This window comes from Girardinichthys multiradiatus, chromosome Y, assembly GCF_021462225.1.
Source record: "Girardinichthys multiradiatus isolate DD_20200921_A chromosome Y, DD_fGirMul_XY1, whole genome shotgun sequence".
NCBI lineage: Eukaryota > Metazoa > Chordata > Actinopteri > Cyprinodontiformes > Goodeidae > Girardinichthys > Girardinichthys multiradiatus.
In genome coordinates, this window is record NC_061818.1 from 1,012,528 (window position 1) to 1,475,289 (window position 462,762).

At 41.5% G+C, this 462,762-nt stretch overlaps 2 protein-coding genes, 1 long non-coding RNA gene and 1 pseudogene across 3 annotated transcripts; 2 read left to right on the plus strand and 2 right to left on the minus strand.

Annotated features, from left to right (window-relative positions):
- Window positions 1–26,570: 26,570 nt before the first annotated feature.
- On the plus strand, window positions 26,571–56,798 carry LOC124864847 (annotated as a pseudogene).
- Window positions 34,232–37,990, minus strand: LOC124864091. The gene is made up of 2 exons (XM_047358720.1): window positions 37,739–37,990; window positions 34,232–37,629 (listed from the first exon to the last, which is right to left on the minus strand). The coding sequence occupies exon 2, from the start codon at window positions 36,408–36,410 to the stop codon at window positions 34,842–34,844; it is 1,569 nt and encodes a 522-aa protein (XP_047214676.1). The 5' UTR covers window positions 36,411–37,629; window positions 37,739–37,990; the 3' UTR covers window positions 34,232–34,841.
- A 50,145-nt stretch (window positions 56,799–106,943) lies between the features above and the next one.
- On the minus strand, window positions 106,944–109,393 carry LOC124864690. The gene is made up of 2 exons (XR_007037342.1): window positions 107,696–109,393; window positions 106,944–107,610 (listed from the first exon to the last, which is right to left on the minus strand). It is a non-coding gene; the product is annotated as an uncharacterized LOC124864690 (long non-coding RNA).
- A 535-nt stretch (window positions 109,394–109,928) lies between these two features.
- Window positions 109,929–408,552, plus strand: LOC124864783 (carbonic anhydrase-related protein 10-like). The gene is made up of 9 exons (XM_047359688.1): window positions 109,929–110,349; window positions 140,377–140,451; window positions 248,332–248,474; window positions 347,567–347,752; window positions 357,645–357,740; window positions 358,217–358,289; window positions 384,548–384,702; window positions 390,327–390,501; window positions 407,813–408,552. Exons 1-9 carry the CDS (start codon window positions 110,289–110,291, stop codon window positions 407,833–407,835), a joined length of 987 nt encoding a protein of 328 aa, XP_047215644.1. The 5' UTR covers window positions 109,929–110,288; the 3' UTR covers window positions 407,836–408,552.
- Window positions 408,553–462,762: the final 54,210 nt, after the last annotated feature.

Genomic DNA, 462,762 nt, shown 5'->3' on the forward strand with positions numbered 1-462,762 from the left:
AAGCGACTTCTACAGAAGTGGTTGATGACAGAGGAAACACTTCTGGCCACCTGGTAGTCCTGCCTGCCATAGTCAGGAGGAAGATAAAACCTCTGGACGGGGGAAGCGGACCCACCAAGTCCACATGGTCGAACTTGCACTGCAGAATAGGAAACTGCTCCAGTGGAACCTTAGTGTGTTGCTGCACCTTAGCACGCTGGCAAGCTATACAGGAAGACGCCCAGGTCCGAACATCTCTAAGCAGTGCTAGCATGTTCTCCATCAGCCCAGAGGGCTTGCAATTTCCCAAGCCGTTTGTCAGCGTTTGGCAGGTTCCACAGCAGTCCCATCAGACGGCGGCTGGAAACAGAATCCAATGCTGCAATGATGTGGAAATACTTGGTGTCATCAGTTGTTATCTGACAGAAAGGGAACTGAGAGGGTGAACTAAAGCCTGTTTGAAACATGTTGGGGCGCAGCCTGCAGCAAGATAAGTATAAATACATTTTTCGATAAAAGGCCCAACAGTATCAAAAATATTTCAGCAAGCTTGGAGGAAGGCAACTAATGGACATTAAGATGATTTTATGTAATGAACTACCCTTTATAATTCCCTCAGAGAAACAGGCTCAAACTGCTCCAAGAAAGCTGAGCACACAGGTGGTAAACTAGGGTCAGAGGCAGTAGGGGACAAGATATTAGACTTTATTGAGGAGATGGAAGGGCAAAAGGGGAACTGGAACTCTGGTGGAGGTTGGTCGGGGACTGAGGATGACAAGTAAGTGGTAATTGTTTTGAGTGATAAAAAATTGATAAACTTTGTAGAAAGAAGCGAATGACCTTACTTCTGCCTTGATAAAGTCACCCACAGAGTCTAACAGATGGTGGTCTTTGGTAGCTTGTTAGTGTTGAGTCGCCCTTTGTCCTTCAGGGAAATTGTACAATTGAGTGGTAGGTGTTGGAGTTTGGACAGGCAGGTCAGCAAGAGGTGAGTGTCAGAGTGAAGGACGCAACTGTTTCCAGTAGGTTTTTTATAGGGGCAGCGGAGAGACTAACAGTGGGACTCGCAGGACGGCTATACCCTTGGATCCACAGAGCTAGGAACTGATTACCAGGGTGAAGAAACTGGAACTTGAACTGAGTCTGGATCCCAGTGACAAAAGAGAAGGCTCAGGCAAGAGCACAACAAGAGCAAAATCACTAGTGAATTCTGTCCTGATTACCGCACAAGCAGAGCTAACAATCAGGCATCTCACAATTGGTTTTCTGCTCTTTTTAAGGGCCTCCTGATTAGTCCTTATGAGCAGCAGCTGTGAAACTCTACCTGCCAGTCACACCCTGCAGAGAGTAGGTGAGAGACAAAATACACGAACACTGACTAACCTGTACACAGTTCTGTAGATATTACAATTTGAGGACACTAGGTTTGAGATGAACCGTGTCACACATTCAATCTAGTCTTGTCCATCTTCTCTCAGCGCATCTGCGTTCAGTTCTGAAAGTGCGCAAGTGTTCAAGGCTCGGACAGTGGCTTAGCTCACACAATCATAAGTGGTGGGATTGAGTCCAAGATTTCAGTACACGTAGAATTAAAAAGAACAAAAAGGTCCTTTGCGCTTTCATTGGTTGCATTTATTATCCCACAATCAAGGTTTGAGGCCAACAATTGAGGGGCTATTAAAGCATCAAGCCTTCGTCTTTTACATTCTGTTGTCTATAGCTTATTCGCAGTACAATGCAACGTTATGGTGAATAGCACAGGAAAATGATCAGAGACAGAGGGGCCAGAAAACCACTGCGTCAAGTTAAAGTGCCGAACCTGTAAATATTTGAAAACAATGGGAAGCTGGCAAATCACATTTATTTGACAACTGGGCAACATAAGCAAACCTGTTTTCAATTAAGAGATCTTTAAAATATTTTAAGCCCTTACTTAGCCACACACTGAATGTAGCATCCTGGAGCAAAGGAGGAAAAGTTTATTAAATGCAACCAGACAACAGGGATTTATCTGTTGAAGGACAAAGTGTTTCCTTAATTTGTGATAAAATTTTAAAAGAGCTGTGAACTATAGGGTTAGTGGTTGCAAGATTAAGAGGTAGGGGCAACGATGCACCAATCAAAGCTGATGAGGACAGACCACTAGGGCTTTTTCATATCTGCCCAAATGGTGCCAATATTGCCGAGCTGCAGTACACCCAAAACTAGAAGCAACACAGATTACATGCCCAACAATAGTACCCACATTCTGGAAGAGCCAGAGCATGAGCTTGCTTTAATTTTCTGCAAGTGATCTTTCCTCAGATGTGGCTTTTTACCATTCCAAATGTATGCTGAAATAATGGAGCGCAATTTTTTTAAAAGCACTTGATATAAAAACCATAAGACACTGAAATAGGTACCTAAATAAGCCTTGCCCTTTTGATCATATGCACTACTTCAGTTTAAGGAAGGGGAAGTAACAATTTATCAGTTATTGTATCTGTTTTTGTTCTTAACTATATATTTCCAAATGTATTTATGTCAACTGTATGTTTGTCTATGTGTAGCACCTTACCACCAAAGCAAATTCCTCAAACACTACTTGGCAATAAGTTTTTTTCTGATTCTAGGGTTTATTTTTATAAAGGTCATCAAAAATCTTGGTTATGGCAATACCCAAATAAACAAAACTTTATGTAGCTATCTTAAAATGAGCCCTAATGGTAGTAAGAGCTGAGGTATTCAAACTCTAAGACAGGAGCTTGCTGTTATGCATGTTTAGTTTGTACCCAGAAAACTGAGTGAGAAGTGTTAAAATGTGAGGGATGGTCGATGCAGTGAGGATTTTATCTTGGAGGTGGGGACTCTTACCTTTTGGGATGCAGCCTTTCTGACGGCATGGTCCTGCAAATCCTCAAACTCTGCTTCAGCTTTTTCCATCCTCATTACACCTTTGAGAACTCAAATTTTGCAGCATTCTCTCATTGAAGAGCAATCTGAAACCTGATCTGTATTTGAAAATATTTTTTAGTTACCAGCAGTGATTTCCGCTGGTACAAGGCTAGCTGACAAAGAACATTTGACATCTGAGCGCCTCTAGTCAGATATTTAATGAAGTTGTCCAATTGAGCAAGGTTAAAACTAGTACACTTATTCCATTCATCTAGAAACAAGCAGATGAGACCAGCAAAATCGACCTTCGGTCTGTTTGTGTCTGCTGAGTCCACAGTGTAGGATACTGACTTCATCATCCTTGCTGAGCTGACAAAACAACAAACAGTTGTAAAACAATTGTGAAAAGCAAAAACACACACAAGCCAACAAATATATGTATAGCTGTATATGTATATTTAACTATACATATATTGCAAACATATACAAGGGTTGGAAAATGAAACTGAAACACCTGGTTTTAGACCACGATAATTTATTAGTATGGTGTAGGGCCTCCTTTTGCGGCCAATACAGCGTCAATTCATCTTGGGAATGACATATACAAGTCCTGCACAGTGGTCAGTGGGATTTTAAGCCATTCTTCTTGCAGGATAGTGGCCAGGTCACTACGTGATACTGGTGGAGGAAAACGTTTCCTGACTCGCTTCTCCAAAACACCCCAAAGTGGCTCAATAATATTTAAATCTGGTGACTGTGCAGGCCATGGGAGATGTTCAACTTCACTTTCATGTTCATCAAACCAATCTTTCACCAGTCTTGCTGTGTGTATTGGTGCATTGTCATCCTGATACACGGCACCGCCTTCAGGATACAATATTTGAACCATTGGATGCACATGGTCCTCAAGAATGGTTCGATGGTCCTTGGCAGTGACCCGCCCATCTAGCATAAGTATTGGGCCGAGGGAATTCCATGATATGGCAGCCCAAACCATCACTGATCCACCCCCATGCTTCACTCTGGGCATGCAACAGTCTGGGTGGTACGCTTCTTTGGGGCTTCTCCACACCGTAACTCTCCCGGATGTGGGGAAAACAGTAAAAGTGGACTCATCAGAGAACAATACATGTTTCACATTGTCCACAGCCCAAGATTTGCGCTCCTTGCACCATTGAAACTGACGTTTGGCATTGGCATGAGTGACCAAAGGTTTGGCTATAGCAGCCCGGCCGTGTATATTGAGCCTGTGGAGCTCCCGACGGACAGTTCTGGTGGAAACAGGAGAGTTGAGGTGCACATTTAATTCTGCCGTGATTTGGGCAGCCGTGGTTTTATGTTTTTTGGATACAATCCAGGTTAGCACCCGAACATCCCTTTCAGACAGCTTCCTCTTGCGTCCACAGTTAATCCTGTTGGATGTGGTTTGTCCTTCATGGTGGTATGCTGACATTACCCTGGATACTGTGGCTCTTGATACATCACAAAGACTTGCTGTCTTGGTCACAGATGTGCCAGCAAGATGTGCACCAACAATTTGTCCTTTTTTTAATTCTGGTATGTCACCCATAATGTTGTGTGCATTTCAATAATTTGAGCAAAACTGTGCTCTTACCCTGCTAATTGAACCTTCACACTCTGCTCTTACTGGTGCAATGTGCAATCAATGAAGACTGGCTACCAGGCTGGTCCAATTTAGCCATGAAACCTCCCTCACTAAAATGACAGGTGTTTCAGTTTCATTGTCAAACCCCTGTATATGTGTGTGTAAAAGCAGATGCACAGGTTGACAGCTCAACCTGTGGCTTATGAAAACACTGAGCTCCTCACCCTATCTCTAAGAGAGTGCCTGGCCACCCTGCAGAGGAAGCTCATTTCACCCACTTGTATCCGGGATCTCATTTGGTCACGACACAAAGTTCATGCTCATAGGTGAGGGTAGGAACTTAGACCGACTAGTACATCGAGAGCTTCGCTTTCGGCTCAGCTCTCTCTTCACCACAACGGACCGGCACAGCGTCCTCATTACTGCGGCAGCCGCACTTATCTGTCTGTCAATCTCCCACTCCATTCTCCCCTCACTCATGATTGACACCCTGAGATACTTGAACTCCTCAACTTGATGCAGGAGCTGTCCTCAAACCTGAAGAGGGCAAGACACCCTTTTCCGGTTGAGAACCCTGACCTCAGACTTGGAGGAACTGATCCTCATCACAGCTGCCTCAAACTCGGCTGTGAACCACCCCAGTGCATGCTTTAGGTCTTTTCTAGAGGGGACCAGCAGGACCACGTCATCTGCAAAAAGAAGAGACGAAATCCACTGGTCCTTAAACCACACCTCCTCTGGCCATAGGCTGTGCCTAGAAATCCTGTCCATAAAAGTTATGAACAGGACTGGTGACAAAGGGCAGCCCTGCCAGAGTCCAAAATGCACCAGGGACAGGTCCCAATTAGTGCCAGCAATGCGGACTAAATTCCTACTAATCTTGTACAGAGACCGGATGGCCCCTAATAAAGGGTCCCCGACTGTATACTCCTGGAGCGCCACAGGGCACCACGAAGGACACGGTCGAATGCCTTCTCCACTTCCAAAAAAACACATGTGGACCGATTGGGGAAACTCCCATGAACCCTCGACCACCCTGTAGAGGGTGTAGAACTGCTCCAGTGTTCCACGGCCGGGAAAATAACTTCTCCTCCTGAAGCCGACGTTCAACTATCGACCGGACTTTCCTCTCCAATACCCTGGCATAGAGCTTACCAGGGAGGCTGAGGAGTGTGATCCCCTGTATTTGGAACACACCCTTTGACCCCCTTCTTCTTAAACGCTTCTCCACATTTTGTGGTGGTCAGGGATAGTGCCTCTGGACTGGCAAACCAGGGTGGTGGTCCTCTTCTTCTGAAAAGGGGACCGCCACCCCAGTTTGCCAGTCCAGAGGCACTGTCCCTGACCGCCACGAAATGTTGAAGGGTAATTATTAAACTTAAACTTTGTGAACTATTAATAAAGTTTGAATATTTGTCAGGAATGGCTCTTGGTGTAGGACCCAAATGCAGACAGGCAGACAGGAGCAACATGGTAATTACAAAATATTTAATGAATAAAGGACAAGAACTTATAGACCAGGCATGAGGAGACTTGCATGGAGCATGGGCAAAAACAGGCATGAACATGAGCAGGTGATGCAACTGATGACATTATAATCTGGCAGGGAGGCAGAGCCTAGAGAGGGCATAAAAAGTGCAGTGCACAGTCGAGACAGGGAGACTGATAGATGTGGCACATGTGGACTGATTGAGCTAGATTGCACAGTGGCTGTGGCTTAGAGTGGGACACATGAGCTGTTCTGGGAAACAATAAAGGGGACTGTGGCTCAGAAGGAAGAGTAGCTGTCTTGCAATTCGAAAATTGTGGGTTCGACTTCAGCTTCCTCCTGCCACATGTCAAAGTGACCCTGGGCAAGGCCTTTATCTGTCCTTGCAAACCGTGCAGCCCACTTTTATGTACATCTATCATCTCCACAGCAGACTGTTGGTAAAGGTCCACTGACAGACACCTTTTGTATAGCAAATAAATAAATACTCTTTCAAGATTTCTGGTTTATGCTTCAGAACATCAACAGCTTGTTTTTCATTGTTAGATGCTCTTCCATGTTCATCAACATTTTCTCTTAAGATATCAGACACCATGCTATTGACTAAACTAATTACATTTGGGTTTATCTTGCAGCAAAATTGTTTAATCTCTTTCACAGCTCCATCACCCACTATTAGGGTTTGTGACTTGGTGTATGGCTCTTTCTGAAACCGTTTAGGAGGAAACCTTTTGAGAGCGCAATCTGGTCTCATACTTCTTTCGCTGGTGAAAGAAGAACTTTCCTTCGTGAAGTCAGAGTTTTGCAGAAATGGAACAAACCTGTTTTCTAGTGGAATTCCTGTGTTCACAGTTGGTTTGCTTGTATCATTTGTTGTGACTGCAGACAAGTGCTGTTTTCTCCTTGATGCTGGTGTTGAAGAGATGTTTCTCTGTATTACTGGTCAGGCTGTTTCATCCAGGTGCAGGGTTCTTCCTGTTAGCCATCTTCTAAGATCTGAAGAATGGGATTTTTGTTTTGGCTTTGCGCCTTGAGAGTTCAAGGGAGGATAGTTGGTTGTTTTATTCTCATTTACATCAGCTTTCTGTTTCTTAGTGGTGCTTGTAATCTGTCAGTCTTATAACTGTTTTGAATCATCGGTGGGATTGTTTCATTTCCATACCCAACATTTATCTCCACATCCACTTCAAGTCAATTTTAATTTCCATCACTTTTAGTTTCTGAAGAAGTTTGTCCCAGTCATCTGTGGAAAAGGGAGGCATCTTGTACTGGTTAGCTTGTGCTGCCATTTGCCAGTTGCAGCTGCTCTTAACGTTATCTGGTCCTTCTCTCAAAAGCGATTAAAATATAAAATCATTAAAAGAATGCTTTGAAAAATCCTTTTAAAGTAGTTTAGTGCGGCCTTTCTATAGTTATTGGCTGAAAGATAGGAAGTTAAGAGCAAAAGAATGCAAGCAAACAGAGAGCAGGGGGAGAAAAGTGAGCAAGCAGAGAGGCGGAAGCAATAAAAATGTTACATTAAAAGTACATGGAAGCAAGTAAACATAATAATTCAACACATTTCATCAAAACATTGTATTGATTGTTCATCAACAAATGCGTAATGTCATACAGAACCTTGCAGTAGTACTCATCACCTTTTACCATTTTGTCAGGTTACAACCACCATCTTCCATGTATTTTCTGTGATTTAATGTGATTAACCAACGCAAAGCAGTACATAAATGTGATGAGGAAGGAAAATGCAACATGGTATTTAAATGCTGTTTAAATAAAAATCTAAAACGTCTCTGCATTTGTATTCAGCCCCATTTACTTTGACGAAATGGAAAGAAAAACAAAAACAACCAAAAACCAATTGCCATCAGAAATCACCTAATAAGCAAATACAAGAGCACAGTGTTACAAACTGTAGGATTTTGAGTTTCTGTGTATTACTGTTTGTGTTTCTAGTTATTTTAGTGTCCATTTCATTTCATTTATTTAATAATTTTTTGGTGTTTTCTGGTTTACTCAGCACTTTCCCCAGTACCTTATCTGGCTGCTCTTCTACAGCAGTTTCTCCTCTGTTCATTAGCTCACATGTTGCATTCAGTAATCAATTTCCGTCCCTCAGGTGTCAGATCCTCTTCTGTTTTTGTTGCCAGCATGTTGCTGTGGCTCCTGTTAATATCAGCCTGTTTCTCTGAGTTTATTATTAAAAGCCCCTGTCCAGCTTTTCTCTGCATTTGGTTCCAGCTCTAGCACTGTGTGTATGTGTGTGGGTGGGGTCAGCTGGGTAGCAGTGCAGCTCAATAATGTCTGTCAGTCCTGGAGTGTGAACATGTTTGAAGCAGCAGTGAGCGAGCAAGGGAGGGAGAAGGAGGAGAGAGCAAAGGAGGCCAAAGCAAGAAAGGAGTGGAGGAGGGGTGTCTGGTAGACAGAGAAAAGCAAAAGGGGAGAGAGAAAGAGAGGGGAGGAGAGACAAGCCAAGTGTGCACGATATTCATTCAAACTGACAGAGCCTGTGTGTGTGTCCTAGTTTGTACTTCCTATTGCTCCTCAGTCTCTCACCAGACAGCCTCCAATTTAAAGAAGCAGGATGAAGACAGCGGAGAAGAGCAAAGTAAATTAAACAGTGTGTGAAACGTCAAAGCAGAATGAGGAGGACGAAGAGCAGATGGGACAGAGGAAAGCTGGATGGAAGTACATCAGAGTAGCGTCTCAGAGGGAGGGATAAAAAGTAGTCAGAGAGACAGAAGGAAAGCCGGGACTCAGACACTATAGCTCCGGCAGAGGATGATGTAGAAGGTAAGTCAGTTTGCACCTTTAATCTTTGCTCTGTTACTGGGTTTCTGCTTGTGCACTGGGCTTGGCGCTGCCTCCACAGCCTCCCCAGCATCCTCCCTCTTCATTGGAACTCTGTGGGTGAGGCTGCTCAGACGCAGACACCAACGTGATGTGACAATGTGTCAGTGGATGTTTGCCCACTCTGAAGGGCGCAGATGATGCAACGGTGAGGAGGAACGCCCTGAGAGACTGGAAAGCATGGCATGGAGAATAACAAGGGTGCTTGCTAACATGGCAACCACAGCGGTGAATTTTCATTCATAATTTCTCATGAGTCTTGCTGTGAATGTGTGTGTGTGTATATTTTTTTTTTACTGCGTGTGTGTGTGTGTGTGTGTGTACATGTGTGTAAAAAGGCGTGCCGACCTGCATGCTAAATTTGCTGTGTGAGCTGGACTGCCACAATGCAAGTGAATGACAATTAGATTAGAGTATTGATTCAGTCTGGGACTGGTATCAAGATGCAGACACACTTACACACCCAGCAGCATACCAAATTCAGGGGGAGGCCATAACTGACATTCCACACATCCATACATACATCAAATAACCGTCCCATTTTAAACTAATAATTAGAAACACAATAACTCTGGATGGAAATGTACAGGAACACTTTAGATCTGGTTTGGAGCAGTTTTCCTGAACTGAAAGTGCAACTATTTCTTTTCCTTCTCAAACCTCATGTTTTGAGAATCAGTGTTTGACAAAACCCAAAAATAAACACTTCTCTGCACACACATGGATGAACTCAACTGAGGTCACACTCTCACTCACATTTGCACACAACCCCAGCAGCAGCAGCAGCATGGATGCCTCCCTTGAACTCGTTCACCAGCGAGGTCACAGGTTCAAGTCCCAGGTGGGGGGAGGGGCAGTGAGTGGGAGAGTCCTGGAAGGAGCAAGAGGAATAGGAAAGGGGGGGCGACCACCACTTACTCAGTCTCGCACTCTTCCCTTCTCCATGCTCCTTTTTCCCCTCCCCCGTTTTCTTTATCTGTCCTGCTTTTTCTCACACTCAGGCGTGCTGTGCACGCATGTAGATGTACAAGATTTGCACCAGTGTTTTAGATGCATCCTACACATGCCGTTGCATGATTACGTGCACAGTATGTGTGGCATGTTGTGTGCTTCTGTCCCTAAGTCAGTAGGGTTAAATGTTTATTTTGGCTCCTGTTACCTGAGCTGACATGATTCTTTGTGCAGTATCTCTCCCTCAGTGAATTTGTTTATTCTTCCCAGATTTAACCCTCACAGGTGAGGAGTTTTAGTGGGTTGTCACAAGCATGGCAATGCATTGCTGCATGTTCTGTGTAAAGAACCCCCCCCCACTGCCCCAAATACACACACACACACTGCAAGATCAGGAGCTACAAATGTTTTTCATTCACCTGTGTTTAGCAGTTCAGGTCTATTATTTGTTCATCTCATTCTAATTATGCAAAGCAGCTCAAATTAGGCCGCAGAGGCTTTGGTGTACAATTAGTAAATTTCTTTTAAAAAGCCCAAAATTAATGCAACGCAGAGAATTAATAAAGAAACCTCCTGCGAGTTGATCAAAGTAAAAAAATTTGACATTTATAGTGCTTTTTATTATTTTGCGTTCCTTTCTTCAGTTTAGTTATGTCTTTTGCTCAGCTCAACCTCATTGGGAAAGAGACTGAACAAAAAAATACAAAAACTACCTTCAGCGTAAATTTAAGCAAACACACCTTTATATTTACTGCTCCGCATGAGCTCACAGCGACAGACAACCACACACAGCCGCTCTTTCATGGTAAACAAGAGCAGCCGACCTTTGACCTTTACCATTTAGCCAGTCTGGAAAATACCGAGCCTGGAATCGATCAACACTCCACTTGCCCAGACACTCAACATTGCCCTACCTCCCACTATCAGCCCACCCCACCTCCCTATTTGCCACACTCTCCCTGTACTCCTCATATCTCCTCTTATTTAATGCTGGCCTCCCAGCTCCTCCATTGCCGGTCGATCAACATCATAGCATTCACTTTGAGTTTGGAACACCGCTTTTAAGGTTTTACAGAACTGACCACAAATTTGCAACAGCTAGATAGATATTTGCATCTATCACTTCCAAATTGGAAGTATAGCTTGAAAAGTAAAAGAAAAAGGCTATCCAAACCAATCTGGCTCTATGTGAAAAAAATTATTGGCCCCACAGCTAATGGCTGGTTATGGTACCCTTAGTGGCAACAGCCTTCCAGTGTCACTCTTGTTATGGAGGAATTCTTCTTTAGACAATTGTTTTAATTTAGCCACATTGAAAGGTTTTTGAGCATGAGTGGCCTATTTAAAGCCATGTCACATCATCCAGATTTAAGCCTAGACTTTAACTAGGTCACTCCACAACAACAATTCAGTTTTTAACTATTAATGGATGGATTAGCTGCTGTGCTTTGAATAACTATTCTGCTGCAGAACCCAAGTGTACTTGAGCTTCAAGTCACTAACTGAAAGTCAGAGATCTACTTCAGGACTTCCTGCTTGAGAGCAGAATTCAAAGTTCTATCAATTAAAGCAAGTTGTCAGGAGGTCGTGAAAAAGTACAAAATCTCCATTACACGACAGCTACCGTGTGGACTCTCAGTATGTTGTTCTTTTTCTGAAATGTTGTGTTAGGTGAAATAAGACAAAAATATTTTCCCAAAACGTGGTTTCCCCCTTAACGTGGTTGAGAGGTTTGAGTGCTCAAATGATCCTAGAGGCTATATTGTCCGGGACTTCAATACCCCTGGTATGGTCTCACATGGCTAACAGGCTCTTGGTGACCGGTCAGACAGAGAACGTTTCAGACACCTTTATGAGGACTATTACAACAAGGCATGTGATGTTGCCCAGTACGGCAGAGGGTCCCACCTTGGAGTCAGGCCTGGGGTCGGGACTCGTTGGTGAGTGCCTGGTTTGTCTTCGTGGGAGTCGGCCTGGCCAAGCCCAAATAAATTACGCGTGGCCATCCCCCAGTGGGCCCGCTACCTGTAGGCGGAACCATGAGGGACCGGTGCATAGAGGATGCAAAGAGGTAGTGGATGAAGGTGGAGACCTCAATGACCCGATCTCCAAATGCTGGGTATAGAGATGTGGAATGTCACTTCACTGCCAGGGAAAGAGCCTGAGCTCTAAGTGAGGGATGTTGAGAGATATTGGCTAGAAATAGCTGGACTCACCTCCACGCACAGCGTGAGCTCAGGAACCCAGCTTTTAGACAGAGGCCTGGAGAATCATTCTGCTGGAGGACTTCAACACCCATGTGGGAAACGTCACTGATACCTGGAGGGGTGTGATTGAGAGACATAGACTTCCTGATGTGAACCTCATTATTGGACTTCTGTGCCAGTCATGCATTGTCCATAATAAGCACCATGTTCAAGCATAAGGGTGTTTATTGGTGTGCTTGGCACCAGGGCACCCTAGGCAGGAGGCCGATGATCGGCTGTAGTTGTGTCTTCGGACGTTTGGCCACATGTTTTGAACACTCGGGTGAAGAGCGGGGCTGAGCTGTCCACCGATCACCACTTGGTGGTGAGTTGGCTCCACTGGAATAGGAAGAAGCCGGACAGACTTGACAGGCCCAAGCGTATAGTATGTGTCTGCTGGGAATGTCTGGCGCAGTATTTAGCCAGGGATGTATTCAACTCCCACTCCGGGAGAGCTTTGAACAGTTTGGGGGAGGTTGGAGACATAGAATCTAAGTGGACTATGTCCCCTGGGGTAGTTCGGTGAGGCCATGGAGAAGGACTACCAGTGTTCCTTGAAGCGATTCTGGCAAACCATCCGGCACCTCATGAGAGAGAAGCAGTGCTTTCCCAATACTGTTTACAGTCAGGGTGTGGACCTGATGACCTTGACTGGGGACATTATTGGGTGGTGGAAGGAGTACTTCGAGGATCTACCCAATCCTGCCGTCATGCCTTCCCTGGTGGAAGCAGAAACTGGGGACTCTGAGTCGGACTCATTTATCAACCAGGCTGAAGTCACCAAGGTGGTCAAAAAGCTCCATGGTGACAAGGCATTGGGTGTGGATGAGATCCACCCTGACTATGTCAAGTCTCTGGATGTTGTGGGGCTGTCGTGGCTGGCACGCCTCTTTGCCATTTTGTGGCAGTTGGGGACAGTGCCTCTGGACTGGCAGACAGGTGTAGTGATCCCCCTTCTTGTGATGGGGACCGGAGTGTGTGTTCCAACTACAGGCGGATCACACTCCTCAACCTGCCTGGTAACTCCTATGCCAAGGTATTGGAGAGGAGAGTCCGGTTGATAGTTGAACCTCGGTTTAAGGAGGAGTAGTGTGGTTTTTGTCTTGGCTGTGGAACACTGGACCAGCTCTACACCCTCTACAGGGTTCTTGAGGGTTCATGGGAGTTTGCCCACATGTGTTTTGTGGAGCTGGAGAAGGCAATTGACCGTGTCCCTCATGGTGCCCTGTGGGCAGTTTCTGTACAAGCGGAGCAGGAGTTTGGTCCGCATTGCAGGCTCTAAGTCGGATATGTTCGCGATGCATGTTGGGCTCCGGTAGGACTGCCTTTCGTCACCGATCACGTTTTTCATTTTCATGGACAGGATTTCTCGGCACAGCCAATGGGCGGAGATGGTCTGGATTGGGGACCAGTGGATTTCTTCCCTTTATATTGCAGATTACCTCTTCTTGGTGGCCCCATGGATCGGTGCAGCTGCCACAGTACTATGGATGCTGTGGCGATCCATTGTGGTGAAGAGAGAGCTGAGTAAAAAAGCTAAGCTCTTGATTTACCGGTCGGTCTAATTTCCTACCCTTGCCTATGGGGATGAACTTTGGGTCATGACCGAAATAATAAGATTGAAGATACAAGAAGAGTCAGTTGAGGTGGCTCCGGCATCTGTATCGGATGCCTCCTGGACGCCTCCCTTGGGAGGTGTTCCAGCCACATCCCACCTAGGAGGAGGCCCAGTGGATGGTGCAGGACATACTGGAGGGTATATGTCTCTTTGCTAGGCTGGGAATGCCTTGGGCTCCCCCCGGCGGAGCTGGAGGAGGTGAGAAGTCTGGGCGTCTGCTGCCCCCACAACCCGGTCCCGGATAAAGCAGAAGACGATGAGTATTTTTACCAAATGTTTTGGGGATCTTCAAGATTTTTTTGGTTAATGTGAGACGGGCCTTTAAAATGGTTTTGGCCTTTGAACTCTCTCATAAATGCTACTTATGCCCAGTCTCTCTTTTTTTAGAGTTTAATCGTGAACTCTGACCTGTACGGTGTTAAGTGAGGACTACTGAACTTTAAATGTTGTTCTTGATTCTTCTGAGACCTCCTGAATGAGTTGTTGATGTGCTTTTGGAGTACTTTTGGTAGGTCAACTATTCTTGGTACGGTTCACCACAGCTACATGTTTTCTCCAGTTGTGGATACTTAGTTCTCATTGTGATTCACTGGAATCCCAAAGCGTTACAAATTGTGTTTTAACTCTTTATAGGCTGATAAATGTCTGTGACCTTTTTTTGTTTTTCATCTGTTCTTGAATGTCTTTAGATCGGAACAGTGTTTTTCTATTTTAAGGTCTTTACTTTAAGACCTCAAAAAAGACCTACTTTATGTTGTTAGACAGGTTCTGTTTAAGTGATTTCTTGATTCTACAACTAAGAAGGCAATCAAGCCAGAGTGTGGCTAGTGACATTGAACTCAGATCTCAAAATATGTACTTAATCAGAGTTAAAAAATTTATGTAGCAAGGAATGTAAATACTTTTTTACTTTGGCATAGGCATGATTGGATTGCTTTAGTTCAATGACTACAATCATCATGTGAAGGGAGCAAATAGTTTTTTACAACGATCAGTGTTGGGAACTTTACTTTAAAATAAATTAACTAGTTATAGTTACAAGTTACTTCTCCCAAAAAGCAACAGAGTTGGTAAATCAGTTGCACTATCAAAGTAATTAGTTACTAGGCAAAGTATTCAGTAACCTTATATAATCTAAAATGATGTTACTGACCAGAAAAATCAAGCCATTTCTGTTTGCACGGTGTAGGATTGTCGGAGCTCGCACTGGTGTTGTGGGAAGTTGAGGCGATGTGAGGTGGTTCATAAGGTTGGAGTTGCTGGGGCTAATTTCTTTGTTTCTAGACATAACTTGCAAATCACGTGCACATTTTTGCCTTTAACTTCAGCGAACGTGAAATATTGCCTATACTTCCAACTTTCAAATGCTGTCTTTAAATAGACTCCCCTCCATCGTCAGATTTCTCTCTTGCTGTTGGTTTACTCTGTCTATGTGGTGAAAACCCGCCTACCTGATGCCTTTTCAACCAATTGGCACGTATGCTGCTATATGTCCGTGGCCCACTCCCCCACCTCCTACGTTTTCCTTGAAGATCTTTAAAAAACACTCAGTGCAGCTGCAGGAGAAAAGCAGATCTTTCTGCAGCAGCAGACTGTGCAGCAGACTGTGCTCTTATTAAGTTTATTAAGTTGTAGTAACATTTTGCGTTACATTGTAAACATCATTACGGTGTAATGGAAATGAGAAAAGTAATTAGTTAGATTACTCCATTACCAAAAACAGTAACACAGTTACTAACGCGTTATTTTCTAATGCTTCCGACACTGACAACGATGGGAAAATAGAAATATTTGCTAATTGTTGTGTTCAGTAACTAAACTAACGTTTTTAGCAATAACACCCAATAATGTGTTGTGAATTCAAGCACTACAGAAGCAAGTACACACTTGTTAACTTGTTTCTGTATTTAACCAACTTAACCAAGTCAATGAGTACCTCAGATTTAATTTGAAACAAACTATAAAGGTGTGTAAATGTAGCATTCCAAGTATGAATTTCAACTTTGTGGGCCATTCCAGTTAATTTGTCTGACATGGTGATTGCAACTTTTGAATACAGAATATTTCACCTTAATACATGACAAAATGGTCCAAAAAAAATTTTTTTTGAATTTTTCCATACACTTCAATTCATTCCTTATAGATAGAGACATTACTCTAGGTCTTTAGTTTAAAGCACCACTATATCAGAACAACATTGGTGACTGGTTACTGCACAGCATTTACATTCACTACATTGTCAAAAGTATTCGGTGACCCTAAAGCCAGTTTAAGCATCCGGAGATTGGGTCAACACCTTTGGGATAAATTGGAGTGGAGGCTGCAAATCTGGTTTTCTCTTTTAATAATGAACACACTCTTAAACCTTGTGGAAGATGTTTACAGAATAATTAAAATTGCTATTGCTGGCAACAGTGGATCCATCAACAAACTAGACCTTTATAAATTAAGAACAGGATGTAAACGTAGATAGACAAATACTTTTGGCATTATAGTATAACTTTAGATAAAGCTACATATTTCCCAGTTATGTTAAATTTGCACCAGAACCATAGTTTTGATATCATTTCATATTATCTGGATATGTAACAGTTAATTTTCCTGTGGTTCTAACCAGAGTGAGAACATTTACTGTCATTTCTTATTTTTATTTTGTGCTACTTCATAGCTCTATTCATATTGGAAGATAATCTGGGAGTGTATAGTCAACTGATTAGAAGGTGATCTTCCTGCACAACATTTCCACTATGAGATGGACCTAAAGTGGGTGTTGGAAGTAAATGCATTTGATACTCTAACTAGGGCTGAGGACCCTATTAAAAGCGAGGCACACATGACTATGCTTTGACCTAAGCCAGGGGTCCACAACCTGTGGCTCCGGAGCCACATGTATTAGGACATTCCAAAATTGCTCCTAATAACTTTGGCTAAAAATGATAAATAACCAATTATTATATATATAAATATAACAACAAATGCATGTTTAAGCAAGTTTTCAGTTTTTTTTTTCCATAGAATAATTGCCTTTAATTTTCACAACAGTACCAGTAATATATTTTAAAACTATTTTTCTTGTCATTAGGTTGGAAACTGTTTTTTTTTTTTACATATGTTGTCACAAATACAAACATCCCATTGAAGAAAATGTACCTCTTCTTGCAAAAGGTTTGTTTTTCTTTATTTAAGACCTAAAAATAGAAATAAAATGGTAGTTCTTTAAAAATGACAATTAATAATTTCCAATAGAATACATTTACACAAAAATATAACATGTTTTTTTCAAAAGGGTATGTCAAATCTGCAGCTCTAAACTAGTTTGATCTAGTTGGACCAGGGGCAAAAATTTACTTTAGATTGTAAAGGTTGCACAACCCCTGATGTGAACTATTCCATTGTAGTTCAGGCTGAATGTTTATGGTCGTTGACCTGCAGGTAGGTGTTACTACACCACAGTATCAAGTCTTCTGAAGACTCTAAAAGGTTTTCTTCAGGATTGGATGAAGGTGAATCCAAATGCATGCCACGTAATTCTGAAAAAAAAGAAAACATAATTTTTTTTCTTTCACTTCACAATTATACATTACTTTGTGTTAATCTGTTATGTAAAATCCATCAAAGTTCATGATTCAAGGAGTAATTTACATTTTGAGCAGTTATTAGGTTTAGTGTGAATGTTCTTTGACATTATTATTTTATGCATATTTTCCTACGCCAAGTTAAATAAACTTAAATGCATATCGAATTTAAAAATATTAGGTGATGTGCATTGTGTAATTGAGTGCGAGGGAGGAGGGTACAGGATACAAACATCATTTTAAAATATTCCATATTTTTCTTCTCTGTATTTTTGACTTTATTACATGCTCTACTTTGTGAAATGTTTTTGCCTGAAAAATCAGCTCCGCTTCCTTCCCGCACTCAATAGCTGGGAGGAGAATGTTGGAGAAAGTTAGTTTGTACTGAAGCCGTCTTGGGGCAAAGCCAAAACACGGACCTGTTTCCAGAAACATGGGAGAAAAAAGAATGGGCAGAACCAGCTACCCAGAGATTTTTAGATAAAATCAAGTGGCCAGTGTTAGATTTAAATTCCTCTTCTAGAAAAGAAAGATAGTTCGATGAAAAAAACAACTGGCCCCTTAAAAAACAGCCTGCTAGGCTACTGGATAGGTTTTCTCCACAAAAACTCAGTACCTCAATCTGATGATCGAGAGAAGCCTTTATCACCACAGACTAAGAAAGTTGAAGCTGAAAGCTGTGCAGAAAAAGCGGGCAACTGGGCCTCAGACTCCGATAGCTGGAGAGAGCGCTGTGAGATGTGTAAGAAACATGTTCAGGAAGACAACAAAGTTACACTGTTTATACAACATTGTCATGTAAACTGGGCGTTTCTCTGCCTCGGGGCATGGTCTGTGATATGACAGAGAAAACTGTGAGCATTGTCTTTTTGTCATTAAAAATGTCAAAAGATTTTCTTACTGAAGCAATTACTGTCTCTGCTGGAAGCTGTTTGTTTTCTGGGCGAACAGGTTGTTCACAGCAGGCCCCCTACCCCTGTGAAAGGAGGTGGTGAAATGTTCTGAAGATTGATGTCTATGAAGAAATGCCTTAACTCAACATGCAATGTTCAATCTATCCAGTTTATTGACGATTTAAATTTATTGTGGGACCCCGAGTGTTTTTTAAGAGAGATGGATTCTCTCATAATAAATTTGGGGCAAAGCTATTTGCTTCAAATATAGTTTTTCTCTCCAGTGTGTTCCTCCAGCCAAAGGTAAGAGACTGAGGAAAAATTAAAACAAGTAAAAGATAAGCCATCACTGTTCTCGAGGGGGTGTAGGTCACCATTTGTTTTTATTATTTTGAGATGTCAAGAATGTTTTTAAATTCTGAATTGTTTCTTATTTTCAATTTAACATGTAAAACTAAACAAGTGAACTGGGAAAACATTTATTTTCCATTTATTTGCATAGTAATTCTGCCAACACCTTTTCTATATCTGCTTCTTCTGTACAGGGTCGCAGGGGAGCTGATGCCTATCTGTGGTCTATGGGTGAGGTTGTAGACACCCTTGATAGGACGCCAGTTCATCGCAGGGAAACACAGAGACACACAGTACAAACAACCATGCACACACACACTTTGAGAGATTGGGAGACCAATTAACCTACTAGTCATGCTTTTGGACAGTGGGAGGAAGCAGGAGTACCTGGAAAGAACCCACGCATTCATGGGGAGGACATGCAAACTCCATGCAGAAAGACCCCTGGCTGGGAGTCGAACCCAGGACGTTCTTGCTTCAAGGAAACAGTGCTACTAAGTGCGCCACCGTGCAGCCCACTTTTATTTATTTTATTATAAATATTCAATTCTGAGTTGTTGTTTTTCTTTTTTTACCAATTTTGATTCAGGAAATTATTCATCAAAAAGTCCTACCAAATAATAAGGCAGACTGTATTTATGCAAGGAACTGTAAATGGAGGTGGCCTGTGTTCTAGAAACAAAAGTCTGTCAGGGGTTTAACTAGTTTTGCTTTACATGAAGTTCTGAAATATAAAGTTTCATTGCAACTGCCAAGCTCTTTTGTCTTCCTCCGCAGGTTCCTCCTTTGTGGTTCCTGTCATGGCTGTCTTATCCTCCCTGTGCCAGATGACAGCTGCTAGTTTGCAGAAAGCGTAAGATTTTCTAGTTGTGGGGAACATTCAACGCTGTCGGTGAGTTTATAGCTCTAAAAAACCATCGACTGTTGAGTGTACCCTAATAGCTGAGTTTACATCAATTCGTGTGTTGGGTTGCACCCAGCAACTGCACCTGAAGAGCAGTCAGAGTTAACCTTTGCTTCCAAAGGTCTGACAGCTAAAATTAGCTATGGCATTCTGTTGTGATGTGACAGTTTCATGCATGATACTTATTTACATGCAAAGCTAACATATTTTTTTATATTTCTTTTCTAGCTGTGTTTTGGCAATGATGATTTAGTGTGTGTTTTCTGGAATAAGTTTCTTTAACTGAGTGATTTGAGACCATTTTATATATTTCAGGTAACTATATAATTTATTTGGAATTAAGTAGGATTTCAATATAATTCAGTATAATAGAAGGTCAATTTCATTACATTTAGTTTAGTTAATTTAGTACAATACAAATACATTTAGTATAATACAATTCAGTTTTTTTTTCATTAGTTTATCTCATGGGACTTTCCAAGGCAAACCAGTTAAATTATTATCCAAATTTAGACAATATATTTGCGTCCAACTCCCTTACATTTTTAGACCTAGACTTTCTTGGTTGTTCTGTTTAAATGTAGAACAAATTAACACACTGAACGTCAAGCCTGGTAAGCCCATATGATCGACCCTTACAACTGCAACAACATTTAGATATCAACAGACATCTTCAGGTTGTTGATACTAAGGACTTCAAAAGGCTTTGGTGCAATTATATTTTCTTGATTTTCATGTTCAAAAGAGAATACCAGGCAGGTTTAACCAAAATACCCAAAGAAGGCTGTTATTACTGAAGGTAGGTTTTTGTAGACTTTGCCTTAACAATACATTGGACTGTCTGCTACTGTAACAACCTTTCCCAGTGCAGGATTCCAGTTCACATTCATCGCTGTCGGTGGGTTTATGATGCCGTCAACTCGCTGGTGGATGAATGTCAGCTGTGTTCATGCATGACACATTTCCCTAATCTTTGCTCTCTGTATCAAAGAGTTTGCACATACAACATCAAATGTCTATTTTTAAAGTCACAAATTGAATAAAGACTTTGGACAACCAACTAAGTTGTCGTCTTTTTTAGGGTTTTTTTGTTCACCTGTCAAGCTGTTGGCTTTCTGTTGCTAAAGAAATTCCAATGTCACCAGTAGAGGTACAGAGAAGAAAAACAAAAACTTGGCACCAAACGTAGGCAGATATGTGTTTGCTTGATTATCTCTTTGTTGCCAATAAATCCTATACCATAAAAAAGCCTGTTTCTTTGTCCGTAAACATTGCTACATTTGTTAGGAAAATCCAGTTGTTGGTTGAGAAGCAGTTTAATATATGGGTTGTGCCCATGGATAACTTGCCAAATCTTCTGCCAATGCCAAAAAGCTGACATCATCTCTTGTGACACAACATCTCTCACAAGAAAACATGGCTTGTCTTTATTGAAAGCAATCTCAATGCAGAGAGATATCGAGATAAGATTCTACAACCAGTGGAAATTTCCTATCATTAATCCTTGGTACTGAACTTAACTCTTCAAGATGCCAGTGATCACCCCTACATAACTGGTTTTATCCTTCCTTCAGAATTATCTGGAATTTAAGTTGCAGTCCTGATTTCAACCTAGCTCAATACTTGTGGGATCAGCTTTGGTGAGTTGGTTATCTCAGAGTAACCAATATAATCACATTAGCTGACTTGCCATCAATGCTGGCTGAGGAATGGGCTGTCATCCCACAGCAGTGTGTGACCAAGCTAGTGACTGGTGTGTGGAGGAGGTGCTAAGCTGTCATGGATAATTTATTATATGGTTCTTCCACAAGCTAATGAAGCCCCTGTTTGCTAAATGACTTATTTGTCTAATTGCCTAAATGTGTTATGTCTAGCATCATTCATCCAATGCAATAAAATCAAACAATAGCAGAAAAAACTGTTCGGCTTTGGCAGAGAGGATTTAGTAGGTTTTAAATGGAAACAAGCTACATACTTAACTACTGCTCAATCAAGGAATGCATTTTCTTAAACAAATGTAGCTCAAGTCAAAGGTAAAAAAAACAGCCTTTCCAATTGTACGAGATTTATTTCCAAGAAACACTGTTACAACAAAGAAAAAATCAACCAGATACAAATGCCCTTACTTTCTGTATGAAGTTTGAATTATCTAAAGCAGCAAACTGAAAAAATTATAGTAATGTCAGAAAACTTGACCAGTATGGGACTATGGGCAGAACAAAGCAGAACGTAACTAATATGACGACACAATGGTAGAAGAAAATGAGGCCAACACCACATTTCAGGAACATTGTGAATTTTGGATGACATAAGACATGAGGCCATGCTTAGAACGTCCACAGCAATTTGTGGATTGAGTGTTTTAAAGGTGTACAACAGCATGCAAAAACAAGTCTGCACCAAAAACGAAAAGGTGGGTGTTGAGAAAGATATTTCCTGCCTTGTTGTCACAATGAATGTTTCTAATTAAAGGTATTTGAGACATTTGAGAGTTGACCTCAGGATGGTAGCAACCTTGTCTTCTGTTAGTGTTTTGTTTTGCAGCCTGATGATGCCTGAACACAAGTTCAGTAGGACTGAAATCTAATGACTCTTGCCCTGCTTCATGCATAGCAAACAACAGGAATGAAATACCTTCAACCCAGTCCCTGTCTGTGTCCAGACAGTATTTACATACCAGATTTTAATGTCTGGTGAAATCTTTTAAGTGCTCTCTGACTTTCAGGATGTACTTTTAGTAGAGTTTTAGTGCCTGGGCAAAGGTCCTAGACTTAAAGTTGGTTCCCTGATCAGTTTGAACCTTAGGAAGACCAAATAATAAGAACTTCACCAGAGCTTTGGCGATGACAGGAAATCTAATGGAAGCACAGTTTATTGCCTGAATACTATAATTTCCAGACTTAGATTTTGGAAAAGGCCCAACACATTCCACAGCCAACATTTTAAATGTTTCACTCATTCCTGTAATATGTAACAGGGAAGTGGGAGGGATGACTTGATTTGGTTTACCAGCAACCTGACGAACATAGCATGTATGACAATAATGTGCAACATCAGACTTGAGTTCTGACCAGGAAAAGTGTTTTAGAGGACTCTGATATAGATTTTAGCAATGCCTAAGTGTCCTGGCAGTGGATGAAAGCTAAAGCTAGTACCTACAAGCCTTTTGCTACAAAACAGCTAAAGCCAACTAAACGCACCAAACTCTCAAAGGTTACAGTAAGAAACACACCAGTTGGTGGCGGTAGTATCATATATTTTCGGAATTATTTTCCATCTCCCCTTAAAACAATGCAATTTAAAGTAATTTAAGTTTATCCCACGAGTGAATATGATTTTGGATTGAATAGTGTTGACTATATATTTTGTTATATTCATGTTGAGAGTGGAACTTTTTTTTCACATGAGATTGTTAGGGGTTTTGAGATTACTTTTCCAATAAAGATAAAAAATAAACCAGTCATTACTACAGAAGAGAAAATCAACACAAATAAAATAAAAACACAAAGGGTAAGGGCAGACAGTAACATGAGCAGTTACAATGGTTCCTATAGATTGTCAATTTGGGCTAGTAATGATAATACTACATTTGACTATTTGGTAGTAAGATGACTTCCACAGTTATCCCAACATCCTGACCCCTAGATTCCACATCCTCCGCTCCGGTACGTGTCTCTTCCGTTTCAGACCGCCTCCGTCATTCCGTGAAAAGCAACGCCTACTGCATCCACGGTACTCCATCGAGCTCCGCTGCAACTTCCATGGAGCCCGAAGAGAGGATGCACAAGAGGTACATTGGTTTACATGGCTGGAGCCAGATGGACCAGAGCGGATCAGAAAATTATAGAAGGCCACTTCAGAATAGTCCAGTGTTTTTCTCTTAGCCATTCTTGGGTGTTTTTAGCTGTGTGTTTTGGGTCATTAACCTGTTGGAGAACCATGACCTGCAACTGAGGCCAAGCTTTCTGACACTGGGCAGCACATTTCGCTCTAGAATCCCTTGATAGTCTTGAGATTTCATTATACCCTGCACAGATTCAAGACACCCTGTGCCAGATGCAGCAAAGCAGCCCCAGAACATAACAGAGCATTCTCCATGTTTCACAGTAGGGACAGTATTCTTTTCTTCATATGCTTCATTTTTCCGTCTGTGAACATAGAGCTGACGTGCCTTGCCAAAAAGTTTAATTTTTGTCTCATCTGTCTGTAGGACATTCTCCCAGAAGCTTTGTGGCTTGTCAACATGTAGTTTGGCAAATTCCAGTCTGGCATTTTTATGATTTGTTTTCAACAATGCTGTTCTCCTTGGTCGTCTCCCATTAAGTCCACTTTGCCTCAAACAACGTCGGATGGTACAATCTGACACTGATGTTCCTTGAGCTTGAAGTTTACCTTTAATCTCTTTAGAAGTTTTTCTGGGCTCTTTTGTTACTGTTCGTATTATCCGTCTCTTTGTTTTGTCATCAATTTTCCTCCTGCAGCCACGTCCAGGGAAGTTGGCTACAGTCCCATGGATCTTAAATGTCTGAATAATATGTGCAACTCTAGTCACAGGAACATGAAGCTGCTTGGAGATGGTCTTATAACCTTTACCTTCAACATGCTTTTCTATCATTTTCTTTCTAATCTCCTGAGACAACTCTTTCCTTCGCTTCCTCTAGTCCATGTTGAGTGTGGTACACACCATGTCACCAAACAGCACAGTGACTACCTGTAGCCCTATATATAGGCCCACTGACTGATTACAAGAATGTAGACACCTGTGATGCTAATTAATGGACACACCTCGATTTAACATGTCCCTTTGGTCACATTATTTTCAGGGGTACCATCATTTTTGTCCAGGCCTGTTTCATAAGTTTATTTTTTTTTATAATTCTGTTGAAGTATGTTTGAAAAGCAATGTCTGACTTTCATTTGTTCATTTTCATAGAGTTTTTGTTCATTATTACCTTTGTCAGATTCAAGTTATTTCTGTGACCATTGTGGGTTTTTCTTTCATTGATCGAGGGGTACCAACAGTTTTGTCCACGTGTGTAAGTCTGACAGTGGCTGTCAGCTTTTCCAGGTTTTAAAATTGATATTTCATGGTTTTACTATAGCTTTTTGTATTTTCATGTTTTTGCTTAAGGCTTTTACTGTTGTTTTGTAGCACTTTGAGATACTTATATAAATGCAGTTCATTATTATTATTATAATATTTTTTATTATTACCTCAAACTTCATGGCTTCGAATTTCATCTTTCTTTTACTGCCGCTCTGCTGTCCGACACTCTCCATTGTGACCGCCTGTAGCACATGCAAAGTTGTCATTTAAGTGGGACAGTTTGCACCAATTTGGCACCGGTTATCCATTGCGCATGCAATCTTTATAGATTACGCACATCACACCCACTTATTGCACGTGCAATTTTCTTTTTGCACAAACATTTTAGCGCTTCATATTTGGAATCTTTGAAGTCTGGACCAAAGCTTAGACAGGAAAATGAGAGCAGCATGGTGAGTCGAAGGATTTAATATTATCACAAAGACAAAAACTTAAAGCATGGCACGAAGCAACCAAGATGTGGAGCAAGGACAGAGAAACAGACAGAACAACGTGGAAATAGCGGGAAACTTAACAGGCATACTAACACAAGGATGCAGCCAAGAGCAATAACCAACAGTGAACTCAAATACTGAAGATTGTGTGGAGAACACATTGGATGCTGGTGTGTTCATCAGGGGATAATGTGGAGCAGTGGGGTAGAAGGTAAGCAGGAAGAATGAGGTAGGGACACTAATTAAAGATAAGAAAAGGAAGATCCTGGTGTTGAGGGTTTCTTTTTTGGTTCTTGGTTTTGGTGTGATGGCGTCCACATTTAGTTTGGAGAGCTTTTCGGCTGCTCCATCTGTTGAGCTTGTTAATTGCTACTGCAAGAGTGATTTGCTTGAAATTGGGGGCTACTTTAAGTGGCAGGTCCAGAAGCAGGTTCTCAGATGTAACTAAAAGGTTCTGGTGGTGGACAAGTTGGTGGAGGTTGGGTTGGTGAAGGTCCCTGAGGGTCCCGTTGTACCATTCAAAGCTGCCTCATTATAGGTTGACCTCCCTGAGCACCGATGTAGCAGCTGGAGTGGATGTTGAGGGAGATGGGCGGGGAAGACCCCGTTGACTTTTCTTCAATTATGACCCGCTCTCTAATACACCCTTTGTTATGATTTCGGGGTGTTTGGTTTTTGGTTGTGGGTTTTTTTCTCCCAGTTGAGTTTTGGAACATGCTTCTGTTTATTGTTTTAAAGGTGGTGCTGTTTGCTTAGGTTTGGTTTCTTCTGATTATTGTATTCTGTTCATATTGCTTTCTGCATTATGTTCTGTTATTGCTATGTTTCTTAGGTTTGATTATTTCCGTGTAATATTTAGTTCCTGCCATATTTTGTTGTCACTCTCTGTTTCTGTTAAAGCAATACGCTTCATTTGGCCCACCTGCACCATATCAATCAGCTTGTGCTTTTTCACCTGTGTCTTGCCCTACATATACACCTTCATTATGTTTATTCCTTGCAGAAATATTTCAGTTGTTCTGTTTATGCCAAGCCTGTTATGCCTCAGTTTTTCCATGCCTGCTTCTGCAAACTGCCTACCTGCCAGCCTGTCTGTATGTTTGCTTTTTGATTTTTAAATCCTTTTTTTTGACTCACTACGCCATGCTGCTTCCTGCCTGTCTGCAATTTGAGGTCCACCACCACACCTCGTTGTGACACCCTTGGACATAAGCAAGTGTATTCCTCCAGTGCCTGCGTTTAGAGAATCTGAGGTTGATTCATACTTTGCAGCATTTGAACTCATTGCAGGAGCCTTGTTATGGCCTAGTGATATTTGGCCTCTTCTGTTACAATATAAAATTGAGTGGTAAAGCTCAAGATGTGGTGGCAGCGCTCCCTTTAAAAAAAATCCTAAATTATGAGAATTGTAGAATATAAACTATCTATGTGTGTAACTGGAATGTGCAGATAGAGGACAGGGAGTAGCGGATAGGGAGTGAAGGAGACAGGAGAAGATGAGCTTGCTGGAAGAAATAACAGGAAGCACTTCTTATTTGGACATAAGGAACTGTTATGCTATACAACTGAGTGATATGATATATGTAAAGAAGGAAATGTGAACACACCCTGGAGACTTAATAAAACGAGCTGGAAGCAGAGAGAGAGCAGAGTTATTGCTCGCAGGTGTTGGCTGGAGCATCTCTCTCACTCTGCGCAGAGACGAACTTAAGCTGATCGTATTTTGTGTTTATTTCACTCTTTTGAAACCTGTGCCCAAATCAACGGACCTGGGGAAGCAGAGACGGCTTCGACAACTTGGGGGCGTCGTCCAGGATTTGGGAAAACAGGTGAAAATTGGGATCACTGACAAGGACCAACAGACACCGGACACAGGCTAGCCAAAACTACAGAAAAGGTAAGCAGAACCTGTTTTATCAAACTCTGCTTTTGGATTTTCAATAGGCTAAATTAATATTGTTTCCGATGTCTTAGTAAGTCTGAGTCTGCTAGAACTTAAGAAAAAGAGTGCCATAAATGTTGACTAGGATTTAAACTGGTGAATAGGATGTTGTTTTAAGAGAATTACAAGACTTAGCGGTGGTGTTGTGTGGAAAAATATAGTAGTTTCTCGAACGTGACGGTTCAGCATATGTCCTTGACGGGGGAGTATGATTAAGTTGGGTTGGAGGCCCGGGGGAGTGAGAAACCTCGAATTCTACATATAACTGAGAACAAGACCAGGCAAACACACTGTGTATGAATGCTGATGAGTAACGGAGATATTTCTCTGTGAAAATCAGATTACAGACGTTGATAAGTACTAAAGCACATTATAACATGTTATAATTATAACATTATAAACATTATAACATTATAAACGGTGAAAAATAACACCGTAAGAATAGGAAGTCCTGTGAGTTCGACACGTTTTTCTAAAGAGCCGTGAACAGAAGTTATTACAATTGTAAGACCGGCCATGAGCTGTGAGCTGGACACACACCCCAGCAAGAACAGACTAATTAGGAAAACACGAATGAATGAAAGCTGGTGAGTGGGGAAGAACACCAAGCAGCGAGCGACTCCCATTGCGGGTTAAAAAAAAAAACGGTGTGAAAGGCCCGGGGGACTGGATAAGTGTTCGGTCTGGTAACCTGACGGTGATAACAAGGACTGGCCACTGAAAACAGGCTCCTGGGGGGTGGATGTGTTCTGGTGTCTTGAGGGTCGATTAGAGAACCTTCAGTTGGACCAGGAACTCGGGACATAGCGTGCCATACGTCCTGGTCGGCCAGAACTGAATGAGTGAATGACTGAGATAACGCATTAAAAATATATTTTTTAGAAAAAAGGATAATAGTTGTCATAAGTGTTGGAAAAATTGTATATAGTTTTTTCTATTATCTTATATTCTGTTCCTTTTGTGTTATTTTAACTATTTTATCTTATAATCATTCAAGATGTGTGTGAGTAATTTTGTCTGCAGGCAAAGGTCATAAAATGGAGCTGAGCTTGCGAGAAAGGAAGCAGTCCAGTTGAGGAGGTCATAAAGAGGGGCTGATTGCACTGAACAAGAGGGCAGAGCTGACCCTGCAAGTTGGAGGAGACTGTGGGAAATGTGTTGTTAAAAGATAAAGGAGTTTATGACCTGTTTACGATGCAGCTGTTGTTTTCCCATCCTTTAGAGGTTAATGTTCATTGTAACTAGGGACCACCCTAAATAAAAAGGGGATTCGGAGGGATGTTGTTCAGAATGGTTGGGAGACTTGTAACTGAACATATCTCTGATCGTTCTCCTCGTACGAGTAAATAACTAATACTTTGTCTCTCTCTTCTTTTCTGTGTTGTTTAAGTATTGTAGGTTGATTAAACCTGACATTAATATGGAAGGTGAATTTTATAGAGAAATAGATAATACTGGAGAGGAACAGAATAGTCCATGGAAGAGCATAGAGAACCAGCTGCTAATAATGAAAGCTGCTATTAAAAAAAATCACATGAACATAAAGAGAAGTTGGTTAAACGGATGGATTCTAAAATAAATGAAGAATTGTCAAAAGATGGAAAAAGCAAGACAGATAGAGAGAATGTTGGCAAGTGGTTCTGGTTGAAGATGAAAAAGTCAAAACAGGAGAAAGAGTTGGCTGACAAACAGTGTAGAGACAGCAGGTGGTTGGGAAGAGGAAAGTGGAAGGAACTTACAGACAAAGCAGAAAAAGATGAAACATTTTGGTCACAGATGGGTTTGTTGTGGCAAAGTAGTGACCATGCTATGACTGAGAAAAGAGACAGGAAAAGCAGACAGATTAAGGATAGCAGTACAGTTGAAATGCCGCCATCATATGCACTTCTCGCACATCAGCCCATTCTATCACACACCACGGCCCCCACTTCTCCCCCCGCAGGCTTATACCCCACATTGCAAGTTACTGGGGGACACGTGAGTGTGTGTGATCTGCCGCCACTAAATGGACAGTCTCCTCCTGGCCCATCACCGCCTGACCCCTCCCCCTCGGCCCCCGGCTCTCTCTGCTCACATTCCACTGCTGGGTCTGTACTGTCCTTTGGAGGTTCATTCATTTCACAGGCTCCACTAACTGACCCATTTGCTGACTGGGTATTACGGGACAAATTGCAGCCAGCTTCTGGCCCAATGAAGTGTTCCACCCTGTGTATTTCCCATTCACCTAGCGATATGGAATTGGTCACACCTCTGAAACCAGATGTAACTGAGGGCTCAGTTAATATGTCAGTGTCAGGGAAATAGGTAAAAGAAGAACCACTGACTGCGGCAACTTATTATGACGCTGCTATGCAGGCACCACCTATTACAGTACAGAATCAGTTACCAATTGAAAATGAGGAAGTTATGTCATCTCCCTCAACCCCAATGCCACCAGTACCTGAGGCTACTCCTCCCCCTGCTGGACATGGCTATAACATGAGACCCCGAACCCAGCCCAAACCTTCTTATATGGGTCCACTGTTCCAACAACAATTTGGAGGAAATAGATACAAGCCATTCACACTGGGAGATCTCACCACTTTGTGTGACAAACTTCCCCCGATCACAGAAGGTGCCTCTATATGGTTACAGACACTGGACTCCCTGACAGCAGGCACCACTTTAGCTCTAGGTGATTACAGGGCCATTTCTGGACGATGCATGAAGCCACACAGCTGTAAGGACAAAGAGCTTGTTGCAGGTATAACAACAGCACCAGATGGGGACCCATTTACCTTCTATTCCACTCTCATAGGCATAGCTCTTAGACAAATGTATCCAGTAACCAGAGGACGTACCATTCCAAAATTTTAGTGGAACGCAAACACAAATCCTAGAGAATATTTAGATCAGTGCAAATCCATGTGGCAAACACAGACGGGAATTAATCCAGACAGAGCTGGTCCCCAAAGGGACTGGTTCCGGGATGCTGTCTCAAGAGGGTTACCATCGCAGGTTAAAACTAATATGGAAGATAATCCCGACCTACTTGGGACAGAGACTAGAGTATGGGAGCGCCATCTGATGCATCATTTATCTAAAGTCAAAGAGGCAAAACAAAATGAGGAGAGTGAATTAAAAACGTTACAAACTCAGCTCCTGAAAATGCAATTAGCAGAAGCTAAACAGAAGCTGGGAGAAAAGAAAAAGGAGGGTAAAACACCTAAAATTATGTATGAAGGTGTAGTGTCTCAGCCCCCTCAGGCTTCTCCATTTCCTGGAAATCGAGAAAAAGCAGGAAAGTGGCATCAGGCCCCGGTCTCATATCAGGGACATGCTGGCCGTTTTGGGGGACGGGGAGGGCCGAGAGCAAGGGGATTCCAGAGGAAACTGGGTAGTGCTGATGTGTGTTATTACTGCAATGAGCCTGGACATCGGGCCCGAGATTGCCCCCATAAGAATGGTCCACCCGGAGGGTATGGGTGTTATGGTCCCGCCATGGCTTCTCCGGCCCGTCCATACAGAGGCAGAGGTGGCCCAGCACGCGGTGCACACAGACCACAACTCCAACTAGAAACCTGCAAGCAGTTTTGAAGGCCCTCGCACCCCTCAGCGCAACTCGGGCTGTTGAGCGACCGCAGGAGCCTGGCATCGCCTCCTACACGCCACATACGATGACACCGCGTCACTTCAACACGTCGCCAGTAGGTGGCGCTTTGAGCAACATGTCATATGATCTTCGGTCATGCAGAGTTTCAGTCTGGCAAAAAGCATTCAAAATTTCGAGTAAATCTGACCTTCCAGATGGAAGCTACACTCACTTGTTTGTTTGTGGGTGGGGCTAAAACAACATCATCAATTGACTGTGTCAAAATGTCCATCATTAACTCAGGATCATGTATACTAAATTTCAAGTGGATCCAATGATGTATGAGGGAGATATAGCCCTTGAAGTGTCCTAAGGGGCGCTGTTGATTCAAATTGAAATGTAATCCAATAGAGCTGTTTGGGGTCTGACAAAGATCAAGCATATTCATTTTGGAGTGAATCGGACCATGCATGTGTAATTTAGAGGCAAACGTATGGCCGTCGCGTGACATCAGAATTCGCCACGCCATCATATTCACACCTTCCAGCTAAAGCAGTAAGTACTGGCGACTGTCTAAGACCATCATGTTATCTGTTACTTGGGACAGTTTCACATTGATTAGGTGAAGAACATCAAACACTGATTCTGTAAAGGAAAACGGGACACTTTCTGTTGTCAGGGGGCGGGGCTTCGATGATGTCAGCATCTGACAAGTGAATTTTGTTGAGGCCTAGAGGCAGATCAATCCCAGAAGGTTTCATTTGTCTGTGACTTTCCTTGTAGAAGCTATATCAATTTAGTGTTTTATGGTGAGAAGTCATATTTTGAAGCATGGCCACGCTCACACGCTTTCATGTATCAAAAAGCTTTTGATAACTTTTAATCCCCAATCCCTTAAGAGTATACTGAGTGATTTTGAAGTCTGTAAGTCAAAAGCTGTAGGAGGAGTTCGCTCAGATATGCGTGCTAGAAACGGTCAAAACTGGGTCAAAATGGCAACTTCAATCCAAAATGGCTGACTTCCTGTTGGGTTTGGACCAATGCTCCAATAGAGTTTTTTGTAGGTCCTGAGAAGTTACATATGTGTACCAAATTTCAGATTCCTCGGTCAAAGCATGGCTTGGGGCTGATTTCTTCTAATTTTGTAGGGGGTGCTGTGGACGAATTAGGCCACGCCCACCGAATATGTCATCAGATCTCTGTTGGGGACTGGAGAAGGATCAATCACATTGAATTTGTTGCAGATCAGATGATCTATGTGGAAATTAGAGGCAAACGTATGGCCATGGCGTGACGTCTGATTTCGCCGTGCCACCATGGCCACGCCCTTTTATGAAAAGTCACTGTGCCTCAAACGAAGTTAGACCCACTAGTTATCTGTCTTCTGAAACACTTTCAAGTTGATTGGGTCAAGAGGGTCAGAGAGGCACCTTTCCAAGTGAAAAAAGTGACTTCCGGTTCTGAGGGGGCGTGGCTTTGATGATGTCAGCATATGACCCCGTAGGATTGTCGGGAACCCGAAGGTCCACCTTCATGCCAACTTTGGTGTGATTTGGCATTTATTTGGGAAAGTTATTGCATTTTTTCACTTTGGGCACAAACGCCATTTTCGTGTCCCGGCCACACCCCCTAAACATGGCCAAAAACTCACGATTTTGATAACTTTTAATCCCCCATGCCTTATCAGTATATAGACCAAATATGAAGGCGATAGCTCAAAATGCCTAGGAGGAGTTTGTTAAAGTTCAAGGTGAGTAAAAGTGAAAAACGGGCAAAAATCGGCCTTGGACCCAAAATGGCTGACTTCCTGTGCATTTTAGGGCATACCCCCAAGAGACTTTTTTTCTTGGTTTGAGGAGTTCTAGCATTGTGCCAAATTTCAGATCTCTACGACTTACGGTTCGGCCCATCTCACGTTTGGGGGCGTGGCTAAGTGGTTTGGCCACGCCCACTGACGACGACATTAAATAACGAAAATTTCACGCGGGGGACAATTTTGGGTAAAATTTGGTGAGTTTTGGGGCATGGCAAAGTCCCCATATTGCCCCGCCAAAAGTCCCCGGAAAAAAGAATAAAGAATAAGAATTCGAGCGATTACAATAGGCCCTTGCAGTTTTCCTGCTCGGGCCTAATAACCCACTTCCTGTTGGGTTTGGACCAACGCTCCAAGTTGTAGGTCTTGACAAGTGAAATATGTGTACCAAATTTCATAATCCTCGGTCAAAGCATGGCTTGGGGCTGATTTTTTATAATTTTCTAGGGGGCGCTGTGGACAAATTAGGAATGCCCACCAAATATCTGATCAGATCTCTGTTGGGGACTGGACAATGATCAATCACATTGAATTTGGTGCAGATCAGATGATGTATGTGGAAATTAAAGCCGAACGTATGGCCATGGCGTGACGTCCAACTTCGCCGCGCCACCATGGCCACGCCCTTTTATGAAAAGCCACTGTGCTTCAAATGAAGTTTGACCCACTAGTTATCTGTCTTCTGACACAGTTTCAAGTTGAATGGGTCAAGATGGTCAGAGAGGCACGTTTGTAAGTGAGGGGGCGTGACTTTGATGATGTCATCATTTGACCCCATAGGATTGTTGGTGACCTGAGAGGGTTCAATAATACCAGGTTTGGTGTATTTCAGCCAATTTATGTGAAAGTTATTGCTGTTTGAAATTTGCGGTGAGAAGGCTAAATTTGAGGCCTGGTCTCGCCCCTGCAACATGCTCAAAATCTCACAATTTTGATAACTTTTAATCCCCAATGCCTTAACTACATACTGACCAAATATGAAGCCGGTAGCTCAAAATCCCTAGGAGGAGTTTGTTAAAGTTCGACATGTATGAAAAGTGAAAAATGTCCAAAAATGACCCTTTGACCCACAAAGGCCGACTTCCTGTTGGTTTTACGGCATACCCCCAAGATACTTTTTTTCATGATTTGGGGAGATCTAGCTATGTACCAAATTTAAACTCTCTAGGACTTACCATTTGGCCTATCTCACTTTAGGGGGCGCTGTAGAGCCGTTTGGCCACGCCCATTTTCAATTCCATTAAAAACCTTAAATTTCACTAGGGAGACAATTTTGGGTAGTTTGGTGAGTTTTTGAATATGTTAAAGCCGCAAAAAAGGCAATTCATTTGTCGCCTGAACAATAAATGAATAAACGGAGCAATTACAATAGGCCCTTGCAGGCCTACCTGCTTGGGCCTAATTAAAAATAAAAAATAGTTCACAAGTCTCAAATCGCGAGTTGTGTCTAAAATTTATTGAGTGCCTAAAGTCTGTTTGAGTCTGAAGTCACTGTATGTGCGAGTCCGAAGTTCGAGTCCCCATTTATGCTATAGATAAGCATAGCTGAGTTTCATCATATATCTCTACATATCTCCACATATATCTACACTATACTATAAATACAAGTATATATAAGTACATATATATATATATATATATATATTAATATCAAATAATATACTCTCATATTCATAATCATTGCAAAAAAAAAAAAAAAAAATACAAATAATGCTTGTATTAAGGGGCTGCATGGTGGTGCAGTTGGTAGCACTGTTGCCTTGCAGCAAGAAGGTCCTGGGTTCAATTCCCAGCCAGGGGTCTTTCTGCCTGGAGTTTGCATGGCTTCCTCCCACAGTCCAAAGAAATGCCTGTTAGGTTAATTGGTCTCTCTAAATTGCCCTTAGGTGTATGAGTGTGTGCATGGTTGTCTGTGTGTTTCCCTGCGACTCGCTGGTGACCTGTCCAGGGTGTACCCTGCCTCTTGCCCATAGACTGGTGGAGATAGGGACCAGCTTCCCCATGACCCACTATGGAATAAGCAGTAGAAAATGACTGACTGATTTAATGTGACAATGAAATTGTGAAATAATTGAATGCATATTACATTCTTAGCTCATTATTATGAAATGAATTTCATTTTCCATTAATATAAAATAATTTTCATATAAAAATTTTTACCTAATTATTGTTGAGGCTGTTATTATGCAATTCAAGCTTTTTTTTATTTTAAAATGTCGTTTTTGTTAAAGGTCAGCTTTTATAGGGGGAAGCCAGAGTACCTGGAGAGAACCCACACATGCACAGGGAGGACATGCAAATTCCAATGCAGCCACCAGATATTTTACAGATTCTGACTGACTTTCTTTGAAAATAAAGCTATCTCAGACTGAATTGTTTACTGTTACGTAAGTTTTTGTTAAATGTGGTGAATAGGATTATAATTCAAGGTAACTGGTTGGCCAATCAGTCTCATTGGGGGTTAAACGTGTTTTACTTATGTTATACTATTCATCTTTTTTTCTATCAAGCAACCTAATTGGTTCCCTGTTTTGTTTGATTTTAGAAATATGTTTACGTTTTATAATGTGTGCGAAAACCACAATTTATACTTCCCTATATATATATATATATATATATATATATACACACATATATAGACTCAGTTTTGTTGTGGTGGTGGCAATGGTGCAACCTTATTATTCTTTTTAAAACAAAAGTACCACGGTCTTTTCTTGTGACAGGTATTTCTGGCATGGTGGCCTGGGATACTAGGGTAATGGCTTGTGGGGTAACTAGCTTTACTGGGAGTTGCCATTTGAGGGTATTTTGCTCTCTCACACGCCGAAGATGAGCTGGTAGAGGGCATATGTGTGCTTTTAATAAACTCTTCAAAGGTTGACTCCATGCTAACAATCAATGTGTCTCTGATGGTTTCTAATTTAATGTAAATAGCATCAGAAATGTTTTTTTCAGAAAAATCAAAGATCCTTATAATGTCATTGGTAATTAATTGTTTTAAGTGAGCCAACCGCTCTACTGGTATAGATGTAATTTCTTTCTGAAGATCCATGCCTATTTGAATGTGCTTCTTTTCAGTATGCTGTGGTTTTTGAGATAAAGATATGGCAGAGATCTCAGGGGAGAGTGTTTTGGTCTTTTGTAATTGACATGCTTCATTTTCACTCTGATCAGATGAATCTAGATGCCGAGCTTGGAGTTTGGATTTTATCGGGTCAGATGTAGTGTAAGTGAATTTTGTACAGAGTAGAGAAGGCATGCAGCAAACCGTCTTACTCATAGACGTACCCACTGGTTGGATCTCCTCTGAATTAAATCCTTCAGTTTCTGACTGACTGATTGCCTGTGTATAGAAAGAACTCTGGTCCAATTTTGTTGTAATTGATACAGTGTCAGGAGCAATACTTTTGCTGCTACCTTTTGATAAGTCCTTCTTCTCGGTCTGTTGGTCTTTTTGACATTGTTTGTGTTTTCCTAAGTCATTAACACCTGATTTCACCCTTTGAATGAAGGTTTCAGAGCCTTTCAGAGCCTCTTGTGAATCTTTTGTATAGCTAGGTAACCTAAAGCTAGATGCCTTTCCAATAAGTTCGCCTCCAGGCTCACTGGAATCCAAATTAGAAGATTCTTTTTGCGATTTGGTTTCACTTGTTGACTGCATATTTTTAACGAAATCTGTGACAGTTGACTCCTCTTCAATATTTCCTGTTAAATGGGAAAAATCATCATAGGGCAGATAAGAAGGAGTCTCCTCTGAGTTACATTGTTTCTTTTCTGCCTCACTGGTTGAATCGACATGGATAACACCAGGGTCCTCTGAATTAAATTTTTCACCTTCTACCTCAGTGATCATCTCTACATGGACAGAGGAAAATGTTTCAGTCCCATCTGGCTTACATTCGTCCTCTCCAGCCTCGGCCTCAGCATTTAGTCTCTTTTTAATAGATTTGTGTTTTCCTAAGCCCTTAAGAGCTGATTTCAGTCTTTGAATGAAGGTTACAGAGCCTGTGAGTTTGGACTCTTGATCGTCACTGGTTTCATATGTATCCGTGATGCTATTGTCTGTGATAAATGTAGATCCTTCTTGTGAATGGTTTGTATAGCTAGGTAACCTAAAGCTAGATGCCTTTCCAATAAGTTCGCCTCCAGGCTCACTGGAATCCAAATGAGAAGATTCTTTTTGCGATTTGGTTTCACTTGTTGACTCCATATTTTTTACGAAATCTGTGACAGTTGACTCCTCTTCAATATTTCCTGTTAAATGGGAAAAACCATCATAGGGCAGATAAGAAGGAGTCTCCTCTGAGTTACATTGTTTCTTTTCTGCCTCACTGGTTGAATCGACATGGATAACACCAGGGTCCTCTGATTTGAATTCTTCACCTTCTACCTCGGTGATCGCCTCTATATGGACAGAGGAAAATGTTTCAGTCCCCTGAGGCTTACATTCGTCCTCTAGAGCGTCGGCTACAGCATTTAGTCTCTTTTTAATAGATTTGTGTTTTCCTAAGCCCTTAAAAGCTGATTTCAGTCTTTGAATGAAGGTTGTGGGGGCATTCGGTTTAGACTTCTGATCTTCACTGTGTCCATCTGTATCAGCGATGTTACAGTTTGTGGTAGATGTAGAGTCTCTTTGTGGCAGTTTCCCAAAAAGTTCACCCCCAGATGCACTGGCATTCAAAGAAGAATAATCCTCTTGGGATTTGGTTTTACTAGCCAGCTCTGTGTTTGCAATGACATCGGTGACAGTGGATTCCACCTCAATACTGTGCGGCAGATCTGTTGAACGTGCTTTAGTCTCCACCGACTTACAGTCCTCTTTCCCAGCCTCAGTGATTGGCTCTACAAGGCCAGAGCAGAGTATTTCACCGGGTTTACATTTATCTTTTACTCCCACAGGTACCAGCTCTACATGGACAGAGTTCAGATCTTTTGAAGCAGTTGATGATGTTGGCAGTGTTGTTGGGAACTTTGACTCCAAAGATGATGTAGATGAGTCTCTTACACTGCTTTTGTTAAAAGCATCATCATCTAAGTCTTTCTCCTCATCCTGTTGCCTCTTTTTAGGAGATTTGCACTTTCCTAAGCCCTTAAAAGCTGATTTCACCCTTTGCCAGATGGTTTTGGAGGCTTTTGGTTCAGGCTTCTGATCTTCACTGGGTCTGTCTTTATCAGTGGTATTACTGTCTCCGATAGATCTTTTTGGTGACTCATTTGTAATTAAATTGTTAACAGTGGATTCCTCTTCAAGAATATCAGTTAATGTGGATGCCAGTTTACTGTTAGATTGTTCATATTCTGCCCTTATCGAAGCCCGTCGACTTGCAAAAAAATCTTTCAAATAGGATGTCACTTCTGCATTATAGTGACCAGGTTGAGTTATTCTACAGATCCCATTTACTGTTGTAATCCCAATCCTTTCCACTTGTCTGCAATTGGAACACAAACACAATAGTTTATTAACATCATTCGTAACCTGATCAAATCTATCCAAGATTAGTTCCTCAGCCAAGTGTGGTAAAGAGGGAGAATTGGCACCTATTAAAGATGAATCTCCTTTCGTTGACTTCGTTGGAAGTGCTTCATGCTTTCTGAATTCAGGCATCTTCAGAATATCTTTGTGAATTGTAAATTATCTTTAAAATCTTAAAACAATATGTCCAGAAACACTAGTATACTGGACCATTCTGGCCTCAGAATTAAAAGTGTACACGTTTAAGGCTCTGTGATGTCATCTCTGTTCTTAGATCTAGGGTGATGTCATGTGCTTTGAAGTAGTGTGATGTCACTGCTCCAAAGCACATGTAATATCACACAGTTCTAAACACCCACCCCCACCAAACACCCCACTTCCCCGCCCCTTCATACACAAGCACACTGCTTCATACATTTTTCTAAATAAATAAAGGCAACAATGCATTTTGTTGCAAGTTTCAAGTTTCAGTTGTACAAAAGATTTGTAAGAACATGAACAATAGAGAGAATTTAAGTACACCCTTTCATCAAACTTTTTGACAGGTGGGTGGGACTTCCGGTGAGGGCGGGACTTCCGGTTGGCGCCATGTGGGCACCATGTGGGTGCCATGTGGGCAGGAGGTCACGTGGTCAAGCAGGTGGTGTGTCCAAGGGGGCGTAACCGTGGATGCTGATTGGTTGTCGTCATTAGGGGCGATACCTTAAATGAGTCAATTAACATTCAAAATTTGCAGTAAATCAGACCTTCCAGATGGAAGCTGCACTCACTTGTTTATTTGTGGGCGGGGCTAAAACAACGCCATGAATTGCCTGTGCCAACATGTTCAGCATTGATCCCTGATGATGTATACTACATTTCAAGTGGATCCGATGATGTATGAGGGAGATAGAGCACTTGAAATATCCTAGGGGGTGCTGTTAATCCATATTTCAATGTAATCCAATAGTGGTGTTTGGGGACTGACAAAGATCAACCATATTCATTTCGGAGTAAATCGACCTTCCTGATGGAAGCTATACTCATTTGTTTCTTAGTGGGCGGGGCTAAACTGATGTCATCAATTGACTGTGTCAAAATGTCCATCATTAACTCATGATCATGTATACTACATTTCAAGTGGATCGGATGATGTATAAGAGAGATATAGCCCTTGAAATGTCCTAGGGGGCGCTGTTGATCCAAATTTCAATGTAATCCAATAGAGGTGTTTGGAGGCTGACAAAGATCAACAATATTTATTTTGGAGTGAATTGGACCATACATGTGTAATTTAGAGGCAAACATATGGCCATGGCGTGACATCAGAATTCGCCACGCCGCCACAGCCACACCCTCCAGCCAAACCAGTCAGTATTGGTGACTGTCTTAGACCATCATGTTATCTGTTACTTGGAACAGTTTAACATTGATTACGTGAAGAACAAAAACACAAAAACAGAAAGTCAAACACAGACATTTGGCTACATGAAAGTTTAAATAACTTGTTTGTAAAAGAATTGTGAAAAATTGAAGACGGATCTATGAACTTTCTTATGGTTATCAGTATTTTCAATACAGGTAGAACCTTTGCTATCTTTATATGATTTTTCGGAAAAGATTCTGGAAACCTTATTAAGATATAAGTTTGGCAAAGATCATCAGAACATCAGACCTTTATTAGCGCTTTTAAGGTCCCTCAAAGATGCATTACAATAAAATCAGTCATTCCTATTCACACACATTCACACACTACTTAATTATTTCTCTGTCAGAGTCATTTTATTTGCAAAAATTTGAACATAATTTGACTTCTATTATTCTTAAAATGTACATCGTTTCCTCATAACCCCTTTTGTTTCCACTAGGTCTGTTTTGAACGCTTCAATTCTTTTTTATTCACCAAGAATCAATAAGGTGGTCTTAGTGGGGTCCACCTTAAAGGTGTTATCTGTTGGGTGTCATGTTATCATTGTCAGGTCAGTGAGGTTCATAAGTCAGTCAGAACCTTGGTCATTTGGTCTGTGCTCATAATGTTTCATAGATCCAGCCTATGATTAGTCAGCAGAACTTCCACCTATAGGAGAAAAATTGATTGTTAATGAATGAGCTGCATTTCCTAGGAACACTGTCTTCCTCCTGGATGAGCATCACCTGTTGAAAAACTTTCATCATTGTTTGTTTCACATATTCAATCAGATCTTTATATTATACCAGTAGGTGAAGTTGTTAGTATCTCATGTAGACTGACATATACTGTTGCATTTGGAGAAGATCTCAGATTAAATAAACTTAGTTAGAGCTTCAATCCAGGTTCATTTTGTGTCTGCAGACTTTAGCCAATTTTTCTTTTTTTTAAATTTATACATAAAGAGCAAGATTCAAAACATTTTCAAAAGGCAGATTGTCGCAGAATGTAGAGAAAACTGCTTATTGATTGACAAAATAACATTCAAGCACACAATCACCATATTAAAAGGCTCTACTTCTAGAGAATCACTAAACTTCTGGGGTCCGGCTTTGGCCCGCGGACCTTGAGTTTGACACATGCAGGGTAGAGTTACAATCTTTATCAGACGTTTCAGCAGAGACAGGCTTCTGCTGTTTGCAGAAGTTTTATCTTTGTTTTCAGGCAGCTGCATCTCTTTGTCAAGGTCGTTTCACAGAGCTGAAATTTAACTTCTCTCAAAGAGGAAAAATCAAGAATGCAAACAATCTGAGCCAAATATGGAATTATTTCCTTGTAAAATGAATCTTTTGCATTTTATCATGGTATCGTTCGTAGTATAACACCATTATAATTTGGGGCTACCATGGTATTCTAAACTGGGATGGGTGGCGGTCCACCCTCCTTATTTGTTTTCAGTTAAGCTGAAAGTTTTTGTTTCCTGTGCTTTTCTTAAGGCCTCAGTATTATGGCTATGTCAGTTAAAAGCTGCTCTTGTTGTTTTTTTAATTCATCTTTTGTTTTAATCTGTTTATCAACTGTGTGCACTCAGGGACTGAAAGGTTCCCTTTGAAATTATAATCTGGTATGGATTTTTATTGTCTCTTGAATCTTTTGAATGCATAATCTCCAATTTAAGATCCTCATGTAGTTTTAGGATTTCAGTGATAATTAAGTTACCTGAAAATCCGTATTTTTTATGCCATTGTGTACATATTTCTGTTAAATCAGAGATTTTTCTCTGTTCTTTCCCCATTGTTCTTTGTTATTTTTCTTCAAACTATGAATGTCCCAGATAAAAGTTCACTGGCATGAGACTTTAAGGAGAGGACATTAACACGGCCTTCTACTGCGACTAATTCGCAGCGGTGTTAATTTTCCGGAATGAAATCCGACCTGAATCCCCAAAGTCACCAGTACGTAGTTTTAATCTGGGTAAAATAAAACACAGGACCAGCAGAATCCTACTATGATTCTGTTAAAATGCTTAGTCCTCCATACACACACAACACAGACACACAGTTAGAAAAAATTACAAGGTAGCTGAAACTAAGTTAACTTGGTGTTTTTTATGAGCTCAATTTATTCCGTTCTTTTTACTTTTATAGTGCTTATTCTATTCCCTCGCAGGGGAATAACCCTTAGTCGTTTTATTTGGCCCCCTTCTTGGCGGGGCCTTACTTTAATTTATCGCTATTCCTTTCACGGTGGAATAAAACCGTCCGAATGCAGCGTCCTTACCGGCAACACACTACCAACGACTTTTAAGTACTTTTCTTATGAACTGTATTTTAAAACTGTGTCACCTCGGAGTTGACTTCTTGGTGACTCTCTGGATCCTGTGAGAGTCACCCGGCGTCGAGCAAGACGATAATCCACCGGCCTGATGTAAATCTATACACCGGGACTTTCAGCCATCCAGGCTAAGGGAGGCCGTGCGGCAGAGTTCACTCGACGTCAGGCTTCCCCCACGGATCCCAGAGTCACTGTTAAAACAAAGAGAAATAAGGTTATTGAATTAATTCGGCTACGAAGGACCAAGTAAATGTGAGGTATGATTCAAGTCAACTCAGAGGCAAGAACGATACAGTTCAGTTTTACTTGCAAGGGTAGCCCACTTTGCAGTGCAAACTACAAAGTTTTTACACCCTCTCTCTTTATTTATATGCACAGTTCAACAGACAGTTCAGTGTGTGTGTGTGTGAGAGGCTGAAAGGAGGCTGGTTCTCACGGGATGCGATTGTGTGAAATAGATAACGGTGATCCCACACACAGGAGGGCTGCATACCAGAGCATGATACAAAGCGGAATGCAGGTGCCTTGCAGCACAAGGTTTTTACATGAGTGATAACAAGTCCTTGCACCCATCCAACATGGCCCTCGGGGAGAGGCTGTGGTTTGGGGTGGGCTTGCTTGTCACCCCCCAGCGCAGCTTGCTTATCGCCCCCCAGCTCAGCCGTCTCGTGTTGGAGTTTATCCACAGCTCAGCCGTCTTGTGTTGGAGTTCAGCCCGGTGGAAGAGAGGATCGTAGAGAGGTCTCTGCACCACTGCTTGGCCCGCAAGCCGACACAATGATCAGAGTACCTGGCCTTCTGGGCATCCCAGTCAGAGGTGCTGAAGAGTGCCCCTCTCAGGGACTCTGTCAATCTCCTGGAGGACTTCAGCGCCCACGTGAGAAACGACAGTGACACCTGGAGGGGTGTGATTGGGAGGAATGGCCTCCTCGATCTGAAACTGAGTGGTGTTTCATTATTGAACTTCTATGCCAGTTACGGATTGTGTATAATGAAAAACATGTTCAAACATAAGTGTGTTCATCATTGCACTTGGCTCCAGGACAACCTAGACAGGAGATCGATGATTGACTTTGTACACGTGTCTTTGAACCTTCAGCCGCATGTTTTGGACACTCAGGTGAAGAGAGGGGCTGATCTGTCCACTGACCGCCACCTCGTGATGAACTAGATTGCCTGTAAGAGGAGGAAGCCGGACAGATTCGGCAGGCCCCAGCATATAGTGAGGGTTTGCTGGGAATGTCTTCTGGGACATTCCGGAACCAGATTCCGGGGGACGTTGCAGACATGGAATCCAAGTGGACCGTGTTCTACCCTTCTATTGTCGATGCTGCTGCCCTAAGCGGTGGCAGTGTTGACTTGGATGAGGTCCCAGACAAAACGGAACACGATGAGTAAGAGGACGAGGATTTATCTCCCCACTGAATAAATGTTCTAAAATTAAATGTTGGATTCAAATGTTTTCTATGTGGCAAAAATAAATAAAATATATGCCCAAGCTTAGTAATGCTAACGTATTCATTACAAAACAGATTTTGGTTTGGAAACAACATGATCTGATGTAATATCTATCAATGCTTTTCTCACCCTCAGAAATATGCACATATCCAAACACTGATACACAGATCGGCAGGCAGCTTGGGGTTAAGTGCCTTGTCCAAGGTCGGGGCCAGTTCTTGAGAGACCACATAGGTGGTTTACTAGGGCACCAACTACTGAAGAGGGTGTGGCAGCAACAAATAAAAAATGAAAAAAATCCTTGAAATACAATGAAATAAATAAAAGCAACAATGCGCAGCCCTGACTGGCGCCCTTTTCTCATGGTATGTATTGAAAATAAAAATTAAGAAAATATAAACAACCAGCCATGTTGTTCCTCATTTGGTAGACCTTCCACTGCTGTTAATCAAATGCTTTTTACAGATGCATCACAAATCAGCTTATCCAACATAAGTAGGTAAAGAAATCTTCAAATGAATCAGCGTTTACATTAATTAAAGTCTCATAGTGACTGCTAACATTTCTCAAATGTTTCTTAAGTTACAGTTGAGCTAAATGATGCAGATGGGTTCTCTTGTTACTAGCTGAAGTTAGTTTATGATCAGTATCTTCTGACAGATCTGTCAAACTGTTTGTATATGCCACCTGAAACAGCTGAGGTCTGATGTTAGAACAGCTTTATATAAGTTTACCTGCTGAATGGTTGTTAGTTGTATGTACTTGACTTGGAATCTGTTTGGTTCATTTAAACTGACTTTTTTTTTTGTAAATGGCCTTAAGATGATATGTGGTGTTAAATGGCACAATATAAATAAACCAAATTGAACTGAAAGGAACAGGCCAAGGAGAGGTCATGCCAAATCTGAAATAAATGAATAACGGAAAAATAAAAACTCAGGCCAGTTATTACCTATGGTTTACATCCTCTTAAACAAAAAAGCAGACGTTTTATTGTTTGAACTTAATTCATGTGGACTTGTGTTAGTCTCTGCTGAGTTGTTCTGTCAGTTGATTTCCTTTTATTTCTTCCTTTTACATAGAAATAGGTGCTACTGGAAAATATAGGAACGTATTATTACTGTTGTAAATAATTAAAAAGATAAAAATTTCCAGATGAAACTCTTATCTAAATATATATATTTCACAAAATAACCTTTGTCAGGTTCGCAGTGTTAACAGAATAGGATAACAAAACGTTTAATGAAATAGTAAAGAACATTATGTTTTGCCCTTTAAACTTTTTTAAACCTCCATAGAGACAGAAAATATTGTGAATTGTAACTTCCACACAGATTGACTTTAACCATCATAATTTATAGTTTTCTAGAAAGAATATCGTAGCATGACTAGCTTGTCTGCATGTGGTGTGTTAGTAGTAGAGGAGAAATATATGATTATTTTTACAGTGTAGGATGTTAATAAGTCTATAGCAAATTTGCAGTAATGAAAAATATAAGAACAAAAATAACGTCACCTGTATTTCTACCCCAGGAAACTTGAATACTCAAAGGATTCATTCTACTGGGAAAGGAGAAAAGATTCACATGAACTCAGCAAAGTTTACTGGAGGGTGGCAGAGAAAAGACAGAAAGAGCTAAACAATTTGGAATAAAACCAGAACAATTGAATATGCAATGCTTTAAAAATATATATTTACACATAGTTCAACAAGAAAAGGGGACATTTTAATATAAACTTAAAATTTACAAAACACCACCACCAGGTGTCACCACTGTCATCACACAGAATCTTGATCCCTGAAACACAGAATACAGCCTCAGTACCATACCACCATAGTAACGTCACCATAGAATGTTCACATTCAGACTACACCTCCCAGTAGTGCCATCAGTCCATTTAATTTGCACATTCAGGGTCCAAGCTTGTAGAGCGAGGGCTGGTAAATGTTGTGTATTTTTTTCCCACAGCAACACAGCAGCCAGTACAAACCTCAAGCCAGGTAGCAGGCTAGCAGGCACATCAGGTCTCCGCTAATCAGTCACTGACAGCATAGACAGAGAAGCATGTAGACACAGGTAGCTGCCAAACAGCTACTAGCCAGATATCACGGGCAAAGGAACAGAGGCATCGCTGCACGATGAGGCTCCGACTAGGAGACTAAAGCGGCTACTAGCTGGAGATCCAAGATGCAAGGAGCAGATCGAAGACCGATTAGCAGAAGGAGCGAAGCGTCATAACGTAGGCAGAGAGGAGGCAACATGTGTAGAAAAGCGCTTTTACAGGTCCTTCTCAAAATATTAGCATATTGTGATAAAGTTCATTATTTTCCATAATGTCATGATGAAAATTTAACATTCATATATTTTAGATTCATTGCACACTAACTGAAATATTTCAGGTCTTTTATTGTCTTAATACGGATGATTTTGGCATACAGCTCATGAAAACCCAAAATTCCTATCTCACAAAATTAGCATATCATTAAAAGGGTCTCTAAACGAGCTATGAACCTAATCATCTGAATCAACGAGTTAACTCTAAACACCTGCAAAAGATTCCTGAGGCCTTTAAAACTCCCAGCCTGGTTCATCACTCAAAACCCCAATCATGGGTAAGACTGCCGACCTGACTGCTGTCCAGAAGGCCACTATTGACACCCTCAAGCAAGAGGGTAAGACACAGAAAGACATTTCTGAACGAATAGGCTGTTCCCAGAGTGCTGTATCAAGGCACCTCAGTGGGAAGTCTGTGGGAAGGAAAAAGTGTGGCAGAAAACGCTGCACAACGAGAAGAGGTGACCGGACCCTGAGGAAGATTGTGGAGAAGGGCCGATTCCAGACCTTGGGGGACCTGCGGAAGCAGTGGACTGAGTCTGGAGTAGAAACATCCAGAGCCACCGTGCACAAGCGTGTGCAGGAAATGGGCTACAGGTGCCGCATTCCCCAGGTCAAGCCACTTTTGAACCAGAAACAGCAGCAGAAGCGCCTGACCTGGGGTACAGAGAAGCAGCACTGGACTGTTGCTCAGTGGTCCAAAGTACTTTTTTCGGATGAAAGCAAATTCTGCATGTCATTCGGAAATCAAGGTGCCAGAGTCTGGAGGAAGACTGGGGAGAAGGAAATGCCAAAATGCCAGAAGTCCAGTGTCAAGTACCCACAGTCAGTGATGGTCTGGGGTGCCGTGTCAGCTGCTGGTGTTGGTCCACTGTGTTTTATCAAGGGCAGGGTCAATGCAGCTAGCTATCAGGAGATTTTGGAGCACTTCATGCTTCCATCTGCTGAAAAGCTTTATGGAGATGAAGATTTCATTTTTCAGCACGACCTGGCACCTGGTCACAGTGCCAAAACCTCTGGTAAATGGTTTATTGACCATGGTATCACTGTGCTCAATTGGCCTGCCAACTCTCCTGACCTGAACCCCATAGAGAATCTGTGGGATATTGTGAAGAGAACGTTGAGAGACTCAAGACCCAACACTCTGGATGAGCTAAAGGCCGCTATCGAAGCATCTTGGGCCTCCATAAGACCTCAGCAGTGCCACAGGCTGATTGCCTCCATGCCACGCCGCATTGAAGCAGTCATTTCTGTAAAAGGATTCCCGACCAAGTATTGAGTGCATAACTGTACATGATTATTTGAAGGTTGACGTTTTTTGTATTAAAAACACTTTTCTTTTATTGGTCGGATGAAATATGCTAATTTTGTGAGATAGGAATTTTGGGTTTTCATGAGCTGTATGCCAAAATCATCCGTATTAAGACAATAAAAGACCTGAAATATTTCAGTTAGGGTGCAATGAATCTAAAATATATGAATGTTAAATTTTCATCATGACATTATGGAAAATAATGAACTTTATCACAATATGCTAATATTTTGAGAAGGACCTCTATATGAAAAACAGGATTGGCAATCTTAATGTGGCAGTGCACCATTTCACATAATTAAACCTTTAATTCACACAGCTGCTGCCCCCAAACTATCATCTCGCCTAGGGCACCAAAATGGCTACAGCCAGTTATGCCCAGGGTACATCAACATGTGACAGGAGGAAGCCCAAACTGGACCCACAACTTCAGATTGCAAGACCACTACTCTTATCTACTAAGCCACAGTCACCCCTGCTGTTCTCTGTGTAAAAAATGTCTTGTCCTTGCCTCTTTGTTGTATATGTTGATTGGTCAATCAGCTTGTGAAAATTCTGCCCTTTTCCCTAGAGTTAATAATCAGAATAAAACATAGTCCTGCAGTTCATGCTTTAACATATAAAATACAAATGTAAATGATATTTTAGGTGTAATAGCAGATTTAAAAGCCCAAGGCTTTTTTTGATTTCTGTATGCCTACCTATCTTCCTCTCTATTTTGTCAGGTCCATGGCCTCCCTGTACAGTGACCCTCAGTGGAGCACCAACATGGACAAAGCTGTGTCCAAGCTGTCTGGTCCTGTGGTCGAGCTGGAGCAGGTTCTGGCCTGGTTGGCTGAGAAGTCAAAAGAGGAGAACTTCTCTCTCACTGATATCTGGGGAGTACTAACATCTGCTGGCATCATGAAACAGGTTAGACATTCATGTAGCTTAAAGTTTCTTCTCTGAACAAATGATTCCTCAAAGAAAAATCTTGTACTTTAACAGATGGATCCACAGCATCTTTCAGAGGAGGCCAGCAGGAATGCCACTAACCCTTACCCCATCTACTGCGCCTTAGAGAAACACTACTTCTCAAATGGCCCGCTAGAAGGTAAACACTGTCATCTCCAGTAACTAAGGAATTTACAAGCATAAAGTGTAAAATGTTCTCCTTCGTCCCTTAGGAAAGTGGTTTGAGGTGAGCCCTCATGAGGCAGGATTCACAGAATTAAACCTCTTCGTTGAAACTTCTCTGTTGGGGAGCAAGTTTCAGAATGGGGTGCTGGTGGAGAAGAAACCAGAGATGGACATCGTCAGACTACAAGGTGAACTTTGGAAACTTCAGAATTACTGTACAACACATTGAATCTTAACCATCATCATAGTACTTCGCTGTAAAATATATAATTCTAGAGTTATGAAGTGATTGCCCTCGCAATTAAAACATGAATAAACTGGTAAACCACATATATAGGAAAGCTGATTTGACTGACCCCACTGTCAAACACAGAATCAAGAAATCACCTAAACTCCACATATAAACACAGAATCTGTCTGGCTATTAACACAATTTCACCAAACTCAATAATGGCCTGTTGCAAAAGAACACACATAATGTAACATCCGTGAATGTTTTTTATTGCTAAAGTCCATTAAAACAGGTGGAGTGCGTTTCACATTCACTTTTTAGCAAACTCATAGTGATGTGACATCTTTCAGGTAAGGGAACTATTACAAAAAACGTCACAGAAACTTACTTTAAAAAAATCCAAGTTATCACTTTAAACAGAACCTGTCTGACAACATGAAGAAGGTTAAAGAGAAACACGTACACAACAACACAACAAAGTCAGAAACATCTGTAAGACTGGAAAGGGTTACACACACATTTCTAATGGTATGGGATTCCAGAAAACCACAGTGAGAGCCAAAATCCACAAATGTGGAAAACATGGAACAGTAGTCACCCTTCCAGCTGTGGCTGGCCTCCCAGAATTACTCAAAGAGCACATCAACAACTCATCCCGGGGGGACACAGAAGAACCCAGAACAACATATGAAGCTTTACAGGCCTCTCTTGCCTCAGTTAAGGTCAGAGTTCATGATACAGTCAAGCAAAACAGTTAATCCGTATAAACATTAAAACAAAATAAGGAAACAAACAAGTGCAGCAGATACCTAATATAACATAGAACTATCAGATCTATTTAGGTCACACATTCTGCTACAGTGAAACGCCAAGGAGAAAAAATAGGTTTTCAGCATAGATTTAAAAGATTTAACACCCGCAGCAGTCAGGATATGAGAGGGTAAATTATTCCAATGGTTTGAAAGACCATTTATGACTTTAAAAGTAGTCAGTGGAACCTTATAATTAATTCTAAACTGGACAGGGAGCCTGTGGAGATATGTGTTCATGCTTTTTAGAAGTGGTCAGAAAATGAGCTGTTGTGTTCTGGACAAGTTGTAGGCAATGTATAGATGATCCAAATTAAAGGTGATGAAAGCATTAATCACCTTTTTAATCTCTTTGATTGGGACATATGGTTTTACTTTGGCAATTACATGTAACTGGAAATTAACTTGATTTAATAGCTGCAGAGATCTGTTTGTCTTGTTTAAAATAAAACCCTGTTCCCTAACAGACTGTACAGAGCCAAGAGGCCAAGACTGGGTCAGTTATGTTTCCCATAAGTGATGATTTTGGTTTTATTTCATTAAGATGAGGAAATTTCTTTTTGACAGGTTTGTCCATCATTTAGACAGTTAAAAGTGTTTTAAGTGACTTTTGGGGTTAATGGGCAGATAAACCAGGATGTCATTAACAAAACAATGGAAAGGGATTTTATGCTTCCTAAAAAATAGAACCCAAAGGCAGCAATAGCCTAAAAGGAAGTGGTCTTTTTGATCCCTGAGGCACTCCAATAGTCAGAGGAGCTGTAGCAAAGGAAAATGTTCCCATATAAATGTTTATATATCTTTCAGGTCCGTGTATGTGTGGATGCTCTCCAGGTACCCTGGCATCCCGTCACAGTCCAAAAAAATGACTGTTAGGACCCTCATAATTGCTCTTAGGTATAAATGTGAGTGTGCATGGTTGTTTTTGCTGTGTGTCTCTTTGTTGCCCTGTGACTGGTGGCCTCTCCAGGGTGCCACACACGGAAAATGTGTTCTTATTATTTAGTCACAAACACAATGATTCTAGCAATGTTTAGTTAAGGTTTAATGACACAAATGTGCTAAAAATTTAAACTAGGATTGTGTCTTTGTTTGGGGTGGGTACACATTTTTAAATAAATACATTTCCACATGCAAATTTCTAAAGCACAAACTGCCTGTTTAAATGAAATGAATTTGTATTCAGAGCTTTCTCTGTTATTTAAAAACATAAGCATTTATTGAGTTAAAGTTCACTTTATTAATTTCAACCAGTTTATAGTAACAACTCAGACCTAACATAACAGAGAAATATTATATTCAATTTAATCTGTTTGTACAAATTACAAGCCTGAAAAGTTTTTTCTTTTTTTTTTTGGCTTGCTAACTTAATTAGCCTGGAAAGTCACAGGTTAGGCCTCAGATGTAAACCCCAAAAAATGACATAGTTGCTTTAAATCAGATGGTTAGCACAGCAATCTGCTAACCTTACAATAGTGAAGTAACTTGGTAACATTCCCAGTATTCCTTTATTCATATTGAATGATTTCCTCTGATTTTGTGTTTGCACAGCAAGTCTCAGACACCAAAATCATGTCTTATAAAATCAACTTGATCAGAAAGTTCCCTTTAATGTAGCTCGAATAATATTGTGAAGCATGTTTGTACAGTTGGTTCATTTTTATGTTACGTAAAAAATATATTTTTTATTATTATCGTGGAGTAATCTACCCACGCTTTTCTCTTTTCTAAGTTCAGTTTCCCTTGCTGGCTGTTCTGGCACACCAAAACACCTTTTAAAAATAAATTATAAATCTCTAAATTATTAATTATTACTCTGTGATTAAATTATACCTTTGGTAAAATTACTTGTTTAAGATGGAAAATTAAAGCTTTAGGATTTGAACTCAACTTGGGACTTTCATGTCTTACTTTTGACCTGCAAAACAATGACGTGGTCACACCACTAGTGAGAGCTAGGATAGGTTGTCTGTGGTGCCTACAGAGAAGCATGCTGATATAGTCCAAGAACGCTTAAAATAGGCGAGAGGAGGCTCAAAGCATTCTCTGAAAATTTGGTGATTATCTGGGTACATGACAGAGCAAAGTGTTACAAAGCAACAAGAAGAACATCTGGCTCAAAGATCAGAACACTAACAGTTTAGATCTGTGTTTAGGAAACCCCTCAGACCTTATTCTCACTGGGAACTGGTGTTCAGTATTTGTTAGAAGACGAAACCCTGCAGGTCAAAGAGAATTACAGAAGTTAGAATAAAGAAGGACCAACACTTGAAATTTTTACTTTTTGAATAATTGGATGCATTTTCTAATTAAAGCCGTTGGAATTTATGAAACAGGGTTATCATCACATAGGACTGTGTAAAAAAATAAATTACTATAGTTTTCTGCCTACCACATATCTATAGAAATAAATAAAGCTGGCCTCTAGAGTAAGCATGGATTGTACAGTTCATTCATGAATAACTGTTTTTTCTTCTGTGCAGGGGTATTAGGCTGTGCACTGGCTCACGGTGAAGCTATCAGGGATGTGATCCCTCCCTGGCTTAATGGTAACCACAGATGGAAACACATTATAAATGAAAGTTGGTTTGCTGACCTAATTCATTTTCTTTGTCCATCTGTTTCAGTGCCCATAGATGATGTAGCCGAGATGTAACCCTAACCCTAACCCTAACCTGCACATGTACAATGTGCTCAAAAATCTTATAACTCTCACCTCAAGCACCATTAAGGATCCTACAGCTCTGTCTGAACTGGACAAGCTGCAGAAAATACTACATGGTTAGAATTTATACCAGTTTCTTTATTTCTTTATTTTTTAATCTACCTCTGCAGCCAATGATGATTAGAGAAGAACGTAATGAGTGTTTTGGCTTTTATCCTATCTGAACCTTTCCTTGATTTGTATTAGAATAACATTGCAGCAAATTCTTAGTTTTAATTATTACTGTGCCTATTCCATCCTACCCTTTTAAAGACAAGGTGAATCATAATGAGTCTGTTCTGCTGGAGTTGCTGAGTCCAGAGGAGAGAAAAAGTTTGTTTCAGCAGTGGAGTCTCGAGCTGGTTGGAGCAGTTGAGACTTATGGCCGAAGTTTGGATGATGGAGCTTTCAAAACATCAAGTCTGTAAAATATAGAGCTGTACCACAAGCAGGATTATTGGCATTCCTGAGAAGGAAACGTCTAATTTCACAGAAATTGTTTCCAATGTGTTTTCGCCAGTTTCTTTCCTGTCAAAGCAAGTCCTCCCTCTTATTTTGAAGTGGGAGTGGGGAACAACCAGCAACTTCCTCTATGAGTTCCAGGGTGAGTACGCAGACCCCTAAAGGTCAATTTAAATGTTTTCCACAGCTTGCATCGAGATATTAAAGGGTTAGTTTGGATATTTTTACCTTTAGTGGATAGAAGCCATATCGCCATGAGCTTGTTGTTTCAGGTTGGTTAAATCTAACACATTTTCCAAAGTATATAATCTATTTTAGTCAACTTTAGCATTTTAAATCAACTGAAAATGAAATTATTCATAGAAGTGTTATTAAACAATTTAGCTATAGACTGTTGCTATGTTGGATGTTTTGTACAACTGAAGTTGCCTTGGTTGAGCCTGCTGGTTGTATAAACTCACTTGATCAGCTGAGTTGGTGGATGAGCTGATGATGAATTTGCTGGGGTCATTTTTAAACAACTAGCGAGACCTGGGAGGTACAGGAACATACCATCTTTCATGCTGCCTCACAACAGACGCAAAATCCAAAATGTTACATTTTTGGCAGAGTTGGAGCAGACTGAGTCACAGCTGATCTGGGGAACTGATACAGCCCACATGCTCAAGCAGCATAACTTCACATAGAAAAAAGAGTTTATTCAGCTAAACGAAAAAGCACGAAACATACCAACAAACGTTTTAAATAAACTCCCTTTAAAACCCCTAACATACTATTGTATTCCACTGATGATGACATTTTCAGACTGAGTTGATTTAAATGACTAGTGTCAGCTAAAACAAGTGGTGAATGTCTGACAAGCTGTTAACTTCCACCAATCTTCAGCCACCATGATGATTTATTTACCTTTTAATGAGCTCATTATGATATGATATCTTTCTACAGTAGGTAATGGAACTATTACAGAGAAGAACTTCACAGAACTCAGTTGGTTATCCCTGATGATTCTCATCATCATGGTCTCTGGCTATACTGGTCCTTCTCAAAATATTAGCATATTGTGATAAAGTTCATTATTTTCCATAATGTCATGATGAAAATTTAACATTCATATATTTTAGATTCATTGAACACTAACTGAAATATTTCAGGTCTTTTATTGTCTTAATACGGATGATTTTGGCATACAGCTCATGAAAACCCAAAATTCCTATCTCACAAAATTAGCATATCATTAAAAGGGTCTCTAAACGAGCTATGAACCTAATCATCTGAATCAACGAGTTAACTCTAAACACCTGCAAAAGATTCCTGGGGCCTTTAAAACTCCCAGCCTGGTTCATCACTCAAAACCTCAATCATGGGTAAGACTGCCGACCTGACTGCTGTCCAGAAGGCCACTATTGACACCCTCAAGCAAGAGGGTAAGACACAGAAAGACATTTCTGAACGAATAGGCTGTTCCCAGAGTGCTGTATCAAGGCACCTCAGTGGGAAGTCTGTGGGAAGGAAAAAGTGTGGCAGAAAACGCTGCACAACGAGAAGAGGTGACCAGACCCTGAGGAAGATTGTGGATAAGGGCCGATTCCAGACCTTGGGGGACCTGCGGAAGCAGTTGACTGAGTGCGGAGTAGAAACATCCAGAGCCACCGTGCACAGGCGTGTGCAGGAAATGGGCTACAGGTGCCGCATTCCCCAGACCTGGGCTACAGAGAAGCAGCACTGGACTGTTGCTCAGTGGTCCAAAGTACTTTTTTCGGATGAAAGCAAATTCTGCATGTCATTCAGAAATCAAGGTGCCAGAGTCTGGAGGAAGACTGGGGAGAAGGAAATGCCAAAATGCCAGAAGTCCAGTGTCAAGTACCCACAGTCAGTGATGGTCCGGGGTGCCGTGTCAGCTGCTGGTGTTGGTCCACTGTGTTTTATCAAGGGCAGGGTCAATGCAGCTAGCTATCAGGAGATTTTGGAGCACTTCATGCTTCCATCTGCTGAAAAGCTTTATGGAGATGAAGATTTCATTTTTCAGCACGACCTGGCACCTGCTCACAGTGCCAAAACCACTGGTAAATGGTTTACTGACCATGGTATCACTGTGCTCAATTGGCCTGCCAACTCTCCTGACATGAACCCCATAGAGAATCTGTGGGATATTGTGAAGAGAACGTTGAGAGACTCAAGACCCAACACTCTGGATGAGCTAAAGGCCGCTATCGAAGCATACTGGGCCTCCATAAGACCTCAGCAGTGCCACAGGCTGATTGCCTCCATGCCACGCCGCATTGAAGCAGTCATTTCTGCAAAAGGATTCCCGACCAAGTATTGAGTGCATAACTGTACATGATTATTTGAAGGTTGACGTTTTTTGTATTAAAAACACTTTTCTTTTATTGGTCGGATGAAATATGCTAATTTTGTGAGATAGGAATTTTGGGTTTTTAATTTTCATCAGAACTCTTGCTGCATCATTTTGAATCAGCTGAAGGCTCTTAACCGCATTTTGTGGACATCCTGATAGTAGAGCATTACAATAGTCCAGCCTTGAAGTAACAAATGCATGGGCTAGTTTTTCAGCGTCACTCCTGGATAGGATATTTCTAATTTTGGCAATGTTCCGAAGGTGAAAGAAGGAAATCCTAGAAACCTGTTTAATATGGGATTTAAATGACATGTCCTAGTCAAAAATAACACCAAGGTTTTTTACTTTATTATCAGAGGTCAATTTAATGCCATCCAGGTTAAGTGATTGACTAAGCAGTTTCTTTTTTAAAGACTCCGGTCCAAAGGCAACAACTTCTGTTTTGTCTGAATTTAGAAGCAGAAAATTTAAAGTCATCCAGGTTTTTATGTCTTCAAGACATGCTTATCTAAGAATTATGATTTTTGATTAATTATTACTTATCAAGCATTATAATTTAAAATCATAATTTGAAAAAAAAAAATTATTTCTTAACCAAAAATCATTACTTATTAATCGAAATTAGAGATGACCTCTGGTGTGGTAATTATGGCTCAAGGCCCCTGATAATTAAATTCTCAGTAGTAATTGATAACTATTACTAGATGTCACTGTTTAATCAACCGCTTCACCGAAGGTGGGGGAACTTTAACCTTATTTTAACAGACAAATCACTCTTGCTCAAAATAAACACAAACGCTTTATCTTTATCTACGTGAATATTTATTAAATCAACAGCCGTGATACACCTCGCTATTCTGATTCAATAATCTTCACCTAATCAAGCATGCAAAAATTCTACACAATAGGGGTAAAATAACTAACTAAACAAAATAAAACAACATTAAGTGTCTATGAAAGTCAAACCAGCAGTTATGGCAAAAACAAGAGAAAATAAGGTACTGAGCGAAGCTTTGGGAGCAGCCTCCACCAGGCTGCAGTCATAAAACCCCCAAGGTTGTAGCTCAGTGAAACACAAAGGGTCATAAAACTCTTAGGCAGCAACCAGTGAAAAAACACGAAGAGTGAAGACAAAGGAATGGTGAGTTTTCCACCATGAAGTTCCAGCAGTTCAACTTTAAGTTCATCTGAGTCTACGCTCAGGTGTTCAAACACAGTGAGACACACACAGCTTCAAAGCATGGTGGCTTTCAGAGTCCAACAGCAATCAGTTTCAAGACATTGCATGCACATACAACTTAGAACACATTGGACTATAAGTGGCGATTCTAAATCGCCCTAAAATCCTACTCTATCCTGCCCAAAATATTTCTAATAGAAATAAAACAAAATGGGATTACTTGGTGCCTTCTTCTCTGTAGCAGGGGAGAGGGGGGGGGGGGGAGTAGTTACGCGTCCCTAAAAATGGTCGGTCTTCGTCCTTTGGCCTCCTTTGGCAAAGGGGAAAAATATGACGGACCGTCAGCAGTCGACTGGAACAAAACAAGGGGGAAAATTTTGTTTCCTTGAAAACCTCCGTGGGTTTTAGGTCACGTGTTAATGATTCATGTCTTCGCTCGGTAAAGTAAAACTTACAAGTCTTCCTATCCTAGCAAGCTTAATTCGTTGAGTTTCTGGCCAGTGGGGAGTATTAATGAAAACCCACGTGTGAGTTTCTTCTCCAGAAGGATGCGTGCCTCCATTGCGTGGTAACCGGTCTCGGTTTCCAACGTGAAAAGCAAGGCGGAGTGCCTCCGGTGTCCTTATATAGTCCACTGTGACATCAGAGCTGCGACGCCCCTTCCTATCAGCTGCAATTCCTGCTGGGAGTTGTGGTAGCAGACCATACTGGGGTATATAGTAGCAAACAAATGGTCCAACACTTGCATACATGCAAGACATGCATACCCCAAAAGACTTTCAGTTGTGCTTGCAGGGAAAGGTGGTTTCACAGAAGGCTATTGATTTAGAGGTGCTGAATGCAAAATTAAGCCAAATTTTTTATTAATTATTTCAAAACAATTTGAAAATTATGTATAATTTTCTTTCTCCTTCATAGGTATGCTCTACTATGTGTTGGTCTTTCACAAAAAAATCTTGATAAAGTACATTGAAGTTTGTTGTTGTAAAATGACAAAATGTGGTTGGTATGGCTTATTTTCAAATACATACTCAAACAGGTATTTAGCAACTAAGATGTATATGAAAAGTAGTGTCATGTGACCTTTAAAGAGTGACCTCTTTATGAATCTCTTCTAAAGCGATCTCTGACGTTCAAAGGGGATGTAATGAGTTGTAACTAATTGTCCCTCACTGTTTCTATAGATGCAGAGGAGTTAAAATCAAAGATGAAGGAGTTCTCCACCTTCCAAGGTCCCTTCAGCCAAGAGAAGATTGACTTTCTGTTGGACACAGCCAAAACCAACATGAAGCACAACAAGGAGATTCTGCTGAGAGAGATGAATAAAGCTGTTCTTCGTCGAATAAACAAGATGATGGGATGAGTCTGGAGTGTTTAAATTGATGTTAAGGCACATGCTTTACATTAGATTAGAACTGTAGAAGAAAAAAATAAATATGTGGCATCGCATGTGTTGTTTTGTTATTCAACAACCCTTTTCTTTTATTATTCGAACTCAATATCCTGGTGGAACTTTACAGCAGGAAAATATGAAAGTGAAAAAAGTCTCGATCTTCTATCATTTAGAAGTATTTTTATAATAAGAACATGACCATGTTGTAACAAATAAAATACCTGCCAGTAGTAAAGTATAATATTATTATTACAATCTTTATTACATTTAAAATAGTGTAAAATTACTACAGTATTGGCTCCCACACTAGTTTAAAAGGTGGGCATATTTTGAGGAAACTGTATGTTTAGAGATTATCACCAGTAAAACTTTCAAGTATACTCAATAATTTCTTAAACTACAGAGTTCAAAACACTGAGCACTTAAAAAACCTCAAAAAAGGAGGTCATGGTTGCCGACTGTTTGGAAGGGTTTTGCCAGTTCAAGAAAAGTGAAGCAGAACTGTACCTTTGTGGAGTTTTTTAAGGGGTTGTTGTGACAGTGAATCTGAAAATATTATTTAATCTTTAATATTAATATTTTATCAAATAGTATTTCGGTCTGTTAAGGGTTGTCCTGTGAATACCAGCCTAGTAAGGCGGTGGTAATAGGACAAAATCAAAAGGGTGAGCCATGCTCTGACATTATTGAACAGCACAACTCTGCACACACATGGCGTGAATTCACACAACTTCTTAAAATACAAGAATTTATTAACAAAAATAAGTCAACTCAAAGCCAAACATATTTCAATCAACAAACTCTTTGCTCTGCTAAAACAATCCAACTAAACTACCAAGCAGAATTAAAGAATAGGGAAGACTAATGGGCTATGTACAATATAAACAAGTTGATTAAAGATGGTTGAAAACCATGACCAAAAGAGTGATGCAACATTACCATGCAATGTTTATGTTTGAGAACCAAGGATTATCTTGAAGAATCTGGAAATGAAGTTAAGTTAGTCTTGGAACTAACTTAGGCAATAATCAACATACCTTTAGACAACCATTCACAATGCAAGATCAGATAAAATATTTAAAAAAAATAATGTTTTAAAGAATGATCTGCTGAATAAAACCAACCTTCTGGATGACTAATTTTCAAGTGTGTCTCATTAGCTGCCTTTATTTATTAAAATAATATTTAAAGAAATATTATTAAGGAAATGGTAAAATGTCATCAGTCAGACAGTCAGTCAAATCAAATAATGTTTAGGGAACTATTATTTACTGGATTGAAAACTAACAACCTTTCTGGGCAAATATTCTTTAACAGGCAAGCATGTGTTCTTAGCTGTTAGCAGTTAAAGCTAACAAAAGAAGCTGATAGCTTAGCACCAAAATAAAACACACACCTTTAAAATATCGTTAATAAAAGGGTTAACATGCATAAGCGCGGACGGCGCGTTATGATCAATCTTCTGTGTTTAAAAGTAAAGTTTGTCTTAACTTTAAAAACACACAAACACAGAACACAAAACTGAGCACGTGTGCTGCAGATAGCCTGCTAGCACTAAGATAGCAGAGTTTCACAAACAGAACAAAACGTCAGATTATTTCATCCTAAATCACTTCTCTCGGCCCAAAACCTAACCTCGTAGGAACCGTGCTGAGGAGGAGTCATGGGTGATGACGAAGTTTGAAGAAAGCTCTGTGAACAAAGGGTTAGCTTCAGCTAGCCTCAGCAGCTGTGGATGAAGTACGGATCGCTCTGTCCACTGACCACACTGCACGTTAACTGTAACCACGGTGAAGAGGTGTCGTTGTCCTTCCTTCAGACTGGAAAACCGCTCCACTCGGCGTCATAGAGACAACGTCTCTACTGGGAACTCTGGACAGAGTTTGCTTCTGTAGATCTCAGAGAGAAAGTCAAGCAATGTTTGTACCTTAATTTACCCCTTTTTATGAATGAATACCGGATACACGAACAGTAATTCATTCGTACTTAACTCAGTGCATATGATCGATGAAAAATGTAGGATTATCGTACTAGATACGTAAAATTATCGTATTTTGAGGGAAATGATCGTACACTCGTCATAACCAAAATAACAAGTCTGTTGATGTGTTGAATAGCGTCTAACAGGCACTCGCAGCTTTGTGGCGTCAGAACGTAATGGATTTATCAACATCTGCAGACCCACAGTGCCGGGCTCTGCTTCTTCTTCTTTTCTTTTTTTTTTTCCTCGTTTCCTCAATCATGGGTGGGCACAGTGGACTATTCAGCCAATCATGGCCGTTGTTCTGAGGCCAATGCATCACGTCACTCGTAGGTCACATTTAGAAAAGCACGATTGGCTGGAATTTCCAGCATCTGTTCCCAAATCCGGACACAGATGCCTTCAGGGTTCACAAAAAAACTCCGACAGACTTTGGCGATAGGCTGATGACAACTGATTACAACCACACATTCACAGAATGGTCAAATTATCGTACATTTGACTTTTTTTAGGAATATTGATCGTACATTGTACAGAGAGCAAAATTGTCGTACAAATACGATAATTATTGTACACCTGGCAACACTGGCGCTGTGTCCCTCCTGTCCCGGTCGTCACCAGCGTGGAAGAGAGTGACTTGTGGGAGAAGTGGGGTTTTATATGGACAGTGGCATCATGGGAAGTTCACTGTTACCCTTTTCCTTGGCTGAGAAGGTTCCCAACTGTGGGTCCTGAGACACTTTGCAGGATGTGTTCCAGAATGAATGTGTATTTGGATCACTTTTGTTGGCAATCTGATTCCTGTTCCACCAAAGTTTCTGCGCTCTCAGCACAAACACAGTACCTGTTGGATTGCATCAGGGCCACCCCGATCAACAAAATACTTTGTGGTGTTCATGGACAGGATCATCATGGGCATATATAGTCATGGAAAGAATGGTTTCTGGTTTAGGAACCTCAGGGTCACCCCTCAGCGTTTTGAAGCCGGGATAAGAGTCTACTATAAGTCTGAGGTCATTGTTCTCAAACCAGAAAAAGATGCTCTTATGTGGTCAAATGTGAGTCTTTTAAGCAGAGGAATGCAAGTATCTTGGTGTCTTGCTCATTCATGATGAAGATCTGTCTCTAGTATTTTAGACATTGCTGCAATCAGTCACAATGAACAAGCAGCTGTGCAAATGGCAAAGCAATTTCTTAATTTACTGGCTCATCTATGTTTTGACTCTCATGACATGTGGATATGTCCACATTGGCCTCTCCATTAGAGATGAGGTCTATAACCTCTATAATTTGACTGAAACTCAGTGTACAGCCAATGTTTCTGTCGAAAGTAGACAAAAATGTGATCAGGGTGCCTTCTTTGCCTCCCACTTTGGAGATTTTAAGAGCACATCCTACTGGGAGAAGACCCCAACTGCGACCAAGGACTAACAGGAGTCCCTTCTGGCATTCTTGAGATCCCCATGAAGGAGCTATAGTGCTGGTGAAAAAGATGTGCAGAAAGTTGAAAAGCTATAGAAATTCCATTCAGTTTTACTCCATTTGACCTTTTTCTAATTTGACATAATAATGCTTAAAGAATACAACATATCTGTCAATGCACAACAATGTCAAATACCTCTGTCTGCATTAAAATGAGCAATTAAACCACCATTGACCTTCATAACACTCTCAGTGTCACAATAGAGGGTTTTATTAATGCAAAAAAAAAAAAGAAATAGAGGAGAAAACAAAAGTCTTCAAAGGATTCCAAAGATATTGGTGCTCCACCTATTGAAATGGCAAGGCAAGGCAAGTTTATTTATATAGCACTTTTCAGTAGCAAGACAATTCAAAGTGCTCTACATGAAAAAAGGAAAAAGAGACATAATAGAAAATGTACATTACAGTGGCATAAAGGTAATTAAATAATTAACGAACACAAATGATTAAAAATAATTCAAATTCATAATTAAAATCATAAGATGAGAGAAGAGAATGATGGATAAGAAAATGAAAGGAAAATTGGACAGAAAACTTTAATAATGTTTAGATAACACATTCAAAGGCCACTCTAAACAAATACATTTTTAATCTTGATTTAAAGCAACTTAGGGATCCGGTGCTTTAACAGTTTTCTGGGAGTTTATTCCAGATTAGAGGAGCATAAGAACTAAAAGCTGCTTCTCCATGTTTGGTTCTGGTTCTGGGTATGCAGAGTAGATTTGAGCCAGAAGACCTGAGAGGTCTGGGTGGTTGATACACTGACAACAAGTCTGTAATGTATTTTGGTGATAAGCCATTCAGTGATTTATAGACTAACAGAAGTATTTTAAACTCTATTCTCTGAGCTACAGGGAGCCAGTGTACGGACTTTAGAACCGGGGTGATGTGCTCCACTTTTTTAGTTCTAGTGAGGACACGGACAGCAGCGTTCTGGATCAACTGCAGCTGTCTGATCGACTTTTTAGGCAGACCTGTGAAGACAGTTGCAGTAATCAATTCTACTAAAGATGAACACATGAATTAATTTTTCAAGGTCCTGCTGAGACATTAGTCCTTTAATCCTGGAGATGTTCTTTAGGTGATCGAAGGCTGACCTTGTTACTATCTTTATTTACCTCTGAAGGTTCAGGTCTGAGTCCATCACTACCCCAAGGTTTCAAGCCTGATTAGTGGTTTCTAGCTGTAAAACTGAAGCTGTGTGCTAACTTTTAAACGCTCTTCCTTTGGACCAAAAATTAGTACTTCAGTTTTGTTTTGATGCAGCTGAAGAACATTTTGCCACAACCATGCAGTGATTTCTTCCAAGCATTTACCAAGCGCCTGAATGGGTTCACAGTCACCTGGTGACATTGTAATGTATACCTGTGTGTCGTCTGCATAGTTATAATAACTTATGTTGTTGTTTATTATATTCTGAGTTAAGGGGAGCATGTAGGTATTAAATAGAAGGGGCCCTAAGATGGACCCTTGGGGATCACCACATGTGATTTTTGTGGTCTATGATGTCAAGAAACCTACTCACACAAAAAAGTACCTGTACTTCAAGTAGGATTCAAACCAATCAAGTGCTGTTCCAGAAAGGCTGACCCAGTTTTCCAGGTGCTCTAATAAAATGGAGTGATTAACTGTGTCGAATGCTGCGCTAAGGTCCAATAATACCAGCACTGTGGTTCTTCCACAGTCCCCAATTATACGGATGTCATTGAACACCTTGACAAGGGCAGTCTCTGTACTGTGGTGAGCATGGACATCTAACTGGAAGACAGCGAAGCGGTTGGTCGTTGTTAGGAAGCTGTTTAACTGTTGAAACACAGCTTTTTCAATAATCTTACTGATGAAGGGGAGGTTTGAGATAGCCCTGTAGTTCTGCAGTAGCAGCTTGTCCAAGTTGCTCTTTTTTCAATAGCGGTTTGATAATTGCTATTTTTAGGGCCTGGGGGAAAACACCTGACAAAAGGGATGTGTTTACTGTTTGAGTTATCAGACGTTATGACAGACAAAGCTGTGGGTAAAACATCGAGACAGCAGGAAGAAGAGTTTAGTTGTACAATTTCTTCTGAGTTTCCGTAGTGTATTTGGTGAAACTGGGAACTTTTATCTGTATAGTCTCTCTTTACAGATGTTATAGTGAACCTGGAGTCCACTCTTTCGCCACCTGCGTTCAACTTTTCAACACTCCCTTTTTTCACTTCTGACTGGTGGAGCACTTCACCATGGAGACGTTTTCTTCCCAGAAATGACTTTCACTTTAATTGCAGCAAATGAATCAATGATGTCCGAGATTTTAGAATGAAAGTTATCTACCAGCTCATCTACAGTGTTACAGGGCAAAGTTGAGGTAGAAGAGTAAATCTGGTTGAAGGTTTCAGCAGCAGCGTCTTTAAAGATGTTTTTTTTTCTTATCATGTCTCTTTGGCAAACAGTCATTGGAGATGATGCTTTCAAAAATGACAGAAAAGTGGTCCGATAGGGCGACATAAGTAACAGACCCATGGGAAATGTTTAGATCCTTAGTGATCATCAAGTCCAAAATATGACCCTGTTTGTGCATTTGCTGTTTAACATTTTTAGTCAAAGCAAAGTGTCACATAGTTCTATTGGACTTTTGTCTTCAAGATTGTCAATATGAGTGTTGCAGTCTCCCACAAAAAATAAACAGTCATAATCGACACATTTCACATCTAAAAGCTCATTAAAATCACTGAAAAAGTTTGTTTTGGACTTAGGAGGCCTGTAAATATTCAAGAACATGGTTCTATTGTTTCGGACCAACAACATCTCTTCTTCCTTTGGTTACTTTCAAAACATTGCTCATCCATTACTTCTTTAAATATCAGGAACAGTGGTCAGAAGACTCTATCACTATCAGAATCAAATAAAACATCTGAATTACTCTCTCATCCCCCCTTTTCTCGGAGTCTGAGGGTTGTTGTATTGTTTTGCTGCCTGCTGCTTACTGTGCTTGGTCCATAGATGGCGCTGGAGATCACGGGTGTGAGGTGACAGGTGTTCGGCTTCTTGTAATCACGGAAGGTGTACTTAAGCAGGACGCTGCTAGCACCTCATCGCTGGAGTGTTAGCCCTTAGTGGTACTAAACTCTTGCCAAGACTAAGTTTCTTGTTTCCATGACTTAGTCTAAACCTCATGTGTCCTCATTCACAGGCCAAGCTCTGATGCTGGAATTGTTCCTGCCCGTTGTCTGGTCTCAGAGTGATCCTCGTTCAAGGACCAAGATCCAAGCCTTCTGCAATATCTCTGGATTAAACCCAAGCTGGCGGCTACCTGGCTCACACCTTCATTTTCGATCCTCAGCGAACCCTGTCCACTCCCCAACGAACCCATCCACGGATCTCTCCACCCTGAGCTCCTCGCCATCACACCAAGTACTGAGCCAAACCAAAACCTCCTGGAACTCAAGTGGTTCAACTTACCGGCATCAAGCTCACTCCTCCAGTCAACCTCTGTCGGCACTCTCAGACTCCACATCCCTCTTCTCCCCCTGGCGATGCGCTTCAAACTCCTAGCAAGAGAGACAACTTATTTAATAGTCCATTTTGTCAACAGCATTACTCACCTGTTCTTCATCTCCTCACAGTTGGCGATTCCCTGGTTCCAGAAAAACCGTATCTTCAATAAACCAGCTTAAACCAAAACACTGTTCGATTGCCTAAGTGTTGTTCTGTATGTGGGTGAAATCTATTCCTAAAACGATGACAACTTTTCCTTTACCTGCAGCTTTTTCGGTTTTACTCCTTTAGATTCTTTGAGTTTACCTTTTGTGTTTGGTACACTGAAAACACTTTCATCATCCCTCATAATTTTTTCTTCAATATTGATTACTTCATCAACATCCATTTCCTTCACAACATCTTGTGTTGTCGTTTGGCTCACTACCTTGCACTCTTTAGCACAGGTAGAATAAACCTCACGGTGTTTCTGGTTATTTAACAAGTGATTCCCTTTGCTCCCCTGATTATCTGTTAAAACCCCTTCCCATGCATTATCTACTGAAACTTATTCCTCTAAATTATCTTCTGATGTTCCTTCCCTACATTTTTCTTAACCTGCAACAATCTCACTCTCTTTTAAACCTTTTGCTGGGTAATTACAGACTATATGCCATCCCTGACTGCATCCAAAACACTTCATTATTTTCGTTGTTGCAAATATACTGAAATCAAACATATCAACTTTAAATTTCATTACTTTGTTTAGCTCGTCATTTAAATTTTTTGTATCCATATATATACTTATTTTCAAAATAAAGCAGCGTGCATTAACCTTTCTGATTTGCAACCTGAGGGGAGCATTTCCATAGCTGATATGACCTGATCATGAGGTGACATCTCCATCATTGATGATGAATGGTGGTAAATTAGACAGGAGGACTCTTTTGGCTGGGTTCACTTGAGGGAAGACAGTGGTATGTGTATATTTCAAATTCACTTTGTCAGTAGAATCCAGAAACATAACAACCACTTTATTCATCCTGGAAGGTGCCTTTACGCTTTCACATCCAACAAGTTCCTCTACCATCAAACCACACTCTTCAACCAAAAAATCCATTCTGATATTGTAATACTAAGCCATTGGGAAAGGCACCTGAAGCCTTCAGATCCATAATTTGTTCTGGCCATCGCACCCAGCTAAATGCTAGGTGCTGCCAACACAAAAGAAAAACCAGTGAAAGAAAGTTGTCTTAATAGAGAGAAGATGTGAATCACCACTGTTAAAAATTAAATCTTATATTTCTTCTTTTCTCCACACGCGTGTGCAACTGTTTGGTTGCACACTTATTCATTGTCGGAGTTTGGGAGTTTTTCATGTATCGTTTTTGCCTACTGCTAACACTTACTCACCACTAGATGCCCCCAAGATCCTCCGGTGTGGAGGGTAGCAGGTGTTCCTCATTGCCATCAACCTGAAGGAGTATAAGAAGGTGGAGCTGTCAGCACTGCAGTGCCTGAGTGTTTGCCTTTGTGGTAACTTCTCTTGGCCAAGTTCTATTGTTTGTGTCCAAGCTAAAGATCACAGTAATTTACCTGTTCTTGTTCTTGTCCTAGGAAACCTACAGTCATAGTCTCAGGTACTGATGTCAAAATGAGGCTTTTTGAAGGATAGAATCATTTTGAACCATTGTGTCATAAAGTGGTTCACTACCCGAAGGTTCATTCAATTCCCTTGGGTGACATCTACTGGCATTAGTGATTGTTGCACCAAATGAAGCCCTGCGAATGTGATGCACCTCTTGTGTAAATAATAGCACTTATGTATGTATATATGCGTGTTGTACATATGTGTTTTTAGTAACCCATTAAAGATTCTGAGTAATTAACTCATGAAAAAATAATAATTTAAAAACAATGTGAACTGTAGGGGATTACAGATGAAAAATAGCCATTAGGCTAATTCTGGCTTCTTAAACTTGAATTGTCATTTGTTTTATGAAATTTCACGGTCCCATTTTAAATAAATGACTTAAAAAAAATAAATGAAGTGAAAATGTTTGATTTGTCATTCATATCCATCCAGGACTTATACAGGTCTAGCGTCAGGAAAAGAGCTGCCAAAATCTCTGCAAACCCCGCACACCCTGCACATAAACTGTTCAGAGTTTTACCTTCAGGCCGTCGCTACAGAGAACTGTTTAGTAAAACCAGCTGTCACAGACACAGTTTCTTCCCCCAAGCTGTTTCTCTGATGAACATTTAATAGAGTACCAAAGTCGCAATTCCACCTTGTATATGTGTACATTGTATATATGTATTTAAGGACATAGATATATGCAGAATATATCTTATAACGCAAAAACAACAACAACAACAACAAAAAAGAAACCCAGAAAGCAAAGTGTACCGGAGTCAAATTCCTTGTTTGTTGTATGTACAAACCTGGCAATAAAGCTGATTCTGATATTTTCTTTGGGAGTGTGCTTGGTGTACTGAGTGTTTTTGGACATTGTGCTTGGTGTAATAAAGTGGGTGCTTGTGTTACTTCGGGTGTTTTTATTCAAGAAAAGACATTTCTGCACAGTAGAAGGGCTCAAACGGTTTATTTTTTTGAGACAATTCCTCCAGCTTTGGAAAATACTCTTTCACAGGGAACAGAGGAGGCTGGTGTGACTAGGAATTGTTTGGCTGGGTGGTATAGGTTTGGATACAGAGAAAGGCTGGGACTCCTTCACTATGAAGTCCACAAGAGCTTCATCAAGCTCTTGCTTCATGGATCCTAAAAAAAAATAAAGAAAGAAAATAATAAAGACAACTAACTGCATTTTAAATTACAAACATTTAACTGTCATTCTTTCTAATACTGCATGTATATCTATGTTATGTTGACCTTGAATAGTGGCAGGAGGCTGAGTGTTCTCGTGTTTGGCTCTATAATGCTTCAGCATTAATGACATATTATTATTAAAGGTCAGCAGCTGCGGGCAAAGCAAACACTGCACCTGTAAAACCAAGATAACAACCCTCAAAGCAGTCAGCTGACTTGGTGTGAATGAAGCAGTGAATTGGTCGGGGCTCCACGAAAACTCGTAATTGTTGCTCGCACAAGAGTGACCTGGTTCACCATTATTACACTCTTAGCACTTGTGGGTCTCTCTGATATCATTTTCTTAAACCAATCAGGACTTGACAATTTCCCAACAGACTCCATCTCCACAGACGTTATTGTCCAATGAGGCCCCGCCAACGCCCGGCAGAGAGTACTTGTCCTGCCTTTCTCCATCTATTTTCTAATGCCTTCAGGTGGCTAATACCCAGGTTATCAGCCTTCTACCACATAGGCCATCATAATGCTACTTGAACATAGACTAATAATGAAAACATCATCATCATTAGCTTTATTTATAAAGCACTTTAACACCAGCCACAGCTGAAGCAAAATGCTGATAATCAAATAAAATAACAAAGGTAAGCAAACAACAATGTAAATAACTTAAAAGTGTCAAGAATGTAGGTTTGGAGGCAGGACCGGGATGCAGAACATGGCGAGGAGGCCGCATGGTGAGTAGATGAAGTTTTAATATTAAAGAACACTGACTTACAGGCAGGCACAGTACAGAGTTCAAGCTGGTAATCCAGAGTACTAGTTCAGGAGACAAACAGAAAACAAACCATAAGGAGGAAATCGGGAAGATAACAAAGGAAGTTAACGTGAGGAACCAGCGAGGAACAATAAAAACTAGAGAGCTTATTAACTAAGGGAAGTGTGTGGACCAATGAGAAAGGAAGGAAGGTAATCAGAGGAAACATGTGACAGGTGTGGACCAGGGAACAAGTTACTATGGAAACGGGAGCTAAGGAACGCAGAGACAGGAGGGGAAACTAAACACTAAACTAACTGGGAGAAACAGGGAAAAGAAATTTAAACATAAGCTTACATAAATAGTAACTCTGGAAACAACTAAATCTAAGGACATGTAAACAAGCACAAGACTCTTAGCAACTATTAACTAAACAAAAGAAAACTACTAATCAAAGGAACATGGAAAACCTTTGATGGCAAAGTAAACTAAAACACACAACAAAATGGCAGATCCTGACAAAAAGCTCAATGCAAACATAATAAAAACCAAACAATAAGACAAATGAAAAGCAATACCTATAAAAATCTGAGTAAAATTAAGTCCCAGTTGCATTGAAGGCCAATCAGCAGCAACACATTTAGCTCGTTTAAACGAGCTTTAAAAATGGACTGTGAAAGTGCCTGTCGAGGGTGCAAAGGTAAAGCATTCAATAACCTTGGGCACCAATAGAGAAGGCTCTTTCCCCACTAAGCCTTCGCTTGGAACAAGGAATGACCAGAAACAGCAGGTCAGCGGACTGAAGTGAACGAGTGGGAGAGTAGTGGTGGAGAAGCTTGGTTAAATAAGGCAGGGCAAGGCTGTGTACTTGTACTTGTCGTCTTCCGCTATATCCGTGACCAGGTTGCGGAGGCAGCAGACTCAGCAGAGACACCCAGACGTCCCTCTCCCCAGACTACTCCTCCAGCTCCTCCAGGGGGAGCCCAAGGCGTTCCCAGACCAGCCGAGAGACATAGTGCCTTCACCGTGTCGTGGGCCGTCCCCTTGGCCTCCTCGCGGTGGGACGTGCCTGGAACACCTCCCGAGGACGGCGTCCAGGTTGCATCCGGTATAGATGCCTGAGCCACCTCAACTGGCCCCCGACCCCCTCCGGCCCTTGGCTGCACCTAGAAATCCTGTCCATAAATGTTCTGAACAGGATCAGTGACAAAGGGCAGCCCTGCCGGAGTCCAACATGCACCGGAACAGGCCTGACTTAGTGCCAGCAATGTGGACCAAACTCCTGCTCCGCTTGTACAGAGATCGGATGGCCCCTAATAAAGGGCCCCCGATTCCATAGTCCTGGAGCACCCCCCACAGGGCACCATGAGGGACACAGTCGAATGCCTTCTCCAGGTCCACAAAACACATGTGGACCGGTTGGGCAAACTCCCATGAACCCTCGAGTACCCTGCAAAGGGTGTAGAGCTGGTCCAGTGTTCCACGGTCGGGAAGAAAACCACCTCTTCCTGAAGCCGAGGTTCAACAATTGGCCAGACTCTCCTCTCCAATACCCTGGTGTAGGCCTTACCAGGGAGGCTGAGGAATGTGATCCCCCTATAGTTGGAACACACCCTCCGGTCAATCTTCTTATGAAGGGGGACCACCACTCCAGTCTGCCAGTCCAGAGGCACTGTCCCCAACCGCCACGCAATGTTGAAGAACATCCAGAGACTTGAGGCACTCAGGGCGGATCTCGTTCATCCCGGGAGCGCTGCCACAGCGGAGCCTTTTAACCACCTTGGTGACTTCAGCCTGGGTGATGAAAGAGTCTAACCCCGAGTTCCCAGCCTCTGTTTCCACCAGGGAATGCTTGATGACAGGATTGAGGAGATCTTCAAAGTACTCCTTCCACCGCCCGATAATGTCCGCAGTCAAGGTCAGCAGCTTCCCACCCCCACTGTAAACGGTGTTGGTGAAGCACTGCTTTCCCCTCCTGAGGCGCTGGACGGTTTGCCAGAATTGCTTCGAGGCAAACCAGTAGTCCTTCTCCATGGCCTCACCGAACTCCTCCCAGGCCCGAGTTTTTGCCTCTGCCTCTGCCACAGCCCGGGCCGCGGCCCCACCGTACCCGTCAGCCGCCTCAGGAGTCCCACAAGCCAACCACAGCCGCTAGGACTCCTTCTTCAGCTTGACAGCGTCCCTTGGTGCCGGTGTCCACCACCGGGTTCAGGGATTGCGGCCACGACAGGCACCGCAGACCTTATGGCCGTAGCTACGGGCAGCAGTAAGCCAGACGGCAGACGTGCCACTGAACGGGTAAAGAATGGTTTTTGAACCTCAGAGGCATCAGCTGTGGGTCCTTCTCCAGACTCTGCAATTTATAAAATAACGAAAGGAAAAGGTGGGGATGATTGTGTTAAATGTGCTTTAATTTGGGAAGATAAGTTTGGTTTTCCACAGGGTGAAAGTTTGTGTGTAAACAAGTTAAATAGTTAAAATAAATAGTTTAAATAGTTTAAAGTAAAACAGTTGATGGATGGAGATTGGAAAAAAAACGAGAAAAAGATTAAAAAAAAGCACAGTGTGCATCAATTAAGGGGTTAACGAGTTAAAACTTTCCTGCAGGAAGTTTAGTTTGTCTTAAATACTGCAATCAGTCGGAAAAGAAGGTAAAAGTGAAAAGGGATATTAGAGAGTTGTTTTAGAAAGGAGCATAGTGCATGTTGTGGAAGGAAGTGACAGGTATGTGGACAACTAACTGACTGACTGACTGATAATATTTCTGTGTGCAAAATCTGAACCTATACTAAACTTTTTCTTCTGTCACACACACACACACACACACACACACACGCTTGTTTTGCTATATGTAGTGAGGACCATTTGTTGACTTCCATTGATTTTCAGTCATTTTCAACCCTTTCTATGCCCTAACCCTGACAATAACCCTAAACCTAACCATTACCAGTTCATTCCTAACCCTAACCTTAACCTAAACTCAATTCACATCTTAGTCCTAAACCTAACCGTTAGCAAAATAGGTCATGAGGACCAGCAAAATGTCCTCACTTTGGTACAAACGGTCCTCAATTTGATGGTGAAATCAGGAAAATGGTTCTCACTGTGATGCCAAGACAGGAACACACACACACACACACACACATCCATGTTTTACTATCTTTATGAGGACTTTTCGGTTACTTCCATTGACTTCCATTCATTTTCCTTGATTTTTAGTGCCTAACCCTGACCCTAACACTAACCCTAACCAGTTAATACCTAACCCTAACCCTAACAATAACTCAATTCATACCCTAGTCCTAAACCTAACCCCAGTCCCAAGAACGGAATTTAAAAAAGTGAGGACCAGGAAAATGTCCTCACTTTGTCAAAATGTCCTCACTTTGCGATAAAAATACGAAAAATGGTTCTCACTCAGCAACAAGTACAAGAACACACACACACACAGGATTTGAGTGCAACATCTAGGTTTTTGAGTCTAGATTTAGAAACCTGCCCTTCCCATGGCTACTCCACCAGAGACACTTCTTCATCATGGCCTGAAAGAGAGAGAGCCTGCCTGCCTGCTTGCTGCAAATCACAGTGTGAGTTTCCACCAGAACGAAACTCAGAAGAAGTCTGGCCCCAAACCCACTGAGATGGACAACATTCCATGCTGTTTGCCAGAGCCAGAAGAGCGATACACTGGATTTATATTGAAAGCACATCTTATGCGGGCAGAAGAGAAACAGGCCGGAGCAAAGTTCTTTCTCCCTCCTGGAGAAGTTAAAGTGAACAAGGAAGGAGTGAATGTCCCACCAACACACCTGGGAAGGGCCTGGGTTTTTGTTGAACTGATAGAGGACTGTGTGCCATGACAGTCTGATTCTGGAGCGATTAAGAAACTGAGGGGGGTAACGTACAAACACACACACATTTGCATAAATCTTTTCCTATTTTCTGCAATGAAGAACGCTTACTAATCGCTGCTCATGTGACGCTTGCTTAACGTTGACAGATCTAGTGGGTTAAAATATTATTTTAGGGTTAGAAAAGTATTTTTAAAAGGGTGATGACTTAGCTCATTTGATACTTTCCAGTTAATTCCTTTAGAGAAACAAGTTCTCTTTCATCGTGGAATATTCAGGGTCAATTATTTTAGTTATTAAAAGTTATTAAAAAGCAGAGGAAGTTACAACACCTCCAAAACTCAGCAGTAACTATGTGTTTCTATGTCATTCTCAGGACAGATCTCATGAAGGAGCATTTTTAAAACTCAGCGCATGCATAACACCTGATGGGTTTCTTTCAGGCATTGTTTTCTGTTGTCAGATTTTGTATCCCATAAATCTAATGGGTAGAGACCTCATTAAAACAGGCTTAGTTCTACTGCAGATGGTCTTCATACAGTCTCTGACACAGTACTTACAGTTTGGTGCAGTTTTGTCCGCAAGTGCTAACTTACGCTTATGGAAAGTACAAATTCATTGTTTTTCACAGCAGCTGCTGGGAAGAGGTTATATTAGTTTTTTTCTTCCCTCTTCTGATTCATGCAGCGTGTTGATTTACACTGTACCTTATATCAGGTTCTGAAAAAAAAACTATGAACAGGCTTGGTTCTGCAGTCTCTTTCCCTTTGGAGAAGGAAAGGAAACCTAATCAGTTCTGTGTTGCATAGGAATATTAAAACACTTCTTGTTTTCTATTATATCAACAGCTAAAACCTTTAAAACTTTTGAACTGGGTTAGGAGCAAATATGATGTGAGGTAAATTACGAGCTGTGAACTAGTGATTTTTAAATCAGATTATTGTCCAAGCCAGAAATAATACACTAATAGGTCTGGGGATATTAAGCCAATCCTTCAATCTCTGCAGAAAGCTAGCATCGTTGTTTAATGCAGCAGTACTCAACCTGTGGTTCCTGGACTCCTGAAGCCCATGAGCCATAGATTTTGGGTCCATAAAATTCTAATACTTAATTAAAGGTAGACCGATTAACTATTAAAAATAGATCTAAGCCACTGATGAGTTCCAGTCATTTGGTGGCTTTGAAATGCAATAATACTCAAAATATCTACTCTGGGGAACACAGATTGGGGCTGAAGAGTTTTGTTTTGGAGCCAAGGTTAGGATTCTTTATAACGGAATAAAGACAAGTAAAATTCTTTATTTTGGGGAAAGAAAATAAATAAAGGTCCTCTCAACACTAAAGAGGATGGTCGGTTCAAACGACAGTCTCCTTGTTTGATTTCTTAGGGTTTAAAGATTAAAAGAAGACCTAGGAGTACAAATGTACACAAGGTAATTTCAGATTACTAAGAAATAAAATTTGGAACATTTATCAGCATTTAGATAGATTAAAGAGGGGTTCTAGTAATAATTTTCTCTCCAACTCTCAAAATTTAAATAGCCCAAATTAAAGAAAATTATGTTTGTTCCCTTTTGAAACATTACGTTGGAACCAAGTCCAGTTTGGAGTCAAGCTTCTAAGCTTAATTTCTGGTTAAGTCTAACACTGCATAAAATTTCAATGCCGACTTAAAATACTTCTTTGCATTTAACCTGAGCAGAGAAATTCTTGAATACAGCTGCAATCAAATTGAGCCAAACAAAAAGAGAATTATAACAATAACCTTCAGGATTGTAGTTATTGTTATTACAGAGTTACAGTACAAAGAATTGGTAAAGGGTTTCAGCATCAGTAAATTTGGATTCATGTTAGAGAAAACTGTTGCTGTGCTTCTAAATAGTTTGAGATCTCTTTGGACTATGTGCACTCATCTTAAAAAGGATCCTGAAGATTGTCATAACAAAATTTATCAATTACAGCATTAAGAGATATGGCTGAGTAAACATATTCTGAAAAGAGATTGTTAAAAATTTCTTTGAATTCTTGAAGCTTCAAATTTGGCCATTTGTTTGTCTCTGATGTTTTGTCTTTGTTTTGTTGAAATGAATGTTTGTTTATATGTTGCATGAAACAATAATCCATGTTTAGAATAATGTTTCTAAATCCAAGATTTATTAAAACTTTGAGTTTTCAGGAGAGTTAAGAAGCAGCTTGTTTCTGAGGTAGGTTCATGTTAACAGTTTTGCAGTTTAAGGTTCACTAAGATGGGTTTGAATGAAGAAACTGTGGGTTCCGCCCATAGGCTGCCAATCAGAGGTTAGCGCTGCCTGACTCCGCCCACCTACCAGGTTGGTTCATGCCTTTGCTTTCATGGTAACGCTCAGCACCTCCCTTCCTGAGTTTTAACACTGTTTAAGAGACAATAGAATCGAAAGGCTTGTAGTGATTGTTGCCTTAAAAACATGTTTTTTGCATAATAATTAAGGATGTAGCATGACTTTTAGATTTATGTGTTTTACTATTAAAAGGTTAATGAAACAGTTTAAACTAGTTTGAAGAATTAGTTTTGCATGCAGAATCATTGGTGATTTATTAGATTGAAAGTTTTCCCTGCTGCCATTAAGCTAGCTGACAGTTCAAGATATGCCAAAAGTAAGGAATATATTTTTGATAAAGAATCAGAGTCATGACTTCATACTTGGTGGGAATTATTTTTTGATTCAATTTGTAGAGATCATGCATCAAAATTACATTAGATGTCCATTAATCTCATACTTATCTTCATACAAGACAAATAAGGATGATATGTGACTTATTTCTAAGTGAGACATTGATGAATTGCACAACAACACGAAGTTTGCGTTTTGTTGTTAATGGAACTAAGTTGCGGTTAAAAACAACTGGATTTTCTTTATGTTGATTTTGGTAATTTCATAGTGACACATAGTTATGTCAGAATTCATTTCTTTGGTTCTAGGTAATGTGATCCTGGTTACTAGAAATTTTTTTTTTTTTTACTTTTTGCTGGATTGTCGCATGGGTTGGACCCTGCGCCTGGAGAGGGAAATGTCAGAATAAAGAATAAGGTAATATGAGGTTACAAACAGTTTTAGCACTCATGGGAAAAAGGGTAGCTCATACCTCCAGTGAGGACTTCAATTCAATTCAATTCAAAGATACTTTATTGATCCCCGAGGGGAAATTAGAATTCCAGTACAACCCATCCAAACATACATCATGACACAAGACAAGGGAGACGGGTCACCGAGGCTTTGCTGCCCACTCACAGGCGCTGCCCTTGTTAGATGAGAAAAGAGGCCACATTAGGTAAGTAGAGGAAAAAAAAAATCATATTTCACACTTTATCCTTAGCAGGATACAGTTTGAGATTGCAAAAAAACCTCAGCACAAAGAATCAACAGTTGACAAAACAACATCATGCCGGGAACGGTGAAGGTGGTGTGAGGGGGTGCATATGTTTATCTTGAGCATGTGTGTGAGTGCGAGTGAGTGTGTGCAAGTAAGTCCATGAAGCACTGTCACAGAGGCCTTTGTACTTGATGGTTTGTTGGGATGTTCATCAACCGGCCAAGTTCTGAGCAGGTCCACAGATGTCCTCAGGGAAGGGAGGGGGCAGAGGGAGCAGAGCGTCATGTTTACATAACTTCCAGGAGAAGTTGAAGATAACCAGCCATCAAGGCCGTGCAGGGGAGCCAGATTCAGAAAAACAATAATTATTTGGGTTAGGCTGACTCTTAATTTTCCGTCAGCCTTGAGAGTCTTGCTGGTGGCTTCACAAAGGCGAATCCAAACAGCCAAATTCCTGGTCTTTCTGCCAGATCCAAGCGAACAACTTTCTCCAAGATTTATACCATTTCACCCCTGAGTCCAGGAACCGCAACCTGCCTGCGATCCTGTATAAGGATCACATCCAGTCTGCGATTCAGCTCACGTAACATCTCAGTCTGAGTGTTGATCGCTCTGAAGATCCCATCACACATGCCAGGCAGCCTTACAATGGCCAGAACAGCTGCTGACATTCTCCGAATAATGACAATGCGAAAGAGACGTTGTACTTTGTTTCTATAAATGGTGCATAGCTCCCTAAGATCACATTCTGAAAACCTGTCTGAAAGTATGGTGTTGATTCTTTTGTGAAATTTTACATCTCCACCGATTAGACCATTTTTGAAATTTTCTTTGGGTATTCTGAAACTATTGAAATAATGATCTGTAATCAGGCCTTCCTCAAACATGATATGTCAAATTTTTTTATATTCAGAATATTTAGCTGATGGTCACTGCTAGTATACTAGGTGGAATCAGAAAATGTATTCTCTTTGATTTTGCTGGATGTTTTGATGAAGTTCATGTAATTAAGCACCTAGGCTTGAGAATGGGACTTTGAAATTAAAAATTAGTCAAATGTTGTGAAGGCTCTGCTTATGTTTTCACTTACGATTGAGACTTTTGAAGTGCTGTTTGACAGGTCTCCTAATTTGGGCATGGGGATATTGTTTGAATAATTGAATATAGATTTATCTTAGATTTTTTCCTTTTCTTTAACTTGACTATTTGATCTTTCTAACCTTTCGTGCTGTATGTGTGAGTAAGGATGTGATGAGTTTGTCTGCAGGCAAAGATCAGAGGTGGAGCTGAGAAGGAAGCAGTCACAGATGAGGAGGTCATAAAGATGATGGCTGATTGTGTTGAACAGAAGACACACTGATCTTAAGATGGGGGAGACTGTGGAAGTAAGTTGTTACAAGATAATGGTGTATATGACCTGTTTACGATGCAGCTGTTTTTCCCATCCTTAGAGAGCGATATTCATTGTAAATAGGGAACCCCCAAAGATAATAAAAAGAGAGGTACAGACAGATGGTTTTCAGAGTGGTAGGAGATTTGCAACTGAAAGCACATCTCTGTCCGTTCTCCTCGCAGCGAGTGAAATAACTAATTCTTTGTCTTTCTCTTCTTTTTGTGATGTTATAAGTATTTTAGGTTGTTTAAACCTGACATTAATTTGGTCATTCGGAGCCAGATTCCAACTACGCCTGAGGATTCCAGCGGGTTGGTAGATTCCAGTAAAGACTGTGCGCACGGCAGTCTTCATCAGACTCACAGACCCTTTCCGGGACTGGATCTCGGCCCGCCCGCTGGGGTCTGACGGCTGACGGAACTCTGAGTGAGAGGAGAAGACAAAGTGGTGAGTTGAATTTGGATTTAAAGTGTGACGAATGACTGGGGGTCATTGCATAAAATAAAACCCTGTGAATCCTAGGCCCTAACAGGTAAAAGTAGGACGGCGGAGTCCTGGAAAAGTATTAAGAAGTAATACTGAAATTCCATGTTTCCAGGACGGCAGAGTCCACGTTTACGTATTTAAACAAAAATACTAAGAAAATTCCGTGTTTAAAAATGTGTGCATGTGAGAAATAAATTGAGGATTTAAACCACTAGGTTTTGCCTCATACCAAAGCAGTAGGATTGTAAGTGACTAACTTTTGTGGAAGCAAAGGCAAGAATTCTCCACTCGAAAGAGTTGAAGTGAGAATTACCACAAAAGGAGATTTTTCTGTCACCATACTGAGCAGAATAATCCAGCATTAGAATACCTAGGTATTTATATACTGGACCAAATAAAAAATGGGAAAAGGGGCGAGTAAAAATAAACTAAAAATGAATTACAATGTAAAGATTGGAAATTTATAGAAGCACAGGATCAAATTTAAATATTAAAATTTTAATATTTAGATAAATGGATAACCACATATCATTATGATGGTCGTTTAAACTCTAAAAAATTAGTTAATATACAGGATGCAATAATTAAAAGTATATTAAAAGTACACGTGATTTAAGAAAAATGGACAAAGAAGGTTATGAGGGTGTAGATTATTGGTTAAAAGTAATTAAAAAGAGAGAGATGTGATGCAGGAGATAAGAATGGATGCTTTTGTGGAAAGCAGAAAAGGTCAGAGTGCTAAGTAGTAATTTTTGATGGACTTGCAAAGTAGAACAGCAGGACAAAAGAAAGTGAGTAAAAAGAGTAGGTGGAAAGTTTTTGTTTTGTACCAAAGATCTGATGAGGTTTGACAGGATTGGATGGACTAAAATGATTCCCTTTGGTGAATAAATCCATCCCCACCATGGCTGTACCTCATGTATGTTTTATTTGTGTTTATTTTTTTATTATTGTTTTGAGACGCTGAAGGCTGTTGATACAGTTTGTCATGGAGGTTCATGGCATGACACGTTTTTTTTCCGTGTAACCTTAGAAAATATTTTACTCTTTTTATTATCAGTACAACAGAGGAAGAGGAGGATTCAGAGGCAGAGGACAAAATCGCAGGGGTCAGAGAGGAGGAGTAGGCAGAGGAAACTACAGACAATACACCTCAGGGTGTTGTGGGAAAGTAGGACATCTGATCAGAGACTCTCCTGAGAGGAAAAATAATAATTCAGCATGACTAGGACAGAAAACAAGAGAAATTGTTCCTAGTACCTCAGACACCGATGAAAACAAAAAACCAAAACCACAGGGGCAGGATGTCCTCCTGAATTTCTAGGACCTTCTCTCCCTAGATAGCATTAAACCTGAAGTTACCTTACTGTTGAATGGAAAATCAATTACTTTTCTTTGTGATACTGGAGCATGCAGGACCACCTGTAGAGAAACAATCCCAAATTCCAGACTTAATGATCAGCAAATAACAGTAAGGTCATCTAGTGGGAAATTGACGCAAGTCTGTGAGTCTGAACCAGTTTGGATAAGAGATCCCAATGGACAGTCATGTAAGCTATCTATTCTAATGTTCTGAACAAGCCACCCCTAGATGTAGGGACAGCTTTATTAACAGAAGGAAGAAATGTCATTACTCGACTACAAGATCAGATGACACCAGATGATCTACATATTACCATGTGGTATAAAAATACTCCTGGAGAAGATAAAACGTATGAAGAAGCATTAACTAAAGTAACCTCTACAAAAGTTATGGTAACTTATGTTTATACAGATGGGAAGAGTACGTCAGTTGCTGAAGTAGTGTTAGCGGAAGACACTAAGAAGCTCTGCAAAATGTGGACACCTCCACACATATCTTTATTCAAGGATAAAGAACTCAAGTGGCAGGATGGGAAGAATAGTGCAGAGGGGAAAAGATGTCACAGACTGGTTTGTAACAATAATGAATACAGAAATCAGTGCCTCCACAGGATTAACTAGAAAGTTATTATTCTGGACAGTGACAGTGCAGGAAGGGATACATTTGCATACAAAACAACAATGAGAAATATACCTTACTGAACAGAAGGAACAGTTCTTGAGTGAAGTCCCTGATAAGTTATGGTCAAAAGACCCTACTGACATAGGCTTAGTAAAAGGAGGGTTACTTGTCCAAATCAGGGCAAAAACAGAATACAGGCCCAGTGTAAAACAATACCCTTTGAAACATGATGCACGTGAAGGAATAAAACCAGTAATAAAGGATTTAATAACTGCAATGGACACAAAGTCAGTAAAAAGAAACTACAGTTGTGCAAAAATGAGGTTAAATACCTAGGCCACAATCTTAGCGCAGGGGGACGCACAATTGTAGAAGAAAGACTGCAATATTACAAGCTCTAAAACCAGTAACAAAAAAGCAAATGATGTCCTTCCTTGGACTAACTAATTATTGTAGAAACTGGGTGCCAAATTATGCAGAAATAGTAGCTCCATTAAACAAACTGATGTATGAGGAAGAGCTGAAAATGACGTCTGAATTAAAATGGAGTGTAGAAGCTGAAGAAACATTTACCAACATAAAACAAGTTCTAGTTTCCAGTACAGTACTGCTTTGGCATTACCAGATTATAGTAAACCGTTTGTTCAGATGGTAGATTGCAAGGGACATTTTATGACTTCAGTTCTGGTTCAACAACATGGAGATAAAATGAAATCAATAGCCTATTTCTTTTCAAAACTAGATAGTGTTGCATGTGCGCAACCATATTGTGTGAGAGCCTTAATTGCAGCCTCCATGGCAGTTGAAGTCAGTGCCACAATAGTGTTATTCCATCCTTTAACTTTAAGAGTTCCCCATGCAGTTTCAGCATTATTACTGCAGACGAATATGACCTTTCTATCACCTGCTAGACATTTGTCCTGCATGTCAACCTTACTTTGACAACCACACTTAACTATAGAAAGGTGCACCGCCTTCAACTCAGCAACACTGTTACCCACACCTGAAGATGGAATTCAACATGATTGTCAAGAATTAGCAGAAAAAGAAGCAAAAACTAGAAGTGATTTGCAGGATCAACCTCTGGTACAGGGTGAAATAGTTTATGTGAATGGTTCCTCTAGAAAAGATGAGAGAGGGAAGATATAAACAGGATATGCGTTGGTGACAAAAGATACAGTGTTAAAAGAAATGCAACAACAAGGCCCACCACAGGAGATAGAAATGTGGAAAAAACATGGAGTTGCATTAAAAGATGAAATCTATATTTGACCAGATAATAAACCTGTCCTAGCAAAGAACCTATAAATGGGCGGCAATATTGAGCCATCGTGTTTCACATGTCTCAACAGGGAGGAATGGTAGGACAGTGTGGAAATATATTATGTGTGTGCATCATTACTATGTTCAAAACCAGTGTGGGAAATAAAATGTGTAACAAGTGTTAGTATAAGACATTGTGTGGCCTGCAGAAGTATTTCTCTCAGGGGTATGGTGAAAGTGGAAAATTACTGAGAACTGCATGTGTGTGAAAATTAGAGATAGTACAACTGACTGAGTTACTCCCTGCTTATATCAGTAGATATGGGATGCAGCTGTGGGACAATACCTGTCTAAATATGGTAAGCCGGGAAAGTGTGTACGTGACTGTGTAGAAAATATTGTAAGCAAGGGCGCTGCCCATTTTCGTGTGTGTTTTAATAAAAGAAATGAGCCCAGAGAGAGAGAGCAGAAGAAATCTCGGTGTGTCCTGACCACATGAGCTCTCTCTTCTCCCTGGGTCCAGGTATTTGAATGACATACAGCTGTCTCCATGTGATTTATTCTAATGTGTTGTGAATTCCTCTAGGTTACGGTGAATAAAACGAACGTGCAGAAGACCCCGTTAAAGGGATACTTCAACAACAGATACATAAATAATATATAACATATGGATTTAACTCTTATTAAAACAAATTTTGTAAAACATGTTTAACATGTGCAAAACAATCCACAAGGGAATTTAAGACCACAAAGGGGAAAATTTCCAAAACCAAGATACCCCTTTCAAACAATTCATATGGATTTTATTGAGTTAAACCACAGTGAAGGGAAAAGTTCTGTTTAGTCATTATAGATGCATTTTCTAAATGGATAGAACTATTTCCAACTAAACATTACAAGCACCTCAGGGCTAACACCCTATGAAATGTTATTTGGAAGACCATATAGATTACCACTGTTCAAAAATCAGTGGGAGTTAGATGAAGAAGCCAACCTAGCTGATTATATGAGGAGTATGTTAGAAAAGCAACAGAAACAAAATCCAACTAATGAGGAATGTTCTATTTCCCAGCAGGAAGACCAACTAGTGGAACCAGGAGACTGGGTGTTAATAAGGAGTGTAGAAAAGAAACATTAGTATTTCACCTAAGTGGAAGGACCCATATTAGGTATTACTAACCACTCCCATGGCAGTAAAAATAACTGAGAGATCAACTTGGATTCACCTTACACATTGTAAAAAGGTCATTTTGGTTGAAAGCTCCGTCAGGGGAAGTGATTTACAGACTGATAATAGGGTGGACCCAGACATTTAGAGGCTGGAGAGACCCGAAAGTCAGTGAAGAAAATTAAGACACTGGAACCACTTAGAGTCACAATTTCAGCCAAAATTACTCTTAGATGGATGAGCAATGCAGTCCGTTGCTGGGTATTTATATATATTTTTTTCTCATATTGATTTTCTTATTTTTCTGGTACCTCTGGGAACCAGTCAAGATAAAACAGAATGTAACAACACCTGCTATGAGTCATATGAAACAAGTAGCGCTAAAACAAGGAAGGCAAGATAACCTAACTATGTGTACTAAACACACTTCTTATACTTATGGCATTCAAGTGTGCGTGAAATCTAAAACCACAGCTGTGGTGCTGATCCACTCATTAGCTTGACCAAACGAGGAAGGAAAGGACAGGATTATTTAACTAATGACTAAAAGAGATTGTGTTGTGTGTATGGGTCCCAGGCTTTTATTACAAGGAATTCCAGCTGTGGAAGTGATGAATCAAACTAATTTTAATGAAACGTGTCAGCACTGGGATTTTGTTTTTCCTGTAATTAGAGCAGATAAGGACAAATCAGTTTTCCATAAACAGGTCACCACTGGAAACTACACATGTATAAATATGACAGAGAGAGGCAATAAATTGGGAAATCTAACTGCAGTATGGTGTGCTGCAATTGTACAAGTAAATAAGTATTTTAAACCAGTCTCTAGAGGAGACATTTGGTGGTGGTGTGGTGATGACAGGTTGTTTGATTGATTACCTTCAAAAGTAACAGGACTCTGTGCTCTAGTCACTTTATTGTTACCAGTTTCAGTATATCCCATGTCAGTAGATGAAGTAACAGATGGACTATCTAGTGGAAACCCACATGACTGGTGTGATAGGAAGTGCAGAGCAGTAGCTTGGCAGACTGAGGGAGACTCTACGTACATAGATGCTATAGATGAAGATAAATTAACTGATCAAGTAGCCGCAAGATTTGAATCAAATATCTGTTAGTGGTGTACAATGAACAAAAACGTAGACAGGATCAACTATATTCACTACAATGTTCAAAAACTAGGAAATTGGACACAAAGCGGGTTTGAAATTGTCCATAACTAATTGGCTTCAACTTCCCTGATGGCATTCCAGAATAGAATTGCTTTGGACATGTTGTTAGCTGAAAAAGGAGGAGTTTGTGCCATTTTTGGAGAAAAATGCTGCACATTCATACCTAACAACACTGCTGCTGATGGCAGCCTAACTAAAGCCATAGAAGGTGTGAGATCTCTAAATGGCAAAATGAAGGAGCATTCTGGAGTAAACACCTCGATGTGGGACTCCTGGCTGGATGTGTTTGGGAAGTATAAAATTTTACTATCATCAGTAATAATTTCCTTTGCAGTGTTTGCTGCAATTTTTGACATTGTGTGGATGTGGGGGTATTCCCTGCCTTCGTTCTCTGCTTAACCGTCTCATCACCACAGCTCCCACATTTCTCCTGGAAGACAGAGTTACCCAACTCTATCCGTTACTTAAACATCAGGATGATGAAGATGATGAGGATGCGACTGACCACTTTTCTGACCTGTACTCAGATGCATCTCTATATGAATCTGTGATTTAAATGTCAGTAAGTGCCTCTGAGTATAATTGTCTTTGTACTCATGAAAATGATCTTACAGTTAAAAATCCAAAAGAAGTGACTGTTAAGTGATATGAGAATATGAGCAAATATAAGATAAACAGGGAGGAAATGTTGGAATAGTTGAATATAGATTTATCTTATATATTCTCCTATTTTTTAACTTGACTATTTGATCTTTGTAACCTTTCATGATGTATGTGTGAGTAAGGATGTGATGAGTTTGTCTGCAGGCAAAGATCAGAGGTGGAGCTGAGAAGGAAGCAGTCACAGATGAGGAGGTCATAAAGATGATGGCTGATTGTGCTGAACAGAAGACACACTGATCTTAAGATGGGGGAGACTGTGGAAGTGTGTTGTTACAAGATAATGGTGTATATGACCTGTTTACGATGCAGCTGTTTTTCCCATCCTTAGAGAGCAACGTTTTTTTGTAACTAGGGAGCCCCCAAAGATAATAAAAAGAGAGGTATGGACAGATGGTTTTCAGAGCGGTAGGAGATTTGTAACTGAAAGCACATCTCTGTCCGTTCTCCTCGCAGCGAGTAAAATAACTAATTCTTTGTCTTTCTCTTCTTTTTGTGATGTTATAAGTATTTTAGGTTGTTTAAACTTGACAGATATTGCTAAAATCTCTGCCTTCCACATCTTTGTGTGAAGAGAGGATGTTGTTTTACTGTCAAAACCTGTCCACTGTGCTTTTTCAAGTTTCACAGACTGTGAAGGCTACATTAATGGAAACAGCCACTTCCAAACTCCACTCCTTGGTGCCAGGAGAACACACTTGAAGTCCAGATGCTGGAATGGCCCATATCAGATCCTACACTGCTGTCAATGTAGCAGAACGTGCTACCTGGGTCTATGTGACACACTGCAAGGTGTTCATGGGAACACTACCAGAGCAGCATCCTGGTTCTGAACCCCCTGCCTAGAGGGGCTTCTAACGACCGCCCACCTGTACCAGATTGGTAACAGGGCAGCTTGAAGCGCAGAAGCCACTCAGGAGAGGCAGCAGGATTTTAAAATTTTGTTTATGATTTGTTTTCTTTGAAAATAAAAATAAAAAAAAACCCATTTGCTTTCAGTACCAGAAGAAAGGACATTCCACTTCAAGGTCACGATGCAGCTATATGGAAGACGGTCTGTTCTGATGCTGATGATTGGTATTCCAAGTTTTTTAATACTCTTGTGTTCATTTGGGGAAAGGTACAGCAAAGACAATTTGTGACTAATCTTAGTAATTATGCCACAATACTCATCAGCTGATTCAAAGAGAAATTCATCACTTCTTTGACTACCATGATCATGCTGATAATGTCTGGTGGCAACTGATGCATCAAACTGTGAGGAAGATAATAAATGATAGTTGCTATGTTTGCTGTTTGATTCCACATGCTATTAATGATCAACCATTTTGAGTACCTGTTCCTATTGATACTGCTTATACTCTAGCTACTTTCTTTCCAGATAAGAGAATTTAAGTACACCCTTTCATCAAACTTTTTGACAGGTGGGCGGGACTTCCGGTGAGGGCGGGATTTCCGGTTGGCGCCATGTGGGCGCCATGTGGTTGCCATGTGGGCAGGAGGTCACGTGGTCAAGCAGGTGGTGTGTCCAAGGGGGCGTAACCGTGGATGCTGATTGGTTGTCGTCATTAGGGGCGATACCTTAAATGAGTCAATTAAAACACAGGGGTGTGTTTGTTATAAATAGAACAATACAAATATGGTATTATCGGAAACTGTTTGGCATCAGCACCAATTAAAAATAGAGGGGGTGTGTTTGTAAGCATCGTTAAACCTTGAATAACCCAATGAAAACAATAGGGCGTGCTTTAGTGTTTACTTTAAATACAGAGATAAAACTCTGCACTTTACATGCAGCATTCGTTGGAAAAAAGAACACCCGTTCAACAATGGCTAGAGTTAAGAGAGTTTATCGTCAAGCTGAGGAGAAACGCAACGCGTGCCAAGATGATGATGATGAACAAGCAACTGCATCATATACTTCCTCAACGGAGATACCTATCGGAATTCCCGTCATGACATACTCTACCGATGATGAGGATCCAACATCAACTTCAACAACCATGGTTGAAAATCAGACCTCGGTTCGGCCAAGAGGTATGTCAGTTCTGTGCGAAACCCCAGTGACCGTCTACCAGCATTCATCCCGTGAATTGAATGCTCCTAAGAAATCAACATACTACATCTGCAGGGTACAAAGACCCCCGTTCGACACTCTGCAGGAAGAATGGTCTTTGGAACCATATGGCCTGGTTGGCAGCTGGGGTTATATTTTCATGTATGAAATAGGAGAGCTTTGCCTGTATCAATTGGATCAAGATGAGGTATTTAATGGATCACTGGCTCTGTGTACACTCACCCACAGCGACTGGGCTGTGTTAAAGCTTGCAATCCCGCACCTTAATGATAGCCCTGAAACAGTCTCAAGGCAGGAGAGGGAGGAAGAAGAAGAAGAAAATGAACTGTCTCCTCGACCTGTAAAACGGGCGAGAATGTTTCATATACCATCCGATGTTGAAATAGCTTAGAGAGAACCTCTCTTTAGCGCAGTGTGGGGGTCAAAAACCACAGCAAATGGCCGCTGGTCTTTTCGGGCAAGCAGACGCAGGAACAACCGGACGAGTCCCTCAGATCTGTTTGTGTTGGAGGCTTTCAATCAAGACTGCGGCGTATTCAAGACAATGCTGGCTCTGCCGTTTGAAGCTTGGGCAGAGAAGATGAGTGAAATTGGACATCGTCTTTCCGACCTTTTCCAAAAGTCACGAAGTTGGATCGATGTCATGTCAGTGAAAAAAACGCTGACGTTTCCTGTTTTACGTTTAGAACGAACCCTCTTCTGAGGACACGCCCCTTCCTATGATATATATACGGGGGGATAACTGCAAGCTCACAGACACTGAGAATCGTATCATGAGAATGAGTGGACCGACACCATACAGGGATCTCTACAACCACCGAGCAGAGATCCACTTCTCTCCTGAGCACGATGAAAGCTTCAACATTGGACCATATCATCCGCCTTCCCCTGACCTCTTCTCACCATCCACCTCAACATCCTCATTCTCAGAAAACCACTACAGTCCTGCATCACCTACAGGATACAACATGAAATATCTACCGCTTTCTCCAGACCTCTGCTCACCATCACCGCTATTCATGGCTGAGTCTGTAGACGCGAATGTCCTGCCTGAAGACATGAAGGTGGTCGTGGAGGAGGAGGTAGCCACCGGCTACTCACCCTCTACCGAAGCCCCTACACAAACCCTGGGACCGATGGAGGACCCTCAGCCTTCAGCAGAGGATGAGAGTAACCAGGAGGACGAAATTGACGGTTGGTTCTCAACCACCCTCATCAATACGGTGAAAACAGCGATACTTCATTTATTCAACATAACCTCTTTGAACTATCTCAGAGAAACCTGCTATGGATGTATAACGAACCACCCGAGCCAGCGTCAACACCATTGCCTGGAGGTACTGGGGGAGGATTATTACCAAGTCAACTTTCAACGCATCGTACGACGACTCGTAACCCCCAAACTCGTTCCTGCTATTCAGAATCTTCTGGTACTTCGAAGCATACAAGCGAATGACTTCAGAGTGAAGACGATTGCCAAGACGGTTTTATATGAACTGAAATCGGTACAAGGCATCCACAGTGCAATAGCGCACGTTTATGATCGCATGGTCAATGAGAAACATCTCAAACAACTTAACTCTGTTTCAGAGTGCTATGGACTGACAAACTGATCTCACATGTTTGATGACTTGTTGTATCATTTTTTTTTTTTTAGTATTCCAGTACTTTAGTTAATCTGCATTATATGATTTTTCTTCTTTTTTCTTTTTACTATTAAATACAATTAAAGTAGGAACATAGTAACCTTTCCCAAAAGTGTTGTTTAAAAGCTAGTAGTGTTTGAATTCATCTGCATTAATCTGCATTTTATCTGATTTTGTTTTCTGATTGTTTTTTGTTTATATTAAATACAAAAATTAAAAAAAATAAGGATAAATCTACCCTCCTGTGTGTTTTTTCTCATTATTTAACAAGTAATCGGCAGAGTGAGCATAAGGCAGAGATGGCAGGAAGACGGCTGATGAAGAAAGTATATTATAGCCCTTCAAATCCGGGAAGTTTTGGGGGTGTAGATAGGTTGAGGAGGGTTATGCAAGATGAAACGGGAAAGAAGGTAGCGGTTGAAAAAGTTAAAGATTTTTTATCAGGAGAAGATACCTATACTCTACATAAACCTGCAAGAATAAAGTTCCCGAGAAACAGAGTTTTTGTCACCAGACCATTGAGGCAGTTCCAGGCTGATCTCTGTGACATGCAAGCTCTGGCCATGGAAAATGATGGTTATAATTATTTATTAACAGTCATTGACATCTTTTCAAAAAGGGCGTATGTACGAGTTTTAAAGAGGAAAACAGCCGCTGAGGTGGTAAAGGCATTTGAATCAGTTTTTACAAAAAGTCAGATCCCCAAAAAACTTCAGACTGATGCCGGTAAAGAATTTTTTAACAAGAAATTTAAGGTTTTAATGGAGAAACACGGTATTGAACATTTTGCCACAGCGAGTGAAGCAAAAGCTTCAGTGGTCGAGAGATTTAACCGCACATTAAAAACAAGGATGTGGAGATATTTACAGCTAACAATACCCGGCGGTACGTCGATGTACTGCAAAACCTAGCTAGAAGCTACAACCATTCCTACCACTCCAGCATTAAAATGAGCCCTATGGAAGTGACCCCAGAAAATGCCTTTCAAGTGTTTCAGAATCTGTATGATGTCAAGTCCAACAGATATTGCAAGGACTCAGTGACAACGTTTAAACAAGGGGATCTTGTCAGAATATCCAAGGTCCGTGGAGTGTTTGACAAAAAATACGAACAGAGTTTTATGGATGAAGTGTTTACAGTGTATGACCGGATACCCCGTTCTCCTCCTGCATACAAACTCAAAGATTTGGATGGAGAACCTATCGAGGGTTCCTTTTACGCTGAGGAACTTCAAAAAGTAAAAATATTTAACGACAAGATGTATCAAGTGGAAAAAATATTAAAACGACGTACGGTCAAGGGAGTCAAACAGGTTTTGTAAGCTGGAAAAACTGGCCTGAGAAATTCAACAGTTGGATCAAGTTTGATGAACTTCGAAACGTATAAAAAAGGTTTGCACTAAACCTCACAGTTGACACAGCATCATGAACCGTCAGGTAGAGGATGATGGCTTTTACGTTACTCTTCCATCTAATGCTAGCATGGAAGTGTTTAAAAATAATACCAGTTCAAGTTTCCGTGTAAATTTAGCTCAACATATTGATTTAGAAGGCCAATGGATGGTTGCATTAGCCGAGATTTCATATCCTCATACATGGCATAATTTACCGGATTATGATGCCTACTTTGAATGGAGGAAGGTTGGTGATGTGGAGATCAATACGCAAAGGATCAGAAGTGGCTACTATAACAGCGTTATTCAACTCGAGACAGAGATGGAAATGTTTTTCAAAAAATTTAAATCGGGTTTACGCATTAAATTCAGCAAAGTTCAAAAGAGATTTGCATTTCAAGCAAACAGTCCGTATTAAATACGCTTCTTCAGCACTCTAGCTTATATGATGGGCGTGAAACCAGGGGAATGGATTCATGTTTCTGAACCAACACTGGCTCCTTTTCCGGCGGATATAAAGGCTGGTTTCTATCACCTATACTGTTACAGCGACGTGGTCAGCCCTCAAATAGTAGGCGACACTTTTGCACCTTTACTGCGGACCGTCAAAGTACAAGGCACATTCAGTGATATGATTACTCAGACGTTTAACCCCGCCCACTACCTTCCAGTCTCCAGAAGACATATTGAAAATATCAATATAGAAATTAAATCGGACCAAAACGTTCCTGTAAATTTCGTCTATGGAAAGACCGTCATAAGACTACACTTCAGACCGGTGATATCACAATGTAGCCTGAGATAAATTGTATTTGTATAAACTATTCCAGAGATATGTATATAACCTCTAAGATTGATTGGTTATCATTCATATTACGCTGGTCATTCAACACTGCATCAAGCAGGCAAGAGAGAACATGGCACATCTAAGTCTGAGACGTGATCCAAATCGCTTTGTAAATTACTATGTAAGTCAATCAGGCGGTAATCTGCCAGGGTTTTATGGGGCCCCGGTCATGTACGGACGCGGAATTGGATCATTATTTTCAAAATTATTCCGCTTCGTATCCCCTCTGGTTAAAAAAGGATTTGCAATTGCAAAACCCCATCTTAAAACGGCTGCATCAAATATCGCTTCGGATGTCATCGGTAGAGCCGTGAGTAAAATGAGTGGTTCTACACACACCGATGGTCAAGAAGGTTCAGGAATTATGGTTTTATCCAAAAGACCCAGAACAAGACCCCCTGGTGATCGTTTAAGGACGGTTAAAAAACAACGACAAACGCGAAAAAGGAGATCAGTCGCAGCTGACAAACGAAGAGGAAGGAAGTCATCCGCAAGTTTTGATATATTTAAATAATGGCTCTTTTACATAACAAATCATCAGAGTGCACGCTGGCAGAGTTGGACTTATTTTCTGCCCCGATGACGCAGCTATCGATCGAAGATAAAATTTACACCGAGATCCAGCCTTTATCAGCAATCACCGATGGAGGCCCAATCGAGTTTTTCATTCCGGGAGACGGAGAAAAGTATCTGGATCTCAACGATACGCTGTTGCATCTCAGAGTGGAAATTACTAACGAGAATGGAACAAACCTGCCAGATGATGCACCTGTAGGGCTCATCAACTACCCGTTAAACACCATCTTCAGTCAGTGTGACGTCACTCTCGGAGATCGAATTATTTCACAATCCAGCGCTACACATCCATATAGAGCCATGATTGAGACATTGTTAAACTTTTCTGAGGATTCTTTAAAAACCCAGTTTAGCTCTGGTCTTTTTTATACAGACACTGCAGGTGCTCTGAACTCTATTGTTACAACTAACGGCCCTAACCAAGGTCTTAACAGCAGAGCAGGCTTTACGGCAAATTCCAGGGAGGTACATCTCCTAGGCCCCCTGCATGCAGACATATTTTTCTGCGAGAGACTTCTTTTAAACTCTGTTGACCTTAAAATTAAACTTACAAGAGCCAACGATGCCTTTTGTCTCATGGCAGCAAGAGACTCCGCTTACAAACTCAGGATATTAGGAGCATCTCTTTTTATCAAAAAAGTTACTGTCTCTCCAGCTGTACGACTGGGGCACGCTTCAGCTTTAATGAAAGCAAATGCTCTGTATCCACTTTCACGTGTGAATGTAAAAACATATTCCATCCCTGAAAATTCAAGGGTATGTAACCAAGAGAATCTTTTCTTAGGCGTCTTTCCCAAGTATGTGGTGATTGCATTACTGGATCATGACGCTTTTACAGGAACACGCAATCTCAATCCGTTTGACTTTAATCATTTTGATATGGAATATTTAGCTTTGTGTAAGGATGGCAGACAAATTCCAGCTAAGGCCTTCCAGCCCAATTTTAACCAAGATCATTCAGTGAGAGAGTATTACAACTTGTTTACGGCTACAGGACGACATCTAAAAGATCTTCCACTGAGTATAACACGTCAGGAATTTAATCAAGGATACTCTCTATTCACATTTAATCTTAACCCGGGCGAGGACACAGATGCTCTATCTCCAGTTTCCAGTGAGAATTTAAGATTGGAAATGCGCTTCAGAAACCCGTTGCCTCATACCACCACGCTGATCATCTACGCTTGTTATGATTCTATTTTAGAGATTGATTCAAAGAGGCGTGTGCTGGTGGATTATTATTAATCTAATCAGGCATGCCGCTGCTTGCTGACAAATTCCCAGGGCCGGCCTACTTTATTGTGAACACACATCCTTCACACATGCCTGGAGAACACTGGCTAGCTCTGACATTGGATGAGAATGGTCAATCCAGCTTTTTTGACTCTTATGGATTCTCTCCGGATTTCGAGTTCTACCCGTCAAGCATCGTAACATTTTTAGAAGACAGATCCTCAAAAATATTGTATCATAATAATCAGCTTCAAAACACTCTGTCCACTGTGTGCGGTCACCATTGCATTTTTTATCTATGTCATAGAGCGTGCGGATTATCAATGCAGCAAGTGTTGTCGAAATACACCAGAGATGTGATTAAGAATGATTTAATGGTATCTAACTTTGTGAAAAAATATCAGAAATGTGTCATTAATCAAAGTTGTACATTTTATACTCACGGAACATGCTCTTTGGAGATGTTTCTGGATTGTTATGGAATTTAAATTGTCTTATTTTTTTTTTTCATTGTTTGTTTTTTTTTTTTTTTTCTTCTTATGATTTAATATTTGTGTAATGATATCATATGTTAGTGTGTGAAGTAGAGAACGAAGCTAGACTTGAAAAATATAATCAATAAATATTTTATTGAATAAAAGAAATAGACTACATGTTTCATTTTCTTATAACGGTTTATGGTGAAAATGTAATCCATCGGGGTGGTAGTGTCATCTTACGAAGAGACCTTTTTGATCTCCCATCAGCATTTTTTGGATCTTCCAGCTCAGATCTCGACCAGTAGGGAGAATGAGTTATCTGCCTTCTTCTTCTTTTTCTTCTCTGCTTAACGCTGGGGGGTGTACCCCCATTTTCAATCGATGTACCCTCTGTTTTGAAACGTCTATATTCTTCACGAGCATAAGGGTTAATGACTGAAGATGTAGGGATGTTTACCTCTGACAAGGTGTGTAGAAAGTCAGACCATCCTCGGGTTTGTGATGCTCCAGATTTTTTAAACGGAAGCATGAGATTTTTCAACAAATCAATCATGTGGGACCCTTTTATAACATTCCCTTTAAATACAAATTCACCTCGCGAAGTCCAACTCTCACTTCTTTCGGATAATTTCTTCAAAATGTACTCGGCATTTTTACGGTTGTGTTTAGGAAGGCTTTTCAGTACTTCCGTAAGAACCTGATCCTTAGGGGCCTCGTCCTGCCCTGGGCCTTGTTTTTCTTGGGACCGCTCATGTTCAGGAACCTCTGTGTCACGCTGCAGCGTTAAACTGACCCGCTGTTTTTCTTCTTTGACACCTTGCTTAAGTAAAGTCAGATACCTCTGGAGAAGAGCATCGTATCTCTTGATTTTTTCATAAGAAGTCAAACCCGGCTCGTTTAATATCGCTCTCATTTCAGCATCCAAATTCTCCTCCGCCGTCTGTCTGATGGACGTGTCTGACTGGGTCAGACGCTTGAATTGATGAGGTGAAATGAGAAACATCTTCTGCTATGTTCTGAGAGACATTATCTCCTGATGATTCCACCCACTAGATCACCGATCAAGGGAGCAAGAGCCGTTAAGATGGGGAGAATAAAACCACCTCGTTGCTTTTTGAGAGCCAGCTGTTTAGTTTTTATCCCGGTTCTTTTATCACCCAACAATCTGATGATATTTCTTTGTTTCTTCAATTGTCGGTGTTGAGAGGGTGATAGTTTAATGTTACCTTTTAGGATATTCAGTGCAATCTCGCACAGAGCCTGAATAAAGTCGGGAGAGCAGTGTGCGAGAATATCTTTACGTTTCTGTGGACAGGCCTGGTACAAAGCTCTGAATAATGGTAAATTCCTTTTTATACGCGCAGACATGATGACTTACTTTGTTCTGGGTACGTACACAGCAGGCCACTGCTGAGGAAGTATCCCCGTTCTCAGTCTGAAATGTTCTGGGCAGGTAGGCGTAAAATCGATGATTAAATATCCATGAGCTTCTCTCGTTGCGTCTTCAAAACTCTCCAAGAAGAGACCCTTTTGAGATGGAAACATTTGGCGGGCCAGTATATTCAGCTGGAGTTTATCTCTCGGGTTCTTAAACAACACCATATAATTACAGTTCAAACTAATAGTGCGACTGAACTTTCCCTGATGAAAAACATTCTGAGTCAACATCATAACACTCATATTACGATGATGACGAAACTGGGTAAAGACCTTCATCACGTTTTCATCATCTGAGGCTTGAGCAATAACATCGTCTAGAATAATCAGATGATTCTGATCAGGAGGAAACAGGTTTTCATCTTCAAAAGAATGAGGTAATCCTTCCACAAAGGTAATATTTTTATTCATCTTCTGCAATTCAGCATACATGGGTTGAAAAGATGTGTAAATCCATACAATATTTTCTGGAACAATATCCATGACATGATTACAGTTTTGTAAAATACTTTTTACAAAGAAAGTTTTCCCGCAGCCGCTGGGTCCAACTATCATACATGAGAAAGGTGCTCTAAATCTAGGATCAAAATCAATCTCCTGTAAATCCATGTGACTTTTTATTTTATTTCTTCTTCAACTCTAATAACCGAAAGGCAGAGTTGTCCCGTCAGAAAAAAGACGTCTCTTATCATACACCAGTCGAAACTTTTTAAGAAATGTCGCGTTTGTCAAACGGAATCTCTTTTTATCCCTCCTGATCGTGTGCTGAGGGATTTCAATGACACCCTCACTGGACCTCTGTAAGTAGCCCTCGACCAGCCTTTTGATGCTGTCAAAATTGACCCTCTCGCTGCATTCATGCGTCTGAGTGATGCCTTTAGCACGTCTCATTACATTTTTACGGTTTTTGGTCTGGTATGCATAACTCTTGGGTCCTGTCGATGCAAACTCCGAAATGCTGTCACCATCTAACTCGTCAGTAAGATCACCCAGATAATTCCCCAATTCCAGAGGAGTTTCACCACTTTTTGTCACATAAATCAAACTGTCCTGTAACTTCTCCATGCCGCTGAGAAGTTTTAAACGTGCATAAGCGGTGGTGAATGCTGCTATAAACACATTATTTGTCTTACTTGGTGGATATATGACACGTTTACTGAAATTCCACTGCACTACACACATTTCAGGGTTGAAAAAATGAAAATAGTTAACCCTGTATTTACTCGAGAACATGAAGCTGAAAAAGACTTCAGGGTTAGTGATGACTGTGGTCTGAGACAGATCACTTCTTTGCGCAAATTTCCCCCAAAAACTGTTTAAACACAATTTTGCAACCTGCCTTTTGGCAGGATTCATCTCGATTTTCTCAGGGTCTAATTGGATGCCCTGATGCTGTTTGTAGTCGCTTATATACTTTGACTTACTCTCCTGATCCACTGCTTCAGACGGATAGCCTGAAGCCTCCTGCTTACCCTTTAAAAAGCAATGAATGTAACCTTTAAAAATTGTATCACTTCTCTTTTCAAAATGCCACACCTCTGTGATTTTAGCAAGACGATAACTACACTCCAATGCTTTACAGAGTTCTACACTCGCCCAAACTCCCGTCAGAGCTCTGTCCTGATCATTATGCATGCAGGGACCTGACTGGTAATTTAATTCAGCGCATGTGCGGCAGAGAGTGAACACAAGTTTACCTTGGGATGTTCTGTAAGGTAAAACAGGGAACAACAGGTTACGTGGTGGGTAGACCACAGCTTTGATTATACCGAAGTAGCTGCTGGGGTCATCAAAATCTTTGTAAATGATGGTGGGGTGTCCGAGGGGAAAAACGCAGTTGGCGTTTACATAAGGGTACAGAGATGTGTAATCCACATAGTGTACAGTTTCATCCGGTTCCGCTGTGTACCTCAACTTCATAGGACAGGTGCGTCCACCATACAGCGCATCCCGGGGGGATAGCGGTTCGGGTGCATTAACTTTCTCAAGAAAGCTGATCACCCCTGGGTCTGATTTTTTCATTTCAATCCACTCATGCTCCCAGATGACCTCGAGACGAAGGCCGTACACAGTTTGTAACACCTTGCTTCTCTCAACAGTGGCTGCGTAAAACTGTTCAAATGCGACCCCTCTCAACGGACACTTGTCATGAGGCATGTAACACTTTTTACAGCCGTGGAAAAAACAGCCATAAAATTCAAACGCAACTTTGACACCGTTAATCTCTGCATACCCATCCACTGAATATGGGCCGATTTTCTTTTCACCCCTATTTAATGCATGCTCGATAAATATGGCTCTGCTGTCTGCAATCCAGCCGAGCCATTGAATGGACGCGCTGGAGAACGTTTTACTGCTACGTCTGTAGTCCAGAGGTGATGGAATGGCTAAGGTTTGAGGAGGAAGGAAATTGGTTACAAAAACCTTCATGCAGGCTGATGCTATTGTGATACTTTTAAACGGATCCACACTTGTCTCCTTAAAGAACTCGTCTCTGAATTTTAAGCATCCTTGAAAAAGAATTTCAATGTCATTTTTACAATAACGAATAGCTTCTTTCTTAAAGTCAAAGACCTCTTTGCTCGCTTCTCTGTACCAGCTGTTAAACACCTGTTGTTCTTGAAGACTCATGCGTTCTACAGCGTAGGAGGATGGAGGAGGAAAAGGCCCCACATACTGGAGACGTTGTTCAGAGGAAAATAGGTGGGGAAAAAAACCCTTGCTTTGATCGGTAAAGCCTAACGCTTTCAGCATGGCACTAAGCTTCATGCACATGAAGGACAGGCTATCGATGTATTTTAACCTGTAATCAGGGTCGGTTAAACAGAGAAGTTTACTTCCTAACATGACGAGATGAGGTTTAATGCCTAACTGCAGCATTGCTGTGAGAATCAGGTAACCATCGTACCCCCGCGCATTGTGCGCTATTAAGGTGAAGCCTCTGTACTTCGGCCTCCTGAAATGCAGAAGAAATTTTTGGGTGCAATTCAGTCCATAAGCATGCCATTTATCACCTTTCAACGTTTTAGCACAGACCAGAAAGGGGGTATGCATGCCGCTCTCATTGACGAGGCATTCGAAATCATAAAAAATCAGTTTATCATCAAGCTGATTAATTGCACTGCAAGGCAGAATGTAACACTTATGATCATCGCATGTAATGTCTAGGCTGGGGGGTACATTTTCACCGCAAATACTGCATTTTACATTACACACGTGTGGTTTATTCGGTTTACTGATTGGAATAACGTATATCCTTTTGCATACTTTACACAGTTTTACCAACTCACAGTCACTCATAGGCCTTTCAGCACTATTTCTGATGCGCGGTTCCCTGTGTCTGCTGAAACATGAGGAATTATGACAGATTCTTTGACAGCCTGCACAGTTTACAGGATTGCTAATCTCTTGCATACATTTATATATTCGACACACTGGACAATAACCTTCACAATGGTGTGTATTTGCATTATCATAGCTGGTATAACAGTAATTACAAATATATCTGCACCCCATAAAACCTTTGAGATTTTTTATCCCATAGTAATGACCTTGAAATAACAGCAAAAACAGAGGGTTTGAACGATCAGGGAAACTGGTCTCAAATTTACACAGAGCAGTAGAGCCCGTGGTTCTGTGAAACACTACAATTTTTCTCTTCAGAATGGTTTCAAATTTACCAATATCACTAAAAGTAACTGCTGTTTGCTCATCGAGGCCTGCCTGATGCTGCCATCTCCTCCCCAGTTCTACAGCACGGTGATCCGTGAGCTCAGGATCAGAGACGTGTGCGAGGCTGATTGCAAAACATAACTGATTACCGGTATTGTTTATAATATACAAATGACGCATTTTCTTATTAAACAGTTCACAGTCTAACGTTCCTGCAGCTTTACGCTTAGAACCTCCTGCTGGGTCATTAACACCTTGAAGAACAAATTCCATGTTATTATCTACAGGTATATTTGCATTCGATTGTACTAAATCGTTGAGGAAGTTTTCGAAAGCAGGCAGGATCATATTTCCATCATCTGTAACAGTAAATGTGATGTGACGATTGAGATTTTCACCCACTAATTCCAGCTGCACAACGTCGTTACGTCTGGTTAAAGATCTTGCTGCGTCGGCTAATTCAATGAGGATACGCATGATGTTTGTATAGAATGCGGCTAAATCTGGAACGTTACTTGGACAGGGCGGCGGTATGGTAAAAGGTCTCCTTATTTCATGGTTATTAAAATGTTCACGTTCAACCACGGCTGGAGGGTTTCGTCCTATTTGATCAGAACTAACCGCTACTCCCGTATTGAAATGACCCCCGTGCTGATCTGCGGCAGGTGACGTAGAAGGATTCTGATGACTGTCAGGTGGATAATTTTGCTCAATGCTGTGTGGAGACGACGCTCTATTTAAATCTTCAAGAGCCTGATTGATTACGTTTAAAACGTCACCGTGCTGATCTTCATTTATTACATTTTCACTGTTAGCAGGAGATGCATTTAAAACGATGTTATCTGCTACTTCTGCATTAACGGGAATTTCGTTAAGTTCATTAACTAAATTTCTTATTTCATCCAGGGCAAGTCTGATTCGGTTATCCATTTCTATGAACATAAGAAAAAAAAAATAAAATAAAACTAACCTACAGAAAAAAACAAAAAACAAAAACAAAACACATTGATCAGTTCAGTCTAAAATCACCTTGATGTCACCAAAATGCTTCTTTAACAGAATCTGACATGCTGCCAGAAGCGTTAACGATGAGGCCTTATTACGAAGATCCCGTGAGGCTGTAGAGACTGTCTTCCTGCGCTGTCCGTTTCTGTGGCCAATCTGTCCTACCATCAACGTTACCTCTGTAAGGAGAATGAACAAAAAATAAATAAATAGATAAATAAATATATATATATATATATATTGAAATAATCACATTAAAGCTGGAAAAAAAACAAAGGAATTCAAATTAATTCAGTATGTATGTATGAATTAAAACGTACCGTTCATTAATCCACTCACTAGCGTTGCTCTGCTTTGTAGCGCAGAGAGTCGCTGTCTTTTGGCCGGGGTTAAATATTCTGTAAAAACAGAAGACAATAAAAGTTATCTTACGCTGCGCAGCACAGCGTTCATAAATAAAACGAAAAATAGTTTTTAAAATACACAAGTTTTTTTTTTTTTTTATCTTACTCCAATTCTTTGTGGTAAAACCTCCAGATTTCGCTTCTTGTTGGACTGAAACGGTGCCTCTCTGCTGAAAGCTGTCTTGATCTTTGAAAAGCGACCTTCTGGTGGGCGGATTCAATGTGGCATCTTTGGATGTATCTGTAAACAGGTTTATATGACATTTTATTGAACTATGCTTAAAATACATATATATTGTTTTTATTTAATTTTTATTTATTTTTTCTACCCTGCTGCTGCTGCTGCTCGACAGCTGTGTCTTCCACAGAGCTCTCAGTCGAATCTGTAAACAGTTTTATCTGAGGTTTAAAATACATTCACTCTCAAAGAAAAATAGTTAGTTCTTAGGACTTACTTTCTGGTGGTGCCGGTAACTTATCCGGTGTGTCTTCAGGGGAAATGATGATAATTGACGGGGGGGTATTCAAAGAATCAGTTTTAATTTCTGTGTTAAAAGAAAGTTCAGTTGTTGTTGCGGGTTTCTCTTGTTTGGAAATAATTCGCCTTCTCAATTTTGACTGTCGATTCCAGCCACTGAACCCTCCAACTTGATCATTCGGGTTTACCTCTCTCATCAAATCTATAAATTGAAACATTGTCAAGGGTTAACTATAATATATATATATATATATATTATTGCATTTAACATTTACTTACCATAATCTGATTGTGTCAAGATGAAATCATCAAGGTCATCAGTGGTGGGTTCTATGACAAAGAAACAAATATATATATGTACCACAGGATAAAAACCTGTGGTACATATCCATTTATTAAAGATAGATTAATCATATCTAAAATGGGGATGGTAATCGGAGGAAACACTTCCTTAAATAATTTGGTTGGGATTGGGTCTAACATACAAGTTACACCCAATCAGATAAAAAAAAAAAAAGATTGTAAATACTTAGGGTCAGTAGTCCAAAATGAAGTGAAGAAACATGTCTAAGTAGGTTGGAACAAGAAAAATATCAGTTATGTTGTGAGGAAAGGTGTACAAGATCATGGTGAGACCATGAGGAAGAGCAAGATGTTGAAGTTCTCTTTGGGAGTGACAAGGATGGACAGGATCAGGAATGAGTACATCAGAAGGGCAGCTCATGTTAGATTTCTTAGAGATAAAGCCACAGACGATTGAATTGTTAGAACTGCAAGAACAGTAGAAGGGCTGCAACACATAGCATCCAAAAGCAGCAAAGGACAGGTGGACTCGGCTCCAGAAAGCCACAGCAGCCCCAGGCAGACAGACAGAAGGCAGCCATATGCCTTGGGCAGAGGTAGGTTGCCAGTGAAGGACAGGAACATGCTGGGTGTAGTGTTGAGTGTAGTGTTGTGTTGTGCTGGTTTTTTTCTCATCCTTACTGCAGTGTTGTGACAGGTAGGTGCACCTACATAGCTGAGGATCACTATTCCACATTGATAAATGTCATTGTCTTAATAATTTGAATAATTTGTCATGTGTCCTCGGCATCAATTACAGTTTGACAATGACGTCTCATGTTGTTGACAAGTTGACTTATTTGTCTGCTGAGGCATGGCTTCCCACTCTTCTTGAAGGGTGGCACTCATTGAGGTTCTGAGGTACAGAGTTATGAGCTTCTAGATGGCATCTTCTCTGATCCCATAGGTTTTCTATGAGATTTCGGTCGGGACAAAAGTGCAGGTCACTCCATTCCAGGTACCCCAGTTTCCAGTTGCCATTCCCTAATGATGCGACCTCCATCAGCTGGAGCATTGTCATTGATGAAGATGAAATTAGGCCTGTGTTTTTCATGCTGGGCACAATGACTTAATGAATTAATTATGTTATCCAGTTAGTATGGGCTTGTTACTGTACCATTCACAAACTGTAGGACAGTTCTGTATTGACTAGACATACCTGCCCACACTGTAACGCACCCACCATCAAAGGCTCCTCTGGTGATAACAGTGGCTGATGCATAGTGCTCTCCTTGACATCTCCAATATTCGCATTTCTGCTAAACATGAATCGACTTTCATCAGCAAAGAGCACTGATATGGAGGACCGATCCTGACAAAATTAAAAATAAAAGCAGAAATATATATATTTTGTTTTTCCTTTTCCTTAGACATGCATTTAATCAACAAATGTATATATTTCCTTTTTCCTTTTCCTTAGACATGCATTTCATCAACAAATGTATATATTTTCTTTTTCCTTTTCCTTAGACATGCCTTTGTTCTTTTTTTATTTCCTCGTCTCGTCTTTTTCCTTTACGGTATGCATTTCTCCTTCAGTAAGCAAATGAGGAGGGCTGCCTTCTTCTCTCCAGCTCCTCTACTATTGGTCAATTAACAGGAAGGAGGAGGATCCATGTGCTGGCCGAGGGTGTGTCCTAGTTCAGGGGCTGGATCCTTCCAAGTCCGTACTTGTGAGCCGATTACGTCAGAGCGCGGCGCGGAAGGTCTGTCAAATGTGGCCGACAACTGTGTCCTTCTTTTGCCCAATTTGAAGGATGGGTTGTGAGTATCCTTCGCGGTCCATCTTTTCCCATGATTTATTGCGGGTCGAAGCGGTTTGGTCAAGCAGGGGCAGCCATGGTGGACCACAGTGGCAAAAGCTGTGAGTAAACTGTGAAAAATTACACTTTCTGTGACACAAATGAACTTTTACAATGTGTTTAGGAATATAACTGTGTAGATGTGAAAAATCAGCTTGATTTATCAAGACATCGCTTAATTTCAAACGTGCTCTGACGTGTTCGGAGTTTTCCGCTCCCGCCGTAGTAACTGCTGGCTTGCCAGCAAGCTAGCCCCAGAGAGATCTGACCGGATTGTCGGCACTGAGCTCCCGCTGCCAGTCATCACAGTGAACGTTAAACACAAGTGATTTCTAACAGTTTGTGTCAGTATTATTTTAATGTATTGTGTCATTTGTTCATGTAAGTCGATTTGATATTACAGGTGATATTAAAGTTAACCTGAATAAATGGACAATTTAATGTAATCTTACTGTATCGCTGGAGAGTGTAATTGAGAATAAATAAGCTTTTAAATATTAATTTTTGATGAAGAACTGTGCTATATGAGTTTTTAAAAGTGTATTTATAATTCAGCTAGCATTATAAGTCGTGATTCCAGGTACAGCTGAAGAAAAATACACTTTCAAATGCGAGCAAATCTCAGTAAAGAAGTTAAAAGTTTGAAAAAGCTTGTTTTAGGCATTTGCATAGAAATATTTCAATATGTTCAGCAAATTAAGACAAATGTAAAATTAAAAAAGGCTTTTTTTTACACTGATATTAAGCAAGATGGGTTTTTTGTTTTGTTTTTGTTGTTTAGGGACAAAGGAGCAGACGGGTCAGTTTATTAAACTCAGGGGTGAGAATGACCACCTTTTTACTGGAGCTAAAAACTCAGCCACCGTGGCTTGGAGGTACAATAACAACATTCTTTGCAGTCGGTTTCTGTCCAGTTTCAAAAACTCCTATCTTTCTAACTTTCATAAATATCCATCCAGTGATTAACATACTTCTTTTGGTTTTCCCTCTTTCCTTTTGCTTGTTTAGGACAATTCTGGAGAAGATGGTCCAACAGGGGAAGGTCAGCCCCTTGCAGGCCAAAAAAAGGTGGGAAAGACCTGTTAGTTTGCCTCTAAAAAGTCCACCTCCACTCCACTTATTATTCTAAATTAGAAGCACCAGTTTCAGGTCATTAGTTGCTTAAAGACACCTGTCCAGCCCACACAATCAGTTAGACTCTAACTACTAACATGGCTAAGACCAAAGAGCTGTCCAAAGACACCAGAGACAAAATTGTAGACCTCCACAAGGCTGGAAAAGGCTACAGAGCAATTGCCAAGCAGCTTGGTGAAAAAAGATCAACTCTAAGAAGCTGAGCATGACTGTCAATCTCCCTCGGACTGGGCCTCCATGCAAGATCTCACCTCGTGGCGTATCAATGATCCTAAGAAAGGTGAGGAATCAGCCCAGAACTACAGGGGAGGAGCTGGTCACTGATCTGAAGAGAGCTGGCACCACTGTTTCCAAGGTTACTGTGGGTAATACACTAAAATGTCATAGTTTAAAGTCATGCATGGCCCGTCTTAAGTTTGCCCATGACCATTTGGATGATCCAGAGGAGTCCTGGGAGAAAGTTCTGTGGTCAGATGAGACCAAAATAGAACTTTTTGGTCTTAATTCCACTCGCCGTGTTTGGAGGACAAAGAATGATAATAACCATCCCAAAAACAACCATCCCTACTGTGAAGCATGGGGGTGGAAGTATCATGCTTTGGGGGTGTTTTTCTGCACATGGGACAGGATGACTACACTGCATTAAGGAGAGGATGACCAGGACTATGTATTGCGAGATTTTGGGGAACAATCCCCTTCCCTCAGCTAGAGCGTTGAAGATGGGCAATGGCTGGGCCTTCCAACATGCCAATGACCTGATGCACACAGGCAGGATACCCAAGGAGTTGGCTCCGTAAGAAGCATATCAAGGTTCTGGAGTGGCCTAAACAGTCTCCAGACCTAAACCCTTTAGACAATCTTTGGAGGGCGCTCAAACTCAGTTTCTCTCAGGGACGGCCCAGGAACCTGTCTGATCTGGAGAAGATCAGACAGGTTCAGACAGATCTCTCTCTCTCTCTCTCTCTGTGCTGACAACAAAATCACACAAAAATCATCAATGGAAATCAAATGTATTAACCAATGGAGGCCTGGATTTGGAGTCACACACAACATTAAAGTGGAAAAACACACTACAGGCTGATCCAACTTTGATGTAATGTCCTTAAAACAAGTCAAAATGAGGCTCAGTATTGTGTGTGGCCTCCACGTGCCTCTATGACCTCCCTACAACACCTGGGCATGCTCCTGATGAGACAGCGGATGGTCTCCTGAGGGATATCCTCCCAAACCTGGACTAAAGCATCCGCCAACCCCTGGACAGTCTGTGGTGCAACGTGACGTGGGTGGATGGAGCGAGACATGATGTCCCAGATGTGCTCAATCGGATTCAGGTCTGGGGAATGGACGGGCCAGTCCATAGTTTCAATGTCTTCATCTTGCAGGAACTGCTGACACACTCCAGCCACATGAGGTCTAGCATTGTCCTGCATTTGGAGGAACCCAGGGCAAACCGCACCAGCATATGGTCTCACAAGGGGCCTGAGGATCTCATCTCGGTACCTAATGGCAGTCAGGCTACCTCTGGCGAGCACATGGTGGGCCGTGGGGCCCTCCAAAGAAATGCCACCCCACACCATTACTGACCCACTGCCAAACCGATCATGCTGAAGGATGTTGCAGGCAGCAGATCGCTCTCCACAGTGTCTCCAGACTCTGTCATGTCTGTCACATGTGCTCAGTGTGAACCTGCTATCATCTGTGTAGAACACAGGGCGCCAGTGGCAAATTTGCCAATCCTGGTGTTCTCTGGCAAATGCCAAGCGTCTTGCACGGTGTTGGGCTGTGAGCACAACCCCCATTTGTGGACGTCGGGCCCTCATACCATCCTGATGGAATCGGTTTCTAACCGTTTGTGCAGACACATGCACATTTGTGGCCTGCTGGAGGTCATTTTGCAGGGCTCTGGCAGTGCTCCTCCTGTTCCTCCTTGCACAAAGGCGGAGGTAGCGGTCCTGCTGTTGGGTTATTGCCATCGTACGGCCTTCTCCACGTCTCCTGGTGTACTGGCCTGTCTCCTGGTAGCGCCTCCAGGCTCTGGACACTACGCTGACAACCACTGCAAACCTTCTTGCCACAGCTCGCATTGATGTGCCATCCTGGATGAGCTGCACTACCCGAGCCACTTGTGTGGGTTGTAGAGTCCGTCTCATGCTACCATGAGTGTGAAAGTACCACCAACATTCAAAAGTGACCAAAACATCAGCCAGAAAGCATAGGGGCTAGCTTGCTGGCCAGGCAAGCTGGCGGTTACTATCGGATCCTAAAACTCCGAACACATCGGAGCACGTTTGAAATTAAGCAATGTCTTGATAAATCAAGCAGATTTTTCACATCTACACAGTTATATTCCTGCACTAAAAACATTGTAAAAGTTCATTTGTGTCACAGAAAGTGTAATTTTCCAGTTTACTCACAGCTTTTGCCACTGTGGTCTGCCATGGCTGCCCTCGCTTGACCAAACCGCCTTGATCTGTAATGAATCATGGGAAAAGATGGACCTCGAAGGATACTCACAACGCATCTTTCAAATCGGGCAAAAGAAGGACACATTTGTCGGCCGCATTTGACAGACCTTCCGCGCCGCGCTGTGACGTAATCGGCCCATAAGTACGGACTTGGAAGGATCCAGCCCCTGAATTGGGACACACCCTCGGCCAGCACATGGATCCTCCTCCTTCCTGTTTATTGACCAATAGTAGAGGAGCTGGAGAGAAGAAGGCAGCCCTCCTCATTTGCATAATGAAGCAGAAATACATATGGTAAAGGAAAAAGAGACATGAGGAAATGTAAAAAGAACAAAGGCATGTGTAAGGAAAAGGAAAAAGAAAATATATACATTTCTTGATGAAAACGCATGTTTAAGGAAAAGGAAAAAGAAAATATATACATTTCTTGATGAAAACGCATGTTTAAGGAAAAGGAAAAGTAATATATATATATATTTCTTGATGAAAACGCCTGTCTAAGAAAATATATATATTTCTGCATTTATTTTTAATTTTGTCAGTATTTGTCCTCCATACACTGAGGCCCTCTGGTCCCTCGTCCAGTGTAAATGCTCCCTGGCCAGTGCAACAATAATGGCTGAGCCTAGTTGTGTGGTCAGATTCCCTTGCAGGTTTTCAAACACACAGATGTAAATGGTTTTCAATGGTTCGACATGATACTTAGCTGCCTCCCGTACTCGTACTTGTCGTCTTCCGCTTTATCCGGGACCGGGTCACGGGGGCAGCAGACTCAGCAGAGATGCCCAGACGTCCCTCTCCCCAGACACCTCCTCCAGCTCCTCCGGGGGGAGCCCAAGGCGTTCCAAGGCCAGCCGAGAGACATAGTCCCTCCAGCGTGTCCTGGGCCGTCCCCTGGGCCTCCTCCCGGTTGGACGTGCCTGGAACACCTCCCGAGGAAGGCGTCCAGGAGGCATCCGGTATAGATGCCCGTGCCACCTCAACTTGCTCCTCTCGATGTGGAGGAGCAGCGGCTCTACTCCGAGCCCCTCCCGGATGGCCGAGCTCCTCACCCTATCTCTAAGGGAGTGCCCGGCCACCCTACGGAGAAAGCTCATTTCAGCCGCTTGTATCTGGGATCTCGTTCTTTCGGTCATGACTTTGGTTCATGGCCATAGGTGAGGGTAGGAACATAGACCGACAGGTAAATCGAGAGCTTCGCTTTTCGGCTCAGCTCTCTCTTCACCACAACGGACCGGTACAGCGCCCCCATTACTGTGGTAGCCGCACCGATCCGTCTGTCGATCTCCCGCTCCATTCTTCCCTCACTCGTGAACAAGACCCCGAGATACTTAAACTCCTCCACTTGAGGCAGGAACTCCCCTCCAACCTGAAGAGGACAAGCCACCCTTTTCCGGTCAAGAACCATGGCATCGGACTTGGAGGAGCTGATTTTCGTCCCTGCCGCTTCACACTCAGCTGCGAACCGCCCCAGTGCATGCTGTAGGTCTTGGCTAGAAGGGGCCAGCAGGACCACGCCATCCGCAAAAAGAAGAGACGAAATCCTCTGTTCCCCAAACCAGACCCCCTCTGGCCCTTGGCTGCGCCTCGAAATCCTGTCCATAAAAGTTATGAACAGGACCGGTGACAAAGGGCAGCCCTGCAGAGTCCAACATGCACCGGGATCAGGTCCGACTTAGTGCCAGCAATCCTAACCAAACTCATGCTCTGCTTGTACAGAGACCGGATGGCCCCTAATAAAGGGCCCCCGATTCCATACTCCTGGAGCACCCCCCACAGGGCATCCCGAGGGACACAGTTGAATGCTTTCTCCAGGTCCACAAAACACATGTGGACCGGTTGGGCAAACTCCCATGAACCCTCGAGTACCCTGTAGAGGGTATAAAGCTGGTCCAGTGTTCCACAGCCGGGATGAAAACCACACTGCTCCTCCTGAAGCTGGGATTTGACTAGGTGCCTCCCACCTCCCTTAAATATGCCTGAGGTTGAGGGGTATTTATTATCCGGTTCCACAGGACACTATTCACAATAAAGTGGTCACCATTGTGGGATTTGGCGAAAGGACATCCACTTCTATGCCTTTCTGTGACTCTTCCAGTCTCTCTGTATCTCTGTTGCAACCTGCTGATAACACTTTGTGAAACTCTAAGCTCAGTCGTTACTTCTGTCTGAGAACATCCTGTTTGAACCCTCACAATTGGAGGGTTCTATTGATCAATTGTTAGATGTTGTCTTGGTCTTATGATGTCAAAATGTGAACAGCATTATGAGGAAGACTGTTTAAATAACTATTCTGACTGAACCAGGTAATTTATTGGTTGATTCATGGATCAAACATCTGTTGTGAATTTTGTCATGAAGCTCCTTGTTAGAAATTAGTAAGTTGTGCAACAAATACTGAAAGATTAAACAGCTGGACATGTGTATTGAAAGGTTTAGAGAAGGTCACATTAAGTTAACCTGTAAAGGTTATAGTGCATTTTAGGTTCATCTTGAAATTTAATCCGAAAGCAAATATCCCATAGTTTTTGAGAGTAGTGTATGTATACACTGAACAAAATTATAAATGCAAAACTTATGTTGTTTCACCCATTTTTGTTTTTTTAATTGTTTTTTTTTGGCTTGAGTTGCCTTTATTTTGTAAGTTAGTCAACAGGAAATAGAATGGAGAGAAAGAGAAGGGAAAACAGACAGCAAAGGTAAATGGGCCAGTACTCGAACCCTTGATGGCTGCATCGAAGACTGAAGCCTACACGGGTCACAGCCTTACCCCATGCCGCTGCCGTGCCCCTTACTCTCATTTTTAATGAGCTGAACCAAAGATTTTTTTATGTATCCAATGACCTATTTCTCATGGATATACACATTTACAGTACTGTGCAAAAGTTTTAGGCATGTGTGAAAAAATGCATACTTCATTTGGTAAACATTGAAAAAGTTTCTGTGGGAGAAGGTGCCGAATACCTGACAGGCCTGAGGTTGGAAGGATCCAATGGGATTTGGTGGTGTGCTCTTTGTGTTTGTGGTCTTTGAGCTGTGTAAATGCAGCCAGAGGGTGAACAGGCAGGTGAGTGTTTTCCAGAGGAGAGTGACAGTATGGGACGAAGAAGGAAAAGCAGGAGGTCAGCATGCAAGCCTAGGAAGAAAGATTCCAGGATTTGCAGAAGAGCAAACCTGAAGGTTCTGTAATACAGGGAATTATAGTGTTTTTTCCACCAAAGGAACTCTCGTTCTTGTATTGATTCTGTTTGTATGCCTTCAAACGTAGGTTTTTGTTGAGCACCAATGAGCATTTCCACCAGTTTTTCGAACCAAGTGTTGTCATGATTGTTGACTCTGACTCTGGCTCCGACTCCACCCCAAGCTCTAGAAAAGAGCTTGGGGATTCTGGACCAGAAGGTTACATTGTTGGACTAACCTAGGGTAAATAAGATTTTGCTCTGAACCACAATCTATTAAAGCCACAACCAGTTGGGCCTTTTGGTAAATGCACAAGAGGGACTCTAGTTGCAATCTGAGTACCGCCCACCAGTATTCCTTTATTTACTAGTGAGGTGTCGCGTTTGGACAAACAGGACAAGGGGAAATAAAATGACCAGGTACCCCACAATAAATGCATTTGCCGGTTGAAATATGGTGATGCCTCTGTTCTGCTGTAAGCCAGGTATGACCAATCTGCATAGATTCGGGCGGGTCCTTTCCTTGGGAAGGGAAAGGATAGAACTTGGGGAACAGGAGGCAAGAGATGAGTGGTGATATCCTGGAATTCTTGAGAGAGACGGTCAAAAGATTGAATTAAGGTTGCTTGCTGTTGAACCAGAGAGTGAAGTAGAGAGTCATGGTTGCCAAGTAAAATTTCTTGTTGTGAAAGAGAGGTCCGTAATTGAGCTTCATAGTTACCCTGGTCAGATTGTTCTGTCAAGATTATTTACTCTGACTCTGGTGGAAGCAACAAGTACAGACTTGATGGATTGCAGAGCAAGATTTTTAAAACTTTTAAAATTTCAATGTGGGTCCCATACAGGCCTCCGGGGGGAGGACTGAGGAGGAGAGAATGAAATTAATGACTGACAGCAAGAGAAAATTACTGTATGATGATGAATTGAGTGTTGTTGAGGTTCTTACTGTTAATGATGAGTGGAAATGAGCTGGAGGTAGTGATGTTATCATCTGAGACAGAGTACGTTGCTGTTGGAGGGTGGCTGCTGTGTGGTTTGATTCTTGCTGGTGTCCTTTGTTGGACAGAGAGCATGGGAGGGCAGACAGGCAGGTGAGCGAGAGATACCCTTGGAACATCCAACAGTGGACAACAGGAGAGCAGCCAGAGAAGCAGCAAGCCGGTACACTTAGCCACATCTCAAGTAATCACTTTTGCAGTCCTCAGGTGGAAGTATGAGGAGATCAGCGAAGGCATCTTGAGCCAGAACAAGAGGTGATGTCTAAGGCAGAAGAAGATCAAGAAGGTTACTCTTTAGACAATGTGCAAGAAAAGGTTGCTTGGATTACCAAGCTAAATGAACAAAAATGATCTGACATCAGCCTCAGGGAGTACTCAGGACGGTACTTCTCTTTATGCTCCTCCTGATTAGTGCTGATGACCCGCAGCTGTGGAACAACACCTGCTAGTTGCCCTGCAGGAGAGAGGAGAGAGAGACAACAAAATAAAACAGTAGCTCACAGCTCAGAGAATATGCCAAAAATCAGTCATTAACAGTTGGTGTTGCCCAGCGCAGGGGGAAGCTTGTAACAAGGCAGCGGAGCTTGCTGAGGTGTATGATATGTTATTAATGCAAAAAGAGAGCATCCATAAACTACAGTTAATATGGAAAAGGAGACTGCATCTCCATGCAAAAACAATGGTATGTACAATGTTTTCATTTGTATATGTTCAGTATCCTCGAGTGTAACGCAAACAAGTAGTAATACAATGTGTGTTTAGTGTGTTTTTGCAAACATAAATGATATTTATGAAGTACTTTCTTCGTCTTTGCTCCCGTATTTGTTGCTTCTATTGTCTGCATCTTCGATGCACCCATGGGTGATGTTACCGTTCACACAGTTGAAACAGTTTGTGCTCTGGAACCTCTTTTCGTTGGTGGAAACACGCATCACCGGTTTGAAATCATTTTTGGGAACCGGGGTATGAGAGCAAAATGTGATATTACCATTGAGGAGCAAAAAATTCTCAACTGCTAGGGAGTTGGTTTACCACAGACCCAGAGAGCAGCCGGCCTTTTGAGCAGTTTCTTTGATTAGCCTGATGAGCCACAGTTGTGTGTAATCATGCCTGCCACCTGCACCTGTTTAGAAGGTAATAATTTTGTTGGGATTGGGTCTAACACACAAGTTGAAGGTTTAGATAATAATTTTGATAACTCCACTGGATCGAAACAGTCCAAACACAGATCAGTTTCTATAGTTTTTATAAATAAACAATATTACACAAATTTTTTTTAATGTGTCGACAATTATAAAATATATGATTAAATATGAATTTGATAAACATGTTAAGGTATTATATTAAAAAAATAATATAAGTATTTCATGGCTCATCTTGAACTGTACAAAGTTTGTTATTGTGGATGTTCATTCGCACCCTTGGCATTTGACTGGTTATCCTGCACATCAAGTCCAGTTCAGACAAGTTATAAAGACAAAAGTATTGTTATTTCTGCCAAATGACAATGAAGAGCAGACAGACAAAAGTTAATAACATAATTGACTTTGAATCTGTCTGTATGATTTGACTGAAATGCCTATATATTCCTGTATGTAATTTAGATCTTTTTGTGCTGTAAAGTTTTTTGAGACATTTTTTGTGAATTGTTGCTGTATTGAATTAAAAGTGATTTGATTTAAATAGTGTAACAAGTATGTCAGCTTTCAAATATTTTTATTTTATCAATGACATCTTTCAATTTGTTTACTATGTAAATTAACTAATGACACATCTATTTAATGATTTATGTCTTTGTTGAATTGTGGCACTTTTTTTCTGATGCAGTAACTCGAGGTTAACAGCAGAGGACGTGCGACCTTCACGGTAGACTATTGTGAGGTATTTATTTAGATCAGAACAACCAAACAATCACCAAGGCCATCTGCATTCACCTCAGTGCATCCTTAGAGTAAATCGCTCCTTAGAAGAGGTTTCTGTATAGGGTAGTAGATTAAAATCTTAATGTTTTCTGGAGAATTTTGAGGGTATGAGTATACATTTTACTTTGAGATTTATACACTAGAACCGATTTGTTTTTGTTTGTACTTTTATCTCGTTATTTTAACTCAGAACCGGATTTTCTTTTGGTTAGTGTTCTGAATTCATCCTGACATCATCTGATGAACATTTGGATATTTTCTGTCAGGCTCTGCGCTCTCCGCGGGCTCTGTGTCCACAGCGGCTGCGCGCTCAAAACCAGCATCATCTCCAAGCAGAGGAGAAGATCCCACCGCTCAGGTCTTCTAACGGCTTCATATGCTGACAGACACCTTCATTACGCACGCTTCTAACATAAAAAAATAAGACACAGAAGAAAGAAATGTTACCTGGGCAACACGTCGGCGAGTGAAAGAGCCTGAGCTCGAGGATTCCAAACGTTTCAGCGCTGCAAGTGGGGGCAGAGACGGGGACCAGGCGAAAATGCTTAAAGTTTATCCGTGTAGTCCTCCTGCGCGATCACCTAGTTGCTGCAGGACCTGAACAGGAATTAAACGAATAATGCGTTTCATTTGGGATTTATGTTTGATTTTGCAAATATACATCATCTGCAATTCGTCAGGTAAGGATGCAAAGAAAACTGCCATCACGCAGTACGGATATAACCATCTAATAGAGATACGAAAGAGAAAAATAACAGAAGAAATAGATTATACTCTGAAATAGTATGTGTTTATGTGACAATTTAGAAAGCTGCAGATTTATGACGCTCACGTACAGTTCAGACAGATGAGATGCTTTTACTAGTACATCCTACTCAGATAAATCAGCTTCCATGTGTTACAGCTGGCTTTTATACTGTAGCTTGTTTATATTCAGTCTGTGAGTGTTGGTGAGACTTGGAGCACTGGTTCGACTGACTCCACGCACATTCACACATCATAAGCCGACACTTTGATCACGCTCTTACAGACATGCATATGCATAAAAACAGCTCATAACAGAGACAGCATAGCGTGCCACACGTAGTCCAAATATAATTCATGAATACAAGTGCTTCTGTTGTTTGTACTTCCAATACCTTTAGATAGGATTCCCATGGGATACGTCAGCTCCCCACATAATTACAAAAGTTACAAACTGGTTGGACTGTTTATTTTAACCACTTGAGCTTATAAAAAAAAAAAACAAAAGTAACAAAAATCACAGTATTGAATTATTTGTACATTTTAATAAGACGCCACAGGGTTGGTTTCCTACTTGGTATGTTTTTTTTTTACATAAACCTCAACCTGGATGCACCGATTGTATCCCCAGAAGAAACCTATTATGCGATAATAAGCATTTTTGATCATTTAACAAATGTTTTCTATAATCAGTTCTTATACTGCAAAAATAAAAATAAACAGAAACAGAAAATGGACAGATATCTAAAATGTTCATGAGTATGGACAGAGATAAGTGGATCAAAAACAAATGTTCTAATCATACTTTGAGCAAAATTGCAAAAACACTCACCCTTACCTTACAGGCAAAATGATGCTGTGGGTAGAGGATACTTTTGTAGCACATTGAGATGTATTCTTTCAGGTTTGCTTGCTTGTTTTTTCAGAAATATGCCAAAATGTTATACTGTCAAGTTTGGTGGTAAAAGAATAGTGTGAACCGATGAACCGATCAGGATCTCTCCTGACTTCTGATGCAGAATCAAGCTCCTTCTGCTTCCAGTGTTGATTCCAAATTCAGGTCAGAGAGGCCCAACAACTTGATGTGAAGCGTTCAAACATACTACAACCATACCTGCAGACCTAAATGATGTCAATGTTTTCTTCAGTGATTTGACCCACCTGCAGAATGACACTCAGGAGGCAGGAGAAAAGTTTAACAAGTTTATTTTGACAGGTAGTAGATATTGAACTGGAACTGGGACTGGAGGTACAACACTGCACGGGAAAGGAGGACAGGTAAGTACTCTGGAGACAAATGGGGATTACTGGGAACTGGATCAAGATCTTTGCTTACTGTTTGATGAAAGGTGGTTGGAGTGAAGGAATGATGCGGAGCCTGGGAGGACGGAATAGAAGCTGCTGCCGAAACGGTGAGTTATCCAGGAAGATGTTGAGTACTCTGCTGAGGCTTTGGGTGAGTTTTTGGCAGTTGAATTATTCAGATCAATTTTACTGATTTGAGGTTACCTGGTGAGGATTCGGTGAAGCAATTGGTGGAGCGTGAGCAGGGTTCGCTTGCCTGGAGGTGTCGGTATTGAGCTGTCAGCTGTAGCTTGATCCAAAATGGGTTTCGTTTGAGGCTTGAATACTTAGGTTGAGGCAGGATCCAAACTGAGGACTTAGAGCCAGAGCTGAAGGTTGCAGGGACTTGAGACCAGGACTTGAGGTTTCCTAGGATGGAGCACAAGAGAGGTAAGAGACTATGAACTTTAACTTTAGACTGAGATCTCATAGCTAGGCCATTAGGAGTTACCACAGAGGTTAACACTCAGGCACTGGAGTGCTGACAGCTCCACTTTCTTATACTGCTCCAGGTTGATCGAAATGACGAACACCTGCTACCCTCCACACCAGGGGATCTTGGTGGCATCTAGTGGTGAGTACGTGTTTGCAGCAGGCAAAAAACAATAAATGAAAACCCCCAGACTCCGACCTGTTCTTTAATTCTTGAAATGAACATCAAGTTGGAAGGGAGCGAATAATACAGAGCCACACTGACTTCATTGAACTTAGGCGATTGTTATGCCACGTCCATTTCTCTGTCTCATATTTGTTCATTTGTCTTTAAAACCAGTGCAATAACTGTCTAACTAGTCTCTAAATCAATTTTATTAGGTCCAAGTAACACCAACTATTTAAAGGGGTTCATAGTAGTGGCATAAGGCATTTCATGTTAAAACCTGATACTTGTAAACACTGTATAAAAAGACAGATAACAGTCTGACATGAAAGCAGTCTTCCTGCCTCTTGTCTTAAAATGTTGATTCAATATTTCCACATCTTTCTACAGATGCACCAGTCCCTCCTGCAGCACAACATCCACACAACATGATACTGTCACCCCTTTACTTTAAAGTAAAGGGGTGCCAGTTCTGCAACCTTTGGTCATTGTTGTCACACACTTTTATGCCAGTTTCATCAGACCACAGGAAATGTCTCTAGTTATTAAGGTCTTTGTCCCTGAGTGCATTTGCGAACTGAAATCTGTTTTTTTAATGTTGTTTTGGAGTAATGGGTTCCTCTTTGAGTGGTACAGGACTCATTTCACTATGGTTAATGAAACTCTTACCAGCTTCAGCAGCTTCTTCAAAATGTCTTTAGCTTTTGTTCTGGGGTTATTTCACACATTCAGACCAAAATCTGTTCATATCTGGGATACATAACCAGTCTCGTTCCTTAACAGTACGATGACAGGACATTCTCATGCTTTTTGCATATTATTGCTTAAACAATTGAATGTGGTACCTTCTGACATCTGGAAATTAGACCAAACGATGAGCCAGATTGTTTAAACATTTTTTTTTACAAACTGGTTCATTTTCAGCACCAATAAGAGCTGGACTAGAGGAAAGAATCACTACCTTTGGGAGCTTGTGGCAACTTATGGAGGCCAATAACCAACCACAATGTTGTGAACACCATGTCTTAAACTGCAGAAAGAAAGTTGGATTAATAATGAGCTCATGGTTTCTGATCTTCCGACTGTTTATTTTATTATCACAAGTTACAGAGTTTTGGTCGGTTCACTGCTTAGAGCTGCAGTAACGGCTTAATAAATATTGAATATTACTACATGGGGATGATAAATCATGCTGTATGCTGTGTTTACAATAATTCCTGTTTTGCAGCACTGTTGTTACTGGTCAGATCAGCGATTGAGTGAAATTATTACAGAGTTGACATTCTAAACTAGTGTGGTTAGCAATGCTAGCATTACTAAAACAATCTTCCTGTGTGTTCCCTAGAGAACGGAGAGCTTTTTATTTTTTCTCACTGCCTAAAAGAATTATAGGCATGTCATTGTAGAAATTATAGGTTCCTTTTTATTAACTTCTTAAATCTCACAAATACTCGAAATAGCTAATAACTAATTGGCCCTTCACTATTTGTAATCAGTCAGGGCCGATAATGTGATAACGGCTTATTGTAATAATAACTGTGGTCACTAAGTAGTGAGTATAGTTGGTGTTGCTTCGGTGTGTAAGTTTGTCAAAACATTGTTGGACGTAATTTTCTCTGGTCCTCTTCCTGAGTTGACCAGTGATGACAAATTTAGCCGCATGGTTTCAGGGCACCATCTTGATTGTTAATTACTTGATTTGTGATAATCAGATTGATTTATTTTGTCTCACAAAAACCAAGCTGCAACAAGAGGATTATGTTGCTATAAATGAAACAACTCCTAATTATTCAAATTTTCACATTCTTTAAAATACTGGGCGGTGAGTATGGGGGAAATTTACTGCCAAAAATCAAGAGCACATATTTTCCATTTAGGAGCAGGATTTCATTCTGCTTGTACTCAAACTTAGTAATGCTTAAACTCAAAACATCTGCTCTCTTTCAAATATATTCTCCTCTCCCTAATTTCTTTGCTTCCACACTCAGATTTAATTAACAGATATTTTCTGCTCCCACTTGCCTCCTTCTGCTTGCAAACTTGCTCTCTGTATGGATCATAAATGCACTCTCAACCCCTCCTTCCTGCTTGTGGATTGGTTTTGCTCTGTCTCAGATTGGTGCGCGATCATCGCCTAACAACAGTTCCAGCCAATAGTGTGCAACTGCGAGGTCAAGGAGTTAGTTGAAGTGCGCTTGTTTTTTCTTTTACTGAGTCGCGACATCTTCAGGTGCTTCCTACTGCATGTAGTATTATAATTGTCATGGAGTTCTAAATAATGTTCATAAGACTAACCATTTGTTGTTGTCAGTTGTGTAGTTGGTCATAATTTAAAGAGGATTTTGGCAGTACTGGGTTTATGCATTTTCTTAACATCTAACAAGCAGGGGGCAACATATTAGTTTCACACATTTGCTGTATAGGCTAGTGGATGGGAACAGACACCCTCTCCCGAAGGAGAAGGTTGGTGCACAGTCCATCCCCTGGGGTACCCTAGACCCTTGGTTCCAGGTTCGACGCAGACAATACTGTAGTACACCCATCCTCACCTATGAAGTCACCCGTAAGGGTGATAGTTTAATGTTAAAGTTGTTAAACATTTGAAATAAATGAAAAAAAAAAAAAAATTATAAGTTGTGAATGAAAAGATTGTAACTTAAAAGAATCTGAAAATGTATATTGTATTGGCTAGGATTGTCAGAATGTACAGAATTTGTTCATCTGGGCTCTGTGGGGACTGAGGAAGCTACAGATTCAGAAGCTACAGAACTTCTCACCCCTCTCATATGAAATGCACAGGTCTTTCCTACCATTATCGTCTTAGGAACAAGGTTGAAGTCCTGCAGGTGAGCGTCTGGAAGTGTCAAAATTGCTGGGAGGAAGCAAGGAAACAAAATACAAAAGCTCACTTTGGGTTTGTCTGGGACACCTTAGACTCACTGCAGACAAACATGTTAAAGCTGATGTGAGATCAGAATCTGATGCTAGGATACTTTTTTCTGATTATGAAGTGCACGAAAATACCAAATAGAAGGAGGCATGGAATTTAAAGTTTTTTCCCAATATGCAAATATCAAATTTTGAAGGTCTTGCTTATCATTTCATCATCAATCCTGATGGTCCACAGCTTGGTCCCTGTCAGATGAGAAGTAGTGAACCAGAACACAAGGCAGAATTAACGCAGACACATGCAGTTTCTTAATCAAGTACAGACTGTCGCACAAACTTTAGATATAAATGTTTTAGTTTTATCTCAGTAGTTGCTCATAACACTGAACACCTCACTGTTACTTAGCCCTGGTCCTCAAGGCACACTGCCCTGTATGTCCTAGATGTTTCCTTGCTTTAACACACCTGATTCAGATGATTGCAATTCAGCAAAATCCTGATAATCAGTCATCAATTGAAATCAGGTATGCTGAGGCAGGAAAACATCTAAAACATACTGGGTGGTGTGCCTTGGGCTGAATACGGCAGCACTAAATGTCAACAAAGTGCTTCTAATACGATCCAATGTACATGTGAAATCTGCATCAATAGTATACATACTCCACTTTAGCTGTGTGCTGTTTTGATGGCAATTTGAGTCCATAAGGGCTATTAGGTTTGGATTTTTCATAGCTACCAAAACTGTCAACAATAAAACAAATCCAAGACTATTAAAAAAGGTTTGATTTTATTAGGATCTCTGCTCTTATAGTTTTCTTGATCAGAGGACTATATGAGCGTTGAGGTTTTCAGGTAAAGGACATGGAGTAACTTGGTAGACAGGAACGCTGGTGGAAATATTCAACCTCTCTGCAAAACACAAGCACAGTAACCTATCTGAATGTTAGCAATGTAAACATAGAAAATGGAGACATATGATGTGAATGTCATTTGTAAATCGTCTTGTCTAAAGATAAAACATTTAATAAAATCCACAACAACTAACACGACAGACACTGAACCTATCTGAACCTTGGTGGGGAAGTAATTCAGCTCAATTTCAGGAGTGAAGGTTACTAGGATAAGGTTGGTTAAACTGTTTTACAGCATGTGGACATCATCATTAGGATTGTGAAAAACATAACAATAACCCTTTACATTGCTTTACAAATAAGCATTTTAAAGACAGCCTGCATTACCAGAAAGTGAACAGCTGTTGGATCCAACAAAGGTCCAGCACAGGAGCCCAAGCCTTGAGATGACACAACAAAACAAAAAAGAAATCAGCATTTTACTTTGAGGAATCACATTTGAGACACACATGACAAAGTTTGTCCTAAAATAAAACGAATAATGGGAATTCCTGCAATTTCCTAACAAATGTATATAATACGTGTTAAATTAATTTGACAAGTTGTCAATTTACGACAATAAGCCCTGGTCAATATGAGACTCATTAGCCAACCAGTTAACTTAAATTATATGGCTACTCAGCACATTTAACAAAAACTTAAGTAACAATACACAATTCAGTCAGAGTTAGCTTTATTTTAATAGAAGGTCTGCTAGGATCTGTAAAATATCTGGTTTGAAGGTTATCCTAATGTTTATTAATTACATTTTCTCTATAATTTTTGACTGAAATGGAAAACACGACACAGAGGAGGACAGCGAATTAGCTGCTGTTGTCCTCCAGATAAGCAGGTTCATTCTGTAAAGACTAGTGACATTCACTGCTGTCAAAAATGGCACTTTAATTATTCTATGAAACATTTGTTTTCAAACAAAATGTTCACATGCAGCTTCAATCTGCTGGTTTGTTTCTAGGAAAGAAAAAAAACAAGTACCTCAGAGACAGACAACAGTGTCTCTGAAATTAAGTTTGTTGTCTGGTTTGTGGTGTTAGAACCTGACCTGACAGGATCTGATTAGAAACCACCAACAGCTGCAATCAGGTGACCGAAACCTGAATACAGATTCTTTTTGTTAAAAAGACAGGTTAGTGTTCTGTGTGAACAGACTAATACACTGCAGCAATTCAATCACAAAGCTAAACTGATGTTAGCATCTCTAATATGGTTTAGCTTTAGCATCGCGGTTAGCAGACATGGATGCATCACAGAACAACATTTTACATGTTGTCCCAGCTAAACTTGGCCTTCTGACATGTTCAATGCAGCTCAATTAAAGTGCACTAATTAATAGATTAAACATAAATTCAGACGAACATTACACACAAGTCTACTTTATGTACTTTACCTGACGCTACCTTTAGCCAGAGAAAATTAAAATTTGTTGAGTTCAACCAAAAAATGGGAGCCTCAACCTAAAAAACAAGGTGGCCTTCAAAACAAAAAGTAAGATTTGTAACCAAAGATTTCTGACAAAACGTTACTTTTAAAAATAAATAATTTCATTGCATTTTTAAAAGTTTTGATCACATTTTTTTGTTTGATTGAATAATATTTTTTTGGTTGAAATTACTTTTTGTTTGAATAATAAAAAGACAAATTTCCCTCAATAGGCTCCTTCATGGCACTAAGATAACAATTCTAAGTGCAACTCTGCCAGATACAAGACATTAAAAAGAAGAAAAAAAAAAGATATTCGAGCTCTGGTGTTTGGTAACAGCAAGCCCTGCACACAAATACAGAATAAACACTTCTCTACAAACTTCTCTACAAAGAAATATAAAATTTAATAACAAAAAGAATCCATTCTCAAATTAAAATAATTCAACTTAAACTGCTAAGCAAAAATAAAAGAATAAAGAGAACTAATAAACAATAAAAAAGGAACAAATCTTAACCAATCAAATGATACAATGATATCAGAGTTTAGTGTAGATAATTAAGTTTAAGAACCAATATCTGTTTTAAGGAATTTGGAATGAGGTCAAATAGGTTTTAATCTAATTAAAACAACAATTTGTATGTGTTCAAACAACCAGTTCACATCGCAAATCAGAAGGGCAAATAAAACATTATTTCAATAAAACAATATTTGAAAGAATAATTCGCTGGAATAGAAATCGATAACTTTTTGGACTGGAATTGATTTTTAATTTTGTTAACTAGCCTTAACCGTGGATAGTGATGGACTATTAAGATGGCGACAAGGAACTTTTATTGCCTCTGACAAAATGGCAAACAACGACAAATGAACAGACAGACATGATGATGTCACGGCTCAGGTAACAAAGGGAAACATGGCTTATTTAGCAACTCCTTTAGTCACACACCATGCTGCGTTACGGCCAATCTGTGTTTAAACCACTCATTGAAGTAAAGTTTGTTGTAACTTTAAAACAAAACCCAAACAAATAAACCAGCCTAGTGTGTGGAGGACCAATTCTGCCATAATTAACAATAAATACATAAATAAATATATGACTCAATAAAATAATTACTGGGTCAAAAAGTAGCTAGAAATATAAATGAGTGTGCCATTAAATGAAACTTTTTATTTAAACCACAAATTTTTAAATCATTTTATTTTTCTTGAACTCTATATTTTTCCTTTGTTCATTAAAAATTGATTTTAATTTCTGTATTTATTCTTAAGTATGGCAGGATTGGTCTTCCATATAGAGACCTGTTAGCACTCTGGCTTAAAGGCCATTAGAATTTCCTTGTCGGGTAGTCTGATACCACTGAAATACTTAAACCCACAACCAATACGCAATAAAATAATATTTAGATTGGGAATTTTGTCAGCCTATACATCACATCTTACATAATATATTCTGAAGAACAGGAGAACAGAATGTCCACATTGGGGTGATGGGTTGCGTTGCATGTGATCAACAAAGAAGACTGCTCTTGCTAGCAGCTTGGGGTAGCATCTGATCCTGGACTGCCACGCAGGAAGATGTGTAACGTTGTTAGTTCCTACGCTGTCCCCTTTTAGGGCAGTGGAAAAAGGAAGGGGCTTTACTTGCCATGATTAAGGACACCATCTGTTCTGGGGAAATCTTAGATTTTTCTGCAGAAGCTTAGAAAGAAAGGTTTAACACAGCTTGACAGCTATAAACGCTGGATGCATATACAGCAGATCATAACTTGGATCCAAGTTTCAGGATATTCGCACACAATTCTCCTCAATGCGGTCAAGTAAAGTGGTGCATTCTGGGATTCAGAGTTTTACCAGTCTCTTTGTTTGTGTACAATTCAGTCCATTTAACACTTTTACAAATAAAAAAAAACATACACTATTGACTTGAAATTTAATGGACTATTTATTATTTTAATTTTACTAATTATTACAAACATATTTATTTCAAAAGTCTAAAATGGTGACCATGTCAACATGTTCTGCAGTCAGACTTACTCTCTTTTTTAAGGCAATGTTCCCAGCATTAATATACAGGAATAAAGATAAAAGAATTATTGATCTGCAGACATTAAAGTTAAATAGAACTCCCATTATGAAACTAAACCTTAATCTTAGTCAAACCAAATTGCTCAGTAACAAATGAAACACTGAAATAAATCAAACAAAAACTGTTAGATATCATCTGACTGAATTAAATCTTTATTTAACTTTCAATCATTGAGAAAAGACAGCGGGAGTTTGAAAACGATGAAGGTCTGTTGTCAGATGTTCTCTCCAGGTTTAGCATGCCTCGACCGCCTGGTCAGATGACAGCTGGCGAGGCGAGCTGGGTGTAAGGACAAGGCAGTGAGAACTGACCAGCACTTTTGCAATTAAGCCAATATTTTGTTAAACCAAGCAGGTATTTCAGCTTTACACAGCTACATTATGGTCTAAAAATATCACAAAAAAATGAATTTTTGTGTCACAAAGAGTGTCATTTATCAAACTTTACATCGTTTGCTGTTCTAATTCACCATTGCAGCTTTAACCCACAATATAGATTTTACGTCGTTTTTTTTCATATTGATTACATCAACCAATCGTTGCAGCCCTACATTCTAATACCTATAGTCTTACCAACTACCCTGTGATTTTTCTCTTCACAAATGCATTCACATGATGTTTGAGAGTCATTGAATGAATGCTGCCCTTTCTACTAAGTGAGCTATTATGGCTTGGGAGAGAAAGCCCATTGTCTGATAGTTGATAGGTCAGAAGTTTGATTCTTGGCTCAACATTTTCCCAGTTCTTAGGTCAGACAGTCCTTGGATAAGACACTGATTCTGCCATTCCATTCCACATTTATTAGTATGTGCATTTGATAGAATAAAAAGCACCAAACATTTAAGAAAAGACAAAGAACTGTGCTGCAAAGTGGTTATGAAGAGTACAAAAGCACTGCATCCCATCGCTGCCATACATATTGGCACCTCTGGTTAAAACGTTTAAAAAGCTTTCAAAAAACTCATTTCAGCAACATAGTGCACACTAAAAAAACAAAAAAAAAACAGTAAACTCCAACAATTAATATCAGCACATATAAGCAGTGAGGGAAAATCCCACATTAAAAAATGACTGTTTTAACAAAATCAAGAGTGTTGCACTTGTTGGCCCCTCAGCTATTGTGCAGCAACCTTTTGCTAGTAGGACAGAATTCTGTCATCTCTAATGTTTTTCATCATTGGAGCATACAGAGAGGGGGATCTTTGACAATTAGTTTTCGTATAATCTCTTGATCATCCTGTGTTGTCTCAGGTGCTCTCCTTTATTTCCACTCACCCTATAAAGTTTTCTATCGGATTTAGGTGTAGAAATAGCGATGGCCACTTAAGAAGGTTGGTTTTGTGTCCTTTGAACCATTATTTGTTGAACATTTATTTTGATGATAAGTCAAAAAGTCATAAGAAATTAACATATCAGCCTAATTTCAGCATAGCCGCGAACACTTTGAAAGTATTGACTCTTTGTTTTAATCCATACCCATCTAGAATATTTGTTCCAAAGGGCTCTATTTCACTCTCATCTGACTAAAGAATAAAGTTTAAGTAAGTCCCAGTAGAGCTTAACAAACTCCTCAGGTTAATTGTGGAAAAGAATAAACGTTTTTCCTGTCTGCTTAAAATGTTTTCTTCACCATCATTGGCTGGCTTACCTGCCAATCACAATTAACATCAAGGTTGGTAAGGTAAGTTTATTTATATAGCGCTTTTCAGTAACGAGACACTCAAAGCGCTGTAGATACAATTACAATACAATCACAAAGCAAATAAACACAGATACACAGAAAAACAAATCAAATGATTAAATCAAACAACAGAGGTAATTTAAAAAAGTAAAATAAAATAAAGGGAACAGAATGATGGACAAGAAAATGGAAGAAAAATTGGACTGAAAACACAACTAATCATGCCTAAATGGTACAGTCAAAGGCCACTCTAAACAAATAAGTTTTTAATCTTGATTTAAAGAAAATTAGGGTTTCAGCGCTTTTACAGTTTTCTGGCAGTTTATTCCAGATTAGTGGAGCATAAGAACTAAAAGCTGCTTCTCCATGTTTAGTTCTGGTTTTGGGTATGCAGAGTAGATTTGAGCCAGAAGACCTGAGAGGTCTGGGTGGTTGATACACTGACAACAAGTCTGTAATGTATTTTGGTGCTAAGCCATTCAACGATTTGTAGACCAACAGAAGTATTTTAAAGTCTATTCTCTGAGCTACAGGGAGCCAGTGTAGGGACTTTAGAACCGGGGTGATGTGCTCCACTTTCTTAGTTCTAGTGAGGACACGGGCAGCAGCATTCTGGATCAACTGCAGCTGTCTGATTGACTTTTTAGGCAGACCTGTGAAGACACCGTTGCAGTAATCAATTCTACTAAAGATGAATGCATGAATTAGTTTTTCAAGGTCCTGCTGAGACATTAGTCCTTTAATCCTGGAGATGTTCTTTAGGTGACAGAAAGCTGACCTTGTTACTACCTTTATGTGCCTCTGAAGGTTCAGGTCTGAGTCCATCACTACACCCAGGTTTCGAGCCTGACTGGTGGTTTCTAGCTGTATTAACTGAAGCTGTGTGCTAACTTTTAAACGCTCTTCATTTGGTCCAAAGATTATTACTTCAGTTTTGTTTTGATTCAGCTGAAGAAAATTTAGGCCCATCCATGCATTGATTTCTTCTAAGCATTTACCCAGCGCCTGAATGGGTTCATGGTCACCTGGTGACATCGTAACGTATAGCTGTGTGTCATCTGCATAGTTATGATAACTTACGTTGTTGTTTATTAAAATCTGAGTTAGGGGGAGCATGTAGATATTGAATAGGAGGGGCCCTAAGATGGACCCTTGGGGAACGCCACATGTGATTTTTGTGGTCTCTGATGTAAAGTTACCTACTGACACAAAAAAGTCCCTGTCCTTCAAGTAGGATTTAAACCAGTTGAGTGCTGTACCAGAAAGGCCGACCCAGTTTTCCAGGCGCTCTAATAAAATGGAATGATCAACAGTGTCGAATGCTTCACTAAGGTTCAATAATACCTGCACTGTGGTTCTTCCACAGTCTGCATTTATACGGATGTCATTGAACACCTTGACAAGAGCAGTCTCTGTACTGTGGTGAGCAGGAAGCCTGACTGGAAGACATCGAAGTGGTTGGTCGTTGTTAGGAAGTTGTTTAACTGCTGAAATACAGCTTTTCAATAATCTTACTAATGAAGGGGAGGTTTGATATAGGCCTGTAGTTCTGTAGTAGCAGCTTGTCCAAGTTGCTCTTTTTCAATAGAAGTTTGATAATTGCTGTTTTTAGGGCCTGGGGGAAAACACCTGACAAAAGGGACGTGTTTATTATTTGTGTTAAATCAGATGTTATTACAGGCAAAGCTTTCTTAAGGAAAGCTGTGGGTAAAAGATCGAGACAGCAGGAAGAAGAGTTTAGTTGTTGTACGATTTCTTCTAAGATTTTGCAGTTTATTTGGTGAAATTGGGAAATTTTGTCAAAATCAGTTCTAGTTGGAGACAACATTGGTACTGGAGTTGATGTGGATGTGTTGACTGCCTCTCTGATCTTTTGGGTTTTTTTCAGTAAAGAATTTAGCAAATTCATTGCAGGCCCTTGTAGAGTGGAGTTCAGATGCTACAGTTACAGGAGGGTTTGTTAACCTGTCGACCGTGGCAAATAATCCATGAGCATTGTTAATGTTTTTGCCGATGATCTCAGAAAAGAAGGATTCCCTTGCATTTTTCAGGTGTAGGTTATATCTGTATAGTGTCTCTTTATAGATAATATAGTGAACCTGCGTTCAGCTTTTCGACACTCCTTTTTTTCACTTCTGACTGGTGGAGCACTTCTCCATGGAGACATTTTCTTCCCAGAAATGACTTTCACTTTAATTGGAGCAATTGAATCAATGATGTCCGAGATTTTAGAATGAAAGTTTTCTACCAACTCATCTACAATGTTAGAGGGCAAAGTGGAGGTAGAAGAGTAAATCTGGTTAAAGGTTTCAGCAGCACCGTCCTTAAAGATGCGTTTTCTTATCATGTCTCTTTGGCAAACTGAGTCATTGCAGATCATGCTTTCAAAAATAACCGAAAAGTGGTCAGATAGAGCAACATCAGTTACAGACACCTTGGAAATGTTTAGACCCTTAGTGATGATCAAGTCCAAAATATGTCCCTGTTTGTGCGTTTGCTCTGTTGAGTTAAACCAACATTTCTAAGAGTGTCACATAGATCTATTGTACGTCTGTCTTCAGGATTGTCCATGTGAATGTTGAAGTCTCCCACAATAATTAAACAGTCATAATCAACACATATCACAGATAAAAGTTAATTAAAATCACTGAAAAAGTTTGTTTTGGACTTAGGGGGCCTGTAAATATTCAAGAACATGGTTCGGACAGGGCTCTTTACCTGGAGAGCCAAATATTCAAAAGAGTCAAATTTGCCCAGAAATACTTTTTTTACACTCTAATAAATCTTTAAACAAAGTGGCTCCTCCACCTTTTCTTTGCTGTCTGCTCTCACAAAGAAAATTGTAGTTCGGAGGCGTCACCTCTATCAGAATGGGAGCTTCATTAAATTCATGTAACCATGTTCCTGTTAAAAACATAACATCAAGATCGTGGTCAGTAATGAAGTCATTGATTAAAAATGATTTTCCTGACAGAGATCTAATGTTCAATAAAGTCAGTTTATATGACTTAGTTGTTGATATTAACTCTGTGTCTGGTTGTACTTGACAGTTTATGGCTTTTGTTGATTGTTTATTACTGTCTCTTATCCTTTTAGCTTTCTTCTTTCTGTCACATATAAGCACAGAGATTTTACAACTATCTCCTATTAGGGGTCCAAGTTTTTCCTGGACATGCTCATTTCTGATAGAGTTACCACTGGAGCCCAGACTGTTTCACAGAGAAGTGATTTGAAGGTCCTGATTAGGAGGAGATAGATTAGGAGGTGGTGGAGGTCTGCGGCATTTGGAAGATGTTGGTTTAGTAGCAGGGCCTCTGCCACAGGGGGTGTTGAATGGAGAAGATGTCAGAGCCATTTGGGTCCCGATTTTAAGAGCTCCTTTCATGTTATCAGAATCCAGTATAGCAAAAAGAGGGCTCAGTGGGGAGATGGGAGAGTACTGTGCGGTCTGGGTCGGGATCTGGGATGAGGGGGGTTTACCGGGGTTGTCGGTCTGGGTCTGGGTTTGGGGGGATGGGGGTATAATGGAGGGTTTCACTTCTCCTGTGGATTTCGACAGGGAGACCTTTTGTGATGACCTCTCTTTCTCAGCCAACTGGCTGATTGTTTCTGCTGGAGCTGTTGGAGGCAGCGTTATCATTGTTGTTGATACTCCATGTTCTCTGCTGAAGGTCGAAGCTGCTGGCGGATTATTTACTGAATAGAAGAGATTAGATGTGAGACGTCTGGCTCCTGGCTTGTTTCAACAGAAACCATCTTGCTTGAAGAGTTGTCTTTTTTCCCAAAAAATATTAAAGTTGTCGATGAAGTTCACAGGGGTGGTGGCACATGTTTTTTTTACCACTTATTAATCATCAGAAGTCTCGAAAAAACCTCATCTCCACAGAAAATCGGTGCGAAGGGGCCGCTGAGACACACCTTGATATTGAGACCTCCAACAATATTCAGAAGACGAGTGAAATCCTCCTTCAGTCTTTCTAATTTTTTCTTAGCCACGTCATCCATGGCTCCACATTGTATAATAAGGTTTTCTAGAGATGGCGCTTTTCTGTGATTGCAAGAATATTCTCTGAGATATCAGACACCGCGTTACTGGTACCAATCATAACTTCTGTGTTTTTCTTGTTGCAGAAGTTTTTAATCCCATCCACAGCTGTGTTGCCCACTATTAGGGTTCTTGGTCTGGTGGGGTACTTTTTCTCTGGCAATTTAGGAGAAGACTGTTTAGAATGAAGGTTGTTCTCAAACCTTTTATTGTTCTGGATCATTTTCCTGGTTTTCATTCTGTAGTGGAGCAAATCTGTTTTGGAGGGGAATTCCATTATTTCCAGCTGTCTCACTCCTATCAGTTGTTGTGACAGCAGCTCGCTGTCAAAGTCTCCTTTTCCCAGGGGAAACGGGGGCATTTCTCTGTAATTCTGGCCATTCTAATTTATTTAATTGCTAAGATCTTCCAGTGAGTTGTCCACCTTGATTTTTTGGGCATGCCCCTAAAACATGCCAGGGGGTCTGCCGGTAGGTTTATTCTCAGTGTTCTGATTGCCGGCTGAGTTGTTGAGCTGGCTGTCACTGTTTGGGATCACAGGCAGAGTTGAATCATCGTTGTACCTCATATTCACCTCCACATTCACTTCTAGTCAATGGATTTTCATCTCCAAAACAGCCAATTTCTGTAAAAGTTTGTCGAAGTCCTCTGTGGTGAAGGGAGGCATTTTGTGCTGATTAGCTGGCGTCAACTTGTCCTGCTTTCGAGTTCGAGTCCTTTAAAAAAAAAAAAAGTAAATAAATAATAATAATAATAATCCTTGGGAGTCACTGGTAAGAAGATGTTTTAGTCCAATGTTTCCGTAATTTTGGCTAAGAGATAAAAAGTTAAAAGTAAAAGAATGCAAGCAAGCAGGGAGCTTAGGAGAAAAGCGTCAGCCAAATAAAGCCTCAATGTCCTGGGACTTTCAAGAGCAGCAACACAGAATAGAGATGGAGGAGTGGAGGAGGATTAGGAGAGAGCAATATTAACGTTTTAGTTGCGTTAAGCTGCTTCAGCTACTTGCTAGAGCTCTGTGTGTGCGTGCAGATAACTGTAAGCAAGTAACATCTGTTAAGCCCAAAGAACCCGTAGGCGGTATCGAACCCCTCATGCAAGCTGCGCTGTGCTCTATTAGCTCCCAGTGTTGTGTTATTTCTAGATAATTGATCACTTATAATTGCACAGAGGAGAAAAATTACCAGTTTGGAAGTTTTGGACGTAATGTAATGGACCAGTGACATAAAAATCGAATATTCTTCGGACAGCTGCATTGATTAGGATGACGATGACGATAATGAAAGTGAGCTTCAGAAGGGAGTGAGGCTAGTTCCTGAGTAAGTTATGGTGTTTCTTCTTATTTGCAACGAATTTATGTTACATGTATGCAACAATGATTTAGTTAATTTACGGTGGTAATTATTGTTTTGTATGACATACACTCACCGGCCACTTTTTTAGGTACACCTTGCTAGTACCGGGTTGGACCCTCTTTTGCCTTCAGAACTGCCTTAATCTTTCGTGGCATAGATTCAACAAGGTACTGGAAACATTCCTCAGAGAGTTTGGTCAATATTGACATGATAGCATCACACAGATGCTGCAGATTTGTCGGCTGCATCCATGATGTGAATCTCTTGTTCCACCACATCCCAAAGCTGCTCTATTGGATTAAGATCTGGTAACTGTGGAGGTCATTTGAGTACAGTGAACTCATTGTCATGTTCAAGAAACCAGTCTGAGATGATTCGTGCTTTATGACATGGCTCGTTATCCTGCTGGAATTAATTATCAGAAGTTGCGTACACTGTGGTCTTAAAGGTATGGACACGGTCAGCAACAATACTCAGGTAGGCTGTGGTGTTGACACGATGCTCAATTGGTACTAAGGGGCCCAAAGTGTGAGACTGATTCAAGGATTGTTTTCAGTTTGATCAGAATCAGTTACTATCAACTGTATTGGCCATGTTTGTGTCGCAAACAAGGAATTTGACTTAGGCTTCCAAGACCACAACATCTAAAAACACATTAGAGGTATAAAAAAAGGACAGGGAGCAGTATATACAAGGGTGTGTAAAAGCTGAAAAAATTAGAATTTTTCTTTGTTTTTTCACAAATAAATCAGACATACTAAGAGTTCCAATAGAAATGTTTTCTTTTATGTCGTACCTTTACATAGGTACCAGATGTTTTCATTTAGACTTCATAACTGTGGAGCTATACTTGATTTATTTCAGTTATGTAATTACGGATGGAAATTGCTCCAAAACCCCTCAGTACTTAACAGGTTAAGATTCAAATTATTTGTTGGAGGACTTGCTAGATTCTTAGTTAAGTTTCATTTAGCTAAAATACTTTATGCTGCTGGTTTGCATAGAAACTCCTGAAGGAGGTTAATGATAGGGGTGTAATTGTTAATATCTTCTTTATTTAAGCGACTGAAATTATTTTTATTTATAGGATTGAGTTAATTACTCATTATTGGTTATTAAGGATTGCACTGTTTCTTGAAGTTGATGAAATAAGTTTAATGAATAAGTTTTTGCATATTATGTGCAAGATATAATTAGTGAAATTCCTTTATCTAACAGAACCATACACAAAGGAAGTGTAATATGGATTAAACTGAGCAAAATTTAATAAAACTACTGAAAGACAATACCTCATCTTTACCTGGATGCCTGCAGCTTTCTACTTAGAATAACGAGCCTTTAATTCATTTAAGTTTGTGATGATGGGATAGAAAAGGCTTGCATGCCACCTAAATGACCACCTGACAGGTACATACTGTCTATTGGCTGCTTTGGAAACTCGCTATACATTGCTATGTTGCCAGCAGTGGTTTGTCTGGCTCCTAGGGATGTGCAATATGGCAAAAATTATGGCAGAAAAACCATAATCATGATTTCATCATAATTTAAAAAAGCTCCTGTATTTTATTGTTATCCAGTCGATCCTTTGTTACCCCACCCACTGTTTCACGTTGTTCAGTTCTATTCGTGCCTGATTTTGTTTTATAAAGCTTTGAACTGTTTTTACTCACCATGCTGCTTCCTTGTTCCTGTCTGTGTTTTGGTCCAGCTCCAACCTCGCAAAACATGACATTAAAATATTGTTTAAAAGATAAAACTGGACACTTCTGCTCAGGTAAAATCCACCATTGTAACATAATGTTGTTGGGAAATTTTTAAGCCAAATTTGTGTGTTCAGTTCATCAAGGTGATTAGCAAAAATGTTTTTATCTACTGTATTTTAATTATAAATGTAACTAATAGTTATAGTATGTAGCTAGATAGCACCGAGCATTCAAACAGTGTTTTTTATGAGAGAAGGGGGATACTCTTGGATGATTTAATCAGCTTTAGAAATAATTTTATGCTTTATTTTGTCATATCTAATTTACCATTTACCACTAAGAAACTGGACCCATTCTGTCCTCCACTGCCTCTGCAGAGCCGTCTTTGGGCATCGGTGAGAGAGCCAGCGGATAGAACTGACAAGGCTCAGGGCCGCTGGACTTCACAAAGCCTGCCTCACCCTTTGGTGATGAAGGGGGTGAAAAATCCTGTACTTCAAAAGACAGATACATGGCAGAAGTACCAGCGTTGCTCTGGTCACTCTCAATGTTTCAACATGCCAAAATAAGCTAGCCTTAAGTTTCCCCTTTTCCTGACCACACACACCTTTGTTCATCCCCACATTTGCCTGTGATCCTCATGGTCTCTTGGAACTTCCCACTTTGGTGGAAATTCTAAAAATTTGTCTGAAGTAGGGGTTATGCTTTTACATTGGGTTTAGTTTCACTTCAAAGATGGGGCAAGTGTATAAACTATGATAGGATAAATGTCATAATGGATAGTTTTAAGACTCTGACAACACAATCACAAGGAAACCAGGACAGCGTTTAAACAGTTTATTTATTCACAAACGTAAGTTCATTCTGGAATCCGGACTGGGTCAGCGGACAGGATTGGCATCTCACTGAGGGAGAAGAAAAGAGACTTAAAGAGCGTTTGAGAAAAGGTGGATCAAAAATACTAAAGTCCGACAGGGTTAAACTTACAGCAAATAAGCCCTTAGCCAGGTCAGTGAGGAATAAGTCTACCACGATGGTTGAGGTTGACCGGAGGGTGCAACAGCGGAGAAAAGTGCGTCCTCGTTCTTCTGATTTTGTGCTTTACTCCATTCAGCGGGCCCCATGGGGAAACAATGATCCGTGGGAGGGTGGACCGGCAGATGGATGGTTCTCAGAAGCTTGATAGAAAATCATTTCCAGAAGCCTGGGTCCAACCACCGTGGATATGACATTACTCCCCCCCTTAACGGATACCTCCTGGCAGCCTCCTGGTGGATGGAGCAGAGGCTGCTTCTAAGTCTGCAATGAGATCTAGGTCCAAAATAAGACTACGGGGCACCCATGAGTGGTGCTCCAGACCATATCCCTCCCAGTCAACTAAATATTGAACGCCCTGTCCTCTGCGCTTAGAGTCCACCATTTTGTGGATAATGTATGCTGGATGACCATCAATTCCCTGGGCAGGCGGAGTTGATCCGGATGGAGGGCACAGTGGACTGGAAATCACTAGTTTAATCTGGGAAACGTGAATAGTAGGATGCACTCTATAGTGAGCGGGCAGTTCAAGTCGAACAGCTGTAGGAATGATCACTGACTCAATTCTGAATGGCCCAAGAAAACGTGGTGCAAGGTTCTTAGAAAAAGCTTTTAAAGGATAGTTCTGGGAGCACAACCACACCTCTTGGCCCGGGGAATAGGTAGGTGCGGATGTCCTCTTCCTGTCAGCATTGTGATTATTCTGAGCTGAGGTGTGCTGAAGAGTGGCTTTAGTTTGGTCCCACTGTCTTTTGCACTGACGGAAGCAGGTTCTGACTGAAGGAAGGGTTCGAACAGGGAATGTATCAGGGAAAAGAGTGGGTATGTGAGCGGATAACCGCAAGAAGCTTCAAAAGGCGACAACCCGGTAGCTGCAGATATATGGCTGTTGTGGGCGTATTCAACCCAGGCCAAATGCTTGCTCCAAGTAGTGGGGTTATGGTTACACAGACAGCGAAGGGTGTTTTCTAACTCCTGATTTAGTCTTTTGCATTGTCCGTTAGTTTAGGGGTGAAAACCTGAAGATAGCTGGAATTTAGCTCCCAAAGCACCGCAAAAATCTCGCCAAACCTGCGAGATGAACTGGGGCCCTCGGTCTGAAATAATCTCCATAGGGACCCCATGAAGGCGAAAAACATGATTAATAAGATGTTTGGCAGTTTCTGCAGCTGAAAGAAGTTTGGTTAAGGCTAGAAAATTACAGTCCTTTGAGAAACAACTGTTTTATTTTTAGATGGAGGGAGACCAGTGACAAAATCCAAAGCGAAATGAGACTAGGTATAGTCAGGGCTTGTAACAAACCAGCAGGTGGTTTGTAGGAGGATTTGTTTCAGGCATAGGTTGTGCAAGCAGAAACAAAGTTGACTACATCCCTGTTAAGGGTTGGCCACCAAAAATACCTGCAAATAAAAGATATGGTACGACTAGCCCCCGGGTGACCTGAAAACCTAGACGTATGACCCCACTGAATGACTTGAGACCTAACTGTGGTGGGGACGTAAAGGCATCTATAAGGTCCCCCACTTGGATCTGGTTCAACTTATTGAGCCTGCCTTATCTGATCCTCTAATCCCCATGTTAAAGCACCAACAACACAGGAAGGCCCTATGACTCATCATTAGTGGAAGAAAACAGTCTGGAGAGGGCATCCGGTTTTATGTTTTTGGAACCTGGGCGGTAAGTGATAGTGAAATTGAAGCGAGAGAAAAACAATGAACTGTCTGTATTCAAGGTTTTTGTGATCAGTTCAGACAACGATAGGTTGAAAAGTACCTTCAAGCCAGTATCTCCACTCCTCCAGGGCCATCTTGATGGTGAGAAGTTCTCGATCCCCCACATCATAGTTTTTTTTTCCTGCAGAAGAGAATCGTTTTGAAAAGAATGTGCATGGATGGAGCTTACCATCCGTGGTGGATCGTTGGGACAAAACAGCTCCAACTCCGGTGTCGGAAGGATCAACCTCCATCAGAAACTGCTCCTTGGAATCAGAATGCTTGAAGGCTGTGTCTGCTTCGGATGACCAGACAAAAGGTTGTTTTATAGATGTGAGAGGAGAAGCAAGGAGGCTGTAATCACGGATAAAACAGCGGTAGAAGTTAGCAAACCCCAGGAATCGTTGAAGCTGTTTACAATCCTCAGGAACGGGCCAGTCCACAACAGCAGAGATCTTGGTTGGATTTGGCTTCATCTCTCCACCCTCAAAAATGAAGCCTAGGAAAGTCACGGAGGAAACATGAAATTCGCACTTTTCAGCTTTGACAAATAATCAGTTTTCTAGCAGTCTTTGCAAAACAGCTCAAATATGATTAGAATGTTTATTAGCATCCTTTAAAAAATAAAAATAAAAAAAATCAGGATATCATCCAGACAGACAAAAACAAAAACATTGATAAAATCCCTGAGCACATCATTAACAAGAGCTTAAAAAACCGCTGGGGCAATAGTCAGTCCAAAAGGCATAACTAGGTATTCAAAATGACCTATAGGTGTCATGAAAGCTGTCTTCCACTCGTCTCCCTCTCGTATACGGATCAGATGGTAGGCGTTCCGTAAGTCCAGTTTTGAGAAGATCTTAGCTCCTTGAACAGATTCAAAAGCTGATGATAGCAATGGTAGAGAATACTTATTCTTAACAGTGATATCATTTAAAGCTCGGTAGTCAATACATGGTCTCAGGCTTCCATCTTTCTTTGACACAAAAAAAAAAATCTCGCCCCCACAGGAGATGATGAGGCACCTATAATGCCAGCCTTGAGAGAGTAATTTATATAATTCTCCATAACTTCTCATTCTGAGCCTGACAAAGGAAAAAGACGCCCTGACGGTAGGGGAGCTTCTGGAAGGAGTTCTATAGCGCAGTCATATGGTCAGTGGGGTGGAAGGGAGAGAGCAAGATCTTTACTGAACACCTTTTCTAGATCGTGGTATTCTAAAGGGGCATTAGTTAAATCAGGATTATTAGAATAGTTTTTGTTTTTTTTTAAAGATATTTTTTTGGCACTAGTGGCCTTTATTTTTCAATTTTTTGACAGTAGGTAGACAGGATAGAGAGAGGGGGAGACATTCGGTAAATGTCGCCGGGTCTGGGACTCGAACCCGGGACAACTGCCATTCGAGGACTGTAGCCTCTGTATATGGTCGCGCGCTTTCACCCCTACACCACCAGTGCCGCCCAGGATTATTAGAATAGTTTGCCAGATTGTTTGAGGTAGGTATTGCAGAGCGAAGACAGGTGGCGTGACAGTCAGTGCTCCATGCCTCGATGCGGGAATCCACCCAGTTTATGTGAGGATTATGCTGTTTAAGCCATGGGTATGCTAAAACTAAGGGCGACTCCTTAGTAGGAAACAACAGGAATGAAATGATCTAATGATCGTTACCTGATGTAATAACCTCTAAATCTTGTGTTCTCTGGGTTACAGAGCTTAGAGATTGCCCATCAAGAGCAGAAACATTAATAGGATTCTCTAGATCGACTACAGGAAGGTTAAATACTTTGACCAGATATGGACTTATGAGTTTCTGCTCGGAACCCGAGTCAATACAGGGCTACAAGAGGGATTTGTTCACTATTATAATGCATAGTGGTTTGGAGCAAAAAACGGGGGTAGTCTGATTGTTGGATAGCGCCCGCCAGCGTTCCCTTGATTACTGGCAGGCTAACTCTTTTGGGCGAACTGGACACTGGAGGCAAAAATGACTTGAAGAACCACAATATAGACACTGACCTGCCTTTCGTCATTTTCCTCGGGAGAAAGGTGAGTCCTCCCAATTTTCATGGGTTCAGATGGTAAGTTCTTCTCTGACCCAAAACGTTCGGGTCATGAGGTCGGTCGGGAGTCTGTAAGTTTTTGAACTTGGAGTTGATTAAAACGCCTGACCTTGCTTCTCTTGCGAATATGATTGTCTATACGAATGGCCAAACTGATAAGATCCTCTAGGGCAGGGGTATTCAACTAAAACTTGAAAAGGTCCAGTTAGAGAAAATTTGTTTAAGAAGGAGTCCGGAAGATTATAAAATGTAGCTATTCAATATAATATATATTTAAGTAGCCTTGTAGCTGTTTCATCATCTGCATATGATCAATACCTTACACTCAATTCACTTCAACTCATAGAATACTTTCAGTATTTATTGTTGTTATATTGTGACATATCATGGAACTGAACATATGTATAACTGCCCATATGTGCAATTTTCTTTCATTAGCTAAATAAATTTGAGCTACATTTGCAAATAGGACAATATTAATGACATGGTAACTTCATTTTAAGTGTTAAATTCAGAATATGAAAAAAAACTAAAACAAAGCTGGAATTTTCTCTTTTTGTGTTACGTCAACAATCTCAACAGATTAACAGATAAGAAATTTCAACAACTTTAGAAGCTTATTTTCTTCATCTTTTGTGTTGAGTTTCCCACTTCTTTCTCAGTGAGAAAACTGAGCTCGAGCTTCTCCTGCCAGAACTTTAAACCTTGGCTTGAATGGAGTCAAAGCCATTCTCATGCACATATGGAGGTGTTCATTAGTGAGTCTTGAACGGTATTTAGTTTTGATAATGTTCATTACAGAAAAAGCTGCTTCACAGTTGTGTGTGGAGCCAAATATGGTCAGGATGTATGTGGCTACTTTCTTTAGACCTGAGAAGGTTGTTTCAGGGACCATTTGAAGCCAGAAAGAGGGAGGGTCAGTTCTTTCAAACTGCTCTTTCAGGGCCACATCTGCTTGGAGATCAATCAACTGCATCTGGAGAGGCCCATGATCTACCCATTTAAGGAGCTGTGCCACTTCCTCCGAGAACCTCTTGACATCTGTGATGAGAAATAGGTTCTGAATGAACAAGTTGAGCTGTGGTCCAAAGCTGAAGCTGTCAAAACGGTTTCTGAAGTTTATAATCAGCTTATCAATAAAATCAACAAAGAAAGACACTTCTCGTTCCCCCTGAACCTGTTCTTGTAGTTCTGGGAAGTGGGCACACTTTCCCTGCAGGTCTTCCTTGAACACCTCAAGCTTCCTCTGAAAGGAGCGGACGGCTGACATCAGCTCAGAGACAGAATTGTCCTTGCCCTGTAGTCTAAAATTTTGTTCATTCAGATGGGAGGTAACATCAACCAAAAAGGCCACATTGTCCATGTATTTCTTATTTTCTAAAAAGTGAGAAAACTGTTTTGCCTTGTGACTTCTAAGCTCTGCCAAAAAAGATGCAACTTCCTTCGTAATGGACCAAAAGCGTGCTAATACCCTTCCTTTGCTGAGCCATCTCACATTATTGTGAAGCAAAAGATCATCAGCATCGGCATTAACTTCTTTGAGGAATTCTCTTAGCATGCGATGCTGGTGCTGGTAGGATGAGGATGCCCTGAGAAAATTTATCATTTTCATCTTTATATTCATCACCTCAGCATACTCATCTGACAGGGATGCGCAGAGGACAGACTGGTGAATGATGCAATGGTATGCTACTAGATCAAGATTGGCTTCTTTCAGTCTTGCAACAGCTCCTTTTTCTCTCCCTATCATAGCAGGAGCTCCATCTGTGGTTATGGAAACAATTTTTTTGGCTCTATTCCTCTTTCTGTTAACATCTCCTTAATGGTCAGGTAGATGTCCTCTCCTCTTGTACTGGTCTGAAGGGGAGTGACACCTAGCAAGTCTTCACAGAATATTTTCTGGTTTATGTTGAAAAACCTTGTTCTTGTTTTTGTTTCCCTTCAAGTAGAGTTTCAGCTACTGCACTCATGCATTCTTTGACAACCCCTGCCTCAGGAAATGCTTTTTTGTGTTGACCCAAAATCCAAGCAACTCTGAGGGAACATTCATGAGCTCGTTGTTGGGCAGTGAAAGTGTGGCTCAGGATCCTGGTGGACTGCTCATACTGGGCTCTCAGACAACTTACCTTTTGTGCTCTTACTTCAGATTTGACTGGGTATGTATGTTCAAAACATTTATGTTTTGTCTCATAATGACGTTTCACATTGGCACTTTTAATAAGTGCTACGGTTTCTGAACATATGAAACACACTGGTTTAGTGCTTCCAGCGGGAAGGATGAATAAAAAGGAGTCTGTCCATTCCGGATTAAAGATCCTATTTTCACTGTCCACTTTTCTTTTTTTAGAAAGCACCATCTGTTCCTTATCTTTCCGTTTCTCTGCCCCACCCGTCTCGTTCAGCTCTCTGTAGCACTGTCCTGACTTCCTTTCTCTGGCGCAGTTGTTACTCTCCCTTTCTTTGTCTCACTAGTCTCTTTCTCTACTTTCTATGACGTGGCCGTCTGTATCTCCTCAACTTTCGTGTGTCACTTTGCCTCCTTCTCGTCTGACTTCTCTGCACTTCCTGCAGTCACAATATTTACCGCCAGGAATGCACAGACTTGTTTGGCTGAGAGGTATCACGTGGTGTGGCTTAACTGTCATGCAATTGGTCTGTCTTTTTCTGTACACACTTAGACGCTACCGTGAAGTCTATAAAAGCGATGCAAGTTAAAATAAAAGCTCCCGTCAAGTTTTAAATATTACCCCTTTGATTTTCTGTAGGTATGGGTCCGGATGGGACAGCTTCTGGGTCCAGCCCCGGACCGCGGTCCGCCAGTTAATGACCTCTGGTCTAGGGTGTCAGTTTCGTCACGATGAGTTAATTCATCCTTTAACGCCTTATTCAGGGAATTTAGAAAAGCGCTTTTTAAAGCTGAAGGATTCCAGCCCGATTCAGCGGCTAGAGTACGAAACTCAATAGCCATGACCGCCACCGGTCTTAAACCCTGCTTTAAAGTCCATCGTTTTTTAGCTGCCTCATTGCTGGGCTGATTAGGAGAAAAGGTTAGTTTAAATAAACTAATAAACTCATCAAAAGCATAATAATGGATTGATGATTCATTTATGATTGCTTCTGCCCATCCTAATGTCTGGTCCCTGAGTAATCCTATTATATATGCAATCTTAAGTCACATCATCCGGAAAAGACTGAGGTGACCTGTGAAAACAAAAAAAATCAATGTGCACTGTAAACGGAATCCCTTACTTTTCTCCAAGTCACCAGAAAATGGTTTGGGAGGAGGAGAAATTACCTCTCGAATAGAACTACAATTCTGGGCAGGGGTGGAAACGACCTGAGCAGGAGGCAGAGAAGAAAGTTCACGATTAGTTGAAATCACAGGAATTTTGGTTATTAATTCTTACAGCCATCTGTTCATGGTGCAAATGGATTGTTGGATCTGCTTTTGCTGTTGAGCTAAGGCGCTAAGCACGGTTTTGTGTTGACCTGATAAAATGCCCTGATGAGAAATGGGACCTCGTAATTGTGCTTCAGAGTCAGAAAGGTCAGCTCATTCTGTCATAATGAATACTTTTAAGACTCTGATAACACAATCACGAGGAAACCAGGACAGCGTTTAAACAGTTTATTTATTCACAAACTTAACTTTGTTCTGGAATGCGGACCGTGTCAACGGACATGATTGGGATCTCACTGAGTGAGAAGAAAAGAGACTTAGAGAGCGTTTGAGAAAAGGTGGATTAAAAATACTAAAGTCCGACAGGGTTAAACTTACAGCAAATAAGCCCTTAGCCAGGTCAGTGAGGAATAAGTCTTGACCACGATGGTTGAGGTTGACAGGAGGGTGCAGCAGCGGAGAAAAGTACTTCCTTGTTCTTCTGACTTTGTGCTTTACTCCAGTCAGCGGGCCCCATGGGGAAACAATGATCCGTGGGAGGGTGGACCGGCAGATGGATGATTCTCAGAAGCTCGATGAAAGTTATTTCCAGAAACCTGGGTCCAAGAAGGAGGCAGAAAAGAGACATACGGCCAAGGTTCTTTGAGGCTTGAATTTCCACATTTATCTGAACATGGCAGGAGACATTCAGCCCACAGAAAATACGGTAGAAACATTTCCTAGAGGCACAGGAGAAAAAATAAAATGATCAGAGAAAAAGTAGAAAACAGGGCTGCTGCTTGCTGCTGCTGCTGCAGGTCACACCCTGAGTAAGGGTGGAAAAAACACTGCACAAACACACAGCCTGCACCCAGCCTGCACACAACCACCGTGGATCTGACAATAAAAGCATGAAGTTGTTGTGAGCAGTAGATGCCAAACTCCAGAAAATAGTTGCCACAGCATTGCCTGATAATGATGTACTATAATGAAAGTTTCTCGCAGGAGTGGAGCATTCAGTTTAATTAAATTCAAAGCTTATAAAAAGTGGTCAGACAGGACAGAATTATCAGAATCAGAATCAGCTTTATTGCCAAGTTCGTACATACAAACAAGGAATGTGACTCCGGTACACTTTGCTCTGTGGTTTTGTTTTTGTATTACAGAATATACATATTAACAATGTACAATATACACATATATAATAAAAAGGTGCATTTGCAACATCTGTATGCTGTTGTTCTGTACTCTGTTGAATGTTCAACAGAGAAACAGCCTGGGGGAAGAAACTGTCTCTGTGGCGGCTGGTTTTAGTAAACAGTGCTCTGTAACGGCTGCCTGAAGGTAAAGCTCTGAACAGTTTATGTGCAGGGTGTGTGGGGTCTGCAGAGATTTTAGCAGCTCTTTACCTGACCCTAGACCTGTATAAGTTCTAGATTTTCCTGAGGACATATTATTTGTTCACACTCAGTGCAATATGTCAGCACAAGGGCCAGAGAATGGATTCAAAACTGGGTAGGTCTGCAGATATTTTGAGCAAAGCTAATTGAGTCTAAGATAGGATTAAAGGCTACATTTTAGCAGAGGTGTATAGTAACTATGTACATTTACTTTACAGTACTTAATTTTTTTGAGGATCTGTACTTTACTGAGTACTTTTTTTAAATCAAGACTTTTACTTTAATTTCATTACATTAGAAACATAAAAATTTTACTTTTACTTCTTTACTTAAAATTCGGACACATTGTTACTCGCTACAAATTAAAATATGACTGGAATTTATCCTGAAAGAAGACATGGAAGAAGTTGCCAACCGACAAGCACATCTGCTTTGGCTGTGGATCACAGAGACAATCACCTATGGTCCTACCTCGTTTTTTTTTTCTCTAAGACAGAGTAGACACGTACTCTTACAGGAAGCACTTTTAGTTTTTTCAGGCAGACAGCACAGTTGTGGTTGCATGTCATTCTACACGGTGGCTTTTGTGTTATTCTGAGCTCTTATGAACATTACTGTTTGAATAAAATGTTTTCTTAGGGCTAAATTGGGTTGTCCACAAATTGTACCTCCATTGTTTTTACAAGTGAAGTAAAGGGAACACCAAAAAAATATTCATTTGTCTTGCTTCTTTTTATGTACAAAAATACTTTGTACTTTTACTTTCCCAATTATTTTGAAAAATCTTCTGACTCTTACTTTTCTTATCAGTGACTATCACTTTTACCAAAGTAATTTTCTGTTAAGGTATTTTACTTGTATTTTACTAAGTTGTTTTGGCAAACTAATACACCAAAGCAAGACTCATTTTAGTGACCACCGACTGACGTAACAGGGTGTCATTACCACCAGCGTAAATAACAATCTTACTGTATTTACACTTATCTTTAGCCAGCAGTTTCAGGTAGGATTTGATGTCACCCATTCTGGCCACTGGCAGATATCTGACCATGGTGGCAGATCTCTCTAATGCCACGTTTCTGACAATGGAGCTGCCATGTCCTATGTACCATCACCCAGGTGGACTGAGTTTCGGGCCGTGCGGACTGTGCTGAAGGACTGCTACTAAAACTACTCTTTGTGACTACATGCTGGATAAGGGGCCTTGGCTAATACTGCTTATTATCCTAATGATTTCCTTCTCAACTGGATTTAGACCTTAATCATGCAACACAGCTTCCTTTCTTTACAAAGGCCCCGCACCGTCTCTCAGCTACGTTATGTTGTCACTCCTCCAAACAAAAAGCGAGTTAGCTTAGTTTGCTAACTTCACTGACCTGGTCTGTAATCACCAACCGGCTCAAAAAGGCAAATCACAGGCAATTTCCTTTTATCCTCTTCATCAGTTTTGTTGTGTTCTTCCTGCGTAGTACTCTTATCTATACTACAGGTACATTGATCAGAATGAGTCTCAAACTAGCACACCCTTCATTTATTTTGCCTCAGTCGGTTTCAATTGCCACATGTACATCCCCTTGCCAATAGATGGTACTAAGACATCATAGATCAGGCATCAAAAGCACTCAACACATAACAAAGCCCAGCAGTCCACATGGCATAAGTCTTAGATTCATAAAAGTGAAGTGCAGTTTTCATTTTGGTTCCAGCTCAGTCCTTAACAAACTACATTTCTGTTTGTCTAAACTTTATTTTTTGAGCTGCACAGTTTTCAGAGGAAACTGTTTTGGATAACAGAAATGCCACACATAATTGCATCAGTGTTGAGAAGAAGTAATTGGGGAGTGCAAAGCTCTTCACACAGCAGAAGCTGCAGTTTGCATTTGGGATACATCCTAAACTCATTAATTAATCGTTTTGTTTATTTAAATAGAAAAGGTGTTTTGTTATGTATTTTTCTTGCTGTTTATCAAATTTTCCTCCAGCTGCTCATTGATTTGACATCATGACTCCTGTTTGGTTTTCTGTTACAGCACTAAAACACCAACAACACCCTCTTCTAACATACAATTGAAAATACATCTGTGAACGGTTATTTTTGTAGAATAAATTGCAGTCTAATTATAGATGTGACATTTAAAGTTGTCACATCATTAACCTTAAATTAAATGTTGATTATTGCTTACAACTCACAGCATGCTGCCTTCATGTTTTCTCTTTCATCTAGTCCTTCCATCTCTCTTTGCTTTGAAAGTGAGTTTAAAAAGGAGCTTTGATATAAAAGAGAATTTTGAACAGTCATCAAGGGTCATATTAGAAAGACATTCTCTTTTTTCTTTCTCTTCACAGCTCAGCCTATTACGTCCAAGCTTGATGAGAGTTGGTGGGCATATAAAGATGTGGTCCAGGGAAGCTTTGTTCCAGGTAACAGAGTACCACCTGTCTCACAGGCAGCATTGCACACATCGATTTAAAGGGGATTACTGGCATCATAGTTCTGTCACTGTTTTAGAAGGAGGTAATGGAAATAACAGAAAAATTACAGAATTTGCCTATTTTTGCAACAACAAGCTTTCATGTTCTATTTAAGTGATTTTGTTTTTTTCTGAAAGGGGCTGAGGTGCATTATGGAATGCAGAAATGTTTACCAGAATTGCTCATACTCATCTTTGAACACCACCTTTCAAGTCACAGATTTACAATTGCTTTTAGGTTTAGACTTTGACTAGGCCATTTTGAGGGGAGTTGTTCTGGCTCTCTTTCAACCATAAGTGTTGCCAGATCTGGGCTTTTTTGAACAGTCCTGGATCCCTCAAAAGAAGACATTCAAAATATATTTTTATTAAAAAGATGACATTAGAATACTACAGGTTTATTTTAAAAACAGGCTGATTAGTTTCTAATGTATTCTATATAATCACTGCCCAGTTCACAAAACCTGGCAATAAAACACAAAGGCAACAAAGATTTGCACACAGAGCACTACTAAGCAGACAGACAGGGGCGATCACAATGATCTACCTACTTAAAAAATGCAAAACATCTATATATTCATAAATATATCGAGTATTCTTTATTGCTCTTATTCTTTATTCTTTCTCTCTGTACAGCAGGCTAAAGATAACTACTATTTTGTTGCTGTGGCACAATACAAAAGGCATTGTTCATTGCTGAAATATCAGACAAATAAAATTTTATTTATGCCTGATCATCCCCACTGGGCAATCAAACCCCAATGTGCAGATGGAAGGTTAGATTCTCCTGACAATGAGAATCTAACCTTTTCTATTCACATTACATTAAATAACAACTCTTTCCAAACAGGATGTTGGGTACACTTGAATGATTGCATTATACAATGCAAATCTGTTATGTTTTTGCCCCTTACTTACACTGATACTTTGCATTGAATGGAATCAACCAGTGATGCAAAGTTCCGACAGTAGCTGCCAATAGCCAGCCTCAAGCATACTTCCAGATGATCATCAGTCATGGTGGAACGGTGTTTGAACTTTTTATTATTTATGTGGGAAAAGGCAGAGTTAAATAAAAAGCAGAGGTTCCAGAACTGTCTGCAAGCCCTGGCCTTAAGTTGAAAATCAGCTTGTAGTCAAGGCGGTAGCTACCATTGAGGACACTGAGGTCCGGACCTCAGTATTTTTCTGCTGTGTCTAAAATAAAAATAAAAATAAAAACAATACATTCGAACAGCATAGTTCTCTGAGTAGCTCAACCAGGTTACTGTAGGAGGCGCTACAACTGCGTAAGGCAGCCAAACTCAATGTCTACGAAGAAGAGTGCAGCTTTGCATACCCTACCACTAAAATAAAGACCAGAACATGAAGAGTGCAGTTGACGGTAAAGTGTAACAGGTGTAACCAGCTAAAGATATTGTACTTCAATTTCATTCTTCTCCAAATAACAGTTCACTAGTCTTCACCCTTCATAACGCTGTTTAAGTTTAGTTAGAGTAGTTATAGCCCATTGACAACATGTTTGATTTGTGTTTTGGCGCATTGTTTGTGAGCAGCTCTGACAGACTAATGATGTTTCTATTGTAAGAGCTAATGTTTCTGTCCATTAAATTAAGACAGAATGTTTTTTTCAAAGCTCAGCATTGAGAAGAAGAGTGTGATGAAAAGACAAAGAAGTGATGAAGGTTAGAGAGATCAAATAGGTGGCTTCTGTCCATCCACTCCAGCCAGGAGACGTTGCCGAGACCCTTGTCCCTGTGTTGTTCAAAACAAACAAAAACTGACTGGCCTTTAGTACATTCACTTTAGACTACTACTGACCACGGATAAATTGAACATTTGACTGCAAAGAATACAGTACAAAATTACAGTTTCACTATAAAAATTTGTGTTTTACTTAAGAAAGGACGCTTTAATTATGTTTGTGTTCTTTTAGAAACACTGTTCAGCAATTCATTTACATTAGCATCTTGTTTCTTGGTAGTGCTAGCTGTCTGTTTGTCTTATCACTGTTTAGAATCATCAGTAGTGTTGTATCATTTCCATATTCAGCATTTACTGTATCTCCGCTCTTATTTTTCAATTCAATTCAGTTTATTTATATAGCGCCAATTCACAACACATGTCGTCTCAAGGCACTTCACAAAAGTCAGGTACATACATTCCAATTAATCCTAACCATTGAACAGTGCAGTCAGATTCAGTTATTTATTAAAATTGGATAAAACGTTTTTCTATCTAAAGAAACCCAGCAGATTGCATTTAGTCAGAGACTTGTAGCAGTCACTCCTCCTGGATGAGCATGTAGCGACAGTGCACAGTCACTGGCGTGGACTTTGCAGCAATCCCTCATACAGAGCATGCTTGTAGCGACAATGGAGAGGAAAAACTCCCTTTTAACAAGAAAACTCCAGCAGAACCAGCCTCAGTGTGAGCGGCCATCTGCCACGACCGACTGGGGCTTTGAGAGAACAGAGCAGAGACACAAAAAGAACACAGACGCACTAATCCATGAGTGCTTTCTATGGGAAGGAAAAGTAAATGTTAATGCATGCAGTTGTTTCATCTAGAAAGAAAGAATATATAAACTCTGAGCCAGTTTTCAAGCATAGAGTCTGAAAGAGAGCCCATATAATTAGTTACAGTAAAGGCTCAGTCAATTGCTATGTCTAGGAGAGAGAAAGGGTTAAACACTGAAAGACAGGGCCATGTGGATCATCGGTAGAGGGTGAGCATTAAGTTGTTGCCAGCAGATGCTTGGATGATGTTCCTCTCCAGAAAGGTGTCACAGGTAGACACAGAGTCAGGCCAGGTGCAGCTTCTAGGAAGAGAAAAGAGAGAGAGAACATTAAGTTAAAAGCTGAAATAACAGGAAATAATGCAAAATTGGAGAGTAGTGTGAGAATGTAGCGAAGAGAATGAAAGTGGCCATTATGTCCTCCAGCAGCCTAAGCTTATAGCAGCATAATTAGAGATAGGTCAGGATAACCTAACCCACTCTAACTATAAGCTTTATCAAAAAGGAAGGTTTTAAGCCTAGCCTTAAAAGTAGACAGGGTGTCTGCCTCACGGACTAAAACTGGGAGCTGGTTCCACAGGAGAGGAGCCTAATAAATAAAGGATCTGCCTCCGATTCTACTTCTAGAGACTCTAGGAACCACCAGTAAACCTGCAGTCTGAGAACGAAGTTCCCTGTTAGGAATATATGGACCAATCCGATCTCTGATGTATAATGGAGCTAGATCATTAAGGGCTTTATATGTGAGGATGAGAATTTTAAATTCTATTCTGGATTTAACAGTGAGTCAATAAAGGGAAGCTAAGGGTGTATTCACACCAGAAGAATCCTTTGTTCCACTTGTTTGGTCCGGACAAAAAGCGAACTTTATTTTTTTCATTTGGTGCAGTTTGTTTTCACATTGTACTTTTTGCAAGTGAACTATTACTTGTAAACAAAGCCATGCAGGTGACGATCATTGTTATCATTGGACAGAAATGTCGGGGGCGGGACAGAGCACAGACCCGGAAATTGAGGAAAACATCTGTAGATGTGCTGTGTGCAGCACCTCTGTTCTGCATATTTATGCCGTTATTACAGCTGCAATATAATTGTGAGAGTGAAGAGCAGCTCATTCAACACAGATTTTGAGACGTTCCATTTATAATTTTGGAACCCCGTGCTGAACGCCGACATTCTCTAAATGCCTTGTTCCACAACAAGCCAGTAGCGTTGCTAAGCAACACACAGTTTATCAGGTATGATTACCTTACAACACACACCTTTGCTACCGGCTACGGTGGCTTTTAATGTCCAAAGGAACTTTTTGTAGTTGGTTTGGATCGGGGCCGGTTTGTATTCAGACCATAAGCAAACCGCACCAGAGTCCGTTTGGAAGCGGATCGAGACCCACCTCAAAAAGTGGGTCTCGGTCCAGTTGTTTGGTCCGGACCAGGGTTCGCTTCAGTGTATTCACACCTGCACAAAAGGTCCGGACCAAGGGGGGAAACGAACTCTGGTCCGTTTAAAGCAGACCAAAAGTGGCAAATGTGAATACATACTAAAATAGGAGAAATATGAGCTCTCTTTTTAATTTTCATCAGAACTCTTGCTGCAGCATTTTGAATCACCTGAAGGCTTTTAACTGCATATTGTTGACTGCCTGATAGTAAAGAATTACAAAATCCAGCCTTGAGGTAACAAATGCATGGACTAGTTTTTCAGCGTCACTCCTGGATAGGATATTTCTAATTTTGGCAATGTTCCGGAGGTGAAAGAAGGAAATCCTAGAAATCTGTTTAATATGGGATTTAAATGACATGTCCTGTTCAAGAATAACACCATCGGAAGTCAATTTAATGCTATCCAGGTTAAGTGATTGACTAAGTAGTTTCTTTTTTAAAGACTCCAGTCCAAAGATGACAACTTCTGTCTTGTCTGAATTTAGAAGCAGAAAATTTAGTCATCCAAGTTTTTATGTCTTCAAGACATGGTCGTAGAGATGGGTTGGTGGTGACCTGTGGGCTGGGATCTAGTACTATGCTTTCTACATACCGTCACCAAGCCAGCCTGAGGCTCCGGCTGTGCGGGCTCTGCTGTAGGACTGTTGTGGTGAAACAAATAGTTGGGAGAAAACATTTGAGGATATTGATTTTAACTCATAACCTACAGCTAAATACAGTACAGGCCAGCTAAGGGAAGTGTTGTAATTATGAATTTGAATATATTATTTAATATTAATACTTTAATATTTATTAAATAATATTTCGGTCTGTTAAGGGCTGTCCTGTGAATACTAGCCTAATAAGGCGGTGGCATTAGGACAAAATTGAAAGGGATGAGCCAAACTCTGTCATTATTGAACAGCAAAACTCTGAACACACATGGTCACACAATTTCTTAAAATACAAGAATTTATTAACAAAAATAAGTCAACTCAAAGTCAAACATTTTTCAATCAACAAACTCTTCACCATGCTAAAACAATCCAACTAAACTACCAACCAGAATTAAAGAATAAGGAAGACTAATGGGCTATGTACAATATAAACAAGTTGACCAAAGATGGTTGAAAACCATGTCCAAAAGAGTGATGCAACATTACCACGCAATGTTATTTATGTTTTAGAACCAAGGATTATCTTGAAGAATCTGGAAGTGAAGTGAAGTTAGTCTTGGAACTAACTTTGGCAATAATTGGCATACCTTTAGACAATCATTCGCAATGCAAGATCAGATAAAATATGTATTATTACATACATTCCAATTAATCCTAACCATCAAACAGTGCAGTCACATTCAGTTATTTATTCAAATTGTTTAAAACGTTTTTCTATCTGAGGAAACCCAACAGATTGCATCGAGTCAGTGACTTGTAGAAGTCACTCCTCCTGGATGAGCATGTAGCGACAGTGGACAGTCACTGGCGTTGACTTTGCAGCAATCCCTCATACTGAGCATGCATGTAGCGACAGTGGAGAGGAAAAACTCCCTTTTAACAGAAAGAAACCTCCAGCAGGACCAGGCTCAGTGTGAGCGGCCATCTGCCACAACCAACTGTGGGTTTGAAAGAACAGAGCAGAGAAGAAAAAAGAACACAGACACAGAAAACAGAGTCTGCCTCATGGACTAAAACTGGCAGCTGGTTCCACAGGAGAGGAGCCTAATAAATAAAGGATCTGCCTCCCATTCTACTTCTAGAGACTCTAGGAACCACCAGTAAACCTGCAGTCTGAGAATGAAGTTCCCTGTTAGGAACATATGGAGCAATCAGATCTCTGATGTATGATGGAGCTAGATCATTAAGGGCTTTATATGTGAGAAGGAGTATGTTTAATTCTATTCTGGATTTAACAAGGAGCCAATGAAGGGAAGCTAAAATAGGAGAAATATAATCTCTCTTTTTAATTTTCATCAGAACTCTGGAATGAATGTGAATGAGAACGTATCCCACTCAGTTCTCTACAAGGTCCCCTGTAAGAAGGAACTGGATCAGTTACTGGATCTATTGCTCTCATCAGGATAACAAACAAAACAGTTAACAAGGTTGAGCCCTTACTTGTTTATTTTCAAGGTTGAGTGCCTCAGTTGAGTAAGATGGCATGTTAAGAAGCGAGAGCTTGGTAGATTCGGTTGGTTGGTCTTCTGAGAGACTCAGTCAGAGGAGGTTGCTAAAATTCTGGTTACCTTTATGGGGCTGCCATTAACTACGGATACTTGGCTTGCTCCTAAAGACCTATATAGCACTAAGAGGCACTGTGCACTATATGGAGGGGGAAAATGCCCTAAGGTGTCAGCGAATTAAGTTAATGTGTTGTATTTACAATATTTTGATGCTACTGTTAATGTTTGTACATCAATACATTGTAAGCCTAAACACAAGCTTATGAATGTGGCTTTGCACCTATGTTTGCTAGCATTTTAGGAGCACTAGTATTTAAGAGAATAAGACAATGTTAAAGATGCCATCTTATTCGCAGCTTCTGATTCATCACTTGTAAAAAGCTATTTTACTGTTTTTGAGGAATCTTGACTGTCATTTAGCTCTAGTTCAAAATCAAAACAAGAATGGTCACACCGGGGATGAAATATTTCACCAATTTAAACAGATATTTTATGCACAGTTTGTGATTGTTGAAACTTTTTATTCTGTCGGCAAAAACAGTATAATATCTAGTCTAGTAATAAGCAGTCTTTTTGTAGCATGTTGTAAGGTGATTTAAATGGCAGATCTGAAATTGATGTATGACCCTACTAGAAGCAATTTACATTTATTCATATATTTGTTTGTCTAACAAATTTCACAATTTAATTTTGGTCATACACTGAACATAATGAAGCATTTCAGGAAATATCAATATTATGACATGGCTACAAATGAAATCACAGACTATTAATAAGGAACTTTGAAGATAACGTTGATGAGTAACATATCTGCTGGCTCACACTTTAACTGTTAGATAAAATTAGCTAACTTCAGCCAAATCAGTGGACCCAGAGACTGTTCTCCTGGGTATGTTTTAAGGAACAAAGATAATTCAAATTCCTTTCAAATAACTTGCACAAAATACAGTCATATTTAATATATATGAGAATATAATTAAAAAGTTAATTTATTTCAGAAACTCAGTTGCCTAGGGTAACCTGATTATAAAGATTAATTTCACATAGGCCGATGTTTTCAAGCCTTTATTTCCGTTAATTATGATAATTTTCCCCCTCCTTGAACTGTCACCTTAACGTGGTGGAGGGGTTTGAGTGCTCAAATGATCCTAGAGGCTATGTTGTCTGGGGCCTAAATGCCCCTGGTAGGGTCTCCCATGGCAAACAGGTTCTAGGTGATGGGTCAGACAAAGAATGGTTCAAGAACCCCTCATGAAGAACACAATATCGAGGCACGTGACGTCGCCCGGTACGGCGGAGCCGGGGTCCCACCCTGGAGCCAGGCCTGGGGTCGGGACTCGTCGGAGAGCGCCTGGTGGCCGGGTTGCTCCTCGCGGGACCCGGCCGGGCCAAGCCCGAACGAGAGACGCGAGGCCATCCCCCAGTGGGCCCACCACCTGCAGGGGGAACCGTGAGGGACCGGTGCAAAGAGGATTGGGTGGCGGACGAAGGTGGAGACCTCAACGGCCCGATCCCCGGATGCTTAGGCTGGCTCTAGGGATGTGGAATGTCACCTCGCTGGGGGGGAAGGAGTCTGAGCTTGTGCGGGGAGAGGCTGCGGGCTGGTGTGGGTTTGCTTGTTGCCCCCCAGCTCAGCCGTCTCGTGTTGGGGTTTACCCCAGTGGATGAGAGGGTCGTATCCCTGCGCCTTCGGGTTGGGGAGAGGTCTCTGACTATCATTTCAGCCTACGGGCCGAGTGGTAGTGCAGAGTACCCGGCCTTCTTGGCGTCCCTGTAGGTGGTGCTGGATAGTGCCCCTCCCGGGGACTCCATTATTCTGCTGGGGGACTTCAACGCCCACGTGGGGAACGACAGTGACTCCTGGAGAGCCGTGATCGGGAGGAATGGCCTCCCCGATCTGAATCCGAGTGGTGTTTTGTTATTGGACTTCTGTGCTAGTCACGGATTGTCCATAACGAACACCATGTTCAAACATAAGGGTGTCCATCAGTGCACTTGGCACCAGGACACCCTAGGCAGGAGGTTGATGATCGACTTTGTTGTCGTATCATCAGACCTTCGGCCGCATGTTTTGGACACTCGGGTGAAGAGAGGGGCTGAGCTATCCACTGATCATCACCTGGTGGTGAGTTGGATCCGCTGGAGGAGGAGAAAGCCAGACAGACTTGGCAGGCCCAAGCGCATAGTGAGGGTCTGCTGGGAACGCCTGGCGGAAACCTCGGCCAGGGATGTATTCAACTCCCACCTCCGGGAGAGCTTCGACCAGATCCTGGGGGATGTTGGAGACATAGAGTCCGAGTGGACCATGTTCTCTGCATCTATTGTCGATGCTACTGCCCATAGCTGCGGCCGTAAGGTCTGCGGTGCCTGTCGTGGCGGCAATCCCAGAACCTGGTGGTGGACACCGGCAGTAAGGGATGCTGTTAAGCTGAAGAAGGAGTCCTATCGGCTGTGGTTGGCTTGTGGGACTCCTGAGGCGTCTGACGGGTACCGTGAGGCCAAGCGTGCTGCGGCCCGGGCTGTGGCAGAGGCAAAAACTCGGGCCTGGGAAGAGTTCGGTGAGGCCATGGAGAAGGACTACCGGTTGGCCTCGAAGCGATTCTGGCAAACCGTCCGGCGCCTCAGGAAGGGGAAGCAGTGCTTTGCCAACACTGTTTATAGTGGGGGCGGGAGACTGCTGACCTATACTGAGGACATTATCGGGCGGTGGAAGGAGTACTTCGAGGATCTCCTCAATCCTGCCATCACGCATTCCGTGGTGGAAACAGAGGCTGGGGACTCGGGGTTGGACTCTTTCATCACCCAGGCTGAAGTCACCGAGGTGGTTAAAAAGCTCCGCGGTGGCAAGGCTTCGGGGGTGGATGAGGGGGTCGGAGGGGGTCTGGTTTGGGGACCAGTGGATTTCGTCTCTTCTTTTTGCGGATGACGTGGTCCTGCTGGCCCCCTCTAGCCAAAACCTACAGCATGCGCTGTGGCGGTTCGCAGCCGAGTGTGAAGGGGTTGGGATGAGGATCAACTCCTCCAAGTCCGAGGCCATGGTACTCGACCGGAAAAGGGTGGCTTGTCCTCTTCAGGTTGGAGGGGAGTTCCTGCCTCAAGTGGAGGAGTTCAAGTATCTCGGGGTCTTGTTCACAAGTGAGGGAAGAATGGAGCGGGAGATCGACAGACGGATCGGTGCGGCTGCCACAGTAATGGGGGCGCTGTGCCGGTCCATTGTGGTGAAGAGAGAGCTGAGCCGAAAAGCAAAGCTCTCGATTTACTGGTCGGTCTACGTTCCTACCCTCACCTATGGCCATGAACTTTGGGTCATGACCGAAAGAACGAGATCACAAATACAAGCGGCTGAAATGAGCTTCCTCCGTAGGGTGGCCGGGCACTCCCTTAGAGATGAAGACGACGAACGAACGATGATAATTTTCAGCGTAAAGCTAATGAAAACATGACATTTAGGATTAGACTATTACATCATCTATCTAGAAAAGGTTCTAAAAAATAACAATTTTTAAAGAAATGTGGGCTTAATGAAACGTATGTTTAATACCTGCCTAAAGGTTATCATTTTCCTATGGTACTTTTAATCTGACAAACGAGCCTCATCAGAACGCATACTGTAATTAATTAAATATAACTGTATTAAATCCCATACAGAAATTGCAATATTAATGTGTGCAGTATTGTAATCTCAAAAGTATGCTCTGATGCAGCATTCGATAGACTTTTATATTTCAGGAACTATGCATTCACACTCTGCGTGCCAATAATATATTCAGTTGTCCTAATCTGCCCTTGATGCGCACACCTCATACAGACTTTAATGGCCAAGATGCTGCAGCTCATGGAGAGTGAAGGGACATTGAGATGACAATAAAGAAACAGAAGTGTGAGGAAAACATTAATAGAAACCAATATTGTCTTTGCCTATTTAACAATGATATTTGAATTCATGTAGATTTAGTGCAGCCCTATTTGGGTTTAAATTTGATGTGGACTTTTATGCAGAGTAATCCTCATATTTTAGGGAGAGACTGAACAATTTTCAGATGAAGGTATTTATTCTCAAAAACAAAGACAAAAGCTCTCATAACATAAATGATTAATGCCCAAATGGGAGAAAGTATTCGAATCAGGCTAAGGGTAGAGTTAAATTATAACAGCAATAGTTAAAATAAGCTCTCAGGAAATATATATATATATATATACATATATATATATATATATATATATATATATATATTGCGTTCATTGCGTACCATTCACACCCATAGAATGAGTGTGGGTTAGGATTAGTATAGGATTACATCAGTGAGATTTGCTGGAGTGAATGAACAGGCAGTGTGTTTCTGTGCGTAAAGCCCTCTCAGGGAAATCTGAGTCTCAATGAAGAGTGTATACCTTTGACTTTAGCCTTTTCATCCTAAGTATGCTTTTACATGTTACTCCTCTCTAGTTAAAGTTGTGCTGGCATAAGATAAATGACTCCTGTAAGCTTTTTTATGTAAAACATAGATCATTATCATCCTCTACTCGTATTTGTCATAATCCCCTTCTCATCCAGATGAGACAGAGGCCACGATAAGAGGGACAAGGCTGTAAGCGTGGGATGGCTGTCTGCCTCACCAGAGACAGAAATAGGCATCTATTTGAGGCATACTACTGGAGATGGTCCACTATAGTTTGGAACCTAATCACAAACAGTGAGGTGGTAAAAATGATAGATGATTGCAGGCAGAGAGGAGCAAGTGTAAAAGTGCATCTGTGCTTCACCTGTGAGCCTTTCCTTTGGCTGTATATAAATATAAAGCTAAACCTTAAAACACTATACAGTATACTCTACAGATGCCACCAGGGGCAGACCTAGAGGTCTTTATTTTGCAATATTAGGTTTGGTTTAGCTATGAACAACTATTAATTAGTGCCAAAGACAATCATTAACAAAGTTAGTAATTTTGATCCAAATTACCAAGTCGGGACAACACCTGATTATCAAGAATTAACAGCTCTCCATCTCTGTCAGGTATTATTTTATGAATACCTGTCTGGTGAGATGTGGTATTATATGAAGCACTGAATGCGTGCACTGATGTTCTCAAACAGTAAGCTCTGCACAGATATACAGAAGAACATACAATAATTTATTAACAAGATACTTCAACTTTAAGTCACAATACTTCAGTCAAACTCTTTACCTTGACTAGTAACATTCAACTAAACTACTAAGTAAAATGAAAAGAATAAGAAAACCTAATAAACAACACAAAGTTTAAAAGAAACAAATAAGCAGTTAATAATTAATGCAATGAAATATCCCTTAGCAGACAGTTTCATGAGCTATATTGAAACTAAGCTATTTCATTTAGTTTACTTTCATAGTAATGGGACCTAAACTAGATTTTGTCCAACACAATCCTGACATGTCACCAAGTTGTCTTATATTTTGTCTAGGGACAGACAATGACATGACAGTCGTAAAAAGAAGAAAATATTTTTCTTTATTAGTTTATGGACCCCTTGGAAAATCCTTGCCCACCCTTTGTATGAAAGTCTAGTTCTATCACTGGATGCCACATGATAATGGAGAGCCTTTGGCAAGATAAAATAGTTTGCACCTCTGTTCCGTCAGGTTTAGAATTACTTATTAAAACTTATTTTTCTCACGCTAAACTGTTTAGGCATTTTGTATTTATTTTTAGTTTTTCATGACATAAAATGTACAGAAAGTATCTGTTAATCTACCTAAAACCTAAATAGATTTGACACTTAATCAGGGGTGAAAGTAGTTTTATCATTGTGGTCAAGTTTTGATTACATTTTAATAAAAAATTTGACAGTTTGGTTGTTTTTGCGGTTTTCATTCAAACGTCTGTAAATGGTAAGTGATTTATTGTTCGTTGTGTCCTAATGCACCACCTGTGTAAAATCTCCCAGTTAACTAAATTGAACGCAACAATCTCTTTGGCAACCGCTCTGTTTTGGGGGTAAGGGCGCATGCGCTCTCGTGTAGTGTATGTGAAATCTCTGGTCATAAGCGGTGTTTTCGGGCTATACTGTGTTGTTGTAATTCAGCAAAATAACTTGAAACTTAACTAGTTACTCTCCCTTTGCTTTTAACTGGGGCATTTAGCAGCGAGCAGACAGACATTAAATGTAGTGGTGCTCGTTTTAGAGGCTGGCCGTTCCCAAATGCCTCGAGCTCCGAGGGGAGAGAAGCAAAGCAAGAGCATTGAGGCTCCAGCAAAGCAGAACAGTTCAGAAACTATTTGGAATGAGTGGAAAAAAGCTATATTTATAAACAGATTAAGTCGTGTTTTTAGAGTTCCTATTGGTAGTGGATCTGATCTTCTTTGTGTGCTCGTGAATTTTTGCAGCCGTAACTGGTTCTGGATGACGGCTTCATAGCAGACAGCTGTTCTTCCCTCTTCCCGGTACTGCGTACTGGCGCAGAATCTTTTAGTGGTACGCAGTACCGGACCGTACCGGCTCACTTTCTTCAATGCACTTAATTAAAAACAAACAACTGTCCTGAAAGCACAGGTTAAGAAGCCTGGGATCACTCTGCTATTTCTGGTGTTTAGGTTATCAAAGCAGTTACATAGCTCTAGCAAGGCTCTGGGGTGGATGGGATTAGGTAGTTCTTAAAGACCCGGGATATTGTTGGGCTGCTTGGTTTACATGCTTGTGCAACTTTGGGTCATTGCCGTAGGACTTGAGAGAATCGAGTCTTGGCCTGTCTTTAAAATAGAGGGAACAGATACTATACTGTAACTATAACAGGGATTAAACTTCATAGCTTCCTAAGCGGAATCTCTGCTGGAGTGCCAGACAGTGTCTAGTTGGACCTTTGGTTTATAAGGAAAAAAGCTAAGCATATGTTTTGGAGGAGTTTTGAAGTCCAGGATCTGTGCTATCTGAGCATTCTTATGTTCCTGTGAGTGGTAATGGCAATTGATATCCATCACTAGAGATTTTTAAGGAGAATCTAAGAAAAGAATAAGAACTTCCCTGAACCAAGTTGGGGTGGTTTCTGGTCTACTAAAAATGTAAATTCCTTTCTAGGGAGATATTTGAGACATAGGCCACTGGGAGATGGCCTTAGGGCATACCCAGGACTTGCGTATATCTCATGGCTGCCTCAGGAATGCCCCGAGGTTGGCTCAGATCAGCATGACGGGAGAAGAGATGTCTCTTCAAAAGAGTTGTCTCCATGACACTGTCTTAGAAAAGTGTTGGATGGATGGGTGCTGATATGTTTTACATAAAGCTTGGTCAACAACCCAGCAAATCTTATGTCTCTAAAATGGTTTCTTGTGATTGTTCCCAGTAATTGCTGGTCGCATCACATCAAATTAGTGTGCATCTGTGTCAAAACTGATTTAGAACTTGAGTCTTTTTATGGTGAATACAAAACTATTTTCTTTTAGTAAGTTGACAGGAATGAGGTGAAGAGATGCGGCAAATGTGCCTGGACGGCAGTTGAACCAGCTCACAGGCTGCATCAAGGACTGAAGCCTATATACATGGGTCGCTACAAAATTGTCACGTCAACATGAGCTGAGGGAGCCCCAGTGTCCTCTCAAGAGGGAACACATCACAGAAGGTCCATGAGGTATTTCCTTCATCAGGATTTTCAAAATATATGAGCACATGAACAAGATTTTAACATTTATTGGATTATTATTAAGAGCATCAAAAACTTGCTAAAACTTAAACCTGCTCCGCTTGTTTTATGGAATGTATGTTTATAAGAAATATTTGGTAGGTGCTTGGCATGGGCATGCCAACATGCCACCCTGAATGATTTTTTAAAAGCAAAATAAAATAAGAAAAAATTATGTTATCCAATCATGCATGTATGTGGTGTATTATGAGCCGTTCATACTGTACATGCAGCATCTACTCTTCCCTTTCTGGTACTTTATACTGTTTCTCAGCAACATGGATTTCTTCTAAAGTGAATCAGATAAAGTGAGACTGGAATCACTTGTAGAGGGCTGGTGATCATTGGTAGAGGCTGTAATTGATTTATTTGAAATTGACTGCTTTGTGTTTCCTCTGTCTATGTTAATGTCCTCCGTCTCTGTCATCCTCTGTTATTTCCTGTCTCTGTCACACTCTGCAGCAGGCTGTGAGGGGCACTGGGTACATCTTTAGTTGCACAGTTCTTATGTATTTTTGATCATACGTGTGTCTGGTTGTCTCCCTTTCTCCTTTCATCTGCTTATACTCATTTGCTGTATTCTTTCTCATGTTTTCTGCCATTTCAGCTCCTCCTCCTCCTCAATTTCTCCTCTTCCCTAATATTTTTCGAATGTCCACTTTTTCTGTTGGCTGTACTCCCCATCTATTACCCTCCAGCTGCTCCTAATGTTTTTCCTTAGCCTCTTAATTCACCAATTTCACTTTAAGTTAGGCTTTCTCTTCCATGCCTTTGCTTTCAGATCTGGAGGTGTCTGTGTCAGTCAGCTGCATTTACTTTCCCCTGGAGGATAACCTGAATTCTCAGAGAAAATCTGGACTCTGTGGTGAGCTGTGGTCAGGAATGTCTGACAAGGCATATACCCAAATAAGAATTTAGCTGACCTTAGATCTGAAAATCTTATCTTAAAAAATAAAATTAATTGTTTATGAAAGGTTGATGAAGTTACACTAAAATTAAAATAAATTAAATGATTGTTACACTCAAAACAATGCTTTGCTGCTTTTAGTTGACACAAGATTTGATCAAATCTGTTTTTATATCTTTAAGGTATTTCTGGTATTCCATAAGTTGTTTGAGAAATGACAATAGGAAAAAGAACACATACCTTAGTGATTCTTTGTACATAAACTGTGATTAAAGCTCTCCATATTGTCTTGAGCCGTTGTTATTGGCATAAAAAGAGATTTTGTTGGTCTTTGCATTTTAATTATTGGCATCTCTGTATACAGTGCAGTCATATATCTATACTAGATTACACAGCAAAGCTGGTCATTGGTAAGGCTCTGACCTTTGCTGCAGTGCCACATTTTGATCTTTTTGTATTTACCGAGGCATAAAAACGTATGAATTTGAAAATATTTCTTTACATGTTTTTGATAGATTGTCATCAATGCATGCATTTGGCAGTATGTTTTCCTATTGAAATTGAAAGCCATGGTAAATTGTTTGGATGTTTTATGCTGCCAGACAAATACCTCAAAGCATCTTCCTTGCATTATCCCCCCAGTGACTTCTTGAAGAAACGAGTTCTGTTTCCTTGGCAATCAGTGTTTGAAACCAACTGCCCAGAGAAGCGCTGCAAATGTGGACTGCTTTTGGCTTTAGCCTGCAGGATTTGGATTCTATTTTTCTTTCAAACTTTGAGTTTGTCTCCTCTCTTGGCAGTGTGCAGCAGACTGAATAAACAGTTTAGTTGCCATTATCCAACACCCAAGCTGTCTGCAAAACAATATTAATGGTAGCTGAGTGTGGGTAGCCTTTTTGAAAAAAACAAATTCTTGGAAAATCTTGCAAAAATCTTGCAAAAATTATTTTTTATATATATAAACCAGACCTGCTGGACGTGGGAGGAATATATTGTCTGTTTAATAGTAATCAATCATTTCTTAGGATAGCATCAGAATAATTAACTAAAGTGCTGTTTTAGATATGCTAGGTCCACAGCCCGTATTCTCCTCATGCTGCTTTAAATATGTTTTTCAAAGTCTTTTCCGTATGCAGTCAAGTTTTATGTTTTGATCAGAATCAAATTAAGCTTAGTGGGATCTAGAGGAAATATGGATAATGGTAAGCAACAGAACTTAGTGTTTGTGTGCTCCCTCTAAGATAAAGCATGTGTTTTTGTGCCTGTTGGGCCATGAGACTAAAGAGCCAAAGACTGACAATGAAGGAAGTGTTAGGAAAGTGTTCATGAGGAAGAGAAGAAGAAAGCGGAACTCCGGGGAGCTTCCCTATTCTCCGGATACATCTCTGCTCTGGCGCAAACTGTGTGTTTCTTTGAGTGTGTCCACTCTAGACTGTAACAGGGAGGTTGGGAAAGAAGGGAAAAATTATTTATCACTCACGGGGTTCACTCAGTCTACATCTCATTTCTCACAAGCATCAACAGCCAAAACGGGATTAGAATTAAGAATTAGAAAACGGAAAACAATGAAATTCATCTCATAATTATTGGGTTAAATTGAATGTTTAAGGGTGTTTAAGATATTTATGCCCTCTTTGTGTAGCTTCTAAATCAGCACAGGCTGCTGGAGTCGGTTGAATTGTTCAGCCTGGCTTCCTCTGTTGGAAACAACAACAACCCGTTAAGTAATGTGTTGACTACAGCCAAACTATGGTGGTTGGCAGCCCTGGCCGCTTATGACTTTAATATACAGTACCGTCTTGGTCGTAATAATGTTAATGTTGCTCTCCCGACAGTACTCCAATCATGAGAACTGGGGAGACACTCCAACCTCTGGGATCAAATCAACATATAGGCAGGCCTGCTCCTTTTCAACACTTCCTATGGCTGGGAGGCTAATTGATCAACTTGGAGTTGGATGAGTTGACTCCCAAAGAAATCAAGGTTTCCCAAGAGCTTGACCCAGTAATTGGCCAAGTAAAACAAACCATTGAGGCTGGGGAATGCCAGTTACATCTAAAAGCAATCCACCTAATGTTGCTTTCCTTTGGCGTGAAGCTCCAAAACTTGAATTAATAAATGGACTACTCTTTTGACAAAGAAAGTCACAGACAGATACCACCATAAAGCAGTTGTTACTGCTTGAGAGATAGAGAACTATTGTTCTAAGATCGCTACATGATGAGTGCTGACATTTAGGTGGTGAGAGAATATCTGAACTAATTAAAGACAGATTCTATTTGCCGCAAATGAGTGCTGAGGTGGAGCATTATCTTAAAATATGCGAACGATGTGTGTCCTGTAAAACCCTCCCACAGCGTTCTTCCCCATTAAACCAGATCACTAGTAATGGACCCCTGGATTTAGTCTGCATTGATTTTCAGCAGATAGAACAAGACAGAAGGGGCATGGCAAATGTGCTTGTAGTAACAGACTATTTCATTAGAAATGTGCAACAATTTCCATATCAGAAGACCATTACACTTGCCAAAGTCCTGTGGGACAAATACTTTGTGCATTATGGCCTGCCTGCAAGGATTTACTGGGATCATGGCAGGGACTTTGAAAGTCATCTGATCAAAGAGTTGCTTTCTATGTTGGGAATCAGAAAGTCATGCACTCCTCCCTATCATCCACAGGGTGATGGACCACCTGAGCATTTTAAAAGAACACTGCTTTCTATGCTGGGTACATTGGAAACTGTGAACAAACAGCAATGGAGTCAGCATATCAGTCAGTTAGTAAACGCGTATAACTGTACTAAAACCGATGCCACTGGTTACTCTCTGTACTTCTTGATGTAGGGCAGAGAGGCAAGACTGCCTACTGAAATCTGTTTTGGAAATACTCTTGATGGACATGGTGAAAGGTTGGTTTATAGAGTGTGACCAGAAAACAGAAATGAAAGTGACAAAATGCTGTACATAGTGATCACCTTCGGCCAATAGGTTATCTGGTCTAGATGCCTGAACTTGAAGACACTCCTGTGAAAGCAAATAAATCCCCTGTAGTGAGAAGGCACTGTAAAAGGAAATTTGAGAGGAACCATTTTTCTTCTGCTTATGTATCTGATGTTTCCTCCTTACCAAATTCTGAGTTTAAGTATAAACATACTTGTCAACCCTCGGACATTCTCAGTAATTTTCCACTTCACCTCTTCTGTGAGAAATACTCCAGCAGGCCACACAATACACAATGTCTTATACTAACACATGTTACACATTTTATTTCCCACACTGGTTATGAACATAATAATAATGCACACACATAATATATCTCCGCAATTTCCACAGGAAACATCTCACCGTTCTGGTGGGGATGGTGTTATCCACACAGAAGTTTATATAGTCATCGGCCACATTATTAGGTACACCTGTCCAACTGCTCGTTAATGCAAATTTCGAATCAGCCAATCACATGACAGCAACTCGATGCATTTAGTCATGTAGACATGGTCAAGACGATCTGCTGCATTTCAAACCGAGCATCAGAATGGGGAAAATAGGTGATTTAAGTGCCTTTGAACGTGACATGTTTGTTGGTGCCAGACGGGCTGGTCTGAGTATTTCAGAAACTGCTGATCTACTGTGATTTTTATGCACTACCTCTAGGGTTTACAGAGAATGGTCCGAAAAAGAGAAAATATCCAGTGAGCAGCAGTTCTGTGGGCGCAAATGCCTTGTTGATGCCAGAGGTCAAAGGAGAATGGCCAGATTGGTTTGAGCTGATAGAAGGGCAACAGTAACTCAAATAACCACTCGTTACAACCAAGGCATGCAGAAGAGCAACTCTGAACACACAACACGCCAAACCTTGAGGCGGATGGGCTACAGCAGCAGAAGACCACTCCTGTCAGCTAAGAACAGGAAACTGAGGCTACAATTCACACAGGCTCACCAAAATTGGACAATGGAAGATTGGAAAAACGTTGCCTGGTCTGATGAGTCTCGATTTCTGCTGCGACTGTTATGATTCTGGCACGTCTGCTCTACCCTGTCTCCCTGGCTGCAATCAGCAGATTAGATGCACCTGGTGGCTGCTGCAGTGTAGTGCAATCTGTGGAATGCCAAGCACCTGTGTCTTCCTTGATATATACTGACTCTGACAAGCAGACGGTGCCAGATTTTTGAAAGCCATCGTGTGAGTAGATATCCAGCGTTCCTTCCTGTCTGATCATTGTTCTTGACCTTGCCTTGCTTTTTGGATTTATGCCTCTGCCTGCTCCCTGTCGGACTATTTGGATTTTGATTGTCGACCTTGTTTCCTGCATCTGGTTTATGCCTCTGCCTGCCCCTTGCCTGACGCCTCTTGTTCCGATCGTTGACCCTGTTTCTGTCCTTGGATTATTGAGCCAGCCTAGCCCTCGGATTATTCAGCCTGGAGTCACTTCTTACCTGTGCTGTGGAGATCACTGCCTGCCGCCCACTGAGGTTTCCCCTCGGGGTTTCTAGTTCCACTCAAGATAAAAGCAGGTTAGTGACTTTTCTGATCCCTGCAAAATCTGGAGAGACTACAAGTCACTAATCCCTCTTTCTGCCTCAGTGATTCCTGGAAGCTGTGAGGAGTGTTACCTGTGTGACGTTTTCCTGTGGCTGAATAAACCTTTTAAACCTTCAGTACTGTGTCTGGTTGAATCTTGGTTGAATCCACCATTATCTGATTCATAGCAGAAAAATCTGGCCAACAATGGACCCATCGCCAGCACAACAGTGGCGTATCCACGTTGATGAGACCCTATCCTGGTTGGGTTCCGGCATGGAGGAAATAATTTCCACATTACATTCTGGCAATCTTGTCTTCGAGCCGCCACCGTCACAAAGAAACCAAGCCCAAGTAACACGGACAACAGCAGAGGTAAGGGAGCCACGCCTCTCTCCGCCTGAGATGTTCCGGGGAGACTCAGACCAATGTCGAGCTTTTCTAACTCAGTGTGAAATTCATTTTGAGCTTCCGCCGTCATCCTTTCCCACTGAACATTCCAAGGTGGCGTTTGTTATATCTCTGCTGGCAGGAATGGCAAATGAGTGGAAAACGGCTTTCAACACGCCTACGGGCCATTATGAATACAAGGTCATGCCATTTGGACTTACTAATGCTCCTGCAGTTTTTCAGTCATTGGTCAATGACGTTCTAAGAGACATGGTGGGTCAATTCGTATTTGTTTATCTTGATGACATACTGATTTATTCTCAAGATCTGGAAACCCACAGAAAACATGTCAGCTGTTCTCCTGCGTCTTCTCCAAAACCAGTTGTTCGTCAAGGCAGAAAAATGTGAGTTTCACATCACTACCACTTCCTTTTTAGGCTTCATCATTTCCCCAGATCAAGTGCTTGTCGATCCCTCCAAAGTAAAGGCCGTTTTGGAATGGCCTGTTCCAACTGATCGCAAGCAACTTCAAAGATTTCTGGGCTTCGCAAACTTCTATAGAAGGTTTATTAGAAATTACAGTCTGGTTGCTACTCCCCTGAACGCTCTTACCTCTTCCAAGACAAAATGTTTGTGGAATAAGGATGCAGAGAAGACCTTCAATAAGTTGAAGGAGCTCTTCAAGTCAGCTCCAGTGTTACAGTCACCTGACCCAGAGACTAAGTTTATCGTGGAGGTGGATGCCTCAAGCACTGGGGTCGGAGCCGTATTAAGCCAAAGACGTGAGGATGATCGTGTTCACCCATGTGCCTTTTTCTCAAGGACTCTGTCTCAGGCTGAGTGGAATTACGACGTGGGAAACAGAGAGTTACTGGCCATCAAGTTGGCATTGACAGAGTGGAGACATTGGCTGGAGGGGACTAAGGAGCCGTTTATGGTGTGGACTGACCATAAAAACTTGGAGTACCTGAAATCAGCAAAACGGCTGAACCCCAGGCAGCCAAGGTGGGCTCTGTTTTTTGGTAATTTTAATTTCTCCCTATCTTACAGGCCAGGGAGTAAAAACGGCAAACCTGACGGATCAAGAGCCCGCAGAATCTCAGTCTGCGGGTGAAGAGGAGTTTATCCTTCCTGAAACCGTCAGGTTGTCTGTATCCCGAGTTGAGGTGGAAAGAGAGGTCCAGGAGGCCATTAGGGATCTGCCTATCCCACCATCATGTCTACCGGACCGCTGTTTTGTTCCTGAACGCCTTGTGCCAAAGGTATTGGAGTCTTGTCATTGCTCTCGCTTCGTTTGTCATCCTGGAATCAGCAGAACGATTCAGACAGTTAAGTCTCAGTTTTGGTGGCCATCGCTGGTCAAGGATGTCAAAGACTTTGTTTCTGAATGCACTCAATGTTGTCGAGCCAAGCCTTCTCGTCGCCCCCCTGCGGGGTTGTTGCACCCATTGCCCATTCCCCCTCGCCCATGGTCGCACATTGCGATGGATTTTGTGACAGGTCTACCGGTTTCTAATGGTCACTCTGTACTACTAACCATAATTGACAGATTTTCTAAGATGGTTCATCTGGTGCCCTTGGAGAAGCTTCCATCTGCAAAGGAGATGGGTGAGATATTGACCCGAGAAGTTTTCAGGCTCCATGGAATCCCTAATGACATTGTTTCCGATAGAGGACCCCAATTTGTGTCACGTTTCTGGAAGGAGTTTTGTTCGTTGTTGGGAATTTCTGTTAGTCTTTCCTCAGGGTTTCATCCTCAGTCTGATGGCCAAACCGAGAGAGCCAGCCAAGAAGCTGAAACCAAACTTCATATATTATGTGAGTCTGACCCGACCAAGTGGTCACAAAATTTGCCCTGGGTTGAATACGCCATGAACTCTATGCAATCAAGTGCCACTGGTTTGTCTCCTTTTCATGTTGTGTTTGGTTTCCAGCCACCCATGTTTTCAGTTCAGGAGAGAGAAGCTAATGTTCCGTCCGCCCAAGCGACTGCCCTAAGGTGCCAAAGAATATGGAGAAAGGCCAGAAGGTCGATGATCAGAATGTCTCTGGTTCAGTCAAGAACGGTCAACCGGAGACGGATCCCTGCCCCTAAGTACCAGGTGGGGCAGAAAGTTTGGCTCTCCGCCAAGGACCTCCCATTAAGGGTAGAATCCCGGAAATTGGCACCCCGATTTGTTGGACCTTTCCCAATCTCCAAGATCATCAACCCTGTACGACTGAGATTACCCAACTCCATGAGGATTCACCCCACGTTCCACGTTTCTCAGGTCAAGCCCTTCGTGGAGCCTGGACTTAGTACTGTGTCTGGTTGAATCTTGGGTCCACCTTTTTCTGATTCATAGCAGCGACATTCAGATGGTAGGGTCAGAATTTGGTGTCAACAACATGAAAGCATGGTTCCATCCTGCCTTGTATCAACGGTTCAGGCTGCTGGTGGTGATGTAATGGTGTGGGGGATATTTTCTTGGCACACTTTATGCCCCTTAGTACCAATTGAGCATCGTGTCAACGCCACAGCCTACCTGAGTATTGTTGCTGACCATGTCCATCCCTTTATGACCACAGTGTACCCATTGCCTGATGGTTTCTTCCAGCAGGATAACACGACATGCCATAAAGCACGAATCATCTCAGACTGATGGCTCAATAATATTTAGATCTGGTGACTGTGCAGACCATGGGAGATGTTCAACTTCACTTTCATGTTCATCAAACCAATCTTTCACCAGTCTTGCTGTGTGTATTGGTGCATTGTCATCCTGATACACGGCACCGCCTTCAGGATACAATGTTTGAACCATTGGATGCACATGGTCCTCAAGAATGGTTTGGTAGTCCTTGGCAGTGACACGCTCATCTAGCACAAGTATTGGGCCAAAGGAATGCAATGATATGGCAGCCCAAACCATCACTGATCCACTCCTATGCTTCACTCTGGGCATGTAACAGTCTGGGTTATAGCTTCTTTGGGGCTTCTCCACACCGTAACTCTCCCGGATGTGGGGAAAACAGTAAATGTGGACTCACCAGAGAACAATACATGTTTCACATTGTCCACAGCTCAAGATTTGCGCTCCTTGCACCATTGAAACTGACGTTTGGCATTGGCATGAGTGACCAAAGGTTTGGCTAAAGCAGCCCGGCCGTGTATATTGACCCTGTGGAGCTCCCGACGGACAGTTCTGGTGGAAACAGGAGAGTTGAGGAGCACATTTAATTCTGCCATGATTTGGTCAGCCATGGTTTTATGTTTTTTCGATACAATCCGGGTTAGCACCCGAATATCCCTTTCAGACAGCTTCCTCTTGCGTCCACAGTTAATCCTGTTGGATGTGGTTCGTCCTTCTTGGTTGTATGCTGACATTACCCAGGATACCGTGGCTCTTGATACATCACAAAGACTTGCTGTCTTGGTCACAGATGCGCCAGCAAGACGTGCACCAACAATTTGTCCTCTTTTGAACTCTGGTATGTCACCCATAATGTTGTGTGCATTTCAATATTTTGAGCAAAACTGTGCTCTTACCCTGCTAATTGAACCTTCACACTCTGCTCTTACTGGTGCAATGTGCAATCAATGAAGACTGGCTACCAGGCTGGTCCAATTTAGCCATGAAACCTCCCACACTAAAATGACTGGTGTTTCAGTTTCATTGTCCAGCCCCTGTATTTCAAGGAAGTACCTGCTAATGTTGTGTATTGAATATATTTGCAAAGATCTGTGTTTATATAAACTCGTACTGTCTTGATTTGAGAAGAAATTGAGTGAATTAAATGAATGTATGGGAACTGAGAACTCTTAATGTGCACAAAGGTGGACCAGAAGTTGATCTTGGGAATCGCTGGGAGAGCAGTTCTCATTTGGCCCTTCAGATTCACGTGAGGTTGCTGTTAGCTACAACCTTCGGATTTTGGTTTATTAATTTGTTAATAAATTAATGCATTTCTGACATTAGAATAAAGTGACTAAAATTAAATTCCTAGCAGTTTGTATAAAAGTCTAGAAATACTTTTTTTTTTCCACTGAGTGGAGGCACCATTATTAAAATGAAATCAAAATTATTGAAGAAAAAATCTAAAATCTAGCTATTTGCTTCTCCAGTAAACCAGTGTACGGTAAGCCAAGATTAGAAGTTACCATGGTCCTGTCCATAGTACTACATCCCTATATAACCCTCTGTTTAATTATTTTGCCACATGGAACAGGTGCTATACAAGATTTGGACTTTGAGTAGGCCCCTGACTTTCCATTTGTTAGTTGGTGGATGTACTGCTATGTTGTGGGTCATGTTGCAGATTCTGTTCTGCTTCAGCTATAATGTTTTCACATTTTCTCAAGAACCCTCTGATTGAACCCATGGTGGATTCTATGATGTTGAGCTCACCAGGTCCTGCTGCTGACATTCATGAGGTGCATTGCATTGACCATTTATGGTTGAATGTGGGCGTGTAGAGGGCAGAATATCAGGTGGAACCTTGTATGCAAACGTTGAGGTGCAGCCGTGATTTCAAAATTCTTACAGTTAACGTTGATTATCCATTTGTCCAAATATATTAGAAAAACACACAGGCTTTCATAGCTTATCCTAATTTTTACATGACTGTTAAACAGCGTATCTTAAAGTGACATTGAATTTTAATATGATAAATCCAATTAAGTTTATGGAAAGGAAACATTGATAAAGTATTTTAAACAGTAACTTCATGCCACTGAAATGAACAGTTGTTATAATAAATGGTTATAAATTTCACTAAAAAGGCATTTGCAGACTACTGCGATTTTGTTGCGCTCTTCTATGACATCAAAGGCGGAACCCTCGCATGCAAACTGACTGCTGCTACACTGGCCAGCACAGACAGCAAAGAAGAATCTGATATTTCTTTAGATAAATCACACAGTCTCTATCACACAGAGACACAGCAGAATCAGGAGAAGAAAGTCAGCTTTCATCAGATGGTGTGCAGATGGCTGTCTAATTCGACTAGAGTCTATATTTGCCGGATGCCGGAGCACGGCCGGAGTCAATATGCATGAATCATACCACACCACCGGGAAACAGAACCAGCACAACATCAGGATTTCAAAAATAATTCACTAAAGACGAACTAGATCTCACCACATTAATAAATACACACATATATGTATATATACATGTATATATTAGCTGTTGTTTACATTAGATCAGTTAGATCAGTTACTGGGTTAACTAAGGTATTCTAAACCGAGCAATTAAACATTAAATGCACCAAATTAAGCAACAAATGTAGCTTCTCTGCACTCAGTGAACTCACCCATTGTAAAACAAAACACATGAAAATATCTGGATGCATAAAACGAAAAATGAAGTAGTTTAACTTCTACAGAATGAGTTAATTTGGACATGCTTCCTCATTTACCACTGGCTGTGTATAGCTCTTGGAGCTCCTCCAGGCTTCACAGCGGACCGCACTGGACTGGAGCAGATATAGTGTAAATACAGGGATACAGTATATATATGGCACTAAGTCTAACAACCAGAGGCAAAGCTGAGCAGCATGGGGCAGCAGCAGCAGCAGACACAAGGGATGAATCAAGAACTGAAAACACTATCTGGTGTGTCATTTTTTGTTTCACTTTATATCAGAATCTTTAGAAAAACAACAGTTTAGCAACAGCAGCAACAACCTTGTCTTTGGTGATCTTTTCCCGTCAGATGATCTGAACAGCATAGCTACAACATCTGTTTCAACATTGTCCTTCGTCTGTCAGATATCCTGACCTCTGACATCAATTCTCTTGTGAATTCAGAGGGTTCTTGTTCGAAGTGGTTTGCCGAGAAGTCCTCCGATCACAGCAGGCTGTGCTTGGTGGGACCAGCTCATACTTTTTCATTGTTACATATGCATAAATCCAGTAAATTTTACTTTTTTTTAATTTAAGATGGAGGAAGTTAAGTTAATGAAACATTAGATTTCATGAGGTTGATTACACACTTACACACCCGGCTCATGCAGATAAGAATAACTTCTGGTAAGAACCTTTCAAACACCATTTTAAGTTAATCATCTGTACATCTGCCTTCAGGGACTTTAGGGCCCATCTCATATAGAGAACCACTAGTTTACTGTATTTTATATATTTTATCCACAAATGGAACAGTAAACTTACAAATTATTTCAGGAAAGTTTCAGCTAAAGGTGAGAAGTGGACTACCGATCCTTCAGATGACTAAGAAATCTTTGTGGAGTCGTAAATGAGAACATTTTGCTACGTTTTTTCATGTTTACTCTCCCAGACTATTGGTGTTGGTTCTTATCAATGACCCTGTGATTGGAGCTCTGGTTTAGCGAACGGGATCTATCCAGCCTTGGTTTAATGTATAGTTCCCTCTCGGTTAGTTTTTATAGTAATGGTTCTCTTCGTTTATCCCTCATGTTTTAGTTCCTGTCAGTCAGTTTTATTCTGTTATTCAGTAATTCTGTTTATTCATGTAGTCCCTTCCACCTCATTAGATTTAGTTCTTCCTAGAGTAACTTTTTACGTCAGCTGATGTTTAGGTATCTTTTCCCTGTTCCTCCCAGTTTAGTTTAGTGTTAGTTTCCCCTCCTGTTCTCTGCGTTTCCTAGCTCCAGTCACAGTAGCACCCCCCAGGGGCATTCTTAGGGTCTCCAAACATTGGGGGCTTTAGCCCAAACCCAAAATATTTAAATTTCCATAAGACACTTTATAAGTAATTTAAAGTTAAAATACCATAGGACATATTGTACCAGTTCTCTGTCTCGGCTGGGATTAGACTGAATATAAATTATTGTGAGCGGGAAGCTAACTCTTTGTTCACGACGGATATCTTCTTCAAACTTCGCCCTTGGACAACATTCCCTCAACAGGTTCAGAGGTTGGGTTTTGGGCAGATTAACAGATTGGTTTAGGATGAAATGATCTAAACGTTTTAATGTTATGAAGTTTGTTTTGTTGAACTCGGCTATCTTGGTGCTAGCATGCTACCTGTAGCACACAGGCCGGTTCGTGTTCTTTGTATGTTTTGAAGCTAAGATAAACTTTATTTAAAGGGTGGTTTTAACCAGAACATTGCTCATAACGCGCCGTCAGCGCTTATGCATTTTAACCCTGGTATTTTAAAGGTATGTGTTGATTCTGGCGCTAAGCTATCTCTAGCTTAGCACTTTAGCTAGCTTCTTTGTTAGCCCAACGGCCAGCCGGTAAGAACCCGTGTGCTAGCATTAAGGCTAGTCAACAGAAAGGTTGTTAGTTTTCAAGCTAGTGAATAATAGTCCCTGAACATCATTTGCTAGAGTTGATAACTAAGTAAACACCATTAAGCCCCATTTCTCCAGAAAGATTTGGCTCTTTTCCAAAATACTCAATAATATTTTTTCAAATATTATTTCAATAAATAAAGGCAGTTAATTAGACACCGTTGAGAATTAGTCATCCAGGAGGTTGGTTTTATTCAGCAGATCATTATTCAAAACATTATTTTATTAAAATAATATTTAATCTGATCTTGCATTGTGAAGGGTTGTCTAAAGGTTGCTGATTATTTTCTAAGTTAGTTCCAAAACTAACTTAACTTCACTTCCAGATTCTTCAAGATAATCCTTGGTTCTCAAACATAAACATTGCATGGTAATGTTGCATCACTCTTTTTGGTCATGATTTCTAATCATCTTTAATCAACTTGTTTATATTGTACATAGTCCATTAGTCTTCATTATTCTTTAATTCTGCTTGGTAGTTTAGTTGGATTGTTTTAGCATAGTAAAGAGTTTGTTGATTGAAATATGTTTGACTTTGAGTTGACTTATTTTTGTTAATAAATTCTTGTATTTTAAGAAATTGTGTGAATTCATTCCATATGTGTGCAGAGTTTATGCTGTTCAATAATGCCTGAGCTCGTCTCACACCTTTCTATTCTGTCCTAATACCATTGCCGTAATGGGGCTGGTATTCACAGGACAATCCTTAACAGACCGGAATATTATTTGGTAAAATATTAAAATATTAATATTAAAATATTATTATTAAATATTAAATAATATTCTCAGATTCATATTTACAACATAGTGGCGTCCCTGGGTGGGCATTATTATGAACAGCTTGCACTGTACATAAATGTGAATGAATAAAACCACAACTGCACATTATTGAAGGTACCAAGTGATTAGCTTAAAACCAGCTGTCACTGGTCACAATAGGACTCAAAACATCAGAGTTCTAACATCAGATGTCACTGATTATCTTTAAGAGAACATTATAACTCGTGACACTCCAGGAGTTCACAAATTTAGACTTTCGTCAAAATTAATAACTCCAATGTCTCCGTGCTAGTAACAATCAACTCTGCTACATAAGCAAAATTTTAGATGTTCTGACTCAGTCTGGTTCCTTCTGTGTAAGCAATAACATAAGACTTGGTTTAACTTCAGTTAACCTCAATGGCCAGACAGTTGCTGCACATCTGTATCCAGAGGCTGTATTTTGTGTAAGACCACAATTTGAAACTAAATTAACTTTGCAGTTAGTTTAGTATCTGACCTAATTTGATGCATGTATCCATTCAGGAACTTTATAGTTTGTTTTATGGTTTGAAAGAACAGGACTTTTGCCAGATTAAATCCCAAATTTGAACTAATCACCCTGCCATAAAGGGGGGTGAATCAGAAGTCAAATTGCAATTATTACACTTAGGAGATGTAGCAATTTTCTTTTCCCTTTGCATTTTAAACAAAATTCCCTTAAAGGTTAAGAGTAGTGTCTAATCACTAGTTCTCCCAAAGAAAGGTGAAAAATTAACTCTAAAATCACAAATATCCTTAGAGAAAGGAGTAGCATTATAACACTTGGAGCATAGTGTTATCATAAGTCACAGGTTGAATGATCAACTGGTGCACCCATTTTACAATCAAATGTTTCCAATATATGTATAGTCAGATATACATATATAGCTGGACATACATTTGTTAGATGTTGTTGCTTTTAGCAACATTCTCATAACTTTGTTGTTGTTTTGTAGTGTCTGCCAGAATAATGGAATTAAACTCCATTATGAATTCAGCAGACGTGGAGATGCAGAAGGTGGTGGTTGCTGATCTCATCCGTTTGTCTCCAGATGAGTGGGATGTTTTAAATCAGTTTGACCTTGCCACATGTGATCAGAGGATTCAGGAGTTGGTAAACTTCATTAAGTATCCGACTGGAGATGCTCTGATTTCAGATGTTCTTTGTCAGCTTACCTTGTTGTATCAGCAGAAATCACAACTGGAAGCTAAAAGATATTCTCAGTTACAGGCTGACCATCAGATGGCCCTTCAAAGAGAGAATGCTGCAAAGCTTGAGCTCTATAGAGCACTGTCTGCTAAAACCAGCTGCCACTGTTGGAATTATGATTATCGATTAATTAATATTTATCAAGAATTATAATTAACAATCATAATTTGACAAAATTAATTTCTTAACCAAAATCCTCATTTATGAATCGAAGACCAGGGATGTCTTCTGGTGTTGTAACTGTGGCTCAAGGCCTTTGATAATTACAACCGTTAAATACTCGGTAATAATTGATAACTATTACCAGAGATGTCACTGTTTAATCAACCGTTTCTGCCGAAACGTGGGGAACTTTTAACCTTATTTTGACTGACAAATCACTCTTGCACAAAATAAACACAAAACGCCTTCTCTTTATCTATGTGAATATTTATTAAATCACAGCCTGATACAATCCACTCTTCCGATTTAATAATCTTCACCTAATCAAACATGCAAAGTTCTACACAAAAAGGGGGTAAAATATCTAACTAAACAAAATAAAGCAAAACAGCAGTTATGGCCAAAGTGATAATATGACAAGGGAATATGGTGTTGAACGAAGCTTTGGGAGCGCAGCCCGCCAGAAAGTGTAGCTCAGTGAGATGCACTGAGGGGGGGGGAGTTGGAAGTTAATGTGCGCCCACAGAGCGGTCAATCTTCGTCCTTTGGCCTCCTTGGCGAAAAGGAAGAATATGATCTGACCGTCAGCAGTCGACTAGAACCAAGCAAGGAGGGAAAGTTACGTCTCCTTGAAACTCCATGGTTTTGGTTACGTGTTAAACTCACGTCTTCGATCGGCAAAGTGAAATTTCTGGCCTTCTTATTCCAGAAACTTCGTTCATGAATTTTTCGTTGGCCAACGAAGGAGAATAAATGAAATCCACTTGGGACTCTTCTCCAGAAATTGATGCGCTTCAGTTGCTGGTCCAGCTTCCAGCGTGAAAAGCAAAGCTTCTTTCAAATGTTCCTTCCTATTTTGCCTCCTGTGACGTCAGACCTGGGATGGCCCCATCATCTCAGCTGCAGTTGCTGCTGGGTTTTGTAGGATAGACTATCCTGCGGTACAAAATGGCCGATGAAGTTGGAAAGGCATAGTGGCGTCCAGCAACGTGCAAATTGTCCATTATTCAGCTAACAATTGGTCCAACACCACAGAGACAGTTTCTTCCCCCAGGCTGTTTCTCTGATGAACACTTGACAGAACAACACCATGCATACTTGGACTGATCTCACATTATATTCCATTGTAAAGTAAATTCTGTGTGTATGTACATTTAAAAAAATATTTTTTATTATTGAGAGCAAAGTGTACCAGAGTCAAATGCCTTGTTTGTCTGTACAAACTTGGCAATATAGCTGATTCTGATACAGATTTTCCAAAGGTGATTTTATTCTGACAAATTAGCTTTATTGGAATGATAATTCAAATTTATTGAATAGGACTGTCTGAGCTACCGCACCCTATTGGTGGTTAGATGCTTCGGAGCACCTCCGGATCATCCCCAGAAGCGTCATCTCTGCTTACAATCCCTTTCTCTTAAAAGGAATTACTTTCAAACTATTCTATACTCACAACACTTTTATTCTAAATAAGGTAGAGGAATGGTTACAGAGATCAGCGCTGATGACTCCCATCCTTAACCCTCCTGGTGATTGAAATGACGAAACAGCCCTGAAAGAAGGTCACACATTGTTTTTATGTCTGGTATTCCCTCCATGGGATGCACACTCCTTCTGTGTTTATCAGTAGACTATGTGTCACCATTCTGGTGTCTATCTGACAGTGTGTAATAGCAGTTGTCCAACCCTGAAAGTGTGGCTGCAGCAGTCTAATCGCTCCTGATACAGAACGTTCCACAATCAACCCAATGTCCTTATGATGTGCGTCAATGAGGACTATTATCCTATCCTAAGAAAAGTGAGAACATCAGCATTCATATTTTATCATTCTGGTCTGTGTGTAGAAGCTCATCTATAAGTAAGCAAGTAAGCAAGGACTATATGTTAATGACAGTAATTGTTGCCTATACTGTGCAAATAATCATCCATAGTTTTATAACATGTTTTCACAGAAGTCTACATAAAAACTCTGTTGACATTATCTGATTACAGTTTGATTTTGTTACATTGCAGCGTTTCCAAAGATGGCAGTATAGAAGTGATGGGAGTTTTGCTTAGATTTTATCATTTGACAAAATTTATCTAGATCAGTTAGATGAATTAAAAGTAGTTAAGGATGCAATTTTGGAATTGCCAAGTAAGACTTTGGGGATATTGGGTAATAAAAGATATTCATATATTAATTTGGAGTTATTTCAATATAGATAATATAGTGCACATGACTTGAATGCATCATGGAGTTAAAATGGGTATTAAACTCGGTGTAGAAGCGAGAGTTGGTGAAGAAATAGATATTGACGGAACCCCGCCTTGACACAAGAGGTACATTAGCTTCTGATGACCCTCAAACGTTTTAAATACTTTCTGTGGTCCCAGGGTCTTCTGAACAGTTTAATAAAAAAACTTTAAGCTTATGATTCAAATATGGCAGGGATGACCATTATGAAGCATCTACATCTTTCTATCTTATCTGATATGTATTTACATACTTGCCAAAATCAGTCTTGTACAGCCACAGGGGAATGTTTTTCTAGAGCTCAAAACCTTTTTTGTTAAGTAAGGGAGATTGTTCCTCTGTTGTAGCAGTCTAAGACTCCATTTTAATAAAGTGCGCACCCTCCATTATGGTATTTAAATCACAACTTAAGACACCCCCTCTCAGGGATCCCGTTAACTGAATATATTTCATTTTTGACCGTTTTTTATACGATGACGGAAAAATCTGAAAACCATTTGTAATCTACCCCATTGTAATTCACATCCCTGACCACTTGGTGGTGAGTTGGCATGTTAATTAGCTGCAACCTCTGCTCCCAATCCACCCCCCACCCCCGGTTTTTTATCTTAAGGTTTTTCCTTTAAATGTACTTTATGTTTTAATTACATGCTTTGATATTCTTCTAGATTTGATTTGCTTGTTTGTCAATACTTTGATAGTTACTGCACAGCATTTTGACACCATGTGTGTTTTTTTAAATGGGCATTTAAAATATTTATTGATTGATTATGTCACCAAATGCAATGCAAAGCATCGGATGCAGTGACATAAAGCCGCTACTGGAATCTAGAGCAGTGGAGACATTTTCCCTGTTGTAATGAATCATGTCTTTTTGTGTGACAATCTAATGGATGAGTCTTTGCACTGACAAGGAGAAGGTCTGACTGCATTGCGTAAAGTGTAAGGTTTGGTGGAGGGAAGATTTTGATGTGGGGCTGTTTTCGGGAGTTGGGTAGTGCCTTAGTTCCAGTGAAGGTAACTGTTAATGTTTCAATAGTTCCAACATGACTGCACCAGTGAGTAAGTTCCATAAAGACATGGATCAGTGAGTTTGGTGTGGGTAAACCTGACTGGCCTGCACAGAGTCCTGACCTGAACCCAACAGAACCACCTTTGGTATTAATAAGAGCGACCTTCTTGTCCTGCATTAATTTCTGACCTCATAAATTAACCTGCATAATATTTGTCTTAATAAAGGGGTTATGGCTCAGCATCATGCACTTAAAAACCAGGTGAACAAATAACTAAAAATAGCCAGAGTTAACTACAAGGACAGGGTGTAGAACATGTTTAGGTCCCACAATACTTGATCAGTATGGGAAGGAGTTAAGTCTATGATGGTGATACTAACCAAAAGGATTTTCATTCTCTTGGATTTTTAATTGTCTAATATTTTTAAGATGTTTTATAATCTTTTTAACATTCATTCATTTTACAATAATTTTAACATTCCTGATTTTATGGAGGAGCTGTCTGGTTTTAGAAATGTGTGCACAGTTGTTACAGAATCCATTAATAGTTGAACTGTTTTTAATCTTTTTAGAAAGACCAGAGACCCTATCAGAGTCCTTCAGTCCAGGGGCATCATGTACAAAGCATACTTATGCACAGAAACCTTGCGGCGCAATGTTTTACATTCCACTCGGCAAGTACAAAAATGATCGTTGCATAAAAGTGTGTGGAAATCGACACAAATTTTTGACCTGCCGTGAAAATGTGCGGTAGCCACGCGAACGTTTTTGACAACAATAAGCTACAGAGAACCAAAACTCACCTAAATACACTGAAACATGACTCCATTCAGTTTTATTTAATTCATGACACATCAAACCTGATGTTTTTTCATGAGTTTGAACTTTTATGGTTTAATCCCGAGCGATAAAACTGAATCCCATTTAGCCTCATAAAATAATGTAACACCTTAGAAAATAATGGAAACAACCTCAGTCAGATGTAAACTGTGAAACTTCCTCTGTTTCTGTCACCTCTAGAAAGAAATGCTGATTGGTCTGAGAGATGATGAGCATAATGTGCATGTGCATCATCTAAGGGGCACTTTCATTCTCACTGAGAAGAAAATGGTATCGGATCAGCAGAGTAATTCCAAACAAGTCGGGTTTGATGATTCCTAAGGTGGACAAGCTGGAGACAACCACACATGTCCATAAGTAGCTTTGTGAAGTTGTTCATAATCTGCATGGAGCTGGCTTACAAAGAAAAACTAGGAGGAATCGTGTGTCACCGGTACCAGTTCCAGTTCTCACTACGCTGCGGTCCTTTCATCAGAGGGAGGTGACTAACAAGTTGGGTATTTAACAGCCATCCCTGAGTTGGGCCATGCCAGCCATATGGGTCGGCCTCATTCAGATGTTGCTCAGATATAGAAAGTTTCCCTAAACTGTTGTTCTCATTTGCAGCGAGGATTTCTGAATGTAATCAGACTGTATCCACACAGCTATAAGGGCCCCATCGGGAAGAGAACATGCTTCAGTGAATAGAAAGCATTTTCATTTAACATATGTGCAACACATCTGTGATGCGCAAAAGCGTCTCGCAAATTAAATGACACGTTGGTCTCCTCAACTCACAATTCCTTTATACTATAAAAATAAGTATAAATAATCTAATAATAATACTTGTGTACATGATGGCTGGCTTCTAGGTCATTTTCAATTTTTTATGTGGCGTCCTGAATGGTTTTAAAGGTTTAAAATTCTTCACATAGTTTGTGTGGTGACAGTCTTCCTAATAGAAATATGGGAGGCATATTCACGTCATTATAATGATCAGCCGTGAGCTATGATTGAGCTCAGTGCAGCAGCTAGACAGTGCCGATTGGATTTAATGCAGACATTGTAGAACTAAACGGGTTCGAGCCAACAAACGATTTATTTCCACTTAGGTGTGAGTCACTGATGTTGTTCAAGAAGTTGTTGGTTTGCTGTAACTGACCACAAATATTCTTCATGATGTGTAGACACAGTCTCTCTTTTTCTCTCAGTCTCGTTTTCTGCCAAAAAGGAACCGGTTCGGACTTTAACAGCACCATTAACATGGTTAGTTACACACGTGATGGGGGACTGCTGGCTATTTATACTACTCTGCATATGTATTTAGGGGCGGAGACCGGGCGGTCACTTTTTAGCCACATGAAACGCCTCCACAGTCCAAGTGCCACGTGCAGCTAAGTCAAATCCCCAACAAATTGGGATGTCTGAAGGCTACTTGTGTGGTGACATATCTAAGCACAGTTTCGTACATCTGAATTTTTTTGTGCACCGCAAGTTACAGAATTTCTCCCTACCGCAAACCTTTAGTATGAAAGCTGCGCACTCTTTCATACATGAGGCCCCAGGTCCTAGTGGCACAGGGTCATGCTTTTGACTCCTTGCCCTGCAGTTAGCAGACATTTTTGCTTTCTTTTTAATAGGTTAATATGGTCCCTCAGCTCTGGAAAACTCTGTTGTTGTTCCTTTCCCTGAAAATATGGTGGAACAACTCCAGGTCAGATGCTTTGACATTGTTAAGGAGGTCCTGCTGTCCAGTGTAAAAAATCATCTGGATCCACTTCAGTTTGCCTAAAGGTCAGGCAGGGGGGTGGATGATGCAGAAGGGACTCTCTTCAATTCAATTAAAAAATACTTTATTTATCCCAAAGGGAAATTAAATGTTGTTGTAGCTCATTATGTAGGTTTCTCCAAAGAGCCGTTGTAGATGCTGATTGCCGTTGGCAGGAACGATCTCCTGTACCGCTCTGTCTTACAGCACATCTGAAGAAGCCTTAAATATGTTTAGCCTCTTAAATATGATTCTAGGTTATATGGAAGGGGCAAACACTTATGCCAGAATGCTTTGTATTGATTTTTCATCTGCTTTTAATCATATTCAATCCCATATTTTGGCTGAGAAAAACAGTGTTAATATGGTATCGACTCTGGCCTCATCTTTGGCTGATGGACTTCTTAGTTGTAAGATCTCAGCGGATGATTGTCACAGCCAGCATGTGCACTTGTAAATTTTAAAGTTTGCTGATGATTCTGATATCTTGTACCTTCTCAGTAGCAGTGAACCTGATCACAGGCCAGTGGTAAACGACTTTAGTAAGAGGTGCGAATTATTCTCTTTAAAGATGAATTTTTCCAAGACATAGGAAATGGTTATCGATCTTAGGAAAGCTGGCACCGTTGTCCCACCGTGTGTGCTTCTCTGTTGAGAATGTTGAAATTTTGAACCAATATAAATACCTGAAAACTGTTCTGGATGACAGGCTGATGCTGGAAGCCCATGTTGACTTGTTCTGTATGAATGTATTCTTATCGGAAGCTTCATCGTCTTAATGTAAATTCTAGTTTCATGAGAATGTTTTAATTTTTGTTTTATCGAGTCCTTAGCTTTTGCTTTTATCTGTTGGTTTAGTGTTTTATTTATCAAAAAACAGGAACAAACTGTTGGGAACTGTTAGGGTGTGCAGCAAAATTGCTGGTACATCCTTAAGTGGTCTCACTGACTTGTATAAGGAGAGGTCAGTGAAAAAGGCCAAACTGATCCTGGCAGATCCAGTCCACCTACTACTGCCTGACAAATGTAAGCTGCCTCCTTCAAGGCGCAGATATCTACTGCCAAGATTCAGGAGTAATAGAGTAAAACGTTCATTTATTCCTACAGTGATTAGTTTTTTTAAAAACAAGTTTGATTTTTCTGTTTATGTTGTTTTGTTGCATTCTATCCTTGTGTTTTACAACTGAATGTGCCATAAATGGTCCCTAGGGGACAGTAAAAATTCGTGCCTCTGGAAGAATGGTGAAAAGTCCCATAAACGCACATTAATTACCTTGTGGAAGACCTGAAGCTGTTATGCATGTGAAGGCAGATGAGTAAAGACTTTTGGCAATATAGCGTATGTTTGAGCCTGTATGTATAATTGTGAACCTGTGTGGAAGAGTTCCTGGAAGTTGCATTTTGCGTAATATTACCTGCATCATTAAAAGGTCAACATTAATATGACATTCATGCCAATGATGGATGGATGTTAGCTAGTATGAGTTTCCTAGAGCCCATTTGAGATAAAAGAACGGAAAAAATTAGGAGTTTTAACAGACGGCATCATCTCCTGTGTCTGTGTATGAAGGGGTTTTATTCCAGCATCTGTCTGCTTTGGGTATGTCTTATCACAGCTCAGGGTTGCTTTTTTTGGAGTGTGCTGTAAGTAGGACACCAAGTTAGTGATCAGAAGGGCCTCTGCCTTCCTCCCTCGCTCCATCTTTCTCCCGCTTGCACACATACACGAACACACATACACATACTTTGTTGTCTATCTTTACAAGGACCTTGGGTTGACTTCAATTTATTTTCCATTTATTTCTGTGGCCTAATCCTAAACCTCACCATTACCAGGACATACCTAACCCTAACCTAAACTCGGTTCACACCTTAGTTCTAAACCTAACTGCTAACCCAAAAACTGTAATGCTTATGGGACCCAAAGCCTGGGTCCCATAAAGAGCTTTGGGTCCTCACAAATAGTATATGTTAGAAATATGGGCCTTACAATGTACCAAATGCTAGATCACATACACCTACACATTTTCCCTTTGCTTGCCTTTCTGCTTTCCATTCTGTCTTCATAAAACCTCTCTTACTCAAAGCCTCTCATATTCTCATTCTCTCATGCACACGTCGCATGGCCACAAGAGAGGAAAAAAAAGTGTAAGAAATGAAGAGAAGTAGTGAGATAAAGAGGAGGAGGAGGAAACTACATTCCTCCCACACCGCAGAGCAGATATGAGTAATTTTAGATGGGACTAAAAGATGGAAGAATAGTGAGACTGGAGTAAGAAAGAGAAGAATGACAAAATAGAGTGTGCAATCAGGGAAAGGAAAGAGGAGAGTTATGATACTCTGTCGTAATAATCTCATTGCACATGCATCGAATGCCTGATGGCTGCCTGCTGCATCTTTTTCAATTACTCAGCAAAGTAATGACATTAGAGCTGGTTCTTGTAGTGATTATGAGACTGCTGCTATATGTTCCTATTTAGGTGGACTGCCCTGGGCCACTGGGATGGACAGGCATAGCTCTGTAAGACAATGCCATCTGCACATAATGTCATTGTTTTGTTGTAAGATGAAACAGAAGTGTCTTATTAGGTGTCATAAGGTGTAGGTGTAATTAAAAGGTCCACACTATAAATTATAAATGGTATCGTTGTCCGATGAGCTAACCCCTCCCTCCTACCTCCCCATGTCTAAAGGGATTGCTCAATCCAGCTCTCCATCTAACGGGTCCGGACTTCCCTAAACCTGAAAGATCTTAGTAAGCAGGTTTACTGAAAGTTCTGTTTAAGCTGGTGTTGGGAAATGACTCGCCTAGCCTCTGACAACCTTCATCCAAAAGTCTCGTCCTTCTTCAACTGGAGGTCCAGGCAACCGAGTCTATGACTCTGTCTGACTTCTGACTAACCTTTCTTGGCTCTTTTCCTTCAAAATCCATCTTCCCTGTCATTTTGGGTTGGTTACCGGCACTGTTTTCTTTGGCTTCTTGTTCATACTGGAAGGTAAGGTCTCTTGCTTTAGTTTGTGTGGGGTCATGTTCCCGGTGGCTTGAGGTGTTGGCCATACGTTGGAGGCTTCCTTTATGGTTCTCGAGGGCTGCTGATAAGTGGGCTCTCTGCCTGGCAGTCTCTTGCAGTTCTTGTTTGGCCAGAGCAATCTGTTGAAGTATGTCATCCTTCAGCTATGTGATGAATGGGGTAATAGTTGGTCCTTGGCTGGGTTCAGTTTTTCTTTGGTCTTGCTCTTGTTCTGACTCGTTGCCCTCTTCTTCACTCTCTGTTTCTTCAGTTAAATCATAAGTTGGTATCTCTAAGTGAGCTCTGTGGTCTTTTCTTGGATCCGGTCCGCCAGACTCACTACACTCCTCAAGTAAACTCACTTTTCGCCGTCTTGGATGGCTCGGAGCCTTTCTTTGAACTGGCTCATCTTTCTGATCTCCATTTCATACTCTTTCAAGCTTGCTGTGGCTCTGGTGTCGGGGTTTGTGAGGTACCCATTCGGTCCAGAGTCACTGCACTCCTCAAGCAAACTCTCTTTGTCGTCATCTTGGATGGCTCGGAGCTTTTCTATGAACTGGCTCATCCTTCTGATCCCCATTTCATACTCTTTTAACCTTGCCGTGGCTCTGGTGTTGGGGCTTGTGAGGTACCCGTTGAGTCCAGACTCACTTGAAACCATCTTTACGATCGGGTCATATTTTTCAGATGGAGTGTACATTGAGATCAGTTTCCCCAGTCCCCATAGTTCAATGAACCCTGTCCACCACCGTAACAATTGACCAATTTCATCCTTCCTCCGGACTGCCTTGGGGCATGGTACCATGACAAGTCTATATCCATATTTTATCTCTGAACAATAAACTATGTCATCTCTTTGGAGGTGATCTGTTAGCTCACTCTCTAGTGCTTCTTTCGATTGCTCTTTGTTGAAACTGAAGAACATTTTCTTTACCGATGAAGCCCATGTTGAATATCCGTCCCCACCTAACAGCACCTCGGTAGGTAAGCGGTGTAGCTCTAACTGTGTTGATGTCGGTTGTTCTGTTGACGGGAGTGGTCCTTCAGCTCCCCGCTCCGTCCATTCCTGCGTTTCACTCTCTTTGTCCATCACTATGTCTTTGTCGTCTCGAGTTGTCCGTCTCCAAAGCCTCTCGAGGATCCTTCGAGTAGGGATGGATTAAGACTATTTGGCTACTAGCTTTACTGTCTGGGTTTGGTCATTCTACCCTCAATAAAGCCCTATCCTCACCTGCACGCTTATGCAGTTACTGCGAGGGTTGTGACTGACAGTCTTATAAGTCACAGACAACCTTACTCCCTTTCAGGCTGTCGGTCCGAGGTACTCAGGCAGAGACGTCCTTCTGCTGAGCATCCTTCTTCTGGGGCCCCTTTATCTCTTTCAGGGTCCCTGTTCGGGCGCCACCTATCGTTGTCCGATGAGTTAACCCCTCCCTCCTACTTCCCCATGTCTAAAGGGATTGCTCAATCCAGCTCTCCATCTAACGGGTCCGGACTTCCCTGAACCTGAAAGATCTTAGTAAGCAGGTTTACTGAAAGTTCTGTTTAAGCTGGTGTTGGGAAATGACTCGCCTAGCCTCTGACAACCTTCATCCAAAAGTCTCGCATTTCTTCAACTGGAGGTCCAGGCGACCGAGTAGCCTATCGCAGTCATCCACACTTTCGACAGTCACTTTTGTTCACGGCTGCTCATTCCCTAATTTACAACTGGCTCTTGGTATATGGGCTAGGGTAATTTTAGTGGCTCGGAACGAGCCCCAAGTGCGCTGTTTTAACAAACTTGACTAAGGCAACCTATAAAAACCTCCTAAAATATCTTAGAACCAGGCAACAAAACCTTTTACCACCAATGAAAAACCAACAATACGGTGACTCAAATAATTGAATGTCCACGATTTAACTAGAATTTTATATGCTTTCTTTAATTAGTAACGCTTTTGCAGGGGTCAGTAACAGCTAATATGTGGCTCCACACAGGCCTCTCCAGTCTCTCAGCCCCAGAATATGAGAACATGCTTGTTTCACTCGCCACTGCCTCAACTGTGTGGTTTAATAATTATTGCATGGATTACACATAAGGATATAAGGATATTTATTGTAACTTTTATGGAGTTAACTGTGAGCAGTTACTAAATGTTGCATGGATTACATGGAAAGATCTCACCTTATTTTGACAATGGTCTGCAACCAAGTAGTGTCTTTTAATCCTGAAAAGTTTTCCTTTTCCACACATTCATAATGCAGTAATATGCAATTTTTTTCACCCACACCAGTGAACATATCATGGGCAAAGTGAAGATCAAGTTTAACATGTAAGACAGACTGGCTATTGTGGCTGTGTTTGGTTAGCTCTCAAAGCATCAACTCTGGCACCACGAACAGTTTCTGTCCTGGCAGGACCTCTTTGCTGGACAAGGCTAATTTTGTCAGGAGTAGATTGCATCCTCATGGAGACCAGGAACCAATGAAAATGTTTTGGACATCATGTTTTAAATGTCAACTTACAGGGGATGGACAATGAAATTGAAACACCTGTCATTTTAGTGTGGGAGGTTTCATGGCTAAATTGGACCAGCCTGGTAGCCAGTCTTCATTGATTGCACATTGCACCAGTAAGAGCAGAGTGTGAAGGTTCAATTAGCAGGGTAAGAGCACAGTTTTGCTCAAAATATTGAAATGCACACAACATTATGGGTGACATACCAGAGTTCAAAAGAGGACAAATTGTTGGTGCACGTCTTGCTGGCGCATCTGTGACCAAGACAACAAGTCTTTGTGATGTATCAAGAGCCACGGTATCCTGGGTAATGTCAGCATACCACCAAGAAGGACGAACCACATCCAACAGGATTAACTGTGGACGCAAGAGGAAGCTGTCTGAAAGGGATATTCGGGTGCTAACCCGGATTGTATTGAAAAAACATAAAACCACGGCTGCCCAAATCACGGCAGAATTAAATGTGCACCTCAACTCTCCTGTTTCCACCAGAACTGTCCGTCGGGAGCTCTATAGGGTCAATATACATAGTCGGGCTGCTATAGCCAAACCTTTGGTCACTCATGCCAATGCCAAACGTCGGTTTCAATGGTGCAAGGAGCGGCAATCTTGAGCTGTGGACATTGTGAAACATGTATTGTTCTCTGATGAGTCCACCTTTACTGTTTTCCCCACATCCGAGAGAGTTACGGTGTGGAGAAGCCCCAAATAAGCGTACCACCCAGACTGTTGCATGCCCAGAGTGAAGCATGGGAGTGGATCACTGATGGTTTGGGCTGCCATATCATGGCATTCCCTTGGCCCAATACTTGTGCTAGATGGGCGCGTCACCGCCAAGGAATACCGAACCATTCTTGAGGACCATGTGCATCCAATGGTTCAAACATTGTATCCTGGAGGCGGTGCCGTGTATCAGGATGACAATGCACCAATACACACAGCAAGACTGGTGAAAGATTGGTTTGATGAACATGAAAGTGAAGTTGAACATCTCCCATGGCCTGCACAGTCACCAGATCTAAATATTATTGAGCCACTTTGGGGTGTTTTGGAGGAGTGAGTCAGGAAACGTTTTCCTCCACCAGTATCACGTAGTGACCTGGCCACTATCCTGCAAGAAGAATGGCTTAAAATCCCTCTGACCACTGTGCAGGACTTGTATATGTCATTCCCAAGATGAATTGATGCTAAATTGGAAGCAAAAGGAGGCCCTACCCCATACTAATAAATTATTGTGGTCTAAAACCAGGTGTTTCAGTTTCATTGTCCAACCCCTGTAGTTTTACTTAACCTACTCATGTTTGACTACAACAATAAAACCTTATAACTTTCCAATAAATAAAAAGTGAGATTAACACTGAAATGACACATACTTACTCTCCCATCTTCCTGCTGATGGATTTATTCCTGTGCCTTGCAAAACTATTCACACTCCGTTGAACCTTTTCACAATGCAACCACAACTCTCAGTATGTTTTATTTTATTTTAGTTCCAAAATAGGGACCCAAATACAGACTAAGAGTCAAATGGCAATTGTTCTGGTTTAATTAATGGCTGGAAAATAGGCTGATGAAGCTTGTCAACATCAGACGAGGGCTGAAGGACAGGCGAAGCTGGGTCTAAAGACAGAGAACACAAGATTAAAATATTTCAAAATTTCTTTAAAAATTTTTTAGCTAGATAGGAGGCCAGGACTAACTGCGTCACCTAAGATTTGGCAACGAGTGGATGTAGACCCGGGGTAGGTGGTGATAGAAAACAGCTGCACCTTCTTCCAGCCAATCAGATGCCGCTTCCGTAGACAAGGAGGAGCCCGCCTAGATAATTGGCCTCCATCCTCAGCCATGGTGGGCCACCAAAATCGCTGTTGAAGGAGTGTCAGGGTCTTGTTGATCTCTGGAGGACATGTTATGTGGGTGGAATGTCCTCCGTGAAGGACCTAAGAACAAACGGACTCTGGCACAGACAGATGGTTAGCTGGGCCATTACCTGGGTCAGGGTACAGTTTCTGGGCTTCTTTAACTGCTGTCTCAATCTCCCAGGTAATGGTGGCTGTCACACTGGAAGGAGGGAGGACGGATTCTGGCTCCCCTAAGTCCTTAGGGGAAGAGAAGTACTGGCGGGATAGTGCATCTGGCTTAGCATTTCTTAGTAAGGGTGAGGTTGAATCTGGTAAGAATAGTGCTCACCTTGCTTGATGAGGGTTGGGCCTCCTAGCTGACCTGATATAAGACAGATTCTTATAATCAGTCCGGATAGAAAATGACTGCTCTGTTCCCTCCAGCCAGTGGCGCCATTCCTCTAATGCCAAATTCACAGCCAACAATGCACAATCCCCAATGGACGTTCTGCAGAGGTTAATTTGTGAGGAAAATAAGCACACGGGTGTAGCTTAGAGTCACAGGCTGAACCTTGAAATAGAACAGCACCTACCCCTGTGGCTGAGACATCCACCTCCACCACAAACTGTGTTTGGGTCTGGCTGAACCAATATGGGGGCAGAAGTGAACTGGGATTCTTGAACTGGGAGTCTTGAAGGCTGAATTTGCCTTTGCAGACCACTTAAAGGGCATGGAAGGGGAGGTGAGAGCTGTTAGGGGGGACTATTATTTCTTAGAAATCTCCTGTAAAAGTTAGCGAAACCTAAAAATCTCTCAATGTTTTTTCTGGAAATGGGAGTGGGTCAGTCAGTGATTGCTTTACTTTGGCTGTGTCCATGTGCATTCTCCACTCTGAAAACACATAACCAAAGCACAACACTTTAGAAACATGAAACTCACATTTCTCCAACTTCACAAACAGTCTGTAGCCTCTGCAGTACAGAAGACACGTTTCTGGTGGTCAAATATGTTCTTAGAAAACACAAGTATGTTGTCTAAATATACAACAACAAAGCACTTTAAGAAGTCACACAGGACATCCTTGACTAAAGTCTGAAACACCGCATTAGTGCATTAGTGATACCAAGTATTCAAAGTGGCCTAGTGGTGTGTTGAATGCCATGTTCCACTCTTCATCCTTCTTTATACGGACAAGATGGTGGGCATTTTTAAGGTCCAACTTGGTAAAAATGGTTGCCTCAGACAGCGGTGTGAAAGTGGAGTCAAGGAGCAGAAGAGGGTACTTGTTTTTTTACTGGCATGTTATTTAACCCCCTGAAATCTATACAAGATCAAAGGCAACCATTCTTTTTGTTTACAAAGAAGAATCCAGCACCAACTGTAGAGGAAGATTGATGGATCATTTCTGCTGCCAGGGACTCCTTGGTGTATTTCTCCGTAGCCTCCCTTTCTGGTCTGGACAGATAGTACAAGTGACTGCAGGGCAAGGTGGCTCCATGCAGCAACTCAATAGAACAGTCGTATGGCCTGTGGGGGGGGGCAAAGATAGTGCACTGTCTTTAGAAAACACAATGGTGTTTAACGGTTAGTCCAAGGGCATGAGAGTTAAGGACAGTCTTTTGGCTAGGTTCAGGTCAATAAAACTTTCATCAGCTAGTGAGAGAGCCTGATCCTGGAGAATTAATGTGAATGGCAATGAGCCAGGTCTTAGGGAGACTCGGTAGAACTCTGACATATTCAGGAGGAAAAGGGGTGGGTTGTCAGGGGACCTGAGTGAGACATACCTAAGGTTGAGTGGAAGGCATGCTCAGAGCGCCACTCTCGGAGCCTATTGTCAATAGGGATCACTAGGTCTATCAGATCATTGAGGTTCTTCGGATAACCATGGGTTGTCAGTATATCCTTAATATTTCCATTAAGGGACAATTGGAAGGTGGCGAAAAGCACCTTGTCATTCCACCCATTCCTTGTGGCTTGCGTCCAAAATCCGATGGAAAACTCCTCACATGTCTGCCTTACTGGAGCTACATGAGGCTGTTAGGTGAATCCCGGCATGGTATTGGATGGTTGAAAACCTTTATCTCATCAGTGAAGTCCTTATAGGTCAGGCAGATGTCGCGGCTGCATACCGTTATTCCCCAGTTTTGGGCGGATCCTCTCAGAAGATTCAAGAAGAAGGCAATACGTGACCACTCCGAAAGGTAGGTGATTGGCTATTGTTCAAAAACTGAGCACTGTGTAAGAAAGACTTGGCAGGATCCGAAGTCTAAAGCATAGGGCTCAGAGGCAGGAACAAACAGCTCTCTGAGGGACTGATTTTCAGGCTGAGGTTGCAAAGTTGAATACATGATATTGACCTGGGATAGTTGGTTGGGCAAATGAGCCAGCTGAACTGTAAGTTCCCATAGCTGTAACGTGTAGTCCTTGGTTGCTGTCATTTAGGCTCTGAAGCTGCTGTTCTTGTTGTCCGAGCCTTATCCCCTTGTTAGCAATGGCTCTCTGTAAAGTGCTGACGATATCCGGTGGAGTAGGTTAAGAAGGAGCTGAGCCCATGTCTGCTGGGTCCATGTTGGCCAGAGCTTTCTGTCAACCCATTTCAAAATAGGGACCCATAAGCATACTTAAAGAGTCAAATGGCAATTGTTTTGGTTTAATTAATGGCTGGAAAACTGGATGATTAAGCTTGCCAGCATCAGACAAGGGCTCAAGGACAGTCAAAGCTGGTTTTTAAGAAAGAGTACACAAGACTGGAATAACTTAAAAATGTCTTTAGATATTATTTAGCTAGATAGGAGGCCAGGACTAACTGCTTCACTGAATCAGAAGATTTGGCAATGAGTGGACAAGAGCCTGGGTATTTATAGAAGGTGGTGATAGGAAGCAGCTGCGCCTTGGTCCAACCTAGAAGATGTCGATTCAGTAGAAAAGGAGGAGGCCGCCTAGATACTTGGCCTCCTCATTACAATGAATGTATGAGATTAGCAGATGACAATGGATGGATGAGATTAGCAGATGACAATGGATGGATGAGATGATGGATGGATGGATGGATGGATGGATGGATGGATGGATGGATGGATGGATGGATGGATGGATGGATGGAATGAAGGAATAAATGAATGAATGAATGAATGAATGTGAGGTCCTGACGGAGATTGACCAGAGGGTTGGAGAGAGGACAGGCAGGTGATAGCTGGAGATGGCTGCACTGTAGTGGATGACTGTGGAGGGAATTTCCAGAAGAGATCTGTCATAGAGAGGTGTACTGATGAGATCCAAGACTGGCCTGGGAACCAACAAAAACTTCAAGCTGGGAAGCACAAATGACACAAGGAATGAACTCAAGAAGAGGAATGCAGGTAGACTAGGCAGGTAGAATAACTTCTACAGACGAAGGCAAAATACTCAAAAGGTTTTTAAGCACGAGAATCCTGGGGCTTGACTCTTCCAAGAAGGCTGATTATCAGACAAAGTCTGGTTGTCCAACAGCTCCTTAAATCACCAGCAGCCAGATGAGGAGACTGCAGACAGGTGTTCAGTCTACAGCAGGCAACCAGGCCCTCCAACAGAAATCCTAAGTTGAAAGAAGATCTCACACATGCACAAAAACCCACACACCAGGATCATGACACATTCCGCCGTAGAAGGATGGACCTCCACATCAGTCTCAAGTCTTCTGCAGCCTCTAACAAGTTTTCTTCCAAGTTTGTCCTGGATTTAGCTCAATTCGTCTTCCAAACACTCTGACCAGTCTTTCTGTTCCTGCTGAAGAAAACCATCCCCACAGCATGATGCTGCCACTGCCAAGTTTCTTTGTGTGGAGGTTGCATTCAGAAGACAACAGTGCTAGTCCCTCACATAAGATTTTGTTTGTAGGTCAAAATGTTTGTTAATTTTTGTCTTAGCTCTGCTTTTGGTGGAGGACGCACGCATTTTCTCTACCTCCCTCTTGCCTGCTTCTGCTTCTGCTTTTGTCTGTATTTTTCTCAGAGCCTCACTTTACATATCTTCCAAACTTGCAAATTATGGATTTGGTCAGCTGGTCTCTCAACACAATTGATCAAATTTTTTCCACGGGAAGACAGGATGAAGGAGAACCCTCTTGCCCAGCCGGTACATTCTTCTCTGGATACACAATGGATTCCTGGCAACAGTGGAAGATTGTGTGCTTGACTACAATGTCGGTTGAGGACGCAGAAGACGTTTATATATTTGGATTTTTGATAACAGGATTTCTGCTTTTTGGAGCCGGCGGTTACCTGACTTATCGAGTGAGTAGCAAAACGTGGGCAGCTGTTCAAAGCATCCCAAAGGTGCCTGCGATGCTGGACGGAATCTGCAGAGCGATCAAGGCTCAGACTGAAAATTTAAGAGAGCTAAGCCGCAAGCTGGATACGGTTCTTGAACAGAATTGTAGCCTGGAAGCGGCTTTTGGACTCAGAGGTGAAAGGATTTAATCATGGAGAAGGTTGTTTGCTCGAGAACTGTGGAAAGTCCCAGAAATTTGGATATTTGGATTCGCAATTGAGAGATGACATTAAAAACTGGTTGGAAATCCACACAACTGCTTGAACCACAACATTTATTATTTTTCCAAATCTGGTGCCACAACGTGGCCTTGGCAACTTCTGCTAAGTGGCTATCGACAAAATATCTCCTGGATGGGGCTCTTTCCCAGCACCCCGAACAGCTGTGACCCAGATAAGACTTTGCGGCCGATTGAGAAAACTTCGATCTCTCTCCTCAAGGACAATGGTGCTCTGTCTGTGACAGTCTAATTCTTGCACAGACACTCACAGTTATATATTCGCACCCCCAGGATTCCACCACACTCTTACAAAATATTTTCTTCTTGTGTGTTGCTTAGCCCTGCACCTAATTGCGTGATTTCATTACTTTTTCATAGATTTTTAGTTTTACCAGAAGGATTACCAGTGAAAACCAAACATTATTAGTAATAGAAAATTTGGACTATACCTGCTCTTACATCAATGACCAGCTTTCTTAGTTAGACTACAATTGACTGTTATTACTCAGTTCAACTTCAGTACCAGTAAAAGCAATATATTATTAGCACTTGAAAATGTGGATTCAACTGTTTTATACCAGTGACTCAGCTTCCCTAGTTAGAATTCAATGGGATGATGAGACTATCAATATTATCATCTTCTTTTAGCATAAGATGCTTTATTATTAAGAGTGGCTTGGAACCAATTTCTACCAGTAAACCCGGAAGGATTATTAATTATTATTACTCCCAAGGATTATTAGTGTCATTTGATTTGTTTTTCTGTGGTTGATTTTCTGTATCATTGTAATGTTTTTCCTCATGTACAGCGCTTTGAGTGCCTTGTTGCTGACAAACACTATATAAATAAACTTGACTTGACTTGACTTAATAGACTGCAAACCAACGCTAAAACATTAAAATGTACATTTAAAGATGCCGGAGACATATGAGACTGAGAAAGAACAAGAGTCAAATCCCTTTGAAAAGTAAAAAAGAACATTAAATAAAAAAAATTTAAAAAGGGAATTAGCTGTTATCAACATTTTAACAGTACAAATTTGCAGACTACATGGACACAAAATTTTTATTATGACATCACATAAATTAATTTTCGTCTTCTATGCCAGATCAATATAGCCACCTATTAGGCTGGAGAGTAAAACTGTACTCTACTCTCTGGCTAAAAACAGTGCAAATGTGAGGGACTCAGACCCTGATGATCCACTCTTTAACTATTGCTCCATCCAGTGTGAACAAATACTGGCTTTTTGCAAGTCACAATGCGTCATCAAACACAACAGAACAAAACGTTTGTTCTAAATAGATGTCACATAACGGTCAAAATTGCAACTATTAGACCATATGTATTAGTTTTATTTTTGTGGATAACACAAAAACAGTACATTTTAATCTTTCCACACATACATACAGTTCTGGATTGAAACAATTCCAAACATCAAAACATCAGTTCGTCTGAAGAGGAAATAATCATTATATATGTGTGTCTCTGGATGGTTTTAGGGGACATCTCCTATGGGCAACTCTCCACTCTTACCCTATGCTTTTCAATGTGTCATTGGCATAAAGGGAACATCCATGACTATCAATGCAGTCACAGGAAAGAAAGTACACCCCAGCTTGTAGAAACCCCATTAGAGGCAATAACCTGAAGTAGTCGTTATCTATCTAAATCGACTTTACACTTTGTTGTGGAGGCATTTTGGCCAACTGCTTCAGTTGTTGCTTCGCTTCATTCATTTTGCAGGCATTCATTTCTTTTAGGATCCTGCCCAGCAATTTAAATCTGTTTAGGTCAGAATCTTTATTGGGTCATTGTAAAACTTAGATTCTTTTTTCTTTTTTAGCCATTCAGTCCTTAATGCACTGTTGTGTTTGGGATAATTGTCCTTCTATATAAAGCAAATTCAGTCAAGCTTCAGTTGTCATACAGATGTCCTTACATCTGACATCACAATACCTTAATATACAAAGGAATTTATTAATGCCTGCAAGATATCAGGTCCAGTGGCTGCAGCCCTCCACCCCCATGCTTGGAGATATTTGAGCTGTTTTGTGAGGAAAAGCTTTCTCCAAACATGGTACAGCACATTATGGACAGACATCTCTGCTTTGGTGTCATCTTTTTAAAAGACATTGTTCCAGAACCATTGTGGTTCATTTGATAAAGCTTTGGAAATACAAGTTGTGCCATTTTTAGAAATAATCCTTAGAGATGATCCTTTGGACCTGTGGGATACATAAGCTAAGACATTATTTACTACCTTTGGTAGCGATGCGTATTCGGTACTTTTATAGGTACCGACCGAATTTTGTTGGTACTACCGAGTACCAATTCATGTAAAATGAAACAATACCATGTTTCCGTACCTAAAGGCATCATTGTGACACTGAGGGAGTGGACGAGTGGGCGATTTTCCATGCCAGACACAAACACAGCATTGCACGCACAAGAACGTAATGACTAATCAGTAGCCGATGGTACCGTAAACAAAGCAAGCATGTCTGATAGAAAGCTCTCAAAAGTATGGCTCCAGTTGCAATGCAGATTACGCCCGTGTGTTAAACACTTCTTCTGCTCTTTATGCTCTTTTTCTTTAGGCTCTAGTGGCCTTTATTTTTGACATTTTTCGAAAGTAAGAAGACAGGAACTCAAATCTGCAACAGCCTGCGTCGAGGACTAAGTCCTCCGCACATGGTAAAACAGGTGAGTGTAATCAGGAGGAGAGGAGGAACAGCTGAGACCAATGATGGGAGAGAAAGCTGAGGAGGGGGAGTAATTGAGCAGTATAAGACAAAGAGAAACACAGGAAAGAAATCTAGCAGAATGATAATACAAAAAATATAACAATTGTATTGAGTCCTATATTTATTTCTGTATGTATTCTTAATTTTGGCAAGTTTGGTCCCCTATAAACAAGCATGCCAAAAATACATTTTTAAAATTGCATTTTGGGCCTGATAGAGAAAATGTTCATTCTCACCATATGTGGAAAATCTACGCTGCTCTCACAGTGAGATATATGGAGCGGTTGGGATTTTTTTCATTACCATCCACAAAAAAATGTTTATGTTTTTATGCTTGTTTGTTTCATTTGCTGTAAATATGTCAACATGTTGCGTTGCAGAGTTGTGTGGGAACATTAAAGAATAGTGCGAATATACAGGGACCAATCAATATCTGTTACATAACAGTTACTGTCCATCACATTACTCCAGAGTGAAGTATAGCAGGCCATGTTCTGCAAACTTGGGCCATGTATGAACAACACACTAGCTCAAATATACCAGATGAACTAAAGGCGGTGATGTCAGGGTGGAACCTGGAGAGGCCTGAAACAACAATTCCAGTAACAACAGACAATGAAAAAAATGGTGAATGCATGGAAGGAAGCAGAACTAAGCCCCCAAATTTTGAACACACAACAAATCTAGCTTCATAGAAAGCATCACTTAACCAAGTAAGAGTGCTTGGTAAAGTCAGAGGGTTGTGTCCTTTCATCGTAGCCCAGCAGCTACACACATACTTGAGGGCAAACAGGAGATGCTAAATCTCAACATTAATAAAACAGTTTGCATGTTCTTTTCTAAGTGCAAAACTAAGGAACTAGATCCAATTAACTGCAGCAGATGGACAAATATTAATACCAGTACAAGAGTATAAATATTTAAGTATCACAATGGATTCCCAATTTTCCCCTAAGAAACATAAAAAAATCAAAAAAAGGAAAAAAGAATAAATTTAATTTACGTAATTTCAAACATGTTAGGAATAACTTGTCATTGGAAGCTTCAAAATTATATGTAAATGCTATGATTCTTTCTCATATAAATTACTGCATAACAAGTTGGTCCCAGGCAAGTCGGACCACACTTAAACCAACAGAAAGACTTTGAAGACTTTGCATGAAAAAAAGCAAATTCATATCATCATTGCAAAATACTACAGAATGACTTTTTAAGTTGGGAGAAAATGACAATTTATTCAGATGTCATACCTGTATATAAAGTCCTTTCCGGTTTGGCTCCATCACCCCTAAAGGACTTTGTTCAACTACATTTACAATGAAACATAACTACAAGAGCAGTCAGTAGGGGAGACTGTAACACACCATTTAGGAAAAGTTATTTCGGTAACTTGTCATTTTCTGTTTGGGCTTCAAATTCTTGGAATATACTACCATCAGAACTAAAAAATATTACATCCCTGAAATGTTTCAAGAAATCACTTAAGAAATGGTTATTATATAATCAAAATTATTAATGTTTTGAATACATCATGAATTAACTGTTTTATATGTTTTATATTTTACCAATGTGACTTGTTTTTACTTTTATCATAAACGTTTACTGTAAATTACACTACTTTTAGCCAGACATTGAAATCTGTCATAAATCATAGGTCATGTATGTTGTTACGCATATTAATTATAATTTTTTTATCCTTTCCATCAACCTGCTAGGAGACTAGGAGTTTTATAAATAAAACCCATGAAAAATAACTTGCATTCCATTTTTCTGCAAGGTGCAGAGAATTTTGGTGTATTTTCTCAATGCATGTCTTACAAAATACACTGGTACTGCTGCATTCCAAACAGAGATATTCAGAAAGTTCTTTGCAAATACTGCAGATGTTAGAAGAAGTTGCTGAAGATTTATATGACACTTGTATTAGCTCATATTTCAGTGAATCCCACGAGTTTAGAACTTTTCTTTTAGCCTGACAGTAGGCTGTCTCTTCATCAAAAGAGTTAGAAATGGTATTATTTGGATTTTCTGTGAGAGGTGTGATTGGTGTGGACACAGGTGAGTCTGTATGACTTGAGCTGGGATGTGATGACAGAAAACAAAATTTAACACCACCACCAATGGTTTTCCGCACTACTTTTATCCGATTTGTCCTGCAGCAGACACTGCTCTAGAGTTTTGGCATGGTTCTAAAGTGGGAGAGAAAAGAAAAAATGACTCAATTACAATTACAGTATGCAGATGAGCAGATTAGTAGATTGTTTGTTACGGAATTAAATATATATCCATGCTGACATCATTTGAACAGATATACCAATGAAAAAACCTAGAAAGTCGAATCAAGGAGAAAGGCAATCGTTTAATGCAATACAATACACAAGCCACCAGCTTCAACCTGCATAGCAGTCATTTTAACACGACAGTGGAGGTAAACAAAAAATTGAAAAAGGCTAACATTCAATTTTTGTAAATTTATAAACATTTTGCAATTAAATGGACACAGAAAAATCATGCTATCATGTGGTTAGCTGTCTTTAGTTTAAATTATATAAGCTAATCATACAAGTGGACTGTAGACTAAATAGTGGAATGAACTGAAAAAAACCAAACTAAGCTAACAAGACGATTGAATGTAGCACATCTAACATAAAAATCTTATCAAAATATAAATATAATATAACTCACCCTTAATGACGAGAAACGTGTGAAGTTGTAGCTAGATTCTGAAACAGCAGTTTAGTGCACAACATCACCACCATCTGGTAAGGAGTGTGTGGATTGGAACAGCGCTTAGTAGCTAGATTGTAAATAAAGATTATAAATAAAGTTAAAACAAAAAAAAAAGGCGTCTGGTTTTGGATGCGAGTCAGGCTATAAATGCTTGTTATCAAGGATAAGAATCCTAGATAAGTACCTTCTAACCTACCAGGATGTACAGGAGGTAGTCTGGAGCCATATTATGGGAGTGATAACAACTAATAACGGCCATTTATTGCAATGATAATATTCGAAGCGGGGGTTTCTATAGAAAAACTGCAATCCCAAAGCTGAATACTCATATTTATGGAAGTGATGCATTTCTTATCTGTAAACCATTTTAGGTTCTTTGCTTAATTTGAAGGTTTTTGTTATTGTGAGTGTCCACCTGCACATTAATCTAAGTCGTTTCAGATTCTTCAGTGGTAAAGGTCTCCATCCCGTTTTCTAATATTCGATTGGATTGTAGTTTCTATATGTTGTTGACAAAGATACACAGAAATGACTGAACAGTACTGATCAAATGCCTCAGCTTCTACTCTCTGTCTGGATTGAGATTAAAAACCTCTGAACTGCAGACATCATTGTGATGCTGTGCTTGAGTCCTTGAAGACTGTCAAAACTGTCCATCATCAGACACTTGTGAGACTCATTTAAGTCAGTGAGCACACAAAGTTGAAGGAGCCATGTCTCATTACTCTTCTTTGATGAGGTGGTCCATTTTAGTTCAAGCTCAAAGAAAAATGTCCTGCTAATTTCAGATGCTAGAAGGGAACATTGGGCCTGCTGGGGGCTAAGATCATCCTTAGGAGAGCAGAATTTGAATCATTTTCAGACGTCAATGACTAGTGTAGACGCATGATGCCTGATGGCAGCTCCATGGTATGCAGTGTTTCTGAGTGCAATTGTTTCTGTGTTAGTGTAAAATGATGTCCACAAAGACAGACTCAACACATTAGGAATAGATCTCGGTTATTAGCGTCCACTTAAAGTGGTGCTCAAAAGGCTTTCAGCTGATTCATTTTTTGCTGTATATGACAGAGCATCTGTATCTTTATAGAACCATAGAGACAGACATACAGGTCCTTCTCAAAATATTAGCAAATTGTGATAAAGTTCATTATTTTCCATAATGTAATGATGAAAATTTAACATTCATATATTTTAGATTCATTGCACACTAACTGAAATATTTCAGGTCTTTTATTGTCTTAATACGGATGATTTTGGCATACAGCTCATGAAAACCCAAAATTTCTATCTCACAAAATTAGCATATTTCATCCGACCAATAAAAGAAAAGTGTTTTTAATACAAAAAACGTCAACCTTCAAATAATCATGTACAGTTATGCACTCAATACTTGGTCGGGAATCCTTTGGCAGAAATGACTGCTTCAATGCGGCGTGGCATGGAGGCAATCAGCCTGTGGCACTGCTGAGGTCTTATGGAGGCCCAGGATGCTTCGATAGCGGCCTTTAGCTCATCCAGAGTGTTGGGTCTTGAGTCTCTCAACATTCTCTTCACAATATCCCACAGATTCTCTATGGGGTTCAGGTCAGGAGAGTTGGCAGGCCAATTGAGCACAGCGATACCATGGTCAGTAAACCATTTACCAGTGGTTTTGGCACTGTGAGCAGGTGCCAGGTCATGTTGAAAAATGAAATCTTCATCTCCATAAAGCTTTTCAGCAGATGGAAGCATGAAGTGCTCCAAAATCTCCTGATAGCTAGCTGCATTGACCCTGCCCTTGATAAAACACAGTGGACCAACACCAGCAGCTGACACGGCACCCCAGACCATCACTGACTGTGGGTACTTGACGCTGGACTTCTGGCATTTTGGCATTTCCTTCTCCCCAGTCTTCCTCCAGACTCTGGCACCTTGATTTCCGAATGACATGCAGAATTTGCTTTCATCCGAAAAAAGTACTTTGGACCACTGAGCAACAGTCCAGTGCTGCTTCTCTGTAGCCCAGGTCAGGCGCTTCTGCCGCTGTTTCTGGTTCAAAAGGGGCTTGACCTGGGGAATGCGGCACCTGTAGCCCATTTCCTGCACACGCCTGTGCACGGTGGCTCTGGATGTTTCTACTCCAGACTCAATCCACTGCTTCTGCAAGTCCCCCAAGGTCTGGAATCGGCCCTTCTCCACAATCTTCCTCAGGGTCCGGTCACCTCTTCTCGTTGTGCAGCGTTTTCTGCCACACTTTTTCCGTCCCACAGACTTCCCACTGAGGTGCCTTGATACAGCACTCTGGGAACAGCCTATTTGTTCAGAAATGTCTTTCTGTGTCTTACCCTCTTGCTTGAGGGTGTCAATAGTGGCCTTCTGGACAGCAGTCAGGTCGGCAGTCTTACCCATGATTGGGGTTTGGAGTGATGAACCAGGCTGGGAGTTTTAAAGGCCTCAGGAATCTTTTGCAGGTGTTTAGAGTTAACTCGTTGATTCAGATGATTAGGTTCATAGCTCGTTTAGAGACCCTTTTAATGATATGCTAATTTTGTGAGATAGGAATTTTGGGTTTTCATGAGCTGTATGCCAAAATCATCCATATTAAGACAATAAAAGACCTGAAATATTTCAGTAAGTGTGCAATGAATGTAAAATATATGAATGTTAAATTTTCATCATTACATTATGGAAAATAATTAACTTTATCACAATATGCTAATATTTTGAGAAGGACCTGTACAGCACTGGAAAGCAGTACTTCTCACATATGGGCCTTTATACCCAAAACTGAATAACAACGCACGTCCACCAACCCCACCACAACACCGCAGACACAAACCAAGTCTCAGCTGTAATTGCCTTTTTTAAAACCCTAACTAAAAAGCAGTAATGTAAACTTTGATAAGTTAAACTGTCAATAAAACAACACAGACAGTCTGCTGGTATCACTGTAGGGAAAGCTCACACAATTGCACCAAAACAGACGTTGAGTTTCTCAAATATAAAGAAATGACATTCTATATTAAAGACTAGTAAAAGTTTAATGGCAATAGAAGCTCCTTTAGTGGCTTCGTCTGGGAAAGAAACACTGCTGAGCAGACAAGCTCTGTGGCAGATTTGAGAGTATAAAAGAGAACACATACAGATAGTTGCAGTAGATAGTGTCTAGGAGAGACAGGGTTAAACACTGAAAGACAGGGCCAAGTGTATCATCTGTACAAGAGAACGCTAGGTTGTTGGCAGCAGTAGCTTAGCCAATGCCCCCACCTCCAGGAAGGTGTCACAGCTAAACAGAATGCGAGGCCAGCTTCTATAAAGACAAAAACCAAAGAGAGAACATTATGTTAAAAGCTGAAATAACAGTATATAATACAAAAATAGATAGTAGTAGGATAATGCAGCAGTGTGTTCTTTACTTTGGTCAGTATATCCTCCAGTAGTCTTTAGCAGCATAACTATATACTGTAGCTCAAAACAATCTAAGCAGCCCTTTATTAAAAAGAACCTTATGCCTTCAAAAACATTGTTAGAATTGCATTTAGTTGCCAGATCAACCAGGTGAATTGAGGTAGAGATGAGGTTCAGACCAAGTATTCATTCTTTGTTGTACATGTTTCATGATAGCATTCTAAATATAGCTATATGTATTTGAACATACAAAAAAACACTGTTCAGTTGTCACATAGACTACCTCAGTTTGTCTTAAAGAGAGCACAAACAGTTGCATTAGGAGCTCACCCAGTAGCTATATCTAAGGGAAATACCTAAAGGTCGAAGTTTACTGTGATCAATTTGGTGTTTAGAGGTGATTTTTCCTCAACTCCTCTGTTTATGTTCTCTTCCAGCTGCTTTGGATTTTTTTTTTCCCCAGTCTGTCTGTTCCTTTCATGCCTGATTCTTCTCTTTGTCTTTTTTGTAAATTAAAATCTTCATCATGAGGCTGCTATGTTTCTTTCTGCTGTTGTGTGCTTTTTCACAAACCATAACACCTGGATGCATTTCCAGTTTCCTAGAACAACTATCAACAGTGACAGTGTCTTCTGCTGCAAAAATGGGGACTTGGCCATCTCAGGAGATTGAATACAACCCCCACTGTCTGAAAATTAAAACATTAGAAATGATGCTGTAATTCAGTTTAAAGACAAAGCTACTTACATCAAGACACAGAATATTTCTTCTCTGAGTGGACAAACTTTGCCAAGTGACTGCAGACAAGAATTTCTGATTGGCTTGTTTTTCTAATGCAAAAGCATATATATATTTAGAGAAAAAAAATAAAAGTAAGCTAATTTTACAATGTTATGTAATGAAGAATCTTTTCAGTGATCATTTGTTTGAAATGAATTACAATTGTTACTTTATTTGTTGTATAGTTTTTAGTTATTTTATTTGTGGGGCCACTTTAATCAGCTTAAAGGAAATTTCAGTATCTGTAAAGGTTCTGATGGCTTACCGCTGACATACAGAAGGCAAAGTTAGAGTAGCATAAGCTATTTATCTTATTAGGCTTAGAATAAAACAAACTCTTTTAATTGGTCTGCTAGTGCATATCCTATACAGAAATGCCAAAGCTGTGTTGGGAGATAATTGTGTTGTTTGGCTGTCAATAGCTATTAATAAGTACCCAAGGGCATTCATTAACAAAACCTAGTGATTTGTCATTAAATGACCAAGTCTGGGCACTACCTGATTATCATGAACACTTCTACATAGGTTATTATTCTATAAGTACCCGCCTGGATGAGGCGTGGTATTACAGAGCAATGAATGATGGAGTGAATGCGACCACTGATGCTCTCAATCAGCAAACACTGCACGCATTTGTAAAATACTTAAGACAATAAACTCTATCACCAAACTATAAAGTGTAATAGTACACAAACATCCTGGTTTGGTCTTAAAGTCACAGTTTGGTAAATTTTGGGATTGCTTTAATCAAGAGAAACAAATAAAAAGTGGCCACTTTAGAATGGACCACAGATTTGGTTAGATGTTTTTTTTCTTAAGAGTATAAGCCGATGGACGGATGGATGGATATGGATGGATGGATGGATGGATGGATGGCCATTGAATAGGATGTTTTTAATAAGAGTGTGCAGACATTTGAGAATAAAAAAGGTTTAAATCCTTTTGGAGTTCTTTGATATTTGGACGTTCCAATATACAATATGTACTTGAATGCACAAGAAAAGTTCATCAGTTCTGTTTGATTTTTATGCTTCTGGGAATTTTTGCATTATATTGTTTTGATGGTTTAAATAGAGTCAGCAGAGTGTGTTGCTAGTCCCCATGACCAGGAGACTAGCAACAACAAGTGTTTCCATAGGGTTGCATGAGATTAAGTAAAGCTAGTATTGGTCATTGGTCGGATAGTAAAGTCACAGCTCCATTAATTCCGTAACAGCGGTGCGTATGTGTGGTATACATGGTGTGTCTATGCTGTCCCGTTTGTGTTGACATTTTTGTCAGTCAGTCATTTTCCATAGTGGGTCGCAGGGAAGCTGGTGCCTATCTCCAGCAGTCTATGGTCAGAAGGCGGGGTACATCCTGGACAAGTCGCCAGTCCATCACAGGGCAACACACAAACAAACCATGCACACACTCATTCACACACCTAAGGGCAATTTAGAGAGACCAATTAACCTAACAGGTACAGGCCCTTCTCAAAATATTAGCATATTGTGATAAAGTTCATTATTTTCCATAATGTCATGATGAAAATTTAACATTCATATATTTTAGATTCATTGCACACTAACTGAAATATTTCAGGTCTTTTATTGTCTTAATACGGATGATTTTGGCATACAGCTCATGAAAACCCAAAATTCCTATCTCACAAAATTAGCATATCATTAAAAGGGTTTCTAAACGAGCTATGAACCTAATCATCTGAATCAACGAGTTAACTCTAAACACCTGCAAAAGATTCCTGAGGCCTTTAAAACTCCCAGCCTGGTTCATCACTCAAAACCCCAATCATGGGTAAGACTGCCGACCTGACTGCTGTCCAGAAGGCCACTATTGACACCCTCAAGCAAGAGGGTAAGACACAGAAAGACATTTCTGAACGAATAGGCTGTTCCCAGAGTGCTGTATCAAGGCACCTCTGTGGGAAGGAAAAAGTGTGGCAGAAAACGCTGCACAACGAGAAGAGGTGACCGGACCCTGAGGAAGATTGTGGAGAAGGGCCGATTCCAGACCTTGGGGGACCTGCGGAAGCAGTGGACTGAGTCTGGAGTAGAAACATCCAGAGCCACCGTGCACAGGCGTGTGCAGGAAATGGGCTACAGGTGCCACATTCCCCAGGTCAAGCCACTTTTGAACCAGAAACAGCGGCAGAAGCGCCTGACCTGGGCTACAGAGAAGCAGCACTGGACTGTTGCTCAGTGGTCCAAAGTACTTTTTTCGGATGAAAGCAAATTCTGCATGTCATTTGGAAATCAAGGTGCCAGAGTCTGGAGGAAGACTGGGGAGAAGGAAATGCCAAAATGCCAGAAGTCCAGTGTCAAGTACCCACAGTCAGTGATGGTCTGGGGTGCCGTGTCAGCTGGTGGTGTTGGTCCACTGTGTTTTATCAAGGGCAGGGTCAATGCAGCTAGCTATCAGGAGATTTTGGAGCACTTCATGCTTCCATCTGCTGAAAAGCTTTATGGAGATGAAGATTTCATTTTTCAACATGACCTGGCACCTGCTCACAGTGCCAAAACCACTGGTAAATGGTTTACTGACCATGGTATCGCTGTGCTCAATTGGCCTGCCAACTCTCCTGACCTGAACCCCATAGAGAATCTGTGGGATATTGTGAAGAGAACGTTGAGAGACTCAAGACCCAACACTCTGGATGAGCTAAAGGCCACTATCGAAGCATCCTGGGCCTCCATAAGACCTCAGCAGTGCCACAGGCTGATTGCCTCCATGCCACGCCGCATTGAAGCAGTCATTTCTGCCAAAGGATTCCCGACCAAGTATTGAGTGCATAACTGTACATGATTATTTGAAGGTTGACGTTTTTTGTATTAAAAACACTTTTCTTTTATTGGTCGGATGAAATATGCTAATTTTGTGAGATAGGAATTTTGGGTTTTCATGAGCTGTATGCCAAAATCATCCGTATTAAGACAATAAAAGACCTGAAATATTTCAGTTAGTGTGCAATGAATCTAAAATATATGAATGTTAAATTTTCATCATGACATTATGGAAAATAATGAACTTTATCACAATATGCTAATATTTTGAGAAGGACCTGTATGTCTTTGGACTGTAGGAGGAAGCCAGAGTACCCGGTGAGAACCCATACATGCACAGGGAGAACATGCAAACTCCATACAAAATCTATGGAAATCTGGTTTATGTGATGAACAAACTGTGATTGCAACAAAGATAAATTCATATGGTGAGAGGGTTATTTTACTTTGGCATTGTCTTCTAGATGAAACCAAAGGCTGATAGAGCTGAAAGGGCTGATAGGTTTATGGATGCTATTTAAATAATGCTGAAAATGGAGTTTTCAGCAAATTGCTAATATTAAAACAGACAACAAGCCGTCTGGCATGTGTAATACTCCGCTATTGTTTATACAGGAGCATTACCAATGATTTAAAATCATTATGTGTGTTGGTATTTAAAATGATACACACTACAGACAAAATAACTCCAAGCAGTGCTTTTGTGTTTTTTCCACTGAATAAGGGTTGCAAACACATGTCTGTGGATGTTTGTACCATGGTGCAGGAGTTTTTAGCCTCTAGTGCCAGCTTAGTGTTTTGATTCCTAGCCACAATTGTTCAGCCTTTATGAGGGTGGAGGGGCTGAGCATGTGTGTGTCTGCACTACACTGTTGCTTCAAAGTTGTGTGCCAGCTTGAGTAGATGGGAATGGCTGAGCTTTGATTGTTCTTGATACAATGAGCATCTTAAAAATTTGTTTTAATGAACTATATCAAATCATCAACTATTTTGACAGCCCTGTTTGGCAATGTAGTTTAATGTGCAGCTGTCACGTTGCCATGACTTTGGTATCACAGTGGAAGAGAAACTCTCACTTCTGTAAAAAAAGTATTTGCCCCCTTCTCCTTTATTTGCTTTTTTCAATTCTTCTTTTTCTTGTCATAATCTGCCTGAGTATAGGGATTTGAGTTTGTGTTCTGTTTACTTTCTCTGTACTGCCATGTTTTTGCTTCATTTCAGTTTATAAGATTCATTCCATTGCTTAATTGTTTGTTACTTCCCTGGATTCCTAGGTCAGCTTTTGTAGTTTGTGTTTTCTTGTAGATCTTTTTTCTCCCTATTTATGTTATTTTGGTAGTTTCATTGTTTACTATATCCTGTTCACTTAGATGTACCTCCGTGCATTCACTACTCATCTGTGTTAATCAGTCACTCTCCCTCAGTTCCCTGCCATTCCTCTTCCATCAGCTGCTTCTCATTTCTTTCTCATTAGCTCTCTTGGTTCATTAGTTCATTCTCCACTCTTCCTCAGTATTTATACTCTCTAGTTTTTATTACTCTCCACTGGTTCCTCCTGAAAACTGGTTACAACCCTGTTTGCTGCCTAGTTTCATGTCCTTTGATGCGGTGCTCCTGTTACTCTCCTGCCCATGTCTCACACCTGCCTGTATTCCTGTACCTGATAGTCTTGTAAGTCTGTTTATTATTAAACCTTTTTTCATCTTCCACTTTGCTCTGCACTTGGGTCCTACCTCAACACATCATGACACTTCTGTGGCATTTATTTGTGATGAAATTCTTTGTGCCCCTCTAACCTCTCCTCATTGTAATCTGATCTTGTGAGAGGTGGGTGTATATAAAATAAAAAAATAAAACCAGCTGATTTAAAAAATTCTAAATACAGCTTTATTTTTCATGACTGTGTTTTCTCTCATTAAAAAATATCAGGGTATAATTATGGTTGTTTAATGAAGTGTACTGCAAGGAATCACCTTCATTCTGTTTCTTTAAATACTTTTCTGCAGAAGGGAGCAGGCAGTCCATAACATGCTAGTTTTACTCTGTTATTATGTTTAGAATAAATGGAGATTGTTCTATTGCAAAGATCACGCTGGGTTATGACAAATTCTTTACCAGCTCACTGCAGATATGCTCCAGTTACATTATTCTAGTTAAATCTTAGTCTTCACAGGTCAGTTTGGGGTATTTTATCCAGCCTACATTTTTTTTTATTTCTTATCATGTAGATTTTTCTTCATTAAGTCTGTTTACACATCATATTTTATTAATGAAACATCTTAGCAATGTATAATGCAGGGATTTTTCCAGCAAACATGAAGGCTCACACTGGGAGGTATTACAGTCACACTCTCTATCTGACTCTTGAAATATGACCTTTGTCTTAGTGCTGAGCATCAACAGAACTTAAGTCAAAGTCAGAGAAACAGCAGAGCTGTAGGAGGGATGGATGAGTGACAAGAATACAAAGAAAGGGAAAATGAAGAGGTTAAAGAGCAATTATCCACCCACCAATGTCCACAAGCAGTGCTCTACCTAGGATGAATGTGCATTTAGTGTGTTTAGTCACTGAAGACTGACCTCAGACCTGATCAGTGCATATTTTGGTCATTGAATTTCTTTTAAGACCCTGTAAATGGAAATGCAATGTTTTCCTGTTTTTTAGAGCAAGGGCAAACATTTCACAACCGCACATCTTGACCACACAATGTATTACGCTCTCCCAGGAACCCCCCCTCATAAATCCCAAAATTGTAACTGCTTCAGGCAAACTTTGGAGCATTATCACTTCAGACAGGGGCTTCTCTCCTATCCACTTCTACTGCCACACCCCTCTCACGTCAAAACCCGTTCCTTATTTTAGAAGTTCTGGCTGGGCTGTGGTCCAGATAATTATTCCAGTGGATCAATTTCTATGTGAAAAACATATATAAGACATTCTTGCATATACAATAATACAAACATTATTCCTGTTGGCTTGAAGTTGTTTCAGGGGAGTGATTCAGTTAAGTACATAGTGAGCTATGTATGTGACATATAGCTGTTGAAAGATGAATACTCTCACATAAAGTTCTGCTCACTCCACCTTTTCTCTGTAGCTGCATGAGAAACCCTAATGTGCACAAATGGCTAAGCTGGGACTCCTCTCTTTGTTTCGTCCTGATGTCACACTTTAAAGTTGTGCTACAGACGGTTGCATTGTGAACTTAGTTCCAACAAAAAATATTTTGCATGTGTTCAGGTTTAAAACAATGCTGTAATTGTTACGTACATAGGCATACCAAACCCACACGGCTGTTTCCACTATATTCGGTACAGAAAATGTAATGTTTTATATATATATATATATATATAACAGCTAGCTATTACACATCTGCAAGCAACCTTTTGATCTCTTGAATTTCATTTAGCCAACTTTTGTGAAGACGTTGCCGGACCCAAATGCAGACAGGCAGGCATATGAACATGAATGAAAACCAGAACCCAAATATAAGAGAATCGCAACAGAATCCCCCCTCAGGGGTGGAAATTAGAAGCCCAGAAGTAGTCCATGAAAACAAAAAACAACCCCGCAGAAGGAGGGCAAGAGAAAAAGAAAATAAGAAACTAAATCTGTTAATTGTTCAGTACAGGTGGGTGACTTGGAGATCAGCGACAATGGCAAAAAACCTGGAGATTGGCAAAGCTGGTGAAGGCAAAGACCAGGGGCCTCATGTACAAAAGAGTGTGCAGCTTTCATACTAAGAGTTTGCGGTGGATAAAAATTTGAAAACTTGTGCCGCACAAAAAAATCTGATGTAGAAACCGTGAGTAAACATGTCACCGCACACATAGCCTTCATACATCCCAATTTGTGGTGAATTTGGCATAGCTGCACATGAACTGCCTAGTCTCCACCCATAAATACGTATGCAAAGTAGTATAAATAACCAGAAGGCACCCACCACGTGTCCAAATAACCACGGCAACAGTGCTGTGACAGTTATAGAATCGAATCGATTCCTTTGGGTGGAAAAACGCTAAGAGAGACTGTGTCTACACACCATGAGGGATTTTTGTGGTGAATTACAGCAAACCAAATTCTTGAATGACATCAGCGACTCAAACCTAATTGGAAATAAAAAGTCTGTCGACTCAAACCCATTTAGTTCTACAATATCTCAATTAAATCTAAACAACGCTGTCTAGCTGCTGCATTGAGCTCAATAATAGCTCAATGGTGATCATTATAATGACGCAAAATATGCCTCCCATATTTCTATTAGGAAGACTGTCACCACACACACTATGTGAACAACTTTAAACCTTTAAAACCATTCAGGACGCCACATATAAAATAGAAAATGACCTAGAAGCCAGCCATCATGTATGCAAGTATTATTATTATTAGATTATTTATACTTATTTTTATAATATAAAGGAACTGTGAGTTGAGGAGGCCAACGTGTCATTTAATTTGCGAGACGCTTTTGCGCATCACAGATATGTTGCACATACAGGGATTGGACAATGAAACTGAAACACCTGTCATTTTAGTGTGGGAGGTTTCATGGCTAACTTGGACCAGCCTGGTAGCCAGTCTTCATTGACTGGACATTGCACCAAGAAGGACAAACCACATCCAACAGGATTAACTGTGGACGCAAGAGAAAGCTGTCTGAAAGGGATGTTCGGGTGCTAACCCGGATTGTATCCAGAAAACATAAAACCACGGCTGCCCAAATCACAGCAGAATTAAATGTGCACCTCAACTCTCCTGTTTCCACCAGAACTGTCCGTTGGGGTGTCCACAGAGTCAATATAAACGGCCGGGCTGCTATAGCTAAACCTTTGATCACTCGTGCCAATGCCAAATGTCGGTTTCAATGGTGCAAGGAGCGCAAATCTTGGACTGTGGACAATGTGAAACATGTATTGTTCTCCGATGAGTCCACCATTACTGTTTTCCCCTCATCCGGGAGAGTTACGTTATGGAGAAGCCCCAAAGAAGTGTACCACCCAGACTGTTGCATGCCCAGAGTGAAGCATGGGGGTGGATCAGTGATGGTTTGTGCTGCCATATCATGGCATTCCCTTGGCCCAATACTTATGCTTGATGGGCGCGTCACTGCCAAGGACTACCGAACCATTCTTGAGGACCATGTGCATCCAATAGTTCAAACATTGTATCCTGAAGGCGGTGCCGTGTATCAGGATGACAATGCACCAATACACACAGCAAAACTGGTGAAAGATTGGTTTGATGAACATGAAAGTGAAGTTGAACATCTCCCATGGCCTGCACAGTCACCAGATCTAAATATTATTGAGCCACTTTGGGGTGTTTTGGAGGAGCGAGTCAGGAAACGTTTTCCTCCACCAGTATCATGTAGTGACCTGGCCACTATCCTGCAAGAAGAATGGCTTAAAATCCCTCTGACCACTGTGCAGGACTTGTAGATGTCATTCCCAGACAAATTGACGCTGTATTGGCTGCAAAAGGAGGCCATACACCATACTAATAAATTATTGTGGTCTAAAACCAGGTGTTTCAGTTTCATTGTCCAACCCCTGTATATTAAATAAAAATGCTTTCTATTCACTAAAGCATGTTCACTTCCTGATGGGGCCCTTATAGCAGTATGGGTACAGTCCATAGCTCTGATTACATTCAGAAATCGGCTCCTCACTGGAAATAAGAACCACAGTTTAGGGGAACTTTCTATATTTGAGCCCCATATGGCCCATATGGCTGTCGTGGCCCGGCTCAGGGGTGACTGTTAAATACCTGACCTGTCAGTCAGTCAGAGCTCTAAAAGGCTCTGGTTGAAAGAACTGTAGTCACCGGCGACGCACAATTCTTCCTAGTTTTCCTCTGTAACTCTGATGCCAGCTCTGTGCAGAACTCCAAAATAATATCCCTGGGCAATCTAAACCACCTAATAAGCCCTCCACCATCATGTGCCAGCAGGTCAGTACGACCACTAAAGAGAATTCTCCCTCGACTTCTTCTATCGGGGGATGTCCTCCAGCTGTGCCAAAGCTGCCATCGTTCAACAATTATGTGCAACTTCACGCAGATATTTATGGACATGTGTGATTGTCTCCCACTTGTCCACCTTAGGAATCATCAAACCTGACTTTAGGTGAAGTCTCAAATAATATCACACTTAGGTATTTGGTACTGTGTGCCTTCCTGTTCCATTTACAACACTGCTTAATTTCTTCTGGTGGGTCATAACTTAGAGTTAGTACCTACGTCTTGTTTACGTTCTACAATATCTCAATTAAATCTTGTACACTGAAAAAGAACCATAATCTGCTAATAAGTCAATGATTCAGGGAGCACCTGTGTGGGGTAAAATATAGTTGAGGTGTAAACACACCCTCCATTTCTGCTACCTGTATGACCCCTTCTCTTTTCCAGTGATTATAATCAGTCTGACAGAGAGAGGTATCCCAATCCTTGTGGTTTTTAGTATAACAATGACCATCAGTGGGACCCTTTGTGAGGTGCCTTGAAACGACATTGTTGTAAATAAGCGCCGTTTAACTAAATAATCTGAACTGAAACTATCTGTGTAGTTATGCTGCTATAGGCTTAGGCTGCTGGAGGACATAACGACCACTTTCACCCTCTTCGCTACATTCTCACACTACTCTCCAATTTTGCATTATTAGGCCCGAGCAGGAAAACTGCAAGGGCCTATTGTAATCGCAGGAATTCTCTTCTTTATTCTTTATTCCGTTTGGTCATTGCGGGGCAATACAGGGACTTTCCCATACCCCAAAAGTCACCAAACTTCACCTAAAAGTGTCCCCCAACGAAAATTCTTGATCCTTAATGTCGTCGTCAGTGGGCGTGGCCAAACCACTTAGCCACGCCCCCAAACGTGAGATAGCCCGAACCGTAAGTCGTAGAGATCTGAAATTCGGCACAATGCTAGACCTCCTCAAAACAAGAAAAAAAAGTCTCTTGGGGATATGCCCTACAATGCACAGGAAGTCGGCCATTTTGGGTCAAAGGCCGATCTTTGCCTGTTTTTCACTTTTACTCACCTCGAACTTTAACGAACTCCTCCTAGGGATTTTGACCTATCGACTTCATATTTGGTCTACATGCTAATAAGGCAAGGGGGATTAAAAGTTATCAAAATCCTGAGTTTTCGGCCATGTTTAGGGGGCGTGGCCGGGGCATGAACTTGCCGTTTGTGCCGAAAGTGAAAAATTGCAATAACTTTCCCAAAAAATTCCAAATCACAACAAAGTTGGCATGAAGGAGGACCTTCGGGTTCCCGACGATCATATGGGGTCATATGCTGACATCATCAAAGCCACGCTCCCTCAGAACAGGAAGTCACTTTTTTCACTTGGAAAGGTGCCTCTCTGACCCTCTTGACCCAATCAGCTTGAAAGTGTGTCAGAAGACAGATAACTAGTGGGTCTAACTTCGTTTGAAGCACAGTAACTTTTCATAAAAGGGCGTGGCCGTGGCGGCGCCGCGAAGTCAGACGTCAGGCCATGGCCATACGTTTGCCTCTAATTTCCACATAGATCATCTAATCTGCACCAAATTCAATGTGATTGATCCTTGTCCAGTCCCCAACAACGATCTGATGACATATTCGGTGGGCGTGGCCTAATTCGTCCACAGCGACCCTACAAAATTTCAAAAAATCAGCCCTAAGCCATGCTTTGACCGAGGTTTCTAAAATTCGGTACACATATGTATCTTCTCAGGACCTACAAAAAACTCTACTGGAGTATTGGTCCAAACCCAACAGGAAGTCGGCCATGTTGGGTAGAAGTTGCCATTTTGACCCTGTTTTGGCTGTTTCTAGCCCGCATATCTGAGCGAACTCCTCCTACAGCTTTTGACTTACAGACTTCAAAATCACTCAGTATACTCTTAAGGGATTGGGGATTAAAAGTTATCAAAAGCTTTTTGATACATGAAAGCGTGTGGGCGTGGCCACGCCTCAAAATATGACTTCTTGCCATAAAACACTAAATTGATATAGCTCCTACAAGGAAAGTCACAGACAAATGAAACCTTCTGGGATTGATCTGCCTCTAGGCCTCAACAATATTCACTTGTCAGATGCTGACATCATCGAAGCCCCGCCCCCTGACAACAGAAAGTGTCCCGTTTTCCTTTACAGAATCAGTGTTTGATGTTCTTCACCTAATCAATGTGAAACTGTCCCAAGTAACAGATAACATGATGGTCTTAGACAGTCGCCAGTACTTACTGCTTTAGCTGGAGGGTGTGAATATGATGGCGTGGCGAATTCTGATGTCACGCCACGGCCATACGTTCGCCTCTAAATTACACATGCATGGTCCGATTCACTCCAAAATGAATATGCTTGATCTTTGTCAGCTCCCAATAGAGCTCTATTGGATTACATTTAAATTTGGATCAACAGCGCCCCCTAGGACACTTCAAGGGCTATATCTCCCTCATACATCATCGGATTCACTTGAAATGTAGTATACATGATCATGAGTTAATGATGGACATTTTGACACAGTCAATTGATTATGTTGTTTTAGCCCCGCCCACAAACAAACAAGCGACTGCAGCGTCCTTCTGGAAGGTCCGATTTACTCGAGATTTTGAATGCTTTTTGCCAGACCGAAACTTTGCATGACCGAAGATCATATGACATGTTGCTCACAGTACCACTTAGTGACGACGTGTTGAAGTGAAGCAGTGTCATTGTCGGTGGCATGTATGAGGCGATGCCAGGCTCCTGCGGTCACTCAACAGCCCGAGTTGCGCTGAGGGGTGCGAGGGCCTTCAAAGCTGCTTGCAGGTTTCTAGTTTGCTGTTATTTCAGCTTTTAACCTTGTTCTCTCTATTCTCTTCCTAGAAGCTACACCTGGCTTGGCTCTGTGTCTACCTGTGACACCTTTCTGGAGAGGGGAATCGTCCGAGTTTCTGCTGGCAACAACTTAATGCTCACCCTCTACCAATGATCCACATAGCCCTGTCTTTTAGTGTTTAACCCTTTCTCTCTCCTAGACATGGCGATTGACTGAGCTTAACTGTAACAAACTCTATGTGCTCTCTTTCAGACTCTAACCTTGAAAACTGGCTCAGAGTTGATCTGTTCTTTCTTTCTAGGTGAAACGACTAAAGGAGCTACATCCATTAACATTTACTTTTCTTTCCCATAGAACGTACTCCTGGATCAGTGCTTCTGTGTTCTTTTTGTGTCTCTGCTCTGTTCTCTCAAACCCCCAGTCGGTTGTGGCAGATGGCCGCTCATACTGAGCCTGGTTCTGGTGGAGGTTTCTTCCTGTTAAAAGGGAGTTTTTCCTCTCCGCTGTCGCTACATGCATGCTCAGTATGAGGGATTGCTGCAAAGTCAACACCAGTGACTGTCCACTGTCTCTACATGCTCATCCGGGAGGAGGGAATGCTGCAAGTCACTGACTGGATGCAATCTGCTGGGTTTCCTTAGATAGAAAAACTTTTCATCCAATTTGAATAAAAAGCTAACTCCAACTGCACTGTTCAATTGTTAGGATTAATTGGAATGTATGAACCTGACTGTTGTGAAGTGCCTTGAGACAACATGTGTTGTGAATTGGCGCTATATAAATAAACTGAATTGAATTGTGTATTAGCCCCAGTAGAGTTGTTTCTTGTCTCATGCCATGATAGAGGTAAACAATTTATAGTCCGTATTTAAAACTCTAATTGGACAATATTTACTACAGTTTAATCTATCCTTACCTTCTTTCGGGATTATTCTAGGTGGGACTACTTTCATTCTGAAAATAGGTACTCTGAGTACCTATTTTCATGTCTATCACACAAGGTTGGGGCTAAGTAATCTTGCATTTTTTGTACCTTTTTGGGCCAAATGCATCTGCCAGATTTATTATCAGATTTCTTATCATCATTCAGAGTCACAGAGTGTTGTACATCTAACAATTTCTCTTCTAAATACTGGAGTTTATGGCTACTTCAGGTGACAAGAAATACTAATTATTTTCCCTCTAATCACAGCCTTCAGTGCTTCCCATAGTATTACAGGTTACACCTTTATCATTGTGGCCTAAATACACCTTTATTTGTTTTTTCAAACCCTTTCTAAGATTGAGTTCATTTAGAATATTTATGTAAATATCACGACCATTTCAGGTGACTACCTCTTGAAGCTCATCAACAGAATGTCAAGAGTGTGTGGAACAGTAATCAAAGCAAAAGGTGGCTACTTTGAAGAACCTAGAATATAAGACATATTTTCTGTTGTTTCACACTTTTTTGTTCAGTATATAATTCCACATGTGTTAATTCATAGTTTTGATGCCTTCAGTGTGAAGCTACAATATTCATAGTTATGAAAATAAAGAAAACTCTTTGAATGAGAAGGTGTGTCCAAACCTTTGGTCTGTACTGTTTTTCAAAAAATAAATGTTATCCATGAAACTTGTTTATTGCTAATTAAATTTTAATACACATACTTCAGCAATAAAATTTTAGAAAGTAAGTTTAAAAGTTTATTTAGAATTAAAATATTGTGCAGTGTTATCCGGTTTTGCTGATCTGCTCCCTACAATGTAACACCGGGAGCCTAACAAGCTAATATAGGCTGATTATTATAATATAGTCAGGTTTACATAGTCAGCCTGTATTTTTCTGCCTTAAAGACATGCAACTATTGGCTTCCTAAATGTAGTTTTTAAAAGAGAGTTAACATCAACTAAACTCAACGTAAAACATAACCTTGCCTCCAGACAAATTTTGAGAAATGCCAACAAAGTGGGCAGTGCCAAGAGGCACAGAGGGGCACAGCCAAATGTGGGGAGGAGCAGAGGGGGTTAAGCGTTGGTGTGGTCAGGAGGAGGAGGGAAAGTGTCAGCTACCTTAATCTGACATACTGAAACATGACCAGAGTGATGCTGGTGGTTTTGCCACAGATAGATCTTTTGAGGTGGAGGATTTTTCACCCCCCTCACCACTGGAGGTTGACGTAGGCTTTGTTGGGCCCAGTGGGCCTGAGCCTCATCAGTGTGAGCCGCTGACTCAAGGTGCTGACTCAGCGATGCCTGAAGCTGGTGCTGCCGAGGCAGTGGAGGACAGAAGTATTTTATTGCTAAGGTGACATTAGCAGCATAATTGCTAACATGGGCTAAAGTTCAAAGCAGTAACAAACTTTCAGAAAGTTTACATTTACATGTATATTTATAATATCTCCTGTAAACCATGTGATCAAAGGCATAAAACATAAAACGCTATTAACAATGCTCGCAATTCCAAGTCCTGACTCGCTACGGGGGCGTGTGTGAGAAGGTTTTATACCCAAACTGTGATGTAGGCATGTATCAAGCTGTACTGTTTGAACCAGTAAGAAAACTCAACTGCAGTAGCCACTGTTTAAACCAAAGAGGGCAGCACTAAGATGATTTTAGAACAAATACTGCAGAATTAAACAAGTTAACAATAAAATACAAAGATTTACACAGTAATGTAAATGTGGTACCACTAAGGCCCAGTTCACGCAGTTTATCTGCAAAAAAAGAGTTCCTATGGGGTTTTAGTCCCAATTTAATAATAGTTATGGGTGATGCTCCTTTTGTCTTTCTTGTAAGAAAGAGAAAACTGTTGCAGCCCTCTTTCAGCCAGCTAAATTACAGTGTGCAGCAAATGTTGGGGGAGGGGCAGCACTGCTTTACTTACTCATTACTTACTCATTCTGGACGTTTCTCTGCAATCTCATTGTAATAAATTTGAAGCTGTAAGTTTTTTAAGTTTTTGCCATCAGGGCTGATCCCTCCATCCAGGATCTTTACAGGTTTAGGGTCAAGAAAAGGGCAGCTAACATCTCTAAAGACCCCACACCTTCAGGTCAGCACTGCAGCGTGCAATTTTCAAAAACCAGCCGCCACAGAGACACTTTCTTTCCCAACAAAGCGGATTCTGATTCTTTAAAACATGATACCAGTACCCAGCCCAAAACTAAACACACAACAATTGTTCCTTTTTTTTATACACGTTAGGACTACATTCCAGCTTTGTATTAAAATAAATAGGCAAATGTAGGTTTATTCTTTTTTTTCTTCAGTTGCACCCTAAAGTAAATATAGTATGAGTTTACTATTTCTTTGCCATTCGTGGATCTAAATATGTGTAAAACTGACAACTGTATTTGTTTTTTACTCCTCACTCTTGACAGAAGAAACAGCACCTGTAAGGAAGAAACACAGGAAAAGCATTAAAAATCACATCTGTGTCAGTTGCTGTATGGCCAACTGACTGTGATGCTCCCCAGAGCGAAGGCACATTTTGGACTAATCTGGGTTACTTTGTTCACTTCTGACTTAGTTAAATGTACTGGAAAGTGTTATATGGGCCAGACAAATGTCAGGGGTCATAGATGGGGCCTAATCAAAGATATGGCACCTACTGCATAGACCAGATGGTGCCTGGTGCAAATGTCCTCAGTAAATGCAGATTTGGGTTATACCTGCAGGAAATGCAGGTTGTTATTCAAGGCTGTGTGTGAGTCAGATGAAACTGTAGATGAAACTGATGTGGTGGAAACATTCCTATCTACCCATTTCTGTCTCAAAGGAGAATATGACTAAAGTAGCCTGAAACGTTTCTTCACTTAGTAAGGAACGTTTTGGCAATAATGCAAACAGCATTCAAATGTGGTTGAATGTTGTCTAAACATCTAAACAATGCTATGGTAGCTGTGAACCAATGTTCTGTCCAAAGATTATATACAAGACAATGTGACATGACAATTTTAGGGGGGTAATGATACAAGTATTCTAATTTCTGGTACAGCCCTGTCAGTTTGTTATGCACATTTACCAAACAAATTTATACTTTTTATGCTTTCACTAAACTCTGCTATTTGGGTACATTAAGGTTTCCCATGCAGCTACAATGAGGTTGGAATTGCATGAGTCATATACCAGTTTAAACTCCTCTGCAGGTCATATTTTCTGTCAACTTTAAATTATAGGACTTCTGTGATTTTTTTTTTTGCAAAGACAACATTTAAACCCAGCCACCCATGCTAATTATCACAGCGCTGAATCTAATCTTGACTGTATGTTGCTTTTTTATACTCCTCCATAATTCCCCCTTCTCCGTCCTCGAAGGCTCTTATTTCTTGTTTAGCAGTTCCAACAGGCAGTGTTGGGGAAAATACGTTCTAAATGTATTTAGTTACAGAATACTGAATGCCTGCTTTAAAATGTATTTTGTAAAGTATTTCGTTACATTACTTAATCCTGGTACTGTGTTCTAAATACTTGGAATACTTCCCCTTATAAACTGCATTTAAGCATATTAAATATCACATTATGCTTTGAAAGCTATTCCTGCAGGCAAACAAAGCATATTTTTGTTAAACATTATTGACTAAGAAAAATAAATAAAACAATACCAATTAATTAAAAATTATTTTTGTTTATTTTAAATGTTAACAGATTATATTTCTGTTTCTGTAATAAAGTGACCAAATGCTTGAACATGGAGTTCAAACAAAAATTCTGAATGAAAGACTCACCCTCGCCGTCTCCACCGTCCAATGACTTCCCCGTGCGTTTCCCGGCCTTCCAATCAGCATCCTGTCCGCCTGATTCATCATCCAATCACCTTCCGACGCTTTGTTTTTAAAGGACCTTCGGCTGTGTTCCTCCTCGCTTGTCAGCTGAGCTCATCCCTCCTCCACCATCTTCCTTCACATCTACTCCTGGCTTCCTCGCTCCCTGGCCGCCAATCCACCACCAGTGTCGGATCAGGGGAAGACATCTCTAAATCTAAGCCTTACAAATGTTTATCTAAGCTCATATCATTCACAGCATTCATGTCTTCCTCCCAGGTCCGAGCGCCAAAGATATAATATTGTAATTTCTCACCATTAAAACTTTTCTAATTGCCAACCCTCTCTTTGTGAGTCTTTTCAGATTGAAATACTGTAAGTAAAACATGTTGTATACATGTTCATGCTGTTTTAAACCTCTTACCAAAGAACATTACCAACATTTGCAGAATGCTGAAAGTGTTGTTTTATATGAATGTAAACAAAACAATGACGTTTTAATTCAAGGCAAACATATTAGTGAGTAACCACCTATCCATCTATACTTTATTACTTAACAGTCCAGTAAATTCGGTTGTACTGTAGCAAGAGAGACTTTTCAAAGTGCTTATCTGTCATTCGGTTGCAATGAAGAGTGAAAATGAGTCTTCCCTGGCTGAATAGTCGCTCTACAGGAGCACTTGATTGAAATGTAGTGTTGTACTTTATGAAGAGTGCTTTGACTGTAGGGTACATCTTCCGTGAAACCAAGGACTTATCTGAATCTTGAAGGTACCTCTTACTAGTTGTCACTGCTGTCTCAAAAGTAAAGAAGTTGTCATTATCTTCTAGAAGATCTGGTCCATTTGAGGCATTTGCAATTGAGCATTGACCGGCAGTGGGACCTCCTGAGTTGATTAGACCAGCTTCTTGGATCATCTTTTTTCTCATATCTTCTCTCTCCACGTTCACAAGCCACCAGAGATGAATTTTGGAATGGTGAATGCTGCCATTTTTGCTTCATGACATGCCAACACCTCCCCAAATCGAGTATCAATAACTTTGACTTCAACGGCGAGTATGTTAGAAGTAAACTGAGCCTGTCATTTTTTTCTGATGGCTTGGCTTTCAGTCTTATGATGGTGGGCAAAATGTAAACAAAGAAGCAGTTCTTTTCTCCTTGTTGAAGAGTTGTGGAGTAGGCCAGTGGTTGTAGAATAGTTGTGTACTTTTTAAGAAATGCAATCTCTTGTACGTGGAGTTAGAAACACTGTGGCGATCGCAGATGTCCCCCAGCTGATCATCAGTGGGGCTCATCAGTTTCTCAATGGCATGGTACTCTGAGCTCCACCTTGTCACTGATGGCACCAGGAATCTGAGCATGGTGGGAAGCGGTGGGCTTTGTTCCATATGGCTGCGCATTTGGATATGGCACTTTGGTAGTTTTCTGTGAACACCTTGTGATGCTGCTTTGTTCAGGTCTGATGTTGCAACAAGATTAACAGTATGTGCAGCACAGCGATGGTGAGGTGGCAAAAAAATTTAGTTCTTCTTTATCTTGATCTGTCTCAAAAACAGCTAAAACATCAGCAAATTGCACTTCATCTACACCATCAGTTTCATCCTCTAATTCAGACCCAGACGCTCCGTATTCAATGAAAGCTTTCACAAAATTGCTTCCATTATCAGTAACAGTTGCACTGACTTTGCCCTGAAATTGTTAATGAATCTCAGCAAGTTTGGCAGCAATTATATCATATGTGTGGTGCCCAGTTAGGCGCTCACAGGCCAGGGCAGCAAACTTTCGCTGCAATGTCTCAATCCAAAGGCACGTAATACCATAGAAGCTACTGTATTTTGGTGAGCTGTCCATATGTCTGCAGTTGTTCAAACAGCTTGCACATTACAGAGTGTTTCTGTCAGTGCCTCCTTCATTTTTTGAGCCTCCTCTTCAATGTGTTGCATGAAAGGTTTTCTGAACACGAGTCCTTTGCCACCACTAATTCCGTTGATCATTTTCCAAAATTATGCATTCTCTACCAGTGAAAAAGGTTGTACATCTGCGATAATATCCTCAAACACCAAATCATTTAGTCTTTTTTGAGCAAGTGTGGAGGTGCCAAGAGCCGGTTGGTTGAGAGGACGGACAAAAATAGAGATCCAGTTTTAGTGATTTTTTTAAATAAAAAGTGCAGAGACAAGTAGTCTCTGGAAAACACACAAGTATTCATTTGGTATTACAAAAGTAACTGTGTTTTAAATACCCAGGTTTAAAATCATAACTGTGATGGAATACAGTTACTTATAATTAGTATTCACAAGATGTAGTGGCGATAGATATATTCCGTTTCTCCCCAGCACTGCCTACAGGTCACTGGTGATCCAGTGTTTGTTATCGGGGAAGTATCTCAGTGTTCTGATGAAGCTGGTGTCATTTCCACAGACGTTTATATAGCTGGTCACATACTCAGTCATGGCAGAGCATTGATGTCCTCTCCATGGGGGTCACAAAGTGCATCCCAGTCTGTATCCTCAAAACAACCCTGCAGAGCTTCTTCAGCTCCAGTGACCATTTTTTTTAACACAGGTTGCCTCTGAACAAGGGGTTTATGCAGGACCCTACAGGTCCTTCTCAAAATATTAGCATATTGTGATAAAGTTCATTATTTTCCATAATGTAATGATGAAAATTTAACATTCATATATTTTAGATTCATTGCACACTAACTGAAATATTTCAGGTCTTTTATTGTCTTAATACGGATGATTTTGGCATACAGCTCATGAAAACCCAAAATTTCTATCTCACAAAATTAGCATATCATTAAAAGTGTCTCTAAACGAGCTATGAACCTAATAATCTGAATCAACGAGTTAACTCTAAACACCTGCAAAAGATTCCTGAGGCCTTTAAAACTCCCAGCCTGGTTCATCACTCAAAACCCCAATCATGGGTAAGACTGCCGACCTGACTGCTGTCCAGAAGGCCACTATTGACACCCTCAAGCAAGAGGGTAAGACACAGAAAGAAATTTCTGAACGAATAGGCTGTTCCCAGAGTGCTGTATCAAGGCACCTCAGTGGGAAGTCTGTGGGAAGGAAAAAGTGTGGCAGAAAACGCTGCACAACGAGAAGAGGTGACCGGACCCTGAGGAAGATTGTGGAGAAGGGCCGATTCCAGACCTTGGGGGACCTGCGGAAGCAGTGGACTGAGTCTGGAGTAGAAACATCCAGAGCCACCGTGCACAGGCGTGTGCAGGAAATGGGCTACAGGTACCGCATTCCCCAGGTCAAGCCACTTTTGAACCAGAAACAGCGGCAGAAGCGCCTGACCTGGGCTACAGAGAAGCAGCACTGGACTGTTGCTCAGTGGTCCAAAGTACTTTTTTCGGATGAAAGCAAATTCTGCATGTCATTCGGAAATCAAGGTGCCAGAGTCTGGAGGAAGACTGGGGAGAAGGAAATGCCAAAATGCCAGAAGTCCAGTGTCAAGTACCCACAGTCAGTGATGGTCTGGGTTGCCGTGTCAGCTGCTGGTGTTGGTCCACTGTGTTTTATCAAGGGCAGGGTCAATGCAGCTAGCTATCAGGAGATTTTGGAGCACTTCATGCTTCCATCTGCTGAAAAGCTTTATGGAGATGAAGATTTCATTTTTCAGCATGACCTGGCACCTGCTCACAGTGCCAAAACCACTGGTAAATGGTTTACTGACCATGGTATCACTGTGCTCAATTGGCCTGCCAACTCTCCTGACCTGAACCCCATAGAGAATCTGTGGGATATTGTGAAGAGAACGTTGAGAGACTCAAGACCCAAAACTCTGGATGAGCTAAAGGCCGCTATCGAAGCATCCTGGGCCTCCATAAGACCTCAGCAGTGCCACAGGCTGATTGCCTCCATGCCACGCCGCATTGAAGCAGTCATTTCTGCCAAAGGATTCCCGACCAAGTATTGAGTGCATAACTGTACATGATTATTTGAAGGTTGACGTTTTTTGAATTAAAAACACTTTTATTTTATTGGTCGGATGAAATATGCTAATTTTGTGAGATAGGAATTTTGGGTTTTCATGAGCTGTATGCCAAAATCATCCGTATTAAGACAATAAAAGACCTGAAATATTTCAGTTAGTGTGCAATGAATCTAAAATATATTAATGTTAAATTTTCATCATGACATTATGGAAAATAATGAACTTTATCACAATATGCTAATATTTTGAGAAGGACCTGTATAAAATCAGTTTTATTTTTCTGAATTCCACTTTTTCTATTCTAACCATACATTACCCCAGAAAGTGTGTAATTATGGATTGAATAAAACAATATCAACAAATGAATAGCTAAAGAATACCACATTTAACTGCTGATATGTCTCTTTTATAAATATAACAAAAGGTTGTAGTTCAGCAGAACATTAAGTTTTTTTTCAAAGTTTTTTTAAGGACAACAGAACATTCTCTTTGTGCAAAACAAAGAGTCTCACGTATTTCACATTCACAAAAAGAAAGATTTTGATTTTGTTAAATCAAAATGCTTTAGAATTGAACTCAATACAAAAATATGTCTCATAAAGAAGTATAAAACCTGCAGACAGTAGAACAGTGGACCACAAGATTTTATTATACCACATGGAGTAGTCTGTTAGTATTCAGGGCACCCCGGGGTTCCATTTTTGGACCAATTCTGTTCTTTTTGTACTTGCTTCCTCTGGAGTCCACTCTCAAAAACGTTTTATTGTTTTTTTCAGTATTTTACAAATGACATTGAGATCCATCTCCTGGTAAAAGCAGAAGTCAATCAGTTGAGAATTTACTCAAGTCTTAAAGAATGTGTACATGTGGAGGAAGCTGAACTTTCTCTGTCTAAATAAAAACAAGTTATTGGTAAATGTGACCCAATGACATGATGTAACAGTGCTATTGGGCCTCTTGACTCATGTGGTTGCCGCTCTGTCAGAAATCTTGGGGTTATCTTTAACGCTGATCAGTGTCCAGTCTAGCTTTTATCATTTGTGATTGATTAACAGAATTAAGCACTATCATCCTCGGAATTCCTTTGAAATTTTCATTCATGTTTTTATTACTAGTAAATTGGACTACAGCAACTCCCTCCATAGTGATATCAGCCAGACCGTTATCCACCGTCTTCAGTTTGTCCAAATTGCTGAATCACCCTTACCAACTAGGAAAGGAAACATGAGAACATCACCACAATTTTATCTTCTCTCTGCAGGCTGCCTGTTTCTTTTAGAACCACTTTTAATGTTTACTTTTGGTTTTTAAATCTTTAAATGGTCTGGAACGTCTTATCTCACTGAACTTTTACAAAAACACAGTACTCATAGAATGCTGGGATCTGTAAACTAATGGTTCTTGTTGTTCTGATGACTCAGCTGGTGACCAAAGGAGACCGAGCTTTTTCAGGTGCCGCTCCTAAATTGTGGAACAGTCTCCCACTATCCATAAGGTCCCCCTAAACCTTGGGGAAAAATTTAAATAATTTTTTTTTTTTAACTTTAATTTCTTAGAAGGTTGAGCATTAGGCAAGATGTTATTGTTTTGTTTTTAATGTTTTATCTACTTTGACATTGTGTTCTATTGATTTTACCATTTTATTATGTATTTTACTTGTGAAGCACTCTGGTGTGTCTAGTGTTCATATAGTGCTATCTAAATAAAGATTGATTGTTTGCTTGATTGATTGATTGAATCGTGATTGATTGTTTGATTTTATTTCTAGACTGGATAACTGTAACTCTGTTTAGATTTTAATTTTGGTTTTAAATGTTTCAGTGGTCAGGGACCTAACATGTCCCTCAGTAAATTCCTCCTATTCACAAAATAGTTTGAGCTATTTTGTGAATTCTTTCACTTTGTCATAGGATGTGTGACTCTTTTCCCCTGATAGGTTGAGCTTGTTAAGCTTGGTAAACATATCAGTGAGATTTGCCAGGCATGCCACAGACTTTGCACCCTCAAACACCACAGCAGGAGAATGCAGATGCTTTATCAAAGCACAAAAACTTCACTGCGAAATTCATAAAGTTTCAACATGTGCTCGCAACATGCTGGTAACGTGCAGGCATGTACTGGCTGTCATGTGGGATGCTCTGCGGCATGCTCTGTGCTGTTCTCATGACAAAGAGTTTTAAACAGTCTGTCACATAATGGACTGGATGAAATGAATCATCTTCACAGCATCATTCATAAAAGCCCTTAAATCAGGACTAAAAATTATCTTACTGACCAGTGCCTTAACACTTCCTGTCATGACAGCCGCACCACCAGTACAGACTGCAGGTTTTCAGCACAAGATCATGCACTTTTAAAAAGCTATCTAAAACCTTCAACATTTCTTTCCTGGCAGCCTTTAACAAGATAAAATATGCTTGTTTATGTCCAACGCATCTTTGTAACAAACAAACACCAGGAGCTGAGCATCTCCTCTTGCATCTGTCATTTTATCCAGCTGCAAAGTGAACTGACCAGCTTGTTTTAGGTTGTTCACCACTTGTCCAATAGTAATAACCAACAAATCATTGATCTGACGGGACTTACCTCATTACTGTCTGTCCTGACATAAATTCCGACAGCTTTCGTTTGTAAAAATTCTCTGTTTTACTGACACTCCCCAATTGTTGAAATGGTGATCTGGTGTCGCTGTAAATGAGCTGGCTTTATTGAATTGTTTGCCAGGATATCACCACAAAAGAAGCACTAGGTGCTGGGTCATTAACTGAGAAGCAGCTTTTCAGCTTCTAGCTATAGCTTCTCTTAACTGCCCTGATCTACTCTGTGTTTCTGGCCTGTTTATACAAGGACCAGTCCCCACTGCTGTTAGCCTCTTCCTGGGTCCAACACAGGGTCCTCAAATGTGAAGTGAACCATGCACACACCTGTCCTTAGAAAAACAGTCCAGAGATGATAGATAGATAGATAGATAGATAGATAGATAGATAGATAGATAGATAGATAGATAGATAGATAGATAGATAGATAGATAGATAGATAGATAGATAGATAGATAGATAGATAGATAGATAGATAGATAGATAGATAGATAGATAGATAGATAGATAGATGCAATTATTTTTATGATATTACTATTATATTTTTTATTATTGCCTTTGGATGAAGCACTTTACAGTGAAGTTAGCAGGGTTTCTAGCTGCAGCTTGCTACTTTAAGTCTCAGTCATGACCGTTCAGGTAAGCCTCTGCAGGGAATAAGACAAGTAATCAGTTTTGATTGATATAAGACTGACAATATATCTCAATATTGATTACTTTGACAACCTCATAGGATATATGGCTTTAAAGTTGTATGTGTATACAAAACTAACAGAAATGCTTCTGCTTTAAATGGGATATATATACCAAGTTATGTTATAGCTGCATCCACCACTGCCCTGCACTCAGGTTGCTGACAGACAACTATAAATCTGAAGCAGGGATGAGCCTCTACTGGGTGTCAAACCAAACAGACATGCAGGGAGCAGCAGTGGTTTAAAAGTCAGTTTATAGGTTGAAATTACCTAGGCATTAAACCAGATTCACAAATTCTATTATTTTCTGTATTATGATGTGAATTTGTTTGAATTGGTGAGGTGTGTGGTAGGAGTGACACACTAAAAGTGAGGTGGGGATTACATCTGTGGTCAGCTCTGAACCCGTTCTTGCAGTGGGGATGAACAGGTTGACAGAAAAGGTCGGGAAGGAGTTCCCATGATGATTTCTAGCGAAAGTTGGAAACAGGTGAAATGGGGCGAGGTATTGAAGGTAGATAGGTACCTGAGGTCAACCTTCCAAAGCAACGGCAGTGTACAAGAGCAGTGAAGAAGAATCAGCCATAGATAATTACAATGATTCTTCTTTCCAAAGGTACATTACATTTCAAAGAAACTGAGTCCTTAATATTGTGTTTCTGAGTATTTGTCTGCTTTTGTTGCATTAAACTCAATTGGCAACATCTGAATAAATGTCTCTTTGCTGTGCTCACTCAATTCTACATTCTGCTTTGAGATGCAGCCAACACACTCCCCTTTTCATTCAGTTTTTCTGTTGCCTTCTCACTCATGCACAGACACATGGATTCACTTCTCCCCTCCCTAATAATAGTCACAAAGTGGGGGTGGTGGGATCCAGGGTGTACCTGGAGTCTTGCCAGTGATGCAAAGTGTTTTAGTATTGTTTCGCCTAAGCATTTTTAGTTTCTCTTTAAACACACCTCAGAGTTTAGTGAGAGGTTTAAATGGTCTGACTTCTTATGAAACCACATTGCAGAAAGAAGCGTAAAAAAGATATACAACAAATGTGGGAGTGTGTTTCGAAAAAATCATGTTCTGGTAGAGTTCAGTATGTTATGGTCTTCATGTGCTCTTTTTTAATGTTGAGTATCTGTCATGTTGTGCCTAGCTCTCTTTTCCCACCTCAGAGATAATTGGGCAGCAGTATACAGAAGAAGTGAGAAAAATAAGATGCAGAAGAAGAGGACACACAGCGTATTACAGTGAAGTTACATCACTGTAACAGTCAGTCAGTCATTTTCTACTGCTTATTCCATAGTGGGTCATGGTGCCTATCTCCAGCAGTCTATGGGCAAGAGGCAGGGTACACCCTGGACAGGTTGCCAGTCCATCACAGGGCAACACACAAACAACCACACACACCTAAGGGCAATTTAGAGGGACCAATTAACCTAACAGGCATGTCTTTGGACTGTGGGAGGAAGCCAGAGTACTCAGTGAGAACCCACGCATGCACAGGGAGAACATGCAAACTCCATTGAGAAAGACCCCCAGCTGGGAGTTGAACCCAGGACATTCTTGGTGCAAGGCAACATTGCTACCCACTGCGCCACCTGTACAGATCACACCACAGATCTGTTAGAAAACAGATCTGCAATTTATTTAGCTTAAATTACTCAACTTTTCAGTGACATCTTCTGTCTGTAACAGAGAAAATGTTTAGTCAAAATGTTTTTCAGGTGTACTGAGGAAACCTCATATGGCTGCAGTGAAGATGCCTGCAAGCCTGTTACACACAAAAAGCTAATAGAGACTGTCCTATTGGTCAGACAGACATTCAGTACAAATTGGTGCTTATAACTGAACTGAACTTTGCAACTTTCCTGTAGCAAATGTTTGCCATCCTAAGATTATAGACCTATTAGGAACAACATTATGACCACTGACAGATAAACTAAATAACACTTATCTATTCATCATTGTACCTGTTAGTGGTTGGGATATGGCAGCAAGTGAACATTGCGTCCTCAAAGTTGATCTGTTTGAAAAGGAAAAAATGACACCATAAATATTTGAGTTTGACCACGGCAAAAGTGTTATGGTTAGAGGCATGGGTGAGAGCATCTCTGTGGGCTTTTCCTTGTCTGCAGTGGTAAGTATCCAAATGCAGTGGCCCAAAGAAGGAACAGTGGTGAATCAGCAACAGCATAATGCGAGGTCAAGCAGCTTAGCGGGAGGAAGAAAGCTCTGGTTTTCCTACGGCAGCATAATGGCTGTCTATTAATAAGATAGCAATATCACAAGGAATTATTTTTTGACTGGGAGTATTTAAGAGGATGTTATTGCTGTTGTCTGGACACATGGGAGGTTGTAAGAGCCACAAAAGTGTGACGATTCAGCTGACTGAGCAGCCATCTCTTGATAACCCAGATTGGTGTCTGTCATTTGTAGTAATTTTTGCTATCATTTAAGATGAGATGAACATTTTACTAATGTTCCGTTTATTTCATAATGTACTTAATACGTTAACTCACAATATTTTGCGTATTTCAGTTTATTTCTGTAATGTTATAGGTTATTTACATTGCTTATTGACTTTAGACAAGAGGGGAGTGGAAATATTCTACTACTTTAAAAAAGCAAGACGAAGAAGAAGAAAACGGAGAAGAGGCAGGGGTTGGACAATGAAAGAAAAAGGATGTATGCTTGTGTTCTGAACCAGGGGCATTGCTGTTAATAAAAGTTGCTAGTTAATGAAAAAGGATGTCCCTTTTAACAGTTTGTTCTAAGCGTTCAACATTTCACTAAGAAATTGACTTTATTTTTATTTTATGTTTAGAGACTTTATTATTATTATTTTAACTGATAATTTCAACCGAGGCATCCTATTGTCAACACATAACAAAGTTGAGTCTTCAGCAGCATCAGAGGTATTTAAAGCATGGTCCTAAACTTTGTCCTTTTCTGACTACAAATCTAGCAGGAATATGCTGAACGCGATTATTGTTTTCGTTGTTCATGATAACGAGGCTGAATGAAGAGAATAATATGAATTTAGTGGAACATAGCCGTTAGCTTGGCCAAAAGAGCAAAGCAATGCCTTTTTACCTCTGTCCCTTCCTACTTAATGTTCGTTTCAAGAGTAACATGATGGACTATTAGGTCTGTTTGCATGTTTGTCTGCTTAACATATATTTGTGGGTCATCTCTGAGGTAAAACAAGACTAGATGGTGGATAGCTGAGGGATGCTGTTTCAGTACCAAGAGACGTGACAGATACTGATCGGTCCGATTATATTCACACTATTCTTTAATGTTCCAAAAAAAAGTGCAGTGCAATGTTTTGGCATATTTTCAACAAATAAATAAACAAGCAAAGTAACAAATGTTTTTTATGGATGGTGATAAAAAAAAACTTGAAAAAAACTTGAAACTAAAAATATTCTTTAAGCAGGTATAACTTGCATACTTTTCATTAAGTCCCCATTTCTAATTAAAATGTTTATTTATTGGTCTGATGTAACATTCTAATCAGTGTTTTTACTAGGCGTCAGCAGAAAAATCATCATAATTAACAGAAGTAAATGCTTGAAATCATCAGTCTGTATAAATAATCTAATGTGTTTCAATTGTGTGATAGAGTTACTGAAATAAATTGACATTTCAAAATTGTTTGAATATATTACACTTGATTTTATTGTGAGGAGAAGCATTTTCTTAACTGGTTTATTTAACTGGTGTTCAGATCAACTGGTGGCAGCTAGAAGAGACAGGCGTTGCTATGGGTGTAGTTTTTCAGAACCCGATGTCCGCACAGGAAATAAACAATGTGTGTTTTACTTAAAACACTTCAAATCATTGCAAAATTATTTGAAATGCTTATTAAAGTTTAAATAAAATTTACCAAAAGCATTGTTATTAATGTAGTATTGCATGTTGTATTCTTTAAACTAATATTAGTAATTGTGATACAGGATTTTTGGTCATCCTGTGTTATAGTGTTCAAATATCTTGTAATGAGACTATAACACCTGCAAAACGTTGTCAAACATCTGTCATTTCTCACAGTTAAGAGATTACAGAGGAGTATAAGGATCCCTTGTAGGAAAACAATGTTTTTTGTTGGGTTTCTTTTACCTTACAGAATAAAGTTAAAATATTGACAAAACATCAAAATAGGATTTCATAAATAGAGTTCTGAGAACAAAGTTGAAATATATTCACGAAAAGGTGAAATGCTAAAACTGATGTGTTCTTCCCAAGCAGGTTTTATATTGGTTGGGATACCCTCGTTTCTGACAAAGTGTGCGTCCATATGATGTTTATATGAGAAAGACAAAAAATGTCTTAATCCTAAACCACAATCTCATTTACAGACAACATGAGTGTAGCATGTCATTGCGCTAGTGTCATTTCCACTTTAATGTTGATTATTTTCGGTAGGGTAGGGTCTACGTTCCTACCCTCACCTATGGCCATGAACTTTGGGTCATGACCGAAAGAACGAGATCCCGGATACAAGCGGCTGAAATGAGCTTCCTCCGTTGGGTGGCCAGGCACTCCCTTAGAGATAGGTGAGGAGCTTGGCCACATGGGAGGGGCTCGGAGTAGAGCCGCTGCTCCTCCACATCGAGAGGATGCCTCCTGGACGCCTTCCTCGGGAGGTGTTCCAGGCATGTCCCACCAGGAGGAGGCCCAGGGGACGGCCCAGGACACGCTGGAGGGACAATGTCTCCCGACTGGCCTTGGGACCCCTTGGGAGGAGGTGTCTGGGGAGAGGGACGTCTGGGTGTCTCTACTGAGTCTGCTGCCCTCGCGACCCGGTCCTGGATGAAGCAGAAGACAACGAGTACGAGTACCCTGTTCTCGTTCAGCTTCCTGTTGATGCAGTGTTATCTGTATAGATTGATTCTGACCTGGCCTTGCGTTTCACCTGTGAAGTGAAAACCATTTCAGGTGACTACCTCTTGAAGCTCATCAACAGAATGCCAAGAGTGTGCGGAGCAGTAATCAAAGCAAAAGGTGGCTACTTTGAAGAACCTAGAATATAAGACATATTTTCAGTTGTTTCACACTTTTTTGTTCAGTATATAATTTCACATGTGTTAATTCATAGTTTTGATGCCTTCAGTGTGAAGCTACAATATTCATAGTCATGAAAATAAAGACAACTGTTTGAATGAGAAGGTGTGTCCAAACCTTTGGTCTGTACTGTATTCCCTTGCGTTTTTCAGTTGTAAGTCATATCTGTAAAGTCTCTATAGATGCCATAATGAACCTGGAGTCCAACCTTTGCCTTCTCCATTTGGCTTTTTGACACTCTTTTTTCACTTCTTACTGGTAGAGCATTTCTCCACCGAGATTTCTTCTTACCAAAGACAGCATTCACCTTAATGGGAACAATGGAATCAATGATGTATGAAATTTTTGAGTTGAAGTTATCTACCAGCTCCTTTAATGAATTACAGGACAAAGTGGAGGAGGAAACTTGGTAAAAGGTTAGAGTTGCACTGTTCTTAAAAAACGTTTTTATATAGTAACTCTTTGGATAACTGAGTCAATGGAAATGATGCTTTCAAAGATAACAGAGAGTCATCAGATAGGGCAACAATAGTTACAAAGACCTTTGAAATGTTCAGACCCTTGGTGATGATTAAGTCCAAAATGTGTCTCCTTTTGTGCGTTGGCTGGGTAACATGCTGAGTCAAACCAAAATGTTTAAGTGTCACACATTATTTTTTTGTCCCTGTGTCCTGTGTCAACATTGATGCTGAAGAGTCCTAAAATAATGAAACAATTGTAATCAAAGGTTTGGTTTGGATTTCAGATGCCTGTAAGCGTAAGCTTGAGCAGGACCCTTTACCTGGACAGTCAGATATTCTAAAGAGTCTAATTTGCCCAGGAACACCTTTTTACACTTTAGTGAATCATAAAACAAAGTGGCCACCCCTCCTCCTCTACTTTGCTGCCTACACTTACATGGAAAATATAAGTTGGAGGCATATCAATGTAGGTGTCTCACTATTGTCATCTAACCATGTTTCTGTTAAAAACATAACATCAAGATAATGGTCAGCAATTCAGTCATTGATTAAAAATGATTTTCCTGACAGGTCTAATGTTTAATAGACCTTTAGTGAGAGGTTTAAATGAGAGGTTTAAATGGTCTGACTTCTTATGAGACCACATTGCAGAAAGAAGCGTAAAAAAGATATACAACAAATGTGGGAGTGTGTTTCGAAAAAATCATGTTCTGGTAGAGTTCAGTATGTTATGGTCTTCATGTGCTCTTTTTTAATGTTGAGTATCTGTCATGTTGTGCCTAGCTCTCTTTTCCCACCTCAGAGATAATTGGGCAGCAGTATACAGAAGAAGTGAGACACACAGCATATTACAGTGAAGTTACATCACTGTTAGAAAACAGTCAGTCAGTCATTTTCTACTGCTATTGGAAGTCTCCTAAAATAAGCCAGTTTAAGTGACTTATTGGCTGGTAATATGTTCGTGGCAAGTTTCACTTGACAAGAAATATATTTTAAGTAAAATTTCTGTCTGTTGATTCTTATCTTTTTAGCGTTCTTTTTTCTGTTATGTATTAACACATAGATATTACAGCATTCCCCCATCAGGAGCAAAAGCTTTTTCTGGAAATAATCACTGCTGGTAATCTTATCACATGAGCCCTGTACATATAACAGAAATGTTTCTGGAATATCCTGAACACAAACAAGCTTGTGAGTTTGGTAGAAGCTGGATTATGATGGGGGTTTTGTGGCAAAAATGTTAGATTTGGGCACGGATTAAGTTGCATTCTGATGTTGACAAGGTTTTTCATGTAGTCTTGGCTGAATGTAGACAATGGAGAGGTGGGTGGGGACAGGAGGCAACGAGGTTTGGGGTCCTCTGTTGCGGCTAAGCGGGGGTCCATTTGTCCCGGTTGAGTCTGGCGATATTCCATTTGTTGTAGTGATGAAGAAGTCTCTCTCTGTCATTTTTTCTCCATGGTTCTTTCGTATTTCAGCAGGCTGCACTTGCCCTTCAGAATAGTGTTCTATAGTTGTCTCGTACTCTCTTGTCTCCTGTTTGTTGCCAAGGCAGCGAGTGTCTCATTTACAGAATAAAACAATTTAGTGAGTGAACAGTTGTCCTCTAGACTTATTAAGACAAACTATCTTTCTTGACAAGATGCTTTCTTTCAGCAACAACATTGTTGATAAAGTTCACAGATTTTTGCAGCATATGCTTTTATAAACAGTTTGTTGAGCATCAGCAGTCTGCTGAATCTCTCATCTCCATGCCGAACTATCAAAGGTCCACTGAGAAAGAGGTCCACTGAAAAACACCTTGATATTTAAATTTTAAGCTTTTTTCAGCAACTGAATAAAATCCTCTTTCAAGATTTCAGATTTTTGGTTCACAACATCAAGTGCTCCTGTGTGTATGAGGTTTTTTTAGTGTTAGAATCTCTTCCGTGTTCATCAACATTTTGTCTAAGATATCAGACACCATGCTATTGACAAAACTAATTACTTTGGGATTTTTCTTGCTGCATAAGTGTTTAATCTCATTCACAGCTCCATCACCCACTATTAGGGTGTGTGACATGGTGGCTGGCTCTTTCTGAAGCCATTTTGGAGGAAACCATTTAGAATGCATTCTGGTCTCATTCCTCTCGCTGTTGAATGCTGTTAAACGCTGTTGAGCTTTCCATCAGGGAGTCAGTGTCTTGCAGAAGTGGCGCAAACCTGTTTTCTAGTGAGATTTCTGTGTTTCAGTTGGTTTGCTCCAATCATTTTTTGCAAAAACCAGTCCGCTGTTGTTTTCTCCTTTTTGCTGGTGTTAAAGAGACAATTCATTGTTTTGGTCGGCCAGGCTGTTTCATTCAGGTGAAGGGTTCTTTCTGTTAGCTGTCTTTCCAGATCAGAAGGAAATTATTTATTCTTTGGCTTTGTGCCGAGAGGGTTCCAGAGATGGCCTAAAGGACTAGGTGCTAGTTAGTTTGTCAGTTTTTTCACAGTTTAGAATCATCAGTAATGTGGTTTCATCTGCATAGCCAATATTTACCTCCAGATTCACTTAAAGCCGAAGAATGTTTATTTCCATCACTGTTATTTTCTGGAGAAATTTGTCCCAGTCGTCTGTGGAAAAGGGAGGCATCTTGCACTGATTAGCTTGTGCTGCCATGAAAAGAGCAGCTGCTCCTACTCGTGTGGTCCTTCTCTCAAAGCGATTAAAAAAGAAAATGCCAGAAAAAAATCCTAGAGTGTTACTAATGTAAAGTAGTTTAGTCCAACTTTTGTGTAGTTTTTGGCTAAGAGATAAGAAGTTAAGAGTAAAACAATGCAAGCATACAGAGAGCAAGATCAGACAAGCATATCTCACTAGTGAAATCACTGTTAAAATAATCCGACATTATACTTTTTTTTTTTTATAAATGCAGGGACTGAAAATAATGCTCACAGTGCCTGGGGTATTAGTCATTGTTTTGGGGTTTTAATTTAATCTGATGCCAGTGCACTCAGTGGCCTTCAGAAGTCACTTATTTAGTAAATCTTTGTGTCACTAACTTCAGGATAAATCCAGTTATTGTGATTCTGGCCTCAGACATTTGTTAGAGAACATTAATGAACAAACTAAAGCATCATAAAGACTAAGGAACACAGCAGACGTGTCAGGGAGAAAGTTGTAAAATGTAAAGAAAGGTTAGCTTTCAAAAAAATAACAAACCTTGAACATCTCACAGAGCTCTGTGAGATGTCATCAGAACAAGAGGATGGACCAACTGTAGACCTTGCAAACTGACAGGCAGGCAAGGAGAAGACGCCAAGAGGCCAGTGGTAACTCTGGAGAGTGTAGTGCTTTAAGGGAAGTATTTTAGATTGATTTTAACTTTAGAAGCATTTTAACATTATAAGATGGGACATAAGTATAGCTAAACAGAAAATGAGAGGAAATAAGGAAGGCAAAAGGTCAGTTGTTCTGTGTATATGATTATGTGTAGAATATGACAGAAACAGTTAACTGTGGTGTGTGTTGGAGCTAGGGTACACAATAGATGTCTGATAAGACACTTTCTTCATGGCTTGCATTGTTGCAGGGCCTGATAATGAAATTGTTTCCTATTAGAAACTGGTTCATGTAAGGACCAAAAGAGGTTAATGTGAGCATTTGCAGGCTGGGCAACAAGGTGGTGTATTTCCTGGTGTTAAACATCAATTCTCAAATTGCAAAATATTTTTTTACAACTAACCAATCTTCTTAATAGCTTTTGTTTGATGAAAGATGTGTGTTGCCCGAAATGGCTTTGTACTATGAGCTGACACGCTCAGTGAAACAATCATTTAGGGAGTGCATTAAACCTGATCCCAGCATGTGATGTGAACATCATGCTCTGTTCTCCTTTCAGTCCTCAGCCCACCTGGCCCCCACTCCTGGCTGTCTAACAGTGACCAGTCAATCTTCATCTCTTCTATCTCTAAAGGAAAATATTTTTATTTATTTATTTTATTATTGCATGTTTTTTATTTCCAGGGGAATCTCTTATTTTTGTTTGCATCTCCCCTCTATATGTGGTGACATATAGAGTGTAATAAATAATGTAGCCAAATTCACAAACCTTTCCATTTCTGTGGACGACTCAACATAAACAGAATCACTAGCATGGAATTTGAGTGAGTCATCTTACATCTTGCCAAAGACAGTCATATTCAATAAATTAGAGAATGTGTTCCGATGAGACTTGTTCGTCAGATTAAAAGTACATTTCTAAAATAACAATCCTTAAGCAGGTATTAAACATTAAACATTCACGAAACGTATAGCAGCAGAAAGGAGCTACACTTCATTAAGTTGTCATCTCTGTTTAATTGATTTGCTTTCATGAGTGCAGTTCATATTTACATGAACAATGACCTTTTTTAAATAATGAAATTTTTAACAAGGAATCAAGGTTTTAATAGTTTTGCAATTTTCATTAGTTTTTATTTTTATATAGTTTTGACTTCATATTTTCAAGTCTATTTTAGTTTTAATTAGTTTTTAGCATTTGTTTGCTAGTTTAGTTTTTATTCTTTGAAAATGCTTAGTTTTAGTTTAGGTTTTATTTGTTATAGTTTTATTGTTTTTTCTGAAATCAAATCCGGTGACATTTCCAGCACAGAGTTTAAAATAAATAAATGTTATCAAGATATAATGAAAACACTGGTACAGTTACACTTTCATTTATTTTAAAATATTCATTCATAATAATCTATAAAAATCAAGTGTAATAGCAGGAAAGTCTATCCACACTGTTGTTAGCATTTCCTAAGGGCATTAAAACAAATAAATAACAGTAGCTATATCTGTCTTCTTTCCTCTCCTCCTTTTTCTAATACTTTTCTGCTCTTTCCCTGCTCTAAGCTTTACACTTCTTTCTATAATTTTCCTTCTCTCCTTACAACTCTTCCAATTTTCCTTTCCTGTTCTTTCACACTTTTTTCTACAGTCTTTCTATTTTACTCCTCCCTTCTCTTCTATCAGACGTTCACTATTGAAAACCAACACATAATATAATCACAATCCTCTCCAAAAACATAAGAGCATATAACATACTGAAAAATTACAATTTAACAGATGAAATAGGATTTTTGTTTCAGATACCCTTTAGTATTTGTATATTTTTAGATACTAGGAAACTAGGATAATCCTTTAAATATGAACTTTTCTTTAATAATTTAACTATTTTCCTCAGTTGACAAAATACCAAAATTGCCATATTTAGCAAAAACAAAAAAACAAATATTTTTACTTGAAGCTAGAGGCTCATACAACAGAAGAAATGTACATTTAGTCAGGTGATTCTCTCTCTCTCCCTCCTCATCATTCTCAGTTCATGCAGTTCTTGCCTCATTCGCTTTCCTTGTTACTGACTCCTTTCAGTAACTTTCATATGTCCAAACTGAGTGGAAAACAGCCCTCAACCTCAGTTCACAAATCACTATAATGAATTAGCAAAACAACTCATAACTTGTTGTACTCGTATCTGTCGTCTTCCGCTTCATCCGGAACCGGGTTGCGGGGGCAGTAGACTCAGTAGAGACACCCAGACGTTCCTCTCCCCTGACACCTCCTCCAGCTCGTCCGGGGGAATCCAAAGGCGTTCCAAGGCCAGCCGAGAGAAATAGTCTCTCCAGTGTGTCCCGGGCTGTCCCCTCATTCATTTATTGTTTTTATTCTGTGTTTTGGGAAAAATCCTACTGCATGGAGACAATTTAACTACACAAGTAATACTATTTATCCCAGTATCCCTGCAAACGGATGCTCTATAAGCATGTTAGTTTATTAAACAACCAGGTGTGTTTGTGAATGCTTTACAATAATGATGTGTTGGAAACCCAGAGTGGAGCACAGCTTTTAGAGCAAGATTTATGTATTAAATGATAAATAATTAGCTGTTAGAATAGCTGCAAGCAGCACCTTGACCAACTTAAACTTAGTGACGGGTGATTTTAAAATATACTGCAGGAAGTCAAGAAGCAGTCAGACTGGATTATTGTGATACTAATGTGACATTATATTATGTTAAAGCTCAGTGTTTATCTTTTCTAATGTTTTTAATTTGACCAATAAAAAACAAAACTATAGTCCCAGGCCCTCACAAGGTTTTGCTTAGCTAATAGATGTCCATGACTATGTTTCTGTCATGATCTGCTTGTGTTTATGTTATTTTGGTAGTCTCATTTTACTTAGATGTTTTCAGTTACCTCCCTGCACTTTATGCTAATCTGTATTAGTTAGTCACTCACCTTCAGTTCACTTCAGTCCCTCTTCCACCAGCTGCTTCTCATTCCTTTCTGATTAACTCCTTGTGCTCATTGGACCATTTTCCAGCCTACCTGGTTTTTTATACTCCCTGGTTTCATTATTCTCCATTGGTTCCTCCTGGTTACTACCCTGTTTGCCGCCTGGCTCCATGTCCTTTGATGCCATGCTCCTGTTATCCTCCTGCCCATGTCTCACACCTGGTCATCTTGTAAGACTGTTATTATTCTTTGTTTCATCTAATCCACTACGCTCTGCATTTGGGTACTACTTCAACACACATTATGACAGCTTCGGGGCATGATGTGTTGGTATTTGGATGTTTTAATGTACTTCATCTTGTTGAACAGGTTCCATTTATTTGGTTTATTGCTTCCACAGCTCTGTACCCAATCGGCTTTTTGTGTTGAAGCTGAAATCAAACCTAATTCATGATTTAGCAGAGAGGGGCAATGACTTTTTTACACAAAGCCATCTCAGTTTAGATAGCTCAATTCGGTTAATAAATAAAACCATTAATTAAAACCATTTAAAATCCTTTTCCGCTGGAGCTCTGGTGCATGGTATAGGGGAATTGGCAGAGGTTAAAGAGGAATCACTGTCTGTTATTAGCAGCCTAAAATCAGTTGCTGGCAGACTCAAGTATATTAAAATAACTATCAATGAGACAGGCAGAACACTGACTGAATTGAAAGGATCACACATGCTGATGTACATCTGTCAGCAGTGGAAGATACACAGAAGGGATTACAGAAGATGGTTTAGGCCATAGAGCACAAATACGAACCCAAAGAATATAAACTCATTGACATGGAAACAAGCTCTTGGCTTAACACTTTGAGGTTAACCTTCCAGAGGAAGCAGTGGGATTGGATCCCTGCTTTTTTCCATGATAATGACGGTCCTAAATTAGAAGGATAAGCTTCTGGTGGAGAAGGCTCCTTAGTAACAAGAAGAAGGTTCTACCAACAGGCATGATTTTGCAATGATCTTGCTGTAGATGTGCACAAACATTGCAAGCAATACAACTTGGTGTGTTTGCAGCTGAGGAGCCTTGGACTCAGACATGACATTATTGCTCCTGCTAAATTGTTGGTGAGATACAGTACTGCGAAAAAGTATTCACTCCCTTACAGATTTCTTCTGCTTTTGCTTTTTTGTCCCAATTAAATGTTTCAGATCATCAAAGTAATGTAAATATCAGATGAAGATAGCTCGAGTAAATACAAAAGAGTGTTTTTATATGATGATTTTATTTGTAAGAGAACAAACTCAAGGCAACCTCGAAGTCTTACTTTAAAGGAGGAAAGAACACTAACTGCCAGGATGTGGCAAATACAGCAGCATGTTTTAAATTAGTTTATGGGAGTTATGACCTTTATCCCTAACTCAATGCCCTTGCAGGTTACTAATGTAAGAAAGGAATACATTTAGCAGGTGTCGGATCATTCAGGTAACCATTTTTTTCTAAAAATCCAAATACAGATGAACCAAGTTTATAATTACAATCTCATTTTCTCAGGCTTTCCTCCATCCCAGGAGAATATATTATTATTGGCAACTGGAATTACACACTGAATACAGTTATGGATAGGTCTACAGGTGTGGATAAAACACATAGCAAAAGTAGAACAGCTATTTATCAGTCTGGAGGAGATTAATCTGATTGATATTTGAAACATTTGAAGTCTGCTGATACAGTTAACTCCTGTTACTTCAGTATTTTTTTCAGATATTTTCACATATAAACTATTTTCTGAGCTCAGCAGGTTTAATTTCCAGAAGAAAACACTGTCATTATGGCAACATAGTGACATCAGTTTAACGACCTTGCTTGATGTTGTGCATTGATAAGAATCTGGTTGAAGAAGATCCCCATAGGTGGTGCCTACATAAAAAATGGTTAGGGGAGGATGACTTTCTTAAATACAGGTCCTTCTCAAAATATTAGCATATTGTGATAAAGTTCATTATTTTCCATAATGTCATGATGAAAATTTAACATTAATATATTTTAGATTCATTGCACACTAACTGAAATGTTTCAGGTCTTTTATTGTCTTAATACGGATGATTTTGGCATACAGCTCATGAAAACCCAAAATTCCTATCTCACAAAATTAGCATATTTCATCTGACCAATAAAAGAAAAGTGTTTTTAATACAAAAAACGTCAACCTTCAAATAATTATGTACAGTTATGCACTCAATACTTGGTCGGGAATCCTTTGGCAGAAATGACTGCTTCAATGCGGCGTGGCATGGAGGCAATCAGCAAGTGGCACTGCTGAGGTCTTATGGAGGCCCAGGATGCTTCGATAGCGGCCTTTAGCTCATCCAGAGTGTTGGGTCTTGAGTCTCTCAACGTTCTCTTCACAATATCCCACAGATTCTCTATGGGCTTCAGGTCAGGAGAGTTGGCAGGCCAATTGAGCACAGTGATACCATGGTCAGTAAACCATTTACCAGTGGTTTTGGCACTGTGAGCAGGTGCCAGGTCGTGCTGAAAAATGAAATCTTCATCTCCATAAAGCTTTTCAGCAGATGGAAGCATGAAGTGCTCCAAAATCTCCTGATAGCTAGCTGCATTGACCCTGCCCTTGATAAAACACAGTGGACCAACACCAGCAGCTGACACGGCACCCCAGACCATCACTGACTGTGGGTACTTGACACTGGACTTCTGGCATTTTGGCATTTCCTTCTCCCCAGTCTTCCTCCAGACTCTGGCACCTTGATTTCTGAATGACATGCAGAATTTGCTTTCATCCGAAAAAAGTACTTTGGACCACTGAGCAACAGTCCAGTGCTGCTTCTCTGTAGCCCAGGTCTGGGGAATGCGGCACCTGTAGCCCATTTCCTGCACACGCCTGTGCACGGTGGCTCTGGATGTTTCTACTCCAGACTCAGTCCACTGCTTCCGCAGGTCCCCCAAGGTCTGGAATCGGCCCTTCTCCACAATCTTCCTCAGGGTCCGGTCACCTCTTCTCGTTGTGCAGCGTTTTCTGCCACACTTTTTCCTTCCCACAGACTTCCCACTGAGGTGCCTTGATACAGCACTCTGGGAACAGCCTATTCGTTCAGAAATTTATTTCTGTGTCTTACCCTCTTGCTTGAGGGTGTCAATAGTGGCCTTCTGGACAGCAGTCAGGTCGGCAGTCTTACCCATGATTGGGGTTTTGAGTGATGAACCAGGCTGGGAGTTTTAAAGGCCCCAGGAATCTTTTGCAGGTGTTTAGAGTTAACTCGTTGATTCAGATGATTAGGTTCATATCTCGTTTAGAGACCCTTTTAATAATATGCTAATTTTGTGAGATAGGAATTTGGGGTTTTCATGAGCTGTATGCCAAAATCATCCGTATTAAGACAATAAAAGACCTGAAATATTTCAGTTAGTGTGCAATGAATCTAAAATATATGAATGTTAAATTTTCATCATGACATTAGGGAAAATAATGAACTTTATCACAATATGCTAATATTTTGAGAAGGACCAGTATGTGGGGAAAGAAGTCTTTATCTTCCCCACATCTACTTTATTAACAATCTGACACAAACAACAGCTGGCATCAAGTAGGATGTTTTTAAAGCTAATTTCAGAGGGCACTAGTTATGATTCTTTCAAGTGAAGAAAACTTTGTATGTAAAGGAAACAGAGAGAGCCCAGAATTGAAGATTAAGAAAAGAGAGTATTTGGGAATAGGAGGTCCACATTAGAGACATACTTGCTACTAGTAAGAGCAGATTAAAATAAATTGTCTGCAGATAGGGTTGTTTTGAACAAGACTTAATCAAACATGTTCTGATCAAGGAAATAGACCTAGTGGGGTTCTATAGCTTGGCAAAAGAACAACATCACAGCCATCAAAAATAATAATGGTGATACAGTAGTAGAACCTGTTGAACTAAATAATTAATTCAGGAAATACTATGATAATCTATACAATTCTTATATTAGACTTAACCACAGATCCTAAGATGAGTTTCAGAATACATTTAGAGCACCAACTATCCCAGCTAAGCATCGACAGAAGATGGAAGCAGAACTTAGACAGTAAAAGATCAGCATTTTCAGCAATGAAACCCGGGCAAAAGGCAGGTCCACATAGACTTCCAAGCGAACTGTATAAAGAATTTTGAACAAAGTTGTCAAAGGCAGTGCTAGAACTGCTGTTAGAAGCACACCACAGCAGGAGCCTTCCCAAGTCAATGGTCCTGGCTTTGACATCTTCTTACTGAAGCCAGAAAGACCCAGCAGTGGATATGAAAACATGAGGCCAAAAAGTTCGTTAAATTCAGACCTTAAAACTTTGCGTAAAGTCCCCGTGAAGAGGCTGCAAGACTTTATGCCAAATATAGTGCATAGGAATCAAAATAGGTGTTTCCTGGGGCATGAAGGATTTCACAATGTTAGTAGGGTACTTGGTGTGAAGGAAGGATTTGGGAACTGAGGGCACTAATTGTTGAAGCTTTGTATGCAATGTTGGTTTTTGCCCTTGATGCTTGCATGTAGAGGTTTCTCCAGATCTGAATGTTTTTATAATACTATAGTCTGTAGATTATAAAAATCCCTACATTCCTTGAAATTGTACGTTGAGAGTCAAAGTGGCAAACCTATCCCTATCCTTGCTTGTGAACAAAATAGTTTTTCAGGGATACTCCTTTTATACCCAATCATGACACTCACCTGTTTCCAATTAACCTGTTCCCCATGGAAAGTTCCAAACAAATGTTTTTTTGAGCATTCCTCAACCTTTCTAGACTTTTGTTGTCCCTGTTCCAGTTTTTTTGGAACATGTTTCAAGCATCAAATTCAATGGGTGAATATTTGCAAAAAACAATAAAGTTCATCAGTTTGAGCATTAAATATATTGTCTATGTAGTGTATTCAATTACATATAGGTTGAATAGGTTTTGCAAATGCTTGTATTCTGTTTTTCTTTCCCTTACACAATGTCACAACTTCATTGGATTTAGGTTACACATGATTACATAAAACAATACTGTAACTTTTTTGAATCCTCCACCTAAAAGTAATGATAGTGTAATGTATATATACTTCTGGCAGGGGTATGGGTGTTGGCCATGAACTTAGACTTGGATGCTGTGGGTCTTCTTCTCACAGGGGTGCACTTTCACAGGGGGCTTTGTTTTTGGAGGGCTGGTGGGGGCGCATTTGCATGGTGGGGGCTTTGTGCATGACTTTTGCTTTGGGTGCTCATTGCTGCTTTTTGTCCTCCGCTGTATGGCGTGCTGTGGTGTTGAGGTGGTGGTCCTGCAGCTCTGGCCTCCGTGTGTGGGTGCTGCAGGGCGGGCGTCACTGGCCCTTGCATCGGGCTTCTCTGCCTTGTACTGAGGTGGGGTTTGCTTGTCTGTCCACTCCATCACACTACCACTCATGTATGGCCTTGGGGTGCAGGTGCGTCATTTCAGTGCCACAAGGGTTTTCCATCTCTGTGGTCCCATGGCAGCCTGTGCCCCAATTTTACTGTACAACTTAGACACTCAATAACTTTTTCATGGCATTCACATGTAGGCCCTTGGGTGTGACCTCTGGTGCCTGCGCTCACCTCTAAGGGTTAAGTTGCATCTAGACATTGATGGTTTTGGGTGGGGGGATGGCAGACCCTCTTCCCCACCTGTTGTTCTTTTTAAATGCACACTACAACAACACGCATCAACACCACATTTAAGCGGGCGGAGGTAGGCGTGGAGTCTTTTCACACCCCCGTTTGCTGTTTGGGTTCGGAGGCCGGGAGAGGGAGCGGCTGGGGTGCTTGGAGTGGGGTTGTGTGTGGAGCTTGCACATTGTGAGTTTTGCTTCATCGGCTTTTCGGGGATGAAGCTCACTTGTGGGGGTGTGCCCATGTGCTGTGGGGAGGGGATTCATGGCGTTTGGGTTTGGGGGCATGTGTTCGATATCTGTGTCCTGGTTGGGGGTGGCCCTGTGGGAAAATTCAGGTTGGTGTTCATTGGGGGTGGGTGGCTCATGGGGTTGGTATCGGAATTCATTGGGGGGTTGGGACTATTTTATTCTGTGGCTTCTCTGGTTGGCAGCCTGGTTTGGACCATGTAGACCCCTCTTTAATACTCTCTCTGGATGAGGGTCGTTGGGGACTGGGGTCGGGGTGGGGGGTCGGGGTCCAGGTTCAGGTGCTGGGGTGGTCTGCCTGTCTCCACTCCCAGAGGGAAGAGGACCACCTCCTGGGTCCGGAGGATGGTTGTCCCTATGGGGTATCAGCACCTGGACCTGGGAGAATAGAGTATATATGGGGAGTGTGAGTGAGAGTACGACGTCCATTGCTGTTTGTCTTTATGTTGGGTGCATGGGTGTGAGTATTTTTATGTGTACGCATGAGGGTGGAAATGTGTGATTGTGACTGTGTGTGGCCTTTTTTTGTGTCAGGTTGGGTCTTGGGCTGTTCCCTCTCCTGGACCAGTTTAGGCCCCCGATCAAATGTGGGGCCTATATCCTCCTTGCCACACTACCTGCCAGTGGTTGGTGTCTCTGCCCGCCGGTGTATTTGTGGTTCTCGGTCTCCGGTGCTGGGTGCTTTGATGTGTGCTGGCTCACTCCTGGTGGCTGCTTGTCGGCACCTGGACCCCTGGGCTTTGTCGGGCCTCTGCTTGGGCGATGATATTTCCTCGGGTCTCTTGGTCCATGGCTGGATCTGCTCGGGTGTAGACACCTGCCGGCAGGGCCTGTGGGCTCGTCGCTGCAGCTTCCTGGGGCCTCTGCACTTAGGTTGCTCTTCTCTGGTAGCAGGGCTTTAAAGCGTCAGCTGTAATGCTGAAAGTAAATCTGTTGGGCTTTTTCTTGGCCCTCAGACAACAATTCTGAGTGCTACTCTGCTGGACAGGACACGGTTTAAAAAAAAAAAAGAAGAAGTTTTAATCAAGAACAATGAAAGTAAACTTATACGGGCACAATGACAACACTGAGAGCAGGGCAAAGAAACAGAACATATGGAGCAGTTCTGACATGGAAAAGCCAACGGAGGAAACCGACAAATCACATTGAAAAATCAGGCAGCTATATGCAGGACAGAAGATACATAGATCTGTTGTAAGTAATCAGGTGAATACGAGAAACAGCTGAGACCAGTGAAGGCAGGGGGAAACTGAGGCACAAGATTAGAGGGGAACATAAGAAGGTAATCCAACAGAGATTATCTTAATGTACAGACTAAGCATGAAAATAAATAAACAATGGGATTAACTAAAATAGTAAGACTGAGAACACAGAGAGCATTGAAAGAAACATACATCTACAGAAAACAAAATCTCAAAAACCTAAGAATCATGATAAACACAACCCCCCTCTACAACTAACCAGACTTAATATTATGCTCTGATCAAAAGTGTTCCTTTATTTTTAGAAAACACGGGAATGCATATGTATGCCATAATGACAGTATCTCACAAATAAACATACTTACAATACAATTGTACAATGGAATACAATGGATTTTCCTGCATGATGAAACAAGGACATCGTGACAATGAAGTGACTCAAAGATCAAACACTGAAATATTATATTCATGGTCGTGAAACTCCTCTTACCTTGCCTCCGCTGAGAGGCTGTGGTCAGGTGGAGAAGCAGAAGGCAAATGTTTTGGCTATACGTGTAGAATTTTCAATTAGTTTTACAATTGCAAAGTTCCCTGTTTGTTATTTCATGTAGATCTTGACAGGGAATTCTGCAGCCTTCCTTCCCACCATGAACACACAGACACAGCTGGCAGATATAACAGTTTGTTGACATACAGCTGTGGGCTGAGCAGGGTTCATGGCTGCCACATCTGTCACTCTACTCTACAAAACAATCCAGACAGAGAGTGATGAGAGACTGCATGGCCCAGAGAGAGTGATAAAGGGGGAGTGAGAGGGGATGGCAGGGGTGAGTGAATGTATTATTATGAAAACCTATGCAGAAAAATAACATTCTGACTTTTATGGGCCCATTAATGTGGCACTATAAATATCAGCCAGTCTTAGCTCAGGATGCTGATGATGCTTTCTGTTTTTTAAATGACAGCTGTTTCACACTGAGTCGTCAATAAACCTTTCTTTGACAATCGTTATGACAGTTTATCAAGTGATAAGTTTGGAGTGTGTCTGTTCTGTTGGTGGGTGGGGGTTGCTGTCTTACGTTGGTTGTGCAGCTCTAACTTACAGTGGCTTTCATGCCATGCTCTGTCTGTGTCCACTCTGCACGTGATCACATTATTTCTGTTTATTCAGTAAAATGCACGGAGCTCACATCTGGCTACATTTAGCTAAGCTGTTAGCCAAACATACCCATCCAAAGTTTTATGATACAGGTTAGTAAGCATGCTGTGTCAAAGAATCATTTGGTGGCAGAAAGCAGTCACACTCTATGAAGATTAATATTGTATAAAGTGTAATTGTATATACTGTGATATAAGAACCAATGGTGGGACCTGAACTGCACCTAGTGATACTCAAAACAATAAATATTCTGTTCTTTTTAAGAAACGTGTATGTATTTGTGTAAAATGGTTGTATTTCACTTAATCATTGAAATTAAACTTGTTTTACTCTTCAAACAAAATATATCAACAAAATGTGTTTCTAATTGAGGATAAAGTTAGGACGCCCTCTAATAGCTGGTTTTACTCCCCTTCGACTGAAACAAAGGGATTCTTCTTGTAGCCATCTACCATCTCTGACATCGCTCTATGGACAATTTGTCCCACTCCTCACTTTCAGCTTTGAGATGTTTGAGGGGTGTCTTGCACATTCAGGCTGTTTCTAGTCAACCCACAGAATCTCAGTGAAATCAAGATCTGTACTTTGACCTGCTCCAGGACTTTGTACGGTACTTGTTAATTGTCAGCCAGTCCTTGGTGGATTTTCTGCTATGTTGGGTCATTATCATATTTGCAGGCAGGGTCCAGTCTGCTTCAGTTTTAATGTTTTTACTGATAGTCTCAAATTTTCTCAAGAACCCTCTGTTAGAACTCATGGTGCTGACCAGGTCCTGCTGCAGCACATATGCATCTAGTTACAGGGGTTGGACACTGAAACTGAAACACCTGTCATTTTAGTGTGGGAGGTTTCATGGCTAAGTTGGACCAGCCTGGTAGCCAGTCTTCATTGATTGCACATTGCACCAGTAAGAGCAGAGTGTGAAGGTTCAATTAGCAGGGTAAGAGCACAGTTTTCTCAAAATATTGAAATGCACACAACATTATGGGTGACATACCAGAGTTCAAAAGAGGACAAATTGTTGGTGCACGTCTTGCTGGCGCATCTGTGACCAAGACAGCAAGTCTTTGTGATGTATCAAGAGCCACGGCATCCAGGGTAATGTCAGCATACCACCAAGAAGGACGAACTACATCCAACAGGATTAACTGTGGACGCAAGAGGAAGCTGTCTGAAAGGGATGTTCGGGTGCTAACCCGGATTGTATCCAAAAAACACAAAACCACGGCTGCCCAAATCATGGCAGAATTAAATATGCACCTCAACTCTCCTGTTTCCACCAGAACTGTCCGTCGGGAGCTCCACAGGGTCAATATACATAGTCGGGCTGCTATAGCCAAACCTTTGGTCACTCATGCCAATGCCAAACGTCGGTTTCAATGGTGCAAGGAGCGCAAATCTTGGGCTGTGGACAATGTGAAACATGTATTGTTCTCTGATGAGTCCACCTTTACTGTTTTCCCCACATCCGGGAGAGTTACGGTGTGGAGAAGCCCCAAAGAAGCGTACCACCCAGACTGTTGCATGCCCAGAGTGAAGCATAGGGGTGGATCAGTGATGGTTTGGGCTGCCATATCATGGCATTCCCTTGGCCCAATACTTGTGCTAGATGGGCGCGTCACTGCCAAGGACTACCGAACCATTCTTGAGGACCATGTGCATCCAATGGTTCAAACGTTGTATCCTGAAGGCGGTGCCGTGTATCAGGATGACAGTGAACCAATACACACAGCAAGACTGGTGAAAGATTGGTTTGATGAACATGAAAGTGAAGTTGAACATCTCCCATGGCCTGCACAGTCACCAGATCTAAATATTATTGAGCCACTTTGGGATGTTTTGGAGGAGCGAGTCAGGAAACGTTTTCCTCCACCAGTATCACGTAGTGACCTGGCCACTATCCTGCAAGAAGAATGGCTTAAAATCCCTCTGACCACTGTGCAGGACTTGTATATGTCATTCCCAAGACGAATTGACGCTGTATTGGCTGCAAAAGGAGGCCCTACACCATACTAATAAATTATTGTGGTCTAAAACCAGGTGTTTCAGTTTCATTGTCCAACCCCTGTACATTCTGATGGGCATTCTGAGCAGCACCAGAACTTCCACTCAGCGAGCATGTTTTTTTTTTTCCTTAAATGATGAAATAGCCACCCTTTGCTCTGATGACTGCTTTGCTCTCTTGGCCTTCTCACCAGTCTTGAAAGAACTTTCCAGAGGTTCATTAAGAGACGACCAGAGGTTAATATTTCAGTCATCAGCAAAGGGCGGCTACTTTAAGGAATCTAAAATATAAAACATATTTAAAGTTATTTAACAATTTTTGTTTGCTACATAATTCCATATGTGTGCATTCACAGTTTTGATTCCTTCAGTGAGAATCTACGTACAATGTAAATAGTTGTAAACACAAAGCAAAACGTTTGACCGGTGTAAATAAAAAATATGTTTTTTAAACTTCTTTGGTATGCGATTCTTTTCATGGATTTGTATTTGGTTTAGGTCAAACATGTCTTCTGTTGGTGCATGGCATAGCGGTGGAGTGCGCAACCCATATATGGAGGCTACAGTCCTCATCACAGCTGTGCTGCTTGTTTCCCCCCCACCCCCATCTCTTCACCGCACTTCCTGTCTGTCTAAATAATAAACAATAAAGACCACACTTTAGATGTGTCCCTGCTCCAACACAGCGGACATAGTACCTCTGCATGTCATCAATTTCTGCAGATGCCTGCCAACTAACCATCCATTTGATGCAGGTATGAGGAGCTAGAGAAACATCTCAAACATGCATGACAATGGTTCTTAAGGACTGACTTTGGACACCACTGCTTTAGAGCCTTGCTTCATTAAAAAGAAGTTAAATGGAGAAATTTTCAAGAATTCCCAGTACAATCAAAGGTGAACCTGTGAGCAAGAGCTGGTAGCTACTTATGCTGTGGTCCATTAAAATCTTTTATAACTGCTCACCAGCTTTTTGTATGTTTCTACTGTTATTTTGACTTTTGCCATTTGGTGATGACCACAGAGTCATTAGGAATGGAGAGCCTCTTTGCCATGACCATGATCTCCATCTTTCAAATTCAATTCGGGACTCTGGCTGGAGCACTCTAAAATATAACGATTTATTTAGATGATTTCTTGACACTTAAATATGCCAGGGGTATGAATAATTTTGGCCTTAAAGATACATTTGTGTTACATATTAATACACATTGAAGTGTCCACATTAGACACAGAATCTGTTGAGGTTATATACTCTGCATTACACAAAACATCTTTTCTAACACAAGGTTTATTATTTAATTCCCCACTGCCAGAATTTATACCCCCCTAAAGAGAAGGAGAAATGTCCACCCATCTAGTATTTTAATTTTTATGTCCTTAAGATTATAATTTGTTGCTGGTTGTGATCTCTGTTTTCTCCCTCTTTTTTTGCAATCTTGCAAAGTTTCAGACCACACCTTTTGTCTACTTTCATCTGTTTTAACATGTAACATATAAGTACTTTCTGAAAGTAGCAAGAGGATATCCATTCGTTCATCCATCCATTCATTGTCTTCCGCTTATCCAAGATCAAGTTGCGGGGGCATCCCTCTTTCTGACGACATCCTCCAGCTCATTCTGGGGGATCCCAGGCTAGACAGGGCATATAGTCCCTCCGGTTAGTTCTGGGTCTTCCTCATGGTCTCCTCTCAACGAGAGATGCCTGGGAAAAATACGCTGCTCAAAAAAATAAAGGGAACACTTAAACAACACAATATAACTCCAAGTAAATCAAACTTCAGTGAAATCAAACTGTCCACTTAGGAAGCAACACTGATTGACAATCAATTTCACATCCTGTTGTGCAAATGGAATAAACAACAGGGGGAAATCTTTGGCGATTAGCAAGACACACTCAATAAAGGAGTGGTTCTACAGGTGGGGACCACAGACCACTTCTCAGTACCTATGCTTTCTGGCTGATGTTTTGCTCACATTTGAATGTTGGTGGTGCTTTCACACTCGTGGTAGCATGAGACGGACTCTACAACCCACACAAGCGGCTCAGGTAGTGCAGCTCATCCAGGATGGTACTTCAATGCGAGCTGTGGCAAGAAGGTTTGCTGTGTCTGTCAGCGTAGTGTCCAGAGCCTGGAGGCGCTACCAGGAGACAGGCCTGTACACCAGGAGACATGGAGGAGGCCGTAGGAGGGCAACAATCCAGCAGCAGGACCGCCACCTCCACCTTAGTGCAAGGAGGAACAGGAGGAGCACTGCCAGAACCCTGCAAAATGACCTCCAGCAGGCTACAAATGTGCATGTGTCTGCACAAACGGTTAGAAACCGACTCCATGAGGACAGTATGAGGGCCTGACGTCCACAAATGGGGGTTGTGCTCACAGCCCAACACCGTGCAGGACGCTTGGCATTTGCCAGAGAACACAGGGATTGGCAAATTCGCCACTGGCGCCCTGTGGTCTTCATAGATGAAAGCAGGTTCACACTGAGCACATGTGACAAACATGACAGAGTCTGGAGACACCGTGGAGAGTGATCTGCTGCCTGCTACATCCTTCAGCATGACCGGTTTGGCAGCGGGTCAGTAATGGTGTGGGGTGGCATTTCTTTGGAGGGCTGCAGATCCCTTGTGAGACCATATACTGGTGCGGTTGGCCCTAGGTTCCTCCTAAATGCCAGACCTCATGTGGCTGGAGTGTGTCAGCAGTTCCTGCAAGATGAAGACATTGAAGCTATGGACTGGCCCGTCCATTCCCCAGACCTGAATCCAATTGAGCACATCTGGGACATCATGTCTCGCTCCATCCACCAATGTCACGTTGCACCACAGACTATCCAGGAGTTGGCAGATGCTTTAGTCCAGGTTTGGGAGGAGATCCCTCAGGAGACCATCCGCCGTCTCATCAGGACCATGCCCAGGTATTGTAGGGAGGTCATACAGACACGTGGAGGCCACACACAATACTGAGCCTCATTTTGACTTGTTTTAAGGACATTACATCAAAGTTGGATCAGCCTCTAGTGTGTTTTTCCACTTTCATTTTGTGTGTGACTCCAAATCCAGGCCTCCATTGGTTAATAAATTTGATTTCCATTGATGATTTTTGTGTGATTTTGTTGTCAGCACATTCAATTTTGCACAGAACAAAGTATTCAATGAGAATATTTCATTCATTCAGATCTAGGATTGTCATACCTGCTTGTGTTTTTTTATATTACCTGGTCTAGTCATTTGTTTTCTGTCTCCCTGCACCCCAAGCCCACACCTGTTCTGTGTTTGCCCCTGATTGTCTTGTCACGTTTGTCATTGGTTCCCCCTACTGTTCAGTTTTTGTATTTAAGCCCGTTTGTTTCCTGTGTTCCCTGCTGGTTCCTTATGTTATGTTATGTTATGTTATGTTATGTTATGTTATGTTATGTTATGTGTATGTGTGTTTCCTGCTGCGTGCTTGCTACCCTGTCTGTGTCCTGCCATGAAAAATAAAGACTCGTCTTACCTTCAAACCTGGAGCTTCAGGAGTTCTTCCCCGCATATTGGTCCATCAAAAAACCATATTATGGCAAGGATGTGTTATTTGAGTGTTCCCTTTATTTACATCCCGCTCTGTTGTCCAGGGCGGGATCAGTGGAAGTTTTGCACCTGTGTGATTCAATTGCAATTTAGACATGTAGTGGAGTGGGTCACCTCTCTGCTCTGACTGCAGGCAGGGTTTCCTGCCTGATGAGGCTACACTCTGACCACCTGTCAGTTCTTGAGAAGTGGCTCGTCTCCAGGATTCAATCTGTTTCTCTCATCATTTATGGAAATAAATATCAGTATCTTCTATTGAGCAGTTGAGTTAAAGTGCAAATAAAAAATCCTAACAATATGAAATGGCAAATATAATATATAAAAATACAAAAAGAAAAATGTGTAGATTTTTAACACCTCCAAGTCAGACATTTATCCAATGTTTGTCAGGAAATGACTAAATGAGCAGAAATTATGATTCCATTTTTTTTAATCACAAAATGTCATTATCCGGTTCAGCAAAATTACTTCTTTAATTAGAGTTGAACTTGGTTTTTTCTTCTTCCTACATAAATGTAAAACCAACTAAAAATATACTAAGGTCTTACGAAAAGGAAATCCTTCAGCTAAGGGCTTAATGTTTCATGATCTTAGTCAACGCCTCTGGTTGATTTTCCTGCTGAGTTTTTGGATGGTTTCCTTGGATTGAACTGTTGTTAGCTTGTTTGCTGTTCTCTGTAAATTACTGAAATTACTGTAAAAGAATACAACCAGATGTTTCTTTTTACTTCAAGACAGGTATTACAGGCAGGAATCAGCCAACAGGGGAGCAGCAGAGGGATAGTGAGCATGGGCCAGCAGGTCGGAAGTATAGAGGCAGATTCTGTGTGCCACCCCATTTTTTTTCTTGGCCCCATGTAGAAAATATGGACACGCCCCTGATCTCGTTACTCCATGGCTATGCATGCTGCTCAACATCTTACATGTTTTGGGGAGAAATACCTATCTTTACCCCCCGCCCCACCCAGAACAAGTGTTCTGCATCTCAGGAAGTGAGCACTGACTGTCTTACCTTGGAGTCCGAAGGGGGTTGTTGGTGTGGCGGAGGGTCTGAAGCAGCAGCTAAGGGCAGGCACTTGAATACAGTGCCCAAATCAAAAGGTACGCTATATGTATTCTGCAGAGAGTCAGAAAGATTGCAGTGAAGCAAAGTTGGCTGGAGTTGGCTGCATGAACTAGCTCCCAGGGTTTACTTTGTTTAGTGATAGCAGATAAAGTAGTACATGATCGAAAACAACATACAGTTTGTATTGAGTTTCTGTCATAAAGTACGCAAAGGTAAACAAAAGCAGTTCATTGATGTAGTTTTCTGGATTCAAGTTAACAGTGTATGTAAACTATGTGCATTAAACAAGGGTATATAATCCTTCCATTCTATAGCTTTTATATACCAGCTTGAAAATGTGTAGAATAAGAAATAAAGGATTATCATTCAAAGATACCAGATCATATCTTTTGCAGACTGCTGGCTGTAAATATTATTTTGTAGCTGATAGGTCCTGTTGCAAATAATTTTGTTTTTACAATTTTCTTACTAAAAATTGTTCTAAATAATTTTTTGTCCTCCATTTGTGCTTCTTCTTGAAAACCCTCCTATTTTCACACTCCTTACTGCCTTACTAAACTAATGTTTTTGTCTGCACTGTTGCATCTTCACACACTAGGTGTAAAAATGGTTACAACTCCCACTCAGCTCTTTCTATTTTAATGCAAACCTACATAGACTTCAGCACAGCATTGTTGGCACCGTGTACATCTGATCTCACCCGAGACTGAATATGCTGCAGCACAGAGAAGATGGGAAGAGTAACTTCTTAAGCATTAATAATTATTTATTCCCATGGATCAGCCACTATCAGTAGTTTGTATATTTTATTATTATTAATATTAGATTCAAATGTTAATTAAAATCATTTCTCATTGGCAACTAAATGAAAAAGAAAACTATCTTTATTAGGGAGTAAATATGTTAAGCTGAATTTGGCTTGTAAGGTTTCCACATCTGTAAATCATCACTGTAGATTATGGGCAATCAAACATAAAATTTATACTTATACCATCTGTGAAACGGGTTTCTCGGTTTAATAATTGTTGCATAAATTTTAGTCCTATTTTAGTCAGACTTTATTGAAGCTGTACTCAAATTCATATCTTCCTACACTTCCCATTTTCTTGTTTCACATTCGAATAAAGCTTTGCTTGCTTTCTCTTTAAATTTGAACTGTCAAACAAAAACTTAGTGTTGTTTTTGTCTCCCTCTCATTCTCCTCCACCAGTCCCATCCTTCTGGGGTCTGGTCAACTCAGCCTGGAACTTGTGTGCCATTGGGAAGAGGCAGTCCCCCATTGACATCGAAACCAGTCATATGATCTTTGACCCCCACCTGACCCCTCTCAGGCTGAACACCGGAGGACGGAAGGTAAGGGCTGATATAAAAAGGAATTCTCCCATAGGATGAATGAATGGATTAAATGTTTTCATCGTCAAACAGCTGCTGCACCTTGATTTATCATAGCAGCTCAAAACAAAACAGGTAATTGTCTTGTCATTAGAACTCATGTCTAACCCTAGACCAGTATTATCCACATCTACGGTCTTTGACATTTCCAACTGTATTTGACTGCACCAGAAGCATTTAGTCGTTTCCAAAGACTTCAGTTATAATTTATGACTATAAAGAAGGTTCTGCCTGACTGTTTCTAGTTGAAGTTTACATTGTGGAGCTGTTTTTGGTAGTCTCCTCTAGGTTATCCTTTTTGTCCTGGCCATGGGAAACCGGAGAACTTCTTCATGTCCATTGTCATGAATATTTGAGGATTTAAAGGAGCTTGTCTAACCTGTGTTGAAGTGTTTTGTTGACTTTGAGACAGCTCACAACCATAGCGCAGTCTGAACGACCCAGTTCCGATCTTATCATCTCCAAAAAAATCAGATTTGTGCTACTTTCATATGTGGTCCTAATCAGGCACATATCCAATAATTTTCAAAGTGTCTGCAGTCAGAATGATCGTTTTGCATTTTAAACAACATTTTCGTCATTGACATGAGACGTGTCATAATTCTGCATGAACCAGAAGAAGCCAGACATGGTAAATCCAGAACTAAACAATGCTTGAAGCAAGCAGTGTTGACACTTTGGATGGAGCTAATCAAAAAGACAGCGAAGTACTTAATTTAAGTAGTATTTGGGGTGTCAGTTTGACCAAGCCAAACTTGAGGGGTCCTATCGTAACTGGGCTGTTATTAAGCCCATCTCTAAACAACTGGCCAAGCAAGGATATAGGTGAACGTGGCTACAATGCCAGTGAAAAGTCAAAAGTTTAAGAGCGAAATTCAAAGAAGCCAAAGACTCAAACAAAAGAGGCTGTCGTGGTCAACTGACTTGACCATATTATGAAGAGCTGGAACGTACTTTAGGTAACAAATCCAGCTGTCAGCCTCTGGAACTCTAGGATAGCTCTGTAGCTGAAGATGAGCCAGAAAGTCCCGGAATTGTAGCTACAGGTCCTTCTCAAAAAATTAGCATATTGTGATAAAGTTCATTATTTTCCATAATGTCATGATGAAAATTTAACATTCATATATTTTAGATTCATTGCACACTAACTGAAATATTTCAGGTCTTTTATTGTCTTAATACAGATGATTTTGGCATACAGCTCATGAAAACCCAAAATTCCTATCTCACAAAATTAGCATATCATTAAAAGGCTCTCTAAACGAGCTATGAACCTAATCATCTGAATCAACGAGTTAACTCTAAACACCTGCAAAAGATTCCTGAGGCCTTTAAAACTCCCAGCCTGGTTCATCACTCAAAACCCCAATCATGGGTAAGACTGCCGACCTGACTGCTGTCCAGAAGGCCACTATTGACACCCTCAAGCAAGAGGGTAAGACACAGAAAGAAATTTCTGAACGAATAGGCTGTTCCCAGAGTGCTGTATCAAGGCACCTCAGTGGAAAGTCTGTGGGAAGGAAAAAGTGTGGCAGAAAACGCTGCACAATGAGAAGAGGTGACCGGACCCTGAGGAAGATTGTGGAGAAGGGCCGATTCCAGACCTTGGGGGACCTGCGGAAGCAGTGGACTGAGTCTGGAGTAGAAACATCCAGAGCCACCGTGCACAGGCGTGTGCAGGAAATGGGCTACAGGTGCCGCATTCCCCAGTCCTGGGCTACAGAGAAGCAGCACTGGACTGTTGCTCAGTGGTCCAAAGTACTTTTTTTGGATGAAAGCAAATTCTGCATGTCATTCGGAAATCAAGGTGCCAGAGTCTGGAGGAAGACTGGGGAGAAGGAAATGCCAAAATGCCAGAAGTCCAGTGTCAAGTACCCACAGTCAGTGATGGTCTGGGGTGCCGTGTCAGCTGCTGGTGTTGGTCCACTGTGTTTTATCAAGGGCAGGGTCAATGCAGCTAGCTATCAGGAGATTTTGGAGCACTTCATGCTTCCATCTGCTGAAAAGCTTTATGGAGATGAAGATTTCATTTTTCAGCACGACCTGGCACCTGCTCACAGTGCCAAAACCACTGGTAAATGGTTTACTGACCATGGTATCACTGTGCTCAATTGACCTGCCAACTCTCCTGACCTGAACCCCATAGAGAATCTGTGGGATATTGTGAAGAGAACGTTGAGAGACTCAAGACCCAACACTCTGGATGAGCTAAAGGCCGCTATCGAAGCATCCTGGGCCTCCATAAGACCTCAGCAGTGCCACAGGCTGATTGCCTCCATGCCACGCCGCATTGAAGCAGTCATTTCTGCCAAAGGATTCCCGACCAAGTATTGAGTGCATAACTGTACATGATTATTTGAAGGTTGACGTTTTTTGTATTAAAAACACTTTTCTTTTATTGGTCGGATGAAATATGCTAATTTTGTGAGATAGGAATTTTGGGTTTTTATGAGCTGTATGCCAAAATCATCCATATTAAGACAATAAAAGACCTGAAATATTTCAGTTAGTGTGCAATGAATCTAAAATATATGAATGTTAAATTTTCATCATTACATTATAGAAAATAATTAACTTTATCACAATATGCTAATTTTTCGAGAAGGACCTGTAGTTCATCTGGTAGTGAAACAGGTAGGTTTTTGTAAGCAATGGCTTTGTCGTAACCATGTGTAACAAAACAAATTAATGTTACGTTAGTTGCAAAATCATAGATAAGTCAAGTTTCATGTTGAATAAACAACCCATAATCTACCACTCCTTGTTAATGATAGCCCTTCAATGTTACTGTATATGTACAGTGGGAAGAACAAGTATTTAAAGAAGTCTTTCATTTTATCATAGGTACTCTTCAACTGTGAGTGATGGAATCTAACACAAAAATCCAGAAAATCACATTTTGTGATTTTTAAGTAATTATTTGCATTTTATTGCATGATTTCTACATGCTTTGCAAGTGGGAAAACCTGCAAAATCGACAGTGTATGAAAAACTTCTCCCCATTGTATTTGTAATCTTTTGTTTGCTTCATTGTATTTCTTCATACAAAAAATGTGTTGTTACAACAGCTTAACATCAGAGCTTCATAATATGGGATGATATACCATTAAGTAAATTTTTATTTTTATTTGCTGTATATAGTCATTTTCTTCTGCTCGCTGAAAATCACATTACAAAAAGATGGGCCACACTTGCTATGTAAAATTCAATACCAAATTCACAGTGGAGCAGTTTCAGAAATTTAATGTGTATGTATTTTGGTGAAAATCCTCCTATGTCTATATTTTCTTATTATTGTAAATGTTTTCGTGTGTATGGGATATTTTACTAACACAAAACATCTAGATTTCATACCTTGATGTCTATTAGAACTGTCTCTAAAAATTCTACTGACTACATGTCATATTGTTTTTAACGGATTCGACCCACATGCAGAAAGCAATCCAGGAGACAGAGTTTATTTACAGAGCAGTGAAGTGAGCAGGGAACTGGAACCGGGATACCAACTGTAAAAATAAACAGGAGGGTAAGCAGGGGTAATTCTGAGTCAAAACTAATAAATAATAATTCTGCCTTACTGGATTGATGGAGCGATCCGCCAGAGGGGGGAGACCAAGAGGTTGTTTACCCGTGAGACCGGTGATGGTGGGTAATGGTGTGCCAGGATGATTAGTTGGTCCAGGAGTTACAGAAGTAGGTGCAGTGGAAGGAGGAGGGTGGACAGGGTTCATGAACGGAGATCCAAGGAGTGACAAAGTCAGGAGGCTGCCAACCGGTGTGGTCCAATGAAGTAACAAGAGGCTTGAGTCTTAGTTCGTGGAGCTGGATCGCTTCTTTCCAGAAGTGGGTAATCCAGACGGAGTTCCATGCAGAAGGCAAAGTCAGGTTCAGGTAATCCTGCAAGGTAACAGATTCTGATTACCAAAAGCTCAAGTCAAGGACAAGACAAAGGAAATGTGGCTTGAGCTGTACCACTAAGGGCAACAGTCTGGCAGTGAGTTGCTGGCAGCCTCCTCCTTATATACTCCTCAGCAGGTAATCAAGGGAATAGAGAACACCTGTCACCTCTCCTCCAGGTTCCACGCCATCTAGGGGCTAAGCACAGTAACAACACCAAACAAACAGACAAGGCACATATCCTGACACTACATCTTTAATAAGAAATCTTACTTTGTTAAAAGGGAATATCTCTCACAATAATCTATTAACATTTCTTCTATTTTCCCTTATACAGGCAAGTCTGCCCAAAGCAGAAAAAGAAAATACAAAATGGAGGCATCGCTAGAAGTCTTTGTATAGAAGATCGTCAATGCCTTAAAGACAGATGATACCAATCTTCTGAAAATGCAGGCAGCTCAATATGAGCATGAGCTCAAAATTTTCTTAGTGTTAATAGAATTCATGAAGACATCACATTACTCACCATGACCACCCTCCTGTCAGGCACCAGTACAGTCTCCACACCATTACAGCTCAGGGCAGCTATCTTATTTCTATTCCGCATCATACCCCATGGGTTCATCTCAGTCACAGCCATTTAATCAGACATCCAACCAGACTCTGTCCTTCCTTGAAGGTTTAGCTCAACCTCTACCCCCCAACAATGCTCATTTACATTTTCACAATCTGAGTCAGCCCTTCAGACAGGCACCGGCAAACCTCAAGATCCAGTTCAGCAAGCATCTTTCAGTCAGGCTCATTCTCCCTCCTACCACCCTTCAGATGAGGAACAAATCTAAAGTAAACATTTCTAAATGTTTTGAGTTTTCCAAGAGAATGCAGTGTCTTCCAGGTTAAGGCTTTGTTCCTGCTTGGAAAGGAACAGGTGTAGATTCTGTAAAATAAAGAACTAAAACGTTGAAAACTTTATTTCACACTTTGTGAATGTGTTAAACTTGTGGTACCTTCACAAAATAATAATCAGGCTTAACTCCATTTAACTTTAGAAACAACAGTGGCATTTGTGGTTCAGCATTGGCTGTGAAAATGTGTTGCATCTAACCCTAACCTATCTGGCAAAATCCCTCTGTCTGCCCGTCTCTCGTCATGGAGAATGCTTCCGCAAATAACTAGTAAGATAATTTGCACATCAGTGATCATTATTTTGCAAACGTTTAACAGTTTTTTTGTTCATAAAAAGGTGGACAGAACACAAAATGTGTACGTGAGTACAAATTTTGTTCTACTCCTAGACTGTAGGTAAGAATAGTTGTCAGAAAAGCAAACTGCTACAAGGAATTTTTTTTTTCTCTTCCTAAGTTAAATAGAAAACTGTACACTTTCAAAACACTGATTTTATTTCACTTTGTTATCGTTATTATCGCAATACATTTTGATAGTTTAAAATGTATTTTATATGTCACTTACGAGAACTGATGATCAACAGCCCACAGCATAACAGAGTGCAACCTGTTGCGGTTGAAATAGTCTGCATGGTTGTCTTCAGGAGCAATGTTTGGAATATGACACCCATCTATAGCTACTGCGCATTGTGGGAAAACGTCTCTCTGTTTAATGCTTTCTATGGCTTCTTGCAGATTGTTTCCCTAAAGCAGGTTAATGTACTCAGGCATAAGGCATTGTCCACAGTATTGAGCAAATTATCACCAGTTATTACCATGCCTCGTTTAAGACTTTCTTTGTCTCTTGTTATGGCAGAATTAGCCACAAGGTTTTTGTTGTAATGAGGGCTATGAAGTATCACAGGGATGAACACCACATTACTCCCACAGAGAGCAGTGTCAGCCACCAATCATGGCTACTGTGGCTGCGGTTGTTCACACAAGATATCATGAGATCACATGAGCGACAGCAGAAGCTGAAGCCTCTCTAATCCAAACCAGCAGGGAATGTAGGTCAGCCGGGCTAATGAAATATCTGGATTACTGAGACACTGTACTGGAGCTCATTTCAAACACATTTGCATGGAGTTTTATGCAAATCCAGGGAGCTGTTCTCTGTTTGGTCTAATTTATTAAAAAAAATGTTGCAGTCTCAATGAGTCTCATGTTTGAGTTTGACTGATCTAAACTTTCTATTCATGCAAACAGAACACTGTGTTTCCATGTTTCACATAGTACAGAAATATTTCAACACAAACTCACAATTCTGTGGGTACAATACATGGTAAAATGAAAATATAAAGAACTGAACAAACATGCATTATGAATTTGGCATTTAGTTGTTTATCTTAGACTAATAGGAACTTAGCTCCCTTGCAAATATTCAGTCAGTCGGTCATTTTCTATACCACTTCTTTCATAGTGGGTTGTGGGGAAGCTGGTGCCTATCTCCAGCAGTCTATTGCCAGGAGGTGGGGTACACCCTGGATGGGTTGCCAGTCCATTTCAGGGCAACACACAAACATCCATGCACACACCTAAGGGCAATTTAGAGAGACCTAACAGGCACGTCTTTGGACTGTGGGAGGAAGCCAGAGTAACCAGTGAGAACCCACGCATGCATGGGGAGAACATGCAAACTCCATGCAGAAAGACCTGGGGGTTGAACCCACAACCTTCTTGGTGCAAGGCAACAGTGCTACCAACTGTGCCACTGTTTTATTTTATTTTGTCACATTACAGCAAAAAAAGTTCAATACATTTCCCTGGACTTTTATATGACAGGCCAACACAAAGTATTGGATAATTATGAAGTGGGAGGAAAATGATACATTGTTTTAAAAATCTTTAAGTCAGTCATTTTGTACCGCTTATTCCATAGTGGGTCGCAGGGAAGCTGGTGCCTATCTCCAGCAGTCTATGGGCAAGAGGCAGGGTACACCCTGGACAGGTCGCCAGTCCATCGCAGGGCAACACACAAACAACCATGCACACACTCATTCATACCCCTAAGGGCAATTTAGAGAGACCAATTAACAGGCATGTCTTTGGACTGTGGGAGGAAGCTGGATTACCCAGTGAGAACCCACGCTTGCACAGGGAGAAAATGCAAACTCCATGCAGAAAGACCCCCAGACAGGAATTGAACCCAGAACCTTCTTGCTGCAAGGCAACAGTGCTATCAACTGCACCACCGTGCAGCCTACATACTAGATGAATTAGCAAATATACAATGTAATTCTTAAATATGTCTTCCACTGAAAAGATGTTTGATTGTCATATTTTATTTTAATGTTGTATATGTTGATAGAAACAGGATTGTTTGAAGTATCCATTGTCATTATACTTTGCTGAGTTGAGCTATCCATTGAAGTAGATTGACCTATTTCACGAAGTGCGACACGCACCGGATGCATAGTGTTGGGACCACAGCCATGGGTACAAAATGAATGGACAGTAAGAACGTTTCTGAAACTTTCAAAATAAATCGCATTAAACTACTTCCAGCACAGCCAGGAACAGGAAATAACAGCAGACTTCTCTGAGGTCTACAAAAGCAAACTGTGTTCCAGAGAGTTCCCAGCAGAGACCCTGTCTCTACAACGCCGAGTGGAGCAGTTTTCCCGGTTTGAAGGAAGGACAACGGGACTGCATCACCGTGGCTACAGCAGTAACGTGCAGTTTGGCTAGCCAGCAGGGCGAGCCGCCCCACCCCACAGCTACGGAGGTTAGCAAGTTAACCCTTTGTTCACTGTGGATGCTTTCTTCAACTTCGTCGCTCCGGACAACTTTTCCTCAGCACGGTTCATGTAAGCGGTTATGTTTTGGGCAGAGAGAAGTAATTTATAATTAAATAATCTAAACATTTTTCGTTTTATGACGTTTGGTTTTGTTTATGTTGAAAACTCTGCTATCTTAGTGCTAGCAGATTATCTGCTCAGCACATGTGCTCAGTTTGTGTGTTCTGTGTTTTTTTAAAGTTAAGACAAACTTTATTTAAAGGGTGATTTTAAACACAGAAGATCGACCATAATGCGCCGTCCACGCTTATGTATTTTAATGCTTTTATTAATGGTATTTTAAAGGTTATGTTTGATTCTGATGATAAGCTATAAGCTTCTTTTGTTAGCTCCAACCACTAACAGCTAAGAACACATGCTTGCCTGCTAAGATCATTTACCCAAAAAGGTTGTTAGTTATCAATCTAGAAAATAATATTTCCCTAAATATTATTTTACCAAACTTGAAAACTAAGTAAACACCATTAAGCCCCATTTCTCCAGAAAGATTTGGTTCTTATCAAAATAATATTTCCTTAAATATTATTTTACTATTTCCTTAATAATATTTCTTTAAATATTATTTTAATAAGTAAAGGGAGCTAATTAAACACCGTTGAGAATGGGTCATCCAGAAGGTTGGTTTTATTCAGCAAATCATTCTTTAAAATAATATTTTATTAAAATAATATTTTATCTGATCTTGCATTGTGAACGGTTGTCTAAACGTTTGCTGATTATTGTCTAAGTTAGTTCCAAGACTAACTTAACTTCAATTCCAGATTCTTCAAGATAATCCTTGGTTCTCAAAGATAAATAACATTGCATGGTAATGTTGCATCACTCTTTCGGTTATGGTTTTCAACCATCTTTGATCAGCTTGTTTATATTGTACATAGCCCATTAGTCTTCTTAATTCCTTCATTCTGCTTGGTAGTTTAGTTGGATTGTTTTAGCATGGTGAAGAGTTTGTTGATTGAAATATGTTTGACTTTGAGTTGATTTATTTTTGTTAATAAATTTGTGACGCACACGAAATGTGCAGTCACATTTGTTTATTATTTTATATTGAGGTTGGTTTATTTGCACTTTTGGCACTTCAGTTGGAAGAAAAATATAGTAGTAGCGCTTGTTTGTTGTTGATGTCTGTTTGGTTGGTCCTAATGTGATTGTGGAGTGCGCCACAAGAGGGCAGTGTAGTGGGCAGGCAGTGGGCCCGCCAGGTGGAGGGAACCTTCTTGTCGGCACCGTTGCAGCTTCCACTCATACTATGACGCGAGGCTGCATCAAACCAAAACACACTGCTTCTCGTCTCATAATTTCTCCTGTTTATTCAGGTAGTATTGTACAAAACACATACAAAATTACATGTAACAGGACTGTATATTACTTCAGTGCTTTATAGCCAAATTTTCAATGGTTTTATAAAAGGTGAACAATGTAAGCAGATCGTGTGCTAGTTATGGGGCAGACAAGAGGCTGTGTAATGGCGGTACTCCACTGTTACTTGGACTCTGCTAGTAATGGGTATAGGATCCCGGTCGTCGTTTTAAAGTTAAATGGTTCTTTTAGCAGTATAAGGGTGATTATAGTGACACTTTATTTTGTATGTTTACGGTTCTGTATGATTATTATTGTTGAAAAATTTGCAAAAGGGATTGATTAGCAGACCAAGCAATGGTAAAGGGGAATATTATTTCAGTTGATACACAAGTAATTAAATAAGCTTGCTATAGTGTGGAAAGCTACACATTTATCCAAGTGAAATAACTATTTTCTGGTACTACATGTGTGTTAAAGCTAAAGGACCTTCATATTGGAACAAATCAGGTTATGTAGTAAGAATGTAATTATTAATAGTTATAAACATGGTTTTTGATTTATGTGTAAAATAGAGATTGAAAAGAAATATAAATGAAAATTTATTTTTGAATACAAATTTGAGATTAAAGATACTATGAAGCGTGGCTGCATCAAACCAGAACACACTGCTTGTCGTCTCATCATTTCTCCTGTTTATTCAGGAAAATTCTTCTGCTGCGGGTCTGCCCCCCCTAGACCGGACCCGTAACAAATTCTTGTATTTTAACTCTTTATGACCGCCTGTAGAATTGCGACCAAATAAGCTAGAACAATACTTTTTTTTGCAAATGAAACCGAAGAGTTCAAGTTAAATATTCTACACACCAGTTTTTATTTTCCAGAAATTGTTGCAGAAATCCAGTAAAAAAATCGCAAAAAAACCCCCATTAAAATCCAGACTGCAGTGTACTTCCCACATCGGAATATGCGTGATGACATTGATGGATGAACTATCACATGGTTTTCTTTCACACCAATGCCCGCAACATCCGGAAGTGATGTCATTTCTCGGGTGATTTTTCCCAGGAGTTTTTTTTTTTTTTTTTTCCAGTGGTTGTAGTTTTTTCGCGGTAAACTTCGCTTGCACTTTTGCTTTCATTTTCGTTGTTCTTTGCACTTTTTATTGTTTGAAGATGGTCTTATGAACATATATGTGTGCTCATAGGTATCTGGCACACTTAGAGATTTAATTACACTTCTGTAAATAGTTTATTTTGATGTACATATTATATTTTCTCAAACTGTTCACAATGTACATTTTATGTTCGTTTTTGTCTCTGTTCATAAAAATCAGTGTATTTCAAAGATGAAGTTATTGAAACACTCCAAATAAATTTCCTGTGGTTTGAAAGGGTTTTGGGCAACTTTTTTATATTGCAATATTTGAGGGATACAGCGATGATATTTCTGAATTTAGGAAAATATGTGCCAAAAAAAAAAAAAAGATTTTAATTTGTCTAGTGGTTAATTGCACTTTTTTGTAATTTACTTACTTAATATGGAGTTATTATATATAAAATATGAAAATTTAGGATGTAGGGGTTGTATTGATGTATAGCAAATTGAAATGCTCCAAAAAATGGCTCTACAGCATGTACAAATGTAAAAATATGCTCTGGCGAACTTGTTCTTTGGTAGGTCATAAAGGGTTAAGAAATTGTGTGAGTTCATTCCATGTGTGTACAGAGTTTTGCTGTTCAATAATGTCAGAGCTTGGCTCATCCCTTTCAATTTTGTCCTAATACCACCGCCTAATAGGGCTGGTATTCACAGGACAACCCTTAACAGACCGAAATATTATTTAATAAAATAGTCAGTCATTTTCTACCGCTTATTCCATAGTGGGTCACGGGGTAGCTGGTGCCTATCTCCAGCAGTCTATGGGCGAGAGGCGGGGTACACCCTGGACAGGTCGCCAGTCCATCGCAGGGCAATAATATTTAATAAAATATTAAAGTATTAATATGAAATGTTAAATAATATATTCATAATCACGACAATAGCAACACTTACTTCCAGATTTTGCTCCGTATGACTTGTAGATTTCAGAGAGAACTGAGTATATTTGAAAGAAAGCAGAAGATTTGGCAGTACTAGTTTTGAGTGCAAGCAGAATGAAATCCTGCTCTCAAATTGAAAATGTGTGCTCTTGATTTTTGGCCGTAAATTTCCCCCATAGGTGGAATCTCCTTTTATATAAACAAAAGTTAGTCCAGATATATCAAAGTGTTGAAGACATGTAGCCCTGACCTAGAGTAATTTCTCATAAACCATAAACCATTTTATTCACAGAGAGAGTTTCCTCATTTGTATTGCTTGGCGCTTACATACCACCTCAAGGCATCACTTCAGAAGTTGAAAAACAACTGGCTGAGCTGATAACAGATGTGGAGAAAAAAAATCTACTCTCTTCTCATGATTGTTTTTGGGGATTTTAACAGTGCAACCCTCTCCAGTTAACTTCCCAAATACAGAAAGCACATTAAGTGTCCCACCTGGTATAAAAACACTATGGACCACTACTACACAACTTTAAAGGATTCCAGCTCTACAGAGCGGACAGAGACACGGAACTCTCCGGCAAAGCAAAAGGTGGAGGAATCTGTTTCTACCTCAACAGTGGTTGGTGCAACGACGTGACAGTGATTCAGCAGCACTGTTCTCCAGACCTGGAATCCTTCATCATAAACTGTAAGCCTTTTTATTCCCCCCGTTAGTTCGCTTCGTTCATCCTGGTCAGTGTTTACATCCTGCCGCAAGCTAACGTGCAGGTCGCACAGCGCATGCTCGGCGACCAGATACTGAGTGTGGAGCGGACCAACCCGGACTCCTTAGTAATCGTCGCTGGTGACTTTAACAAAGGTAATCTCACCCACGAACTCCCCAAATATAGACAGTTTATAAAATGTCCGACCAGAGAGGACAACATTCTGGATCACTGTTACACCACCATCAGAGACGCTTATCACGCCGTCCCACGTGCTGCACTGGGCCAATCCGACCACATCATGGTCCACCTGATTCCTGCATACAGGCAGAAACTAAAGCTCTGCAAACCTGTTGTGAGGATGACAAGGAAGTGGAGCAGTGAGGCTGTGGAGAATCTCCAGGCGTGTTTAGGCTGTACAGACTGGGATGTGTTCAGGACTACTACCAACAGTCTGGACGAGTACACAGAGGCTGTGACTTCCTACATCAGCTTCTGTGAGGACAGCTGTGTACCATCATGCACCAGGGTGAGTTACAACAACGACAAACCCTGGTTCACAGCCAAACTCAGAAGGTTAAGACTGGATAAGGAAGAGGTCTTCAGGAGTTGGGACAAAGACATATACAGAGAGGCGAAGTACAAGTTTGGCAAGGCAGTGAAAGAGGCCAAACGACTGTACTCTGAGAAGCTCCAAAACCAGTTCTCAGCCAACGACTCTGCATCTGTCTGGAAAGGGCTCAGGCAGATCATCAACAACAAGCCGAAAGCCCCCCATTCCATCAACAACCAACGCCTCGCCAACGACCTGAACGAGTTCTACTGCCCCTTTGAAAGACAAAGGGACAGTCCTGCAAACATCCCCCACGACACCACCCAACACCTGCAGCCACAATCCACCACCCCCACCTCCCCAACCTCAAGAGGGGCCTTGGCACCTCCAACCCCCACCCTGAAGTTCCCCCCCACCATCCCCCTACCCATGCCGGGGACGGCTCTTTCCATCCAGGAGAGGGACGTCAACAAACTCTTCAGGAGACAGAACCCCTGGAAAGCTACTGGACCGGATTCTGTCTCACCAGCCAGCCTGAAGCACTGCGCTGATCAGCTGTCTCCAGTCTTCACAGACATTTTTAACACCTCACTGGAGACATGTCATGTGCCAGCCTGCTTCAAGTCCTCCACCATCGTCCCTGTTCCCAAGAAGCCAAGAACCACAGGGCTTAATGACTTCAGACCGGTCGCCCAGACCTCTGTGGTGATGAAGTCCTTTGAGCGCCTTGTGCTTTCACACCTAAAAGACATCACCGACCCCCTCCTGGACCCCCTGCAGTTTGCCTACAGAGCCAACAGGTCTGTAGATGATGCAGTCAACCTAGCCCTTAACTTCATCCTCCGGCACCTGGACTCCACAGGAACCTACGCCAGGATCCTGTTTGTGGATTTCAGCTCTGCCTTCAACACCATCGTCCCAGCTCTGCTCCAGGAGAAGCTCTCCCAGCTGAGTGTGCCCGACTCCACCTGCAGGTGGATCACTGACTTCCTGTCTGACAGGAAGCAGCGCGTGAGGCTGGGGAAGCACGTCTCTGACTCCCTGACCATCAGCACCGGTTCCCCCCAAGGCTGTGTTCTCTCTCCTCTGCTCTTCTCCCTGTACACCAACAGCTGCACCTCCAGTCACCAGTCTGTCAAGCTTCTGAAGTTTGCGGACAACACCACCCTGATCGGACTCATCTCTGATGGTGACGAGTCCGCGTACAGATGTGAGGTGGACCATCTGTTGAGTTCAACGCTCTAAAGACAGTGGAGATGGTTATGGACTTCAGGCAGAACCCAGCCCCACCTGCCCCCATCACCCTCTGTGACTCCACAATTGACACTGTGGAATCTTTCCGCTTCCTGGGAACCATCGTCTCCCAGGATCTCAAGTGGGAGCCAAACATCAGCTCCCTCATCAAGAAAGCCCAGCAGAGGATGTTCTTCCTGCGGCAGCTGAAGAAATTCAACCTGCCAAAGACTATGATGGTGCACTTCTACACAGCCATCATTGAGTCCATCCTCACCTCCTCCATCACCATCTGGTACGCCGCTGCTACAGCCAAGGATAAGGGCAGGCTGCAGCGTGTCATTCGGTCTGCTGAGAAGGTGATTGGCTGCAGTCTACTGTCACTCCAGGAACTGTACACCTCCAGGACCCTGAAGCGGGCAGGGAAGATTCTGGCTGATCCCTCCCACCCCGGTCACAGACTCTTTGAAACTCTCCCCTCTGGCAGGAGGCTGCGGTCCACCGGACCAAAACCTCAGGCCACAAGAACAGTTTTTTCCCATCTGCCATCAGCCTTGTTAACAAAGCCTTACAGTTTATGATGAAGGCTTCCAGGTCTGGAGAACAGTGCTGCTGAATCACTGTCACGTCGTTGCACCAACCACTGTTGAGGTAGAAACAGATTCCTCCACCTTTTGCTTTGCCAGAGAGTTCCGTGTCTCTGTCCGCTCTGTAGAGCTGGAGCGCAGCTGCAGCGCAGAGTCCGGTATTAATCCACACAGCCACGTCTCCGTGAAGCACAAAACTGCCGATGAATAAAAGTCCCTGTTTTTCCCCAACAGCAGTTATAGTTCCTCAATTTTGTTGGGAAGTGAGCGCACGTTGGAGAGAAATATTCCAGGTAACGGTGTTCGTAGTCCACGCTGGCGAAGACGTACCAGCACCCCAGCCCGTTTCCCTCTCTTCCGGCGTTTCACCGCGTGAACAAAGGTGAGCGCACCTTTGACCAGAATGTCCAAAAATTCCAGAGCAGTAGGCAGAAAAGTGGGAAATAACTCCTCTGGTGTAGTAGCCCTGATGTTCATGAGTTCTTCTCTGGTGAGAGAGCTCCAGGTACCATCACAGAAGACCGTTTTATAGCACAAAACAAAACAATGCGCACCAACACGCCGAGGCGACCATGTGCGACGCAATACAACAGAGTTGTTTTTGGTATCACAAGTGCTCTAGGAATCTAGCAACGTGCCATGGACCAGGTGTTACAAGGGATCCCAGGTACTCAGTGTTACTTGGATGACAATATCGTTACTAGCCAAGACAAAGACACACACTTGGCAAATCTATCTATTACTTCAGATGAAGTGTTGACACACTATGACCCAAAGTTGCCCCTGCAACTAGCTTGTGATGGGTTACCATATGGCATTGGTGCTGTTCTATTACAAAAAATGACTGGCGGCTCAGAACGCCCAATTGCCTTTGCATCACGCTCCCTGTCACCTGCCGAGCACAATTATGCTCAAATAGACAAGGAGGCATTGAGCCTAGTGTGGCCAGTAAAAAAGTCCAACCAATACTTGTTTGGTAAACACTTCACTCTGGTTACTGATAACTGATCACCAGTCATTACTTTCCATCTTTAGTCCACACAAAGGTGTGCAATGGATGCAGCTCGTGTACAACGCTGGGCTTTATTTCTAGGAGCTCACACTTACACAATTGGATACAAAGGAACCAAACTTCATGGAAATGCTGATGGACTGTCCCGCCTTCCACAATTAACGTCAGAGAAGGCCATTGACCCTGCTTTGACCATTCACATGCTACAAATGGAACCTCTTCCTGTAACTAGAGCACAAATAAGTACAGAAACAAGAAATGGTCCCTTACGACCTAACTTGTAAATGGATGGCCAGCACATGTAGTAAATGAACTATCAGAATACTTTTCCAGAAAAGATCAACTCATTGTGTGCCAAGGCTGTATCATGTGGAGATCGCTTGTTCTGTACCACCAACATTGCGCTCCAAAATGCTCACCTCACTGCATGATTGAGATTTGGGTGTAGTTAAAATGAAGAGTCTTGCAAGAACCTAAGTACGGTGGCCTGGCGTTGATAGTTAAATTGATCTAGTCAAAACATGCACAGGTTGTCATCAGACCCAACGTCAACCCCAGCTCGCACCCATCCATGCATGGGGATGGCCAGTGACTCCCTGGCAGTGCAGACACATAGACTATACTGGCCCCTTTATGGATCACGTTACTTACTGCTGTTGATGCACACTCAAAGCAGCCGGAGGTTTTCACTGTAAAGAAAGTCACTTCTGCAAAGACTATTAACCTTCTACAGGTGCTTTTCATCTGACAGGTCTCCCTCTTCAACTATTGCGTGACAATGGTACCCAGTTCACAAGTGAAGACGTTCAAATTTCCCTTAAAAGCAATGGTATAAGGCACATAACGTCTGCTCCTCACCACACAGCTATGAATGGACTAGCTGAGTGTTTTGTTCAAACGTTTAAACAGTTCATGAAAGCAGGTAGGATGGAGGATGTGCCTCTGCAACAGAGAATAACAAATGTTCTACTGGCTTACAGAAACACAGCACACGTTACAACAGGTCAGTCATCTGCAATGTTGTTCATGAGAAGAAATCTAAAACGTCTGATATCCGCAAACATGTCCAAGACAAACAATGTTCATTCAAACAACAACAAATAAGACTGAGACTGTGGAGGTAGCCACGCCTGTCACAACCTCCTCTTATTCACCAGGACGCAGATGTCCTGAGAGAAACTGCAAACCACCACAGAGACTTGATTTATAATTACTAAAAAATAAATAAATAAAAAGAAGAATTTATTAAATGGTAAATGTGATGTTACAGCTCACATTTCACATTCTTTGCTATTGGTAAAATATCTGATTTACATTACAATTAACTATGATTTGGGTGTATTTTTCCTGAGTAACTGTGCATTGTCGATGTTTATATTTGATGAGTATATCAAAGCTAGAAGGGAGAAATTGTTGTGTATTTGCTTTAAATGATAAAACGATCTATTGTGTTATAATAGAGTAATGGGTACTACTTTTTGTTACTACAGTATACTGCTCTTTGTACTATGCCAGCATAGTGATATCGATGTCTGTTCTTGGGCACTTGTTATAGTAAACAGATAAGTAAATATCTCGGCATTCAGTCATCCTTATAAAGGTTATGTAAGTGATAAACATGACATGCTTCATGTCCACTGAAAGCTACACTCCATAAGCACATCTGGCTATTGAAAAAAGTATCTTTGGCTCAAGGTAAATTTTAAATTAGTAAATGTTTTATTTTATTTGAGTAGATTTTCACACAATAACTTATGGTGCTTAAAGATGTAGGCTAAAATCTGCTAAGTTGCCCATATCTGAGCAGATCATCTTCTTCCACTTGTTTTCTGTGTCCCCTACTGGCTTGTGACAAACTGCAAATAGAAACTATTTTGTATGTCTTTGAACAGTGACTTTCTTCTTTTCACTTTTTCATTAAGGTCGGATTTATGGAGTACATCTCTAATGGTTCTCCTGTTTAAACACTTGTCCCACTTGAGTTGTGGATCTCTGCAGCTCCTCCAATGTCACCATGGACCTCTAGGCTGCTTCTCTGATGAATAGGTTCCTTGTCAGTTTAGGTGGAGTCTGCAACTTTAATCTGTAGTTGGTCAATCCTCTTTCCATTGCTGTGCAACAATATGTTTAGTTTGACTATGAATAACTATTAATACGTGCTAAAGGCAAAAATTAACAAAGTTAGTAATTTTGATTAAAATTACAAAGTTAGGATAGCATCTGATTATCAGGTATAATAGCCAAACAACTCTCAGTCTTTGTCAATTATTTTTTAGGAATATCTGGTGAGGTGTGGTATTATAGAAGAATAGATGGAGGACTGAATTTGTGCACTGACATTGTTGAACAGCTAGACCTGCACACGTATACAGAATCAGCACAAACAACTTGTCTCCAATATATAAGCATTTATTTAAAAAATAATTCAACAAACCCTTTAACTAGGCTAGTAACATTCAACTAAACTTGTAAGTGCAAATTAAGAGGATGAGGAAATCTAATAAAGTGCAAAAAAATGGAACAAAATAGTAAACCATTAACAGTAAAATGATGCACATATCACAGTTCAATGTGAATATCTCTGTTTTAGAGCCAGTGTTTGTTTTGAAAATTTAGAATGAGGTCAAACTAGTTTTAAAACTAATTAAGAACAGCTGCTATGTGTTCAAACATCTAGTTCACAATGTATATCAGAAGGGAAAATAACATATTACTGTAATAAAACAATATTTTTGTATTTAAGTTTTATTGGCGCTAATGATGTCACATCCAGATTAGCGGTTAATTTTACACAAAGAAAAGGAAGTGAGCTGGATGGCTGGCAATTAACAAACAGTGGCAGCTACTCGCAGTGGCAACTGAGAGAGGAAAGCTTCTGCTCAGACTGCATGCTTTAGGCGGTAGGAAAAAACCTCTTCATCAGGAACACGATCTTTTCTTGGGAAATCTTTGGCTCTGCAGAAGCTAAAAAAGAAAGGTTAAAGCGGTTAGTCAAATTTGTGGCCAGAATACGATTGCAGACCATATTTTAAATTGGGTCCAAGATGCCATCTCGTTACTTAGCCAGCATGCATAAAGTTTTGTGGGTCTATGACGTTACAGAGATTCCAGCTGTGACTACTCCTTCTTGGGAGCTGTGCAGGAGGATGGGTTAATGCTGTACTTTCTGTGATTCAGAGTTTTTACCAGTCTCTTTTGTTTTCTGTAGTTCAGTCCTTTGTGTTACTCTCATGGCTGGACCCCAGCACAATGTTCAGATGATTGATTGAACAGAGCTCAGTTTGTTTTTAGAAAAACAAAACAGCTGCATTTATGCTGACACTAAAACACACACATATGACCTCCGGATTTGCCCTGGACCTGCCCCAGATTTTATTTCAGGCTGTCATAGCAAAACAACCTGAATACAAGTATATGCCACACCTTTAAGATTTTCTTGTAACAGATTTTGTAAACTATGTATCTGTTTCCAAAACTGTTCATCTGCCCTAAAATATCCCATTATAATGCATTGAGGTTTGTGGTTGTTCGTTCGTTCGTTCGTCGTCTTCCGCTTATCCAGGACCGGGTCGCGGGGGCAGCAGACTCAGCAGAGACGCCCAGACGTCCCTCTCTCCAGACACCTCCTCCAGCTCCTCCAGGGGGAGCCCAAGGCGTTCCCAGGCCAGCCGAGAGACATAGTCCCTCCAGCGTGTCCTGGGCCGTCCCCTGGGCCTCCTCCCGGTGGTACGTGCCTGGAACACCTCCCGAGGAAGGCGTCCAGGAGGCATCCGGTATAGATGCCCGAGCCACCTCAACTGGCTCCTCTCAATGTGGAGGAGCAGCGGCTCTACTCCGAGCTCCTCCCGGATGGCCGAGCTCCTCACCCTATCTCTAAGGGAGTGCCCGGCCACCCTACGGAGGAAGCTCATTTCAGCCGCTTGTATCCGTGATCTCGTTCTTTCGGTCATGACCCAAAGTTCATGGCCATAGGTGAGGGTAGGAACGTAGACCGACCAGTAAATTGAGAGCTTTGCTTTTCGGCTCAGCTCTCTCTTCACCACAATGGACCGGCACAGCGCCCCCATTACTGTGGCAGCCGCACCGATCCGTCTGTCGATCTCCCGCTCCATTCTTCCCTCACTCGTGAACAAAACCCCGAGATACTTAAACTCCTCCACTTGAGGCAGGAACTCCCCTCCAACCTGAAGAGGACAAGCCACCCTTTTCCGGTCGAGTACCATGGCCTCGGACTTGGAGGAGCTGATCCTCATCCCAGCCGCTTCACACTCGGCTGCGAACCGCCACAGCGCATGCTGTAGGTCTTGGCTAGAGGGGGCCAGCAGGACCACGTCATCCGCAAAAAGAAGAGACGAAATCCACTGGTCCCCAAACCAGACCCCCTCCGGCCCTTGGCTGCGTCTAGAAATCCTGTCCATAAAAGTTATGAACAGGACCGGCGACAAAGGGCAGCCCTGCCGGAGTCCAACATGCACTGGGAACAGGTCCGACTTAGTGCCGGCAATGCGGACCAAACTCCTGCTCCGCTCGTACAGGGACCGGATGGCCCCTAATAAAGGGCCCCCGATTCCATACTCCTGGAGCACCCCCCACAGGGCATCACGAGGAACACAGTCGAATGCCTTCTCCAGGTCCACAAAACACATGTGAACCGGTTGGGCAAACTCCCATGAACCCTCGAGCACCCTGTAGAGGGTATAGAGCTGGTCCAGTGTTCCACGGCTGGGACGAAAACCACACTGTTCCTCCTGAAGCCGAGGTTCGACTATCGGTCGGACTCTCCTCTCCAATACCCTGGCGTAGGCCTTACCAGGGAGGCTGAGGAGTGTGATCCCCCTGTAGTTGGAACACACCCTCCGGTCCCCCTTCTTATAAAGGGGGACCACCACCCCAGTCTGCCAGTCCAGAGGCACTGTCCCCGACCGCCACGCAATGTTGAAGAGGCGTGTCAACCATGACAGCCCTACAACATCCAGACACTTGAGGTACTCAGGGCGGATCTCATCCACCCCCGAAGCCTTGCCACCGCGGAGCTTTTTAACCACCTCGGTGACTTCAGCCTGGGTGATGAAAGAATCCAACCCCGAGTCCCCAGCCTCTGTTTCCACCACGGAATGCGTGATGGCAGGATTGAGGAGATCCTCGAAGTACTCCTTCCACCGCCCGATAATGTCCTCAGTCGAGGTCAGCAGTCTCCCGCCCCCACTATAAACAGTGTTGGCAAAGCACTGCTTCCCCCTCCTGAGGCGCCGGACGGTTTGCCAGAATCGCTTCGAGGCCAACCGGTAGTCCTTCTCCATGGCCTCACCGAACTCTTCCAGGCCCGAGTTTTTGCCTCTGCCACAGCCCGGGCCGCAGCACGCTTGGCCTCACGGTACCCGTCAGCCGCCTCAGGAGTCCCACAAGCCAACCACAGCCGATAGGACTCCTTCTTCAGCTTAACAGCATCCCTTACTGCCGGTGTCCACCACCGGGTTCTGGGATTGCCGCCACGACAGGCACCGCAGACCTTACGGCCGCAGCTATGGGCAGCAGCATCGACAATAGATGCAGAGAACATGGTCCACTCGGACTCTATGTCTCCAACATCCCCCGGGATCTGGTCGAAGCTCTCCCGGAGGTGGGAGTTGAATACATCCCTGGCCGAGGGCTCCGCCAGGCGTTCCCAGCAGACCCTCACTATGCGCTTGGGCCTGCCGAGTCTGTCCGGCATTCTCCTCCTCCAGCGGATCCAACTCACCACCAGGTGATGATCAGTGGACAGCTCAGCCCCTCTCTTCACCCGAGTGTCCAAAACATGCGGCCGAAGGTCTGATGATACGACAACAAAGTCGATCATCGACCTCCTGCCTAGGGTGTCCTGGTGCCAAGTGCACTGATGGACACCCTTATGTTTGAACATGGTGTTCGTTATGGACAATCCGTGACTAGCACAGAAGTCCAATAACAAAACACCACTCGGATTCAGATCGGGGAGGCCATTCCTCCCGATCACGCCTCTCCAGGTGTCACTGTCGTTCCCCACGTGGGCGTTGAAGTCCCCCAGCAGAATAATGGAGTCCCCGGGAGGGGCGCTATCCAGCACCCCCGACAGGGACGCCAAGAAGGCAGGGTACTCTGCACTACCACTCGGCCCGTAAGCTGAAATGATAGTCAGAGACCTCTCCCCAACCCGAAGGCGCAGGGATACAACCCTCTCATCCACTGGGGTAAACCCCAACACGAGACGGCTGAGCTGGGGGGCAACAAGCAAACCCACACCAGCCCGCCGCCTCTCCCCGTGGGCCACTCCAGAGTAGAAGAGAGTCCAACCCCTCTCAAGGAGATGGGTTCCAGAGCCCACGCTGTGCGTGGAGGCGAGCCCGACTATTTCTAGTCGATATCTCTCGACCTCCCGCACAAGCTCAGGCTCCTTCCCCCCCAGCGAGGTGACATTCCACGTCCCTAGAGCCAGCCTAAGCATCCGGGGATCGGGCCGTTGAGGTCTCCACCTTCGTCCGCCACCCAATCCTCTTTGCACCGGTCCCTCACGGTTCCCCCTGCAGGTGGTGGGCCCACTGGGGGATGGTTTGTGGTTGTACTATAACAAAATGTAAAAAAAATCCAAAAGTTATTAACACTTTTGCAAGACACTGTATAATTATTGTCCATCTACCAATCAGAGTAACTTTCTCTCTTAGCCCTTTCCAACCAAACAGTTTTCATTGTTAGTACAGTTCTGGTTTTCAAACCAGTTCTTCGTCATTTTTAATGTCTCAGTCTATTAATAGTTGGAAGGTCATTCTGTTGCAACTGAATTTTTGAAGAGAACGGGGGTGCAGGGAGACAGCTTGACAGATTGTGAGTGTTTGGGCCAGTATTCACCAGCTGACTGGCAATATTCAAACAATAAATGGCAGGAGAAAGACAATGAGCTCAAATGTTCCTCCACTGATGGTTTGACTTCCTATCAGTGAAGATCAGTTTATATTGTGTTGTTTGTTAGGCAGACTAGATGCAACACTGGCTCGGAATTATTTCTAAGCTGAATGTGTTTAGACAGTCTGGTTGCCCTTCCACTAACTGACATTAAAAGTTCTTTACTTAAACTCTCAGCTGTACTTTGAAGTTTTAACTGCCCCTGTAGTCACATTCAACTGAAGTTTGGGGGGTGTTTCAATGTGGGTCTTATCGGGTAACATTATCTAACAGTCCAAAAATCTTCATATTTGTACCAACAGTAGATTTGTTTCATAAGGGGATCAGAATCACTCAGTAAATAGTACAATAGGGCAAAAGAGGCAACCTTGAAGATAAAATTACTCTTCTGGCGTTCAGCTTTAGAAACAAAGTATGATGGTCTGGCATGACTGTGTGTTAAAATCAAATCATTCTCAATTAATACAACATATAATTTTCTTACATGTCTCAAATCTGTCAAAATATATTGTTTTGATATATCAATTGGAAACTTTATGAAAAACAATATTATTAAAAAAAACGTAAAACTTAAAAATATACTAATTCTTGACAAAGGGCCAAAGTCAATGGATTATGACGTTTGTAATGTGAGCTTCCATTAGGCCTAGTCTAAATGTCATGATTATATTACGCATTCCTCCAAATCTGACTACAATAGAGCTTGCATGCTAAACTTGAAAGCATACTGGACCAATCAATGTATGGAAATGGCAGCAAAGTTGCACAAATATAAGTATTCTCACTCCGTCAAAAATCCGGGCCAATTTAGCCTTGGACATCAGTCTGCCTCAGAGCCCACCAGTAATGGCTGGTGGGGTTTTCTCCAAAGGGGCTATAACTCCAAAGTAATGATACCAAAAAGCAAGCAAACATGCACTAAGTTGTAGCACACCACTGTATTTATATAAATGAAAACCACAAAAGGATCGTTGTAAAGTTATGTAGTGTTTTATTTTTACAGAAAATATACAGAAATTATGCTCTTCTATCTTTAAGAGACTAATTTCTCAATGACTCTATGGTTAAAGGCAGGGATGGTTTTGATAAGATTCTTCTCCATAGTGAGCATGGCTAATGTATTGAGACAATATGACGTTGTGTTTCCAAGCAAGGTCTTGATGCCCTTCAGTGTTTAGAAGCACCTCTCAGATTCAGCTGTGGTCATAGGAGTTGAGAATCCTCAGCAGAGCCACAATGTTACATCCCCTAAAGTGGATGTTTTTATATGAAGTTATGCTGATGTTTTGTTATAGGCTCCACCTCCTGGATTAGGTGCTGTTTCCTGGGTCTCCAGCCAGTCATTAGCGGTGGTCTATTTAAGGCTTGTGAAGCTGCAGTTGTGGGCCTTTTGGCCATTTGACTGCCATACACCCTCTTTGTCTGTGCAGGCTTAAATGCCTCAAGTTTCCTAATGTAAGCTTTGGACAGACTGTGCTTCAATGGGAGAGCTGCCTTTTCTTTGATCTCAGTTTTTTCCTGTTTATGTGGTTGTTAAATAGGTTAGTTTGTAGGTTTGTATATTTATTTTTTTTTTCAGAAATGGGTAAGTTTGACTTTCCTTCTTTTTTAGGGTTGTTTTGTTTGTTATGTTGGACTAAGCTCTCCCTGAAGCTATATACCAGTCTGTACAGCAGAAAGTTTATAATATGGTATAAATAAACATCTTAACTGCCATCAGGACTCCTCATTCACTATCTAGATTTATGTTCGTCCCTTATATCCCCTAGACCAGCCAGGGGACGTAACACAGTCTCTGAGAAGGTGTCTTGAAGATTGTTCTCCATGAAGACCTGTTACAGTCAGGCACCACTGCAGCTCCTGAACTCATCAATGCTGTATATGAGAGCCAGTTCGGTTTTCAGCTTGGTCTTGTTCAGCACTGGGTAAACCTCCATAGTTGTGTTCAGTGCTGTTTCAGGGAATTGCTGGGAATCTGTCTGCCTGCAGCAGTGTAGCTCTGATCAGATGCTTTGTAAAGGCAAATCTATAATTATTTATTAAAAATGTTGTTTTTTTTTACATTTTATTTTTTATTTTACTTTATTGTCAAAGAAAATGACAACACTGTCCTGAGACTGGGCTTCGCAAAAATAATATTAGGTACAATAATAAAAAAATAAAATAAAAGTCAGAGGTTTGTATCCTATTTGAAAATGTCTATAATTGGCACCCATTTTCTTTCAAAAACATTGTGTAGACTAATTTTCTGTATCCATTGTGCAATTGTAGGTGAGTCAGGCTTCAACCAACAAATGGTCATTTTCCTAACAATCCTTAAGAGAAGATGAAGTACACATTTTTGATCCTCAGAACTTGTCCGGGAAGATATCTAATGAAAATACAAGGGTCCAGAGTGAGGTCAACTTTCAGTACAAGTAGATTTTCCAAAAAGTCCTTAATGTCCTTCCAAAAGTTCTGTATGGTGGGACAGTACCCAGAAGATGGAAGCTTGGTCACCCACCCTCCTAACAGTCTCCCCAGCACTTATTGTTCACTGTGCACCCCGAAAATGATTTTAGGGAAAGAAAGATTTTAAAGGAGCTCTGAAAAATCTGATTTTTGACTTCCAGTCAAATTCCTTCCAAACATGACTCCCCACTCCTCTGTGACAATTAGACCATACAGTTTCCAAACCTCATCATCCAAAATGCAATTTAGCTCCATTTCCCATTGTTGTTTTAAATGTTGTCTATCTAACATATCAGTCATCAATTTGTTGACACTTGTTTTTTAATTACTCCATGATTTTCAACCAAATTAATAAAATGTTTTTCTATATTTGTAGACTCCCTTCTAATGTATTCCCAGTATGAATATTTTGTTAAATAGTTGCTTACTTGTATATACCTAGATAAGTCACTAGGGGGTAAATTGAATTTGGCTTTTAGTTGGGCAGAGATTTTAAGTACATTTCCATCAAATAACTGATTCAATGTGATGAGCCCCCTCTCAGCCCACCCACAAAAACAGCTGTGTGATAAAGATGGAAGGAACTTAATATTCCCATCTATAGAGAGGGCTCGTGACAGGTGTTGAGGTAAAATAATGCTATCACTGATATTGTTGCGGCCTCAACGTCTCCCAGTCCGGATGTCATGAGAAAGAACAGATGAAGAGCAGGAAATTAAGATTAACGCAAGTTTAATTTGGAAGATAAGTCCAATGATTTCTAATGCAAAATGAATATACAAAATAACACAATGAAAGAAAATTACATAAAGAAAGAAAATTACATAAGGGCCCTTACGGAGAGAGATAGCAGATTTCAGCAAAGCATGGCTGTCTTTACCCAGATGTCTCTGTCATTACAAGTTCCAGTACATCTTTATACTGTTGACTTCAAAGCTTACCGACTGTGCCTTTCCGTCTGGTGTTGTAAATCAGCCAAGCTCGCTTGTGGCATCTATACCATGGCCAATCGTTGACATTTATTGCTTTATTGTCCCTATAGCCAGCTTTTACTGCTTGCAGCTGTTGAGAACTTCCTAACCTCTGCTTCACCCTTGTGCCATCCTGACCCCTGCTGTGATCTTTGCTCTCTCCTCAAGACTCACTCTTGTTAAATCTCAGTTTAATGTTCTCACATGCAAACTAAACTAATAGCATGAAATTACATGATTTTAATTCTCAACACAGGGTAGCCTTTCCTTTTAACTGTTTCTGGATCTCATTTCAGATATTTAGAGTATATTTAACTTATATATATATATATATATATATATATATATACAGGGGTTGGACAATGAAACTGAAACACCTGGTTTTAGACCACAATAATTTATTAGGATGGTGTAGGGCCTCCTTTTGCGGCCAACACAGCGTCAATTCGTCTTGGGAATGACATATACAAGTCCTGCACCGTGGTCAGAGGGATTTGAAGCCATTCTTCTTGCAGGATAGTGGCCAGGTCACTACGTGATACTGGTGGAGGAAAACGTTTCCTGACTCGCTCCTCCAAAACACCCCAAAGTGGCTCAATAATATTTAGATCTGGTGACTGTGCAGGCCATGGGAGATGTTCAACTTCACTTTCATGTTCATCAAACCAATCTTTCACCAGTCTTGCTGTGTGTATTGGTGCATTGTCATCCCGATACACGGCACCGCCTTCAGGATACAATGTTTGAACCATTGGATGCACATGGTCCTCAAGAATGGTTCGGTAGTCCTTGGCAGTGACGCGCCCATCTAGCACAAGTATTGGGCCAAGGGAATGCCATGATATGGCAGCCCAAACCATCACTGATCCACCCCCATGCTTCACTCTGGGTATGCAACAGTCTGGGTGGTACGCTTCTTTGGGGCTTCTCCACACCGTAACTCTCCCAGATGTGGGGAAAACAGTAAAGGTGAACTCATCAGAGAACAATACATGTTTCACATTGTCCACAGCCCAGGATTTGCGCTCCTTGCACCATTGAAACCGACGTTTGGCATTGGCATGAGTGACCAAAGGTTTGGCTATAGCAGCCCGGCCGTGGACATTGACCCTGTGGAGCTCCCAACGGACAGTTCTGGTGGAAACAGGAGAGTTGAGGTGCACATTTAATTCTGCCGTGATTTGGGCAGCCGTGGTTTTATGTTTTTTGGATACAATCCGGGTTAACACCCGAACATCCCTTTCAGACAGCTTCCTCTTGCGTCCACAGTCAATCCTGTTGGATGTGGTTCGTCCTTCTTGGTGGTATGCTGACATTACCCTGGATACCGTGGCTCTTGATACATCACAAAGACTTGCTGTCTTGGTCACAGATGTGCCGGCAAGACGTGCACCAACAATTTGTCCTCTTTTGAACTCTGGTATGTCACCCATAATGTTGTGTGCATTTCAATATTTTGAGAAAACTGTGCTCTTACCCTGCTAATTGAACCTTCACACTCTGCTCTTACTGGTGCAATGTGCAATCAATGAAGACTGGCTACCAGGCTGGTCCAATTTAGCCATGAAACCTCCCACACTAAAATGACAGGTGTTTCAGTTTCATTGTCCAATCCCTGTATATATATATATATATATATATATATTTTTTTTTTATTTTTTTTTTTATTTTTTTCTGAGACTGCAGACTGACAAATGAGAGTTGTGAAATGGCAATTGCTAGGAATTAATATTCTTCCATAGATACCCACTTTGTCTCTGGATCCTGAATTATCCATGCCACAATGGCTCTTATTTGAGCAACAACAGTATAATTTGAAATTGGGCAGTTTTGATGACACACCCCAGAGGAGAGCCAGTTGAGCACATCAGTGGCCTGGAAAACGTGTTGTTGATCCACCAGACAACAAATAGTACCAGAATCAAGTACAGAGAAATTAACTGGTCTACGGGCCTGGATGGGGGCTGCTTGCAGTTGAAGGGTGAAGAAAATTCAACAAAACACAGACGAACATGTGTTTCCGTCCCCCCTACAAGCCAAACAACAAGATTCAACAATCTAGCAGTGTCGTCTACAACCTCTTTCCTTGCCTGATAAGCATATTGAAATTGGTCAGTTTTGCTCTGCACCATCTGCAATAGTTCCCTCTTCACCATGTGTGCAAGTGATTTCGTCATTAAGGATGCCACTGTACAATAATGAATCAGGGCTTCTAGGGATTTAACCTTGGCTGCTGGTATATTTAAAAGTATCTTCCATATTTCCAGGACTTTTTTCAGTGACAGTGAACACTGGAAAATGAATGCGTCCACTAATGTGATCGCACCTACAACTTTTCCTAATAATGTAGTGGCCAGGCACTCTCTCAGAGACACGGTGATGAGCTCGGCCATCGGAGAGGGGCCCAGAGTAGAGCCGCTGCTTCTCCACATCGAGAGGAGTCAGTTGAGGTGGCTCGAGCATCTGCTTCGGATGTGTTCCAGGCATGTCGCACTGGGAGGAGGCCCAGGGGACGGCCCACGACACGCTGGACGGACTATGTCTTTCGGCTGACTTTCATAAAAGTTATATCACCCTTTACGTTATGGCTTCGTAATACTGAGAAGCAACCGAACACTGAAATAATCAATTTTATCTTAAAAATGTAGGCCTACTTACCCTTGCTGTTCCGTTGACATCCTTGATAACTTGATAAATGATAGTGCCTATTTTTATGACCCTCCCAAAAATGGTGGTCCATTAGACGAATGTGCCATCCTAAATACCACAACACTACCATGTATGGGCCATGTATTTTAAAGAAGTGTAAATATTATGTGGAAAAATATAAAAAAGAAAGGTCTGCATGTTCTTTCCCCCATCTGACTGTAATCTAAGAGAAATCAAATTAAAAATTGCATTTCTCTATGATTAAAGATGCTCTCTGTTGGTAAACTAAAAAGTGGGCTTGTCAAACTCCTTTTAGATTAAAATGCATTAATAAATGTGATGTGACCATTAATATTCTAAGGGCTTTAATTTGGAATTTCCAAAACAGATATTGATAAACTGTCTTGGGCATTTGCAGTGGTTGTTGTCATGGAGTGACATTTTGGACTTTGTGGGTTCTTGTATGGTTTATTTTGTAATTTAGATTCTCCTTATGGCTCTTTGTTTATTTCTTAGGTTATTGTTTCTATGTTTCCTCTCTAGTTTCTCTGTTTACTTTAGTTCATAGTTATTCTAATTCTTTATTTCCTCCTCTGATTTATTCTCTTGCTTAGTTTGTGTTTTCTGTTTTAGTCCTTTCACCCATCCTCAGCCTTTGTATTTGTTTCACCTGTTCCTTGTCACACCTGTTCCCTGTTTCTTTGATTACCTGCCTTTTGTTCCCCTCTCTGTGCTTTGTGTATATTAGTTGTTCTGTTTGCTTAGTTCCTCGCTGGTTCCTTCTGTTATTCTGTTGATTACCCCTTTCCCTACCATGACGGTTTTGTTTTTGGCTCGCTTATGCTACGTTTTTGCCAAGGTACCTGCAGTGTTTTGAAAGTTTTGGATTTTGTCTCTGGATTCATACTTGCAGTGTTTTTGTTACGTTTTGACCTTTTTTAAGAATAAACTATGATGCGGATACCGAGCTCTTGTCTGCGCTTTGGTCCGACCCAAGATCCTTCTCCGATAGTTGTTCTCTCAGCCAGAAATGAAAGTATTCACTGGAAACTGACAGTTTAGTTGCAACGTTGACAGCAACTTAGTAAAATGTGAATAAGAACATAGATTTTGAAATTCCGCATCAGATGTTGGTGAACCTTGGTGGGTAGCATCTGGAAATATTCTACAGTCATCCTGAAGTGAAAGTATTCACTGGAAATAGATAGTATTGGTGCAACATTGGCAGCTAGTTGTAAAAATAACTATAAAGTCAGGTTTTGGTGGGCTTTAATTTTGAAATTCCATATCAGATGTTGGTGAACTTTGGTGAGCAGCACCTAGAGATGTTCTACTGTCATCCTGAAGTGAAACAAATAACTAGAAACAGTTTTTTAGCAACTCCAACAGAAACTTAGGTAACAGTGACAGAAAATAAAGATTTTGAAGGGCTTTAATTTTGAAATTCCACATCAGATCTTAATAACCTTTGGTGAGCATCTGAAGGTGTTCTATTGTTATCTTGAGGTGACATCAGTAACTGGAAACAGACAGTTGCAATATTAACAGCAACTTCAGTAAAAGTGAGTACAAATCTCTTTAGAGGGCTTTCATTTAGACATTCTAGATGTATTGCACTGTCATCCTGAAGTGAAAGCAGTCACTGGAAACAAACAGTTTTTTAGCAATGTGGCTCACAATTTAGTTTAAAGTGACTCAAAATATACAATTTGAGTCCAAATCTAATGAAAACTAAATGGACACTAAAATGATGAACACACCAACAACCATGTAAAACAGTGTAAAAAGTAATAATATAATTCCATTTCCACAGTCAGACCTGAAAAATAAAATCAGAACACAGAGCAGCAAGAATGACATCAACCCACTCCAGGCATGAAACATACTGCTTTTATTATGAAATGTCCTCTTCGGGCTACTACCATTTTTGGAATCTCTAAGCTCACTGTTTGCAGATATGCTTTGTGTGTGTACAAGCTGCCGGGAGGGCAGCTGACACAGATTTGCGGTAATGACATTTGTGGAGTTTACTGGAGTTTGTGTTTACTTTCTGATTCAACTGCTTGTAGTTTTAACTATGTTTGTAGAAATGGTTTAAATCAGCTTTTACCCAAGAGTCTGATGTTTTAGAGGATACCACACGTCTGTGCTTAACTAAGGGAATGTAGAGCAATGAACGTAGAAAAAAAAGTACACTTCATCCCCTGTTTCTGGGGGATGGGTAGCAAGAGGCTAATGAATATGAACTTTTTCTACAATGAGGTGTTATGATGTTGTTAGTTCTGCTCTTTGCTCAGCTCAGGGACTTGAACATTAACAGCATTTGCCATCAGGCATTAAAAACCCTCCTGCGTCCCTGTACTGACGTGCTTGATCATACACTGCACTGGCTTTCCACTGTCCTCTGGATAGTTTTACCACATAGATGTGGGATTGCAGGCTGGATGCTTCCTTTCTTAACAGTGGGTCAGAAATAGCAATTTTCTTGAGCCGGCAAGGTTGGCTACATCAGGGGAATGTTGTGTGGGATTGTCCCGGAGCTACTGGCTGAATAGAGTCAGTTTTTCCAGGCTTTCCAGGTATTTATAGAATTCTTGTGTGGGATGGTTTCAGCACCGTCAGCTATATATATTTTTTTCAACATTTTAATTCTGTTGGTTTTCTGTGGTTATGTCTCTGTTTAAATTTTGACTGTATTTAGTTTTTTTGTTTTCCTTGTTACGGTGTAGCTTTGTTTTACTACAAAGAATTACTTCCTCCCCAGAGAGAAAATTTTATGGTGATCAAAAAATTAAACAAAAAGCACGGAGTACATCAATGAATGGGTTAAAGATGTACATTTTCCTGCAGAGTGTTCATTTAGTCTTACAATTTTACTGATGATGAATATGATTTCATTGTGCATTTATTTATTGCAAAAAGGTCATTTGCAAACCTTTAATAAAATGGAGATAAATGAAGATGAAAACATGTCATATTTATTTTTCTTCCTGTGCTTCCTGTTATTGATATATGTAGTCTGCACCATGGTTTCCTGTCCTGCATGGGAATGTCCCAAAGAGTCAGGAAAAAAGGTTCAAAAAAGTCTGTCTTTCCTGCTGACATGGAGAGAGGAAATGGCTCAATCAAGTCAGAAACAATCTCACTCCGCCCCTCCCAGTATATTATTTTGTCTAGTTTATTGTAGGGACAGGGAATGTTGTGCTGTTTCTAGGGAGTAGAGATAATGAATTACAGAAGTTCATCAGAAGGAATCTTAAGTTGAATCTGAGACAAACATGTTCTCCAGCTAAAGAGCAAGGAAAGAGCAAAGAGCACAGAAAATGTAAAACTTTTAACCAATAATTGTCTTGTTGATATTCTGTGGTCTATCTCTCTTAATAGAATAAAGCAGAAATAATATTTTTAGAATTTGGTCCTAAACTGTGACAAATGGTTGCTAAACAGGAATGCTGTGGAGCCTTAGGTGTTTATAGTGAATTAAGCATTTTTTACTACTATGAAACATTTTTGAGTAAATTTGTATGTGCTTTCTTTTATCCTATAGAGTTTAAAACTGGATCAGAGCTTATCTGCTTAGCTGTGTTTCTCTCCTAGATGAAGCCACTAAAGGAGGGACCACTGTCCTTAACTTTTCTTTAACATAGAAAGTACTCCTGGATCAGTGCTTCTGTGTTTTTTTGAGGATATACTCTGTCTTCTGAAACCCCCAGTCTGTTGCAGCAGATGGCTTCTCACACTAAACTAGGTCTTGTTGGAGGTTTCTTTCCATTGAAGGGGATATTTTCCTTCCACTGTCACCACATGCATGCTCAGTACGAGGTATTGCTGCAAGTTAACAACTCAATGCAAGCAACTGTCCGCTGTTGCTACATCCTCATCCAAGAAGAGTGAATACTCCAAGTAAGTGACTTCATGCAGTCTGCTGTTTAAAGTCAAATAGTGAAGGGTTCATTTTCAACAGAAGTGGAAATCATGGGAGGAATACCTCTCTATAATGAGTTAAAATTAGCTTAATTTAGTATTTACCATCAGAGACCTTCGGTAACTCTGAAAGCTATGATAGACCCTTTTTATTGATGTCACTGAAGTCCCCGCCTCACTTCCAGTCCATCAACTTGGGTGGCTCCGTGTCGCTTCTTAGCTCTTCACAACATTGCATACTTTTTGTCCATGGATAAGTATCTAGAGTCGTTTCAGCCTCCTGATAAGGCCATATACCTCAACAAAATTGCTGTCATCAACAAGGTTGATCCATATGTACTGCCTGTTGGTTTGTTCAGCGCAAATCTGGACGATTGGCCGCACATATCACACAATGAAGGAAGGGTACGTTTCAAAACACTTTAAAATATGTGACAGTCCGTTAGGGCTTGTTATATGTTTCTTTCTTTTTTATTATTATTGAGGAAATATTGCTTAAAACAATGCTTGCATTCCATATATATACTCGTACTCGTACTCGTCGTCTTCCGCTTATCCGGGACCGAGTTGCGGGGGCAGCAGACTCAGCAGAGACGCCCAGATGTCCCTCTCTCCATACACCACCTACAGCTCCTCCAGGGGGAGCCCAAGGCGTTCCCAGGCCAGCCGAGAGACATAGTCCCTCCAGCGTGTCCTGGGCCGTCCCCTGGGCCTCCTCCCGGTGGGACGTGCCTGGGAAGTGGGGCAGTTAGGTCAGTGTATCCTGGAATAAATGGCCTGCTGTATCCGGTGAGTCCCAAGAAGGAAAGCATGTCCTTCACCCGCACCGGTTTTGGATGAGAAAGGACAGCAGATTGATGTGAAGGGGACATTCCTGTCCCGGGCTGAGAGATTACCCTGCCCAAAAAATCCACCTGTTTCCGGCAAATTTGTAGTTTGGCTTTGCTGACCTTGTACCCAGCTTTTGCTAGGTGTGAGAGCACCACAGCCGTGGCCTCCAAGCATTCAGAAACAGTTGGTGTCGCCAAAAGAATGTCATCCACATATTGAATCAATGTGGTGTTCGGTGGGAGGGACAGTCTTGGAGGGAGTCCTTAAGGACCTGATTAAATATTCCGGGTGACAGAGCAAAACCCTGCGGCAAACGAGTGTAGCGGTACCTGTTTGACTTATATGTGAATGCAAAAATATCTCTGCATTCCTCAGCTAGAGGCAGGCAGAAGAAAGCGTTGGCCAGATCGATGCAGGTGAACCATGCATGTTCAGGGTTTAGATTGGTAAGAGCAACATAAGGATTAGGCACTGGGACTGTGGGAGTGGACAGTGCTGCATTTACTGCTCTCAAGTCGTAGGCCATTCTCCATTTCCCAGTGCCCTTCTTTTCTACTGGTAAGATGGGTGTGTTCCAAGAAGAGCTGTCAGCTGGTTCCAGCACCCCAGCGTTCCACAGCCCTTCTATGGTGTCAGAAATTCCACTTTCGGCTGCTGGTTTGTGAGGGTACTGGGATTTCCAAATGGGTCGGTCAGTGTTAAGCTGGAAAGTGATGGGAGAGCACTGAATGAGTCCCACATCCGTGGGGCCCTCAGCCCAAAGTGAAGGTGGCATGCTCTGAACTACAGCTGCAGCCATTGGATGATCTGTTTTTTCATCTTTGGACATGTTAGTAATGCGGTAGGTGTTACAGGAGGGGGAATAAGATAGATTGGGTGTGGATAAAGAATGCCAGTCAGTTAGAGCTAGGGAACGTTTTAACACTCCTCCCAGCTCGTGGGCTTCGTGAGCAGGGTGGAGCGCCAGTGAAACATGGGGTACACCATCAGACCACATTTTAAACCAGTTCTCCTGTTCTGTAGACAGCTGCATGGAGGCTACGACACCTTCAGGGGCTACATAAATGTCTGCGGTGGCGATCTCCCAGGAAGTCCCCTCCAGCTCCTCAGCAAAGCTTTCCTGATAACACTCACAGTTATTCTTGTCATAGAAGAGGGTGACATGTGGCGGGTCAGGGGGAGAGACGTAGGGCGCCAGGGTCGAGATCCAGGATTTCCACCGAAGGAAGGACGAGAGGATGCCTCCGCCCGTTGTGGTTTATGGATGCAGGAGGACCCAATATATGTATAGGGTCAGCCAGGGGTTGTATGAGATACTGTCCATGAGAGAGGCGGGAATTGTTGCCACAGGCTAGTTGAGCTCCATTGGGCAGATGCACAGACAGTCCATCAGGTCCACATAAAATGGTGGCTCCCATTTTAATCAACATGTCTCTGCCCAATACGTTGACAGGGGTGTCCGCCAACACCAAATAGCTGTGGTTCAAAGTCTGTCCCCCTATCTCGGTTTTTAGGGGTGTGGTGTAAGGTAGGACCTGTTTAGCCCCAGAAAACCCCATGACAGTGGTAGTCCTTGTGGAGAGGGTGGTAGGAGGGGCTCGTTGAATAGTTGAGCATGTGGCTCCAGTGTCCACCAAAAAAGGAAGAGTTTGTCCATACACTGTCACGGACAGTAAGGGGTCCTCAGTCCCTCTGTCCGGGGGGTTCTGTGGGGGCCCTCAGTTGTGGTCTGGCCCAAAGCTGGGTTCATCCCAGGCTGGCAGCTGAAGTGAAGGTTGCTGCTGTTGACCTCCACGTGGTGGACCACCCCGTCCTCGATACGGGCATCGCCCTGGGCTTTCTCTGGGTCCATACCCACGCCCATATGCCTCAAGGTTGTACGGACATTCTCGGCTCCAATGACCCTGCTCCTCACAGTAGTAGCAAACGTCAGCACCCCCCCATCGCCTTGGTGGTCCTCCACGGAATCCACGGCCCCTGCCCCTGAACCGGCCTGGTTGGGCATGATAAGGACCAGAGGTTGCAGACCTCGGTGCAATCGTGTCCTGATGGCCAGGAAAGGGAGTAGTCTGGGGGCCCTGAGAAACCGCACCTTCATACATTATTTTGGGAGTTTTGTTGTCTTTCTTCTTTTCTCCTGCTTTCTGCTTTGCTTCGGCTAACTGCATTTTTAGCAATTGGGTCTGCAGGGTCTTAAGTTCCTCCTCATCTTTCTTATGGTCCTCTCTTATTTTGGACAGGTGATGGATCAGATGGCGATTCCAAGTTCCAGCGTCCTCTCCAGCCATGTCAGGATTGTCGTCCATACTGGCTTTTACCTGTTGGGGTATTCCTTTAAGGACAGCATCTCTGAACCAGTCTCTCTGTGCCCCCTCATTTGCTGGGTTAGTTCCTGTCTGAGTTTGCCACATGGATTTGCACTGGTCCAGGTATTCCCTGGGGTTAATTTTAGGGTCCCATTCAAACTTAGGGATGGTGTGTCCCCTGGTTACAGGGTATGCTGTTCTCAATGCATCACCTAGCCAGTGGACATGCTGGGTGAAGAGGTCAGAATCCGGGGCTCCCGAGGTGTAAGCAGCAGTCTCAATCTCTCTACATGTGTGGTGTGGCATGCACCGTCCTGCCACTGCTCTATAATCTCCCAATGCTAGCGTGGTGCCTGCCGTCAGGGTGTCTAAAGTCTAGAGCCACACTGCTGCTCCTTCAGTTATGGGGGGCAACTTGTCACAGAGAGCCGTAATGTCGCCCAGAGAGAAAGGTTTATACCTACAGGGGGCTCCAGAGCCTTGTTGCTGTAAAAGGGGATAATTGGTTTTTGGGGCATAACTAAAGCCTTCTGGTTTAGCTGCAGCTTTGCGGGTTAAATGTTCCCTTAACTGTGCAACTGTCTGATTGCGTATTGGGGATCCGTCCTCAGGATGGTTTTGCTACGGATCAGCTCTGTCTTCTCCATCTTCCTGTGGTATGCTGTTCCTGCTTACCTGCACCTCTGGAGCTGGGGTAGAGGTGTAACAAGGTGTGGGTGTGAGAAAAGGATTAGGACACAAAACCCTATCTGGCCTCCAGGATCCACTTAGCAGTAAACCCACTGATCCCACCGGATCAGTCCCTGCCACTTGTAAGCCAGAGCCTGGGCCGGGTGGCCCCCGTGCCCCAGCCTCTGAAATTAGAGAAGCAGGTTGGGAGGATTGTTGTGGGGTTGAGCGAAAGGGATTTGTTTTGCTCAGGCTTCTTTGATGTTGTTCTTGTCTTTCTCTTACCTCTCTGTCCTGAAATGCTGCCTTTTCGGCATCCAGAAATGATCCAGCAGATGCTGACATAGATAATCCGGAAGTTCCACTGACAGATCCAGTCCCCCCTTCTGGAATGCCCAAGCCATGCAGTATAAGTGTTCCATTTTCTACTTCCAATATGGCGTACAATCCACCAGGGGGCGGTGTGGGTGCACCAGTGAGGGAACTGCATGGGGAGGAAGGTCTATATGGGGGCGGTCCATCTGGGCTCGTCCCCTGAGCTGATTTTGACCCCTCCTTCTTGTCTCCTCCTCTGGGTTCTTTGAGCGTCATTGTGTGTTTTGCTCCTTGATGTATTAAAATCATGTCTCCCCAGAAGCGTTCCTCTTTTTCATATTTATGTATGTTTGTGTTGTACTTACTTTTAGACCAAAAAGTAGCTTCATTCAACTTACCTTGTGCGTCCTGTCTGTGTTTCTTAGCTGTGTTCATTTTCTTTCTAAACCAATCACCTAAATTCCACTTGTCTGTCAAATTAATTCCATCCGCCTTCATTGGTTGTCTTACCTTTTTTTCGATCTTCTTTTTCATTTTATCACCTTCCTCCTTACCTCTCGTTTGGAGAACCAGTGCTTGCATGTTAGTTAATTGTGTGTTTATATCTAACCATCCTGGTTTTTCCGGAAATTCCTCTTCCATGTTGTTTAAAATCCTGTGAAATTAGTGTTCAATTCACGTTTCACAATATGCATATAAAATCCGCTTATCACTGTATTGTCCTTGTTAACACCGCAAGGTTGACCAGACAATACAGTGTATTTAATAAACAGCGATGGTGTGGCAGCTCTCTGCTGCTTCACCCAGTCCCACACACACACACACACACACACACACACACAGTCAGTGCTTGTGACAGTCGCCCCCGTTTAATATCAGCAAAAACACTTAACATTCACATTTCTTCTATAATCCGCACCACAGATACTTATATCTAGTACTTTGTCTTTTATTTTACCCCAAATAATCATCCAGCTCAGTCGCACACAGACACATTCCAGCTCGTACTTCCTCAATACAACACAACTGTCTGTGACAGACACTCGCACACAGGAAATATGCACAAATATGCAGAAACAATCCACTACAAGCCACTTCACCCTATATTCAATAAATGCATTTTATTTTCCCTCAAATAATCAAAAATCCAACCGCATTTTTAATTCAGAATGAGTGTTCAATAATTTAACATGGACTGCACTACCAGTCGCTTGTGTAATTTCTCCGTGTGTCCGCTAGATGGGCCTCTAACCCTTCGTGAGATTTCTGAATGAGCGTATCACCTGTTAAAAAATTCAAAAGTTCTCTGAGGACTTTAACTTCTATCAATCCTTTGTGTTTTGCCAAAAACACGGAACTTAAACCCAGCTATATCTTATTGATTCGTCAATCAATAAGTTGGGACGCCACACCCAGCAATATCAACTTTTTTCAGCTTGAAATGAGGCCTCTAACCTTCAAAAGCTTAATTCTTATCTGACTCCATTTGAACATGTCCAGTTAATGCAAACTCTTTTACAGTTTTGCAGAGTAAAATGACATTCAGAACCAACTGACACCTGGTTTAATAAAATAGGCTCTACCTCACCTTTTAGAAGATTAATGGGCGCCCGGTGTCAGAAGATTCCGTCTGTCACACTCTGTTGTTGTCCACGTCGGGGGTCACAAATTTTGTTGAAGTTCCCCTTTAAAGGGGCCTTCTGCGCGTTCGTTTATTCACCGTAACCTGGAGGAATTCACAACACATTAGAATAAATCCCACGGAGACAGCTGTATGTCATTCAAATACTTGAGCCCAGTGAGAGAAGCACATGTAGGTAGGATACACCGAGACTTCTTCTGACTCTCCTTACTGGGCTCATTTCTTTTATTAAAACACACACAAAAAATGGGCAGCGCCCTTGTTTACAATATTTTCTCACACTTTTCCGGCTTACCATATTTAGACAGTTATTGTCCTGCACCTGCACCCTGTTTTCTACTGATATGAGAAGGGAGTAAGTCAGTCAGTTGTACTATCTCTACTTTTCACACACTCCTGCAGCTCTTCAGTAATTTTCCACTTCCCCTCTCCTGTGAGAAATACTTTTGCAGACCACACAATACACAATGTCTTATACTAACACATGTTACACATTTTATTTCCCACACTGGTTATGAACATAGTAATAATAATGATGCACACACATAATATATCTCCACACTTCATAGCAGACAGCTATTCTTCCCTCTTCCCGGTACTGTGTACCGGCGCAGAATCTTTTAGTAGTACGCAGTACCAGACCGTACCGGCTCACTTTCACCCCTGGGTATAGATTGAGCTCATAAAATCCAGCCTGACCAGACCCGGGCTAAATCCAGGCATGAGAGCGCAGCTCACAGAAGTACAGGTCCTTCTCAAAATATTAGCATATTGTGATAAAGTTCATTATTTTCCATAATGTAATGATGAAAATGTAACATTCATATATTTTTGATTCATTGCACACTAACTGAAATATTTCAGGTCTTTTATTGTCTTAATACGGATTATTTTGGCATACAGCTCATGAAAACCCAAAATTCCTATCTCACAAAATTAGCATATCATTAAAAGGGTCTCTAGACGAGCTATGAACCTAATCATCTGAATCAACGAGTTAACTCTAAATACCTGCAAAAGATTCCTGAGGCCTTTAAAACTCCCAGCCTGGTTCATCACTCAAAACCCCAATCATGGGTAAGACTGCCGACCTGACTGCTGTCCAGAAGGCCACTATTGACACCCTCAAGCAAGAGGGAAAGACACAGAAAGAAATTTCTGAATGAATAGGCTGTTCCCAGAGTGCTGTATCAAGGCACCTCAGTGGGAAGTCTGTGGGAAGGAAAAAGTGTGGCAGAAAACGCTGCACAACGAGAAGAGGTGACCGGACCCTGAGGAAGATTGTGGAGAAGGGCCGATTCCAGACCTTGGGGGACCTGCGGAAACAGTGGACTGAGTCTGGAGTAGAAACATCCAGAGCCACCGTGCACAGGCGTGTGCAGGAAATGGGCTACAGGTGCCGCATTCCCCAGACCTGGGCTACAGAGAAGCAGCACTGGACTGTTGCTCAGTGGTCCAAAGTACTTTTTTCGGATGAAAGCAAATTCTGCATGTCATTTGGAAATCAAGGTGCCAGAGTCTGGAGGAAGACTGGGGAGAAGGAAATGCCAAAATGCCAGAAGTCCAGTGTCAAGTACCAACAGTCAGTGATGGTCTGGGGTGCCGTGTCAGCTGCTGGTGTTGGTCCACTGTGTTTTATCAAGGGCAGGGTCAATGCAGCTAGCTATCAGGAGATTTTGGAGCAGTTCATGCTTCCATCTGCTGAAAAGCTTTATGGAGATGAAGATTTCATTTTTCAGCACGACCTGGCACCTGCTCACAGTGCCAAAACCACTGGTAAATGGTTTACTGACCATGGTATCACTGTGCTCAATTGGCCTGCCAACTCTCCTGACCTGAACCCCATAGAGAATCTGTGGGATATTGTGAAGAGAACGTTGAGAGACTCAAGACCCAACACTCTGGATGAGCTAAAGGCCGCTATCGAAGCATCCTGGGCCTCCATAAGACCTCAGCAGTGCCACAGGCTGATTGCCTCCATGCCACGCCGCATTGAAGCAGTCATTTCTGCAAAAGGATTCCCGACCAAGTATTGAGTGCATAACTGTACATGATTATTTGAAGGTTGACGTTTTTTGTATTAAAAACACTTTTCTTTTATTGGTCGGATGAAATATGCTAATTTTGTGAGATAGGAATTTTGGGTTTTCATGAGCTGTATGCCACAATCATCCGTATTAAGACAATAAAAGACCTGAAATATTTCAGTTAGTGTGCAATGAATCTAAAATATATGAATGTTACATTTTCATCATGACATTATGGAAAATAATGAACTTTATCACAATATGCTAATATTTTGAGAAGGACCTGTAGGTCACAGCACTGATTGTTGGGTGGTAGTGCTGAGTTCTGCCACCCAACTCAGAATCAACTCATCAGCCACAGGAGTCGACATTTCGTACACAGTGTTTTTGTTTTCTCACACTGATTTTCTATCACACCTGGCAGAAGATAGAATGAACGTTGGTCTTAACCACCACATGCCGCACAACCCACAATTAAGAAAGTTTTCACCATAGTTATGGTAGAATGGTCTGGAGTTTTGCTTCACTGATCACACTAAAACAAAGAAAACAGGCTGCAGCTGTCACCCAAGATGGTGATCCCAAAGTGCAGTCACGTGACTGCGATGTCATGTGAAAACCCCCCATTGGTTGGCCTCTTTGAGTCATGCATACAAAAAACTGACATTGTTAGGAACGGTCAACTAATATATGCTGCTGTTTCAGCTGGATCCGTTTTCCATTTACATTTTAGTGGCTTGAAACAGTCTACACTGACATTGCTCAGGAGGTTCTCTGAGTTGCATGAGTGAGTGTCTCACATTGGGAACGCCCTCGTGACCTCATCAGAAGCTCCTATTGGATTACACCAGCCAGGATTGGCTGAAAATTAGCCTATCATTGTCAGAGAAGACAGGATCCCTCCCCCAATTTATAGGGCTGTCACTGCACTGACAGTTTATTAAAAAATGTCTTCTTGCAACGAGCAGAAGTTTCAACCAGCTCTTCCATAGATACAGTCTCTCTTCGGAATCTAGTTAAACTGTCCATAGACAAGTGGGCAAGCTCGGTCGTCGGCCGCTTCGCTCAGGATTTGTTCAGTATCGCAGAGAGTAGCTGTTCACTCGGTAGAAATACTGTGGGAAGAGTAGAAATACACACCAAAAAAAAAAAAAACAAGTGTCAACTTACCTGGCTACAGCTGGCCATTACAGAGTAGCAATACTGCCACTGTAAGCTAACCCTAGGGAAGCCGCAGTCTTGAAGCCCAGATGTACATTTGCCCCTGGGACTACGCCCCCGCCACCCCAGTGCCAGACCTTTGCCCAGGGAACTGTTCGCTTTCCTCCCACCTTCAGGGTCCCAAGACTACCGAAAGCGCAATCAGCTGCACAGGGGCAGAGGAAGCCTGAAGGCTCTTGGCCCGACCGCCTACCTCCCACCTCCACTCAGGTGGTAAGGAGAACGAAGCGGCTGGCATGACCTCCTCCCTGGATGGAGGGAACGAGCAGGTATCACTTCCCTCCACGGCTCTGTTTCTGAGCCCGTTCGAAGAGTTAAGCAGAGTTTAGCACATGACCGAGAGGATGTTCGAGCTGGCTCAGCACGCCACGAAGAAACTGAGAGACTATGTTCATTATGGGAAATACTTTTTTCAGAAATAAATGTTCACAAACTGTCGCATCCAGGCCACGAGCTGAGAGCGCAGTTAAAAACGTTGGAAAATATAAACCTAATAACTTTTGGTGATTTGGTCCCTCCTTTTTTGCGAAGGAGTGAGACCTCTCTCAAGTGTGAACACCTCTGTAATGCAGCCAACACCACTCGCATGTGCAATACAAGATGGAGCATTTTGCGACCTAGACACAGAAGGTGGCGCTCTCAGCCCGTTTTTGAAAGACTGGCATGCCAGCCGGCTGACAGTGAAAACCAATCTTTGGGAAAAATGCACAGACTCAGAGTGGGTTTTAAGAATTAAAAGGAGGGGATACAGGCTACAGCCGTTCTTTTCCTACAGGAGGAAATTTCCTCGTTGCTGGAGAAGAGAGCGAACACAGCAGCGTCTGTTTTTATTCATGCTATTTCCTCGTGCCGAAGAAAGGTGGATGGGGAATGTGTGCGACTTTTTGACCTCCAGGCACTTGTAATGGAAATTCTTGTATTAAGTGCTCTAAAGTGTTCCAAAGTGTATGACCTTTAGGTTACCTCTCTCCTCAGAACATCTGTGTTAGAGGAGGAAGCTGTAAAAGCCAGTATCAGGCGTTTAATGGTTAAAACCCATCCTTTGTTAAAGTGTTGTATATATAGTTTTTCTTGGTTTTATTTTGATTATTATCCTCGGTGATGGTTTTGAAGAATGTTCCTTTTAGTTGTGATTATCTTGTAATCAGAAGAAAGGAGTTGTAATGGAAATTCTTGTATTAAGTGCTCTAAAGTGTTCCAAAGTGTATGACCTTTAGGTTACCTCTCTCCTCAGAACATCTGTTAGAGGAGGAAGCTGTAAAAGCCATTATCAGACATTTAATGGTTAAAACCCATCCTTTAGGGTGATTCCTCAGGAAGAGCAGATGGTCTGCTCGTAGATAACTTTGTGACCTCTGACCTGAGGAGGGTCTAGGGCCATAAAGCACAAACTCTTTTAAGTTGAAGTAACACCCACATACTCTTTAAATACTGTGTGTAAATGTTGATCGGGGCTCTGCTTCAGACTAAGCTCAGTGACAGGGTCTTCAAATGCTGAATGCCTTTGAATAAAACTTATAGACAAAGTCTGGTTTTTCTCTTTTAATGAGTTAATTTCTCTCCCACTTTGATAAGAAAATTCCACTACACGCTGAACAAGCATCTGAGAAAATACAAATTCAGGATGCTGACCCACGCCTCCCTGCTGCGCTTCCTACATCCTGGCGATTGGTTTACATCAGTCGACCTCAAAGATGCTTATTTCCACATCCCCATATACCGACCACACAGAAAATATCTCAGATTTGCATTTCAGGGAAACTGTTACAAATACCTTGTGCTCTTTTTTGAACCCTCTCTGAGCCCGAGAGTGTTTGTAAAGTGCACAGAGGCTGCTGTGTGTCCGCTCAGGAGGCGGGGCATCCACGTGGCGATGTACATAGATGAATGGCTGATTGCCTTATCCTCCCACCTGGAAGCTGTAGACCACACAGCTATATTGACACAGCACATTATGGATCTGGGTTTCCAAATAAATATGGAGAAAAGTGTCCTTCTTCCATCTCAACACATATTCTTCATAGGTCTCTCCCGAAACTCAGATCAGGCGGCAATGACTAACAGAGACTAACAGAGGACAGAGTGAAAACTATGCTCGACTCCTTGTCCATGTTTTACAGAGGAAATCTGGTATCGTTCACACTCTGCGGAAGGCTTTTGGAGCTGATGGCCTCAGCATTAGTAATAGTCCCGCTGGGACGTCTCCACAGGAGAGGGATCCAACGATGGGTGGTCTCTCATCAGAGGTTGAACCTGCACTTTCGTCAGAGAGTGAGGGTTACAACAGCCTGCACAAGAGCACTACGTCCATGGCAGGATGCCGATGTGCTGACATATAGTGTACCGATGGGAGTCATGAAAAACAGAAAAGTGGTCACGACAGATGCCTCCCTGTCAGGCTGGGGAGGTAATTGCGAATAAGAAATAGTAAATGGGTCTTGAGGCCCAAACATGCCGTCAGGTCACATAAATAAATAAATTACCTGGAGCTGATGGCTGTTCACTTAACATTAAATGATTTTCTCTCTTTCCTGATAGGACACCGCGTGCTGATCAGAACATACAACACCACTGTGATGCCTTATATCAATAGGCAAGGAGGTCTGAGGTCACTGAGGCTCCACAGGCTGACTCGCAAACTGATCATTTGGAACAGCACACGTTTTCTGTCTCTGAGGGGCACTGGCATCCCAGGAGTACTGAACTGTGGAGCAGACCATCTCTCCATGGGGAATCCTTTGTACGCAGAGTGGAAGCTCCATCCAGAGGTGGCCAAGCTGGTCTGGCAGAGGTTCGGTCAGCCATCAGTGGACCTGTTTGCCTCACAGGAGAACAATTGGTGCCTCCTGTTCTTCTCCCTGAACGATCAGAACGCACGTCAGAGGGGCTCGCCGTTTCAAGACCCATGGTTCCATCATGGGACCTGCCCCTGGTGCTGTATGCGCTCACTATCCCACCCTTTGAGCCACTGGATCATGTGGAATTAAAGATAGTAGCTCTAAAAACAGCACTTCTGTTGGCATTGGTCTCTGCGAAGCGTATGAGTGAAATCCACGCTTTATCAGTGCACCCTTCTTGCACAAAATTTTCTCCGTACAAAACTAGCGTGGTTTTGCTCCCCAAACCCTGCTTTTGAGCCTAAAGTGGTTGGGGTCATACTCTCCAACTGAGTTGGTGCTATTTATTCCCCCTCCTTTCTCCTCACAGGAGAAAAATAAGCTGCACAATCTTTGCCCGATATGTGCTTTACAGATCTACCTAGGGAGAACAAAACAGGTCAGGAAAAGTTACCAGCTGTTTGTCTCCTGGGCTAAGAATCATTATGGGAAACCGGTGTCAAAACAGTGGTTCGCCCATTGGATCACTGCTACAATTTCCTTAGCCTATAGCTCAAAAGGGCTTCAGCCTCCAGAGGGCCTGCGTGCCCACTCCACTAGGGGCTTTAGGAGTATCTCTGCAAGAGATTTGTGCCGATATAAGCTGGGCATCTTCTCGCTAGTTTTTTCGATTTTACAAACTTGACTCCACAGCATCATCGCCGGCTCATTCAGTGCTCAGTGTGGCACCAAGCACTGTAGAGAATTGTGATTGTTTTAAAAACTGCTGACATGCAGTGTGTAATCTGCTGAGCAATATGGGTGTCAGTGTATTTTTGTTCCCAATGTGAGACACAAGAACTTTAGGTTACTTTCGTAACCCTGGTTTTCTGAGTAGCATGAGTGAATATCTCACCAAGTCACCCTCATTGCTCTGACGTTGCGAGGAAGAGGTGAGCATTTTTGAATAAACTGTCAGTGCTGCGACAGCCCTATAAATTGGGGGAGGGTCCATGCCCTCTCTGACACTGAGGCTTATTTTCAGCCAATCCTGGCTGGCGTAATGTAATAGAAGCTTCTGATGAGGTCACGTCGAGGGCGTTCCCAATGTGACCCTCACTCATGCAACTCAGAGAACTAGGGTTATGAAATAAACCTAAAGTTTTGCTGCTGTTTGGATCAAGAAGACTGTGTGGAATTTGAAAGGCTTTGACACTCAAACACAGTAGGTAGTCTTAAGACAGCTATCACAATTGAAGTTTTTTCAAGAGATGGGGCTAAATTGCTGACAATTTTTTTGCATGGACAAAAGTACACCAGATCAGACATAGCAATGTGTCCACTGATAGCTGAAGTGAAAAACACTGATTACCTCTGATTATCTCATCTTTTAGCAGGTGTCTTGTCTTCTTTTTGGAGCCTCTTTTTGCATATCTTCCAAATTCTGAGTTATGAATCTGGTCAGCCGGTCTCTCAATGCAATTGATCAAATTTTCTCGATGAGAAGACAGGGTGGAGGAGAACCCTCTTGTCCGGACGGGACGTTTTTCTCTGGATACACAATGGACTCCACAATTATATGTATATAATTGGATGTTTGATATCAAGATTTCTGCTTTTTGGAGTCAGCGGTTACCTGGCATATCGAGAAATTCGGAGAATGTCAGCAGCTGTTCTGGCAATTGTGAGGCTGCCTGGCATGTGTGATGGGATCCTCAGGGCGATCAGCACTCAGACTGAGATGTTACGTGAGCTGAATCGCAGACTGGATGTGATCCTTACACAGGATCGCAGGCAGGTTGCGGTTCCTGGACTCAGGGGTGAAATGGCATAAATCTTGGAGAAAGTTGTTCGCTCGGATCTGGCGAAAGACCAGGACTTTGGCTGTTTGGATTCGCCTTTGAGAAGCACCAGCGAGACTCTCAAGGCTGATGGAAAATTAAGAGTCAGCCTAACCCAAATAATTATTGTTTTTCTGAATCTGGCTCCCCTGCGCGGCCTTGATGGCTGGTTATCTTCAACTTCTCCTGGAAGTTATGTAAACATGACGCTCTGCTCCCTCCCTTCCCTGAGGACATCTGTGTAGCTGCTCAGAATGGCCTGTTGATGAACATCCCAACGTACCATCAAGGATAATGGCCTTTCTGACAGTGCTTCATGGGCTTACTTGCACACACTCACTTGCACACACACACATGCTCAAGATAAACATATGCACTTACACCACCTTCACCGATCCCAGCATGATGTTGTTTTGCATACGTGTTGCTTCTTTGTGCTGAGGTTTTTTACAATCTCAAACTGTATCCTGCTAAGGATAAAGTGTGAAATATGAATTTTTTTCCCTCTGCTTACCTAATGTGGTCTCTTTTCTGATCTAGCAAGGGCAGCGCCTGTGAGTGGGCAGCAAAGCCTCGGTGACCCGTCCCCCCCTTGTCTTTTGTCATGACGTATGTTTGGATGGGTTGTAGTGGAATTCTAATTTCCCCTCGGGGATCAATAAAGTATCTTTGAATTGAATTGAGGTTCTCAGAGTTGATGGTCTATGCCCCTTTTCCACTAGTCCCTACTCAGTTCGTCACAGTTCTACTCGCTTTTTAGGCATTTCCATCAGTAATGGTTATGCGGAACAGTTACTATTTTTAGTACCTAGTTGGAAGACGTTCCAACCGTTCAGAGCTGAAAACGTGATGTCAGAAGACTGTCGGCCACTAATTGGGTAGTCGCACTATATATATTATAAAAACTAATATCTTAAAGCTGTTAAATCATTTTACACAGGGTTTATTGTTTGTATGACCACTATTGCAAACTAGCATTAGGTGGCGTTAGCGTACCCTCAAATTTCCTCTAGCTTGTAACCAATCCAAGGTTCCCTCTTTCTCCTATACTTTTCCAGAATGTTTCGTCTTGCCCCCCGCAGCCTTCTCTGGCTCTCTGCTTTCAATCTGAGTCTGACAACAACCATTGACTAACCAGCAGTAAAGGTTGTTGTTGTGTTTGTGTCCCTAAAATCACATTACTTTTTTGGACTGTAGGGCCACCTTGCTGTTGACAATCCTGCCCACATGGTACTCAATTATCATGGAAAACGGATCCATTCAAAAAACGAATCCACATTGGTTCATGGAACCAAAAGGCGACCCATGTGCTTTGATCCAACAGACTAGCTACTTTAACTTTAGTTTATTGGACTGCGTAAGAAGTAAATTCTGGTTCTGAAAAGAAAGATGTCAGACTGGAGTGGATCACACTTTGTTGTACAGGGGGCTGTATGACTACAAACTAGTCAGGGGGCACTAATATAACCGGTTGAATCAATCACAATTAAAATTATTGACGCTCCACACAACAGTAGTTACAAATGTAAAGAATGGTAAAGCATTGTTGAAATAGCTGACATGTAATGTTAAGTTGCTGGAAATATAAAGTAATACTATAGCTTATTAGTGAACCGGGTCCTGAAGAAGAAGATTCTCATCTTCATCCACTTCAAAATCCACACTGCTGTCTGAAGATTCTTCAGACAGCAACTTTGTCCCAAGTACCAGTAAGGGGCATATGAGCATCAGAACTGGAATCAAAGCAAACATTATGGAAGCAAAGAAAGTATCCTGGTCTGATGAATAACATTTTTTACATCATGTGTCTGCATCACGTACCTGGGGAACACATAGCACCAAGACTCACCATGGAGAAAACAAGCCAGCAGACACAATGTGGTGCTTTGGGTCCTGCCATGCTTTGACTGCCACAAATCCAAGCATTGCTGTAGACCATGTACACTCATGGAAATAATATTCCCTGATGGCTTTCAGCAGGATACAGCAACCTGTCACAAAGCACAGATACAGGGGTTGGACAATGAAACTGAAACACCTGGCTTTACGCCACAATAATTTATTAGTATGGTGTAGGGCCTCCTTTTGCGGCCAATACAACGTCAATTCGTCTTGGGAATGACATATACAAGTCCTACACAGTGGTCAGAAGGATTTTAAGCCATTCTTCTTGCAGGATAGTGGCCAGGTCACTACGTGATACTGGTGGAGGAAATCGTTTCCTGACTCGCTCCTCCAAAACACCCCAAAGTGTCTCAACAATATTTAGATCTGGTGACTGTGCAGGCCATGGGAGATGTTCAACTTCACTTTCATGTTCATCAAACCAATCTTTCATCAGTCTTGCTGTGTGTATTGGTGCATTGTCATCCTGATACACGGCACTGCCTTCAGGATACAATGTTTGAACCACTGGATGTACATGGTCCTCAAGAATGGTTCGGTAGTCCTTGGCAGTGACGCGCTCATCTAGCACAAGTATTGGGCCAAGGGAATGCCATGATATGGCACCCCAAACCATCACTGATCCACTCCCATGCTTCACTCTGGGCATGCAACCGTCTGGGCGGTACGCTTCTTTGGGGCTTCTCCACACCGTAACTCTCCCAGATGTGGGGAAAACAGTAAAGGTGGACTCATCAGAGAACAATACATGTTTCACATTGTCCACAGCTCATGATTGCCGCTCCTTGCACCATTGAAACCGACATTTGGCATTGGCAAAGGTTTGGCTATAGCAGCCCGACTATGTATATTTACCCTGTAGAGCTCCCGACAGACAGTTCTGGTAGAAACAGGAGAGTTGAGGTGCACATTTAATTCTGCCGTGATTTGGGCAACCGTGGTTTTATGTTTTTTGCATGCAATCCTGGTTAGCACCCGAACATCCCTTTCAGACAGCTTCCTCTTGCGTCCACAGTTAATCCTGTTGGATGTGGTTCGTCCTTCTTGGTGGTATGGTGACATTACCCTGGATACCGTGGCTCTTGATACATCACAAAGACTTGCTGTCTTGGTCACAGATGCGCCAGCAAGACGTGCACCAACAATTTGTCCTCTTTTGAACTCTGGTATGTCACCCATAATGTAGTGTGCATTTCAATATTTTGAGCAAAACTGTGCTCTTACCCTGCTAATTGAATCTTCACACTCTGCTCTTACTGGTGCAATGTGCAATCAATGAAGACTGGCTACCAGGCTGGTCCAATTTAGCCATGAAACCTCCCACACTAAAATGACAGGTGTTTCAGTTTCATTGTCCAACCACTGTACTTTAGGAATGGTCTAAGAAGAGCAAGAATAACTTTGAGGTGTTGACTTTGGCTCCAAATTTCCTAGATCTCCATCTAATCAAGAATCTGGCTCAATGGAAAGGCCCACTTTGCAACTTTCAGGACTTGGAGGATCTGCTGCTAACATCTTGGTGCCAGATACCTTCATGCCTCGATGTATCTTTTTTGGCAGCAAAAGAGGAGCCAACTCACTATAATACAAGCCATCATAATGTTAGGCATGACTGTCAAAAGTACACCAGTTCATTTGTACTACCTCTAAAGTGAAAATATCACAGTGTATGAGGTGATGAACAAGGTGTGATGCAGCTTGATACACTTTAGGTCAAGCCTATTTCTGACACCAATGTGGCTACCACAGGAAACCAACAGATGTTAGTCTGTTTCTGTCTGCTCTGTGCACCACTGATCCCCAGCTTTACAGCTTTATTCCCCCTAAAACACTCATAGCAAACATAATCAAAAGATCATTAACTGAAACAGCAGTTTCAGTGATAGTGGCCCAGTGCAGAACACACCTAATACCACCCTCAGCCAAATAGACATGAATACGGTGTACACGTAAAGCCATCAATAATAGTGAGGAATCAACACCATTTAAATGCATTACCTTTCAGTCACACCTGACAGTTGGAACACTGTAGCTTTACACCTCAGCAACATGAGTACAGTCCCATGAGGGGTTGCCTTGGTAGCCATGCCCCCTTAAGCTACTCTAGGAACAATATTTCAGTACTTACCGTCTAGCTGTTCATTGTTAGCCTATAAATAATGATATGAACCTGTGCTCTCCGAAATGTCAAATTGGAGCCATATTGCCCTGGAAAGATCTCCAATTTAAGTGCTTGAGCAACATTCACAACGGCTTTATAGAAATGCTGCAGAACGGTTTCAGGAACTGACAAATGACTGTCCTCATAAAGACCGTGACTGTTCTGCAGCATGCTGCATGTATTGAACGTGTGCTTGTGCATGCTTGTGAGTCTTTGTGAAAGTGACAGTTCATTAGTCACATCGTATCTAACAGCCTGACTCCTGTGCACACAAACGCACACAAACACAAATTTATGCGAAGGAACATGTACACACTAAAACAGTCACACCGTAATTGATCAGTGACAGCTTTATGCAACTGTCTCTCATTAACTCCTCTCAGGAAAACTTAGTCATTATTAGATTTAATTTATTTTTGATAGTAGATTATAATAATATACAAGTCTGGTAAATTAGTTTTCAGAGTTTGTTATCAGTGATTGTGTTACAATAGCACTATCCATTTGATCTGCCTTGAAACATTTGCCTGCATGAGTCCAGACGTTAACCTTCTCTACACTGAAAGCAAAGCTTTTCTAAGAATCTTTTAGATCTACTCCCAAAATTATTCTCCACATATTTGAAATGTCCCCCTTTAACAGAGTCAAGATACCAGCTACCATGTGGTAGAACAAAAAATCATAACAATAATAATATTACGTTCAAGGAGATGGTTAGTAGCAGGGTAATGTTGAAAAATAAAAAAAAACATTTTGTTGAAACTTTAAATCACACAAACTGACGTGTAAAATCAGTGAAATTGTAGGGATCAAATGAGGAGCAACAGTTGTATTATCCTGTACACCATAGCAGCTGGTCTAATTGGTCTAACTGGGGCAACACTGGCGGGCAAAACACTTCACCCACCTTGCCTGCTCATGGTTGTTAAAGGGCCCGGTGTTCCCGATTGTATGGCAACCTCACTTCTGTCAGTCTGTCCCAGGGCAGCTGTGGCTACAGTGTCTACCACTATCAGTGTGTGACTGTGTGTATGAATGGGTGAATGACTGATTGTAGTGTAAAAGGCTTTGCGGTCCTCGGCTTTGATAAAGTGCTATACAAGTGCAGACCATTTACCATAATTATCAGGTAATATTACTGTTTCTAAGGACATTAATTAATTTTAATTAAAATTATTACCTAATAACGAACATTAACAAATGTCTGCTGTTTTTCCATTTTATTACAGATAGTGTGCATATAATTCAATTCAATTCAATTCAGTTTTATTTATATAGCGCCAATTCACAACACATGTTGTCTCAAGGCACTTCACAACAGTCAGGTTCATACATTCCAATTAATCCTAACAATTGAACAGTGCAGTTGGAGTTAGCTTTTTATTCAAATTGGATAAAAAGTTTTTCTATCTAAGGAAACCCAGCAGATTGCATCCAGTCAGTGTCTTGCAGCATTCCCTCCTCCTGGATGAGCATGTAGAGACAGTGGACAGTCACTGGTGTTGACTTTGCAGCAATCCCTCATACTGAGCATGCATGTAGCAACAGTGGAGAGGAAAAACTCCCTTTTAACAGGAAGAAACCTCCAGCAGAACCAGAACTAGGCTCAGTGTGAGCGGCCATCTGCCACGACCGACTGGGGGTTTGAGAGAACAGAGCAAAGACACAAAGAGAACAAAGAAGCACTGATCCAGAAGTACTTTCTATGGGAAGGAAAAGTAAATGTTAATGGATGTAGCTCCTTTAGTCGTTTCACCTAGAAAGAAAGAACAGATAAACTCTGAGCCAGTTTTCAAGGTTAGAGTCTGAAAGAGAGCACATATAATTAGTTACAGTAAAAGCTCAGTCAATTTCCATGTCTAGGAGAGAGAAAGGGTTAAACACTAAAAGACAGGGCTATGTGGATCATCGGTAGAGGGTGAGCATTAAGTTGTTGCCAGCAGAAGCTCGGAAGATTCCCCTCTCCAGAAAGGTGTCACAGGCAGGCACAGAGCCAGGCCAGGTGTAGCTTCTAGGAAGTGAAAAGAGAGAACAAGGTTAAAAGCTGAAATAACAGCAAACAATGCAAAATTGGAGAGTAGTGTGAGAATGTAGCGAAGAGCAGCCTAAGCATATATCAGCATAACTACACAAATAGTTTCAGTTCAGATTATTTAGTTAAACGGTGCTTATTTACAACAATGTCGTCTCAAGGCACCTCACAAAGGGTCCCACTTATGGTCATTGTTATACTAAAAACCACAATGATTGGGATACCTCCCTCTGTCAGACTGATTATAACCATTGGAAAAGAGAAGGGGTCATACAGGTAGCAGAAATGGAGGGTGTGTTTGCACCTCAACCATAACTGAGGGAAGAAGATGGAGGTAAAAAAATAAGGAAGATAGCTCAGGATAAACTAAGCCACTCTAACTATAAGCTTTATCAAAAAGGAAAGTTTTAAGCCTAGCCTTAAAAGTAGACAGGGTGTCTGCCTCACGGACTAAAGCTGGGAGCTGGTTCCACAGGAGAGGAGCCTGATAACTAAAGGATCTGCCTCCCATTCTACTTCTAGAGACTCTAGGAACCACCAGTAAACCTGCAGCCTGAGAACGAAGTGCTCTGTTAGGAACATATGGAACAATCAGATCTCTGATGTATGATGGAGCTAGATCATTAAGGGCTTTATATGTGAGGAGGAGAATTTCTATTCTGGACTTAACAGGGAGCCAATGAAGGGAAGCTAAAATAGGAGAAATATGATCTCTCTTTTTAATTTTCATCAGAACTCTTGCTGCAGCATTTTGAATCAGCTGAAGGCTTTTAACTGCATTTTGTGGACATCCTGATAGTAACGAATTACAATAGTGAAAGTTTTAATTCAGGCTTTTTACCAACAGCTTTCACCACAACCATACACAGAAAATAATAAACAAATCTATAAAAAGGTAAAACAGAATCAGAACAATGATCAACAGAGATGAGTTACAAGGCAGCGGATCTGGTTAACCCCACATTGTAAGCCACACAGCACCAGTAAGACTCTCACCCACATAATTTGAGTGTGGGATATTTGAATGTCATAGATCTAGTTCTGGTTCATGAGAAATTAAATGGTAATTTCTGTGACTAATGTGCCAAGCATTTGCAGCAAGATGCTGCACATCTTCTATGAGTCTGTTGTGCAGAGTGTAACACCTTCTGCATCTGGTGGGGTAACAGCATTAGAGCCTTAAAAAAACTTTACAAGCTGATCAATAAAGTTGGTTTTGTTCTGGGAACTGCTCTGAAGCATCTGGAGATGATTGTACAAATAACATAATGGACAGCCCTGACCAACCTCTTTATCAGACTAACAGAGTGTCTCTAGTCAAAGGCTTCTTCACGTCTACTGTAAGACAGACCACTACTGGAGATCCTTCCTGTCCACAGCCATCAGCACCTGCAACAACCCTTGAAGCCCGTACGGGCCACCAATTTGTGGAAGAGTGCGGCCTTACTACTGAGCTAAAAGCAGTTAACACAAAACTCAGAGCTCTCTCTCTTCCCAGCCTTGACGGGCAGAACTTTATTTCTTACAACGCACAAAATATCGACAAACATTCCAGAAGTTCCCTACTTTCAGTTCTTACAGGGTTTTTTTATACAAATACAAAGCATTGGTATGTATGTGGTCCTCTTGACCAATTGAATTTACCATCCTAATTTACGTAAAACTTTTGCCATCCACAACATTGGTTCTCAATCACAGTTCCAGGAATACAAGACCAGTAAACTTCTGCAGGAAATCAAAACTGGTCTACGTGACAGTTATACCATACCCATGTCATTACTCTGGTCAACTACTTAATTCCTGAGCTGAACTGGACCACTGAACGCTAATGTCAAAGTGACCTGGCAGGATTCAAGATATCATAATTCTTTCCGGCTGATTTGTTTCCATCCAGCCTACAAGTTCGCTTCTACAATAACAAGTCCATCAGTCTTTCCTCACGCCAATAACTTTTCCTTATCTAACTTGTTCCCAGACAGGCCTTGCATGCTGCTCAGAGTGACTTTTCCCTTATGCCCAGAACAATATGAGATACTACACCATTCAATTTCCCTTTAGGATTAATAAAGTTGTTAAACCCCTCCTTGAACCACCACCTTAACGTGGTGGAGGGGTTTGAGTGCTCAAATGATCCTAGAGGCTATGTTGTCTGGGGCCTAAATGCCCCTGGTAGGGTCTCCCATGGCAAACAGGCTCTAGGTGATGGGTCAGACAAAGAGTGGTTTAAGAATCCCTCATGAAGAGCAAAATATCGAGGCATGTGATGTCGCCCGGTACGGCAGAGCCGGGGTCCCACCCTGGAGCCAGGCCTGGGGTCGGGACTCGTCGGAGAGTGCCTGGTGGCCGGGTTGCTCCTCGCGGGACCCGGCCGGGCCAAGCCCGAACGAGAGACGCGAGGCCATCCCCCAGTGGGCCCACCACCTGCAGGGGAAACCGTGAGGGACCGGTGCAAAGAAGATTGGGTGGCGGACGAAGGTGGAGACCTCAGCGGCCCGATCCCCGGATGCTTAGGCTGGCTCTAGGGACGTGGAATGTCACCTCGCTGGGGGGGAAGGAGCATGAGCTTGTGCGGGAGGTCGAGAGATATCGACTAGAAATAGTCGGGCTCGCCTCCACGCACAGCGTGGGCTCTGGAACCCATCTCCTTGAGAGGGGTTGGACTCTGTTCTACTCTGGAGTGGCCCACGGGGAGAGGCGGTGGGCTGGTGTGGGTTTGCTTGTTGCCCCCCAGCTCAGCCGTCTCGTGTTGGGGTTTACCCCAGTGGATGAGAGGGTCGTATCCCTGCGCCTTCGGGTTGGGGAGAGGTCTCTGACTATCATTTCAGCCTACGGGCCGAGTGGCAGTGCAGAGTACCCGGCCTTCTTGGCGTCCCTGTCGGGGGTGCTGGATAGTGCCCCTCCCGGGGACTCCATTATTCTGCTGGGGGACTTCAACGCCCACGTGGGGAATGACAGTGACACCTGGAGAGGCGTGATCGGGAGGAATGGCCTCCCCGATCTGAATCCAAGTGGTGTATTGTTATTGGACTTCTGTGCTAGTCACGGATTGTCCATAACGAACACCATGTTCAAACATAAGGGTGTCCATCAGTGCACTTGGCACCAGGACACCCTAGGCAGGAGGTCGATGATCGACTTTGTTGTCGTATTATCAGACCTTCGGCCGCATGTTTTGGACACTCGGGTGAAGAGAGGGGCTGAGCTGTCCACTGATCATCACCTGGTGGTGAGTTGGATCCGCTGGAGGAGGAGAAAGCCAGTCAGACTTGGCAGGCCCAAGCGCATAGTGAGGGTCTGCTGGGAACGTCTGGCGGAGCCCTCGGCCAGGGATGTATTCAACTCCCACCTCCGGGAGAGCTTCGACCAGATCCCGGGGATGTTGGAGATATAGAGTCCGAGTGGACCATGTTCTCCGCATCTATTGTCGATGCTGCTGCCCGTAGCTGTGGCCGTAAGGTCTGCGGTGCCTGTCGCGGCGGCAATCCCAGAACCCGGTGGTGGACACCGGCAGTAAGGGATGCTGTTAAGCTGAAGAAGGAGTCCTATCGGCTGTGGTTGGCTTGTGGGACTCCTGAGGCGTCTGACGGGTACCGTGAGGCCAAGCGTGCTGCGGCCCGTGCTGTGGCAGAGGCAAAAACACGGGCCTGGGAGGAGTTCAGTGAGGCCATGGAGAAGGACTACTGGTTGGCCTCGAAGCGATTCTGGCAAACCGTCCGTCGCCTCAGGAGGGGGAAGCAGTGCTTCGCCAACACTGTTTATAGTGGGGGCGGGAGACTGCTGACCTCGACTGAGGACATTATCGGGCGGTGGAGGGAGTACTTCGAGGATCTCCTCAATCCTGCCATCACGCATTCCGTGGTGGAAACAGAGGCTGGGGACTCGGGGTTGGACTCTTTCATCACCCAGGCTGAAGTCACCGAGGTGGTTAAAAAGCTCCGCGGTGGCAAGGCTTCGGGGGTGGTTGAGATCCGCCCTGAGTACCTCAAGTCTCTGGATGTTGTAGGGCTGTCATGGTTGACACGTCTCTTCAACATTGCGTGGCGGTCGGGGACAGTGCCTCTGGACTGGCAGACTGGGGTGGTGGTCCCCCTTCATAAGAAGGGGGACCGGAGGGTGTGTTCCAACTACAGGGGGATCACACTCCTCAGCCTCGCTGGTAAGGCCTACGCCAGGGTATTGGAGAGGAGAGTCCGACCGATAGTCAAACCTCGGCTTCAGGAGGAGCAGTGTGGTTTTCGTCCCGGCTCTATACCCTCTACAGGGTGCTCGAGGGTTCATGGGAGTTTGCCCAACCGGTTCACATGTGTTTTGTGGACCTGGAGAAGGCATCCGACTGTGTCCCTCGTGATGCCCTGTGGGGGGTGCTCCAGGAGTATGGAATCGGGGGCCCTTTACTAGGGGCCATCCGGTCCCTGTACGAGCGGAGCAGGAGTTTGGTCCGCATTTCCGGCACTAAGTCGGACCTGTTCCCAGTGCATGTTGGACTCCGGCAGGGCTGCCCTTTGTCACCAGTCCTGTTCATAACTTTTATGGACAGGATTTCTAGACGCAGCCAAGGGCCGGAGGGGGTCGGGTTTGGGGACCAGTGGATTTCGTCTCTTCTTTTTGCAGATGACGTGGTCCTGCTGGCCCCCTCTAGCCAAGACCTACAGCATGCACTGTGGCGGTTCGCAGCCGAGTGTGAAGCGGCTGGGATGAGGATCAGCTCCTCCAAGTCCGAGGCCATGGTACTCGACCGGAAATGGGTGGCTTGTCCTCTTCAGGTTGGAGGGGAGTTCCTGCATCAAGTGGAGGAGTTTAAGTATCTCGGGGTCTTGTTCACGAGTGAGGGAAGAATGGAGCGGGAGATCAACAGACGGATTGGTGCGGCTGCCACAGTAATGGGGGCGCTGTGCCGGTCCGTTGTGGTGAAGAGAGAGCTGAGCCGAAAATCAAAGCTCTCAATTTACTGGTCGGTCTACGTTCCTACCCTCACTTATGGCCATGAACTTTGGGTCATGACCGAAAGAACGAGATCCCGGATACAAGCGGCTGAAATGAGCTTCCTCCGTAGGGTGGCCGGGCACTCCCTTAGAGATAGGGTGAGGAACTCGGCCATCCGGGAGGGGCTCGGAGTAGAGCCGCTGCTCCTCCACATCGAGAGGAGCCAGTTGAGGTGGCTCGGGCATCTATACCGGATGCCTCCTGGACGCCTTCCTTGGGAGGTGTTCCAGGCACGTCCCACCGGGAGGAGTCCCAGGGGATGGCCCAGGACACGCTGGAGGGACTATGTCTCTCTGGATAGAGGGAATGGATGGTTTCATAGCCTTTCCCTAATTGGGCAAGTTCCGAAGAGGAAAATCTGCAACCATAGACCATTGACCATTGTGTCCAACTGGAGGTCTGGCTATGTGAGAAGGAAGTGGTTGCACAATAAAAATTCAAATGGCTGAATCATGTCCTCAGTGAAGTTCTCCAGAGTCCTGGATATCATTTGATTCAGGTGTGTTGAAGCAGAGACACACCAGCCCTCAAGGACTAAAGCCTGATTTGGCAGATTGGTGCTAGGTCATAGTTGAAATCGAAGATGATCCTGCTCATGTTGTTGCTGATCATGGGAGGAGCTCAGGACCGTTCAGGCAGTCCATAGACACTTGCCAGTGTGAATTTGCACTATACGCTGTTGAAAAACTTTACCCAAGGGCCCACTTATGAGGGAGACATGCAAAGTGAGGTCCGGGGTGCCCAGAGTCACAGATATAATTGGTCCTCCTTCATCTCTGTCATTGTCATTATGATAATATAGAACTGACATTCTTTACTGAACAAATACAACAGCACTCACCCCCATCCTCAGTATCTACCACCTGGTTTCAGTGCACTCGAAACTCTGCATTTTGTGCTTTGGTAGTTATGGATGCCTACACATGGGGGGAAGGTGAACCTGAAGTCATGTAGATGTCAGTTGTCAAGATATGATGCTTTGTGACATGGGGTGTTGTAGAGGCTCCAATATGTAGAATGGTTACATCGTACCACATGGCCTACTGCATATCCACAATGCAGCCTCTAGCAAAGGCTGATGTGGCTCCTCTCTCTGTGTATTAATGTGTGAGCGTTTTCAAAGTGTGATTGGGTGAATGTGGCTCTAGTGTAAAGCACTTTGAATGTTCAGTATGACTGGAAAGGTGCTACATAAGTTTAGTCCATTTACCATATAGGTGTTTGCAGGGCAACAGCATTAGTTTTTGACACCAGTGTCTTAATTAGACTAATTATAGGTTCAGCTCTGTTTAGACAATTTACAACCACAAGATTTACAATCACCTTTAAAGAACTAGATTTCACCTTGCCTGTGGACAGATTTTGTAAGTTTTAAATCGGCTTACAAAAGATTAGCACTCCTGAAGTTTCAAGGAAAATTGCAGGGGTTTTTCGTCTTCCACAACAGATGGGAGAAGAAGCAGAACAAAGTGGAACAAATAAGTCAGTCAGTCAGTCATTTTCTACCGCTTATTCCATAGGGGGTCACTGGTGCCTATCTCCAGCAGTCTATGGGCGAAAGGCGGGGTACACCCTGGACAGGTCGCCAGTCCATCACAGGGCAACACACATACAGCCATGCACACACTCATTCATACACCTAAGAGCAATTTAGATTGACCAATTAACCTAACAGGCATGTCGTTTGACTGTGGGAGGAAGCCAGAGTACCCGGTGAGAACCCACGCATGCACGGGGAGAACATGCAAACTCCATGCAGAAAGACCCCCGGCTGGGAATCGAACCCAGGACCTTCTTGCTGCAAGGCAACTGTGCCACCATGAAGCCGGTTCAAGAGTAGACAAAAAAACAATAGACTGGATGGAGAAATTAATGAAGGTGTTTGAAACATGGAACAGGATTAGGGAAGAGATGGAGGAGAAGCAAAAAGAAAAGACACTGAAAGTACAGGTCATTCTCAAAATATTAGCATATTGTGATAAAGTTAATTATTTTCCATAATGTCATGATGAAAATTTAACATTCATATATTTTAGATTCATTGCACACTAACTGAAATATTTCAGGTCTTTTATTGTCTTAATACGGATGATTTTGGCATACAGATCATGAAAACCCAAAATTCCTATCTCACAAAATTAGCATATTTCATCCGACCAATAAAAGAAAAGTGTTTTTTTACAAAAAACGTCAACCTTCAAATAATCATGTACAGTTATGCACTCAATACTTGGTCGGGAATCCTTTTGCAGAAATGACTGCTTCAATGTGGCGTGGCATGGAGGCAATCAGCCTGTGGCACTGCTGAGGTCTTATGGAGGCCCAGGATGCTTCGATAGCGGCCTTTAGCTCATCCAGAGTGTTGGGTCTTGAGTCTCTCAACGTTCTCTTCACAATATCCCACAGATTCTCTATGGGGTTCAGGTCAGGAGAGTTGGCAGGCCAATTGAGCACAGTGATACCATGGTCAGTAAACCATTTACCAGTGGTTTTGGCACTGTGAGCAGGTGCCAGGTCGTGCTGAAAAATGAAATCTTGATCTCCATAAAGCTTTTCAGCAGATGGAAGCATGAAGTGCTCCAAAATCTCCTGATAGCTAGCTGCATTGACCCTGCCCTTGATAAAACACAGTGGACCAACACCAGCAGCTGACACGGCACCCCAGACCATCACTGACTGTGGGTACTTGACACTGGACTTCTGGCATTTTGGCATTTCCTTCTCCCCAGTCTTCCTCCAGACTCTGGCACCTTGATTTCCGAATGACATGCAGAATTTGCTTTCATCCGAAAAAAGTACTTTGGACCACTGAGCAACAGTCCAGTGCTGCTTCTCTGTAGCCCAGGTCAGGCGCTTCTGCCGCTGTTTCTGGTTCAAAAGTGGCTTGACCTGGGGAATGCGGCACCTGTAGCCCATTTCCTGCACACCCCTGTGCACGGTGGCTCTGGATGTTTCTACTCCAGACTCAGTCCACTGCTTCCGCAGGTCCCCCAAGGTCTGGAATCGGCCCTTCTCCACAATCTTCCTCAGGGTCCGGTCACCTCTTCTCGTTGTGCAGCGTTTTCTGCCACACCTTTTCCTTCCCACAGACTTCCCACTGAGGTGCCTTGATACAGCACTCTGGGAACAGCCTATTCGTTCAGAAATTTCTTTCTGTGTCTTACCCTCTTGCTTGAGGGTGTCAATAGTGGCCTTCTGGACAGTAGTCAGGTCGGCAGTCTTACCCATGATTGGGGTTTTGAGTGATGGACCAGGCTGGGAGTTTTAAAGGCCTCAGGAATCTTTTGCAGGTGTTTAGAGTTAACTCGTTGATTCAGATGATTAGGTTCATAGCTTGTTTAGAGAGCCTTTTAATTATATGCTAATTTTGTGAGATAGGAATTTTGGGTTTTCATGAGCTGTATGCCAAAATCATCCGTATTAAGACAATAAAAGACCTGAAATATTTCAGTTAGTGTGCAATGAATCTAAAATATATGAATGTTAAATTTTCATCATGACATTATGGAAAATAATGAACTTTATCACAATATGCTAATATTTTGAGAAGGACCTGTAGGTTCTAAGCCACGTTTGCCACATCAAGTTATAAAAAGGAGAAACAAAGTTGGGAGAGCCTTCAGGTGGTAAGAGATGCAGCAATGTTAGAACACTCAATTACTTGATTCAGATCAATTTACCTTAGGCTTCCTTAACCTTTACAACAGAGCAGACCATACAAAGATGAAGCTGGTTTCCTTTCCAAATCAGTCTGTGGTGCATGGGGTGAGTTGGACTGAACCAACTTGGATAAGGAGGGTTTTGTTTGTTTAAAAAAGCTAATTAATAAGACTCTTTTTCTTTCTGCTCTCGGTGGAGGAGGACGCTTTTTCTCTGTCTCCCGCACCCCTCCCATATCTGCCCTGCTTCAGCTCGGTGTCTTGTCTTCTTTTTGGAGGCTCTTTTTGCATATCTTCCAAATTCTGAGTTATGGATTTGGTCAGCTGGCCTCTCAATGCAATTGATCAAATTTTCTTGACGAGAAGACAGGGTGGAGGAGAGCCCTCTTGACCAGAGGGAACGTTTTTCTCTGGATACACAATGGACTCCTGGCAGAAGTGGAGGATTGTGTGTTTGTCGATAATGTCAGTCGAGGATGTGGAAGATGTGTATATAATTGGATTTTTGATATCAGGATTTCTGCTTTTTGGAATCAGCGGTTACCTGGCATATCGAGAAATTCGGAGAATGTCAGCAGCTGTTCTGGCCATTGTAAGGCTGCCTGGCATGTATGATGGGATCTTCAGGGCGATCAACACTCAGATTGAGATGTTGCGTGAGCTGAATCGCAGGCTGGATGTGATCCTTACACAGGATCGCAGGCAGGTTCCGGTTCCTGGACTCAGGGGTGAAATGGGATAAATCTTGGAGAAAGTTGTTCACTCGGATCTGGCAGAAAGACCAGGAATTTGGCTGTTTGGATTCGCCTTTGAGAAGCACCAGCGAGACTCTCAGGGCTGATGGAAAATTAAGAGTCAGCCTAACCCAAATAATTGTTGTTTTCTGAATCTGGCTTCCCTGCACGGCCTTGATGGCTGGTTATCTTCAACTTCTCCTGGAAGTTATGCAAACATGACGCTCTGCTCCCTCTGCCCCCTCTCTTCCCAGAGGACATCTGTGGAGCTGCTCAGAACGTTGTGGCCGGTTGATGAACATTCCAACATCAAGGACAATGGTCTCTGTGACAGTGCTTCATGGACTCACTTGCACACACACACATGCTCAAGATAAACATATGCACCCCCTCACACCGCCTTCACCGATCCCAGCATGATGTTGTTTTGCATAAGTGTTGCTTCTTTGTGTTGAGGTTTTTTTGCAATCTCAAACTGTATCCTGCTAAGGATAAAGTGTGAAATATGATTTTTTTCCCTCTACTTACCTAATGTGGTCTCTTTTCTGATCTAGCAAGGGCAGCGCCTGTGAGTGGGCAGCTAAGCCTCGGTGACCCGTCCCCCCCTTGTTTTGTGTCATGATGTATGTTTGGAAGGGTTGTACTGGAATTCTAATTTCCCCTCGGGGATCAATAAAGTATCTGAATTGAATTGAATTGAATTATGCATTTCTCAAATAGCAGGTAAAGATCTTGTTTTTAGGAGGTAACAAAACATAGATTTCACTTCCGCACTTTCAAACTTGGGGGAGCGGTTGCTCCACTTGCTCCATTGTTACATTGCCTGTGTCCTACAAGGTAAACACTGGAGCCATCATAATGCTGTATGTCATATGATGCACATAATTTCAAACCAGGGAATCAATCAAAGTTTATTTTAAAAGCGCTTTTCATACATCATTGTGCAATGCTTAAATGGAAAAAAACTGACACCCCTCCACCCCACCCAACCTTTATGCAGGTATAAGACATACTTTTTATTAGACCCACTTTTTGTTAAAACAATTTTTTATTAGTTCAGTCTTGAATGTCGTGTTTTTTTAGCTGTAAGCAGAAAAATCATAACAGAAATAAAGGCTTGAAATCATCAGTTTGTGTGGAATTATCTACGTATATAATGTGTTTCACTTCACTGATTACTAAAATAATTGAACTTTCAATAATATTACCACCTGAAGCCAGATTTGTTGGTTATCTGAAAAAACTGGACTTCCATTAAGTGGAATTGTTATGATTAATACCAATACCACTGTCCTACAAAGTGGGGTCAAACCTTGGACTTTGATGGTGTCGAAGCCGTCTCTGCTTCCCCGGTCCGTTGATTTTGCACAAGTTTCAAAAGAGTGAAATAAATACAAAATTACAATCAGCTTTAGTTCGCCTCTGTGCAGAGTGAAAGAGATGCCCCAGCCAAACACCTGCGAGCCCAACTCTGGTCTCTCTCCGCTTCCAGCTCGTTTTATTAAGTCTCCAGGGTGTGTTCACATTACATATATCATGTCACTCATGTATAGCATAACAGTTCCTTATGTCCAAATAAGGAGTGCTTCTTGTTATTTCTTCCAGCAAGCTCATCTTGTCTTGTCTCCGGCCCTCCCTGTCCTTCACCAATTTATGACCATGTACTCTCTATCCTCTACTCCCTGTCCTCTATCTGCACGTTCCAGTTACACACATAGATAGTTTATATTCTACAACAATGGTGATGATGCTGAAACAATGGCTTCCAGAGGGAATTTACTGACTCCTAAACAGAATTACAGAGTTTGGAACTTCAACAATAGATTTTTTAAATCAGCATCAGAATTGTTTTTCTCTTAAAAATGAACATGTTTTTTGTAGGAGGAAGGCATGAGGCTTGCTGGGGTAGTCGAACATGATCATATTTTGAAAGCTTATAATACACTATCAGAGATTAAACTGAGTAAACATTTATTTGAAGTGTGGATTAGCCTGGGGAAGATGTTTAAAACTGCAGTGTTTTCGATTTACCGTGTGTGTTGCAGGAATCCTTAGGGTGAAAAGTGGTTTGAAATTACCGACAGCCAGCAGCTCAGTACTGCAAAAGAGCAAGCAGAGCAAAGCTATCTGCTCCCCATCCTCTGCTGTGATAATTAGGCCCACCGTGTCAGCAGACGGATAGTCAGAGAGCATGTCTCTACTAGATACTGACTGAAGACTTAAATTAAAATCCCCGGTCCTTACTGCGTGCTCATTGGATTACATGCATTATGCAGTGGCCTATTAAAGCCTGACCGCAGGTGGGACCACTCACTTCTCCTTTTAGATATTAGCATTTCATTTCTCTCAGAGTTGCTGCGTTGAACTGGAGCACTTCCTAAATCATTTCCCTACCTGCCCCCAAAATAGCACTTCTTTCCTTATGTCTTCTTTCCCTATGTCTTCATTTAAAATCACTGGATTAGTGCATATTTCTGTCAATTTTGTTTTTTCCACATTTCAGTATTTTAGCCTGATTAATTTCGCCCCCGTTTCATGTTTTCTATAGGATGTGGGAATTTTTTATTTGTGCATTCAGCTTTTTTAAGAAGCACACAAATTAGGCACAAACTATTAGGAAGACTTATGCAGTACGGGCTTGTTTTTAGTTAAATGAAGTCTGGTGTGTTTTACAGCAGTTCGTAACACAGGGGCTGTAATCCAGAGGTTAATAAGGCATTTTTCCCTTACTGATTTTTGCAGTTGGTTATCAATGACAAACTAAAGACTCTCAACATACCAAAAAAGCAGATGTAATATATCCAAAAATCAACCCCAACAAGACAGAAATAGATATTTCCACCATGTATCATTTACAGCAGGTCTGTCTTTGATAGAAATAAAGGCAAATACCAAAACTGTAATCTGTCAGCTTTTTACTTTATCTTAAGGAGCATTAACTGGTATCTGTTTTTATAAAACCTTTATGAATTTATTTTTGCCTGGTCAAAGGTTTTTCATGGTCTTGTAACAAATGCAATACTGTTCAACAGCCAGTGATCTAAACTCATTCATGTGGTTAGCATGAGCCATTCTTTCTCGCATCTCAAGGAAGCTGGCTCCCACTCCTTTTCTTCCGGTCTAAAGTTATTTAATGTTGACATGGAAGTGTTAGGTTTACCAAAAAAAATAAATAAGAAGGCTTTATTTCAGACTCTGGAGTTAGCACACTCTGCATAAGCAAGTGCAATCAGACACAGCCTTATGTGACATCCACCAACATGGCTGCATGTTGGTGAATATTCTTTGAAAGATTCCACGACAGTTGCTCCATAAGTAAGTTAGTTGCTCAAAATGGCTCACGTTATGTCCAATTCTTCTGTCGAAAGTTGTAGTGCGAGAACCTAAATACAGGAAAAATGTTAGCAGGCAGTGTTAAGACACTGTGCAACTTTCATAAAATGAGGAGATCAACAGATGAAAGAAACTGAAGACAAGATGGTTGTGGGCTAAATCAGAAATACAGGTCCTTCTCAAAATATTAGCATATTGTGATAAAGTTCATTATTTTCCATAATGTCATGATGAAAATTTAACATTCATATATTTTTGATTCATTGCACACTAACTGAAATATTTCAGGTCTTTTATTGTCTTAATACGGATGATTTTGGCATACAGCTCATGAAAACCCAAAATTCCTATCTCACAAAATTAGCATATCATTAAAAGGGTCTCTAAACGAGCTATGAACCTAATCATCTGAATCAACGAGTTAACTCTAAACACCTGCAAAAGATTCCTGAGGCCTTTAAACTCCCAGCCTGGTTCATCACTCAAAACCCCAATCATGGGTAAGACTGCCGACCTGACTGCTGTCCAGAAGGCCACTATTGACACCCTCAAGCAAGAGGGTAAGACACAGAAAGAAATTTCTGAACGAATAGGCTGTTCCCAGAGTGCTGTATCAAGGCACCTCAGTGGGAAGTCTGTGGGAAGGAAAAAGTGTGGCAGAAAACGCTGCACAACGAGAAGAGGTGACCGGACCCTGAGGAAGATTGTGGAGAAGGGCCGATTCCAGACCTTGGGGGACCTGCGGAAGCAGTGGACTGAGTCTGGAGTAGAAACATCCAGAGCCACCGTGCACAGGCGTGTGCAGGAAATGGGCTACAGGTGCTGCATTCCCCAGGTCAAGCCACTTTTGAACCAGAAACAGCGGCAGAAGCGCCTGACCTGGGCTACAGAGAAGCAGCACTGGACTGTTGCTCAGTGGTCCAAAGTACTTTTTTCGGATGAAAGCAAATTCTGCATGTCATTCTGAAATCAAGGTGCCAGAGTCTGGAGGAAGACTGGGGAGAAGGAAATGCCAAAATGCCAGAAGTCCAGTGTCAAGTACCAACAGTCAGTGATGGTCTGGGGTGCCGTGTCAGCTGCTGGTGTTGGTCCACTGTGTTTTATCAAGGGCAGGGTCAATGCAGCTAGCTATCAGGAGATTTTGGAGCACTTCATGCTTCCATCTGCTGAAAAGCTTTATGGAGATGAAGATTTCATTTTTCAGCACGACCTGGCACCTGCTCACAGTGCCAAAACCACTGGTAAATGGTTTACTGACCATGGTATCACTGTGCTCAATTGGCCTGCCAACTCTCCTGACCTGAACCCCATAGAGAATCTGTGGGATATTGTGAAGAGAACGTTGAGAGACTCAAGACCCAACACTCTGGATGAGCTAAAGGCCGCTATCGAAGCATCCTGGGCCTCCATAAGACCTCAACAGTGCCACAGGCTGATTGCCTCCATGCCACGCCGCATTGAAGCAGTCATTTCTGCAAAAGGATTCCCGACCAAGTATTGAGTGCATAACTGTACATGATTATTTGAAGGTTGACGTTTTTTGTATTAAAAACACTTTTCTTTTATTGGTCGGATGAAATATGCTAATTTTGTGAGACAGGAATTTTGGGTTTTCATGAGCTGTATGCCAAAATCATCCGTATTAAGACAATAAAAGACCTGAAATATTTCAGTTAGTGTGCAATGAATCTAAAATATATGAATGTTAAATTTTCATCATGACATTATGGAAAATAATGAACTTTATCACAATATGCTAATATTTTGAGAAGGACCTGTACATGTTATGTTGTTAAAAGTTAGGTCTGAGTCTATGATGGTTTTAAGAAAGACACAGAAGAAGAAAATTGTATGGCACCAGCATATACAGGGGTTGGACAATGAAACTGAAACACCTGGTTTTAGACCACAATAATTTATTAGTATGGTGTAGGGCCTCCTTTTGCAGTCAATACAGCATCAATTCATCTTGGGAATGACATATACAAGTCCTGCACAGTGGTCAGAAGGATTTTAAGCCATTCTTCTTGCAGGATAGTGGCCAGGTCACTACGTGATACTGGTGGAGGAAAACGTTTCCTGACTCGCTCCTCCAAAACACCCCAAAGTGGCTCAATAATATTTAGATCTGGTGACTGTGCAGGCCATGGGAGATGTTCAACTTCACTTTCATGTTCATCAAACCAATCTTTCACCAGTCTTGCTGTGTGTATTGGTGCATTGTCATCCTGATACACGGCACCGCCTTCAGGATACAATGTTTGAACCATTGGATGCACATGGTCCTCAAGAACGGTTCAGTAGTCCTTGGCAGTGACGCACCCATCAAGCATAAGTATTGGGCCAAGGGAATGCCATGATATGGCAGCCCAAACCATCACTGATCCATCCCCATGCTTCACTCTGGGCATGCAACATTTTGGGTGGTACGCTTCTTTGGGGCTTCTCCACACCGTAACTCTCTCGGATGTGGGGAAAACAGTAAAGGTGGACTCATCAGAGAACAATACATGTTTCACATTGTCCACAGCCCAAGATTTGCGCTCCTTGCACCATTGAAACCGACGTTTGGCATTGGCATGAGTGACCAAAGGTTTGGCTATAGCAGTCCGGCCGTGTATATTGACCCTGTGGAGCTCCTGACGGACAGTTCTGGTGGAAACAGGAGAGTTGAGGTGCACATTTAATTCTGCCGTGATTTGGGCAGCCGTGGTTTTGTGTTTTTTGGATACAATCCGGGTTAGCACCCGAACATCCCTTTCAGACAGCTTCCTCTTGCGTCCACAATTAATCCTGTTGGATGTGGTTCGTCCTTCTTGGTGGTATGCTGACATTACCCTGGATACCGTGGCTCTTGATACATCACAAAGACTTGCTGTGAATGTCAATGAAGACTGGCTACCAGGCTGGTCCAATTTAGCCATGAAACCTATATATATATATATATATATATATATAGTAGAAGATGTTTTAGTAGTCCATAATCTCATTAAGGGGTGGGGATGTAGAGAGAATGGAGTCTTCAGGAGCCCCACATGTGATCTTTGTTCCCTCACATTTACAATTGCTCAAATGACACAAAGTAGACTCGGTCTACCAAATGAATTCTGAACAAGTTGTGCATAGTACCAAACAATTTCACCCACTCTATCAAGATGTTATGATTGTGTGGTCAAAAACATGACAGCAAAAAATTAAGTTAATTGATTTTATCAAAATGTAGTAAATTTGCTGCTAAACAGACCTTTTAATTATTTTTGTCAAAAATATTTGGATTGGATATAGGTGCTGTGCAACAATAGGTTTGGTTTGGCTATTAGCAACTTTTAATAAATGTAATTAATAGTTAGGGGTTAGGGTTAGGGTTAGGGGGTTAGGGTTAGGGTTAGGTTTAATAATTATGAACAAAACTATTAATAAAGTTTGAATATTACATTTTCAGTCAGATTACCAAATCAGAGCACCACTGTTGGGCAACAGTGATTGTTTAACTATTAGCAGCTATTAATAATTATAGTTAACAATCAATTATTAACAGAATTACTAATACATTTAGAGTATAAAACAAATGCCAAATGAACAGACAGATGTGACGATGTCCCATCTGGAGTTTTTACTCAAGGATTCACAGCTTTAAACACAGAAGCCAGAAACAATCACAAAAGCGATCAGAACTATGTTGTGGTGGTGTTATGTGGTGCTGCTCTGCTGTACCAAGCTTTGTATTTTGGACAATAAAAATGGGGTAATGCATGATTGGGTGTCAAAATGTGTTGAAAATCCTTGAAATGCCTATTAAATGAAAACAAATAGTCAAGTCTTATTTAACTTATGACTGACGCTTAACCATCAAACCAGTGCAACTCTAGTTTATAGCTGGCATATAAATGCATACATTTCCCTGAATAGAAGTGATAGGGGCTCACTCTTTAGCTTCTGTCTGTAAAAAGTAAGTTCATGGTTCTATTTAACGACAGGAAGCAGTAATTTTTAGCTCTGCCAGAAGCAAGAAGGATCAGTGCCGGCATTTTGAAAGAAAAAATCTGCTTCCAACCTTGTGGACAAAAACAGCGACAGCGATCTGAGAACCAGATGGAAATGTTTACAGGACCAAATGTCGAGGGTCATGCAAACAAATTTGTTCTGTTTATGTGATGGACAGTTGTGTGGGCAGATGGTGTGGCCCAAGACACGGTTGTATTAATGCTGTCTCAGAGTGTCTCGGACCACTAAATGGAAGTCTGAGCAGCAAAGTCGTAACGCCACCATCCTAATGGCTCTTCATTGCATCCTGAGTGCTAAAATGTCTGTTATTGGCTTTTATGGGTACTGATTTCAAATCAGAGGATGAGCGGTTGTGAGATGTAAGAGAAGTTAAATAAAACTCCTGTGATAAATTTTGTGTCATAGCTAAGAGAGGAAGGCTTGATCATGATCACAAATCCTTATCTCATTTGATGTGCAGTCACCAATGATGTTCTTTGTTTTTCTCAAGAATATGCCAACATATTTCTACATATGGAATTCCCCAAATCCATTATTTTAATGCTTTATTCTCAATAATCTAATCTAATGCTTCATCTTTATTAACCATTTTCATTATCTTTTAAGCTCTCTTCTTTCTGTCCTCTCTTGTATTTTGATGCCATGTACCTCATTTCTCTACACTCTCCCATTTACTCCTGATTGAAATCCTTCGACTGAGAAAAAAAGTTAACAGTATTCATATTTTACTGTGTTTCTGCAGGTCAGTACTAAAACACTGCAGTTCAAAATACCCTTCTGACAAAGGTTTCTTTCAGGAGAACAGCGTCAATCTTTTGTACGATTTTGTATATTACCCTGATCTAAATCCAACTGAAAATGTTAGGGGATGGTTGACTTTAGTTTCCAAAAGCAGACTTCGATTTCAGACTATACATGCTCTTTGTGAAGCCATTGTCATGACATGGATGTTCTCACCAACCCTCTGAAAACATTCACATAAAGCGTGACTACACACATTTTTGAAATGACAAGAAAGAATTCTAAGATTTTTCTTAGAATTTTATCTCAGTAAAATAAGTTATCACAAAGCACCTTAGACCTTAAGAGAGCCTCTAAAGTGAACAAATGTTAAGAGTAGCGAGGAGGACTTTTATTGAGCCTAAGAGTGTCTTAAGCAGAGAAGATGGTGGAAAGACAGAGAGAAAGGAGAAATATTCCCCGTCCAATGAACAACAGTGAATTAATAAAACCCTACCGGCTCTGTCGTGCATGAATCCACACCCTTAATAGTCGAGTAAATGAGCACATAAACTTCTATAATAATCATACAATTATTAATATAGAGATAAGATAAACTCTATCATCCTTCTAGGGGAAAATCAAACAGTTTCAGCAGGAGGACAGATTAAACATGAACCTCTAGTAGGGAAGGAAAAATTAATAATAGAAACTAATAATGAGTAACCATGAATAAAAAGTGACAAATGTACAGGCAATATAGTACAGAATTATTTTATTATTTGCAGACTCTAAAATGCTATCAAAAATTAACATTTGGAAAAGACTTTGGAAAAAGTCGAAAATAATATGTATACATAAATACACTCCCTAGACAAAATAATGTACAATAATCTACACCAGCGGTGTCCAAAGTTTTTGCCACATGGGCCAAAATCATAAAGTCAAAAGTGCCTGCAGTCCACAATTGTTTTTTGTTTTTTTTATTAAAAATGCTAACATTTCCAAGTTTCTGATTACATGCTCAACAATAAACAACACAGGCAACATTTTAGTAAAACAAATTTTAGATCCAAAACATAAGCATGGTTTAGTCGGATTGCCTTATTTAAGAAATGTATACAGTTAACATGTTTTTTTTGGGTGGTGGATTGATTTCAATTTTCTTGTCTATTACAGAGATGTTAACATTTGCCTTATTTAGCCAAATGTTTGTTCCTAACATTTGTTATTGTTAGATTTCAATGTTCCAGTAAAAACTTTAATTTAATAAGAAAAACAGTCTTTACTGTAACCTGTGGTGGGGGACCAAATATGTACTATTCTTGAATTGTGGTCATGGGCTGCACAAAATCAGTTCAGGGGCCTCAAATAGCCCCTAGGCTGCACTTTGGACACACCTGATCTAAACACTATATACATAGAAGGAAGATGTAAATGAGGTGAATAAGTACTTGCATTGTACATGATGATGTCAGTAGCCTAAGCCTTAATGGTCATCTACAATGATCCCCAATCTGAGGAGAAGTTCTGCAATCAGAAGCTAAAGAGGAGATAGCAGTAGGTACCGGAGCTGCTTACATTCCAGGCTGGTGCTGAAACAATGTGCTCCCAAATCACAGAATTAATCAATGAATGGGTTAAAACATTCGATTTTCCGAGAGAGCTCATTCAGTCCTAAAATAACAAAATTCATAAATTTTGGTCTGTAGCCCAGCTTTTATTCACTTTTAATATTTCACTCTCCGTTATCATACCACTGCAATATACTCTGCATTGTCTTTTTTGTCACTGCAAAGTACTTTTTTCATCATGTAAATCACTTCGAATTGTCTTGTTGCTGGAATGTTCTTGCCTTGCCTTGCCTTCTTGTTCGCTCTGTGATCCCAGGACAATATGTACCTTTCAACACTCCGCTCTTCTTCTCCACCAGCTTTGCCAACTGCAGGATCTGCTCCTCTTTCCAGTTTTTTTGTTTTTGTTTTGCCTTTTTCATCAATTTTGTTTTGGTCCTTTCACCAAATCAAACATCTTTATACAAGAAAACAATCGCAGTTAAATGCTAACAGCTGAGTGTCCACATTAATATTAAAAAGATGATGTAGGACAATGAACAGCATGGTGGGTGAGCATAACAATAAGCAAATCAGAATAGTGATGAGCATGTAAATAAGGTACCAAATATTTTAAAGTTGTGTGACAATTAATTAATATTTCTTTTTTCATTATCATGATTTACACATTTTTTAATCCAGTCTAAATTGCTCTCAGCTGCTAGCTAAATCACTCTGAGGCTAAGATTCCTTGGCAGGAATGTTTAGGCTATCTCAGTTTTGAAAAAGATGAAGAATTGAAAATATATTTATTACAGTAAAAACCAAAAACATGCTTAGGCTATATATCGGTTTTGGGACTTGGAAAAAGCAAACAAATTAATATTAATTTGTAGTAGTAAAACTAGATACAAATATTTACCATGAAAACGTATGTATTATAAGGAGTCTTGTTTTTATCTTGGTTGTCAGTTGCTACTATTCAAAACAAAGAATACAATTCTACCCCTAAAAAGCAGTGTACCATTTTTATGAAATAATTTCTACAATTTACTCATCTATGTTCAGAAGAAAGAGGGAAACAAAAGGTTAAAGATTTACTGTCATTATTTCCCATGGTTTTGGTTGTAAGCCATAATTACATAAAACAGGTAACTGATCTACAAAAGGAGTGTCAACACTCAGCTGTGTTCTCTTGCTCTTTGTATCAGATCTATGTAATAAAATCAAAATACCAATAAAGTAAATCTCATAGACAACAGTGTTATAACTGTGATCAATTTATTTTTTAACAAGCAGCAATGTATTTATTGCTGCTTTTTGTCTCTATTTTTTAAGCAATTAGACCAATTTCTCTCCTGATAATAATCTGATCATTCTCCCCACCAATTTAGCTACTCTATTTTTTGTCTTTCTCCTGTTTCTACTCTCTGCATTTCGTAGCTTTGCATGCATCCTTGTTGTGATCCACCTAATTTCCCCTCGGGGATCAATAAAGTATCTTTGAATTGAATTGAATTGAAAATGCTTGAAATTTCTTCCCCAATTTTTCAGTTATGATCAGGAATGTATATTTAAAGAGAAGAGAATAGAGTATTATCTAGCTAGTTGGGTTCTCTAGGACCTCACTCTCAGTACTATTAATGTTTTTGCAGTGAATTAAATGAATTAAATTTGATTTGTGTAAGTCATTTGAGATTTTCCCATCTGTAAAAGCAGCTGTTCCTCCACTGTAAATTCAGAGCTGAGTACGCTTTAAGAATTAATAAAAAAAACATGCTTGATGATATCATTGATGTTTTATCAGCTTAGCTTTCATTAGTTTATTTATTATATTCTACATCCTTCCTTGGCATTCAACGTGTTTTTAGTTTTGTCCTTTAGTTTGTGTGGATTCTCTCCTGTTACTCTGGCCTTCTCCTACTGTCCTAGCATATATATGTATGGGTAATTGCTCACTAAACTGCCCTGAAGTATGAGTGTCTGTGCATTGTTGTTTGTCCTGTATGTCTCTGTTTTTCGCTGTGATAAGCTGGCAATTTGTCAAGGGTATGCATCACCTCATCATCTCGACTGCTGGAGACAAGCACCAAATCCGTTTCCTACAGTCCTGGAAGTAATAGGCAGGGGTAGAAAATAGATAGATGAACTGAATAGAATTATCCGGGCATGTTTTAGAACTGAAGCATGAAACAGCTATTGGACTGCCTGGTCATCCAAAACAAAATCCATTGGGAAACTTCAACTTAGGTAGACTTCTGCAACCAGACTACTGGAACCAAGGGGAGGAAACATATTAACTCAGTTTTGGAAACCTTGGAATTGCTTCCTGTAAGTTTTAGAATAGATTTTAAGTTTCATATTATTGTATTCAAAGACCCTGTTAGCTTAGCCTCATGCTGACAGGAAGTGTACTTTTTTTTTTCTACGTTTATTGCTCTACGTTCCCTTAGTTAAACATGTGGGGTATCCTCTAAAACATCAGACTCTTGGCTAAAAGCTGATATAAACCATTTCTACGAACACCAAACAGAGTTCAAACTACAAGCAGTTGAATCAGAAAGTAAACAAACTCCACAAAATGCTGTCACCGCATATCTTGGTCTTAAATGCCCTCCTTAAAAAAGAATTTGTTGAAACAAACCATTTTAGACATGTAAAAAAAGGTTTAAGTTTTGTAAGTAAAAACTCCATTTTTTTGAAATGGTGCTACCATGTGCCGTACTGTGCCAATGGGCAAAACGCCTAGGTATGTCTTTACTAAAAGCTCAGTAACTTTGCTTTAGTTTACCTCAGCAACATCAATCTTTGCACAGGTAATGTCCACAAGTAGATTTATGATTTACAAAAGTTTGTTGCCTTATTCATGACATTTCTAAATTATATACTATACAATACAACAACAACAACAAAAAAAACTTCTGGCAAGGGGAAAAGTTTTTTTCTGTGTTACATCCTCATTATCTCTGGAACAATAGTAGCTTCTGTGAACCTCCTAACTGTTAGCTTTTATTTGATACCAAGATTATTTATATAGAGTTTGTAATTGCTGCAAAAAAATCAGTCAGATTTGGGCATGTTATTCCAAGCACATACTTCACGAAAACCCTTTGGGGATTAAGAGGCACTGGTGTCCAAACCTTTTGTCACGTTGACCAAAACGTCTAAGTAAAAAGTACTTAAGGGCCACAAAAATGTTGACCTTTCTAAAAAAGAAAATCACAAAAAATATATGGTGATCCTTTTTTTTTACCTGCTCAACAATAATATCAGCATGCAATATTTGAATTCAATCAGTCAAATTCTAAGTCTAGCTGGGATGGCCAGACATTACTGTTATGATTTGTGGGTGTTTTTTGGGTTTTGTTGGTATTATTTCACAGTTGAAGTTCTGAATCATGTTTCTGTTTTTCTGGTCATGTTTCTATTGATTTGTATCCTTGGATTTTCGTTCTGCTCAAGCCATGTTTTGTCTGTCAAATATCTTTATGTGGTTCACCTGCTCCAAGCTAATCTGTCTCCTGCTCCACCTGGTTCACACTCCATATATACACACCTGTTCTGTTTATTCCTTGCGGAATCATTTTCAAATCATGCTCAAGTCTTGTTTTCTGGATCATGCTCATGCCCTGTTGTTCACGCCAAGCCTGTCTTGCCAGCCTGTCCATGTCTGTTTTTGCCTGTCCGTTTATTGTTTTGGTTCCTGCCTCCTCCTGTGAGTGAGTTTTTTTGTTATTAAATATTATTTCACTTACCGTCATGCTGCCTGCTCGTCTGCATTCCGGGGCCCTTCACTACACAAGTTCTAACAATTACAGACAGATAGTTACATGTGGCACGGTAAACCATATTTTCAATATTACTTTGTCTTTTTTTATTCATAGTGGTCCTGATGATAGGTTTAAAACAGTCATCATCGCAAAGACATTTTTAGAATCTAAATCCTTAGCCTCTTTTATTATAACAGCATGCTTTTCTTTGAGGATTATGCTGTGCATATATTACAGGCTGATGAGTAATTGTTTAATTTCATATTGCCCCAGCACTGCCATGTTACCATTAAACAGAAGTTGTGTTCTCTTTTCTCCTTTATTTCTACATATAGCAGTAAGGTATGCGTAAATGCTACGGTATCATGTAATATATGAGATGAAGAAGGCTGGTATGCAGACAGAGGATGGTTAATGCATTGCCACGGGTGTTGCGGATGCTGATGGCACATAGCTCCGCATGGGGGCACAATGATTAATTTGCCACGCATTGTAAATTTAGATCTTATTGTCTGTCAGTGGTTTATTGAAGATGTGCTGACAACAATCCTCTCTTAACTGCAAAAGCTTACCGAAATCCAACAGTCAACACAATGTCAACTCCTTTATCTTTTCTGATTCCATCAGGAATTATGAAAGGCCTGTTACCCACGGTACACAACAGATTATGTCTGAGTGATTAACTAAGGCCTTAAAACTGTGTTTTACACAGTTTTCAGATTTTCATTACAACCTCTTAGAAGGCGATAATGTAGTAGTTTATACAGTCTACGTTAAAGGGGGACTTCCTCTAAGGTCCTTAGTGAACCTTAGTGGGCGAGTACAGATGATAAAATTGATGTCACAGCTGTGCAGACAGCGGAGAAGACCCTTTATCTTTTACTGTAACCTAGGCTGCTAAGTAGAATATATGGTACAAACTACACGAAAAAAGGAGTGTTAAAATTGTCATTAAAAAAAGAATAGACAAAAGAAAAATCTTATTGTCTCTGATACCAAATTATTTTTCTGGCTTACAGCTATATTACAATTACATGCAGATGGCCAATATTCAGGCAAGGTGATGATGTAAATTAATGACTTTTAGGACTGCTTTTTTTTACAAAGGAGTTGGCAAAACTGATAACAAGTCATTTAACAAGAAACAATATGACATGGTCTAAATTGTTCAGTATTTCCATTGTGTAGCACTGTAGGCTTAAGTCTCTTCTATTCACTTTTTCTGACAGTGACAGATGTTTTGTCCTATCATCAGGATTTTCATCAGATCAGCCTGAATATGCAGCTCCAACAGTGTTTAGTTGTTTAGAACAATTTGTGGCATAAGGCATAAAAAGCTTAATTTGTCTCCAAACATTTATCTGACTGTGATAAACTCACATCTTGCTCCTGGTGTTACTCAGAATACTTTGCTAAAGTGCAATGCTAATGCTATGATGTTTCCTCTTTGCTTCAGTATAACTTGTCTATAATTCAGCTTCTAAAATATTTCAGTGCAGTTCCAGTTTATTGTCTGCCTTTCCATGTTTTTATCTCTTGATTTCACATTTTAATATTTTTAATTCCTCTCCAACTTTAGAATTAATTTAGTGGCTGTTTTTGGTTTGTCCAAATACAGCAGCTGACATCACATCTCTGTATTATGATTGATTATGTCCAGAAAAAAAAACAAAAGAAAGAAATATATATATATATATATATAAAATATATATATATATATATATATATATATATATATATACATGACTATATGGAATGAAAGTCATCAAGGAATTATGGGTAATGTGGTCCGTGGTCCTAAACAGAGAAGGGAAGGGCAGAAACTTCAAGTTTTTATACTATCATGACGTTGTTGCTAAATTAAATATTTTCCAGATGTGTTAAACAAGAAAATAGTTCTTAATATGTTATCTGACCAGTCAGTTTATCAACATTGAGCATAATTTGAAATTTAGTCTGGGGTTTTCGAAACAGCAGAGCTCGGTTCACAGATCGCCTTGGCTGCTGAACTAACTGAACAGTTGGAGTGGGGTTTCCCCTCTCACGTATCGTATGTTGGATAAGCAGGCTGTCATTTCCCGTTACCCGTTACTCGTTAGTGGCGGTTAAATTTTTGTTTTGTGGCGAATAACAGCAACAACCAGAATATAGAATATATGGTTTTTCTCCTTAAATTTTTGATATTTTCAATTAATTTTCACATTTTGTAATCTCTCAACTCAAATCAATTTTTTGTATGTCCCCAAAATAATTTTGGGTTAAATTCATAGAAACCGTATGTATGTATGCTGTATACCGTGAGAGAATTTAAGTACACCTTTTCATCAAACTTTTTGACAGGTGGGTGGGACTTCCGGTGAGGGTGGGATTTCCGGTTGGCGCCATGTGGGCGCCATGTGGGTGCCATGTGGGCAGGAGGTCACGTGGTCAAGCAGGTGGTGTGTCCAAGGGGTGTAACCGTGGATGCTGATTGCTTGTCGTCATTAGGGGCGATACCTTAAATGAGTCAATTAAAACACACAGGGGTGTGTTTAAGGGTGTTATTAATAATCTGTATGGTTTTTCAGGCGTTAATACATCTAAAAACAAAAAAGACATGCATCCTTTTATATTTTAAAGGTATAATCAACTTAATGTTGACCTATCACATGAAATCCTAATAAAATGAACTGTGTAACCTGACAGAATTGTAAGTTAATTTTGCTTTTACAACAGGACCTATTTTGTTGAATATATGAGCCAGTCTAAATCAGTTCAAAATAGAAAAGACCTAAAAAGTAAATAAAAGATTGTGCTTCACTACATCGATGGAACGAGAAAAACCTTCAGCTTCTGCGTCAACATACTGGAAAAGCAGCTGAAAGAGGTAAGACGAATATGAGATTAACAGAAAAAAAAAAAGAACTTCAGTATACTGTTTCCAAGTTACAAATTGACTAGCAATGATGTGTTTGTTTTTGAATCATGAGAGACTCCATTTTAGGAAAAAGGAATGATCATTTTAGTTACCTGTAGCTTTTCTAAAACATTTACTTTTCATCTTAGAGTAAAAGGTTATTCAGGGCGTTTCAGTTATTCTATATCCAACTGTTAGGGGCGATGTCAGGAAGGGCAGTTAGGTCTGTTCCTTAGATAACCATATCACCTTTGAACTCAAGAAGGGTTTTGGTCTTAAAACATAGAGTCTTTGCAGTTGAGATAACACTGTCATGTTCTGGTATAAATACTGTGAGTAAATGTTGTCCGGGGGCTCTGTTTCATTGGTTAACCTCAGTGTCAGGGTCTTCAAATGCTGAATGTCTTTGAACCATAACACTTGTTACATTGAAAATACCAGTACTGACAAGAAAAAATGTCGGTAAATATTTCAGGAAACCTGGAAATTGTGGATTCTACTTGTAATAATAATTCACAAAAGTACAATGACATCTTTAAAAGTAAGTAAATGAGTAAGTATTCATTTTTAAGAAATCATTAAATGCATGTGAATGTTCTCTAATTTTGTTTATATATATTGTTTATATATATATATATATTTGTTTCTTTGTCATAGAAGCCACCGCTGATGACCTTGATGATATCATCTTGACACAATCAGATTATGGTAAGTAAATGTTAAATGCAATAAAATATATATATTATAGTTAACCCTTGACAATGTTTCAATTTATAGATTTGATGAGAGAGGTAAACCCGAATGATCAAGTTGGAGGATTCAGCGGCTGGAATCGACAGTCAAAATTGAGAAGGCGAATTATTTCCAAACAAGAAAAACCTCCAACAACATCTGAACTTTCTTCTAACACAGAAATTAAAACTGATTCTTTGAATACTCCTCCGCCAATTATCATCATTTCCCCTGAAGACACACCGGATAAGTTACCGGCACCTCCAGAAAGTAAGTCCTAGGAACTAACTATTTTTCTTTGAGAGTGAATGTATTTTAAACCTCAGATAAAACTGTTTACAGATTCGACTGAGAGCTCTGTGGAAGACACAGCTGTCGAGCAGCAGCAGCAGCAGCAGCAGGGTAGAAAAATGTTTTTTTTTAAATAAAAACAATATATATATATGTATTTTAAGCATAGTTCAATAAAATGTCATATAAACCTGTTTACAGATACATCCAAAGATGCCACATTGAATCCGCCCACCAGAAGGTCGCTTTTCAAAGATCAAGACAGCTTTCAGCAGAGAGGCACCGTTTCAGTTCAACAAGAAGTGAAATCTGGAGGTTTTACCGCAAAGAATCGGAGTAAGATTAAAAAAAAAACTATTTTTCGTTTTATTTATGAACGCTGTGCTGCGCAGCGTAAGATAACTTTTATTGTCTTCTGTTTTTACAGAATATTTAACCCCGGCCAAAAGACAGCGACTCTCTGCGCTACAAAGCAGAGCAACGCTAGTGAGTGGATTAATGAACGGTACGTTTTAATTCATACATACATACTGAATTAATTTGAATTCCTTTGTTTTTTTTCCAGCTTTAATGTGATTATTTCAATATATATATATATATATTTATTATCTATTTATTTATTTTTTGTTCATTCTCCTTACAGAGGTAACGTTGATGGTAGGACAGATTGGCCACAGAAACGGACAGCGCAGGAAGACAGTCTCTACAGCCTCACGGGATCTTCGTAATAAGGCCTCATCGTTAACGCTTCTGGCAGCATGTCAGATTCTGTTAAAGAAGCATTTTGGTGACATCAAGGTGATTTTAAACTGAACTGATCACTGTGGTTTTTTTTTTGGTTTTTTTTCTGTAGGTTAGTTTTATTTTATTTTTTTTCTTATGTTCATAGAAATGGATAACCGAATCAGACTTGCCCTGGATGAAATAAGAAATTTAGTTAATGAACTTAACGAAATTCCCGTTAATGCAGAAGTAGCAGATAACATCGTTTTAAATGCATCTCCTGCTAACAGTGAAAATGTAATAAATGAAGATCAGCACGGTGACGTTTTAAACGTAATCAATCAGGCTCTTGAAGATTTAAATAGCGCACCGTCTCCACACAGCATTGAGGAAAATGATTCACCTGACAGTCATCAGAATCCTTCTACGTCACCTGCCGCAGATCAGCACGGGGGTCATTTCAATACGGACGTAGCAGTTAGTTCTGATCAAATAGGACGAAACCCTCCAGCCGTGGTTGAACGTGAACATTTTAATAACCATGAAATAAGGAGACCTTTTACCATACCGCCGCCCTGTCCAAGTAACGTTCCAGATTTAGCCGCATTCTATACAAACATCATGTGTATCCTCATTGAATTAGCCGATGCTGCGAGATCGTTAACCAGACGTAACGACGTTGTGCAGCTGGAATTAGTGGGTGAAAATCTCAATCGTCACATCACATTTACTGTTACAGATGATGGAAATATGATCCTGCCTGCTTTCGAAAACTTCCTCGACGATTTAGTACAATCGAATGCAAATATACCTGTAGATAATAACATGGAATTTGTTCTTCAGGTTGTTAATGACCCAGCAGGAGGTTCTAAGCGTAAAGCTGCAGGAACGTTAGACTGTGAACTGTTTAATAAGAAAATGCGTCATTTGTATATTATAAACAATACCGGTAATCAGTTATGTTTTGCAATCAGCCTCGCACACGTCTCTGATCCTGAGCTCACGGATCACCGTGCTGTAGAACTGGGGAGGAGATGGCAGCATCAGGCAGGCCTCGACGAGCAAACAGCAGTTACTTTTAGTGATATTGGTAAATTTGAAACCATTCTGAAGAGAAAAATTGTAGTGTTTCACAGAACCACAGGCTCTACTGCTCTGTGTAAATTTGAGACCAGTTTCCCTGATCGTTCAAACCCTCTGTTTTTGCTGTTATTTCAAGGTCATTACTATGGGATAAAAAATCTCAAAGGTTTTATGGGGTGCAGATATATTTGTAATTACTGTTACGCCAGCTATGATAATGCAAACACACACCATTGTGAAGGTTATTGTCCAGTGTGTCAAACATATAAATGTATGCAAGAGATTAGCAATCCTGTAAGCTGTGCAGGCTGTGAAAGAATCTGTTCCTCATGTTTCAGCAGACACAGGGAACCGCGCATCAGAAATAGTGCTGAAAGGCCTATGAGTGACTGTGAGTTGGTAAAACTGTGTAAAGTATGCAAACGGATATACGTTATTCCAATCAGTAAACCGAATAAACCACACGTGTGTAATGTAAAATGCAGTATTTGCGGTGAAAATGTACCTCCCAGCCTAGACATTACATGCGATGATCATAAGTGTTACATTCTGCCTTGCAGTGCAATTAATCAACTTGATGATGAACTGATTTTTTATGATTTCGAATGCCTCGTAAATGAGAGCGGCGTGCATACCCCCTTTCTGGTCTGTGCTAAAACGTTGAAAGGTGATAAATGGCATGCTTATGAACTGAATTGCACCCAAACATTTCTCCTGCATTTCAGGAGGCCGAAGTACAGAGGCTTCACCTTAATAGCGCACAATGCGCGGGGGTACGATGGTTACCTGATTCTCACAGCTATGCTGCAGTTAGGCATTAAACCTCATCTCATCATGGTAGGAAGTAAACTTCTCTGTTTAACCGACCCTGATTACAGGTTAAAATACATTGATAGCTTGTCCTTTATGTGCATAAAGCTTAGCACCATGCCGAAAGCGTTAGGCTTTACCGATCAAAGCAAGGGTTTTTTTCCCCACCTATTTTCCTCTGAACAACGTCTCCAGTATGTGGGGCCTTTTCCTCCTCCATCCTCCTACGCTGTAGAACGCATGAGTCTTCAAGAACAACAGGTGTTTAGCAGCTGGTACAGAGAAGCGAGCAAAGAGGTCTTTGACTTTAAGAAAGAAGCACTTTGTTATTGTAAAAATGACGTTGAAATTCTTTCTCAAGGATGCTTAAGATTCAGAGACGAGTTCTTTAAGGAGACAAGTGTGGATCCGTTTAAAAGTATCACAATAGCATCAGCCTGCATGAAGGTTTTTGTAACCAATTTCCTTCCTCCTCAAACCTTAGCCATTCCATCACCTCTGGACTACAGACGTAGCAGTAAAACGTTCTCCAGCGCGTCCATTCAATGGCTCGGCTGGATTGCAGACAGCAGAGCCATATTTATCGAGCATGCATTAAATAGGGGTGAAAAGAAAATCGGCCCATATTCAGTGGATGGGTATGCAGAGATTAACGGTGTCAAAGTTGCGTTTGAATTTTACGGCTGTTTTTTCCACGGCTGTAAAAAGTGTTACATGCCTCATGACAAGTGTCCGTTGAGAGGGGTCGCATTTGAACAGTTTTACGCAGCCACTGTTGAGAGAAGCAAGGTGTTACAAACAGTGTACGGCCTTCGCCTCGAGGTCATCTGGGAGCATGAGTGGATTGAAATGAAAAAAATCAGACCCAGGGGAGATCAGCTTTCTTGAGAAAGTTAATGCACCCGAACCGCTATCCCCCCGGGATGCTCTGTATGGTGGACGCACCTGTCCTATGAAGTTGAGGTACACAGCGGAACCGGATGAAACTGTACACTATGTGGATTACACATCTCTGTACCCTTATGTAAACGCCAACTGCGTTTTTCCCCTCAGACACCCCACCATCATTTACAAAGATTTTGATGACCCCAGCAGCTACTTCGGTATAATCAAAGCTGTGGTCTACCCACCACGTAACCTGTTGTTCCCTGTTTTACCTTACAGAACATCCCAAGGTAAACTTGTGTTCACTCTCTGCCGCACATGCGCTGAAATAAATAACCAGTCAGGTCCCTGCATGCATAGTGATGAGGACAGAGCTCTGACGGGTGTATGGGTGAGTGTAGAACTCTGTAAAGCGTTGGAGTGTAGTTATCGTCTTGCTAAAATCACAGAGGTGTGGCATTTTGAAAAGAGAAGTGATACAATCTTTAAAGGTTACATTCATTGCTTTTTAAAGGGTAAGCAGGAGGCTTCAGGCTATCCGTCTGAAGCAGTGGATCAGGAGAGTAAGTCAAAGTATATAAGCGACTACAAACTGCATCAGGGTATCCAATTAGACCCTGAGAAAATCGAGATGAATCCTGCCAAAAGGCAGGTTGCAAAATTGTGTTTAAACAGTTTTTGGGGGAAATTTGCGCAAAGAAGTGATCTGTCTCAGACCACAGTCATCACTAACCCTGAAGACTTTTCAGCTTCATGTTCTCGAGTAAATACAGGGTTAACTATTTTCATTTTTTCAACCCTGAAATGTGTGTAGTGCAGTGGAATTTCAGTAAACGTGTCATATATCCACCAAGTAAGACAAATAATGTGTTTATAGCAGCATTCACCACCGCTTATGCACGTTTAAAACTTCTCAGCAGCATGGAGAAGTTACAGGACAGATTGATTTATATTGACACGGACAGTTTGATTTATGTGACAAAAAGTGGTGAAACTCCTCTGGAATTGGGGAATTATCTGGGTGATCTTACTGACGAGTTAGATGGTGACAGCATTTCGGAGTTTGCATCGACAGGACCCAAGAGTTATGCATACCAAACTAAAAACCGTAAAAAAGTAGTGATACGTGCTAAAGGCATCACTCAGACGCATGAATGCAGCGAGAGGGTCAATTTTGACAGCATCAAAGGGCTGGTCGAGGGCTACTTACAGAGGTCCAGTGAGGGTGTCATTGAAATCCCTCAACACACGATCAGGAGGGATAAAAAGAGATTCCGTTTGACAAACGCGACATTTCTTAAAACGTTTCGATTGGTGTATGATAAGAGACGTCTTTTTTCTGACGGGACAACTCTGCCTTTCGGTTATTAGAGTTGAAGAAGAAATAAAATAAAAAGTCACATGGATTTACAGGAGATTGATTTTGATCCTAGATTTAGAGCACCTTTCTCATGTATGATTGTTGGACCCAGCGGCTGCGGGAAAACTTTCTTTGTAAAAAGTATTTTACAAAACTGTAATCATGTCATGGATATTGTTCCAGAAAATATTGTATGGATTTACACATCTTTTCAACCCATGTATGCTGAATTGCAGAAGATGAATAAAAATATTACCTTTGTGGAAGGATTGCCTCATTCTTTTGAAGATGAAAACCTGTTTCCTCCTGATCAGAATCATCTGATTATTTTAGACGATGTTATTGCTCAAGCCTCAGATGATGAAAACGTGATGAAGGTCTTTACCCAGTTTCGTAACCATCGTAATATGAGTGTTATTATGCTGACTCAGAATGTATTTCATCAGGGAAAGTTCAGTCGCACTATTAGTTTGAACTGTAATTATATGGTGTTGTTTAAGAACCTGAGAGATAAACTCCAGCTGAATATACTGGCCCGCCAAATGTTTCCATCTCAAAAGGGTCTCTTCTTGGAGAGTTTTGAAGACGCAACGAGAGAAGCTCATGGATATTTAATCATCGATTTTATGCCTACCTGCCCAGAACATTTCAGACTGAGAACGGGGATACTTCCTCAGCAGTGGCCTGCTGTGTACGTACCCAGAACAAAGTAAGTCATCATGTCTGCGCGTATAAAAAGGAATTTACCATTATTCAGAGCTTTGTACCAGGCCTGTCCACAGAAACGTAAAGATATTCTCGCACACTGCTCTCCCGACTTTATTCAGGCTCTGTGCGAGATTGCACTGAATATCCTAAAAGGTAACATTAAACTATCACCCTCTCAACACCGACAATTGAAGAAACAAAGAAATATCATCAGATTGTTGGGTGATAAAAGAACCGGGATAAAAACTAAACAGCTGGCTCTCAAAAAGCAATGAGGTGGTTTTATTCTCCCCATCTTAACAGCTCTTGCACCCTTGATCAGTGATCTAGTGGGTGGTATAATCAGGAGATAATGTCTCTCAGAACATCGCAGAAGATGTTTCTCATTTCACCTCATCAATTCAAGCGTCTGACACAGTCAGACACGTCCATCAGACAGACGGCGGAGGAGAATTTGGATGCTGAAATGAGAGCGATATTAAACGAGCCCGGTTTGACTTCTTATGAAAAAATCAAGAGATACGATGCTCTTCTCCAGAGGTATCTGACTTTACTTAAGCAAGGTGTCAAAGAAGAAAAACAGCGGGTCAGTTTAACGCTGCAGCGTGACACAGAGGTTCCTGAACATGAGCGGTCCCAAGAAAAACAAGGCCCAGGGCAGGACGAGGCCCCTAAGGATCAGGTTCTTACGGAAGTACTGAAAAGCCTTCCTAAACACAACCGTAAAAATGCCGAGTACATTTTGAAGAAATTATCCGAAAGAAGTGAGTTGGACTTCGCGAGGTGAATTTGTATTTAAAGGAAATGTTATAAAAGGGTCTCACATGATTGATTTGTTGAAAAATCTCATGCTTCCGTTTAAAAAATCTGGAGCATCACAAACCTGAGGATGGTCTGACTTTCTACACACCTTGTCAGAGGTAAACATCCCTATATCTTCAGTCATTAACCCTTATGCTCGTGAAGAATATAGACGTTTCAAAACAGAGGGTACATCGATTGAAAATGGGGGTACACCCCCCAGCGTTAAGCAGAGAAGAAAAAGAAGAAGAAGGCAGATAACTCATTCTCCCTACTGGTCGAGATCTGAGCTGGAAGATCCAAAAATGCTGATGGGAGATCAAAAAGGTCTCTTCGTAAGACGACACTACCACCCCGATGGATTACATTTTCACCATAAACCGTTATAAGAAAATGAAACATGTAGCCTATTTCTTTTATTCAATAAAATATTTATTAATTATATTTTTCAAGTCTAACTTCGTTCTCTACTTCACACACTAACATATGATATCATTACACAAATATTAAATCATAAGAAGAAAAAAAAAAAAAACAATGAAAAAAAAATAAGACAATTTAAATTCCATAACAATCCATAAATATCTCCAAAGAGCATGTTCCGTGAGTTTAAAATGTACAACTTTGATTAATGACACATTTCTGATATTTTTTCACAAAGTTAGATACCATTAAATCATTCTTAATCACATCTCCGGTGTATTTCGACAACACTTGCTGCAGTGATAATCCGCACGCTCTATGACATAGATAAAAAATGCAATGGTGACCGCACACAGTGGACAGAGTGTTTTGAAGCTGATTATTATGATACAATATTTTTGAGGATCTGTCTTCTAAAAATGTTACGATGCTTGACGGGTAGAACTCGAAATCCGGAGAGAATCCATAAGAGTCAAAAAAGCTGGATTGACCATTCTCATCCAAAGTCAGAGCTAGCCAGTGTTCTCCCGGCATGTGTGAAGGATGTGTGTTCACAATAAAGTAGGCCGGCCCTGGGAATTTGTCAGCTAGCAGCGGCAGCTGGTCGCACGGCCATACACCACAAAACAAATCTCCCAGCAGATGACGCATCAGGCTCTCAATTTCATGATTATTCATGTCTGATTAGATTAATAATAATCCACCAGCACACGCCTCTTTGAATCAATCTCTAAAATAGAGTCATAACAAGCGTAGATGATCAGCGTGGTGGTATGAGGCAACGGGTTTCTGAAGCGCATTTCCAATCTTAAATTTCCACTGGAAACTGGAGATAGAGCATCTGTGTCCTCACCCGGGTTAAGATTAAATGTGAATAGAGAGTATCCTTGATTAAATTCCTGACGTGTTATACTCAGTGGAAGATCTTTTAGATGTCGTCCTGTAGCCGTAAACAAGTTGTAATACTCTCTCACTGAATGACCTTGGTTAAAATTGGGCTGGAAGGCTTTAGCAGGAATTTGTCTGCCATCCTTACACAAAGCTAAATATTCCATATCAAAATGATTAAAGTTAAACGGATTGAGATTGCGTGTTCCTGTAAAAGCGTCATGATCCAGTAACGCAATCACCACATACTTGGGAAAGATGCCTAAGAAAAGATTCTCTTGGTTGCATACCCTTGAATTTTCAGGGATGGAATATGTTTTTACATTCACACGTGAAAGTGGATACAGAGCATTTGCCTTCATTAAAGCTGAAGCGTGCCCCAGTCGTGCAGCTGGAGAGACAGTAACTTTTTTGATAAAAAGAGATGCTCCTAATATCCTGAGTTTGTAAGTAGAGTCTCTTGCTGCCATGAGACAAAAGGCATCGTTGGCTCTTGTAAGTTTAATTTTAAGGTCAACAGAGTTTAAAAGAAGTCTCTCACAGAAAAATATGTCTGCATGCAGGGGACCTAGGAGATGTACCTCCCTGTAATTTCCCGTAAAGCCTGCTCTGCTGTTAAGACCTTGGTTAGGGCCATTAGTTGTAACAATAGAGTTCAGAGCCCCTGCAGTGTCTTTATAAAAAAGACCAGAGCTAAACTGGGTTTTTAAAGAATCCTCAGAAAAGTTTAACAATGTCTCAATCATGGCTCTATATGGATGTGTGGCGCTGGATTGTGAAATCATTCGATCTCCGAGAGTGACGTCACACTGACTGAAGATGGTGTTTAACGGATAGTTGATGAGCCCTACAGGTGCATCATCTGGCAGGTTTGTTCCATCCTCGTTAGTAATTTTCACTCTGAGATGCAACAGCGTATCGTTGAGATCCAGATACTTTTCTCCGTCTCCTGGAATGAAAAACTCGATCGGGCCTCCATCGGTGATTGCTGATAAAGGCTGGATCTCGGTGTAAATTTTATCTTCGATCGATAGCTGCGTCATCGGGGCAGAAAATAAGTCCAGCTCTGCCAGCGTGCACTCTGATGATTTGTTATGTAAAAGAGCCATTATTTAAATATATCAAAACTTGCGGATGACTTCCTTCCTCTTCGTTTGTCAGCTGCGACTGATCTTTTTCGCGTTTGTCGTTGTTTTTTAACCGTCCTTAAACGATCACCAGGGTGTCTTGTTCTGGGTCTTTTGGATAAAACCATAATTCCTGAACCTTCTTGACCGTCGGTGTGTGTAGAACCACTCATTTTACTCACGGCTCTACCGATGACATCCAAAGCGATATTTGATGCAGCCGTTTTAAGATGGGGTTTTGCAATTGCAAATCCTTTTTTAACCAGAGGGGATACGAAGCGGAATAATTTTGAAAATAATGATCCAATTCTGCGTCCGTACATGACCGGGGCCCCATAAAACCCTGGCAGATTACCGCCTGATTGACTTACATAGTAATTTACAAAGCGATTTGGATCACGTCTCAGACTTAGCTGTGCCATGTTCTCTCTTGCCTGCTTGATGCAGTGTTGAATGACCAGCGTAATATGAATGATAACCAATCAATCTTAGAGGTTATATACATATCTCTGGAATAGTTTATACAAATAAAATTTATCTCAGGCTACGTTGTGATATCACCGGTCTGAAGTGTAGTCTTATGACTGTCTTTCCATAGACGAAATTTACAGGAACGTTTTGGTCCGATTTAATTTCTATATTGATATTTTCAATATGTCTTCTGGAGACTGGAAGGTAGTGGGTGGGGTTAAACGTCTGAGTAATCATATCACTGAATTTGCCTTGTACTTTGACGGTCCGCAGTAAAGGTGCAAAAGTGTCGCCTACTATTTGTGTGCTGACCATGTCGCTGTAACAGTATAGGTGATAGAAACCAGCCTTTATATCCGCCGGAAAAGAAGCCAGTTTTGGTTCAGAAACATGAATCCATTCCCCTGATTTCACGCCCATCATATAAGCTAGAGTGCTGAAGAAGCGTATTTCATACGGACTGTTTGCTTGAAATGCAAATCTCTTTTGAACTTTGCTGAATTTAATGCGGATACCAAAGTTCATTTTTTTGAAAAACAGTTCCATCTCTGTCTCGAGTTGAATAATGCTGTTATAGTAGCCACTTCTGATCCTTTGCGTATTGATCTCCACATCACCAACCTTCCTCCATTCAAAGTAGGCATCATAATCCGGTAAATTATGCCATGTATGAGGGTATGAAATATCTGCTAATGCAACCATCCATTGGCCTTCTAAATCAATATGTTGAGCTAAATTCACACGGAAACTTGAACTGGTATTATTTTTAAACACTTCAATGCTAGCATTAGATGGAAGAGTAACGTAAAAGCCATCATCCTCTACCTGACGGTTCATGATGCTGTGTCAACTGTGAGGTTTAGTGCCAACCTTTTTTATACGTTTCGAAGTTCATCAAACTTGATCCAACTGTTGAATTTATCAGGCCAGTTTTTCCAGCTTACAAAAACCTGTTTGACTCCCTTGACCGTACGTCGTTTTAATATTTTTTCCACTTGATACATCTTGTCGTTAAATATTTTTACTTTTTGAAGTTCCTCAGCGTAAAAGGAACCCTCAATAGGTTCTCCATCCAAATCTTTGAGTTTGTATACAGGAGGAGATCGGGGTATCCGCTCATACACTGTAAACACTTCATCCGTAAAACTCTGTTCGTATTTTTTGTCAAACACTCCACGGACCTTGGATATTCTGACAAGATCCCCTTGTTTAAACGTTGTCACTGAGTCCTTGCAATATCTGTTGGACTTGACATCATACAGATTCTGAAACACTTGAAAGGCATTTTCTGGGGTCACTTCCATAGGGCTCATTTTAATGCTGGAGTGGTAGGAATGGTTGTAGCTTCTAGCTAGGTTTTGCAGTACATCGACGTACCGCCGGGTATTGTTAGCTGTAAAATATCTCCACATCCTTGTTTTTAATGTGCGGTTAAATCTCTCGACCACTGAAGCTTTTGCTTCACTCGCTGTGGCAAAATGTTCAATACCGTGTTTCTCCATTAAAACCTTAAATTTCTTGTTAAAAAATTCTTTACCGGCATCAGTCTGAAGTTTTTTGGGGATCTGACTTTCTGTAAAAACTGATTCAAATGCCTTTACCACCTCAGCGGCTGTTTTCCTTTTCAAAACTCGTACAAACGCCCTTTTTGAAAAGATGTCAATGACTGTTAATAAATAATTATAACCATCATTTTCCATGGCCAGAGCTTGCATGTCACAGAGATCAGCCTGGAACTGCCTCAATGGTCTGGTGACAAAAACTCTGTTTCTCGGGAATTTTATTCTTGCAGGTTTATGTAGAGTATAGGTATCTTCTCCTGATAAAAAATCTTTAACTTTTTCAACCGCAACCTTCTTTCCCGTTTCATCTTGCATAACCCTCCTCAGCCTATCTACACCCCCAAAACTTCCCGGATTTGAAGGGCTATAATATACTTTCTTCATCAGCCGTCTTCCTGCCATCTCTGCCTTATGCTCACTCTGCCGATTACTTGTTAAATAATGAGAAAAAACACACAGGAGGGTAGATTTATCCTTATTCTTTTTATTTTTGTATTTAATATTTTTTTAAGAACAACCAAAAAACAAAATCAGATAAAATGCAGATTAATGCAGATGAATTCAAACACTACTAGCTTTTAAACAACACTTTTGGGAAAGGTTACTATGTTCCTACTTTAATTGTATTTAATAGTAAAAAGAAAAAAGAAGAAAAATCATATAATGCAGATTAATTAAAGTACTGGAATACTAAAAAAAAATGATACAACAAGTCATCAAACATGTGAGATCAGTTTGTCAGTCCATAGCACTCTGAAACAGAGTTAAGTTGTTTGAGATGTTTCTCATCGACCATGCGATCATAAATGTGCGCTATTGCACTGTGGATGCCTTGTACCGATTTCAGTTCATATAAAACCGTCTTGGCAATCGTCTTCACTCTGAAGTCATCCGCTTGTATGCGTCGAAGTACCAGAAGATTCTGAATAGCAGGAACGAGTTTGGGGGTTACGAGTCGTCTTACGATGCGTTGAAAGTTGACTTGGTAATAATCCTCCCCCAATACCTCCAGGCAATGGTGTTGACGCTGGCTCGGGTGGTTCATTATACATCCATAGCAGGTTTCTCTGAGATAGTTCAAAGAGGTTATGTTGAATAAATGAAGTATCGCTGTTTTCACCGTATTGATGAGGGTGGTTGAGAATCAACCGTCAATTTCGTCCTCCTGGTTACTCTCATCCTCTGCTGAAGGCTGAGGGTCCTCCATCATTTCCAAGGTTTGTGTAGGGGCTTCGGCAGAGGGTGAGTAGCCGGTGGCTACCTCCTCCTCCACGACCACCTTCATGTCTTCAGGCAGGACATTCGCGTCTACAGACTCAGCCATGAATAGCGGTGATGGTGAGCAGAGGTCTGGAGAAAGCGGTAGATATTTCATGTTGTATCCTGTAGGTGATGCAGGACTGAAGTGGTTCTCTGAGAATGAGGATGTTGAGGTGGATGGTGAGAAGAGGTCAGGGGAAGGCAGATGATATGGTCCAATGTTGAAGCTTTCATCATGCTCAGGAGAGAAGTGGATCTCTGCTCGGTGGTTGTAGAGATCCCTGTATGGTGTCGGTCCACTCATTCTCATGATACGATTCTCAGTGTCTGTGAGCTTGCAGTTATCCCCCCGTATATATATCATAGGAAGGGGCGTGTCCTCAGAAGAGGGTTCGTTCTAAACGTAAAACAGGAAACGTCAGGGTTTTTTTCACTGACATGACATCGATCCAACTTCGTGACTTGTGGAAAAGGTCGGAAAGACGATGTCCAATTTCACTCATCTTCTCTACCCAAGCTTCAAATGGCAGAGCCAGCATTGTCTTGAATACGCCGCAGTCCTGATTGAAAGCCTCCAACACAAACAGATCTGAGGGACTCGTCCGGTTGTTCCTGCGTCTGCTTGCCCGAAAAGACCAGCGGCCATTTGCTGTGGTTTTTGACCCCCACACTGCGCTAAAGAGAGGTTCTCTCTCAGCTATTTCAACATCGGTTGGTATATGAAACATTCTCGCCCGTTTTACAGGTCGAGGAAACAGTTCATTTTCTTCTTCCTCCCTCTCCTGCCTTGAGACTGTTTCAGGGCTATCATTAAGGTGCAGGATTGCAAGCCTTAACACAGCCCAGTCGCTGTGGGTGAGAGTACACAGAGCCAGTGATCCCTTAAATACTGCATCTTGATCCAATTGATACAGGCAAAGCTCTCCTATTTCATACATGAAAATATAACCCCAGCTGCCAACCAGGCCATATGGCTCCAAAGACCATTCTTCCTGCAGAGTGTCGAACGGGGTCTTTGTACCCTGCAGATGTAGTATGTTGATTTCTTAGGAGCATTCAATTCACGGGATGAATACTGGTAGACGGTCACTGGGGTTTCGCACAGAACTGACATACCTCTTGGCCGACCCGAGGTCTGATTTTCAACCATGGTTGTTGAAGTTGATGTTGGATCCTCATCATCGGTAGAGTATGTCATGACGGGAATTCCGATAGGTATCTCCGTTGAGGAAGTATATGATGCAGTTGCTTGTTCATCATCATCATCTTGGCACGCGTTGCGTTTCTCCTCCGCTTGACGATAAACTCTCTTAACTCTAGCCATTGTTGAACGGGTGTTCTTTTTCCAACAAATGCTGCATGTAAAGTGCAGAGTTTTATCTCTGTATTTAAAGTAAACACTAAAGCACGCCCTATTGTTTTCATTGGGTTATTCAAGGTTTAACGATGCTTACAAACACACCCCCTCTATTTTTAATTGGTGCTGATGCCAAACAGTTTCCGATAATACCATATTTGTCTTGTTCTATTTATAACAAACACACCCCTGTGTTTTAATTGACTCATTTAAGGTATCGCCCCTAATGACGACAACCAATCAGCATCCACGGTTACCCCCCCTTGGACACACCACCTGCTTGACCACGTGACCTCCTGCCCACATGGCACCCACATGCGCCAACCGGAAATCCCACCCTCACCGGAAGTCCCACCCACCTGTCAAAAAGTTTGATGAAAGGGTGTACTTAAATTTTCTCTACCGTGGTGATCAAACACTTTAACCGTTCCTTGTACATAACAGAAAAAAAAATCTCTAAGTTTGACTTCCTGTAAACCCACCTTGTGTGAACTCTTAATTGTTTTTGATTTTTTTTTCAGGAGGATAGACCACATTTCCAAATTTGAATCTCTCATCTTTTTACCTTGTAAACATTTGTAGACAAAAGCAAAATAATCAAATTCAGTCTCTACAATCAGATAAGTGAGTTTGCAGAACACTCGTTCTGGATAAAATCAATTGACAAACCTGTCAGGAGAAATAATTAAATGTAATAATTTTCTAAACTGCCTTAAGATGTCCACAAGCAGAGTTTGGACCTCAATCCTTTGATCTTAAGTGGTTCCATCCATTTATCCATCCATCCATCCATTCCGTTTATCTTTTTGGGGTCGCGAGGGTCTACTGTTGCCTATCTCCAGCAGTCATCGGGCAAGAGGCAGGGTACACCCTGGACAGGTCACCAGTCCACCGCAGGGCAACAGAGAGACAGGACAAACAAACAACCATGAACACACACACCTAAGGAGAAATTAGAGAGACAAATTAACCTAACAGTCATGTGTTTGGACTGTGGGAGGAAGCCGGAGTACCCGGAAAGAACCCACGCATGCACGGGGAGAACATGCAAACTCCATGTAGAAAGACCCCAGGCTGAAATCGTACCCAGGACCTTCTTGCTGCAAGGCTAACATAATACAAAGCAAAAATGTAATGCCAACCAAATCCCGCACACTGCACTTGGCACTACTAAACACTTATGAACACACTAATTTTTCTTTTATTACCATCTAGTAAGCTCATTTCACATATATAGCACAAATGAAGGAAAAATGTATTTAGTAAAAACTTTATTGGAATTACAGATAGTCAGCAAGTACAGGGAATTGATATCTTGGATGTCAAAACATCAGCAAATAATTAAATGAAGAACATGAGGAAGAAGGGGAGAAGACGATGTCAAGACATGAGGGTGAAGATGCCAAAAATGTTGGGAGGATAATGTGACACAAATGAAATATGTAAACTGAGTAAAAGTATTAAACAATTAGGAAGAAAATCATACATTTTATAATTTGGTACTTGCAGTTATTCGCCTTATACCTAAAAATGCGTACTATCTCACTTTCAGCGGCCACAAACAGAAATCAGGTAGCAAGAAATGACAGCGTGCCTATCCGAGATAAGGCAGGGGTTAGAGGTGAGATCCCATTCCGCTTAGTTTAGCTTAGCTTAACTTCGCAGGCTGACCGGCTTGTGAACTAAGCTGTGCCGCTCCCAAAACCCCAGAACATATTTCAAAGGTCGCCCATTGTTGATGAACCGACTGGTCACATAAAGATTTTAGTTATACTTCTATGCTTAAAACATCTCGAAAGTTTTTGCGACAAATTCAGAAAAGTATGAAAATGCTAAGTGTCCACACTTGCCTCCTCTGTTTACGACTATTGGTGGTGCAATGTATTGTGGGATATGATGCTTGCCCAAGTCCGCAGAAGGATGGATCCTCAATAAAATGGATGAAATAAGAATATCTATGGGTTCTTTTAGAGTACTTCGTTTGATGCATACTTAAGAGTTGGAACAGTGCTTGAGCCACTGCGATGAAGTGTTAAAAGCACGCGAAAACACACCTACAGACAACTATGCATGTTTTGAACCACATTACCCATAAGTCCTCGAGGGCAGTCCGACTTTCATTCCATATATTCAAGATTCATTCAATATATTCAGACTTTCATTCCATATATTCAAGATTCATTCAATATATTCAGACTTTCATTCAATATATTCAGACTTTCATTCAATATATTCAGACTTTCATTCCATATATTCAAGATTCATTCAATATATTCAGACTTTCATTCCATATATTCAAGATTCATTCAATATATTCAGACTTTCATTCCATATATTCAAGATTCATTCAATATATTCAGACTTTCATTCAATATATTCAGACTTTCATTCAATATATTCAGACTTTCATTCAATATATTCAGACTTTCATTCCATATATTCAAGATTCATTTAATATATTCAGACTTTCATTCCATATATTCAAGATTCATTCAATATATTCAGACTTTCATTCAATATATTCAGACTTTCATTCAATATATTCAGACTTTCATTCCATATATTCAAGATTAATTCAATATATTCAGACTTTCATTCCATATATTCAAGATTCATTCAATATATTCAGACTTTCATTCAATATATTCAGACTTTCATTCCATATATTCAAGATTCATTCAATATATTCAGACTTTCATTCAATATATTCAAGATTCATTCAATATATTCAGACTTTCATTCAATATATTCAGACTTTCATTCCATATATTCAAGATTCATTCAATATATTCAGACTTTCATTCCATATATTCAAGATTCATTCAATATATTCAGACTTTCATTCAATATATTCAGACTTTCATTCAATATATTCAGACTTTCATTCCATATATTCAAGATTCATTCAATATATTCAGACTTTCATTCCATATATTCAAGACTCATTCAATATATTCAGACTTTCATTCCATATATTCAAGACTCATTCAATATATTCAGACTTTCATTCCATATATTCAAGACTCATTCAATATATTCAGACTTTCATTCCATATATTCAAGATTCATTCAATATATTCAGACTTTCATTCCATATATTCAAGACTCATTCAATATATTCAGACTTTCATTCAATATATTCAGACTTTCATTCCATATATTCAAGGTTCATTCAATATATTCAGACTTTCATTCCATATATTCAAGGTTCATTCCATATATTCAGATTTTTGAATATAAATATAAATAATTTCCTGAACGGCATGCCATAATATATATATATATATATACATTTGAAAGTGTATTTCTCTTCAGCTGTACCTGGAATCACGAATTATAATGCTAGCTGAATTATAAATATACTTTTAAAAACACATATAGCATATTTCTTCATCAAAAATGAATATTTAAAAGCTTATTTATTCTCAATCACACTCTCCAGCGATACGGTAGGATTACATAAAATTGTCCATTTATTCAGGTTAACCCTAATATCACCTGTAATGTCAAATCGACTTACATGAACAAATGACACAATACATTAAAATAATACTAACACAAACTGTTATAGTGCGTTCACACCGAACGTGGATTCTGCGATAGGAGCGGCCAATTTACATGTTATCCCTATGTAGAGGCGCGTTCAGGAGCGGAGCGGCGCGGTGCAAAGGAGACGAAAGACACGGCGCGGAAGGCGCGCCAAGCGAAGCGGAAGCGGAGCAAGAGCGATGAACGAGTTGAAAAATCTGAACTTTTTCCTAAATTCGCGTTGCGTCAACCAATCAGGGACTGGATGTGGCTGTGACATAGGGTGAAAGACAGCAGCGGAGAAGAAGCAGTTGTCAGTGAAGATGGAGGACCAGATCATAGTGGCGGTGTGCGGCAAGCCAGAGTTGTATGACTCAACTAATTACTTTTACCGAGACAAGTACAGAAAGGACCTGGCCTGGTTATGTTTAGGCACAAATATCTTATATTTAGGAGACGTGGACATTAAAAATCGGCTGTTTTTTTTTTACTGAGCTGAGATTTGTTTACTCACTGAAGACAGATGGACAGGCGTTCAGCAGCGGGCATACAGCGCCGGTAGTTGTTGTCCCGGAGGCCGATTCGTCTCCCAACGCGGGACAGCAGATCTTAGAACTGGGTCCTGGATAGACGGAAGTACCACTGAAATCGACCGTCATCCAGACACAGCTCCTGGAGTAGGTGGTGATACTCTCCGAACTGTTCCCGTCCTTGAAGAATCTGGTGAACCCAGGGACGTTGACGTCGGCGGCGTTTTTCGGGTCTCCACAGGTAAAACACAGTAATTATCCATGAAATCGATGTCCACCATGTTCAGTTGAAACCAGCAAGCAGCAGATGGAAGCTCCTCCTATTTGATGATGTGGCGAAGCGTTGCCACTTGTTGCCAAATGCCAACGCGGAGTTCACGCGGAATGCGGGCAAAAGCACACAAATGAGGCGAAATATTCGCAGAATCCGCGTTCGGTGTGAACGCTCCTTCACTTGTGTTTAATGTTCACTGTGATGACTGGCAGCAGGAGCTCAGTGCTGATAGTCCGGTCAGATCTCTCCGGGGCTAGCTTGCTGGCGAGGCAAGGCGGCAGTTACTATCGGATCGAAAATCTCCGAACACATCGGAGCACGTTTGAAATTAAGCGAAAGTTTTGATAAATCAAGGAGATTTTTCATGTCTACACAGTTATATTCCCGCACTAAAAACATTGTAAAAGTTCATTTGTATCACAGAAAGTGTAATTCTTTTACTCACAGCTTTTGCCACTGTGGTCCGTCATGGCTGCCCTTGCTTGACCAAACTGCTTCGACCTGCAATGAATCATGGGAAAAGATAGATCTCGAAGGATACTCACAACGCATCTTTCAAATCGGGCAAAAGAAGGACACATTTGTCGGCCGCATTTGACAGACCTTCCGTCCGGCGCTGTGACATAATTGGCCCACAAATACGGACTTGGAAGGATCCAGCTCCTGAATTGGGACACACCCTCGGCCTGCACATGGCCTTCCTGTTTATTGACCAATAGTAGAGGAGCTGGAGAGAAGAAGGCAGCCCTCCTCATTTGCATAATGAAGGAGAAATGCATACGGTAAAGGAAAAAGACAAGACGAGGAAATGTAAAAAGAACAAACACATGTCTAAGGAAAAGGAAAAATAAAATATATATATTTCTGCTTTTATTTAAATTTTGTCAGGATCGGTCCTCCATAAAAGAACCTTTTTAAACTAAGCAATGATAATTTATGTACAAATCTTCCAACAAAAGTTTAACCCACGTCTCCAAAGATGCAAGAAACAGTGGGTTCCTGCAAGGAGGATCTCAGTTTTGTCACTTTTTCGTTTTAGGAAGTTAGAGGTGAACCAAGATTTTATTTCAGATAGGCAGGGTGTGAGGGCAGAGGGTGGGACTATATAATTTGGCTTACTAGATAAATAGAGCTGGGTGTTATCTGCATAACAGTAAAAATGTATGTTAAATTTCCAGAAGATGTTGCCATGGGAAGAAGGTAAAACACAAAAGTAGGGGTACCAGAACAGAGCTCCTGGGCACACTGGTTGTGACAGGGGATGGATAGGAAATAAAAGACTTAAGCTGAATGAACTGAATGCAGACAGAAAGCCAAGAATGAAACACGGAAAGAAGGGGGAAATGCTAAATGAAAAGGAGGAAATGATCATGTGAATTTCCTCTGCTGAACAGCTGGAGGGGCTGGGGCCAGAGCAAGAGATGAAATCCAGAGTATGAGCTTTTATGTGTGTGAGAAAGTTAATGAATTGATCAAATCCAAAATTTTCCAGACATGATAAAAAGTATCTGGTGATTATCATTGTTCAGATGTATGTTGAAATCCCACACTAATTTAACATTAAGAGAGAGAAAATGTGAATCAGCATATGAGCAAGCTCATTTAAAAAGTCATTGCATGGCTTAGGGGAGTGATAGATAGCAACAATGGTGGTACGGGTGGGTCCAGGGAGTTTACACACTATGCACTCAACAGAGGTAAAAGCAGGCACAGAGACAGGCCCAGAAGGATTTGACCGTGTCGTTCGGCAAGGGTTGAGGCTCAGTCAGGAAGCACCAGGTCCAAAGGAGCTCAGCCATGCAGTACTAAAGAAGACCTGACCCAGGTTGGAGAAAGAGCACCACGAGAATCCAAACTATTGCAGACCAGATCAAGTAATCAAGCGATGCAGCCCACATTGTTGACAGCTGCAGCTGGGTAGGGTCGCAGAGTTGAGTGGAAAAAGAAGCAGGTAGTCTTGTATGTAACCTCGTTAGCACACAGAGACATGAGGTAAAGGATAAATTGTGGATTATAAAATAGCTCTCAATTTAGAAGATTGCTGAGTCCATTTAATCTATAAATACTTAAAAGTTACCAGTGGGTAGCGACAGCAAAACTCGCCAGCGTCCACTTACTGGAAGTCTCCCAACAGCCTTAGGTTGACCCATGGGTGAAGGTGCTTCAGCAAACAGCTGCCATATGTAGAGCATTAGCCTGAAATCTTTTAAATTACATTTTACACCCCAGAAATGACAGTTCAGTTTGTGCATGTATCTGTGTCGGCGTGTTTTTAAAGTTTTTAAAACATGGGGAATCTTCTGGTCACTATGACTACTACTTTCAGCCAAAATTAATGGTTAACGAGCCTTGTTATAATTAAATTTTTCAATTCAGTTTTATTTATATAGCGCCAATTCACAACACATGTTGTCTCAAGGCACTTCACAACAGTCAGGTACATACTTTCCAATTAATCCTAACCATTGAACAGTGCAGTCAGAGTTAGTTATTCATTCAAATAACTTAAAAAGTTTTTTCTGTCTAAGGAAACCCAGCAGATTGCATCCAGTCAGTGACTTGCAGCATTCACTCCTCCTGGATGAGCATGTAGAGACAGTGGACAGTCACTGGCGTTGACTTTGCAGCAATCCCTCATACTGAGCATGCATGTAGAGACAGTGGACAGTCACTGTAGATCATTTATAAGCAACTGAAATGCTAATTTTATTTTGATATGTTCATAATTCTCTTTCATTATATTGGCTTTCTGCCCTACAACAGTAAAAAAAATCTGGAAGGCTCATCTAATGTTGGCAGATCTAATATAATCCATTGTCTTCCCTATTTTTAGATGGGCGGCACCATGTACAACACAGGAAAGCATGTGTCTCTGCGGCCAGACAAAACACATCTGGTAAACATCTCTGGGGGCCCCCTGGGTTACAGCTACCGATTGGAGGAGGTCCGCCTTCACTTTGGGAGTGAAGATGCTCTTGGTTCAGAACACCTCCTAAATGGCCAAGGCTTTCCTGGAGAGGTGAGGCATAAATCCTGAGCAATGATCACACAGGTAGAAGAAAGACTGTCATTATTTCTAATCAATGAGTTGTATGATTACATGATTACTAGACATAAACAGAATGATGTCATACATCACCTATAAGGTAAACTATTCTTAAACACTTCTCAAAGTGTACTTTTTCCGCTTGTTGCAAGTTTTTTCCCTTTATGATGGATTAGGGGTTCTACCCTGTACTCCATTTTACAGGAAAATGCAACTTGGTTAAAAGTGGAGAAACTAATGTTCCCTGTTTCTGTCATGTCTGGGGCACTGTCCAGTTTGCTTGAACTTTTTCGTTTGCACATGCTGCAGTCCAATACTTCAATACTTTTTTTGTAAATCAAACTGTGCAAAGAGACATCTCTAATTCCTTTTCTCATTGCAGTTCAGTAGAAACTTCACAGTCTTATTCAAACATCACTCACTGACAAAAAACAGCAAAGTACCCTAAAAATATGGTCCGATTTGGATGTAATTTGGTACATAAAAATCAAATATAATACATCACATCAGACCTTAGATAATGCTACATAGAATCCTCTATTCTCATCTACTTTTTATAATTTTAATTTTTGACAATTCAAATATGTTGACACATGTACAGAATAATCTCAGAATAAAGATTTGCTTGTTGCCCCCCAGCTCAACTGTCTCATGTTGCGGTTTACCTCGGTGGATGAGAGGGTCGCATCCTTGCGCATTCGGGTTGGGGACAGGTGTCTGACTGTTGTTTTGGCCTATGGGCTGAGCGGTAGTGTGGAGTACCCGACCTTCTTGGCATCCCTGTCGAAGGTGCTGCATAGTGCCCCTCCCGGTGACTCCGTTATTCTGCCGGAGGACTTGAACCCCACATGGGAAATGACAGTGACACCTGGAGAGGCGTGATTGGGAGGAATGGCCTCCCCGATCTGAATCCGAGTGGATTTTAATTATTGGACTTCTGTGCTAGTCATGGATTGAACACCATGTTCAAGCATAAGGGTGTTCAGTGCCCTTGGCACCAGGACACCCAAGGCCAAAGGTCAATAATCGACTTTGTTGTCGTGTCTTCAGACCTTCGGCCGAATGTTTTGGACACTTGGGTGCAGAGAGGGGCTGAGCTGTCCACTGATCGCCACCTGGAGGTGAATTGGATCCAGTGGATGAGGAGAAAGCTGGACAGACTTGGGAGGCCTAAGTGTATAGTAAGGGTCTGCTGGGAATGTCTGGCAGCGTCCTCGGCCAGGGATGTATTCAACCCCCACCTCCAGGAGAGCATTGACCAGCTTCCAGGGGAGGTTGGAGTCCGAGTGCACCAGGTTCTCCGTGTCGATTGTCAATGCTGCCGCCCATAGCTGTGGCTGTAAGGTTTGCGGTGTCTGTCGCCGTGGCAATCCCCGAACCCGGTGGTGGACACTGGCAGTAAGGAATGCTGACAGGCTGAAGAAGGTGTCCTATCGGCTGCGGTTGGCTTGTGGGACTCCTGAGGCAGCTGACAGGTACCGTGAGGCCAATCGTGCTGCAGCCCGGGCTGTGGCAGAGACAAAAACTCTGGCCTCGGAGTAGTTCAGTGAGGCCATGGAGAAGGACTACAGGTTGGCCTCGAAGCAATTCTGGCAAACGCCTCAGGAGGGGGAAGCAGTGCTTTGCCAACACTGTTTACAGTGGGGGTGGGGAGCTGCTGACCTCGACTGGGGACATTATCGGGCAGTGGAAGGAGTACTTTGAGGATCTCTTCAATCCTGCCATCAGGCATTCCCTGGTGGAATCAGAGGATGGGGACTCGGGGTTGGATTCTTTCATCAGCCAGGCTGAAGTCACCAAGGTGGTTTAAAAGCTCAACGGTGACAGGGCTTCATGGTTAGGTGAGATCCTCGCTGTTTACCTCAAGTCTCTGGATGTTGTGGGGCTATTATGGTTGACACAACATTGAGTGGCGGTTGGGGACAGTGCATCTGTGGTCCCCCTTCATAAGAAGGTGACCGGAGGGTGTGTTCCAACTCTAGGGGGATCACACTCCTCAGCCTCCCTGGTAAGGCCTATGCCAGGGTATTGGAGAGGAGAGTCCAGCCGATAGTCGAACCTCAGCTTCAAGAGGAGCAGTGTGGTTTTTATCCCGGCCATGGAACACTGGACCAGCTCTACACCCTCTGCAGGGTACTAGAGGGTTCATGGAAGTTTGCCCAACCAGTCCACATGTGTTTTGTGGACGTGGAGAAGGCATTTGACTGTGTCCCTCATGGTGCCCTGTGCAAGGTGCTCCAGGAGTACAGAGACGGGGGCCCTTTATTAGGGGCCATCCAGTGGGGCAGGAGTTTTGTCCGCATTGCCGGCACTAAGTTGGACCTGTTCCCAGTGCATGTTGGACTCTGGCAGGGCTGCCCTTTGTCACCGGTCCTGTTCATAACTTTTATAGGTGCAGGCAAGGGCCGGAGGGGGTCTGGTTTGGGGACTAGTGGATTTCGTCTCTTCCTTTTGCAGATGACGTGGTCCTGCTGGCCCCCTCTTGCCAAGACCTACAGCATGCACTGGGGCGGTTCGCAGCCGAGTGTGAAGAGGATGGGATGAAGATCAGGTCTCCAAGTCTGAGGCCATGGTTCTTGACCGGAAAAGAGTGGCTTGTCCTCGTCAGGTTGGAAGGGAGTTCCTGCCTCAAGTGAAGGGGTTCAAGTATCTTGGGGTCTTGTTCACAAGTGAGGGGAGAATGGAGATCGAGGGAAGTCTGGGTGTCTCTGCTGAGACTGCCACCCCCGGCGACCTGGTCCCAGATGAAGCAGAAGATGACAATCTGTTGACACATGTATGGAATGATCTCTCTTTCTTTATCTGTCATTCTAAGGACACAGTGACAGCAGACATTTTTGCGTCCTAGTTAGTACCTGCATTTTAAATGTGCTAAATCTAGAAATAAAAACAGCCCCCGCAATCCGTTTATGGTTTGATAAATCACATTGCGGGTAGTAAGGAATTACGTTTGCATATCCTCCTCCTATAAGTTGGTGTGTTTGGGTCATTATGTTATGTTTTGCATATTCATGAAGGAAAAAAAACGCGAAAAGATTTGTGCCCGCTCTTCTGAAGATTTTACACACGCAATTTGTTTTGCACTTGGTTTGCAGATCATTTTGTGCATGCAACCCAGTTTGCACGTGATTTTGTACATGCAAACCTTTTGAAGATCAAGCCCTAAGACACATTGAGGTTTGTTTAGACATGAAGCCAATGCAAAATATCTATGCCATACATGCATGTACCTGGGTGTGGTACAGGCTGATAATATTTTCTTCATTGTAACAGATTTTTAGTTTTTGGTTATCCTAAACTCTAGAATCACAATATATGCTGCTGACAACAAGATGGCGCCGCAGATGGTCGCCTCGGCGTGTTGGTGCGCATTGTTTTGTTTTGTTTTTTGCTTTAAAACGGTCTTCTGTGATGGTACCCGGAGCTCTCTCACCAGAGAAGAACTCATGAACATCAGGGCTACTACACCAGATGAGTTATTTCCAACTTTTCTGCCTACTGCTCTGGAATATTTGGACATTCTGGTCAAAGGTGCGCTCACCTTTGTTCACGCGGTGAAACGCCGGAAGAGAGGGAAACGGGCTGGGGTGCTGGTACGTCTTCGCCAGCGTGGACTACGAACACCGTTACCTGGAATATTTCTCTCTAACGTGCGCTCACTTCCCAACAAAATGGAGGAACTACAACTGTTGTTGGGGAAAAACAGGGACTTTTATTCATCGGCAGTTTTGTGCTTCACGGAGACGTGGCTGTGTGGATTAATACCGGACTCTGCGCTGCAGCTGGCAGGATTCCAGCTCTACAGAGCGGACAGAGACACGGAACTCTCCGGCAAAGCGAAAGGTGGAGGAATCTGTTTTTACCTCAACAGTGGTTGGTGCAACGATGTGACAGTGATTCAGCAGCACTGTTCTCCAGACCTGGAAGCCTTCATCATAAACTGTAAGCCTTTCTATTCCCCCCGTGAGTTCGCTTCGTTCATCCTGGTCGGTGTTTACATCCCGCCGCAAGCTAACGTGCAGGTCGCACAGCGCATGCTCGCCGACCAGATACTGAGTGTGGAACGGACCAACCGGACTCCTTAGTAATCGTCGCTGGTGACTTTAACAAAGGTAATCTGACCCACGAACTCCCCAAATACAGACAGTTTATAAAATGTCCGACCAGAGAGGACAACATTCTGGATCACTGTTACACCACCATCAGAGACGCTTATCACGCCGTCCCACGTGCTGCACTGGGCCAATCCGACCACATCATGGTCCACCTGATTCCTGCATACAGGCAGAAACTTAAGCTCTGCAAACCTGTTGTGAGGACGACAAGGAAGTGGAGCAGTGAGGCTGTGGAGAATCTCCAGGCGTGTTTAGGCTGTACAGACTGGGATGTGTTCAGGACTACTACCAACAGTCTGGACGAGTACACAGAGGCTGTGACTTCCTACATCAGCTTCTGTGAGGACAGCTGTGTACCATCATGCACCAGGGTGAGTTACAACAACGACAAACCCTGGTTCACAGCTAAACTCAGAAGGTTAAGACTGGATAAGGAAGAGGCCTTCAGGAGTGGGGACAAAGACATATACAGAGAGGCCAAGTACAAGTTTGGCAAGGCAGTGAAAGAGGCCAAACGACTGTACTCTGAGAAGCTCCAAAACCAGTTCTCAGCCAACGACTCTGCGTCTGTCTGGAAAGGGCTCAAGCAAATCACCAACTACAAGCCGAAAGCCCCCCACTCCATCAACGACCGACGCCTCGCCAACGACCTGAACGAGTTCTACTGCCGCTTTGAAAGACAAAGGGACAGTCCTGCAACCATCTCCCACGACGCCCCCCAACAGCTGCAGCCACAATCCACCACCCCCACCTCCCCAACCTCAAGAGGGGCCTTGGCACCTCCAACCCCCACCCTGAAGTTCCCCCCCACCAGCCCCCTACCCACGCCGAGGACGGCTCTTTCCATCCAGGAGAGGGACGTCAACAAACTCTTCAGGAGACAGAACCCCCGGAAAGCTGCTGGTCCGGATTCTGTCTCACCAGCCAGCCTGAAGCACTGCGCTGATCAGCTGTCTCCAGTCTTCACAGACATTTTTAACACCTCACTGGAGACATGTCATGTGCCAGCCTGCTTCAAGTCCTCCACCATCGTCCCTGTTCCCAAGAAGCCAAGGACCACAGGGCTTAATGACTTCAGACCCGTCGCCCTGACCTCTGTGGTGATGAAGTCCTTTGAGCGCCTTGTGCTCTCACACCTAAAAGACATCACCGACCCCCTCCTTGACCCCCTGCAGTTTGCCTACAGAGCCAACAGGTCTGTAGATGATGCAGTCAACCTAGCCCTTCACTTCATCCTCCGGCACCTGGACTCCACAGGAACCTATGCCAGGATCCTGTTTGTGGATTTCAGCTCTGCCTTCAACACCATCGTCCCAGTTCTGCTACAGGAGAAGCTCTCCCAGCTGAGTGTACCCGACTCCACCTGCAGGTGGATCACTGACTTCCTGTCTGACAGGAAGCAGCGCGTGAGGCTGGGGAAGCACGTCTCTGACTCCCTGACCATCAGCACCGGTTCCCCCCAAGGCTGTGTTCTCTCTCCTCTGCTCTTCTCCCTGTACACCAACAGCTGCACCTCCAGTCACCAGTCTGTCAAGCTTCTGAAGTTTGCGGACGACACCACCCTGATCGGACTCATCTCTGATGGTGACGAGTCCGCATACAGATGGGAGGTGGACCATCTGTTGGACTGGTGCAGCCAGAACAGCCTTGAGCTCAACGCTCTAAAGACAGTGGAGATGGTTGTGAACTTCAGGCAGAACCCAGCCCCACCTGCCCCCATCACCCTCTGTGACTCCACAATTGACACTGTGGAATCTTTCCGCTTCCTGGGAACCATCATCTCCCAGGATCTCAAGTGGGAGCCAAACATCAGCTCCCTCATCAAGAAAGCCCAGCAGAGGATGTTCTTCCTGCGGCAGCTGAAGAAATTCAACCTGCCAAAGACTATGATGGTGCACTTCTACACAGCCATCATTGAGTCCATCCTCACCTCCTCCATCACCATCTGGTACGCCGCTGCTACAGCCAAGGATAAGGGCAGGCTGCAGCGTGTCATTCGGTCTGCTGAGAAGGTGATTGGCTGCAGTCTACTGTCGCTCCAGGAACTGTACACCTCCAGGACCCTGAAGCGGGCAGGGAAGATTCTGGCTGATCCCTCCCACCCCGGTCACAGACTCTTTGAGACTCTCCCCTCTGGCAGGAGGCTGCGGTCCATCCGGACCAAAACCTCACGCCACAAGAACAGTTTTTTCCCATCTGCCACCAGCCTGGTTAACAAAGCCCGGAAACCACACTGACACTCTCCCTTTCACCCACACCCCCCCTTTTTTTGCTGACAGGACACCTGTAACCTGTAACTCTATGCGTTACATTAACGCTCAGCTTGGACTCCTGCTTACTTGCACTGCTTTACTTGCACAATGATCATCTGCACTGTTGTATTGCTCTTGCATCTTATACTGCTCTATATTTACTCTCACTCACTTAAAACTGTGCACTTATATTTATATTATATTGTAGATATGTTTGTACTGTTTAATTTGTACTGTATTGCACCGACTACGCCAAAACAAATTCCTTGTATGTCCAAAAACGTACTTGGCAATAAAGCTTTTCTGATTCTGATTCTGATTCTGAAAGCATTCTCAACCATCCAGACCATTGCATTAAGTTGTTCTAATCAGTTCCATGGCCACAACTATGTAAACTCCAGCACCTTGGCGTGTAGACTGCTTATACAAACAGTTGTGAAAGAATGGATTGCTCTTAGTTGTCAGTGAATTCCAGCATCACATGATAGGATGCCATCTGTGCAAAAGTCCAGTAGTAAAATCTTCTCACTACTAAATAACAATTGAAGCAATTGTAAAACTGCAAATTACACTGAAGAGGTAGGCCAAGTACAACACAGAGCTGGGTCAGCAGGTGCTGAGATACTTAGACCCTGGTCTTCAAAGATTCCAAATAGGTGACCCTAATTTTGCTAGTGCAAAAAAAAAGATTGCACGTACAATAAGTGGGAATGTTGCGTGCGATCTTCAAAGATTGAGCCTGCAATGGATAAGATGTCCTAAAGAGGTGCGGACCGCCCTTTTTAAATTAGGAAAATTGTGTGCGCAACTGCCTGGCTGCTACTGCCCTAAGCAAAACTAGAAGAAAAGAGAAAAAAGCTCTGGTGCCTGAAACATACAATGGTTGTTGTGCCTTATTATGAATGGTCCAGTTGCTAATATTTTCCTTCTGTTCTATTCTGTTCCTGCTTTTCTGGACTGTTACAGTTCGTTATTTCTCGTCACTATTAACAGCAGCAGGTTTGTCATCGTAGCCTCTGCCCTGACAAGATTATTTCCCCTCTCTGTTCATTTGCACTGGGCCCCTCTGAGTGCGTTATTGCACTTGCAGAAGACTTAGTTTGAAGTTGTTCTTCGCGTAGATGCTTTATGTTTGGGGTCCACATGGACACAGTGAGGTAAAGACTATATTCTGCTTCGCCTTTACTCAAAATATTGGATTACGGGCTATTGCACAGGCATTACTGTGTCCAAAGTGGTGCGCCAAATAACTAATCAATATTAACAATAATAATTTATTAGAGGTGTACCTCTCTTGAACTTTTATTTTTGAGACTGTGTTTGAAGAGTTTGGAATTTATCATAAGCCTGAATGTATTATTAGCAACATAAATAAAGTTTGTTGTAGGATCTGTATGTTATAGATTTGCTAATATCACATTACTGTCCTGCAAAGAACTGGAATCTAACGTTTATGTACACAAAAATAAATTATTTTCCAATGATTGGACTGAATTCATTTTGTTTGTTTTGCCAATATTTTACCAATATTTTGCCAATATGTTATTTAATATACAACGTGTTTGATTGTTTCAATTGTTGTTTGGTGACACAACATCATTTTTACTGTATAAACAGCGAAGACAGCGCTGGAATGATCCAAACCCGAAGAAAATGGATTGCAAGGAGTTTGATCATAGGAGAAATGTCATGGCTTCTGTTTGTGATTGGCTCCAAATCAGAGCTCACGTACAATCCTCTATTCTCATCTATTTTTATAAATTTTATTTTTCACAACCCAAATCTGTTGACACATGTGCAGATGAATCTCTTTCTCTGTCGTCTGTCATTCTACCTATGCCTCCTTCTGGCCAAAGTGAGAGTTAGTACCTGCCTTTCAAACGTGCTAAATCTAGACGCAGAAACAGCACCCGCAATCCGTTTCAGGTTTGATAAATCGCATTGTGGGTTATAAGGGATTATATTTGCCTATCCCCATAAATATGAGCGTTTGGGTCATAATCATATTTTTTGCGTATTCATGAAGGCACACACGCTAAAAAGCTTGTGCCACCATTCTGCGGATTTTACACATGCTATCCGATTAGCACCTGGGTTGTAGATCAGCTTTGCAGATGCAAATGGTAGAAGTTTGCGTGTGGTTTTGTACATGCAAACTTACTGTCACAAACTTACTTCAGAGTCTGCAGAGTCAATAACTGCAGACCTCTAAACCTGATGTGGCGTTCAGATTAGTTTAAGTGCTGTGGGTGCTGCGTAAAGTGAAGTGTAAAGTTTTGGACTAAAGCTTTGGATATGGTGGTGCATAGCACACCACCAGACTAGCAGTGGAGACATGTTCTCTGGAGTGATGAATTATGTCTCTCTGTCTGGCAACCCATTGGATGAGTTGGAGTTGGTCTCAGCCCCAAAGTTCCAGTGAAAAGAACTCTTAATACTTCGGTATACCAAGAAAGTTTGGACAATTTTAGGCTTTGGACTTTGTAGAAACTGTTAGGGCATGACCCCTTCCAGTTTCAACGTGCTTGTGCACCAGAGCTCAAAGCAAGGTCCCTAAAGACATGGATGAATGAATTTTGTACTTCACTGGTCCTGACCTCAACCTGGCAAAACTGCAACTATAAGCAAACACTGTCCAACACCTTCAATGTTTTGGTTCATGTATATACATCATCCCTGTGTGTCAGCTGACAACTCAAGAAAGAGAGTCTGAGTCAGAAACTTCTGTCCCCTGCATTGTACAGGCCTCTTTCTGATTGGAAATGGTATGTGCTGTACAACTCCCACCTGTGGAGAAGGGCACACATCTCCAAATTGTGCCAACACTCAAATGGATGCAGTGGGGAATTTGTCAGGTTGCAGGATGAATGCAGCATTTACCTGTTAGGCTGAACACAAAAACTGTGTACTATCGCACTTATTTGAAAAACTTATTTCAAAAACTGTAAATGCTGGAATATCTAATGGTTATGTGAGGCATTACTTCATTGCTAACAATGTAAAAAAGGTATCCTGAACAGAATAAAAAACTGGGTCCTCAAAATCATGATATAATCATCAGAGCCAGGGACTTAAAAAAGCTCAACAAGCTGATAAAAAAGGCTGGCTCTGTTCTGGGGACTCCTCTGGAACCTCTGGAGATCATTGTGGAAAGACGGATTCTTCATAAAATGAAGAACATTATGGAGAACCCTGAGCATCCTCTTCATGAGACTGTCCTACAACAACAGAGTGTCTTCAGTCAGAGGCTTCTTCAAATCTGCTGTAAGACGGAGCGCTACAGGAGATCCTTCCTGCCCACAGCCATCAGCATCTACAATGGCTCTTTGAGGAAACCTTCATAATATGAGCTATAACAACATTTAATTTCCCTTTGGGATTAATAAAGTATTTTTGAATTGAATAAACCAGATCAGATTGTTCTGTATCAGTTCTGCTTTCAATGATGATGTTTAAGTCATATATAGTAGCTCTGCTTCTCTTTGTGTTTTCTTTCAGGTCCAGTTGATCCATTATAATCAAGATCTGTATGCCAACTACAGTGAGGCAGCTAAGAGCCCTCACGGCATTGCTGTGGTATCCATCTTCATTAAGGTTTGATTGTCCCCTTCAGAGCTTGCATGGCAAAAGAATGAAGAAACTATCAATTCTCCAGTCAGACTAAATTCCTGCAATAAACTGGCCTGACCGTGTGTGACATGACCAGAAAGATAATGAGAATCCAGCATGGCAATGCATCAATGAATACCATGTAGGACATCACAATTATAAAACTCTGGAAGTGAAAATATAACCACCAGAGACTGAAATCACCATAAATGACTAAAGTATAACTGTAGAAGATTACATTACGGTGTTGGCTGATAACAGCATACAAAGGAAAGATATCTGCAGAAGACCTTCACTTGTTCTACTCAGTTCTTTTACTGAATAACACGTTTAAAACAATATGTCATTTGTGAATTATAGACAGCAATTGTCTAAATGGAAACACAAAGAAAATAATGTTTTGTGTCTTAATTGCAACATGCTTTCTCATTAATATTTCATGCTTCTTTGTGCCATTTCAGCTCTCAGAAAATTCCAATGCCTTCCTCAATCGTATGCTCAACAGAGATACCATCACCCGAATTAACTACAAATGTAAGACACTGATTGTTTCCGCCACATACATACAACCTGGACAAGCTAATGTGGCTGGGATCTTTGTGGGGGTTTGTCTGCATTGATCCTTTCCACTTGTTTGAGGATGGTGCAGCATGTGAAAAAGTGTTTGCCCCTCACATATTTCTTCTCTTTTTGCTTTTTTCACACTTAAATGTTTCATATCTTTAAACCAATGTTAATATTAGACAAAGATAACTTGGGGAAATACAAAATGCAATTTTCAAATGTTGATTTAATTTATTAAGTGAACAAATCTATTCAAACCACGTTGGCCCTAAGTGACCAAGTAATTACCCCCTAAATCTAATGACTGTACCAACATTAGCAGCAGCATCTGCCATCAGAGACTAAATGTACATCCTTCAATCAAACGAGGTGTGAACATTTTGACAGGTGGGCAGGACTTCCGGTTGCGGGACATCTTAGGGCGGGACTTCCGGTGGTGGGACTTCCGGTGGCGTAACTGAATATCGTCATTAAGCGGATGTGTTCATCACAAGGAAGCGAATATTTCTAATTGTATGTTTTTAGATGTTTTTACATCAAAAAATCAAAAAACATGTAGTTTCTCCACTTTAAAGGTCACTCAGGTTAATGCAGGCATGTCACACAAAATTCTGATAAAAAGAGAGAACCTGACAGAATTGTAAATTAATTTTGTTTTAACGCAGGGGTTATTTAGATGGATGTTTTTACATCTAAAAAACAAGAAAGACGAAAAGTAGATACAGAACCTTTCATCCTCTGCTCAATTGTTTGAGTAATCTAATCTGCACCAGCAGAGATGATCTGAAAACAGATAAACAAATGAACTGAAAAAATAGTTAAAAAGTAAGCCAAACATTATCTAAAGTTTTTTGAGTGCCCAGTATGCTGTTTCCAAATTAGAAATGGATTATACAGCTAAAAGACTTTGTTTGGAATCATGAGAGACTCCATTAGGTAAAATGGATGATAATTTTAGTTACCTTAAGCTTTTCTTTTTTCATCTTAGAGCAATAGTTATTGAGGATTTAGAGAAAACAGTTTTCTCCTCATCCCACATGGGAGCCAGAGGTTGTATCCTGTAGGTGTGGTCTATGTTAAATGTCACAAGAAACTGAAAAAATAAAAAATAAAAGTTATAAAGTCCTCAGACATGTCAATGTTTATTGAATTAAGGCAGACATCCGTAGCTGTTTCTTGTGTATTGTCTCAGACAAAGTCTTCACACTGACTGTAGTCAAAGTAATTAAGACAACCGTGCTCCTTCCTGGCCCAAAGTGTCAAGCATTGTCTCTGACAATACACATCCACTGTTTATTGAATAGGTGATCAGACCTCAGACATCCGCAGCTGTTTCTTGTGTATTGTCTCAGACAATGTCTTCACACCGACTGTACTCAAAGTAATTAAGAGGACTGTGGTCCTTCCTGGCCCAAAGTCTCGGGCATTGCCTCTGACAATTCAGATCCCCTGTTTATTGAATTAACGCGTCTGAGCTGTTGCTGAGGTGACTCGGGGGGTGTGACCAAGGGGTGTAACCATGCACGCTGATCGGTTGTCGTCATTAGGGGGCGAATCTAGAATCAACGAATTAAAAAAACAGAGGGCCGTTCTTCGGTGTTTGTTGTAAATACTAGCAGAAAACGCAACAATTTACTTGCAGCATTTGCTGGAAAAGAACACTCGTTGACCAATGGTTAGAGTTAAGAGAGTTTTTCATCAAACCGGGGAGAAAAGCAAGGCGTGCCGAGATGATGAGCAACCATCTACATCATGTATTTCCTCATTTGAGATACCTATCGGAATTCCCATCGTAACATACTCTGCAGATGATCCAACTTCACCAACAACAATGGATGAAAAACAGGCCTCAGGTCAGCTAAGATGTACGTCTCTTCTGTGTGAAACCCCAGTAACCGTCTACAGGCATACGCGCCGTGAAATGGATGCCCCGAAGAAATCAACATATTACCTATGCAAGGTACAAAGGCCTCCATTCGACACTCTGCTGGAAGAGTGGTCTTTGGAACCATATGGCCTGAGTGGTAGCTGGGGGTATATTTTCATGTACGAAATAGGAGAGCTCTGCCTGTATCAATTGGATCAAGACGAGGTATTTAATGGATCATTGGCTCTGTGTACTCTCACCCACAACGACTGGGCTGTATTACGGCCGGCAATCCCACACCTTAACGATAACCCTGAATCAGTCTCAGTGTACGAGAGGGAGGATGAAGATGAAAGCTCTCCTCGACCAGCAAAAAGGATGAGAATGTGTCCTTCCGATGTTGAAATAGCTGCGAGAGAACCTCTCATTAGTGCAGTGTGGGGGTCAAAAACCACAGCAAATGGCCGCTGGTCTTTTCAGGCAAGCAAACGCAAGAATAACCAGACGACCCCCTCAGATTTGTTTGTGTTGGAGGAATTCAATCAGAACTGTGGTGTATTCAAGACAGTGCTGGCTCTACCGTATGATGCTTGGGTTGAGAAGATGAATGAAATTGGACAGGGTCTTTCCAACCTTTTCCGAAACTCACGCTGCTGGATTGATGTTATGTCAGTGAAAAGAATGCTGACGTTCCCTGTGGTGGATCTAAAGCCCACCCTCTTTTCAGGACCCACCCTCTTTTGAGGACCCACTCCCCTTCTTGAGGACCCTCCCACCTTCCTGCGCTATATATCAGGGTCTAACTGCGAGCTCACAGACTCTTCTTCTTCACAACGACGGGCGGCAGACCTTGAGAATGTATGGAGCATACGGGAAAACACCATACTGGGACCTCTACAACTAGCAAGAAGAGACCGTCTTCTCTCCTGATCTTGATGAAAGCTTCAACACCGGGCCGTATCATCCACCTTTTCCAGACCCCTACTCACCAGCCACCTCATCGTCGCAGCTCTTTGAGTCCCTATTCAGTCCAGGCACCCCTACAGGATACAACCTCAGATCGTATCATCCGCTTTCTCCCGACCTCTATTCACCGCTATGCGTGGCTGAGTCTGTACACACAGATATCCAACCTGAAGACAAGAGGGTGATCGTGGAGGACGAGGCAACCATCAGCTACTCACCCTCCCCACAAACTCCAGACCCCATACCTGCCCCTCAGCCTTCACCAGAGGAGGAGGAGAGTAATCAGGGTGATGAAATTGACGGCTGGATCTCAACCGCTCTCATCAATACGGTGAAAACAGCGATACTTCTTTTATTCAACATAACCTGTTTGAACTATGTCAAAGAAACCTGTTAAGGGTGCATAACGAACCACCCAAGCCAACGACAGCATCAGTGCCTGGAGATATTGGAGGAGGAGTATTACCAGATCAACTTTCAACGCATCGTGCAATGACTCATAAACCCCAAGCTCCTCCCTGCTATTCAGAAACGTCTGACACTTCGACGCATACAAGCAGATGACTTCAGAGTGAAAATGATTGCAGAGACTGTTTTATATGAACTGAAATCAGTGCAAGGCTTCCATAGTGCAATCACTGATATGTACGAGAAGATGAGCGGTAATGACTGCCTCAAGCAGCTTAACTCTGTTTCAGAGTGCTACGATCCGATCTCAGATGTTTGATGACTTGTTTTGTCTTTTCTGTATTCTCTCTTGGCTTTCTACTGGTATACATATATAACAGTTTTTTTTTTTTTAAGGATTGCAATGTTTGAATTGATCTTTATTATCTGAATGTGGTTTTTTTTCTGTTTCTCTATTAAATATGGGTAAAAATAAAAAAGAAGTATAAATATACCCTCAGGTGTTTTCTTTCTCCATTATTTAACAAGTAGTCGTCAGAGTGATCATAAGACTGGGATGTCTGAAAGAAGGATCATGAAAAATGTATATTACAACCCATCAAATCCAGGAAATTTAGGGGGTATAGATAGGTTGAGGAGGGTTTTGCAAGATGAAACGGGGGAGAAGGTAGCGGTTGAAAAAGTTAAAGATTTTTTATCGGGAGAAGATACCTATACTCTATATAAACCTGCAAGAATAAAGTCCCCGAGAAACACAGTTTTTGTCACCAGACCATTGAGACAGTTCCAAGCCAATCTCTGTGACATGCAAGCGCTGGCCAAAGAAAATGACGGTTACAATTATTTATTAACAGTCATTGACATCTTTTAAAAGAGGGTGTATGTACGTGTTTTGAAGAGGAAAACTGCTGCAGAGGTGCTAAAAGCTTTTGAATCAATTTTTAAAGAAAGTCAGGTCCCAAAAAAACTTCAGACTGATGCAGGTAAAGAATTTTTTAACAAGAAATTTAAGCTTCTAATAGAGAAACACGGTATTGAACATTTTGCCACAACACGTGAAGCAAAAGCCTCTGTGGTTGAGAGGTTTAACTGTACGTTAAAAACAAGGATGTGGAGATATTTTACTGCTAACAACACCCGGCGGTACATTGATGTCCTGCAAAATTTAGCTAGAAGCTACAACCATACCTACCACACCAGCATTAAGATGAGCCCAATGGAAGTGACCTCAGAGAATGCCTTTCAAGTGTTTCAGAATCTGTACGGTGTTACCTCCAACAGATATTGCAGGGCCTCAGTGACAATGTTTAAACAGGGGGGATCTTGTCAGAATATCCAAGGTACATGGAGTGTTTGACAAAAAATACAAACGGAGTTTTACAGTTGAAGTGTTTACAGAGTATGAGCGGATACCCCGATCTCCTCCTGTATACAAACTCAAAGATTTGGATTGAGAACCTATCGAGGGATCTTTTTACACAGAGGAACTTCAAAAAGTAAAAATATTTAAGGACATGATGTATCAAGTGGAGAAAATATTAAATCGACGCACCGTCAAGGTTGTCAAACAGGTTTTTGTACACTGGAAAAACTGGCCTGAGAAATTCAACAATTGGATCAGGTTTGATGAACTACGAAAAGTATAAAATAGGTGTGTGCTAAAACCTAACGATTCATACAGCATCATGGACAGCAAAGCAGAGGATGGCGGTTTTTACGTTACCCTTCCCTCTAATGCTAGCAAGGAAGTTTTTAAAAATAGTACCAGTTCAAGTTTCCGTGTATATTTAGCTCAACATGTTGATTTAGAAGGCCAATGGTTGGTTGCATTAGCAGAGATTTCATATCCCCATACATGGTATAATTTACCGAATAATGTAGCCTACTTTGAATGGAGGAAGGTTGGTGATGTGGAGATCCATATGCAAAGAATCAGTGGTGGCTACTATAACAGCGTTATTCAACTCAAGACAGAGATAGAAATGTTTTTCAAAAAAATGAACTCAGGTATCCACATTAAAGTCAGCAAAGTTCAAAAGAGATTTGCATTTCAAGCAAGCGGTCAGTATGAAATACGCTTCTTCAGTACTCTAGCTTATGTTGTGATTATTAATCTGAGAATATTATCTAATATTAATATTTTAATATTTTATCAAATAATATTTCGGTCTGTTATGGGTCATCCTGTGAATACCAGCCCAGTAAGGCGATGGTATTAGGACAAAATAGAAAGGTGTGAGACGAGCTCTGACATTATTGAACAGCATAAACTCTGCACATATATGAAATGAATTCACACAATTTCTTAAAATACAGGAATTTATTAACAAAAATAAGTCAACTCAAAGTCAAACATATTTCAATCAACAAACTCTTTACTATGCTAAAACAATCCAACTAAACTACCAATCAGAATTAAAGAATAGGAAAGATTAATGGGCACAATATAAACAAATTGATTAAAGATGATTGGAAATTATGACCAAAAGAGTGATGCAACATTACCATGCAATGTTTATGTTTGAGAACCAGGGATTATCTTGAAGAATCTGGAAGTGAAGTTAAGTTAGTTTTGGAATCAACTTAGGAAATAATCAGCAACATTTAGACAACCCTTCACAATGCAAGTTCAGATAAAATATTATTTTAATGAAATAATATTTTAAAGAATGATCTGCTGAATAAAACCAACCTTCTGGATGACCATTTCTCAATGTCTCATGTCTAATTAGCTGCCTTTATTTATTGAAATAATATTTGAAGAAATATTATTAAGGGAGTATTTTGGAAAAGACCCAAATCTTTCTGGAGAAATGGGGCTTAATGGTGTTTACTTAGTTATCAAATCTAGTAAATGATGTTTAGAGACTATTATTTACTAGCTTGAAAACTAACAACCTTTCTGTTAAACACTCTTTAGTAGCAAGCACGTGTTCTTACCGGTTAGCAGTTGAGCTAACAAAGAAGCGGATAACTTAGCACCAGAAACAAACACATACCTTTAAAATACCAGGGTTAATATAAGGGTTAAAATGCATAAGCGCGGACGGCGCGTTATGATCAATGTTCTGTTTAAAATCACCCTTTAAATAAAGTTTATCTTAACCTTAAAACATACAAAGAACACAAACCGGCACGTGTGCTGCAGATAGCCTGCTAGCACTAAGATAGCCGAGTTTCACACAAACAAACTTCATAAAATGAAAAACGTTTAGATCATTTCATCCTAAATCTGTCTCTGCCCAAAACACCTAACCTCATGAACCATGGTGAGGAAAGGGGCGAAGCTTGAAGAAATGTCCACAGTCAACAAGCGGTTAGCTTTCAGCTAACCTTGGGGTTGAAGGTGCGTTCGCTCTGTAAACAAAAGGGTTAGCTCCGGAGCTGTAGCTGGGCGGCCCGCTCTGTCCGTCAACCAGCTGTGCATTACCGTAAACACGGCGGTGCGGGCCGTTGACCTTCCTTCAGACTCGGCTTGTAGAAACAGCTTCTCTACTCGGGATTTCTCTGCGACACAGTCTTGGCAGGCCTCGGAGAGAAAGTATGCAATGCTTATACGTTAACTTCCCCTCTTTATGAATGAAATCACCGGGTACCCAAACAGTGCTTCACTCATACTTGGGCATATGATCGCGTGATCTTATGACACTCTTGGGTCCAGTTTGAAGAGTTTATTTCTTTTTGCCTGCAAAAGACATCAGCGCGCTGGGCCTCTCCTGACCGATCCCTCTCGAAAGCCGTGTGGAAAGAGACCGGATGTAGCAACAGCTGTGCTTTTATTTGGGTAGTGACATCACAGGAAGTCCGGAGATATCCCGTTTCCTGGCTGTGCCGGAAGAAGGTTAATGCACTTAATTTTGAAAGTTCCAGAAAAGTCCGTACCGGAGTTTAATGTTGAAATCCATGGCTGTGGGTCCCTACATTTATATGCTGGGTGTGAAACCAGGGGAATGTATTCATGTAGCTGAACCAACACTGGCTCCTTTTCCGGCGGATATAAAGGTTGGTTTCTATCACCTATACTGCTACAGCGACGTGGTCAGCCTGCAAATAGTAGGCAACGCTTTTGCACCTTTACTGAGGACCATCAAAGTACAAGGCAAATTCAGTGATATGGTTACTCTGAGGTTTAACCCCGCCCACTACCTTCCAGTTTCCAGAAGACATATTGAAAATATCCATATAGAAATTAAATCGGATCAAAATGTTCCTGTAAATTTCGTCTATGGAAAGACCATCATAAGACTACACTTCAAACCGGTGATATCGTAGCCTGAGATAAATTTTATTTGTATAAACAGAGATATATATAACCTCTAAGACTGATTGGTTATCATTCATATTCCCCTGGTCCTTCAACACTGCACCAAGCAAGTAAAAAAGAACATGGCACAGCTAAGTCTGAGACGTGATCCAAATCGCTTTGTAAATTACTATGTAAGTCAATCAGGCAGTAATCTGCCAGGGTTTTATGGGGCCCCGGTCATGTACGGACGCGGAATTGGATCATTATTTTCAAAATTATTCCGCTTCGTATCCCCTCTGGTTAAAAAAGGATTTGCTATTGCAAAACCCCATCTTAAAACACCTGAATCAAATATTGCTTCAGATGTTATAGGTAGAGCCGTGAGTAAAATGAGAGGTTCTACACACACCGATGGTCAAGAAGGTTCAGGAATTATGGTTTTATCCAAAAGACCCAGAACAAGACCCCCTGGTAATCGTTTAAGGACAGTTAAAAAACAACGACAAACACAAAAAAGAAGATCAATTGGAGCTGACAAACGAAGAGGAAGGAAGTCTTCTGCAAGTTTTGATATATTTAAATAATGGCTCTTTTACATAACAAATCATCAGAGTGCACGCTGGCAGAGTTGGACTTATTTTCTGCCCCGATGACGCAGCTATCGATTTAAGATAAAATTTACACCGAGATCCAGCCTTTATCAGCAATCACCGATGGAGGCCCGATAGAGTTTTTCATTCCGGGAGACGGAGAAACGTATCTGGATCTCAACGATACGCTGTTGCATCTCAGAGTGAAAATTACTAACGAGGATGGAACAAACCTGCCGCATGATGCACCTGTAAGGTTCATCAACTACCCGTTAAACACCATTTTCAGTGTGTGATGTCACTCTCGGAGATCGATTGATTTCACAATCCAGCACCACACATTCATATAGAGCCATGATTGAGACATTGTTAAACTTTTCTGAGTATTCTTTAAAAAGCCAGTTTAGCTCTGGTCTGTTTTTCAAAGACCCTGCAGCGGCTCTGAACTCTATTGTTACAACTAACGGCCCTAACCAAGGTCTTAACAGCAGAGCAGGCTTTACGGAAAATTCCAGGGAGGTACATCTTCTAGGACCCTTGCATGCAGACATATTTTTCTGCGAGAGACTTCTTTTAAACTCTGTTGACCTCAAAATTAACCTTACAAGAGCCAATGATTCTTTTTGTCTCATGATAGCAAGAGACTCTACTTTCAAACTCAGGATATTAGAAGCATCTCTTTTCATCAAAAAAGTTACCGTCTCTCCAGCTGTACGACTGGGGCACGCTTCAGCTTTATTGAAGGCAAATGCTCTGTATCCACTTTCACGTGTGAATGTAAAAACATATTCCATCCCTGAAAATTCAAGGGTGTGCAACCAAGAGAATCTTTCCTTAGGCGTCTTTCCTAAGTATGTGGTGATTGCATTACTGGATCATGACACTTTTACAGGAACATGCGATCTCAATCCGTTTGACTTTAATCATTTTGATATGGAATATTTAGTCTTATGCAAGGATGGTAGACAAATTCCTGCTAAGGCCTTCCAACCCAATTTTAAGGCAATTCAGTGAGAGAGTATTACAACTTGTTTACGCCTACAGGACGACATCTAAAAGATCTTCCGCTGAGTATAACACGTCAGGAATTTAATCAAGGATACTCTCTATTCGCATTTAATCTTAACCCGGGTGAGGACACAGATGCTCTATCTCTACTTTCCAGTGGGAATTTAAGATTGGAAATGCGATTTAGGCCACCATTGCCTCATACAACCACGCTAATCATCTACGCTTGTTATGACTCTATTTTAGAGATTGATTCAAAGAGGCGTGTGATGGTGGATTATTATTAATCTAATCAGACATGAATAATCATGAAATGGAGGATCTACTGCATCATCTGCTGGGAGATTTGCTTTACGGTGTATGGGCATGCGACCAGCTGCCGCTGCTCGCTGACCCATTCACAGGACCCGCATACTTTATAGTGAACACACATCCTTCACACATGCCGGGAGAACACTGGTTGGAACTGGCTCTGGAAAAGAATGGCGAAGCCAGCTTTTTTGACTCTTATGGGTTCCCTCCGAATTTTGATTTCTACCCGTCAAGCACCGTAACATTTTTAAAAGACAGATCCTCAAAAATATTATATCACAATAACCAGCTTCAAAAGACTCTGTCCACAGAGTGTGGTCAACATTGTATTTATTACCTCTGTCATAGAGCATGCGGTCTATCAATGCAGCAAGTATTATCTAAATACACCGGAGATGTGTTTAAGAATGATTTAATGGTATCTAACTTTGTAAAAAAAATACCAGAAATGTGTCACTAATCAGAGTTCTGCATTTTGCACTCACAGTGCATGCTCCTAGGAGATGTTTCAGGATTGTTATGGAATTTAAATTGTCTATTTTGTTTTCTTTTTTTTTTTTTCTGAATTTAATTTCTGCTTAAATTCAAATTAAAATGTTTATCAGTGTGTGTGTGAAGTAGAGCATGATGCTAGACATGAAAATATAATCAATAAATATTTTATTGAATGAAAGAAATAGGTTACACGTCTCATTTTCTTACAACGGTTTATGATGAAAATGTGATCCATCGGGGAGATAGTATTTCTTTACGAAGATACTTTTTTGGCTTCATGGTAGTATTTTTAGGTTCTTCCTGCTCTGATCTCAACCAATTGGGAGAAAGAGTTTTCTGCTTTTTTCTTCTCTGCTTAATGCGGGGGGATGCTTCAGCACTTTCAATAAATGATCCCTCTCCATCCGTTTTGAGCCATCTATACTCATCACGAGCATAAGGGTTAATGACTGAAGATATGGGGATGTTTACCTCTGACAAAGTATGCAGAAAGTCTGACCATCCTTGGGGTAGCGGTGCTCCAGATTTTTTAAACGGTAGCATGAGATTTTTCAACAAGTCAATCATATGGGACACCTTTACAACATTTCCTTTAAATACAAATTCTCCTCGCGAAGTCCAACCCCCACTTCTTTCGGATAATTTCTTCAAAATGTACTCAGCTTTTTTACGCTTATGCTTTAGCAGGCTTTTCAGTACATCCATAACAATCTGATCCGAAGCAACCTGGTCATGCCCCGGGACCTGTTTTTCTTCATGCTGCTCATGGTCTGGAGTCTCGCTCAATGTGTCACGCTGAAACGTCAAACTCACCCATGGTTCTTCTTTCACACCCTGCTTGAGTAGAGTGAGATACCTCTGCAAAAGTGCATCATATTTTTTTATTTTTTCATAAGAAGTCAAACCGGGGTCATTCAATATTGCTCTCTATTCAGCATCCAAATTCTCCTCCGCCGTCTGTCTGATGGACGTGTCTGACTGGGTCAGATGCCTGAACTGATGAGGGGAAATGAGAAGCATCTTCTGCGATGTTCTGAGAGACATTATCTCCTGATGATTCCACCCACTAGATCACCGATCAAGGGGGCAAGAGCCGTTAAGATGGGGAGAATAAAACCACCTCCCTGGATTTTGAGAGCCAGCTGTTTACGTTTGATACCAGTTCTTTTATCAGCCAACAATCTGATGATTTTTCTTTGCTTCTTCAATTTCCGGTGTTGAGAGGGCGATAGTTTAATGTTACCTTTAAAAATATTCAGAACAATCTCACACAGAGCCTGAATAAAGTCGGGAGAGCAGTGCGCGATAATATCTTTACGTTTCTGCGGACTGGCTTGGTACAGAGCTCTGAATAATGGGACATTCCTTTTTATACACGCAGAGATGACTTACTTTGTTTTGGGCACATACACAGCAGGCCATTGGTGAGGAAGTATGCCTGTTCTCAGTCTGAAATGTACTGGGCAGGTAGGCGTGAAATCGATGATTAAATAACCATGAGCTTCTCTCGTTGCGTCTTCAAAACTCTCCAGGAAGAGACCCTTTTGCGATGGAAACATTTGGCGGGCCAGTATATTCAACTGCAGTTTATCTCTCGGGTTCTTAAACAACACCATATAATTAACGTTCAGGCTGATGGTGCGACTGTACTTTCCCTGATGAAAAACATTCTGAGTCAACATCATGACGCTCATATTACGATGGTGACAAAACTGGGTAAAGACCTTCATAACGTTTTCATCATCTGAGGCTTGAGCGATAACATCGTCTAGAATAATCAGATGATTCTGATCAGGAGGAAACAGGTTTTCATCTTCAAAAGAATGAGGCAATCCTTCCACAAATTTGATATTTTTATTCATCTTCTGCAATTCAGCATACATGGGTTGAAAAGAAGTGTAAATCCACACAATATTTTCTGGAGCAACATCCATGACATGGTTACAATTTTGTAAAACACTTTTTACAAAAAAGGTTTTCCCGCAGCCGCTAGGTCCTATTATCATACATGAGAAAGGCGCTCTAAATCTAGGATCAAAATCAATCTCCTGTAAATCCATGTGACTTTTTATTTTATTTCAAAATCAACCTCTTGTAAATTGGCAGAACGCAACATTTTTTATTTTATTTGTTTTTTATTTTATCTTTCTTCTTATTCTTCTTATGCTCTAATAACCAAAAGGCAGAGTGGTCCCGTCAGAAAAAAGGCATCTCTTGTCATACACCAACGGAAACCTTTTAACAAATGCAGCATTTCTTAAGAGGAATCTCTTTTTATCCCTCCTGATCGTGTGCTGAGGAATTTCAATGACACCCTCACTTGACCCCTGTAAGTAGCCCTCAACCAGCCCTTTGATGCTGTCAAAATTGACCCTCTCGCTGCATTCATGCGTCTGAGTGATGCCTTTAGCATGTATCACTAGCTTGTTTTTGGTTTGATATGCATAACTCTTGGGTCCTGTTGATGCAAACTCCAAAATGCTGTCTCCCGCGAGCTCGTCAGTAAGATCACCCAGATAATTCCCCAACTCCAGAGGAGTTTCACCACTTTTTGTCACATAAATCAAATTGTCCGTGTCAATATAAATCAATCTGTCCTGCAATTGCTCCATGCTGTTGAGACGTTTTAAACGTGCATAAGCAGCAATAAACACATTGTTTACCTTGCTTGGGGGAGAGATGACACGTTTGCTGTAGTTCCACTGCACTACACACATTTCAGGGTTGAAGAAATGGAAATAGTTAACCCTGTATTTATTCGAGAACATGAAGCTGAAAAACTCATCAGGGTTAGTGATGACTGTGGTCTGAGACAGATCACTTCGCTGTGCAAACTTTCCCCAAAAGCTGTTTAAGCACAGTTTTGCTACCTGTCTTTTGGCAGGGTTCACCTCGATTTTGCCTGCGTCTAATTGGACACCCTGGTGGAGTTTGTAGTCTGCTACATACTTTAACCTGCTCTCCTCATCCACCGCTTCAGAAGGGTAGCCAGCTTTGACGAGGCTAAAGTAGCTGCTGGGGTCATCAATATCTTTGTAAATGATGGTGGGGTGCCCGAGGGGAAAGATGCAGCTAGCATTTATATAAGGGTACAGAGATGTGTAATCCACATAGTGTACAGTTTCACCTGGCCCCGCTGTGTACCTCAACCTCATAGGGCAGGTGCGATCACCATACAGAGCATCTCGGGGTGATAGCAGTTCGGGTGCGTTAACCTTCTCAAGAAAGCTGATCACCCCCGGGTGGGTTTTTTTTCATTTCAGTCCACTCATGCTCCCACATGACCTCGATACGAAGGCCGTACACAGTTTGGAGTACCTTGCTTCTCTCCACAGTGGCTGCGTAAAACTGTTCAAATGCTACCCCTCTCAAAGGACACTTGTCATGAGGCATGTAACACTTTTTACAGCCGTGGAAAAAACAGCCGTAAAATTCAAACGCAACTTTGACACCGTTAATCTCTGCATACCCATCCACAGAATATGGACCAATTTTCTTTTCTCCCATGTTTAATGCATGTTCGATGTCAATTTTTCTGCTGTCTGAAATCCAGCCAAGCCATTGAATGGACGCGCTGGAAAATGTCTTACTACTACGCCTGTAATCCAGAGGTGAGGGGATGGCCAAGGTTTTAGGAGGAAGGAAATTGGTTACAAAAACCTTCATGCAGGCTGAGGCTATCGTGACGCATTTAAGCGGATCCACACTTGTCTCCATAAAGAACTCATCCCTGAATTTAACACAACCTTGAAATAGAACGTCCACATCATTTTTACAATAACGAAGAGCTTCCTTCTCAAAGTCAAAGACCCCTTTGCTCACTTCTCTGTACCAGCTATTAAACACCTGTTGTTCTTGAAGACTCATGCGTTCTACAGCATAGGAGGATGGAGGAGGAAAAGACCCCACATACTAGAGATGTTGTTCAGAGGAGAATAGGTGGGGGAAAAAACCTTTGGTCTGATCACTAAAACCTAATGCTTTCGGCATCGCACTAAGCTTCATACACATGAAGGACAGGCTATCAATGAATTTTAACCTGTAATCAGGGTCGGTTAAACAGAGAACTTTACTTCCCTGCATGATGAGATGAGGTTTAATGCCTAACTGCTGCATAACTGTGAGAATCAGGTAGCTGTCATACCCACGTGCGTTGTGTGCTATAAAGGTAAAGCCTCTGTACATCGGTCTCCTGAAATGGAGAAGAAATTTTTGGGTGCAATTCAATCCATAAGCATGCCATTCCTCACCTTTCAGCGTTCTAACACAGACCATACAGGGGATGTGCACACCGTTCTCGTCGATGAAGCATTCAAAATCATAAAAAATCAGTTTATCATCTAACTGATTACAGGCTTGGGCGGTTTGAATGTAACACAGATGACCATCGCACGTCACATCTAAATCAGGAGGTATATTGTCACCGCAAATACAGCATTTTACATTACACACATGTGGTTTATCCTGCTTGCTGATTGGAATAACGTATATCCTTTTGCACACCTTGCACAGTTTTACCAACTCACAGTCACTCATTAGCCTGTCAGCACTAGGTCTGTTGCGGGGTTCCCTGTGTCTACTGAAACATGAAGAATTACAACAGATTCTGTGACAACCTCCACAGGAGACAGGTTTGTTAATTTCACGCATACACTGGTATGAGTGACACACCGGACAATAGCCTTCACAATGGTGTGTGTCTGGCTTTTCATAGCTCCCGTAACAATATGCACAGATGTATCCCGATCCTATAAAACCCTTGAGATTTTTTATTCCCATAATAGTGACCTTGAAATAACAGCAGAAAGAGAGGGTTTGATCGATCAGGGAAACTGGTCTCAAATTTACACAGAGCTACAGAGTCTGTAACGGTTCTGTGAAACACTACAATTTTTCTCTTTAGAATGTTTTCAAATTTACCAATGTCACTGAAAGTTACTGCTGTCTGATCATCTAAACCAGCCCTGTGTTGCCACTCCCTCCCCAGCTCTAAAGCCTGATTATCAGTAAGGTTAGAGTCAGAGACGTGTGCAAGACTGATGGCAAAGCATAACTGATTACCGGTATTATCTACAATATACAGGTGACGCATTTTCTTATTAATCAGTTCACAGTCTAACGTTCCTTTAACCTTACATTTCGACCCTCCTACAGGGTCATTAACTACCTGTAGAACAAATTCCAGGTTATTATCTGCAGGCATTTCAGCGTTGGACTGTACTAACTCATCTAAAAAATCCTCAAAAGCAGGCAGAATCATATTCCCATCATCGGTAATGGTAAACGTGACGTTACGATTGAGATTTTCCCCTAATTCTAGCTGTATAACATCGTTACGTCTGGCTAAAGATCTTGCAGTATCGGCTAATTCAGTGACAATACGCATGATGTTTATATAGACTGCAGCGAGATCAGGGACATTACCAGGCCAGGGTGGTGGGATGGTGAAAGGTTTCCTTATTTCAATGTTATTAAAATGTTCACGTTCAATAGTCGCAGGAGGATCTCCCTCAATCTGATCAGGGTTGAGTGCAACCTCTGGATTGAAATGACCGCCATGCTGCCCAGTATGATCAGCGGCGTGTGACGTTGAAGGAATTTGTAAGTCAGCTGATTCATTTTGTTGAATGCTGGGTGGAGACGGTGTTCTATTTAAATTTTCAACAGCCTGTTCTAATGAGCGTAAAAAGTCACCGTGCAGATTTTGATTTATTACATTTTCACTGTTGTTAGCAGGAGATGCATTTAACCCGATGTTATCTGCTACTTCTGTATTAACGGGAATTTCACTGAGTTGAGCAACAACATTCCTTCAATTCAATTCAATTCAATTCAATTCAAATTCAATTCAAATTCAATTCAAAGATACTTTATTGATCTCCGAGGGGAAATTAGAATTCCAGTACAACCCATCCAAACATCCATCATGACACAAGACAAGGGGGGGAACTTGTCACCGAGGCTTTGCTGCCCACTCACAGGCGCTGCCCTTGCTACATGTTAAAAGAGGCCACATTAGGTAAGTAGAGGGAAAAAAATCATATTTCACACTTTATCCTTAGCAGGATACAGTTTGAGATTGCAAAAAACCTCAGAACACAGAAGCAACAAGTTTACAAAACAACATCATGCCGGGAACGGTGAAGGTGGTGTGAGGGGGTGCATATGTTTATCTTGAGCATGTGTGTGTGCGCAAGTGAGTGTGTGCAAGTAAGTCCATGAAGCACTGTCTCAGAGACCATTGTCCTTGATGGTACGTTGGAATGTTCATCAACTGGCCACAAAGTTCTGAGCAGGTCCACAGATGTCCTCAGGGAAGGGAGGGGGCAGAGGGAGCAGAGCATCATGTTTACATAACTTCCAGGAGAGGTTGAAGATAACCGGCCATCAAGGCTGTGCAGGGGAGCCAGATTCAGAAAAAAAATAATTATTTGGCTTAGGCTGACTCTTAATTTTCCGTCAGCCTTGAGAGTCTCGCTGATGCTTCTCAAAGGCGAATCCAAACAGCCAAATTCCTGGTCTTTCGCCAGATCCGACCGAACAACTTTCTCCAAGATTTATCCCATTTCACCCCTGAGTCCAGGAACCGCAACCTGCCTGTGATCCTGTGTAAGGAACACATCCAGTCTGCGATTCAGCTCACGTAACATCTCAGTCTGAGTGCTGATCACCCTGAAGATCCCATCACACATGCCAGGCTGCCTCACAATTGCCAGAACAGCTGCTGACATTCTCCGAATTTCTCGATATGCCAGGTAACCGCCAGGTTCCTTATCTCATTCAGCGCATGTGTGATCTGGCTATCCATATTAACATGAGTATCAGAAGAAGAAGAAGAATAAGACCCAGGGATCAGTTTAAATTACCTTGATATCAGCGCAATGTTTCAGTAACAATGTCTGACATGTTACTGTAGTCGGACTGTGTAAAAACGATACCATTCAGCTCGTCACTCGTGGGTTCTAAACATTATTATTATTATTATACGTCAGGCATTCAGAAGCACTTAAGGAATTCTTAAAGATGAATACTCACTACTGAAGATTGTGTTGTATTTCTCAAAGAAGCAGAATGTTCACCACCTTCGATTCCTGAAACATGTTCCAACATTTTTTGTTTCTCCTTACAAGTGTTCTAAAAATATTTCAGTGTAACTGTTTAAAAATAAACTTTTAGCTACCAGATTTGAAGCCGATCTCCCAGTAAAGATTGCGTTGTATCTCTCAATAGAACCAGGATGACTGACTACGCCACCTTCTCTGTTTCCAATGACGAAATCCTATCAGTGTGCATGGTTACGCCCCTTGGCCACACTGAAGAACGCCCCTCTGTTTTTTTTTTAATTCGTTGATTCTAGATTCGCCCTCTAATGACGAAAACCGATCAGCGTGCATGGTTACACCCCTTGGTCAGCCCCCCCCCCCCCCCCGAGACAGCTCAGCAACAGTGCAGACACGTTCATTAAACAGTGGATGTGTATTGTCAGAGACAATGCTTGACACTTTGGGCCACGAAGGAGCACGGTCGTCTTAATTACTTTGACTACAGTCGGTGTGAAGACTTTGTCTGAGACAATACACAAGAAACAGCTGCGGATGTCTGCCTTAATTCAATAAACAGTGACATGTCTGAGGACTTTATAACTTTTATTTATTTATTTTTTCAGTTTCTTGTGACGTTTTACATAGACCACACCTGCAGGTTACAACCTCTGGCTCCCACGTGGGATGAGGAGAAAACTGTTTTCTCTAAATCCTCAATAACTATTGCTCTAAGATGAAAAAAAGAAAAGCTTAAGGTAACTAAAATTATCATCCATTTTACCAAGTGGAGTCTCTCATGATTCCAAACAAAGTATTTTAGCTGTAGAATCCATTTCTAATTTGAACACAGCATACTGAGCACTCATAAAATTTTAGATAATTCCATGTTTGGCTTACTTTTAACTATTTTTTTAGTTCATTTGTTTCTCTGTTTTAGATCATCTCTACAAGTTGCTGGTGCAGATTAGATCACTCAAACATTTGAGCAGAGGAAGAAAGGTTCTGTTTCTACTTTTTGTCTTTCTTGTTTTTTAGATGTAAAAACATCCATCTAAATAACCCCTGTGTTAAAACAAAATGAATTTACAATTCTGTCAGGTTCTCTTTTTATCAGAATTTTGTGTGATGTGCCTGCATTAACCTGAGTGACCTTTTAAAGTGGATAAACTACATGTTTTGTTTTTAGATGTAAAAAACATCTAAAAACATACAATTAGAAAGATTCGCTTCCTTGTGATGACAAAATCCGGTTAATGACAATATCCGGTTATGCCACCGGAAGTCCTGCCACCGGAAGTCCCGCCCTAAGATGTCCCGCCACCGGAAGTCCCACCCACCTGTCAACATTTTCACACCTCGTTTGATTGAAGTATGTACATTTAGTCTCTTCCATCCAGTATTTGAGATAACTTGTAAAAAGTCTTTTATGTCTCTGTGGAATAATTTTGGCCCAATTCTTTTAATTCAGCCACATCAAAGGCTTTTCCAGTATGAACAGCCTTTTTATTGGCACAGATCGCTGCCTGAGGTTTTAGACCCAAAACACAGACAGGTCTTTCCTCATTTCTGACCGTATAAATGGTAAATCCCGGGGCAAGGTGGGCTTCGTCATATTTTCTGATTTTATGTTTGTCCCCTTTTCTTGCCACTGACAAATCCTCAGTTTTTCTTTTTACTCTGATGACTGACTTCTCCATCTCTCCTCCATCAGCTCTGTTTACAAAGGTGCTGTACACTTCTTCCACTGGTACAGGCAGTCTGTTGATTTGTTTGAGCACTGCTGCCACCTAGTAACTGGAGGCTTTCTTATTGTTCAAGTATAAATAAAGACAGTTGAATCCACCTTGCCTCTCACACCCACCCTGATTCCTAAACACATTCCCCCGGTGGAGAAATACTGACTTAGCTTAAGGTCACAAACTGAATGTTGGACATTGTCCTTCACGAGTTTCTGCTAGAGATAACAATTCATGGTTCCATCAATATTTATCAAGTTGTCAAGGTTGTGAATAAACAAAGAAGTCCCAGACCATCACTCTGCCTCTACCATGTTTGACTGTCAGTGTGGCAGAGAGATCCTTCCTGCCCTCAGCCATCAGCATCTACAACTATTTGAAGATATTTACATAATATAAGTTACATCAACATTTAATTTCTCTCTGGGAATAATATTGAATTAAAGTGAACTGAATTGGGCTAAGATGGAGGCAGACGGTCCACTGTGTTGAGTCCACCAAAGGGATTAAGAATAACTACTACTAAGTAACTTTAGAGACCTATAAGAATTTTAAACTCCTGTTGAATTACATTGAATACAGCAGAATTTGAGAAGTGAGGTCTACTTATGTAAACACATGGAGGGTGGTGAATTCTAGCCTGATGTGGGACTGTGTCATAAAAATACCCTGCACATAAACATGACACTGAATAAAGCAACAGCATCAAAGAAAATTCAAGATTTCTGCAAGATCAAAGATATTTGTTCTTGACACTAGTGCAGAAATGATCTTAGCTTCTTATCTGTCCACATTACATTGGCCCTCTCGTTTAAACATTTACCTTTAATTTTGGAAATGATAAATTCTCTTGCTCATAACTGTAAAACATGATTTCATTCTATAAGAGAAAGGTAACAAAATTGGTTCTTTGAGAGAAAATATTGAATAGAATAGAATATTGATAAGTTATTTTATCAACATAGATAACTGAAGACTGGGACTAATCCCTCAATTTTAAAGCTTTCATTTACAAATAAACATATTCTGTTTAAAGTGTCTGTTTATTTTTAGAAGAAGGAGACAGCACCGCCAACAAACATACATTTCTTTACATTTTTTCATATTGTAACAACAAACAAGTGCATATTCAGTTCAGTTCAGTTCAGTTTTATTTATATACAGGTCCTTCTCAAAATATTAGCATATTGTGATAAAGTTCATTATTTTCCATAATGTCATGATGAAAATTTAACATTCATATATTTTAGATTCATTGCACACTAACTGAAATATTTCAGGTCTTTTATTGTCTTAATACGGATGATTTTAGCATACAGCTCATGAAAACCCAAAATTCCTATCTCACAAAATTAGCATATCATTAAAAGGGTCTCTAAACGAGCTATGAACCTAATCATCTGAATCAACGAGTTAACTCTAAACACCTGCAAAAGATTCCTGAGGCCTTTAAAACTCCCAGCCTGGTTCATCACTCAAAACCCCAATCATGGGTAAGACTGCCGACCTGACTGCTGTCCAGAAGGCCACTATTGACACCCTCAAGCAAGAGGGTAAGACACAGAAAGACATTTCTGAACGAATAGGCTGTTCCCAGAGTGCTGTATCAAGGCACCTCAGTGGGAAGTCTGTGGGAAGGAAAAAGTGTGGCAAAAAACGCTGCACAACGAGAAGAGGTGACCGGACCCTGAGGAAGATTGTGGAGAAGGGCCGATTCCAGACCTTGGAGGACTTGCGGAAGCAGTGGACTGAGTCTGGAGTAGAAACATCCAAAGCCACCGTGCACAGGCGTGTGCAGGAAATGGGCTACAGGTGCCGCATTCCCCAGGTCAAGCCACTTTTGAACCAGAAACAGTGGCAGAAGCGCCTGACCTGGGCTACAGAGAAGCAGCACTGGACTGTTGCTCAGTGGTCCAAAGTACTTTTTTCGGATGAAAGCAAATTCTGCATGTCATTCGGAAATCAAGGTGCCAGAGTCTGGAGGAAGACTGGGGAGAAGGAAATGCCAAAATGCCAGAAGTCCATTGTCAAGTACCCACAGTCAGTGATGGTCTGGGGTGCCGTGTCAGCTGCTGGTGTTGGTCCACTGTGTTTTATCAAGGGCAGGGTCAATGCAGCCAGCTATCAGGAGATGAAGATTTCATTTTTCAGCATGACCTGGCACCTGATCACAGTGCCAAAACCACTGGTAAATGGTTTACTGACCATGGTATCACTGTGCTCAATTGGCCTGCCAACTCTCCTGACCGGAACCCCATAGAGAATCTGTGGGATATTGTGAAGAGAACGTTGAGAGACCCAACACTCTGGATGAGCTAAAGGCCGCTATCGAAGCATCCTGGGCCTCCATAAGACCTCAGCAGTGCCACAGGCTGATTGCCTCCATGCCACGCCGCATTGAAGCAGTCATTTCTGCAAAAGGATTCCCGACCAAGTATTGAGTGCATAACTGTACATGATTATTTGAAGGTTGACGTTTTTTGTATTAAAAACACTTTTCTTTTATTGGTCGGATGAAATATGCTAATTTTGTGAGATAGGAATTTTGGGTTTTCATGAGCTGTATGCCAAAATCATCCGTATTAAGACAATAAAAGACCTGAAATATTTCAGTTAGTATGCAATGAATCTAAAATATATGAATGTTAAATTTTCATCATGATATTATGGAAAATAATGAACTTTATCACAATATGCTAATTGTTTGAGAAGGACCTGTAGTGCCAATTCACAACACATGTTGTCTCAAGGCACTTCACAACAGTCAGGTACATTCCTATTAATCCTAACAATTGAACAGTGCAGTCAGATTCAGTTATTTATTCAAATTGGATAAAAAGTTTTTCTATCTAAGGAAACCCAGCAGATTGCATCCAGTCAGTGACTTGCAGCATTCACTCCTCCTGGATGAGCATGTAGAGACAGTGGACAGTCACTGGTGTTGACTTTGCAGCAATCCCTCATACTGAGCATGCATGTAGCGACAGTGGAGAGGAAAATCTCCCTTTTAACAGGAAGAAACCTCCAGCAGAACCAGGCTCAGTGTGAGCGGCCATCTGCCACGACCGACTGGGGGTTTGAGAGAACAGAGCAGAGACACAAAGAGAACAAAGAAGCACTGATCCAGAAGTACTTTCTATGGGAAGGAAAAGTAAATGTTAATGGATGTAGCTCCTTTAGTCGTTTCACCTAGAAAGAAAGAACAGATAAACTCTGAGCCAGTTTTCAAGGTTAGAGTCTGAAAGAGAGCACATATAATTAGTTACAGTAAAAGCTCAGTCAATTTCCATGTCTAGGAGAGAGAAAGGGTTAAACACTAAAAGACAGGGCTATGTGGATCATTGGTAGAGGGTGAGCATTAAGTTGTTGCCAGCAGAACCTGGGACGATTCCCCTCTCCAGAAAGGTGTCACAGGCCAGTCCAGGTGTAGCTTCTAGGAAGAGAAAGAGAGAACAAGGTTAAAAGCTGAAATAACAGCAAATAATGGAGAGTAGTGTGAGAATGTAGCGAAGAGGGTGAAAGTGGTCGTTATGTCCTCCAGCAGCCTAAGCCTATAGCAGCATAACTACACAGATAGTTTCAGTTCAGATTATTTAGTTAAACGGCGCTTATTTACAACAATGTCGTCTCAAGGAACCCCACAAAGGGTCCCACTGATGGTCATTGTTATACTAAAAACCACAAGGATTGGGATACCTCCCTCTGTCAGACTGATCACAACCATCGGAAAAGAGAAGGGGTCAGACAGGTAGCAGAAATGGAGGGTGTGTTTGCACCTCAACCATAACTGAGCAGGTTTAGGCTAAACCTGACTCCCCCTTACTCCAACCAACAACCAATATTATTGATATTAATTTGATAGACCAACAAATTAATGCAAATAAAATTTTGGAAAAGGTGGTGTAATCTGATTTCAGTTCCCTTTGATCTGATACCCCGAAATATATTACAGTGCACCTAACTGCCTCCAACAGTCACCATATAAGTGTATAGACTTCATGTGTGTAAATGCAGCTGTTCTTTTTCCAGCCTAAAAGGTTTGTTAGAGAACAAACTTTATCATGAAGACCAAGGAACACAGCAGACAGGCCAAAAAGAAAGTTGTGAATAACTTTAAGGCAGGTTTAGGTTCTATCCCATGCTTTAAACATCTCACAGAGCTCAGTTCAATCTATCTGCACATGGAAAGAGGACAGACCAACTGCAGACCTACCAAGACATGGATGTCCACCTAAACTAAAGGCTTGGCAAGGAGAGCATTAATCAGAGAAGCAGCCAAGAGACCCATGATAACTCTGGAGGAGACTGCAGAGATCTACACCTCACAACAACTTTACTCCAAAATGTGGCCGTTATGTAAGGCTATTAAAGGTTTGCCACAAACCATGTAGAGGAAGTTACAATGGATCAGTTACAATTGAATAATTTAGATCAAAGTGTATTCATAGGTTACAATGGCTTAATGAAAGTGGCATGACTTGAAAGTTGATGTTCAAAGACACTATCTATGCAGTCTGACAGAGCTTGAGCTATTTTGCAAAGAAGGATTAGCAACAATTTCAGTCTCTAGATGTGCACAGATGGTAGAGACAAACCCCAAAAGAGAAAAGGAACTGTAATAGCAATGAAATGAGGTTGACTTGGGGTGTAAATTCAAATGCTTGACACAGTTTTCTGATTTTAGGGGGGATAAAACATGTTGAAAACCAATTTAGCATTTTCTTTTCACTTCACATGTATGCACTTTTCTGTGTTGGTCTGCCACATAAAATAAAGAAGAAAATGTGATGTTTGTTTCACAATGTGCCATTTGAATGATAATATTAAAAGCTCATAACATTCAAATACACAGACATGCATCAGTAATTATAAATAATATTCATTCTCCCCTTTAGCTGTTGGTTTCTGTCACAATCCACAGGTGTTGGTGGATTTTGTTTTTTTTGTGTTTGTGTTTACGTCTTGCTTTATTCCCGTGTTCATTATTATTAGATAAGTGTTGCCGTATTGGTTCATTTCTTTATGTTTAGTTTCTTCGTTATTTGAGTTATTTCCTGTTAGATATTTCCCCTAGGTGTTGGCTATGGTTGCCATTTGATTTTATGTTTTTTCACTATTTTATTGTTGTTTATGTTGTTCTTCACGTCTTGCATCTGTTTATTTTTCTGTGGTCATATTTGTTAGGTGTTTTTCATGCTTTTCTTTGCATTTAACTGTCTATATTATTCTTGTGGTCCTACTTGGAGTTATTCTTTGTTAGTTTTTCCCATATCTTTGTTAGTTTTTGTCATGTTTTTGCTTTCATTGTCTGCCACTGCAATCAGAATATGTTTTTTCCACCTCCTTCAAGCCAATCGGCCTTACTGTTTTTGCCTGCTCCATGCATTATATACAGGTCCTTCTCAAAAGATTAGCATATTGTGATAAAGTTTATTATTTTCCATAATGTCATGATGAAAATTTAACATTCATATATTTTAGATTCATTGCACACTAACTGAAATATTTCTGGTCTTTTATTGTCATAATATGGATGATTGTGGCATACAGCTCATGAAAACCCAAAATTCCTATCTCACAAAATTAGCATATTTCATCCGACCAATAAAATAAAAGTGTTTTTAATACAAAAAACGTCAATCTTCAAATAATCATGTACAGTTATGCACTCAATACTTGGTCGGAAATCCTTTTGCAGAAATGACTGCTTCAATGCGGCGTGGCATGGAGGCAATCAGCCTGTGGCACTGCTGAGGTCTTATGGAGGCCCAGGATGCTTCGATAGCGGCCTTTAGCTCATCCAGAGTGTTGGGTCTTGAGTCTCTCAACGTTCTCTTCACAATATCCCACAGATTCTCTATGGGGTTCAGGTCAGGAGAGTTGGCAGGCCAATTGAGCACAGTGATACCATGGTCAGTAAACCATTTACCAATGGTTTTGGCACTGTGAGCAGGTGCCAGGTCGTGCTGAAAAATGAAATCTTCATCTCCATAAAGCTTTTCAGCAGATGGAAGCATGAAGTGCTCCAAAATCTCCTGATAGCTAGCTGCATTGACCCTGCCCTTGATAAAACACAGTGGACCAACACCAGCAGCTGACACGGCACCCCAGACCATGACTGACTGTGGGTACTTGACACTGGACTTCTGGCATTTCCTTCTCCCCAATCTTCCTCCAGACTCTGGCACCTTGATTTCTGAATGACATGCAGAATTTGCTTTCATAAGAAAAAAGTACTTTGGACCACTGAGCAACAGTCCAGTGCTGCTTCTCTGTAGCCCAGGTCAGGCGCTTCTGCCACTGTTTCTGGTTCAAAAGTGGCTTGACCTGGGGAATGCGGCACCTGTAGCCCATTTCCTGCACACGCCTGTGCACAGTGGCTCTGGATGTTTCTACTCCAGACTCAGTCCACTGCTTCCGCAGGTCCCCCAAGGTCTGGAATCGGCCCTTCTCCACAATCTTCCTCAGGGTCCGGTCACCTCTTCTCGTTGTGCAGCGTTTTTTGCCACACTTTTTCCTTCCCACAGACTTCCCACTGAGGTGCCTTGATACAGCACTCTGGGAACAGCCTATTCGTTCAGAAATGTCTTTCTGTGTCTTACCCTCTTGCTTGAGGGTGTCAATAGTGGCCTTCTGGACAGCAGTCAGGTCGGCAGTCTTACCCATGATTGGGGTTTTGAGTGATGAACCAGGCTGGGAGTTTTAAAGGCCTCAGGAATCTTTTGCAGGTGTTTAGAGTTAACTCGTTGATTCAGATGATTAGGTTCATAGCTCGTTTAGAGACCCTTTTAATGATATGCTAATTTTGTGAGATAGGAATTTTGGGTTTTCATGAGCTGTATGCCAAAATCATCCATATTAAGACAATAAAAGACCTGAAATATTTCAGTTAGTGTGCAATGAATCTAAAATATATGAATGTTAAATTTTCATCATGACATTATGGATAATAATGAACTTTATCACAATATGCTAATATTTTGAGAAGGACCCGTATACTCTTTGGTTCTGTTCACTCCTCATTGTTGAATACTGTTTGCTCATGCCATGCCTGCTCATGTTCATACCTGCTTCTGGTTACATCATGCGTAAATGTAAGTTTCCATCTTTATTAATTAAATTTCTCAACTCATTGTGCTGCTTCGGCTTGCCTGTGAGCATTTGGGTCCAACTCCCAGAACTCATCCTGACACTGGGTTTCTTTATATCTCTGTTCAGCTTCTCTGGGTAAATTAGCATCCCCCCTCAGCTTCTCTGCCTGCCTTCTGCCTCAGCTGCTCCTCTTTATCCCCTGATTACTCACACCTGCATTCTATGTCATCATCAACACTTCCCTCAGTTTAGGGAACACTTCCCTTGTTATTTTCTGGAATCTTCCACTGACTTCATGTTTCTTCGTTGCTCCATATCCATGACTGTTACTTTCCACATTGTACTGCCCAGTTCTCTGTCAGTGTTCCGTGCTATGGTCTTCACACGTTCTCCGCTCTTCACGTTCCTGTCTGCCCATGTACTCAACAAACACCTTGCACTCTTGCTTTCTTCCTGTTTCTTTAGATGATGCATTCTTACTAATGGGCCTGAACATAGCTGACCTTTACCCTGACACCATACGCTACATCACCTATGAGGGCTCCATTACGATCCCTCCCTGTTACGAGACTTCCACATGGATCCTCATCAACAAACCAGTTTATGTGACACAGATGCAGGTAGGTTAAAGCTGGATAAATAATGTAATGTAATACATTACATTAATTGTAATATCAGGCTATGTGCATTCTGGCAGAAACATTTCTAATTTAATTTGCTTGCGTAGGCTTTAACATGTCGGAGTTGCAAATTAGCTTCTTAAAATCAGGATAGGACAGCATCTTTTTTTCCAGACCGATGCTGTTTTGTAACAGCGGCAAGGAATTAAATGGATAAAATCCTGGTACTCAAAACCAAAAAACACGAAAAACGGAAATTGCTTTTTACCACTTGATTAACTCAGGAACTAAGAATACTCAGCTTTTTCATATCTGTTTCTCAGACAAAATGTATAAGGTTGATTTATAAGTTGATATAAAAAAAAACATTATGTGCATACAGCTTTAATGACACTGCTATAAATCTTGCCATTGTAAAGTAGTTGCCACAGGTCTTGAAAGCCTTTTTATGTTACTGGAACAGCTCTTCCTACCTAAAACAAGCTGCACTCCTCAGACAGAGACTCTGGGTGTTACAGGGCTACAAGTTCCAATTCAGGACAGCATTTATCTGGTCAACAAACTCCCACAATACATGTGCCATGTATTCTCACTGCATTTAGTACTGTGAGGAAGATGGCGCCAGTGTGGCTGGCTTGCCATCTCTTGCTTTAGAACTTCGTGTTGTTTGTGCCATGTTTGACACTTGAACCATAAGTCCTCTGCTGGTGTGGTGATCACCAGGAGCTGCTTGACATGAAATAAAATTTCAAGCAGCTCGGGAGGGATCAGAATAATTTCCTCCTTTATTTCAAACTGATGTTCCACTCAGTCAGATCAGGGATGAGATGATTCCTGCCAAGAGACGCAAATAGAAAAGAACCCACTGATGTTGGTATACTGGTCCTTCTCAAAATATTAGCATATTGTGATAAAGTTCATTATTTTCCATAATGTCATGATGAAAATTTAACATTCATATAATTTAGATTCATTGCACGCTAACTGAAATATTTCAGGTCTTTTATTGTCTTAATATGGATGATTTTGGCATACAGCTCATGAAAACCCAAAATTCCTATCTCACAAAATTAGCATATTTCATCCGACCAATAAAAGAAAAGTGTTTTTAATACAAAAAACATCAACCTTCAAATAATCATGTACAGTTATACACTCAATACTTGGTCGGGAATCCTTTGGCAGAAATGACTGCTTCAATGCGGCGTGGCATGGAGGCAATCAGCCTGTGGCACTGCTGAGGTCTTATGGAGGCCCAGGATGCTTCGATAGCGGCCTTTAGCTCATCCAGAGTGTTGGGTCTTGAGTCTCTCAACGTTCTCTTCACAATATCCCACAGATTCTCTATGGGGTTCAGGTCAGGAGAGTTGGCAGGCCAATTGAGCACAGTGATACCATGGTCAGTAAACCATTTACCAGTGGTTTTGGCACTGTGAGAAGGTGCCAGGTCGTGCTGAAAAATGAAATCTTCATCTCCATAAAGCTTTTCAGCAGATGGAAGCATGAAGTGCTCCAAAATCTCCTGATAGCTAGCTGCATTGACCCTGCCCTTGATAAAACACAGTGGACCAACACCAGCAGCTGACACGACACCCAAGACCATGACTGACTGTGGGTACTTGACACTGGATTTCTGGCATTTTGGCATTTCCTTCTCCCCAATCTTCCTCCAGACTCTGGCACCTTGATTTCTGAATGACATGCAGAATTTGCTTTCAGGTGGACCATGATGTGGTCGGATTGGCCCAGTGCAGCACGTGGGACGGCGTGATAAGCGTCTCTGATGGTGGAGTAACAGTGATCCAGAATGTTGTCCTCTCTGGTCGGACATTTTATAAACTGTCTATATTTGGGGAGTTCGTGGGTCAGATTACCTTTGTTAAAGTCGCCAACGACGATTACTAAGGAGTCCGGGTTGGTCCGCTCCACACTCAGTATCTGGTCGGCGAGCATGCGCTGTGCAACCTGCACGTTAGCTTGCGGCGGGATGTAAACACCGACCAGTATCAAGTATTTTTCGTAGTATCGGCATTGTGTTTGAAATTTTAGTATCGTGACGACCCCAACCACAACTGTCACCAGGGCAATATGCCCTCTTGCTGCAGGTACACCATTGGTTTGCTCTCTTGCTCCACTGTCACCTAAAGATTACAGCTGGGTATTAGAGAGGTCCATTTGGTCAAGTTAGGAGTCTGCTAAATGGTAAGTGATGTTATTGCTTGGTGCTTCCCACTGCACCTGATCACATTCACACTGGAGTGGCAAAGTGGCAAACCATTACAGAGGGTGGGGTATGCTGTGGTATGCCTCGCGGTAGTGTGTGCAGCCAGCATGCTGGGGTATCTCCAGGGTTGGCAGGGTGCCCAGTCTTTGGCGTGTTGTGGTGGATTTCCTCCTGTGGCTCTGGCCCCTAGCCAGGCACTGGGCTGCAGTTGTAGTCTGGTGGGTGGGGCGGTGGAGCACGTCTTTTTCCTTCGCATTGGTGGAGGGGCTGACCGGCCTGCTTGCTGTGACTGGGGTTTGCCTCGCGGAAGTGTGTGCAGCCAGCATGCAGAGGTGCCTCTGGGGTTGACGTGTGGGGTTGGGGGGGTGCCCGGTCTTTGGCGTGCTTTAGTGGCCTTCCTTCGATGCTTCGTCCTGTGGCTCTGGCCCCCGGACAGGCGCAGTGCTGCAGTCACAGTCTGGTGGGTGGGGCGGTGGAGCACGTCTTGTACCTGCACTGGGGCAGCAAACGGGTAGTGCTCGGCCTGAGACGGATGGTCGGCTCAGGTGCGGGTACCCTGCTCGTGCACGTTTACTTTATTTTTTTGTATTTCTCTTTCAGGAACGGGCGGGCTGGGGCTGCTGGCATTGGCTGGGTGGTTGGGCAGTCTTGGCTGTGAGCTGCTCCGCTGGCTGTCGTGTCCAAGGTAGGTATGTGAGGGCGGTGGGCTAGAGGGTGACAGAGAGGGGTTGCAACATGTGGGGTGGGGAGGCATTTGGATCTTCTGAGCGGTGACAGTGAAGTTGAGCTGATTGGTGTTTCTCCATGGCCTGTAGTTGCAGTGGCAATGATGAATCGTGGGATTGTGTGGTTGCGGAGGCATGATGGGGGCCGTCGGTCCTAGGGCTGGGGACAACTTGCCGGGTGAGTTTGTCCCATCTTGGTGTGGGGTCAGGGGTCCGTTGTGAGTATTGGGCTCAGTGCGGTCTGCTCTGCTGCACTGGGTGGAGGATGGGGTGGCATTGCACGGGGCCCTTGCCTTGCCATCGCAGCATGCTCTGTAGTGGAGGGCGGGATGTGGGGGGGCTTGGAGCGGGGCTGTGTGTGGAGCTTGCACTGTGTGGATGTGTCTTCATTGGCTTTTCAGAGGTGGAGCTTGTCTGTGGGGGTGTGCCCCTGTGGAGAGGGGATTCATGGCATTGGGTTCAGGGACATGTGTTTGATATCAGTGTACTGGCTGGGGGTGGCCCTGTGGGGAATTCATGTTTGGGTTTATGGGAGGTGAAGGGCTCATGGGGTTGAAATCTGAATGCATTGGGGGATTGAGACAGCTTTGATACTGGCTCTGGTTGGCGGGCTCATTCAGTCTAAGTAGTACCCTCTTTTGTTCATGGCGCCCTCTCTGGATAAGAACGGGTGTTGCTGGGGGCTGGTGTTGGAACAGGGGTCGAGGTGTGGGCCACGGTTGTTCAGGTTCAGGCGGTGCCGGCACAAGTCTGGGCTGTTGCTGGGGTACTCTGCCTGTCTCTGCCCCGGAAGGAAGGGGACCACCTCCTGGGTCCAGGGGCTGGTTGCCTCTCCTATCCCCACTCCTCTTCCCCCTGTACACAAATGACTGCACCTCATCGGACTCGTCCGTGAAACTCCTTAAGTTTGCAGATGACACCACTGTCATTGGACTGATCCAGGACAGTGATGAGTCTGCATACAGACAGCAGGTGGATCGGCTGGTCCACTGGTGCAGTCAGAACTACCTTGAACTCAACCCACTCAAGACTGTGGAAATGGTGGTGGACTTTCGGAGAACACCACCCCCATACACCCCCCTCACCATCCTCAACAACACTGTATCGGCCGTGGACCACTTCAGGTTCTTAGGAACCACCATCTCTGAGGACCTGAGATGGTCTTCACACATAGACACTGTTCGAAAGAAGGCCCAGCAGAGACTGTACTTCCTGAGGCAAGTCAAGAAGTTCAACCTTCCAAACGAGCTGCTGGTCATCTTCTACGCTGCCATCATTCAATCTGTCCTGTCTTCATCCATCTCAGTGTGGTTTGGCTCATCCACAAAACAGGACAGGTCCAGACTGCAACGAATAATCAGGAATGCAGAGAGAATAACCAGGGCTGACCTTCCCTCCATCCAGGACTTATACAGGTCTAGGGTCAGGAAAAGAGCTGCTAAAATCTCTGCAGACCCCACACACCCTGCACATAAACTGTTCAGAGCTTTACCTTCAGGCCGCCGTTACAGAGCACTGTTCACTAAAACCAGCCACCACAGAGACAGTTTCTTTCCCCAGGCTGTTTCTCTGTTGAACATTCAATGGAGTACAAAACAACAGCATACAGATGTTGCAAATGCACCTTTTTATTATATATGTGTATATTGTACATTGTAAATATGTATATTCTGTAATACAAAAACAAAACCAAAGACCAAAGTGTACCGGAGTCAAATTCCTTGTTTGTATGTACGAACTTGGCAATAAAGCTGATTCTGATTCTGATTCTGATCATACACCTACTTTAAAAATCTGCTGTCATCTGGACAAAGCAGGCAGTGCTGTGAGAATCATATTCTTGTTAATTTCTCTAGTGCATTTAACACAATTCCACCTGATTTACTTTGTCAGTAACTCCATGATACACAGGTGGAGACCTCAAAAATTGCATGGATCAAAGCCTACCTGACAAACAGACCACAGTTTGTGAATCTGAAGGGTCATGTGTCTAATCAGGTAGTCAGCAGCACAGGAGCAGCACAGGAGCAGCACAGGAGCACCACAGGGAACGGTACTCTCACAATTCCTTTACACTCTGTCACCTTAGACTTCCAGTACAAGACTGACTCATGTAATCTGCAAAAATACTCAGATGACTCTGCAGTCATGGGGTGTACAAGAAGGGACAGAGTAGACTGTACTTCTTGAGGAAACTTAGGCCCTTCAGCATTTGCAGCAAGATTCTCCAGATCTTGTATAAACCTGTAGTGGAAAGTGTGTATACCAGTGACATATATAGCTGTATACGAAACCTGTATACGACTTAAAACAATATTTAATTTCCTTTTTAATTTTTCCTTAATCCTTTTTCATTAATTTCTTATTTTTGAATTGAATTCACCTGAATAGAAATCAGCAGGTGTGTAAATGGATCATTGTTTCCAATAGCTAAATTTCAGTATCGGAACATAAACATAGATAAACACATACAGCACTTTGTAAACTTTGTAAGCCTTGCTGACATTTGGTGTACATGATTTACATGTATTAACATAAGCATAGTAACATATCATTTGATTAAAAATTTTAGCAGTTCTCGTTAAACCAAAATATCTGTAATAGTCTGGTTCACCTTGTCTAGCTCACTTGGTGGTCCCTAATGTTGTAAACACACCAAACCTATGTTCCCACAGATGCACTCTTTGCGCCTTCTCAGCCAGAATGAGCCATACAAGATCTTTCTGAGTATGAGCGACAACACCAGGCCAGCCCAGCCTCTGCTGCAGCGCTGCATTCGAACCAACATTAACTTCAGCAAGCAGGGCCGTGACTGCCCCAACAACCGCGCCCTTCGCCCACAGTACAGAGGTAACCTGACTGTTAGTGGGATATTTGTCAAAAAGTACTCAATTCTGCTGGAAATATTGCCAAGTATATTACTTTATTTTCTCACTTGCCATCCTTTAGAGCTGATTACGGTAGCTGTTACATGCTTATGCCAAAACTGGAGAAATTTTTAAGTCACTTTTATGTAAACTGTCAAATCCATTGGCTGCGCTTACTCAATTAAAAATAACCAGGAAACTTTTAGTCAAAGTCAGCAAATCAGTATGATAACTTTAGACAGTGGAATGTCTCATAGTTAACAGAGGCTACAGATATGAATGTTCAGCAAAAATGACTGAGACACTGAATGTTCTGACCAAACAGTTTTTATGCTGACCCTCTTACGGTATTAAACATGCTGACTGCAATTACCATTTACATTTTCATACAATAGCTCATCTTTATCTTTACTCAAATATATTTATATTTTACAATGCTATATAACCTAAAAGTAAAGAATGGGCTAAACATTATCCTCCTGTCTTCCAAACATCCACTTCTTTATCCATTTTTTACTGAGTGCACAAGTAATGGAGATTTCAATGATATTTAACAACCTTTTTATGTAACCAGAGATCTACTTTTATATATATGAAAAAAAGGTTCCACCTGTATACCCACTAGAAATGGACCAGTAGCCTACATATTATTATTGTCATTATGATCTGAAACATAGACTTAAGCAAAAGTGTAAAAGAAAACACGTAAACCTTATTAGGGTAAATTAAGCGTTTCTGCACAGAATAATATAGCTTATTGTCATTTTGCTCTTTACTGAGTGACATGCAGTATATACATTGCAGATCTTAACTGTGCATTTGATTTAACTATTTGCTTAACAGACACAGCACTTGTAGCTTGCCAACTGCAGTGTCAAAGCAATATTACCTTAATAACAGTAAATGGCCGGTTTTCCTAAATTCCTTGGAATGACCACTCATACCCCTTTGTCTGCTGATTCCAAAGGAGAAGTCTGGCTTTGGCAGTTGCTGGAAGAACTGCACTTGCCTGACTGCATTGTGTGAAGGTCAAAGGTGGTGCAGTGGAGATGTTTTTCTTGAGTTGGGCTTGGTCCCTCAGTGACAGTAAAGGGAATTATTAACCCTTTAGCAAACCAGGACAATTTCATGATCCGATCTTTGAGAAACAGTTTGGGGATGGACCCAAACATGACTGTGCACCTGTGCATAAAGTGATGTACATAAAGACATGGATGAGCGAGTTTGTGCTGGTTGGTTACATTTTCTCTCACACAGGTCCTGACTTCAACCTGACAGAACCCCTTTGGGATGAATTAGAGTTCAAAATTAAAGTCACCGTTGCCATCTTGCTTTTCTATTCTGTTCTGTCTATATTTAGCAGAAGCTTTATACAGGTCCTTCTCAAAATATTAGCATATTGTGATAAAGTTCATTATTTTCCATAATGTCATGATGAAAATTTAACATTCATATATTTTAGATTCATTGCACACTAACTGAAACATTTCAGGTCTTTTATTGTCTTAATACGGATGATTTTGGCATACAGCTCATTAAAACCCAAAATTCCTATCTCACAAAATTAGCATATTTCATCCGACCAATAAAAGAAAAGTGTTTTTTTTACAAAAAACGTCAACCTTCAAATAATCATGTACAGTTATGCACTCAATACTTGGTCAGGAATCCTTTTGCAGAAATGACTGCTTCAATGCGGCGTGGCATGGAGGCAATCAGCCTGTGGCACTGCTGAGGTCTTATGGAGGCCCAGGATGCTTCGATAGCAGCCTTTAGCTCATCCAGAGTGTTGGGTCTTGAGTCTCTCAACGTTCTCTTCACAATATCCCACAGATTCTCTATGGGGTTCAGGTCAGGAGAGTTGGCAGGCCAATTGAGCACAGTGATACCATGGTCAGTAAACCATTTACCAGTGGTTTTGGCACTGTGAGAAGGTGCCAGGTCGTGCTGAAAAATGAAATCTTCATCTCCATAAAGCTTTTCAGCAGATGGAAGCATGAAGTGCTCCAAAATCTCCTGATAGCTAGCTGCATTGACCCTGCCCTTGATAAAACACAGTGGACCAACACCAGCAGCTGACACAGCACCCCAGACCATCACTGACTGTGGGTACTTGACACTGGACTTCTGGCATTTTGGCATTTCCTTCTCCCCAGTCTTCCTCCAGACTCTGGCGCCTTGATTTCCGAATGACATGCAGAATTTGCTTTCATCCGAAAAAAGTACTTTGGACCACTGAGCAACAGTCCAGTGCTGCTTCTCTGTAGCCCAGGTCAGGCGCTTCTGCCGCTGTTTCTGGTTCAAAAGTGGCTTGACCTGGGGAATGCGGCACCTGTAGCCCATTTCCTGTACACGCCTGTGCACGGTGGCTCTGGATGTTTCTACTCCAGACTCAGTCCACTGCTTCCGCAGGTCCCCCAAGGTCTGGAATCGGCCCTTCTCCACAATCTTCCTCAGGGTCCGGTCACCTCTTCTCGTTGTGCAGCGTTTTCTGCCACACTTTTTCCTTCCCACAGACTTCCCACTGAGGTGCCTTGATACAGCACTCTGGGAACAGCCTATTCGTTCAGAAATGTCTTTCTGTGTCTTACCCTCTTGCTTGAGGGTGTCAATAGTGGCCTTCTGGACAGCAGTCAGGTCGGCAGTCTTACCCATGATTGGGGTTTTGAGTGATGAACCAGGCTGGGAGTTTTAAAGGCCTCAGGAATCTTTTGCAGGTGTTTAGAGTTAACTCGTTGATTCAGATGATTAGGTTCATAGCTCGTTTAGAGACCCTTTTAATGATATGCTAATTTTGTGAGATAGGAATTTTGGGTTTCATGAGCTGTATGCCAAAATCATCCGTATTAAGACAATAAAAGACCTGAAATATTTCAGTTAGTGTGCAATGAATCTAAAATATATGAATGTTACATTTTCATCATTACATTATGGAAAATAATGAACTTTATCACAATATGCTAATATTTTGAGAAGGACCTGTATAACCAGGAAACAAAGCTGATCCACAGTTTCTTGCAATAAAACAAAAACATCCATCAAAATTGTATAAAATTAATGAATTAGTTTGATTAAAAAAGCAACAAAAAAATACATTACTGTTACTATTATTATATATGGATTAATGGTCATAATAATGTTGTCTATGATATTTATCATTATTTTTTATTCTAATGCACAAGCACATACAGAGAAAACAAATGAGTGGTGAGCAAAGATCAGCTGTTTCTTACCCTCATGACAATGATTTGAAAATAATCTTTTTCAGCATAAGACATTTAGAAAAATTCACAATTAAATTATTCTTCAGTTAGAAGTAGTTAGACAAATTGAAAGTCAGTGTCAACTAAAACAATAGGTCATTTAAAACTAGTTAAAAGAGTAGCAGTTCTAGAGTAAAACTGGGAATCTAACAGCTGAAAGTTCCTTAATTAGTGGACCTATAGCTTCTTTTAGCTAGCCACCACTTTGCTGCTTAACACACCTGACACCCTAATCCAGTGGTGTCTAAACTTGTTTTACTGTGGGCAAAAATCTCCACATTGAAAGTACTCAAGTGTCGTGAGTTGGTTTTTCCAATGAAAAATAGTTTTATTTACTTTTTACCTGCACAACAATAAATTAAACATACAGTATTTTAATTAAAGTATAAAAGAATAAATTATTACAGGTCCCGGAAAGACTCTTAAATGTTTCCCTTATGAAGAAAGGTGTACAGTTTCCGAAGTTTTTGGCTATTTTGTTGGTCAAGAAAATGTCTTTGTCCAATACCAGCAACACAAACGAGTGTTGTTGTATTTGGCCAAGTTTAATTAATGGGTGTCCCTGAGTCAGTTTATGAGTAAAAAGTCACAATGGTGTTTTTGGCCCTATTTACTATGATAATAAAATGAAAGCAAAAACTTCACTTATAAAAGCATAACACTACACTGTACCTAGCATTTTCCATTTGAGGTGTCATGGCGGCTCTAGCTGCTTTGACCCACATCCAGAATACACTCATGAGACAGGGGAAAAGTTAACAAGTTTATTGAAAGAATATTAAATGTAGATCTGCAGGAACCAGGAACTTGTCACTGTGTGGAAGGAGGGGAGTAAATGGTGAGTCGAAGTATTGCTCCAGAAAGTGAATAATTTTTAATGTAAATAAATGAAGCTGCTTACGGAATGGCTTGAGATGATTGTCCGGGGGGGAATTACTGCTGAGGTCCAGGAGTTTTGGCAGGAGATGGAATTCTGTCTGGAGGTAAGTGATCTTGTTTTGTGGATGAATTAATTATGGAACTAACTGGTTTCTTTCTTTTGTTGAAGGTTTGCCCACTAGAGTGCCTCGGTGGGCCCAAGTCCGATCCAGGAGGACTGGTGAGTACCAGTAGATGGTGATTCGATCCAGGTAAGTTGTCTCTCTTGCATGGGGGGTGAACTTGGCACCTGGTGGATGTTCTTGGAGAGGGAGCACGGTGGAGGGTGAGCAAGGTCTGTTCATAGGAGAGCCAGAGGAGCCTTGTAATCAGAGACAGCCAACTGGAAATTGCATACGAGGACAATCCTCTTGAGAAGTGTAAGTCAGAACTTCTGCTTGATGGCAGAACTGGATACTGGGTACAGGACCACAAAGTAACCTGGGAGGAGGACACAAGAAAGTAAGTTCTGGAAATTACTTTCACAAAGGAGAGTTAAGAATCGGCTGGCTAGAGTTACCACTGAAGGTCAAAACTCAGGCACTGGAGTGTTGGCTGTCTGGAGTATTTAAGCTCCTCAGCAGATGATTAATGATAGAGAACAACTGTGGCTCAGTTCCTCTTAGCTCCTGGCACCATCTAGTGACTGAAGAAGGTCCAAAGAAGCTTTGAATGGGGAGAATCCAGTAGCTGCAGACGTGTGAGTTATGGGCATATTCAATCCAGGGAGAAACTGGCTCCAGATAGTGGGGCTGGTTGAGGTGAGGCATTTCAAAGTGGATTCGAGCTCTCGGCTCATTCTTTCGGTCTGGCCATTTGACTGTGGATGATATCCAGAGGTTAAAGAAACCTTATCCCCTAAGGCAGAACAGAACTGTCGCCAAACCTGTGCGATGAATTGTGGCCCCAGATCGGACGGGATTTCCTGTAATATCCCATGTAGTCGGAAAACATGTTTGACCAACAAGAGTAGAGCAGTCTGGAGGGCTGAAGGTAGTTTTCTAAGGGGGATAAGGTGACAGGTCTTAGAAAAACGGTCAATGATGGTAAGAATGGTGGTCATACCTTTAGAATTAGATAGCCCAGTGACGAGTCGAGAGCGATTTGTGACCAGGGACGTCACAAAAAGCAATTACCCTGCCCCTCTCGGATACTATTTGGCCAAACTTATCAAATCAAAATGACACTGATGTCCTTGCTGTATGTCTTGATTAGGTGAATCAGTGATTTAATGTCTCACTCATTCTTGGCATACAGCATGATGTCATCATGCCATGATGCAGTCCGACTCTTAATACATAGACTATTTTTTCGATGTCTTGTGCTATAATGTGTAATTGCTCTGGGAGACAGCTGTGGTCACTCTTCAGCTGCTCCAACCATGTGCTACTGGTGTTATGTGATTCCTGATTCTCTCATATGGTTCTCCAGTATTATTCAGTTTTATGTTATTACCCTACCACAGAGGGCACAGATGACGGTGCAATGAAGAATTTCCTGTTGATTTTAATTGCCTTTGCTTCATGATTTGATCTCTTCAGGTTAGTAGCCAGAGCAATAAGGGAGAGCTTCTGGTGTGGACACAGGCAATCTTTCTTCACTGCACCTTTTTGTTTTTCTGATAGCTGGCTAGTTTCTCTCCTTGTTGCCTTGATCTTGGGTCTTAGGCAGACAATGCTCCTCGTGGCTTGTGTTCTGCAATTTATTACCAAGTATCTCAGGGATCAATAATGCTGCAGCATATACCAGCTTTGTGGTCTCTGTGATGTTCTCAGTAGGTATTGTGCATATTGCACAATTGTGCATAGTGCTTGTCACACCTACCAGGAGATTTTCACAGGATACTTTATTACTTAGCCTTGGCTAAAATACCTTTAAATAGAAATGTATAAATTTCACAATTTATTATTCTGTAATAAAATTACAAATTTCTTCAAATGACTTGTTTAAGACTCAAAACTAAACTTGGACTTTAGACTTGCATGTCTTGACTTCTAACTTGACTTGGGATGCTTACATCTTTACCTGCAAAACATTGATTTGTTCCCACCTCTGGTGACAATTCCCTTAAACACTGAACTGAATGGAGACAGGGTTAAGAGTATCTTTTATAGGGAGAGAACATTAAGTTATTGGCAGTAACAGCTCAGCCGATGGGCCCCTTGAGGAATGTGGCACATCTGAATTCAAAAATTAATCAGAAACAACAATGTTTACCTATACATGATACAAATTCCTCCAATATCATATCTTTCAAGCATATTTATCATCAGTCCATGGCCTACAGTGTCAAACACTTAAGCCACAGTAAAGATTTTAACTCACTTAGACTAAGACAGTAATAAAATACGAAAACCTTTAGTTAGAATAATAAGTAAAATCTGATTGTGTTGTTTGATATAGCAGTGTACACAATATCTCGTGTTTACATGGTGATGACATGGTAGAGGCCTTATAAAAAGCCATTGTCACAATGGCAAACCAGGTGACTCTAGTGCGAGCAACAATTACGGAGGCAGAGTTTAAGTTAAACTGCTTTATTGATAAACAAAAAATTCAACGGGGTCAGAGAATACGGGTTGTGTTGGTAGGTGCACTGAAAGGAAGAGAGATAAGTGAGTATGGGCAGCTGTAGGTAATGTGCGACTAGAAATATTTGAGGACAAGTCTTACTGTTAGGAATAAGTAAAGTTCCCAGGGGAAGGTGAGTACTACCATGGAGACTGAGTTTGACAGGTGAGGCTGTCTCTGGGGAAGAGCTTACTATCAGTCAATGACTTCTGGGAGAACACAGCTCCAACCCTTGTGTTGGAGCTGTGTTCCAGGACGAACTGGACTTTGGGATCCAGGTGAATCATTATGGGAGCAGAGGCGAACTTCTCCTTTGATGTATGGAAGGCCTTCTTTGGCTTCTGGAGTCCAGAAAAAGGTCCTCTGGTGGTAGTGAGCGCTGTAAGAGGTGAGGCAGTAATACTGAAGTCTCTGATGAACCTACCATAGAAGATTGCGAAACTGAAAAAACATTGGAGCTGTCTTCTGGTAGTAGGTGTTGGCCATTCCACGATGGCCTGGACCTTGCTAGGATCTGCCTTCGCCTGTCCACCCTCCAAAACAAAGCCAAGAAACGCCATGGAGGTTAAATAAAATTCACAACAGCACAACAGAGAAGATGAGGATGTCCTCAAGGTACATGAAAACAAAGATGCTTATGAAGTGTCTGAGGACATCTATGACCAAGGCCTGAAAAACTGCAGGAGCATTAGTGAGTCCGAAGGGCATGACCAAAAATTCAAAATGATATATTGGAGTGTTGAAGGCTGTTTTCCCTTAGTCCCACTCCCGAATAAGTACTAGGTGGTTTGTTTGCAAAGATATAGTTTTGTAAAGATGGTGGCTCTGTGAACCGATTCGAATGCTGAGGCTAACAAAGTAAGAGAATACTTAGTTTTGATAGTTATATGATTTAATCCTCTGTAATCGATGCTGGGTCTTAAGGTTTTATCTTTCTTTTCAACAAAGAAGAATCCTGCACCAACAGGAGAGGAATATGGTTTGTTTCACAGTTTCCCAGATTTTACTCATCAACAGAATATTATATATATATATATTTATATATATATAGATATATATAAATATATATATCTACCACCGAGGTGGTTAAAAAGCTCCGCGGTGGCAAGGCTTCGGGGGTGGATGAGATCCGCTCTGAGTACCTCAAATCTCTGGATGTTGTTGGGCTGTCATGGTTGACACGCCTCTTCAACATTGCGTGGCGGTCGGGGACAGTGCCTCTGGACTGGCAGACTGGGGTGGTGGTCCCCCTTTATAAGAAGGGGGACCGGAGGGTGTGTTCCAACTACAGGGGGATCACACTCCTCAACCTCCCTGGTAAGGCCTACGCCAGGGTATTAGAGAGGAGAGTCCGACCGATAGTCGAACCTTGGCTTCAGGAGGAACAGTGTGGTTTTCGTCCCAGCCGTGGAACACTGGACCAGCTCTATACCCTCTACAGGGTGCTCGAGGGTTCATGGGAGTTTGCCCAACCGGTTCACATGTGTTTTGTGGACCTGGAGAAGGCATTTGACTTTGTCCCTCGTGATGCCCTGTGGGGGTGCTCCAGGAGATTGGAATTGGGGGCCCTTTATTAGGGGCCATCCGGTCCCTGTACGAGCGGAGCAGGAGTTTGGTCCGCATTGCCGGCACTAAGTCTGACCTGTTCCCGGTGCATGTTGGGCTCCGGCAGGGCTTCCCTTTGTCACCGGTCCTGTTCATAACTTTTATAGACAGGAGGGGGTCTGGTTTGGGGACCAGTGGATTTCGTCTCTTCTTTTTGCAGATGACGTGGTCCTGTTGGCCCCCTCTAGCCAAGACCTACAGCATGCGCTGTGGCGGTTCGCAGCCGAGTGTGAAGCGGCTGGGATGAAGATTAGCTCCTCCAAGTCCGAGGCCATGGTACTCGACCGGAAAAGGGTGGCTTGTCCTCTTCAGGTTGGAGGGGAGTTCCTGCCTCAAGTGGAGGAGTTTAAGTATCTGGAGGTCTTGCTCACGAGTGGGGGAAAAATTGAGCGGGAGATCGACAGACGGATCGGTGCGGCTGCCGCAGTAATGGGGGCGCTGTGCCGGTCCGTTGTGGTGAAGAGAGAGCTGAGCCAAAAAGCAAAGCTCTCAATTTACCGGTCGATCTACGTTCCTACCCTCACCTATGGCCATGAACTTTGGGTCATGACCAAAAGAACGAGATCCCGGATACAAGCGGCTGAAATGAACTTCCTCCGTAGGGTGGCCTGGCACTCCCTTAGAGATAGGGTGAGGAGCTCGGCCATCCGGGAGGGGCTCGGACTAGAGCTGCTGCTCCTCCACATCGAGAGGACCCAGTTAAGGTGTCTCGGGCATCTATACCGGATGCCTCCTGGACGCCTTCCTCGGGAGGTATTCCAGGCACGTTCACGAGTACGATATATATATATATATATATATATATATATATATATATATATATATATATATATATATATATATATATAGATAGATAGATAGATAGATAGATAGATTTTATTTCAGTTTTATTTATATAGCGCCAATTCACAATACATGACATTTACGAACTGTTAGGAATTATTTGGTCAACTCAGAGGTAAGGAACGACACAGAGTCAGATGTACTTGCAGCAAGGGTAGCTCACACTTTGCACTCTGTGCTTTTTCATCTTTTTCTTATGTTTTTTTATTTTTCTCATCTCCATCCATCAACTGTTTTACTTGAAACTATTTAAACGATTTAACTTATTTACACTCAAACTTCCACTCTGTGAAAAACCAAACTTATCTTCCCAAGTTAATCTGGGCAAAAGAAAACAGGACCAATAGAATCTTGCTAAGATTCTTCCAAAAATGTTTAGTCCTCCAAACACACAACAGCATTCACACAGTTAGTATTTTAACATATTTATGTCCCTTCAGCAATATGTATGGTCGACCTAGCTTAGTTTATGAGCTCTCTTATTATTCAACATTTCATTTCATTTCCTTCCGGCAAAATGTTACCAACCAAATTATCCAGTTCACTTTACGCTGGAACCACCTAGTTGTTTTTAATCTCCTTGCGGCGAGATCCTACCTAAATTTATCACTATTTCTTTGCGGCGAAATAAAACCTTCCCAATGCAGTGTCCTTAACCGGCGACACACTACCAAACGACTTCTAAGTACTTTTCTTCTTTTATTTCTATAGCGCTTACTCTTATCTTATGTACTGTATTTTAAAACCGTCTCACCTCTGAGTTGACTTTCAGGTGACTCTGTCGGATCTCCCGGAGCCGCCCGGCATCGAGCAAGACAATAATCCACCGGCCAGATGCGAACGTCACACACCGGGACTTTCAGCCACCAGGCCTAGGTGCGGCTGTGCGGCAGCGCTTAACTCAACGTCAGGCTGTCTCCGGAGATCAGCCAGTCACTGCAAGAAAAATAAGATCAGTTTAGTTCTTATAATATCCGGCTCGAACGACCAAATTAATGTTAGGTATTACTTAGTAAACTCAGAGGTAAGGAACGACACAGAGTCAGATGTACTTGCAGCAAGGGTAGCTCACACTTTGCAGTGCAAATCTACAAAGCATTAGCACCCCTCTATCTTTATTTATAACATGCTGGTTCACACATAGTTCAGTGTGTGTGTGTGTGTGTGTGTGTGTGTGTGTGTGTGTGTGTGTGTGTGTGTGTGTGTGTGTGAAAGGTTAGGGTTCATGTGTCTTGATTTTAAGCAGAGAGAAAGGAGTGACGATTGGTGCCTGTCCCTAGATGTTGCTGATAATAGCATAACTCACCCTTCTCTCTTATCTCTTTGTCTATGGCATGTGGGGGAAGAAAGCACTTAGAGCAGACACAAGTGATAAACAATATAAAAGTATTAAAAATCCTAACACGAACTCACAAACTTGATTCAGTCAAATCATGCAGATCTCAAGTCAGGTACTTACATTACAATTAGTCCCCCTTTAGCCCCCTTTTATCACAAATAAGTCATGAGTAAAATACATGTAAAAGAAAACACTCTGTGTGAGCACAAACCCACAGGACGGAAAGCAGTTTTAATTGTGGGAAACACTCACACGGTCCCTCCACCCCTAGGCGACCACCAATCATGGCAGAGTAAAACAATATAATAAAACAAAGAAAACAAAATGTAATAAAAGTAAAAGAATTAAAACAAGCCTTGTTCATATCATCATTGCACTTTTTCTCATTTCACTTAACAGCAACTTCTTTCGATTTTCTGCTATAAGGTCACTTTATGAAGTACAATTATGAATACACTTGGGCATGGAAGATATATTCATTTACAACATGTCATCATAGTCATCTGTTTTTGGGTCCAGTGTGGTGTCAACATTTACACACAGTATTTAAAGAGTATATGGGTGTTATCTCAACTTAAAAGAGTTTGTGCTTTATGACCCTAGACCCTCCTCGGTCAGGGGTAACAGACCATCTGCTGGTTCCTGAGACATCACCCAAAAGGAATGGGTTTTTAGCCATTAAACGTCTAATACTGGTTTTACAGCTTCCTCCTCTAATACAGATGTTCTGAAGAAAGAGAGGTAACCTAAAGGTCATACATTTTGGAACACCTTAGAGCACTTAATACAAGAATTTACATTACAACTCCTTTCTTCTGGTACTTCAAAACAAATTATAACAATGGCGGAAATAAACACATTTCAAATTTGTAATAATACCATAAAGTTAGATAAAAGCATCGAAGATTTCCTCCTCAGAGTCAGTTTCGCTGGGAGAAAAGAATTTGGCTGACCCTTGCTGTCCAGGCAAAGGAGCCTAGTAGCCACCAAATGTTAAGAAATTAAGAAGAATAAACATCATGGCGCATGTTTGACTGTCTCTCTGTTGCAGACGTCACCAGTCCATCATCCAGACAAAGGTTATGTGCAAATGTGTAGAGGTCTTCCCTGGATGTTTCCTATGTGTCTCTCACTGTGATGTGTGTGCAGTGAGGCAAATGACCTTATGATTTCTAATTTTCAGGCAATGCGATGGCCTTAAGTAGATTCTAAAATAACGTTGCACTGCCCAAGGGATTATTGTGCCCTTGTAAGAACAGTGTTCTTCAACCACCTGTTCAATCACTCGCCAGTGATCAGCTTACAGTTCTTTGTCTTGTGGTGGTCCGCTGTCCTCACACCTTTCAAGCCATGGATGATCCAGTTGGAAGATGACTTGTGTCCTGGAAGCCAGATGAAGCTGGAGGAGCTGGAGCTTTCCTGCAGCTTTCCTGGGTGTCTAGTAGGATCTGATATGGGCCATTCCAGCGCCTGGACGTCCAGTGTTTTCTCCTAGATTCTCTGATCAGAATCCAGTCGCCAGGAATAAAGGACTGGAGGGTGGAAGTGGCTGTTTCTGGTAATGCAGCCTTCACCGTCTGTGAAACTTGAGAAAACACAGTGGACAGGTTTTGACAGTAAAACAACATCCTATCTTCACAGAAAAAAAAAATTTATCTTGGCAATATCTCAATGTTACTTTATTCTCACATTCCCCCCTTCTGGCGCAGGGTCCAACCCATGCGACAATCCAGCAAAAGGTTTGAACAAGAATGTTCCAGTACCCAAGATCACATTACATAGAACCAAAGAAATGAATTCTGACATAACTATGTGTCACTATGAATTTAATGAAAGCAACATAAATAAAATCCAAATGTTTTTAACTGTAACTCAGTTCCATTAACAACAAAACACAAACTTTAGTTATTCAGTTAAAACTCAGGAAGGGAGGTGCTGAGCGTTACCATGACGGCAAAGGCATGAACCAACCTGGTAGGTGGGCGGAGTCAGGCAGAACTAACCTTTGATGGGCAGCCTATGGGCGGACCCACAGTTTCTCCATTCCAACACATTTAAATGAACCTTAAACTGCAAAACTGTTAACATGCACCTACCTCAGAAACAAGCTGCTTCTTAACTCTCCTGTAAACTCAAAGTTTTAATCAATCTGGGATTTAGAAACATTATTCTAAACATGGATTATTGTTTTATGCAACATATAAACAAACATTCATTCCAACAAAACAAAGACAAAACATCAAAGACAGACAAATGTCCAAATTTGAAGCTTCAAGAATTCAAAGAAATTCTTAACAATCTCTTTTCAGAATATGTTTTCTCAGCCATATCTTTTAATGCTATAATTGATCCATTTTGTTATGACAATCTTCAGGATCCTTTTTAAGATAAGTGCACATAGTCCAAAGAGATCTCAAAGTATTTAGAAGCACAGCAACAGTTTTCTCTTAAATGAATCCAAATTCACTGATGCTGAAACCTTTTGCCAATTCTTTGTACTGTAACTCTGTAATAATAACTACAATCCTGAGAGTTATTGTTATAATTCTCTATTTGTTTTGCTCAATTTTGATCGCAGCTGCATTCAAGAATTTCTCTGCTCAGGTTAAATGCAAAGAAGTATTTTAAGTCAGCGTTGACATTTTTATGGTATACCCAAACAAAACAAAAACTGCTGTGTTTGACTTAATCAGAAATTAAGATAAGAAGCTTGACTCCAAACTGGACTTTGTTCCACATAGCGTTTCAAAGGGAGAACAATCATAATTTTCCTTAATTTGACTATTTAAATTTTGAGAGTTGGGGAGAAAATTATTACTGGTGGAAACTCACACTGTGATTTGCAGCAGCAGGCAGACAGGCAGGCAGACAGGCAGGCAGGCTCTCTCTCTTTCAGGCCATGCTGGAGAAGCGTCTCTGGTGGAGTAGCCATGAGAACGGCAGGTTTCTAAAGTCCAGACTCAAAAACGCAGATGTTGCACTCAAATCCCATACATGTGTGTATGTGTGTGTGAGAGAGGCAGATGAGAAGTTTAGTATAGGTTCGGATTTTGCACACAGAAATATTATCAGTCAGTCAGTCAGTTGTCCACCATAACATGCACTATAGTCCTTTCTTTTCCGAGTGATCGCAATATTTAAGACAAACGAAACTTCCTGCAGGAAAGTTCAACTCTTTAACACCTTAATTGATTCACTCTGTGCTTTTTAATCTTTTTCTTATGTTTTTTTATTTTTCTCATCTCCATCCATCAACTGTTTTACTTGAAACTATCTAAACTATTTAACTTATTTACACTCAAACTTCCACTCTGTGAAAAACCAAACTTATCTTCCCAAGTTAATCTGGGCAAAAGAAAACAGGACCAATAGAATCTTGCTAAGATTCTTCCAAAAATGTTTAGTCCTCCAAACACACAACAGTATTCACACAGTTAGTATTTTAACATATTTATTTATGTCCCTTCAGCAATATGTATGGTCGACCTAGCTTAGTTTATGAGCTCTCTTATTATTCAACATTTCATTTCATTTCCTTCCGGCAAAATGTTACCAACCAAATTATCCAGTTCACTTTACGCTGGAACCACCTAGTTGTTTTTAATCTCCTTGCGGCGAGATCTTACCTAAATTTATCACTATTTCTTTGCGGCGAAATAAAACCTTCCCAATGCAGTGTCCTTAACCGGCGACACACTGCGCCGGTTAAGGCGACTTTCAGGTGACTCTGTCGGATCTCCCGGAGCCGCCCGGCATCGAGCAAGACAATAATCCACCGGCCAGATGCGAATGTCACACACCGGGACTTTCAGCCACCAGGCCTAGGTGCGGGTGTGCGGCAGCGCTTAACTCAACGTCAGGCTGTCTCCGGAGATCCGCCAGTCACTGCAAGAAAAATAAGATCAGTTTAGTTCTTATAATATCCGGCTCGAAGGACCAAATTAATGTTAGGTATTACTTAGTAAACTCAGAGGTAAGGAACGACACAGAGTCAGATGTACTTGCAGCAAGGGTAGCTCACACTTTGCAGTGCAAATCTACAAAGCATTAGCACCCCTCTATCTTTATTTATAACATGCTGGTTCACACATAGTTCAGTGTGTGTGTGTGTGTGTGTGTGTGTGTGTGTGTGTGTGTGTGTGTGTGTGTGTGTGTGAAAGGTTAGGGTTCATGTGTCTTGATTTTAAGCAGAGAGAAAGGAGTGACGATTGGTGCCTGTCCCTAGATGTTGCTGATAATAGCATAACTCACCCTTCTCTCTTATCTCTTTGTCTATGGCATGTGGGGGAAGAAAGCACTTAGAGCAGACACAAGTGATAAACAATATAAAAGTATTAAAAATCCTAACACGAACTCACAAACTTGATTCAGTCAAATCATGCAGATCTCAAGTCAGGTACTTACATTACAATTAGTCCTAACTAACAAACAGTACAGTCGGATTCAGTTTATTATTCAAATTGGTTAAAAGATTTTTTATCTTAGAAGACCCTCAGGTTTTGGCCATCAAGTCAGTGACTTGCAGCATTCACTCCTCCTGGATGACCAAGTGAACAGTCACTTGCATTGACTTTGCAATAATCCCTCATACTGAGCATGCATGTAGCAACAGTGGAGAAGAAAACTCCCTTTTAAAAGGAGGAAACCTCCAGCAGAACCAGGCTCAGTGTGAACAGCCATCTGCCACAACCAACTGGGGATTTGACAGTACAGAGCAGAGACACAAAAAGAACACAGAAACACTGATCCAGGAGCACTTTCTATTGGAAAGAAATGTAATACATTAATGGTAGTAGCTCCTTCAGTGGCTTCATCTAGGAGAGAAAGACAGCTGAGCAATATACAGGCGTTGGACAATGAAACTGAAACACCTGAAACACCTGTCATTTTAGTGTGGGAGGTTTCATGGCTAAATTGGACCAGCCTGGTAGCCAGTCTTCATTGATTGCACATTGCACCAGTAAGAGCAGAGTGTGAAGGTTCAATTAGCAGGGTAAGAGCACAGTTTTGCTCAAAATATTAAAATGCACACAACATTATGGGTGACATACCAGAGTTCAAAAGAGGACAAATTGTTGGTGCACGTCTTGCTGGCGCATCTGTGACCAAGACAGCAAGTCTTTGTGATGTATCAAGAGCCAGTATCCAGGGTAATGTCAGCATACCACCAAGAAGGACGAACCACATCCAACAGGATTAACTGTGGACGCAAGAGGAAGCTGTCTGAAAGGGATGTTCAGGTGCTAACCTGGATTGTATCCAAAAAACATAAAACCACGGCTGCCCAAATCACGGCAGAATTAAATGTGCACCTCAACTCTCCTGTTTCCACCAGAACTGTCCGTCGGGAGCTCCACAGGGTCAATATACACGGACGGGCTGCTATAGCCAAACCTTTGGTCAATCATGCCAATGCCAAACGTCAGTTTCAATGGTGCAAGGAGCGCAAATCTTGGGCTGTGGACAATGTGAAACATGTATTGTTCTCTGATGAGTCCACCTTTACTGTTTTCCCCACATCCTGGAGAGTTACGGTGTGGAGAAGCCCCAAAGAAGCGTACCACCCAGACTGTTGCATGCCCAGAGTGAAGCATGGGGGTGGATCAGTGATGGTTTGGGCTGCCATATCATGGCATTCCCTTGGCCCAATACTTGTGCTAGATGGGCGCGTCACTGCCAAGGACTACCGAACCATTCTTGAGGACCATGTGCATCCAATGGTTCAAACATTGTATCCTGAAGGTGGTGCCGTGTATCAGGATGATAATGCACCAATACACACAGCAAGACTGGTGAAAGATTGGTTTGATGAACATGAAAGTGAAGTTGAACATCTCCCATGGCCTGCACAGTCACCAGATCTAAATATTATTGAGCCACTTTGGAGTGTTTTGGAGGAGCGAGTCAGGAAACGTTTTCCTCCACCAGTATCACGTAGTGACCTGGTCACTATCCTGCAAGAAGAATGGCTTAAAATCCCTCTGACCACTGTGCAGGACTTGTATATGTCATTCCCAAGACGAATTGACGCTGTATTGGCCGCAAAGGAGGCCCTACACCATACTAATAAATTATTGTGGTCTAAAACCAGATGTTTCAGTTTCACTGTCCAACCCCTGTATATCAATGATTTACATATAAATAATGATTGGCACACACACACACATACATACAGATTGTTCCTCATCCCTATATTTATCCCTCTAAAAATCCCTCTAAAATGTTTTCCATATTGTGGTTGTAGAAACCTAAGTCCTTATGTGTGCACACAAACTTGGCTAACTTGATATTTACTCTGATTCTGAATCAAACTCAAAACTAACTAGTTTAAATTGCTGTAAAACTAGCATTTGTGCAAAACTCATTTGGAGATTTGTTTTGTGAACATTAAAGCCAACAATGTTACTGAAAAGTACACAGTACTAATGAATGTAAGATGTATTAAGTGGCAACCACAGCTCAGTATAAAGTATATCTGTGTATCTGTATATAAGGTTTCTCCAAAAAAAATATGCAATAGCTATCAGAGGATGCATTTGATCCACAGATGCTGGCTTGCCTTCATCCTCAAACGTTTGCGGCGGCATGTTGTCAACAATTGATCATAACCCAGCCTCTTCATGTCTTGTTTCCTTTCTTATGAATGTATTCTTTTTTGTGTTTTTGTCTTTGAAGTTGCTTTTTCAGTTTTATTCCAAACATCAGATTCTCTCTGTAATCATTTATTTTCTTCTCTGCTGTTTTCCATTACCCAGTCAACCAGTGGCTCCTGAAGTAAGAGCTGAGGAAGTGGATCCACAACCAGTGCAGCACCCCGTGGCAAAGGGCAGCAATGCTTCCTGTCTACTTCACTGTTCAAGCTGAATAAACTGCAGATGAAATGAATCAAACACTCAACTGCAATTCACTTAAGACAGCTTTACCAAACTAACATCAGCTAAACTAAGCTAACTGAACTCCAAACCAAATTCTGTGCAGGCCTCCTACACAACCACAATGTAATACAGCTCAGTATGGCCAGCACAGCAATGGTGCAGTTCAGCCCAAAGGGTTAAAAATATCATAAGGCTGCTGATGTCAGCACTGTATAGGTTTTTATTTGTTGCTTAAACTTGCAAATAATTATTTTCAGCCTGGTTTTCAGATGGATGGATGTCATATAAAGACAGGATTATTGATGCCATCCCTCCAATCCGGGCTTCAGAGTGAAATAATTAAAACTTTCATTCGCTCCCCTGGAAGAGTTTACATTTCCACTGAAGGCCTGTATGCCTGGCAATAAAGATAACTCTGCTGTGGTGTGTGAAGAATACCCTGCTCATCATATGAAATAAAAAGGAGAAAATGTCATTTTCTCAGAGTGTCAATTTCACATGCACCTCATTATGTTAATGTTATGTTGTATACCAAAACTGAAAAAAATTGCTTTAGACTTTGAAATGTAGTGATTGAAGTTTCTTGTGTAATTAAAAATAATTTTACAAGATTGAAATTATGTTTTAAAGGCTTGATGAATGTTTTGTGGTTAACAGATCTGTGTCATTTATAAGTGGCCTCATCTTTTTCATTGTCTTTTTTCATAACCACAGTACCTATAATTCAAAACCTGATGCTCATCCAGTCACAGCAAAACAAAGGCGCAGTCTCCATCAAATCAACAGACTTTATTGGGGTCATAAAGAAAATTATCTATCAGGCTGAAAGTTTATTCAAGTCTAACCTGGAGTGTACAAAAACATTCTTCATTGTTCAGGGGTTATTTATTTATTAAATTAAGATAAAACCAAAATGGATAACGTGTGAGTCAAATACTATGTTACTTAGCAGCCTGTAGAAGCACCCCCTGCACACCAAGAGTTCTGACTAGCTGTTTTATGTCTCAGTTTATCAACCTATCACATTCTTGAGAAGGAATTCTGGCCAGCTAAACATAGCTCCACTTCTTGAATCAACTGTTTCATCTGAGCTTCAGCTGTCAGGCAGATTGCTTCAGTTTTGTTTCTACAATACTTTAGTATACAGAGAGGTTCATAGTTGATTCAATGACTGTAAGGTTCCCAGGTCCAGTAACTGCAGAACAAGCTAAAATCATCAGTAAGACTTGTCCTTGCCTGCTGGATTGTTGGAATGGGAAGTGTTTGTGCTGTATATGTTTTTTTTCCAAACATGGTGCTGTACATTATGGTCAAACATCTAGACTGTGGTCTCATCTGTCCAAAGGAGATTCCTTCAGAAGTCATGGGATTCATTCAGATACAGCTCTGTTCAGCTATGTACAAACGTAAAATTAAAAGGTCTATTTTCCAGAGACTGGTTTCTGGTTCTGCTAGCAAGAGGATGGCTGCCTAATTATCTCTGAAGGTGTTCTATAAAAATCCCTCTAAATTATGCTTTCTACTAATTTCAATGAATATGGCTACTCCTCAGAGCTAAACCCTCAGGGCAAAGGCACACCCGATAACAGCCTGCAATACATCTTTGACAAAGAGGTAACAGTATGCAGCTGGTGGACATTAAACAAGAAATACAAGCGAATGACAGATTGGACAAAGTGGAGGGAAGAAAAGAGGAAACGAAGATGTACTATAAGCAACATTCAGCTGATTAAAAAGCCTAGCCCAACCCCAAGCTAAGCTGAAAGCTAGACTTATAAATTAGGAGGGCCGTGTACATAGACAGAACCTGCAGGGTTATGGGATTCTCAAAGATAAGGAAGTAATGGATGGGGCTCTCTTTCTGGATCATCTGTTTAAAAAAGCTCTTGGCCTTCTGGTCCACCAGGATTTGGGAATTGAATGGGCACATTGAGCTCTAACTCTAAAGCCAGACAGTGCTCAGGGGAAGCCCCGATCTATTAAGATACAGTTTGGAAGCTACTGTAAAAAAGAGGAAGTTCTCAGGAAAGCATGGCATAAAAAAAAGAAGTATTCTGTGATGAAACACGTTTCTTTGTTTATTTGATGGTGCCCGTCTATTAGGATGCAACAGAAGCGACAAGAGATATGGCTCCTCATGGGCTTTCCATCACAGTCATAAACTCAGATCATGAGGAGATTCAGTTCTTGTCTTTGTGGTAGAGGGGGAGATGAGAACAATACACAGAAAAGCCATTACGGATGATTCAAGAAAAAGTTTCAGGGATTCAGAAGACTATGTACAACAGACAACTCCACAAAGTCAGTTAATTTTCACCAGAGGGACCAATTGAACCACTATAGCAATTGTTACTATGTCTAATTTATTTGTGACTAAACAAAGAAAAAAACCTATTTCTCTAGCCTTGCCAAATTGTTTTTTCAAATAAAAATGTTAAACACCCTGACAATCCTCTTGAAAACCTAGGAGGAGAATCAGATTGTACTAATCAACATCTTGACTACAACTGCGGCAAATTTGGACTGAATCAATTGAAGCATATTTGTTCCGCAAAATAGACAATGTGCTACATAAGCAGGAAATGGCCATTTATATATATATATATATATATATACTCGTACTCGTACTCGTCGTCTTCCGCTTTATCCGGGACCGGGTCGCAGGGGGCAGCAGACTCAACAGAGACGCCCAGACGTCCCTCTCTCCAGACACCTGCTCCAGTTCCTCCAGGGGGAGCCCAAGGCGTTCCCAGGCCAGCCGAGAGACATAGTCCCTCCAGCGTGTCCTGGGCCGTCCCCTGGGCCTCCTCCCAGTGGGACGTGCCTGGAACACCTCCCAAGGAAGGCGCCCAGGAGGCATCTGGTATAGATGCCCGAGCCACCTCAACTGGCTCCTCTCGATGTGGAGGAGCAGCGGCTCTACTCCGCGAGCCCCTCCCGGATGGCCGAGCTCCTCACCCTATCTCTAAGGGAGTGCCCGGCCACCCTACGGAGGAAGCTCATTTCAGCCGCTTGTATCCGGATCTCGTTCTTTCGGTCATGACCCAAAGTTCATGGCCATAAGTGAGGGTAGGAACGTAGACCGACCAGTAAATTGAGAGCTTTCCTTTTCGGCTCTGCTCTCTCTTCACCACAACGGACCGGCACAGCGCCCCATTACTGTGGCAGCCGCACCGAACCTTCTGTCGATCTCCCGCTCCATTCTTCCTTCACTCGTGAACAAGACCCCGAGATACTTAAACTCCTCCACTTGAGGCAGGAACTCCCCTCCAACCTGAAGAGGATATATATATATATATATATATATATATATATATATATATATATATATATATATATATATATATATATATATATATATATATATATATATATATATGTATATATTTATCTATATATATATATATATGTATATATTTATCTATATATATATATATATGTATATATTTATCTATCTATATATATATATATATATATATACAGTGCTTTTCAACCTCTTGCCACATTTCAGGCTTCAAACATGAAGATATAAAATTCTATTTTTTTGTGAAGAATCAACAAGTGAGACACAATTCAGTGGTTGTCTCAAACTTTTTTAACAAATAAAAAACTGAAAAGTGGGGTGTGCAATATTATTCGGCCCCTTTACTTTCAGTGCAGCAAACTCAATCCAGAAGTTCAGTGAGGATCTCTGAATGATCCAATGTTGTCCCAAATGACTGATGATGATAAATAGAATCCACCTGTGTGTAATCAAGTCTCCGTATAAATGCACCTGCTCTGTGATAGTCTCAGGGTTCTGTTCAAAGCGCAGAGAGCCTCATGAAGACCAAGGAACACACCAGGCAGGTCCGAGATACTGTTGTGGAGAAGTTTAAAGCTGGATTTGGATACAAAAATATTTCCCAAGCTTTAAACATCCCAAGGAGCACTGTGCAAGCAATCATATTGAAATGGAAGGAGTATCAGACCACTGCAAATCTACCAAGTCCCGGCCGTCCCTCTAAACTTTCATCTCGAACAAGGTGAAGACAGATCAGAGATGCAGCCGAGAGGCCCATGATCACTCTGGATGAACTGCAGAGATCTACAGCTGGGGTTGGAAGAGTCTCAGAAAAAAAAAACACAACTCGGACCAAAAAGAAAAATAAAACAATTGATTTTGGCCGTGGGCAAATCTTTTTTTCTGAGATTTTCCTGATTTCCTCCTTTTAGATTATTTTTTAATCTATTCAATTTCGACACTGTCTTGCCCACGAAGCAACACTAACTTTGGTGACCTCCGATTGACGTAACCGGGTGTCATTACCGCCAGCGTGAATAACAATCTTACTGTATTAACGCTTATCCTTAGCCAGCAGTTTCAGGTATGATTTGATGTCGCCCGTTCTGGCCCCTGGGAGACATTTGACTATGGTCGCTGGTGTCTCTAGTGCCACGTTTCTGACTATGGAGCTGCCAATTACCAGAGTTGGCTTCTCAGCGGGTGTGTCATTGAGCGGGGAAAATCTGTTAGAAACGCAGGTGGTGACCTGTGGGCTGGGATCTAGGACTATGCTTCCTACGTACTGTCACCCATTACCCTAATAAGACCAAAGTTGAATAGATTAAAAAATAATCTAAAAGGAGGAAATCAGGAAAATCTCAGAGAAACAAAACACAACTCAGACCGAAAAGAAAAATAAAACAATTAAATGTGGCTTACTGAACATGAGATCTCTCTCTTCAAAGACTTTGCTAGTTAGTGACCTGATTTGTGACAATCAGATTGATTTTTTTTGCCTCACAGAAACCTGGCTGCAGCAAGAGGATTATGTTACTATAAATGAGTCAACTCCTACTAATTATTTAAATTTTCACATTCCTCAAATTACTGGGCGAGGAGGAGGAGTAGCAACCATCTTTCAGTCGGATTTATTGATTAGTCCCAGACCAATCAATAGCTACAACTCTTTTGAATATTTAATCCTTAGTTTTCCTCATCCAAATTGCAAAGCACTAAAACCTCTTCTGTTTGTTGTTTTGTACCGTCCACCAGACCCTTACTCTCAATTTTTAGATCAGTTTTCAGACCTTTTATCTGATTTAGTGTTAAATACAGATAAAGTTATTATAGTGGGGGATTTTAACATGTTGACACTGAAAGTGATAGCCTAAATATAGCATTTAATGCTATCTTAGACTCAATTGGCTTTGCTCAAAACATTAACAAACCTACCCACTTTCGTCTTCATTCTCTGGACCTTGTGCTGACATATGGCATTGAGTGTCTTGTTTCAAGAAAAATAATTAACTTGAATTAAGATAAATCTGCTTTATTGATAACTGCATATCAACAACATGCCCAACTCACAGTGCATTACAAAACATTCCATAAGTGTAGCTATTTTGAAAACATTTCTGTCAAACCAAACGTTCACGTGATTTGGAAAGAAGACAGCTACAGTACAGTACTATAGTAATTGGCAATACTTTAAAACATTGTTTGGTCCAAATACACAGACTCACCACTGATTCAAGACTGACATTTGATGGTATCTGAGGTCATAGTTCACTGCAATGTACTAGCTATCATTGAAATTCATATAGGAGTATGGTGTATAATCAATAAGTTTGTTGGCATCCATGAAAATATTGGCTTGAGCGAGGTAGGGAATTTCTACCTCATAAGCTAAATAATTATTATTCCAACCAACTGTAGAGAGAGGTTGGCATTCAAAGCAATACTCTGATGCATTTGCAATATATCTGTTTTTTACAAGAGCAAATTCTGGAGTACCACTGATGACATTAGAAATAACCAAAGATTGTCCACATGTATGTCTATTTCCACACTGCATAATCCACCGTTCTGCATCTATATGGTTTATTTGCTTAATTCATAATAACTCTTCAATCCTTCCTTCCACTTATTGAACATGTTTCACCTCAGAAACTGGTCCCACATCAACTTCACTGGAAAAAATTGGATATCTACCCTAACACCTTCAGTGTTTCCAAGCATTGATTTCTTCTAAGCATTTACACAGCGCTTGAAGGGGTTCATAGTCGACCTAGTTTTCCAGGAGCTCTAATAAAATGGAGTGATCAACAGTGTTGAATGCTGCACTAAGGTCCAATAATACCAGCACTGTGGTTCTTCCACAAGCTGCATTTATACGGATGTCATTGAACACCTTGACAAGGGCAGTCTCTGTACTGTGGTGAGCACGGAAGCCTGACTGGAAGACATTGAAGCGGTTGGTCATTATTAGGAAGTTGTTTAGCTGCTGAAACACAGCTTTTTCAATAATCTGCAAAATATATCTATTGAGGAGCAGCATGAAAAAAAAACCAAAGTAATTCTAATACCTTTCTATATGTGTTAAAATGTGGTGCATTGACAAAGTTACGTTACACGTCTACAGCTATAAAGATTCTCAAAGCATTTGGTATGGCGTTGGTATGGTATGGTTTGGTTTGGTATGGTATGGTCTGAATTGTTAGCAAAGGACTACTTGTGTGAGGTTCAGGACGGAGGACCCAGAATTTCAGCAAGAAACAGAATAAAAGTTAAACGATTTATTCAGGAGCAGCGCACAAATACTCAGGACTCCACCAGCCGGGAACCCGGGATCAATGGGAACGGAGAGGCAGGGGGGGGCAGTAACTGTGTGAAACCAGGGAGGCAGACTCAGGCAGACAAATCCAGGGGTGAGGCAGGAGGCTTTGGTCGAGAGGCAGAAACAAGGTTGTGATCGAGGCGAGAGACATCCAATGAGGGTCAGGCAAGGCAGGGAAATCCAAGATGCAAAAAGTGGTCAAAAACGTGGTCAGGCAGGAAGGAATGCTGAACATCTACTAACTGGTAGGTTTTCAAAAATCTGGCACTGTCTGCCTGTCTGAGGGCTGAATATAACTGCAGAAAAACAGGTGCATGGCATGATTGATTGCACTTCAGTGCAGCAGCAGTCAGGTGAAGCAGATTAGCCGATTACATGAAGACAGAGCATGCAGACGGGCCAGGATCATAACAACTTGAATGCCACAAGCAGCTGGATTTGTACTTAAGTTTTTTTTTTTTTCTTTATACCAGTTACATTTAGTCGAGTTATACCAGTTCAAGGGGGAAATTAAGTTCAACATAGAGCCAGCTACTCACCTTATCTTTGTTCAACAATGCCGGTCTCAACTTTAATTAAACCACCTTTCTTTCTACAATATTGTGTATGGCTGAAAAACAATCAATCAACAAACAGCAGACTAATGATTGTGGGAGGTCCTCGAGTTCTGGTTTGTTTGTATTATTCATGCTCTTTGGTTTTGCTTCATGCGTTTAGGTTTTAAAGTTGTATAAGAGAGTTCCACACTCTTCTTTTGCTTATTACATCTAATGACCAAAAACAGAAGACAAAACAAGAAAAAAAACCAAACAAACAAAAAGTACACAGCTTTACAACTGTTACAACTCCAGGTACAATTACAGGTCCTTCTCAAAATATTAGCATATTGTGATAAAGTTAATTATTTTCCATAATGTCATGATGAAAATTTAACATTCATATATTTTAGATTCATTGCACACTAACTGAAATATTTCAGGTCTTTTATTGTCTTAATATGGATGATTTTGGCATACAGCTCATGAAAACCCAAAATTCCTATCTCACAAAATTAGCATATTTCATCCGACCAATAAAAGAAAAGTGTTTTTAATACAAAAAACGTCAACCTTCAAATAATCATGTACAGTTATGCACTCAATACTTGGTCGGGAATCCTTTGGCAGAAATGACTGCTTCAATGCGGCGTGGCATGGAGGCAATCAGCCTGTGGCACTGCTGAGGTCTTATGGAGGCCCAGGATGCTTCGATAGCGGCCTTTAGCTCATCCAGAGTGTTGAGTCTTGAGTCTCTCAACGTTCTCTTCACAATATCCCACAGATTCTCTATGGGGTTCAGGTCAGGAGAGTTGGCAGGCCAATTGAGCACAGTGATACCATGGTCAGTAAACCATTTACCAGTGGTTTTGGCACTGTGAGCAGGTGCCAGGTCGTGCTGAAAAATGAAATCTTCATCTCCATAAAGCTTTTCAGCAGATGGAAGCATGAAGTGCTCCAAAATCTCCTGATAGCTAGCTGCATTGACCCTGCCCTTGATAAAACACAGTGGACCAACACCAGCAGCTGACACGGCACCCCAGACCATCACTGACTGTGGGTACTTGACACTGGACTTCTGGCATTTTGGCATTTCCTTCTCCCCAGTCTTCCTCCAGACTCTGGCACCTTAATTTCCGAATGACATGCAGAATTTGCTTTCATCCAAAAAAAGTAGTTTGGACCACTGAGCAACAGTCCAGTGCTGCTTCTCTGTAGCCCAGGTCAGGCGCTTCTGCTGCTGTTTCTGGTTCAAAAGTGGCTTGACCTGGGGAATGCGGCACCTGTAGCCCATTTCCTGCACACCCCTGTGCACGGTGGCTCTGGATGTTTCTACTCCAGACTCAGTCCACTGCTTCCGCAGGTCCCCCAAGGTCTGGAATCGGCCCTTCTCCACAATCTTCCTCAGGGTCCGGTCACCTCTTCTCGTTGTGCAGCGTTTTCTGCCACACTTTTTCCTTCCCACAGACTTCCCACTGAGGTGCCTTGATACAGCACTCTGGGAACAGCCTATTCGTTCAGAAATTTCTTTCTGTGTCTTACCCTCTTGTTTGAGGGTGTCAATAGTGGCCTTCTGGACAGCAGTCAGGTCGGCAGTCTTACCCATGATTGGGGTTTTGAGTGATGAACCAGGCTGGGAGTTTTAAAGGCCTCAGGAATCTTTTGCAGGTGTTTAGAGTTAACTCGTTGATTCAGATGATTAGGTTCATAGCTCATTTAGAGACCCTTTTAATGATATGCTAATTTTGTGAGATAGGAATTTTGGGGTTTCATGAGCTGTATGCCAAAATCATCCGTATTAAGACAATAAAAGACCTGAAATATTTCAGTTAGTGTGCAATGAATCTAAAATACATGAATGTTAAATTTTCATCATGACATTATGGAAAATAATGAACTTTATCACAATATGCTAATATTTTGAGAAGGACCTGTACAGCATCTACTGCTAATGGCCTGCTAGGGCAGTTTAAGAAAGGGAAAATAGGCTCTCATCCTTGCCTCACCGGTGATTTCCGAGCTTGAATGTATGAACATCACTTTCCAGAAAATAACTGAAACCATTGCTGACATGAGGGCTGCTGTTTAAATTGTTCAGACCTCTCTCAAGGCCAAAAGAGATTAGGAAGCCCATTGCCATTCCACAGACCAGACCACCCCCAAAGCGCTTCATTGAAGGAGCTAAGGCACACCTCCCTAACTGTGCCAAGGACCACTACAGAGCTGAGCTCTTTAAAGTCTAGCATATTGTAGATGCACAGCTTAGAGAGCTGTTTAATCAGAAGGGCTTGCTGTCTTTGCAAAAGTTGGAAAAAACACTTCTAAGTGGAAAGATTGATGCCACAGTCATTGAGAAATACCCAGAGCTGAACAGAGTTACTATAGGTACAGTTTTCTGTTTTGCCTGAACTACTCATTTAGCAACAGTGCAGAAACTGCAGGGATCAATGGCGGATTGGCTGGAGAGGTGCGTGGACTATTTGGGCAAGTGGAAACCCTTTTCAGGTTGCTTTTGGTAGTCCCTGTTTCACCCTCTGAGGTAGGAGAAGTTCTAGTGCCCTCCGCAGGCTCAAAACTTGGCTCCATTCAACAATGACTCAGAACAGACTTAACCATCTTGCTGTGTGTCATGTCCATCAGGATAAACTTGACTTACTGGACAAGAAGTCAATTTGCAAGCAATTTGTGACTTCAAATGACAAGAGGAAACAACATTTTGGCTCTTTTGCTTAGGCTGATGTTTTTCAGTGTTTTTTGTGTGCCACGGCATGCAAGTTATTGAATGCAGGGTTGCAAGTACAACAGCACACTGAGTTGTCAGTGAGGTATTAACCTTGTCTGTTAGATGTAGGAGGTACCAATTTTATTTATTTTTGTTGGCCAAACTGTAGCAGTAATCTACAAGGATTTTTTGGGGAAGAACATAGCATGTTTATTAGACTTTATTTTAATGGGCCAAACTATGTGGTATTTCAAGCAATTTTACTTGCTGTTTTTGCTTTAGGTTTTCATAAGAAGCATAACATTGAGGAGTATAATCATGAATATTACAATTAAAACATTGTATTTTTTCATTTATATTAAAAGCAAATAATTGTTTGTCAAAAAGTTGTTATTCAAATAATCAATTGCCAGTCAATCTACATAAATGCATTTTTTACCAATAAAACATGTTAAAACATTTACGGATCTGTTTCCAATATGTGTCCCCCCCAATGTTGAACTAATTCCTACACCCTTGGAGTTGATTGCCCAGCAACAGCCCTGAATCCTGACTGGGGTGTCCAATGTTATTCCTGATGGCGCCACTGTTTCCTTTCTCAGTCTGAGTCATAATTATGAAGCTGAAGTTGGTTTCCAATTGCACCTTCTGATTTGGAAAACCATTAAAAGGTAATTCCATCTCTTTTTACATTGCTGTGAGCATTTTCTACTCCGGGTTCAAAACTACAGTACTTTTACACTTCCAACCTGGACTTTATTTTTCTATACTAATAGCAAAATCTTTAAAACATAGTTTGGGTTTTGTGAAAGTTTAATAAAGAGCCTATTTGTGCTTTTTTTTGCCACCTTAGATGTACCCGAGCTAAACTACAGTTCTGGCTTTAAGCAACCGTGCATGAGCAGGGTGTGTCCCGCTCCAGGGACAGTGGCAGGTGGGGAGTTTGACTGGGGCGGTATACCTGTCAAATGGTAAAACATAAAGCTGCGTAAATTCCATTCTGAACCCATTAATTCCTTATTTGCCCAAAATGCATCGTACACATAGAACAGAATTTGAAGAACACTCAAAACTGGTTAAAATGTGATTGTTTTTTAGGAGATGTCCATGACTTTTATATTTATTGTGAGTTCTTATTATCAGATTATAAAGGTACTTTTTATCAGCAGAGAGCATCTGTCCAATCTGACTGAGGTTCCTGTAAAAGATTGTTCTTTGGCATCGGTTTTTTTGAGGTTATTTATTTATGAAATAACCAAATTTTCTCATTTATTTTTTTGTCGTTTTTTTTCCAACTACAGGGGTTAGACAATGAAACTGAAACACCTGTCATTTTAGTGTGGGAGGTTTAATGGCTAAATTGGACCAGCCTGGTAGCCAGTCTTCATTGATTGCACATTGCACCAGTAAGAGCAGAGTGTGAAGGTTCAATTAGCAGGGTAAGAGCACAGTTTGGCTCAAAATATTGAAATGCACACAACATTATGGGAGACATACCAGAGTTCAAAAGAGGATAAATTGTTGGTGCACGTCTTGCTGGCGCATCTGTGACCAAGACAGCAAATCTTTGTGATGTATCAAGAGCCACGGTATCCAGGGTAATGTCAGCATACCACCAAGAAGGACGAACCACATCCAACAGGATTAACTATGGACGCAAGAGGAAGCTGTCTGAAAGGGATGTTCAGGTGCTAACCCGGATTGTATCCAAAAAACATAAAACCACGGCAGAATTATATGTGCACCTCAACTCTCCTGTTTCCAGCAGAACTGTCCGTCAGGAGCTCCACAGGGTCAATATACACAGCCGGGCTGCTATAGCCAAACCTTTGGTCACTCATGCCAATGCCAAACGTCGGTTTCAATGGTGCAAGGAGCGCAAATCTTGGGCTGTGGACAATGTGAAACATGTATTGTTCTCTGATGAGTCCACCTTTACTGTTTTCACCACATCCAGGAGAGTTACGGTGTGGAGAAGCCCAAAAGAAGCGTACCACCCAGACTGTTGCATGCCCAGAGTGAAGCATGGGGGTGGATCAGTGATGGTTTGGGCTGCCATATCATGGCATTCCCTTGGCCCAATACTAGTGCTAGATGGGCGCGTCACTGCCAAGGACTACCGGACCATTCTTGAGGACCATGTGCATACAATGGTTCAAACGTTGTATCCTGAAGGCGGTGCCGTGTATCAGGATGACAATACACCAATACACACAGCAAGGCTGGTGAAAGATTGGTTTGATGAACATGAAAGTGAAGTTGAACATCTCCCATGGCCTGCACAGTCACCAGATCTAAATATTACTGAGCCACTTTGGGGTGTTTTGGAGGAGCGAGTCAGGAAAAGTTTTCCTCCACCAGTATCACGTAGTGACCTGGCCACTATCCTGCAAGAAGAATGGCTTAAAATCCCTCTGACCACTGTGCAGGACTTGTATATGTCATTCCCAAGACGAATTGACGCTGTATTGGCTGCAAAAGGAGGCCCTACACCATACTAATAAATTATTGTGGTCTAAAACCAGGTGTTTCAGTTTCATTGTTCAACCCATGTATGTTTCCTCTGGTTTTCTGTCATAACCCTTTAACCTAAGTTCTCTTACAGCATTTCCAGCTCAGTTGTCCTTGATTCAGATTGTAGACCCAATTGACAGAGAACAATGAACCTGTTCTGTTTCAAATTTCTTTATTCGCAGCAAAGAACAAAGTCTTTGTTCAAACAGGCCCTACAAGTGTCATAATGGGGATTTCTTAGACTCTGAGATACACAACCACGAGGTCAAAGACAGTGTTTTAACAGTTTCTTTAGAAATACGGATAAAGGTTGGACTGGAACCAAGACTGGAGCTGGCGGATGAATGTGGGGTCTCTCTGAAGGAGAAAGAAGCTGGTAAACACTCTGGGTCGAAAATGTGAATGTGTTCTTTAGATGCTGACTTACAGGGGTGGGGTTCTTGGCAAGAGCGGGGGGAAATTCAATTCAATTCAATTCAGTTTATTTATATAGCGCCAATTCACAACACATGTTGTCTCAAGGCACTTCACAACAGTCAGGTACATACATTCCAATTAATCCTAACCATTGAACAGTGCAGTCAGAGTTAGTTATTTATTCAAATTGGATAAAAAGTTCTTCTGTCTAAGGAAACCCAGCAGATTGCATCCAGTCAGTGACTTGCAGCATTCCCTCCTCCTGGATGAGCATGTAGAGACAGTGGACAGTCACTGGCGTTGACTTTGCAGCAATCCCTCATACTGAGCATGCATGTAGCGACAGTGGAGAGGAAAAACTCCCTTTTAACAGGAAGAAACCTCCAGCAGAACCAGAACCAGGCTCAGTGTGAGCGGCCATCTGCCACGACTGAAATAAGTCCTTCTCCATGGTGGCTTGAGGCTGACAGGCTGTGAAAAGTTATCAGAGGATGAAGTGCTTAGTTTCTTCTCTTCCAGGAAACTCCACTATGGTTGGAGAGTTTTAACGTTGGAGGGTGGACAGGCAGGTTGATGGGTGGTTCTCAGGTGGCTCCTGAGAAGCTGGGCTTGGAGTTGGAAGCAGAGAGGAGGCTCACGGCTGAGGCGTCGAGGCTGGACTTCCCAAACTCCTCTGAACATCACACGAGTGAAAACTTCCTTCAGCGAAGGGTGATCTGCAAGGCAGGTGGAGAAAAACAAGGAGATCAGAGAAACTGCTTGGAAGCAGGACTGCAAAGAAGCAGAGGTCTAGCTGTTACCATGCCAAGTAATGAAAACGAGCTGACACCTCCTTCTTCTTCTTGTATAATTTTTGGCAGTTGGCAAATAACTTTATGGTGTGCATTACCGCCACTGACTGGTATGGAGTGTGGTTCTTCATGGTTTTAAATCTTATTTACTATTACAACAATCAAATTCTATTTATTAATTTGGTTTTTTTGAAAAATTTAACTATGATTTGAATATGTCTGCTACCTAAACGTCTTTGCAAAGTATCTATCAAATTAAAATTTTCTTTAATACCTACAAATTCTCTCCTCAAAATTGTTCTTTCTTGTTCATATTTCAGGCACTTCAATATGACATGTTCTATTGTTTCCTCCTCTCCACAATGATCACATTTTCTTGTATGTTTCTGTACCCTAAACAACGTAGAATTAAGTCCTGTTTTTCCGAATCTTAATATTGTAATTAACCTTTCCTCTTTTCTGCTCCTTCTTCCAGTTCTTACTTCTCCACCTATCTTGTTGATTCTGTAAAACCATCTTCCTTTCCTTTCTTCATCCCACCTTTTTTGCCACTTTTCCTGATTTTCTGTTTAATTATTTTTCTCGCCTCTGACCTACTAATATTAATTATAAAGCTAATGTTGTTTTGTGTTGCTTTCTTTGCCATCCTGTCCGCCATCTCAGTCCCCCCAACTCCTACGTGCGCTGGTACCCATAAAAACAGTAATATTAATCCCATCCTTTGTATTCTGAATAAAGTATGTTTTATTTCCAACAAAATGTCTGGCCTACCATCTGAATGATTATGTTTCAAACTTAATAATGCTGAACTTGAGTCTGAACAAATTATTGTTTTTAATGGTTTTATATCCTCCACCCACTGCACTGCTAACAATATGGCTAATAATTCTCCTGAATATATCGATAATCCATCTGTAATTCTTTTTCCTGCATTTATTTTAAATTCTGGTATTATAAATGCTATTCCTATTTTTCCATCTGTTTTTGATGCATCTGTGTAAATCTGGACATATTGATAGTAATTGATTATATATTCTTGTATTATACTTAAATCTAAACTACATTTTGGGGAGAGGTCTCTGACTATCATTTCAGCCTACGGGCCGAGTGGCAGTGCAGAGTACCCGGCCTTCTTGGCGTCCCTGTCGGGGGTGCTGGATAGTGCCCCTCCTGGGGACTCCATTATTCTGCTGGGGGACTTCAACGCCCACGTGGTGTGGGTTTGCTTGTTGCAAAACTCCTGCCTCAAGTGGAGGAGTTTAAGTATCTCGGGGTCTTGTTCACGAGTGAGGGAAGAATGGAGCGGGAGATCGACAGACGGATCGGTGCGGCTGCCACAGTAATGGGGGCGCTGTGCCGGTCCGTTGTGGTGAAGAGAGAGCAGAGCCGAAAAGGAAAGCTCTCAATTTACTGGTCGGTCTACGTTCCTACCCTCACTTATGGCCATGAACTTTGGGTCATGACCGAAAGAACGAGATCACGGATACAAGCGGCTGAAATGAGCTTCCTCCGTAGGGTGGCCGGGCACTCCCTTAGAGATAGGGTGAGGAGCTCGGCCATCTGGGAGGGGCTCGGAGTAGAGCCGCTGCTCCTCCACATCGAGAGGAGCCAGTTGAGGTGGCTTGGGCATCTATACCGGATGCCTCCTGGACGCCTTCCTTGGGAGGTGTTCCAGGCACGTCCCACCGGGAGGAGGCCCAGGGGATGGCCCAGGACACGCTGGAGGGACTATGTCTCTCGGCTGGCCTGGGAACGCCTTGGGCTCCCCCTGGAGGAACTGGCGGAGGTGTCTGGAGAGAGGGACGTCTGGGCGTCTCTGCTGAGTCTGCTGCCCCCGCGACCCGGAAAGCGGAAGACGACGAGTACGAGTACGAGTAATTTTGATAATTATGACCCATTTTCCATATAGCTCCATCATCTGCAAATAGTGAGCAACCAACTTCTTTACCAATATTTTTAAATACATCATTTATCATTATAGAAAACAATAACGGACTTATAATACTTCCTTGAGGAGTACCATTACCTACTATATATTTTCCTGACAATTCTTGACCAATTCGTACTTGTATTGTTCTATTTGATAAAAAAATCTTTAATTCGGTTAAACATATTTCCAGTAATACCTATTTTATTTTATTTAATTAATAATCCTTCTACCCACATCATGTCATATGCTTTTTCTATATCAAAAAATACAGCTACTACATTTTCTTTGTTTATGTGTGCTCTCCTTATTTCATATTTTAAACATAATTCCGAATCATTTGTACTTCTACCTTTTTGAAAACCATTTTGATACCTAGATATATACCCATTAATATTTCAATAATATGTTAATCTATTATTAATCAATCTTTCCATTATTTTACAAATATTTGATGTTAATGCTATCGGTGTATAATTTTGTGGTTTTGTGTTATCTTTTCCTGGTTAAGCTATTGGAATAATTATTGCTTCCTTCCAGCTCTGTGGCAGCTCTCCCTCCTCCCAGACTTTATTGTATAATTCTAATATTTTTTTCTTTTGCTTTATCATTGAGATGTTCTATCATCGTATAGTAAATTTGATCTTTTCCAGGTGATGGATTTTTTGTTTTCCTGGTTACAAAGTTCAATTCTCCTTTTGTAACTGGTTCATTTATTAATTTATTCGTATCTACGTTATTTCGCATTAAGTCTTTATAGTTCATCTTCGTGATTTCCCTACCTTTCTTTCCCTCGTCACTAATATTACTTGAACTATGAATTTTGCTAAATGTTTTAGCTAATATTTCAGCTTTTTCTTTATCTTCCGTTATACTTGTAATATCTATTTTTAATATAGGATATCCATATTCTTTTCTAATACCATTCCTTCTTTTAATTGTTTTCCAAATTTGGTCAAGTTTTGTTTCTCTCCCTACGGTATTACAAACATTTCTCCAATATTCTCTTTTTGCATTCTTAATTATCTTTCTTACCTTTGCTTGCTTTCAGTCAGTCAGTCAGTCATTTTCTACTGCTTATTCCATAGTGGGTCACGGGGAAGCTGGTGCCTATCTCCAGCAGTCTATGGGCGAGAGGCAGGGTACACCCTGGACAGTGCTTGCTTTCTTTTATACTCAATTAGATTCTGATAAATTGGGTTACTTTTTAACATTTAAATGCTTTATTTCTTAGTTTCATTACTTCACTACATTCTTTTGTCCACCATGGCGCTATTTTTTTATCGTTCTGTCTTCCTCCTTTTTTTGTTGACTCTTCTGCAGCCTGTAAGATTTTTTTTACAGATATTTATATTTAAACTATTTATATCAATCGACATATCTATTTCTTCCAAATTCTTTTGACTTAAATATTTAAATTTTTCCCAATCAGCCTTATTAAAATTCAATCTTTTATATAACCCTGTATTCCTTTTATTTCTTAATATTCCGGTTATGATTTTAATGGGGTAATGATCACTGCCTACTGTTGTATCTTTGTCAATGTCCCACTCACAGTTATTAGCTAAAATTTGATACTATTGTTAAATCAATCACAGACTCTGCACCCGTTTTTACATTAATTCTTGTTCCTCTTCCATCATTTATACATACCAAATTTTTCATTTCCAGTATTTTTTCAATAGTTTGTCCATTTTTATCATTACATTTTCCCCATAATGTGCTGTTAGCATTAAAATCTCCACACCAGATTACGTTTCCTTCTAAATACCCCATTAATTCATCCATCAACTCAAATGATAATATTTTACATGTATTATAAAAATTTAATATCTTACATTTTTCTTTTTTATTGTAAATTTCAACTACTATGTATTCTAAATTTTCACCTTTTCCTAATATCTGATATTGTATTCCTTCTTTTATAAATATTCCACATCCTCCTCCACTTCCCTCTTGTCTATCCCTTCTGATACTATTATAGCCTTTACACACAATATCTAGGTTTGGCTTTAACCATGTCTCCTGTATACATATAATTTCTGGTTTTTTATCAATTCCATCTAAATACCCTTTAAATTCCTGTCCATTAGCTATTAACCTTCTTTCATTACACTGTAATATTATCATATGTTTCTATCAGCTGGGATTTCTCCTTGCCTCCCGTCTGTTTCCAACTTTTTATTAATGTATTCCCAAGATTCTTCTTTAAACCTAAGAACTTTTCTGCTCCTCTGACTATTATTTTAATGTTTCTGTTTTGTGTTTAGCCTGTTCAGTGCAGCTAATGACATAAGCTACAAATAATATCAATTTTTTCACATACAATGTGACATTTTCCTCTGATTCTACTTTTCTTTGTTGATAAGCTGGAATCTTAATTTAACCTTCATCTCTTGTTCTTTCATTCTGGACATTTTTGACTGCTTCAGCATAGCTTATGTTTTTAGTCAATTTAATTTGTTGAATTTCTTTTGCTTTCTTCCTTACCTCACATCCCCCGAATGTAACTCTATGTTGCCCTCCACAATTGCAAGATTTTTCCTGCACTTCTTCCCCACAATCTTTAATTCGATGGTCTTCTCCACACTTTGGACATCTTTGTTTACCTTTGCAGACAGCTGCTATATGACCATATCTCTGACATTTATAACATCTTAGTGGTGGGGGAATGAAAGGCCTCACAGGAAAATTCAGATATCCTGTTTTATGGATTTGGTCAGCTGGTCTCTCAATGCAATTGATCAAATTTTCTCGACGAGAAGACAGGGGTCGGGAGAGCCCACTTGCCCGGACGGGACATTTTTCTCCGGATACACGATGGACTCCTGGCAGAAGTGGAGGATTGTGTGTCTGTCGATAATGTCAGTCAAGGATGTGGAAGATGTGTATATAATTGGATGTTTGATATCAGGATTTCTGCTTTTTGGAGTCAGCGGTTACCTGGCATATCGAGAAATTCGGAGAATGTCAGCAGCTGTTCTGGCCATTGTAAGGCTGCCTGGCATGTATGATGGGATCTTCAGAGCGATCAACACTCAGACTGAGATGTTACATGAGCTGAATCGCAGACTGGATGTGATCCTTACACAGGATCGCAGGCAGGTTGCCCGTCCCCCCCTTGTTTTGTGTCATGATGTATGTTTGGATGGGTTGTACTGGAATTCTAATTTCCCCTTGGGGATCAATAAAGTATCTTTGAATTAAATTGAAATGAATTTAACATTTTGTGGCAACACTGTTTATTCAAAGTCTATGAAAATTGACTGGCTTCCTACTCTTTCTCTGTTTACATTTTTTGTAAATCTTTTGAGATTTTTTACCTTTGCACCAACAATGTTTTTTTTTTTATTTGTCTACATCTTCCTCCAGAGGAATGCCATAAATTACCCCCCGAATGATTTTATCTTCTCCTATAATCCTCCTCTCGGTCACCGTTTTCTTGCAAATGTTTTCAGCTTGTAAAGCCTTTATTCTTTGTTCTTCGGTTTTATACGACACCAGTATGTTTCCATCTCTCAATACCTTCACCATTTCAACATCTCCTATCTTGTTTTTAATTTCTCTAGATAGTGAAATAGGACTCAGGTTCTCTTTTTCTTCTTCATTTGTTAGCTTTAATATTATTTTACATTCTTCCATTCCAATTTTCCTCCTAAATACTCTCTCTTCTTCAGAACTGTTTTACTGTTTTCTTCCGGGTCTCTTTTAATCCTTAGGTTGTCTAACATCTTTCCTTCTTCTGCTTCACCTCTTCCCCGTCCTCTCCCTCTACTTACTGGCGTCCATTCATCAAAGTCCATATTGTCCTCCTGTGTATCCATTCTGAACCATTCACATACCAATTTAAGCCTTTTACCGCCACTTCCAAAAGTAAATAATCTCTCAGTGTCTACCTGCTCGATACTGTTATCAAAATTCAATCTTGGCAGCGACTAGTTGATGCGTCTTTTTTTTCAAGCAGCAAGCCCCAAACACTGCGTGGTGCAGCTGCTTCTACTCCGCTGTTATGACAGTTCATTGTCGTTTAGAGACCATCCGCTGATGCCTCCTTCTGGGTTTCCACTCCATAAGTAGCCCAGCTGATTGCTCTCAGATGAGCAACACCTGTGCAGCAGCACCTGCCAGTCACACCCTGCACAGAGAGAACACAGCACACAAAAACACAGCCTGCATGCAGCCTGCACACAGCCTGTACACAAACCACCGTGGATGTGACAACAAGACATATGCCTTATTTTGTTTTACAGGCCTCCTGAAGGGGGCAACAACCACACTGACAACCGTCAGGTAAACATAAATTATACAAAGGAGGTGAGAGATTGTTAAGTAAACCATACAATTATACTTAGGTGAAAAACAAAATGAAATAAAGAATATACAAATCCAAAAAACACAGATAGACTAAATAAACAAACAACTTTCAAAACAGAACACTAAACCCAGTAGTCCCAAACCCACCCAAGACCTCCCATCCCTGACTCCTGACTGCTAAATTAGACATTCCCGAGATAAGAGAGTAAAGGTTGGCAGATTTGTTCAAAGATTTTATACCATTAATGACATCTTTTTTCCTTAGGGTACATTGTTGCCTTTCTTCTACTTCTCCTTCTTCTTCTTCTTCGTCTTCTTCTTCATCTTCTTCTTCTTCTTCTTGTTGATGAAACATTTTGGATCATTCACTCACTCTGTTCAGGAACCAGCGGGGAAAAATTAAAACTAGAGAGCTTATAAACTGAGGGAAGATGAAGGTGGACAATGAGAAAAGGAGGCAGGTAATCAGAGGAAACATGTAACAGGTCTGAACCAAGCTGAAGGGAACTGAGGGAATAAGTTACTATGGCAACGGGAGCTAGGAAACGCAGGGACAGGAGGGGAAATTAAACTAGAGACAATTCTAAGGGAAACAAACACTAAATTAACTGAGAGGAAACGGGAAAAGAAACCTAAACATAAGCTAACTGAACATAAACTAAATCTAAGGACATGTAAACAAGCACAAGAATCTAAGCAAATATTAACTAAACAAAAGTAAACTACTAATCAAAGGAACAGGGAAAACCTTCAACGACAAAGTAAACAAAAACAAAGAACAAAATGGCAGATCCTGACACACACTAAAACCATGTAATAACAATCAGTCCAACAATAAGGGTAAATACATCAGCTTCATTCAAGAAATCAGTGATAATCTCCCAGATGAGAGTTGTTTCACATCTGGACATCTTCAGCAACATGACATAAATACAAAACATTAAACCCTTCTAAACAAATCCAATTCATTGAAAAGTCAGCATATGTGATCTGGTCATGAGGGATGAGAAAAAACTAAGAAAATACACTTTTTGTGGATCTTTTATTCCCTGAGTGAACTCCGAAGAGTTTAAACTTAACAGTTTTAAGAGGAAACATTTTAAGAACAATTAACAAAGCAATAGTTCCCACTTCTTTGTAAAGTCACACAGTCAAAAACTGACAGCAATATTTTAAGTAATTATGCCTGCATAAGAGAAAAAAGTTTCAGTTTTCAAAGTCATATTTTCACCATATCAATTATTCATTCATAAATGTCACCGCTTCTAACAAAAAAATTGTACTATATATTTAGGTTGTTGACTAAATATTGAATTTGCAAGCTAAAATTTTATTTGTAAACTAAATATTTATCTTGCTAATTAAACATTTAGTTTGGAACTGTGACATTTATAAATGCCTGTCCTGTTTCTCTAGTGTTCTACTGTAAGTTTTCTGTTTTAATTATCATTATATCATTCAACTTTCCAACATGCTGCCCTCGGATTCGTGTCTGCAATTTGGTCCAGCAAACAACCCATCAAACCAGCTGATTTTGAAACGTCCCATTCCAACTACTGACACCTGTGATGAAGATGGAAGTCTCAGTCAAAACATGTCAGGAATGCCCTTATGGACAGGAAAATTGTGTGTCTAATAATAGAAGAACCCAAAGACTATATTGTAAACAGACACAATGAACTTTTTTGGAAAACCCATCAAACCTGACACCACGTTCTTTCCATTGAAAGATGATGGACTTGATGGTGCTTCAAGGGAACATCAAGATTTGGATAGTTTTTTTATAACCCCACCCTGACTTGTACTTCTCAATAACTTTGTCCCTGACTTGTTTGAAGAGCTCCTTGGTCTTCATGGTGTGATGACTCTTGGTTAGTGCTGTTGCAGCCTTTGGGGCCTTTCAGAAAAGGTGTGTTTATACCCACAAATCATGTGACACACATGAACACAGGTGGACTTCATTTCACTAATTATGTGACTTTTTAAGGTAATTGGCTGCAGCAGGACTTTTTAGTTGCTTCATAGCAAAGGTGGTGGATTTACATTTGTTGTAGAAAAATTAGTTTTTACCAAGACAGAGACCGATGATTGTCACTCAGAATCAGCTTTATTATAATCTTGCAAGAGAGAAGGATTTTTTACAGCATTGGAGATGTGCTCAGTAGTGCTGCCAAATCGTTCTGCCCAGACAAAGCAAAAGTTCTCCTATGGCTTACAACAGTTTTCAAGGTGACTCTCAAGAGACCTGTTGTCCTAGACATAATCTTAACAGTGTGGCATACATATTATCTCACACAGCTGCAAGCAGAAGGCTGAGAAACCATTACCCTAAGAGGACAAAAGAGAAGAATGGAACTACACTGAGGGGTTCTAATACTTTTGTCAGTTCCTGTAGAGTATCAAAGAGCAAATCAAGCAAGGCTCTAAAAATTTCCATAATACATTATATTGCCAAACATATTGTGTCACACCAATAGATAAGTGAATTCCACATCCACGTCCAAGGCTGCAGGTGTATAAAGTTTGGTGTGGAGAAACTTCACTGGCCTACACAGCGTCCAGTCCTCAACCTTCTTGAACACCTTTGGGATGATATGAGCGAAGGTTGCACTTCTGTTTTTTTCACCTAAATATGAACACACTCCTAGATCTGTATATCTGTGTCTCTGTAAAGACCTGAATCCAAACAGCTATGGGTGTATATGAGAGCGCCATTGTATATTTAAGGTTTCTCCGTAAGAATATTCAATAGCAGGCATGAAGAGCCACAGACCTGCTCCCTAGGACCGAAGGCAGACACAGAGGAGATTGGAGCCACAGACATTCCAATGCCCGCATTAAGTCTGGCAGCAGCAGCTTGGCCAATGTCCCCCTCCAGGAAGGTGCCACAGCTAAACACAGAACCAGGTCAGATGTAGCCTCTACAAAAAGAAAAAACATAAGAGAACATAAAGTTAAAAGCTGAAATAACAGCAAATAACGCAAAATTGGAGAGTAGTATGAGAATGTAAGAGAGAGAGAGTGAAAGTGGTCATTATGTCCTCCAACAGTCTAAGCCTATACCAGCATAACTACAGACACAGCTCAGGATAATCCAAGCCCTTAAAAGTAGACAGGGTGTCTGCCTCACGGACTAAAACTGGGAGCTGGTTCCACAGGAGAGGAGCCTGATAACTAAAGGATCGGCCTCCCATTCTACTTCTGGAGACTCTAGGAACCAGCAGTAAACCTGCAGTCTGAGAACGAAGTGCTCTGTTAGGAACATATGGAACAATCAGATCTCTGATGTATGATGGAGCTAGATCATTAAGGGCTTTATATGTGAAGAGGAGAATTTTAAAATCGATTCTGATTTAACAGGAAGCCAATGAAGGGAAGCTAAAATTAGAGAAATATGATCTCTCTTTTTAACTTTCATCAGAACTCTTGCTGCAGCATTCTGAATCAGCTGAAGGCATTTAACTGCATTTTGTGGACATCCTGATAGTAAAAAATTACAATAGTCCAGCCTTGAAGTAACAAATGCATGGACTAGCTTTTCAGCGTCACTCCTGGATAGGATATTTCTAATCTTGGCAATGTTCCGAAGGTGAAAGAAGGAAATCCTAGAAACCTGTTTAATATGGGATTTAAATTATATGTCCTGGTCAAAACTAACACAGAGTTTGTTTTTACTTCATTACCAGAGGTCAATGTAATGCCATCCACCTTAACTGATTGACTAAACAGTTTCTGTTTCAAAGATTCTGGTCCAAAGACGACAACTTCTGTCTTGTCTAGATTTAGAAGTGGAAAATTTAAAGTCATCCAAGTTTTTATTTCTTCAATTCATGCTTGTAGTCTATCACAACACACCCTAGCAGAGACCCGACAGAGCCAGGGGGCCCAGACCCGCCAAGCAGTCACCGGGAATGGCTGCTTGGCGGGAGTAGACAGACAAATATTTTTGGCAATATAGTGTATATGCACTTGTCAATGTTGAGTTTTTGTTTTGTTTTTTGTTTTTTTTATATATAGTTTTTCTCATTTTGCTTCACCAACTTAGACTATTTTGTGCAGGTCCATCAAATAAAATAAGATTTTAAAACATTTAATTTATAGATTAGAAATTAACAAAAAGGAAACCCTTTGCAAGGCACTGTATTTTAAGGAGCAATCAATAGCAAATAATTAATTACGTTTTGAACAGCCCTGTACTCCCCAAGATTGAAGATAGATAATGCGATTACCGCTTCTATTCTGTGTACAGGTATCTGGAATCAAAAACCATTGTGAAAGGCTTCATTGTGATAAAAATTACAAATGTTTGATATATAATTTATCAGGAAAATGTGTCCAGGATTAGATAGATATGCATCTATGATCTGTTTAAAACAATGAAGTTTAACAACTATCTAGATGGACAGCATTGGAAAAATATATACTTTTAAGAGCAAGAATCTTACCATATCTGAAAGCCAGCCATGTCTACAGAACAGTTGAAAAAATGTATCATTTATAGTTTATATGAATCAACAAGAGCTTCGAGTAAGGTGCATGGCATAGCGGAGCCGCAATGGAGTGCAACCACTGTAAATCCAAGGCAAGCTGTCCGTGAGAAATTTGGTTTTAATCAAAAACTGTACAATGTGTGAGGACTTTGTTTCAATCAACCATAGCCGAAATAAAGATTAATGGCAGACTAACTGATAATATAAAACTGGAACCTTCTGTGTCAGGGATGTTGTTTATCACAAACATTATTTGCACTTATATAGAGCCATTGCCACAATACATAGGTCAAAATAAGGATCTTAAGGGTATAGACATAAATGAATCCTATGTAACAGTTTCTTTTTTGCAGATGATGTCAATTTCTTAAAGGTCTTGAAGATCTTGAAGATCCAGAAAACTCTCTGCCAATTCTGGTCAACAAACTTGAGATGTTTGGCTTCATTCTGGATATAAACACAATTTGAAGAAAACAGATCTTGTCTGAAAGTTTACATGAAAATTACAACTTTAACTGGGATTGCAATACGACATCATACCTAGGAATAACAATAATAAAAACAAGTGAGAATCTATACAAGACTAAATTTATTAGGGTGGACCAGGAAATTAGGAGGGATATTGGAAGGTGTAAACCCCTGACACTAAACTTTAGCTCTAATGAAGTTTAACAGCCATGTGTGTGGTTTTAAAAGATGGCTGCATTAAAAGTTTCCAGTAAATAAAACAAGAGTTTTCTCTAAAAACCAAAGACCATTTTAGATATTTACAACTAAGGGATTTCCTTTATAAAAAGATGAAGTACAAAACAGACCTCATTAAAAATTTGATTGGTAAAATGCTGATTGATAGGTAAAAGGTAAAAAAATACAGTTAGAAAACAGAGGGATTACCACACTGGACACAAAAGTAAAAATGGAAGAGGAACTGGGAATTACACTTTCGGATTATGATTGGTTGACTATCTGGAGGACTCACAATTTAAGAACCATCTCTACGTTTGGAGAGAGTATTGCTGGAAGAATATAATTCATGCATATTTTCACCATATTTTCTGGAACTGCCCCAAGATTCTACAATTCTGGGAAGATGTACACAAGATCATTGTAATACAATTGTGTTATTCTATGCCTAAGACCTGTTTGATTTTATATGTTTTGACTTGCGGGAAATGCTGTTGTTGAAAGTGACAGCTGTTTGTTTAAAATCTTGCTAGCAGCTGGTAAAAATATCATCACCAGGAAATGGTCTCAGTCTGAACCTTCAACGACTAAAGAAAGAATACAGACCATAAATTAAATATTTCAGATCTAGGTCTTGTAAAACAGACTAAGGACACAGAAAGAACAATGCCAGAACAAATAGGAAAAATTGACAATCTTGACATGAATGACACAGGTCTAAAACAGGCATGAATGAACACTTTGTACAACCTTTTTTCTCTTTGTTTTTACTTTTCTGCTTTTATGTTTTTTCTTGGTTGTAAATTAAATAAAGCACCACTAAAAATAAAGTTAAAAAAAGAAAACCCAAAATTCAGTGTCTCAGAAATTTTGAACATTACGTGAGATAAAAAAAAGGATGTTTTAAACTGAAATGCCAGGTTTCTGAAAAGTATGTTCTTTTATATGCACTCAATACTTGATTGAGCCTTCTTTTGCATGAATGTCTGCATCAATGCATGTCACGCTGTGGGACACTGATCCTCAAAGACTCGAGTATGACACCCCTGCTGTAAATGCTTATGAACAAATATAGAATCAAAGTAATAAATAAGTGATTTATGGTGGATGGTCAGCTTGATGGAATTTAGTGTTTTGACTACCCTCAGTGGAGGTCCAGCTCTTTGGTACTGGTCACACTCAGACACCTTGAAAACTGCAGTTTTTCATGACATACAGATATTGTACTTTAGAGCTTAAAGTGGAACTAAACCCCATTTAAAAGAATAACTCCGTCCCACAGACAAATTTTGAAAATTGCCCCCAAAGTGGGCAGTGCCAAGTGTGGGGATGAGCGGAGGGGGTTAAGCAGGGGTGTGGTTAGGAGGACAAGGGAAAGTGGCAGCTACCTTAATTCCTCATATTTAAACATGGAGAGTGAGCAGACCGACGCTGGTAGTTTCGCCACGGATAGATCTTTTGAGGTGGAGGATTTTACACACCCCTCGTCACCGGTGGTTGACAGAGGCTTTGTGGACCATACACATATACAAGATATATCGTCATGAATTTTACTAAAAAGGCATTTCCAGAGTACTGCTTTGCAATTTTGTTGCGCTCTTCTATGACGTCAGAGGTGAACCCCTGCAGGTAAACTGACTGCTGCTACAAAGACAGCAACAGAGACAGCAGCAAAGAATCCGATATTTCTTTAGATATATTTCAGTCACTATCACAGAGAGATGCAGCAGAGTCAGAAGAACAAAGTCAGCTTTCATCAGTTGGCAGAGCACAAGTGCTGCGGCATGCGGACACCAGGCAGATGGTGTCCGCAGGCAGATAATTCCATCACCTTTGATCAAAAGGGCATAACTTAAAGTTGAAAGCTGAAGTTACAGATCATTCATTACCACTTTCGGATAAAATTTAAGCGTTTTGCTGGGTTTTATTGTGTGAAGCCTGTTTTGATCTGACTCATGAACTAACTTGGTTGTCTAACAGGAAGGTAGGTGATTCATATTAGAGAACACTAACACTTATTTGAAGCTAAGAACAGCATTGAATGTTTTAGTTTCGTTTTCCCATTTTTAAAATTTTATTTTGAATTTGGTTTTGGGTTATTTCAAAATTCTTTCTCTTCTTCTTTCTTTCCCTTTTTGTGTGTTTGCTTGATTACTCCCATTAAAGCATAGACTTGGGTAAGCCACAGTTTAAACGGTCAAACCTGTGTGCCCATTTTAAGCAAACCCATACACCTGGAAGATACATATATGAATCAAACAGCTAGCTGAACAGCTTAGCCTGTTGTGTGCTGCTAATTAATTTAGCTATCATTTAATCACAGAACAGCCTAGCCTGTTTGTGCTGCTAATTAATTTAGCTATAATTTAATCACTGAACAGCTTAGCCTGTTTGTGAGCTGCTCATTAATTTATTAATCATTGGTCGCTGAACAACTCAGTCTGTTGCGTTGCTGCTAATTTCTTTAGAGGTGGTTCATAGATAAACAGTTTTGTGTGTTTGCATTGTGCATTTTGGGCCAAAGATGGATGGAACATCCCAGACTGCAGCTGGAGATGTGTGTATGGTGGAGGACCCCATAGGAATGCAGGCACAAGAGGTGATTGGGTCATTGATTCTGTTGTCCCCAGAGGAGCGTAAAGGCCTCAATGATTATGGCATTGAGCAATGTGAAGCCAGGATTCAGGAGTTGCTCCAAGTCATTAAAAACCCACCGAAGGACAGACGGGTCTCAGATGTGTTAGGACAGCTCACTCTGTTGTATCAGCGAAGGTTAATGTTGGAAGTTGACCAACGCGTTAAACTGCAGTTCGAGCTGAATGATACTTTGCAGACGGTGGATGTCCTTAGAGGTGAACTAACAGAAGTTGGAAATAGATTGGAGGCAATAGAGGGTAGCCATGCCACCCCCCCATCCCTGGAGGAATAGGGGGATGAACCGAAACCCACCTCACAGGTTGAAACCTTTGGAGGTGAGCCACACCTGCGAAACCCTGAGAGAACCTGCAGGTCAGATCTGGAGGATGTAGAAGCTGCTCTCCAGAAATTACCTTTCCAGGCTCATAGGGTTCCCCATACATCCACCGAGGCAAGAACAGGTGTAAGTAGTCAGAATAGGTTCAGTGGTGCGGTGCCCCACCCCACTGCAATCAGCAGCCATGAACGGTACCTGGCTGGGGACCCAGCAGGTGTAAATAGTTCACGGCTCAGATGCAAGCAGCCGTCAAACGTGACTCGCAGTACGGTCCTCTACGATCCCTCACCTCTGCCAAGGCAACAGGAAAGCCGCCCCTGGGATTCAGGTGGTTCCTACCGCCCTCAACCGCTGCCCAGGACCCGAATCCGGGAAGCACAGGGCCCACCATTGTACCGGGTGCAGCCTCCACTGCCTCCTACGAGGATGAGGCGTGATGCACCGATACCCTCTGAGTGCAGCCAGAGTGAACTCTCCGATGATGACTCAGATGGGCCGGCACCAATCCCTGAGAGTGGAATGCGCACCCGCCAGCTTGAGTCCCTTGCCAAAGACATAGAGCGTTTCGACCCTAATAATGCAGAATCAAACATTGATGATTATCTTAGGGAAGTTGAACGCTGTCTTCTAGATTTGTACTGCCCATCAGCACGGGAAAAACTGAAGCTCATCTGGAAGACAACATCTAAGAGCGTCCATGTTTTCATGGAGAGCCTGACCCCCACAGACCATTATTCAACCCTTTGCGAAGCTTTAAGGGAAGAATATTCTGTGTACACGGACCGGGCATCCGCCACATTTGGTGCTTTCATTATCCAGCAAAAGAAAAGCGAAGCACCCAGGGAGTATTACCGGCGCTTGAGAGCCGTTTATTTCCAAGGACGCAATGCGCCCGGCATTGAGGAGGAACATGCTTTTAAATCCCTGTTCCTCCACAACCTTCATGAAAGTGTGCGATACGATGTGACTATGTATTGCAGAACCAAGGCCATGAGCATGCAAGAGATCCGCAAATATGCTCAGATGGCGTGGGAAACACATGCTCGCCCGACCAAGGGACCAGAGGGCGAGGCTAGAGTTTTACGGATACATGCAGAAAGGAACAGTCTTGCGTTGGAAGATCAGGAAATGCCTTCAACCAGAACCCATGTGAAGAACAGGTTCAGGGAACAACGTAGGTTTGGTCAGCTGGACTGGGGGGGGTGGTACTGAATACCAACCACAGTCAAAGTTGCCGAACCACTTCCGGTCGAACAGACGACCTGACCATCACGTGAAGCCTAAAGGTAAACCTGATGGAAAAGGGTGGAACCGACACGCAGAAGAGATTATGGGGAAAGAGATGGAGGAGGCTTTACGTAAGATGGTGACAGAAGCGGTGCGTCAGGCCACCACGCCGCCACAACCCTTGAAACAGGAAGCCGACCCTCCAGTTAAACCAGACCCAAACTTCCCGTCAGCATGACTAGGCGTGGATCCAGTCTCCACAGCCATCAGAGTCTACCTGATCGGATGGGGAGACAAACCTGGGAAACTCCAAGTACCCCTTGGGACCTCTCCAGGAGAAACACCACAAACCATCTTTCCAAGGTTCTCAGGTAAACTGAACCAAAATAGACATGAACGTCATCTATACTGTCTGATCATGATAGGAGGACGTTTCCAACTGAGTTTCTATTCTAAAATAGGATCCAAGATCAACCTGATGTGCTCAATCATGTTTGAGGAGGTGAGTAGAGCCATGCTCTCCTTCATTGAATCATTTCAGGCCGACGCTTGTGATGTAAGCATCACCAGCCGCAACCAAAACCAATCATGCATCACTAGTTGGGTGGAGCTGTTATGATTTGGGGTTGTTTGGTTTTTGGTTTCTGGTTTTTTCCTTATGTTTTTCACTGCTCCAGTCTTTAATCATGTTTCTGTTTATTATTTTCCTAGTCATGCTTTAGTTTTGGTCTTCTAGTTCATGTGCAGTCAAGTTAAGTTTTTGGATCTGGTTATGCTTTCGTTTCATGTTTTTCTAGTTATGTTTCTATTAGTTTGTTTCCTTGGATTTGCGTTCTGTTCAACCCATGTTTTGCTTCAGTCACGTTTTGTTCTGTCAATTAAGTTTATTCGGTTCACCTGCACCATGTTAATCAGTTTTGTGTTCCACCTGTATCATGCTCCATTTAATCACACCTGTTCAGTTAGTCGTCGCGGAAACATCTTTTCATTTTCATGCTCAAGTCTTGTTTTTGATGATGCCATGCCTGTCTTGCCTGCCTGTGAGTGAGTTTTTGTTTTTTATTAAATTGTTTTTCACCTACTGTCATGCTGCCTGCTAGTCTGCATTCTGGGTTCGTCCGTTGTTCAAGTCTTGACAGAATGTTTCCGCCAACCACGGACCCCGCGGACACGCTGAAGGCAGAAGCCTTGGATCTATGGCTTGAACGGCAGAAGGAGGAGGCGATGAGGAACCTGCCGACCAACCTGGAGGTTGTGCCCTCTCCACTGCTGCTGGAGCAGATGGAGCGTGAGGCGGTTCAGCGCCGTTCTCCGCCTGATCCCCTGGCTGCGCACTCTGGTCCGGCAGTGAAGCCGTCGCCCTCTTCCCGCCGCAAGAAACGTCGGCGTGGAGCACCTTCCTGTGGTTCGGCTGGTGAGGATGTGGTTTCCCTGCCAGCCGAAGTGAGGGCTGCGACAAGTAAGCCCGCATCTTCGTCTGCTACAGCACTGTCTCCCAGGCTCACTGCAGCTCCGCCCATGCCGTCTTCGCCCGCTCCAGCCCCGTGTTCTGAGGCGACACCTGACGAGCTGGAGCAGCGTCTACGGTTCTATGCCCGCTAGATTAAGTGCTTCAGGAAGACCAGCCTCATATATTCCTCTCCTGAGTTGATGGACAGAATCAGGCAGATGGAGAGGGATTATGAGGCTGCAGTAAGGCAGTTTTACTGCCGTCCACTTCCTTCCACGCCAGGACTCCAGGGAGCTGCTGCTGCTGAGCAGCCCACGTCAGGACCTCAGCCTGACACACCACAGCCACAGCCTGACACACCACAGCCTCAGCCTGACACACCACAGCCTCAGCCTGACACACCACAGCCTCAGCCTGACACACCACAGCCTCAGCCTGACACACCACAGCCTCAGCCTGACACACCACAGCCTCAGCCTGACACACCACAGCCTCAGCCTGACACACCACAGCCTCAGCCTGACACACCACAGCCTCAGCCTGACACACCACAGCCTCAGCCTGACACACCACAGCCTCAGCCTGACACACCACAGCCACAGACTGACACACCACAGCCTCAGACTGACACACCACAGCCTCAGCCTGACACACCACAGCCTCAGCCTGACACACCACAGCCTCAGCCTGACACACCACAGCCTCAGCCTGACACACCCAGCCTCAGCCTGACACACCACAGCCTCAGCCTGACACACCACAGCCTCAGCCTGACACACCACAGCCTCAGCCTGACACACCACAGCCTGACTCCAGGCCAGACACACCACAGCCTGACACCAGGCCAGACACACCACAGCCTGACTCCAGTCCAGACACACCACAGCCTGACTCCAGTCCAGACACACCACAGCCTGACTCCAGTCCAGACACACCACAGCCTGACTCCAGTCCAGACACACCACAGCCTGACTCCAGTCCAGACACACCACAGCCTGACTCCAGTCCAGACACACCACAGCCTGACTCCAGGCCAGACCCTAAGTCAGCCTCAACCACCTCCACACGTCGCACAGGACGTCGTAAAAGGGACGCCCCAGCTCAAGTCATCGGGGGCCCCGGCGACGCCTCTGCTCACACCTCTGAGGGTCCGGCTGACGCCTCAGCCTCTGCTCACGCCACTGAGTGTCCGGCTGACGCCTCAGCCTCTGCTCACGCCACTGAGGGTCTCTGCGACACCTCAGCCTCTGCTCACGCCACTGAGGGTCTCTGTGACGCCTCAGCCTCTGCTCACGCCACTGAGGGTCTCTGCGACACCTCAGCCTCTGCTCATGCCACTGAGGGTCTCTGCTACGCCTCAGCCTCTGCTCACGCCACTGGGGGTCCGGCCGACGCCTCAGCTCCTGCTCAAGTCACTGGGGGTCCTGCCGACGCCTCAGCTCCTGCTCAAGTCACTGGGGGTCCTGCCGACGCCTCAGCTCCTGCTCAAGTCACTGGGGGTCCTGCCGACGCCTCAGCTCCTGCTCACGCCCCTGGGGGTCCGGCCGACACCTCAGCTCCTGCTCACGCCACTGGGGGTCCGGCCGACGCCTCAGCTCCTGCTCAAGCCACTGGGGGTCCGGCCGACGCCTCAGCTCCTGCTCAAGCCACTGGGGGTCCGGCCGACGCCTCAGCTCCTGCTCACGCCACTGGGGGTCCGGCCGACACCTCAGCTCCTGCTCAAGCCACTGGGGGTCCGGCCGACGCCTCAGCTCCTGCTCAAGCCACTGGGGGTCCGGCCGACGCCTCAGCTCCTGCTCAAGTCACTGGGGGTCCTGCGACGCCTCAGCTCCTGCTCACGTCACTGGGGGTCCTGCCGACGCCTCAGCTCCTGCTCACGCCACTAGGGGTCCGGCCGACGCCTCAGCTCCTGCTCAAGCCACTGGGGGTCCGGCCGACCCCTCAGCTCCTGCTCAAGTCCCCGAGGGTCCCGCCGACGCCTCAGCTCCTGTTCCTAGTCTGCAGGGGTTCAGTGAGGAACTGGTCCTCGTTCTGGCCTCTGAGCCCTGCGACGAGGGGTTCGAGGAGGGATCGACGCCGGACCCTGTTCCTGAAGGGTTCAAGGAACGTTTTGTCCTTGTTCTGGCTTCTGAACCCTGCGACGAGGGGTTCGAGGAGGAAGTGCCGCCATTGAACCCTGTTCATGAGGGGTTCAAGGAACAGTTTGTCCTCGTTCTGGCCTTTGAACCCAGAGACGAGGGTTCACCTGGCTCTGCTTCAGCCTCTGAGGGTTCGCCTGGCTCTGCTTCAGCCTCTGAGGGTTCGCCTGGCTCTGCTTCAGCCTCTGAGGGTTCGCCTGGCTCTGCTTCAGCCTCTGAGGGTTCGCCTGGCTCTGCTTCAGCCTCTGAGGGTTCGCCTGGCTCTGCTTCAGCCTGAGGGTTCGCCAGGCTCTGCTTCAGCCTCTGAGGGTTCGCCAGGCTCTGCTTCAGCCTCTGAGGGTTCGCCTGGCTCTGCTTCAGCCTCTGAGGGTTCTCCTGGTCGCCCGCCGGAAGTCTGTGCCTGCTGGGGACGACCTCCTGGTCGCCCGCCGGAACTCTGTGCCTGCTGGGGACGACCTCCTGGTCGCCCGCCGGAACTCTGTGCCTGCTGGGGACGACCTCCTGGTCGCCCGCCGTAACTCTGTGCCTGCTGGGGACGACCTCCTGGTCGCCCGCCGGAACTCTGTTTTTGTTTCAAGTCTTGTTTTTGATGATGCCATGCCTGTCTTGCCTGTCTGGTTGTTGTTTTGTTCCAGCCTCATCTGTGAGTGAGTTTTTGTTTTTTATTAAATAGTTTTTCACCTACTAGCTGCCTGCTAGTCTGCATTCTGGGTTCGTCCGTTGTTCAAGTCTTGACAGGAGCTGGACATCACACTCGAAGACATGGCTCTGGTGCACCCCAACTATATGTACACATTAAACAAAGAGCTTTTTCTTGGTGGCCAGGACCTGCTGGACAGGCTGGCCCTACTCATTGACTGCCACCAGGACCAACTCTGGGTCCAGGCGGAGGTGCAAAACCCACTGGGTGTAAGCAGCAAACCATCCTTGGTGACAAACCAGGTTGCCAGCTTAGAGGAGCCCAAAGAACCTCTCAGGCCCTTTTCGGTGCCAGACATGGATTATGTGCACTCATCTTAAAAAGGATCCTGAAGATTGTCATAACAAAATTGATCAATTACAGCATTAAAAGATATGGCTGAGAAAACATATTCTGAAAAGAAATTGTTAAAAATTTCTTTGAATTCATGAAGCTTCAAATTTGGCCATTTGTTTGTGTTTGATGTTTTGTCTTTGTTTTGTTGGAATTAATGTTTGTTTATATGTTGCATGAAACAATAATCCATGTTTAGAATAATGTTTCTAAATCTCAGATTGATTAAAACTTTGAGTTTTCAGGAAAATTAAGAAGCAGCTTGTTTCTGAGGTAGGTGCATGTTAACAGTTTTGCAGTTTAAGGTTCACTAAGATTGGTTGGAATGAAGAAACTGCGAGGCCCGCCCATAGGCTGCCCATCAGAGATGAGTTCTGCCTGACTCCGCCCACCTACCAGGTTGGTTCATGCCTTTGCTCCCATGGAAATGCTCAGCACCTCCCTTCCTGAGTTTTCATACTGTTTAAGAGACAAAAGAATCAAAATGCTTGTAGTGATTGTTGCCTTAAAAACATGTTTTTGTATAATGATTAAGGATGTAGCATGACATTTAGATTTATGCGTTTTACTATTAAAAGGTTAATGAAATAGTTAAAACTTTTTTTTTTTTATTACTTTTGCATACAGAATCATTGGTGATTTTATTAGATTGAAAGTTTCCCTTGGTGCCATTAAGCTAACTGACAGTTCAAGATATGCCAAAAGCAATCAATATATTTTGATAAAGAATCAGAGTTATGATTTCATACTTGACAGGAATTATTTATTAGATTAAATTTGTAGAGTGCATGCATGAGAATTACATTAGATTTCCATTAATCTAATACTTATCTTCATACAAGACAAATCAGGATGATATGTGACTTATTTCTAAGTGAAATATTGATGAACTGAATAATTAAAGTTTGTGTTTTGTTATTAATGGAACTGAGTTGCAGTTAAAAATATATATATATATTGCTTTCATTAAATTCATAGAGACACATAGTTATGTCAGAATTAATTTCTTTGGTTCTATGTAATGTGATCTTGGTTACTAGAACATTTTTGTTTAAACCTTTTGCTGGATTGTCGCATGGGTTGGACCCTGCCCCAGAAGAGGGGAATGTCAGAATAAAGTAACATGGGGATATTGCCAAGATCATTTTTTTCCACATCTTTGTGTTGATGGAGTTGTTCCCTAAACTCCTGCGTGCTCGTTTGTTTGGTAAAGCTAAGACATCCTATACTGTTACTAATAAAAACAAAGTAATAAAAGAACACGGAGACTGCGCAGCTTTTAGATGCCTGTACAGGGAGAAGCTCATCCGAATACTTCTGAAACTTCTGAATACTTCTTCCCAGAACAGCAGTTTTATTCAGAAGCAAGGCGTGTACATTACAAAGAAAAAACATACAAATGTATGTCTAATTTCCTATCCGGAGCTGTCTGGCACTCTGACATTCAGCTGCCTTTTCAGCAATTCCTGTTTTTCCACTTTTGACCTTTATCTACAGACATATACACAAATATCTTCTTGTTGCTAGGCAGAAATCTTACATACAGAAATATCTTTTTGTTGTAAGGCAGAAATCTTACATACAGAAATATCCTCTTGTTGTAAGGCAGAAATCTTACATACAGAAATATCCTCTTGTTGTAAGGCAGAAATCTTGCAGACATATACACAGAGAAGCCTGTTAGCAGGCCTCTAAGTTACACAATGCATTTTATTTCACACATTATTAAACATACTTGAGCATAGCAATACAGATCCTATAAGCTTAGCATGGATATTTTCCAACAATTTCCCCCTTTTGAAGTCTTAATAATGACTTCACCCTAAAATCCCCACAGGTTATTTTTTTAAATCAATGTAACAATAAAAAAAGAAATAATTCATGAACCTACCAAAATCCAACCCCTATGGGGTAGGGTTTTTGCCTTTTGGCTCATACTTTCATCAAAGTACTTAATACAAGTCCTGGAATATACAATGAACAAACAAACCTGTAAATAGAAAAATAGAAAGTTTTTTTTTTTTTTTAGTTCAGTTCTGTTCTGGGTGGGAGAGCAGCTACAACCACCTTGTGAGAGGGAAGCTCAATCACTTCCGCCTCTTCTGCTGTATGCTGTCCTGTCTTCAACTCACAGGTGTAGACTGACCTGGAGCCTGGGATTCATACCAGGGGATTATTCTGCCCCTATGTTGGTATGAATACTTTTGCAGATTGTTGAACCCAAGGTGTAGACTAACCTATGGGTATGATGACTTCTCACCCCTAGGGGATTATTCTGCCCCTTCTGTAGGGTGAGAAGGTGGCTCTTCTGTTGTGTTCTCTCTCAGGTTTTCCTGGACCTCAGCGAGGGATCTCTGCGGAGCGTCTGTCGCTGTACACTGGCTCCAGTGGTACCAGGTGTCGCCTTTACCCTTGAGTCTCATCGCATGTGAGGTTCTTTCTGTGACCTGGAATGGACCGGTCCACCTGGGTTCTGACCACTTCCTTTTGATCACCTTCAGCAGGACCCACTCAGCGTCGGACGTGGTTGGCCGGGGTCCCTCGGTTGGTTTCTCTGGAAACTGTTTTGAGAATGCTGCAACCAAACTGTGGAGAGATCTGTAATAATCACGGTGAGACATAGAACCTTCACATTCATTTAGAAAAGGTAGTCTGGTTTGAGGACCTGGAAATGGTCTGCCTGTCTGCAGTTCGTGAGGGGTCAGACCATGTCTCTGATTTACAGAGCTCCTTACGGACATCAGCGCTAAAGGTAAGGCTGTGACCCAATTCATTTTGGTCTGTGCACAGATTTTAGCCAATTTTGGTTTTGAGGGTCTGATTCATTCTTTCCACCTTTCCCTGGGACTGTGGATGGTACACTGTCCCAAAGGAATATTTAAGTCCCAAAAATGTCTCCACTTCTCTGAGCTCCTCATTTTTAAAGTGTGTACCATTGTCTGATCTGATTTTGGCCAGAAAAGCGTGTCTTGGAATGTAATGATTTACTAAACATTTTACCACAGACTTACTGTCTTCCTTTTTTGTTGCCCAGGCTTCTGGCCATCTTGTGAAAGCACCCACACACACTAGCAGATATCTGAACCCATTCACTCTCTCAGTCATGTCTTTATAGTCAATGATGATTTCTTTCCCTGCAATAGGATCCACTGGGAATTTCCCTGGCGCTGGCTTCAGGGTAGGTTTAGCATTGAACTGTCTGCAAATTTCACATGAGTTTATCCAATGCACTGCCATTGGTTTTAAATAAGGATGCCACCAGTGTTCGAGATTTTTTATCATTTGTGTGGTCCCTACATGCCCCATGCCATGGGCTTCTTCCAGGGCTGCTGTAGTGAGCCCTGGTGGCTGGATTGGACGTCCGTCTGGACTCCTCCGAAGTCCATTTTGGTCCTCACTGCCTCCTCTCGCCTTCCAAACTGACCTTTCTTCTGGTGAGGCCCCCTTTTGTAGTTTCACTACTTCCTCCAGAGTGGGTTCCGGTGTCCACCCTACCTCTGAACACAACAATATGTTTCTGGGTTGGTAACCAACGCACTGTTTTGCCGCCTGGTCGGCCGCCTGGTTCCCCTGTGCTATTCTGGTGTTACTATTGTCGTGTCCTTTGCATTTAATAACCGCCACTTCCTGTGGAGGTAACAATGCTTCAGCCAACCTTCTCATTTCCTGTTCATGCTTGATGGGTTTCTGTCCTGCTGTTCTAAACCCTGTTCTCAACCATTGCTTTAGTTCAACATGCACTGCACTTGTGACATATGCTGAGTCTGTGTAAATGTTTACTTTCTGTCCTTCTCCTAATTCTAGGGCCGCTATCACTGCCAAAACTTCTGCTCTCTGTGCTGATTGTGTGTCTGTCAGTCTTTCTGCTTTCACTGTCACAAAGTCTGTCCCTGTGTCCTCCACAACTGCATACGCTGCTTTAAGTCCTTCTGTGTCATGTCTGAAACAGCAACCATCTGTATACAGATTTCTAGCATCTGTCAGAGATGTGCTTTGTAGGTCTGGTCTGATTTTTTCATTAAACTCCACTTTTTCTGCACAGACATGTGGTTCTCCTGACGTCATTCTGTCTGCCATGTTTATGCCTTCATGTGTGTATGTGATGTTAGGAGCTTCCAGCACCCTGCTCAGTCTCTGTTGTCTCAGTGGTGATAGTGTGAATGTCTTTGAGTTCACAAAAGCCACTACTCCATGTAATGTGAGAATATGAAGGGAGTGTCCCATAACTACATGGGCTGTTTTCTGGATTATTTTAGCCATCCCTGCTGCATGTCTGGTGCATTCATGATGTTTTTGTTCCATGTTGTCCAACATAACACTTATGTACATAAGCACTGTTCTTATTCCCCCTTTTTTCTGAAACAGCACGCCATTGGCTGTGTGTGCTGTTACAGAAACATCCAAATAAAATGGAAGCGTGTAGTCGGGGTGTGCCAAGTGTGCAGCTTGGGATAAGCTTGTTTTGAGAGTGATAAAAGCTTCTTCAGCTTCTGTGGTCCATTCCAAAGGGGCAGTGAGATTTCTCATGCCCTGTTTTTTCACTAAGTCTTTAAGGGGAGCTGTGAGATCAGTGTAGCCAGGGACAAATTATCTGCTGTAACCTGTAAGGCCCAGAAATGACAACATGTCTTTCACAAAGAGTGGTTTGGGATGGGAAAGTACTGCAGATTGGTGTGCAGGTGACATACCAGTTCCTGGCTGGGAGACCACACGGCCCAGGAAGTCCACCTGTCTTCTGCAGATTTGAAGTTTAGCCTTACTGACTTTATAGCCTGTCTTGGCTAAATGTGAAAGAACAACAGCAGTAGCCTCCAAACATTCAGTTACAGTAGGTGTGGCCAAAATAATGTCATCAACATACTGGATGAGTGTAGTATGCGGTGGAAGTGGGCAGTCCTGTAAGGAGTCTTTAAGAACTTGGTTAAAGATTCCTGGGGAGAGAGCAAAACCCTGTGGCAAACGAGTGTATCGGTACCTATGTGATCCATAAGTGAAAGCAAAAATATCCCTGCATTCTTCAGCTAAAGGCAGGCAAAAGAAAGCATTGGCCAGGTCAATGCATGTAAACCATGCATGTTCAGGAGTAAGATTAGTGAGAGCAACATAAGGATTTGGAACAGGGACAGTAGGAGTGGACAGTGCTGCATTAGCGGCCCTCAAATTGTGTGCCATTCTCCATTTCCCTGTTCCTTTTTTCTCAACTGGTAAAATAGGCGTATTCCACGGGGAGGAGTCAGCCAACTCTAATACACCGGCATTCCACAGACCCTAAATTGTGTCCTTAATGCCCAGTTTACCAGCAGGTTTATGAGGGTATTGGGACCTCCAGATTGGTTGATCAGAAGTAAGCTGGAAAGTAATGGAAGTACAGTGTATGAGGCCCACGTCCGTGGGACCTTCTGCCCAAAGTGTGGAGGGCATGCTTTGTACAACTGCAGCTGCCAGTGGGTGATCTGATTTTTCTCTACCATGATGTCTGTCTAACTGTACATGTTCCAGGGTGCCTACATCTGTGGAATGATTAAGAATGTGATTAGTGTTCCCTGAAGGTGAATAGGAGAGGTTAGGAGTGGAAGAAAGATGCCAATCCTGTAGGGAGAGGGAGCGTTTTAACACACCCCCTAACTCACGTGCTTCATGTCCTGGATGTAGGGCTAAAGAAACGTGCGGAATGCTATCAGACCACATTTTAAACCAAACATCCTGTTCTTTGGTCAACCTGACAGAGGCGACTACGCCTTCTGGAGCTACATAAATATCAGTGGTGACAATGTCCCATGTCTCACCTTCCAGCTCATCAGCAAAGCTTTCCTGGTAACATTCACAGTTATTTCTGTCATAAAACAGGGTGACATGCATGGGGTCAGGAGGAGAAATGTAGGGTGCCAGGGTGGAGATCCAGGATTTCCACCGAAGGAAGGAAGAGAGAACACCTCTGCATGCTGTGGTTTCTGGGTGTAGCAAGACCCAGTAAATGTCAGCCATAAGATCAGACAAGGGCTGGATTAAATACTGTCCATGTGAAAAGTGTGTGTTGCTGCCACATGAAAGTTGGGTGCCATTAGGAAGATGCACCTGCAGTCCGTCTGAACCACACAGAATGGTTGCGCCCATTTTGATCAACATGTCTCTACCCAGTAAATTTACTGGTGTGTCTGCAGACACTAAGTAACTGTGGTTCAAAGTTTGCCCTACTATTTCAGTTCTTAGGGGCTTGGTGTAAGATAGGACCAGTTTAGCCCCAGAAAACCCCATGACAGTGGTAGTCCTTATGGAGAGAGTGTTGGGAGGGGCTTGTTTGATGGTTGAGCATGTAGCTGCAGTGTCCACTAGAAAAGGAAGACTTTGTCCATACACCGTCACGGACAGTAAGGGGTCCTCAGTCCCTCTGTCCGGGGGGTTCTGTGGGGACCCTCAGTGGTGGTCTGGCCAGAGACTGGGCTCATCCCAGACTGGCAATTGGAGTGAAGGCTGCTGCTGTTGGCCTCCACGTGGTGGACCACCTCTTCCCCTATGTGGGCGTCTCGCAGGCCCTCCCATAGGTCCATGCCATCCATATTCCACATGTGGACCGCGTTTGTAGGGACAATCCCTGCTCCAATGACCGGGCTCTTCGCAGTAATAGCACACATCAGCATTCCACCACCTCTGTGGCGGTCCTCGCCGGAATCCCCTTCCCCTGGGCCCACCTCGTCCACTGAAACGACCAGCATGTTCCTGATGAGGACCAGAGGTCATAGGCCCCTGTGCAAACGCGTCCTGGTGGCCAGGAAATGGAGGAGCTTGTGGTGGTTGGGACACAGCACCTTCATACATTATTTTGGTGGTTTTATTCTCTTTTTTATTTTCCCCTGCTTTTTCTTTTGCTTCAGCTAACTGCATTTTTAGTAACTGAGTCTGCAACGCTTTAAGTTCTTCCTCATCCTTCTTATGTTCCTCTCTTATTTTAGATAAATGGTGAATTAAATGGCGATCCCACGTTCCAGTATCAGCCCCTGGTAAATCAGGATTGTCTTCCATGTTGGTTTTACCTGAGTGGGTAAGCCTCTCAGCACAGCGTCTCTGAACCAATCCCTCTGTGAACCCTCATTGGCTGGATTGGTTCCTGTTTGTGTTTGCCACATGGATTTTCATTGAGCCACATATTCTCTTGGATTGGTGTTTGGATTCCATTCAAATTTAGGGATAGTGCGCTCCCTGGTTACAGGGTATAGCTCCCTCAGCGCGTCCCCTATGTCTTGGGCATGGAGAGCGAAATGATCTGTGTCTGGGAAGAGAAGGGAGCGAGCACTCGCTTCAACCTCTCTACAGCTGTGTGGTTTCATACAACGTGCTGCAATTGCACAGTAGTCCCCTAGAGCTAAAGTGGTGCCTGCAGTAAGAGAATCTAATGTTTGCAACCAAATAGAAGCCCCCTTCGTTACGGGTGGGAGCTTGTCGCAGAGTGTGGTAAGATCCCCCAAGGAAAAAGGCTTATATTTGCGCTGACCCCCGGACCCAGGTTGATGAAGGAGGGGCAACTGCTTTTTATAGAACCCAGGCTCCCCTCTTGATAACACCTGACAGAGGACGCGTGGTTGCATGGTTTGAGTTTCTGGTTGGGGGGCACTGCGCTCAGGTGTGTCTTCTGGTGGTTCATGCAGGGTTGAGACGGCTTCATCATTTTCCTGGGCCTCACATTCTACACTAGGAGTGAGTGAAGCCCAAGGAGCAGATGTCCGTAGTGGAAATAATCTATGAGGAAGTGTGGCATCAGGCCGCCAATCACCATACACAGCAACAGTCACTGAGCCTACTTGCTTAGATGGGGCAGGTGTTGCCATGGTCATGCTTTGGGCTGAATCATCTGTGCAGTGTGAACGGGATGAGAGATGGTGCTGATCACCATTCAAGATTTCTCGCATTTTTCTAAGCTTAAACCCATCTGGGCTTACTTGAGTATAAGAGCCAACAGAAAGTGCTTCAGAACAAGCTGGATCAGTTACAGACAGAGAGTCTTGTGATTCAGATAAGAAAGAAATTAAGTCCTTTTGTTCTTCTTGTGGAGCTGTAGGGGCGGTACAGTAGGTGAGAGCAGCTTGTGGGCTGGACAACCCACGAACAGTTACATGCCCTTTTTTGACGTCAAGTACAGGGTACAGCCCTGTGGGAGGAGATGTAGGAGGGGAAGGAGGCTGAGCAGAGCTAGAGGGAGGAGGTGCATAGGGTGGTGGCTTGTCTGTTACTTCCTTATTTCTGTCAGTGTGTGGTTCTGTGTGTGTGGTGTCAGCTTTATCAAACATTGCATATTTAGCTCCCTGCCATATTAAAACCATCTGAGACCAAAATGTCTCATCTTTCGCTGCCTTATCTTTTACATCTTTCCACTTGCCTTTAAACCATCCACTATCTTTACATTTTTCCTCCGCCAACTCTTTGTCTTTCTTAGCCTTTGTCATATTCAGCCAAAACCACCTTCCCACGCTTTTTCTGCTCTTTTCATCAGTTCCATCTCTCTGTACCTCTTCCTGTATTTTCTGATCCGTTTTTTTAATCAACTTTTCTGCCTGTTTTTCTTCCTGTGTCTGCTGCACCAACTGCCTCACCACATACACCTGTTCCTTAAATGTTTTCCACACTGGTGCCTCTACACCCAAACCTGAGTCATCAATCTCCTTTTGAAACTCTCCGTCCATCTTACTGGACCGTAAAACTGCCTCACCTGACTATAAACACCCCACAAAGTCTTTACACCTTAATACTTGCTTGTCACGTGAACATTCACACCCTTCCTTTCAATTTATTCATGCGCTGGTCAACTGAGGCCGTCCAGAAAATATAGCACGCTATGTCCCTGGTATCTGGACTATTTTGAGAGTGACATACACATGTCTCAAGACACCTCAATTTTCCCCCAAACCAAGCAGCTTATCAGCACCCTGTCATTGTTGACAACAGTTAGGTTTCCATACAGGAATGCTGCAATCATTCACCTGCAGTGAGAGTCTGGCAAACTGCTGCGCGTCTCCCCACTCACACCGTATTTTCACACACAGTCCCCTAACAAGTCTGTCTCACAGATTATCCCTTCTGTGAACAGCTCATCGATTTTATGTGTTTGTGTTTATGCACTTTTGATCTATTATTGGAGTGTACTAAATACGCTCCCGTTTCTGTTTTATTCTAGCTGAATTATCCTATTCAGCTCATAGTTTCTCTTAATCTGTTCTATTCTCACTATTATATATATAACTCACATTCACACTCTAACTGTTACTGATCTCACAGACCTATTCAGCCTGCTCATAGCTTCACGGGACTTTTGACTATGTGTTTTAAGGTTTACCACATCGGTAATCTGGTTTTATAGAGACAGAACTCAAATAAAACACAGCATTCAAACCTTTGTGTTTTTGCCCGGTCTTAGCTTTCTGACTCCAGAATACAATGAACAACCTTCTCAGGGCCTCTAACCCTGTTAAGAAAACTTAAATACACTTCAAACTTCGGAGGTCCCCAACCTCCGGGACTTCAACCCAGCAAAATCATGAATTCTCGTCAGAAAACATGTGGAGTTGCCAAACTCAGGAAAAACACGCACGGGCCTCGAACCCCTTATTCAGAAGGACTCTAACCCTTTGGGCCTCGAACCCTTTTTTCAGAGGGACTCTAACCCTTTGGGCCTCGAACCCTTATTTCAGCGGGACTCTAACCCTTTAGTTCAAAAAACACTTCTCATTTTGCTTTTCGTGACCTCTTTTACAGTACCTTAATGCATTACTTTACACGTGTTAAATTTAGCAGAACATTTCACTTACTCAGACATCTGACACCAAGAATTTAGGCCTATCAACAATGCCACAAGTGCAGAGTTCGTTTAAACAGGTTTCTGCTTACCTCGTAAGAAGTGCGGGGGTACCCCGGTGTCAGAGTCTTTTGGTGAAGTTCTGATTTAGCCGAAACTCCTCGCTTTTCCCAAATCACGTCGGGATCACCACGATGATGGAGTTGTTCCCTAAACTCCTGTGTGCTCGTTTGTTTGGTAAAGCTAAGACATCCTATACTGTTACTAATAAAAACAAAGTAATAAAGAACACGGAGACTGCGCAGCTTTTAGATGCCTGTACAGGGAGAAGCTCATCCGAATACTTCTGAAACTTCTGAATACTTCTTCCCAGAACAGCAGTTTTATTCAGAAGCAAGGCGTGTACATTACAAAGAAAAAACATACAAATGTATGTCTGATTTCCTATCCGGAGCTGTCTGGCACTCTGACATTCAGCTGCCTTTTCAGCAATTCCTGTTTTTCCACTTTTGACCTTTATCTACAGACATATACACAAATATCTTCTTGTTGCAAGACAGAAATCTTACATACAGAAATATATTTTTGTTGTAAGGCAGAAATCTTACATACAGAAATATTCTCTTGTTGTAAGGCAGAAATCCTGCAGACATATACACAGAGAAGCCTGTTAGCAGGCCTCTAAGTTACACAATGCATTTTATTTCACACATTATTAAACATACTTGAGCATAGCAATACAGATCCTATAAGCATAGCATGAATATTTTCCAACAGTGTGAAGATAGGATGTTGTTTTACTGTCAAAACCTGTCCACTGTTTTCTCAAGTTTCACAGACGGTGAAGGCTGCATTACCAGAAACAGCCACTTCCACCCTGCAGTCCTTTATTCCCGGCGACTGGATTCTGGTCAGAGAATCTTGGAAAAAACACTGGAAATCCAGGCGCTGGAATGGCTCATATCAGATCCTACTAGACACCCAGGAAAGCTGCAGGAAAGCTCCAGCTCCTCCAGTTTCATCTGGCTTCCAGGACACAAGTCATCTTCCAATTGGATCATCCACGGCCTGAAAGGTGTGAGGACAGCAGACCACCACAAGACAAAGAACTGTAAGCTGATCACTGGTGAGTGATTGAAGAGGTGGTTGAAGAACACTGTTCTTACAAGGGCACAATCTCTTGGGCAGTGCAACGTTATTTCAGAATCTACTTAAGGCCATCGCATTGCCTGAAAGTTAGAAACCATAAGGTCATTTGCCTCACTGCACACACACCACAGTGAGAGACACACAGGAAACATACAGGGAAGACCTCTACACATTGCACATAACCTTTCTACGGATGATGGACTGGCGACGTCTGCAACAGAGAGACTGTCAAACATGCGCCATGATGCTTATTCTCCTTAATTTCTTAACATTTGGTGGCTACTAGGCGCTCCTTTGCCTGGACAGCAAGGGTCAGCCAAATTATTTTCTCCCACTTTGACAGTGAAACTGACTCTGAGGAGGAAATCTCAGATGCTTTTATCTATCATGAATCACTAAGGTAGTCGAAGTAGAACAAACCAGAGAATGAAAACACACTCAAAACACAGGATGTAGACGGTAAGTGAAGTTTTATTCCTAGTGTAGGCTTGCCTAGGATAATAAGTTGGTGTCGTCCAGGAACCAGGGGAGGAGGACGGAATCCAGGAATCCAAGGTGAGAGTGCAGATGGTGAGTATATTTACAGTGCAGTCCTTAGTTGAGTATTTACCAGGTGCAGGCAGGCAGATAGGCAGGTCAACAGGTAGACAGGCAGGTAGGAAGGTAGCCGGGCAGGTAGGCAGACAGGCAGTCCACATAACTGAGGTTATGTTCCAGCAAAGACCTGTTCCTGCTGATAACGAGCTGCCAGAACCAACCAGGAGGAGAGAAGCTGAGATCCTACAGTACCCTCCTCTCAACAATTGCCTCCAGGCAATCCAGGACGTCTTTCAGGATGGCATTTGTAGAAGGTCGTGATGAGAGCAGGATCAAGGATGTGAGAACGGGGAACCCAGGATCTCTCTTCGGGTCCATATCCTGCCCAATCAATGAGATATTGAAATCCACGCCCCCTACGCCGAACCTCCAGGATACTATTGACCGTAATTGCAAGGTGGTCATCAATGAGTCGAGCAGGGGGGGGAGGCTTGGTAGGTGGACTCAGGGGGCTTTCAGAGACTGGCTTGATCTGAGAAACATGGAATGTAGGATGAATGTGCATGGAAGATGGTAGTTTGAGTCTCACCGCAGATGGGTTGATGATCCTCTCGATGAGAAAAGGACCAATGTAACAGGGGGCCAACTTTTTGGGAATATCCTTTAATTTAATATTCCTGGTAGATAGCCAGACCCTCTGATTGATTTGGTAGACAGGTGCAGCAGAATGGCGACGGTTGGCGAACCTCTTATTTTGTTCCAGAGTGCGTAGGAGGGTCCTCCTGGTCTGTCGCCAAATCCTACGACACCTGGAAACATGATGCTGAACAGAGGGGACCAGGATGTCAGATTCAATACTGGGAAACAGCGGTGGTAGATAGCCAAGGGAAACCTCAAATGGGGACAAACCGGTAGCAGAGGAAGTATGTGTGTTGTGAGCATATTCAATCCATGTGAGATGCTTGCACCAAGAAGAGGGGTTGTCATTTATTACGCACCATAAGGTGACTTCAAGTTCCTGGTTGCATCTTTCTGTCTGCCCATTAGATTGTGGGTGGTATCCTGATGAAAGACTTACGGAGGCACCTAGAGCCTTGCAGAACTCCTTCCAGACTTGCGAGATGAACTGCGGGCCTCGGTCAGAAACAATATCCATAGGAATGCCATGGATGCGGAAAACGTGGAAAACCAGGAGTTGGGCAGTCTCAAATGCAGACGGAAGCTTGGATAATGGATCAAAATGGGCTGCTTTAGAAAATCTGTCAACAACAGTAAGGATGACGGTGTTACCGTCAGATGGCGGGAGACCAGTAATGAAATCAATTTAAATGTGGGACCAGGGGCGGCTAGGGGTGGGCAGAGGTTAAAGAAGACCAGCAGGGGGTTGATTGGTGTTTTTGTTCCGAGCACATGTGGGACAAGCTGCAACAAAGTCTTTAATGTTGAGATTCATAGTCGGCCACCAGAAATACCTCTTGGTAAATGTGGTCATGCGAGTCACCCCAGGATGACAAGTCAGCTTATTGTTGTGCACCCAATCCAGAACTTTATTGACGACAGAGTTGGGAACAAACATCTTGCCCACTGGGCCAGTACCTGGGTCAGGTTCGGACCTCTGTGCCTATCTGATGTCCTTCTCAATGGCCCAGGTGAGGGCGCCCACAATACAAGAGTCCGGGAGGATGGAGGTTTCAGTCCTGGGTTGGTTAGAATGAGAGAACTGGCGAGAGAGAGCGTCGGGCTTAGTGTTCTTGGAACTGGGTCTGTAGGAGATAGAGAAATGAAAGCGAGCAAAAAACAGAGACCAACGGGCTTGTCTGGGGTTAAGTCTCTTGGCATTTTGAATGTAGGAGAGGTTCTTGTGATCAGTCCAAATGAGAAAAGGGATTTCAGTACCCTCTAACCAATACCGCCATTCCTCAAGGGCCAATTTTATGGCTAATAGTTCACAGTTGCCCACATCATAATTTTGCTCTGCTGGAGACAATCGACGAGAAAAATAGGCACATGGATGTACTTTATCGTCCACAGGGGACCGTTGAGATAAAATGGCCCCTACTCCAATGTCGGAAGCATCAACCTCTACGATAAATTGTTTAGATGGATCAGGATGGGTCAATATGAGCGCCGAAGAAAATAGAGTCTTTAACTCACCAAATGCCCTTTCCGCCTCAGGGGTCCAATGGAATGTTCTCAGAGAGGAGGTGAGTTGAGTGAGAGGTGCAGTGACCTGACTGTAGTTCCTCATAAACCTCCTGTAGAAATTTGAAAATCCCAAGAACCTTTGAAGTTGCGATAAGTTGGAGTAGGCCACTCTGCCACTGCCTTGGTCTTCTTGGGATCAGTTCTGTATTTGCCTGCTTCAAAAATGAAACCCAAAAAAGACACGGAGGTGACGCTGAACTCACATTTTTCGGCTTTAACAAAGAGTTGATTTTCGTAAAGCCTTTGGAGAACTGTTCTGACGTGTTGGTGATGTTGTTCTATGTCCTGGGAAAAAATCAAAATGTCATCCAGATAAACGAAAACAAAGAGGTTGAGGAAATCGCGAAGAACATCATTAATGAGAGCCTGAAAAACAGCGGGTGCATTAGTTAAACCGAAAGGCATGACTAGATACTCAAAATGTCCCAGGGGGGTTTTGAAAGCTGTTTTCCACTCATCACCCTCACGGATCCGGACCAAATGGTATGCGTTGCGCAGGACAAGCTTAGTGAAGATCTTGGCAGAATGTAGTTGTTCATGTACTGAGTGGTAGTGGGTATTTATTTTTAATAGTAATTTGATTCAACCCTCTATAATCAATGCAAAGTCTTAATGTGCCGTCCTTCTTACCCACGAAGAAAAATCCGGCGCCAACAGGGGAGGTGGACGGACGAATGATCCCAGATTCTAAAGAATCCTCAATGTATTCTTTCATGACCTCTTTCTCGGGTCTGGAGAGATGCTGGATGGTAGTGGAGCGCCTGGGAGGAAATCAATAGAGCAGTCATAGGGGCGATGCGGAGGTAGGGAAAGAGCCCCTTGTTTACTAAACACAGATGCGAGATTATGGTATTCAGGTGGAACTCTGGATAAATCAACAGGCTCAGGAGGTTTGAGTTGTTTAGTAGAGTGAGAGATGGCAGTTCTTAAACAATTCTGGAGACAGAACTTACTCCATCTCTCTACTCTGCCCTCCACCCAATTAATAGTGGGATTATGTTTCTGCAACCAAGGATACCCCAAAACTAATTGTGGAGAGATGGAAGGGATAATAAAGAACTCACCCTTTTCATGATGATTACCAGAGGTAATGATGTGAAGCTGAGGAACTTTAAATCTCACTTGAGACATGGGCTGACCAGTGATGCCAGTGACAGAGATGGAGTGGTTGAGAGGCTGAGAGGGTATTTGAAGTTATTATTAACCATGTCCGAGGAAATAAGATTTTGTTCAGCACCAGAATCAATAAAGGCGTCAACAGGAAACTTCTCTTGGCCAACAATAATGGTGGCCGGAAAACACAGACAGGAGACAGGGGAAGAATGGGATATGCTCATCAACGTCCCCTGTTTTATTGACGAGCTCTCTCTTTTCCCTTCTTAGGGCATCTTGTGATGAAATGTCCTCTTTGTCCACAATATAAACAAAGACCAGCTTCAAAATGTCGTTGACGTTCCTGTCGGGAGAGTCGAGTGTGGCCAATCTGCATTGGCTCCAGTTCCGTAGACCCCTCTGTAGCTTGAACGGAAGTGGGTGCGTCGAGGAAAGTGGTTCGAGGTGCCAGAGAGTGATGCCACTGGGAATTGTAGTCTTTTTCTGTTCGTCTCTCTCTTAGACGGTTGTCAATGTGGATTGATAGGTTGATTAATTCATCCAGTCTTTCGGGTTCATCTCTCAAAACCAACTGGTCCTTTATTTGATCAGCAAGGGAATTAACAAAAATACCCTTGAGTGCCGCTTCATCCCATCCCACCTCCTGCGCTGCAACCCGGAAGTCGATGGCGAACTCCGCCAATGCTCTCCTTCCCTGTTTGAGGGTGAGTATTCTCTTAGCCGCTGCCTCCTGCTGGAGTGGTTGGTCGAAGACCCTCTTAAAGTGACTGAAAAAAGTAGCATAACTAAGAGACTCAACAGGGTTAGATGCCAAATAGGCGTGCGCCCAGCGCAGAGCAGGTCCCCTTAGCGAGGTTACAATATAGGTAATCTTGGAGGCAGCGGTAGGAAAAAGAGAGGGGGAACGACTGAATGCTAACTCACACTGGAGAGAAAAGCCACCAAAGTTATTAGGATTACCATCAAAGAGTTCACATGGACGGAAGTCAGGCTCACGGATCCCAGAAGAGAGGGTTGAGGACGTTGGAGGATTCTCTATTTGAACTGGAGGAGTTGGAGAAGCAGGTGAGAGTTTGGTTAGTATTTCACTTAGAGCTTGAACCATACCACCAAGTTCTGTGAGATGGGAGTCTGTAGTCCTTTGTTGTTGCAGTAGCTGTTGGAGCATGGTTTCATTAGATTGTAAATGTTCTTTAATGGAAGTCTGTTCATCATCTGAATTGTTCTTCGACATGTTAGAGGGCTGGAACATAATATCATGAATCACTAAGGTAGTCGAAGTAGAACAACCAGAGAATGAAAACAGACTCAAACACAGGATGTAGACGGTAAGTGACGTTTTATTCCTAGTGTAGGCTTGCCTAGGATAATAAGATGGTGTTGTCCAGGAACCAGGGGAGGAGGATGGAATCCAGGAATCCAAGGTGAGAGTGCTGATGGTGAGTATATTTACAGTGCAGTCCTTAGGTGAGTATTTACCAGGTGCAGGCAGGCTGATAGGCAGGTCGACAGGTAGACAGGCAGGTAGGCAGACAGGCAGTCCACATAACTGAGGTTATGTTCCAGCAAAGACCTTCTTCTTCTTCTTGTTGTTGGTTTTATTGGCGGTTGGCAACAAACTTTTAGTAGCATTACCGCCACTTACTGGTATGGAGTGTGGTTTGTGTCGGTCTATCTATTTATATAGATATATATTAATTCTACAAATTAAATAAATAAATATATCTTACCTATATGTATATATACAAATAGACATACTTACACATTACATTGTATTCTACCCTTCTATATCCTCCATACTTTCACAATTTTATCTACTATAATCAAATTCTATGAAATAATTTTGTTTTCTTTCAAAAACGAATCACTATTTGTATATGTTTACTCCCTAAATTCTTCCTCAAAATATCTAATAAATTAACCCTTTCCTTAATACCTTCAAACTCTCTTCTCATATATTTTCTTTCTCTTTCATATTTATGACATTCTAATATAACATTTCTAATTGTTTCATATTTTCCACAGTAATCACATTTACCAGTATCAAGCTTTTGAATTTTAAAAAGTGTATAATTAAGTCCTGTATGCCCAAATCTCAACCTTGTTATCACTCTTTCCTCCTTTCTATTTCGTCTTCCATTTCTTCTTTCTCCTACTATCTTCTGAATTTTATAAAACCATCTTCCTGTTTTTCCTTCATCCCACCTTTTTTGCCATTTTTCCATCAGCTTTCCTTTAACAATACTCTTTCCCTCAGATTTACTTGTTTTAAACTGTAAAACTAATAGGATTTTGAATTACCCTCTTTGCTATTTTATCTGCCCTCTCGTTTCCTTCTACTCCAATATGTGCTGGAACCACACAAATATAACTATTCTGTATAATGTATGAAATATTTCTAATAAAATGTCATCCTACTATCTGATTGATTATATTTTAAACTTAATAATGCAGAGCTTGAATCTGAGCAAATGACTGTTTTTAATGGTTTTATGTCTTCTACCCATTGTAAAGCTAATAATATAGCCAATATTTCTCCTGTGTATACTGATAAGCCGTCTGTAATTCGTTTTCCCTATTTTTAGATTGAATTCTGGTACTACAAAAGCTATTCCTACTTATCCATTTATTTTTGATGCATCTGTATATATTTGAATATATCTATAATAATTATTTAAATGTATCTGTACTGAATAACTATCTACTATGGAAGATTTATCTTGCTTCTTTTCCATTATTGACATATCTACTGTTGCTTCTGGTAGAATCCATGGTGGTATGATTGATATTGGTGATGTTTGACTAATTTCTAAATCAATCATTTTAAATTCTTTTACTTTATTTCAATTGTCCATCCAAAACTCTTCATTTCTTTCTTTTCTTTTTCCCACATGGATTTAAAATTTCCCAAATTGGATGATCCAAGTTATTACCTTGTAAATTTAACCAATAATTTATTTCTAGTTTTATTCTTCTTAACTCTAACGGCATTTCTTCCATTTCTATTTCTAGTGCTGCTGTTGGTGTAGTTTTAAAATGCTCCAGTACATAATCTTAATGCCTGATGTTGGATAATATTTAATTTAACCAGATGTGTTTTAGCTGCTGAAACCGTAAACTATACAACCAAAGTCTATGTTAGATCTTATCATTCCTGTGTAAATCTGTTTTAGGTGATTTCCTATCTGCTCCCCAGTCACTGCCAGCCAAGCATCTCATAATATTTAACATTTTCTTACATTTATCAACAACTTTTTGAATATGTATATTCCATTTAGTTTTCATCAACCATAATCCTAAAAAATGTATATACTTTACTTGCTGTAATTCTTGGTTATATAATTTTAATTTATTTCCTTGTTTATTTTTTTCTGATTAAATATCATTACTTTGGTTTTTCAACTGAAAACTTAAATCCCCATTGTAACGCCCATTTCTCTATTTCAATAATAACCTCTTGTAATTTCTTTACATGAAATCTACATTTTTCCTCTTTTCCAAACAGCTCCATCGTCTGCAAAAAGTGAACATCCCATTACTTTTCCAATATCTTTAAATACATCATTTATCATAATTGAAAAACATACGGACTTATAATACTCCCCTGTGGAGTTCCTTTTCTACTATATATTTTCCTGAGATCACTTCCCCAATTCTAACTTGTATTTCCTATTTGTTAAAAAATCTTTGATCCATTTAAATATTTTCCCTTTAATGCCCAGTATTTGTAATTTAATTAATAATCCTTCCACCCACATCATATCATATGCTTTTTCTATATCAAAAAATACAGCCACTACACTTTCCTTTATTTACCTGTGCTCTTCTAATTTCATGCTCTAAACATAGCATTGGATCATTAGTACTCCTCCTTTTCTAAAACCACTTTGATACTTTGACATATATCTTTATTATTTAAATAATATACTAGTCTACTATTATCATTTTTTTCCATTATTTTACATAGATTGGATGTTAAGGCTATGGGTCCTATAATTTTCCTGGGTTTGAATTTATCTTTCCTGGTTTAGCTATTGGTACTATAATTGATTCCTTCCAGCTCAGTGGTAATTTTCCCTCCTCCCATAGTTTATTATATAATTGTAATATTATATCTTTCGATTTTCCCACCAAGTTGCCTTATCATTCTGTACCAAATTTGATCTTTACCTGGTGCTGTATGTGTTGTCTTCCTAAGTGCATAATTTAATTCAGCTTTGTAAATTCAACATTTAACAGATTATTTGTTTCTTCAACACTCTAATACATCTTTATATATAAGTTTTGTTATTTTCTCTTCCTTTCTTTCTTCCCTCTTCACTAATATTATGTGAACTGTTAATTTTACTAAATATTCTTGCCAATATTTCAACTTTATCTTCATCTTTTACTATATTTATATTATTTATTTTTAATATAGGATATTCAACTCTCTCTTATGCCATTCATTATTTTTAATTATTTTCCAAATTTTTCTATTTTGTTTCTTTCCTATTGGTGCTACAGAAATTTCTGCCAATATTCTCTTTTTACCTTCTTAATAGTTCTCCTTACTTTGCTTGCTTTCTTTATAATCAATTAAATTCTTATAAATTGGATTTCCTTTAGTACCTTAAATGCTTTATTTCTTAACTTTATTGCTTCTTTACATTCATTTGTCCACCATGGTACCATTTTCTTATTACTTTTACACCCTACTTTCCTATAGAATTATCTGCTGCTTCCATGATTATCTTACAAATTTTAAATTTACATCATTTATATCCATTCTCATATCTACTTCTCTAAGTTTATTTGACTCAAGTACTCTAAATTTAGTCCAGTCTGCCTTATTAAAATTAGTTTTTTATTGACATTTATCTTCTTATTATTTAAAGTTAATCCTACTCTTATTGTAATGGGATATGATCACTACCTGTAGTTGATTTTTCACCACTCACAACTACCAGCTAAACCATTTGAAACCATTGTTAATCAATAACTGATTCCATCCCTGTTCTCACCTGATTCTTGTTCCCCTCCCATCATTAATACATACTAGATTGTTTATTTCCATGAATTCTTCTATAACTTGTCCATTTTTATCATTACAATTACCCCACAATGTACTATTTGCATTAAATCTCCACACCTAATACTTTCCCTTCCAAATATCATTTAACTCCTCCATTATTCAATTGACAATGTTTACATGGATTATAAAAATTATTATTTTAAATTTACCTTCTTGTTCCCAGTATCTCAATTACTATATATTCAAGTTCTTTCCCCTTTCCCTAATACCTGATATTTATCCCTTGCTTAATAAATATTCCACACCTCCTCCCTTCTCTCCTGTCGATCTCTTCTTACATAATCAAATCTTTTATCACAAAATCCATGTTGTTTTTACCATGTTTCCTGAACACAAATAAGTTCTGGTTGTTCTTCAAGACTATCATATAACCTTTAAATTCTTGTCCGTTAGCGATTAAACTTCTTGCATTCCATTGTAATATTAACATGTTAACTTTCCACCAGATGTGCCTTGTCTCCCCATCTACCTCCAACTTTTATTTATTTCTCCCACGATCAAAACCCCAAAAACTTTTCAGCTCCTCTCACTATTATTTTAATCTTCTCAGTTTTATGCTTGGCTTGGTCAGTACAGTTGATAACATATGCTACGAATAATATTAGTTTTTCTACTGATATTGAACATTTTCTTCTGACTGTACTTTGCTTTGCTGTGGAATTTGATTCGCATTTGTTCAATCTTTCTTGTTTTTGTTCCTTCACATTTTTAACTGCTTCTGCATAGCTTATGTTTTTAGTCATTTGAATCTGTATGATTTCTTTGCCTTCTTCCTACTTCACATCCTCCATACGTAACTCTATGTTGCCCCTCCACAGTTACAACATTTTTCTTGTACTTCTTGCTTTACATTCTTCAACATTGTGACTTCACCACATTTAGGACATCTCTGCTTCCCTTTACAAACTGGCTGCTATGTGTCCCTGGCTATGGGACCTTTGACATTTTGAAACAACGAAGTGGTGAGGGATATAAGGTCTAACCTGAAAGCTAAGATACCTATTTTGATGTTTTGTGGCAACTCTTTTTTGTCAAATTCAATGAAGATTGACATACTTCCTACTTTTTCCTCCATTTATTGTTTTGACAATCTCTTCAAGTTATGCACTTTTGCAACAATACTCTTCTCTTACATTTTATCAAGATCTT

Excerpts from the sequence above, each read along its gene's own strand:
- LOC124864091 (XM_047358720.1), bottom strand. The coding sequence starts at position 36,410 with ATGGAGTCAACAAGTGAAACCAAATCGCAAAAAGAATCTTCTCATTTG.
- LOC124864783 (XM_047359688.1), top strand. The coding sequence starts at position 110,289 with ATGCGTTTCATTTGGGATTTATGTTTGATTTTGCAAATATACATCATC. Across the intron at positions 248,475-347,566 it reads TGAACACCGGAGGACGGAAG|ATGGGCGGCACCATGTACAA; the intron begins GTAAGGGCTGAT and ends CCCTATTTTTAG. Across the intron at positions 347,753-357,644 it reads GCCAAGGCTTTCCTGGAGAG|GTCCAGTTGATCCATTATAA; the intron begins GTGAGGCATAAA and ends GTTTTCTTTCAG.